The sequence below is a fragment of the Sus scrofa genome, chromosome 13 (assembly GCF_000003025.6).
Source record: "Sus scrofa isolate TJ Tabasco breed Duroc chromosome 13, Sscrofa11.1, whole genome shotgun sequence".
NCBI lineage: Eukaryota > Metazoa > Chordata > Mammalia > Artiodactyla > Suidae > Sus > Sus scrofa.
The window spans coordinates 37,100,044-37,676,759 of NC_010455.5; the positions used below are offsets into that span (position 1 = coordinate 37,100,044).

The 576,716-nt window shown below is 41.4% G+C and overlaps 2 protein-coding genes and 3 long non-coding RNA genes across 33 annotated transcripts in view; 3 read left to right on the top strand and 2 right to left on the bottom strand.

The window, feature by feature from the left end:
- Nucleotides 4,523-47,200, top strand: LOC106505619. Its single transcript, XR_002337584.1, has 8 exons — nucleotides 4,523-5,385; nucleotides 6,862-7,038; nucleotides 20,473-20,710; nucleotides 21,554-21,697; nucleotides 22,631-22,733; nucleotides 39,917-40,736; nucleotides 45,405-45,592; nucleotides 46,448-47,200. It is a non-coding gene; the product is annotated as an uncharacterized LOC106505619 (long non-coding RNA).
- LOC106505618 lies at nucleotides 53,191-79,086 on the top strand. 2 transcript variants are annotated; one of them, XR_002337586.1, is made up of 4 exons: nucleotides 53,191-55,769; nucleotides 58,155-58,263; nucleotides 75,920-76,414; nucleotides 78,184-79,086. It is a non-coding gene; the product is annotated as an uncharacterized LOC106505618 (long non-coding RNA). The 2 variants fall into 2 exon arrangements; XR_002337585.1 differs by lacking the exon at nucleotides 75,920-76,414.
- Nucleotides 93,469-256,194, top strand: LOC102162847. 6 transcript variants are annotated; one of them, XR_002337588.1, is made up of 6 exons: nucleotides 93,469-94,410; nucleotides 199,603-199,794; nucleotides 204,971-205,080; nucleotides 249,810-249,940; nucleotides 254,024-255,630; nucleotides 255,965-256,194. It is a non-coding gene; the product is annotated as an uncharacterized LOC102162847 (long non-coding RNA). The 6 variants fall into 6 exon arrangements; XR_002337591.1 differs by having other exon boundaries at nucleotides 254,131-255,630; XR_002337589.1 differs by lacking the exons at nucleotides 93,469-94,410; nucleotides 199,603-199,794 and adding an exon at nucleotides 202,149-202,615.
- WNT5A (Wnt family member 5A) lies at nucleotides 244,641-267,172 on the bottom strand. 3 transcript variants are annotated; one of them, XM_013981798.2, is made up of 5 exons: nucleotides 265,699-267,172; nucleotides 259,558-259,691; nucleotides 258,113-258,363; nucleotides 253,124-253,416; nucleotides 244,641-249,517 (listed from the first exon to the last, which is right to left on the bottom strand). In XM_013981798.2, exons 1-5 carry the CDS (start codon nucleotides 265,702-265,704, stop codon nucleotides 249,059-249,061), a joined length of 1,143 nt encoding a protein of 380 aa, XP_013837252.1. In that variant the 5' UTR covers nucleotides 265,705-267,172; the 3' UTR covers nucleotides 244,641-249,058. The 3 variants fall into 3 exon arrangements, with proteins under 3 accessions (XP_013837252.1, XP_005669715.1, XP_005669717.1); XM_005669658.3 differs by lacking the exon at nucleotides 265,699-267,172 and adding an exon at nucleotides 260,701-260,959; XM_005669660.3 differs by lacking the exon at nucleotides 265,699-267,172 and adding an exon at nucleotides 260,101-260,224.
- Nucleotides 288,470-576,716, bottom strand: part of ERC2 (ELKS/RAB6-interacting/CAST family member 2) — a 979,000-nt gene continuing 690,753 nt past the window's right edge. For 5 of the 21 annotated variants that reach the window (XM_021070723.1, XM_021070717.1, XM_021070716.1 and 2 more), the window contains 4 exons: nucleotides 509,763-509,910; nucleotides 508,131-508,259; nucleotides 476,787-476,921; nucleotides 288,470-291,426 (listed from right to left, as the gene is read on the bottom strand). In XM_021070723.1, coding sequence (XP_020926382.1) covers nucleotides 291,286-291,426; nucleotides 476,787-476,921; nucleotides 508,131-508,259; nucleotides 509,763-509,910 — 553 coding nt within the window. In that variant the 3' untranslated portion in view covers nucleotides 288,470-291,285. Of the gene's footprint in view, nucleotides 291,427-380,590; nucleotides 385,449-456,474; nucleotides 460,900-464,777; nucleotides 464,851-476,786; nucleotides 476,922-508,130; nucleotides 508,260-509,762; nucleotides 509,911-576,716 lie in introns of those variants that run through there. The other 16 variants (XR_002337956.1, XR_002337958.1, XR_002337955.1 and 13 more) reach the window with 9 other exon arrangements.

Below are 576,716 nucleotides of genomic sequence, written 5' to 3' on the forward strand. Positions count from 1 at the left end.
TAGAACATCCTGCAGTTTGTTTTTTATTAATTACTTTCCCAGTTTTAAGGAAGGACCAGTAGGAAGGCCCCCTAGTGGCCAGTTATCGATTCTGTCTCTCCGTGGGCACATCCAAAATCCTTAACTAGCAGCAAACCTTCCCAGAGCCGCATTTCTATTTAAGTGCTATTATTATCAGAAGCACTTTTAAAAACCAACTTTTCTCACAAATGGACTTCTAAGTTTAAATATTCATTCCCTTTTAAGAATTCTTTGCCTTTTCTATGTTTACAAACCTAAGAACTCCTTTCTGCATAAGGCTAAGGGAGAACAAAATTGTATTTGTTTCTCTCTTGACTACTACTAGTCTATTTGAAGATTTTGCTTTTTTGTAACCATTTTTTCCCTCCAGGAACACTCACCCAAAGAACCTGTCATGATATGCCACTATATATTTCACACTGGAATGTCTTTATTATCCAGTTTTTTCTCCAACTTGAGTTTGATTCATAGAATGGTAACATAGTTTTAAGTTGATGTATTTGGAAATAATGTCTTCTTGAAGTATAAGTTCATTTAAAAGAATATAAAACTTCATTTTCAAAAATACTGAAACACTTGAGGAGCACTGAGGTGAATATGATATTCTCAGAAATTATAACACTGAAAGAAGTTATCCCTCAAATTTTCATAACAAGGCAACAGTAACAATTTTATATATATTTTGAAAATAAGACTTTTTCACTTGGGAAAAATGATGTCAAATTTTACACATTTTCAATATGTTTCATTACTATTTATTCTAAAACCTGTTCCCTTAAAAATAAAATTAAATATCTGAAGCCTTTCCTGTGATGACAGAAGTTTGTGTTTTCTGCATTAAATGGAAAGGTCTTAATCATCCTTTAAAAGGAAGCAGTAAAACCAAAAACATACAACCCTCAGTCGATTCTGCCTTTGGATAAAGCAACTCTTCTTTCAAGATTCACATTTCCTCTATGTATTAATTCAGTTCCTGGCATTTCAGTGCATGTAAAGGGAAAAGAAAGGCAGTGATGATGGACTAGTGATGGGCAAGTTTGATTTTGTGATTCTAGCACTTTCCCCTCAGCTTATACAATTTCTTCTCACTAATCTTCATTATCTCATGTCATTGTACTCCTTTCAGTAGGTGAATGACTTTGATCATTTTTCAAAGATGAAAACACACATGAGCCATGTGAATTGTTTTTCTCAACCCTTTTGTACAGAATTATAAAAAGCAAAAGAAGACACATCTTTCCCTTTCCAAAACATAGCTTGCATTTCATTGCTGCATTTGTATACATCATCATTTCTAGAAGCTCCTTCTTGTGCTATCATTGGTGGAATAGTGGGATAGGAGGGTAACTCTGGCCATGTGTACTATTGCCAGCATGATTATTCATGTACACAAAAATAGAGACTTGCTATTGAGGTATTTTGGTTATTTTCCAAGTGATGACTAGTATAGACTTTACTTTTTTTAATTTTATGATTTCTATTTTTTCCATTACAGTTGATTTACAGTATTCTGTCAATTTCTACTTTACAGCAAAGTGACCCAGTCATTCATGTATGTGTATGTGTGTGTGTATATATATATGTATATATGTATATATATATATATTCTTTTTCTCACATTATCCTCCACCATGCTCCATCACAAGTGACTGAATATAGTTCCCTGTGCTATACAGCAGGTATTATAGACTTTAAATGGGGACAATGTAGAGATCTTTTGTGGCTCAAAGAAAGAGCCAAAAACATCTCCTTAAATGTTCTCTGAACTCAGTTAGGGATCTCCCAGCTCCCTTCATGTATTTGAAGGAGATAAAATATTAATATGAAATATTGCTGCTTCATTTGGGGCTTTAGCTATGGAGGAAGTGGAAAATCTTAAATACGTTAACCCAGAAGACTAAAGAGATGGTCTCTGTGCTTCCTTTGTGTGGGGTGAAAGATCAGCCCTAACTCGCTTTCAGTGTCCTACCTCCCCCAACCAGCCAGCAGCCACCTCGCCATACTGCACATACAGACAAGAGGCCTCGACTTCTTTGCTGTTAGAATATATAATCACCCAGAGTTAGAAGTGGAAAATGGGAGCCTCCGATCATAAGCTCATAAAAGGCAATTTCAGTGTCAGAGTGGTGGACTGAATAAATATAGAAAGGATTTATTATGAAGTTCTGTAGCGATGTTGGCACCAGAGCACACTGCTGGGCAACATTCTATCGCCAAAATCCAGGAACTAGCACAAACATTGAACCACTGTGTTCTCAGTGACAATAACAAGAGTGACTTGATGATTGGCTGGCATGGCCACAAAAGACACATGCTGGCATGTTTCGGAACATAAATGATAGATCTGCTGCTGGGAGTTTATAATTATTTAATCAAACCCAGACTGTAGGACCTGGAGGGACGTCATGTGTCCTCCCAAGAGCGGAAAAAGGACAGAACTCAAATGTTGACAGACTCCAAGGGGACCATGAGAGGTGAGGGGCCATGTGGGTGTGTGCTTTTCCTGGCCAGCCAGGGCCTGTCCCAGGCCTAGTGAACTGTCGCTTCCCCTGGGTCGCATCAACCCCAGTCAGGGCTGCAAGGAAGTGAGTTAGCGGGCCATCCTCTTGATGTGCTGATAGAATTGAAATCAATTGTATTTCTCCTCATGGAATGAAACTTATGTCCCACTCTGCAAAGGAAATCACTCATTTGATCCAACTCTTTCTCCTTAACACACACCCACATACACACACACACGTGTGAATAAAAGACTTGTGGCAGCTGCTTGCTTTATGTATACATGTTTTTCAATCCTGGCAGAGTAAAAAGCTCCCTTCCCACTGGCCCTGCCATTCAACCTCCACAGCCCATGTTTGGAAAATGGAACAATGGGTATACCATGGTCATGAGACATCCCTTGACCCTGGATGTTTAGAGACCAGGGTCTGAGAGGCCTTTACCCTTCAAAGCAATTTTTAATTCCATCACAGCCTGATGAAAAAAGAAAGGGGAGGGGATAAGGCTTTCACAAGCAATGATTGTGTATTTTGGTAGAACGAGAATAAATTATTAAATTAAATTAGCATTATACTTTATCCCTAACCCCTAAGAGAATTGGGAATTTAAATAAGGAGCTCTCTAGAATTTGGTTGTGACATGAACACTTTAAGTTTCTGTTTTAAAGCCCTACCAAAAAAATGGACTGATGATGTCATAAAAGCATAGTTTTTTGGTTTTTGTTTTTTTAAGAGTATTGAGCTGAAGCAAACAAGCATTAGGGAAAATGAATTCAATGTGATCATGATAACTTGATATAAATAATCACAGTGTTTACTTCTAAGCTTTTCCCAGTAGAAATCTTCCATTTTGGATGTTAGATTCTTTATTTTGCTTCTCCCTGCTTCTCTGTCCCCATTTTTATTTAATCGTTCTGCACAGAAAGGTTTCAGAAGATGCATGCCACCTTTCCATCTCTACCTTTCCATCTGGGAAACCTACAGGCAGTGTTGAAACCAGGGATATCATATCACTTTTTAAATTATCCATAGAGGTATTTTTTTCCTCTAAATACAATGTTTTCTTTCTTATTAAGTGCCATTAAAAATTATACAAGTGGCACACATGTACATTTTCATTGTAAATAGAATGGAGAAAGCAGTGAGAGAGCCTTCTGCTCTTGCCCCCAAACCCAAATTCCACTCCCTAGCCGCAAAGGTAACCATCAGTAATAGATTGGATGTATAAATTTCTTTCCCCCATATGCTCTTGGTAAGGAATACATTTCAGAAACAAAGTATGGAAAATATTTAACCTTCCACCATGATTATTAAGTTTTGATGTTTAAGAGGGAAAAATGCCCAAACACATAAAAGCGGAAAATCCCCAAACAATTTTTCAGATATGCATTGTAGGTTTCTTCATTCTAAAAAGACTTCCAAAGGTTTGACAGACATACTTTTCAAACACATGAAAGGACAGCTTTATTTCTAGAAAATATACTAAAATGAGGTCAATTTCTTTAAAAAAAATAGAAAATCTTTTATCAGTTTCCAAAGGGAGGAAGGGGCTAGAAGGAAAAAAATAAAAAGTAACCGTATTTCAACCACTCATAGCCTATGTTCAACCAGTTTTGTATTTTTCTTTCATCAGTGCAATGGCATAATTTTTAAAAATGTTTTGTGAGTTGGGGAGATTTTAACTCAGTCTCTTTCCACAGTATAAATGTACATTTTTAAAAAAGATGTTGTTTTTTTTAAATTGACATTTTAATAAGATAATAATCTTTATCCCTTCCTTATATATATTCAGCAATGCTAAAATAGTTTACATAGAACCCATAATTAAACAAAAATGTGGACTTAATTTAAAGGTTGCAGTCAACACTCTAATTTTGTCTTATAAATGAATTAAGAGGAATTTAAGCTAGCAGAAGAAGTTGGGATGATGGTGATGGAACAGTCTGCTTATGTATAAAACAATTAAACAAAAATGATAACGCAATTATCCAGAGAATCTTCCATTTTCCCTTTCCTGCCCTCTGAAGATGCATGGGAATTTCATGTTTATGTTGTAAGCATGTTCACTGACTAATAACTTATTGTTTACAGTTGCTAGCCTGTGCTGAATTTCTTTAAGGGCATTAATTATCAAGGGTACCATTTTCTATTGCCTGTCTGAGTAAGCTCAGGAACAGGATGACATTTTAAGTACACCTTTAGGCTATGCTCTGTCTTCACATGATGCTAAATTCAGAGAACAAAAGACAAAACCAATCTGAAAAACCACCAAGCCATTTGTCTGGCACCACATAGTCAACAGGTCCAGCCAAAGGATTGAATGCTCACATTTTATTTGCTTTTTAACTGAGATCCTTGGGCAGAGAGAGAGAGAGAAAGGGAGACGCAAGAGCTCTGTAGCAAATGACATGTGCTCATTCCACTTCAGAGGGTGCTGTGAGTGAAATGGAATATCCAGTCCCTAACTTTGAGGAACACACAACCTGGTACAGAGAACAAACTGCATAGGATTAAAGGATAATTCTGACCAAGGGCGATAAGACAAGATTCATGTTGTAAAGTTCCTAAGGAACTGCACATAAAGAAATACTTCTACTTTTTTTTCCGTATGTTGTGTTCTTTGTCTTTCTTTTGCAGAGATGGAGTTGAATGGTTGTTCAATGATCTGCAGCTCAGCTGTTATTTCTCTCCCAAAGTTCAAGTTTTCTCTAAGTAGCTTCATTCAAATCATTCATCCAGCTGCAGTTTATCAAGCAATTACAATATTTTAGTATCAACGTATCAGTGATAGAGTGACAATAGTTGACAGGACAGGAGCTGGGACAAGTGCTGCTTTAAGGAGAGCAGAGGAGTTTGGAAATAAGGGGTAAGTGTAGAGATAGAGTTCACTTACCAGTTTGGGGAAGCAAGAGGTCTCAGAGGAGGTGATGTGGAGAAGCATGAAGGGCAGTGGCACTTAGAGATGAGCCAGAGTGAGCAAGGGGAAGAAGAAAAGGGAGAAACCAAGCAGGGTGCATGCAAAGGAGGTCCCATGTTCACTTCAAGGGGAAGCAACATTGTGGCAGCATTAGAAGCCCTGTCTTTGTCTTTTTCAGGAAATCTTGAATTGAATGTTGCTTGCTCATGCATTTATTCCGTGAATGCATGGTTCTCCAAGGACAGGGGTTCCTCTGAGGCAAATCATTGCCATATTTCCAGCATCTAACCCTTCCCTGGCTCTGAATGGATCAATTGGCGTGAATCAACATAGTGTTTATCCACAGAGTGCAGTCCGAATATGATTCATGGTTTTCCAATTTGCCAAAGCAGAGGGAAACCATTTTCCAGAATCTTCTATGCCCAGTACTAGAGGAAGTGGTTGAAAAATCTCTATTTGGGGAATATCTCTTTTTGGCCTTACTCATGTCTTCTTACCTAAAAGAGCTTGCTTCATGGAGACTTTCTGAGGTAGCAGTAGGTGGGTATGCCCAGCCCTCCTGCAGCTCTGACCTGCAGGGTGAGCACACCTTAGAGATATCAGTAGCTCCTTCATAGCAGTGAGCTTTCCATGCATGGACACAGAATTTTCAAAAAATATAAGGAACATTTTTTGTAAAATTTTTCTAAACTGGCTCCTTTCTCTATTAGAAACATGGTAGTTTCCTATCCAAGAAGAGAATTTCTCTACTGCCTACTCTCTGGTGTTTTAGGAGTTAAGGTGGCATTTATGGGCTCAAGTCAATCTTATAAAATTGAAAATGAGCCCAGACCATCTCCTTTAAGCCTCATTAATGAAAAAAATTGGCTGAACTAGACTCTGGGCTGAGTTTTCTTTGAGTTAAAGGAGAACCAGGTGAATCATCTCAAAAGAATTAAGACAGCCTACTGTTGCAGCTCCAGTAACCAATTTAGTTACTGAAGGCTTCTAAAGGAATAGGGGAAACTTCAATGATTACAGCATGGACCTTTCCCAAGGGCCTCCAGTAGTTCTGTGCAGTGCCAGCCATAAAGAAGAGGGGGATGGAAACTGGAACATGAGGGATGAGAACTAGAGAGGGATGACAAATGGATGTCAGTTCTAATCAATTAGTGGCTGCTGCTTGGCCACTGGGTTGGAAAGTTGGGAAAGTTGTATCTGGGGTCATAGGAAAGGGCACTATTATTGATTATCAGTGTCTGCTAGGGGTCCACAGAGGGATGTGGGTCCAGATACAGTCACCTACACTCACTGAGTGTTGCTACTATTCCTCGAGCTCAAATTTGCTATGAGTCTTGGAGGCAAAAATATTATTTGGAAACAATTGATAACTTTTTCAAAGATAGATTTATGTATTTATCTGTTTATCTATCTGTCTATCTCTAGGAAAATGTTCTGGAGAAGAGGGAATCTGAATTTGGCTTTGAAATTTGAATAGTGGTCCTAAGGCACAAGGGACAGAATTCCTGGCAGCAGGATCCAAGATGGGAAAGGCCCAGAGATGGGGCAGGTTATTATGCATTTGAAGACCTCTGGATTTGCTGAAGCAGCTGCAGAATATATGTAAGTCTTCTAGTGGGGGGAGGGTGGCAGAGGAGGGAACTAGAAACATAATCAGAGCCATGAAAGCGATAAAAATTTGTATTTTATTCTATAGGCAATGGAAATCTTCAGAGTAGAGGAGTATTGAGAACTATTATTAAAAGATTCTTTTGCAGCAGGGCAGAAGGTAGATTGTAAGAAAAAACACTGGAGGCAAAGACTTTCACTTGGCAGGCTACTTCAAAAGCCTGGGCAAGAGTTAATAAAAGCTCGACCAAGATCGGAGACAGGGGACAGAGTCTCCTAGAAGGAGCAGATGTTCAGGATTCCTTGTGGGAGGTGAAGCTGACAGGAAGCAGGTTCCACAGGAGCACCCATCTCTCATGGTCAAGGCCAGCATAGCCCCTCTCTGAGTCTCAGACTCACACTATGTTTAAGGAGCAGGAGGGTAGGGGCCTTGCTCAGGGGAGCGGGTCAAGAATCTTGTGCTCTGGGAAAACGGTACTGACCTCCAGTGTTCTTCAAGGGCCTTGACACTGACTTGACCCAGACCGACATTTTCCTTTCAGTCATGCTTGTACTTTTCCACTTAAATGAGAGACACAAGCCCTAGTTCCACAGGGATTCCAGGGAGCCCAGAAGGGTGAAATCATCTCCTATCTTGGGATATAGCAGGCACATTATAGCTCTGTTTTCAATCCTAGAATGTAGGAGTTGGGAAGGACTTCATCCATCCCATCTGACTCCCCTGGGGCAAGAAAGAAAGGTATGCAAACAGATTATCAACAATACCAGGGAGCTTGTGACAGTGATGCAGATGCAGAACGTTTGATCTATGCGGGACGAAGACGTTGTCCTTTGTCTGTCCAACGGCTGCCTTGAATCCACAGCAGGAAACAAAGAAGCCTGGGTTTATTAGGGTGTATTTTGGAAGAGAAGCAAATCAGTGCTGCATTCATTGTCTCAAACCAATAAAATACTAAGTTGCTATAGAAATATACCTTGTCTTGAAAGGAATCCCTGAGTTAATACTTCTGTATTAAATTAAGCTAGTTTTATATCAGGCTAATATGAAACTGTGCCAATCCGGATAGGGAATGGCACAGTTTCATATTAGATCTGTATATTAGTACCTACTTAGCTGGATTAAAACAACTAGATCTGTATATTAGTACTTACTTAGCTGGATTAAAACAACCCATAGCCACACGCTCCACCACGTCGATGTTGCTAACATAGTTGTGATCTACTGCAGTGTCTCTTCCCAGACACCATCCTCCTTATGAGTTTTTATTGTCATAGTCTTTTGGTGGCAGATCACTGTGTTGACTTAGATTAAGGACATTTTACTTATATGCAAATTCAAAATAAAACTCATTTTGCACCATGCTCAGATTACACTGATGCTCCAGAAGGAAATGTCTTCATTCCTACGAGACAGCTGGAGAAGGCCACCAGTACATGCAGTCAGTCCCTTTCTTGCCACATCCAGATGTTCTGCCTTTAAGAATGTTCTCATGTCTGCAGCACACCAGCCTGACTTCGGAGTCAGAATGTGGAAGCGGTCAAAAGGGCTCCTTTCACGATCCCGCCATTCATTCACCACCCTTTCACAATGAGCAGGCGAAGAATTGTGAGCAGGATGGAGCAGACAGAGGCTTTCTCCCTTTCCTGCTCACAGATGTGACTATCCATCCAGGCTTTCCTTTCTAAGCCCTCCATGATCCATCATGGGGTGGAGGTATTTGCAGTACAAGGACATTATTCTGAAATCTGTCAGTCTTCACGTTAAATGTATTTTTGCATGTTCACACCTGTGCTTATTTTTAGTACATTTGTGTGGTCATAAGAGCATTCTGTGACAGGGAGATTACTCAAGGGGCCATTGCACTCACTTGGGATAAATGGAAACGGAGAAGTTTGGGCTTAGCAATTTCTAGAATGAGGAAGTTCCTTGAGGAGCACTAGCCAACTGTCCAGGTAGGTGAAGGGTCTGAGGGTGATTAGAATGGCCCAGGTAGCTGGGATCATCTTCCAGATTCACCTGGGACAGTCCTAGCCAAATTATAGCCTCTGGACCAACAGTATCAACATCTACTAGGACTGGGTTAGAAATGGAGCCAGGCTTTTCCCAGCCTCATCACAGACCTACTGAATTAGTCTCCAGGCACCAGGCCCAGGAATCTGTTTTAACATGTTCTCCAGGTAGTTTCCACGCATGAAGTGTGAGAAGCATTGATCTAAGATGTGGCACGTGCCATCCGCTCAAACCACAGTTAAAGCCAAGCTTGCCTGTTGACCTGGTGCTCTCATTCCTGCGGTAATCTCTTTACTTTTCAACCTTTGTATTCTGGAAACTTAACCGTAAATGGAGACCGAGTTTATGTCCTTCCTCAGTTCCTGACAGTCTGGGATATATTGACATTATTTGTTTTATATATGGGCTGGAGATGTGATACGGAATTAAACATAGTTAAGCTCCATTTTCAAAGGCCGCACCTACAAATGTGCTGCAAAAGACCAGTATTCAGCCAGTAATCTTTTTCATTTGAAAAACTATTTGAAAAATGTTTCCAAAGTCCATTTTCAGAGATCATTTCATTTTCTCTGCTCAGATTCTTAGAGGAATAAAGGGTAGAGCTGACTTTATTATTCCCATTAACAAGTCAGGAATCTGAGGCCCAGTGGATTATGTTCTGAGGGTACCTTTCATCTAGAAGTCTTGCTATGCTTTATCATGTTTCAAAACGTTTCTGGTGAAGCACGTTGTGAAGGGGCACAGTCAGAAGGAGGGTCTAGCTGTTGAACCAGGCTAGTCTGTCCTCTGGCACCACCTTCTGTGGGAATCTTCAACCCCAGAGGAAAGGGGAGGCCCGAATCTCACTCAGGCAACAGCTACAGAAGGGCTGCCTCCCTCCTCTGCTAGCACTCTACCGCCCCAGGCTCCAGGGCCATCATTCAGTGGGCAGATCACCCAGTACCCAGAGGAGGGCCAACAGCGTTTTGATTTTAATAACTCCTAAGCTGAAGATGGCCTAGTTAAACTGAGTCTGGGCAACCACTTAGCAGTTGGTTAATACTTAGACTATTTAGTCATTCGAAACAATGCAATTAAGGATGAATCATGGCTCAGTAACCTAAACAAAATCAAATTAACAAATGGGCGGCCCTCCCTTTGGTCTGGGAGGCTAATTCATAACCTCCCACCTCGACATTCCCTGAAAATGTCTTGTGCTGATTTCAGGGCCTCCAGACTCTAAATTCCTTCCTGGCACAGATCCGGATGCAGTCCTTGGGTGTACAGCCGAGTATTAAAGGAAAGAGCATTTTGAAGAAGTTTATCGTGTAGGATCTCTGGACACTGACATGCCAGGATAGTTTGTACAAGTGCAGATTTTAGGATCAAACAGACCACAACCTGAGTCCAAGCTCTACCCCTTATTAGCTGGGTGACCATGGGCAAGTTATTTAACCAGTTTCCTACCTAAAATATGGAAATAAGACCAGTACCTTATATATAGATATAGATATATCTGTATATACAATATATGTGTATCCAATAAGGATAATTATTAATAAATCTAGTTTTTGAATCAGGTTGATAATACCAGCATAACTCATTAACAGGTCTCTATATTACACCTTAAATTCTGATTTTTTTTTTCTGTAGACCTATGGTGATTAATATTTTTGGAACTCTGAAGATTTTCATAGGATAATGACACTTGGGGTGTGACAGAATTCTGCCAGTTTTTGAGAAGTGGATCCATGAAAGCATGGTGTCCTTCCCAAGGTTGTACCATTTGAGACAATACTGTGAGTGGATCTATCGCTGTCCAGGGGTCTACCTCTCTTTGAGACAGAGAGAAGCCAGCTTCCCTCACCTGAAAAGTGAGATAAGTTCTCTACAACCATACTGCTTGGTAGAAATAACAGGAATCACATAAGTCATTTTAAATTTTCTAGTGGTCAAGTTTTAAAAAGTAAAAAGAAACACTAAATTAATTTTAATGCTATGGTCCACTTAACCCAATATATCCAAAACCTTATCATCTCAACATGGAATCAACATGAAAATTTATTACTGACATATTACACATTTTGCACCACATCTTCAAAATGCAGAGTGTGTCTTATTCTTACAGCACATCTCGATTCAGAGACTAAATTTTCATCAATCATATTTATATGTATTTAATCTAATAATACTTACTGGTGAAAAAGTAGATTCTCATACCCAAGTTATTCCAAACATACTTAAAGGTTTTCTGAATCGAGTGTTGGTTTTTAAACTAAAACTTACTAGAATGAAATAAAATTCAAAATTCAGCTCATCAATCATACTACCATTTGACCATGTTCAAGTGCTTAATAGTCACATGTAACTAGTTAGTCATCCTATTGGGTAGCACAGCTCTAGTCTCTTCTAGCCCTAAAATTCTAAGTCTTGAGAAACCTTGCTACCATCTCGTACATAAAGATGACATAAAAATGATGACAAAGGGGGTAGGTGGCTTTCCTGAAGAGATGACCAATTTGTGGTTGAGAGATTGGGTGTAGGCTCAAATGCTCTTGCTTGGGTGAATTGGGCAATGGTTTAAACTCCTTGAACTCCAGTTTGCTCACACATAACACTCAGAAAGTTATCAGAATGGTGCCACATGAAGGTGATTGTACAGTTCTGATTTCGGGAACAGCAAGTGCAGAATAAAATGTGGTGTAAAAACTTCTGAATGGGTAGCCCCAAATTTCTGCTTATCTCCATTTGACAAACATAATTCTTTCACAAAGAACTCATCTTTGATTGTCACAACACTGTAAGAGCCCATTAACCCTCTAGTCATGTCTTTGGGATGTTATTAGAGAAATACCACTGATATTTTGCAGTTAGAAGTGGCTGCCACTTAGTGATATAATGAGGCAAGTTGCTCTTTTTTTTTTTTTTTTTTTTTTCCTTTTAGGGCCACACCTGCGGCATATGGAGGTTCCCAGGCTAGGGGTCTAATCCGAGCTGTTGCTGCTGGCCTACACCAGAGCCACAGCAACACCAGATCCGAGCTGCATCTGCGACCTACACCACAGGTCACAGCAGCACCGGATCCTTAACCCACCGATCAGGGCCAGGGATCAAACGTGCAACCTCATGGTTCCTAGTTGGATTCATTAACCACTGCACCACGATGGGAACTCCAAGATGCTCTTTTTTGATATGAGGCTTCTGCACATGACGTTCCTTTTTTTCTGGAATGCCCTCTCTGGGCAAATTCTACCTGGCAAATTCTTACTCATTTTTCAGAACCTGGTTCAAATGTTTCCTTGGGTCTCTTGCAAACAGAATTACTCAGTGCTTTCAGGCATTTGCTACTGTTTTACATTAAAAATCATGACAGCTAAGAGATTAGGTGGTGACAGTACTTCTTAGGTAAGTTCATAGGTAGGCTATTAGAGAATTAGACAATTTACTTCAAAGAAAAATGGCAGTTCTTGGGGGGGGTAGTAGGACCAATGATGTTTAGTGCTTTATATGAGTTATTTTATCTAATCCTAAGAACAACACTATAAGAGAGATACTATGATTCTCATTCAGAAATGAAGAAACTTGGCTAAGAACATCTGACTTTAGAGCCCTGCTCTTAGCCACTGTGCAGCCCAGACCTGCCATTTTGGAGAACATGCCAGATACTGCTCTTGCCTCCCTCAAATTTACCCTCCTTTCCCCCTCACTAGGAGAACCCCAGATCTGTTCGAGGTATCAGTGTACCCCGTTAAAAACACTCCCTTCTCTAGACTCCCTTGCCACATGCATGAGGCTTCTGGAACAGAGGACTCTGATAGGGCTTTGCTCCTTGCCTCTTCTTCCTTTCTTAAGCCTGAAATTTTTGCAGTTGATGCCTGGAGGCACAGCAGCCATTATGTGACTATGAAGTCAAGAGCCATTACTCTAAGGATCACAGGACAGGAAGCTAGGAGGAGCTAATTTCTTTGAAACTTTGACCAGCTATACCTCCCTGGGCTACTACATCCAGACTTCCCATTAGGTTATTCATATTAAATCTCTATTTGATTCAGCCACTGTAGTCAGATTTCAGCTAAAAGCAGCCAAATGTAATCCTCATTAATGGAGAGAATTTAGAGCCAGCCCAGAATTACAGCAAGCTATATTAGATTCCTTCCTCTTCACAAACTGCTGTTTTTCAGAATCTCTTCTAATTTGGCCTTTGGTACAGGACCTTATCCTTATCATTACAACTGATTGGACAAACTTCCTATCCCTCTTCTGCAAACTGATGTTGTTGCTGCCATGATATTTCCCAAGAAGGGATATTTTCTTGCCTGACTGGGATCATTCTTCCTGGTCTATCTGCAGGGTTTCCCACAAATAGCATAGAGATTCATCTGGTAAAACTGAAAATTATACGATCACAGTGACAAAGATCCCTGCCTCCCCTCAGGCCAAAAGTCAAGTGGTGCAGCAGCCTGGAGTCAAATGTCCAAAGCAATCAAAGAGGCAACCAAAAGTGATGTCCTAACTAAAAGTGCAATCCGCAGACCAAATTCCACCTTAAATCTACTTTTCTAAATAAAGTTTTACTGAAGCACAGACAGGCCCATTGGTTTATATGTTATCTTCAGAAGTCTTTGCACTACAGTGGCTGAGTTGAGTAGTTTCAACAGTGACAAAATAGCCTGTAAAGCCTAAAATATTTACTATCCCTAGACCGCCACAGAAAGTTTGTTGACTCCTCTCTGAGAGCAGCTAGCTATGGAAGAAAGGCATATCAGAGCTCGAGCAATAGTAAGAAGAAACATCAACAGTTGGAGCCCCCTTTTATCCTGCCAAGCACAGTGATAATTAGATCCTTGCCTCAGTTCTAAAAGGTGCATTTGAATTGTCCGTTTTGTGTGTAAGGATTCTGAGGCCTGTAGGAGGTTAAATACCTTTCCTGAGGTTACATCTCATAATTGTGAAGCCAGAATTCCAACCCAATTCTGACTGGATCTAAAGATCACAGTTTTAATTATTATTCTCACACTCCATTCCTCCTCTTCAGTTTAATTCGATTCCTATGGTGAATACTAAATGGAATGCAGAGAGTATTTTAAATTAAAAAATGACTATGTGGAAAAAAATGATCATATGGAAGAAGAAAATATACTCAGTTCAGAAAAGTCTGGGAGTTCCCACCGTGTCTCAGTGGAAACGAGTCTGACTAGCATCCATGAGGACACAAGTTTGATGCCTGGCCTCACTCAGTGTGTTCAAGATCCGGTGTTGCCGTGAGCTGTGGTGTAGATCACAGACGCAGCTCAGATCTGGCATTGCTGTGGCATAGGCTGGCAGCTGCAGCTCCAAATCAACCCCTAGCCTGGGAACCTCTATATGCCACGGGTCCAGCCCTAAAAAGAAAAAAGACAGAAGGAAGGAAGGAAGAAAGAAAGAAAGAAAGAAAGAAAGAAAGAAAGAAAGAAAGAAAGAAAGAAAGAAAGAAAGAAAGAAAAGTCCAGAACATGGAGATCAGGATATATGCCCCTAGACAGGCAGCAGAAAAGGAGACCTGGGACCTGAAATGATGGGAATGAAAGTGCCAGTGAGAATGGAGGGAAATTGTTTCTCTGCTCAAACTCGGCCACAGTCATGTCAATCTATGTAGACAGACTGCCTGGTCAGCCCTCCCTCCATCAGATGATGTAACACGTCACATGCCAACATTAGCCCTCTGGTGAATGAGGACCTATCACCAAAGCATGGTGCCAGTCTAGTGGATGGCCTCTGAAGGTCTGGATCACAGGACCCTGCCCTCGCTCCTCAGCCTACTCCTCTGCAAGTTATCAATGACTCCAATAGGTGTGAGCCATGACTTCATGCTGGAAAGCAAGAGGAGCGGATGACAGATGTTGAGACAGAGGACATGTGCTGAGGCCTGGGGATTTGCAGCATATGTTTAGCCTGGGAACATCATACCACAGGAGAACACATATGGAAAGAGTGGGGTGTGTCTGAAGACTTAATGTAAATCTGATGTGAGCCCAAGTTTGGAGGCGGCCACTGGAAAAGCTAATTTGGTCTTTGGTTTTACTTTAGTTGAAGTATGATATCCAGGGCATGGCAGGTGATCGTTCCATTTAACCTACCCCAGGCAGAACACACCAGGATCTGGGAAGATGGAAGTGAAAGATATGAAAGGTCTGGAGATCAACAGCTGTGCATCTATCCAAACATTTTGAGAGCCTACCACATGCAAGGCACAGGCCCTTTGTTGGATATGCAAATGATTTTACATTGAGCTCCGTTTACAGATATTAAATCAATGATTACGCATAGAATTAGGAAGCGTGGGCTGTGCCAAGAGGGGAAAGGACAAAACAATGAGGCTGAGTATAACAGTCTCCTTAAGTGAGACCTTATCTCTGGGAAGGCCTGTGACAAAGAGACATGTAAACTTAGACCTAAGAGGTCAGGGGAAGGCAGCCTCTCAACTAGTGATAGAACAATCCAGGCACAAGGAATAGCAAGTACAAAAGCCTGGAGGTGAGGAGGAGGAAGATGCCTCAGAGGATTTAGGCTATTTTAGGGAGGTGGATTTCAATCTGAATTCAATGAAGAGTCATTGAAGGGTTTTAAGCTTGGGGCCAGATGGGATCATTCTGTATCTTTGCTTTTGCTGCGGAGGATTAGAGAAGGCATGAAATCACAAGGGGAAAGGCTATTGCAACCGTCCAGACCAAAGGGAATGGCAATAGAGTCATGGAAAAGTGGCTGGAAGCCCTGGGAATTGAACCTTGGAGAAACAAATCTTAGTAGGGAATGTAGAACTTGACTTCCTATCTCCAAATAGGGAGGATGTGGAAGAGGGACTGGAGTCCCTCAGCCCTGACAAAGAAAGAATAAGTAGCAATGGCAGAAAGCTATAGGGAGGAGGTTTCCACTCCACGCAGAGAACTTGCTAGCAGGCAGTCGCCTGGATGATGCTTTCCAGAGCTGACTGTTGAGCAAGGCTTCCAAGGTCTGTGGCCTTTTTTTTTTTTTTTAATTTTTTATTATCGTTGATTTACAGTGTTCTTTCAGTCCCCCTTGGCAACCACAAGTATGTTTTCCATGTCCATGAGTTTGTTTCTTTTCTGTAAATAGGTTCATTTGTGCCATATATTAGATTCCAGATATAAGTGATATCATATGGTATTTGTCTTTCTCTTTCTGACTTAGTATGAGAGTCTCTAGTTGCATTCATGTTGCTGCAAATGGCATTATTTTGTTCCTTCTTTATGGCTGAGTAGTATTCCAATGTGTATATGTACCACATCTTAATCCATTCATCTGTTGATGGACTTTTATGTTGTTTCCATGTTTTGGCTATTGTGGTGCCATGAGCATAGTGGTACTTGTATCTTTTTCAATGAAAGTTTTTTTTTGCAGATATATGCCCAGAAGTGGGATTGCTAGATCATATGGTAATTCTATTTTTGGTTTTCTGAGGCACCTCCATACTGTTTTCCATAGTGGTTATATCAATTTACATTCCCACCAACAGTGTAGGAGGGTTCAAGGCAGCTATTTCTGATGGAACAGGAGTTCTGGTGTTGAGAGGATTATAATGCATGCAAAGAGTGTTATAAAATAGATGTGGATTTAAACCTTGACTCTCCCACATACTAGCTGAGTGATCTGGAGTCATTAACCTCTGTGATGTCTGTTTCCTCATTTGTAAAATGGGAAAAATGTTAGTGCCAACCACAAAAGTTGCAGGAAGGACTAAATGAAATGTGTAAAGGACAATAAGCACTCCATAAATGGAAGCATAGGATCAGTTATTCCTAACTGAATAGCCCAGGGGGTTGCCATTACCCAATGAACCAGGCCAGTGGTTCTCAAACGTCAGTGTGCATCAGTATCATCAGCAGCTGGAGGGCTCATTGCAACACAGATGTGGGGCCCTGCTCAAGGGAATCTGATTCACTAAGTCTGAGGCCGTCTTGTTTTGTATTTCTAACAAACCCCTGGATGATGGTGATGCTGCTGGTCTAGGGACCACACTTTGAGAACCACCGAACTAGGTTGATATTCGAAGTCTCCCCACCCCCACCTCTCATTTTTTTTCCACTCTGGCAGACAGGCTCAGGCTTAATTTGCAAGTTGTTGATGAGACAAGCCCAGAGTGACCTCCTTCTTATGCAGTTTCCTTCTTGGGGCCAAAACTTGGTTCTGAAAGGCAGCCCCCTACCCCACCCCATGTGCATTAGAGAAGGAATGAGGGGGAACAGGAGACACAGGAAGTGAAAGCACATTCCGGGAGGGGAGAGGATCACACTAGCTCACACATCTTGAGGGGCCTTTGGTATAGACGCTCGGATTCAACAACTGTCTTCCGTTTATCCTCCAGGCCTGGCTTGACTCCTGGAGAAGCAATTAATCTTTGGTTCCATTTTTCAACCATTTTTCACCCAGTTTGGAGCCCCTCTGGAGGATTCTCCTTCTCACTCACTGGAAGCTCCTAAAAAGACAAATCCATTTTTTTTGGCTTGTGGCCATTGTTCTCAGGAGTTTTTACATCGCTTAAAAAAATGCTCCCACTTTATTGTTGATTCAAAGTGTTTTTGCAAGTTCTGACACTTTTCCTGGTACCATGTTAAAGACATGGACTGAATAGGAGATGATCTCAGTAGAAACAATATTTATGAACTATTATATTTTATAAACACCTGGCATTTATATAAACAAGGGAACTGGGATTTTTAACAAGGTAACCTCTCCAGTTTGGCATTCAAACAGAAAACATGCTTATTGTGTTTCTCTTCTGCATAGGGAATCTCAATGAAAGCACTTGGCACCCAGACAATATTTTCGTAAACAGTAGTTTCAGTCTCTGGGGAGTTCTAAATTAGACATAGCGTATGTGATACTGCAATAGTTAATAATTCTCTCTGGTTTATTTTCATTAAGGAGTGATGAATGTCATCTTTACGATGATAAGTCCCTTTGAAGGACTTCAACGTGACAGTTGTGATGCTGACCCAGAAAGGTGGAGGGATAATGCGCCCAGAGCAGACCACTGATCCCAGGCCCCTAACCATGGCTGTGCCCTTCCCCCTCCTGCCCACCCCCTCCCCCACCTCCTACCCTGCCCCAATGACACCAGCCCCTCCTTTCATGTATGAGGAGACTGAGCTTCATGAGGATCAGCTGTTTCAGCCAAGGTCGCACAACTCCTAAGCAGCACAACTCAAATTCAACCAAAGTCTGCCTTAGTCTACCACATGTTCCACTCAGATTACAGTCAAAATATTTTGTAGAATTACAAGTTCCCATTTTCCTTGTTTTTATTTCTTGACCTTAAAAAAATAAAAACCAATAATTAAAACAAATTATTGAGTATGTACAGTACTAGTTGGTGGAAAGACACACGTGTCAAGCTTCGGATCCTAATCTCAAATCTAACCATCACCACCTACCAACTGTATATAACTTGAGCAAGTTGTTTAGACTCCCCAGCTCTGTTTCCTCAATGGTGGAATGGTGGGGGCGGGGGGGATGGTGGTGGTAGGGGGTACTCAGAGAGAATTCCTTCCTGCAGGACCTTTTGAGATGGTGAAATGAGATGCGTGGAAGCTCATTTCCTTTGCTGTCCATTTGGTTTCTCCTTATTCCTTACCATTGTCTCCTATTCTCCTAAATGAAGGCTGGAGTTTCCGTAAGTGGTTTTGCCCCATTCTTCACGATTGGCCCGTTTTCCAAACTCCAAGGCTCCCAGGGGATATCCAATCCTGGAGCCAAGCACACTCACTGAGAGACATGAATTTTTTTCTCTAGGACCTGTGCATGGTGAGTTCATTTCAACATCTTCTTAATCCCATGTCACTAACAACAGCAGAATCAATAAAACCCACGTGTGATGGGAGACCACAAATCTCTTTACCTGTTTGAATCAGACAAGCACCTACCCCGTTGGCACTGTCATTAAACTTCTGGGAAAATACTTTCCACACCTGGAAATATGAACTGGAAAACTCATCATGAGAGATTTTCCCGATATTTCCCAGGCTTCACTACATTGTGATTCTCAGGAAATTTTGACCTTGCTTTGTTTTGTTCTGGACTAGATTCAAAAGCATCTCTTAAATGAAAAATCATTTTCAGAAGGACTGAAAAATGGGGCCATTCATTTTGATTGCCACTAGATCCTTTTCATTCTGCTCAGCCTCTTTATCCCTAGCATTGAAAAAATAATAATAATCAACGTTGACTTGACTAGAGGCCAAGTTGGTTGACTATAGGAAAAAAAGGTGTATGAAATAAGAGATTATAGTCATTGAGAGTCTAAAAAGAGTGTAGGAAATGGAAAAGAAAAAAACGATCTGGAAATTATACTTGTCTTTTTTTTTTTTTTTTTTTTTTTGACAGAACTGAATACATTTTCCAGGCTCTTGAGTTTAATTAAAGTCAAAGGAACATATCAAAGGCAAGTGAAAGAAACAGAGCAGGCAAGACATTGAGGTGGTTGGGATAAGAAACTGTAGAATATCATGGAAAGACAATACAAAAAGCAAGGAAAGGAAAGGAGATGGGAGAGGAGAGATAGGGGTGGGGACAGGAGAGGCAGTGGGGAGAGGGGAGGCAGGGGTGGGAAGGGCAGAGAAGGGAGGGAAATCTGGATTTGCCACACCCAGCCAGAGATAGTGGATTTGTTTTCTGTGTGCAATATTCAAAGCTCTCTTTAAGTCACTGGTCCTTTTCTTAATTTCGAAGCTTGATTATCTCTCTCATCAAAGGACACACACACACACTCAATAAGCACGTGGCAGAGTCAAGATCAAACCATTTCTGATCCCAAAGCCCATGTTGTTTCTAACCCCCCACTATCTTGTGTAGAAAAGGGTTAAAAATAGCTTTATTTTAAATATTCCACTATAAGGGCAAATAGGTTCACTAGAGCAAAATAAGTACATATTTTGGTGCACTAATAATAACAGGACTTGCATGGGTTGTGTTCCTACTTTGTGCCAGGTCTGGGCCACAGGCCTTGGAGGAGTTATTTCATCTTTACAGCTCCATGGAATAGGTACTCTGAGGCTCTACCAGGTTACGGATACATGCTCCAGGTCACAGAGTTAGAGAGGCACGCTGGGATTGGAAGCCAGCAGTGGGACTCCCCAGCCAGCCTCAGTCATTGTCCCATCCAGGAAGTTCTTACCGGGAAGTCATTTGAAGAACACAGTTTCTGACGGCAGTTTTGCTAAGAGATACTGATCTGTTAATTATTTTCCCTGGATCTTTGTTTTCTCTTTTTACGTACTCTTGTCCTCAACCAAAATGTCATTGAAACCATGGTTTTCCTGTGCTAGTTTCAGATTTTCTAAAATGCATGAGACTAAATGCACATTAAAACAAATGCAAAAATAAAATAAAATAAAAAATATTAATCTGTGTACCACCTACCATTAACTTTTATGCTCTCTCAGAGGTAAGAATATTTTCCACCATTGCTGCTCAGACGTATCGCTTTATGAAGGAGGTGGAAGGAGGTCAGATCATACTCAGCACTTCCGAGTGGGGAAGAAAGAGGGAGGACTAGGACCTGGACTCAAGGATTCTGCTCCAGACCTTTACTTGCACCACAAGCCTTCCTCCTCTGCCTCATCCATGCTCCCTAGTATGCCGAGGATGCAGCCCCAGCCAGAGGCTTCAGAAAGCTTTAAGGTACAGCTGATCCTGTCTTTATTTAAAATGTTGGTATCTGGGGAGTTACCATCGTAGCTCAGAGGTTAACAAACCTGACTAGCATCCATGAGGATGCGGTTGGTGCCTGGCCTTGCTCAGTGGGTTAAGGATCCCTCATTGCCGTGAGCTGTGGTGTACGTCACAGATGTGGCTCGGATCCCACGCTGCTGTGGCTATGGTATAGGCTGGTGGCTACAGCTCCAACTGGACCCCTATTCTGGGAACCTCCATATGCCGCAGGATCAGCCCTAAAATGACAAAAATAAATAAATTTTGAAGGAAAAATAAAATGTTGGTATTTTGTTCATCATGGATATTGTTGCATTAATCTTGATTCTTCAATGAATATGGCATTAAAATGTTTTGATCACTGAGTAATGTTTTAATATATATTTGTTTTTATACCCATATCATCAAAAACATGATTTTTAATATTTTTTAACAGAAAAATATGAAGCTGATTACTTTCTACCTCAATCCAATCCACCCCTGCTTCTCCCTTAGGACCTGGGACCCCATGAGAGAACAAAACTGTACCAGTGAGCCCCGCAGTGGTTCAGAGCCACTTGGCCCTTCAACTATAAAACATGAATACATTTTAAAAGCTTTACCTTGGCACATACTGAGAAACTCCATAATATATATATATTTTAAATTTCCATTTATTTACTGATACATATAACTTCTCTTGCAAATCTCCTTTGCTTTTCTCTCTGGGGCACTTTATCTTCCAACCTTTTATCCATGATAAAGTATCCATTCTAATCAAACTAAGTAGCCTAAGCATTTTTGGTTACTACTGTATTTTTTTTTTTTTTTAAGGGGAGAGGAGCATCCAGCAAACCAGATGTAACTGTCTCCAGTTTCATTTCTTAATGTACCAGTTGCAGGTTCCTTAAAGATCCTCGGGGGTAAATCACCAACAAGAATTAGCACATCACCAGTCCAGCTTCCTCTTCCTAGCAGGTCTGTTTCAAGTTAAAGTGCACGACAGACTCAAATTTCAAAGGCATATTGCCCCTAAATTAGCCAATCAGCTCCAAACACAGCTGGAAACAAGAGCAGGGGATAATGTTTTTCAATCAGGAACAACCTTTGAAAGTTTAATTATAAATGGTAACCGTTTATTTCAAGCTAAATGAAATTTGCCACTTCTCTGTAAGCAATACACACTGGATGTCACCCCAGCCCAATCTCTATCTCTTACTGCCTCCAACAGGGGGAGTGAAAATTATGTAGATCCCCGTTCTCTAACTTCTTTTCTGTTACTCCATTATTCTTTGAAGGGAATGGAAAATGCTTGCTATACTGTTGTTCGAAGGAATCAATTTTCTGAGCAGCTCTTTTACAGAGAAATCGGTCTGGGTTGACCTGATAGGGCAGGTTAGAATCTGTATCCTTAGAACTGGCAATCCCGTTATCCATCACTGAGGACTATTTTCCAGGTCAGGGGAAGGAAGGGGTGGTCAGTTTGAGTTCGGTCTCAGGTGTCAGGTCTGGAAAGAAAAAAAGTTGTTATCTGTTCCTGTCGAGGAGACCATGACCTCCATCTCAGGGCTTCATGCTCTGGAGATAACTGCAGTGAGTCCTTCACAAGACAAGCCTACGGCATCTTCTGCGTGGGCACCTTGCAAACGTCCTCACCCGTGTGACCCCCATGGCCCCAACTTACATGTCACTCCTCCTCAGGAAGGAAGATACAGTGGGCAGGTTTGGACCTGCCTTCCCAGAGCATCACTGCTCTTTGGAATCTCCTTCTCCCCTGCTTCATACAAGTGCTCCTCCCCTTAGCCCCAGAGAGCGAGGGATGATGACTGGCCAGCCTGAGTCAAGAGCCACTCCTCAGGTGGACGTCTAATCAAGTGACATTGAAAGTGTGGCATGTCCATTGATTTGCAGGATTCTCGTGTTCCTTGGAATCAAGCCTGGAAATGGAAATCTGGTGTAGTCTCATGTTGTGAGGCAATGCAGCCCAGCCTTTGAAAACAGATAGACCTGCCATGTAAGTAGCTGAATGACCTCATGTAAACTGCTTAAATACTCTGAGCCTCCATAGTCCTATATGTAAATCAGAGACAATATCTTTCCTGCAAGGTTTTTAATAAGATAAATTACTGATTACAGAGTTCCCGTCATGGCTCAGTGGTTAACAAATCCTACTAGGAACCATGAGGTTGTGGGTTCGATCCCTGGCCTCGCTCAGTGGGTTAAGGATCCAGCATTGCTGTGAGCTGTGGTGTACGCCAGCGGCTACAGCTCTGATTGGACCCCTAGCCTGAGAACCTCCATATTCTGCAGGATAGGCCCTAGAAAAGGCCAAAAAAAGACAAAAAAAAAAAAAAAAAGACAATTACTGATTACAAAGTTCTGGAAATACCATAGATACTAAAAACATAACAAACCTGTGTAGGCACATACCAAATTATCAAGCCTCATCAGCCAGTGGTGATAAAATGGGGTCATATTTGTGTTTAACTCCCAAATGACCATGATCCTGACTCCAGGTGACAGAACCCCTGGAGGCCAGTTTTGTCCCTTCAAAACACTCAGAAATACTTTCCAAGTTTCCTTAATTACTGTCTCCCATGTGTTCACAAAATGGTCTGAGACTGTCTTCCTGGAGGCATCCTCTATCAGGTGGTTTTCCTGTTCTTTATTGTCACTGCAGTTGTGTTCCTGATTATTAAGTCACCAGAGTCCAGGCCAGAGATGCTGCCTTCTGTCCCCTCTGTGATCGCTCCCTTGGGGTGACCCGGTAGCACTGGGTCCTGGAGGCAGCAAGGAAAAAGGACTCTCCTCAACTACCTAGGCCTCCAGTTCATTCCTTATTTCCCAAAACAGCTCGGCAAACTTCTCAGAATCAGCAGCATTCAGAAATGATCCCATCTTCATTAATCCACACCTTCCAGAAAACACAGTCTGCCGAATGTGAGTTAACTGTTCCAACAATGAGACAGAAACGTTTTTGGAGCTGATGGCCACTTCTCTCCACATCCACTAACACTCCTACTCCATCCCCAAAATTTCAGAGCCTGAGAGCTCAGTTTCAGCCTGGTCACACATGGAATCTGAGTCAACTGTTCATTAATCAAAACAAACTAACCCCTGGCGTAGAGCCTGCCCACAGCCAGTGACCATATGCTTGAAGGATAAAGGACAGATAACATATGGATTTGCAGAGGTCAAGGGCCTCCAAGAAAGGATGTGAATATGATTTGTTGGAGAGTGTTTACATTAGTTTCTTCTCCCTCTTTCTACCCATGCCCTGTGATATTTAAGGTTTTCTAACAATAAGGAAAAATTATAGCAAGGTCAAGGTACAGCATTATTACAACTTATATCTCAGTTTGGATTTATAGGATATGTAGATATTGGGTCAATAAATAATTTGTGTGTATTGACTTATCATCAATATATAATAGTATTAGTATGTTATATACTAATATGTATAAAGAAGGTATATATATTTTATGTTTTATATAGATGTATTCCTTACTATAATTAAATATCAAACTTTAGACAAATTTAAATAATTAAGCCTCTTTCAATGAAGTGAGGTCCAAGGTAGGTGATTTGGAGAACCTATTTAACTTTTACAAATGAAACACTGATTACAAATAGTAACATATGAACATATCAAAACTCTTATATTGATTTTCCTAGAGTTTCAGAGCTAATTTTATTTGCATGTACCCCAAATGTCATGCTATGGTTGAGAAAATCTGGGAGTTCCCATCTTGGTGCAGCAGAAACAAATCCAACTAGGAACCATGAGGTGGCAGGTTCCATCCCTGGCCTCGCTCAATGAGTTAAGGATCCGGTGTCGCTGTGGCTGTGGTGTAGGCTGGCAGCTAGAGCTCCGATTAGACTCCTAGCCAGGGAACTTCCATATGCCGCGGGCGCAGCCCTAAAGCCCCACTAGAACTCACAGCCAATTGTTTTCATGCCATGAATGCTATGTGATCATACATGTAAAGGCTGGAAACTCAGGGATGCCAATGACCCATAAATGGCCCATTGCCTCAGAGCAAGATTTCAATAAAAAACCTGCATGAAACGAGGCTCACACTTTAAAAATAAAAGGAGTTTGAGAGGGTTCCCTGTGTGGCTCAGCAGTAACCAACCCGACTAATATCCTGGGCGCAGACACACCTCAGATATCTCGTTGCTGTGGCTGTGGTGTAGGCTGATAGCTGCAGCTCTGATTCAACCCCTAGCCTGAGTACCTCCATGTGCCATGGCTGTGGTCCTAAAAAGAAAAAAAAAAAGAAAAAAAAAGAGTTTAAAACAATCAAAAAGTGGTATGAGGTCCATGACTTCATGACAAGGTTAACTCCAGGAGGCAGGCCGACTATGGATTCAAGGAAGATTCAACACGTTTTTCGCAGCCCACTTTCCAGTCACCAATGGTTGTTCTGTATAAATGTTCCTGAAGATTCTCCTTTCCAATGATGAATCTCAGACAACAACATTTCACCAAACCAGTTTTTAATGGGTCATTACTATTTTTTGCATTTTCTCTTAATGTTACTGGTCTTTCATTTCCTTGGTTGGTTAAAGTGGTATTTCTTCTCTATTTCTTGTATTTCATCTCTGTTGAGGATGGTATGACTCCTTCACCATTTCAAATTGATGAAATTGGATGTGTCTATTTCCTTAATTCCCTTAGTTTAAATGGGTTAGACTGAGTCATTACAGGCAGTTAGTCTCATCCAGACTGCCCTCCAGTGTAAATGACTAAGGGAATAAGGATCTGAGAACTGAGTCAGGAGGCCTAACTAGGCCTTTTGAATGGGGGAGGGCAAAAATGCCTGGAAAGCATAGTGAAGAAAATACAGCTAGCCTGGGTGAAACCAGATGTCTTCACCAACCAGTTTACTTCAGGTAAATTACTTAGTAAAACAAAGCCAAATACAATTTTAGTTAAATTCTGTTTGATGAGAAATGGCTGTTGTTGCATTTGTTGTTGTTTTTATTTATCTTTTAATTTTTACTTTTTTTTTTTTAATTTTTACAGCTGCACCTGAGGCATATGGAAGTTCCTGGGCACTAGGAGTCATCTCGGAGCTACAGCTGCTGGCCTGTACCACAGCCATGGCAATGCCAGATCCTTAACTCACTGAGCAGGGTCAGGGATCAAACTTGCATCCTCATGGACACTGTGTCCGGTTTTTAACCCTCTGAGCCACAATGAGAACACCTGCATTTGTTGTTGTTTTCAGATTTTTATTTGGAAATGATTGTAGATTCATGGGTAGTTACAAGAAATAATCCGAAGAGGTCCCTTCTACCCTTTGCCCAGTCTCCCCCAAGGGTAACATCTTACAAAATTATAGTGCAAGGTCACAACCAGGGCACTGACTTTGATATAGTCAAGATGTAGAACATGTACATCACTGCAAAGATCACTTCTGTTGCCCTTTTCTAGATACACCCAAGTTTTTGCTATCATCTATGCCTTAATCTCTGGCAACTGCTAATCCTTTATCCATTTCTCTAATTTTGTCATTTTATGAATTTTATATAAATGAAGTCACACAATATACCACCCGTTGAGATTGGCTTTTTTCATTTAGCATAATTCTCGAGATTCATTCAAATTGTAGTATATGTCAATAGTTCATTCCTGTTATTGCTGAATAGTATCCCTCAGTATAGAGATTCCACCATTTGTTTAATCCACTGGGACATCTGGGTCATGGTATTCCTTTAACTATTGTACAACTTGCTTGATACTAATAAGCCGTTTTGAGAATACTTACTGGAATCCAGGAGTTGTTCCAAACAATTTATACTTATTTTCTTACTTATTCTCATAATGAATTTTATTAGCCAGTATAATGTGTGATTAAACTATAAAGGAACATTAAAGAGAAGATATTTTCTCCCATGGACTTAGATGAGTCTAAAGGGAAATATTGTGTAATTCAAAATTAATAAAATCCTTTAGTTGCAGTTTCTTATAGGCGTGATATAAAATTGGAATTGAGAGACACTAAAGTAGGTGACAGGAGACTAGACACTTGTAAAAGGAAAGTATATAAATATTTATAACTTGAAGCATTGTTTAAAAAAATAAATTAAAGTATGAGGCTTAAGAAGTTTGGAGCAGGAGTTCCTGCCACAACTCAGTAGATTAAGAATCTGATTGCAGGAGTTCCTGTGTGGCTCAGCAGGTTAAGAACCCAATGTTGTCTGTGAGGATGTGGGTTTGATCCCTGGCCTTGCTCAGTGGGTTAAGGATCCTGCATTCCCGCGAACTGTAGCATATGTCACAGCTGCAGTTCTGATTTGATCCCTGGCCCAGGAATTTATCTGTGCCATAGGTGTGGCCAAAAATTAAAAGAAAAAAATCTGATTGCACCAGTTCAGGTTGCTGCAGAGGTGCAGGTTTGATCCCTAGCCTGGTGCAGTGGGTTAAAATATCCAGTAATCCTACAGCTGTGGCTTTGATCCAGTCCTTGGCCTGGGAACTTCCATATGCCATGGGTGTGGCCATTAAAAAAAAAGAAAGAAAAGGGGAAAAAAAGAAATATCAGTATATTTCTAAGGCTCAATATCAGACAATGTTCTCTAACTTCTATATAATAAAATTTAAAATTAATAAAACTGAGTTAGCTTAATATAAAAATCAATGTGTTTATAAACTAAGGAAAAATATAAAAATCTTGAGTACCAACAGTGGGTCTGTCTATCTGGGTAATAACTTGGGGAAACTAGAAAACAAAAGGGAAAATTCTACAGTTTAAAGACAATGAACGTAATACATGTCATCATTTGCCAGATGTTGTGAACTTGGTTTCTAGAATGCAATTTATAGCTATGAATACATTCTGAAAATAAAGAAGATTGAAAAATAAATAAGCTAAATGATCATCTAAAGATGGGAGAAAAAGGACAACAGAGTAAATTCAAAGAAACAAGAAAGATGGCGATATAAAAAGAAATGGCAGATGTAAAAAGTTTTACCAGTGAGGTAAGGAGTACACAATTCCTAACTTCGATGCTTTGTCTCAGAAAGTTGATAATGAGGGCAGTCTGAGTGGCTCATTTCATGAGGCTAGTACAATTTTAATAGCTAAACCAAATGAAAAGCATTCAAGACATGGAGTTTCCGTCCTGGTACAGCAGGAACCATGAGGTTGCAGGTTCGATCCCTGGCCTCACTCAGTGGGTTAAGGATCCGGTGTTGCCGTAAGCTGTGGTGTAGGTTGAAGATGTGGCTTGGATCCCATGTTGCTGCAGCTGTGATGTAGGCTGGCAGCTGTAGCTCCAGTTCGACCCCTAGGCTGGGAACTTCCATATGCCACAGATGCGGCCTTAAAAAAAAGCAAAAGACAAAAAGAAAAAAAAAAAGTTCAAAATGAAAAATACATAATTCAATTTAACTTCTGAACTTAGTTTTAAAAATCTTAAATATTACCTAGTTATTTCCAAGAGGATATTACAATTATTCAAAGATGGCTGAACATAAAAACTAGCAATATAATTCGCCTTTAACAATAGGATAACAGACTCAGGGTCACAATAGAATTAGCTAAAGCAGGTGAAAAAAATCAATATCCACCTCTAAAAGAGAACATTCTTAGAAAACTAGAAGTAATCTAATAAAATTTATCAGCCCAAATCCATTGAAAATAACATTTTCATGAACAAATTTTATAAGCATTTTTTTTAAGATCAGTAACAACTGCTATTCCAAGTATTTGGGAAAGCAAAAAGATGATAAAAATAAATAACAAAAATATTGGGGAATTGGAAAAGACAAGACAAAATATTCATTAACAGTAATACACGAGAATCAGGAGAAAGCCACTAGAATTTGTAGAGAATGCAGCAAGTTGCCAGAAACAAGATTAAGTTGTAAAAGCCAGTGGTAGGCACGTACTAAAGAAAATTCCTAATGGAATGTATGATAAGAAAATAAGAAAATTTACAACAGTAACTAAAACTCTGAATTTAGTTAATAGTTAATTTAATTACAATTGCACAGGACCTTTGTGGAAAATGTTTAAATTTTATTCTGAGACGGGAAAAATGATCTGCATCAGTATTCTGCCTAAGGTTTGGGTCAATTTAACATTGAAATGATGTCAGTCAGTATACCCTGAATTAAGCTGAAAATAAATGCAATTCCAATAAAAAAATCAGGCATGATTTTTTTTTTCTGAACATGTGTTCTAAAATATATACAGCTGAATAAAAGTTCAAGATGGCAAAAAATATTATGAGATAGAAGGGTAGGGAGATTCTTCTTGCCTGATATTAAGACATATATCAAAAAAGCAGTAGTAATTAAGACAGTAGGCAATAAAATAGGAGCAGGACAGTAGACCAAGGTGGCGAATTCAAGCACCCCATTGACTCCTGATGCCTCTGAGACCTGGCATATCACAGAAAAAGCATCACAGAACAGTGGGGAATAGGACTGATTATTCAGTAACTAGCATGGCAAAAATTTCCCCACTCTACAGAAATTTTAAATTAAATCATTACAAATAAGCTTTATGTAGAGTAAGAACTAAACTGAAAGTTAAAAGTATAGACTTAATGAAGGAAGTATAGACAAAATCTTTACAACTTTGGAATAGGAGAAGCATCCTAATCTAGACTTCAACACATAAACCCTAAAGAGATAAATTGATGGCTTTGGTATCAAAATCAAAGATTTCCCATCAAAATTACACCAGAGACAAAGTTGTCAGGCAGAGGTCAGACTTACTCTTGACCCTGTAATGTCATCAGTTAAACAATGCGACTGTTAACAGAGCAGTTACTGTGTATCAGGCACTGTTCTGAGTACTCTATAAACATTGCATCTTTCATTCTTCTGGAGTACTCATTACCTACCCCCACTTTACAGATGAGGACACTAGGTTAATAAACTTGTCAAAAGTCACATTACTGGTAAAGGATGAAGCTGCAGTTTGAACCCTGATAACTGGCTCAATCCAAAATCTGTCCCCTTAATTGTGGTTACACAGCTTTTCAGGATATGCCTTGTTGATACCAAGGGAAGCAGGACAGAGAAAAGAAGAGTCAAGGATGTCCAGTACTGCAAGGATGGTAAGGAGACCATTGGATGTGACACTCCAGTGAGTTCTAAAAGTACTGTTTCAGGTGGGGGCTCACTGGCTTGTGGAGAAGTGACCAGCCAGCAAGACAGCTCAATCTATTTTTTTTTTTTTTTGTCTTTTCTAGGGCCACACCCATGGCATATGGAGGTTCCCAGGCTAGGGGTCCAATAGGAGCTACAGCTGCCGGCCTACACCACAGCCACAGCACCATGGGATCCTTAACCCACTGAGCAATGCCAGGAATTGAATCCACATCCTCATGGTTCCTAGTCGGATTCATTAACCACTGAGTCATGACAGGAACTCCAAGACAGTTCAATCTTTTAAACTACAACTCTAGAAAGTTTGAGAAAGACTCATCCTTTCTTTTAATCCCAGAAACTTTAGTGTTGTGTGGTTTGCATTTTAGGAATATATTTTAAAAACTTCTTTGGATAATGCTGCCGATTATGAAAAACATGACAGCTATAAAATTCACGATCCTTACCCTCCAGAACAGACTCTCCACAAATTCAGGGTGTCTGGCAAGTTATAGCTAAAGTCTTATAAACAAATTGGTTTTCAAACCAGCATCTCCAACTAATATTTTCCACAACACGCAACCCCATTCTTGTTTGCAGTAAAACATTGGAATGAAACCATACTCTGTTTGTTCTCCAGCTCACATTATGACCCGCTATAAAATGAATTAATATTCATAAATCTTTTTTACTGCACTAATCCTGATGTTTTAAAGTGGTGATTACCACCTGACATGGGGCAGACCAACGACTCAAGGAATCTTCAGACAGCATAAGATCCTATTCCCACACGGGTGTTTGAAGAGGAAAGCAAAGCAAAAGGTTCACATGTTAAATTTGGGCATAAACACGAACATTTTGAGAAGATTTTCCATAAGGACTCCAGATACTTTGGGGGAAAAATGTCCTGGACATTTTTTCTGGAGTGTCTGGGAACAAGAGCAAGGGTGTTGGGCATGGGTTATGTAACATGGAATATGCCATGTGGACGACCTTTTTAAAATTTCCAGATGAGATCTATAGTTTGAAAAAGCTTAGGAACATCTTCTGTGATACTCATGCTTTCTGTAATTCAAGTTTCTTCAGGCTCTGACAACTGAGCAGTGGATTAGCTCCATATCTGAAGCTACTGAGAAAGCCCACAGGCTTCATCAGGCTACCTGAGGAGAGGCAAAACTTAGAGCTGCCCAACAGGAAACTCCAAACATACTGGAAACCAAGAACGCCACGATGGTACATACAACTGAACAGAGAAACTGGGAAGAGAAGTAGATGCTTTTGGTTTTATTTTTAAGTAGAAGAATAAAGAAGCAGGATACTATTGAGAATCCTTATTCTCCATTTGGGGCCTAAGTTTTCAAGAGTAGGGAAGGAAAGAGGAGAGATGCACTCATTCACTAAGTAGTTTCTACCATGCCGAGAGCACCAGGCAAGGCCCTGGGAATTTGATGGTGAGCAAAAGCAGAACTTAAGATTCAGTAGGGAAGATGGCCAATAATGGGATGAAGGAAAGTACAATTATGAGCAGAGATCAATGATTTTAAGTGACGTAACAGAGCCCCAAGAGGGTAACCAAAGAAGCTAACCAGGTCTTGAGTCACAGAGATACTCGATAATTTGAAATTGATCACCAGGGGAAGGGAAGCAGTGCCCGAGCTCCCTTCCAGACAGATACAAGAAGGGCCATTCTCCCCAACAGCATGTGAGGGTGTGTCTGGGCTGCCTCCATGGTGGGGCTTCATCTGTCCACCTGCTCTGCTGGTCAAGGGCCCCTAAAGGTGTTAAGTCTCTTCTACCACTAGGGCCACAGAGGGTGTTCTCAGGAGCTCCCTGACCAACTACACCTTGTCAGAGGAGCCCCAGGGCAGAATGTGAAGGCAGCACTGTCAGGTACACCCGGGTCAGGTGGCTGTCACAGCAGCACCTGGGGGTGTCAGGCAGGGAACAGAGGGATTCCAGAACACCTCCTCTTACTATCTAGTGCAATCCATACCTCCTAGTAGGAAACCACATGTGTTGAGCATACTGTGTGCCCGGTACTGGGCTAAACACTTTCCATGCATCCATTTACCCATACCTGGCCACATCTGACTGGGCAGGTACTGGTATTATTCCCATTTTACATTTGTGGAAGCTGAGGTCCAGGGTGGGGAGATGACTCGCCCCTGGTGTGTGGCCTTGCAGGGACAAGGATGTCTCAGCCCACTGTTCCCAGCTCCTGCTCTTACCACCACTGGAGGCTGCTCCGTAGAGCAGCCGGCCTCACAAGCCATGGCAGCCTTCCACAGGCTGGGCAGGCCCCAGCTCCAGGCCTGGTTCTTATTCGGGGAACCTGGCCAGAAATCCAGCCAGGGACCGGATGGCGTCTTGTAATTTCTTGTATCCCCCAAGCTGCCTAGCACTAAATAAATACTCGCTGACTGATTGACTCATTCTGGCCTTGCTTCCAAGTTTCCCTGGGCCCCTTCTCTAGGCAGCCGGCCCCCTCCCTGGCCTTTCAGACTCCCCCATTTCTACTAGCTCCTGAAGCCTGAATTTGGAAGTGGAGGGAGCGTTGTGTTTTCAGAGATACGAGCTGGTAACAGAAGGGGCTTAGCAGCGAGGGTGGGGGGCATTGAAGCCTTGAGAGGAAAAGGTGAAAAGGTCGTAGGGAGGGGATGGGAGGGGATGGGAGGGGTCTTTAAACTCCTTGTCCCAGGGCCCCAAAGCAACTTGAAATCAAGAAAAATGTGTACCGACCACTCTGAGGGGATATTCCTGGGAGACCACAAAATTGAATAGATAAGGACCCAGGCTCCAGACTAGGCTCAGGTTCAAATTCTAACTGCAGTTATTACCCTACCTCTCTGTGCCTCAGGACTTTCAGCTATAAGCTGTGATAATAATAATAACAACAACCTTAGGGCTATTGCTGGGTGAAAATGAATTCATACAGTGCCAGCCTAGTGGTAAGTGCTCCATGAGCATTGATTGTCATGGGCTGTTTTTATGCAGCCTTTTTTATAACCCTGCAAGCTCAATTTGCCCCTATTTTTCTACTGATGTGCAGACAAGGCTCAGGGAAGGCAAACACTGTGCAAAAGTACTAGAGTTAAAATTCAAATACAGGTCACATTAACTCTGGAGCCCATGTGCTTCTTCTGCATCAGTGTTTACACATTTCAGTTGTTTATCTATTGGTTATTATTCCAGTATTTATGAGAATTATCTATCTACCAGAAAGGTTTTTGGTTTTTTTAATTGGGGTATAGTTGCTTTACAATGTTGTATTAGCTTCAGATTTACAGCGGAGTGACTCGGTTACACATATACATATGTCCATTATTCCCCTCCCTCCCCGCCATATAGGTTATTACAGAACATTGACTAGCTATAGAGTCAATGAGCTATAGAGCAGGTCCTTGTTAGTTATCTTTTTTATATACAGTAATGTATATGTATTAATCCCATTCTTCCAATTTACCCTCCTCCCCAGGGTTCCCCCTTTGGTAATCGTAAGTTTGATGTCGAAATCTGGGAGTTTGTTTCTGTTTTATAAATAAGTTCTTTTGTGTCATTTTTATTAGCTTCCACATATAAGTGATATCATATGATGTTTGCCTTTCACTGTCTGACTTCACTTAATATGATAATCTCTAGGTCCATCCATGTTGCTGCAAATGGCATTATTTCATTCTTCTTTATGATTGAGTGATATTTCATTATATATATATATATATATATATATATATATCACATCATCTTTATCCATTCCTCTGTTGATGGGCATTTAGGTTGCTTCCATGTCTTGGCTGTTATAAATAGTGCTGCAGTGAACATTGGGGTGCATGTATCTTTTCAAATGATGGTTTTCTCTGGGTAGATGTCCAGGAGTGGGATTGCTGGGTCATACGGTAGTTATATTTTTAGTTTTTCAAGGAACCTCCATAATTTTCTCCATGGTAGTTGTACCAATTTACATTCTCACCAACAGTGTAGGAAGGTTCCTTTTTCTCCACACTCTCTCCAGCATTTATTGTTTGTAGACTTTTTGATGATAGCCATTTTGATGGTACCTCATTGTAGTTTTGATTTGCATTTCCCTAATAATTAGTGAAACATCTTTTCATGTGCTTTTTGGCCGTCTGTCTGTCTTCTCTGGAGAAATGTCTGTTTAGATCTTCTGACCATTTTTTCATTGGATTGTCTTTTTTTGATATAAAGCTACATGAGTTGTTTGTATATTTTGGAGTTTAATTCATTGTTGGTTGCTTCATTTGCAAAGATTTTCTCCCATTCTGTGGGTTGTCTTTTTTTTTTTTTTTTTTTTATGGTTTCCTTTGCTGTGCAGAAGCTTTTAAGTTTGATTAGGTCCCATTTGTTTATTTTTGTTTTTATTTTCATTACTCTAGGAGGTGGATCAAAAGATATTGCAACAATTTATGTCAGAGAGTGTTCTGTCTATGTTTTCCTCTAGGAGTTTTATAGTCTAAGAGAAAGTTTCTTGAAAGGAAAAAGAATTGAGCATTGAGCAAGAGAGAAGTTCAGCTTTCCTAATTGAATGGAACGACACAGTCTGGCTCAGGCCTCAGTTACAAGCAGCTCAAATATCAGGTTTTTAAAAACCTGTTCAGATGTTCCAGGGTAGTCATTTCATAAACCTGCAGGACTTGGTACTGGTTTTTAAAATCTCATTCATAACAGTAAAATTGTTATGAAATTCTATCAACATATAATCTTTGAATTCTAGATTTAGCTAAGAGGTGTGTCATGTCTGAGTCAAAAGTTGCCTGGGTAAACCACCTGCCCCATTCCCTAGAAGGCAGCTGACCTGAGAAATTGCATCTTGGCAATAAGAGGAACATATTATGGTGGTGGCTCAAAATGTACAGTCATGAGAAGTGTGCTAGTACTTCTACCTATAGTAATATTACTACCACATACCTGTTCCTTTTTCTACTTACTCATACTCAAGGAACACTCACTATTTTCTGAATGTGTTACTTTATCTTTAAAATAATCCTTTCAAGTAAGGAATTATTTTCCCTTTACAGATCAGGAAACCAAGGCACAGAGAAGCATAGTAACTTTCCAGTGACCGCTAGTCATGGGGTGTGAGTCCCCCCAAGAAATCTGACTGAATTTTCTGTGCTCTCAGCCACTACTTTCAACTTTCTTGCTCATCCAGAGCATGAAAATGGATCTCTTTGTAGTCCCTACCAGCAGATTGGGGGTGATGCACAGGAAGAGTGTTGGAGGGAACAGGGTTTATAAAACTTGAGCAAGAAAGGACAATATACTTAAGGGAATAATATCAGATTCAATTCTGTTCCTATCACGTGCTTGAGACTTTCATTTATGCAAACCTGTGTGATCTTTATAAAATCCAGAAAAATGAGAATTTTCAATGTTGTTGAAAGTGGAAACTGAACCTTGGCAAGGTTGAATGGCTTGGCCCAAACCAGTCATTTATGCATATGATGTAGCCAGAACTAGGCTTCTTGATCTCTGGTTTCAGGGGTAGTTCCATTCTACCAGAACTGCTTTTGAGGCTATATTTATTTATTATACCTGTTTGGAAATGTAGGTTTTATTATTGTTATTCTCGTGTGATGAAGCAAACAGATCAGGAGACAACTGCCATTGAAAAGATCATCTGTTACAGTTCCCAAGAGAAGAGAACATGCCATTCCATGTAGGGCCACATAAGAAAGCAACAGGGTAAGGCAGAAGGCAGAGAGCAAGAGGGGAAAATGTGGGCAAAAAGCTTTCTTGGTGTTTCCTTAGGAAGGAATGGGTCAAGCAGGGTAAGGAAGCTAAATGCATTTTGGATTGTCTAGTTTGAATAATTTTGGTAAGCTCTGGGGCACTGGGGTTGTCCTTAGTTGTCTGGTACCTGGCCCTGAGGTGATTAGGGCAGGAGGATAGTGGCCTCTGTGTGAGAAGTGGTTGAGATATATAGGCTTCATATTTGTTGGTTTGCATATAAAGGTGCACTCTCTGATGAGATGTAAATAAAAAGACATGCCTGATACACCACTCTAGAAGAGAATAGACTTAAGGCTATCCTTCTAAGAAGAAACTGAGCAAACAGGACATAATTAGAATGGATGGATGGATGGATGGATGATCAAATGGACCAGGAGATATGTAATATTTATTCTTGCTGATGTCCGTTGTTCTAGCCTAATACATGTGGTCGTTTCAGGGGGAAACATCCCTATTTCATGATCAAGGATAAAGCATAGTCACAGAGCAGCATTCATGCAACCCCTGGGTAGATATTTCTTTCAGTTTTTTCAAAATGAAGACCCTGCTAAACGACGTGAAGGGAGATTGTAGGAGCACAGCTAGCCATCTGGGCTTTCACATTAGCTGTTATTCCCCATAACTCTGCCACTGAGACATCAGAGCATGGCCAGTCACAAACATGAAGACAGCTCCCTTCCAAAATTAATCAGAAACTTTTGACTGGGCTGTCTGCATCAAATCGGAAAGAAGAATAAGGATGCAAAGTTAGCAAACCAAAGCTAGAGAATAAAAATCTCTGAATGGGCACTTTCATTGGTTTGTTGGCAAGAAACACATTCAAGGAAACCAGCTTGATTCTCAATTCCCTTTTTCACAAATTAAAAATAACTTCTTCTGATACTTAAACACATGGGTCCCAAATGGCCAGGATAATTCATTAGCTCAGATGGAGAAAGCATTTTTCTCCATCAGTTAAGTTGGACTCATCTCACTATGACCCCCGCGTTCATAATGACACTGGAAAGAATGCTGTGTTCCAGCCCAGTCCAGCTGAATTCAGAGTGTAACTCGCTACAACTGGTGATTTTCCTTGTGGGATATTTCTCTAGAAACTCATCCCCAAGACTAGCTATTAATTGAAGAAGGTTTATTTATCCTATAGGTTTGATAATCAATCATTGGATTTCAGCACTTGTTTTGTGGGATTCCATTTCATCACTTGCTACAGTATATATTATTATTCATTATAGAAGTTTGTTAACGGTGTATTTATTTGAGTGACTCTCCCTCTAAATAAAGGGGCCTTATAAAGTTTTTTTAAAAAAATAAAGGTTTATTTTTACATCAGCTCTTTGCTTTCCTATGCTAAGCCTCAGTTCAAGGCTCTGAGCAGCATGCAAACTGAATTCCTGCATTTCAGGTCAGGATGGGGCTGTTGGAAGGGTGATAAAAGCAGCTGCACAGCCCCTTCAGCAGATTTGAGTTTTTTTCAGCCCTGTCAGTCACTTTCCCTTTGAGAAGGGAACAAGACGGCTGGTAGAGATTAGGAATGGTAATGTAAAAGTTTCTACCTACTGCATAAAATTCTTTCAAATTAATGCAAGCATTAAATTGTCAATGATTTTTCACATAAAGCAGATATTAAACTGTGCATGCCCGCTGGTGTTGGTATAAATTTTTGTCAACATTTTTGGCACACAGGGTCTGAGCCTGGGGGTCAAGAAATGTTTTTAACCAAATTTTGTTGTTTCAGTTGCTTTTTTTACACTCGTGTGTTGTAACTCAAACATAGATTCTTTTCCCAAAAATGAAATTTGGCAGGCCATTAGTCCGTAATGTGGTCTAATGCCTGTGGGTATTTTTTAAACATGTAAATGGCCAAGATATTTAGGCTTTTGAGGTTGAAAAACTGTGCACGCACTCTTAACAACTTCTTTTTCAGCTGTATTTAGTATGCATATTTATTGCACATGTGTCTTATGTAGCACACCGATTAGACTGGAGATTACTTGGGAAAATATACAAACACCTCTTCACAGGGGGGAATGTCTCCTCTTTTTACTGAGTTGTAAGAGGCAAACCGGGGTCCTGAGGGCTTACTACTAGAGTGAAGAGTCCCAACCACTCCCCCTCATCCAGGGGACTAGAAGACACTGAATATGGTACCATCCCCAGACCTGTAACAAGCTCCACAGCAGAATAATATCCAAAGGAAGAGGTGAGCATCCCTATCTCATGGTTCTAAATCCTGTCTCCGGCCTCTTTGCCCTAACCTGTACCAATGCCCTATGGACACGAATCCCAGGCTCTTCCCAGCACTGAAGACGCCACAGACAGAATCCAAAGCAAATACTCTGAGCATAAAGAAAACACATTGTAGCCTAATCCACTGTCCAGATCATTGAAAACTAACAGTTATTACCTCATTTGAAAGTAATTTTTAACAATTAGTTTAGGAAAGTATTTCATAATTTTTTGCTAGCCTTACACAAACTAAAATTTTTTCATGTAATCAATTAAATCTGGCAGCATAGCATCAGGCACTCATTAGGCTGGACTGCTTGAAATTCATGTACAATTTCTTCCTTATGCTGATCCACAGGAGCTTTTAAACGTGCGCTGGGATGCTGGCAACATCTCCCAAACATCTCAGACACATTGTCTCTCTGAACCTGAACTTTTTTAATGGTGGTTAAACATGTTGTCTGCTTTAGTTTCCTGTCTATCTTCATCATGGGCTAGCACCTGTTTCCAATAAATTATCCACAGCGCTGTATCAGCAACACCTTGGCAACAGCTGCCACCCTTAAAAGCGGAGTGCCCTTGAGGACAATACACCTGTGAACACATAGCGTGTTTATTTAGCTGAAAGCCAAAACTCTAAGTTACATAAAGCAATTATCTAAAGCCTAATGTATGCCCATTATTAACACAAAATAACCCTGTTCTTAAAAACCAATAAAAATCTATTTAAAGGATTTTTCCAAATCCCACTGAAATTTGTACTCAACTAGAGCCCTGGTCTTCGCCTGGGACTTAAAATTCTAATGGCGGGCAAGGGAGAGGTTTGTGTGTGAGTTATAATATAATATTCTTAGCTAATGCCTGGAATGGGGGCTGGAGCATGCATGGGTGGTGCAGCCAAAGCTTTCGACTGTTGAGCAAGGACATGCTTATTTAAAATAATCTTTGTTACAAGTCACTTATAAAAGAAATTTACTGTGGTCTAGAGGTTGGAAAAAGGAATGGATTGTTTCAGTTTGTATTCAAATGTAGAAATAGTTCATCCCAGGATACCTTTCTTTATGTGTTCAATGCACCTTTACTGATGGTTCATTACCTAATAGCATGACCCTTAGGTAATGGGGTTAGCGATATACTGGTAATGAAAATGGAACCAGCATCAGGTAAAGAACTGCAAACTTCCATCTTGCCACAAAAAATATGTTAAAAATGAAAATTCCAGTCAATTACAGTGACTACTGCACAGAGTTCCATTTCTAGAGCAGTTGACATGAGGTCCTTTCAAGAAATGGCATCACATGTTACATATATACTTGAGCCACAAATAAGAATGGAGAATAGGTATTGTCTTTCCCATCTTGAAGTCTCATGAAATCTGAGTGATTTTTTTTTTTGTCTTTTTGTCTTTTCTAGGGCCGTACCCACGGCATATGGAGGTTCCCAGGCTAGGGGTCTAATAGGAGCTCTAGCTGCTGGCCTATGCCACAGCCACAGCAACATAAGATCTGAGCTGCGTCTACAAACTGCACCACAGCTTACTGCAATGCGGGATCCCCAACCCACTGAGCAAGGCCAGGGATCGAACCTGCAACCTCATGGTTCCTAGTCGGATTCGTTAACCACTGAGCCACAACGGGCACTCCCTGAGTGACTTTTTGCTTAGAGTTTGTAATATGTTAATCCCTATCTGATACTTCCTGTTGACATTTAACTGATGGACCTACAGTCACTTAGGTACAAATGTGTTTTAGCACTTCTGTCTGGCCGAATGCAAATGCTGTTGGAAGTAACTGCTGATGAGTATTACAGCTTCCAGCTTGGTCCATGTCAATGTCACTGTTGGTTCACATTCACTCACACATGAGTGAGCGCCTGAAGCCTGAGAATTGGACTTTGGAAAAAAGTTTAGAAACAGCAGGCCTATGTCTTATGACAAAGTCCACAACACACCAGGCCAGTTATGATTTCCTTAAACCGGCCATGTGAGTGACGATGAGTTAGACTGCCTTCAACGGAGGAGACACTTAAGAACGTGGCATATTATGGCCATAACTGCTTTATTCTTCTCTTTGCAAGTTCCTGCTGCTTTCATTTACATTGCAACTGTTTTCTAGGCACTTATTCCAGACTACAAGCTGGGGATACCAAGATGCATTAGACAGATGGTTGTTCCTTTTTGTTGGATTACAAAGACCTCCCCGTGTGTTTGAAACATCTGTGATGAGAGACCAAGGTTCTAACTGTGATTCTGTCACGACTGGTAGAGTTGGTCTGGAGCAAGCCACTTACCCCTTTCAGCCAGTTTCCTCCCTGTAAAACATGGAAAACAATTCCTGTCACATCTATATCAGAGAAGTGACATGGAACGCAAATAAACAACTGATGCAACTATATCCTGCAAATTTCAAGCTCTGAGTCCTTTTGGGGGCCCTTTGGTTCTTCAGCTTGACTAGCCCTGAAGTCATTTCTTTAGGTGACTTATTGTTCTGAGTTTGAAGACTCAATGTTAAACCCACAAAATGCAGCCACAGCAGTGGTTTCATTATCAAAACTCCAACAAGCATTCCAGCCAGACTAATTCCCTACTGGATTCACTTAATGTGTAAGGAGATCTTTCAGCCAGACTTCACTGTGGGAAAAAAAAAAAAAAAAAGAAGAAGAAAGATAGAAAGAAAGAAAAAAAGTATAAAGGAAAATTAGGAGAAATGTGTTTTCCTTTTCTAACCAGTCTAGCATTATGCTAATTTAAGGCTCTCTTTATAAAGATATAGGACTTCCTCCTTTGATTTATTTTCATGATTAGGGGCCCTCACAAACAGCTGCATGTAAATGTGAGAGGCACCCTGTTTGCATTTCAAGCCAGAAGAACCCTGGAAATGGATTTTTAAAAGGAGAGCTCATTCCTATCCCCTGGAGAATTTATCTTTATTAAAGGTAAGCAAACTTAGAGCATGCTTTGCTAATTTACCATGTGTACGGGAAATGTCATGAGTACAAGTTTGTACAGAAGATAAGGTTTGCTATGTTTTAATGTCTTAAATAAACTGGGTTTTGAATATTGAAAGGGTAATTCAAAAAACATTTAAAAATCCTATTGGTTTCTCTGCCTGCTTGTCAGATTTCCCATTGGTGATGAAACCCTGCCAAGTATAGATTTAGTACTGGTCATGAAACCAGACCTGGGCTTGTGGTTACTTGATAATAACTGTGATAATAAATTCATCCATTAATTTCTTTCCTGTTTCCCTACATGGGTAACATTAAACCAAGATGTTATGGTATTGGAGGGAGAAAATCATTTTCATTCACACACACACACACACACACACACACACACAGACTTTGAAACTCTATTAAGCAGCTAATTCCCAAAGACTACAGGTGTCCTTCCTATGTCATGTTGGATGGATAATGCAAAAATTGGAAATGAGATGCCCTGTGACCTGAGACTGTCAAAGGCTATTAGACACAGTGACAGGCTCCATGGAGATGGACAAGTGCATCAAAACTGGATTTGTAAAAGAAATAATAAATATAGTAGCCTACATGTGGTTAACCAGGCAAAACTTGCCCTTGTCTTCAAACTGTCCCAGTTTGAAATGGAGCCAGGACTAGCAAGTGAACTATTGCTATTATTTTGTTTTGTTTTCTTGTGGGTTGTGAGGGTACGTTAGGCTAGACCCACACACAAGGGAAAAAATGGGATCTTTATAACATACTCTTTTTGCCTCAGAGGATGTATGCAATATATGTACCTTCTGGGGACTTTCCTTCATAAACAGATGGGCTCATAAGCACCATTTTATCAGATTTAAGGTTAGGCTTCAGATTTAATCCTGTCTTATACTTGGCAATGGGAAGAGTCTGACTTTCTGCTTCCATGCCTTGAAACAGATCAATGAATCAACAGTGATTTGTTTCCCCTCCTTTTCTTTCCATCTTTACCTTGAAAGCCAGGTAAAGGATGAAAAGGGGCCAGAGTGAATTTCAGGTACTGTCCTTTTGTGTGAGGGTGACTTACGGTAACCCCCCGGGCTTGAGGTTCTGAATGCCTCTTTGCTCTAAACAAAGCAGAAAGGACAAACAACAGAATGATCTCAGAGTGTAAAACTATGCTTGCTTGTGGGATTTGATATAAGCTCATTTTGAACTGCCAGTTCATTGTTTAAAAATGCATACCTGCACAGAACCAGTTGTGGTCAAGAAGTTGATTAGCAAAAGAATGTCCTTCAGTTCCTGGAAATCCTACATAAAGAACTACCACAATTTTTGTTAAGAATGAGATTCCCTGCGAGTGACCAAAACGGAGTTGAACATTCTGCTTTAGCAAAGAGAAGGTTTGGAGGAGAGGTAATTGGAGGATAAGAAAACCATCTAGGAAGAAACCTAGAAAAATAGGGATTCTGAGAGAAACGTGTCTCTCAAGCAGAATTTAGAAAGAGATGAGAATACCTAAGATTAAGAGGATCCTTACAATTTCAGTGCTGAAGAGAAAGGGGATCCCTGATACTGGGTGCTTATGAGGCAGGGGAGTCAGGTGATCATTACAGGCATAAACTGAAAGCACATTTCCTGGCATTTCCACTTCCTACCTGTGTGTCTGGGGGCACGTTACTCAACCTCTCTACACCCTGTTTTCTACACCTCCATTTCTAGGTAAAGTACCTATTTCAAGGGGGTTGAATGAGGATTAAATGAAATAATGTATTTTAAGTTGACAGAGTGCTTGGCATAGTGTTTGGAATATTATAAATGCTCTATAAATGATAACTTTGATGGGTTAACAAATTAGAATTTAAGCCTTTATCACTGCAGTAGAAATAGGCATGACTGGGACTGAGAAAGAGAGCCAGGGAGGGGAGTATACAATGGACAAAATCTCCTGGCCCCACATACAGTACCTGATACATAAGAGGTACTCAATCATTTTCTCTCGAGGCATGAATTGTGTAGGTCAGGTGTTTCAGTATATTGAGTTGGGGCTGAGCTTTACCCGTAAGTTGTTTTTTTGACTGTTTCTGAAATACCCAGTAGAAATTGTAAGGTTATCCCACTGGTCTTGTTATAATACCAAGAAGCACAGATAAACAGGCATCCTGGAACACAGAATATGATCAAGCCAGTTCTAGATTGTCACTATGTACTCATCCTCACCATGTACCCTGACCTATGATCTTGCCTAAAACTCCTGCAGGAATTGCTCTTGTTTGGCCTGTTTATGTCAGACCCCCTTAGTGTGAGGATAATTTCAGTAGCACTAATGAAAGTTGTAACACAGGGCTGTGCAGCTGGCTTCTTTGCCAGACTCCATATGGACATTCTGGGGAGTGGCAAGTTCAAGGGAAAGATGCAGAGACATGATCAGCAAACAAGCAAGATGCCACTGTACTCTCTCCACTTTGTGCCTTGCTCCTGGAGTGGCACAGAAAGCTGGAGGCATAACAAGGGATACATGCCATTCAATAGCATAAGGAGGGGAAGAAAAGAAGAAAGGGACAGGAAGGAGAAGGAAGGGAAACTCACCTCTACAAAGTCAGGCTCAAATACCACATGCTCAAAGAGTTGTGCTATAATCAGATAAGCAATAATCATGTAGTTCGTTGTCATTTTATACCATGAAGTGTCATAAAGATGGACTGGATAATGAGACAGGATAAAGGAATTTGGGAATAGAAGCTGTTCTCCCTGATCATGAGCCCCTGTTCTGGATCTAAAATATGCAGAGCTCCATCAGAGTGGAAAAGGAGCAATCCCAAACCCCTCCAGGGGGTAGGAAGGTGCTAGGACATACAAAATGGGATGTCCACTCAAAGGGACTTGTCTAGGCTCTGCTTCTTGGGATAAGGTTTGGAGTAGATCCTAGATGACCTTCAAGGAATATCTGGATTTTTGACATGTAGACTTGGGTCTGGTCAAGGTCATTGTAGATTCCAGTTATAGTTATGATGTGGATTTAATTTGCATCTCTAAGCTCACTTGCTAATTCCATTTTCTCCAAATCCACAGAATTGATAATTAAGGGGAGTTTATATTTTTTAGTATCATTTGCATGCTAGGCACTGTGCTAGAAGCATCTCATTTAATTCTTCAGTAGCACTGGGAAGTAGATAATATTTCTATTTTACACATGAGGAAACTGAGATTTAGAGAGGGTCTTGCTGAGAGTTGTGCAGCTAGGGAGTGGTGGAGCTAGGATTATGAACTGGTTCTGCCTGCTCTTTCCTCCATAAAAGAGAGACTCAAACTGGCTAGGGGAGGGTGTCAAAAATGAAGTTGTGAGAATTATTTTAAAAAATGTGATACTATCATGTGGATGTATTATAATTAAGCACTGAAAATATTTTCCAATTATATTGGAAACTTTTCCTTATTGGAAGTGTGCTTTTTCTGCATGAACTTCGAAAATGTGTACATTCTATGATGTAGAAATTTTACTTTGTGTCTCAGTATTTATTGTACAAAAATTTTTACGAATGAGAACAAGGGAGTATGCCCAAGGTTGTTCACTGAAGCATTCCTATAAGAGTAAAAGCAAAGCTAAATCAAACCAAACAAACAAAACCCCTAAAGGCCTGTTGATGAGAGAATTGAGAGGAGAAATTTTTCAAAACAATAAGAAAAATTTCTTAGATCTGCACAATGAGTTTTCAGATTGAAAGTTTTCAACAACATGAATACAAAATGACTCACACAAGGTATAGTATCCTGAAGTTTCAAAAATCCCTAAGCCCGTGGGCAGAATAATGAGTCATGTTTAAAGGATCAGGGATCAGAATGGTATTGGTCTTCTAAACCAGCATGGGAGGATTAAGTATCAGTTTAGCTGGTGTGCATGGCCATGTTGGGAGAAGGTTAAAAACTTCTCTTAGAGAGTCTGGAATTATTGCTAGGTAGATAGAAAACCAAAGATAAGGAAAGGCGAGGCAACCATCAATTCCAAGAAAAACAAAGAGTTCTATAGAAAAAATCATGTAATCATGGTACACCATATATGCTATCAATGAGCAGCACTTATCATAATGATAAATGTATTTAATCACACATAAATGTGTCACTGTATTGGAAATTTGGAGAGAAGAGAAATATATTCATGTAATGGGATGAATGGCGAAGGAGAACTAAGTCTTCATCTTTCTAGAAAGCCAGTGGATGATACCTAAAACTAGAAAGAAAGCATTATATTTATATTATTTAGAATAACAGAAGAAATGATTTTTTCTGGAAGTGGGATTCAGGGATGAGATTGGGAGCTGCAGAAGACTGCTGCTTTTATCTTAAAGCCTCAGGGAGCTATTTTACTTTTTAAAATATATGCATCTATTACTTCGAATGTTAGAATGTTAAACTAAAATGAAAGCTATTGCATGCTTACTGGAAACATTTGGAATGTAAAAATGTAAACAAGATGACTCATAACTTATTACCCAGATAGACCCACTGTTGGTACTCAAAAGTAAGATTTGCTAGTCTGATTTTCTCTCTGCTGAAACACACTTTCATGGGCTCAGACAACATTTGAGTTTTATAGGCTTCTGTTAGCCATACAGCTAATTCCTTCTTCCTCTTTCTCCCTCTTCCCCTCCCCTTCTTCTGCCTCACTAGCCTTGAGGAATTAAGAGACCATGTTGGGGAACCCCCTGTGGCAAGGACCTGTGGGCAGCCTCTTGGAGCTGATGATATCCTTGACAGACAGCCAGCAAAAAGCCCTCAGTCCTAGTGGAAGAAGGAATTGAATTCTGCTAACAACTTAAACGAGCTTAGAAGTGAGTCCTTACCCCTTCATGTCCCAGGTGAGACCACAGCCGCAGCCAAAATGCTGAAGTCTTTTGAGACTAATGAGAAGATCCAGCTAAGCCATGCCTGAACTCCTGACATATAGAAACTGTGAGATAGTAAATGTTTGTTGTTTTGAACCATTAAGTTTGTGGAAGTACAATCACATAACAATAGAAAACTAACATTTATTCCATTGGAGAAATTAAAAAATTAAGGCACATTTTTGGGAGTAGAACATGTATAAGGATATATAAAATTGGAATTCCCAGCATCATATTGCTCATGCTGGGGATGAAGTTCAAGGTAAGCCATGCATTAGCCACAGTAGAACAGCTCTGACCTTTCTGAACCAGAATCCTTTTGTTTTCACTCTATGGAAGTGCTGACATGTTAGCTGTTTTTGCATGTGTGAAAGGATCTTATGCAGAGGGCTCATGTCTTAGAACATGCACATGGTGTTTGTACAGCAAAAATAATGTTGGTTTGCAGGACCTACATATAGTAGGATTTTACTAGAGCGGAGAGGCCTTGGAAAAACCTCCCAACCCAGCAAGCTTGTGTTTTCTTTTCAAAGAAATACCAACCAAGCTTAATTTAAATCAATAGAGAAGGTAACGGTGAAAAAAAAGGGGAAAGAATTACATAAGCACAAGATAACATAAAAGAAAGTGGCAGACAGCATATGTGAACCTGAGGGAGTGAAAATTCAATGAAAATGTAGGTGGAACTAATTGTTTCTCAGAAATGTGGCTGATTTACCTCCCTATTAGAAGGAGGCCCTAGCTGAGTGCCTTTTAATTGAAAGGAAAGAATGTACCTTGCACACGTCACAGCCTCTTGCTTACTAAAGGTTCCTGTTCTCTTTCCAGCACCTGTGGCAAGAATTGGGATATGCTGAATTGGAAGAGGAAGGGAAAAACGCAAAAATATTAGCAAAATACTTTAAAGGAAAAGCTATAAGAGAAGATGGAAACAACTTACAATGATCCAAAAGGGAGACATTAAGGCAAGTGGAAATGTTAATGTAGGCTAAAAAGCCTTTTGTCTGGGAAGAAAATGAAAAATTCCCCTAAAGGGTAATTCAGAAGCAATAATGAGCATAGTAAGAGTCGAATACACACCTATTGAATTAAACAACAAGAATATTGAAAATGATTAGTTAGCATATGGAGTCTTCACTGTGCCAAACTTTTATTCATTCAGCAAATATTAGCATGCACTAACTCTTTTATAGTTCACTTAAATCCTATGAGGTAAATAATATTGTTACTCTCCATTTTATGGAAAAGGGGACTGGAAAAGTTATGGAACTTGCCCAGGTCGCGTGGCTAGAAAGTAAAAGATCTGGGTGTTGAATTCATGACTCTCTGATCCCAATTTTCTCACCTTAAATCGCAAGTGCTGTGGTGGTAATAGAAAGGAAACCCAGGTTAAGAAATACCCACATGCAGATGGGAGGAAAGACAATGAGTTTTTCCTGGAGTTTTAGAATCACAGTGATTGCAGAAAATGCCATGGAGGGATGAGGCACAAAGATAGAGCATGAGATGTGCTCTCAGAATAAAACAGTCGGGGAGTTCCCCCTGTGGCTCAGTGGAAACAAATCCGACTAGGAACCGTAAGGTTGCAGGTTCAATCCCTGGCCTCACTCAGTGGGTTAAGGATCTGGCGTTGCTGTGAGCTGTGGTGAAGGTTGCAGACGTGGCTCAGATCTTTCAGATCTTACATTGCTGTGGCTGTGGTGTAGGCCAGCAGCAACAGTTCCGATCAGACCCCTAGCCTGGGAACCTCTGTGTGGTGCAGGTGCGGCTCTAAAAAGACAAAAAAGACAAAACAAAATAAGTAAATAAAAGAATAAAACAGTAAGACCTGTGGACGAGGGATCCCCTGTTCTTTGATTTTAAAACCCCTCTACTGATATTGGAGTGAATTAAAGAGATTGCCTACGTCACAATCACCTGGGAATCTTGTGAAAGTCCATGTCCCTGGGCCTCACCTCAGACCATTGAGTGGGAGACAGACCAAAGCTAGAGGAAGATTGTGATGGACGATAATGTGAGAAAAAGAATGCATATGTATGCATAACTGGGTCACTTAGCAGAAATTGACAGAACATTTTAAATCAACTGTAATAAAAAATTTTTTAAAGAAAAAGAAAAGGTTCTGCCCTCGAGTGTGAGTAGGGCAAACTGCTCACTTGTAGTAACAGCCCTAGTAACTGAATATGCTCAACACTGACAAGGTTAGCTCCCTGCAGAGCCCCAAACGCATATTTATTGGGCCCACCATGGCATGAGGGAAAACTTTTTAAAGATCATGGATAAGGTGATAATCACTCATCCCCCCACTCTGCCCTAAACACACCAGCAAATGAATGAATCAATGCATAAGACATGATTTTAGCTGAAAACATGTGCCCCTAGACTGGTTGCCCTGGATGAAACAGCAGTGAGTGAAGGCAAACACAGTCCTAACTCTGCTGAGTGTCCTTGGCTGGACCACAGAAGTGGAGGGTGGTGCCCGTCCTGCCAGTGGTAGCCAAGCTGAAGGAAGGACTGGGTGGACTGTCTATCTCACAAACACCTGACAGATGCTTGAAAGTTGAGCCTTTCTAGATTAGAATAAGTTCTGTTTGTTTTATCTCCCCATGTTGGGTGTAGATTTTTTTTTATTTCAATGATTTTTATTTTTTCCATTATAGTTGATTTACAGTGTTCTGTCAATTTTCTGCTGTCCAGTCACACACACACACACACCCACACGCATGCATGCACGCACGCATGCACACACACATACATTCTTTTTCTCACATTATCCTCCATCATGTTCCATCACAAGTGACTAGATAAAGTTCCCTGGGCTATAGAGCAGGATCTCATTGCTTATCCACTCCACATGCAATCATTTGCATCTATTAACCCTGAGCTCCCGTTCTACGTACAGCATAACTCTTGGCACAGAGTCTCACAAAGGGGTGAGCCACTCATAAGACTGTGTCCTGCCCTCTTGCCTCTTCTAGCTGGATAAAGGCTGTGCAACATTGGATTTTACCCTCTTCAATTTTTTCCCAGATTAACTGATATATAATTGACATACAACATTTTACACCATGTTTAAGAGTAGGGCAGACAGTGTGTTGACTCGATATACCTAATACATTGCAAAACGTTTACCACTGTAGTGTTAGCTGACACCTCCATCATAATTACCATTTCTTTTTTGTGGTGAAGACACTTCAAATCTACTCTGTGAACAACTTTCAAGTATACAGTACATTGATAACTATAATCACCATGCTGTATATTAGATTCCCAGAACTTTATCTTCTAACTGGATGCTTGTATCCTCACCCTCTTTGATTTTATACTTCTGGTAACAGGGTGAAATGCGGACGGTAGATGAACCAGAGGGACAACTTTTTAAGGAATCTCATGGACTCTTTCCTCTTGGCCCTTTCTGGAGAAAGGTTTTATTCTAACATCTGTATTTTATCCCAGCTTCTTACAAATTTCTCTTAATATAGACCATTGCCTGACTCCCTGGAGCTGTTGTATTTCTAAAGGCATCCCTGTGGTGCGTTTACTCTTATTACTTTCACCAACAGACGTGAAACTGAGATGATATTTCTAGAAATAAAATGGCTCCTCATTTTGCTACCTGTCTCAGAATCACACTGGGTCCTGCATCAAAGCCTGGAACACCATTCACAGCAACTCCCTAGTTGCCAGATTTGTTTTCAAAGAGCCTGACAACCTACATTTGATTCATCCTCAAAACCGACTTGTCAGGAGAATAAACACCAAGTGTCAGAACTTCCTGAGAAAGCTAGTGATGAAAAGCCCTTTAACGATGAGCAAATTACATTCAGTTCTAATGCCAGGAACAGAAAGAAAGCAAAATGAAGAAGCACAGAAGAGTGAGCCCAGGTATGATTTTAGATAAGGCTGGAGATGAGTTAGACTGTTAATGAGAAACAGATACTTGAAGGCTTTTCCAGACAGCAGATGCCCAGGAGAAGGAGGCTGATCTGAGAATGTCTTGCAGCCAGAAGAGATACTTTGGTGCTGGCAGTTAGTTAATTTTTTATGAAACTATCCCATCCATAGACATGCGCTGGAGAATCATCTTTGCACCTGCTTTTGCCACACATGTCCTTGCATCTTTTTCCAGACCTTCTATCCCAAGGCTGGTACGTGCATATCATGATTTCTTTGTCTTGTTTCCACCTCTGCATTCCTCTCTAGTGCTGTCAGACCAAATAAACATGCTCGGAGTGACCACTCAATACCTCAGGCTTGAGCCTTCTCAAAGCCAACATGTTAGATGAGCTCTAACAGTCTAATGGTGTGATGGTTTCCATTAACTGCTGGATCTTGCCCTGTAGGGATGGAACTAAAAAATGCATAAATTATTTAATGTAAGGTCTTTGCTGATGACTGATAAAATCAAATTAGCTGCTTTGGGGTAAGGATGAATTTGAAACAGAATTTCCTCCTTTGAAGAGACAGTGACAAATCTATTTGATAGGTCTGCATGTCAAGTTTCTTTGGTAGAAAATTGAACAGAATCCTTTGCAAGGCAAAGTGAATGAGACTGGCTTAGGTTATGGACTAGTTTTTTTTCCCCCTAAAATGTTTATTTTTGTCACATTATTAAATCCATACCCTTCCATACTCATTTCATTTTAAAAAGCAGAAAAAGGGTTCCTGTTGCAGAGCAGCAGGTTAAGGATCTGGCATTGTCTCTCTGGCAGCACAGGTTTGATACCTGGCCTGGCGCAGTGGGTTAAGAATCCAGTGTTGCCACAGCTGTGGCATACGTCACAACTGTGGCTCAAATGCAATCCCTGGCCCAGGAATGTGCATATGTAGTGGGTGCAAAGAAAAAGAAAAACGTCAGAGAAAAAAAAAACCCTCAACCTTAATTCTAACAGTCCAATAAAACTTAACATTTGGAGTATTTCCTTCTAGCCTATTGTCTATGTGAGTATATAGTATACATATTTTTACAAAATTGAAGTCATTATATATATATATATATATGGATTTTTTAACATATTTGTTAAAACCTGATTTTAATGGGTATATAATATTCCATATTCTGACTCCATTTTAAACTATTGCTTTAGGGTAATTATTCCACCAAAGTGTACAAATGGTTTTAAGGCTTTTGATAGATGTTGCTGTATTATTTTCCAAAAATTGTGATTCACCTTACAATCCCACTAGTCATGTATGGGTTTTTAATTTGGGGGCGGTTGAGTATTAAAAACTTAGAATTTACTTTCTACGTGTAGATACTTTCCAAAATATTTGCCAGTTTGCTAGGTGAAAATACCATCTCATCACTCTTTAAATTGATTAATGAAGTATACTACTTTTTTAAGATCTAATTTATAGTCCATGCTATTACTTTAAAAATTATTCTGCTTATTCCTTTCTTCTTACCACAAAAGCTGCTTGAAAGCGTCTTTCTCTTTCACTCTCCATCCATACTCTTATCAAAATATGCATCCAACATCCCATAGCACTTAGTACTCATCTTTTATATCACATTCCCTTTCCTCCTGACTCTCCAGTCCTTTTTTTTTTTTTTTGTCTTTTTTTTGGGGGGGGGAGCCACACCCATGGCATATGGAGGTCCCCAGGCTAGGGGTCAAATCAGAGTTGCAGCAGCTGGCCTATGCCACAGCCACAGCCACAGCCATGTGGGATCTGCGCTACATCTGTGACCTATACCATAGCTCATGGCAATGCCAGATCCTTAACCCACTGAGTGAGGCCAGGGATGGAACCCACAACCTCATGAATACTGGTTGGTTTTGTTAACCGCTGAGCCATGACAGGAGCTCCCTGACTCTCCAGTTTTAATTTATTCTATGTGGGCTCCAAATTTAATATCACAAAAGTCTAAAATCATGTTTCCAAAGACCTCTGTTTGATGGAATAAAACACAGACCCACATGTTGGCTTATTTCTCCCTTCATGCTGGCATTCTGAACCCTAATAGCTATCAGTATGTAAACAAGGCTTTGCAGAACATCATCAGTTTTTGCATAATAGAGCCCCATCTCAAGTTAGCACTTGTTGATGTCCAACAAAATAAAAAAATTTAAAAGTTATTAGATGGCCGCTACATTCAAAATATTGTCTGATGTACTCAAGAAACAGAAATTGGCAAAAGTGAAGGATATCAGTCGCTTGCTTTCTATGTGCCTTCAGTTGAAAATATGAATGTGGAGTTCACGTTGTGGTTCAGTGGATTAAGAACCTGATGTCTCTGTAGCAGTATGAGTTTTATCCCTGGCCTTGCTCAGTGTGCTAAGAATCTGGTGTTGCCGTGGCTGTGATGTAGGCTTCAGCTGCAGCTCTGATTCGACCCCTAGCCTGGAAACTTCCATATGCTGCAGGTGCTGCCATAAAAAGAAAAAAAAAAAAAAAAAAGAAAGGAAAAAAAAGAATGAATGCCATAAACATGGGCGAAAGCCCCTATCAAAATAAAATGTAATAGTTACACAATTCAAGAGAAATGCTTTAGAAAGATCCTAGCTACTAAACTGGTGCAATAAGACTATAATACACATTCCTCCAGCTCCTTTCTTCAAACAAGACACATTCATCTCTGATTGAAAGGGCAGCTGTGGCAGCAGGGTCTCCAGCTTCAAGTTTTTCAGTATAGTGTGGTCCAGAGAAGGTGGTCTCAAACTTTGAATTCTACAAGTGTGGTTTTGATATAGTTAATAGAGGTGCTGCAAAAGCCTAAAATGGAAGATGTGCCGCCTGTATCCTTTACTTTTTGAATATTGACTACGTGCCAGGTTCTGTGCCGTTCACTGGGGCTATCTTTGTGCACAGAGATAACTTGCTTTTCTGCAATTTCCAGAGGGTACATTTTGTGAACTGGCCTCCATTTTTGGCACTAGTTGACTTTGTTTTCCATTTTCCTGATCTTTCATGCTCGTGGATTCTTTTTTTTTTTTTCTCCCCAGTATTATATGTTTCTTTGTAAGATGCCATGGATTCCTAACACAAAGCTGGATATAAACAACAGAAGAATGTTTCTAGTTAGTCATGTGCCAGCATTTTTTGCCTTGTACTTGATTAGCTACTTGAGGACAGAGGTTCTGTCTCCCTAATTAGAACATGGTATTTGTTTTTGTATTTCTCAGCGCTGTATGCAATATACTTCTCAGCGTTGTATGCAATATACTTCTCAATAAATATTTGTAGATATAATTTAGCCCACTAAAATAGTTTCTATGAGTACTGCCTATGATTAAAACAACAGTTCTGCATCAATTCTGCAATCACTCAGGCAAGAGGCATTGAAATATCCAAAACAGAGTATTGGCACAGGAAATACTGAGTTTTTAAAAATCTGCTGGATTCTGAATAAATAAGAGTCACCCAAATCAGCTAGCCTGATTTTTTTTTTTTTTTTGGTCTCTTTTCCTTTTCTAGGACCACTCCTGTGGCATATGGAGGTTCCCAGGCTAGGGGTTGAATCGGAGGTGTAGCCGCCGGCCACGGCCATAGCCACAGAAATGCCAGATCCTAGCCACGTCTGCGACCTACACCACGGCTCATGGCAACGCCAGAGCCTTAACCCACTGAGCAAGGCCAGGGATCGAACCTGCAACCTCATGGTTCCTAGTCAGATTTGTTAACCACTGCGCAACAATAGGAACTTCTAGGCTGATTTTTGAGAAACAAACAGATAGTCAATATTTTATTGCGATCACTGAGATCCAAAATGAAAATGGTCTCAGTCAAAGAAGAAACTTTGCAGACTTCAGCTGAAGTTCAGGATCAAGAGGTAAAGTAAGGCAGTTGAAGGAGTAAACTGAATAATTATATCTTGCCCAGTTTTCATTTGATACCCAAAGGGAATGAAGTTAGAAACAAAAAGGTTTGGCTTTTCTTTGGAAGTGATCTTTCCCTGGTTGGACTGAAGGGAGCATTAATGAAGTGATTCCAAGTGGAAAACGCAGGCGGCTGACCCAAGACCTGATCAACACAGGATCCATTCAGTTTGAAGCCGTGAGCCTTTCCTCTGTCTGTTCTAAGACACTGCCCCAGGCAGGATGAGAAGGTAAGGGGGTAGAAGAATGTGAGGGAGGCAGAAATGAACAAATGCACAGGACAGATGAATTCTGGCCCCAGGAATTGGGGAGGAGCTCGCTGGAGAAGGCTTTGGAGGAGGGGTGAGTCAGAGAGCCAGGCAGAAATGGAAGGATGGAAGTTATTCCAGGAGGAGGAGACCTTGAGGACAAACGCGTGGTGATGGAAGATGTGCTCTGTGTTTGGTAACGCGGGTGGTATGGCACAACCGTTGGGGTGATGTCCAATGACCAAGGCGTCAAAATATTTGGAGACCTATGCATGACTGAATTACATGCTCTGGTTCCACATTGATGTTTGAGTCCTGTATCGCTTGATCCAGGCCAGGGAGTGTTATCTCATACATTACCTGTGGGTCCTGCGGGGACCACATGGAAGTTCATCCTTCTTCACATCCTCTCTCTATCCTCAGCTAAACCAGGACTGTTTCGACAAACCTCTTGGGAAGAGGAGAACTAATACTATGATGTAATCTCTATGGATGAGTGGTTCTTGAGATATAGTCAGTGAAACCCTAAGGTCCCTTTGGAAGAAGTTCAGGGTCTTCCCTGGAAGGCAGAGAGACAAATCGAAATGGAGGGAAAGCACTCCGCCCATTTCAAAGAAAGTAGATCTGTGCTAGTCTCCTTGATAGATCAGCTCCCTGCATGAGGCTTTATTTAAAAAAGAAACAAGAAAAAGAAATTCCACACCAACCAAACAAAACACTTTCATATCTGAATATGTGGACAATCACAGCAAACTTGTGGAAGTGGGAGGAGGCCTGTTCGGTGAGTGTGAGCAGGCAATGATATTAATTATCAGAATAATTGTTTTTGTGACATTAGGAATTGATTTGAATTTGCTTATAGAGGGGAAGTTTCAAATCTAGAGCTAAGTATAACTTAGAATTGTATAACATTTACCCTTCTGGAAAAAACAAATGAAAGAATCTATCACATAGAAAGAGAAGATATATTTCTCTTGGCTTCAGCAAGCCACTAATAGGCAAACTTCAGTAATAATATCTATATATATTGACAACGTGCTCTATACCAACCACTGTGCTGAGTATTTTTATGTCCATTCATGTCGGGTTCTTACAACAGGTCTATAGAGACATTATTGTTTTAATCTATATTTCTTCATAATAAGGAAACAAGGCTTAGAAAATTAAGTAACACCCCCAAATGGCACAGTTAGTGATAATTAATAATAAGGGTAATTAATAACATAGGAATAACTGATGGAGACTATGTAACAAGTTTCCAAGTCACCCAAATCCAATTTCAAGGGCAAATACTGTCTCTGGGACTCAAGCTCACTTGGTTATATTGGAAAATTCCACAGGAAGAAATCCATCTGTCTGCCACAGCTACTGTAATCTTTGGATCTTTTGTTTCATGACTCTTTCTTATCTCCTGTCTGCTTTCCCCTCATGGACTATAATATAGTTTTTTTAAGCAATGAGATGGATGAGATATACCAAGCTTTTACATGCAAAATATGTGATTTATGGGGCTGTAATTATATCTTAATTATTACCAAAATTTTCTCATTCTTTATGACAATCACCCTCAAAGCTTCAAATAAATATATTAAAATTTTTATCTTAATTCTATTGCCAGTCAAATATTCCATTCCAGATATTTCAGGGCTAAGTCTCTAGTTCTTTCTTGCACCTAATTTCTTAGCTTCAGTAACTCATTGTTAAATGAACATAATCAGGCTGGTCTTAAAGAGTGAGGGGTGACAATGAAACATAATGTCTGTAAGATATCCCCCTTCGGGCCTGGTCCATGATAGGCACTTTGTGTGACAGTGGGGATAATAATATTAGTGCACATGTCTTTCCTCTTTATTATAAAGTCCCCAAAGGAGAAGCTCTCCTGATTAGTTGATTGTACTGTTTAGTCCAGTACAATCACTGGATTGTATCTATTATTTTGCAGGTACTGTAAATCTGACCATCTCGGATTTAAGTCCACAGCACTTTCATCACCAAGAATTAGGAGGAAGCCTGAGGCTTGCTGGGCCAGACATCTCATAATTCCAAGCAGTGGAAGCCCACCAGAAGAAAGGAGATGAGAAGGTAAGGCAAAAATGAGAAAGGAAGGGAAGAGGAAAGGTGCAAATATACAAGAAGGTAAAGGGAAGAACAGAGCCAGTGAGGGCTTTCTACTCTTCACTGTCAATGGCAAAATGCCTTCTCATCTGAATGGCTCCATTGGAGACCTTCCCTCCTCTCACCCCTTCAGTCTCCACTCAGGCTCTTTGCAGACATCTCCTCTCCCACCTCCTCCATCTGCCTCTGGCGAGGCCAGCCAAATACCCCTCCTGAACATTGTGCACTCTGCAAGGCTTTTTCTGCCTGCTAGGCTGCATCTGTGAATTCCTGCCATGGTGGGGAGGCCCCATCACTGTCTGCTGTACTGGACTGCTGAAAAGTTCTGACCTCTCACAGAGCCGGGGTGTAACCTGAAGTCATATACTTCCCAGGGGTGACCTCACATCATCCAAGCTCTACGCAACCGACACACAAGAACACTGGTTGAAATATGTCTAGGTGACACCTTTGTCGTTGCTCAGAACAGCTACAGCGATTGTTAAAAGCCATCTTTTGCTTGCTGTGCTGTGGATCGGTTTGGTTAGAGCAGAACTGAAGTACAAACCCCAGAGATGTTTGCGGAAAGCACCAAATCTCCTTATGAAGGACACCTTCTAGCTCCCAGGGCCCTTCTCCATTTGGTCTGCCAGGCCAGGAATGCTGCAAGTTGGCAAGAATGAAATCTCAGTGGCCTGGAGCTATAGTGCAATAGAATCCTTGGGTGGCAATTGCTTGTCAAAAGGCAGCAGGGTGGGCAGGGAAGTGAGCTAAACACTACGGTTGGAGTGGACAGTACCTGCTGCCCTCTCACCATCTGCCTCACCTCCACATCTTTCAGAGTAGGAACCAGTCAGGATCTCGTTAAAATGCCCCCATCTCAAGTGCCTAACACTGTGACAGTGTCCCAGGCTCTGCAACATCTACACAGTTAGCAGCAGCATTAGGGAAGGGGACATAAAGAACTTGGCCTGAGCCGACTTGTTTATGGAGAAGGGGCTTGTGATCTGGGTCCTGCACATCTGCAAATACAGCAAAAAAGATGTACTTCAAAGGTCAAAGAGTCATCTGACCACATAGGAAATTGAGTCCAAAGGGTCCTTATGCTGATAACTATTAAAGGAAAGCCATTAGGAATAACTTCCCTAGAGTTGCCCTTTAAATTAGGAAATCTGTTTATATCAGGTTTTTAACCTCATCCAAGAAGTAGCCCGAGTTCCCCTGAAGAGCCCCAGTCTCATTGTGCTTTCAAGAGACTTCAAATTGGTAACAGTTTTCCCCAAGCCTGGTGACAGCTCACTAAATCCTTCTCAACTATCCAAGCTCATTGAATGCAACCAACCCAAGGCTTTCCTGGGGGCAATGTTGACATACTTGAGAACAGCCTCTTCGGGTTCATTCATGAAATCAACAAATATTTATCAAACAATATGCCATGTTATAGAGTTTTGGGAAGACCCACCTGAAGCTCCTCACGAGGTAAAATCCCCTTTCTATCTCAAAGGAAAGAAAAACCATAACAGTATTTTAAAACTGCCACCTTCTGTGCTTCTGAACTATTTCTGGACAATGTGATCACTTTTTTTTTTTTTTTCTTTAGAGGGCCACACCCACAGCATATGGAAGTTCCCTGGCAAGGGGTCAAATCAGAGCTGCAACTGCCAGCCTATACCACAGCCACAGCAAGTTGGGATCTGAGCTGCATCTTCAACCTACCCCACAGCTCACGGTGACAGATCCTTAACCCACTGAGGGAGGCCAGGGGTCAAACCCACGTCCTCATGGATAATAGGTTTCTTCCCATTGAGCCACAGTGGGAACTCCATGATCACTTTTTAATCCTTGGGACCAATTATCCCCTGTCTGTTTAGGGCTTTGCTTACTCATCTGGGTATAACAGGAGCTCACTCTTATGCTTTGCAGTTATTATCACTGACACCCTGTTTCCAGATAGCAGCACTCAGAAAGCCAGAAATAAGGGCAAACCATTGACAGAAGACCTGTTTGCCAGACATTCTTCCACTAGAGCAACACACCAGCAACAACTCTGACCCAAAGGTAGTGTTAGACATAGACAAGGAAACCATAAATATAATTATGAGAAATATGAAAAAAAAATTGATGTGAAATGAGAATGGCCACCTGGGAAGGCAAAGGACAAATGTTAAGTAGTCAAGGGAAGTCAACAGATAAAATATTTAGAGGACACACCTACAATTCAGGGTGACAGTGTATTTCAATAATCTGTGAAGTGATCCTTTGCCCTTCAAAATTGCTCTTTCTGTCTTCTGCATCCTCTTAGCACTTGAAGCACAAGTCTGCTCTAGCCTTTACCTTGTTAAGAACCTTCTTTGTGTTTTCCTTCCCCACCAGGCAAGAGCGGCCCTCGCTTTTCCATCTCTTCCAACATCCCCCGGGGCAGTTCTGCTCTCAGCACTCTGCCGACACTTGGGACTAGAGCTGGGCTCCATTGGACCAGTAGGTAAGACACCTTTTCTTCCTCCTATTCATGGTGATTTCCTCACTGTTGGTGGTTGACGCTCAGCTCGCACCCTAACTAGGGCCAGTTTCTCAGGCACTCTCTCCAAATTGGTAAACCAGTGCCCTGGAGAGGAATACATTAGCGTACATAAGCCCGACCATTATTTCTTAGCTCAGGGCCCGTAGTAATCCTAATAAGCATTTCATCATTACACGCTCCTCAAGCAGAGAGTCTGTCGGTGTGACTGAGAATCAGAGGGTCCTCACAGAGTCCTCAGGAGAAGGATGATAAATAAAGTGACAGACAGAAGACAGAATGCTCACACCTGGTCCAGGCCCTGGTCCGGTTAATATCCTGCCTCGTCTTTCACACTGTGCTTTGTACTCCCTATAGAGATATGAAATAGCATATGAGGGAAACTACCTTGGGTCAAATAAAACAGCATGGATAAAAAGTCCTCCTGTGTGTAGACCCATTCTTCTCTGAACCTTGGCTATAAATCCAAATAATAGCACCTGCATCTTTCCAATGCAAAAAGGAAGTTGTGAAGGTCAGGAATAAACTTAAGAGTTTTGACCTCAAGAGGCGCTTGCTACTTGGAGTATTATTGTCTTCCTCATATAGTTAACAGTTATCTCTCAGTAGATGCTGTTTTGGGGGCATAGTGCTAGGTGGGCATTAAGGAAGGCACACAGGTTACCAAGCCCCAGCCCCTGCCTCCGAGGGGCTCATCATGAAGCTACTCAGAATGGTCTGCATGGATTGTGCCTGATCCCAGGGGGTTGTTTGTGACCCTCCACAATGAATAAGAAGAGGAACTGAGAGTAAGCATTTAGAAACTTGCACAACAAATACTATCCTGTCTGTTGAATGTAGTAACAAAAATTCAAATTTGCCTTTTATGTCTTCTTTTTAATTCATTTTCTGACAAATTCAGTACTGATTACATTTTATAAAAGTAAGGATCTATGACAAATTGAAAATTAAAAAACAACTCACCTTTAACTATTTACAGTTTGAGCAGTGCTGCTCAAATACACACATGACTGAACTATAAAGCAGGCAAGGATGAATACATTAAAAAACTGAAATAGTTTAATGGAGGAAGATTCTGAAAGAGATGAATGCAAAGGTACAGGAAGCCTAGGAAGTCACAAACTTCCCCTTTCCAAACTTCTTCCCCTTTCCAAGAACAAAAATTAATCAGGATAGAAAAAAATAACTTTTTTTTTTTTTTTTTTTGTCTGTTTAGGGCTGCACCCATGGTGTATGGAAGTTCCCAGGCCACGGGTTGAATCAGAGCTGTAGCCGCCAGCCTACACCACAGCCACAGCAACACAGGATCTGAGCTGTGTCTGCAACTTACACCACACCTCACAGCAACGCCAGATCTTTAACCCACTGAGCAGAGCCAGGGATCGAAGCTGCATCCTCATGGATACTAGTCAGGTTCGTTACCACTGAGCCACAATGGGAACTCCAAGAATGTAATTTTATTATTGACACAATAGGAAAAATAATCTCTTTATGACAAATGATACAATCCAGTAAACTTCATGACTCTTTAAATATTCAGAAATGTCATTTAGGGATGAAATTATTAGGACCAAACGTAAAGAAGACCCTGGAAATCTAAACAGACTTTCTTTCTGGAGAAAGTGAACAGAATGAAAACAAGCCAGAGAATCCTCAAACTATCAATGTCTTATATTAGAGAAGGGTTGGGACTGGGGACACGGCAAGACCCCAGAGTTCCTCAGTGTGCCTTCTAGAGCCACCTTTCTTCATCCCATAAATAGCATTCTGAGACCATGGGGCTGGAGTTGGAGAAGATAAACTTCGTAGTAGTTTTCTCTAGTCTAGTGGATGGCAGAAGGCAAGTAAGTAATAATATCTTAGGAGCAAGTGTTTCAACCAAGGCCTGGCAGCAAAAGAGGTGGATTAAAAGGAGAAACATGCCTGAGACCACACCACATCAAATGCCTGCTGGCCACGGGGTTTCTCTGAAACTCGAACTCTGCTCACACCACAGATGGGAAAAAATGAAATCTGAAGGATACCCACCCTTTGGGATAGAATCCACTCCCTCCACTAAGGCGGTTTCTGGGGTACAAGTTCCAACAAAACTGGAGATGAATCAAACAGACAAACTGACCAACTGCTTTGGCTGCCTTTCCTGGGAAGCTGAGAGATCATCAACCTCTAACGCCAGATCTCATGTTAGATGAGTTCACACATTTAAGGTAGACATTATTATTCTGGCAAACAAGAAGGCAGAGAACCCACTTTTTAAAAAATGAACAAGAAAAAAGAGAAAGAAAAAATGGCATGTTTCCTACATGAAAATTCTGTCCCCGGTCATCCCTTCCCCCACCACCAGACGGAAAGGTGAGAGAGAGGGTGGACAGTAGAGGAAAGAAGAAAAGGGGAGGATTTCATTTTAGAAGAATTTCTGTTTTTTTCTGTTTTTTGGTGTTTTTTTTCTTTTTATGGCCACTCATGCGGCAAATGGAGGTTCCCAGGCAAGGGTTCAAATCAGAGCTGCAGCTGCCAGCCTACACTACAACCACAGCTACACTGGATCCCAACGACCTCTATCTATGTCACAGCCTGTGGCAACACCAGATCCTTAACCCACTGAGCAAGGCCAGGGATCGAACCCACAACCTCATAGAGATAACGTCAGTTTCCTACCCTGCTAAGCCACAGTAGGAATACCCATTCTAGAAGAATTTCAATTGAAAACAAACAAACATGACCACTCTACTGAATTCTCAAATCAATTTTAAAGTACATGGATGAATGAAAGTGCCCAAAATATGGTAAGAAAATATAATCCAAGGAATAGATTTAGCAGAGTTTAGGAAAGAAACTGAGGAGAAAAAAATAGGACATAAAACTCCTTCCATCAAAGCAAGGTAAACAGGGTTTGCAAAATACATGCAATGAAACATATCATCACAAATCAATTAAAAATGTTAGGAGTTCCCATTGTGACTCAGTGGAAATGAACCCAACTAGTGTCCATGAGAATGTGGGTTCAATCCCTGGCTTCACTCAGTGGGTTAAGGATCCGGCATTGCCATGAGCTGTGGTGTAGGTTGCAGTCATGGGTCAGATCCCATGTTGCTGTGGCTGTGGCATAGGCCAGAAGCTGCAGCTCCAACTTGACCCCTTGCCAGGGAACTTCCATATGTTGTGGGTACAGCCCTGAAAAGACAAAAAAAATTTTTTTTAATAAAAAAATAAAAATGTTAAAAGCAAGAATGGTAGCTATGGAGGAAAAGACCATATATATATATGGTTATTCTGTATATTAAGTAAGTATATGTTATAATAATTAAATATGTTATATATACTTCTATACCTGACAAATAGATTATTGGTGACCATAAAGTAAAGTATGATTTTTACTATAATAACACAAATATTTAGATGAAGACCTGGGTCTACACACTGAAAGAGCTCACAGAGCCTGGAAAAATCAGTAAACATCAATAAATGCTGAGAAAAAAATTCAGTAAAATTGTATTTCAATGATCAAGAGTCCATTCTGCAAGCCTATATAGAATAGGCAAGTTACTTAAAAAATAAAAGAGACCAGGTAGATTTCTTATAGATGTAGATGCCAGAAAATAATGACAGCAGCAGGTTAAGGCCATGAGCTTTGGAGACAGACACACCTGGCTTGTCCACTCAACTGCTGTGTGGCGTAGCACTGGTACTAGTTACCTGAACCTTCTCATTCTCAGTTTCCTTATTGGTATGGAAATAGGATTCTATCATAAAATTAGCCACTGAATACTTTTATAACTCCAGAGAGGTCATGAAGAGGAACAAGACAACCATCTGTCAAACTATAAAAGCCAAAAAAAATCACCTTCAAGGCATCAAAATATACAAACTAGTGGAGCTGCAAGAAGAAACTCCAAAAAACGTAATAAGGAGAAGGACCTTATATACCGCTCTAGTCCTCATTAGGTCAAGCAGAAAATAAGTGAATAAGGCAGAAGTGGCTTAAATTGATAATCAGTTAAATAAATATCTGTTTTATGTCTCACAACCAAGAATATATATTAGGGAATTCAAAAAGCATTTACAAAAATGTTCCAAAATACTTCAAAAATGATTCCACAAAGTAAAAATAGTATGGGCTGCACTCTTTAATCACATGCAACAAAATATAAAATACGTAAAAGAACAAACAACACCAACAACTCCCTGCCCAGCAAATGAAAATTAAAAAAAAAACAACAACTCCTCAACACCTCTAATGTTAAAAAAAAAAGATCAAAACCACAAATTCCCAACATATGGAAAAATAAATGAGAATATTTCACCCCAAAATCTCTAATATAGAGCAAAAACTAAGGTAAAGAATCACCCTTACACACATTTGTTATTAAAATGAAAGCATAGAGGTAGTAAGATGAGCATTTCCTCAGAAAATACAGTGAAAACACAAAAAATAAATAAGGAAGCTGAAGGGAGTAAGTCATAAAAGTAAACTAGAGATTGATATAGTAGCAAACAGAAAAAAAAATGAGGATTGTACTAAATCTGAGAACTGATTCTTTGAAAACCCAGTAAAACAGATAAACCAATAGTTGATCAATGACTGAAAGAGAGACTACTCAGTACTCAAAATGAGGAGAATTAGAAACCGAACACAAATTGACTATTAAGAACCAGTAAGTATATGAAAAGATGTTCCTGTTCACAAATAATTACATTAATACAAACAAAACAATACTTAGATAACATTTTTAGCCATGAAATTGATAAAGATAGATTAAGGGGGAATGGGATTAACGAGCCTTTTTTTTTTTTGGACATGGTGAATGTGAAAATTCATGCATACTTCCTGGAAGGCATTTTGGTAATATTCGTCAGACTTTTGAATGTGTGTAGTCTTTGACCAAATAACTTCATTCATGGAGAAATGTTCTGAGAAGATAATTGGGCAAACACATACATATGTGTGGCACAAACAGCAAACCTAAATATTTTATATCCAATAAATGCGTGTCTTTTAAAAATTATGTTGTAGATTTACACCGGTTGACTTGAAAAGGTGTCTACAATATGTTAAGCAAAAAGAAGAAGCATGTAAATGTGAAATTATAAATTCTAATTTATTTTATTTTTTTAAATTATTTCCCTGATACAATTTTTTTTCTACTGTACAGCATGGTGACCCAGTTACACATACACATTTTATTTTCTCACATTATCATGCTCCATCATAAGTGATTAGACATAGTTCCCAGGGCCACACAGCAGGATCTCATTGTTAATACATTCCAAAGGCAATACTTTGCATCCATTAACCCCAAGCTCCCAATCCACCCCACTCCCTCCGCCCCCCCCTTGGCAACCACAAGTCTATTCTCCACGTCCATGATTTTCTTTTCTGTAGAAAGGTTCATTTGTGCCGTATATTAGATTCCAGATATGTGATATCATATGGTATTTGTCTTTCTCTTTCTGACTTACTTCACTCAGTATGAGAGTTTCTACTTCCATCCACGTTGCTGCAAATGGCATTATGTCATTCTTTTTGATGGCTGAGTAGTATTCCGTTGTGTATATATACCACATCTTCCTAATCCAATCATCTGTTGATGGACATTTGGGTTGTTTCCATGTCTTGACTATTGTGAATAGAGCTGCAGTGAACATGCGGGTGCATGTGTCTTTTTCAAGGAAAGTTTGTCCGGATATATGCCCAAGAGTGGTATCGCTGGATCATATGGTGGTTCTATGTATAGATTTCTACAGTACCTCCATATTGTTCTCCAAAGTAGTTGTACCAGCTTACATTCCCACCAACAGTGCTGGAGGGTTCCCTTTTCTCCACACCCCCTCCAGCATTTGTTATTTGTGCACTTATTAATGATGGCCATTATGACTGGTGTGAAGTGATATCTTGTGGTAGTTTTTATTTGCATTTCTCTAATAATCAGTGATGTTGAGCATTTTTTTCATGTGCTTATTGGCCATCTGTACATCTTCCTTGGAAAAATGTCTATTCACGTCTTTTGCCCATTTTTCAATTGGATTGTTAGCTTTTTTGCGGCTGAGTTGTATAAGTTGCTTGTATATTCTGGAGATTAAGCCCTTGTCCGTTGCATCATTTGAAACTATTTTCTCCCATTCTGTAAGTTGTCTTTTTGTTTTCTTTTTGGTTTTCTTTGTCACTAAGACAGTGTGATACTGGTACCAAAACAGACAGACAGACCAATGGAACAGAATAGAGAACCCAGAAATAAACCCAGACACTTATGGTCAATTAATCTTTGACAAAGGAGGCAAGAACATAAAATGGGAAAAAAACAGTCTTTTCAGCAAGTATTGCTGGGAAACCTGGACAGCTCCATGCAAATCAATGAAACTAGAACACACCTTCACACCATGTATGCAAATAAACTCAAAATGGCTTAAAGACTTAAATATAAGACAAGACACCATCAAACTCCTGGAAGAGAACATAGGCAAAACATTCTCTGACATCAACCTTATGAATATTTTCTCAGGTCAGTCTCCCAAAGCAACAGAAATAAAAGCAAAAATAAACCAATGGGACCTAATCAAACTGACAAGCTTTTGCACAGCAAAGGAAATTATAAATTCTAAAACAAATATTTTGAATACCTACCTACTCTATGCCAGACACCCATCTAGGCAACATGGTAAGCAATAGTAAATAAGAAAGGAAAAGTTCTTGTTGTCATAGAGATTAGGACAAAAGCACAAACCAGCTATCAGGTAACACATGTCTCAGGAAAATGGTTGCCATGTATGAACAGTAGTTAATCTGTATTTAATGGGATTTAGGGTAATTTCTACTTTCTTCTGCATTTCTCTGTACTGTTTGAATGTTTTTAAATGAAAATGTCTGATTATTTTAATCAGGAAAGATTTCTTTCTGAGAGGTATAGAAATTATTGATGATTGAGGGCATGGTAGACTTGGCATTGGGGGGGTGCTAGAAAATTAGAGTAGAATTTGAATTATTTAGATTGAGATGGCATTTCCCAATAGGATCAATATATTACCATTGTTCATCAAATTTAAAATAAGAACAATATGCCTATCCATATAAATGCACAGAAGCTCTCACACAAAATGACATTTCTAGATTTAACAAATCCAGAAGTCTTCTGAGTCCTTGTCATCCAAAGATAAACACAGAAGTCAATTAACTACAACTCTTGGGAAGCATTAAACGGTCACAACTTCTCTTACTGAAATGAAAAAGCAACAGCAAACTCCTGCATGGCTCCAGGTGGTGGTAACTCTACCACAATACTGGCAATTTCTTAGATTTTCTAACCTTTTCCCATTTGAAAAAGCAGTTAAATATTTGAACAAGAAAAGAATGCATGCCTTAGTTGAACTAATTTTTCATGTTTGACTTTAATTTGGGGACTATACAGTCAGTATTTTGATATTGACATCTGTTTTATGTTTTGATTATTCCTAAATGTGCACTTCAGTTGATGTGAACTCCTCAACTGTTGGGTGACGTCTGTCATTTTAACCGCAAAACTGTCTGCGGCTTCCCCAAGAGCCCATCACGGGAATAACGGGGTTCATTGCCTTCCTCAGTACCACATTCATTTGTCTTCTTTATAAAGTTGACATTAGTTTCAGAATGCCCTGTCTGCTACTGTCTTCTGGAAACCATCTGAGTCTATTTGGCCTCGGTCAGAGGTTTCACTCAGGGCAGAGGAGTCTCAATGGCATCCATGTTCCTGTGCCCCATCAGAGCACCTCTGTTCTACCATTTGAAAGCAAAGGGCTCACACTCAACCCATCTGTTTATTATGATAGAGCTTCCCCCATTCAGTCTTAGAAGTAAAATAGTGTGTGTAGGATGGATGCATCTCAGCTGCTTTGCAGTAAAATTTGAGAGAGGCATGAGGACATGTGCTTTAAAACAATGAATTGCATTCTAATGTAACAGTTAAGCCTGAATAAAAGGAGCTTAAATAAGAAGGAAGTTTTATTTTCAAATAGATAAGAAATTGGAAGCTGGAGAGTCTAGGCAGCTTAACAGAGTCATAAGACCATTCCATCATCCATAGGAATGTCCTTTGTCCTCATGGTATAAAAGGGCTGCTCAGGTTCTAGCCACCTCACTAGCAGTCCAAATAGCATTAAAAGAAAGAATAGAAACCTTTTCTCCCTTTTTTGAGAGATTTCCCACAAATCCCAAATAAAACTGCTGTCTAAATCCCATTTTAGTTACTTGGCTGCCTAGGCTACAAAGTAAGCTAGAGAAACAGCTTTCTTTTTCTTTTCTTTTCTTTCTTTCTTTCTTTTTTTTTTTTTTTGTCTTTTTGCCTTTTCTAGGGCCACTCCCGCGGCATATGGAGGTTCCCAGGCTAGGGGTCTAATCAGAGCTGTAGCCACCGGCCTACGCCAGAGCCACAGCAATGTGGGATCCGAGCCGAGTCTGCAACCTACACCACAGCTCATGGCAACGCCGGGTCCCCAACCCACTGAGCAAGGCCAGGGATCGAACCTGCAACCTCATGGTTCATAGTCGGATTTGTTAACCACTGTGCCACAATGAAAACTCCAGAAATAGCTTTCTTTTTAAACCATGTGGTAATGAGCCAGCTAAAAATCAAGGTCCTTATTAATAGGAAGAATGGGAGAATGGATAGGCTATTAGGAGGCAACATGTGAGCACACACCAGCACATGTATACATAATTTTAATAACTATTATCCAAAACTCTTCTTAGAGAAGGGGCTGTTATTACTGAGGTACCATGAGGTATTACTTGAGTATGAGAAGATATGGCTTAAGTTAGTTTCCGGAGAAAGAGGGCAGGTCGGAAGTAGGGCTGAATTTCAAATGGGAAGATTCTGACTTTGGTTGTTGTGTCCAAGAAAGAGGCCATTAAGGGGAGAAGATAAGACACAGAGAATGCGTGAAGGGGCCAGAGGACTCTGAGGGGGTATTGCAGTGAGTTTTAAAAAAGGAAAAGAAAGAGCAAACAGAAGGGAGGAGATGGAAGGATAGAAAAAATACCTAGGTGGTAAAGTAGCCACATGGATTTGTAGAACAGGAATAGCCAATATGCAAACCCACCTCCAACAGCCCAAACTTAGTACATTCAAAAAAGGCCATTACAGGGAGTGTGCTGTGGGAGAGGGTGTTAATCTAGAAAAAAAGCTAGGAAGGGTCCTTAGCCAGGTCCATGTAGCCCACAGGGGCAGTGGACATGAGATAACATTAAGCAGAAGCAGCAGTTTTGAGACAGGTGTGACAAAGAACCAGAGAGCCACCCTGGAAGTCACTGTCATCTTGGGGCGTCTGAGGAACAGATGTACCATAAGTCACACAAGATGGGATTTTGAACCAATTCTCTTTAGAGCTTGAAGGACATTTCCAATGAGTTAAATTGCTATAAAACTGTGTTCCTTTGTGTCAATCTCCCAGTGTACATATGAGGAAGACAGAGAAATATTTATTTGTGCTTTAATAGAATGCAAGCTTTATAATATAGAAAAACAAAGTTAAATGCCATATAGCTTGTGAGTGGTTCAACCAGAAACCAGACCCTGTGCTGCTCATGCCCTCCTTCCTTAGGAAGGAAACAGTATCATTATCTCATCAGCCGATAGAGAATCTGAAGTGATGTGCTCAAAGGCTTGACTCAGTCCAGGCTTGGTGGAATGAGTGCCGTGATTGACTCATAATGTCTGCTCTATGCTTTGGCTGTGAGGCATCACTTGCCAGGCACTAGATCTCTTGTCCTCCATGGACCATGGTGATGCTCTAAATTGCTGAGATTTACAGTATTGCCTTTTAGGTGTAATAGATGTAATAAGTCATGACAGTTCAGACTTTCCAGGAAAAGGAATTTTAAAATTTCAAATTTTTAATAGAATCTTATCTACAGTGGAGCATAAAATCAGAGAAACAGAGACTCTAGGAATTGAAGGTACCCTAGTTTGTCTTGTTCAACCTACAATGTGGTACTGTAACTTCTTCTAAAACAGTCTATGAAAAATCCACCCATCCTTAGGATTTGTCATGGAGCTGGGATAATAATTACACCAACAGTAAATAACATGGGCACATCTCCTGTGTACTGCATGTTAGTTAAGGTAAGCCCTTCACAGAATGCTATCTTATTCAGCAACTTGTGAGGTGCAGTGCTCCCATTATCCTCATTTTCTAAATGAGAAAACCAACGCTGTAGGTTAAGAATTCTGCCTGAGGTCCTACTGCTGGTATGTGCTGAGATTCCTCCAACCAGGAGGCCTCCCGCCATAGACTGAGCTGATCATCCACATCTAGCAATGAGCACAGGGAGCCGAGCAGAGGCTCACCAACCCACAAGAACAAGAAAAGGTTTTCATTCCTTGTCCGAATCCTTTCCAGGGACCCATTCAGTGCCAGGATGAATTAATATTCTTAGAAGCAGCTGGGAGGGTAGTGAAATGTTTGTTCTCAGACATCTTATTGATTTGGTTCCTATTAAGAAGGAAATCTCATAAGTGAAATCTGGAAAAACAAATATTTTCTGAAAATATTTTCTCCCTCACAGCCCTCCAAGAAAGAGACCCAATGTCCTTAGACTAGAAGTGGATTAATATAGTAACTAAGGCCTCTAAACAAACAACCAATGGACTTTCTTTCCAAGAGACAAATTAAGAATTTATTGCTGCTTCCCCTCACCAGTATTTCAGTCAGTGGAACACTATTTTGTCACTGGTGGGAATTTTCCAGAGTGATTAGTGAAGACAAATCCATGGACCCCAATCAATGGGAAGTGAGTGTTCTCAGTCAAGAGGTCGGGGGGGGGGCACAAAGTCTTAGGGTGCATGCATCCCTCTTGGACTCTAGACACAGTGGTACAGGTAGACCAGAAGTGCCTGTCACCTGTTCCCTGCCAGTAGGCACTTGTTTGCTCATTTGTTCCTTCTCCCTCTCCCCTAATATGACAGAGTGCATAGGATGTGCCAAGCTCTGTTTTAGGCACTAGGGAGAAATCAGTGGTTAAGCCAAGCCATGAAAGGCTCCTGCCCTCTCAGAGTTTGCAAGTTCATTGGAGGAGATGCAGCAATACACACTGACCAATGTCACTAAAAATTTCAGATGGTAAAATGTCCATGAAGCGGTCAAGTGACTCTCAGAGAAGATCAAAGGACCTCTTACCTCAGTCTCTCAAAGGAAACATTCCTCAGAATAAACTCCACCAAGGTCATACAAAGCCCATGAATTGGGACGGAACCCTCTTCCTCTTAAAATGGGGTGCATGCTGTAGGATTTATCATCCATGGTTTCACACAGCCTCTTTTCCACCCTGACCCATAAGGAAGAAAGTTTCCATCTGGCCTGGCATTTTTAAAAAATGATGCAGTCATGAAGAATGAGAAGACAAAAATAATAAACTCCAGAGCCTGCCTTGAGAATTATGTTTTACCAACAGGATGTGTCATAAATATGAAATGGCAAAGAAAGATGTTCCAGGATATGTCCTTTGTCCTTTGTTAGCCAGACAGATAATGAGTTACCGTCAGGGAATTTTTTTTTCTCATTTGAACATGAGCTACATATAACTTCCATACTTCTGTGAAAAGGGAACCCATAAATCACAAGTTATTGTTTCCTAGAAACTGGGATTATACAAGGGAGAACCAAACAAAACCCTTTGTTTCATGAGCTTGCAACTTTTTAATTAAATACCATTTTAAACTCACACATGCATAAGCCAAATGTTCCCAATCCAGTCTGCTTTGGAGTCGGGTGTCCAAGATCCCCCTTCTATCACTGTTGCTGTGGTTGGGGTAGGATTCGTGCATTTGCGTGTTTCAGATTGTTTTCTTTTATCAGTTTAGGTGGAATGAGAAACATGAACCTCAGGACAAGGACTAGTTCTTAACATTTCTTTTGTAATCATCATGACCAAGGATTGTGCTATATACGTGAGACTATAAAAGAATAGGTCAGGGAGGGGTGGAGGGAGGGAGGGAGGAGAGAAGGAAGAAGGAAAGGAGGTAGGGAGGAGATTCTATAACCAGGGAGTTGGACCTAAAATACTTTATCTGATCCCCATGCATCATTAGGCAGAATCTGGTTAGTTTCTAATTAACCGATATCCCCATTTCCTTCACCATTGGTGTGCATTTCCCAATTTCACATAAGGACATGAGACTAATTCCCCACAGAAGGTGGGCAGAAGGGATGTGTGTCACTTCCAAAAATGGTCCTTGCTCTGTATATCCTGCTCTGTTCCTCACGTTGTCTCCTCGCGTTCCTACTGGCTACAGCCATAGGATCTGGTGGAGGTCTCTGAGGCCCTGGAAGATGGTAGAGCCACATGATGAAGGCACCCAGGGCCCTGAATGACTCTCTGGATCATGGTGCTTTTCTCATATGGGCCTGTGACATGAGTAAGACAGGTAGGAAACAATACACATGGTTGTTTCTATACAGTTAACCAGCCCTGGACGACACACCCGTTCTTAGTCTCTTAGGCCTACTATGACAAAATACTGTACAATGCATGGACTAAACAACAACATTAGGAGTTCCCATTGTGGTGCAGTGGAAACAAATCCAATTAGGAACCATGAGATTGCAGGTTTGATCCCTGGCCTTGCTCAGTGGGTTAAGGATCCTGCGTTGCTGTGAGCTGTGGTGTAGGTCGCAGACGCAGCACGGATCCCGCCTTGGCATGGCTGTGGCATAGGCCGGCAGCTGTAACTCTGATTAGAGCCCCTAGCCTGGGAACCTCCATATGCTACGGGTTCGGCCCTAAAACAAAACAAAACAAAACAATAAAAATATTAATTTCTCGTAGTTCTGGAGGCTGGAACGTCCACCGTCAAGGTGTGGCCGATTTAGTGTCTGGTGAGAGCCCCCTTCCTGGTTCATCGGCAGCTGTTTTCTTACCATGTCCTCACTTGGCCAAGGGTATGAGGGAGCTCAATGGGGTCTCTTTAATAAGGGCCCTGATCCCCTTCCTGCAGGCTCTGCTCTTGTGACCTAGGCACCTCCCAAAGGCCCTGCCTCTGATCAACACCCACACTGGGGATTACAATTTCAACCTTTGAATTTTAGGAGGGACACAGTCTATAATAGCTTCTTTGCTCCATTGTTGCATCCATGGCAGATAACACTAGATGATACTTTGTGGATAAATTCTGATACTATCCTCAAACATGTAAGCCATGTCCCAGACGTCTTTCACTTCATGTTCAGAGGACATCCCAGAGGTCTTATCCAAGTACTTTTAATACTAAATTTATATTTTTAGCCAATTGGTAATCTACCCTTTACCATAATTCCTATTTTACAAGACCTTTAAAAAATGAGTCCATGATTCAGGTCAAGATGAGAAAAATTTTCTAAATCAAAGGTCAGCCATTTTTTTTTTCCTGCAAAGGGCCAGATAGTAAACATTTTAGGCTGCTTGGGTTTCCATTGCAACTACTCAGTCTTGATACTGAAGCACAAAAGCATCTGTAGACACTACAAAAGAATGGGCAAGGCTGTGCTCCAATAAACTGATTTATAAAAACAGGGAGCAGGCCAGATTTGGCCCGTGGGCTGTAGTTTGCTGGCCCCTGTTCTAAATCATTCTCCCATTCTCACTAAATATGAAAGAGGCCACATGTAAATTCCAGTATCCATTTCAATCTCTGTGACATTGGTTTATATTTATTTGTTTGTTGTAAACATCATGCCTTAAGTAGCCTTGGCTATGACAGATGAAGTCGTAAGCTGTATTTAATTCTTGTCTCTACCCCAGGACTGCACTGTGCCTGGCACAAGGTAAAATGCAATAAATTTTAGTTCCTTTCTACTTTCCTTAAAGCTTGCCCTTGAATGTTTGACATAAAGTCAGACCTGAATTTTAGTCCCATTTCTTAGTCTGTAGCTTCGAGCAAGTCACTTTCTCTTTGTGAGCTTAGGTCTCCAAATTTGTAAAATGAGGGTAAAAATATATAACTCACAGTGTTTCTTGGAGGGGGAACCAAATAGAATACTGTATATATTTTGTGAAATTGAGAGACCAGTACAGAGATAAGAGACTACTATTATAAGCTGCCTCTCCCTTCCTTGATTCTGGATTTATTCTTTCCTATTTGAAATGTGATTTTTTTCTCCCTGACAAATCCCAAGGAGGTCCACTAAATCCCTGTTTAGCCTAGGCCAGGAGGCTGTTGGGGTCCTCAGGCCAGCTCCACCTGTGTTCTGATTGCCTGCCAGAAACCTGAGCCTCCTTTATAGCCATTAACTGGTTCCAGAGAAGGCAGCTCCAGCTGCCAAAAAAGGTTGCTACTTTAAAGAGATAAAATGCAATAAAGATCTTTTTGTAATGGGCATTCTCAGTTTGGTTTGACCATCCAGTGACCCAAGGCACTTGGCCTTGGACCCAGTGTTATTTGAAATGAACTCTGGAATTGAGGACCTGTTTGCATCAGAAGGGTAGTACCCTTAGAATTCCACATCTAAGACCTTCAAAGTGTACAAATCAAGATCTTTTTTCAATCATGTATTAAAGTGGTGATAAAAACATTTCTGGATAGAACACTTATCTTGTTTTTGCAAGGTTTCATGGCTGTCCCATTTCAACTGGAAGTTGCCGTGTATGTAAACTTTAGATTCTAGAGTGAATCCTAGTCTTCCCACCTGAGGACATCTGTGTACCATCTAAGAATAATGCACAGTGACTACTCTAAAAGAAACAAAATGCTTTTTTTTTTTTTGCTCCATTGATGATGCTTGCATTAAAACTTGAAGGAAAACATTAGAACTGGTTCTCATAATCCATCTTCCAATATGACCTGATAGTACCTAGAACAGTGCCTAACAAGAGAAAGGTTTCAACATGGGTCTGCCAACAGGTCCAGCCCTGCAAGCTGGACATTGACCTGTATCTGCTGAGGTGGGAATGGTAAATATTCAACAAATGTGCCCTAACTTCTCCACCTGTCATCATGGCAGGCATCAATAATCACTCAGGGTGGAATTTTCCTGATAACTCAAAACAGAGCAACAGTAACATCTTGATGAGGGCAGATTTTTTGCATTTCTACATAGTCATGCCTCTGGAATAATGGTCCCTCTGTTGTTACTTTGCCTGTCCCTGGAAACCAGGTCTCCTGAAATCTTCGCTAACCTTAGTAAATTGATCCACGTATCCACTCAAGATCTCAAACTATAAAACCTGGTAACATCCTTGAAAAATCTAACCAATCAACAAACTTTATCAACTCTAGTGACCAGTATTGCTTCTCTTCAGGTCCATCCTCATGGACCTGAGCCATCTGTGGCCTCAACTATGTCAACAGCTTTTGAAGTGCTCCCTAAGTCCTCTTACCCACGCAGCTACCAGAGGGCCACTGTTTAAGCATGTCAATGGCTAATTGATGGGCCATGTGTAATCTAGCCCTTTCCTTCTTTTCCTTTCAGCTCATTCTCCTCTCCATCCCTGCAATGCAATGTAGCTTTCTTGACCATCTTTCAATTCTTGGAAAACATCCAGCTCTTGGCCCCACTTAAGGCCTTCATGCATGCTTTGTTATCTACCTGTAAGTCTATTGCCCATGGCCCCCATGATTAAGACCTGATTCTTTAGAACCAAATCACTACCTTCTCAGAAAGGTCTTCCGGGTTCACTCACTTTTCTTCTCTGTCAAACTAATGCCTGTTTCTCTGGGCTTTTTTTTTTTTTTTCTCTGAAGATCTGGATTTATTTGGAATTTTATAGGCATAGAAGTTGCAACTTTCGGCAAAAAGGGAGACATCCATGAAAACAGTACCATGGCAATTACCATGTTTCACAGTTATATTATTTTTTGTTATTACACCACTTCTCTTACCTAATGGAGTATAAGCTCTGTTGAAGTGGGGATAGTGTCTTGTCAGTGGTAGGAGAAAAAAAAAAAAAGACACACTAAACCCAAATATCCCTTCTTTCTTTGTGGTGAGAAATTCTAAGCCATATTCTTAGACACCTTTTGTGGCATCCACCTTATTCCAATAATTCCCTTCTCCAAAAAATCTGCATATATGCAGGATGAACCCCCATGCACAAGGTAGACCAGATATTCATGTGTGAACCATGGGGCACAGTCCATCTTCACTATCTGAGCTTGGTATTTCCCATCAGTTGTCTTATCCAAGTTACCTTGAGGGCAAGGATCCCTCTGGACTTGCGCATTATAAAATCCAGCAACTGAGACTCTGTGAAAGGACAGAGCCAGGAAGTGCCCCAGGCATCCACGTTTTGTTCTTTGGGTGGCCTGGGTTTGGTTTAGGCTCTAGGAATCTAGTAAGGGGACACCCAGAAAGATGAAACTATTTCCCTAAATGTCTATTCACTCAATAATCCTAAAATAATTTCTAATAAATTAGAAACAAAAGGCAATTGTGAAGGGTCTTTGTCTGTCTGTCCCCCACCCCAACCCCTCAGACAACCTCCAGGGGTAGTTTTCAGAGCTTTGGCCCATGTAAATTCCATTGTTTGTGGTTCCATTGGGAGAGTGAGTTCCTTCTCAGTTCCCGTGCAACTCTTTGAAAATGGTACTCAATGAAGGGCGTTCCTTACTGAGGAACTTTGCCCTTAGGGGAAAGTTCCAGATGACAGGTCATAAATTTAGAAGGCCCTGGTCTCAGAAAATATTCTGAACGATTTCAATAAAGTGCAGAGGGAGAAGCTTATTTTAAAAATATTCTGTCAGAAGTTTTAGAAAGGGGAGGTCTGTGCAGGAATAGAAAACAATTTACTTCCTAAAACACCCACATATTTTCTGGTCACCCACATTATACACCTTTTTGCATCAATAAAGAGGATATTTACCTCCCTACTTGACAGGTAGGCAAATTGAATCTGGGGATTGCTGAACACAGTGCTAGAAGAGTACCTTGTAGGAGTGACACCCAATAGGCCAGGCTCCACACTTCCCAGTATCTGTTCTTTCTCTTCATGCTCAGAATCTGAGCCTGACTGACATCCAAGGTGCTCAGCCCAAGAAATGGAGACCTGTTGTCTTGGATAAAGTAGATGCATTTAGGGTGACAGCAGACTAAGTTATGGCCACCATAATAGAGGGAAATAGTGAGACAGCTCAGGTACTTTGGGTAATTTGCATGAATTATGTTCCAGTTGACATTTGCAACCATTTGTTCAAAACTTAAGGCAGAGAAGTTACTTGACTTCCTTTTGGAGCCAGTGGAGAGACACGGCGATGGCTCAAATCATGTGCCTCATTAAATGTTTTCCTCTTTGTGCCTCCCTCCATTGGGAGCATTCAGAATAGTTTTTGACATATAGTAAACACTCATTAAATACAATCATCCATTGTATCCAAAGGACTGGTTCCAGGACCTGCCCTGGATACTGCAGTCCACAGATGCTGAAGTCCCATATGTATCTGTATCTGTGGGTCCTGCATCTGTGAATATGGAGAGCTATCTGTATTTGTTAAATTGCTATTAATCGATATCCCCCTAAACTTGGCCACAGACCTTCTCTGACTCTCTGGGATTCAAATCACTGTTCTAAGTGAGGGCATTTTTTCTTAAGCAGTAATTCCACCATCATTTCTACCACTGAAGGAAAATGTTATGTGAGACCACCCTTGGTCCTGACCTTGAGATGTCCTCTGGTCTCTCTGAGGTGCATCGTGCAGAGACTGGACATCACAGGCTTCCCCCACACCAGGTCTGAAGGATAAAGGTACAAACAGCTGAGAATACAAGCCATGGACCAGAGCCCAGTGAAGTCACTACTTTGGGGGCCCAGAACTGTCATCACTGTCTTTGCAAGTCCACATTTCTGGATGCTTGTGTGGACTCCGCACACCTGCAGCATCTGGCTCAGGGCTGAGCACTTTGACTAGAACAGACCAGTTCAAATCCAGCTTGACCTCGGCACTGTGCAGTGGGCCGAACTTCTCTGAAGCTCAGTTTCTTTGGCTGTGAAATGGGAGAGGCTATAACCACTTCTGGATGTAGCAGGCAGCAAACTTTGATGTGCACACAAACTGCCCAGGACCTTGTTACGACACGAATTCAAACCCGGTGAATCTGGGATTAAGCTTGAGATCCTGAATTTCTAAGAAGCTACCAGCTGAGCCACACTCAGAGTGGGGACCACCCTCAGAGTAGCAAGGTAATGGGGCATTATGTGAGATACGAGTAGAAATCAAAGATGATTATTAACATTCATAAGCATTATAAAGAAAATTATTAATAACTATTATCAGTAGGAACATTTCAATGAAAACTCATGAAATTACCACCAGCCAGGTTAGGTTAGATTGTTTCTGGCCTTTTTAGGCAAGTTTTGTGATTATATCTGAAACCTCCTTCAGACCCTCCTCATAAGCCGTAATGTAACTACAGAAGTCAAGGGCACAGTGAGAAGATATTTTATTACCGATGTATTTATGTATGGGTTTTTGGGGTTTTAAAACTGGCAATTAAAACCTTGTAAATTTGTATTATCAACAAAATAAATGTAGACGGGTTAGTTACTCATTGCTAATAAATTTGATCATTCATTTATAAAACGAATGTTCGCCCAAGAATCACAGAGCACTCTATAAATATCGCTTCACTAAGCCACAAACCACCTCGACAAGGAAGGCACACAGCACCCCTGAGGGGTTAAACAAACCCTCATGGGCCTGGGGGATGGGAGGACAGCCTGGATTCCAGCCCTCTCATCCCCTTCCCACACTCAGGTTCAGCTCCTGCCCTGCCGGGCTGACTCTTTGAAGCCTGATATCCGTTTGGAAGCATTTCAGATCAGCCTGCCTGGAGGCTCCATCCCCAGATAGCCCCAAGAACCTGTCTGTGTGAGTCAGGAGAAGCCATATTTCTCTCATTTGAGAGGCTGAGGAGGTCTTGCCGCCCCCTTCCTCTTTCCCGGTCATGTACTCTCATCAGTTCAGCTACTGTCAAAGAAGGAACTCTCGAACCCACTGGCCCGCTATGGAATTCAAATGTGGAATAAATAAAACTTTAGAACAGGTTTCCAAATCCAATATGCCCTCTTCAAGCCTTTCCCCACTGAGGGTCCCTTTCACTTCTCCCCTGTCAAAGATCTCAGTACACCCTTTTGTCACCATGTCCTGGTGCTCTGGATGGAGCCAGGCTTTGGTGTCTAGCATCACTGGGTGTGAATAACAGCCCCATGGCTGTGGGGGACCAGGGATCTCATGTTCCTTACCTGTGAATTGGGTTCATACAGCCAAGGTCACCTTATGGCTACGAGGATGTTCAGAGATGAAATATGGGAAGCACCAGGCTTGGATAGGCCCCACCAGTGGAATTCATCACTCTTCGTGGTGGTGGTGGTGGTTGGCAGGCGTGATATTGGTGACAGATTCACAGGTGCAGCACCAGCAGCAGAATCTCCAGCAACATCATGACTCTTAGAAACCCTAAGCAATAAAAATGGTGTTCTGTTGACCCCCTCCACCCACCCACACACACCCACACACACACTCATGTGCACACCTCCCACAATACACACACCTAGACACACATTCTCACATACACCTTCACACCTTCACTGACCCACCTACACATGTACACCACACGTACCCACACATCCCAGCCCCCATGCATAACTCACTACACTCCCCCACCTGCAACTCACAGTCACACCCCCCTGCATATCTACACACACACATGCAGCCTACAAAACAAACTCATTGTCCCCAAACCCAGAGGACACTAAAATTTAAATACCATTTTCTGCTGTCAAAATTCTGGCTGAGTGTATAAACACTGACCTCTCTGTCTGTGTTCGTTTCTTTCATGGAGGGAGGGGGATTGGAGGGGTGGTCCTTCCTTTGCTGGGGCCCTCAGTAGAGTAGAGGCTGCCTGGGGGCTGTCTAGCCCTACTAAATGTCACATCTCACTCCCTCCCAGATTCTCCAGCCCACCACTTTGCTGAAACACCTGCCTGCTGCCAGCCGCCAGCCCAGCTGCTGTCACTTTGCTCTGTGCCGTAAGAGGAACCCGAACCTCTGCTCCTTCAGAGCCTGTGAGCTGCCATGGTTTTATTCTCAGCCTCCATCTCTGTGTCCCACTGCTCTTGCCCCACCTTTGCGGGTGTCCCTGGAACATCCACACTCCTTTCTGCCTGGAACCCCCACAAGACTTCAAGGATTGCAGGTTGGAGGCTTATTGTCATTCATTATCTCTTCAGTTACCTCCTGGTTTCCTTTTAACTTGTGGCTGTAGCTGTATTCTTTCTGTGGATTCAGTCTCTGCAGGAGCAGGATGCATCCATACTTAATGAGCTTTATTCCTATCTTCTGTAGTGGTAAGAATTGAATGAGAATTTGAGATATTCTATTTGTCATCACTGCCTTTAGTGGATGAACAAAGAGAATCATACCATATTTGAGCAGAGAACCAAAAGCAGAGAACATGCAGGACATTAGGCTTGCAGATACTTGTCTATAGAAAGGAGGGGATCTGGAAAACTGTTTAATATCTCTCTCTACAAAAAGACGTCTGGTTTGCCCTGGGCTTGAAATGAGTCATGTCCACTGAAGGCTCTAAGACAGCCATCACTCCGGCTACCCGCTTTGTGGAGGTTCTCCTCTGAGAGGGCAAATGTCTGCTGTCAGAATCACTACATGCCGTTTTATCAACCTGAGCCTGGCTGGCCTGTGACTAGCACCAGCCATCCAACCAGAGAGAGAACAGTTGCTTACTGAAAGTGGGTGTGCTAGGATTACATTTTCAGGTAGTGTTTGAAAACGTGTTACTAGCAATTCCAGATCCATGTTTAATTTCTTTTTAATTGTTATTAAAATATAGTTGATTTACAACGTTTTGTCAAGTTCTGTTGTACAACAAAGTGACCGAATCACACACATTTCCCTGTGCTGTACAGTAGGATCCCATTGCCCATCCATTCCAAATATAACAGTTTGTATCCCCCAAACCCCCAAAATGCCCATCCATCCCACTCCCTCCTCTTCCCTACCCCATGGTAAACTCTAAGTCTGCTCGTCTTGGCCATGACGGGTTTCTGTTTTTTATTTGTTTTTTTGGTATCTTTAGATAGGATCATCTCTTCCATAATTTAAATTCCACAAATAAGTGATATCATATGGTATTTGTCTTTTTCTTTCTGGCTTATTTCATTTAGTATGAGAGTCTCTAGATCCATACATGTTGCTGCAAATGGCATTAGTTTGTCTTTTTAATGGCTGAGTAATATTCCATTGTGTGACTTGCCACATCTTCTTAAGCCATTCATCCATCAATGGATATTTAGGTTGTTTCCATGTCTTGGCTATTGTGAATAGTGCTGCCATGAATGTAGGGGTGCATGTATCTTTTTCAGTGAAAGTTTTTTCCAGATATATGCCCAGCAGTGGAATTGCTGGATCAGATGGTAGCTCAATATTTAGTTTCCTGAGGTACCTCCATACTGTTTTCTATAGTGTTTGCACCAAGTTATATCCCCACTGACAGAGGAGGAGGGTACCCTTTTCTCCACACCCTCTACAGCATTTGTTTTTTGCTGACTTGTTAATAATGGTCATTCTATATTTTGCTTGTGAGAATAAAGGTTGCCTACCATCATATCTTATTAAGTGAATTTCAATGAACTGTTTTGTGTTTTTCCCTTTCACTTCCATATAACAGTTATCCAAAAGCTATTTATATCTGTGAGTACTTGTTAGTATGGTTTAAAAATACAATATGTTTTCTTTGTTCAATTCAAACAATGTTGGTCAGTGTTTTCTGTTGCTGCCCTTTTAATGCTGAAGCTTGGCTCGCAGTATTCCTTTCTTCTAGAATATTAACCTTTCTACATAAGCCTGAGTATATTTCACTCCTTAAGGCACAGTTGAATGCTCTCAACCTTTAAGGCTCAAATGCCTCATTTTCTAGTCTTTACTGATTTCTCTACTGGAGGCCATCTACTCCCAGGTCTGCACGCTTTCACATGGGAAATAGCAAATTTCAGGTATTGGTTCATTTAGTTTTCAAAATCAGGGCATCTTGGCACGTCAGGCTTGTCCAGATTTTAATAGTTTTATTAAGATGTAGTTCACATACCATAAAATGTACCCCTTTAAAATGAATAATGCAGTAGTTTTAGTGCATTCATGGTTATCCAACTCTCATCATAATTTATTTTAGAATGTCTCCATTACCCCACAAAGAAACCCCCTAACAATACACATGAGCAGTCACACCCATCCCACTCATCCTCAAACTCTAGGCAGCCACTAATCTACTTTCAGTCTCCATGGATTTGCCTATTCTGGACATTTCATCTTAATATGACTGTACAATATATGGCCTTTTGTAACTGGCTTCTTAGCATAATATTTCCAAGTTCATCCATTTGGTAGCATTTATTAGTACTTCATTCCTTTTTATCCACTGAGTAGATGTACCTCCTTTTGTTTATATATTGGTTGCTGGACATTTGGGTTGTTTCCTTTTTGGCTATCATGAGTAATGCTGCAGTGAACATTCATGTACAAGTTTTTGCAGGTTGTGTGTTTTCATTTCTCTTGGGGGCCTAGGAGTGGAATTTCTGGGTCATATGCTAACCCTTTGGTTAACATTTTTAGAAACTGCCAAACTGTTTTCCAAAATGGCCACACCATTTTGCACACCCATCAGCAATGTAAAAAGCTTTTGATTTCTGCATATTCTCGCCAACATTTGTCGTTGTCTGTCTTTTTGATTTTCAAATCTGCATCCTTAGTTTGAAGCTTTATTTCAGAAAACAAGCTGGAGGAAAAAAGGGTATGTGGGAAACTTACCTCAGGTTTTTTGGGGTTTTTTGTTTGTTTGTTTTTGTTTTTATTTTGGCCATGCCCACAGCATGAGGAAGTTCCCAAGTCAGGGATCAAACCCTCACCACAGCAATGACCCCTGAGCCACTGCAGCGACAAGGTCAGACCTTTAACTCTCTGCACCATGGGAGAACTTGAAGAAGCTTTTTTTTCCATAAAACTCTCATGGAACATCTGACTCCCAAACAGGTGTAGCACTTGGAAGGAAGAAGCAGTGTCTTGAGAATGAAGAAGTCCCTGGTTTCTTTCTCGGCTCTAGGATTTGCAAGTGGTCCATCTTTGGTAGATTATTGTGTGACCCTTGGTTGCCTCATAGGTAAAGTGAAGATGGTATTTCCATTAGTCATTAAAATGAAATGAGGCATGTATATGAACATGTCTGGAAACTCACATGGAATGAAGGCAACAGGCTTTCTAGAAAGTTCCTTTTGAATGGTTCTCCTGGAAGTCTTGTAGTTTTGTGGCAGTGCCTCTGGGTCCACCAACAGTTGAAAGGGAAATCTTGGATAATTTTTATAAATAGTCCATATGTATGACAAGAACGGGTATACTCTGTTGAGTACAAGGATTTTATATATGTGCACATCAATCATGTTAAGTGTATGTCAAATCCAATTTGTCTTCACCTGTTTTGCTTTTGATCTTCATTGTAGACACTTTCCCACACTACGTATTCATCCATTTTTGTAGTGTCTTTATAGCTGACATTTCAGTCTAGTCCTCTCCTGGGTGTTCTGGTCCATCCCCAAGTCCTCTAGTGCCTGATGGTGCTTTCCCACAGCCCAAGAGCAAAATATCATTGTTGAGAGTGGAAGCTTCGGAAACATACAAACATGAGTTCAAATCTCAGCCCCATCACTTCCCAGCTTATGAACTTAGAGAGCTAACTTAACCTCTCTGAGCCTCAGAGTTCCTGTCTGTGAAATGGGAAGATTAAGAGTCACTTCCACTCTGGATGGTTGAGCAAATTCAATGAGGTAATGTATATATAGCACTTTACACAGAGCCTGGATCAGGAAACTGATAAGGGTTCAGTAAATGCCAATTTCTGTTGATAACAATAAATAACATCAAGGACAGCAGTAGCTGCTCACATCCCAGAGTGCTTAGTATGCTCTGGGCACTAAGCCAAGTGCCTCAGATGTATCAGCTCATTTACTTCCCACAGGAAGCCTATGCTAACAATGTGATCGGCATCACCATTTTAGAGATGAGGCCACCCCAGGGTGCAAAGCCATGAAGCAGTTGGCCCAAGGTCACCAGTAAGCGGTGGATCTTGAACTGCACCTCCAGCCATGGGAGCCTGGCCTCATCTTTTGATTATAAAGTGGGTCATGGAACTGACAAAAAGACACACCACAAAAGGGACTATTTGTCCCACATCCCTTCCTGTGGCCTCCCAGAAGTGCCCTGAAGCACAAGGCTCCGCTCTGGGTGGCTACTGTGGTTCTTCTTTTGTGTCTGAGAAAGAAGAGCATTCGATAGGATCCAGCTGCCAGCTCCCTGTATTTCCAGAGTAGCTCCTGGGGCTGGGACAACAGAGCCCTTATTAGCCTCCTGTTCTAAGCATAGTTGCAAACATCTGAGAAAAAGCTGGGATGGAAAACCAAGCAAACCTTTACAATGTGGACAATGAAAAGGCACTGTTGGGACACATTTATGGATAACATGCAACACTTTCAAAAGCTAACGCTCTTGGACACAGCCCCGGTTTCCCAGTTCAAGTCCTATTTTAGAAACAGACCTACAATACACAAATATATTCCCACCATAAAAAAAATAATAGCAAAGAATACGTATTATGAATATAAAATAAAAAGTTGCTTATTATTCCTCACCTCCACCCTGAACCCACATCTCTTTCCAGTGGTAACCGCCATCAATGGATTGGATGTGTCTCTTTCCAAACGTCTTCCTTTGTGTTTGAATGTATACAGATATACATTCAAATACAAAAGAATATATATGTGTGTGTGTGTATATATACACACATACGTATACATAAATATGTTTAGTTTTGGAAAAATATTCTGTTTCTACACAAATGGTGTCAAATTTGTTTGCAGAATAACTTTGTTTGCTTTATTCAGTTAACAATAGGTTTGAGAAAAGGCTCCAAGTCTGTGCACACACACAGCCACATCATTCTTTATTAACTAGTGAGGTGTTTCCCAGGGTGTGGTGCTGCCATAAATTATTCAACCTTGTCCTTCTTGATGGACATTTGGGTCGTCATGGGTGGCCAACTCTAAGACGGTCCCCAGTGATCTCTATGCCCCTGTGTAATTGCCTCCCTTTGAGTGCGGGCCGGCTTTCATGATTCGCTTCTAAATCAAAAGAATAAAGCAAAGGTGATGAGATGTCACTTCAATGATCAGGTTTAAGGGTCTTTAACGTGCCTCTTGCTAGCCGATTCTTTCTCTGGCAGGCTTTTAGAACTGCCCATGTGGCAAGGAACTAAGGCCAGCCGCTGGCCAACAGGTAATGGAGTCCTGATAACACCATGTGAGTTTGGAAGAGGATCCTTCCCCATTAGAGTCTCAGATGAGCCTCCGGGGCTGGCCAACACCTTGTGAGAGATCCTGAGGCAAAGGGCCCAGGCTAAGCTGTGCCTCCATTCCAGATCTGCAGAAATAGGCTGCTATGTTTGCAGGAATTTGATTTGTAGCCATAGATAACTGGGGGAGTTGTTAATTGCTTTCTCACTTACGCATCACTAGAACAAATATTCTTCTGTTTATGACTAGTAGAGTACTCTAGGATCAAGTTCTAGATCTGAAATTGCTCGATCTAAAGGTATAGATATATAACACACATAAATAACACTAAATTAACCTCCCAAAATAGGAAGTTCCCATAGTGGATAAGCAGTAATGAACCTGACTAGTATCCATGAGATGGCGGGTTCAATCCCTGGCCTCGCCCAATGGGTTAAAGCATCTGGTGTTGCTGTGAGCTGTGGTGTAGGTCCCAGACACAGCTCAGATCCCACGTTGCTGTGGCTGTGGCGTAGGCCAGCGGCTACAGCTCCAATTTGACCCCTAGCCTGGAAACTTCTATATGCCACGGGTACGGCCGTAAAAAGCAAAAATAAACAAACAAACAAATAAATAAATTCATAAATAAATAAAATTTTAATTTTATAAATAAATTTTATATAAATTTAATTTATAAAATTTGTTTTTAAATGTATAAATAAATTTTAGTTTTATAAATAAGTAATAAATAAAAAAATACACTCACGAAAACGTCTACTTCTCTCAGGGCCCTTGCCAAATCATTGATGATTTAAATAATATCAGTGTGAGAAAATCCATACTGCTTTACTTTGATTGCATTTTCGAAATTATCAATCAGGGTGAGTTTTTTTTTTTTATTTTTCATAAATCCATTGGCCTTTTTTCATCAACTGGAGGTACGGATATGACTACTATATCTGGAGACACACTACAATCATCCACGCCGTTGGTGATGCTGATGTTGATCTCCCAAAGTGTTGCCAAATTTCTCCACTGCATAGTTACTGCCTGACCCTTTGCAAGTAATAAGCAATTTATGGGTGAATTTTCTGAGATCATTCATATTCCCTGCTTCTAATTAAATTATCCCCATGGATTTAGCTGTGGCTTAGAATATAATAATATATTCACAATATTATATAGTTATTTTATAACATTAATATTTATAAAGTAATAATATTATTATCCACCCTCTATTATAGTGGATGCAAAATTATAGTTTTACAACTCCAGTACTCCCTCCACATTAGGCAGTCCACATTCAGCCTTATTTTATAGAAGGAAGATTTCCTCTCCTTCCCCATTTATGTATTGTTATCACAGTTTCTTGTGATAATGTATCACAATTTCTTGTTTTTCCTCAATAATGTATAATTCATTACTGTCCTTTTGGTACCTAAATTTTCCCAGATTTGGAGCCCCTTGGAGTTGGACATTATTTCCTTGTGATATGCTTGTCTTTTTGTAAAATTGTTATTATTGTCACTTCTTTATTTTCTGACACAGCAAAGGATTCCAGGCTTATCTTGTGCAAACCTGCTCTAGCCCCAGAAGCAACCATTTCTTTGAGGAGCCCTAGTTCCTTTGGTGGGCAAAGGTATTTTAGATCAAGATCTGGGCACCAGGTATGGTCATTAAAATGGACCCATTTTAAATGCAGTTTGGTGAGTTTCGATGAATGTATTAACTCTTTTAACTACCACCACAATCAGGATATACAGTTTCCTTTACTTGTCAAAGTCCCCTTATCTTGCCTGCTCTTACACAATTTCCTCTATCCAAAATGTTACTATTTTCTGTCCCACACCCATTCTGCAAAACCCAGGTCAAACTTTCATTTTTCTTAGAATTATGTTCAGTTTACTCAGCCAAGTTTTCTTGTTCCTTCTTTGCTCTCCTAGAACAGAGGGTGAAAGTGCTTGCTCAACACTCAAAGAGCTCTAATTAAGATGGATTTGCTTACCAGCTGTGTGTCCTTGGGAAGGTTACTCAACCTCTCTCTGACCATTGTTTCCCCATCTATAAAATGAGTCACCCCCGAACCATTCCCATATCCATCACATGCGACCTGTCACCATAAGCCCTGGAGGAGCTCTCAGATCTTTGCCTTTCTTTATATCTTCACAACCACCCCTCTTGCATCTCTCTCCTGGAGATCTAATCTCTCAGCTTCCACCCTTGGACCCATTATAATGTGTTTTCTACAAAGCACCCCAAGTCATCTAAGAAATGCTAATCAGCTCCATGACCAGCAGGTGCTACCCACTCCAGTGGCTTCTCAGCAGCCTTTCTCCTTATATAGCCTGTGAGGACCTTCTGTATCTGACTTCTCCTTGCTCGTATCACACTTCATTCTCCTGACTTGCTTTCAATGAGTTCTTCCAATTCTGCACACACCAGCCTCCTCCCTTTGGCTAGAATACTTTCCCTATCTCTCCTGCTTAATTTATCTTCATCTTCATGTGGCTCTATCCTCAAGAAGCCTCTCCTGACTTCTTTGAAATCCCCTCACTGTGCACTCCTCCAGCTCTGTGTCACTTTTAGGGGTACTTACTATACATAGTTATACCATCTCATTTATATTTGGTGATATTTTTCATGAATGTCAGCCTCCCTGAATCTGATCTCATAACAACTGTACCTTTCCTAGGATTGACACTCAATCGGTATTAGTTGAAGAAATGAACATGCCATGGGATTGGTGTCAGGGTGAAAAAATGAGATAATACTGTGTGAGGGAGGGTTTTTTTTTTTTTTACCACATCCACAGCATGCAGAAATTCCTGGGACAGGGATTAAACCCACAACACAGCAGTGACCTGAGCTGCTGCAGTGACAATGCCAGATCCTTTATCTGCTGTACCACAAGGGAACTCCATGGGAGGGGTTTTTATGCATAGTTTTATCACTCTCCTTGCCCTACTTACCATTTTCTATCATGAGTTCTTATTTAGATGTCTGTCTTCTTTACCTTCCAAAAACACCTTGAAGGTGAAGGCAAGTCCTCTTTTGTGTCTAGTTTCTAGGACAGTGTCTGTGCTTAGTAAGGGCTTTATAAGTGTGTGATGAGTCAGTAAAAGGTTAAATGGATGGATGAATTAAGTTATCTCACCTTCAAATGCATCTATTTCCCGAAAAGGAGAAAATATGGGTGTTTATCTCATGGACCAGTTGTGAGGGTTTAGCTGGCTTGATATTTGCAAAGTGCTTAGAATAGTATCTGGCAAATCATTTAAGTTCTCTGACTATTAAATTAATACATACAAAATATGTACTATGCTAGAAAAATATAAGGAATTTGAGTTGTCAGGTCCATCACTGAAAATCTGCAATAAGGTAGGGGGGAGTTTGTTGAGGGGTCATTTCTTTCTGCACACACAAGACATCATCTGTCTCTGTTTTAGAAAACTCTAAACATCGACCTCTTTTTTAAGTTCACATCACACATTCCTAATCACCCTTTACCCATTTTAAAAACCAATTATTAGCTGTGGGATAAAATGAATTTCTCTTTAAATTGCTTGCTACTGTTCTTTCAAGCTTGTTCATCTAACCAAAACCAAATTGGATTGTGCAATATTCAAAGCAAAGGAGGTCAGCGTATGATCAGCTTGGACCTTTTTTTCCTAATTATTCAGGACTATTAGTTCTAACCACATATGTGGATTTTTTAACTCCTCCCAAAAGAACTCCACAGCCCTAATACATCCTCTTCATAAAACCTCAACTTAAACGAAAACAAAACCCTGCTGATTTCTTGACTTCCAATAAAAATCTGATATATGCCACCTTTTCCCAACAGATCCAGTGATCAGCTTAGTCATACTGGTAATTTTCCACTTGACATCCAGAGAGGCTCAGTCACTTGTATACAAGAGACTTGCCTATGAAGGCACAGTGCTCATGAATGATTCTGGAACAAGACAATAAAGCCTTCTCCGTAACCATCCGCTTGAATGAGAAACAAAGGTGGCAACTGTCCCTTCCATATTCAGTTCTTAGTTATGAAGTTCTTGACAGTTTCCATTTAAACATTGTTGGTGTGAACTCCTTTAGGAGATTGAATCATGTTTTCTATTCCTTACATCCCAGAACATAATCCTTTTTCTTCAGAAGTAAATAGGGCAGTATCTTGGGCGTTTTCTGAACATCTTGTCAAAGCACAAAACCTTTTCTTTCAGGCCAGCATTCATCAGCTGTGCCTGTCTTTTACTCTGACTGAAAAAGAAAATGGTCCAGTCTTCCAACTGGCTATTCTCTGGTTGCCTTAATTCATGAGAAGCCAAGAAGGGAAAAATTGGTAGGTTCAACAGTGTTGGACAAGGATAAACAGAATCATATCACATTAACTGTAATTTACAGCATTTCAACACATCCCTGCTTCTGCCAAAGCCAGCAAGATCAGCCCCCACTGGAAAAAGGAGAATGGGGTGGGGTGGGAGGTGGAATAGGAAATTCAAATTTCTATTTTCTAAGCTGGAGTTTGAGAATTAGAGACCCATCAGCACTTTCTTGAATGTTTTGCTCATTCATGCTATAAAAATAAATATCACAAAATATTTTCTGGACCCAGCCTCATGTGTTACTAAAACCAAAGCCAATGTGCTTCCAAACACACTCATGAGGCTAGTTTCACAAGGACGGACATTGTCAGGCTGGCAGGCGGCCACTGGAGGAGTTATTGAAATTCAATTCAGAATGATGTACTCTGCATGAAAATGCCCATTTACAAGCATCCAAAAGGATGAAGAATTTCATAGGAAGATGACAGCAATGACAACTTCTATGACCGACCAGGGTTGCCTGGAGATGATTACCCTGAAACACACACGCACTCCCGGAGCTTTGCTGGAAAGTCTTCTGAAGGCTGCGACTGTTTGTGTTCAGATGGAATCTCTGTATATGAAGCTATTTATTACAGGCTGAGTAAACAATATATGCATTGGGGGGCGGGGGATTTGTAGCTAAAATATCCATTGCGGGGTAGACATCAGGGATGCCAACCCCCAGGCTCAGGCTGGAGCCCAGTGCGGAGAGGACCCCCTTTTCTAACATGAGTGCTCCCCAACAGGCTGAGAAAAAGAACATCTGGAAGTTATGTTCTCCCTGGAGAACCCCAGGAAACACTGATATCGTTTTTTCCAGCACATGACCTAGGAACAATTTTTCTAGCTAAAACTATGGCGATGTAAGAACATGTGATTTAACAACTCAACCCTAAATGTTGTACTCTTCTTTTTTAAACTTTCAAACAAGATTAAAACCATTTCTACAAGGGCAGGGATTTGCTCTTATTCACGGCTGCCTTCTTAGGACCTGAATAAGCATCCTCAGAAAGGGCAGGTAGTCAAAATGCATGTGCCTGGTCACTTCAGAGTTTTTCTAGCAAATTCCTTTGTTACTATTGAGTCTGTTAGTGAGATAGGAAGCGCTACAGATTTTAAAAGGGAATTCTGGGAGAGGGGAATATGCATTACAGAAGTTTAAAAAAAAACTATTCGGTAAAATCATTTCATCCTCTGTGTTGGATGAACACGATTATAGCATTTTAGAGGTGGTTATTTCTTAGGTCCACCTCTACTGAACACCAGCAGTTGGTAGAAGCAAAGTCTGAGAATCATCAGTATAACCTATCCTGACATTGCTGAGAACAGATGTTTAGAATGCAAGTCAAGGTAGGGTCGTGATTCTCAGCTTGACTAAAAAATGTCAACGAATGACCGCAGAATAAAGGTACTGCATGAAGTGATTCCATATGGTTGTACAATGCCCTGTGTCTGTGCACCTAGTCGCTTGAAACTATGGAGTTTCTTCATTCTCAAAGAAAACCGACTCCAATTACTGGTGACAACTCCAACCTGAATTAGCGACATTAGAATCCACAGAATATTTTGAGAAGCTTAACATGTCATGATGTGTAAACCAACCTTTTAATTAAAATGAGAACAACCTAGTGCTGCCTAGAAGGGATGAACTTAAATAGTTCATATAAATGGATACAAAACAACTGTTATCCTCTCTGTATGCATCTGGACATCATCCAACCATGAGATATTTACTGAGCATTTGCTATGTACCAGGCACTGGTTTACCTGCTGGGATTCGGCAATAAACCAGACCAAGTAGATGGTGACTTCATGGAATGCATATTTTAGTGAAGAAGAGAAATGAACACAAGTGAATGAATGAATTTATGAGTAATTTGATGTATTGACAAGTGTTATGAAGACATTTTATTCAGGAAAAGAGGAGAACAATTGATAAAACAGTGGAGGTAGGATGGCATATTAAATATGGTAGTCACAACCACCTCTCTGAGGAGATGACATATGGATCAAGATGAATGAAAGAGTAGGTTGTGTAAAGACTGGAAGAAGAGCTGTCTAGACAGAAGGATCAGTATGTTCCAGGGCCCTGAGTCAAGAATGAACTAGAGTTTTCCAAGCATAGTGAGAAGGCCATTGTGGCTGGGCAAGGAGGAGAGTGATAGGAAATGAGATTCAAGAGGGGTATAGGGCCAAATCACCAAGGGCCTCATAGACCATAGTAAAAATTTTACAATATATTCTAAATGTGAGGAAAGGCCTTTGAATTTTGTTTTTTAATAAGGAAGTGATTTGATCTGATTTTACTTTTATTTTTTTATTTTTTTATTTTTTTTAGGGCCACACATGTGGTATTTGTAAGTTCCCAGGCTAGGGGTCAAATTGGAGCTGCAGCTGCCGGCCTATGCCACAGCCACACAATGTAGGATCCAAGTCGCTTCTGTGACCTACACCACAGCTCAAGGCAACACCAGATCCTTAACCCACTAAGCAAGGCCAGGGATCAAACCTGCATCCTCATGGTTACTAGTAGGGTTTGTTACTGCTGAGCCACAATGGGAACACCTGATTTTCTTTTTTTAAAATGGCTCTAATTGTTTTTAGAGAAATAAAATCTGTGTGCTCTGTTGTAAGAAATGGCAGGGTCAAGAGATGGAGAAGGAGGAGGAGAAAAAAAAAAAAAGAAAACCAGACAGATTCATTAGGAAGTTTCAATAGTAGTACCCTGGAAAGAAATAGCAGGGTCTTAGACCAGAGAAGTAATAGGATGTGAGAAACAGTTAGATTAGGAAATATTTTAAAATAGAGGAAACAGAACCTCCAGGCAGAAAAGATGAGGAAAAAAAATTGGGGAGTTCCTATTGTGGCTCAGCAGAAACGAATCTGACTAGTATCCATGAGGATACAGGCTCAATCCCTGGCCTTGCTCAGTGGGTTAAGGATATGGCATTGCCGTGAGCTGTGGTATATAGGTCACAGACATGGCTTGGATCTGGCATTGCTGTGGCTGTGGTCTAGGACAACGGCTACAGCACTGATTCAACCACTAGCCTGGGAACCTCCATTTGATGTGGATGCAACCCTAAAACACCAAAAAAAAAAAAAAAAGGAGAAAGAGACATTATGGACAGCTTCTAATATTTTAGCATAAGCACTAGAGTGCATTTACTGAGATGAAGGGACAGGAAAAGGAGCAGAGATGAAGAGGAAATCAGAAATTCCTTTGGAGGCATGTTAATTTGAAATATTCTTTACACATAGAGATGCTGAGTAGTCTAATGGAAGTGAGAAAAATATTCATAATTTGTTGCCGAGGGTTAAATGTCAAAATTCCAGGAGTAAACAGTAAATGTGGTTCTCTTAACCTCTCAAACTTTAGAAAGTACTTCATTTTTTTTCTCTCAAAAAGTAATTTCTAATTTGACTAATTGAACTTATCTAGAATTCAGTACTCCATAATTACTAAAATACAGATTTTTAAAAAGTATATGTGGAACATCTACCAAAATAGACTCTATGCTGGAGCAAAAATGCAAATCTCAACAATTTTAAAGGAATATGTTTTTCAACTCAGTAGAACCGAAGTAAAAATCAATAATAGAAAAATAATTAGAAAATCTCTAAATACTTGGAAATTAAGCAACCCAATTACATCTACATGACATATGAGTGGAAGAATTAATTAAATGGAAAATAGAAAATATTTTGAAGTAGACAAAAATGAGATATGAAATACCAAAATGTATAGGATGCAACATAAGCATTGTTTAGAGGCAAATTTGTAGCTTTAAATACAGAGAGTAGAAAAAAAGTTCAAACTTCCACTCAATAAACTATAAATAGATTACCAAATTTAACTCAAAGAAAGTAAAAGAAAGGAAATGATACAGGTTAGCACAGAAAGCAAAGAAATAGCAGATACAAAATGGGGAAAAGTAAGAAAGCCAAAAGTTGATTATTTGATAGATGAGTAAACTGACAAACCCTTAGCAAAAACTGATCAAGGAAAAAAAAAAGAGAGAAAACACAAATTACCAATATCATGATTTTAACAGGCCATATCACCCCAGATTATACAAATATTAAAAGAATCATAATGGGTAATGTTGAATATCTTTTTGCAATAAATTAAAAAACTTAGATGAAATGGGTAAATCTTTTGTAAACAACTTACAACTTAGTAAAACTAACACAAGAAGTAATAAATCTGTTTTTAAAAATGAAATATTTAACTAAAAACCTTCCCCCTAAGAAAACTCCAGTCTCAAATGGTTTCATAGGCGAATTCTTCAAAACATTAAAAATAAATAACTACAATTGTATGTAAACCCTCAGAGCGTAAAGATAGGGAATATTTTAAAACTCATTTTATGAGGTTATAACAACCCCAACACCAAAACATGACAAAGCTATTATAAAAAGGATGAAGACAGGCTGATTTCTCTCATAAACAAACAAAAAAATTATTATTTCTTAAAATTCACTATGCTGTACACAGAAATTGACACAGCTTTGTAAATCAACTATACTCTATTTTTTTAAAAATTCTCTTAAAATACTTCTTGACCTCTATTTTTTTCAGTTAGACTAACTTGTAAGTAAATTTGATGACTCTGAGAAATATATATGTTTTTAAAACTGAAGTCTTGCCTATAAAAAAGTAGGTGTCTTCAGTTTCCATTTTACCACCAAAGAATATATTTGTGGCCTTGGAACAAAGTTTATCATAATTCTTCTTTCTGGAGCAAACCCATATTTTGGTCCATTTAAAGAAAATAATTAAAAATAAAACATCTGCTCAGCTCACCAAACCTCATTTGCATGACAAATATCTGCTAACATAAATGGTAACATGAGATCATTCCCGTGTATTCTTATGGTGAGTTGCAGGTGAGAGCAAGCATATACATGCTGAAGCATACTCATACATAACAGACTTTGGTAACCACTTGGCAACAAATCATAGGAAGAGCTGTGATATTTTTAGACAACAAATGGCACTACATCATCTCAAGTTATTTTTATATAATAAACTGTTACATAAATTAAAAGGTTGTAGTTTATTATTTTCTTGCTTGTAAAAGCTTTGGAATATTTTTGTGTGCCATCTGATTAATCTCAGTGCCCCTGAAATATGTTCATCTTGATTTGGCCATTTTGGAACAAACACAGACCAGTCAGGCTCATCTATCAGCAATGTACCTAAATCATCAAATTGGGCTGATTTATTGTATTGAATGGACTGGATGCTTCATAGGTAGTTACAAACCAATCAGCTGTAATGGTTCTCAAAGTGGGGCACCCAGACCAGAAACATGAGCATCACCTGTGAACTTGTTAGAAATGCAAGTTCTCTTATTTGCTCAACGTCATCAAATCAGAAACCAAATCAGAAACAATGTCCTGGGCTTTACCAAGCTCTCCACATGGCTTTGCTTTCCCCTCCAGTCTGAGGACCACTGAGGATCCAAGGATTATCAATTTCTTTCATTCATTCATTCATTTTTTGCTCTTCTTGCAATACATATACCACATAGTGCTCATTTATACAATATATTCATCTAAGACAGTTTTCAAGGAAATGTAGGAAAAAATTATGAGTGAATAAAAGGCTACAGTAATTTGAAATCTAAATATTGCAGATTGATATTTGTCACTCTGTTTTGGCTATGGCATGAATGAAATTGTTTATAGACTAGTCATAAACTCTAGACACATTGGCTTTAACTCCACTTCTTTCTCACTCAAGAACACACATCAGAAACCGAAGCTGGTGGGAGTGATCATGCTGTCCAGCATCATGATTTGCATACAGGAAGAATGAGCGATCTTTAAAAGACTGAGCTCTGGGGTCTGAGAATAGTTGTGAGGATTAAATGAAAGAAAATATATACAGAACATTCTTAGCATAGGGTGGCACATAGTAAGTCCTAAATGAATATTACCAATTGTTACTGTTAGCGTTGATACTATTGGATCAAACAAAAGTAAACCTTTGATAAACTTCATTTTATGATCCATGTATCAGACTGAGCCCTTTTGATAACAAGTTACAGAAACTCAGAGCTAGATTAGGCAAAAAGAGAGAAATTATTGGTCTGTGAACCAAAATACAGAAAAGGTAGCATGGGTTGGCCTTGAGAATGATATCCATCAGGGGCTCAAACACACCAAGGGCCCTCTCTGTCTCTCTCCTGTCTGCATCACCTGCATTCTCTTAAACAACAAGCCGAGCTTCTTTCATTGATCAGGGCACACAGGCATCAAGTGTTTCTAATTTTACAGCCTCACCTCTTTGTAACCACAGAGATGATTGGATTAAAACGCTCTGGAGATAGTGATGGCGCAGTCTGGGTCATTGCTCTTCAAGGGAACAATTTCTCTGGCTAGAGAAGAACCCCTTCCCCCTCCACCCACCACACTTGGCAGCAGCACCAATCCACCATGACTTTTGCTGAGGATTTACATCCTTTTAAGGTAAGCCTTGTGCAGCCTTTTGAGCCATCTGGCTTGAGAGAAGTAACCAACCATTTTATTCCTCCTTCCTGTTGTTGCTGTCACCCTGACCATTTCACAATCTGGTTCTTGATGAGTGTCCCATCTTTCATGGCTTTTGTTGAGTTTGACCCCAGGCTGAGAACAGGACGTGTGTTTATTTTACCTGACAAAGTACCCATGGCTGAAAGGTTTGGAGCGCTCCGGTACTGTACTTTCTCCCCCTCCAGATGGGGCTGTAATTATAATTTAACTGTCTGGGTCCAACTTAAGGTGAGGAAAAGATATATTAAGTTTGCACACATGTTATTCTCCTACTCCCTCCCACACCCCTTCGGCTCTCCACATTTCATATGCGACCACCTTCGGCGGGGGGAGGGGGGGCGGGGAGGTGTGCGTGTATGTGTGTGTACACACAGTCGCGTTACAATTCTCATTTTGCAAAGTTTATGCAAAAACCAAACACCTGGGTTCAGAGTTTCCTAAAGGAGTCATCTGAAGTAGGTGCTTTATGCCAAAATGTCACAAAGATTTATGTGCTTTCATTTGTGCATTAAATTGAGGACAGGTGGGAGAATGCTCAAGCCTGAGAAAAACTGATAGCTCATTTCTCCCTTAGAAGAGAGATGGCTGTTATGACTACTGCTGGTTCAGATACAATAGATACAGACTTTGCTAAAAAAAAAAAAAAAAAAAAAAAAAAAAAAGGAGGGGGCGAGGGCTCGTGTTTGAAAAGCAATATTTCAGCAGTCAAATAATTACCCCTGCGATCATGTTTCTCACAAATGGGAACACTGGACTGAGATCCCAAGGTGAGTCCTGCCCCCAATTCAAACAGAACAGGCAATACCCTATCCGAACAGCCCAGAAAATGGCCCAACCTCCATTCAAGCTCACAGAGAAAAGGTCTCTGGAATTGAGGCAAATGGCATTCTCGACACATTCCTTTTTAATGGCTTGCAACAGAGTCAGTTACACATATGTAACCACTCATTTTTTAATTTGATTCTTGTTTCAAACACCTTTTCAGGACCCAATACATCTAAAAAATGTCATCACTTGATAGGTCGCTACTCTATGCCTGGCCTTGAAGCCAGCAATTCCATGTGCTGAGTATTCACCTGGATTTGAAATAAGAGTGTGAACTTGCATTTCAGAAAGGGAATATGATGTGGCACACATAGGCAAGCCAGATTTTTCACAAAGAGAAATGAGAGCTGCACTTGGAAAACTTGTGGGGGGGACACTGCTTGTCCCTGGGGTGACCTGGAGGCATATTGGATAAATCAAAATTATTTGGTACCATCAATCCCTTTGAGGTTCAAGTTGAGCTTCTGAATCAAATACTTATCAAACCAATGACTGATTTCTGAAGCAAGAATTTTCTATTTGGAAACCAGAGCTGTGTTCACACTGCGGGGCAAAGGACGTACAATTAGTCCATGTTTTTGTATGACTTCACTCAGTTACACAGATACAAATGAAATTTGAAACCTCCTAATTTCTGATTTTTTTTTCTTGTATGGGCAATTACTACCATTCAAGTAATCTGTCATTTTAGACTATTAAATATAATGAGCAGATAGTAAGAAATGCTCAACAAGCAATGGGGAAAGTGTTCAGATAAGATACCCTATAACTCCCAGACATTTTTGTCTCACTGTATTTAGCAGTTCAGATTCTGATATGTTATGTGTTTGTGGAGTGATTAACTATGACTGTTGAAGGGAAGTAGATAGAGGAAAACATTCTATAAACTGGAGAGAGATGGTGTTAATAGTTCAATTAGATAAATGCTTGTCTTTTAAAGCTGAATTCCAGAAGGAATTGCAACATAGAAACTGACACACTTTTTTTTTTTCTATGCCAGAAAAACACACTCTCTTGCACCTAGATTGAGGAGTGGTATATGACAGCCTGAAAATATTGGAATGATGCTCTAATTTCTAAAATATGGCCTTTTTTTCTTATATTACTTTTTAGCAAACAATTTTGTGGTTTATTTTGAATTTTTATTGAAATAGAGTTGATTTACAATGATCTGTTAGTTTCACATGTACTGCAAAGTGACTCAGTCATATATATGTATATGTATATGGAATATGTGTGTGTGTATGTGTATATATATATATATATATATATATATATGTTCTCTTTTTACATTCTCTCCCATTATAGGTTATTACAAAATGTTGAGTATAGTTCCTTTTGCTATGTAGTAGGTCCTTGTTGGTTATTGATTTTATATATAGTAATGTATATATTTTATTTATTTATTTTTGTCTTTTTAGGGCCACACCCTCAGCATGTGGAGGTTCCCAGGCTAGGGGTCGAATCGGAGCTGTAGCCTCTGGCCTACACCTCAGCCACAGCAACGTGGGATCTGAGCCGCATCTGGGACCTACACCACAGCTCACGGCAATGCCAGATCCCAACCGACTAAGAGATGCCAAGGATCGAACCCACATCCTCATGGATGCTAGTCAGGTTCATTAACCACTGAGCCACAATGGGAACTCCTATAGTGATATGTATATTTTAATTTACTCCTAAATTATCCCTCCTTTCCCCTTTGGTAACTTTGTTTTCAAAGTCTGTGAGACTGCTTCTGTTTTGTGAATAAATTCATTTTTATGATTTTTTAAAATTCCACATATAATTGATATTACATTATATTTGTATGCTTACTTCACTTAATATGATAATTTCTAGGTCCCTCCATATTGCTCCAAATGGCATCATCTTCATGGCTGAGTAATAGTCCATTGTATATATTTTTATCCCATTGAGTAATATTCCATTGTATGTATCTTTGTCTATTCATCTGTCAATGGATAGTTGGATGCCTCCCAGGTCTTGGATGTTGTAAAAAGTACTACAGTGAACATTGGGGAATCTATATTTTTTCAAATTATGTTTTTCTCCTGATATATACTCAGGAGATGGATTGCAGTATCATATGGTAGCTCTATTTTTAGTTTTTTAAGAAACCTCCATATGGTTCCCCATAGCGGCCACACCAAATTACATTACTGTGAACAGTGTAGGAGGCTTCCTTTTTCTCTACACCCTCTCCAGCATTTATTATCTGTGGACTTTTTGATGTTGGCCATTCTGACTGGTGTGATCTGATACTTCATTGTAGTTTTGATTTGTAGTTCTCTAATAATTAGCAATGTTGAGCATCTTTTCATGTGCCTTTTGTCCATCTATATGTCTTCTTTAGAGAAAGGTCTTTTTTAGATCTTTTATCCATTTTTTTACTGGATTTCTTTTTTCATATTAAGCTTTATGAGCTGTTTGTATATCTTAGAGATTAATCCTTTGTCAGTTGCATCATTTGCAAGTATTATTTACTATTCTCTAGGTTGTCTTTTTGTTTTCTTTATGTTTTCCTTTGCTGTACAAAAGCTTTTAGGTTTAATTAGGTCCCATTTGTTTATTTTTATTTTTATTTCCGTTAATCTAGGAGATGGATTTATGTCAAAAAGTGTTCTGCCTGTGATTTCTTCTAGGAGTTTTATAGTATCCAGTTTTACATTTAAATCTTCAATAAATTTTGAGTTTATTTTTTTGTATGATATTAGAGAATTTTCTGCTTCATTCTTTTACATGTAGCCGTCCAGTTTTCCCAGCACCACTTATTGAAGAGGCTGTCTTTTCTCCATTGTACATTCTTGCCTCCTTTGTTTTAAATTAATTGACCATATGTGCTTGGGTTTATTTCTGGAATTTCTTTCCTGTTCCATTGATCTGTTTGTGCCAGTACCATACTGCTTTGATGACCATAGCTTTGTAGTATAGTCTGAAGTCAGGGAGTCTAATTCTTCCATCTCCATTTTTCTTTCTCAAGATTGCTTTAGTTATTTGGGGTACTTTGTGTTTCCATGAAAAATTTAAAATTCACTGCTTGGTAAAAATCTTTCAAGGTTATTTTATAATTAAAACAAACAAACAAACAAATTTGATTCTCTATGGTTGAAAAAACATGCCTTAAGATAGAACCCTATCTTAAATTTGCAGTTTTTCATATGGGATCTTAACTATTTTTTGATATATACAACCCATGCATACAAATAAGTTTCTTACAATGTCAGTGAAGCCACAGAGTGTCTGATGCCCATTCCCAGGTTCTGTACAGGATTATGAGTCAGGTTACCACCCCCAGCTCTGTGCTTGGTACTTTCATCTACTGTCTCTCATTTGACCCAAATAACAGTCCTCAGGGGGGTCCTATCCTTCTGTCCAGGTCATGCTCACCTCAAGGCAAGGTCTCTGGCCAGGCCGGACAACCTAGACCTGTCTTCTGCCAACTTGTCCAAAAGGTGTTACTTTCTTTACTTCCTCCACCCTAATTCTGGATCTCTAGAAACACCTTCCCAGGTGGATCATAGTTAAGGTTACACTATGTCTTGCTTGGGCAGAGTGTGAAGTATGTTTTTCCAGGAGAAGTGGTCAGAATTGTTTGGGTTCCCAGTCTCTGTGTCTCCAAAGCCTTGTGGGTGGAGAGTGCTAGCACTTAACCTCCATGCATCACAAGGTCTCCATGAGAACATTCATTGTGGCTCCTTTGGTGTGAATTTCTCCTTGTCACGACAGTACCAGACACATGCTGTCCCAAATCTCTGGTGCAAATGACTACCCTATTTCCCAATCATTGGCAATGAACCCCACCATGACTTAAAATAATAAAAACAAAAGCTTATAGTCAGCACTGGCTTTGCACCAGGTACCTCACACATGGTGATTTATTTAATCTGCACAACAATCCTATTAGGTGGATGCTATGGTTCTACACTTTACATCATTGAGGAACCTTGGACACAGAGAGGTTTTTTCCAGATGGCTTGTGATCACTGCAAATAAAGGTTGGAACTAGGACTCAAATTGTAGCTCTGAGTCCAAGCAAGCTCTTACCACTTGATTCCATTTAGCAATGAGAAAAGAAATGTTCGCTCTTATAAGTGAACAAATATATGTATATTGGGGTCTTGACTAACATTTTAATTTCTTATGGAAATAAATATGCAATCAAGATGATTGGGAACACCCCATTCATCAGGGATGGGATGTGGAGTATGAGTAGGCAGCTGTAAGTGGTAGAGATGAGAAGAGAGGGAGGCTTCTGTGGACTCAGCCCTGAAAGAAAGCTGTAGAAGATCACCTTCTCCTCTTGATCCACCACCAACATGGCAGGGTGTTGTGGGGTCACAGAAGGAGGAGGGTCCAGGTAGGACTGAAGGGGTGGTTCCAGAGGGTAAGGAATGAGGAGATAAAAAGGAAATGCCACGTGATTCTACTCAGCTGCAGTCGGAGTGTGCGGAATGGCTCACAACCAATGGCTACATCCACTGGGGGATGTAAGTTGGAGACTATCCCTTTGTATATACCCATAACCTATTGTTATTCTACCTATATGCCTGCATCTGACTGTGTACAGTAAAGCTTATATCAGGGGAGCTTAGTTCTGAAGTCAGCCAGGCAAAACTTGCCAAGAGTTAACCTTTCCCTGTACATCCCTGAAGCTGTCTGGGATATACACATAGATGTACTTCTCTCAGGGAGGGAAATGTGGCCAGTCTGTCCACCAGTAAGGAAAGAAATGTCTGTTCCTTCAGTGGAGCACCCCAGCAAGTAGTTGTTTTGAACTTAAGGGCCATGGTGTTCAAAACAATATAGATTTTTAATAGCAGAATTGCCCTATTTTTAAATAGGCAGATGCTTGTGCTAGAAGATACACTAGGGAATTAGGACAGAAAAAGGAAACACCAGATTCCTATTTCCTAACTTATGCCCATCCAAGGCATAACTTAATTGAAAGGAAATGGTACCAGGAATTGATCTGGTTCCATTTGATTAATCTGATCATGTACAGGAGGGATCCCACTGATATTCTCATAGGCAAGGCTGGTGCTTAGTCGTTACACACTGGTGTTCTGGACTTGCCAGTGAAAGTTCTAACTGGTCAAGTGCCCTCCTGTATCAATTTAGAGTTTTGACTGTTAATCTCTCATATGGCCCTGTGCATGCACACATGCCTACCCACATTTATATCTCTGTCACTGCAGCATCGGTACTATGTCTGGACTCCTTAGCTTTAAGAGTGTGTTTGTTTATCCTCCAAAGACTAGTTCAAATGCTACCTCCTCCGAGCATCCTTCCTTACTTCTCTACAACTAAGCATGATCTCGTCTTCCTTTTACTACTTTTGCCATTTCTCCCACTCTGCCTCTTATATAATGATTGGTGATCTGATGTCACATTTAGAAGGTGAGCTTATGGATCCTTATTGATGCCCTTTTCAAGAAAATTAGAGGATTGCCTTTTACAGTGTTCAGTAACTCTTTCATAGAAAATAAAATAATAAGTGAATGAGTGATTTCTTTTATGTATATGAACCTGAGAGCCATGAGAAAAAACAATGAATAAGTGTGAAAATACTAGTTATATTAGCATGAAATGCATTAGCTTTTGAGGGTTGAATGTCACCAAACCATTCTTGGCTGTGTCCCCCACTCTCTCCTTTTGATCCCCTAATTCCAACTGCCACTTTCACAAAGGTAAAATAGAAAACACTCAATGACAAAGGAATTATGAAACTTGGAAATTGGGAATCTATCCTGGTAGATATGGGAGGTGTTGACTCAAGATACCATCTACCTGGGAGTTTTTCTCTTAATAGAAGAGGTTGTACGATAGGCCTCTCTCTGTCGTTCTGTCTACTTACTCATCATCTATTTTTCTCCCTGATTTACAAATGACCCTAATATCCTACCAGGAAGTAATTCTTCCCACAGCCCCGTTGTATTGCCTTGAAGTTTGTAAAATTCCAACATCACCTTCTTCTTTGGAAGTCAAAGTGTTAGAGCCAGACCCACTGTTAACAGATTCAGCATAGGCAGGGCAGGGCTCTCTCCTGGGACTTCGAACCTTGGTCTCAGAGTTCAAGGGCAAGAGATCAAGCCCCAGACTAGCAACCCTGTTTGATGAGGCTGACCTGGTTGTGGCTTTGCTTCCCTTCCTTCTCCCATCTTCCTGATCCTCCCACCAGCCCTAGGTGCCTGCCCACCTCTACAGTTCCCATTCCTCTGTATGTGAGTCCCCAGTATCCTCCTAATAAATGCACTAGGTTTCAATTAGCCAAAACCAATTTACATTGCTAGCAACCAATACTTCTAACCAAGAGGCTTCAGGAAGAAAAGTTCTATACATGCTGATTCCATATGCACTATGATGCTTTCAACCACTGCAGACAAGAACATGGAACTGATAACTAGTCTTGTCAGTGGCAAAACAAAGCTAAACAAAAAATAGGTGATGGGTCATGCCTTTTGGGAAAGACTGCCCTCCTGCCAGCCTGAATCTAGTCACCCCTCAACATCTCCTACCTGTTTTGTGGGCTGTCTCCTTGCAAACAGTTTAAAAGACGACACAAATGAAAATAACCCCAACCCCCACACACACACATACACACACAGCAGCAGCTACTTCTGCTGTTTAATCAAAAATGAAGTTTTTTCCATCATGCTGTCATAGACCAATTCATTCACTGAGGATAATGAGTTTGTTTCTGTAATTAATCCTGAGTCTCCCACTAGATCCCCATGGGAAAGCCCCATTACTATTACTTCGCCACCTTTAGGGGGATATTGAAAATGACTCTATTCAGTTGGATCTAACTGGTTAAAGTAGCCAAATCAAAGCTTTAGAGTTCCAACCCAAATATTTCTTTTTTTGGTTCTTATACACATAATTACATATGATTTACAATGACGCACAAAATTTCCGGAAATAAAAGCAGGAATCTGTGTTCAAAATTTTATCCAATCCAGAAAAAATATATCCAGGCAACAGGAGACAGATGTCACGAACATGGGACACGTGAGGTGGGAAAAATTTGCTGAATGTATCTTCACTATCCCCTAAAATCCCATAAAGGTAGGAAAGCAAGATCCCAGCAGTATCCAGGGGGAAAATGAAGTTCTAGAGGCTCTGAAACCTTTTGTGTTGTTCTGAAAACTTCCTTCCCAGTGATCCAGTGATTAGATATGTTTCCCTGAAGTACAAAGCTCTCTATGGAAGAGCAAGCTCAGAGGGAGAGGGTGCATGTGGGTGGCAGGGGAGGACCAAACCACATGGGGTCTTAGAGAAGCAATCGTGGTCAATGATGCAGTGGAAAACACACCACAGCTAGGCAGTGAAACTACAATGGGCACACAGATATCCAGATGCTCGGGGATTTGTAGCTCAGGATCTGGCCTCGAGGGAAAATGGGAGGGTATCATGTTGGCTCAGGAGGGAAAGTTAAGCGACCAAATGTTAGGCTGCTTATCTGAGCTGAACTTGTGAACTGCTAAGGTTTCCCCATCCTGGTTAATAATAGCTGTGCACAATTATCAGCTCTAAGTAACAGCCAGTGTTGAAAGGAAACTGGGCCAAAATACTGACTGGGGCTTTTGCAAGGATTTATGGGTGAAATCTGTTTCATGCAGTTGACTCTAGGCATGCTCTTCCCCATTATCACCCTCTCAAACATTAAAGGTGATGCTCCCTTCAACACCAGACAGACAGACTGGCTTCTTTGGTCGACTGGGCCCCTGCTCAGACCCCAGCCTCCCATCTATGTAGATAGATGAGACATCTCTGACTTGGATGTAGGGCCTAAAAGCTCCTATTCTTGGGTTCTTACCCATCTCGGCAGTTGCTTCACACCTCCCTTCTTTTCACACCTGTAGTCCACCGGTCACTGAGCCTTCAGCCACTCCCTAGACTTTTTTTCCCTCTCCACCTCAGCATCTTTGCATTAGCTGTTCCTCTGTCTGAAATGTTCTCTCTCACGACCAACTTCTCTTCTCTTAGCACTCCATTTAAATGGCAGCCTCCCAGGGGAACACCTCATGGAAACTCTGTTGAATCCTGCCCACCTTGCTTTCTTCCAGAGCAGGGTCAGCAAACTATGGCCCAAGGGTCAAATCTGGTGGGCCACCTGCCTTTGTAAAGTTTTATTAGGACATGCCAGGCCCATTCACTTATTCACAGTCTGTGGTTGCTTTCATGCTACAGTGGCGGAGCTGAGTAGTTGTGACAGAGACCATATGGCCCCCAAAGCCAAAAATATTTACTACTTGGCCCTTTCTCGAAGTTTGCTGACCGCTATTCTGTAGATTGAACACATTCTGTAATTATTTTCTCTACTTCTCACTTATTATTTTCACTCAATGCTGCAAGTCTGGATATGCCAGGTCTTATCTGTCTTATCCCTAACTCCCAGCAGATTGCCTGGAACAGAGATTATATACGGTGCTAAAAGTAAGGGATCACTATTCCAATTTTCAAGATAAAAATGTTGACAGTATAAGAGGAAATGTATGTGTGCTGGAGTGGCTTCACTGGAGGTGACCAGGAGTTCTTTGCTTTCGTTTTCTTCATGGCCTTTTTCAATACTGGTCGACTTAGCATCTGTCTCCCCACCAGGAATATGAGCCCCAAGAGGCCAGTTCCATTTTGTTTCTATCTTGATCACAGTGGCATCAATACTACCTCGAGCAGTGCCTGGCACTCAGTGAGCACTCAGAGATGTGACTGAGTGAACATATATCCTTAGCCTTAGAAGGTGGTGTTTCTGACTCTCCCCAGAGCAGGGAGCACTGGATGTGATTACAGTGCTGTGTGCCCTGGATGTGATTACAATCATAAAGAACCAGCATATGAATTGAGTAGCTTCTTTCCTTCCAGCTCTAAGGTCAAGACCAGTGACTAGACTCTCTTAAGGAACAGAATCCAGCCTTGTAATTCTCTTATCCAAGTAGTGACTGAGCCAGAGATAAACCTTTCATGTTGGGGACTCACTTGTCTTCAGTCACCCTCACAACTATAACCTTGGCCTAAGTGAGGTGACCTTATGAAGTTTTCTCGATTCTTTTGGGATATGCTTAAATCCTTTCAGCTTGAGTGACACTCTGGACAAGTTTTCATGAATGGGACAGAGGGAAAATATACTTGAATCACATGCCTAATCAGAGTATGTATTTTTTTCTAATTCATGCTGCCATAAGCCTTTTTTCTTAATTTATTTAGTGAGTATGAGGATTATTATTAGATATTACTGTTTCTAAACTTTATCCTAAGGATAAGGCAAGCAGGAATTTGCTTCCAAAGCAACTTACAATTTCTACCTTTTAATAATTGAAGGTTTTAGTACAGTGATTTATCCTTAAGCCTCTTGATAATCCCAGCAAACTCTAGGTGTCAGAAAGTGGAAGGCAACCCTCCTGCATTTTGCTGTGTATCCAAGATGTAGCATAAATGGCGTCTAGCTAAACTAGAGGTCATTCCAAAAAGAGAATAAGATGTGGGCAAACCAAGGATCCCACATAAATCCTTCTGTGGAACCAGGAAATGAGCATCTAGTTGAAAAATGTGCCTGTTTTCCTCTCTCCACACCCCTTCCTACCATCTCAACGTTACATTAAGAGTTAGCCCTAAATAACTGAAGTATGGGAGAGAGCCACAAAACATAGGCAGCGAAAAATCTTTATGGGAGCGCATGCATCGAGCTAATCCCTTTAATGCTGACGATGGCACCCTTTTTGTCACCAACCCCTCATGACCTGACAGAGATGGGGAGGGAGAGGGAATTTCAAGAGCAAATAAAGACTCCTCTTGGGTGTAAAAAATCAGAGCACCAGGCACTTCTGAAGCCCCGACCCCAGGCAAGCTGGGAGAGACAGTGTACATTTTTTAGATGGGGCACTGCTCTCATAAGCAGTCAGAACATAGCTGTCCGTTGCCAGAAACCATTCATCAGACTCTGCAGAAAAGGCTGTCAGCTCAGCCTACAGGCCTCAAGCCAGCCTGTCAGGATCCAGGCTAACAGCCAGAGTGTCAGGGGCTGCGGCTGGTAGCCAACCAGAACTTTGATGTCGAAGGCTTGGCCAGCTGGTATGTGAGGGTGGCCGATGGGCTCAGAAACCATATACCCTTGCTCAGAGGTCATGAGTTCTGAAAGCGAGCTGGCCGTTAGAGTATCTCTAATAAAGATGGAGGTAGACATTTTATATTGTTAAAAAAAATTGTTCAAATTATTTCAGTATTTGTTTTGATTTAAATTTCCATTACACATGCTTTTCATTATGCAACTCAATTAGTATATAAAAGATTTTTCTGTTTAAAATGTTTAAATGAACATAATTGTTCAATTTGGAAAGATTACAATGCTTTTATTTAATTAACACTGCAATAAATACATCGCTCTGTAATGAACCCCATACTTTTAGGCCATTAACCATTCAATAAATTTGCAATATGGAAGGTTCTTTATGGAGAAGAAGATAAATAAAGCTATTTAACTGAATGTACGACAGCTATGATGCTAAGCAGCAAATTATAGCTTTTTGCTTCTCATCCACCAGAGTTGTACCTTGATTACAAACATATGCGAGTATAATAAACAGCATACATTTCAATTACTATTTTGAACATGAGGTACACTGGATGTTAAGGAAAAATTCTGCACCGTTGGTGATGGCCATGCTCCGTGGCATCTTCCCAATGAGAAGCTCTTTCGGAATTTGTCCAAAGGCTCATCCATCTGTCATTTGCCTTATCAAGCCAGGCTTGGGACTGGCGGAACCCAAATATCCTGTGTCTAGCAGGCAGCTTCTCAAAACCGCTGTTTCCACCAGTGATGACAAAATTAAAGTCACTCCCTCATGCGATACTCCCTGACACACAGGACCATTACTTGTACCCTCCCGGCAGCGACAGACCACAACAGGTCTCAAAGCAGCCAGAGCAGGCGTTCCCATTGTGGCTCAGTGGTAACGAATCCCGACTAGTATCCATGAGGATGCGGATTCAATACCTGGCCCCACTCAGGTTAAGGATCCAGTGTTGCCGTGAGCTGCAGTGCCTGCAGTGTAGGTCACAGACATAACTTGGATCCTGTGCTACTGTGGCTGTGGTGTAGGCCGGCAGCTGCAGCTTCAATTCGACCCCTAGCCTGGGGACTTCCATATGCTACAGATGCGGCCTTAAAAAAGGTAGCCAGAGCAAGTTTGCCAAAGCAAAGAGTTTCCAGGCCCTGCCTTCCCTTGGCTTCTCCCTGTCTCATGCATCAGCTACAGTGAAAAAGATAAACTTTCCATGTCTATCACCCTCAGCCTTCATCAAAATGCCTTTAACTCCTTCTAATTCTAAGTCCTGCAAGATTGGCCTTCATGGCAGGTGCCAATTAGTCCAGATTTCAGACAAAGCATCTGAGGCTTTGAAAGGTCAAGATGAGAATTTAAGTTTGTCTCTCATCCAATGCCCTTAATTAGTATTGGCAGGTGTAACATTGATGGTATTGACAGCTACAATAGTGTAGCAGCATGGAAAATAAGGACCGATAGCAAGTGATTATCATGTAACAGGAATTATTACACCTCATTGTATGGATAAGGAAACTGAAGCTTAGACGTGTGGGGAACCTGGCCCAAGTTCACAGGAAGAAAACGGTGCTGTCAAGCCCAAGCTATCTAGCTCCTGCAGGGGTTCTCTCTTCAAATGGTACCTGAGAAGTTTCCCCAAAAGTCCATCCTTTGGCTTACTTGGTGCCCTTGCCTTTGCTCTCTTTCATATTCCATCACGGGGAGGTCCTAGAATGATCACAAATGGGGGCTCCTCTTTAACTCTTCTCCCTACGTGTCAGGCGAGACAGCAGCCCACACACCATGCAATGGGGACCTCTCTTGGTATTCACCTGGCCATATTTGGCTCACAAGACCGATAGATTTGAGGAACAGGAGCCAAAGTCCATGCAGGTGGGGAGCGGACAGCCCTGTCTTATGCCCTATCTCTGCTATTTCCTATCTCTGTGACTTTGACCACATTACTTCTCCTCTCTGTGTCTCGTTGTCCTCAAATATAAAACGTAAATCATGACAGTTCCTACCTCCATATGGTTATTATGACCTATCAGTCAGATAGCACAATTTATCCAAATTAGCATAATATGCAGCCTGAGGTGAATGCATAGTACCTGGTATATAGTAAATGCTTAGTAAAGGACACTGGGTTTCACATGACAGGTTTAGAGAAAATGTAAACAATCCAACTGATAATTCAACAAATATTTATTGAGCGCCTATTATTTCTGGCTCTTGCTCCAGGCATTTGGGATAAACAAGTGAAATTTCTGCCTGGCACTTTGTAGTGTGTTTGTGGTGGGAGTGGGAGGAAGTGGGGGGATTGAGGATGGAGACATAAAATAAGCCAGTAGACAAAAGTGTGTATAATAGTACAACTTGTGACAAAAATAAAGGTGAAAGAATTTAGTGATGAGGGAGAAGGAGGGTATTTGAAGAAATGACATTTAAGTTAAAGCCTGAATGAAGATTCGAGCAATGGGGCACATACCATGATGTCTGAGACATCGTAGGAAGTCATCAAACACACAGTGGAGATTTACCAGTGGTCCTATCTGGGGGCATTTCAGCATAAAAACATTTACGAGGACCTGCTGTGTGACTGGCACTAGGAGAGACAGAGAAGTTGCCTTTGGGTTCAAACCAGCCTGCAGTCCTTCTGCATGATGCTGCTGCTGATGAAAGATTGGCATGGTGACATTTTTTCTAAATTCCAAAACATTCCAGGACCCATATTTCTCTTCTGAGAAGATGGGCATAGAGTATGAGAGGGAAAAGTAAGTCAGGCTTGGAGCCAGGTGGGAGAGGTAGCAAAAGGACCACTGAATGTTTGCTCATTCAGTGAGAGGCAATATTACATGTAAAGAGTACACAGGTCAGGAGTTGAATAAATCTGGATTCAAGTCCCCCTTATACACCTTACAGCAGTGTGAATTTTTTGTTGTTATTGAGTCTCTATTTCCCCATATGTAAAGTGAGAATAATAGTCTCTACTTCCATACAATGAATTATTATAATGATTAAAAAAGTCATAAAGTTAAACACAGCCATGCTTAGCGGTTCTTTATCTTAGGCTGTGACTATATGGTGATCACTATACTATGTTTTCAATATTTCCACACATTTGAAAATTTCCCTAAGTAGAACTTTTGAAATAATATTAAGAAAAATGATATATGTGAAACATTTAGAATGGAGGAGGTTTTTTGACAGGTTGTAGTTATTTAAATTTTTTCACTTAGAAATAAACTCTCACTTTCTACATGGCACCAAGCTCTGCCCAGGAATTAAGATGAAAAGACACCTTTCTTGTCCTTGATGAGTTCAGTCTCCTGCACACTTAACCGTCACCATTGTTTGTCTCTTCATGTTGTTCTTGGATCTGAGTCACTATTTTTTCTTTTATTTTATAATTGCTTCTGTGTATGTATTTGGGTATTCAGCTACAAATAACTTAAACAACCAACCAGGATATAACTAGATGGATGGGTGGACAAGTGGAGGAATGGGGTGGTCATTGACGGGAACTCTAAAACTCTGCCCAGAAACCTACATTACTGGTCCATTAAAAGTGGAGTGGGATAGCTCACCATTTCAGTACCCGGACTAAGCTTTTCTTTCTTGAAAATCCACTTTAGTCTGCCCACGCCTCCTCCTCCAGCAACAGAACCTACCTCCTTGGCCACAGAGGTGGGTTATCACCCAGGCTGAGCCAATCATATTACACCATTTTTCCAACTGCAATGACTGTTTTTTAGTGGGCACAAGTCCCAGGTCAGGCTAGAGATATTTCTCAGGATTTTTTCGCTGTTCATAGACCTGTTAAGAGGTTAGTACAGGAAAATAATACCATGTCTTTCCCTCCCTCCTTCCTCCAAATGCCTGAAGGAAGAAGTCCGCATGCAAAGTGAAGAAAAAAGATCAGACAGTCCTAGGTCATCTGAATCCTTGGCTTCAGAATTCTCTGAGGCCAGGCAGCTCCATTCCTGCCCTGAACATATTACCTAAACTAAGTCCCTTTTTGTTTAAAAATTGTGTGTAAGTCCCATCACATACAACTGACAAGAGTCTGGGTTACTACACTCCTGTTTTGCTCTGCCTATGGACATGCCTCTCTCTCTCTCTCTCTCATCTCCTCTCAATGTAATTCTCTCTAATCATTAGCCATGGGGGCTTCCAAAGGGCCCCCGACCACAGAGTTTAAGAAAAATGTCTTTCTAATTGTCATCCTAATTGTGTGACTATGGAAGGCAGAAAGACAGAAAGTTGTGAGAAGTTAAATTGGGAAAATGTGCAAAGATGTCCTAAACTGGTCACAAAAGCACTAACCATAATCAAAACATTTATGCACTGAATTTCACTGAAACTAAGAATGCTTGTTCATTGAAAGATACCATCAAAAGTGTGAAAAACCTGAGAAAATATATACAAAATATAGAAATATAATAGAGGGCTTACAATCAGCATGTAGAATAACTCCTACAAATCAACAAGAAAAAGAGAACACAATAAGAAAAAAAATGGGCAAGAGTTGAACAAGAACCTCACAGAAAAAGCCGTACAAATGGGCAATATAGCATGTGAAAAGGAGCCCAACATCATTTCTGTTCAGGAAAATGCAAAATAAAACTCCTCTGAGATATTACCAATCTACCAGAATGGCTGAAAATAAAAGCCTGACAATAATAAGTGTTAGTAATGATATAAAATAAGTAAAAGCCATACAGTGCCAAGGAAAGCATATTTAGTAATTCCTACTAAATCTAAATCTACCCAATGACTCAACAATTCTATTCCCAGGTATATTACCCAAGAGAAAAAAAAAACTATATATATACACACACACACACACAAAAAGCATATGCAATAATATTCACAACTGCTTTATTTATAATTGCCCCAACCTGGAAATAGCTTAAATGGCCATCAACAGAATAGATAGAGTTTGTCTTATATTCATACAATATAATACTATAGAGTAATAAAAAAAGAACAAATTACTAATATATAAAACAACATAGGGTAATCTCAAAGATGTTATGTTGAGCAAAAGCCAGGCATAAGCGAGCACATATTGTATTACTCCATTAGTAAGAAGTTCAAATTCAAACAGGATCAAACTAAAAGAGTAGTTACTAGGGAGGGTACTGATTAGGAATGGGCCCAATGGGAGCATCCAGGATGCTGGAAATAGTCTGTGTCTACTGTACACCTTTGGACTCTTGATGAGAGGTGTGGATGCTGAAAAATGCCCCCCCCAATAATAACAAGGTTAATATCACTGATCTAGTACTGTTATTAAAAATATCAATAGTTGGTTGCTCAGTGTCTTAAAGTACTTTAATAAGTACTTTCCCACTTGTGTCCAAAGCCACTCCAGCAGTGGGTACCACCATTATGTTTAGTTTACAAATGAAGATACTCAGGTAAAGAGCATTTTCCTAAGGAAGAAAATGTGTGTTGAGGTTCAAAGGCAGGTCCTCTGGCTGTGGAGCCTGTCCAGCCCATGCTCTCACTCACTGAGTCACAGGAGTAGCAGTGGGTAACTGTCTTAAAATCCTGGGAAGCCAAATACCGCAGCAACGTAAATCCCTGGGAAGCTTCATCAATGTTTTCTTAACAATCCTAACTGCACCTGAAAACAAGTAAACATTAAAAACTGAGAGGGTTTTTTTGTTTTTTTTTTTTTACACACAAGGAAGTCTAGACACCTGCTTTTGTATATTTTCTGGAGGGGGAAGAAATAGACTCATTGTATGAAATTTATTTCAACCATTTGGAGAGGTTTTAGTAAAGATGGGTAACGTTTGCAATTCAGTGGCGAGACATAAATGTTTAACAAGGGGTCTTCCTCCTCACCCGCCTTTCCCCCACGGATGCTTTGAATAATGTGAAGTCTGTTTTAAGCTCCGCTGATTTACTCAAGAAAAGGATCAGCATATTTTGAAATATTGGTCATACGGTCTGTTGGACGGGAGCATTAAAACACAGCAAAGCTCAACAAGCTACTTCCTGTCAGGTGCTTCGCAAGACTTCATGGGCTCATAACACTTAATAAAACAACATGAGCTGTAAATAATACCTGATTTCAACTGCATTTTCCGTAAAATGAACTAGGCATTGGGAAGACAGTGTTGTTCTCACCCAGGAGTACATAACCCCTGTGTGCACGAGAACCTCATTTCTTGCCCCTTCATCGAGGATCCGCTATGTCCTAGGCCCTTCATTGTGGACTTGAGTCACAGAAAATGGTTGCTACTCAAATAGCTTTGACTGCTAAAAAGGCAATTTCATAGGGCTCAGCCTAACAAATGCGGTATACTTACTATCTCTGAAGTGGGTTCTCTTATTCCTAGTTCATAAGGATGTTAGTTCCATGAAGATGGCAACTCATCAGCTTAATCTCCTCCAAGTCTTCAGGGTCTAAAATATGGCCATAGTAGGTGCTCATTAATTACTGGCTGGATGGAAGGATGGATGGATGAGTCAATGGCTGGAAGCTAAGGATTAGGGAGGCAATCTAGCAAGGAAGTAGTCATCCAGGCTTTAAGCCCTGGTTGGCTATAAAGCTTCCCACCCCCCAAGGTACAATTGGTTAAGGGAGAACAATGCCAATTGTAATCTTTTTTCCTAGTTATGCAAGTTATCGCCCCATGGGCTTTCTCTGAAAGTCATTCTGTATCTGTGGGCAGAGGGGGAACCTGGGACACCCTGTGACAACATAGCCAACTGCTTTCTCAGGCCTTCCCAGGCCATATGTGTCTGAGACAAAGGGACAGGCCAAAGGGCAACATTGCTGAAAGCATCTCCAAAGCCCTTGATGCTGAAGAACAGGAGGAGGGATGAGCCAGAGGATGTATGGAAGGACAAAAGTCCCATGGGAGGAGACACGAGGAGGGAGGTGGAGGGAAGGCCAGGGGTTCAGTGAAGGTGGGGAGCTGTGTCCACATTATCCACATCAGGCCGCTCGGCCTCCTCGGTAATTAACCCGGAAGGTGGAGGGGGCAGACTGGGTGGGAAAGTAAACCTCCAGGAGGAGGAAGCCCGGGAAGCAACTTGGGCTGGAATCATTTTGTTTTATGAATAGTTTATGAGGTGTATCAGGAGGCACGGTAACGGGCAAGGGCTGGGATGTTTCCTAACTCTAAAGTGAAAGCCGCCCACCAGGCGCAGAGTGTGGGAGGCAAAATGTGCAAACCAGGGAGGCCCCTCTCTGGCGCAGCTCCTTGGGCGCTACTCCTTGAGGCCATAAAATGTGGAGCTCCAGCTGCGCGCACCAGCCTATGGTCGGTCTCCCTTTGAATGCTAATGCCTCCCTGGGGTGTTCAGGACCCCATGCTCAGCTCAGTGTGTTCAGGCCACTCATCTCAGCTCCTGGGCAAGTGTCACAGGGGACCCTGCATCAGAGGGCAAGTCTGGGGAGGAGCAGGTTGCCCGTGGGGTGCCCAGCTCTATACCACTTTCCACAGTGCTTTCTGTGCTTGGAACGCCTCCCTGGTTACGATGGGTTGAGGAGGAGGCCCACCCGGGGGAGGTGGTCTTGCTGGGGAGGAAGAACACACAAGGAGCCTCAGAAAGAAATCTTTATTTGTCCGAATCAGCTCAGTGCTTTTAACAGCTCCCTCTTCACCCACAGGCGAAGCCACAGGCGCCCCATAAACTGACCCTTCCATCCCAGGCCTGGGGATCACCTCCTCCCTGTTCACCCACCCGGGGCCATCTCTTAGAATGGAGCCCACACCTCCACTGCTGACCCTTCAGTGTGGAGGTAGTTCCTACGCCCTCGCCCATCCCTGGAACATAGCCCAACACCATCCCTTGGGTTCTCCAGGCCAATATCCAAGATTCCCCTTTGCCCCACTTCCCACAGTCAGAGCCTGTGCCCAAACTGGTTTCTGGACCCAAGCCAGGGTCTGATTCTGGGCCTCTTGCTTGCCTGGAATGTAAATGCAGACTTCAGGCAGCGAGCTCGCGCAAGGGACCTTTCTGTCACACAGACTGCATGTGAAGTGCAGGGACACCTCCGGACGTTGGGGGCTCTTTTCCAACCTCTGCCATGTAACACACTGCCCTCTCCTCTTCCATCCACAAGCTTTGAAAATCTGGCTCTCCAAGATATCCCACTCTCAATCGCTCCTCCATCTCCTGTCCCTCTGGGGAAATTCAAGTCTATAAAATTTCTTCCTGATAAAGTTTTCTCTCACTTTGAGTTGATAGGATTTCCCCTTTCCAGAAAGGCTGGGAAGTTAGTCTGAGGATCAGATATATTTCTTGGTGTTCCTCCAATCACACCCGCTGCGCCCTGAATACACTGTTCTTTCAGTTAGGGTGAAGTTGGTGCATCTACCTGGGAAGACTCTGGTATCCTCACAGCTCATTCAGGGCTGTTGTTTGCATGAAATTGCTGTAGGAAACGGATATTGGGATATTAGTGAAGATATTAAACATGACGTTTGGCCAGGGAATTCATAGATGTCTAACCCTGGTTTCTTGCTCCATCTATTTACTTTTTCCAAATTAATAAGTACATGAATGACTAAGTATCCTGTGCAGTTCTATGTTGTAAAACGACCAAAAAAAGGCATGTAAAAGTTCTCATGGAGCTCACAGGTCCATGAGGGGAGAGTAGCATTAAACAAGTACACAAATACAAGAGCATGATGGTTTAAGATAGTAACAAGGCTGTAAAGACAATAATGGAATAATGTGAAAGGCAGAAATAGTAGGAGGATGGAAAATGGAGGAGGATGACTTTTAACCAAAGAGAGCAAAGCTAGGAGAATCAGCCCTACTCTTATGACTCTTTGGTCTCCAAATTCAATATAGCATCCTAGAGAGTTAGTCTGAGCTCTGAAAAACTCTTGCCCTAAAGTGAGTTGGTCTAAATGGGCAAACAGCATTCTACTGGAGAGGCTAAACCTGGATATTGATATTGGCATTTCGGTGAAAGAAAGCACAGGTGCCAGCAACAAAGGATGGAGGAACTAAATGAGGGGAGGTGTGTAGGTATGAAGGTCCCCATCAACTCAGTACCCACATGTGGAAGCTGCTGGGAGGTGAGAGAGTGCCCTTCCCAACCAGCTGTAGCCTAGACAGTGGGACTACCCACAGCAGCTGCCAGGCACCTTCCTAAGATGGAGAAACCAGTAACTCCTCCTAGAAGCCAATAGACAGATTGAGGCAAGAGGGTGCTGTCATATACTCAGCTTTGGAATTTGCGGGTGTCAACAAGTCTCTTAAGCTATTCCTATTTGCATCCTAATTTAGGTAGCTGTGGACATAGCCATACACAGCATGCCATGGGGATTGGAGCCTGGCAGTAGATGCCTAGGAAATATGAAAATCGGTTTTTGGCTTAAGTCAAGGGCATAGTCCTTGGCTTAAGTCAAGGGCATAGTCCTGGCCTCATGTGAATGAGGCTGGGATGTTAGGCTCATAGTTCTGTGTATATTACACAAGCTCGTGTTCCTAACAAAAATGTCATCAGCGAGCCAACCTGTGTTCTAGCAGGGCTTCAATGAAGATACAGCTGTGATAAACCTTTTAGAGATGGAGCAGAGAGAGGTACAGGGGACCCAGTCAAAAATAACAGGTAGCAAAACTACTTTAGGAAGCAGGAGACTCCCAGGGAGCCTCTAGAAGCAGAAGAGAATAAAGGAAAGCCAGGAGCACGAGGGAATGGACTTTCCAATTAGGGTGACCTAGGGCTGAGAGGAAGTGATCAAAGGCCCTCCTCCTTCATATTGTGACAGTAATGTTACCGATGCAACTTCTGACATGACTCACCTCTAAGTACTAGCTGCTAGGTACCTGCTAAGGGCTTAATCCATACTGCATCATTTAATGCTCATGCCAGTTTTTGAAGAGATTTTTCAGGATTACATAGTTTATATGACCCACCCAGTGGGATCTGGTGACCACTCACACAGGAATCCCTCAGCACCTGAGGGATTGGAGATTCCCAGTCCCTGCCAGATCTGCAGGATCAAAATCTATGTGGGGAACCTGGAGAGCTGCCTTTCAAACCCTCTTTGGATGATTTGGAAATGCACTTGGGTTTATTTTAGATGCGTTGGATCAGAGGGAGGTTAGTGACTCCTAAGAATCCAAGTGATTGAGTCTAGCAGTATGGTTAAAAAACAACAAAAACACAGCACTTCCAGGAGAGATGAGGGATAAGATCTGCCTCTAGAGATGCTTAAAAGACCCCATTTACGCAACAATGTTAATGGTGCTTCTCTGGACGGGACTAAGGTAAACAAAGTCTGTCCCCTTCAGGCTTCCCCAGAGGCCTGGCTTGGACTTGGGAAGGAGGGAGGAAAGGACCTGTGTCCAGATGAAAGCATATGACACAGATTTCTCAGAACTAAGGTCCCGCACTCCACAGTTTAGCCTCAGGGGACAAGGGGATAGATGACCGGGCTGGGGCCCCAAGGAGACAGACTCTGAAAGTTAGCTCTGCGCCTCTTGTGTCTCCTCCAAGGCGGAGGGCGAAATCCGTCACTGTGTGGGTGAAGCAACACAGCTTTCTTTCTCCAGAAGAGAGGCCCAAATGTTTTCCATGGTCCTGAGGTCTTATTCTGAGAAAGGGAGCCACTGAAAGGGCCTTCCCAGTTTCCGATTCCCAGGCTCTTGTGTTAGAGGGGTCTTGGCCCTCAGTCTGCCTCTGTGAGCCCCGTACAAAGTCCTTTGTGCCCCTGGCTTCATCAAAGAACCCAGCCTGCCGGTGCGAAGGCAAGAGGTGCAGTAGGGGTGATGAGGGAGGGGCTTTCATCGTCCTACAGAAGGGCTGCTGCGCCTCTGCTCTCGTGTGCCTTTCTGGAAGACTTAGAGGGAATAGTGGGCCATTGTGGGGGGTGGGTCCCCATCACCCAGCCCCCAGAGGCTAAGGCTGTTAGGCTGCAGCCCATGGATACCTTGGGACAAGGGGACAGATTCTACAAGAGGTTGGAGGGCTGAAGATAGCAGGAAGTTCCCTTCCTGGAGGAGAAGGAAGCAGGACCTAAAGGTCCTCATTTCTGCCCTAGGAACATGCGGGCTCTCTCCCCAGTCTCACCAAGTTTGGAGGGACCATCCCAGTTTGTAGGGAAGCAGTTTGGCCAAGGACAGATCTTTACACCCACGTTGCAGGGCTGCTGAAGCCAGAGCCCTTCAGTTACATACTAGCGCATGACACGCACACACCCAGGCACACTCAGACACCGAGCTCTCAAGTCACAGAGTGCGTGCCGCAGAGAGCTACGCCCAGGACGAGCAGACACAAGGAATGTAGACTCGTACTTGAGGATGAAGGCTCATTGGTGGAATAAGCATGCACAGGGCCACTTGGCAGGAACCGAGCCTTGGCGTGGACATGGGGTGGAACAGCCTGGGTAAGGAGCGAGCAGATTTGCCCAGAGGTGGCCCCAGCTCCCAGATGACCACACTCCAGCTGTCACGCACCATCGGAGGGGAATCTCATGTGCTCGCTCCTCAAATGACTCTGCCAAAACGCCTCAGCCCATAATTGAGCTCAAATATTTGTCCACTTGGACTCAATTAATTCTCTGGTGCAGCACGGAGCACCCAGCAGGCTCTTTTCAGATGCAGCTTCTTCATTGCAGAGGGGGCTTTATGTCTCTCCTAAGAGGTGGAAACTGTTCTTTAAAATAAGTGCGTGTGGTGGGGGGAGGGAGGTGGAGGGCAGGAGAGAGAGACAGATGCAGAGAGGCAGAGAGAGAAAGAGAAGTCAAAGACAGACAGAAGGATAGACACAGACCACACTGACCTTTCTACAGGAGGCTCACACTTCAACAAACCCAGCACAGCAAATCTAACCAAATCCAGGCATTTCCAAGGAGAGTAGCACATGTGGTCGCCACAGAAACAAGGCTGTACACAGCCGAGTTAATCCTCTTCCCACAGCACACCTGCAACTTTTCCACAGCGTGTGTTGTTTGGTTTCTCACCCCCACCCCCAACGAACATTTGAATTAATATAAACATTTCTTAGCTGGTGCTTATGGCAACAGCAGCAATACGGTGGGAGGGACCTGCTCAGACAAAGACTGGCACAATGCCTTCTTTGTGTCATCCCTCCCAAGGGAATAGGGACGGCCACTAGTTAGGGCCACAAGTCCATCCTAGAGGGTTCGGTTCTGGGGTTGTACACCAGTTCATCAGCAGCCTGGACTTGTGAAAGCTTAGAGCAGGAGACAGACGTGTGTCTGAGACTCTGTGTGTCTGTAAAACATTCACAAGGCAAGTTTGGGAGCGATTAAAATCTGTGAATGGCCGGAAGGAGTACTGCTTTTGCCAAAAAATAACTGCAGGAAGGGCAGCCATGAGCGAGGCTGTTGGGGGTGTGGGCGCTGGGCAGCGTTGGTGTGGCAGAAGAGAGAAAACCCAGGAGAAAAGCAAAAGTTTCTGTCAGCAAGAATGGGGAGGAAAACTCAGCATTAGAAAATACAAGCCTGGTGATAACCAGCTTAGGAGTTGTTGCCATGGCTGATAGGGGCAGAAACCTTCCCTGCAGAGGAGGGAAGTATCAGAGATAGGACCACAGAACTGAACCATCTACCTGTAAGGCTGAAGATGCCGAGCTACCTGTACAGCACACCTCCTTCCTTCTGCACCTGCTATCACCTGTGGTCACCACAGGTGCTGTGGACACACAGTAAATAGATAGATGTGGCATTTGTAATCTTCTCTCTCTCTATCCTCTCTTGGGTTTTTGTTTTTTTGTTTTGTTTTGTTTTGTTTGGACAGTGAGAAATCTTTCTTGAAGTACACATATAATTCAAGGCATAGGAAACAAACAAAAAAAGGAAGTTACATCCCAGGAATCCAAGTTATGCCCTGTATCTTAAAATATTCCTCTTTTAGGTGTTCTCCTTGTGGCTCAGGGGGTTATGAACCTAACAGAGTGTCTGTGAAGATGGGGATTTGATCCCTGGCCTTGCTTAGGGGGTTAAGATTCCAGTGTTCACAAGCTGTGACATAGGCCACAGATACAGCTCAGATCTGGCATTGCTGTGGCTGTGGTGCAGGCCACAGCTGCAGCTCTGATTCAACCCCTAGCCTAGGAACTTCCATATGCCACAAGTTTGGCCCTAAAAATAAAATAAAATATTCCTCTTTTCAATTCACACAAATGATAGAAACCCACTATAGTTTGCCCTCAATCTAGGGACCTTATAGGAAAGGCCAGATAGTCAACTTGTCAGTGGTATTATAGGAAAGAATTCCTCTCAAGTAGAGGCTCTTTTCACAAACAAATTTGTATAGATATACTTGTAAGAACAAAAAAGGTCAAGGAGCATCAGAAAAGGGTAAATAGACAAACAGTGTGGGAAGGCCTATAATTTTGGTGAAAAGTACAGAGGAATTGGGAAAATAGAATGAGAAGCAAGGGTATTTGAGAAGGTGGTAGCCAGCCCAGGTTTCCTGTAGGAAGTTCACTGTGTTTCAGTCCCAAAGGATGAATTTATTTTATCCAGTAAAGGAGTAGGGGGTACAGTTTTGACAGAGGAAGAAACAGCTCCATGTGGTGAAATGATACAGCCAGTGGCTCAGAGGTGGGGGGCATATGGCATGTGGATGGAACTGAAAGTTCAACAGAGAATAGTTGTGAGGTGGTGGCAGTGGTGAGAGCTGTGCATGTTATGGAGGCCATCTGAAGGTGTCTGGATCTGGTCCTATGAGAAGGAAACTACTTTTCCAACTCCACTGGTAGGATTGAGATGGATGCTCCAGCTGGGCTGCATGAGTGGCTTTGTAGTGAAAGTTGCAAAGCTAGAAAGAAGGGGAAACTATCTAAAATCATGGTCTCCTCTACTCTTTCCACATGGCTCTTGAGAGCTAGAAACTTCAGGCCAAAGAGAAAGAGGCCAGATGTCTTCAGGGCACTTAGGTCATTGGCATTTTTTTTCCCCATGTCATTTTTGAGAGCTCTGTGGGAGAAGGAAGGAATTTACGCTGGAGGGGAAGAATGGGTCCCTGTGCATTCCACTTCGAAGCCACCTTGTGTAGTAATGTGGAATACCTGGTAGGCATGGGTGGGAAGATGTGTTTGATCAATTGATTGATTGGAGAGGCTCTTGGGCAGCCAGGCAGGCTCTTTTCCATCTCACTTGGGGAGTTTTCAAGAGGGAGAAATGCTGAGGTGCTATGCCTTAGATTGAGATTTCTTAATTCCTTCTCTCCTATCCTCTCTACTGACTCAGATCCAGGGCCTATAGACAGTGGGAGATCACAGTGGGGGCTTGGTGAGATCTACCTTAAGTCATATGCCCCACCATTAACAGGCCATGGACCAAGAGTGAAACATTTTAGCTCAACATCCAGAATCCAAGATACTTGGATTGCAATCTCAGCATTACTCCCTTCCAAACTGAGTGACTTTGGCTCATGTACTTGACCTTCTAACATTCAGTGGCCTCGTCTGCAAAATGCAGGTGATCATCATGCTCATAGTGAGGACTGAATTGGATTATGAACATGAAGTGCTTATCATGAGGCCCAGCACAGTCAACACTCAGCACAAATAGCTCAACGATTACTATTATTAGGAGTGGCAGTTTTAGTATTAAATTAGTATTATTTTAAGTCTTTCTAAGACCAGGGAGACCCATTTTTACTAATAAATAAATGTGTGGCTGCACAAGCAAATGCTGATGTGAACCACCATGCAATTTGCCTATAAGATGCCAAGAGAGCTGGGAAAGTTACCGTAAAACCACATGCCAGTCACATCAGCAATCAGTATCATTAGAAAGGGGTGAAGATGCCAAAGACTGAGTTAAGGTCTTACTTCTAACCAGCAGTTGTGGGATTCAGGGACAGTGTGAGCTAGAAAGAGTTGTGTGAAAACTTGTGATATGTCTTTTCATAAATCCTGGGCCACCATGATGAGTGGCAGAATAAAAGAAGCCACACTGGGAGTTGGGGAGCCCTCTTCCCAAACGTGTCAACGTAAGGCACTTTCCACACCTCTGAGAACCTGGTGAGATGCCTGCAGGGTTGGAAACACCACGTGTGATATATGTCACGAGGTCAGAGTCAAGATCAGATGTTTGTAGGCTTTGGCTCCCTGAGTATTTATGGCATTGTGCAAATTAGAGCCGCTGAGAAATTAAAATCATGAAGCAGTCCACCTACGATTCAGGGCCCTTGGAACAACAGAGATGATGCTCATGATGATGCCACAGGAGGGGAGAGGGGTTCTTCTGTTTACATGCAGGTAGCACCTACAGTTCACTTGCCTAGATTTACCAAAGTAGGTCCTTGCCCTGCATGCTATTTGGTGCCATGGCTTTTCTACTTGAAAATATATTTTGGAGAAACTTACACATCAGTAAATGTGCAACAACGTCCTAACTTTAGAGCCACATAGGGTTCTGTTATAGGGTGAAAATAGCTTTTGCCTAAATGTAAGTCACTACTGTTTCAGTCAGGATGGGGCTAATTTTGCTGCAGTAACAAATGACACCAAAACTCTAGTGGTTTAAGATAGTGAATAAATAGTAAGCAGTCACCAAAGACTGTGACATTTTACCAATCTGCCCTCCAATTTAAATTATACCAATTTAAATTCCAACGATGATTCAGGAAAACTATCCATTTACTCCTGCCTTCACCCCTATGCTTTAGGAAAGAATAGGACTAGAGCAGGTCAAGGAAAAGCACGGCCTTGGCAAAATAATTTGGTTGATGCCCCTTCCTCCTCACCCTCAGCCCTACCATCCTGACTTCTTCCCACCCAAAGAGTCCAGATGTTCTTTAAAGAAAACCTCTCTGCATACACCGATCTGCTTGTTAATTACACTGTATACTATTGGTTCCAAACCCTTGGATTTGAGAAGGATGATTCCCAGGAGGACTTTCCTGGCAGAAGGCTGACTCTAACTCCCTCCTCCCCACCATGCAAATATGTGCCTCTTCTAGCCAACGAGACTTTTCTTTTCATCCCTTGTCATTAGCTCTGTGCAAAACTATGAGTGGGGAAGATGAAGAAGAGGAGGCAGGGAAAAAAATGACACTGAAAACATTCTTCATACGGCTTTTTCTTTTTATTCTGAGGTTTTAATCATCACTGATGACTTTTATTTCCAAGGAAACTGCCTCAATTCCGAGAAGAGATGCTCCAAACTCCCTCTGACCTGTCCATGACCATGAAATAAGACAAAATGCAGGACCTAGGCTTCTGAAGAGCCATGAGAAAACCATTTCACCAGCAGTTAGCATCTGTCCACACAAGCAGAACTGGGGTTGCTGCAGCCTCAGTGACTTTTTCTAGGTACCAGACAGACACAGGCAGGCTTACATTTTCCAGTGGGTGATACCTGGTATCCACCACTGTGTCTCTCCCAACAACTGCTGAAGGTCCCCTAACTTGAGGGCAGGAAGCCCACTCCCTATGATTTGCCTCCAACCTCCCTGAGGGTGGCTTTGACCTTCCCCTTTAGTCACAATGCATAAGTCTGAATCTCTACTTATGAGAAGGCACGGAACATAGACTCAGAAAATCTAGAGTTCCAACCTTAGCTATTCCACTTCCTAATGGTGAACTCAGTGAGTTATTCTTTCTGAGTCACAGTCTGTGAAACATGGGTGACAGCATCCCTCCAAATGAGTTGTTATACAGATTAAATGAAGCAATGGCATAAGACTCACATAGTACCTGATCTAGAGCTAAGCATCAAACCATTACCACAATGTCTTATGTTCTCTAGTCACTACTTTACTCTAAGCCTCACCTCCTCATCTCCCCCCAGTTTAGTTTAATTGGCCCTTATTGGCTTTCCCTTCACTGACTCTCACCTTTTGAATCCCAGTGAACACCCAGGGGTGTGATCTGTCATTCATTCATTCACTCATTTCTTCATTCATTTGTTCGGTTATTCACTTTTGTGATTTAGGCATCCATCTAACCTACTGATTAGTTTTGACATTTAGAAGACCTAACTGGGTGTCTTGGACCAGTTACCTAATGTACTACCTTGGGGAAGTTATTAAAACTCACCAGCTTCAGTTATCTCATCTATAAAATAGGAATAATATGATCTGCCCTACCATGAAGTGGTTCTAAAACTGGAGTTCATATAAAATCCATCTGGGGAGTTCCCACTGTGGCACAATGAGATTTGGGCACACCGGGACATGGGATCAATCGCTGGCCCTGCTGCACTGGGTCAAAGGAGCTGGTGTTTCTGCAGCTGCAACTGCAGCTCAGTTCTGATGCTGAAACTCCATATGCCATAGGGCAGCCGAAGGAGAAAAAAGGCAAATCTATCTGGGAAGCTTATTTAAATGAAGATTCCTGAGCAAGATCTGGGGCACAGCGTAGGCAACCTTATAGGTAATCAACTCTCCAAGTGATGACCCTACCATAATTTGAGAAGCTTGCTTTGAAGATGAAATTAGATTCTTCCTGCCAAGGACTTAATCTAGTGCCTCGCACATAGTAGGTTCTTGTATTATTAATTATAGCATTCAGCAGGCCTTGGATCAATCAATACATTTTTTCTTTTTATGGCCCTACCTGCGGCATATGGAAGTTCCCAGGCTAGGGGTAGAATTGGAGCTGCAGCTACTGGCCTACACCATAGCTACAGCCACAGAGGACCTGAGCTACATCTGAGATCTATGCCACAGCTTGTGGCATTGCTGGATCCTTAACCCACTGAGCAAGGGCCAGGGATTGAACCCACATTCTCATGAAGATTACACTGGGTCCTTACCTGCTGAGCTATAATGAGAATTCCAACTAAATGTTTTTTGCCCATCTTATGTGCCAGGCATAGAATACATCAATAACGCAGAAAGATGCAGTGCAGCCATTAAGTCTAAAAGGGCTGACAGACATTGAACACATAGTCTATGTATTATTAAAAAATAAAAAGGAAAGAAACATAAGGCACTCTAAATCATTCGGAAAATGGTTCAGACATTAGTCTCCCTCTTTGCCTCCCACCTCAACCTTTTAAGAGCCACTTCCTGAACCATGTGCGCACTGTTATGCTGGAGCCAGCTTGTGTACCAGCTAGGGAGAGCTGAATGTTAAATTTTTAGGAATTCTGTGAGCTGAGTGACCTCCCATCAATAACTTGAAATTGCCCTTGTTGGGAATATTTACTTCATTGAAATCCAGAAATGCCACACATCAGGGCTCTCTCCCAACCCTAAAAGCACACCATGGCACATGGGTGAGCTTTCCACCCCCTCCCTCTGTTCTTTGCCTTCTTCCCACAGTCCTTGTACTGGTTTGACCCCTACCCCCACCTCCAGATCTAACTGACTGTCTCAGAACTACCCAGATGAAATCTCATGCCATGTTTAGATTTTTTCCCTGGGAGAGTGGTTGAATGCCAGGTCACCAATCCCGCTGGCAAGGACCCTAGTCTTCATAATGAATTCCACCTGCTAGGCACACCCAGTGCTTCTCAGTGGGTAAAGGAAGGAAATTTCCCCTCAAGTAACAGTGACATCTGATGGAATTTTTCTTGTCATCTCTCTAAAGGTCCCCTCCCTAGTCACCTCTACCACATCATGGCTCTCTGGGTCACCTTGGCAGCACAAGATGTTTTGAAGAGTCCTTTCAATAGGGTAGGGCACTGAGGTGCTGTCACCAGTCAGGTAGCTTCCTGTGCCCTGGAAGCATGGGGGTGGGGACACACCCCAGCAGGAGGTCCCCTAATCAGATCACTGGTTGGCCCCACTCTGGGAAATTCTTTTCTCTTGTACAGAACATTCTCTCCACCCCAGATTCCCTCTGATAGAAACTCAAAAGGAGAAATGCCAGGCCATAGAATTTAAACAGAAGGGCCTTAGACAATTTATCTCACACTTCAGCAACTTTGCAGTTTATATTTGTAAACCTCACTTATTTACTTGTCCTGTTTTTGTTAAAGTAAACTCATTTGGAACCACCACATAAAAGGGTTTTGTTTACATGGCCTCTGCTTTCAGTTTAGATTCCTGGTTTAGTCTATTAACATGAGCCCCCATTTTTTTTTTTTTCCTCCCAAAGAATAAAAAAACTTTAAATAAAGTTCTGAGCCTCCCAGACAGGGATAATAGGCCCAAGATTTTGTACAAAAGGCTCAAAGCATGGCGAGAGAAGGGTGGGAGGCAGAGAAGGAATTTGAGGGAGGCTGAGCCCGGCGTCTTCACAAATCAGGCTTGCCCAGTACCAGAGTTTGGGACTTGGGGCTTGCCAAACTTTCAGGCCTGGAAACCATGATCAGGTTCTATCAGGACGGAGCTGAGAGCCTATTATTCATGTTGGCTCAGGGAGGCTCATAGTAGGATTCCCAGAGTCTCACTTCCACCCTGTTACCCCGAGGGCCCCTCAGAATCAGCCTTCCTCCTACACCTGTGGGACATCTTTCCACCTACTCATCATACAGGTCTTGTTACCTGCAAAGAAGTCAAAGGAAGGCTGATTGGCATCCTGTCAACTGCTTCTATGTCCCTTTCGGTGTGTGTGTGTGTGTGTGTGCATGTGTGTGTGTGTGGGGGGGGTCTTTCTAGAACACTGCAGACAGAAATCACTGTCATGAGATTTGCCCACTAACAATGGCAGGCAATTGGAAAAACACTGAGTTTTCTCTCTGCTACTCTGTCCCCAACCCCCTGGGCTTCATTCATGTTTCTGGATGGTGAGAAGGCAAGTTACCACCTAGCAAAGAAGTTAGGCAGAAGAGACTGGGGCAGCACAAGAACTTGTGCCTTGCTTAAAGATTTGAGACTCTCCTGTGGACTCTTTGGGGTACCATCTCCCCAATACCTGCTTTCCAAATTGTGGCTTAGTAAAACCCATCTGTGCAAAGGAGCTTGGAAAAAATGTCGCCTTGTAAGCAGCCTCTTGAAGGGAGGGGAAAGAACTCATAGGCAACAGTCAGTAGGGGGAATTATGAAAGTATGATCAGAGTTCCCGTCGTGGCTCAGTGGTTAACAAATCTGACTAAGAACCATGAGGTTGTGGGTTCGATCCCTGGGCTTGCTCAGGGATCCGGTTAAGGATCCGGTGTTGCCGTGAGCTGTGGTGTAGGTTGCAGATGCGGCTCAGATCCTGCACTGCTGTGCCTCTAGCGTAGGCCAGCAGCTATAGCTCCGATTAGACACCTAGCCTGGGAACCACCATATGCCGTGAGAGCGGCCCTAGAAAAGGCAAAAAGACAAAAAAAAAAAAAAAAAAAGTATGATGAAACTGCTCTATGGAATACATGACAGAATGGGTTAGCTACATTGGAATATTCTGAAAGGGGAAGTTCTGGGACATGTCCAGTTAAAAAGCATATGTGCAACACAATGTGATTTATGTAAAAAAAACCTTCAATTTCAAAGGCACTATATTGAGTGAAAAAACAATCTCAGAGAGTCAAATACTGTATGACTCAATTTATATAATTTATAATTCCATTTATATAATTTTGTCTCAAAATGACAAAATTATAGATATGGAGAAAAGATTAGTGGTTGGCAGGAGTTAGGGAACAGTAGAGCAGGGAGGGGGGCATGACTATAGAGGAGTAGCTGATGAAATAATTAGAATAATTTATTGAAGAAAATTCTGTGTCTTGACTGTGGTCATGGATACACAAATCTACATGTGATAAAATGGCACAGAACCACAGAGCCTGCTTTGTACCAATGTCATTGCCTGGTTTGATATTGTAGTACAGTTAGAGGTAACTGCTGCAGGAAACTGGGTGGAACTGAGTACACGTCTCAAAATATTACCATATAGTTCCATAAATCTTTTTGTAAGTAAACCTCACCTACAAACAAACAAACAAAAAACCCAAAGGATATATGCCGTCGTGATTGCTTTGTTACTTTGCCAGGGGAGTATCTGGGATTAGGGGTTGCTCAGAGGACACTTAGCCTTTTCTGTAATATTAGAATATTTTTCAATGGATACACATTTGTGTATTATTTGTGTGATTTTTCTTTTTTTTTCCTTTTTTTATTTATTTATTTATTTTTATTTTCCCACTGTACAGCAAGGGGGTCAGGTTATCCTTACATATATACATTACAATTACATTTTTTCCCCCACCCTTTCTTCTGTTGCAACATGAGTATCTAGACAAAGTTCTCAATTCTATTCAGCAGGATCTCCTTGTAAATCTATTCTAAATTGTGTCTGATAAGCCCAAGCTCCCGATCCCTCCCACTCCCTCCCCCTCCCATCAGGCAGCCACAAGTCTCTTCTCCAAGTCCATGATTTTCTTTTCTAAGGAGATGTTCATTTGTGCTAGATATTAGATTCCAGTTATAAGTGATATCATATGGTATTTGTCTTTGTCTTTCTGGCTCATTTCACTCAGGATGAGATTCTCTAGCTCCATCCATGTTGCTGCAAATGGCATTATGTCATTCTTTTTCATGGCTGAGTAGTATTCCATTGTGTATATATACCACCTCTTCCAAATCCAATCCTCTGTCGATGGACATTTGGGTTGTTTCCATGTCCTGGCTATTGTGAATAGTGCTGCAATGAACATGCAGGTGCATGTGTCTCTTTTAAGTAGAGTTTTGTCCGGATAGATGCCCAAGAGTGGGATTGCGGGGTCATATGGAAGTTCTGTGTATAGATTTCTAAGGTATCTATCTCCAAACTGTTCTCCATAGGGGCTGTACCAGTTGACATTCCCACCAACAGTGCAGGAGGGTTCCCTTTTCTCCACAGCCCCTCCAGCACTTGTTATTTGTGGACTTATGAATGATGGCCATTCTGACTGGTGTGAGGTGATATCTCATGGTAGTTTTGATTTGCATTTCTCTTATAATCAGCGATGTTGAGCATTTTTTCATGTGTTTGTTGGCCATCTGTATATCTTCTTTGGAGAAATGTCTATTCAGGTCTTTTGCCCATTTTTCCATTGATTGATTGACTTTTTTGCTGTTGGGGTGTATAAGTTGTTTATATATTCTAGAGATTAAGCCCTTGTCAGTTGCATCATTTGAAACTATTTTCTCCCATTCTGTAAGTTGTCTTTTTGTTTTCTTTTGGGTTTCCTTTGCTGTGAAAAAGCTTTTCAGTTTGATGAGGTCCCATGGGTTTATTTTTGCTCTAATTTCTATTGCTTTGGGAGACTGACCTGAGAAAATATTCATGATGTTGATGTCAGAGAGTGTTTTGCCTATGTTCTCTTCTAGGAGTTTGATGGTGTCTTGTCTTATATTTAAGTCTTTCAGCCATTTTGAGTTTATTTTTGTGCATGGTGTGAGGGTGTGTTCTAGTTTCATTGCTTTGCATGCAGCTGTCCAGGTTTCCCAGCAATGCTTGCTGAATAGACTTTGTTTTTCCCATTTGATGTTCTTGCCTCCCTTGTCAAAGATTAATTGACCATAGGTGTCAGGGTTTCTTTCCGGATTCTCTATTCTGTTCCATTGGTCTGTCTGTCTGTTTTGGTACCAGTACCACACTGTTTTGATGACTGTGGCTTTGTAGTATTTCTTGAAGTCTGGGAGAGTTATGCCTCCTGCTTGGTTTTTGTTTCTCAGGATTGCTTTGGCGATGCTGGGTCTTTTGTGGTTCCATATAAATGTTTGGATTGTTTGTTGTACTTCTGTGAAAAATGTCATGGGTAATTTGATAGGGATTACATTGAATCTGTAGATTGCTTTGGGTAGTTTGGCCATTTTTACAATCAATCAGCATCATACACCACATTAACAAAAAAAAGGTCAAAAATCATATGATCATCTCAATAGACGCAGAAAAAGCATTTGACAAAATCCAACATCCATTCATGATCAAGACCCTCGCCAAAGTGGGTATAGAGGGAACATTCCTGAATATAATCAAAGCCATTTATGATAAACCCACAGCAAATATAATACTCAATGGGGAAAAACTGAAAGCCTTCTCATTCAAATCTGGAACAAGACAGGGATGCCCATCTCACCACTGCTCTTCAACATAGTTTTGGAAGTCCTAGCCACAGCAATTCGACAAACAAAAGAAATAAAAGGCATCCATATAGGAAGAGAAGAGATAAAACTGTCACTGTATGCAGATGACATGATACTATACATAGAAAACCCTAAGGACTCAACCCCAAAACTCCTTGAACTGATTAATAAATTCAGCAAAGTAGCAGGATATAAGATTAACATTCAGAAGTCAGTTGCATTTCTGTATACCAGCAATGAAATATTAGAAAAGGAATACAAAAATATAATACCTTTTAAAATTGCACCTCACAAAATCAAATACCTCGGAATACACCTGACCAAGGAGGTAAAGGACCTATATGCCGAGAACTATAAAACTTTAATCAAAGAAATCAAAGAAGATGTAAAGAAATGGAAAGATATTCCATTTCCTGGATTGGGAAAATCAATATTTGTGTGGTTTTTAACAAGCATTGTTGGAGTTCCCTTCGTGGCACAGGGGTTAGCGAATCCAACTAGAAACCATGAGGTTGCGGGTTCGGTTCCTGCCCTTGCTCAGTGGGTTAACGATCCGGCGTTGCCATGAGCTGTGGTGTAGGTTGCAGACGTGGCTCGGATCCCGCGTTGCTGTGGCTCTGGCGTAGGCCGGTGGCTACAGCTCTGATTCGACCCCTAGCCTGGGAACCTCCATATGCCACAGGAACGGCCCAAAGAAATAGCAAAAAAGACAAAAAAAAAAAAAAAAAAAAAAAGCATTGTTAACTTTGTAGAGTCAGCCAAAATCGGCGAGTATTGCCAGAACATTTGCTGTGCTTCAGATACTATGGTTCTAATAGTGAAAGCCAGATATACTTTCTGTCCTCATGGAGGGGTGGTCCAGCCATACAAATAGCCATTCAACAAATGGCTACATCTCCGGAGGTGCCAGAATCAAGAGGCATCATGAGCAGCAAAAATGTGGAGCAGAGAACCTGATTCATCTCTGTAGCTTCCGCAACCACCTTGTACCCAATATGTTCACTCACTCACTCACACATTAACTCACTCATCACACATTTACCATGCCTTTCTTGACTACCCTAAGGAGCTGGAGATTAGCAACGGGGCTTCCTGCCTCAGTTACAGAAAGCACAGCGAAGTGACTGACCAGTAACGCATCTAGATAATGGATTTGATAAGAACTGATTTGCTCTAGTTGAAATGGGGCTTGGCCAAGTGGGCTGTTTACATAGACTCTGCAACACAAATAGTACCCCCCCAATCCCCACTGGAACTTGTAAGAGCAGAGGTCCTTAACTTGGGAGCTCCCCATCCCACTTCAAGGTCCCCAACCCCCATCCCCACCTCTCAGAGCCTCCAGGGGATTCCTCAGAGTTCCATATAGAAGCATCTTTCTGTTTTGACTGGTCTATTTCCCCATCTCCCCAACTCAGCAATTTGTTCTTGGGAAAACTATCTTGTTTCTCTTTCAGTTTTAAGTGAATTAAGGTAGACAGACTTCCAACCAAGGCTCTAGGAATGGGATCATCAGAGGCAGTGAGAGATTCACTCCTAAAATTTTTGAGAGAATTATTGAAAAGAGGCCCTGTCTCCATGGAAGCTGATGTAAGCTCAAAGTTGCCCGCAGCCATCTTGTCTGCGAATGGGATCAATGGGAGCAAAACAGGAGAGAAAAAGTCTGAGTCCTAAAGACGTCTTTTGAGCACTTGGATCCAGCTTTGCCTGAAGGCTTATAGCTAGACATTCCAGTACTTGTCTGTTATATGAGCCAGTCCTTTTTGGCCTAAACCAGTTTGAGCTAGGTTTCTATTCTCTTTGAAAACTGCTAGGAGGTGAAAGGATTTTTGAATCACAGAACGTCAATGGGAGAAGATATTATATGCCTGCATAGCCTCCTCAAGGAGCTGCTTCACTTTTGTACCGCTGATGTTTTTATTAATCCTTCTATACTCCTACCTTGTTTTGATAGATGATGTGTACCAAAAACAATACCCTTTATTGTTAATCAACAAGGACATTGTTTCTAAATTGTATTGAATATGGTGATAATTATATGACTCTGTCATGTGAATATTGCCTGCCTTCGCCACTCTGAAGGGGGTCACTTCACAGCGAGTAACCTCATGTCTCTAAGTCTCTTTCCTCATCTATAAGATGAGACATGAATATTACCCACTTCAGAGGGCTGTCATGTGGACTAATTAAGAGAATACACGTGAAGCACATGGTAAGATGTGAGAACCAGTAGCTGTTAATTAGTACTAAAATTATCATTCTTATGGTGTCTAATCTTCACAGTAATTCTGTATGTGGATTATTATTCTCACCTTATAAAGGAGGAAAGTGAGCCTCAGGGAAGTCACAGGATCTTTTTGGGTTGTGGTAGGGACAAGATTGGAACCCAGGTGTCCTACTACAAGTCCACACTCTCTCACCATACTCTCTGCCCCAAACACACACACACATACACACACACACACAATTAGAACAATTAAAAAGCACCATCAATTTTCTGTAATATGTATTCTCCAAGTATTAATTGGGCACTTATTAGGTTCCAGGCATTATTCTAGACCCTGGATGGTTAAGGATCAGTAATTAGCCTATTATTTTTAATTAGCCTATTTGGTATTAAGTTGGACAAGTAATAGTTTCTGAAGGGGTTTTAGAATAATCCCTAAAGTAGCTCAAAATACTTAGATATTTAAAGTAGCTTAGGAGTTCCCGTCCTGGCTCAGTGGTTAACGAATCCGACTAGGAACCATGAGGTTGCTGGTTCAATCCCTGGCCTCACTCAGTGGGTTAAGGATCTGGCGTTGCCATGATCTGTGGTGTTAGGCTGGCAGCTACAGCTCTGATTGGACCCCTAGCCTGGGAACCTCCATATGCCACAGGTGCAGCCCTAGAAAAGATTAAATAAATAAATAAATAAATTAGTTTAAACAAGCTCTTATTAAGCATGAGGGCCTAAGCACACATTCATATATGTCCATGCCCTCCTTCCCAGCTGAACCCTTTCAAAATGGCAAAGACATAAGGAGCCATAGGAGTTCCCGCTGTGATGCAATGAGTTCAGCAGCATCTTTGCAGTACCAGGACACAGATTCAACCCCTGGCCTGGCACAGTGGGTCAAAGGATCTGGTGTTGTCACAGCTTTAGCGTGGGTCACAAGAGTAACTTAGATCTGAACCCTGGCCCAGAAACTTTAGGTATCGAGGGCGGGGGCAAAAAAGAAAACAGAAAACAAGGAGTCATGAAATTTTAGGACCGTGAGAACACGGTATCTGACAAAGGCAAATAAGTGACGTCAACAGAATTGAACAACATGAGTTTTGACCTGAAAGGGTTCACCAGGTATCCAAAACAGTGACAGAAAAAAAGATTCACACCAAGACAAAGAGAAGCTCCTAAAAGCTGTCAGAGAGAGAGAATATCTCAACATTACAAAGAGATACTAACAGAATGCAAATATTAATAGAATACCAATGGATTTGTTTTTACCAAAATTTGAAAGTACAACAAGATAAAAACACTTTCACAAGCTGTCCAAGTTCCAATTTCATCATCAGTAAGTTGATGTTAAAATATTAGAGTGTGGATGAAAGGAATTTTTGTTTATCAGCAGAAAGCAAGGGAGGCAGTATTCAGTAATGCAATGAATAAGGATCTCCCCTAATTACTGATCAAAACTCACCTGGGTCAGGACCCAGGTCTCAAAGTACCCTCTTCCCCTATGGGGGGGGTGGGGGCATGACTCAAAGTATGATTCAGAGCAGCTCAGAAATCCCCTGGATGTAATGAGAAGCTAGATCAACGTTTTCAGTGCCACCCTCCCACAGAAGGTATAAGACCTCAGGCTGGGCACAGGTGAAAAGTCCACTTGTGCAATCCTGACTCATTCCTCAGATGTCTCAGCTGCCCACGGCCATCAGGGGGAGGTTACGGGGAAGGCCTGCTGGGGCTATTTCTCACAAATCATGGGTTGAAATGGACAACTAGAGGCTCTTGACCATGGCATGGCCATCAACAACTCATTACCCACCTCAACCCAAACCCCCGGCCCCACAATGACCCCACATCAGCTTGTGCAATCCATTCCTGCTTCCAGTGCCTTCAAGATAATTTTGCCTGGAGTAATACAAGCATTCCAAATGGCCAGCCCACTGCCTGCCTCACTGTTCTCTCAGTTCATCTTCCACAAGTCACACTGGTTTCCATTTCCAAAACAGAGATCTGATCTCATCATTTGCAGGCTCAGGAAACTTCTAAGGCTCCCCATTTCAAAGTCAATAAAATGCCAGCTCCCCAACCTGCTATATTTGCCCCACTCCATGCCTCCTAAGATCCTTCATTCCAACCACGCTGGACACACCACCCTCACCAAGCACCTCCTGCCCACCCCCACCTCCAAACCTGTGCTTGACCTGCTACCTCTCCCTCCAGGACCTTTTCCTCCTATCCTGTGGTCGAAGTTCTACCATCCTCCTGAACCTTGTGTGTGCACCCCTCATGCTTCCTCAGAGTCCAGACTTTATGCGAGTTAACTGTGAATGTCTCTCTCCAAGAAGACCAATAGAAACGAGTGACCTCTGTGTATTTAAGTCTGAATTCTTTGGAATGCTCAGCACAGAGGTGGGCGTTTCATACCAGTCTGGGGATGAGGGATAGGGAAGTAAAGTCTGAACTGTGATAATAAAATCCTGAGTACTTTGTCTTCAGGGCCCGCAATATTCTTCATTAGTCAAGGTCACTGTGGGAAGATGCCTGTTAATCAAATAGGCATTAATCTGCTCTCGGTCACATTGTCCCACCTGTAGTTAAAACTTGGTCCTGTTTATTTCTTTCCAGTAGAAAAATTCAATATATCAGCAAGAGAGAAGAAGACCTAGGGAATCAAAAGATCCTTGAACACTGTTCACATATTTCTTTTGGACTAGCAGTAACTCTGCTAATGAACTTCATTTTGAGCATATTTCTCCACCACCATGGCCATCACCACTACTGTGCTCACCCCTGTAGAACAATGACTGTGGCACTGAACACTTCATGTAAGAGACGTGGGGCTCAGATTATTTGGATCCCATTTTTTTTTAATGTGCATTCTTCTCTCCTCCACCTGTCTTCCTGAATCTCCACCATGACATGGACACTACTTGAGCTGAGATAAAAATGAAAAAATAGCTTTTATATGAGGTTTTTTTTTTTTTTTGAGGATAACCATCATTATTTTTCCACAAAAAAATTTATCAATAACAATATATGAGAAACGATTAAAATGGAATCCCAACACAGAGGGATATCTGGAACACCCAGGAGAGAGCCCTGTGTAACCGAAGCTTGAGAAACAAGCGAGGATACCAATTTTATCCCTGGAAGGGAGAGTGCACCTGTGCGTGTATCTGCTGTCTCCCTTGATGGTTTAACCTTTCTAAAGGGAAATCCATTTAAATGGCAGTGTCCAAACAGCCCCCTTTCTTTTCTTGCTCTGCTTTCTGGATCTTGATGGGATGAGGGGAAGATCTTCAGAGAGTGTGTTTTCTTTTCTGGAACGTGAAGTGTTCAGATGAAGCAGATGACTCAGACAAAAAGGCTCTGCTCCTCAGGACGAGCGTTTGATCTGGAAGGAGCAGAGATCTGGTGTTGACTGCAGGCTGACCGGGAAGCTGCCTCTAATCACAACCTGGGCTGGACTCACAGAGGCTCTGGAAGGCTGACATTCCACCCTCCTGCTCTCACAGTTTACTTGGGGACCCATGGATTCCCTGCTGCCTGAGAGGCCCAGTTCCAGCCCTTTCGAGGCAGAGAGCCATTCATTTCAGCAGCCCTTTCCAGGCTCCCCACCCTCTTGGGGACACACCTCTGCAAGGAGCTGAAATGCCTGTGCTCGGAGGACTGAAGGGGGTCATCCGGCTGTAGAGAAGGGTTGTGGTCATGCAGAAACGATGTGCAGAGTGGTCCTTAGGGCAGAGGAGGAAACGTGTGACATACTTGGAGAGACAGGCCAAGTTGAGAATTCTCCCCCTACTACTCTCCTAATGAGGAGACCCTGTCAATGCCACCACCAGACCAAGTTCAGAGAGGTAGAGAACAAAGAAAGCAAGATTGTTCCCCCAGATGTTGGCAAGATGAGAGGCCTGCGAGGGTCCGGAAGGCTTCAGCCTAATTCAAATGATGTCAGGTTTATTTTAAGACCTGAATGTGGACTTGAAGATTTGCTGCACTGCCTGCCCGTGTCCCTCAAGGGGCTGCACCTCACCAAGCACCTTCTCATGTCACTGAACATCATTGCCCTGGCTCCCTTTCCCCATGAGAGCTCCAGAAGGACCAGAGAGGTCCCACCCATTGATGTCACCACAGCAAAGACACAAAGATGTGGATAAACCACCTTTCATTTTCATGTGCTCACCCATTGACACACATTTCTAACATCTTTTGCACACTGGGACAGAGGTGTCAGGGCAGAGCACTGGAAAGCACAGCTTGTCCCCTCCTTAAGTTATAAACTTCCTCAACCCACTCAAGGCAAAACAGACACCATTACTCTGTTATGCAGAGGAGGGTGGGGGTGGGGTCTCAAACTTTGGCTGAATTAGTCTCACCTGGGGGGTTGTTATAACACGCTGGCCCCACCCCTGGAGTTTTTGATTCAGTTGAGGGTAGGGTGCTGAAAATGAGCATTTCTAACAGATTCCCCAGTGATGATCAAGCTGCTGGTCCAGGAGTCACACTGAGAGCCACTGTCCTGGTAAAACACTGAGGCCCATCCGCCTCTAATTACCATCTTGGCCAAAGTCTCACTCACAGAAAGTAGTTAATCCAAAATCCAGATTTAGGTCCAATTCCAAAGCTTTGCTCCTAATGGCAACAGTATTCTGACAGTCCTGTGACATCCCAACCACAATTACATCAATTAAATAACATGGTTATTCAGTGAAGGGGAAATTCAAATTTAGAGTTTAAAAAAACAAATTGGGCATAGGGACAAGGCAAATGAATTCAGCCAAAGGGTGGTCTGGATGGGACACTAGATCTGGGGTGACTTCTGTTATAATTTTCCCCCAGAAAGTCCCAGATGATACATTTGGTTTATTTGATGTTTTATGATGACCCGAACCGTGGATGGTTAGGATTTTAAGTTGAATTTTAAAAGGCAGGAAAGGAAGGTAACCATCTGAACACGTTTCCCCTGAATCCTCCCAGTGTGCATTTTATAGCCTCCCTCTTGTAAAGAAGCATGTGGAGTTGGCTGTTTAATGAGGAATTTCCCACTCTGAGCTACAAGGTGATGATTCCAAATCCGAGAGAAGCCCAGGGGTGGCTTCCACAGCATCAAGTGCCAAATAAAATGACAGCAGGGGCCCTCATTTGAATCTGTGGAACTCCCAAACTGCCCAAGAGATGGTTATTGTACCTTAAAAATGAATACCAGGGACCTATCCCAAAGGCATCTGGTGCTAATGCCAAAAAGCAATGAACTTGAACTAAGCAAGCCTCCTCATTGGCTGTCACTGTTTATGTTGTAAAAGACTTTGCCCAATGGCTTTGGGCCTGAGTAAACGATGGCTTGGCTGACCTGGTCCACGAAAATGAATTGGGCATGACTAAGAGGTAGGGATGCCAGGCCTTCCATTAACAGGGCAGGCACACAGGTGCAGTAGTTGAGGGTCCACATACCAAACATGCAAACAAAGATTCCTTTCCAAAGGCTGAGTTACGGGGAGGAAAGGAGGAAAGAGAGAAAGACAAATCTTGATGGTCTTGGAGAATGGGCTGCTTAACAAATCCATCCTTAAAGATTGTAATGCAGCTGGAGGCCCCTGATACTCCCAAGCAGATGCGAGCTCACGAGCCTCAGCCTTCCCCTCCGTAAAGTGGGGTTCACACTCCACCCTGCTCTTAGTAACTGTGAGGAACTGCTGTAAGGATCAAAGGACAGGAGACAGAAGGGAAAGACAGAAGAAAATTTTTCTTAGTTTGATGCTTTATAGGAATAGAGGGTGTCATCTCACAGCACAGGTTGAGGAGGAGGTGAAGATGGAGGTGGAAATCAAAGGAGGCTTGGCTTTAAATACAATGTTTATTAATTTTGTTTGGGGGTGGCAACTCCACATATAATTTCCATAACTCTTAAAGGCAGCTAGATAGATACTATAGATTAGATAGATTAGATAGATTAGTATATTCATGAAGACTTGCAGGTTAATTAGATGCCTATGCACAAAAGTCTATTTTTTCCCCATTTGCCCATTCAAATCAACTTTCTGGGGGCCAGTTCTTTCCCACCTCTTGGAAAAAGTCTAGAGATGGTCCTATACATTTTCTGGAACATCCCAGACCACAACATGCCCTCTTGTTAGTTACTGGTTCAGAAATTGTGTTATTTTGATAAATAATGTACAGTTTCAAGTAATGGTCAAAATTCCACTTAAAGCTGCACCTCTCCCCAGCTCAGGCTGCCTCAGTTTGAGACCTCTCATGGGGGAAGAGCCATGCAAACCCTTCTTTATTTCCCAGTCTTTCTCATACCTTCCTGGCCCCTGTCACTGGGTGTCTGGCTCCTCCAGGCCTAGGAGAGATCAAAGGCAGGAAAGGTCCTTCTGGATCAACACTAATGTAACCTGATAGTGGTTTTCTCTGGCCATGGCAGGTGTTTAAGGCCAGCCATTTTGGGGGACTCTCATTCATTTGATACTTTCTCCAACACGGGAGATCTTTCCACTCCAGTTCCTTTATGCAGACCAAGGTCTCCCCACTCTTCAATCCATACTTTCCCTTAGGCCCTGGAGAGGTTCACCCCATGCAGAGTCCCTCCCGACACCCCGCAGACGGGGACTCCTCTTGTGTGGCCTACACCTGCTCAAAAGGAAACATTCTGGAGATTGTTTCCTTTGTCATCCTTCCCCATGCCTAGGGCAGTGGCCCAACACAGCCACGTATAGTCCAGCCCTTCATGTCCCCAAAGTCTCTAGAAAGTCTCTGCAATTCCTTGAAGGGTGAGCTTAAAACTTCACTGGTGTGCCTTGGGGTTAAGAGGATGCAGCCCTCACACAGAGTGGGTGGGGGGTGGGGGGTGAGGTGACGGTCACAGCGCGCTCATGTGCTCACAGTGCTCTTCGAAGGATTTTTCTCCCTATTTCCGCCTCTCTGCCTTTTCCAATCTCCGATGCAGCTTTTCAATTTTCAAACCCCTTTATATCCTCTAGGGAGGAGTTAAAAGTTGTAAAACATCCTCAGCTACCTGGTTTGCATGTCCTGCTGAGGGGATCCAGTACAATTTTTCTAAGTAGTCTAAGATATTAAATGCAATTCTTTCTTCCCATTGTCTGCAGTGTCCCCCAAACAACAGGCATTACATACTGCTGGGCTCTTTGCTAAATGAGACAGAATAGGTTCTCTCCTAACATCCAACTGTGGAAAAAAGACTAGAAGCATTATATGTACATTAATAGTAGTTACATTAATAGTAGTTAATTCCAAGGACTGGAACTATGAGTATTTTTTAAATTGTACTTTGCTATATTTAAAAAATTTTTTAAAATATATTGTTAGTAAAAGACGAAAAATTCTAGAAAAGAGGAGAATATATTAAAGAATAAAAGAAGGGAGGAAAGAGGCAAGAAGAGAGGGCAGGAAAGGAGGGTAAGAAGAAAACACAGAACAAAGCCATGGTACAAAATCGATGACAGAAACAGCTCATTATTTTATTTAAAAGTGTGCATTTAAAGTGATGTCTGCCTGTGCATAGTAAGTGCACTCATTAGTTTATAGCTAGTATTGCAAACATCTACCTTTTCATAAAGGCCAAGAAAATATGCTAGACCAAACTATTAACTATGTTTGTTTTATGCAAACAGACTTGATTCATCTTTGCATGAATCCCAGGGACAGGCCAGTTCCCCTGATGGAAAGGAATTCAGATTCAGGATCACTCAGATGGGACTGGTGTTACATTTGCATTTTGCACAGGCCATAGTGGAAGAAATGTAGGAAACTTAAGAGAGAGTAGCTACATAAAGAAGACGGCAGAGACCACCTACAATCTCCTTAAATAACATTAATTTAACAGCATCCATTTGAACAATGTGCTAATCTCAGAAAATCTTCTCATAAAACAGGTCTTGGCATTAGCTTCTTACTATAGCTAGGAAAAGTAAGAAAACTATAATTTTTTTTCTTTCATTCTAACACTTCAACTCCTTACTGCTTGTGATGGTCCAGCAGGCATCAGGCCTAAGCACAACGGGGTGCCATTGGAAGGATTTAAGCAGAGGGGCTTTGTGGGGGATGATCTCTCTGTGCCTCCAGATCCACTCTCTGCCCTTCTCCATCCTGCTCTGTATCCCACAAAGGTCAACCTCTACAAAGATCATCCTCTGAGCCTTCCTGCTGTCTACCTTTGAGTTGGGTTCAGTCAGTGGAAGGTGCCATAGGATATGGAAACAAGAGAGGAGAGGGACATAGGGGTATTTCTTCATCATTCATCCATCCATCCATCCTACAGAAAGCCACAGCTCCTGGCAGGTAGCCCTTTCTCCAGCTCTAGAACTTGCTAAGTTCTGGCTATAGAAGAAAATGGTTCAAATCGAGGAGGATAAGAGTAGATTTCCTGAGATTGGCTGAGGGCTTTTCTGTGTCCAAGAGGTAGGTGATGATGGTTTGGTCTAGGATTTGTAGTACAGAGATGTAGCTAGATTCTGAAAATGTTAAGGAGATAAACTATTTGCAACCCATGGTCACGGGCTGGTCGTGGATTGGACTTGAGGTTGAAGAAGAAGACGTCCAGATTGTAGGTCTAAGAAACCCAATGGATGACAGGCCCTTTGCAATGGTAGGGAACACTTGGATTCAATCGGCTGTCTTGTAGAAACTCACTATGTGAGTTAATCCACTGGAGTGGAGGCTGGGAAAAGTCCTTTCTCTCTGCCATTCACTAAGAGACGGCAGAGGACGCAGAACTGAGTACCTCAGCAGTGGAGTGTGTTGTGGGTCATGTGGCTCAGTGTGGTTGAAAAGATTCTATATCATGCACTTGGAGAGCAAGTTCTCTTCTCAAGTTCTGATTTGCATCTGCAGAAAACTCAGACTGTTTCTCTTACAACACCTAATGAAGACAGATTAGGCAAAACATCTTAAACACTTTACTTCTTGGAGTTCCCGTTGTGGCACAGCAGAAACCAATCCAACTAGGAACCATGAGGTTTCGGGTTCGATCCCTGGCCTCACTCAGTAGGTTAAGGATCTGGAGTTGCTGTGAGCTGTGGTGTAGGTCACAGATGTGGCTGAGGCATAGGCTGGCAGCTGTAGCTCCAATTGGACCCTAGCCTGGGAACCTCCATGTGTCACGGGTGCAGCCTTAAAAAGCAAAAAAAAAAACAAAACAAAACAAAACAAACAAAAAAAACTTTTACTTCTTCTAGCCCTCTAAGTACCAGAACAATTGAATGTTAGATTTATAATTACTGTGTGTTTTGTTTGAGAGAGGGAGAAAAAAACTCATACACAAAGAACATTTTCATAAATCATGCCTATGATTAAAAAAAATACAGTTCAAACAGACACAACTGTGCTTTACCCTGCATCTGTTTCACATACACAAATGTGTCAGGTTTACATAAACCACACTGATACAGATGAAAAATAAGGGAAGAACAAGATAAAAATAGCTCTTACGGTATCAGGGTATCAGTAACATGTCTTTTATTATTATTATATATGATATCATGGCAATCAATCACACCCTTATATTGCATTGGCTGGTGACCTCAAGCCCCGGGAAGGAAGAGCTAGCCAACATCCAGGAATCGATTCTTTCAGCTTTTTAAAAGAAAAATCTTCAGTATCATATGTTTGGATTTCTGGTGACAATTTCAAAGATAGTGAAATGAAGTAATTTCATCCCACAAGTGGTGTCCAGGTCCTGATTTCAGATGTGTTCCTTTACAGGACTTACTTAGCAGGGGGTGCTCAGGGCAAATGCCCCATTTCAGATGCTGCTATAGATGGATTGACCATCAACAGAACCGCCCAATCAGCCACTAGTAGCTTCCCAGGCCTGAGAGATAACACTGTTGATTTGTGCTTTTATCAACCCTCCCTCCTACTGTCCCTGACCAGCTGAGCCGACACACAGCTGGAAAACTCGACTCATTTTTTTCCTTCAACTAAAACATTTAGCTTTTACACTACAATGATTAAAAATTGCTGAAATCTCAAGGGAGGATTTTTTTTTAATGCATGTAAACCTGACCCTAATAAGTAAAACTCTGCTTTGTCATTCATCGACTAAGGCACACTTTTTTTTCCCACAAACTTGCATTTCAGTGTCTCTTTATGCTTTAGTTGTACTTTTTGGACCCTCATGAGTTCTAACCTTGACATCTATAGATCTATAAATACACACTTTATGTAAGGGTAAAGAATTGTTCTGCGAGGCAGACATTTACCCCAGATATATTTTACCAATTTTGACCTTCCAATCTTGCAGTTTCTTAAAATTCTACTTTTACTCCGATATCCCATATCCCATTTTCAAGATTTTGGTCATTTGTCCATAAGTATCAGAAGATTTTTTTTTTTTTTTTCATTCTCTCTTCTGGATACAACATCCAGATTTTCCATTTATGAAATTACGCTTAACCTCCTCTCTCAGGCCATGTGGATTAAACAAGGCTGTTTCCTCCTTTACTTACACAAGTGGAAACAAGACCCAGGTCAGGTTAATGGGAGTGAGCCTTGAGTTTTTTGCTGGGATTACTGGGCAAGGGGATTTATCTTTCCACTGGGGTTGCTGAGTTGGTAGAATGAAGTCCAGGGGGGCTGAGATCCATCTTGCTTCCACATGGGAAAAGCCTACCTGAGACTGAAGACAGCGCAAAGGAAGGCAGAGCCAAGAACTGGAGAGAGATGGATTCATCACAGCTCTGTGTGAGCCTGTTGACTCAGGTTTATCTACAGCAGTTCTACCCATGATCATGAACTTTTCACTTACTTTCATAACTTTCAGTTATGAAATCCTGATTTTCGTAATTTGGTTTGACTTGGATTTTTATCACCTAGAATCACCTCTCGCATTTATTCCATTTTGTGCAATATGGTGGTGGGTGTGGTCAGGGACAGGACCCCAATCAAGGGATCCTTCCTAGATGCCTCTCCAGCCCTTGCTCCTTCTTTTAAAGCCAAGTGTGAACTGATCACAGGGCATCTGGACCAGTGATGGCCCACTCCCTAAGAAATTTCACATCAGATGGCCTCTCCCTTCATGACACCAAGACCTCAGAGGAATGGAAAATATGGACTCACCCAGAAGAAAAGGCTTATCTTCCCTCAGAATTCATGACTGTGTATCAGAATAATGATCTTCCACTCAGCTGTGAGAAACATTTACAGGCGGCCCCTTCAAAAGCAACTTTGCCAGACATTCCTGGTCAGGGAGGGAACTTGCGAATCTCTTCCCTACAGGGCTTTTACATTCTTTCAGTTCTGAAACATAATGCTTACAAAATTTTAATTTCATCCCTAAATTCCTGAGTTTCTGTGATGCAGACCCATTGGGCTGAGTCCTCATGACCACTGCTGGCCCATCCATATGAGTTTAAGCCCCTCCAGGTAAGGTTGCTGCCTCAAGGAAAACCATGGATGTTGTATTTGGATGGGAAGCTCTGGGAAGAGATTATAAAAATCAGTAAGGAAATAATCACATCTCTAATTCCATTGACCCACAATGATCCGTTTGGCAGAAAGACACCTACATGAGGAATTAGAAAAGGAAAATTTTCCAATCGTCTGCTACACCTATGAAACCTAGCTCAATTCAAAAGGGCCCCATAAATATAGTGACACGGTTTTGTGTACACCCCCCCCACACACACACAGACTCGCTAAAGCAAAGAGCGTAAAATGGCAGAGTGAACTTTTCTGGTCTGGTTATTTTTACAAAAGTTTTTACAAAGATGTAAAAATTAAATCCCATTCAGTTAAGCTCATCGGGAATTACTTTACTAGAAAGAAGAAAGTTATGCGACATAGGACTCTGCCAGACAGCCTTGGGATGGTTATTATCTCTGGGCATTGTATGCAACATGAGAAGAGAGAAAGGCATAAAAATGGACCCAGGGCTTGGGCCTTATCCACTTAAAGTAAATACAAACATCATTAGATTCTTTACCTCCTGTAATTCATTAGTGGCTAATTTATGGCACAAAATGCCTTGACCTTCTGCAATGTTATTAGCAAATTAATAGCCCACCACTGGAGACACCCATGTCTAGATACTTACAATGCAACACAACAATGGGAGCAAAAATTATGTATACATTATGTGTAACTTGGTCCCCATGCTGTACAGTGGGAAAAAAAATAAAATGTAATAAAAAAAATAAAAATAAAAAAAAATAAACAACCTGAGAGACATTTTGCCCCCGCCCAATTCAGATGTTTAAGCCCTAACCCCCAGATGGCCATATTTGGGGTTGGGACCTCTAGGAAAATAATTAAGGTTAAATGAGATCATAGGGGTAGGACCCTTATCTGTTAGGATTAGTGTCCTTAAAGAAGAGACACCAGACCATTCACTCGGTACCTCTCTCCGCATCTCCCTGCATGCACAGAGAAAAGGCTGTGTGACCACTCAACTAAAATGCAGCCATCTACAAACCAGGAAGAGAGCTTTCATCAGAAACCAACTTTGCCAGCATGTAGATGGACTTCCAGTCTCTAGAACTGTGAGAAAACAAATTTTTATTGTTCATGTCACCTAGTCTGGTATTTTGCTATAGCAGCCCAAGCTGACAAATACAAGGAGAGGACACGTAAATGCAATCATTAATTACCCCACACTTAAGTTCCTCCTCCTCCCATGAAGACCACTGGGGTCCTATGAATAATCAAACCATATCACCTCCATTCCCAGGAGTTCCTGGCCTGACAGTACTGCCTAATGGTTAGGAGCCTAGTCCTTGGAATGAGCAAACAAAGATTTGTTACTTGTTTGGAGTTTAGAAAGTCACTTAACTTCTCTGAGTCTAGGCTTTCTTATTGGCAAGAGAGTGGTGTTAATAATAGCACCTGCCCGTTGGGACTGATGGCAGTGTTGAGTGAGATCATGTCTACAACATGATCATGGTGGCTTTGTTGAGAAGCATCTTCTTGGAACTGATGGTCCTATGGAGACTGGGGAGAACAGGTATGCCTTAGCTACCAGGTGTTCTCTCCCAAATGTAGCCATGGTGACATTTCTAGGCAGAAGTTTCATTGGCTGGAATGGAATAAACCCGAACATGATTTCTTTGAAGATGACAAGTTAGGGATAAAAAGAGACATTGTAAGGAGCTACAGTCCAACAGGGCTGCTCTCAATGAAGAGTAAACTCATTGAGGACAGGGGCAAGATCTGCTTTGATCACCACTGTTTTTGTGGTGCCTAGTCTGGTGCCCCTCACAGGTAAGGGCTTGATTAGGCTTTGTTGAGCAAGAGGGAGAAGGAATAAGCAAGTGATTACTGACCAAATGCCAGCTGGCAAGACGTGGTCAGGGTCACATCATGGATAGTCTTGGCAGTGCCACCAATGAAAAATGTAAGGTTAAACATCACCTTGTTTCAGCATCACAGGTTGACTTCCATGATGATGAGCGGCCTTGTTAATTAGAGTTCCACTCTTTGTCCCATGAGTGTATGAAAAATAAAGCAATAAGGACTTTAATAAATAAGCTCATTGCAAGTCTCAAAATTGACCTGACATAGCATAATTGTCACTTTCTGCATGTTTCACTTTGTAATCGGTTTTGCTGGCTAATGCCTAAATAAATAAGAACAAATATCTGGCACCCAACTGTTTTCTGAGCACATAGCAGATATTTACAATCAATCATGACACTGTTTTTTTTTCCCCTTGGCTCAATCTCAGACTATTTCTCAACATGGCATTCCAAAGAACCACTGATAGTCCGTTGGAGTTGGCTTTTGAGGTGGAACCATTCTGTCTCTCTGCTCTACATGGGTTTCATTTTACACTATTGGAATAGCCCCTTGTTGTTTTTCCTCCTGGGCACCCACTCTTTCTTCCTATAACATTCTCATTTTCATTTCAGGATTCATTTCTCTTCCAGTCCTAATTTACTGGCATCCAGGGACACTGACTCTGTCTCTGGATCCAGGCAGAGCACATAACCATTTGGCTCCCTCCATGTCCCTGGCCATGGAGATTGGTTCAGGAGTAGTGTAAGTCAAGCCACTTAGAGCCAATGATCTTCAACTTTTGTTGAGCTGCTGCAGAAGCCAACTTTCTGCATTTGTTACAATCATAGCAGCTTAGAGTAGCCAGGCAAATATTGAGGTAACTAAAAATTAAACTAAAATGGCAGTAGCAGAGCAGAAGGTTGCAGAGAAGCTAATTCTAGTGATATAATTTAAATTCCTGGATTTACACACACCTGGAATTAACTTCATACAAATCATATAAGAACTTCTCATTTTGTGCATTGTTCTTTTCCCAAGTTCTTTAATCATCTTTACAGTCATTACTCTGAACTTTTCTCAGGTAGATGGCCTATCTCCACATCCCTCAGTTGTTCTTCTGGAGATATATCTTGTTCCTTCGTCTGGAACATAGTCCTCTGCCATTTCATTTTGCGAAAATTTCCATTTGTATTTTATGTATGTAAAGGGTTAGATATGTTCTTGTTGGAGAAGTGGCCCTCTGTAAGGGGTGTCCTATATGTTCCAGCAGTACACTCCCCTCTCGTCACCCAAGGGCCAGGGACCAGCTGGTCCCAAGATAGGTTCCATCTGATCTCTGTTTGCCGACTTGGTTCCACAAGCTGTGGGATTATGAGTATGGCTTCTGGTGCCTACCCCTTGGTGAGTGGAGCTGGGTCTTGACCCTCTGTTGGGCGGGGCTATGTCAAGGGGCAAGTCTAGAGGTGGCTGTGGGCTCAGGAGGTCTTTAAGCAGCCTTTCTGCTGATGGGTTGGGCTGTGTTCCACCCTGTTGGTTGTTTGGCCTAAGGCATCTCAGCACTGGAGCTTTTAGGCAGCTGGGTGGGTCCAGGTCTTGGTGCTAATGACCTAAGCAAGATAGCCTCCAGTAAGAGTCCAAGTAGATCAACACTCCCTGATATTTTTTGCCACCAACTATATGATGACCCCAGAGAGAGACACAGCTTCCCCTCTCCCCAGCCTCTCCAGAATATCATCCCCAAGACCAGCAGGTAGGCCTGGTCCAGGCTTCTGCGGAGTCACAGCTTATGCCCTCACCCTGGTATGTACAAGATTTTGAGTGGGGTCTCTGGTTCCCCCAGTCCTGTGGAGCTCCTGTAGTCAAGCCCTGCTGGCATAAAGCCAAATGCTTTGGGGGATCCTCCTCCCTATGCCAGACCCCTAGGCTGGGGAGCCTGATGTGAGTCTCAGAACTCACTCCTGTGGGAGAACCTCTGTCATGTAATTGTTCTCCAGTTTGTGGGTCACCTACCCAGGTATTATGGGATTTGATTATATGGTGAGTGTGCCCCTCCTACTATCTCATTGTGTTTCTTTTTTATATCTTTGGATGTAGGATATCTTTTTTGGTAGGTTCCGTCTTTATCGGTGGTTGTTCAGCAGGTGGTTTTATTTTGGTGTGCTCGTGAGAGAGTGAGCTCGAGTAATTCTACTCCACTTGTCCCACTCCATTATAAATAAAACTCCTTTTTTTGCTTGTACTGGTCTGAACTGGGTGTTCTGCTACGTGCAACCAAGAGAATAAGACTTAAGGCAGTACCTATTCTGGTGCATTCCTCTAATTCTTCAATGTCATGGATCTCAGGAAAAGAATGTCCAGGCTGACCACTGTGCCAACCTTGCCTTGGCCTGCTTTTGGGAACTTACAGGGCTGACATCACTCTTTGAACTGGAAAAAGCACTAGCTAATGCAGTGAAAGTCTTAACACCACTGAGGTAGATGAGCTTTAAAGGACTTAGGAACCAAGTGGGCATCTGGAGCTTGGACTTTTGTTCCTTCTTCTTTGCTGTCTGAATGTCCCAGGGCTGGGAGCTTGCCATCCTCCAAGGAATATCATCTCTAAATCCACCAGCTCTGATTATTCAAAATTCTTCAGTAACTCAAACTTTCAAGGAGAGAGGGGGCATTAAGTCTGAACCCTACATTCTGAACTCCACCCTTCAGCAAGCATTGTTTGTCCACACATTTATTCATGCATTCATTTCTTCACACATTCAGTAAAGGTTTGTTAGTGGTTTCCATGTGTCAGGCACTGGTCCAGGTATTTGAGAGACATGAGAGAACAAAATAGATTAAACCCCTGACTCATGGAGCTTCCATTCTAGAGGCAGAAGATAGGCCATTGACAATAAACATAATGATATTAAATTATGTGGAGGAGTAGATGGTGGCAAGGACCATGGGAAAAAAAAAACAGTTGTCTAAGAGCAATCAAGGGTTCAGTTTTACTGTTATAAACAGGTGGTCTAAGTGGGCCGACCTGGCAATGAGACATTGGACTCTAACTCGAAGGAGGGGAAGAGTGATCCACACAGAACGTTAGGGGTCTGGGATCAGTTTATTAAAATTGTTTCCCAAGGTTTCAAACCTCTGAGTTCCTTACTCTGTTTCTAACCAGCAGTGTTTGTTGGTAGTTCAGGGCTGTATCTATACACAACCACTTCAGCTGAATTCTTTCTTTTTGGTTAAAGTGTTTAGGGTGGTAAAGGGCAGACAGCTGTCAGATTTTGGCAGTGAGAGACTGAGGAGTAACACTGGTGGGAGGTGTGCCGACCTCACAGTTTGAGGGAACACCGCCCTGCTGGGGCATTGATTCCAGAAATATCTAGGAAACTGAGTCAGTGCTAAAAGACTCTGACAGATGAGTGCGCCGCAGCATCTCTTGATGGGGATTTTCCTCTTTTTTTAGCAGCAGCTGAGGATGCTGCCTCTCTCAGGGCTGGAGACCTGCCACCCCCAAGACCTGGCCCTGGATAGTGGCCATGGGGAGGCAGCCCGTGGCCTTGGGCTGCCCCAAACAGGGGTTATGTGAACCGGCCGCCCTCCCTGTGCGGGTTTGAGCTTTCTCTTCTGATCTTCCTCCCACTGGCCCTCCCTCTTGACTGAGATTTATATGCCCGCGTCACGCTCACCCTGGATCCTTTGAGGAAAACATAAAACAAATCCCTAGGATTTGGGAAGGAGGGGCGGTCATCAGTTACTTTGAGGAAAGTCAGAGGCAGCTGCACACAACCTCTGCCAGTTCAAGGTGCATCTCGAGGCTGGAGCCCAAATCCCTTCCCTGCCAGTACTGGCTGGGTGCCTGCCTGAGCTGAGTCCCAGAGGCGGCTGCTCTGTGCTTCCCAGTCAGATTCTAAGTAGAGCCCTAGGTACATCCCTCTCAAGTCCTTTATTTCTCCTCTTCAGATGTCATCAATGATTGCCTTGTTACTGTAACCACCATTTTCTAATGTGTTCATCTTATCTTCCTATCAAGATTATAAATGGCATAGGACCAGAAGCATGTTCAATACTCCTTTGTAATTCTGCCCCTTTCCCACCCTCTCTAACACACTAATACCTTCCTTATCACACCTACGTCTAGTCCCAAACACTGGGTACAGTGACCAAAATTAACACACTTTTTACTGAGCACTGACTATGAGCCACCTCTGAAACTTAAGACATCTTCAATGCTTAACAGGGAACAAATCTAAGTATCTAAGTTCTAAACACTGAACAACTCTCACCTCAATCCAAACCAACATTATGATTAGGGATTTATCATTCCCATCTTACAGATGAGGAAAGTGTAACTCAGTACAGTGAAACAACATGTGCCTGCTGGGCATATCTAGGATTTGAACCTACCTCTGCCTGTTTCTCAAGCCCACATTCTTTCTGATGTATAACCGTCACCCTATAAATATTCAGCACAGGTTGCGCCTGGCTACCTGTCATGAGCTACTAGTCATATCCATTTCAGGCCTGGTTTGCTATCTTGCTGTAGATGGAGGGCAATTTCAGGAGAATGTTGGGTATGATAGTGGTTCTCAGTTGGGGGTGAATTTGCACTCCAGGGACACTTGACCTCTGCAGACATTTTTGCTTGTAACAGCTAAGGCAGGGGATGCTACTGGCATCTTCTAAGTAGAAGCTGGGGATAATACTGAGCATCCTAAGATGCACAGGGCAGAGAACTATTCCATCTCAAATGTCATTAATGCTGGAGTTGAGAAGCGGAGAATTAGAGAGATACCCTACCCTATCTCCAGGGTAAGTCCAGAGCTCTCCTTGCAAATGCCTAGCTGGGATCGGCTTACGATCACTCTCCTATGGGCAGTAAAATTTTTACTTTGTTCCCAGAACTCTGGCATTTTCTATGAACAGTGAGACTCATACAGTGTCCATATTATTTGTTAAGAAAAATCTTCCAAGTAATTACTAACTTTCTCTTATTTAAGGTAAAACCAGAGTCGTTGCTGGGGTGAGTGGATCCATTGGACTATCGTGGTTTCCACTCACCTTCAAAGCCTACTGACTTTCTGCCAGAGAGAGTATTTTAATACCAACCAAGAATAATAGCATGTAGGAAATATAAACTAGTTCTTGCTACTCCCCATGCACCCTTTGTTTTTTACTAGTTCGAATGATTTTCTCCAATTAATTTATAAGCATGTGATACCCACTCAAAATAGGCCTGAGAAACATCTTCCAACCAAGATAATATTTGAGTCTCCCTACCAGGTCTGTTGATCATCTAAGGCTAATACAATTATTAGATAAAAAGTAAGCAATCGTGTTATTGGAGTTCTCCAGAGAAACAGAACCAATAGGACATATATAGATATAGGTATAGATGTAGATTAAATATAGAGATAGAGATAGATAAGAGGAGATTGATGCTAGGAATTGGCTCACATGATCAGGAGGCTGAGAAGTTCCAGGATCTGCTGTCTACTAGCTGGAGAACCAGGAAAGCTGGTGGTATATTTCAGCCCAAATAGAATCAGGGATCTGAGAGTATAAGTCCCAGCCTGAGTTCAAAGACCTACCAACCAGGAACACAGATGTCAGAGGGAAGGAGAAAATTGACATTCCAGTGCAAACAAAGAGCATATTTGTTTTTCGTTTTGTTGTCAGGCCTTCAGCCAATTGAATGATGCCCACCTGCATTGGTGAGGGTCATCTTCTTTATTCAGTCCACCAGTTCAAATGCTAATCTCTTCCAGAAAACCCTCATAGAAACACCCAGAGATGACGTTTACCAGCTCGCTGAGCATCCCTAAGCCCAGTCAAGTTGACATACAAAATTAACCATTATAGCAATTAATCCCTGACAAAGTTCTTAAGAGCTGGGGTCATGTGGTCCCTTGATTAGAATATAGAGATGGCTTGACCAAAACATATCAAGACTCTCTAAGGCATGGTTTGATTAAGTTATGAAACTGAAAAAATAGAGGAGATATGACTTCAGGCATGGCTGAATCCAGGTGTTCAGAAAGTATCACCAGTATCTTTTGTCTTTCAATTTATCCACTCTAGTCCCTGTGTTGGATCCATTCTCACAAAGAATTACCTTCATGGTAGCAAGATGGCCACTTCAGTTTCTACCTTTATCCTTTTAGGTTCTAGTCCAATGGAAAAGAGGATATGTCTCTTTTTGGACAGCTCCAAAAAAAGTCTCAGTGTGTTTGTGACTGGATCATATGCCATTCCTTAGCCAGTCACCAAGGCCACAGGAACATGATACTCCACTTGGAGGACTGCATCATGCTGTTAGGGGAGGGATAGGGATAGGAAAATGGATCATGCCAGCCAAAACCACAGTGACCATTTGAAACCAAAAGCAATACTGTCCAGAATCAGTACTGCTCAAGTGGGCTTGAGCCTGAAGAATCAAACACATTACAGCAGTCCTCCGTGGGAGTGATAAGCGTAGCCCTGACTTGCTGAGTGACCCTGAGCAGGACACCTGTCCTCCCTAAAGACCTCCAAAGTCCCAGCCACTTCAGTATGTTTTCCTCTATGGAAGCCTTCAACAGTTGCTTCAGAATATCTACCCCAAGCCATCTGTTCCATTAGAAACCGAATGCTCCACCAAACACAGCAATAGAAGAAAAATGGGACAGGGGTCAGCGGAGCTGTACTACTGCTTTGTATCTTTTCTGACAGTTATAAAACAAATCACTTAGGATAATCTACTTGGTTTACAAATTCCATGGTAGCATAAACCACTCTGTAGGTTCTGATTAATACCTTTTAGCACCAAAAGGGTACTGTGCCAGGGATAGCAGCTCAAAGAAGACTGCCAGCGTCTGACCAAGATGGACTGGAAGAGGGAACAGAGACTACAATGCCCACTAGACCAGACAGGCTGCCTCTTCCCCTTGGGGGAAAATCATTTCCTAGTGGCCAAATTGGATGGAGTGTGGAAAGGTTATCAATGTTATGATAAAATTATATTCTTTGCTGTAAGCATGAAGCCTATAATTGTTGATTTCATCCTCTGATGTAGCCAATTATGGATACATATATTGGTAGTAATTCAGTTGGGCTCTTGGCTTCAACTACCCAAGAGTTGACTAGAAATACTCGGGTATCTATTAGGAAACTAGGATAAGCATGAGGTGGTGTGGCGAGTGATCCATCAAGGCTGTAATTGTATTACCAAGTAGAGTCTATGTTTCTCTTAGAAATCTATGATTTCTAGGTCTCAAAGAGAAAGACCTGCTCTTCCTCTAGAGAATGACAGGGCTGTTGATGGTTAAGGTCTATAACTTCTCCTAATGGGGGCACATTACTCAACAATTAAAGGTAGCAGCATGTGGCCACGTTTGAGCCAGAGCCTCGGAGTTGTAGAGGGAATTAATAAAATGGAAGGCAGAGTGTCTTCCAAATGTAGTGAGATGATAAAAAGATGGATGACGAGCCCAAGAGGCTAAGACATGTAGAAGAGGGAGAGAGAAGGTTTAACACAAATCTAAGCCAAGTTCTGGAAAGTGATAAAAGACAAAGTAAGGGAGACGTACTATCAAAGAGATAATGTTACCAATTTTCAGATTTAGGATTTACCATAGAGGTATCACAGTGAAACTGACGAAAACCAAAGAAAACGAAATGATCTTTAAAGCAGGCAGTGATAAAACACAGATTGCCTGCAAAGAAACAGCCTTTAGAATGGCTGCTGACTTCTCAACCCAAAGGGAGCCCAAAGGAGTAGAATCTCTTCCATGGGCTGAGAAAAGTTACTGTCAGCTTAGAGATCAGTACCCAGTGAGACTCTTTCAACAGTGATGATCAAACTGAGTATTTATCCACAAATTAGTAACCTACAAAATATCCTTAAAAGTTAAATTCTAAAGGATATATATTAGACAGAAGAAAAATTAGTTCAGGGGTTTCCCCTGTGGCACAGAGGGTTTAGGATCCAGTGATGTCACTGCTGTGGCAAGAGTTTGACTCCTGGCCCGGGAACTTCAGCATGCGGCAGTTACAGCCAAAAAGAGAAAAGAAAAATGAGTCCAGATGGATGAGAATCTAATGTCAGTAAGAAGAGTAAGCAAAGACATTAGTAAGTATGTGGACTAATCAAATGATTGCATAAAGTGATAATAAAAAATAAAACTAAGTGGATGGAACAAAGCAAAAATAACAGTTGAAACAAAAACACTGCCTTACAATAGTAAAAGAACTTCAGCTGAGACAATAATAATGGGCAATAATAGTTGGAAGGGGGGTTAGCTGGGAGCCAAGTTCTCCTAAGTCTTGTGGATGCTTCAGGAGGGATGGGAAATATGTTAATTAAATTTGGGCTTTGCTAAATTATCTATACTTGTTAAAATTGCCAGTGTAATTACTGTAAGAATAAGCATAGAGCATATATCCACCAAAGAAGAAGCAGAGAAAAGTGAAATGAAAAAACAAACAAAAGCAATGAGGTCCTACTGCATAATAGTTCAGGGAACTACATCCTGTCTCTTGGGACAGACCATGATGGAAAATAATATGAGAAAGGGAATATATATATATATATATGACTGGGTCACTTTGCTATATAGCAGAAATTGGCACGACATTGTAAATCAACTATACTTTAATTTTTAAAAATATGTAAAAAAAAAAAGAAAAAACAAAATCCAGAAGAAGAAAGAAGTAGGACAAACCCAAAGCACATAATGAGGTAAAAGAAATAAGTTTAAACATGTCAGCATTCACAGTGAATATAAATGGATTGATATCTACAGGTAAAAGACAAAAACTGGCAGGCAGTTGGAATTTTTAAAAGTTCAATTATATGCTGTATATAAAAACAAAAATAACAGACCTACAAGAATTGGGTAAATCCACCAATATAACAGAAATTGCCTTAACACACCTCTCAATAATTAACAGGTCAAGCAGACCAAGAAACCATTAAAAACTGAAAAAGACTGGAGTTCTCATCATGGTACAGTGGAAACAAATCCAACTAGGAACCATGAGGTTGAGGGTTCGATCCCTGGCTTTGCTCAGTGGGTTGGGGATCTGGCATTGCTATGGCTGTGGTGTAGGCTGGTGGCTACAGCTCCAATTACACACCTAGCCTGGGAACCTCCACATGCCGCAGGTGCAGCCATAAAAAGACAGAAAAAAAAAAAAAAAAAACAAGTGAAAAAGACAATTAACAATCCTGATTTAATGGGTTACTAGAACACTGAGCCAAGCAATTGGAGAATACACACTTTTTCCAGCACAAGATCTGGCCACGGATCATGCCATAAAGCTAGCCTCAGAAAGTATAGAAATCTAGTGCTATCTTCTCTGACCTATACGCACTGAAGTAAGAAAAATGTGGGAGGAAAAGAAAAATAGGAAAACTGTGCTATTTGGAAATTAAAAAAAACGAATGTGTCAAAGAAAAATAATCATGGAAATCAGAAAATACTTATGCGTGGGGAGTTTGGGGTTGGTGGATGTAAACTGTTATGCTTGGAATGGATGGGCAATGGGGTCCTACTGTCCGGTACAGGGAACTGTGCATGACTGGGTCACATTGCTGTACAACAAATTGAAGAAACATTATAAATCAACTATAATTAATTTTTTTTAAAAAAGAAAATACTTCTGTGAGAAGACTCTAAAACAGTATTACAGGGGAATTTTACTGTCAGTGCTCCATTAGGAAATAAGTTCTCCAAATTGACGAACTAAACATTCAACAGACAGATGGAGGGAAGAAAATACAAGATAGAGCCAAAGAAAATAGAAGGAAAATAATAAAAAGATAAAAGCAAAAATTAATGAATAGAAAATGAATGCACAAGAGTGAAGGTCAATAAACTCAGACATTGATTATTTGAAAAGACTAAAAGTAGAAAATTATCATCAATATTAGTCAATGGAACCAGAGATAATATGCAAATAAGCAATATTAGGAGTGAAAGAAAAGACAACTACAGATGCTACAGAGATGAATAGTTAGCAGGTTATTATTGTCAACTTTATGATAAAAACCTACAAAAATTTTATATAAACTTATACATTTTGATGGAATGAATAAATTCCTAGAAAAACTACATCATACCATAAACAAAGTTTAATTCAAAATGGCTCAGAAACCTAAATGGAAAAGCTAAGACAATAAAATCAAATCTAGGAAACAATTTTCCTAAGTTTGGGCTAGATAAAGTAGTATAGCTCTCAATATTTTTTGAAACCAATATAGAAGAATAACTTTACTACTGCTGTAAAGAAAGCATTCTGAAAAACAGCAAACTGTGAGAAGATTTTTGCAACCTGTAACCAATAGATAATTAGTATCAAGGATGAGGTTTTCCTATAAAAAGCCATAACGCAAAAGTAAAAAAATTCACAGTCATTTAATAGGGAGGAAGTAAACATCATAGACGTCTTAAAAGTTGATCTCAATTAGTAATGAGATAAATGTGAATTAAAACTACATGGATGGAATTCTCGTTGTGGCTCAGTGGAAACGAATCTGACCAGCACACACGACCTATCAAAATTGACTCAAGAAAGAAAAGAATGTAGGGATAATCCTAGAATTATTTTTAAAAATATATCAAAAGCTTAAAATGTTACAAAAGAAAAGATTGGACTCAGAGGCTTTATAGGCAATATTGGTCATTGTAGGTGGAGGGAGAAAATGATATGCAATAAGGAAGTATCAAGAGAGAGCTTTAAAGGAAGTGCAGGTGTGTGTGTGAGCATGTGTGTGTGTGTGTGTGTAGTGTGTGTTTAATTCATGGAGGTAGTTAGTACTTGGGGCTTATGCTATTATTTTTCTTTAAACTGTGCAAATACATTTTATGAATTTTTGTATATATGACATTTTTACAATCAAAAGGGCATTTAATAAAACTATGGAATATTTTCCTCAACTTTAAAAAGATTTCGAAAAGAAGTCCGATTCTTTTTTAATGTGTGTTTTAAATTTCTTAAATCAACCAGCAGTACTATACTCATTGAAGAAATGCTATACTTTCTAATGAAACTAAGAAGATAGTGATGTCATTACTATTATTTAACATTTTTTACAATATAATCAATGAAATTGGAAGATAACATTACAAAAACAGTAAAAGCATTAGAAAGGAAGAGCATAGCTATTATTTCTTGTGGGTTATTTTTTTAACCCAGAAAAGCCAATAGAATCAGTTAAAACATTTTTTAAAAAACTAACAGAGTCAGAAAGAGTTACCCTGGATCAAAATAGATATACAATAATAAATAAAATTGTATGTAATATCCTGTTTTAAAAACATAAGTTTCAAAAAATACCTTGAAAACACAAGAGACCTAGAAATAAATAAGACATATTCAGGACCTATCCAATTAAGATACTGGGTTACAAAGACAAATAATTTCAGAGATGTACCATAGATGTCCTTGGAGAGGAAGATATAATTTTATATCAATTTTCTTGAAAACTAGAAAACTAAATACCATCTCATTTCTTTGGGACTTGACAAAACTGTTCTAAACTTAGTTTGAAGAATAATCAGTGAAAATTACAAGGAAAATGTTTTTTAAAAGGAAAGTACTGCTATGGCAGATTTATCAAACTCTAGGATATTAAAATGCATCATAAAGCTCTGGTGACTAAAACAATATGACATTTACTCAAGTATAAAGATATCCTACCACAATGTTTGCTGGCATGCTTTTGACATAATAAAAGAATAGAAGAGTTTAGATGTCTATTAACATGAACCCGTTCAATAAATTATGTGACAGAGACATTTAAATATTATACATACAGTAAAAACCTAAATAAAACTTAGTCTGCATCAAGATACTTCATGTTAAATCCACAGGAAAGACAAAGTGAAAAATCTTGGAAGCAGGTAGGCAGGAGGTTGTATTATGAACCCAAAGATGACACTTTAAAGGACAGAAAACTTCTCAAAAACAATACAGGTCAGAAGAAAGTTGACTAATATACCCAAAATAGCCAGAATAAATAGTAAGCCTGGAATTTTCCCCTCTGCTAAATTACTATTCCAGAGCGAGACCATAGAAGGAAATAAATATAGTTTCACACAAAGTCTGCACTTGAAGTCCCTTCTGACAGAACCATCAAGGAACAGATCACAGAGAGAAGAAAGTTGCACCTCTCTAGGGCAGAAGGGGATGAAAGACACAATGGGAGAAAACTGGGAAAATCTAAAGCAATAACTGTGTGTATGAATGATAATTGTTAATTTTGCAGACATGAGATTACAATAATCTATCATTAAAGAGGGGTAACAAGAATTAAAACATTACCTATAACTATGATTTTATATTAAGCAACATGTTAAAATATCGTATTGACTCTTAAAATATATATATGTGTGTGTATATATAAAAGAAACATATAACTTGCAAACCAGTGAAGGAATAAAAGAAGAATTGTAAAGAAAAGAAATCAAGCAATTTGACAAAGGAAGCGAACGAGAGGAAAAAAAGCATAAGGAATAAACGGATAGTAAGGTAAAGAATAGTCCCAAACATAGATAACCTTTAATCCTTAGGATGCAGAAGGATAGGACCGACCATATGTCTTATATTACAAGGCACCAGACAAAATAAAAAATCATAAGGAGCTAGCAAAGAGCAGTTAGAAGCCTTGAATAATGGAATTACAGAGAGAAAAGAGACTGTTATAAAGTGAGTAGAACCTCAGCTTCAGTTTGGGTGCAGAGGGAGAGGAGTAGGCTCCAACCATTAACAAAGATAATTTGTGCTGATAGAAAGAAATCAGCCAAACCTCAGATGAAAGCATAGACTACCAGGATGAAATCAAAATGCAAAAACAAATGATTCATCCCAACGACATTCCTCCCTCTTCCACACCCTCAAGTTTTGCCAAGAAAGCATCAATACAGGAGGGAAAGAAAATAGGGTTCAAGGATCTTGCTGCAGTTGAATTCAAAGATAAAATGTTTGAAATGACAGCCCAACCTCCTCCCAGCTCAAAAACTAACAAAATCCAAAGAGGAGTGGTTGATGGAATGAGAATGACATGTTACCCCTGTGCTTCGCTCCCCCGATTCAAATCCAGTTGTGAGAATAGCATCAAACAGATCCCAAATGAAGGGTGTGCTACAAAATAACCAACCCCATCCAAATTGTCAGGGTCATAAAAATAAGGCAAGTCTGAGAAATTGCTGTAGACCAGAAGATTCTAAGAAGACATGATGACTAAATGCAATGTGGTCTTTTGGATGGGATCTTGGAACTGAAAAAGGACATTAGTGGAAAAACTGGTGACATCTGAAAAAAAGTCAGAGTTTAGTTAATAGCAATGTACCATCACTGGTTTCTGAGTTGTGACAAATGCATAATGGTCATGTCAAATGTTAATAAATGGGAAAACTGGGTGATAGATGGCAAGGGCATCTTTATACTATCCTTCCAACTTGCCTATAAATCTAAAACTATTCTAAAATTAAAAGGCTGCTTTTGAAAGAAGAAAAAGGCCACCCATTTATAAAGTGCAAAACATTTGTGAATTTAATAAAAGATGAGCAAAACTGGCATGCCGAAAACTAAAAATACAGCTCACTCACAACCATTTTTAGAACACCTAAGTGGAGAGATGCCATGTTCATGGATTGAAAACTTTAACATTGTTAATATGTCATTTTCCCCCCCTCAAATAGATCAATTGATTCAACATAATCCCAATCTAAATCCTGGCATGCCTTTTTGTAGAAATTGGCAAGCTGATTCTAAAATGTAAAAGAATAGCCAAAACAACTTTGATAAAAAGGAACAAAGTTGGAGGATTTATACTGCCTGATTTCAAGACTTACAAGTAAGTGAAAGTAATCAAGACAGTGTAATAAAGGCCTAAGTATAGACATGGAACTAAAACAGAAATAGACACATGTATATGGGCAATGGATTTACCACAGAGGAATCAGAGTGAATGACTGCATAAAGGGTGGTCTTTTCAACAAATAGTGCTGAAATAACTGAATAACCTTACTTTAAAAAATGAACATCTACTTCTACATCATACCATAAACAAAGATTAATTCAAAATGGCTGAGAGACCTAAATGGAAGGGCTAAGACAATAAAACCTAATCTAGGAAACAATTTTCCTAAGTTTGGGCCAGGTAAAGTGTTTTTGATTGGATAAAAGGAGTATGAATTATGGGGGAAACTGATAAAATGGAGTTCATGAAAATTAAAAACATCTGCTCTTTAAAAGTTATCAGTAAGAAAAATAAAAATAGATTGCAGGAGTTCCCATTGTGAACTCAGCAGTTAACAAGCCCAACTGGTATCCATGAGGATGTGGGTTTGATCCCTGGCCTTGCTCAGTGAGTTAGGGATCTGGCATTGCCATGAGCTGTGGTGTAGGTTGCAGACGTGGCTTGGATCCTACATTGCTGCAGCTGTGGTGTAGGCCAGAAGCTACAGCTGTGATTCGACCCCTGGCCTGGGAACCTCCATGTGTTGCAGGTGCAGCCCTCAAAAGACAAAAAAAAAAAAGATTACATACTGGGGAAAATATTCAATATATATGTTACATGTATACATATGCATATATATATGTATTTGTACACAATTCAATAATACATATACACAAAATTAACACATACAATTCAGTAATAATTTAATAATACAATTAAAATGAATAACAAATTAAATATGTAATTCACAAAGATAGATATACAAATGGCCAATTAGGACATAAATCTATATTCTTAGTTATTAAAAAAATTCAAATTAAAACCACAGTGTGCTAGCACAGCCTACTCCAGAATGGATGAATTTTTTAAACTGACAATATTCACTCTTGGCAATAAAGTGGAGCAGCTAGATCCCTGATGGCAATGCAAAATAATTAAGCAACATTGGAAAACAGTTTGGGAGTTGCTTATAAAGATAAGCATCCATTTATCGTATGACCCAGAAATTCTACTACTCAACAGTTACCTGAGAGAAATGAAGAGAGGTCCACAAAAAGTTTTATACACAAATTCACAAAAAGACTTCTTTCAAAGTCAAAACCTAGAAGCAACTCTACTACACATCAGTCAAAGGAAAGAATGAACAAACTGGTGTACATTCATACAATGAATTACTCTCATCAAGAAAAGGATATAACCCTGATTCATGTAACCATGGTACATATATCGAAGATATGATTTTTTGGCAAAAGAAAGGGACAGAGAATAGCATATACAAAGATACCACAAAGGGGAGGCCGTGTGAGTACCAAACACTTGAGAGACAAGTCGTGTTTCATGGCCTCAGTTCCCGAGATCTTGTAGCTGCCAAATTGGTTCTTGTTAGATTTATCTGTTCCCTCCCCTATTCCACAGAAATATGGTGAGTGTTTGTGAGGGAAAACTTGTTTTTAGGATACCAAACATGAACAGTGGGTTAAAGGCATAAAAATGAAGAGCTGGTCCTAAAGAGCAGTCAGTCTACTTCAGAAACAAAGGCCTCAGAGGATGCTCAGCACTGTCTGGCTGAACCTCTAGTTCACCATTTGTAAAACTGGAACTTAGATAGTGTCTTAGACCATTCTGGCTACTGAAACAAAATACCACAGACTGAGTGGCTTATACACAATACAAATTTTTTCTCATGGTTCTCAAGGCTAGAAGACTGAGATCTGCATTTACTGAGCCCACAGCTATTCACAGAGGGCTGGATACTCTACTGGTGAAATGGATCCAACACTGAACAAATGAATTAAAAACCCCTGCTCTCATGGAGTGCATACTCTAGCAAAGGGACAAATGAACACAGCAACTTCACACTTTGAGAAAGGCAGAGGGGGGAGTCTGGTGAGGGGAGGTAATTTAGTGGGACTTGGCGGAGAGGCACTTCCTTCGCTTGGGTGCTGAAGGGTTGGATGGTCCTCTTGGTTCAAACATATTAAGGCCCTTTATTTCTCCTCCTCTTTTGTCACCTATTTTCCTAACTGCACAGCCAGTACAACAGGCCTCAAACGCTTTATATTCTTATCTCAGTTCTTTGTTTATAATAAAGAGCCACATTTTCCTATGTTAAGGGATGTGAAATCTCTCTCTCCTATGTGCTCATTCACTCAACAAATTCTAGAGTTCTCATTTGGATCCAGGCATGAGGGATAGGATAGCCCTCCTGCAACTTCACCTGAAGAAAAGATTAAATGAAATGCTGAAAGAGATCAACCCTCTGCTATTCTACTAGTGAATATTAGAAGAAGACAAATCCTTCCCTCAAAACTTCCACTTGTCTAAAAGTTATCACAATCACATAATCACTACTTTTGGGGGGGAACATAGCATTCTGTTGATATCTTCTAGAAAAAGTATGTAAGAAATATCCACGTATACAATATTTGTGATATAAATGCTATTTTCTTAGAGATAGAACCCTTGTGCAGTGTACCACCTGCACAACTGTACATGGCAGACCTATGAAAAACTATCATGCAGTTCTAGGTAAAGAGCACTGATGTGGGTTGTTGTTCCATATGTGACTAAATTTTCTGTGTAATTTTTGACTTCTGAATTGACCTAAGCTAATCATGCTGAAATATTAGATTTTTTTGTACATAATTTTATTGATTAAAGGTGAGTGAGAATTAGCTTTACCCCACAACCTTCCTACTGAAAACAGATTTCAGCCTAAATCTGGCCCATTGGAAGACCTTTTGTAAACAGACACCAATTGCCAAGGATGTACCAAACAGTTTATACAGGTTACACTGTGAAATTGATGAGATCCCAGCTCAATGGCTTCTCAAGAACACTGACCATAGCTTGCATGAAAGGTCGACTCAAAGCAGACATTCCTATAGTCTGTAGTCAACTTTGTATTACCTGTATGGTGAGCCTCAAACAGAAATATGTATCCCAGTGGCTGAGCATAGTCTTATTTAAGGTCATGCTTCAGGGGCCAGCCCCAAACGAATAGGCTACAGGTAGGTTTAATGTGGGGATGAAAAGTATATTTCACTCCCCATGTATTGACCACACTAGATGCACCAGTGAGAGCCCATTTCTAACCCTCACATGCTAATGGACAAGCCACTTAGTTCATGGGTAAACCAAGGAAAACCCATTTCTAGAATTCTTTATGTAAATCCCTAGAGCCCATGAAATGGAAAGAAGAGCTAAAGAAAGCTAAATAGGCTTTCTGATCAGAATATGGGCTCACTGCCCTGGGTCTGACTTCCTGATTAGGGAATTGGCCGCCTGAGGCTCTTACAGTTAACAGCACATTCTTTTTTTTTTTTTTTTTTTTTTTTAATTTGAAGTATAGTTGATCTACAATATTACGTAAGTTACAGGTGTACAACATAGTAATTCACAATTTTAAAGATTGTATTTCATTTACAGTTACCATGAAATACTGCCTATATTCTCTGTGTTGTACAGTACATCCTTGTAGCTTCTTTACTTTATACATAATTATTTGTACCTCTTAAACTCCCACCTCTATTTAGCTGCTCCTCCCTCCCCTCTCCCCATAGATAACCACTAGTTTGTTCTCTATGTCTGTGAGTCTGCTCCTTTTTTAACAGCACATTCTCAATATTCCACTGCCTAACATGTATGGTAAACCATAGGAATCTACACCATGAGAACATGACCTAACCTGCCTTGCCTGTTTCCCCAGTCACTCAGTCCACCCCATTAAACATTTTCTCATGCGTACTGTGATGGAGACTAGAGATACATCCTGCCCTAAGGAGCTCAAAAATCTATATCTTAGAAGGCAAATAAATACCATTTCCTATTGCCAACCCACTGGTAGGAGCTCTGTGGAGTCCTGGCTCAAGAAAATTTCAAGCTTAGCAAGAAAAGCTATCTGCCACGGCACGAAATGGAAAATGGCCGTAAATACTTATGTGCCATACCCACATGTTCCATAATGAAAAGAAGACAGTCTTACCATCTTCCTGAGCTATTTAAAATAATAAAGCAGACTAATTAATTGTAAGGGTACATTGAAAAAAAAAAAGCTTAAAACACTATGCCAATTTGAGGCATCATTACTACCAGAAGTAGCTGCCAATTCAAGCAGAAAGATGGTATCATATGCCCATCTTCAGGGATTCAAGCACACATGAGATGAAAAGAAGATGAAAAGAGAGAAATGAAAGTGCTGGCAAGCTTTACTGGTGGCAATTTCCTGTGAAGAAAGGTCAGTACATTCCAGCCTATGCCAACCATGGCTTCTATTTAGCTTCTCTGAGAAACCAAGGATCCTGTGGGCAAGAGTCTGGCCATGCTCTGCACAGCACACCTGTTCTCCAGTTAAAACTATTAGCATTTGGGGTTTGGACACCAATGATCTGAATCGAACCTTAGAGGCACTAGTCCCCCTACTCACGTGCAACCCCCCTTTGAGAAAAGGGGCAGCATTTTACAGATGAATGGGCAGTACCATCAGCTCTGCTGTAGCACAGTCATGCATTCCTAAAAATCACCCTGCTATGCAAAATCATGCAATAAAAGCCACAGAACTTATAGGGGATAAAATACGTTGAAGCACAACACTCAAAACTGTCATCAGGGGGACACGTTTTTCCAAAAGATAGGAACTGCATAAAAATGGTAGCACATTTTGGCACATGTTAAATGGTTGAGTAATATATAGTATTATAATAAGTATAGACCTCGAAAAAGACCTGGTGTTCACTCATAGAAAAGGGCGTGGGAAGGGTTGCAGCCTGTGAGGTCTTCTTGAGCAGTGGCAGGAGATTATCTGAGATCAGAGGGAGCATTGCAGCCCAGATGGGAATGGTAGGCTTCATAACATCTGTGGTGACTTGAGGTGGGTAATGGGTGTTTGAGGGGTGTATGCCTTTTGTATTCCTACATGTCTTTATTGTGCTGGGAGGTTTCCAGAGTTCACCAAGTGTTTCTTTTGGATGAAATTCAGCATACCCAAATATAATATTCGTGTTATTCTAAAATTGTTCCCTAATATTTAAAACTCACTGAACTAAGTGTGAAATTATAAGACAAACATAATAGCAGAACTGACTGTGTAAAAGTCTAGTCTGGGGCACAAAGGGGCTAATTAATAATAGTTATCATTTATTGAGAATTGAGTGAGCCCTTATGCAAACTTTCTAAGCCAGCCATCACAGCCAAATCTTAAAAGGTTAATATTTAAAAATAAGGAAACCTGGGACTCTGAAATTAAAATATTTGTCCCAATTTATTTGTGTTATAAATGGTAAAGAAAATATTTTTTAATAATGATTTTTATTTTTTCCATTATAGCTGGTTTACAGTGTTCTGTCAATTTTCTACTGTACAGCAAGAGGACCCAGTCACACATAGATGTATACATTTTTTTTCTCACATTATCATGCTCCATCATAAGTGACTAGATATAGTTCCCAGTGCTATACAGCAGGATCTCATTGCTTATCCATTCCAAAGGCAATTGTTTGCATCTATTAACCCCAAATTCCTGGCCCATCCCATTCCCTGTCCCTACCCCTTGGCAACCACAAGTCTGTTCTCCATGTCCATGATTTTCTTTTCTGTGGAAAGGTTCATTTGGGCCATATATTAGATTAGAGATATAAGTGATATCATATGGTATTTGTCTTTCTCTTTCTGACTTACTTCACTCAGTATGAGAGTCTCTAGTTCCATCACTGCATTATTTGTTCTTTTTTATGGCTGAGTAGCATTCCATTTGAAAAAAGTTGGCAGGAATGCAACACACACTGCTCTTCAACTCTGTGTCTACTGCCTCCCCAAGAGATTATGACATGTGAGGAATAATTTATCCACTCATTGATTCATTACCTGTAAAACTGAGATACCAGGCTAAACTTAACAGGGTTATTATGATGATTAAATTAAATAATAGATATAAAACTCTTAACACAGCAAGTGGGTAAGAGATGGCAGCTCTTGCTTCAGCCGCATTCATCATTGTTCTCATTACCACATCCTCAACCAAAAAAAAAAAAAAAAAGGCTGAAGACAGTGAAAGAGGAATCCCAGGCCATCTTGCACAGGGTCATTGTCAGAACTTCCCATGGAATAAGAAACTAGATTAAGCTTTGCCAAGGAAGAGGCAGAAGAAACTGGATAAACCTTCCCAGGAGGAGACAATAAGGAGAATTTTCACTGGTTGTAAAAACAGTGTTTTTAAAATACAGTTCAATCCTTTTCATTAGTGTTTGCCTTCTGAAAACCCTGACTCTACTTCCTCAACTTTGAGGAAGCCGGGGGCCACCAAAACTCGGAGAGCCAATTCCAAAATAACTCAAAGAACCAAGGAGATCAGAGAAAGTATGTTAGCTGCAGTCCTGAAAAAACTTTAAAGCAGCAATTATGGCCTGTTCAGTCATATCCTGTCCCTGTATTACAGAAGAACAAAGTACTCTTAAGGGACTCAGGGGGCCATGAGGTAAATCCAGTATTACTCATTTTGACCAGGGAAACTCTTCCCAATTGTACATTTTTGAATCGAAAAGAGTACAGAGAATGAAACTTAGTATCTCCAAGGTATAGAATAGATTTCCCAATTTTCAAATTGTTGTAAATCAGGTATCAAACTCAAGAGAATAAACCTAGACATGAGAAAAATAGCCTCTGGTGAAAGGCATTGCTCTCTATAGGAATTCTGTACTTCTCTGCTCCTGTCAGCAGCGGGTTCCATTTTGCATTTGGGGATCCACCATCCCCCAACCTAGGTCAACCAACTCTTACCTGGGACTGTCATGTCTCACTTCCCTGGCCAGAGGGGTTGGCTCAGGGGTAGGCACAAGAGCCACTCAGTCAGTGAAACCCAATCAGACCATGTTCTGCATTGTTGGGATAAGGACCAAAAGTCTTTTCCCCACGCCATTGGAACCAGAAAGAAAGGCCATGCTTCTGCATTTATTTTGCCACCAGGAAAGACAATTCATTGCAAGTACTGACATCTATTAGAGAGCAGGGGATGAGATGAAGACAGAGCAGAAACTGGACTCTGATGGCATCTTTAGGACATGTACATTTCGCAGGCCTGCAGCCGGACATTCTCCTGAACATGTTTACATGTGCCATGAAAGCTCCTCCTTGCTCACACCCAAAAACACCCCCATCTGGGAATTTCCTACCTGGAATGCCTTTGTTATTCCTCCCCACCTGTCTAAAGTCTAAAAAATCTTTCAAGACCAAGATTCTTTTATCAACCAAGTCCCCCCCCAACACCCACGCCCCAGCTGCACTGGCCCTGGCCACTGCTCCCTCCTCTGGGCTGCCAAACAGCAGCTCTTGGAGCTATGGCCTTACAACATGACACATCAAAAAACATGCTGGAAGTTCCCATCATGGCTCAGTGGTTAACGAATCCAACTAGGAACCATGAGGTTGTAGCTCAATCCCTGGCCTTGCTCAGTGGGTTAAGGATCTGGCGTTGCCGTGAGCTGCGGTGTAAGTCGCAGACGAGGCTTGGATCCCACATTGCTGTGGCTCTGGCATAGGCTGGTGGCTACAGCTCCTATTAGATCCCTACCCTGGGAACCTCCATATGCCGAGGGTGTGGGCTTAGACAAAAGGCAAAAAGACATACACACACACACACACACACACAAAGATGGATACTCACCATTCTTCCCAATTACTCTGGAAGTGGAGCTCATCATGTAAGCCTAGCTCACCTCCTTCTATTTAGGTGGTCTCAGAAAGTGTTTTATTGACTGAGGAACTTGATAAAAATGAGTTTCTGAAATCCAGAGAATGGTATCCAGCAAAAGAAAGATTTCCTTCTCACGCAAATTAAAAAGATTAGAGTGGTCCTTTCTAGTATATATTCCACATCCTTTAGAGTTTTTAACAAGCACCACAGCCTCAGCAATGCCAGCTGTAATAAACAGGTACTATTTTTTGACAGCTTATAGTGGGTAAATCCTCTGCATAATATTTTATTTCATCGTCACCACAAGCTCATGATCTTACCCCACTGTTAACCCCACTTTGTAAGCAAGCAAACTGAGGCTCAGAGACATGAAGTGACTCATGTGAGGTCACAAGGTTAACAAACAGCAGAGCCAGGATCTGAACCCTGGCAGTCTGCCTCCATGGTTCCCTGCACTAGCTCTTAAAATCACAGCCCTTCCACTAACATGTGCTGTGATTGCACCCCTAGACGTCATTTTAGCGAGATCTATCTCACTAAATGCTTTTCATGTAAATAGCACATAATTGCTAAGAATTATATCGCAATCCTTTCCATCAGCTTGATGAAATTATCTTTTAAAACACTGCTAAATGATAGAGATTGAGGCTAATTTTAAAATAATTTCTACTAAAGGGCTGCATCAAAGTGCAATGATAACTCTCCTGTAAACGGCCACTTTGCTAATGTACTATCCATCACTTTCATAAGCACCGCACAGGGAATCTATTAATCCATGGTCCAAGTGATAAAGATGAGCCACCTCCTTTATAACACAGGTTTCTTTTTAAGTACAACGAAATAGATGTCTGACAAAACTGGGTTTAAATCTCTCCAGAAAATGTATCCCGAGATGTGCAAGAACCAAAGAACCCCCTAAATGGGGCCACCAGATGGAATCGGTCAGTACTGGGCAAGGCCAGTTCTGCGAGCTGAGGCACCCCTGGTAGTGTGGACCACTCAGCACACTTGTCTTGTTCTGGTTATAGACCCTAAAGCTGGCAGCTCTGAGTCTACAGTTAAGACCTAAAATTCCATATCTCTAGGCACAGCCCAGGGGTGTTGCACACGTACACACTCAGCTTCAGAGAATCTAACTATAATTGCTCAGCAGAACATGGTCTTTTTTGCTTTATTTTCACAATTCACAAAAGCATATGAACTTCCCTTATGTGGAGAAGATGATTACATTTATTAAAATGTTAAGAGGGAGTATCTCCAGGTTAAAAGATTATGGATGATTTTTATTTCTTTTTATGGTGTTTTCTCTTTTTTTGTCCTTTAACCATGGTTCAGATTTGTAATTTTAAAAATGAGTTCTTTATTTAAGGCATGCAATGATACAATGCTGATGAAATTTATCAGTTAGAAATCAATCCAGTGATACAATTATTACAGACCTTGGGTAAAAATTGCACTATTTAAAAGTACACTGTATGTGTGTATACACACACACACACACACACACATATACATCTACACATACACATACCCCACGAAGCAGAAACCACTTTAAAACTTCAGCCACTTTCGGTACTTGACTCTCTGGGCTCCAGCATCAAATCCCATGAAGGACAATTTATTGATCTACCCTAGACCAGCTTCTCACTCCCCTCTCTGTTGTGGAAAGGTCACCTGAACAGACCATCCCAGCATGACTCCATGTGGTAAGAGAAGAGGAACTCCCCAAAGGAAAATCAGGTGCTCTTAGTATGGAAAGGGCTATGGAGGCAAAGGAGAAAAAGCAACCAACATCCACTGTAATGAAGACACTGACTATCAGGTCCCTACTACATGTTATACATCCAGCTAAATACACTCTTGACCTAGATCACTCCCTTCGATGATAACAGATTCTGTGATGATTTCCATTTTACGTCCGAGAAAACTGTGATAGAAAAAGATGACCTACCTTACTTATATAAAATAGGTGGGTGGGAAGGTTGGAATTAACCCCAATCCATGTGACTCTAAATCCCGTACTCTTAGCCACTGTGTTTATAACCCACCCGAACCTGCCCATCACTGCCCTGTCAGTGATGTTACATTTGCATCCTTTAGGTTGGCATAGCAAAGATAATGGGGACAGCCAAGTCAAGCACCATCACCCCCAGCCCCTGAGTCTCATTAAATGGCCACCCATTGAAGGTGGGGATGACACCATTCAGTAACAGTAAGGGTAAAACGGAGCCACATTCAGAGACATATACCGGAAAGGTGCAAAGAAATAGACTCTGGACTAAGGCCATGTTTCATCTCCCTTCTGCTATCAGAAAGAGGAGAAAAGCCAAGATGTGTGTGTGCCAGCGTCCACAGAAACCCTAAACACGTTTCTCTGATGCTTCTCCTTCTGGGTCTAGCCTGGGTGTATTTCATGGAAAGACAATCTGTCTGTTTCTAATCCACTTACGTTTAATTTATTAAAACGTTTCGGGTCAGAGTTATTTGAGTCCCCAAAAGCATTATGGGTCTGTTTAACAAGACTTTAAAAAATCTATTTCCTTTGAACAAAGAAATTCTATTTTGCCTCAAGCAGTTTGATCAAAACCTAAAAAAAAAAAAAAAAGTAAAATTGCCTCTAAATTCAGGACTATAATGCTTAAGTCTATTCTAAACTCTCCATAAACATGCTTCTCTCAGGCACCTTAAACACACTCAGGCTATTTAACAATAATGGGGGTCATCTGAACCCCTCAAATGCAGACCACCTAACCAACAGGGAAGACGACATGATCAAAAATGGGGGGGTGCAGTTAAAGCTGCAAGACTGAGGAACTGGCCCCTCATCAGCTGTGTGGCCTCCACAGATCCATTTTCCCTCTCTGAGTCTTGGCATTTCCTTCTTTTAAATAGAAAAGGATTATTTAAGTTCTTAGTCCACAGGGAGTCCAAGGATCAAGCAAGAGAAAATACATAAAAGCTTGACCACATAGAAAAGATAACCTTCATTATTACCATGGCTAGTACAATAAGTAAGTAGAAATAATCAAATTGGTAGGGGCAGGAACTTAATCAAAATTGAGAAGACGAATAGTCATAGCTCATAGCAAAGATTGACCATGCTAGAATGATTTGCTCAAAGACCTCAGATTACAGGTATTAGCAGAATCCAGCTCTCAGGATGCAGTCTATGTGCTCATCACTATGGCAGTGGGTTGACATGAGAGCATGCATTTGTGTGTTCAAGAGTCTAAAATAGTCACAGCATAAATTGTGAACAAATTATCCAAATAAATCTGACTCCTGTCCCTCTAGCCCTATAATAAATATCTATGTTAGGCATGGCTTACACAAAACCTTTCCTTGAATTTGATCATGATGTAATTTTTATTGCAGGTTCAAATAGAGAAGGTTAATGATAGAGCAAATGTGAAGGAAAAAAGCTAATTTGGGTGAAACATTAACTTGTTCAACTTTCAGACCGCAGCAGAAAATATGATGGTTAATTTCACATCTTTGTAGGGAGCCATACAGAACTGTAATGGTTTCAAAATGAACTAGCAAATAAAGAATTAAGTCCTCAAAATACTCAGAAATAATTTGTTCATTTTATTAAAAATATATAGCAACTATATTATTCATTGACTCAAGTGACATATTTTCCTGTTGGGAGAACCAACCTGTAGGAATTACATTTGTTTCCCAATGTACTTTATGGGACAATGCTAAAATACTAGCTGATGGGCAGGACAATTCATATCCACAGTAGATTTTCCAAAAGTCACAGCTAGTTGAAAGCAGCTCCCTGAGGAGACGACTAAGGACAACAGTAAGGCTAAAGAGGACTATTAGTAGGAAGATTCTTTCTCATCAACTTTGCTGAACTTTTATCCATTTCAGTTGACCTGGAACTGAGATCAGCTGGTGAGGGCAGATGGCTCAGTGACATTTTATTCTAAAGATTTGGAATGTGGCTGAGCAAAGGGAACCCAGGAATCCCTTCCCCCAGGAGCCTTGGGGAGTTGAGAGAAAATATACCCCCTTCCACCCCATGCTCTAAACCAGGATCTGAGAGCTTTTTTAAGAAGGTTTGATGGTTCCTCTTTTAGAATTTGGAGGCCAAGCAGCAAAGGGAGGATGTTCTATATTTACAATTTTAAATGTAACTATTTGAAATATAAAAAACATACTTAGTTTGCAGGCGTATGAAAATAGACAGCAGGCCCGATTTTTGCCAACCTCAAAGCAAAAGTCAATAGGCAAGTTTTAAAATCTAGGTTCCTGAGGCAATTTGATGTGATGAGATAATGTTTTGAAATAGTGTGATGTTCTTTTTCTCTCCTCCCTGCTGCCCCCTTGGCCTTTTCTCCATTCAAGTAAGGCCACCCCATATTCATTGCATTAGGACAAGATAAGGCGACAGAGAAAGAAATAAGAATCTCTTCCTGGCCTTAGAATTCCAAAAATCTATGTCATTAGTTCTCTGCAGTGTGAGGAGATGAGAGCTGAGAGGACTCCTAGGTAATAATAGATGTGGGAGAAGAGGAATGAGTCTCTGCTGGCCAGGCTGCCCCCTCGTCCCTACCCTGAGACAAGTGGAAAGGCCTCTGAGGTGGATGGCAGGCCTGGACATGGACATGTGGAGACCTGGCCATCAGTGCACTGTTGGAAAGGGGACCCAACATCTGTTCTCCTGCTGCATCCTAAGCTGGTGCTGCAGAGGGAGAAGAGACCGCAAGTCCCCCAGGCTGATGTACAGAGTCTGAGCATAGATGAATCTTGGGCCACAGATGCTGAGTGGAGCCCCCCCTCCCCACAATAACAGAACACCAGAGAAAGGAGTCTTCTTGGTGAGCTAGGCAAAGCAAGCCTGAGACACTGTCACAGAATACCCTCCATCCCCAAAGGACACACCAACAACAGAAATATCCTATATCCTTGGAGAGTGACAAGGACACAGGGCAGTGGCTGAAGGAGGGAGAGTTGGAGGTGAAGGGACCTTGTGGATGGCAATATGGAATGACTTAGCAACAGGCTCTAAGTCCTGGGCCAATGATCAGATGAGATGAGGGACATATACCTGGGCACCAGCGTACCAGCAGAAGGGCGATGACTGAAGACTGGAGGATGGGGTAGCACCAGAAGATGCCAGCACAGAGAGCCATGACCAAGGTGGGGCCATCCACACTCATGCTTTGGCCCACTGCTGTCTCCTAGAATTTGGCGCAGCTCCAAGCAGGGGAATCTGATGCTGTGTTGCTGCCACCAGACAGAAATGGCTTGATTCAGAAACTGAGCATAGTTGATGGTTGTTTCAAACTATAGATCTTACATACCTGAGTTGAAGTATGAGATTCCTAAGCTACTAAAGTAAGTTGTTAAAGAAACAAACAAACAAACAAAAAAACACAGTGGTCTGGTATGAAATCCAGCTCTACTACTAACTGTGTATCTTTGACAAACTGTGACCCCATTGAGCCCTGGCATTCTGATGTGGTAAGAAGGAATGGTGCAGATAAGAAAGGGCAGATAGGTTTCTTCTTATGGGCCACACTGGATGAATCAGTAGCTCTTAACTCTGTTGAAGAGGGCCCTGAGTTTGCCTCTAGGTTCTTTAGGAAAGGATGATGCCATCCATTCCTGATGCTTTCCATGGGTCCAGAGGGAAGGGAAAGAATGGTGGCAGACACAACACGTTTCTCCTCCTCCTGGGCAGCCACGTGGTCTCTGAGGTCCCTTTTAACTCAGAGTCAGCAGTTTTTCAAAATGCATAATACGCAAGAGTTGTTCCAGAAACTTTTCTTGGGAAAAATTTCCGCTAAAAGTCCAACTAGCCTTGGCAAAAGCTGAGGTTGCAGATGTGAAGTTGCCAGCCCTGGTGTAGACAGGAGACCCAGAAGAACTTCAGGCTCATTTCTCCATGCCCAAAACTCACAGTGAAGTGGGCTGAGAGCTAAACATAGAGTCTTCACCTTTAAAGCAGTGAGCCACCTGGCCTTTTCTCCTTCTTTGAGGCTTAGTCCCAGAGAGCTTCAGGAAGACCATATAAGACAGAAGTAAACAGGTAATGTGCCCAGCATAGAGCAGGCTCTCCATAACTGCCTGATTCCTTCTTTCTTGCACTGGGGTCTGCATTTGCCATCAAGATGGCAGTCTGCAGGAACATCCTTTCTGGGTTGTTAGGATCGCTTATCCTCAGAAGAATTCTTTTTTAGGCTTTCAAAGTACAGGAAGTTCAAAGTCATATTTAAAAAACAAAATTTGGTTTTCACCTCTCAAATCAGAATTGCACAGAGGCTGTCTGGAAAGCAGATTTCCAGGCCCTGCCTTAGACCTAACGAGTTGGACTCTTGGGGGCTGGGGCCTGGCAGACTTTTGTTACTACCACTCTGACACCCACTAGCATTGGAGACCATCAGTTTAGCAGCCACGCGTAACCTCTCCCTACACCCAAACCGCAAGGTTCATCCACTTCACCTCCTCCAAGAAGCCTTCCCTGACCACCCTATTGAACACAGCAGCCCTACTCCTACCCAGCCCTCCTTATCTCCATTTTATTTTTTTCCATAATACTTTCCATTCATAATCCCATCCACATGATTGATTTATTTCTTTTTTCTTACCCACCTGGCCCTGAATGTCAACTCCCTGAATGTTCACTGCCACATCCTGAGAGACTAGACCAGCACCTGATACACTGGGGGGCACCCAATAAATATTATTAGAGTGGTCTTTGCTGCATCTCATGCTCTCATTTGACCTCAGAGGGCCCCGAAAGGGAAGGTCAAAAAAAAATGAGAAAGGTAGTCTATGAAGTGTTATATAATGACATGCTTAAAAAAACACTAATCTGGAAATCTTAAGTACTGAGTCCCAGCGATCTTTTAAGATAATAAAGAAGCAGATGCTCACCTCGAACCTTGTCCAACCTTGACAATTTTCTCAACTAAATGGCTAACCAGTAGCTTTGGTTTTCAGCTGCTTGGTTGGGCAAGGGATGAGAACTGGCCTAAATCCAGGAACATAGAGAAATCCAGGGATCCCACCTCTCCAGTCACTCACAGTGTCCTCAGTGTCTGCTCACTGTCCAGCTCTGAGCTCCAGCTCCTGCTGCATGGTCTGCCCACTCCCTGCCCAATGCCCTCGACAGCCAAGGCCAAGACAGGCACCACCCTCTCTTGCCTGCAAAAAATGAGGGTGTGGTTCCAAGCATCTGGAGATGAGGGGGGAGACTGTTATTTAGCAAAAGAGACACATCATTATTTTCTTGCGCCAGGATCATGTTTCATTTAGCTGACTTGGCTCCATATTTAAAGAGCATCCCCCAGGCAAATAATACAATTAAGCAAATGGAGAGGAGATTTAGTAACAATAAATTCCACAGAGCTGGTCATTCTTTTGCATTCAGTTTTAAAAGGAGCAGAACATTTAGAAGGATCAATCACCCTGAATCTCATGGGCTCAAACATTATATAGAAACTGCTAGTAGAAACTGAGGGGGATTTGCAACATACATGTGTGTGTGTGTGTGTGTGCATGTGTGCATGCACGTGCATGCATACACACCCCATAGAAACACACTCACAGGTTGGGCCTAGACCTACCTACTTTACAGTCTAATAACTAAAAAACAATTATAAAAATGTTTAGGATACACATGGAAGAATTCAAGCCAAAACAGAAAATAAACTACAGAAATAAAATCTATCTGAGAACCAGGCAGGAAGGGAAAAGTGCCCCTAGGAACTGTGTTAGAGCAGACAAAGGATTAAATTGGAGACCAAGAGACCTGAATCATCATATCAGCTCCACAATGCATTGTCTATGTGATTTTAAGGAAGACAGTAACTTTTGTGAATTTCCATTTCTCTCTATGTAAAACAACTTGTTTGAACCCTATCACCACCATTTTTAACATTCCAACTATTTATGTATTTACGTACTACTGCTATTTATGTACTACTTTCATTCAACTCTTTTTTTAATATGAATATGGTTACACACTGAGGAGGGAAACAAGTATTATACTATTTGCTGAGTTTTGCTGCTTGTACATTTCTCATGATAAATAAATTTACTTAGGAAGGAAATTATTTCACTAATATAAAAGGAAAGCCAAAATCTCTGGTCTTAAAATAGAAAGTAATGATGAAAATAAGTACAATAGACTCCTACTTTTAGTCATGACTAACTAGTTTGCTTCGGACCAACCCCTTTGCCAAGAATAACTTAAATCTAGATAAAGTATATTAAATATAAAAATAAAAACAAAGAACTTCTGTTTGAAGACATTGGGGAGATACTAAGGCAGCTAGGATCTGAAGATCCAAGAGCCAAGAGACAAGGAGAGAACATTGAACTAAGTCCAGTATTTAAAGGACTGTTTTCCTCCAGGCATTTGCTGATTTGTAAACTTCATAGGACCCAGAGGCTCAAAAGTCAACAGTCAGTCTTCTGATCAAAGTGGAAGTTTGGGGTCCACCAAAGAGAAGAGCCCTGGTAAACATTTTAAACTTCCAACAGGAACCATGAAAAGGATACACATTAGAAGTGAGAGTGAAGCAGAAGTAGCTCAACCCTCACAAAGACTAAAACCCAATTTTGAGCCAGTTCAAACACAGGTGAAACAAGACAACCTATCAGTACTCGAAACATCTGACAGAAGCAAACGAAAATGCAGTTTTCTCTGGAAGAAGGTAACATAAGCCAAAGAGATATTCAAACTGGCTCTACAGTTTGTCACAGACTATGTCCAACATTTACCAAAAATTACCAGGCATGCCAAGAGATCCAAACAGATTACTAAAAGCAAACAAAAAATCAGATCCATATGTAAGTCAGAAATTGGAGTTATCAAATGCAGACTTTAAAATATCCATGATTGATAAATTTAAGAAAGTAGATGACAAGGTGGAGAATTTCGAGAGAACTAGAATCTTTAAAAATTGAAAAATTCAGTTCTGGAATGGAAATATGTAATAACCAAAAACAAGAATTCAACAGATGGAGTTTATTGGTAGATTAGACAATGCAGAAAAGAGAATCTGAAAACTGGAATATCCGACAGCAAAAAATATTTAGGCTGAGAATGGAAAGCCCCCTTGCCCCCAAAAAAGTATAGTTAATGCACAAAAGATATGGGATTTAGTGAAAAATTCTAATATGTATGTATTTGGAGATCCTGAAGGAGAAACAAGAGAATATTGAGCAGATATGATACTTGAATAGATATTAGTTGAAATTTTTCCAAAATTTACCAAAGACATCAAGCTAAAGTTTGTTAAATTTTACAGTTTCAAACAGGATAAAGAAAACAACTAGGTTTTTTAGTCTTTGTCATAGCAAAGACAAAGCCAGAAAATTTTGAAATCAATCAAAGAAAAGAAACATATTACCTCCAAAAGAACAACAGTAATAATGGAAGCTGACTTTTAAACAAAAATGATGGCAGCCAAGAAACAGTGAAATGACATCTAAAATGTACTGAAAGAAAGAATTGTCAACTTAGAACTCTATACTTATTGAAAACATCTTTCAAAATGTACATGAAATAAAGACATTTTCAAACAAACAAAACCTGAGAGAATTCATATTCAACAGAAATACATTAAAAGAAATACTGCAGAGAATTCTTTGGGTCAGAAGAAAATGAGATCAAATGGATGCATGAAAATGTCAAAAAAATGATGAATATACAAAGTACACACATGTGGGTCAAAATAAAATGTTAACTCCACAGCATAATAATAATTTATTGTGCCATGTAAAATATATGTAGAACTAAAATAGGTACAACAATGACACAAGAATGTGGAGGGTAATAGCCAAGATATGAAGACACCCTGAGTGTCTATGGATAGATTAATGGACAAAGAAAATGTGGCATATATTTATAATGGAATATCATTTAGTCATAAAAAAAGAAGAAATCTTGCCAGTTACAACAACATGGACAGAACTTGAAGGCATTGTGCTAAGTGAAATAAGTCACACAGAGGAAGATAAATGTCATATGATCTCACTTACATATGTAATATTAACAACAAAACACAGAAAAACTGCCCCAAATCCTGAACTCAGGAAAAAAAAAAAAAGAGAAACAGATTGATAGTTGCCAGAGGTGACAAGGGTGAAGAGTGGAGGTTAGGGCACAGGCCCAGTTGAAAATTCACATATAACTTTACAGTAAACCCTCTGTATCAAAGGTTCTGTATTGGCAGATTCAACCAACCATGCATGGTATAGTACAATAGTCCATATGTATTAAAAAAAATCCACATAAGTGCACCCACAGTTTAAACTTATGTTGTTCAAGTCTCAGCAAATACAGAATACATATTTTTTCAACTACACATGGAACATTTACTAAAATTGACCTTGTGTTGGGCCATAAAATCCATCACAATAAACATCAAAGAATTGGAATCATATAGAGTATATTAGTTTTCTCTTGCTGCAGTAACAAATTGCCACAAACTTAGAGGTTTAAAACAACAAAATTTATGACTGGATGGCTGTCAGTTAGAAGCCAAACATGGAAACAATAAAATTAAGAAAACAATTTCATTTACAATAACGTCAGCAAGAATTAAATGTTAAGAATAAATTTAACCAAGGAGTAGAAAATGTGTACACTGTAAATGCTAAAATCAATTCCAGATAGATTTTAGACATGAACTGGAAAGGTAAAACAATAAAGCTTCTTCTATCAGATAACGTAAAAGAATATCTTTTTAAACTTAGGGTAGACAAAATTTCCTTAAATAAGACTAAGACATCCCACATCAACCAAAAAGAAAAATATTGATAAATTGGACCACCACATCAAAAATGAATCCACAGAGTGAAAGAAGAAATATACAATGCAATTACGTAAAAAAGACCTGGTGTACAGAATGTATAAAGAATGCTTATGAGTCAATTTTTTTTAAAGACCCACGTCCAAGCTCATTCTATGAAGCCACCATCACCCTGAAACCAAACCCTGAAAAAGATACCACAAAAAAAGAAAATTACAGGCCAATATCACTGATGAACATAGATGCAAAATTCCTCAACAAAGTGTTAGCAAATTGCATCCAAATATATATTAAAAGGATCATACACCATGACCAAGTAGGAATTATCCCAGAGATGCAAGGATTCTTTAATATCTGCAAATCTATCAGTGTGATATACCACATCAACAAGCTGAAAAATAAAAACGATATGATCATCTCAATGGATGCAGAAAAATCTTCTGATAAAATTCAACACCCATTCCTGATTTAATAAAAAAAAACTCCCAAGAGAGTAGGCATAGAGGGGAACTACCTCAATATAATAAAAGCCACTTATAACAAACACACAGCTAACATCATTCTCAACAGTGAAAAACTGAAAGCATTTCCACTAAGATCAGGAAAAAGACAAGGATGTCCACTTTCACCAATGTTATTCAACATAGTTTTGGAAGTCCTAGCCAGGGTGATCAGAGAAGAAAAATAAATAAAAGAAATTAAATTGGAAAAGAAGAAGTAAAACTATCACCGTTTGTAGCTGATATGATACCATACCTAGTAAATCCTAAAGACACTACCAGAGCTCATTGATGAATTTGGTAAAGTTGCAGGATACAAAATTAATACACAAAAATCTATTATATTTCTATATACTAACAATGAAAGGTCAAAAAGAGAAATTAGGGAAACCATACCATTTACAATCACATTGAAAAGAATAAAATACCTAGGAATAAACCTAACTAAAGAGACAAAAGACCTATACTCTGAAAATTATAAGACTTTGATGAAAGAAATCAAATATGACACAAATATATGGAAAAACATACATTGCTCTTGAATTGAAAGAATTGATATAATCAAAACAACAATACCACCTGGGCAATCTACAGATTCAATGTAATCTCCACCAAATTATCAATGACATTCTTTACATAACTAGAAGAAAATAATTTAAAATTTTTATGGAAACACAAAGACCCTGAATAGCAAAGTGATACTGAAAAGAAAAAAAAAAAATGGAACTATAGGACTCAGGCTTGCTGTCTTCAGACCATACTATAAAGCTACAGTCATCAAAACAGTATGGCACTGACACAAAAACAGAAATATAGATCAATGGAACAAGATAGAAAGCCCAGAAATAAACTCAAGTACCTATGTTCAACTAATCTATGAAAAAGGAGGCAAGAGCATACAGTGGAGGAAAGATGGTCTCTTCAATAAGAGGTGCTGGGAAAACTGGACAGTACCTCCAGTCTTCCAAGCTGCATGTAAAAGAATGAAAATAGAACATTCTCTAACACCATATACAAAAATAAGCTCAAAATGGATTAAAGAACAAAATGTAAGTTCAAGATACTATAAAACTCCTAGTAGAAAACATAGGCAGAATGCTCTTTGACATAAATCACAGCAACATCTTGTTTGATCCATATCCTAGAATAATAACAATAAAGAAAAATAAGTGAATGGGACCTAATTAAATTCAAAGGTTTTGCATAGCAAAAGAACCCATTAAAAGAAAAAAAAAAAAAAAAAAAAACGAGAAGACAACCCACAGAATGGAAGGAAATCTTTCCAAATGATGAAACTGACAAAGGCTTAATCTCCAAAATATACAAACAACTCATACAACTCAATAACAACAAAAAACAACCCAATCAAAAAATGGACAGAAGACCTAAATAGATATTTCTCCAATGAAGACGTACAGATGGCCAGCAGGCACATGAAAAAAATGCTCAACATCACTAATAGAGAAATAAAAATCAAAACTACAGTGAGATACCACCTCATACCAGTTAGAGTGGCCACCCTTAACAAGTTAACAAACAACACATGCTGGAGAGGATATGGAGAAGAGGGACCCCTCCTTCACTGTAGGTGGGAATGTCAATTGGTACAACCACCATGGGAAACAGTATGGAGATACCTCAGAAAACTAAGTATAGAACTACCATATGATCCAGCAATCCCACTCCTGGGCATATATTCAGACAAAACTTTCACTTAAAAAGAGACATGCACCCCTATGTTCATGGCAGCACTATTCACAATAGCTAAGGCATGGAAATAACTTAAATGTCCATCAAGAAATGAATGGATTAAGAAAATGTGGTACACATAAACAATGGAATACTATTCAGCCATAAAAAGGACATAATAATGCCATTTGCGGCAACATGAATGGAACTAGGGATTCTCATACTAACCGAAATAAGTCAGAAAGAGAAAGACAAACACCATATATAGAATCTAAAATATGATACAAATGATCTACCTACAGGAGTTCCTGTTGTGGCTCGGCGGTAATGAACCTGACTAGTATCCATGAGGATGCAGGTTTGATTGCTGGCCTTATTAGTGGGTTAAGGATCCATTGTTCCCATGAGCTGTGGTATAGATCACAGACTTGGTTTGGATCTGGATCTGTTGTCACCAATGATGGTGATGTAGGCTGGCTGCTACAGCTCCGATTTGACCCCTAGCTTGGGAACTTCCACATGCAGCAGCTGCAGCCCTAAAAAGCAATATATATAGGAGTTCCCTTTGTGGCTCAGTGGTTAACAAACCTGACTAGGTCACAGGAGGGTGCAGGCTCGACAGCTGGCCTAGCTCAGTGGGTTAAGGATCCAGCATTGCCATGAGCTATGGTGTAGGTCACAGATGCGGCTCAGATCCCACATTGCTGTGGCTGTGTCTTAGGCCAGTGGCTGTAGCTCTGATTTGACCCCTAGCCTGGGAACTTCCATATGCTGCAGGTGTGGCCCTAAAAAGCAAAAAAAAAAAAAAAAAAAAAAAAAAAAAAAAAAAACAAAAAAAACAAAAAAAGCTACATGTATATGTACAAAACAGAAACAGCTCATGGACATGGAGGGAAGACTTGTGTTTGCCAGGGGGCGATCAGAGAGAGAGAGGGGAACAGATAGGGAGTTTGGGGTTGGTAGATGCAAACTGCTAAATTTAGAATAGATGGGTGATGGGGTGCTGCTGTACAGCACAGGGAACTGTGTATGGTGTCTTGGTTTAGAACACGATGGAAAAAAGAAAAAATAGGAGTTCCCGTCGTGGCACAGTGGTTAACGAATCCGACTAGGAACCATGAGGTTGCGGGTTCGGTCCCTGCCCTTGCTCAGTGGGTTAACGATCCGGCGTTGCCGTGAGCTGTGGTGTAGGTTGCAGGCACGGCTCGGATCCTGCGTTGCTGTGGCTCTGGCGTAGGCCAGTGGCTACAGCTCCGATTGGACCCCTAGCCTGGGAATCTCCATATGCCGCGAGAGCGGCCCAAGAAATAGCAAAAAAAAAAAAAAGAAAAAGAAAAAATAATGTGTATGTATGGGTGGCTAGGTCACTTTACGGTACAGCAGAAATTAGAGGAACATTGTAAATCAAATGTACTTTAGTAAAAAAAAATTTTAAAAGACTGACAGCCCAATAGAAAAACCTTGACCAGGTAGTTCAAAAAGAGAATATCCATATGACCAATAAACAGAAGCATGGTATTCACTTCCATTAATCACCAGAGAAATGCAAATCTATAAATCAATTTATAAACCACAATGCAATTTAACTACACACCTACAAGAATGGCTGAAAATTATGTATCTAATAGAAATGCATAGATATGCAAAAAAATTTTCATAGCCACTTATAACTACTAACCAAAAACTGGAAACAGAGTCCATCCACCATAGAATGGGTAAATAAAGTGTGATGTATTAATATATGAACTAATACACAACAATGAAAAAAGAATAAATTAGTGTTACATAAACAACAGAGATGAAACTCTGAACTGTAAAATGGCACAAAAGAAGCCTAATACAAAAGAGTTTATAACAAATAATTTCAGTTACATAAATTTCCAAATGGCAAAGCTTATCTAAGGTATTAGAAGTCAAGATAGAGGTCCCTTTTGTTGAGGGTTGGCTGGGGGAGACAGTTATGGAAAGTGGTACTTCTGAGTTGCTTCTACTACTGCATGTCTTAATCTGAGCAGTGGTTACATGTGCATGCTGACTTTTGAAAAATATCCAAGTCATGTTTCTATGAGTGTTATTCTGTATGAAGGCATACTTCAATAAATATGTTTTTTAATTAAACACACAAAAGAATATGCAATCATCCTAAAGCTTTTAAGAATTATTTTGATCAAATGTTAGAATCATTTGCTGTCCTATGCTAATATGAGCCCAAGAAAGAAATAAATGTGAGTCCACAAATAAATACACTTTTGGAAAAAAATAAATATACTTACTACATTTAAAACCATGGTATTAAATTCTAGTAAGCTCCAATTAGACCCCTAGCCTAGGAATCTCTACATGCCTCAGGTGAGGCCCTAAAAAGACAAAAAAAAAAAAAAAAAAAAAAAAAAAAAACTACTGAGATTCTGTTGCCTGCTAAATCTCTGAGCCCAAGGCTTAGTGTCTCTTAGTTAAAAAAGGAGTTCAAGAAGCACTTAAGATTTACCACCAAGCTGAGATTGCTTCTGGATATATAATGAAAATAGAATTGAAAAGGAAATTTCTTTCTCCAAATGTAATGAGGTCCATCACACTATATCATCTGAAATCCACTGGCTGAGCACTAGGGACCATCTGATACCATGGGACACACTGGCTAATTTGCTCTCAAAGTTGCCTCCCAGCTGACAAGCTATGACTTTCTGATAGAAGGTTGCACCTCAGTGAAAGCTACAAATAGATGTAAACTTGGAAATGGTTTCGGAAAGGAAGATCAAGTCCATTGGTTACAGGATTTGTGAAATTGGATAGGTGTCTACCTCATGATATCATGCCACTCCCCTCCATGTATCACAGAGCTGACCTTGAGAGGAGGGCATGCTATTCCAAGTGTCTTCCACATCCTACCCCACATCTGTGCTACCAGCAAAGCCTTCAACTCTACTTTCAAAGCTCATCTGGAATCCAGCTTCTTCTCATCATCTTCCAAGTCATTAGCCTCCTTCACCTGGTGGCCTCGTAACTGGACTCTCCAGGTTCACCTTTGTCTTCCTTCAATGCATTGTCAAAAGAGCAGCCAGAGTGATAACAGCAAACCCCACATCAGACCACAGGACTCCTCTGCTCAAATCCCCCCATCTCATGCAGAGCAAAAGCCCCTATCCTTGCCCTAGCCCACCAAGATCTCCATGACCTGACAGCCCACTACCTCCCTGACCTCACCTCCCACTGGGCTGGCCTGCCTCACTCTGATGCAGCCACAGGCATCATCAGGCTGAGGATTTTCAGTCATGCTAGGCATGCTTCCATGATCTCAGGACCTTGGCACTCGCTGTTCCTTCTGCCTGGGACATTCTGCATTAGATATCCCCTTGTTCCTGGCTCACCCACTTCAGATCTTCACTCAAATCACTTGATTAAGGAATCTGCATCTTATGCAAAATTGCTCTCCCTCTCAATACTGTCAATCTTCATTCCCCACTTTCGTTTTTGCTTAATATTCCTCACCATCTAATATTCTCTGTATTTACTTATCTCATTTCAAGCTGTTGCACCCCTCTTTATACCAGGAGATTTTTCAGTAAAGAAAGAAAACTCCAGGACTTCAAATTCAAGATAAAGTCAGATGCAAATTTGAGAAGGTGCTACCCCATCCCCATTAGCTTTAGAGTAGGAACCGAGCCTTTGGTAGTGATCCACTCGGGTAACAGAGCTCCATTCTTTCACTCTTATTAAGCTGATAAAGCCAAAAAAGATAGTCAAGCTGCTGACAGGAAGCTGCTGTTTATCCTTAACGTCATGACATTCTGTCCAATTTCTCCCTTCCAATTTCAGAGGGCTCAATGATTTACTGGGGGTGGGGAAACCTTTGCTCTGCTGCTCCCTTGGGGTGGAAGAGTACAGTTGTTCACTCAGCAAATACTTATCAGTTACTATTTATGTGCCAGATAATGAGCTACATGCCAAGAACACACAATGATCGGCCACTGCCTCTACCGGAGTGATGCTCACAGTCCAGGAGCAGAGAAGGAGAGGGGTGGTGGTCCGAGCACTCATTAATCCTGCAGACGTCACAGGATCTACTAGCTCTGCTGGGTCCTGACAGATGTCAGGTTGCTGCCAGTAATTTGTAGGTAATACACTATTCAAATGTGCACTCGTTCAGTGTTTGTTGATTATTGAGAGTGGTTTGCAGGTTGTGCCTATGATGTCACTTTCACTCTCTGATACATACCTCTGAAAATGAAGTCCAAGAAATTAAACATAAGCCTAGGCATGCTCACGGAGTGTCATGCCCTAGGTCATGAGGTCATGTATGGAAACAGGTTGAGATCCTCTGCTGTAGATATTCTTTCCCTCAGTGTAGACGGTGTTCAAATCCATGGGCAGCAGTGACTTGGCAGCTTGCTGCAGGGCATGTGTACATGCAGGCACCAAAACAGGCAGTCGGATTACATTAGCTCATTTAATCCTCACTGTAGGAAGAGGGGTAAGTATGAATTTTTTTTTTCTTTTCTTGTTATTGAGATATAATTGACAGGCCGCACTGTGTAAGTTTATGGTATACAGCATAACGACTTGACTTACATATATTGCAAAAACGATCACCATAATAAGTTTAGTTAATGTCCCTCATTGCATATAAATACCAAAAAAAAGTTCTTCTCCTTGTGATGAGAACTTTCAGAATCTATTCTCTTAGCATTTAAAAAATACACTATACGGCACTGTTAACTATAGCCATCATGCAGTGCATTTTAGCCTCCATTCATGTGCATTCCAGTTATCTTGTAACTGGAATTTTGTACCTTTTGACAACTTTCATCTAATTCCTCCACTTCCTGCCTCTTGTAACCACAAATCTGATCTCATTTTCCATGAGTTTGGGGTTTTTGGTTTTGTTTTTCACATTCCCCATACAAGTGAGATCATGTGGTATTTGTCCTTCTCTGACTTATTTCACTTAGCATGATGCCCTCAAAGTCCATCCATGCTGTAACATGGGTGGCAGAATTTTCTTTTTTATGCCTGAATAGTATTCTGAAGTACAGGTTTTCTTTAATCCCACTTTTCAGATGCAGAAATTGACACTGGTCTTTGTGTTAAATACATTACCTAAGGTGATATAGAGGGCAAGAGACGAGTTTGAAATTCAACCCCGGATTTGTCTGGTTCCAAAAGCTTTGAACAAATCCTTCTGGCGTGCAGCTTGGCAAGTCTTTGGAATCAGACTTTCCTTGGAAGAGAGATTTGATGCATTTATGAACAAATGTAATACAACACAACCAAGAACGAATTAAGTGATATAAGGTATGTAAAGTAGATAAGCCATGACCTAACTCAAAGTAAGAGCTAGATGCTGGGCAACTCATTATCACCATTTTCTATCATATTCCACCCCCTCTCCTTCCTTTCTTCTTCCCTCTCTTTTCTCCCTTCCCTCCCTCCCCTCCTTCCTTCCTTCCTTAAAACAACTACAGTCTGTTCTTGCTCACGAGCCTTGTGGTTGCCTAGACAGTTCTGCTGAATGAGACTGAACTCAGCTTAGCTTGTTCATGTGCAGCTGGTGAACTGACTGAGGGCTGGCTGGTCTAGGATGGCCTCAACCACATGTCTGGACCTTGGCAGCGTTTCAGTTTGGGGTGACAGCCATTAAGCTAGCCCACGCTTGTTCACATGGTGGCAGCAGTGTTACAGGAGAGTGAATGTAAGCAGGCAAGTCCTCTTCAGGCCTGGGCACAAATTGGCACTTGGTCACTCCTATTCCAATACAATTCATGAGGGCAGCCCAGATTCAAGGACGGGGAAATAGGTTCTTACCTCTCACTGGGCTCGGCTGAAAAATCACATTTCCAAGGATGCCTTACATTTGCCCATACTCTCAGTTCTCCTCTTAGACTGACAGACCTTCACAGGCAAAAGAACTTCCCGCATCCAAACAGGTTAAATCTGACTACCTGCAGTTTAATGTCAGTAAGTCTCACTTCTCCCCTAATCTAGGTTGGTAATGTCTTTTTTTCCCTGAAAATGGGAGCCCATCCACAACATCTTTTCCTCGTGGAGTTGAGACTGTTATCCTTTTATGTTTTAAGTAGTCATATTAAATTATTTGGACTCCAACAGCTGTGAATAAGTAACGCTTCCGAGCCACAGGTTCTCCCCATGAAAAGAACTCTGCAAAGTCATACATCACCCCCACCTCATGGCTTTGGCCCCAGTGTGAACCTGGCCACAATCTACCTTTTGTGACCTTGTTTGCTGCTGCTACCCCACATGCATCCTCTTTCTGGGCCCAAGCTTCTAATGCCTCTACCCCCCATGAAATCATACATGCTCCTTTCGTCCATGCTGTGCCTGCTGCCTGGAATATATGTCCTACCCCCTCTTCTACACCTGGTGAACCCCCCATTAATCCTTTATAACCCAGCCCACAGCTCATTTTCCTTCATACCATCATTCAACAAATAATGGACTGGTCTGCCAGGCCCAAGACATAGGGACACTCAAAACAGACTCAGCCCTTTCTCCTTATGGAATTAGGGTCTCACTTATGTGCAACACCCAATTTCTAAGTCCCTGCCTCCTCTCTGTCCCCCCAGACATCTGTGTGTGGGCCTACACATGTATATTATGATTGTGCATGTTTATATATGTATATATGTATCTGTTCACACATGCACACACACATTCCTTTTATAGCACAGAATACATTGCACTCTGAGGGTTTTTTGATGAGTTTTTCTCTTCCATTAAACTGAGTTCTTACACTCAGGGACCACACCTCATTATTCCATAATTACGAAAAGATCACCCTGTCTTTCCTTATAGTAAAACCCAAATAAACATTAACTGAACAATGACTAAATGTCAGGAAGGAAAATGTGCTTTGGGAGGATATTTAGCTCCATTTCTAAATTCTCCAATGAAAAAAACTAAAACCCAGGTGATTAAACTATTTATTGTGAATGCATCGCCTCTACATAGGGAACAATGTGGTTCCTCAAGTTCAGGGTCAAAAGGGGGACAGTTTTATATTTTAAACACAATATCTGGTTTTAAGAAACTTGATTTTGCATCTTATAAAATTTTAAGTGGGCAAAATACAACACATCAAAAGTGATTAGGAAATTGGGCCTTTGAGCCAGACAGATTTGGAATAAAATTCTGGCACTGTTTGACCTTGAGCAAGTTAATTTTACCTCTAATCTCACTTTTCTTACCTATAAAATGGATCTGTCCATCAGTACCTGACCAAGGCATTTAAAAGCACAGGGTTTAATCCACAGAAAGTACATAATAATATCATTATTATTCTGCTGTTAATTTAAATGATACATGGAAAATAGCATTAACTAAATGTTTAGAGTTTCAAGTCTAACCATAATTATATTCAAGAGGTCTCCACAATGGTTGCTATCTTTAATGAGTTACATCAAACATCTCAAGTTATTAAAAAAAAAAAACTTGCATGTATTTTTGTCAGAAATTTCAGATGCAGTATTACTTTTTCCCATAGGATTTACCTTTAGGAATTAAAACATTAGCAGGGTCCTGGGCACAAGGAAATGAATGCATTCCAATATATGATGGCAAGCCCCAGTATTGCAAAGAGAGGGATTCAGAGGCCATTACTAAACTAGTAGAACCTGCTTTTAATGGCCAGAAGATATTCGTTTCCTGAGGCTCGGTTAGTACAAATACTGAACAGCCCTTTTTTTCCATGCATAAAAATGGAAATGTAAAGGTTAGAACGCTATGGTTAAGAATGAATTTAAACAATATTTTATGGCATCTGAGAGCAACCCTTTTATCTTTTGCATCTTCACTTTTTATTGTCTGGGCTTTTATGAGCTGTGTGCTTGAACTAGACCCAAATCCTGGGTGCCACACTCAAAATCATATGGTCCATCTGTTTCTCTGACTGAGGATGTGGTGGGATTCTGCATATCAAAATCTGCCTCCCACCACACACTCACATTCGATGGAAAAAAATGTAAAATAAATTGCATCCATGCCTTCTCAACAAGGGCAGTTCTGTTCACCTTCCACGGGGGCATGGATCAGGGCAGAGCCAGAGACACCAGCCAGAGGACCCTTGACATCAGATTTACTGTCTAGAGCCTCCTACATGGGCATCCATTTCCCCAAGGAATCTTCACAACTGGTGTGCAGCACCATTGTAGTTTCCATGGCACCTTGTTTGGACCTTGAACATGTCTGGCACTCTCTGGGCAACTGGAAATGCCCTGTCATTATGTCAGGAGTCAAGCATTTTTCCAAATATGGGATGGATTTTTTAATAAACACATTATTTAATTATTTCAAATTAGTCAAAAGTCAAGGGAGACTTGTGTGTTGTAACAAGAACTACAGCGAGGGGAGTCCTGCTGTTGTTTGTGGAACTAAGTAAACTGTGTTGGTCAGAGGCAGTATTCTCTTCCAAAAGGAATCTGTATGAATAAAAAATTTGTGCCAAAAGTTAACTGAGGACCACCACCTGTGTCTTGGGCCTGCATGTTTCAGTGATCTTAGCCAGAACTCACCCAAACCGTATTGTCAGGGCTGTGTGAAATGCAAGACACAAGTTGTTGGAGAAGGCAAATGGAACCACTGAGAACAGGGTAGTTGGCATAGAGGGCAAACTGAAAGATGCAGATGGAAATTATACTGGAAAAGTATGCTTGGGTGAAACTATGACAGGTTTTGGATGTCTTCCCTTTTGAAAGAAAAAAGTCTAGGACTAACACTCTACACACTAGGGGGCAACTGATGTTTTTGCCTGGATCTATTTCTGGAGTTCAGAGGGTAGGCTGCTCCCGCCCCTTTAACCTTACTCAGGGCTCTCACCTGTGATTAGCATCTGCCTGTGAGCATGAGCCCCACCTCCAGTTTTAGCTACTGCTCTGGAATTGGCCAGCCATGTTGCCCAGGGAACACCTAGGGGATATTTTCAAGTTCCCTGGTTCTCAAGCCCATCAGACGTCCTGTTGCTACCCTCTGCTTCTGCTACAGAGATGCTGATACTATGTGAGCCTTGCAGTTCTTGCTGGTTTATCCTCATTCCTTCCATTTGGGAGTTTGTAGGGATACCTTGGTTTGGGAGAGGCGGTTGGGATGTTTGGTAAGTGTTGACCATTGGTTTATGGCTTTGCTATCCAGCTGTCCTGTCTGTGTGTAGAAATTTGGAGAGATTAAGAAAGATGCATCTGCTGCCCTCTCCCAGAAAGAACCTAGAATTGGGTCTTGTCTTGTTTGGCAGAAATCAAGGAAATGGGTGAACCCCATACCTGGTTAGACCTAGAACAAAGTGGGATAATGAGAAAAGTCAGGGTGTTAATACATTCTAAAAAAATAAATTCAAAAGAAGAAGGAGCTCAGGTCTAGCTGTGACCTTGAGGAAGGGAGCCCCCGAGAAAAAACAGAGGTATCAGTGAGAGCTTTGGACTTTCTCAAAAGGCTGGCCTAGTGCAATCAGGATCTCTTGGGTCATGTCTCTTTGGTGATCTCAAACTCTACTTGGCTATCTATGACAAAAATCTTTCCAGTTCCTCTTTTCCCCTCATTTATAAGGCAAAGTCCCAGGGAAATTTTCAAAACCTGACAATACAAGAAAAACCTTAAACTACCAGGCAAGCTATGTGAGAGCCCCTCCCACTTGTACCCTTGACCTGCAAGACAGAAAGGCAACAGCATGGAGGTAAAATAACACACAGGAAGCACGGCTCTGGCCTCCCAGCAGGCCACACACAGCACCACGGGAGACACAGGGTTCCCAGAGAGGTGGCCTGACACCTGGTGACAAGGCACTTTTGAGGCAGAGCAGTCGTGAGTCAGAGGACTCCTTCAGCCATGAGCCTTACCCCAGACACCTTCCAGACTGCATCCTGGCACAGTCACAAAGTTAACAAAGTACCACTGGCTTGTTCCTCATTTCACCCTGTTCAAAGCCTCTTCCACTCTCCTCTCAGTGACGTCCCTTTCCTGTTGACTCTAGGAGCCCACTGACCTTGAGCCTTAAGGGAATATCAGAGCACACGGCCTTTGAAACCAGGGACCTTGGACATCTTTCTTGACTTCTCTGAGCCTTAGGTTTGCTCATGTTTCTGAAATGGGCAGGACAATTTCTCATTGCTATAAACATAACAAGCTATATCCATACATAAGGAAACATGCAAACCTGCTAAAGACGGACACTCCCAGGTTTTGCCTGTGGCCCTGGCACCTCAACCATCCAATTAGCACCGCCTTTCACTCTCAAAAGCATCTGTTTGGAGGATAAATTCCATGGTCACTCTCTAAAGCTTCTAACACAAAACCTGACAAAGAATAGGCAATAGGCCATCCCCAACCCTTTCCTATGCAATGTGCTTTTAGAATCTCCAGTCACACCAAAGTGTCAGTGTTTGACAATATTTGGCTATCAGCCCTGCCAGAAATCTTAAACTAAAAATAGGTTTGTCTTGTGGCAGAATCTCAGTGACCAGTTTGTGAGCTGGGAAGATATTGGGAGAGGAGGGGTGCTGGGGACTGTGGCACCTCCCATGCCTAAGACTGACCCCCAGTGGCCATTCTGAGCTTTGTGACTATTCTTAAGCCTTAACTGTTACCCCCAACCCCACCACCCCAAATTCCAGCATAGATGGTTCGAAACCATCAGAAGGTAGGGACCTGAGCCTAACAGCAATGTCTCCTGGGAAAGTGCGCCATCCTCCAGGTGGTTCAAAGGCTTCTCTCTGACAGGGGTTGCCCATGCTCCCAATACCCTTGGTGCGTGAAGAAGACATCAGTCATGGTAACCTGAAATCCACCAGGAAGTAGATGTCCGACCCTGGAGACAGGTGACAATTAGGGATGAGTGACACCGTAAGAAAACCAAGCCTTACAAAGCAAATTAAACACATCTTTAAATATTAAATTAATATTTCACTCCACAGCTATTTAGTTAGGTCACTAAACAAACATGAACATCCTCTCTATGCCAAGGCCCTGGGGTTATGGTTGTCCTCAACTGGTCAGCAGGATCATAAGGACAGGGGACCTGAGAGACAAGTGGCAAATGTGGAAACCAGAGTGAAACTCTCTAACCAGTGGCAGATGCTGAAGCCAATTCGAAAACTCCCCCATCTGAGTTCCCATCATGGCGCAGTGGAAACAAATCTGACTGGGAACCATGAGATTGCAATCCCTGGCCTCGCTCAGTGGGTTAAGGATCTGGCGTTGCCATGAGCTGTGGTGTAGGTCGCAGACGTGGCTTGGATCTGGCATTGCTGTGGCTGTGGTGAGGGCTGTCAGCTACAGCTCTGATTCAACCCCTAGCCTGGGAACCTCCATATGCCGGGGGTGTGGCCCTAAAAAGACAAAAAAAAAAAAAAAGAAAAAGAAAACTCCCCCATCCACACCCTACTTTTTCCACTAAAAAAATTTATATTGTTTAGATAATATATATTCATTAGTATATAATTGGAAAGCACATGTAAATTAAAAGAAGTGATATGCTAATCTTAATCCTTCTAAGTAAATACGACCACTATTAACTTTTTGGCCTTTTTCCTATGAACACTTATTTTTTTCAGTCCTTAGTTATCTTTGTTCCTTCCTTTTGACCCCATGAAAGATAAAACTGTAAATATTTATTTCTTCTGATTACAAGAGTACATGTATATTGTAGAAAAGGTGAGAAACATTCTAAACCCAAAGCCACCCACAACTTCCCAACCACAGATAACTTTTAGTGATGCTTTGAAATGAATTTGATGGGCTTATTTTAAACCGTAAACATATTAAAACAATACAGTGTAAAATGTGAATAATTTTTAAACATTCCTCTTACAGTGAATAAATGATTTATGAACTGGAAAAAAAAAAAAAAACCCAGTAACACTCTATTTTGCTGCTAGGAGGTGTCCTATAGAAACCCAAGAAAATAATGTCCTTCATCTTTTGAGGCTTAATTTATTCACTTATAGATTATGTAAAGGGTGCATTTGATGAAATTTCTTCTACAAACATGATTTCTAGTATCTGTATAGCATACCATCTACAGATAGAGTATTATTTCATCCTCTGGGTGGACATTGAGGTTTTGTTTGTATCTTTGTTCTTTGTAATTTGCCATTTGTTCACTGAAAAATGCTTTGCCACATGCCAACCATGTGCCAGAAACTGTTCTAGGTTCTGATGATACTAGAAACAAGATGGACAAAGATGTCTGCTTAATTAACACCGATTTCTCTGTATACATCTTAGATCCACATCTAGAAGTAGAAACATTGGGGAGTTTCCGTTGTGGCTCAGTGGTTAACGAATCCGACTAGGAACCATGAGGTTGCAGGTTCGATCCCTGGCCTCACTCAGTGGGTTAAGGATCCGGCGTTGCCGTGAGCTGTGGTGTACGTCACAGACGCGGCTCAGATCTGGCATTGCTGTGGCTGTGGCATAGGCTGGCAGCTACAGCTCCAATTAGACCCTCTAGCCTGGGAACCTCCGTATGCTATGGGTGCAGCCCTAAAAAGACAAAAAATAAAATAAAAATAGAAGTAGAAGCACTGGATTAAAGTCAAACATTTAATTTATACTCCCACAAGTGCCATATAAAAGTGCCTTTTTCTTCTTACAAATAATGACTTTCTAATAGCTTTTCAGTTTGAGAGAAGGACAATAATTTGTAGGAAGCCAGCAGGTGAGGGTCTAGGAGGCATGTACCACTTAAAATCTGTCAGAAATAAAGAAAAAAAAACTCTTGGAGTTCCCATTGTGGTACAGTGGAAATGAATCTGACTAGTATCCATGAGGATGCAAGTTCTATCCCTGGCCTCACTCAGTGGGCTGGGAGATCTGGTGTTGCCGTGAGCTGTGGTGTAGGTTGCAGACATGGCTTGGATCCCAAGTTGCTGTGGCTGTGGTGTAGGCCAGCACCTGTACCTCCAATTCAGCCCCTGGACTGGGAACTTCCATATGCCACAGGTACGGCCCTAAAAAGCAAAAAACAAACAAACAAAAACAAAACTCCTCCTCATTAATCATAAAGTAATAAAATGTAACACATGACTAAGCACCCAACTCCAGAGCCAGACTGACTGTATTTTAATACTGGTTCTGCCACCCACTAGGGAGTGGCTTTGGGAAAGTTATTTATTTTTCCTGCACCTCAGTGTCCTCATCTGTAAATTGGGACTAATAATACTACCCCCTCAAAGGGCTGTTGTGGTGACAAGGCAAGTTAAAAACACATAAAGCACTTAGAACAGTGTTTGTCATTTATTAATTACGTGATTTTTTTTCTAAGTCACGTCTAATCTATATAATCTTCTAGATAGTATGACTCCTAGGTAAAGCAAAGTATATCTAGCGTTCTAACTTTTAACGATTTTTCACCTGGTGATCCAGAAAAAGTATATAGGCATACCCAAAATTAGATCTGAACCCTGACGGAGCTCGAGTTATCTCCCTTCCATCACTTTCTGTATGGCTCAGTTCTTCATGTAGGTCCCAAGGCAGCGTCAAGCCCTTCTTGGTCCCAGGATCATGGAACATTTCCTATCTCCTTGGTCTGAACACAACCGTCTCTCCACGAACACCAAGAGCCACAGAGCTCCATGGAAGAAATACCCTGCCAGGGGTTCTTCTTCTGAAGAAATGCTCAACATTCAGTTGTCTCAAGCGCTCAGTGCCACGGGTTTGCAGGAAAGTGCCCAAATCCGGAGAGACATGGCATTTTGACTTATGGAACAAACTACCCTAAGAAGGCAGATTTCAGCAGGAGCTATAGCTGTGAATTCTGACATCCGCTCGCTGGTGATTAATGACATCAGGGAAAACAAGCCAGCAGGCACTGATGTTAAGAGAGAAAGCTATTTTAAACATCCCCCATTCTAATTAAATATTTCTTCTTATAACACTTGGAACCTAAAAATAGGTTGGATCTGTCCATTGGGGGCCACTTCAAGTTGACGGGAGAAGTTTAATTAGATTGCCTCAAGCAGGAATGTTATTCTCCAAGGTTTTTGATGCCGGCATGTAACTCCAGGACTGAAGCGTGTCTGCGGTGGGTGCCTGCTAGAGTCGAAGAAAGTATTTTCTACAAGATCCTGACACCAGAGGAGGCTGGAAGAAAGGCACATTTACACTTGGTGTGTTAGGCCTTTAGAAATCCAGCAGTGGTGATCGTAAATATATTTAACCCTTTAACATAGAAAGTGTTTCATAAGCTTAGACTCCAATCCAACACAGAAGCAACAGTAGTGTCCCTGGCATGGACACTTGAATAGAGACATAGCACTCCTCCCCCAGGGCATCATTTTCGCTGAATTCATGTCCATTTAGTCAACCAGCTGGTAGGTAACTGGTTAAACTCCTAGGCATGTGGCAACTGAGACAGTTGATAATGGTAAGCAATGGCGATGGTGAACTCCCACGTCCTTGGTACGGCTTTCTGTCTTCACTCAATTATCCAGCATTCAACCAGTCCCTACCGAGCCCCTCTGAGGCACTCACAGGTAGTGACCAAGTCAGACAGGTTCCCCATCTGAATGGGGATGGAAGTTGAGAAAACGCTCCATTACTGTGTAAATCCTCATTTCTAGAAGTGGGACTGTGGACTTGGGAACTTTGGACACAGATAGCCATACTGCCTCACCAACAGTCCACCAAACACTTCCTTCCCATCATTCTTTTTTATCTTTTTTTGTTTGTTTGTTTTGGCTGTACCCATGTGGAAGTGGAAGTTCCCAAGGCAGAGATTGAATCTATGCCATAGCAGTGACTGAGGCCACTCAGTGGCAATGTCAGATCCTTAACCCGCTGCACCACAAGGGAACTCCTTTATCTTTCCCAATTTGTCAGGGAGAAGGTAACTCAGGGTTGGTTGATGGGGCTTTTTAAATTACTGATAAGATTGAACATTTTTTCAAATATCTGTAACTAGTTGAACGTATCTTGTGAATCACCTGTTTATGCCTTTTAGTCATTTTTCCAACAACCTCCTTATATATACAACTCAGCATAGCCTCTACACATTTTTCAATGGTGATTTTTATCCCCTCAATGATTAGATCATTTTACATATTAAAGAAATCAAACCTGCCTAACAAAACTAATCATCAAGGAAATGCAAGTCAAAACCACACTGAGATATCACCTTACACCTGTTAGAATGGCTGTTTTCCAAAGGTCAAGATAACAAATGCTGGCAAGGATGTGGAGAAGAGGAAACCCTTGTGAGCCATGAGTGGGAATGTAAACTGGTATAGCCACTATGGAAAACAGTATGGAGGTTCCTCAAAAGAGATCAAAAATAGAACTGCTGTATGATCCAGCAATCCCTCTTCTGGATATACATCCCAAGGAAACAAAATCACCATCTTGAAGAGACAGCTGTGCTCCCATGTTCATTGCAGCATTATTCACAATAGCTAAGGTGTGGAAACAAAGTGTCCATCAATAGATGAATGGATCAGGAAAATTATATCTATATATCTATATATCATGGTATGATATATATGACAATGTATAACATATATATAGATCATCCTATATAGATCATCAATATCATATATATCATATATACATGAGTATGTGTGTGTGTATATATATATATATACTATTATTCAGCCCTGAAAGATAAATCAGGGCTTTAGTGACATTGTCATTAGTGACAACATGGATGAAACTAGAGGGCATAGTACTAGGTGATATAAACCAGACAGAGAAAAACAAATTCTGAATGGTATCACTTATATGTGATATATTAAAAAAAAAATGTCAAACTCATAGAAACAGAGAGTGAAAAAGTGGTTGCCAGGCAGGGGCTGGGCGTGAGGGCAGTAAGGAGAGGTTGGTAAAAGGGTGTAAGTTTCAGTTATAAGATGAGTAAGTCCGAGGATCTAATGGTGACTATAGTTGGTAACATTGGATTGTAATTGAAATATTATAATTGAACTATGCTAAGAAGGCAGAATTTCTCATCCCCCCCCAAAAAAAATGGGTAAATAAAACAATTTTAATGAATTGACCTTTTGTTACCAAATAACTCTATAAGGTTGTGGTTTCTCAAGATATTCCTGAAGAGATTTGGGGGACTTATGTTTCTGCTTTTAGTAACATGTTTAGAGATGTTCGTATCCCAGATTTTATATTTTAAATGTTCATTCATATTTTCTCCTTGTAAAATTTTAACTCATCCAGGATTTTGATATGAGGTGAGAGGTAGAATCTAGTTATATTTTCCCAAAGGCAACCAATTGTCTGACTTTTCTTTAAACTTTCCAAATGTTTCTGCTGGTGTCCAGAGACACAGCCCAAAAGGGGCCTCATTCAGCAGTCCAGAGCATCAAATGACCGCCAGTGAAATGACCACAAGGCAATAAACAGGTTCCATCAAAAATTATGGAGGAGGGAGCCAAATATTTTCCCTCTGAGAGTGTTATTAAGAAAAGTATTTCATCTCAAATCTATAGCAGAGGGAACAAATACTATCAGGAAAAAAAAAATCAGAGAAATGTTTATTCTGAGCCTGTATGCAGAGTGAAAACTAAAAGAGATAGAAAGATACAAATGCCAGGTGGGATTGAAAGGTTGATTCTCCTTTTGAAAGATCAAGAATAACTTTCCTCTTAAAAGCACACAAGTATTAATTTGTTCAGATGGTGACTGCCCGTGCCAGGACATAATGTCCATGACCTTTCCAGGGGTTAGAATTCTGACAGCCTGGCCGTATTGCCAGTTCAGAGGATTGTTCACAGGGAGCAGTGGCTTCTTGCTTGACTTGGAAGAATCTCTGGGCCTAGAAAATACAGATCATGGGTGGTTGATTATTGTCCTGGCTAGAAGCAGAAGGGTAGATTTGATGCCCAGAGATTCCTGTTGACAGATGTGTACCTCATGATCATCCTTCCTTTTCATCCTTGTTTTTTCACTCCTTGTTTTCGGAAACACGATGGCCCCCTGTTTGAGACGTGTCCAATAAGCTCCAGGTGTCATCTCCTCTGCCTTTTACTCTCCAGATATTTAGTGAGCATCTTTTACATGCCAAGAACTGTTATATAGTTGGGATAGTGTGATGGACAAGACAGACAGGGCCCTGGCCTCGTGGAACTTACATTCTAAAACAAGGGTTGGCAAACCATAGGCTGTGGGCCAAGCCTGTCCCACTGCATATTTCTGTAAGGTCCAGGAGCTAAGAATGGTTTTCACAATTTTTGAAGATTTTTTTTTTAATGAAAAGAGTATTTAGGGACAGGTGAAAATTATATGAAATTCAAATTTCCACAGGCTACACATTGTCCAATGGTGCCCTTTGATACTAAAAGGGCAGAGTTGAATCATGGTGACAGAGCTTAAAGTATGGCCACAGAGCTTAAAATATTCTCTGGCCCTTTCCTGAAAAGGTTTGCTGTTCTAGAAGACAGACTAAACAAGAAAATAAGATGATTACAGACTAAGCAAGACACTGGAGAACATCCTTGGGCTGATGGTGCAGGTCAGGGAAAGCATCACTAAAGAAACATGCTTTGTATTGAGACCCTCGAGGAGAACAAAAACGTAGCCTGTGAAGGGCCATGAGGAAAACAATTCCATGCAGTAGAGGTAGCAAGTACAAAGACCCTGGGGTATGAAGACTCAGAAAACCAGCCTGTGTTGGAGCAGGTGAAAATGGGGGCAGGGGTGCCTAAGATGGGACTTAGGCAGGACCTGATCACTCAGACCACAGGAGTAAAGCTGGAACAGAGGGTAGCTGACCCTTCCAGGAGCCTAGGAGACAAACGAAGGTGGCTCAGACCAAAGTGGTAGTGTGGAAATGTAGATGCTAAAGATAGATTAAGAATCGATGTCCTATAAGAATCGGTATATATTTGGGAGATGGAGTCCACAAAACTCAGCGCTGGATTGAACGAGGGGAAAGGAAAGAGTGAAGGGTGGGAACTGGATGTCCAGCTAAAACTAGACAGATGTTGGCGCTATTGAGAAGATGAAGAGCCCCGAGAGTTTCAGTTTGCCTAGGATTTGGGAGTGGGGGTGATAGAGAACTTATCTTTAAGACACCCAAGGAGAAACGTCAAATAGGAGATTGGAGCTAAGAAAGTGGAACTGAGGGGAAAGGTTGGGGGTGGAGAGAGGAAAACTGACAAGCCCATTCTCTGAGACTGTGTATTTAAAAGTCTCACCCTGAAGATCCTACTGGTCAATCTGCTCTTTCTCTGCCCAGGGGCCACGGGGCTGCCATGGCTTCCAGCAATCAGATGCTATAAGTTTGCCCCACCCCTCCCGGCCAGAGGGATGCTACGTGCATATCCATCTGGTCATCTGGCAGACGTGTATGAGCATCTTTTTAGTCCCATTATCTCCTCAAGTCACACACGTCCATCAGCGCCTACTGTCCCTGGGCATGAAACAGGATCCCTAGAGAGAAGACGAGTTTTCTTTACAAGAGGTCACCACACCTCATTATACGGGGCTCATGAAAAATGCTTCCTGCTCCACATGGAGCAGCTCTGGACCTGGAAAACCCACCTGCTCAGCTTGGAAATGCCAGGGCAGTTAGGTAGACAGGAGGGCTCTACGGACTTCCTCAAGCCTTTGGACTTGTTTGGGTCACTGAAAAACTATTAGCAAGGTCACCTCTCAGGCAACGCAGGCATCAGCCCTGGCCCCATCTCCTTGGCAAGCCCCATCCTGAAAGTATGCAAGCATAAAATCCCCAATTTGCACCCCAGAGATCTCCTCTGCATTCTTTCAAGCTATAAGGATCTCCCAAAATCAATTGTTTTGTTGTTGTTGTTTATTTTATTGAAGTATAGTTGATTTACAATGCTGTATTAATTTCTGCTTACAGAAAAGTGATATATATATATTCTGTTTCATATTGTTTTCCATTATGGATTTTCATGGGGTATTGAATATATTTCCCTGTGCTATACAGTAGGACCTTGTTGTTTATGAATCCTCTATATAATAGTTTGCATCTGCCAACCCCAACCTTCCACTCCATCCCTCTCCCTACCCCCTCCCCCTTGGCAACCAGAAGTCTGTTCCCTATGTCTGTGTGTCTGTGAGCTTTTTTCTGTTTCATAGATAAATTCATTTGTGCCATATTTTGTATTCCACATATAATGATCAGAACCAGTTTTACAGAAGCATTTACCAGTTCCCAAGGTCAAGTGCAGACCTAAAGACACTAAATCCCCACCCCATGCTAGTGCTAAGTGAAGACATTTTAAGTAGAAGTAAAACCTTCAAGTGACTTGTCTTGACAAAATTCCATATTTTATGCATTGCCGTGGATACACCACTGGCTCAAACCTAGAAACTGGGGTTCCTATACTGCTTTTTCCACCAGCTGGCAATTTGGGCACAGACTTTCCCCCCTCTGAGGCTCCGATTCCTCATCTGTAATAGGAAGTTTACTCCCTGTTTCAGAGCTATTTGATGAGCCCAGGCAGATGCTGTGCTAGGCTCTGGGGATACAAATATTGGTAGGCAGTGTTACCTACTCCCTCAAGGAGACTATAGAGTGTAAGCTGAATGAGGCACAAGGTTCAAGGCCACAGTCATCCCTTTACATGCTATGTGTGGTGTGGTCAGCGCTGAGCACATTACATGACTGACCTCCTTTTCCTCAGCAACCCTGTGAAGGAGGATTTACTACCCCATTTTAATGATGGGGAAACTGAAGTTTAGAAAGACTAAGCAACATATCCAACAAGGACACATACATATCAAGAATGAGGCAAATCCAGGACTCAATGTCATTCCAACCTCACGGTCCCATTCTTCTCCACTGCAAATCTCAGGCTTTGTATTATCTTTGCATGGAGGAGGACACTAGGGCTCAGATGAAGGAACCAGCTTAACCAAGGTCTCCCAGGCAGAAAGTAGCAATGTGAGGGCTGGAAATCACTGATTGTCAGAGGCAACATAGAAACCAGTTGAGAGTATGAACTTTGGAATCAGTTGGAGTTGGGTGTGGACCTTCCTAGCTATGTGACATTAGGCAGTTGACCTGACATCCACCAATAGGTACAATCACAGTGGCACCTTCATCAGGCTAAGTGACACCCATAAGGGGTTGAACACACCACCTGACAAACAGCACCCTTGCAAGTATCTTTTGAGCACCGACTATTCCAAGTGCTTTTACTCTTCCTAAAAACTTCCTGGGGAGATCTTATTATACCACTTCTCAGATGAGCATATCATTGTCAGTTGCTTGCCCCATTTGCTTAGCTGTTTACTGGTGAAGGCAGGATTTGAACCTGTGCAGGCCAGCCCCAGATGCCCAACGCTTTTCTTTGCCAAGCTATTCTGTCATACCCCCTTTTCAGTGTTGTAACAAAACAGGCCTCAGGAAAGCACAGGAGGCATTATTTCCATCACATAGCAAGGAAAGAAAGTTTGTTTTTGTTTTATAAATAAGTTCTTTTCTATCATCTTATTAGATTTCACATATAAGTGATATCATATATTTGTCTTTCTCTGCCCAACTTTACTCAATATGATAATCTTTAAGTTCATCCATGTTGCTGCAAATGACATTATTTCATTCTTTTTTATGGCTGAATAATATACCGTATGATCCAGAAGTCCTACCCCTGGGCACCTATCTGGGGAAAAATCACAATTTGAAAAGATCATGCTCCCCAATGTTCACTGCAGCACTGTTTACAACAGCCAAGACATGGAAGCAAGCTTAATGTCTATCAACAGAGGAATGGATAATGAAAAAAAATTTTTTGACTTTATTGGCTTTACTGGACACTGGCTAGTGGACTCAAGTTTGGTTCGGTAACATGAATGCCTCCCTCCCCAGGGGTCTCTGCACCCCAGAAGGCCAGTGAGAAAACACCGGAATCTTCATACTACAATCTTCTGTCAGCTGCACCAGTTCAGGTGACATCAAGTTGGGTGACCAGCACAGCCAAAGTCTGGGGAGGGCCCCACTTTTGCAGACCCCACGAAAGCAAGTTTTACTGGATGGGAAGGGCTGTGCCCAGCTTGTCCTCCCCAGCCCAGCAGCAGCCAGGGTAGGAGGGGTCTGCCCTCTTCACCGAAACTGACAGCTGAGTGCTCTGAAACTACAGAATCAGCATCATTTAGAGCTTGTCCACCCATCTGTGTTGTCTTTCTTCTGGTGGCTTTTTCCTTCTTCAGAGCTGGATTATGTTATGGCTGGTCTTCCAGTTCATTCCATTTTTGTCTCTCACTCAGCAGTGTGATTTGGAGAATGAATGGAGTCAAGATCCATAGGAAAGTCTTGTCTTTTTTGGCTGAAACACACTTACATCCCCTTCCATACAGTGGAAGAAAGCAGCACCGATGTGAGATTTGTACTTTTCTAACTGCATTTTTCCCCACTGGCTTCCTTACCAGGAATGGAGGTCATGCGCTTGAGTACCTGCTCTCTCAACTGTGCATGATCACAGCCCAAAGAGCCACTTGTCCAGGATGCACAGATGGACAGGGATGCTGGAGATCACCTGAATCACATGGGACTTTGAACCAGATAAACCTCCAGGGCTGCTGCCAATGCTAAGAGGTGCTGCTTCCCCAGCATCACCTGAGGTGAGTAAGTTGGGATGAACATCCCTCCTGAGGATGAGGAATTTGTCAAGAATAATCCTTAAGTCCTATAACTATACATATAACTCACTGATTCTCTAAAATAACCATATATGGTAGATACTAGTAATATTCCTGTTATAGGGAGGAAGAAGCTAAGTCACAGAGAAGTTGAGTGACTGATCCAAGGTCACACAAGTCATTTATAGCAGAGCTGGGATCCAAGCCCAGGCAGACAGACTCCAGAATCTCTGTTCTTAAATTCCAACCAGTATCACCTCTGGAAAATGGTCCAAAGAGACGAAGTGACCTGCACACAAAATATGGAGTCATGACTTAGAATCAGCCTGTGATCTTACCAACAACTACACTGGGTTAGAGCTCAGAGTCAACCGGTCTGGTTCACACACTGGTCCATTGCCCTTCCCGGTCTCCTCACCCCTCCATGGTGCAAACTTCCCATTCCCACCACAGCCCATGTGGTCTCTTGTTTCCAGACCTTTGAGCCCTCCTCTCCTTCATACAGGCACACCATCCCCTGTTCCTGGATCACCCCTACTCACCCTTCAAAATTGAACTTAAAATCTCCCTGCACCTAGGCTTTCCAAATCTGACATTTGTGCCCCTCCTGCTCGCACACGTATCAGACCCAGCTCCCCCGTCTCTGCACATGCCACAGGAATGCTGGGTGGGAAGAGGGACATGCTTCCCCCTTCCAGACTGTCAGCTCCAAGAGAGAAGAGATGATCTTGGTCCTTGGTATGTCACAGGACCTAGATAAATTTTTAGTTACATGGATTTAAAGTGGGGGGGGCTTGCAGTAGCCCCAGTGTACCCCAAGCAGAGGATTCTTAAGTACTTCTTTTAGTTCTTCATGGGTACCATGCTCTCCATCACCACTGGGCCTTTCTACATGCTTTGTCCAGGTCTTAAACATACTCTAATGTCCCCCTTTTTAATCTAGTCTCCCACCCGCTAACCTAGGTCAGGTTGCCTTGTCAAGCTCTCATGGCCCCCTGAGAGCTTCTTTTCCTTTAAAGAAGTTGTTCTCAAAGTATGATCTTTGGACCCCCAGGAGGTCCCTTAGATTCTTTCAGGGAGTTTGTGAGATTAAAACTCTTTTTCTAAATGATTAATTATTAAGAAAATATCATACACTTGAAACTAATACAATGTTATGTGTCAATTTTATCTCACTTTTTAAAACATGTAAAGCAAATCCTAGGAGGTGCTCAGTAAATATTCAGAAAATGAATGAGCTCAAGCCTTACTGATGGGTCTGAGGGGCAAGTGCACGCCGAAGACAAACCCCACCTTACCAAGGGCACCCCTAAATGCTGCCCATCGGGAAGGGGCTGTGGGAAACTCCTCCTGGGGGAGATGAGGGGGGAGGAGGAAAAGAGAGGCAACTCATCCCCTGCAAACAGGCACCCCTGGCACAAAATCTTAGGCCCAACACGGTGCTATAAATGTGCAACTTCCCACTTGGCTCTGCATTTTTCCAATTTCTTGCAAATGCATCTGGAACCCATTAGAAAGGGGTCAGACTGGTTTGGAAAATGTTTGGGTAACTGTGGACATGGGAGGTGGAGCTGGAAACCTGTGGGGAAGAACATGACCCCCAGACAGAGTTCACAATTATGGCTAGAGTGCTGCTCCCCTGCCAGCTCAGGACAAGCCCCCATGTCCTCCCTGACTCCCACCTTACCCATCTGGAGGCCTCTAGCTGTACCTTCATCCCTCAGAGACCCCCTTTCAGACTTGCTTTGGTAAGGAGACATCCCTCTGAGCGCCCCTCCCCACCCCTCCCTTATCCTTCTCCTGTTGCTTCTCCTGACGCAAACCACAAACTCAGCCCAGGCCCTGCTCCATGAGCGGTAATGGCAATGACAGTAATCAGAACCCATAAATCATTTCCCATCTGTTGAGCCCCCACATTCCAGGTGAAGAACCTCATACACACTCTCCCATTTACCCTCCTATCCTGCGTCTTCCTGTTCCCACTTCACAGATAAAGAAACTGAGGGGTGGGAAACTGACCCAACTCTCTCAGGGTCAGGAAGCTGAAACTCACACCCAGCATTATCCAGCACCAAAACTTGTTTTATACCCTCCACAGCACACTGATAGCCCAGGAACGTAAAAGAACCATCTAGAAGGCAATTCCTTTTCTCCCAAATCAAGGGGGTGCAAAAGTAGCTAAGAGAAGGCACTTGAAAGTGAAGGAAAACTTTTGATCCACAGCACCTGGTAACCCTTAACAACCAGTTCCTGTTTTAAATTCAGCCTTCTCTCCCTCGGCTAGAGCTCCCCCATCAAATTTCCAACACTCTCTCCACATGTTAGCCTGGCGCGAGCAGCTCAAGCAGACTCAAAACCCCACTTCCTCAGCCCATCCCAGCCTCAGAAGATGGGAGCACTTAAGAATAAAGAGAAATTAACTTTCTAAAACAACTTCTTTCTCTTGGTTTACCCCCTGAGAAATCCAGGGCTAATGTTTAACTCAGGGCGTGCAGTGAAGACCAGATGAGGCTGGGGCTTGACAGAGCAGAGAGGAGACCAGCCAGGGCCACTTCCCTGCTTGTGGCTCGTGGACAAAGGACAGCACAGTCCTCAAGCTGGGGCAGTGCTAAAAGGGGACAGGAAGGAAACCTGAGAAAGGTCACATCTGCAGCCAACTTCACCCCAACTTCTGCTCAGTCTAGACCTGCACAGTCCTATACCCCAGCCACAAGCCACCTGTGCCTCCTGGAATGCAGCTAGTCTGAATCTGAGTCCTGGCTGAGAAACACCCAAGATCCTGAAGATTTAGCACAAGAAAAATGTGAGTTAGCTCAATAATGATGTTTGCATTGATTTCATGTTGAAATGATAAATATTTCTGATATACTGGGTTAAATATATTATTAGAATTAACCTCTTTTCCTGTTTCTGATGGGCTATCAGGCACTTGTAAATTATGCAGGAGATTGGCATTATATTTCTATTTAATGGCATCACCCTGGATGGAGGGCACAGGCAGCCCTGGTGTTTCTTCTTCCTCACCACTCAAGCCCCTCTGGGTCAGTCATCAGCAGCACCTTCTTCCTGTGGAAGTCTGCCCCCACCCCTGCCTTGCTCCAGTGCTCACCAGGGCTCCCCATTACAGATCACATCAAGCCTAAGCCACTGCCCCTAGCCTTCTAGGCCACCTTAGTTGATTCACTGGCCCTGTTGTGACCTCAGCCAGTGACCCCGGAAGGCTTCTCCATCCTCCTTTCATCCCCTCTGCCTTTCTGGCATAGTGCCGGGGCCCCACGTTGAGAACAACCCTCCTCCTGGTCTTTTACCTTCTGAAGTTTGCAGGTAATTGCTCCTTCCCTCCTCTTTAATGAGCTGCTGGCTCCTGGGGTGCAGGAAACATGGGCCTGGGCTTGCTCTCTGTCTAGAGCCAGTGGCTGCCTGACCTCACCCACATCACCCCAGTGCAAATGCCCAACAAGTGTGGGCTCACCAAGCCCAGCCTCCGCCCGCACCCCCTGGGCTGTATCCCTGTCTGGCACTGACACTGGGGCAAGTGACAACAACTGGATGCTCCCTGCTCCCACCACTCCTCCTCTCCAAGGAGCTCTTGTGCTGGAGAGCCTGTCCCTGACTGCCCTTCCTCCAAGAGTTTGGGCTCTGCCTCCTGCAAAGGCCCTCTCCCACCACCCCAGGCTTCCCTTCCATCAGCTTAACCACGTGCGCTCTTTTGCCTTTAAAACTCCAAAAGCCCTTCCTGGTGGTGCAGAGAGAAGGCCCCTTGTCTGCAGTCTTTTGATTCTCATCAAGCATGCTCACCTGTAGGGTTTAAGCCCTGCAGTGATTCCAGGTGGTCGCAATTATGCGCCTTTAACAGATGAAGAAACTGAGGCTCAGCATGATAGAGGAAACTGCTTAACACCAAAAATCACTCTGAACTTGCACACTCCTCTTTTTGGTTGTCAGAAGAGCACAGATGGACCAACGTTTGAATCTCAGCTGTATCATTTCAAAGTGTGTGACTGTGCAAGCTTTTCTTTCTTTTTCTTTTTTCTTTTTTTTTTTTTTTTTGGTTAATGGTTAATTCCAAACTCCTAAATTATGCCTACCCCACCCCCTGTCCCCTTTGGTAACCATAAATTTGTTTCCTAAGTCTGCAAGTTTGTTTCTGTTTTGTAAGTAATTTCATTTGTATCATATTTTAGATTCCACATATAAGTGATACAGTATTTGTATTTCATATATTTGTCTTTCTCTGATTCACTTAGTGTGATAATACCTAGGTCTATCCATGTTGCTGCAAATGATATCATTTCATTCTTTTTTATGACTGAGTAGTGTTCCTTTGTGAATATGTGTACCACATCTTCTTTTTCCATTCCTTTGTCAATGGACATTTAGGTTGTTTCCATGTCTTGGCTATTGTAAATAGTGCTACAGTGAACTTTGGTCTGTGTGAATCTTTTCAAATTAGAGTTTTCTTTGGATAGATCCAGGAATAGGATTGCTGGATCATATGGCATCTACCTTTAGTTTTTTAAGGAACCTCCATACTATTGTCCATGCTGGTTGTGTCAACTTACATTTCCACCAACAGCGTAGAAGGGTTCCTTTTTCTTTACATCCTCCCCAGGATTTATTATTTGTAGACTTTATGATTATGGCCTTTGTAACCAGTGTGATATGATACTTCATTGTAGCTTGGATTTGCATTTCTCTAATAGTTAGTGATGTTGAACATCTTTTCATGTGCCTACTGGCCATCTTTGGAGAAATGTCTGTTTAGGTCTTCTGCACATTTTTTCTTTGACTTTTGTTGTTGTTACTGAGTTGTATGAGCTATTTGTTTGTTTTGGAAATCAATCCCTTGTTGGAATTTTTCGCACATGTTTTCTCCCAGTCTGTAGACTGTCCTTTCATTTTATTTATGGCTTTGTTTGCTGTGCAAGAGCTTATAAGTTTAATTACGTCTGTGCAAGCTTCTTAATTCCTCTGTGCCTCAGTTTCCTTACTTGTAAGATGCCAGTGATTATATAAGAGTTGTCATGAGGATTAAGTGAGTTGGTGCAGGGTTTGCATTTAAAATAGTGCCTATGGATGCCATATAGTGAGTGCTCAATAAACAACAGCTATTGGTATTAATAGGTATTTAATAAGCACCCAATCTTCTCTCCACTAGGCTGTGAGCTCCTGGAATACGAAAGATGTGCCTTGGCCCATTCGTGGCTTCCCAGCTCTAGTCTCCAATGACGGTCTCGAAGATGCTGTGATGATGACAGAGAGACAGAGGTAAGTGTAGGTATTGTGAACTAAATGTTAAAGTACCCCCCTCCAGCAAATGCATATTTTGACGTCCTGACCCACAGTGTGTTGGTATTTGAGGACAAAGAAGGCTGAATTTGAAAAGGAGCTGGTTGTTAACTGGTTCCTAGGTGCCATTGATAAAGAACTTCTTCCTCTGCTTTCAAGTGCATTCTCTTAGCTGCTTTGGTATATCCTTGCTTGGGAAGAAAAAAAAAATGGCTTCTAGACGGATTCTTTTATATCCCTGAGCTATTGGTGTGCTCTGGAGGGTATGAAATAAACCTGGGTGCTCGGGAGAAATGTTCTATTCAATTGGACATCAGCTGGAATTAGACATTTGTTTTCAAGAAATGCACTATTAGTATGTTTAACTGCAATTTGTGATTCTAACTTGTGGCCAGCAAAATAAATAGTGTGGAGGTTTAAATAGCCTTGCTTTATGGAACAGATAAGCAAAAGGAGGAAGCACATACCAATATATATTGGATGGTTCCAGGTAGCCTGTTCTTCACATGCAATGCCATATTAAATCTTATATCCTACAAAATAACGCTATTCTTAGTTCTGTAGACAGGGAGATGGAGACTTGGAGAGGGTTTGTGAGTGACCCAGATCACTCGAGTGTGGCTGTGTAGCCAGGATTCAAACCCAAGTCACTTGGCTCCAGTGTCTACATTCCTTCCACTCCCCCAGGTTACAGTGTGACTAAACTGAGTCCAAAAATCAGCTCTTAGATAGAATGAAATAGCCCATACAATCTACTTATGTGAACAGATTCTTCAGCAAACTCTTCCGCATAGAATAGGAGGGAAAAACCTCATTTAGCACCACCTCTATGATCAACCACTGAAAACAGCAAGAAATCACAATCTCATACATTTGTGTGTACTGTATTATTTAAAATGTGTATGAAAGTGAAATTTTTTTAAAAGTCCAAAGAGGATGAATATGTGTTAATGAGGAATTCCATTCACAGAAAGCTAAAAATACATGTCAGGATTGTAAGTGGCTTACAAAATTATGCTATATGACATGAACAGGATTATTTACAGTATACCAAAACTTAGACAACACTGGCTTGTGAAAAGAAAAATTAATTTCTTAGAAATTATTGGGTGGTTTGGAAATCCTGACTTTACCCATGTAGTATGAGGTTGCATTGGGAAGATGAAAAACACTGATTCTAGCATTAGGAAGAGAGTCTTGTGGGTGGTTATTTGGTTTTTATTCTTGTTTTTAATTGAAATGTAGTTGATTTACAATATTGTGCTAGTTTCAGGTGTACACAGCAAAATGATTCACTTTATTATTTTTCATATTCTTTTCCATTATAATTTATTACAGTATATTGAATGTAGTTCCATGTGCTGTACAGTAGGACTGTGCTGTTATCTATTTAATATATAGTAGTTTGTATCGGCTAATCGCAAACTGCTAGAATATCCCTCCCCCACCCCTTTTCCCATTGGTAAGCATAAGTTTGTTTTTTATGTCTGTGGATGTACTACTGTTTCATAAACAAGTTCATTTGTATAATTTGTTTTAGATTCCACATACAAGCAATATCATGTCCTTGTCTTTCTCTTTCTGACTTATTTCCTATGTATGAAGTATGAGGATAATCATGAAATATCATGATGGACCTAATAGTCTCTAGGTCCATCCTTGTTGCTGCAAATAGCATTATTTCTTTCTTTTTTATGGCTGAGTGGTATTCTGTTGTATATATGTACCACATCTTTTCATTTTCTTCTTAGGATTTAAATGTTTGTTTGTTTCAGGCTGGAAAAGCCTGATGGCAACTCTGATGATTTTCAAAAGCTATCTATCTCTGTTGAGAGTTGTGACTTAGGGAGAAAAACTTGACAGAATCAGAGGCTGGCAAATGTGAGATCCACTGACAGCTTGGTTTTGGGCCAGCAGAGTATTGCAGTGTTTTTGAATGGGGAATTTCATTGCAAATCCTAAAATTGGGCTTTCCTGGAAATATCATCTTACCTACTGTGGGATTCTCACAGGGAAGCCCCACCAGGAGCCAGGCCAGGGAAGTTTCCAGGTCTCTGTAGCCCCACCCCTCCCAGAGCCTCGTGCCAGTTCTCAGAAGCAGGGGCCTCACATCTGAGGGAGCATCGGAATCTCCTGGAAGGGCTTTGGCCCCACCCTCAGCGCTGGGCTCTGGAGGTCTAACTAGTTTGAGGTGATGGGATGCTGCTGGTCCAGGGACTGTTCAGAGTCACTGATGCATGTCACAGCTCTTGTACCTACAAATGGAACCAAACCCCCTCATATTTTCCAGCTCTCCTTCCTGGAAGTACTTGTTCTTTGAGATACGTTTGCTTATATCAGTTCTCACCCACTAATATGCTGCTTTAATTGTCAAACTTCTAGAAATTTGGAGGGTACCTCACCATTTCTTTGGTCTCACTGATTTATTATTTTTGTTGTTAAATAAAAAGTATCAGCAAGTGGGTGTCTGTATTACATTTACAGACCTGGTGAAAATGCACCCTGAGGAAATGAGGTAACATGGAGTTGTCGCAGGACAATACCAGGTGTCTTTTGCTGTGGTTAATGTTTTCCCATGATCTCTCCCTGGCTCTCTTCATCTTCCCTTCAAGAGAGGGGCAGATTCGAGAGTTCCCATTGTGGCTCAGTGGTAGGTAACAAACCTGACTAGTGTCCATGAGAATGTGGGTTCATTCCCTAGCCTCACTCGGTGGGTTAAGGAGCCGGTGGTATCACCATGAGCTGTGTGGTGTAGGTTGCAGGCATGGCTTGGATCTCACATTGCTGTGGCTGTGGCCATGGCCAGCAGTTATAGCTCCGATTTGACCCCCAGCCTGGGAACTTTCATATGCCTTGGGTGTAGCCCTAAAAAGACAGGGAAAATAAAGGGGCGGGGGAGGGATAGGTTCATATCGCTAAAGCTTCTGGAACCAAATTGCCTTTTCTATCTTGAGAGCAGAGTGTGCTGTCTGGTTTTCTTCTTGGTCCAGAGAGACAGAGAGTGGCTTGTGTGTGACTTGAAGTTAATGCCCCTACACGGTGTGTGCCCTGGATCAGGGAGCCGGTTGCCAAGCTAATTATAACAGAAATGCCAATGTTTTACTTTTGTAAAATGGGAATAAAAAATTTTCTATTTGAATGTATTTCAAAGGGTGTTCAACATTGGCTGAATATGAGGAGCTTTAAAAATACTTAGCCAAGGGAAACTTGCAAAAGACCTATGCCCAGGCCCTACTTTCCACAGCTTCTGATTGTATTATTCCAGGTGGAGCCCAAGTACCGGGATTTCAAAACTCCCCAGCAGATCTTAGTGTGCGCTCAAGGTTGGGGACCACAATTTTCAGGAGTCTATATCACTATAATTGCCATTATGTATTGTTTCAGGCACCAAGTAAAGGGATTTGCAAACATTACCTCATTAAATCTAGAAGTACCTTGTTGAAGCCCACAAGCTCTGAGAGGTGGATTGAGGCTTCAAACCCAAGTGAATTATCCAAAAGCCCTTGTCTAGTCACAAAACAGGCAAACCTTGGAGAAACTGCAGGTTCTGTACCAGATCACAGCAATAACACAAATGTTGTAGTAAAGCAAGTCACAGGAATTTTTTTGGTTTCCCAGTACATATCAAAGTTATGTTTATATTCTACAGTAGTCTATTAAGTGTGCAATGGCATTGTGTCCTTAAAAAGTGCATAACTTAATCTAAAATTTTTTTATGACTAAAAAATGCTAACCATCATCTGAGCCTTCAGAGTCAATTGATTTTTGCTGGTAGAGGGTCTTGCCTGGCTCTTGATGGCTGCTAACTGATCAGCATGGTGGTTCCTAAAGGTTGGGGTGTCTGTGGCAGCTTGCCCCTTTGATGGATGATTTCTCTGTAGCTTGCAAGGCTATTTGAAGGCATTTTATCTACAGAGAACTCCTTTAAAAGTTGGACTCTCTAAAACCCTGCTGCTGTTTTATCAACCTAGTTTATGCAATGTTCTTAATTCTTTGTTATCACTTCAACAGTTTTCACAGCATCTTCACTAGGAGTAGGTTCCATCACAAGAGATGGTCTTCTTTACTCACCCATAAGAAGCAACTCCTCATTTATGAAAATTTTATCATGTGATTACAGCAACTCAGTCACATCTTCAGGCTCCACTTCTAATTCTAGTTTCCTTGCTATTTCCACTACATCTGCAGTGACTTACTCCACTGAAGTCTTGAACTCTACAAGGTCCTCCATGAGGGTTGAAATCAACTTTTGCCAAACTCCTGTTAATGTTGATATTTTGACCTTTTTCCATCAATCACAAATGTTCCTTACGGCATCTAGAATGATGGATCTTTTCCAGAAGGCTTTCAGTTGACTTTGCCCAGATCCATGAGAAGACTCACCATCTATGGCAGCTATAGCCTTTCAAAATTCATTTTTTAAATTAATAAGACTTAAAAGTCAAAATTACTCCTTGGCTGCAGAATGGATCTTGTATCAGCAGGCATGAAAAGAACATATCTCATTGAACATCTCCATCACCCGCTCTTGGAAGACCAGATGCATGGTCAGTGAGCAGCAATATTTTGAAAGGAATCCTTTTTTTGAACAGTAGGTCTCAACAATGGGCTTAAAATTCAGTGAACCATGTTTAAAATACATATGCTGCCAATCAGGTTTTGTTGTTCCATTTACAGAACAGAGGCAGAGTAAAATGAGCATAAATCTTGAGGGTCCTAGGATTTTCAGAATGGTAAATGAGCATTGGTGTCAACTTAAAGTCACCAGCTGCATTACCCCCCCAAAAAAGAGTCAGCGTGTCCTTGGAAGCTTTGAAGCCAGGCATTGACTTCTCTCTGACTATGAAAGTCCTAAATGGCATCTTATTCCACTAAAAAGCTGTTTCGTCTACATGGAAGATCTGGTGTTTAGTAGAGCCACCTTTGTTAATTATCTTAGCTAGCTCTTCTGGATAAATTGCTACAGCTTCTATATCAGTACTTGCTGCTTCACCCTATATTTTATGTTATGATGACATCTTCTTTCCTTAAATCTCAGGAGCCAATCTCTGCTAGCTTCAATTTCTGCAACTTCCTCACTTCTCTCAGACTTGATAAATTGAAGGTAGTATAGGGTCTTGCTCTGGATTAGGCTTTTTTTTTTTTTTTTTTGGCTAAAGGGAATATGTGGCCACTTTGACCTTCTACCCAGACCAAAACTTGCTCAATATCAGCAATAAGGTTGTTTTGCTTTCTTTTCATTCATGTGCTCCCTGGAATATTGCTTTTAATTTTCTTTGAGAACTGTTCTTTGCATTCACAGTTTGGCTTAATAATAGTTGGGTACAAGAGGCCTAGCTTTTGGCTTGCCTCAGCTATTGACAAGCCTTCATCACTAAGCTTAATCATTGCTAACTTTTGATTTAAAATAAAAGATGTGTGATGCGTCCTTTCATTTGAACCTTTCAAACCACTGTAGGGTTATGTGTCCCAATTTCAATATTGGTGTGTCTCAGGGGATAAGGAAGCCTTTATCATAGGGTTGAAAGATGGGTCCATATGATCACTGGAATCCCATTTTGACCACACTCACAGCTGGATGCTGCCTCCCAGTGATAGAAAACTCCTCGGGTGATGGGGAAGAATTTCCTGTCTTGATATTTTTCTAACAGTTTTTTTTATTGTTTGTTTGCTTTAATTTAATTTTTCTATGGGAGTATAGTTGATTTACAATGTTGTGTTATTTTCAGGTGTATAGCAAAATGATTCAGATTATAAAATATAACATCTTCATTATCTGTTAGTCTGTTGATGGACATTTAGATTGTCCAAAAACAAATCCCAATGAACTAATAAAATAGCAATAAGAACATACATATCAATAATTACCTTAAATGTTAGTGGACTAAACCCCCCAACCAAAAGACAGAGACTGGCAGAATGGATACAAACACAAGACCCATATATATGCTGTCTTCAAGAGACCCACTTCACTTCTAAGGACACATGCAAATTGAAAGTGAGAGGATGGAAGAAAATATTCCATGGAAATGAGAATCAAAAGAAAGCTGGAGTAGCAATACTCATATCAGACAAAATAGACTTTAAAATGAAGAATATTTTAAGGGACAAGGAAGGTCACTACCTAAATGATCAAAGGATCAATCCAAGAAGAAATAACAGTTTTAAATATCTACACATCCAACATAGCTTCACCACAATATATAAGGCAACTGCTAACAACCTTAAAACGACAAATCAACAATAACACAATCATAATGTGGGACTTTAACACCCCACTTACAGCAATGGACAGATTGTCCAGAGAGAAAATCAGTAAGGAGACACAGGCCCTGAATGAAGCATTAGACAGATGGACTTAATAGATATTTATAGGACACTCCATCCAAAAGCAACAGAATACACATTCTTCTCAAGTGCACATGGAACATTCTCTAAGATTGATCACATCCTGGGCTGCAAATCCAACCTCGGTAACTTTCAGAAAGTCGAAATCATATCAAGCATGTTTTCCAACCACAACACTATAAGACTGGAATCAGCAACAAGAAAAAAACTGCAAAAAACACAAACACTTGGAGACTAAACAACATGCTACTAAACAACCAATGGATCACTGAAGAAATTAAAGAGGAAATTAAAAAATACCTAGAAGCAAATGACAACAAAGATATGACACTCCAAAACCTATGGGATGCAGCAAAAGCCATTCTAAGAGGAAAGTTTATAGCAATACAAGCTCACCTCAGGAAACAAGAACAAGCTCAAATAAACAAGCTAACTTTACATCTAAAGCAGCTCAAGAGAGAATAACAGACAAGACCTAAAGTTAGTAGAAGGAAAGAAATCATAAAGATCAGAGCAGAAATCAATGAAATAGAAACAAAGAAAACCATAGAAAAGATAAATGAAATGAAAAGCTGGTTCTTTGAAAAGATCAACAAAATTGATAAACCCTTAGCCAAACTTATGAAGAAAAAAAGAGGGAGGACTCAAATCAATAAAATTAGAAATGAAAAAGGAGAAATAACAATAGACCTCACAGAAATACAAAGAATCATGAGACTACTATGTGCAACTATACACCAAGAAAACAGAAATCCTAGAAGAAATGGACAAATTCTTAGAAAAGTACAATCTTCCAAGACTAAACCAAGATGAAATAGAAAAGATGAATGGACCAATCACAAGAATTGAAATTGAAACTGTGATTAAAAAACTTCCAACAGACAAAAGTCCAGGACCAGATGGCTTCACAGGTGAATTCTATCAAACATTTAGAGAAGAGCTAACACCTCTCCTTCTGAAACTGTTCCAAAAAACTGCAGAGGAAGGGATACTCCCAAACTCATTCTATGAGGCCACCATCACCCTGATACCAAAACCAGACAAAGACACTGCAGAAAAAGAAAACTACAGGCCAATTTCACTGATGAATATAAATGCAAAAATCCTCAACAAAATACTAGCAAACCACATCCAACAATACATTCAAAGGATTGTACATCATGATCAAGTGGAATTTATCCCAGGGATGCAAGTATTGTTCAATATCCAGAAATCCATCAGTGTGATACAACACATTAACAGACTGAAGAATAAAAACAATATGATCCTCTCCATAGATGCGGAAAAAGCTTTTGACAAAATCCAACACCCATATCTGATAAAAACCCTTCAGAAAGTGGGCATAGCGGGAACCTACCTCAACATAATAAAGGCCATATATGACAAAGCCACAGCTAACATCATTCTCGATGAAAAGCTGAAAGAATTCCCGCTGAGATCAGGAGCAAGACAAGGATGTCTGCTCTCACCACTACTCTTCAACATAGTTTTGGAAGTCCTAGCCACAGCAATCAGAGAAGTAAAAGAAATAAAAGGAATCCAAATTGGAAAGGAAGAAGTAAAACTATCCCTATTTGCAGATGACATGATACTATACCCAGAGAATCCTAAAGACTACCAGAAAACTGTTAGAGCTCATTAATGAATTTGGCAAAGTCGCAGGATACAAAATTAATACACATAAATCTATGACATTTCTATATACTAACAATGAAAGAGCAGAAAAAGAAATTAGGGAAGCAATCCTGTTTACCATCAGATCCAAAAGAATAAAATACCCAGGACTAAACCTATCTGAAGAGATGAAAGACCTGTACTCTGAAAACTTTAAGACACTGATGAAAGAAACCAAAGATGCCACAAATAGATGGAAAGACATACCATACTCTTGGATTGGAAGAGTTAATATTATCAAAATGACCATACTACCTAAGGCAATCTACAGATTCAATGCAATCCCTATCAAAGTACCAAGGACATTTTTCACAGAACTCGAACAAAAGACCCAGAATAGCCAAAGACATTCTGAAAAGGAAAAGTGGAGCTGGAGGAATCAGGATCCCTCACTTCAGACTATACTACAAAGCAACAATCATCAAAACCATATGGTACTGGCACAAAAACATAAATATAGATCAGTGGAACAGGATAGAAAGCCCAGAATTAAAACCATGCACCTATAGCCAACTAATCTATCGACAAAGGAGGCAAGAATATACAATGGAGAAAAGACAGCCTGTTCAATCAGTGGTGCTGGGAAAACTGGACAGCCACATGTAAAATAATGAAATTAGAACACTCCCTAACACCATACACAAAAATAAACTCAGAATGGATTAAATACCTAGATATAGGACCAGACATTATAAAACTCTTAGAGTAAAACATAGGCCAAACACTCTCTGACATAAACCACAGCAACATCTTCTCAGATCCACCTCCTTAGAGTAATGAGAGTAAAAACAAACATAAACAAATGGGACCTAATCAAACTTCAAAGTTTCTGCACAGCAAAGGAAACCCTGAACAAAATGAAAAGACAACCCACAGAATGGGAGAAAATATTTGCAAGTGAATCAACTGACAAGGGATTAATCTCCAAAATTTATAAACACCTCCTACAGCTCAGTACAAAAAAACAAACAACCCCATCAAAAAATGGACAGAAGATCTAAACAGACAGTTCTCCAAAGACATTCAGATGGCCAAAAAAACACATGAAAAGATGTTCAACATCACTCATTATCAGAGAAATGAAAATCAAAACCACTATGAGGTACCACCTTACACCAGCCAGAATGGTCATCATCAAAAAGTCTACAAACAATAAGCGCTGGAGAGGGTGTGGAGAAAAAGAAACCCTAGTATGCTGTTGGTTGGATTGTAAATTGGTGCAACCACTGTGGAAAACAGTATGGAGATTCCTCAGAAAACTAAACATAGAACTACCATTTGATCCAGCAATCCCATTCCTGGGCATCTATCCAGAGAAAACCATGACTCGCAAAGACACATGTACTCGATGTTCATTGCAGTGCTATTTGCAATAGCTAAGACATGGAAACAACCCAAATGTCCATTGACAGAGTAGTGGATCAAGAAGATGTGGTATATATACACAATGGAATATTACTCAGCCATTAAATAGAACAAAATACCAGCATTTTTAGCATCATGGATGGACCTAGAAATTATCATACTAAGTGAAGTCATCCATACAATGAGACACCAACATCAAATCTTTTCACTGACATGTGGTATCTGCAAAAAAGGACAGACTGAACTTCTTTGCAGAACAGATACTGACTCACAGACTTTGAAAAACTTATTATCTCCAAAATAGACTGTTTGGGGGGTGGAAGGGTGCGCTGGCGTTGTGGGATGGAAATCCTGTAAAATTGGATTGTGATGATCATTGTACACCTATAAATGTAATAAATTCATTGAGTAATAAAAAAAGATATTGCTGTGATTTATGTCAAAGAATTTTTTGCCTATGTTTTCCTTTCAGAGTTTTATAGTATCTGGTCCTACACTTGGGTCTTTAATATATTTTGAGTTTATTTTTGTGTATAATGTTAGGGAATGTTCTACTTTCATTCTTTTATATATAGCTGTCCAGTTTTCCCAGACCCACTTATTGAAGGGACTTATTGTATATTCTTGCCTTCCTTGTCACAGATTAATTGACCATAGGTGCTTGGGTTTATTTCTGGGCTTTCTACTGTGTTCCATTGATCTATATGTCTGTTTTTGTGCCAGAACCATAGTTTTTTGCCAGAAATTTTGCTTTGCAATATAGTCTGAAGTCAGGGAGCCTGAATCCTCCAGTTTCATTTTTCTTTCTCACTATTGCTATGGCTATTTGGGGTCTTTTGCATATCCAAAAAAAATTTTAATTTTTTGTTCCAGTTCTGTGAAAAATGTTATTGGTAATTTAATAGGGATTGCACTGAATAGGTAGATTGCCTTAGGTAATATAATCATTTTGACAATACCAATTTTTTCCAATCCAAGAACACAGTATACCTTTCCATTTGTTTGTGCTGTCTTCAGTTTTTGGTTTTTTTTAATCAGCGTCTTATAGTTTGGGGAGTACACATTGTTTGCCTCCTTAGCAAGGTTTGTTTCTAGGTATTTTATTCTTGTTTGAATTGTTTCCTTAACTTCTATTTTTGATCTTTCATTGTTCATGCATAGAAATGCAGCAGATTTACGTGTCTTAATTTTGTATCCTACAACTTTACTGAATTCATTGATGAGCTCTAGTAGTTTTCTGATAGCATCTTTATGCTTTTCTATGTATAGTATCATGTCATCTGCAAAAAGTGACAGTTTTACTTTTTTTCCAATTTGGATTTGTTTTATTTCTTTTTTTTAATTCTTTTTCTTTTTTATTGCTATGGCTAGGACTTCTAAAACTATGAATAAAAGTGACAATCATGGAAATCCTTGTCTTGTTCCTGATCTTAAAGCAAATGTTTAGCTTTTCAACATTGGAAATGAGATTAGCAGTGGGTTTGTCATATATGACCTTTATCATGTTGGGGTATGTTCCCTCTATGCCTACTTTATGGGAATTTTGTATCATAAATGAATGTTGAATTATATCAAAAGATGCTTTTGCATCTATTGAGATGATCATATGGTTTTTATTTTTCAGTTTTTTAATTGAAATATTTTTATACAACATCATGTTAATTTCTGGTGTATGGTAAAATGATTCAGCTATACATAAGTATACACATTCATACATATGTGTGTGTATATATATATAATATATATATATGAATACACATCCATATATACATATACATACATTTTTCCCCTCATGGTCTATCCCAGAATATTCAATATAATTCCCTGTGCTATATATTCATGTAGTAGGGCTTTATTGTCTGTCTATTCTAAATGTATTTGTTTGCATCTATTAATCCCAAATTCTCAGTCCTTTCCCCTCCCTCCCCTCTCCCCTTTGGCAGCCACAAGTCTGTTCTCCATATCTGTGAGTCTGTTTCTGTTTCATAAATGGGTTCATTTGTGCCCTATTTTAGATTCCACATTTAAGTGATATCATATGGTATTTGTCCTTCTCTTTCTGACTTACTTCACTTAGTATGAAAATCTCTAGTTGCTTCCATGTTGCTTCAAACAGTACTATTTGGCTCTTTTTCATGGCTGAGTAATATTCAATTATATATAAATATGTACCACATCTTCCTTGTCCATTCATCTGTCTGTGGACATTTAGTTTGCTTCCATGTCTTGGCTATTGTGAATAGCATTGCTATGAACATAGGGGTGCATTTACCTTTTCACATTATACCTAGTTATGGATATGTGCCCAGGAGTAGAATTGCTGGATCATATGATAAATCTATTTTAACTTTTCTGAATAACATCCATAATGTTCTCCATAGGGACTGCATCAATTTAGACTCTCACCAACATTGTAGGAGATCTCTTTTCTCCACATATTCTCCATCACTTATAATTAGTAGACATTTTAAAGATGGACATTCTAACCCATGTAAGGTGGTTTCTATTTTCTTTTCTCTAATAATTAGCAATGTCGAGCATCTTTTAACACACTTATTTGCCATTTCTATGTCTTCTTGGTGAAATGTCTGTTTAGATCTTCTGTCCATCTTTTGTTTAGATCTTTGGTTGTGTCTTTTTGTTGTTGTTGTTGTTGCGTTTGTTTGTTTTTTGGCCATGCCCATGGCATGCAGAGTTCTAGGGAAGGGATCGAACAAGTGCCACAGCTGCACCCCAAGTCACAGCAGTAACAACAATGGATCCTTCACCCACTGAACCACCAAGGGAACCCTGGGTTGTTTGGGGTTTTGTTTTGTTTTCTTTTTAGGGCCACACCCATGCCATATGGAAATTCCCAGGCTAGGGGTCGAATCAGAGCTACAGCTGCCAGACTACACCACAGCCACAGCAATGCCAGATCCAAGCCAAGTCTGTGAACTACACCATATCTCATAGCAATGCCAGATCCTTAACCCAATGAGTGAGGCCTGGGATGGAACTTGCATACTCATGGACAGTAATTGGGTTCGTTACCACTGAGCCACAGTGGAGACTTCCTGTGTGTTTTTGTTGTTGAGTTGCATGAGTTGTTTGTACATATTTGGAAATATAAGCCCTTGCCAGTCACATCATTTACAAATATTTTTTCCCATTCTATAGGTTGTCTTTTCCTTTGCCATTAAAAAAAAAAATTGAGTGAGTAGGTGCCCTTTCTTTACTTTTGTTTTTATTTCTATTGCCTTGGGAAATTGACCTAAGAAAACATTGGTACAATTCATGTGAGATAATGTTTTGGCTAGACTCTCTTCAAGGAGGGTTATGGTGCTATGTCTTTCTTAAGTCTTTAAGCCATTTTGAGTTTTTCTGTACAGTATGAGAGTATCTCTAAGTTCACTGATTTACATGCAGCTATCCAACTTTTCCAATACCAATTGCTGAAGAAACTGTCTTTTTTTCCCATTGTATATTCTTGCCTCCTTCGTCAAAGATTAATTGACTGTGTATGGGTTTACTTCTGGACTTTCTGTGTTTCCTGTTGATCCATTTGTCTATTCTTGTGCCAGTACAACACTGTTTTGATTACTGCAGCTTTGTTGTATTGTCTGAAGTCTGGGAAGATTATGCCTCCTGCTTTGTTCCTTTTCCTCAGGATTGCTTTGGCAAATCTGTGTCTTTTATGGTTCCATACAAATATTACAATTATTCCAGTTCTGTGGAAATGTCACAGATAATTTGATAGGGTTCACATTAAATTTGTAGATTGCTTTGGGTAGTATGGCCATTTTAACAATATTAATTCTTCCCATCTAAGAGCATGGGATGTCTTTCCATTTATTTGAATCATCTTTTCCTTTGTTAATATTTTAAAATTCTCAAGCATAAATAGTTCAACTCCTTCAAGTTTATTCCCATGTAATTTTTTCTTTATGACATGATTTTAAAATGGATTGTTTTTTTACATTGCCTTTCTGATATTGTTAGTGTGAAGAAATGCAACTGATTTTGGTATATTAATCTTGTATCCTGCTACCTTGTTGTACTTATTGATCACTTCTAGTAGTTTTTGTGTGAAGTCCTTAGGATTTTCTGTGTATATAGTATCATGTTATTTGCATGTAATGATAATTTTCCCATTCCAGTTAGGATTCCTTCTATTTCTTGTTATGCGATTACTGTGGCTAGAACTTCCAATACTCTGTTGAATAGAAGTGGTGAAAGTGGGCATCCTTGTTGTGTTCCAGATTTTAGTGTGAAGGCTTTTAGCTTTTCACCATGGAGTATTATGTCTTTGGATTTGTCATAAATAGCATTTATTATGTTGAGATATGTTGCCTCTATACCCACTATGTTAGAATTTTTATTGTGAATGGATGCCGAATTTCTTCAAATGCTTTTTCTGTGTTTATTGAGATGATCATGTTGTTGGTGTCTTCTTTCATGTGGTGTATATCATTGATTGAGTTACATGTACTGAACCAACCTTTTGTGGTTTTTTTAAGTTTTATTGAAATACAGTTAATTTACAAGGCTGTGATAGTTTCTGCTGTATAGCACAGTGACCCAATCATACATATACACATATTCATTCTCTCTCAGATTCTTTTCACACATAAATTATCAAACGATACTGGGTACAGTTTTCTGTGCTATGGAGCAGGTCCTTATTGGCCAGTTATTCCATATACCTCAGTGTGCATATACCAATCCCAACTTAGGATGAGTCCCACTTGGTTGTGGTATGTGATCTTTTTTATGTGATGTTAGATCTAATTCGCTAGGATTTTGTTGAGAATTTTTTCATCTATATTCATTAAAAGTATTGATCTGTGGCGGGTTTTTGTTTGTTTTTTGTTTTGTTTTGTTTTGTTTTGTTTTGGTGTTGTCTTTGTCTGGATTTGGTAACAAGGTGGAGTCATAGAATGTCTTTGTCTTTGGGAGTGTCCCCTTTTCTTCCCATCTTTTGGAAGAGTTTGAAAAGGATCAGTATAATGTATTCTTTGTATGTTTGGTAGAATTCACTTATGAATCCATCTAGTCCTGGACTTTTGTTTGTAGGGAGGTTTTTAAATTAGATATGATGTTTCACATCTAGAGCTAAGTCTGTTGAAATTATCTATTTTCTTTTTTATTAGGTTTTGGTATGTTTCTAGAAACTTGTCTATTTCTTCTGCATTGTCAAATTTGTTGGCATATAATTCTTTAATAATTCTATAATATTCACCTATTCTTTTTTTGTATCTCTGTATTGATTGTTATGTCTCCTTTTTCATTTCTCTCTCTTTTTCTTGGTGAGTGTGGCCAGTTTTGTCAATTTTGTTTACCCCTTCAAAGAACCAGCTCTTGGTTTTATTTTTTTCTATTTTTATCTCTATTTTATTTATTTCCTCTCTGATTTTATTATTTCCTTCCTTCTGATGACCTTAGGTTTTGTTTGCTCTTTTTCTCATTCTTTAAGTGGTTGTTTATTTGAGATTTTTCTTTTTTTCTTTTTTTTTTTTTTTTTTGAGGGAAGATTGTATCATTATGAACTTCCCTCTAAGAACTGATGTTGCTGCATCCCATAGATTTTGCATGGCTGTGTTTTCATTGTCATTTGTCTCAAGGTATTTTTTAATTTTCTCTTTGATTTCATCATTGACTCATTGGGTTTTTAGTAGTATATCATTCAGTCACCATATAATCATTTTTTCTCATCTCTCTTTCTGTAGTTGATTTCCAGTTTCATGCTGTGGTGGTCAGAAAAAAAAATGCTTGACATAATTTCTATCCTTTTAAATTTGTTGAGGCTTGTTTTGTGTCCTAGTGTGTGGTCCATTGTAGAGAATGTTCCATGTGCACTTGAAAATAATTCTGGGTTTGGGGGCTTTTTTTTTTTTTTTGGATGAAATGTCCTGAAAATATCAATTAAGTCTAACGGTTCTATTGTATCATTTATGATCTCTGTTGCCTTGTCTATTATCTATCTAGAGGACCAGTCCTTTAGTGTGAGTGGGGTATTAATTCTCCTATTATTGTATTCCTGTTGATTTCTCCCTTTATGTCTGTTAGTATTTGTTTTATGTATTTTGGGGTTCCTATATTAAGTACATATGTATTGAGGAGTGTAAAATACACTTATTGTTTGATCCTTTTGTCATTATATAGTGTCCTTGTTTACCTTTCTTTGTGCCCTTTGTTTTGAAGTCTCTTGTGTCTGAGTATTGAGACCCCTAATTTCTTGTCATTTCTGTTGATTTCCATTGGCATACATTTCTTTTTCCATCCCTTCACTGTCAATCTATTTGTGTAATTTGGCTTAAAGTGGGTCTCATATTCTAGGCAGCATATTGTACGGTCTTGTTTTTTTTATTCAGTCTGCCGCTCTGTCTTTTGATGGGAGCATTTAGGCCATTGACATTTTAGGTCATTATTAATAAATATGTATTTATTGCCATTTTCAATCTTGTTTTCCAGTTGATTATTTATTCTTTCAGGTTTTTTTGTGGCTTGATAATTTACTTTTATGCCTGTGCTCGCTTCTTTTTGGCTTTTATGAATCTATTGTGTGTTTTTGATTTGTGGTTATTGTGTTTTTCAAGTAGGTTACCCCTTCCTATATCTACTTGCCTTAGACAGGTAGTCAGGCTCAAACATATTCTAGGAAAACAAAATCTACATTTTCTTACTCTCATCCCCCACATTTTATGATTTTGATGTCCTCTTTTTACATATTCAGGTTTATTCCTTTGCTGTTCCTTGTGTTTATCATCACTTTCACAATAGATTTTTTTTCTTTTTGATCTGTACATTGTCCTACTTCAGTAATTTATTTTGCAATTGTGATTTCCTCTTTACTGACTTCTTGCTTCTTTCTATTTACAGAAGACCTGTCAATATTTCTTTTAGAATAGGTTTAGTATTGCTGTATTCTTTTAGTTTTTGCTTGTCTGAGATTTTTTTTTAATCTCTCCTTCTATTCTAAATGATAATCTTACTGGATAGAGTATTATAGGTTGCATATTTTTCATTTTGAAGACTTTGAATATATTTTGCCACTCACTTTTAGCCTGCAGAATTTTGTAGAGAAATAAGCTGATAGCCTTATGGGGGTTCCCTTGTAATTAACTCTTTGTTTTTCTTTTGCCCCCTTAATATCCTTTCTTTATCTTTTAACTTTCTTCATTTTAATTACAATATGTCTTTGTGTAGGTCTGTTTGGGTTCATCTTGTTTTAGATGAACCCTGAGCTTTCTATACCTGGATATCTGTTTCCTTCTTTAGATTTGGAAATTAAAGCCATTATTTCTTGAAATATATTTTCAATCCCCTTTTCTCTTTCTTCTTCTGAAACCTGTATTATGTGTAGATTGGCCTGCTTTATATTATCCTATAGGTCTCCTATATTGCTTTTTTTTTTCATTTGGCATTCTGTCTGCTGTTCTGATTAGGTGATTGCCATTATTCTATCTTGCAGATAACATACTCATTCTGCATTATTCATTCTGTTCTTCATTTCTTCAACTCAGCTTTTGTCTTTGCAAATGCATTTTCTAATTTTTCTTGGCTCCTCTTTAGTGTCTAATTTCTTTTTATAGTAATGTACATTTCTGTCAATAGCTTTTTTTAATTCCTTCTTTATTTTCATTACCTGCCTTTTGAACTTGGTGTTTGTTAGGCTGAAGAAATCTGTTTCATTGTTTGTTCCTTCAGGGGAATTCTCTTGATCTTTTAATTGAGTGTGGTTTTTCTGCTTTTTTTAATTAATTAATTAATTTATTTATTTATTTTTTGTCTTTTTGCCATTTCTTGGGCCTTGCCCGTGGCATATGGAGGTTCCCAGGCTAGGGGTCCAGTTGGAGCTGTAGCTGCCAGCCTACGCCAGAGCCACAGCAACATGGGATCCAAGCTGCATCGGTAACCTGCACCATAGCTCATAGCAATGCCAGATCCTTAACCCACTGAGCAAGGCCAGGGATCGAACCCACAACCTCATGGTTCCCAGTCAGATTCATTAACCACTGAGCCTTGATGGGAACTCCTGATTTTTCTGCTTCTTAATTTTACTTTCGTTTCTCTTACTCTGTAAGTTTAGGAGAAATAATTATCTGCCTCAGTCTTGGAAGGCTATTTTTATGTGAGAGCATTCCTGCTTAGCTAATGTGGATTTAATATTTTTGGCACAAGCACTGCTTTTAGTTTGGATGCTTCCTGCCTTTCTCCTCAGCATATGCTGGCCACTATTCTCTTGATGGGGGAGTACAGGTGTGTCAGCCCATGCACATTCTCAGGGCCTGTGCTAGTGGGGGCAGTGATTGTTGGCACCTGCTTGCATGTCTCTTAGTGGCAGGGGCTATCTGTTCTCTCCTGGGACAGTAGGGTCGGCAATTGGCACATACTTGTAGATCTCTCTGCAGTAGCAGGAGCCTGTCCTTACCCATGGAGCCTACAATGGCAGTAGCTTGCTCCTGCCCCAGACCTCATATAGGTGGTGTCCTATTGCCTGAGAGCATACACATGAGGAAAGAAGCTCCTCTGGTGGTCATGCCCTTTTGCCTCTCACACTCCCACACAGTGGTGCTTTTCCTATTTGGCAGGCCAAGATTTCTTCCACATACACCCTCACTTGCAGTTTTCCACACTCTGGCCTTTTCAGGTTATCTCTACGCATCTAATCCTAGTCTTCTCCAAGGGTCCAACCTCCAAAGACTGAGCTTGAGCACCCAGCTTCCTTCAGCCCCCTTCAGCCCCACTGGACAAGTGTCACAGGCTGGGGAGCACGAGGTAGTTGCACCGACCCTCTGGAGGTCTCTCTCCCTTTTTCCTTCTACCAACCTATTGCTGTACTCTCCCCCAAGGGTCCCCCTCATGGAGTCCTGGCTGATCTCCATGCCAGTGAAGGGGACTCCTTTCTTTTTTTCTAAGCTCCCTGCCTGGGTGCAGAACTCATCATCATCATCCTCCCCCTTCCTCTCATCCTCCATTCATGCTCTCTCCCTCTCTCTCCCTCCCCTCTCTCTCTTATTCTTTTTTCTTTTGTTCTACCTGATAACATGGAGATTTTTTTGCTCTTTGGAAGTCTGAGGTTTTTTTGGCAGAGTTCAGTAGAAGTTCTGTAAGAATTGTTCCACATGTAGATGTATTTTTGATGTATTTGTTGGGGGAGATGAGCTCTACATCTCACTCCTTCCATCTTGATCACTCCCCTAGTATTCAGTTTGTTAATGTGGTATACCACACTGATTGATTTGAGGTTATTGAAGAATCCTTGCATCCCAACAATAAATCTCACTTGATCATCATGTATGATCCTCTTAATGTATTGTTGGATTCAGTACGGTAGTATTTTGTTTAGGCATTTGCATCTATGGTCATCAGTGATATTGGCCTGTAATTTTGTTTTCTTCTGACATCTTTGTCAGGTTTTGGTATTAGGGTAATGGTGGCCTCATAGAAGAAGTTCAGAAGTGTTCCTGCTGCCACATTTTAGAAAAGCTTCAAAAGGATAGGTGTTGGCTCTTTTCTAAATGATAGAATTCATCTCTGAAGCCATCTGGTCATGGATTTTTGTTTATTGGGAATTTTTAAATCACATATTGAATTTCAGTACTTGTAATTGTATTGTTCATTTTTCTATTTCTTCCTGGTTCAGCCTTGGGAGATTGTGCCTTTCTAAAAATTAGTCCATTTCTTTCTAAGAATTAGTCCATTTCTTTCTAAGAATTAGTCCATTTCTTTTAGGGTGTCCATTTTATTGGCATGTAGTTTCTTGCAGTAGTCTTTTATGGTCCTTTATATTTCTGTGGTGAGAGATGTAACTTAGTTTTCATCTCTGATTTTATTGATTTAACGTCTCTTCCTTTTTGTCTTGGTGAGTCTGGCTATAGGTTTATCAATATTTTTTTCCAAGAACTAGATTTTAGTGTCATTGATCTTCTCTATTGTTTTCTTAGTCTCTATTTCAGTTACTTCTGCGCTGATGTTTGATTTCCTTCCTTATACTAACTTTGGGTTTTGTTATTCTTTCTCTCATTGATTTAAGCATAAGGTTAGGTGTTTTATTTGAGACTTCTTATTTTCTGATACAAGATTGCTATAAACTTTCCTCTTAGAACAGCTTTTGCTGCTTCCCTTGGGTATTGGATCATCATATTTTCATTGTAATTTGTCTCTAAGTATTTTTAATTTCTTCTTTCATTTCCTCAGTATTTCATTGGTTTAGTAACATTTTTTTAAGCCTTCACATGTTAGTGTTTTTGAAGGGTTTTTTTTTCCTTGTAGTTGATTTCTAATCTCATAGCATTGTGGTCAAAAAAGATGCTGATATGATTGCAATTTTCTTAAATTTACACAGACTTGATTTGTGGCCTACCATGTAATATATCTCAGAAAATATTCCATGTGTTCTTGAAACAAATATGTATTCTGCTGCTTTCAGCTGAAATGTTATATTAGTATCAGTTAAGTCTATCTGGTCTAATGTATCATTTAAGGCCTGTGTTTTATTCATTGGTTTTATTATCTAGGTGACTTGTCCATTGATGTAGATGGGATATTAAAGTCCCCCACTAATGTTGATTTCTCTTTTCATGTCTGTTAATATTTGCCTTAAATATTTAGGTGCTCTTATGTTGGGCGCATATATATTTAAAACTGCTATAGCTTTTTCTTAGACTGATCGTTTGATCATTATGTAGTGTCCTTCTTTGTCTAACAGTCTTGTTTCAAAGTCTCTTTTGTCTGCTAGGAATATTGCTACTCCAGCCTTTTTTTATTTCTATTTGCATGGAAAAAAAAATTATATCCCCTGACTTTGTCTACATGCATCTCTGAATCTGAAGTAGATCTCTTATAGACCACATACACACTGGTCTTGTTTTTGTACCCATTCTGTCAGTCTATGTCTTTTGGTTGGACCATTTAATTTGTTTATATTTAAGGCAATTGTCAATATGTATGTTCTCACTGCCATTTTGTTAATTGTTTTATATTTGTTTTGTAGTTCTTTTTGTTGCTTTCCTCTTTTGTTCTCTTCTCTATCTTTAGTATTGTTTTGGATTGTTTTTCCTTTTTTGTGAGTATATCTATGTACAGATTTTTGGTTTGCAGTTACCATGAGGTTTTCATACAGCAGTCTATATACATTCATGATAGTTTTAAGTTGGTGATTTGTTAATTTCAAATGCATTTTAAATATCCAGAATTTGTACTCTCCTCCTTTATGATGACTAGTTTTGATAACATATATTTGGTAGGTTCTAGTCTTTTTTATCAATGGTTGTTCAGCAGTTAGTTGTGATTTTGGTGTGCTGGTGAGAAGAGGTGAGCTCAAGGTCCTTTGGCTCCATCATCATGTCTGCAATCCCTCACAATTTTTAACTTCATCTCCATTGACATTCGTCTGTCAATAGACATTTACTTTGCTTCCATGTCTTGCCTATTTTAATAGTCTGCTATGAACATTGTGGTGCATGTACCTTGTTGAACTACATTTTCTCTGGATACGTACCCAGCAATGGGATTGCTAGACCATATGAAACTTTTTAGTTTCCTAAGGAACCTCCATACTGTTATCCATAGGGGCTGCACCAATTTGCATTCCCACCAAAAATGTAGAATGGTTCCCTTTTCTCCACACCCTCTCCAGCTTTTTTTTTTTTTTTTGTAAAATTTTGATGAAGGCCATTCTGACTGGTGTGAGATAATACCTCACTGTAATTTTGATTTACATACTTCTAATAATTAGTGATGTTAAGTATCTCTTTATGAGCCTTTTGGCCATCTGTGTGTATTTTGTTATTGTCATTGTTTGTTTTTTTTAGGATTGCACCCACAGTATACGGAGGTTCCCAGGCTAGGGTTCAAATGGGAGCTACAGCTGCCTGCCTGTGTCACAGCGATAGCAACATGGGATCTGAGTCACGTCTGTGACCTACAACAGAATTCAGAGCAATGCCAGATCCTTAACCCACTGAGTGAAGCCAGGGATCAAACCTGCATCCTTGTTGATAGTAGTTGGGTTTGTTAGCACTTGGTGGGAACGCCTTTCTTTTTTAAATAAAGTATAGTTGACTTATGATGTTGTGCCAATTTCTGCTTTGTATGTTGTCCTTTAAGAAATGTCTCTTTAGATCTTTTGCCCATTTTTTGATTGGGTTGTTTCTTTTTTATTGTTGTGGAGTCATACAAGCTGTTTTTATATTTTGGAAATTAAGCCTTTTTAATTGCATCATTTGCAAATACTTTCTCCCATTGTGTAGGTTGTCTTTTTGTTTTGGTTATGATTTCCTTTGCTGTGTAAAAGTTTATAAGTTTGTTTAGGTCATTTTTGTTTCTTGTTTTTATTTCGATTGTCTTGGGCAACTGACCTAAGAAAACATTACTATGATTTAAGTCATGGACTGTTCTGCTTATGTTCTCCTCTATTATCCAGTCTTTAATTTAGTTATTTAATCCATTTCAAGTTTATTTTTGTGAATGGTGTTAGGGAGTGTTCTAACTTCATGGTTTTACACTTGGCTGTCCAGTTTTCTCAACAAGTCTTGCCAAAAAGACTGTCTTTCCCCCACTCTGTAATCTTTGTTTAAATTAAAATAGCATTGATTTACAATGCTGTGCCAAGATGCCAAATTCTGTTGTGTAGCAAATTGACTCAAATATATATATATGTGTGTGTTTATATATAAATATTTATATATAATATAGGTATAATATTTCCATTATGATATATTCCAGGAGATTGGATATAGTTTCCTGTGCTATACAGTAAAACCTTGTTTTTATCAATTCTAAATGCAATAGTTTGTGTCTACTAGCCCCAAAGTCCCAGTCCATTCCATACCACCACCCCACTTGGCAACCACAAATCAGTTCTCTATGTCTGTGAGTCTCTTCAGTTCATTTTTTGCCATACTTCAGATTCCACATGTAAGTGGTACCATAGGGTATTTGTCTTTCTCTTTCTGACATTCTTCACTTAGTATGAGAATCTCTAGTTTCATCCATGTTGTTGCAGATTGCATTATTTTGTTATTTTTTATAGTTGAGTAGTATTCCATTGTATATATGTACCACATCTTCTTAATCCATTCATCTGTTGATGAACATTTAGGTTGTTTCCATGTCTTGGCTATTGTGAATGGTGCTGCTATGAAGACAGGGGTGCATGTATATTGTTTATCTTTCTATTTTTCTTTCTTTTTTCAGTGGCACCTGTGGCATATGGAAGTACCCAGGTCAGGGGTCAAATCTGAGCTGCACCTGTGGCCTATGTCACAGCCCTGGCAATGCCAGATCCTTAACCTACAGAGTGAGGCCAGTTATTTAATCTGCATCCTCACTGAAGCAACTTCTGGTCCTTAAACTTCTGTGCCACAATGGGAACTCCAGGGTGCATGTATATTCTTGAACTATATTTTTCTCTGGATATATACCCATGATTGATGTTGCTAGATCATATGGTCAATCTATTTTTATTTTTCAGAGGAACCTCACACCGTTTTCCATAGTGATTGTGCCAATGTATATTCCAACCAATGGTGTATGAGGGTTCCCTTTTCTCTGTATCCTCTCCAGCATTCTTTATCTGTAGACATTTTATTTTATTTTATTTTACTTTTTTATTTTATTTTATTTTATTTTGCTGTGCTCATGGCATGTGGACGTTCCTGGGCAAGGAATGGAACCCACATCACAGCAGTGACCCAAGCTGCTGCAGTGACAATCTCAGATCCTCAAACCATTGCATCACAAGGGAAATCCTATCTGTAGACTTTTAATGGTGGTCATTATGACGAGTGTGAAGTGGTACCTCATTGTAGTTTTGGTTTAAATTTCTCTGATAATTAGCAATGTTAAGCATATTTTCATGGTCATCATTATGTCTTCTTTGGAGAAATGTTTATTTAGGTCATGTGCCCATTTTTTGACTAGGTTGTTTGGGTTTATTGTTGAGTTACATAAGCAGTTTGTGTATTTTGGAAATCAAGCCTTTGTCAGTTGCATCATTCAAAAATATTTTCTCCCATTCAGTAGCTTGTCTTTTCCTTTTTTTTTAATTTTTAATGGTTTCCATTGTTATGCAAAGCATTTAAGTTTGATTAGGTCCCATTGGTTTATTTTTTCATTTTTTATTGTTGGTTTTTTTCTTTGGTTTTGGGGTTTTGGTTTGTTTTTTTGTTTTGTTTTGTTTTGTTTTTGCCTTTTTAGGGCCACACCCACAGCATATGGAAGTTCCCAGGCTAGGGGTCGAATTGGAGCTATAGCTACCAGCCTAAGCCACAGCCCAAGCAATGCCAGATCCAAGGCGTGTCTGCAACCTACACCACAGCTCATGACAATGCTAGATCCTTAACCTTTGAGCAAGGCCAGGGATTGAACCTGCATCCTCAGGGATACTAGCTGGGTTTGTTACCACTGTGCCACCTTGGGAACTCCCTATTTTTATTTCTGTTAACTTGGGAAACTGACCTAAAAAACTTTGGTACAATTTATATCAGAGAATATTTTTGACTACATTTTCTTCTAGAAGTGTTATGGTGTCATGTCTTATTTTTAAGTCTTTAGGCCATTTTGAGTTTTTCTGTGTGGTGTGAGAGTATCTTTAAATTGATTGATTTATGCACAGCTGTCCAACTTTCCTAATACCATTTGCTGAAGAAACTGTCTTTTTCCCATTGTATATTCTTGTCTCCTTTATTAATGTTAGTTAACTATAGGTGTATTGGTTTATTTCTGGGCTCTCTATTCTTTTCCATTGACCCATGTGTCTGTTTTTATGCCAACACAACACTGTTTTAATTACTGTAATTTTGTTGTATTATCTGAATTCTGGGAAGATTATGCCTTCCACTATGCTCTTTTTACTCAGGATTGCTTTGGCAATTCTGGATCTTTTATGATTCCTTTTAATGTTAGGATTATTTGTTCTAGTTCTGTGAAAATCTCATGGACAATTTGATATGGATCACATTATAGATTGCTTTGGGGAGTGTGGCCATTTTAACAATATTAATTCTTCCCATCTAAGAGCATGGGCTGTCTTTGCATTTATTTGAATCATCTTCAGTTTCTTTTGTTAATATTTTAAAATTCTTAGAGTAAGTACTTCAATTCCTTGGTCAGGTTTATTCCCATATATTGTATTATTTTTGACACAATTTTAAAAGGATTTTTTTTCACATTGCCTTTCTGATATTTCATTGTTAGTGTAAATAAATGCAATCAATTTCTGCATGTTAGTCTTGTATCCTGCTACCTTTCTGAATTCGTTTATCACTTCTAGTAGTCTTTGTGTAGAGTCTTGAGGGTTTTAACATGATAAATATTATCATGTTATTTGCATACAATGACAGTTTTACCATGTACATTCCAATATGGATACGTTTTATTTCTTATCTTGTCTGATCACACAGGAACTTTGATAATTAGCTTTTATTATCTTGAGATATATTGCCCCTATACCCACTTTGGTAAAAGTTTTTATCATAAATGATATGGAATTTCTTCAAATGGCTTGCCTACATTTATTGAGATGATTGTGTGGCTTTTGTTATTTCTTTTGTTTATGTAGTGTATCATACTGATTTGTGTTTGTTGAACCATCCTTGTGACCCTAGGATAAATCCAACTTTGTCATGGTATATGGTCTTTCTTATGTGTTGTTGGATATGGCTTGCTAGTATCTTGTTGATGATTTTTTTCTTGTATATTCATTGAAGATACTGGCCTTTTGGTATCTCTTTTGGTAGTATTTTCATCTAGTTTTGAAATAGGGTGATAATGGCTTCATAGAATATCTTTGGGAGTGTTCTCTTCAGTCTTTTGGAAGAGTTCATGATGAATCAGTGTAAGTTCTTTGTATGTTTGGTAGATTTGCCCAGTGAAACCATCAGGTGATGGCCTTTGGTTTGCAGGGAGCTTTTTTTTTTTTTTTTTTTAAATTATATGTTGTATTTCAATTCTATTGATAGATCTGTTCAAATTTACCTACTTCTTCTTGATTCAGTTTTGTCAGGCTTTATGTTTATTGAAGCTTGTCCATTTCTTCTAGGTTGTCCAATTTGTTGGCATACAGTATTCCTTTATGGGGTTTTTTTGTGTATTTTGTTTTTTTGTATCTCTATACTCTTTTTTTTGGGGGGGTGTCTCTTTAGGGCTATACCCATGGCATAGGGAAGTTCCCAGTCTGTGGGCAAATCAGAGCTGTAGCCACTGGCCTACACCACAGCGACAGCAATGCCATATCTGAGTCGTGTCTGCAACCTCCACCATAGTTCATGGCAATGCTGGATCCTTAACCCACTGAGTGAGGCCAGGGCTCAAACCTGCATCCTCATGGATACCAGTCAGGTTTGTTACTTCTGAGCCACAATGGGAACTCCTATTTCTGTGTTCTTATTTTTTCTCTTTTTTCATTTTTATTTTGTTTATTTGAGTCCTCTATCCTTACTTCTTAGAGAACCTGACCATAGTTTTCTAGATTTTGTTTACCCTTTTTTAAAAAAAACCCAACTTGATTTTGTTATTTTTTTCTGTTGTTTTTAAAAATCTCTATTGTAGTTGTTTCCTCTTTGTTCTTTATTCTTCCTTTCCTTCTTTTGACTTCAGATTTTGTTATTCTTTTTCTGATTCTTTTAGGTGATAGGTTCATTTGGTTGAGATTTTTTTCTTGCTTTTAAAGGAAGGCCTTTATTGATTTCTATGAACTTCCCTCTTGGGACTGATTTTGCTGCATCCCATAGATTTTGTATGGTTTTGTTTTCATTTTCATTTGTTTCAATATTTTTTTAATATCCTCTTTGATTTAATTGTTGACCCATTGTTTTTTTAGTAGCATGTTATTTAGTCACCAGGTAATTGTTTTTATCTCATTTCTCTGTCTGTGATTGAGTTCTAATTTCATGTCATTCTGATCAGAAAATATGTTTGATATGTTTCTATCTTGAAAGTTGTTGAGGCTTGTGTTGGATCCTAGAATGTGGTCCACCCTAGAGAATGTTCAATGTTCACTTGAAAAGAATGCATATTCTCATTGTTTTTTAATTTAATGTCCTGAAAATTTCAGTTAAGTCTAACTGTTCTATTTTGTCATTTAGGATCTCTGTTGCCTGACTGATTTTCTGTATGGAAGATCAGTCAATCAATGTGAGTAGGGTGTTAAAGTCTTGTCCTATTATTGTATTCCCATCAATTTATCCCTTTATGTCTGCTAGTGTTTTTTTATATATTTAAGTGCTTCTATACTTTGTGCATATATGGTAATGTGTGTAATAGCCTCTTCTTCTATTGATCCTTTTAATTTTATGTAATGTCTTTCTTTCTTTTTGGTCTTTTTTGAAAATCTGTTTTGTCTTATATGATTATTGCTACCCCCACGTTTTTGTCAATTCCATATTCATGACATATGTTTTTACATCCCCTCATCTGCATCTTTTGCCCTAAAGTGGATCTCTTAAAGGTAGCATATTGTAGGCTTTTATTTATTATTCAGTCTTCCACTCTATGTATTTTAAAATTGTTTTCCTATTGATTATATTTCTTCTTTGTTCCTTTCTTTTTCTTTTTTGTAGTTTGATTTTCTTCTGTATTATTCTTGTGCTCTCTTCTTTTGGGTTTATGTGAATCTATTGTATGTTTTGACTTGTGGTTACCCTGTTATTCATGTAATTTAACCCATTACTTTATCTTCCTCCTTTAGACTGATAGTTCAATAGTCTCAAATACATTCTAATAAAATAATCCAAATTTTCTTATTCCTCTCCCCTACATTTTATCATTTTGATATCCTCTTTATTATCTTAATGTATATCCCTTTGGTGTCCATTATGGTTATCATTGCTTTCATGCATTTTTTATTTTGATTTTTAAAAATAACTGTGTACTGGCTTATTTAAATGATTGATTTTCCAATTGTGATTTTCTCTTTTCTATAGATTCTTGCTTTATTTATTTATTTAGCTTTTTAGAGCTATACCGACAGCATATGGAAGTTCCCAGGCTAGGGTTCTAATCAAAGCTACAACTGCTGGCCTACACCACAGCCACAGCAATGCCAGATCTGAGCTGCATCTGCAACCTACACCACAGCTCATGGCAATGCCAGATCCTTAACCCACTGAGTGAGGTCAGGGATTGAACCCACAACCCCATGGTTCCTAGTCGGATTTGCTTCTGCTGCCATGATGGGAACTCCTTCTTTTCTATTTAGAGAAGACATTTCAGTGTTTCTTTTAATATTTAGTATTACTTTATTCCTGTATATTGGGCTTTTCTAAGACATTCTTTATCTCTCTTTCTATCATAAATGATAATCTTTCTGGATAGAGCATCCTAAGTTGCAGGTTTTTCCCTTTCAAGAATACAAATATATTTTGCCACTGCCTTCTTGCATGCAACATTTCTGTAGAGAAATCAGATGATACCCTAATTGGGCAGGGGGGTGTTCCCTTGTAACTAACTCTTTGTTTTTCTTTTGCTTCCTTTAGAATTCTCTTTTAACTTTTGCCATTTTAATTATAACAAATCTTGGTGTGGGTCTGTTTGGATTCATCTTATTTGAGACTCTGTGCTTTCTGTACCTGGATATCTGTTTCATTCCTTGGGTTTGTGACATTTTCTGCCATAATGTCTTTTTTTTTCCATGAGTTCAAGGAATTTTTAATTTTTTTTATTGAAGTGTATTTGATTTCCAGTGTTCTGTTAGTTTCAGGTATAAACAACATGAATGTACTTATATGCGTGTATTATTCTTTTCAGATTCCTTTCCCTTACAGAGTATTACAAAATAACACATATAATTCCCTGTGCGATACAGTAGGTCCTTGTTGGTTATTTATTTTATATATATAGTAGTATGTATTTGCTAATCTCAAATTCTTTATTTATTCTTCCCCCATCGCCTTTCTCCTCTGATAAATATATATTAGTTTTCTATGTCTGTGAGTCTATTTTTGCTTTGTAAAGAAGTTCATTTGTATTATAGTTTAGATTCCACATATAAATGATATATGACATTTGCCTTGGCTCACTTCACTTAGTATGATAATCTTTAACTCTATCTATGTTGCTGCAAATGGCATTACTTCATTCTTTTTATGGCTGAGTAAAACTCAGTGTGTGTGTGAGTGTGTGTTGTGGGGGAGGGATACAGCACATCTTATTTAACCATTCATCTGTTGGTAGACATTTAAGTTGCTTCCATGTCTTACCTATTGTAAACAGTGTTGCTATGAACCTTGGGTTGCATGTATCTTTTCAAACTACAATGTTTTCTGGATATATTCCCAGGAGTAGGCTTGCTGGATCATATGGCAACTCTATTTTTAGTGTTTTAAGGAAACTCCATATTGTTTTTCATAGTTACTGATCCAATTTACACCTCCACCAATAGTGTAAGATAGTTCCTTTTTCTCCACACCCTCTCCATCATTTATCATTAGTAGATTTTTTGATGATGGCTATTCTCACCATTGTGCAGTGATATTTCACTGTAATTTTGATTTACATTTCTCTAATAATCTGTGATATTGAACAGTTTTTCATGTGCCTATTTGCCATCTGTATGAGAAAATTTTGAGAAATATCTACTTAGATTTTCTTCCCTTTTTTTGCTTAGGTTGTTTGCTTTTTTGTTATTGAGTTGTATGAGCTGTTTGTATACTTTGGACATTAAGCCCTTCTTGGCTGCTTCACTCACAAATATTTTCTCCCATTCTCTAGGTTGTCTTTTCATTTTGTTTATGATTTCATTTGCTGTGTAAGAGCTTATGAATTTGATTAGGTCCTATTTGTTTCTTTTCATTTTTATTTCTATTGTCTTGGGAAACTGACCTAAGAAATCCTTGCTATGATTTATGCTCTAGTGTTCTGCCTATATTTTCCTCTAGTAGGTATCTGATCTTAAATTTATAGTATCCAATTTTAAATTTAGGTATTTAAGCCATTTTTAGTTTATTTTTATGTATGGTGTGAGAGAATATTCTAGCTTTATTGATTTACATGTGGCTACCAATTTTTCCAACACCACTTGCTGAAGAGACTGTCTTTTCTCCATTATATATTTGGGAAGGGACAGGGTAGAGACCTGAGTGGTGAAAGGAACAGGAGGTTGCTGACACTCTTTATAACTTTGTACTTAACTATTTTGAAAAACTGTTCAAGAAAAAGTTGTTGATTATCTATCTTCCTCCTTTTGATTAACATGAGCCTTAGCAAGCAAAAGAATACCCCAAATAGGGAGCTTAGGTATATGTCTGGCTAATAAGAGGACTGGTTAGTAAGACGACTTTGATAGCAAGCATCTTATACTGTAACATGAGTCTTGTATTTTCTTTGGGAATCAAGCCTGTCTGGCTAGCTGCCTTTCTCCTTTCCTTTTCCCCTTCCTTCAACGTCTCTACTATTCTTTATAGAGAAAGACATCTTGAAAGACATCTTTTTAGTGAAAGCCCAAAATCTGCAAAACAATTTGTAAGCTCTTTATGACCCTCAGCTGAATTTCCCAGCCTAGTTGGCCACTGTTCCCCTACTTTTGGTCATCAAGTCACATTGGCCATCTTGTAGCTTCTCAAAGATGCCATTCTACCACAGGGCCTTTGCATGTGCTGTTTCATATGCCTGGGATACTCTCCCCTGACTCTGTTCTTTTCAGCTCTGTCTTTGCCCAAGGTATATCCTACTTACTCCCCAACCTTCTGTTAAATATCCAGCTCAATATCTGCTTCTTTGAGGGAAATCTTCCCTGTTTCCCCCAATTGAGTCAGGCTCTTTATTTCAAACTCTCAGAGTACCATGGGCTCTTGATGTCAGCTATGAATCGCACTCTCACATTTATTTGTGTAATGGTTTTATTGTCTGTTTTTCTAACTTTCTGGTTAATCCCACAAGAACAGAATCTGCACTCGCTCATACCTGGTTCCTCAATGTCTAGCACACAGCTTTGTTATCATAATATTTTGTGAGTCAAAGGAATGGATGAATAATTGTCATTTCATGCCCAGGAAAATGTCCACTTAAGATTGATGGTTAAGTGAAAACATGTTCAGTAGACCAAAAACTAAGACAATTCCCACTACTCATTAAAAGAACTTGTAAAGGCTGCACTTCAGGCTCTAAGGAAAGTGACTACAGATCACAGAAAGTCTGTGACAAATATCTTGACAAATATGTTGGAAAATATAAATGAACACTGACTATATACAGCAATAATTGCAATGGCTACCTAGCAGTAGTAAGTGACTAATAAATTGGTCAAATAAGAGTATATACATTAGAAGAACAACTGGAATTGAAAAAAAATCTGAGAACCTAACATTGAGAAGAGGACTGGCGTACTTTATTCAATGTAAATGTTTGAGCATACAGTGTATCTACCTTTTAAAAATATATAAAATGTAGTTTCCAAAAGAAAAAGGAGAAAAAAATGGAATTAGAAAAAAAGAAACACAAATCACCCAAAAGAACAAGGAAGGAAGACAAACAAAAGAAAGAAAAATAGGACAAATAGAAATCTCAAAATATATCAATGATGACAATCAATAAAATAAACCAAATTTTCAGTTAAAAGAAAAGGATTAAAGATTGTCCAAATTAAAAAATATATACCTTTGGATATTTAAAAGAAACACTCAAAACCTAAAAGAGTAGTTTAATAAAAGGACTGTAAGAGACAAGTACCAACCAAAAGAAGACAATGGTAGCCATGTTGATGGCAAGCCCAATAGACTTTTTGTGCAAAATGTTATTTGGTGTTAACAGAAACACTGTATAATAATAAAGTTTCCATTTGCCAGCAAGAGAGCAAGTGAAGAAATGAGTAAGAAGCCATCAATTGATTTTTCTCTTCACGTCATTGAGAAAAGACATCCATGGAAAGAGGGCAGCTCTGTTGAAATCAAGGGAGAGCTCACCCCTTGGCTAGGCTGCCTCACCTTGAAACGAGACTGCCATTCTCACCCCACTTCACCTTTCGCCTCAAACAGAAGGACTCCCCAAGTTTGCCATGGCTTCATGTCCCTTGACTGCTGGCAGAGGGGGCTGACTTGGCTGCTGTTTGACACCATACCTCAAGCACCCCTATTGAATGCCACATGTGTCACCCTCATGTCAGTGGTCCCTTGTTCTTCTAGCCCCAGACCAGAACCTAAAGGAACCCAAGTGCTCTGTGTCAAGTAAACATTCTCTGATTCTCCCTTGTCACCATGTGAGTGTGTCTTACATTCTTTCTCATTCTTTCCTTCAGCACTTCTCATAATTTTCAGCACTTAACCCTCTCCTAGGTACAAATAAAAAACTTTTGAGAGTCCTTAGTCTGACTCTCTGGAGCCTAGCCTAGCAGACCCTGCTCCTGTCACCTCCTGGGGAGGAAGAAGTATCCTACCAGTTGCCAAACTCCTGAGCAATTCTTCACCCTTGGAAACTGAAACTTTTGCTTCAAGCATGAAGGCAGCCCTCAGAGGTCCTTTTCCAGACATTGCATGAGAGATAATTACACTCATGTCGACCATTATTTCATGGATCCTTTCTTATATTTAAAATGACCTTTAATAATTGCAGAAAATTCATTTTCATCATAGGAAACTTAGACCGTAAAGATTAATGAAATTAAAACTTCTGCTGTGAACACTTTGGTGTGGCTGCTCTTTACATACACATATACACACACGAATAATCTTACCCTTTCATTTCTATTATGAAATTTAGCATAAGGGCAAAAAGGGGATCCTTACATGTTCTCAGGACTTTAGTTTTTCAGTGAAAAGTTGTAAAATCAACAGCAGATTAAATAGTAAGAGAAAGGCTTTCAGGAGGCTCTTCCACACTCACAAGAGAAAGGAAATAGAGCTCTTTGTATTGGTTAACACTGACTGTGTGACACATTTCCTCAGCTGTGACATCACAAAATAAAGCCCTGAAGTGGCATTGCCTCCACAGGAGATGTAGTCTGTGCTCTCTGAACATCTCATCAAAATTCTCTTTTTTTAATTAAATTGTGTTAACAACACTTAACATGAGCTCTAGCTCTTAGCAAATTTATAAGTGTACAATACAGTGTTGTTAATTCCAGGTGCAATGTCAAACAGCAGATTTCTAGAAGTTATTCTTCTTGCATGACTGAAACTTTATACCCTTTGAACAGCAACTCTCTGTTTCCCCCTCCCCCAACATGCCCTGGCAGCCACCATTCTAGTCTCGGTGTCTAAGAGTTTGACCATCTTGGATGCCTCATGCTGGTGGAACCCTGTGCTATCTGTCCTTCTGTGACTGGCTTATTTCACTTAGAATAACGTCCATTCTCCAGTTTCATCTATGCTGCTGCACACAGTAGGATTTCCTTTTTTTAAAAAAAAAAAAAAGGTAAATAATATCTTTGTATGTAGATACCACATTTTCTGTATCCATTCATCTGTCGATGGACATTTAGGCTATTTGCAGACCTTGGCTATCATGAATGATGCTGCAGTGAATATGGCAATGCAGATGTCTGTTTCCGATCCTGATTTCCATTTCTTTCGGATAAAGGTCCAGAAGTGGGATTGCTGGGGTATATGGTAGTTGTAGGACTTTAGACCCGAGGAGTCAGGCTTGAGGCAGGAGACTCCCTTTCCTCCGCCTTCCCCAACTATGCTGACTGAACAGTGGCAGACGAGTGGGCTAACCAGATCCTCACTCTGGATCATGGCATTAAACCTGGCAGTAAGATTCCTAGAAACTGATCAGGAGAGCTGGGGGTGCAGATTTGGAGCACAGGTTTCCAGATGGCTGTGTCAGTGTCACCTGAAGAGCCTAGAGAGGAAAAAAAAAAAAACCCAGATTCCTAGGACTCCTTCCAAGCATAAAGAGTCTGCACATCCAAGGGAGGGCCCTAGAATCTGCATTTTATAAATATCCTAGTTGATTTGGGAGCTCTGTCAAATTTGGAGTACACAGCACAGGGCAAATTCCTGCCTTGCTGATCGGGGTCCCGAGAGCCACCCCGATGGCTCAAGACTTGCTTGGCTTCCAGGAGACATGGCAACATCTTCCAAGGAGTGGTTTGCTTCCACTGGAGTTGGACTCTGTGACTGGAGTCAAAACAACCTTAATTAACACGGTGCAGTACCATTGGCCCTCTGAGCACCTGCGTCTGACAGCCTCCATTTTGCTGGTTGCTATCCTTGCTGTTGTTGTGTTGCATGTCCCTCTCTGTGGAGTATTTTCCCACATTTGGGCATCATACATGCAAGAAATATGGTCCCCAGAACAAGACAGCTGATCTGTGAGTGTCAGATTCTAAATTCTGGGGGAAACTGGTCCCTGTAAGACATTTTACTGATTTAGTTCAGCCTCCTGTTGACGGGAGGTGTTGGTGTCAGTTAAAGGTTGTGGAGGCCACAATTCCTCCTAGAGGTATGTGTTGGGCATCTAATGGGGACAGGCATGGTCCTAGGTCAGTGCTTCCAGCAGAACTTTGTTCCATGCGGGAAAGTCCTATAACTACCCTGACACTTAGGCTATTGAATGGCTGTTGAGCATGTTCACAGTTCATGTGGCAAGTGCAACTGAGGAACTATATATTTTATTTTAATTAACTTAAATCGAAATAGCCATATGAGGCTAATGGTTCCTATATTGGATGGTGCAGTTCTATATACTTTACCTAATTAATTATGCAAGGCAGGAACACCAGCTTCATGTTATCAATGAGAAAATTGATACTCGGAGAGTCAAAATGACATGCCTAAGGTCACCAAGCAAGACAGGGTGAGGATTCAAACCCAAACTCAATCCATGATACCGTGTAACTACTTCACACCCACACACATGCACATACATGCACATTAAATGCATGTAAAATATTGATGGGGAGAAAATAAAACTGAACGCCCCATATCAGAGACATAGTCTCTGTTTCAGTTACAAAGCCAAAAGAAAAAGAAAAGCAACAAGGCAGGACACACACTATCAAGACTGCCTAACATGTAGACTGTCCAGCCAGCAGGCTTGGCTTCTCCTACAGCCGTCCTGGCTCACCACCGGCCCTGTGGTCGGGTGTTTTATTGCATGCCGAAAACTCCAAGATAGCTCAGCCTTCAAGAACAAAAGTGACCATGGGGTGAAGAGGAAAGGGGGCCAAGAGGCAGTCCATCCCACCTCCTAGGATAGACATTGCGTCTGACAAGCAGCATCCAGGCCTTGAAAACTACCGCGAAGACTCAGACATGGAGCGGGTCCCCGCGTGCTGGCCAGAGTCCCCCGCTGACTCCTGGGCTCCCTGAGCCCGGAGAAAACTCTGTTTCTGACAGTTACGGCCAGCCATTTAAATCACATTACGCTGTAAGTGGATATACAAATTGTCAGCCCTAATGAAATTTAGGAGGAAGCAGTGGGAGAGGTGAAAACACTTAGAACTGGTTTCTTGGTTTGCGAGACCCGAATTCAAGTGGTTTAAACTGCTCGCTGGGAACGTGCTCGGAGTGTGGTTTTCCTGCCAGCGCGCAGCGCTGGGAACGCACCACAGAGTCTCCTCCCTGGTCCGCCTGGGCTTGCACCTCTCAGTAGACGTGCTGGTCCGCTTGGATCTGCTGGAGGCGCGGGGGGTCTTACTCTTCATCCACACCTTGCGGAAGGCCCGGAGCTCAGGCCAGGCAAAAGCAGACAGAAGCAGCCTGAATCCTGGAAGTCTGAAGAGGCCCTGGGAAGGGAAATCCACTGTGATGATGCCAGGAATCCCTCCGGAAAGACTGCTGGGAACTGGGCTGGAAAGAATGGCCCCCTCTCAGTCTCTGGTCCCAGAGAACTCTCTCAGAAGACAGTGTACCAAGGGGCGCTTTGGAGCAACTAATGAATTACCTGCCACTTAGTAACTGATCAGGCTTCCCTCTCGGGGCAAAAGCGTCCCAGCAGACGTGAGCGCTGGCAGATGAAACAAATGATGTAAAAACTTCTATTTATTGAGTGGTGACCACATGCCAATCACTCCAGGGACCCACCCCTTCCGGTGTAATCCTCATCAAACCCCTGCACCGCCAATAGGGTTTGCCCTTTTCACAGACCAGGAAATGAAAGCTAGCAATGGCCATGAAACTTGCCCAAGATTGCACAGGGCTTTGATTCCAAAGCTCATTCCTGCCAGTTGGGGCACCTGGGCGGAATGTGGTGCATGTGAGGGTGTGGCAGGAGGAGAGGCTTTCCCTGCAGCGCCGTACTGTTGGGCCAGACTAGGAGCAGCAGCGGAGGTCAGATTTTGTCTGCATCCTGTTTACTCTCAAATAGCAGGATTTGAGGTCTTCCTTTCCACTTCCACATGCCATCCATTTCCAGGGATGTCCGATTGCAAAACTGGAAATCAGACTAACGCTCGTGACCTTGTCCAGACCACTGGCACTTGACAGGGAATAAAGCCCAGAGAAGGGAAGGCACTTGCCCAAAGCCACAGTGGTGGCCAGAGTGGGACCACTCTCCAGACAGTGAGTGTCCAATTGGGCATGTTGCAAAGCAGGGTCAGGTCTCTCAGGCCTGTTTCCCGTGAGGAGGGAAAGCTTGCCCGAGGCCCACTGGGGCCTCCCACGCACAAGTGTGAGAACTTTTTGGAGATGGTCTCAGTTCCAAAACTAGGACGAGTGACTCTGGGTCAGGAAGGAAATGTTAGGTTTCTAGTGTTTCTAGTCTCCCATTTTTCTCTTCCCAGTAACCCCAAGTCCCTATCATCTTGTGAGGAAAAACAAGGGCTCTGTAATCAGAGAGACCTGATTCTCACCAGCTCTGTCGTTTCGGGAAAGACACTTAATCTTCTGGGGCTTCTCTTTCTTCTGTAAGAAGAGGAGAGTAAGCCTTCTTTTTGTTGGATGCCGTAAGATCAAACAATGCAATGAAAACTACCTAAAACCAAAACCCTCACACAGGACATGACTTTCGTAGAGGGAGCAGTTGCTAATAAATCTATGCTCTGAGTTGCCCGGGTCTTATTTCCACTTGATAGATGAGGAAACTGAGGCCCAAAGGAAGCTCACTGGCTTGCCCATGGGGGCACAGCTTGCAACCCACAGGAGGCAAAGGGGGGGTACAGGGCAGGTGTGCCTAGAATCCAGAATCCCAGGCTGCTCTTCTCAGCCTTAGAATCTTGCTCCGCAAAGAGGAGGTAGGTCTCCACCCTGCTCGTGTCATAGGTCTCTCCTAAGACATGGGAAAACATTCCTCCGAGTTTCCCAGGGATGGGGGAGGACTTGGCATGTCTGAGCTGAGCCTGAGCCCATCCTCTGACTCCCCACCCTTTGCCTCCCCAGCCAGAGCCTGATCAAGAACCGTCAGGAGCCCCCTCCCATTGCCTCGAAGGGAGCGCCCTGCAATTTGCTGAATCAGGGAGGTTCATGAGTCATGAAAAGCCAGTGATGGGAATGTGGCTGGTTTCTCCCCATGCCAGTGATCGCCACCACTGCCGCCACCATCCCAACCATTGCTTAAGGTCCTACTCAGGGCCAGGACATTTACTTTCAAGATGAGCAACCCTCACCAATGCTCTGTAATATGAGCATATCCTCATATTGCCCAAGAGAATACAGAACAAAGCTCAGAGAGGTTAAGTAACTGGCCAAAGTACACACAGCTAATAAGAGCACATCTTGGAACCAGGTTTTCTTGATTCCAAATCATTTGTCGTACCCTCTGCACCATGCTTACAGTGGGTTTCTGGGGGTGAGAGAGGGGAATCCCACTGCAGGTGCTGTCACAGAAAAGAAGGGGGGAGGTAGAGCACCCCTTAGATACTGTAGGATCTCGGCCCCTGGGAGAGACTGTTGGAAGGGTGCTGTGGCCACTTCTTCCAGGGGTACTGATCCCCTCTGCAGTGTGATTGTGCCACTCTGCCCATTGAGAGCTGGAGTCCCTTTCTCTATCTCTTGAATCTGGCCTGTGCTGGGGCTGGCTTTTGCCAGTAACTGCAGCGGAAGTGATATGCAGTCATCCCTGCACATCCATGGGAATTGGTTCCAGGACTTGCCTTAGATACCAGTAACCAAGAATGTGTGAGTCCCACGATTGGCATTCCGTACCTACAGATGTGGAGGGCCGGCTGCAGTGTAACTTGGGATTTCAGGCCTCAAGGGGCCTTGAAACTTCTAGTCTCAGCTTCATGGAGTGTGGTACTACAGTGTGAAAGCATCCAGGATATCCGTATCCCTAAAGATAAGAGACGACATGGAGAAAAAGGCCCAGCCAAAGGCCAGGATCAGCCAGCCCCTAACCCATATACTGGGCCCCAAGTTAAGAGCAGAAGGACCCCCCAGCTCACATCATTGATCCTAAGAAAACACGGTGATTATTGTTTCAAGCTGCTAATCTTTGTTGTGGGTGTGGTGTACTGTTGAGCAGTGGATAACCGATACAGTGAGTTGAGTGACTTCATTTCTGCCAGTCTCAGTGTCCTCATCTATAAAATAGGGATGATGCCCTCAGAAGCACACCTAATAAGCTCATCAGGAAGAGTGTATGGGACAAAGCCTGTGAATCTTGGGGTGCTGAGTCTAGCATGGAGTTGGCAGCATTGGCATCAAGGGGTCACCATGGCTGTGAGTAGCTCTGGTCAGGGCCCCTGAGGCAGGAGACATGCAGTGAGCACTGCACACAGGAGCTCCTCATAACAAAGAATTATTTGGCCACAGATGTCACTAAGGGTGAGGTTGAGAAACTCTGACTTGGGGAGAAAACACCTTTCAAAACCACGGCAAGTACGAGAAACTGCAGGGGTTGGGGGATGTGGGGCGGGGGTGGTTATCAATATCTGGCTAGCTGGACATGCCCAGCTCCATCTCAGGGTCCCGAAGGGGTGGCGCTGCCTGCATCCAGCTGAGTGTTGCTGGGAGCCATGATACTGTGAGTTCAGGTGGCTGGCTCTTCCCATATTTCAAGCTAGAATTCAAATTTGAACAGGAAAATACTCATCTTTTAAATGCTGGCAACTAATTTAAGCATTTTTTTTTTTTTTAATGCTTTGCCAGTCAAACAAAATGCATCTGGAAATGTGATTATAGAAGAAGGCCACTGTTTGCAACCTTCCCCCAACACTAAGGGGTTCTTCCTAGCTGCTGGGGGGTCTTTTAAACAGCACTGGCCTACCTTCTGGTATTTAGTCTTCACACGTACTCCGTCCTTGCTAGCTAACATTTGGTGGGCTCTTAGCAGGTCCTGGTACCTGCTTTAGGCACACCCAACATGGTAACTCATTTTTTGTTTACGAGAACCCTACAATATAGTGCTTTTTCTCATTTTAAAAACAAATGCTTAGAGAGGTCATACAACTTGCCCAAGGTGACAAGTACTAATGGCAGTACCAGGATTTGAACCCTGGCAGTCTGGCTCCAGAGCCTATATTCTTAAAACACTAAACTTGCTAAGCTCACATAAAGCTGCCCTGTGAAGGGTGTTCCATCTCTGTGCTCTACTTGGGGAGGCTTGCAAGGGACTTCTTGGGCTCAAGAGTCACCCGAGGCAGTCACAGTCCAGGGCTGGCCTCCCCAGGTGCCCAGAACCTCAGTCCTTCCGTCTAAAGCTGTGCTTGACTGGGGTTGAGTCTGTTCCCAGGGGTGCATTGTGCAGTGCCTAGAAACACTTTGGCTTGTCACAAATAGGGGGTGCTGCTGGCATCTAGTGGGTAGAGGCTGAGCAGCACACAGGACAAACCCCACCACAAAGCCATATCCAGCTCCAAAGGCCAATAGCGCTGAGGTGGAGAAACCTGATCCAAACACCTGGCTGGCAACCATGGCAACATGCAGTAGGCAACCAGCAGAATAAATATTCCAGGTGATTTAGTCTCTACCTAGAACTTTTTTTCTCTCTCTCTCACACTCTCCTCAAATTATTGTTTCTTCTCTTGTTCTGGAATTTCTTTGTAATCCCGTGTCACTGTGCTAAACAGCTACACTGAATAAGCATCTCCCAGTACAACTCTCCTATATGTTAGTAGCAGCAGAACAAATAAAAAATCGGGAGGGGTGGTGGGGGATAGCTATAGGAAAAAAGGAAAGCTGGGTGCTAAAATACACGAAAGATCCTGAGATTTGACCATAACATCATCTACATGCCTGAACTGTGATTTTTTTTTTTCTGGGTTCCATAAGCCACAATCACACTCTAGGCCCACATCAAACCTCAGTTGCCATGAACACCATCTCTGCTAAACACACACGTGACTGCGCTGGTTTCATAAAATGATTTTAATAGAAAAGTAGTACACGATATGAACAAAAATAAATAATCTTTATCTCATTTCTAGCCCAGCAAATTGTATACTACACGTAAAACTGGTCTAAGTTGCAATTTTACTCATTCCTTTTTCACTTTGAAATACTGAAACGGCAGGTTAATTGAATCTCCTAGATTAGAATTGATACATTTTCGTTCTTTAAGAAAAATCATGCCGACCTTTAATCATTTCCACATCCTTTTTTTAAAAAGTTGGCTAATGCAATGATGTTTCATTAAAATACTATCCAATCATCAGAGTTAAATGTAAGGTCTGTGCGAACAGGTAAATTAGAAGATTCCTTTACTAAGTTTTAATTCCCACATTGCTGAATGTTTCCTGTGTTAAAAGCATGTTTCATCGTCTTTTCAAAGCATGGCACCTGTTTTTCACCATTCCACGGAGAGGGGGAGACTAAGAAATATTTTTTGAAAAGAAATAAATAGTTTAAAGGTATACTTTACAGTGAAAATGCAGTATCTTAGACCTGTGCCTTGGTGCGTATTTGCATCATATATATGCTTCAAGGGCTAAGGCCCTTTTCTAGCTGTCTCTTTTCCAGTTAGGGATCACTCGGTCTTTGGGAACTGGTTTTTACTAATCTCTAGGAGTCAGCCAGTACTAGTCTCTCACTTGTTCTTTTTCTGCTACAGTGTCCTATTTGATAATTCTGGTAGCATGAATGATGTTTTGCAAAAACAAATTGAAAATCATATTGGCAAATCAGTCGAGGAAAGGGTTTGCGTGGACTACGGAAACACAGCCAGTGCTGGTCTTGGGGTGGGGGTGGGGGTGTCAGCAGTGGGAAGAACTGAACAGATACACTGGACTAAAGCTTAAAACAGTCTTCCTTTTGCTTGAGCCCATAATTACTATTTTGAACATGGCTCTGTTCACTGCTGCCTATATATAAATTTTTTGTTAATTTTCCTGTATTGGGAAGATCTTGAATGCACTCCAGGATGAGAAGGAAAAAAAATGCTGACACTCCTAAATCGAGTATATGTTTTTGCAATAAAGAACACTGGTCAATATACAACTGAAGAAAAACTGAAACAGATGTAGGTCCTAGAACCGCAAGCGTTTGAATTTGCCCAGAAATGCTATTTTAAACACTCTATATGTTGGTCTACTGTTTTTTTTTTTTTTTGGGGGGGGGGATAATGAATTCTTGGCATCCTTAAATAGGTTTCAATGTGTTACAAGGTTATCCAGAAAGAAAAAAAGCAAAGGGCTAACATTATCAATCTGTGGTCTTGGGCCAGACTTTGCCATGTGTTATCAAGAAGCACAAGAGCTCGTCTTAATTGCACTTAACACAACGAACCTTCAGTTTCCTTCATTCTCTGCAGATCGAGGCTTGCTTTTCATAAAACTACTTTCCAAGGGGCAAAAAGACACGCCGTCCCGAGTAACTTCAAATAGAGGGGCACACTAGCCGCAGTGGTGAACACAAATACACTTTTTTGGACTACAATTCTAGTCATGGATAAAAAAGCATGTGCCTTTTCAGTTCTTCTCGGAGATGTTACAACACCAACACACTCTAAAACAATTAAGTTACATGCATAATGCTCAAAGAATGTGAGCAATCCTATAACCAGCTTTAAGCCATCTGCTTGATTTCTTTTTTTGAGGAACATATATAGGAAAAGAGAATTCCCCTTTTGTTCCGTTACATATAGAAATCTTTTGAAGCTTCCAAATAGTTTGGTTTTGCTAAAATTCTCCACTCTACTATTATTCTGACATGTAGTCACCCCTAAACTATCCCTCCTGTTTTCTCCAAAAAAATCTCCACATGAAGTCTCTGAAGGACAATTGAAACCACTTACCAATATACAAGTAACATTTTATTTTATATTCTATCTTCCATTTGGCATAAGCCTTTCAATGTTTGTTTTCTGAACCAGTGAAATATACAAATCACGCAAGACAGAAATATGTACATTAAAAGTACAGAATAAAGGCCATAGAAGATATACATAATATCTGAATGACAAGTAGAATATTTTACATTAAATAGTTTCTTTTAAAAACTAGGATTGTTAAACTCAACTCTCTTCATAAACATGAATCACTAAAAAGGAACAAAATCTGGTTTAGCAAATAAAAAAATTACTTCATGGTTTTTGTATAATAAAAACCAAAAAAGTGACATTTTAAACTAATTAGTGCTTCTTAATTTCAAGATCTTTTGCTTGCAATTCACTGACGCTGGGGGGGGGGGGAGTGACTATCCTTGTGCAATAAGTTAAGAGCCACAGGTGGCTGAGGTGATAAGAAGGCCACCACGCCTATGAGGGTTGCAGGAGATGTGTATCTTCCCAGACTTTTTAAACAACAAAGCCTGAGAAAAGAACACACTTGATGGCACTCTGTGGAAAGAGGTGTCCTGGTTTAAAAAAAAAAAAAAAAAAATTACAAAACTAGCTAGATATGTCGTGAGCAGGATTTTCCCTGGGGACTCAAATAAGTACTATCAGATCTAATAGGCACCAGTTTCCACACTGCAAAATGAAGGGAAGAGAAACGCTGACAATGCTTTCAAGTGTTGACTGTCTCTTCATTCCCATGTTCTGATGAACAAGTAATGCCCTGTCCAGAAGGGTACAGGGAAGGAGGCTGGAGAACAGCGGATGGGGCAGGGTCGATAAAAGAACTCTTCAAACCCACGTGTGCATATCAGTAAGACCTTCCAGATTCCTCAGAAACAAGGCTACTTCGTGACACTCAGGGTGTGATGGCATCAGAGCCAGAGCCCAAGCTCAACTCAGAAACCCCTTGGAAAAGTCCCAATTGAAGGGCAATGAAGGACCACAAGGCTCTAGACCAAAAAATAACCCCCGAGTAAACTGTAAATCTAAATCACTGGCTGTACTGATATATAATTATATTTATATTTATATATATATGTATATATATGTTATGTACAAAAAACTGAGATATCAGGCACCTTAAACCACATTTCTCCCCCTTCTAAATGCAACTGTTCAAGTACAGTAGGAACAGTTTTAGGGTACACCTGCAGGATAACAGGAAAGCGTGAGCGGAGAGTCTAAACACAGGATCATAACAGGGAAACACTGCCACACCTCTGTCAAGTCCATTCGCCAAGTAATGTCATTAAAACCTATAAACCTACTGCTCCTCAAAATAAAGGGGTTTTTTTGGGGGGGGATCCCTAAGTAGTGAACCGTTTTCCAAGTGGCGCTCCTAACATTTCATTTCCTCTCCTACAATCAAAGGGACCCAGTGGAGCTGCCATTTGGAAATGTGGCCAGCATCACAGGACAGCAAGGCACAGAGGAGTCAGAGAGGGCGTGGGGTCAAGCGGGGAGGGTGGATTTCTCTTTATCCCCTCAAATAGGTTTTCCGCTCTGGGCAGGGCTGAACTGCACGCAATTACCTTGTAGTTCTGCCTGAGGATCTGTGAATGGAATTCATTTACTATTTTCACTGTTATCATTTATTAACCAAGTATCCCTAAGAAAATTACAGTATATTTTCCTTTACAGGCAAGCCAACCTCCCCTGCCCTTCTCCAAACAAACAGTCTAGTACCCGGAATCACCGGGGACTCTTTTCCAATTGGATAACCTGATTCCTGTAACAGCCTTAAATCATTGACCTAAGGACTTCTTTTTTTAAAAAACTGGGGATCTTCCTTCCCTGCTCCCCAAGTTTCAGTAGCTATGAGACTAGGACAATCTGCAGATGGAATGTTTGAGAACCGTGAGACACATGCTAAACCTTTTCTCTTGAAGGGACATGAGGTTCTTCCTCTTACATTTTAAATTACCATTTTGAAAATGTTTCAGGCTGGCAGCCCCTGGGAAAAAGGTGGTGGTTGGTGGTGGGGGGCGGGGTGGTCCTAACTATTCTGTTTCTCAAGACCTTTCAACTTTTGCCAGAGTATTGAATTCCTTTTGGTCACAGAAGCTAAATTATGCATAGATTTTGTACCACCCTCTTCCAGCTGGATGCTACCTATCACATATAACCCCATAGTTGGGACAAAAAAAAAAAAAAGCATTTCCTTTAGCTTCCAGATGTGCACACAATTAAGTCAGGGTGTGTATTATATCTTCCCCCTTCATCCTATACATCAAAATAAGTCTTGTCTTACCTTTTCAAAGAGCCACAAAATAAATATTTTCTTGGTTCCCACCCCCCATTATTGCCAAATAATATTTATAATATTAATAATAAACCACAGAGTTCTCAGATGGGAACAAAAAAAAATGGTTCCGGTTGCAATTCTTGGGGGGGGGGATAAAACAATATTAAAAATAACAACAGAATCACTGTACTTTCTATAAATAAGTGGGTCCTGGGAGTGGGGCTGGGTGACAGGCAGGCGCTTGGGCGCCCACTACTTGCACACGAACTGGTCCACGATCTCCGTGCACTTCTTGCACTTGACGTAGCAGCACCAGTGGAACTTGCAGTGGCAGCGCTCAGTCTGCACGGTCTTGAACTGATCGTAGCCGCGGCCACAGCACATGAGCTCACAGCCGTCCATGCCCTCAGACGTCTTGTTGCACAGGCGGCCCTGCGTGCCCAGCGAGCCGGTGCTCTCATTGCGCACACAGTAGTCGGGGCTGGGGTCGATGTAGACCAGGTCCTGTGTGGTGGGCGAGTTGAAGCGGCTGTTGACCTGCACCAGCTTGCCCCGGCTGTTGAGCCGCATGGCCGCCGCGCTGTCATACTTCTCCTTCAGGGCGTCACCCACCTTACGGAAGTCGGCCAGCTGCAGCCAGCATGTCTTGAGGCTGCATGAGCCAGACACGCCGTGGCACTTGCAGGCCACGTCGGCCAGGTTGTACACCGTCTGCGAGGAGAAGAGGACAGTCAGCGGGCAGGTTCCCCTGGGAGGCAGGAGCCAGCGGGGGCACAGGGACCAGGGTTCCCCTTGTTGGGGAGCCCTGCCACCAGCTATTTCCTCCTCATCCTCCACCACCAGAAGTCTGGTGTTTCTTCAAAACGTCTGCAAAATAAATAGGTTCCTAGCCCCTCCTTGTCATACATCATCAACAACAGCCACAGGTTCTGAATGGGAGCAGGAAAAAAAAACGTTGTTCCATTTGCTTCTCCTTTTTTTTTTTTTTTTTTTTTTTCTGCAGAGAAACAACAACAGCAGCAACTCCATGTCTTGAATACTCTTACTGGAAACTGTTTTCAATTCCTCGCCTCCATCACCTGGATTCATCCCCACCATGAGCTTATGAGGGAAGAGCGCCATGGGCATAGCCAGGTGAGCCACTCATCCAACCACCAGGAAGCAGGGGCACCGGCATGTGAACCAAACCAGGCAGGTGAGCTCCAAGGACATGCTCAGGGTCTTACCACGGGCACCAGATGGAGGGTAGTAGGGCTGGGAGGGTGTGCAGTCCAGGTAGGATCAGGTTTCAAATCTCTACTCACTTGCACCCTCATTAATTACTGCTGTGTGCCAGGCACTGTCATAAGAGCCTCACATTCATCATCTCATTTATTCATCCCAGCAAGGCTGTAACCTGGGCTTAATTAGATAATGGCGTGGTGACACAGAGAGGGCAAGTGGCCTGCAGGTCACACAGCTCCGATGTGGGAGAACTGGGCCTGGGTCTCAGGTATCCTCATTCCTGCTTCATGCAGAGTCCCTGCTCTCACCTCACAAAGCCTAGGCCGAAAGTGTCCACCCCCAACCCAGGCAGACACAGCTTCTGTCCTGACTCTGCCCCTGACTTTAGGCAAGTGGCTTCACCTTTCCGAGTCTGTTTTCCATCTGGGAAGGGGACTGCGATGGTACCAACCTCACAGTACTTGTTACAAAGATAAAAGTAGGAGATGCACAAAAGTACTTATCAGGCAGGATGCACTCAGTAACTCTAGTCTTCAGGCTGAGGAGGGCACAGCATCTGGACGCTGGTTCTGGGCTCACAGTAGCAGTGCCCATGGATCTGGCCCCATAGCACTGTGCCCAGCAATCTGGGAGGTAGTGGCTGCCTATTTATAGTGCTGACTGCCCACAGCTCCTATGCCAGGGACCCTCCAGTGTGGTGCTGGCATGCTGCAGAGGGCCTGTCAGGAACCTGGAGGCCAGAGTGAATTAGAGGCTTCTTCCAGAACAGCTACCTTCTTTCTCCAGAGATTCACAAGGAGCTTTCTTCAAAGGGGGGCTAAAGTGTCCTCCCTTGACACGAAGTGTTTCAGGCCCTCAGCTAGTCTGGGGAAGGGTTTTGCAAACATTTAACCTCTGCCCCGCTTTGAGGAAAATCAAGAGCTAATGTCCCAAGGAGATTCTACTATGACTTCCTGGCACAATGTCCAACTTGCCTTCCCCCGCACCTCTGCCCTCACTATCCTGGAGAAAAACTGGCTTCCATGCAATCTCATCCAGCAGGATCCAAGCTGAGTTCATTGCTCCCATTATAAAACTTCTCCCAAACCCCAAAAAAACCCTAGTGAAATTATATTAAAGGTCCTTTTCCCACTTTTCCAAAATCTCCTCTTTCCACTAGGAAATCTCTTGACCCTCTCTTCTTTGTTGCTAAGCCCCTGATAATTTTCTCCCTGAGAGAAGAATCTAAGATCCCCAAAGATGAATGAAAGCACAAAAGTGAGTCCCAGTGGGGCCCAGAAGAGTCAGCCACACCTCTGTCCTGGAGGCATTTCTGGTCTGAGGTGCTGAGCACCCTGCATGCAGAGTAAGGTGACATGTCCCGGATGAGGAGAGGACCATGGGCCTAGGGTCCCAGGGCAAGCAGGGCTGGCATGGCCACTACAGGCTGCAGCGGCACAAGAGCATCCACCCACTTGGCAGGCAGTATAGCAAGGGGGGGCTCTCAGCAAGGCCACGCTCCCTTGGAGCAACTATCAGACCCTTCAGGGCACCACAGGTAAGATTCTGCAGAGTTCTTTCCCCGAACCCCCAAATATTTAAGATCAAATTTGAGAAGAATTAGGTTAGCTTTAACGATCTAGATAATCTTTGACTTTCCTATGTCCTTTGCTTCATACTGTCTAGTAATTAAGTTATCATTTATCAAGCACTTACCACTGGCTGACACTAAACTCAGCCCTTCGAGTGAATCTTATGAAACTGTTACTTTGTAGGTCATAAATGGTCAACTATTGGTAATTTCATAAGGTTCCATCTACAGTGAGTCCTCACACCAACCTCGAGGGAAAGTTAATACTCATTTAACAGATGTGCAAGTGTGCAAACTGAGGCTCAGAAACAGAAAGGGACAGAATAGGATTTTAACCCAGACTTCTTTAGTCCTCAAACCTAGAGCCCTTAGCCCTAGAGATGTGATACATGAGTTTAATAAGAAAGCGCTAGGCTTCCATCTCAATCCATTCATTCTTCTCTGCAGCCCTGAAGTGGTTCTCGAGCCTCAGTTTCCCAATCTTTAAAATGAGGGCGTGCAGCCAGAGGCCTCGAAGGTTCCCTCCAGTTCTCTAGATTTTACTCTGTGATTATCGTCCTTTTTCCTCACCCCAAAATACAGAAGAGTGAAATCTCTGACCAGAAAGTTCCTGGCACCTACCTTGGGTTCTGCGAAAAAAATAATGGCCCTGGCTTTCAATGCTGCCAAAGTTAGGAAAAGTTTTCACCCCTTCATTTTAAAGCAGCCATAAAGTGCCATGTGTTCAACCACAGGAAAAAAGGGTCTTTTTAACTATTGTGGGGGAGCTTTTCACATCCCCACCAGGGAGGGGAAGGAAAGCAGGACACAGGGAGTCTGGGGCTGCCCTGCAAGGACTTTCTCTCTGGACACTTCTGAGTGGCTTTCTCTTCTTTTCAGAGCCACCCTTGATGGGCTTGATGGTCAGACCTATAAAATTCCACACTGCTAAAAATGCTCCCAGTTTTCCTAGAAAAGCTCTTTTTAAAAACCCTCAATCCATCAGGCCAGCTATCTAATGACACAAGGAGGGGCACACAGAAAGAAGGGGGGGAGGTCACCCTGGAAGCTGGGCTGAGCACTTTCTCAGCTGGGCACCTACTGGGATAAATAACTCCCTCTCCCCAAATTTAAGCCCAACCACAAACTTGTTCCAGGGAGGAGGGCGGCGAACATTAGGAACATTTTTATTTCTGAGCTGGGCTGGCCAATTGCACTGGGGACTAATTAAAAAGTCAGAGAAAGCTCTTTCTCAGGCCACTGCAGGAGCACCTTGGCTGGAGGGGGCCCAGACGGGATGCTTCCCCTCCAGGAGGCCTTTCTGGGGTGTGCATCCCTCTCCAGGGAGGCTGAGCATAGCTGGTAGGGAGGATGGGAAGTGGAGAGAACCAGACCAAAGCAGTGAGGGGGAGAGACCGGAAAGGCTAGGAAGGGAGGCGGAGACAGAGACAGGAAGAGCGGGAGACAGAGAAGCAGAGAGGGACAGACACGGGAGCGACCCCCAACCCCAGCCCTGGGCTGGACCAGCAGCCCGGGCCACTCACCCGGCGGCCGGCCTCGTTGTTGTGCAGGTTCATGAGGATGCGCGCGCTCTCGTAGGAGCCCTTGGCATGGATGCGCTCCCGCTCGCGGGCGTCCACGAACTCCTTGGCGAAGCGGTAGCCGTAGTCGATGTTGTCTCCGCAGCCGCCCCACAGCCAGTCCCGGGGCAGGTCCTTGGGGCGCGCGGCACGGCTGCAGCCGCAGGTGGACAGCTCGCCCTCTCGGCACGCGCGGCTCATGGCATTGACCACCCCCGCGGCGCTCACAGCGTACGTGAAAGCCGTCTCGCGGCTGCCTGCGGGCGAGGACCGGTCAGCAGGCGCCCCCACGCCGCAGCCCTCCGACTGGGCTGCGGCGGCGAGGCAGAGGGCGGGTGGGGGTGGAGGTGGGGGGACACCGGCTGGCACACAGCCGATCTCCCCCCACCTCTGCACACCCTCCTGGATGGAGACTCAGGGAGGCACGCCCAGTCACACCCCGGGGGCCCCCTGTAGGGGAAGCACGGAGACATCCCCCCAGATGCGCAGAAAGGCGACACACTGGAGTAGAGGAGCCCTAGTAGCTCTGCTCTGACATTTCAGAGCCCAAGGCAGGGATCTAAGCAGCGCTGGATTGATTTTTCTCTACACGTCTTGGTAAAATATTCCCAACTTTTTATTTCCCAAAATGCCCATGAAAGAAGTCAGTGAGGGAAAATGCAGAACTGGGGTAGACTTCCTTACAAGTATTTGAATGTTTATTATTTTCATTCTGAGTTACCCACAGGGCAGGACCATAGACATTGTTAGGCTTAGAGCCTCTGAAAGCCTCAGGCCCCAGTGGAAGCCACACACTGCAGCAGCCCCTCTCCACACCTGTGGCCACACTAGTTGTAACCTGGCTTCCCCTTCCTCCATCTGCAGCTTGAAGTCTGTCTCTGAACAAGGCTCCTGACTTCCCCAGAGGACATTTCTAAACTGGTTCCTACAGAGGTTTTTTTTGTTTGTTTTTGTTTTTTTGGTTCCTACAGAGTTTGAAATGAAACTTGCCTCTTCTTAAATCTCAGGTTGATAATTCCCACTCAAGAAGGTAAGCCTCTACTTCTAAAACAGCCTGCAGTTCTTTAATTTCACTTTGCCAATTCCCAACAGCCTTTGACTCACAGTGTTAGGATAAAAGCAAGAGGGGGGAAAAAAACCCACAATCTAAGGGGAGAAGAAAAAAAACTTGTAAAGATGCTACAAGCCTAGGGAAAAAAGTTTTCTCCTTCCATAAAGCGTGTAAATATCACCCTATAAAAGGGTTCTATAGGAGGCCTCTTTGTAAGAAGAAAAATGGAGGTGACCATAGCTTACCTTAACCCCCACTTGCACATGAGGGCATTTCTACATGTAACAAGAAGTCACTTAATGAAAGCGTGCTATGAGAGAAAGGGTTAACACCCGGCCAGCTGAAGCTGGGCCTGGGGGATGGGAGGGTGGGCTCATTTTCCTCAATTATAAAATAAGGGTATTGAACTAGATGCCTAGGAAGAAAAAGGCCCCTTCTGGCACTAGAATCCTTGTACCAGGATCAGTTTCTCCTATACTAAGAGGGCCTGCTAACCATCTTTTGTTGAAGAGGGCGGGGACACAAGAACAGCTGACAATAGGACAGAGCCCCAACCAGAAGGGCTGTCCTGTAGGAGGATGGCTCTACCAGTTCAAGGATCCCACAGGTTGCCCTTTTCTTGGATGTCTGCTCCACACTTCAATCCACAGCCATTTGTGATTCCCCTCCCAGGAATGGCGATGGTTCTGATTTACCAGACCTACCCTCCCACATTTTAAAAAATGAATAACTTGAGGAGTGTGCTGGTGGTTGGCAGGAGGATCCAGAAAGTTCCTGTGGGGGTGTTACATCTATCTAGCTTGAATTAACAAGGCAGCAAGCATGAAGGGAGTGGAGAGAGATGAGGAGAGCAGACAGATTGTAGGGAGTGATTTGAGGATTAACACTGATAATACAGAAAATGCTGTGTCTCTGGATAGGAGACTTGGAGATAACAAGGCAGCTTCAGGAAGAGAGATAAACCATCCTCTGAAGCCAGAGGAAAATAAAACACTGTCCTGTGAGTATATAGAAGGGAAAAAGGGGGGGGGGGGCTTTTATACAAAACACAATAATGCTGCTATTTCCTAAGTCCAGCTTGAGCTTTTCCCTTTTTTGCCCCAGAATCAAAACCTGGTAGAAAGCTCTAAGTTAACTGATCACTGCAGGGAAACCAACAGCTTGACAAGTCTTGACAAGTGCTCTTGGTAACAGCCTGAGGGTAGAGTCACCCTGGGTGGGATACTGCTGGTCCAGTTGCATGTCTCTCCCTGGGAGGGTACTCCTACTCCCATCCTCAGCCTCTTAAAAAATGGTATCTTTCCTATACATCTTTTCACAGCACAGAAACAAACACAAGCCAGAGACAAAAGCTTGAAGGCAAGGGCAGCACGATGAAAAATGAGAACGTTTCCAAAATGAAGAGTGGGCCCTTCATGAGGTAGGTGCCTGTGTACAGTCTCCAGTGAGAGAGAAGGTTGAGGGGTTGGGGGTGGCAGCCTGAGTGTCTCAGACACCGGCCCCACCCAGGGTCAGATTTGCAGGCACAAGAACTGTCCTCCACGTCCCTGGTGTGCAGAATACTCTGGAGTGGGCACCTACCTACACACCTTCTAGCATCAAAGGTGTTTTCAATTTTCCCTTAGCTCATTCTCTTCAAACACCCTTAAATAGAAAAGTGAAAGCTAAGTAACTTTTCCACTCCTGGGGTGGGGTCCATGTTCCTTTTCTATAAAAATCTATTCTGGTTTTTTTTCTCGCCATCTCTCTTAAAGGCCCTGTGTGCTGCTGCGAGCCAAGCCACCCAGCAGCAGCTTTCTGCCTTGCCCAAGGACACCTGAGGATCCCAGGGCAAGGCCCTCCCAGGCCCTCAGTGGGCTTGATGATAGGACCTAGGTGGGATCTCTCCTCTGAGGCTGTCAGGAAGATCCACTCTGCCCACTTTCCATCAACCCAGACAGTGCCACACAGCTGAGGACCAGAGAGCATACTTACAGGGAACAATTAAATACAGGCCTTTGCACCAAGGGTTCTGCTTGTTCCCTGAGGAAGCAGGCTCTCTGAATCCTGGACCACATTTTAAATCAATCTTCAGCAGAACTCAAATCCACTTAGCAAATGATAGCTTATTCTGAACATTTTGGCCCCAAACAGGCTATGTATGAAGAAGATCTTAAATCTGTGTTCCAGTGACTACACAGAAAAACAATTCCAACTGCTGTTTTCCTTCCTCGTTACCATCAGAGGTGTACGACTGTCACTAACTCATAGACATGGGAAAAATGCTCCTGGGTTGGAAAGGAAGGCAGTTTAGGCGAAACATATAAGGCAGAGGTGAGAGGGGAAAGCTAACAGGTCACCCTTCTGATGTTTTGTTTTGTTTTCTAAAGGGGGTTCTGTTGACTCACAATATGAAAATGCAGGAAAATCAAGTCTCCACTACACTCCCAGTTAACTACATAGGGCAGCCCAGACTTAGGGGGAGAACTCCTGTGTTCCTGAAGCTTAACTCCTAGATGCAGATTCCAGTATATACATTAGCACATTTTAATCATTAACAGGAAGGACAAAGCCCTATGAAACTCTGCAGGCGAAGGCTGCAGACCATTTTCCCATTCAATTAGAGGAACGGCTTCCAGTCCTGTATTATTTTAGTTTATGAAGCCGCTTGGCTCAAACATTCACTGACAAGTCTTTTTTGTTCTCAATGAAAGCACTTTTCAGGGTTTTTAAAAAAGCATTTTATCCACCCGTGACAGATATTAAGCCAACTTTTTATCTTCAGTCAGTATAAATAGTTAATTGCTTTGATAAACTGCTTCTTATTTTAAGAGTCACTGCAGTCATATTAATTATAAGTGCTTGTTTGCCTAAAAGTAAAGAGACCAAAAATATTCACTAGAAAACACACACAGGACCCCATCTGTCAGACTGTACCCTATGCTCATCAACCAAACCAGAAGCAAACTGAGTCTTCAAATTCTTGGCCTTTAGCTCAGTTTTAACGCTGCCACCTCCTCTCTGAATGGAATAACAAGTTCAACAACACATTTAAAAAGATAGAATTGCAATAAGATCCTACTGTAGAGCACAGGGAACTATCTATCTAGTCAGTTGTGATGGAACATGATGGAGGATAATGTGAGAAAAAGAATACATAGGTATGACTGGGTCACTTTGCTATACAGTAGAAATTGACAGAAAGCTGTAAATCAACTATAATGGAAAAAATAAAAATCATAAAAAATAAAAAGAATTGGACTGTGAGCAATCCATTAATTTTTTTTTAATGTTTCTAGTTTTTTTTAGAGTTTCTAGATTAAGATCTGAAGCCCATGCTTTAATATCACTCACTGGCCAACACACATACAAATGTAAATTGGATCACTTTTAATTCAAATTCTTTTGGGAACTAAAAAGAAAGCTTTTAACATCTATATCTCAATAGCCTTAGGAAGTATCTATCTTGGGAAAATTAAAACCTTATTTTCTTCCAACACATCCAGCATTCTGAAAGACGCCAATGTGTTTAGCTTGACAGCTGGGCCATCTGAATTGTGGCTTAAGTTAGGAAACTTCTAGCAGTTAAGAGTTTTGAAGTTTAAAAGGATGCAAATAACTCAGCTTTCCTTATCTACCTTTGAGACAATAAGGGTTCTGCTAGTATTTTAAACAAGATGCTTTTCAGAAAAACCAAGTGTTCAGAAAAAATGAAGGTGTCTTTGATGCTCCCCCCTCCCTCGTGCTGTGGCTCAAGGACTCCAAAACTTAGAGTTAGGGGTGAGGACAGGAAGGACCACAGGTAACCATAATGACAAAATCCCCAAGCCACCACCCTGCTGGAAGAGTCCCTCCATAAACAAGCACGAAAAGCTTCTCTGGGGCAAGAGTGAATATTTAAAAATACGTTAAATAGTTCCTACCTATCTGCATGACCCTGCCGAAGACGGAGGTGTTATCCACCGTGCTGCAGTTCCACCTCCGGTGGCGGAACTGATACTGGCATTCTTTGATGCCTGTCTTCGCGCCCTCTCCGATGTACTGCATGTGGTCCTGATACAAGTGGCATAGTTTCTTCTGTCCTTGAGAAAGTCCTGCCAGTTGGCTGCAGAGAGGCTGTGCTCCTATGATATATACTTCTGACATCTGAACAGGGTTATTCATACCTAAGGACCTGAAAAAGGGGGGGAGATGTGCATTCAAGATTTACGTGAACTCTCAAGGTGGGCCCTCTGAAAACATGTCAGCAATACATGGTTTTAAGCACACAGATGCTTTTTCTCTCCTGCTTGTCCTCATGACAAAGTATGAGAAGGGCTTCATAAAACTCCTCTGTTTAAACTCCACTCAGAAAACGGAGGTATTGTGTAGTCCCCATCCCGCCATCTGGCTTTCAGAGTTTTCACTCCCTTCCTTGCCTTTCCTTCCCATATACCTGAACCAAAATTTCTGAAATCCACACAGAGAGGGGGGAAATGGCGGTCTGGGGGGCAGGCCTCTGACATTAGAGAAAATGACTGACTTTGCCCCACAAATTGGACCGATCTGCCTTGAAAATGTATGAATGCCGAGAGTAGACACAATTAGACACGGGTAGGAGATAGCAGCTCCTTCTGACTGATGGAAGAACAGCGGGACACGTATACAGACTGAAGAAAATTCACCCGGATCTGGACATTTCAAAAGGGCTCCTTATGTGATTGTGAAGGACCCAAGACAGGGTATCCAGTGAACAGAAGTCATGCTTGGCAGTCAGAAAAATGCTGTTCATTTATAGGGGAAAAATATCCAGAACATGTCAAAAATAATCCTCTGAATATACTGCAGTCTATCCTCAAGGCCCCTACCAGAAAGAAACCCTCATTTAGGGTCATTTGACTACTTTGAGTCAAGCTCTTTTTGATCAAATTTCAAGCCCCCAATACGTCTCCACTTGGAGTTTAGCTGTCTTCCTAGAACTCTGCCTACTTCAGACCCTGAAGGTTAATAACCTCAAGTGACAAAATAAACGTTGAACTCACTTTTACTACCTAGAGGTGGCAAAAAGTAAATTTTATAGATAGGCTTACAATTATTAGAGAAGTGTATTTTAGTTCCCTTTTATTACATGATGTACTTACAAGCATACATCTAACCAAGGGCCTCATACAAAAAGGTCTAAATTTATAGGCTCCTATTCCTGTGGCGCTAAAGATAAGTTTCACAGTATAAGCAAATTAAAAGAAAATTCTGATTTAAAGATACATATGTGATATATAGGTATTAGATAAATTCACCCAAGTTCACGATTCAGCTTTAAATAATGCAGCATCATACAAATTAATCTTTTTAAAAAAAAAAAAAGAATATGCACATAGAATAAACTTACCACCAAGAATTGGCTTCTATTACAACCTGGGCGAAGGAGATAAATATGGCCAAAGCCATTAGGAAGAACTTGGAAGACATTGCCCTTCCAGCCGTCCCCAAAGCAACTCCTGGGCTTAATATTCCAATCGACTTCTGGAGAGGGAAGAAAGGAGCAGATGTTTATTGCCTCTCAGATAATTTTCAGGCATACAAGTTTAAACAACGGAAGCATCCGGGGTCTCTTAAGTTTACTGTTGATTGACTGCGCTTCTCCTCCGTGAGTTTTTTGAAGGCAAGATATAGGCAGTTTCTTTTTCCAAATTAATCCACCCACGCAACCTCACCAGGAAATCTGATTTCGCTGGGATCCTGCGCGCGGGGCACGCCAGCGATTACAAACATGTCTCAATGCTGTTGAGTCAAAGCCCCGGTGCCAGGCGCTGCCTCCTTCCTGCTTGCTTGAGTCCCGCACCCCCTCGCTCCCCTCTAGTTCGCGCAGCGCTCTGTCCCTCCTCGGGAATTCACTCGGGGAACCCGCCGCCACCCTCGTCCTCTCCCAGACCTGGGACGAGCAACAAGTGGAGCCAGAATTAATTCCATGGGCGAGAGGAGCGAGAAGGCGAGTGGAGCGAGTGGAGCGAGTGGAGCGCGCCGCCGGCGGCTGCAGAGGAGGCGGGGTGGCCCGCGCGGGGGTGGGGGGTGGGGTGGGGGCAGGACGCGGGAGGGAAGGGCAGGGGGTGGGGGGCGAGGCCCCCGGGAGCAACGCGCAAGAGAGTGCCCAGCTGGGAAACTCGGCTCCGAATTAACATCGTCTGTTTCGTAATCAGTTTACGGCCCGCTTTGGGGAGAGCCACTTCCAGAGGGGGAAGGGCGGCCTGGGTTTCCTTAGAACGCTCAGCAGCCAGATTGGATTGGGGCGGGGGGGGGGGGGGCACAGCGGAGAAGAGGGGAGAGCAGCTGCTCTCCCAACCAAGGATGCCAGAAAACAGTGTCCTCTCCCCTGCCTTCGGCCGGCCTCCTCCTCGGACTCAGTGTACCCCAAAGAAGGGATGTATTCCAGAGGAAGGAAGAGGGTCTGGGTCCCTCTGTCCTGAGAGAGGGGATCTCTTTCCTGTTCCCCCAAGCCTCCCCCAAATTCTGATTTTCTCGCTCCCCCTACCACCTCCTCCGGTGGTCCCCACTCCCGGTAGCTGCCACGGAGAGAGGGGAAAGGAAGCCAAGGGGGACTCCAGTTTCCTTTGATCCTGGTCTGGAGTTGTCGACCACTTCGCCATCGTGGCACCATGAGCCTGGTTTTGGAACACTGATACCCAACCCTACACCCCAATCAGACTCGGTTGGGTCAGTCCCGAATGGTGAGCGTGCAGGACGAGGCCAGAGCCGGTGCGAGTGAGCCCCCGGAGGAGCCAGAGAAGCGCCGGCTCCCGCGCCCCTGGATTCCAGGGCGCAGAAGGCTCAGGCGGTGAAGGTCCTAGTCCCGAAGAATTTCGGGGCAGGGGCCGGCCTTGGAAGCTTCCGCTGCCGTCCTCCCCACCGGTGACTTCTCCACCTGTAGGCGGCGGGGCGGAGGGAGGTGGTGGCCAGTGAGGGTGGGAGGGTTTCCAAAATCCCCTTTTACATCTCTGATAAGAGTAAGCCGCGCTGCGCCGCCCTCAGCCTCCGAGGGAGCCCCTTCCTCGGGAAAGGAAAGGTGAGCCTCCTCCAGGCGTGGAAGGGGCCTGCCTGGAACCTGCACCGGAAAAAGACTGAAGGGACCTAGGCAGCCGTGGAAACGCGATGGGGCTCAGGAGCGCGCAGCGGCTTTTCCATGCCAGCGCCCTCTTGTTCCGGACTCCTCGGGGCTTCTCGAGAGGAAATGCTTATGTGGTCCCCAGTGCCCGCTACCCAGAGCTCTGCGCCCGTGGCCCACTCGTCCCCCAAACGCCGCAAAGCGGGGGCGCATCTGGGAGAATAGAAACCTGGGGTTTCCCCAGCCTAGGAGAGAGTAGCTCGGTCTTCCTCCCCACCCCCGCCCTAAGTGTCAAGTTTCCTCCAGGGGAGGGGGTGGGCTGCGGGGGCCGCCTTAGAGTGCGGCCCAAGCTGCAAAGTCTACTCTCCCATTCGGTGGCCCAGGCCTTGCGCACACACACTCATGCACATCCACACACTCGCTCATGCACAGACACACACACTCCGACGTGTTTCCGAGGCAGCGGCAAAAACCGCTGCCTGTAGCGCGCATTTTCCAAGCTTCCCGACCTGCTGGGCGCGCGGGGCGGGGCGCAGGCAGCAGAGAAATTGATAACAGATTCGGTGGATTACTGCGGATCTCTTTGTTAGAGGCGAAGCCACACAAACCGAACCCACTCTCGGCCCCACGACCTCGGAGAGAGTCCACTTGTTTACAAAGCTGGGGCCAAATGGGAGCGGGCCATTGGGTTTCTGAGACTTGGGTCTCACAGCTCTGGGCCAGTGGTGTCCCAATGGGGATCCAGCAGGAGAGCCCCACGAGTCGGGTCTCCACTTAACCCGGCGCGCTTGCCCGGAAACACCTTGGCCCTCTTCCCGCTCCAATCCCCTCGCAACCTAGAAAAGGCCCCACAACTTTGAAAGACTGAAAGAACCCACAGCAGACTCACTAATAAATACATCTACTCTGTAGCGTAAACATCCCTGCCTGTTTACCGAGAGAACTGATCCTAAGAACACGAACGGAGTCCTCTCCGGAGACTATCACACCGAGGGTAAAACAAAAGTTCTGGGCAAAAGCTGAGTTTACCAAAGAACGGGCTACAAGTTTTTGAACACTTTCAGGGCCCCAGGAAGCCAACTTTGTAAGGATCCTTGGAATCCTTTGCTAGTGTGCGACGGGGAGAGGGGTTTCGGGTGTTTGAGAGGTTCAAGCGTAGGGGAAGAGGAGGTGAGGGTAAAGTGGTCTCATACCCTTGCTTCCATCCCCAAACAGACCAGTGTATAGGCTGTTTATTCTTTCTCTCCTCCAGAGCTTTCACACTGGATTAAAAGCGTTCGTAACCCTTCTTTATCAATTGGCCTGCGGACCGGGAGTGATGAGGGTCTAGCGGCTAGTTTAGAGGACGTTCCGGGCCACAGAACGATTCGGAAGGCTAGCACGCACACACCGGGGCACCCAACTCAGAGGCTGAGGTCCCTAAAGAGTTCTCCCGGGCAAGGTGAAGATCCTCGACCCGAGGCAGGCTGGCTCTGGGCATCCCCTTCCACTTTAACACTTCCACGCCCAGCCCCACCCCCACCCCCTACCTCCAGTTTCTGGGAGCAGAAATGATGAGGGAGAAACTAGGAGGAAAAAATCAGATTGACCTGGGCTAGGGGTGGCGAAAAGTAAAGGAAACTCCAAGAATCCCAGCTCTTAGTAGGAAATAAATTTTGTTTTCCCCACTGCGATCTCTCCCTAAAGCAAGGAAAGAAATGGAGAAAATTGCCGGAGAAAAATTCCGTTGCAGCCACAAAGTTGGGGCGTCCCGCCCCGAGGAACGTGCAGAGAAGCAGGAGGGAATGATGACAAATGAGCTGGCCCAGGCTGAAAGGAAGTCCACTTTGGGGGAGCAGACAAGGAGCCAGAGCTCTCCCAGCCTCTAGCTTGGGTGCAAGGGAGCAGCGCTAGCCCCGTGCTGCAGGATGTGTCCGCTGGCTGAGTGCTGGAAGGAGGTGGGGCGGTGGGAAGAGAGAAAGTGAGAGAAGGGAGTTCCCTGAACCCAAATCAGTTCAAGGAAGGTGTGCAGCTTCAGACTGCTTCCATTCAAAACTAAGAGCACAACCAGTAACAGGGCATCTACAAAGGAAGAATGGTGGCCATGTCTAGTCCTATTCCTTGCCTCACCTCTTCTACCTCGGCAAGGCTCTCCAAGGCTCTCCAGACTGCAAGACCTCTCTCTTGCTCTCAGGCGCTCACCCTCTCCCCCCCCCCCCTCACACACACACACACACAGAAATACCACCCCACCTTCCAACACAAGATGTCTAGTTCTCTCTAGGCACAGGTTTTCAACTCTGTCCAGAAAAAAGAGCTACATATTAAATGAAAGATAAAGAAATTTAAAGAACAGTTCAACCCCCTCTCTTCATAGGCAGTTTCAACTCCACTTTTCAAGGAAAAAACTGAGGCCAAAAGAGGAAAGCACCACTTGTCCTCCACCACAGAGAGACCCGATGGGAGCGCCAAGGTCAGACCTGAGGCCTTCTAGGGCGACTATCCTGTTCCTACTGCATGGAGAAGGAGTACCAACCCTTCCTTCACCCACCGGAGCCCCATTTGCTGGGTCGGACCCTTGGTCCCTTCCATATTGCACTGGCTGCGTAATTCAGTTTCTCCTCTGGAGGCCTTCGAGGGGCCCTCCAGGGTTAGTGGGACCTGGTGATCTGAAAGGATGTGCAGAGCCAGAGATGGGAGGAAGAGGCAAGCCGCAGGGCTCCTGCACGGAACAAACTCCGAGACGTCCTACCTCAAGGCAGCCAACAGGGGGCAGGCGGTACCGCACAGCGAAGAAGAAAAGGCTAAGGGACGCGCAGAACTCTGCGCGCACAGTGCTAACCCCTTGTGCACCGGGGCGCTCGGTTGAGGGCAGAGAAAAAGCTAAGGGACACTCCGGCTGGGCCTCCAGAGGAGGGTCTTCCTTTACCGCGCAGGGCCTGGCTAGGGCTAGTATATCCAAGATCCTAGAACAACTGACCCTTTACTGCCATCCGCCTCCCGAAACGAAGGGCACAGTTCCACACACAATTTCCACTGCCTCCCTGAGTTTACACGCTCTCAGCACTGGCCCCTCGGAACTCTCCTGGCAGAAGCGGTCTAGAAACAAAATCTCCGCATCTGGCTGGAGCAGCCCGTTGGCGGGAGGGCAGGGGCTGAGGAGGTGCGATGCTACCGCTGGCTCCAAGTGACTTTCAAACAGTGCAGTCAGCTGTCCTTTTAAAGAAAGACAAGAGAGAAGGGGCCCCGATGCCAGACTGCGACTGGAAAGTAAAACAAGGCCGCGGGGTCTCCAAGTTTGGGATTTAAAAACTTTTTTTTTTTTTTTTTTTTTTTGGAGGGAGAAAGGGGGAATCTATTTTCCTTAGGAAACGTCTTAATTCCAATTCCAAGCTTATTTTCTAGAATACTGAAAAGGGAAGGGATCAAGAAAAAAAATGAAAATAAGGATAGAAGCTTGGAAGACGGAGAGGAAAAGTTTGGAAAACAGCAAGTTATATTGCAGGAAGAAATTGTTAACTTTTCGTAAAAGTGAACTTTCGGTGACCCTTGGAGTGTGTGACTCGGCTTTAACATACAACTGACAATTAAAACAAACAAGAGTTCACAAACTGCTCCCCTCCCGCTCTCCCAATGCGGAGGCCCAAATGTTTCTAAAGGACAGGGCAGATTTCGCTCACAGGCCAGGGCGCGCTCTCCCAGGGGAGAGGATTAAAGCCACTACTGCCAATGCTCCCTGCCCCCTTCACCGCTGCAAAGTGCGGAGCTCACCCAGCGGAGGCTAATAATGCTAATAACGCGACCCGGCTCCCCGGGCCGGGGTGCGCGCTGGCCCCCGGCCAGGCACTCTTAAAGGCGCAGGGCCTGCAGCGCGAGGGTTCCCCCGCCTTGAAGAGCCTACAACCTGGCCTCCAGCTGCAGAGGGCGGGGGCGGGAGGGGCGGGGGTGTGCTGTTCTGGTATAGTCGGCCCCTAGTCCAGCTTCACGGTCTCTCAACCAAGGAGTTCCCTTCTTCTGAGTCCCGGCCACACACCCTCTCGGTGCCCGCGCAGTGGGCGCTCGGTAAATATTTATTAAATTGAATCATTATCCTGTTACTGAAATATACATAGTAAATTACGCTCGTGTTTCTCAGGGCAAAAGGAAAGTCGTCCGTAAACCTCTCTCGGTTTTCTGCCCTGGCTCTTCCCCACTTTTTCTCCTAAGTCTAAAAAGTTTGTAGAACGTCTGGTGGGACAAGAAGAGGTCTCCCGGAAGACAGAGCTAATGCGCGGGGGTTGGGAGGCAAAGAGATAGGGGTCCCTGCCAGCTACGCGGGAGTTCTAGCTTCTTCGGGCAGTAGGAGAAATAGGGGGAGGGATAGGAAGGAGGTGGGGGAGATTCAGTTAACTTCCAAAAGAAAAAAAGTAAAGAAAAAAAGTGGCGAGCGTCGGCGGCGCACGGAACACCTACCTTCATGGCGAGGGGGAGGGGGCGCGGGGAGGAAGTCTCCACCAAAGCGAGGGCAGCTGAGGAATCCAAGCGGAGCGGCCGGGTTAAGCCCGGGGGGAAGATCTGGCGCAGAGCTGCGGGCTCCTCCGAGGCGCGTCGGTTAGGCTCAGGGAATCGGCGTCTAAGCGGTCACTGGCGCCCGAGTCGGGGTGCCCGAGCCGAAGCAGCGCTGGGATGCGCCCGGGAACCGAGGGGGCGCCGAAGCCCGCCTGCCGGCAGCAGGGCAGACTCGAGCCGGCGCGCAACAAGGGAGCCGGGGGTCCGGCGAGGGCGCGCAGGCGACTGTTCCGCGGCGAGGCGCTCCCTCTCCAACGTCCATCAGCGACGGCGGTAATTAGGGCTTTCCAACCCCAAATGTGGGCGTGATTGTGCAAAAGACTTTACAACAAATAAAAAAAAAAAAATTCTTCACAAGAGGGTGAAAAAAATGCCCCACAACTCAACTCTGGCCCCGGGCGGGGGGCGGAGGAGGAGATCCGTGCGCCCAGGTGCCCCCAGTCCATTCACACCACGAATCCTGCAGACTCCTGGCGGCTCACGCCTCCTGATCTCCAGCTCCTCCTCTCCAAATCTGTGGCCGAAACGTCTGCTTCCAGGCGCTGATCCTTTGGCCGTGAGTGTGTGGACGTCTGTGTACACACACAGACACACACCCAAACACACACACCCACTGCAGCTTGGGGGCCACAGAACAATCAGGCGCGCATGTTTTTTTCTCTGGGAGATGCCGCTGAAAACGCACAAGTCGCCATCCGAGCTGCAAGAGTCAGCGCCAACTTTTGTCCTTTCATTTTAGGGTCTGGCAGAAAAGGGGAAGCAAACTGAGTAAAAGCCGTCCCCGAACGTTCTGCCTCCGGTGGGTTCGGGGACGATGGGCGACTGCCCCAGGGGAGGCACTGGCTCCCCCCTCCCCACCTCCTTCGCTCTCCTGGTTAATCCCCTTCTTTTCCCCGCCTTTCCTGGGCGAAGGGCGAAGAGGCGCGAGGGCACCGCGGCCGTGGGGCTGGGGAGGGGCGAGGGCTCCGCGGCTGCAGTTCAGCTCCGGCGGTCCATGGCCGGCGCGGTTGCCCACCTCCTCCTTTGGCGCCGAGGCCGGAGGGGCGGGAGAGCGAGCAGGCGGGCGACAGGCGGTCGGGGCACGGCAGCAGCGGCGGCGGGAGGAGCTCGCTCGGCGGCGGCCGCAGGGAACCGGACTCTGGGCGGCGGAGGCGGCGCCTCGGAGCTTGCAGCAGCCTTCCACGCGTTCCTGCGCCCCGCAGACAGACTGACCGACCGCAGGGACCTCGTCCCCCCACCCACCCCCCGGCCCTCCTGGCCAACTGCCTCCCTCTTTCCCTCCCTCTTTCAGGACTCCTCTTTCCCCTGGTGTTCTCAGAGAGGGGGAAAAAAGCCAAAAAAACACTTTTTTAAGTTGCAGAACCAAAGGGGCCTGGAAAGAGCACGGGTATGGGGGTGGAGGGGAGGGAAAAAAAAACCCTCAACTTTGCCTATGCGCATGCGTGGTGAGGCCGACCTATGACAAACTCCGCAGGATTTTAAAGCCGTACCACGAGCTGGGGTGCAGAGGGGGCGGGATACATTCCGAGTTGGAGCCCCCATCTCTCGGCTCCCCATCCCCCGGGCATCTGCTGAAAGAGAGAGAGAGGTCCATTTTGCAGTCCCTGCCTGATCGCCTCCCGCACTCTGCTCTCCTTCTAAAGCCCCCTACCCGATGAAGGCTGAACCCCAACTTCAGCTTGGACCCCCTCGGCTCCCCTGTCCCAAGCCGCCGCACTGGGGCTGCTTGTGGTCTGCTGCCACGCCAAAGAACCTGTAGGAGGACCACCTTCCGACTCTTACCCCTAAGGGAGGGTCCCTTAGCCGAGGGGCTGGAGAATAGGTAGGCGCACACATCCTGCCCCAAGATTTAGGTACAGGGGTGCTCAGTTGAGCATCTGGCTGCGACTCAACGTATCCAGATGCTACCCGTGGTCTTGCTGGTTGGATCTTGGCTGGTCCCCTCAGGTGAGAAGCCTGCGAAATTTGGCAAAAACGGGTCCTGCCAGGCAATGCAATTTCCAGGCACTTCCAGACACCTGTGGTTTTGGAACCCTTGTTGGGCAGCGTTGCTGGATATATGTCTCCCACATCCCGAATGCCACCCGCTAAGAGTGGCTCACACTGGATCAAAATTCTAGTTCTCAACTCTCCATCCCCCACCCGAGGTGGAAGACACACACACACACACACACACGCACGCACGCACGCACGCACGCACAGGATGTACAGCGGAAATTGCTATACATCTGGCATGCACTTGACCTTAAGGCACAAAATCTGTAGCCTAGGTACTTGGGTTCGTGGCTGTTCTGTTTCGTTCCTTCCATCCCCTAATTCCATGTTTGGCCCACGATCCTAGAGAGCCCAGGACCAGACACCAGCAACGCTGTTCCACCCTTCCCAAATCCCTTCCTGGCCCTTTCTTGTCTTGGCTGTCTGTACCGCTCCTCGGCAGCGCTGGCCTCCTTTGCTGGGTGCATTACAATGGCAGTGTGGGCTTTCCAGGAACTGCAAGAGAAGCTCTTCTTCCCTCTGGCTTACTTTTCTTCACCAGAAAACCCAAAGTTACTATAGATTTTGGGGAGACATCTCCCGTTCACATTCACGTGAATCCCCTTTCCCCTCACTCTCTCAAGGCCTTGACCACTTGGTGGATGTTTTCCAGTTTCTAATCTAGCCTTAGATCTGCCCCTGGAAGGGAGGGTCTAAACAAAACGGAGTCTCAGCCTAACGGCCCTGGGCAGCAGGCAGGATCCCTCTCTTCCACTCTGTTCTGCCCTGAACCCGAAGCCTGGATTCTCCCCTGCGCCCCCTGGCCCCACCATGGGGAGGACACCCTTGTCCTGGGAGGGCACCCCAGCAATGCCCCACGGCTGGGGTTCCAGGGATCCAGTTCAGGCGCAGAGGCACTGAGAAGTGGGAGCAAGTAAGCTGGTTCAGAATAGAGTTCCCAAAGGATGGTGAAGGGTGGGGTGGGAGAGGGGGAGACTGAGTCCCCTGAGGCAGATGCCTATATGATCCTATTCCTTTGAAAGGCCATAAACTTGAGAATTTGTTTCACCTGTACATCCAGTCCTGCTCAACCAAAAATCTTTTTTTTTTAATTCCTGTATTTTGAATTATCTGGATAATTGCCTGCTTCTCTCCAATTGTCTGTGTGTGTAGATCTAACCCCAAAGTTTTATTTCCTGCTTTGCTGTCTTTCCTCTAATGGAAAGTGGTGCTAGGTTATGGTTGAGTGTGAACTCTGAAGTCTGGAGTTCCAATCCCAAATCTTCCACTTTCTAGCTGTGAAACCTTAGACAAGTCATTTAGCCTCTCAGAATACTCTTAAACACACACATACGACAACAATAACAAAAATATTGATTTTGTTACAATAGAAACAAACAAAAACCAAAGAACTATAATAACCTCACCAAACAACAAGGAAAAACGGAAATATGATGACCTACCTGGTAGGAGAGCAGTGAATGTGAAACAGATGACCTTGAAAATCAGGGGTGGGAGTTCTCTTGTGGTGCAGTGGGTTAAGGATTTGGCACTGTCACTTTGGGGGGTGAGGAGGTGTAGTCAGGGGCACAGTGGTGGTGGAGTTGGGTTGCAGGGGTTTGATCCCTGGCCTGGGAACTTCCACATATTGTGGTGTGGCCAAAAAAAGAAAAAAAAAAAAAAAAAAAAGGAAAATCATGGGTGCAGTGAGAAAGAAGTCATGTTCATAGAGAACTTAGCAGGGGTCAGGTGAGCACTGAGCACTCAATACTTGTTCCTCTACAGAAAGCAGCTCTGAAAACAAAAACTAAGTTCCTCTGGTTGTAAAACTGGACCTCCTATGACAAGATCATTCACTGTCAATTTATCCCAGTTGGAGCGAATGTTCATACTTTTCACAGAAGAAATATGAATAGTGTTGGGTTACTAGGTACTTCCTGAGAAATCACTGGGGCTGTTTGCAAATTCATTAATCATATGCCCCATTTTATCCTTCAAAAAAAATTCTAAAATTTCCAACAAATCTATCTGCCCCCAAGGGGTTCAGATAAAGGATTGCAAATTTTATTGGATGATATTAATAATGGGAGTACTAAGATAACACCCATTATCATTCAGTAAGCTCTGCGACAGTGTTTTTCATGGTTGTAACTCCAGTGCTCAGAACAGTGTCTGGCACTTAGTAAGTGCTCAATAGTATTTGTTGAATGACCAAATGAATGCATGAATGGATGAAGGGATTATTTCCAGAGGCAGACGTCAAGGGGAACCAACTGAAAATCGACTGTGAACCTCCAATTAGGTTCTGCTCTAGAAAGCCGGGTTTGGTTTGTAAGAGCCAGTCCCAACATGGGTGTTGGTTAATTTGGCTGGAAGATAAGCAGACAGTTGGAAGGAAGGAAACTGATGCCTCTTTACCTCCATCTTTGAAGTGTCTTGTTGGACAGACCTCCAAACAAGAACCCCATGGTTTCTCTTGCAAACCGTGCGTGCATTTGGGTGTGTGCACACAGATTGAGACATCTGCAGACACACTGGCAAGGCATCGCCATGCTCCACTCATTAAAAATGCTTTTGAGTCTGTGGAACAAATAAATCAATATTTTTGGCTGCTCTCCCAACAGGGTTATTTCACAAAACAGAGTGCAAGATAAGGAATTTATGAATGATCGCATCCCTGTGCCGCCTTTCCCAGTGGGAGAGAGCAGGGCCTGGGTTGTCATTCTGGGAAAATCTACCCCCCTTTTATGCCCAGCAAATAATATTTTATGGCCCTGGGTTTATGGTGGTGTTTTAATGATCCGCCGTAGAAAGCGGTTTTCTCTCCAGTCCCTAGAATTTGTCAAGAAGGGCTGGAGGCCATAAAAGAGGGACAGGCCCCAGGGACAAACAGGCTCCATCTTCTGAAATAAACTAATAAAGATTCCCAAGATGTTTACTCCTCCACCTCAGAGTCAAGACCAGCCGGGCTGCCAGCAAGGGGCCCACAGATGGAGCACTAAACAGGACAAAGAGGCCGGAAGGGGGTCAGGGCTTCCTCCCCACCACATGGCCACAGTCAAAGTAATACCATCACATTGTGTTGCCACTGGCCACCAGCCTGGGGCGGAGGTGGGGGTGGGGGGACAGAGACTCCTTTGAGGTTAGAGGACACTTTTGGACACTGGGCAGACTCAAGGAGCCTCTTTGAGAAAACCTCAGGCTCTCCTTGCACTGGGCCTAATCACAGTGCTCTCCTAACTTAGCCCTCTTTATTTTTATAGTCAATGGTGCTTTTTTGTGTGTGTGTGTTGTGGGATGGTTTGAGGAGGGGGTGAATGGATGCTTTGTGGGGTTTTTTGAGTTTTAAGGGACATCATGGTCAAACAGACCTGAGTCTAAATCTGAGCTCTGATTTTGCTGATCCAGTGACCTTACGGCAGTCACTTTCCCTTCTGAACCCCTTTTTCCTCGCCTGTAAAATGGAACACGTTAGGGATGTTCTAACAATTGAGATAATTGTATAAATTATCAATTGATTAATTTAATGTACAAAAGGCCTCAGTCCAACTTCAGCCTGTGGAGAAGACTGCTGTGATGATTTCGGCTCTAGGAATATCTGTCCCTGGGTCTCTGGGTAAAATCCTGAGGCAAATGAGTTGCCTGAGGAGGGCAGGGACCAAGGTCTCAGAAGCAGAGAGAAATACGGGAGGCAGTTATACGATGATCTGCCAGGTCTGTACGGTAGATTTCAATAAGGATGAGGCTGATAAGTGCTGAGATAATAATGAGTAATGAATAATAGTAGTAATTGCTGGTAACATTTATTGAGCTCACTAAGATGTGCCAGATGCCAGCCCCTGTCTGAACTCTTTATATTCACTGCTTTGTTTTACCCTTACTACTTCATGGGGTAGATCCTATTATTATCTGCATGATATGGAGAAAAGGAAAGGTTCAAAGAGGTCACAATTTCTATAAACCCAAGTCGTCTTAGTGTTCAGATCCCAGAGTTTGAACCCTGGTAATCTGACTCTAAATAACAGAGGCAAACCATACTTTGCCTATAAATAAAGAGAAAACTGTTTGTTTGTTTTTTTAAAGTATCTCCCTGTTTATCCAAATGTGCCCGCACTTTTCCCTTTGGCTTCTCCAACACAAGGCTTACCTTAGTGGAAAGAGTCTTTCCTGAAAGCTTCTGATTCACTCCACCAAGGCCCAAACATGAAAACCACCAGAATAAGACATACCAGGAAAGCCTGGTTCAAGTCCAGTTCAGCTCCATGGATCTGTCAAAGATGTGTCCTTATGTCATTCACTGGCTTGCTATGTAGCTGTGACTTCCTGCCCCATTCCACCAGCACCACCGGGAACCCCAGCAGCTCCCCTCAGCAACCCACCTTGAATTCTGACCTTGTCTGGACAGTGTCATTTGAATTCCCTGCTTTCTGAAAAGGCCTTGGGGTCTGGTGCTCCTTCTGTGTTATCCCTGAAGCAAAGGATGAGGATAGGTGAGCTTGCTAACCCCCTTGCCCCCAATGCAGTTTATATCACAGCATAGCACGTCCCTGCTTAGTCCTGCACTGACTCTGCAGTTTACTAGATAGAGCCTAAACAAGCCTGCCTGCCTGCCAGGCTCATCACGATGCATCCTTTGTGCCTGATGTTCCCTCTGCCTGGAAAGTGGTTCCTCTGACCTGGGCACCCTCAATGAATTCAGGTCACCTCTTCGGTGTACATACTAACCTAAGGGAGCCCTTGCCTCCCCCGCCAATTTTTCTTCCTATGGCTTTCCTCTTCCATCCTGGACTAAAATGATCTTATTTCATTGGCATGCATATTTCTTTTTTTTTTTTTTGTCTTTTTCTAGGGCTACACCCATGGCATATGAAGATTCTCAGGTTAGGGGTCCAATGGGAGCTGTAGCCGCCAGCCTATGCTGGAGCCACAGCAACTCGAGATCCGAGCCACGTCTGTGACCTACACCACAGTTCATGGTGACACTGGATCCTTAACCCACTGCGCAAGGTCAAGGATTGAACCTGCAACCCCATGGTTTTTAGTCAGATTCACTAACCACTGAGCCACGACGGGAACTCTGGCATGCATATTTCTTTATTTTCTGTTTCCCCTCACTAGAATGTAAGTTCCAGGAGGGCAGGAATCTCTTCTGTCCTATTGAAAGCTGTAACCTCCAGTGAGCAGGCCAGAGAGCGTGCTCAGAATCAATGAATGAATGGTCATGCCCATAGCCACAGAACTACTAAGCAAGAGTTTGAACTGTGGTAATCTGACTCTAAATATCAGGAACTTAATCACTATGCCTTATCTACCTATAAATAAAGGCAAAACTATTTTTTAATGTCTCCCTGGTTCCCCAAATGTACCACCACTTTTCCCCCAGCCTCTCCCACATAAGGCTTACCTTAAGTAAAAGAGTCTGATAAGAGAAATAGTTTTTCTCTGAAGAAAGACAGTATTCCATTACTCCCCCTTTTGACATGTTGGTTCTTCAGAAGATTTTTTTTTTCCCTTAACTTTTCTTTTAAAAGGCAGCTGGCATGGTCAGTCTTGTTGCCCATTCCATGTCCTATATGTGGCCACTGGGCCTCTAGATACTGGATTTAGGAGAACATAGATAAACTATTTGCAGGGGAACTCAATTCCCTTTACTAGCCCAGAAGGTGATTTTCTCTTCTGAAAGAGAGGAGAAAATGCTGGAATTTTAATTTTGTCTTTATTATTCACAAAGTTCAATATCGCATGCTTCATCTGTGTATGAGGGTTTGGAAACCTGATGTGGCTACTCTCAATAATTATGTTTGTTCCTAAGCAACCCATTACCCAGCCAGACTCCTGGGTATGTAAGAGCAGGTTTTCAAATGCTCCAACTAGCTCAAGTCCTTTCTCTGGAAGGAAAATCTAGAAAAGTGTAATATTTTCCAAAATTTTTGAATGTATATATGTGGTGAAACTGGTTGGTAGAAAAATACAATCTCATTGGAAGGTGGCTGGATAATGCACAGATTGGGTTCTAACCAGATTCTGATAGAGATCAAATCTATCCTTTCCAGATAAGAAGCGACAAATAATCTTCCTTTCATGACCACTTAGAAAAGCCTACCTGGAGGACACACTTAGATGAGTTTTGAAATGGGCTTTGCCTGAAGAAGAAAAGTGCCTACTGGCTTCTCAAGACTATTAAGACTATGGTGTTCCTGCTGCAGCATAACAGGACAGCAGAGTGTCTGCAGCACCAGGACACAGGTTCGATCCCCAGCCTAGCACAGTTGGTTAAAGGATCCAGGAACTCCATATGCCTTGGGGCAGCCAGAAAAGGAAAAAAAAAAAAAGAAGAAGAAGAAGAAGAAGAAGAATATAAACAGCTCTTCTTGTTAATTTCCGCTATGTGACACTTAATTTTGAGCTTCAAATCAATGATGGAGAAGAATTTTAAGCAAGTGAGATACATAATAGCAATGTATCTAAAAGAAAAGGACAGAATTTCACCACTTAGTTATTTGGTCTTCCCGATTCTGACCTCTGCACAAAATATCTAGGAAGTTGAGGTATTCTTTTAAACTTTTCAAGAATGGTCTCACTTATCTGACCAAATTTTAACCAGAGTTGACTCTAACAAGATTTTTTCTTCTATGCAAATATTCTCCACTTCCTTAAAAGGGACCACGAATAATTCTAAATAGCCCAAGTCCTTTTTAATTTTGCAATACTTTGCCACCATAACCATCAATGCTCGATAAAGTGACACTGTTATGACTTCCCAAACCTGTCTCAATAAATCAGTGAATTTTGGATAAAAAGCTTCTTTTCTCCACTTACTTTAATCCTTATTTCAGTGATCTATAAGTGTCCATTAAGGTCAAGTGACAATTCATTGACTTTGAAAAACATGAGAAACACTCCCAGGGCAAAAGGTCCTGATGTCTCTGAATGTATTTAAAGTAAGTGGTTTTGACTTAAGCAAAGATTTCTACTTAACCCAGAAGAAAAGCAGTCACTCCTTGGAAATACCACAGAATTCAGGCAAGTGAAATGAATAATGGCAAAGGATTAAACTTACCTATTCCAGCCCATACATATATCTACCGAGTATATACAGGAACACGATGTCTCCACTCACGTGTCATTCGTGGACAACCCTCCTTTTCTTAACCCAGGAGCATGATCCTCTCAGTCATGCGGACATGTCATAACAGAGATTAGCGGGTACCTAAGCCCATGCCTCCCTCGCTCCTCATGCTCAATTCAAGAATATTTGAAAATATCTCTTTCTATTTGAAAACAGAATTCAATCTATATGATGGCATCATTTAAAGTTCAACAACAGAAAAAAAAAACAAGTCACTAATTTACAGAGTCAATTTGTTGGGACTGAATTACAGCTACAGAAAATAAAGATCAGCTTAACACACATGGAAAGTAAGAGCCATAGGCTTGACTGATAGACCATTCATTCATTCTTTGCTCTTTCAACCAGTACTTATGGCTCATCTACTGTGGATCATCAGCTATTCATTTAACAAGCATTACGATGCACCTATTTATTCATTCATTTATCACATTAGTATTTTTTTTATGCCAGATCATGTTATCATGTTAGTTTGTTCATTTTAGTCAACAGGTAATTACTGAGCACTTGTACTATGTACTATACCTGAACAGGCTTTAAAATAAAATCTCAAATGTACAGGTGAGAGGAAGCCCCCAAATGTATTTGCAAACATATCCTGGATTTGATAGCTGATTGGGTGAGGGTATTGGCCTGTGGCCTCTTAAGAACCAAGTTCAACCCTGGGGATCCCCCCTTGTACTGGCTGCCCCCCACCTCAAGTCCCAGTGAGGTCCAGCAAGAGAGAGGAGTTTGCTCTGGCCCAGTGGGTTAGCCTCAGAAGACACACCTCTACAGCCATGTCCCTGCCAGAGGCCTCCCAGCTGTGCTCTAACAGGACACTCATAAGGCAGATATACTGGCCTCTGTTGGATGAGACTGGTTTGAGGTTGGGAGAACAGGTAAACAGTTTCTTTTCTGCAATCCTGACTAACTACCCCAGAGAAAAAGTCATTTCCCCCACTTTTGTCTTAAAACACTCTAACTTGTGCTAAGCATTTTACACACATAATATCTAGCCTGACCTAAAGGCTGTTATTATCCTGATGTTACAAAAGGGGAAGTTAAGCTTGGAGCAGTGAAGCAACTTGCCCCAGGGCACAGCCAGGGTTTAAACATGAGTCCTGCAGATCAAGAACCCTGATTGGCTATAAATGTGACTTCTGGGTAAGGGGTTGGGAAGCACCCATGACATAAGCAGTGTTGAAAATGAAGGCGATGTAGAAGTAGTCACTTACGATGGAGCATGATAATGTGAGAAAAAAGAATGTATACATGTATGTGTAACTGGGTCGACCTTTCTGTACATTAGAAAATTGACAGGACACTGTAAACCAGCTGTAATGGAAAAAAATAAAAATCATTACCAAAAAAAAAAAAAAAAAAGAAGAAGAAGTAGGAAGAGCCCAGAAATGGAGAACAAAAATGAGACAATGGCTTTCTACACTTGTTGAAGCCTTTGTATCCAGTCACGGCTGAGGCCCGTCTTAACCTCCTCATCATTCTCAGTTTGAGTTCAGTTTTAGCAGTTGCAATTCAGAGTCTGACCATACAACCGTTTTAGGGAAATTAATATTTAAGTTAAAAAGGCAAAGTGAGGTTTAGGGTTAAATGGCATATTCTTGTTCCCTGCTAGGGTTGGACCAACCTCTAGAAACTAAAGGAGACTTGATTTGAGCCATCCTCAGGTTCTTTTGAGAGAGAATATCTGGCCAGGTCAGGAAGAAACCATGGGGGATGAGCACTGAAGTACCAATGGTGTGGAGTGGGAGGAGAATGCACATGTGAGTCAGGAGAGGACCTTGGGAGCATTCTGAGGGTAACCAATGAGGTCCAGGCCAGAAAAAGAGTGTGTGAAGGGTTTCTCTTAGCAACGAAACACTCCGAGGCCAAGTGATGGATGGTGCAGCCTATGACCCATGCCTGCATCTTTGGGACATCTGCCTCTGCCATATTTGGAACTAGCAGTGTGGAAGTCAGCAACCGTTTTTTAAAATAGACTTGGAGTTCCCGTCGTGGCGCAGTGGTTAACGAATCGACTAGGAACCATGAGGTTGCAGGTTCGACCCCTGCCCTTGCTCAGTGGGTTAACGATCTGGCGTTGCCGTGAGCTGTGGTGTAGGTCGCAAACGCAGCTCGGATCCCGCGTTGCTGTGGCTCTGGCGTAGGCTGGCAGCTACAGCTCCGATTAGACCCCTAGCCTGGGACCCTCCATATGCCACGGGAGCGGCCCAAGAAATGGCAAAAAGACAAAAAAAAAAAAAAAATTTAAAATAAAATAAAATAAAATAAAATAAAATAAAATAGACTCTTGGAGTTTCTGTGGTGGTGCAGAGGAAGCAAATCCAACAAGGAACCATGAGGTTGCGGGTTCGATCCCTGGCCTTGCTCAGTTGGTTAAGGATGCAGTGTTGCCATGAGCTGTGGTGTAGGTCGTAGGCGCGGCTTGGACCTGGTATAGCTGTGGCTGTGGCATAGGCCAGCGGCTACAGCTCCAATTAGATCCCTAGCCTGGGAACCTCCATATGCCGCCGGTGCGGACATAAAAAAGGACAAAAGACCCCCCCCAAAAAAAAAATAAAATTAAATAGACTCTTGATTTCTGTGGTCTCTCTGATGCTATTTCATTTGGAAACAGAAATGGGTTTAACCAAATTAAATTCATAATTTGAGTCCTTAAAATCCAAATACTCAGGGAAGGAAAAAGAAGCAACAATCTCCTATGCCCATTAGGACTACAATTTGAAATAACTAATTTCTGTTTTGTTTTGTGGCTTCTTTGAATTGCTCCACACACACACAAAAATACTTCTTATAAGCCTGCTGTATGCCTGGAACTTTCCTACATGCAGGGCTACAGAGATGAGCAAAAATTAGATAAGGTTCTTGCCTTTATGATGCTTATACATCTTCCCTGCCAAAGAGGTTTTCCTTTTCCATAATAGTGAATATTGTCATTATATTCAACCAACCATCCATTCATTCAGTCATTTAATGGTTTTTTAATTCATACCAACTTGTATACATGTTTTATATATGTGTGTGTGTATACACACACACACACACACACACACACATAGTATATGACAAAGTAAAATCTCAGCTAGCAGGATGTTCCAGGAAGGAGCTATTCTTTAAGAATAAATTGTTTGGCAAACTAAGAATGTTAGAATTATATGCTAAACTCTTGCTACACTTCTAAACCGCCTCTTTTTGTTATCTTTTTTAAAAATGGAAAATCTATTCATTTCTTCCTCAATAAATATAGTCTGGTAAACCTGGATGACAGAATCTTCAAAGACTCAGACTATACTGCCCAGTACAACAGTCATGAACTACATGTGGCTGCTGAGTGCCTGAAATGTGGCTGGTCCAATGAAGATGGGCTATCAGTGCAAAATATGAACTGAATTTCAAGCCTCAGTATGAAAAAAGAAAATAGAGTATATAATATCTCAAGAATTCCTATATTGACTATGTTGAATAATATTTGGGATATACTGGATTATAGAAAACATGTTATTGAAATTAATTTATCCCACTTTTTAATTTTAAAAAATATAGCTGCTGGAAAATGTAGTATTATATATATGATTGCATTGCTTTCCATTGAATAGCAGTGGGTTAGAACAGAACCCTGGAGTCAGAATAAGGATTGAAATAAGACTTCTGTATGTAATAACTGTATGGATGGATAATTTAGACTAACTAAACCTTGGTTTCTCTCCTCTGCCAAAGGGGTTTACTAACAGTACCTACCTCATGGGATTGTTGTGGCTATTAAATGAGAAAATATATTCACATTGTTTAGGAATTTGCATAAATCCCCAACACAAAGTTGTTTCCTTTAAATCTGCCATCTTTCTAAATCTAAAATATTCACTCACAACCTGAGGATACTATTAATGGACAGCCATGACAAGCCAGGTTCTGGTAAAGCACAGGCTCCGATGTGTTTGTTTTGTTTAATTAAGGACTAGCACTCATTATAATTCTTCAGGGCATTGGAGAATACATGAAGTTACTGTCATGCATATTAGTAACATAGGTAGCAGTTCCTAGAAGCTTACCATGTGCTGGACATTGTGCTAAGCATTTTACGTAAATGTTGTGCTCCCAAGAACCTCGAAGAGCAGGGAGGTTGAGATGTGCTTAGTGTCACCCAGCCAGGAAGTGTCAGACATAGGACTCAACCCATCTGTTTGACCCCCAAAGCCAATCTGTGTAGTACTGAAGCAGAAATATTCTGGGTAATTCCTTGTGGCCATGAAATCACGGTGCTTTCCTCAGAGCTCCACAGACCAGTTGCTGGAGGAGAAAGCTTGGTTTAACCACAGGATTTTCAGATTGTTGCGCCAATGAAAGAGAATCAGAGACTTCATAATAATGAAAAGTTCTGCTTTCAAAAGTTGTCCGTTCTTTAGTTACCACGAAGCAAAGAATATTTGTCTATAATAACAACCCCTTTCAATGAAGCCCTTTCCATCTATGGCTCTAAAATATTACAAGGCAGAATTGGAAAAATGGTAGAACTTTCCCTCTTGAGAATTTTCCAGGACTTTATAAACATGACCCCATTAATCCATCCAATACCCAGATGAGATAGGTAGTTGGATGTTATTATTCTTCTCACTTTCAAGATAGAAAACCTGAAGCCAAGAGAGATTAAGCAATTACCCCAAGGTCAAATGGTGAGCCAGAGACAGACCGGGAAATGAAACAATTATCTTCTGAAATGCCAATCAAATGCACAAGCTGATTGGCTAGTTACCACCACGTGCTAATACCCAGTTCAATGCCCTCAGCACAAAATGACTGGTTTTAAAGGAGATTTCTGCAGCTGCATTGGCCTGAATTTGTATGGATTGGTTTAACACCAATGGCCAAACTGACATTAGATTTTTTTTTCCCCAAAATATTGGCTGAAGGAAAATACAGCTCCTTGCTCCAAATGCAGTATCCATTTTACCTAGCTCTGTTACCTTTAATCATACCTACAATTGCCATTTTTGGAGGATAAAGGGAGAATTGTTCTACAAAGCAGTCCTGCTGTGTGTTCTTTTTTTCAGAGATAAGCTAGAGCACATAGAGAGGTTTAGGGAACATCTTGCAATTTACTCTTATGTTGAGACTGAGAAAAGATGAGCATGAACTCTCTGAGTTGTGAAAAATCTGGAATCCAATTTGTCCTTATCATGGCTTTCCTCTTTTTAGCCTGATGCTTTTGACAGTAGATGATACTGTTAGAGGTTACGAAAACAGAAGGGTCCCAGGTGAGCAAGAGGAATCCACACTCTTACAAACAGGACACATGCCCAGAAAAATTGGTCTCCTGGAGAAAGTGCTGATGATCACTTTTGTCCAGTCTTGCAAAGGTCCTGCCCATCCAAATACCTGGAAAAAAATTTTATTTCTTTCTGCCTACTTGAGTGTTAGGTAATTTTAAATCAACTATTCTGTTATCAATTTCAACTGGTTCGGGGCAACATGATGTATCAAAGAAACCATTGTTGTTAGGAGGAAAATAGGGCCATTTCATTAACTTGGTAAAGGCATCTACACTTTTAGAAATGGCCACATGCCATGCTCTGAGCTTGTTCTTTAACAATTCGCTGTGCTCACTTTGGGATTTGTTAGATTTTTAGTTTCTTTGGACAGGCAAATAAGACTCTTAGAGACATTCTTCTCCCATGACTTTATAATTTTTGAAAGCCCAGGAGATTTGGGACTGGTCATCCTAAGAAGTTTCAATTCTGTCCCCTATCATTGCTCAACCTTTTCCCACCTACCTTGGTGCTGTGCTGATATGGACAGCTCCTTTCAGAAACACAACTTTGTTGTAAACCTACTGTAGGAATGCTAGCTTGCTAATGCACGGACACTGTTGGGGGGAAAAAAGTTTCTAAAGCTTATCCATTGTATTCTTTCTTAAAAAAAAAAAATTAAACACTTTAGGGGAACCCAAAGGCAAGGCATTCTTTCCCTGGAACATATTTTAACCTCCTTCCTCATAAACTGAAAACATGTTGCTCAGAAACCAAAGAATCTTCAACTAGAGTTTGGGGTCCAAGTCCACATCTTGCAAGGAGCATCTTGAACATTTCCAGTTGGAGTTACTGTCTCTTAATGTTTCTCAAAGTCCTAGTATGTTGCTTGGCTGGGGATATTTCCATGGAACCCATTAAGCTACCTTGTTTGAAGGATGTTGAACAGCCTGACCTCACTTCTAAACAACCAGGCTAAACTAAGGGTGACTCTATACCAAAGAAACACTGAAAACCAAGGCCATGGATTGTGGCCAGACAAAGGTACCGATTCCTAGCAAAACCATGGCTAATTCTAAAGCCTTAATTCTTCTTCCAGAAGTGTGCAGCTTTGGGGAGGGAAAGAGGAAATGGTCTTGCCAATGCAAAGGCTTCCAGGGGTGTTTTGCCACACTGGCATCAGTCCTTTTTCTGATTTCTAACCAGGGACACATTTCTTATCAGACAAGTTGGGCAGCTCGTTCTGGCATTTTAAAACCCTGGTGTTTTATTGTCTAAAACCCTTGGTTTTGACTTGAGTTAATGTGTTTTGTGGAAATACAAGTGGTAATTACACAAGTCTTTCCTTCCCTGCCATTGGCAGCAGTAACCAGGGAAATTTATAGCCCCCAATATCCAGATCTGGTAACTGGTTATTAATCGTGGTTGAGGAAAACATTGACATGGCAAATGGGATCTGAACAAGGACCAGCTCAGCAGCAATTCTTGTGAGATAATGGCTAGGGGTCCACAAGTGGCCATCAGTTTTATTTTAATAAACATTTCTATTATTTATGATAATATTATGACAAATAACAGTTATTGTTTCCATTTATTCAGAAACTTTGCATGGCTACCATTGTATTAAGTGCACATTTGATACTTGTTAAAAAAAAACAAAAAAACAAAAAAAACCCTCTGGAAATTTATTATACTTTTAGGATTAAAAGACAGACACAGAGAGGCTAAGTGACTGGTCCAGGCTTTTTAGGCTGTAATGGAGTCAGAATTTTAACTTTTCAGAGCCTGTATACTCAAATATGTTTGGGGGATAGGCAGGTAACACTTGGAGTAAAGTTGGCCAGATGTAGCTTTTTAGAGAGAAATGAGGACAGTGGAGAAATGGCAAATATATTTAACACTTCCCCAAGCTCCCAGACTCGAAGCCTGCCACTACTGCCCTGGGAAAAATCCCTAAGATATAGTGCTGGCCAGATAAGGAATATCCAAAGCCTAAATTCATTCCACAGACCCTAGTTTTCCAGTCTCCAAACTGGATTCGGGCTAAATGACATTAAACTTTTTTAGGATAAACATTTTCAGTGAGATATAATACAGACGGGAAGTACACAAATCATATGACACATGACGAATTTTCATAAATTGAACACAACCATGTAGCTAACTTCCAGGTTAAGAATCGGAATATTACCAACATCCCAGAAACCTTTTCTTGTGCCCTGACCAGTTACAGACCCTCTGAAGGTTAGACATTATCCTGGATTCTAAGCCCATGTCTCTTCAGGAGCTTCATGTAAACGGAATCACAGTGTGTTCTCTCGTGTTCATCGGCTTTCCCGTTACTATATGTGAGTCATCCGTGCTGTGGGAAGTAGCAATAATTCCCTCCCATGCTTTCATCCTAAACTCCATTGCTTGATATATTCACCTGACAACGTTATATCCGACCCACTAAGGAAGAAGATTTCCTTCTCCAAAAATAGCTTCTAAAAACTGAAACTAGTCACTGTAGGACTTTGTTAGAGTTATAGAGAGAGTTCTGTTATTAAAATATTTTTCTAAACTTTTTCTCATTTATTGTTTCATTCTATCTTCTCATATCCCATGTCAGGCAGTTAAGGGACATATTATGCCCATTGGTTAGATTTAGAGACCCTGCTGTATAGCAGTGGGAACTATATCTAGTCACTTGTGATGGACATGATGGAGAATAATGTGAGAAAAGAATGTGTGTGTGTGTGTGGTGTATATATACACATAATGTATATATATGTGTGTGTGACTGGGTCACTTTGCTGTACAGTAGAAAATTGACAGAGCACTGTAAACCAACTATAATAGAAAAAATCATTATATATTAAAAAAAGAAACAGAGGGTACATGCAGTTATACAATCGCATGCTACCATAGAGAAGTGGGGCAAAATAGTTATGAAATTAAGATTTTAGCTGGGATGTCTTGATTGCCAATACAATGCTGTCTCCACCTGAACACACATCCTGTTCCCCCTTTCTGGGTCAAGTCTTTATACAAAGGAAAAATAAACCAGTCTCTAATGATGTATTGCTGTGAGTATGACATCCTGCTGTGTGCCTTTGATGTCTGCCTCCTCAGCATCCATTTTCCTTTCTTATTTGAGAGTCTACCCTTTTCCCTTTCTTGATCCACAAGATTGAGGTGGACTCCATCCCTAGCAGGGAAGAGCACAAGACTTTTCCCTTAGAGAGAGGGATGTAGGTTTTAGGGTCTCACCTGACACCTTGAGAATGCTCAAGAATGGATTACCAAATGTAATTGTAATGTATACATGTAAGGATAACTTGATCCCCTTGCTGTACAGTGGGAAAATGTATAAAAAATAAAAATAAAAATAAAAAAATATTAAAAAAAAAAAGAATGGATTACCGTGAAGGAAGCAAAACCAAGAAAGCAAGAGTGAGAAGTCACTTGAACCCCTGGGTCAAGTCACCCCTGAAACCCACTACCTCTAAACTGCTCACTGCATGAAGGTATATATGTGTATTTGTATGTATGTATTTATTTTTGCTTAACTTGTCTTGTGGTTTTTTTCCTTCTTCTTTAGTGGGGGTGGGGAATATTTGCAAAAGAAAAAATTCTAACAGTTATACTTATGCAAATAAATAGTCATATTTCTCCTCTCAAATTCAAACGGCTGTAATGTCCTTATCCAGTGAGGTGCCATTATACACATATGGTAGTTTTGTCTTGAATTTATGCAAAGTTTCTCTCCTGATTCCTCTCTAAGTGAAGTCACCACATTAGCACAGACAATAGCTGTTTTTAACCCATGGAAATGCTGGCTTTGCCCTGCACCTGGGAAAAGGTCTATTCCATTCACATTGAGAATTTTTTTACCATAGATACTGAAGTAACCCAACAGGGAAAGGTAAGGCTAGAGGTGGTAATGATATTTTCAAGCAGGAGGAAAACGATCTAAACAATGGATCAAATCAAGACTGTTGACTTAGACAATTTTGGTTTAGAAGATTTTGAAAATTTTCTCCTTCTCTATCCAGTTCATCCTCTAATTTCCAGCAGAATGTTCTGAGACACAGATCTGATCATTTAACTCTACACTTGAAAAATCTATCACAAAGTAGGAAGAGGGAGTAACTACAGTGGAACAACCTGACAAACAGTAGCTCAGTTAGGTTACTGATCAAGGTCAAGATCAAGAGCCCAAATCCACGTTGATAGTATGTACCCTTGATATGATATGATGAAAATGGCATTTGACCTCTGTGATTCTCGGCCCATAACTCACACCCCTGGTCAAATCATGAGAAAGAGACCAGATGCTTTCTAATAGAGGGGAAGCCTACAATATATCTAACCCGTACTCCTCAAAACTGTTAAAATCACAAAACCAAGAAAGTGCGAGAAACTCACAGCAGAGTGGAGACTAAAGGGACACAGCCACTAAATGTAATGTAGCTTCTGGAACAGACAAAGGACATTAGGTAAAAACCAAAGAAATCTGGGAGTTCCCTGGTGGTTCAGAGGGTTAGGGATCTGGCATAGTCACTGTTATAGCACGGGTTTGATCCCTGGCCTCGAAACTTCACACACTGCAAGTGCAGGCAAAAAACAAACAAACAAAAACCCCAGAGAAATCTGAAAGAAGAATTGCATTAGTTAATAGCAATGTACTAATGTTTGTTCCATTAGTGACAAATGTGGTGTATGAATGTAAGATCTTAATAATAGAGGAGACTGTATCTTTGTAGGCAGGAAGGTTATATGGGAACTCTCCATATTATCTGCTCAATTTTTCTGTAGGTCTAAGACTGTTTAAAAACTAAAGCCTATTAAAAATCAGGTTTACTTAAAAATCCATCTCTGGATTTTTGTTGCTGCAGGAGGGTTTCCTAAGATTCAAAGATCCAAGTGGGCCCTTGAAATGATTACAAGGGATCCACAGGCACAGTCTGAAATTTCCCCGAGTCACAGAGTTAAATATTATTTCATCGGCCATTTTCAATCCGTTTGATTCAGTAACAGGGAGAAAGAAACACTGTTTATCCCTAAAACACATCTCTAACATTTGCCAGTTTCCCTTCTCAACAAAGAAAGTTTCATATGCAGAACTTTGTTTTCAATACTTATAATTATTGTTATGTTTTTATTTTTATTATTTTATGTTCTTATATTTGGTGATGGCTATGTATGGAAAATTATCCTACTTTCTCATTTATGATTGTGGCACTCTTTTCTTAAAGTTAACTTATTTAAATAAAAGTGAGCCTATTTAACTTAGAAAAGTACACGACAGACTATATATATATATATATATATATATATATATATATATATATAGTCTTTAGACAGAGTAAAAATCTGGCACGTGGCATGCAAATTACTGGAATTGGGAACCAGTGGCCAACACGGTTAGGTCTACACCTCCTAGCCTGGTGCTCGAGGCCCTCTCCCACCTGAGGATACCTGTCCAGTCTCCTGTTACCAGATGCTCCACCTTATAAACCTAAGGATGCCTAGGAGAGCAGATGCTGATGTCCAGACACCAGGGCTTAGAAAAAACAAGAGCGGCCCATGGGTAGTAGGTTTAAATCTAATACACTAAGCTTTGTCTGGGTCCTCCTTTCATGTGTGGCTTAATTTCCATTGGGCCCCATTGATGTTCTCTCCTATGGGTCATAGTGACATTGTTGAAGCAACCAATTCCTTCAAGCCCCTGTTAGCTGCAGAGTCACAGTGGAGACCAACACTAGCCACATGGAAGCACTGCTGGGTGGGAATGAGTAGGATCTGAATCCTGACCCCATGTGTCCCACCCATCTGATCTGAGGCCTTCTGCATCCCCGAAGCAGGGGGCTTGCTGAACACTGGGTGCGAAGCCTGGCTCCACCATGTACCACCCAGGGCACCATGAGTGAGGTATGTAAGCTCTCTGGGCCTCGTTTCCCTTGTCTGTAAAACGAGGGTGATAATAATACCATAATACAAGAGGATAAGACCCACCTCATAGGATTGCTGTCAGGATAAATGAGTTCAGGTAAGCACTGCATGTAGCACAATGCTGGCACCAAACAAACACTCTATACAAATATACGCACTGTTTCTGATCATCTCTGTGGGCCCCCCTACCCCTTCCCCTCACTGTGAAATGTGGCTTGGGACTTGGGACCTTCGGTCATGCAACTGTAGTCAGAAATAAAGGAGTGGGTACACAGGAGCCCTTGGTGCCATGGTAATGAAATGGTCCATAATGTTCAATTATGTTACCTGCATTTACTTATTGTTACCATAATTACTACTAGGGAGTAGTGATCCCCAAAATTAGACGGTCTCTCCAATCTTTCATAACAGCAATTCACAGATACTAACAGCAGTCAAGGCAGACTTTTTGAGGTCAAACCTCAGGTGTACCAAAGTGAGGTCTATATGCTTCAGTGGAACTAAAGGAGTGGGTGGACATTTAGTTAAGTGATGTAGCCTGTGAGCTGGAACTCTTCCTACCAAAAGTACTGGATGGTGGGTAAAGAAGCAGAGGCTCCATCTGGCCAGCTGGGCTCATATAAGTAGGCTTGAAGACAAGCCGGCTACTTCAGCAAGAAATTCTTGTGCAACAAAAGTCCTTTTTCCATAAAAAGACAACATAATGAAAAGGGCAAATGACCTTGCAGGTTGTCCCCAAATGTTCCTGACTATGAGAGAATTTCACACCCGATGCCTTCGAGTCCATACAGTACGGATGCCAAATGATATTTTCCCTGTGTCGTCATTGGCCAATTGGGAGGAGATTCTGTCCTGTTCCCCCTCTCTTAGAGTCTTCAGAGACACATATTCCCATTTCAGGAGCTCTAGGGACAACCTTGGATTACAGTGAACTTACCACATAAGCTTCAGTCAGTTACTTCTGACTGGGTCTCAGTCTCCCCACCTGTAAAATACAGATATTGGATTACATGACATCTAACATACTGTCTAGTACTAATAAGCAATTACTGTTTAACTGCAAAAATAGCAAGAATTGATCATTTGTTTCCTGGAATATAATTCAAACTTTTTTTTTTCTTTTTATGGCCACACTTGCAGACCATGGAGGTTCCTGGGATAGGAGTCGAATCAGAACTGCATCTGCAACCTATGCCACACCTTGTGGCAATGCCAGATCCTTAACCCACTGAGCAAGGCCAGGATCAAACCTGCATCTTCATGGGTACTAGCCAGGTTCTGAACCCTCTGAGCCACAACAGAAATTCAAACTTTAAAGAAACCAGGAGTTGGTTCTCCACTGCAATCCACAGCGGAGCTGCAAAGGCTAGTGAGCCCTTGTACCGACATTTTTTTATTCTGTGTATTTTTCTGGATGATTTTGTGTGAATACCCAAGTGATGGCAAGACTATTGTTTCAGCCCACTCAGGTTTCTGTCTTTCTCCTCTAGACCTCCATTTTTAACTTTGGAAACTGCACCTTGCACATCCAGTAATGTTCAATTGCAAGCCTCGCCCTCCTAATTCCCTTGAAAAAGGTGTGTGATCCAAAAAGGACCAGTAAGAGTTTCCCTAGGGAGTTCCTGTTGTAGCTCAGTGTTTAACGAATCTGACTAGCATCCATGAAGACACAGGTTCAATCCCTGGCCTCGCTTATTGGGTTAAGGATCTGGTGTTGTTGTGAGCTGTGGTGTAGGTCGCAGATGCGGCTCGAATCCTGTGTTGCTGTGGCTGTGGTGTAGGCTGGCAGCTACAGCTTCACTTCGACCTCTAGCCTGGGAGCCTCCATATGCTGTAGGTGTGGCCCTAAAAAAAAAAAAAAAAAAAAAAAGAGTTTGTCTAGAGGGCTGTTATGGATGCTGGGAGAGTGACATCTCTCCTCTGAAATCCAAGAATACTCAGAGCTGATGGGAGTCGTCTTTGCCACCAAATGGAGAGAACCTAGAGGGAGTGATGTCAACCTCCTGGAAAGTGCAGAAGAAACAAAGGGGCAGAAGAGGGAGGGAAGGAGGGAGAGGGAAAAAAATGGAAGGATGAAAAGGTGGGAAGGAGGAAGGGAGGGAGGATAGAGACTGAGAAAGAGGGAGGAACTGAGAGAGAGAGAAGTAAAAAGGAAAGGGAAATGGGGAGGAAGGAGGATGGGAGATGCCACCAATGACTTAATTTCTTAACACAGTCTGAGCCTCTAAATCCAGAAATTCACACCTTGGCTCTTCCAGTAAAGAGAGTCCATAATTTCCCTTTTGCTTTCTTTTGCCTTTGAATCCGGAAGTTCTTCAAATGGGGATCATGACCCAAACAGGATTAGAAACCATCACAATTGGAACATTTATTTGAGATGGAATAAACTCACTTCAGAAAGAAACAAAGTTTATTTGATGAATATAAATAAGGCGATCAGCACAAATTACTTCTCATACACGTGATAACAAATTCATGAACTGTACATACCTTGCACGTTGTACTTCTACTAGACATGAGGTTACAATGACTGGCTACTACATGCCCACTGGTAGTTTCTGAGGGTTCCTTAGTTTTATTTATTGTTTTCATATCAAAGTCCATAATCACATGGTCAATATCACAACCCACATGCCACTCACTTGGAGAAATATTACAAGAAGCACTATCAAACGAGGGTCTCTGGGAATTAGATACACTGACCCCTGGCAGCATTCAAACGCCACTCGACACAAAAAACATCTCAGATAGAGCTTATGTCAACACATTTGAGGTCTCGTCATGAACACTGTTTAAAAAGTAAATGGAAACCCACTTTCAAATGAAAGTTGACACGCTGTTAACGTGCATACTGGATACACAAAAATCATTAAATACAAAATTGAGACTGTACATTGAAATAAAATGGGGTATAAAGTACACGCCTGCTTTTGCACAAGGCAAGAAGACCAATGTCTAAATGTTAGCCTCAACTTTTCCTTTTTCAACTTGGTTAAGATTAAGGGGGAAACCCACTAACGTTTGAGAAAAGGAAATGTCTTTCCAACATCACAGTGTTTGTTGTAAACACAGAAATTACTTTTAATATGTGAAAAGGGATTTTTTTTGGTAACCCCACAACATTAGAGAATATTACGTGAACTATAATGAAAAGATGCTATGTTAGATAGAATTTAATTTTTAAGGGACTAAATGATATGCCCCCATAACGGTAATACTGGTAATACCTTAAACCAATGAAAGTGGGGCAAAATGATCTCTTGAAAAAATAGCTGTGACAAAATTGGCACATACCTGGAAATAGCTAACTATACATGGTTGATTGCTTTTTCTGTTTCTAGGACCCCTATATTCCCTAGTGGATTTTCTACTTCCTACTTCAAGTATTCAGTGGCAGAGTTCAGATCAAGATCTGGCTGTAGGAGGCAGTGAGGCTGCCTATTGAGGACATCCAAACTGTTCATGGGGACGAGTTGGTGGCCTGGGTTTTCAGTGTGACATTATGTCAAAATGTGTTAAATACGCTTGGGGAGAACTCTGCTCATTTCTCGAATCAAGACCTAGATGCCTTCGATAGTTAAAGGACAAACTTTTTAAACATGAATGTATTTAGATTGCTTATGCGACACGAAAGCTTTACACAGTTTGCGATACTTACTGACGACAAGGACAAAGCCAGCAGCAAGAAACTTGCTCGAGTATGTTACTCCTAATGCACCAAGGATGAACAGTGCAACCCAGACACAGTTTCATTTTCCCCGATAGATAAATAAGGTGTGTGACTTTTAAATATCTCTATGGCTCACAGAAGAGGTCCAGAGTTAATTGCACCAACATTTTAAAAAGTAATAATAATGACTAAATTCAAAGCAAGACTTTAGGAATTATCTGCTTAGAATCCTTTCCACAGCAGCAAAGAGATACAACTATATTTATTAAGGCCACTCATGCTTAAATTCACTGTTTGTCCTTTAAAAATGAAAGATTTTCATCCCCCACTTGTATACGTGGAAGGGTTTCTTCCATTGACAAATCAACACAAGAGTTGCACATGTTTACCAGACTTGGTCATGAGTTTTATGAAGTTATAACAACTTTTAATTTTTTGTAATCTTCAGAGGAAGCAGGAGGAGTTTAATTCTCCTTAGTACCATGTCACTGTATGTAAAAGACCTCAAAATTCGGTCTCTTTCCCTGGCATGTGCTTTAAATAATGACTCCGTATCACAAACATGTTGTGTAGAGCTATATACAGATACACAGCTTTTGTGATTATTCCTCATTCATCAATGTTTTCATGTCTGATGCTGAAAATGTTTTGGAATCCATGGTGGAGACATTTAAAAAAAATGAGAAATGACCCTCCGTTTACAGAAGATCTAAGCTTGCACTGTATGCACAGCATTTGGATCTTGAATGTGAATGTGTCCCAGCCTCTTCATGGAGACCTGCATGTACGGGAGTGGTGAGAGTCTGAGGCTCGGTCACATCCCAGCCACAGGGGATGCATGAAACACATGGAAGAGAAATATGCGGGTGCCTCAGGCTTTGGCCACTCCCCAGTACAAAATCAGGGTAGAGAAAACTATGATGATCAATTTTGATGTGCCATGCATTGTCAGAGACACACACCATGTTCTCATAAGGCGATTTCTTGGCAAGTATTAGTGGTTTAAAAAATTGATTTCATTTCCAACCTGGCCCAGAGGTAACTACTGGTTCCGCCATCAAAATATGGTTCTTCAAACAGCGGATTAAAGAAATAGAGGAGGGTAAAGGCTCACCATTTTTGGTGTTTTGGTTTCTTTGTCAGACATTCCATGCATCTTGGTATACAAACACTGCCAACACCACTCACTCATAGAATTTACACTTTTTGATAATCTAATGCATTAGGGATGACCACTTAGACTCAACCAGCAGAAAAGTGGAAGGTGGAGCTAGTTGTCCAACAGAAAGTGAATCCAAGTTAAAATCCCATGGAGTTCAAATTTATCGGGTGATGCGTAAGTAACATAACATAAGTAAAATGTTATCAGATAATAACACTCAGAAGAGATGAACACATTTTAAATGCCCAAGTCCCCCCCCCCAAATGGAGGCTCTGCCATTTTTTCTCCTCCTCCACATTCTCTTTTCCAACATGTCTGAATCCAAGAGAAACAACGTGAGATGATGAAAGAAATATCAGGTCGAACAGAATTGTGCTCAATAATGAAAGTGAAAACTCCTCTTCAGTCCTGATGAGCGTTCCAGGTGGTGATGGACAGTGATGTGAGCTGCACTGCAATAGATTATCAGAATATTGCTGCAGAGCTGCATTTCCCCTTTAGTCAGCCCTTCTGATAGCTGCAACAAGAAAGCACAGAATTTAGCAGGGAGAGTAACTGGCAGTGACATGGGAGATAATCCTGGCAGACACTCCCTCCCACATCCCTGCACACCCCCGTCCACCGCTCTCTTTGATCAGGGTTGACTGGGACTGGGGAGGGCGGTGATGTGGAGGATGCACTGCGGAATGCTAAAATAAATTGCAAACACACCTGAGAAGAGGTTTCTTTCAAAATACTTCAAAATACTTCCCATACAGGTATAGATGTCTCTTGACATGCAAAAAGCAATTGAAAGGAAGTAAGCCAAAATGTTCCAGTGATTATTTCTATGTGATCAGATTACGTGTCTTTCCACAGTTTCCTGCAATGGGTACGGGTCTTAAACTATTTTAAAATGACTTTACAGACATTAGAGAGTTAAAGATGGTCAAGATACCAGAAAACTTAACAGTCACTTACAAACCACTTAAGAGCAGCAATTTAAAAGAATACTGGAAATTTCATTCCTAGGCCTATACCCAGAAGACTGGAAAATAGGAACTCAAACAGACGACTTGTACACAAATGCTCCCAGCAGCGTTTTTACAGTAACCAAAAGGTAGAAACAATTTCCAAGTGTCCATCAACAGATGAATGTATAAACAAAAGGTGGTATATACACAATGGCATATTATTCAGCCCTAAGAAGAAATGAAGTTCTGACTCATGCTACCACATGGATGAACCTTGAAGACATCATGCTAAGTGAAATAAGCCAGTCACCAAAGGATTGATTCCAAATACATGAAATATCTAGAATAGACAAATTCAAAGATGCAGAAAATAAACCAGAGATTACAGGGGCTTGAGGGGAGAAAGGAATGAAGAATTTCTATTTGGGCTAATAAATTGATTCTGGAAATGGCCAGTAGTGTTGGTTTATAATGCCACGTATGTGTTTAATGCCACTGAACTCTATACTTAAATTGGTTAAAATGGTAAATTTATTTTTATTTATTTATTTATTTTTGTCTTTTTGTCTTTTTAGGGCCATAGTCACAGCATATGGAAGTTCCCAGACTAGGGGTCTAATCAGAGCTGTAGCCACCAGCCTACACCACAGCCACAGCAACATTACATCTGAGCCGTGTCTGCAACCTACACCACTATTCACGGCAACGCTGGATCCTTAACCCACTGAGTGAGGCCAGGGATTGAACCCACAGCCTCATGGTTCCCAGTCAGGTTCGTTTCTGCTGCGCCATGATGGGAACTTCTAAAATGGTAAACTTTAATGTACATTTTACCACAATAAAAGCCTAATTTAAAAAAGAATATTGATATCTCTTTAGAACACAATGAAACAAAGTTGGCTGTCATCCCCACATCCCAGGACATGTGTATGGATGTGTAGCTTTAAACACAAATACAACAGTCATTCATTTGCATATTTCATGCCCTGGGGGAGAGGTATCCAGAAGCATCCCAAGTTTTCTCACTGTCCCCGTAAGGGTCCCTGGCGGTAGAATACAACTGCAGCCTGGGAAGAAACAGTAAGACGGGTAAGAAGAGAGGACTATCCCACACTGAGGCTTCAAGTGATGACTTTCTTCCCTACTGATGCTCCCTCTGCATGCCTGCATCATTATCACTCACATATGGCCTTTGAATACTGTGGGAGTTTCCGGGGCACATGGCAATACTGCAGCTAGCTATCTGGGGGATATGGTGGGGAGGGGAAAGATCAAACACACACACACACACACACACACACACACACACACACACACACACAGATATGTGTGAGCCACTTTTCTATATAGCCTGAGCTGTCTGATTTGGTGGTTGATACACAGCGTTTCTCAAGTCACACTGACTAATGAGCCAACCAAAGAACCAATGTCTGCACAGGTAGGTGGTTATTTTGAGCTCTCGTTAAACAGTGCAAATGAAATATGTGGCTTGGATGAACTCTGCTAATTCATACTCCGAGGAGTTTGGTGTAACCCTTCTGGTTAAGAAACCTGAATCGGGGCAAAAAAATGACTTTTGCAGAGCCAGAAAGCTAGGGAGTTCCTAGAGCAGATCATATTACTCATTCTGGCACATAAAATCTCTGCAAACTTTGTATGAAAATTGTAAGTCAGAGCACGCTTTCTGCTTCACGAGCTGTGCATAGCTCTAATTCTTTTGTGCATTAAGCATTTCTTAATCATCCTTTTAAGGGGCTGACCAATATATTAAAAGGCCACATGATTAAAAGGTAAAGAGAAACCCAAAGTAGTACTAAAATGCACAGGTCATATTTTATAGATGGGGAAATGAGTGAAAAATAATTACAGCGAATGTCCAATGTCCTTGATGTTTTTCCAAGATAAAGTAGCAAAGAACAATCATTTATTCAGTTGAGAGAAAGATTTCCAGCCGGGTAACAGGTCACAAGGCAGAATACAGTGCCGTGAGACTTCAGTGCACTACTTTGGGGTAAGGTTTCTGCTGGAAAAGGGAACTCTGAAAGTGTTGCCACTCCTTCACTCAGACAAATCCATTCACCACGAGGCCTAAGTGGATTTGGGAGAAAGAACCTCAGATGACACCACCAGCAGTTGGAAATGCAAATGATCTCTTATTGAGGGGCAAATAAGTATATATTTTTTAAAAAATTTAAAAAGGACCTCTGGCTTCCAGCAAGGAGGCAATGTGGGCAGCCACTCACTATGAGGTAACCTCTGACCGGTGGTCCCTCACCTGGATGGTCATAGCAGCTCCAACCTAGCCCCATGCATCCTCTTGTACAGTGACCCTCCCTGCATTCTCAGTGGTGCTGCCAACAGTGCTATTTCTACAACATCCACTCCATCTCGCCTTCCCTGTGTACGACCTTCGTTTATAAGCCCACCACTATCAGGAGGGAGGACAGACTCCTGGCCATTCTGGCCTTTCTCTCTCCAGCTTCTTGCTTCCTGTTCCCCCTCTGTTGAACCTGCTTCTGCAGTTCTGAGGCTTTCTTTCCTCCTCATGTCCACAGACTTCTCTTTCGGTCTGACATGCATTCACACTAACCCTTGACTGGACAGATTCCTACTTATTCTTCAGTCTTAGTTTAGATGTCTCTTCCTTGGAGGTCCTTCCTGACCTTCCTGAGAGTGGGCTGTGGCACAGGAAGTCTTACACATACTGCACTCCCATTTCCATGACTGGTCTAGACTTTTACTGTCCAATATGGTAGCCACTGGATACATGTGGCTACTTAGCACTTGAAAAATGGCTAGTCCAACTTGAGGTGTGCTGTAAGTATAAAATGTGCATCAGATTTTAAATATTTAGCAAGAATTTAGGGTTTTTTTCCCCTACTGATTTCATGTTAAAATATTTTGGATATAATGCATAAAATTAAATCTATTATTAGAATTAATTTCACCTGTTTCTTATGTAATTAGTAGAAAACTCAAAACTACAGATGTGGCTTGCAATATATTTCTATTGAACAACACTGGTCTAGGCTACAAACTCCGTAAGGGTAGGGGTCAGACTAGTCTTGCTCACTTAGCATTCTCTGTGCCATGCACAGTTCATGGAACAAGTGGATTCACTTACCCTTTCCATAGATATTAGAGGGCACCTAGAATAGGTAGAAAAGTCCCTCCCACCACAAGTATTTTCTGCTGTAATCCCTCACACTGGGACTGTGAGTCATCTCATAGCATGATTATATTATTTTATAGATATAATTAAGGTTACTAATCAGGTGACTTTAAATCAATCAAGAGCTTGATGAGTGGATCTAATTTGATGATGAAAGTCCTTTAATAGCAAGGACATTTCTCTTGCTGGTAGTAAAAGAGAAAGTCAGGGAAACTGGACACATGAGAGGGATTTGCAACGCAGAGATGGAGAGAGCCACAGGGCAAGGACCTGAGAGCATCCTGTAGAATCCAAGAATATCCCACAGCTTATAGCCAGCAAAGAAACAAGAACCTCAGTCCTACAACCACAAGGAATGAAATTCTGCCACAACCTGAATGAGCTCAGAGGTGGGTGCTTTCCCAGAACCTTCAGGTTAAATCCAGCCTGACTTACTCCTTGACTTTGGCCTTATAAAACTACAGAGAGAACCCAGTGAAGCCTGACTGGTCTTCTAACCTACAGAACTGTGAGATAAATGGGTATTGTTTTAAGCCACTAAGTTGATGGTAATTTGTTATACAGCAATAGAAAACTAATATATCTCCTTTTTGTGCCAGGCAGCGTGCCTGGTGCCAAGGATGTAAGAGTAAAAATGACAAACAAACAATGACAGATAAAATCTATGCCCACATAGAGCCAGTATTTTCAAGTGTAAGACAAACAACAAATAGAAACATAAATAGGAGAATGAAGATTTTAAAAATTTGTACCTGGAAGGAACAGGGAACTGTGATGGGCATGCTTAAGGTTTATAAACTAAATGACAATTTTGATCTGTTTTTTTAATATGGGAAGATGCCCTATTTTTCAGTGAAAAAAAGCAGACTAGAACTCCATATGCACAGTTCAATCTCATTTTTGTATCAACACACAAACATAAACACTTGCAAGGGCATAGGCCAGAATATGGTTAATAATTATCTCAGGGTGCTGTTTTAAAATTTTCTTCTTTAGAATTCTTTTTTTTTTTTTTTTTTCTGGTTGCACTCTGGGTTTTTTAAACCAGAGAATGTTTAGCTAGTATCATAGCATAATAAAAAGCTATTTCCATTGTGAAAGAAAATCAGTACTACATGGGATCAATGCTCTTGAGTTGGTTTTCTGGAAGGGAATCCTGCAGCTGGTGTGCAGGGGTTGGGGGTGCGTGTGTGGGGAGGGGCGAGGGTGCAGGCAAGCTCAAGGCAGCAGCAGTAAGATTCTGTCCCAGGACAAGTGCCCCCAGGAGAGCAGGCTATAAACGTGTGGTGTCTCACAAATATTCCTTCAGACTGTTTTTCTTTGGGATAAAGACACCTGCCGGATTATGGCTTTCTTCTCCTGCCCTTCAGTAGTGATTTGCAGAAACAGGCTGGGAGAAAGGGGTCTTTGGTAAACATGGAGGGGTTAAAGGGGAAACTGTTTAATAACAGTAGTAAAACGCAGGCTATTTTTGACATCTGGGTTAATGTCCATTACGCTCCATGTGCTTTCCAAATGTGTGCACTGTGCCCCCAAGTAAAAAAAACAGACACCCATTCACAGCAGCTTGGGATGCCCCTGACATTGCACATGGTGCCCACATAAAAGTGTACCCCTGATAGGATCATTAACAACAGTCTGGAGAGAAGAGCTGTTCATTCTGGGGGCAGCGGGCATCCTATAGAAAAACTCCACTCAGCGACTCTGCTCACAGGAAAACCCAATAGAGTCATTTCTCTTCAGAAATGAAAAAAAAAGAAAAAAGAAAAAAAAATCTATAACTACATCTGTGTTATTACTTAACATCTTTTAAAATGGGGTGGAATGGGTTTCTCATTTTCCTCATGAAGATTTATTTATTATTGTTGTGATCAAAGTGGCAACAAATTATGTTAAATCATTTAATTTTCTTGATAGGAGCAACCACCTTGAAGCCATAATTCAAAAATATGAGTGGAGAGCAACATGTTACCTTGAGAGTGGCCTCCTACAGCTCCACAGGGCAATAAAATGTAACACTTCAGAGCCCAAGGGCTGGGGCTGGGGGTGGGCCCAGCAAGGCCTCAGCTCAGAATTGCAAACTGCTGTTGGGTTGGTAGACCTGCTGGGTAGGAGGGGGGCCCTGAGAGTCTTTGGGTTTCACCTTCATCTTCAGTTTCTGGGCCCTGGAGTTCAACTCACCCACAAGGTTTTACATGAAGGATTCAGATGTGTACAGCAAGATGGCAACATACTCCACTGCGCCTCCTTAGAATTTATTTTTGCCGTTATTATTGTGGTCAGAATTATTTGTAGCTAACACTTGGTGCATGCTGTCTGCACCAGTGAGCCTCTGTGCCTTTGAGTGAATTATTGTCAACAAGCTTGACAGCACCATGATACCGACCTGGTTGATAGTCCCTTAGCAGCTGAGGAAACTGAAGTTTAAGGGGAATGAATGCTTTTGATCAAATTCTCATCTTCCTGGGGCCTGATCTGAAACCACATCATCTCAGCTCCAGAGCCCATTCTCTTTACCATAGCCAGGACTTCCTAAACCTCTGTCTTATGCATTCTGCTGTCCCAATTTTTGTAATCTTTCCATAACTCCTGCCACATCGAATTACTATTTTTCTTTAAAAATCTCTTCTAAAAACAAATGTGGAGTTCCCGTCGTGGCTCAGTGGTTAACGAATCCAACTAGGAACCATGAGGTTGCGGGTTCGATCCCTGGCTTGCTCAGTGGGTTAAGGATCCAGCGTTGCCGTGAGCTGTGGTGTAGGTTGCAGACGCGGCTTGGATCCTGCGTTGCTGTGGCTCTGGCGTAGGCCGGTGGCTACAGCTCTGATTCGACCCCTAGCCTGGGAACCTCCATATGCCGCGGGAGCGGCCCAAGAAATGGCAAAAAGACATAAATAAATAAATAAATAAATAAAAACAAATGTCCTTTTGAAGAAAGACTTAATACCAGAGTGGAGTCAGGATTAAGACCTTAAAATAACCAAATAGCTATTAAAATGAAAGTGCTTGCCCATGAAATACCTAAAACCATCCCACTGCCCTAGGTGACCTTCTCCAGAGCAGCTCTGGCTTGTGTCGGCCAGCTTGCGCATGCCCAATACTTGGGCCACACCTGCCATCCCTTGGACCACCTCATCTGACACTTTAGGCCTGGCTACCATGGACCCTCTTTCCTCTCTTCTTCTCAAGGGTCAGATGGCAGCAGGAGGAAAAACTCAGAAATCTGCCACTCAACATCAGCGTTAGGTACTATATGTAATTTTAAAAAACACTGATTTAGTAGAAATGTGCTTTAAGGTGCAATTTTATCTTAAAATAATACCTTCTTTAACTTGAGAGATTGCTTGTAAGTTAAAGGCCTTTGTCCCTCTAACTCTTAAACATTTCTATATTTTGGCACTCTAGACATTGGGGCTGGTAATTCTTTGTTGTGGGTATTGTTCTATGCATTATAGGATGTTCAGCAGATGCCTGGCCACTGTCCACTAGAAGCCAGTAGCATCACTCTCTCTCCCACTCATGACAATAAAAAATGTCTCCAAATACTGCCAAATTCCTCCAGGTTAGAGGGCAAAATTGCCCCAATTTGAGAACCATTGGTCTAATCAATTATTTTTATATTTAACTAGTTGACTATGTAAGAAAAGTATTTGTAAAATATGTAAGATAATTACATACTATAAGATATTTGGTAAGATATATATATAGATATATATGCACCTACCAACCCATTAAAGATATGAACAATTTTGCAGAAATAAAGCTCTACTTTTAAGCTGCCATCATATTATTTCAGACCCTGCTGCATAGATTGAAAAGTCCTGTGGAAATAGGTACAAACTTAGTAATAAATATAATGAAAAGGTATAATTTATCTGACATAAAATAGAAATACCACAATCTTGAGATAGCAAGACACCTAAGACACTTGCTGAGCTAAGTGAAAAGGTAAAATCTAGTTTAAATTTATAGCATTCCTTCAGTGTCCCTCTAGGAGTTTGGCATTTTGCCAGGGTTCCTTGTTAAAAATTTGTTAAACGTGTTTGGCATTAATGCAAACACAAAGTGGTCATTTGTTACAAATTCTATTGGAATGCATTCATTTAAGGCAATGAAGTAGTTACTAGAAAAGAAAAAAAAGTTCATTAAGTACATTTTAAAAATACAATGATGTATGCAGTGTGTAGCTGTGGCGCCCTGGTGGCTGTATAAATCGCTGACAGAATAACCACACATTGTGTTTAGTTTGAAATTGGAATCTTTTAAACATAACTGATAGAACAAAAACTGGTTTTGTTTGTTGTCAAAACTCATGTTAGTCTTTCTTTTCTGAACTAGTTAAAATAACCAACAGTTTGGCATATAATTTCTAACCTTTCAAATCAGTGAAACACATAGGTTCAAATCATGCTTTGGGAATCTTTTCAGGGTCTGGCCATGACAGCAGAGATGAGGGCTGATTCCACAGACAGAATACCTGCTTCCCTGCGGGGGGAATGCCCGTGTCTCCTGGGGAGCCCCACTTGGGGAGGGTCAGTACTTCTGTGTCCTCACAGTTATCTGGGGTTATTAGGTTACCTATAGAGGGAAAATCATCGGCTTTCATCATGGAGACACCGGAATCCTATGAGCAAATATCCTAAGCTTCGTGTATAGAACTTCCACCTTCCTGTCCCGCCCTGTGCTGTTTCTTTCCTGCACAAAAAGGAATTATTGCTGAGTAATGGTGACTCCTTACCGCCCACAAGAAATGGTTCTGAAGCTCAGCTTCGGGAGAAAGGGGCTATACGACATTGTACAACATTTGGCCCTGCAACATAGCTTGTTGTGGATGTATGTGTGGAATACGCCACCTCAGGGCCCCTAGATGCTCGCTGAAAGCCGATCCTAAAGTTGAATAGAAAACCCGTGTTTGACATGAGTATTCAGAAAGTATCACTGCTTTCCCTCTCCTTCACTCTCTCACCCTGACAGACTTACTGCCATGAGACTGGATGACAGAATCCCACGGTCTGGAGAGCCACAATCCCAAATCCCCATGGCCCCCAAACGTCTCTCTAGGTGGGACTCTTTTACCATCTGTTTGGTGTCATCCAGGCTGCCCTTGTAGGGCATGGATCCAGGGCCTTGAAACATTCCCCTAGTTCAAGAGTAAACTCAAGACAAAACCTAGCTTCCCACTTGTTGCATGAAGAAGTTTGCTCTTCCCTTCACAAATGCCAAACAGGAGCAAGAAGCAAAAATGTCTAAGAACAGGGAGAAAATACTTGTCTCCAGGAATCACAAGAATGCATGATACAAAAGGTAAGAAATTTACTGAATATTACAGAGCTTGTCTTGGTTTTATACCATTTGGTGGGCTTTCTTTTAGAAAAAGACTGACACATAGTTGACTGTTTCAAGCTTGACAAAACTAGATGGTCATGAGAACACATGGTAAAGGCCTCTCTCTGGGGCCTGGGGAAAGGTTTGTGTACTTGAGGGGCCCGAAGCTTATATCCTTTCTGCTTGCAATGGAAATTTACTTTTGAGACTGCATTTTCAAATTCAAATGAGAATAAAGTAAAATATGTTTTCAAATCCCTTACTGACAAGGATTCAGCTTTAGGAGGATCTCGGGAAAGTACATCAGAGTGAGAGGGAGGTGCAGGAATGATATGGCCCTCCTAGAAAAAGGAGCTGGTGAGGCATTGTGGAGAATTTGAAACATGAAGGAACCATGTGATATCTCAAGTTTGCTCACCAGAAGTGGCTCGGATGACAAGTGTTTACAACAGGATCTTCACAGAGCCAATAATGGCAATTAGTCCCCAGGATTTGAAGGCGCCCTTCCCGCCTGGCCTCGCTGAGGTGGAATGCCATTTACTCTTGGGGCTGGCGACTAATTAGGGGTCTCTTTTGAAGATCAAGGTTTTGCGATCCCTGTTTCTTAATAACATGGTTGGCCTGTCGGCCACCTGGGTCCAGGCGAGACCTCCTTTTCCCCCTCCCCAAACAGCAGGCACCGCCTGAGGCCAGGAGCAAGTGTGGGCAGGAAAACATAGATCCAGCCGGGTGAGCAATTTAACCTTTTCACCACCAAGGTTCTGCAACCCGGTGTCCAATTTAGCTGCCCGGAAATGGAGGCAGTTGAGCTCCTTTCTCAGGAAGGGCTGAAGGCCTAGGTATGCTGCAAAATAACTTCAGTCAAGGTGCAAACCCTACACAGGAAGCTTTCTCTTATGGGAAAAGGAGCAGGAAGACCCCACTTCTCCAGAGAAGTGGTAAATTAAGAGGCTCTTTGCATCTGGTTCACGCTGGGCCATTTCCAGGAGGAATTTTAGAAGTAACCAGCTAAAGAAGGCAGGAAGCAGAGGGTGAGGCTAGTAGAGTGTGCCTTCTGGGGTCCTAACCTAATGGCTCATCAGACCTGAGGGACTAGGTACCTGCATCTGCTGACCTCTTACCAGGGCCCCTTGACCTTGCTGGACAAGGCCGGGTGGGCTGCTCCACTCCCTAAGACATGGTGAGGGAGAAAGAGACTGACGCAGCAGGAAAAGTAAGCTGCAAAGAATCAAACTTGAAACAACCTGGGTAAAGCAAAAATGGTGGAAGAGGTTGACACATTCTGGCCTAGGTTGGTTGTGGTCCCTAGGCCCATAGGCATTCCAGTGTGGCAACAGCCAATGCAGCAAGTTCAATGTGGTATTGTTTAATTTCTGCATTCTGGTTGCAAGCTGGCAATGATGGCTGCTGAAGGCCGGCAACCCCACTGCCATAAACACAGTCAGTATTGTCAGCAATGCCAAAAATCATTTTTAAAACTATTTATTTTGGGCAGAGAGGGGCTGAATGGAGTTTGCATTTGATTAATTTACTGTATTATAATTTCAACTTGCTTCATACTTTTTTGTGTGTCTTCTAAGCAATACCAAAACAGAGTTTCCTGCAACGAAGAGAACTAACCTTCTTGGGACTGGGGGAGACTTCTTTGGTAGGTGGAAAAGGAAAAGACACAGGCCAGCAACCAGCTGAGGGAAGCCAGGTTATTAGAGATAATTAGGGTCTCTGAGTCCACTGAGCCCTGATCACATACCCCTGCAAACCAAGGAATAGGTAAGAAGCTACTTCACTGTGGTCTGTAGAGTTGGACGTGAGATGGGTTGTTAAATGAGAAATAAAAGCAAATTCAGTTCGGATTTTATATTGTCTTCAAGCTATGTTTACGAAAAGCATGAGAATCCTTCCTTCCTTCCTTCCTACCGTCTTGCTTTCCTTCCATTTACCCCCCTCAATTGTGAAAGCGTTTAACCAAGGACCACATTAAGTACTGGGGACACGTGGCTAAACAAGACAGACCCAGCTCTGACTTCATTGAACGCACATCTAGTGAAACTGTCAGACATTACATTCAACAAATAATTAAACTCAGCATGTGATGCATTAATTAAAATTGCAGTAAGTACCAAGGAGGAAGAGTGACCCACCAGCAATCACTGAGCACAGCACTTTTGATTTATGGCATCCAGTCCTTACCATCTGAGGAAGTTGTTATGATTAACGCATTATACTGCTCCAGAAATGGCACAGAGAGGTAAAGTTACACACTCAAAGCCACACAGCTAGCAGGTGGTGGGGCCATGAGGCAATCACACACACTGGGACATCCAATTCCCAGTTTATAGGAACAAATTGGGGCACTGACTTGATCTGACAAGAGAGTCAGAAAGACTTTCCAAGGAAGTAAAGTCTCTGGTGGTGGACATATTTCTACTGGAGGAGAATGGCTTCTTCCAAGACAACTTCTTTCTATTCTTCTTCCTATTCCTCTTCTCTCTTCTTCTCCTCCTTCTTTTGCACTGAGCTAATTGAAAAGTAAGCCTGCAGATTTCTATGTATTCCAAAGGTTTTGGGCAGACTCTGCATCCTGTCAAATGGATTTTTAGTTGGTGCTTTTTGTCTGTCAACCCGAGCTCACCTATAGCCGCCTTCAAAAGCCTCCACCCAAAGCCTCCACTTCAGAGTATCAAGGCACATGCATCTTCCTTCCCCTCCATGAGTTTCCATTACGACCTTCCAGCTTCATGGTATTTGGGATGATTAATCACTTTTAAATATGAAAAAAATTAACATGTCTGAAGCATTCTTCTCCACTGTCAAATGTTTTGCTTTAACGTAGATCCAAAATGTCTCCCTTTCCCAGCAATTCTAGAGCAATACATTTTCTGTTGAAGATTCAACTGTAGAAATCCTATGCAGAAGCCCCAAGCAATATATCTTAACATCTTAATTTCATTTAGGAGGAATGCAATGATTGATCATTTATCATTCAGAGATTGAGTGAACTATCTGGAGGATTTCAATCTATTGCTTCTATGCAATTGATGGGATATTCACATGTCTTCTGGCTGCATGAGGGCTTTGGGGTCCAAGTTGCCTTTGAAGAAGTGGGATGCTAAAAAGATTACTGAGGGAGGGTCTGCCTTTACCAGCAAAATATAACTCCAAGGCTTGATTTGTTCTGAATTAGAGCCTTCCCCAGTGATAGGATGTCTGCAGTTGAGTCACTCCCACTCCTCCATCTCCACACATGGAATTTCACCTTTCCACCCTTACCCTTTCAGAGGTAACCTTAAAAGGCTTGGAGAAACCTTGACCTGAAATCCATTGGCATTAGTGGGACTTGACTTCTCAGTCATGAGATTTCTTTTTAACCTAAAGCTGCTTTGTCAAAAAAGCAATTTTTACCACTGTATAAACAAAATGGCAACTTCCCAGGACATCTGAGTTGGGCCACTGGCCTCATAGTTGCCATTCTGATTTCCACACAAGACATCATTATAATCTCTTCATGTTGGTACTGTTGCTTGGTCGGCAGCAGAACTGGCCAGAATACTATAGAACAAGATTTTTGGAGTTTCTACAGCACCACTGATGTTTTGCTAGATGTGTGTGTGGGCGGGGGGAGGCAGGCAACAAAAACACGGTCTTCAAGTCCAAGTTATGTGTTCCATAACCATAGATCGAAACTGAGTACCTACTATGTGTTTTATGTAGTGTAGGTTTTAAGAAATAATCACAGAACAGGATGTCTCCAAAATCACAATCCATCTCCACAAACATGCACATGCTGAGTTTTCTCAGGAAACCTACTGCCCAACAGACCACCTTAGAAAGCAATAAAGACGTTCCCTCCAAAGAATGAAAAGTTTGAGAAAAGCAGAGGTTATCCCTGGAGGAATCTGAGGCTAGTCACATTTGCACAGTGCTATCAAGTAGACAAGCTCTCTGGTTTGAATTTACATTCAAGTTCCATACCAAAGTCCACCCTCGTAGGTCTGCGTGCAGCACAAGGCTAGTGGCTGCAGCCCTAAATCTTCCATCTCTAGCTCCTGCTCAGGGATATAAGTGAACTCTGTAATTGGCACCAGGACTGATAGGCTCTGAATTATTGAAATAGGGTTAACAATGGAGCTCTCCAGTGGACCCATTCTCCCATCTGCTATGAGGCTTCTGGCTATCACAAATGTTTCCAACTTAGATGTGGAGGTCTCCTGAGAGGGAATTCCTGCACCGCTTTTGTCACTGGTCACTGTGAAGACTGAAGAGGGGAAAATGCAATTTTCATAATACATGAATTTGCTGGAAATTTCCCTATTAAATCCCAAGGTCCTGGCAGGTGTGGGCTGGGTTTAACTCTTCCAAGACAAACCTGGCATCCAGGATTGAGGGCCAGGAAATGCCTTGGGGAAGAACTAGGCCAGAGATCAAGGAGCTGAGACAGGACAAAGTGGACAACTGAGGCATGATACCAGTTGGTTCTAGGTCCTGTGGAGTCACTTTGAAGGGCCAATGTGGCAGGACTCCAAATCAGCAGTCCTGGAGGGGTGGGGCAAGGGTACAGCAGAGGCCTTGGCTTTCCTGCAGAGAACTTCTTTAGGATCTGGCCCCATGCAATGTTGCAAATCCCTGCAAGAGCATGGGAAGTTCCTCGTTGGCAGTGCCAATCTATGAATACATATTCCTACTGCAAGAGGAGGCAGAGAGTTGGTCCCTGGTCAGGGCTTTTTTAGGGTAGTTCCCTCTTCCTAGAGCACTTTCCACATTACCCTTTATCTGGCTGCCTTCTGCTTATCCTCAATGCCAGCTTACATAGTGCTTCTTCAGGGGGCCTTCTCTGAGTCTTGTTCCTGGAAGAGTTCCCCAACCAGCTCCCCCTTAGCCCTCCCACTGCTCCTTCATTGTGCTCCTCCTCCAGAACAATTTGGAGTCAAGCGTTTGTGTCAGTATTTGATTAACATCTGGTTGCAGCCTCAGCTGCCTTCATGAGGACAGCCTGCGTATGTCTTGCTCCACGCATATTTCATATGTGCCTACCACATAGTGGGTGCCCAATAAATATTTCAAATGCTTACTACAGCCAAGAATAGTCCTAAATGCTTTACAGCAGGGATTTTCAATTTTGGCAGTACTACCATTTTGAACCGGATGATTCTTTGTTGTGGGGGCTGCCCTGTGCTTTGAATGATGTTAAGCAGCATCCCTGGCTTGTACCCACTAGATGCCAGTAGCACCCCTCACTTTCCCAGGTCATGACAGTCAAAAATGCCATGTCTCAATTCAGCCATCCGAGTAGACACTGCCAAAGCCCCCTGGGAGGCCGCCCCTCTCCCTACTTCTACTGATGTACATATATCGACCCACCTAATCTCCACAGTCACCCCGTGAACTGGTTACTATTATTTTCCTCCTGTTAGAGTCAAGAAAACAGAGGCCCAGAGAAGTTAAGTGACGTGCACTAAGTCACAACACCAGCAGGAAATGGTACTGGGACACAGGTAATTTAGTTGCTCAATTTGAAAAAGTTTTGGAAAGACAAAGGAGTGGCCTCAGGCCACACAGGTGAGAGGTGGCTCCTGTGGGACTGGGACCTGGCTTTTCTTACTTTTGCCCAGTGAGCTTCCTGGCTGTGACCCTGGGCTGCCTTTTTGGACTGTCCCAAACCAGGAACCCCTCATTGGGTCTGGGCTTATGGATTGACTCCTCCTAGATCAAAATTAGATGACTGTCTGCTATTCACTGACAGCCTCTCTTTCCTGAGTCAGTGGCCAGTGATGCCAGGACCCTCCAGGAGCAAGGCTGCCAGGAGGCATGGGGAAGGCTGGCTGGAATGTGATAAGGGAAGCAAGGATTCAGACCCAGGTTTGCCTGCATCTCAGCATGGTGGGGAGCAAGCCCTGCACTACGGCTCAGCCAGGCTGAGTAGTGGTCCAAGCTTGGGCACTGCCCACCTTTTTGCACCTTCTCAAATGATTCCATTCACGAACCCCTGTGCTCTCATCCGAGGGTGGATGGGAGGGATGACACTATCTACCTTGACGGCTAAACTGAGATGGGGCCTAATAGAAGCTCTGCACACACGAACTGCCTGTCATGTCTGCCTCTTTCTAGTTTGAATGATCTCCAGTAAATCACTTAACCTCTCTGAGCCTCAGTTCTTTCATCTAAAAGTGAAGATAATAATTCTAACCTCTCTAGGTAGGTGAGGAGATAAAATGAAATTAGCTTGCTACTAAAGCTTCTAGATCAGTGCCTGACATGTAATGGGTGTTCACTTTCCAGTAGCTCTTGTCACCTTCCCCTCTACACTAGCCCACTCAGTATAGAGAGACAGGCATCAGGACCAACTTGATCCAGGGTATGGAGAGTACCAGCCTGGGGTGTTCGTGCCTAGATTATGCATGGGCTGGACCAGGGCCTGGTCATCTTCATGAAAGGAGGTATGCAGAGCAAAGAGGGAACACATCAGGGGGGCTTGGAAGGAGCAGTTGCAGAAAGGACCCAAAGATTCCCCCCAGTTGTAAACTCCTTCCTCAGACCTGGAGCACCTCCGGCAGCCAGCCATGCAGGCTGCCTCCCCCTTTCTCCTTGGGCTCTTCCTGTTGGCACAGCCCACCCGCTGTACAAAGCTTCAGGAGGGTTTTTTCATGGCTCCAGCTGTTAGATAAACTTTCAAGGATATTTCTGTGGCAGGTACAAACCTGGACAGGAAGCCTTGGGAAGAAATCCTAAATTAATTATATGTCAACATTTAAGCCACAAGAAGGAGCAGTTGTCATAAATTTTTGGGAGGTTAGAATCCAATTTTAGTGGTAAATGTGAGCAAGCTCACTGACTCACTTGTGAACTGGTGCCAACAAAATGATATATTTTACATTCTTTCACAGCTTGTTTTGGCTAAACACAATGAAAAAAAGGGGGAGGGGATTACAGTTTTTATTCTTCACCGGGCTGATATGTTCAATCATGCAAAAGAGCTACACCACACATGGGCCAAAGCAGAAGAAATTAGCTCATTTTAATCACTTTTTCTATTGTCTTTCATCTTTGTTAAGAAAGGGAATGGGGCTGAAAACTCAAAAGAAGGCCATAGGCACTAAGGTCACCTTCAGCACGGCCTGGCACTGGGCATTCCCAACAACAAATCAAGACTCCCCTAGGAACGGCACTCCTGGTTTATCTTCAGTTCAGACCAAACCCTGGCATCATAATGGTTTCTGAAACATCAGTTCTTTAATCATTGGTCACTGGTTAAATTTTGTGTCAGGTAGTCATTGGCAGAAAGGTGAAAAAGTCTCCTTTAATTTTCACAAAATTAGGAAGGTGGCTGGGCTACTGTTATGCTTTTTGCTTTCTTTGTTATTCATTTATTCAATTGGTTATTCAATTCAGGAAGCATTTATTTTTCCTGGCCATGAGCTAGAACTGGGGGTTCGATGGGGAGTTAGACAGAGACTCTGATCTTAAAGTCTGGCAGTAAGTCTGAGGCAAAGCCGGTAATAAGACAACTGCAGTAGAGTGTGATATGTGAGCTAATGAGGGCGGGTGGGGCAGAAGCCCAGAGGCACTTGCTCAGGGAGGGTCAGCAAAGGCTCTCCTCAGGAGATGACTTCTAGGTTGAGACCTGAAGGATAAGGAGTGCGAATTACCAGAGGAAGAGGACAGACATTTCTGACTAGAGGGGCAGCATACGTAAGGGCCTGAAATAGAGCCAAAACAAGGCCTACTCAGAGAACTGCAAGCCCCAAGGACAGTCAAACACAGAACATGAAGAGGGAAGCAGTGGTTACAGGCACTAAGGGAAGCCCATGCAGGATATCTCATGCTTCCCTGGGGACAATGGGACTCTACGAAAGGTGAGTGATCTGGCCAGATGTATGATTTAGAAGGGCCCCTTTGGGTAACATGGAGGCCTGATTGAGGCAGATGATGAAGCTGTGGGGAGGTACCTATCTTTTCCTTAAGGGAAAAACAACCCCATGGGCAGTGGTATGGGTTGAACTGTGCCCTCGAAAAGGAAATGTTTAAGTTCTAATCCCCGGTACCTGTGAATGTGACTTTATTTGGAAATGGGGTCTTTGTAGATGTAACCAAGTTAAAATGCAATTATACTGGATTAAGGTGGGCCTTAATCCAATGACTGGTGTCCTTAGTAGAAGAGGGAACTTTGGACACAGAGATACAGAGAATACACACAAGGAGAACAGCATGTGATGATGGAGGCAGAGATAGGAATGATGTATCTGCAAGGCCAGGAGCACCAAGGATTACCAGCAACCACCAGAAATTAGGAAGAGCCTTCAAAGAGAGTGCGGCCCTGCTGCCACCTTGATCTTAGACTTCCAGACTCCAGAACCCTGAGAGAAAAAGTTTCTGCTGTTTTAAGCCACCAAGTCAATGGTACTCTGTCACAACAACTTGAGCAAACTAACACAGGAGTCATGATGGAATCTTGCTGTTCTGCTCCCCCAAACACTAAAATTCCAAGCTGCCTGTGTATTGGGACCACTGGGATCCATATGGGAGAGGGTCAGCTGAGATCCAAGAAGCATCTACCCTTGACTCTGGATCCCTTTGACCTGCCCGGTGGCCTGCAACGGGCCTCTCCCAAGGGTGGCCATCCGTGAGAGAGTTAGCACCAAAAGTCAATATTTGTTCACAGGCAACAGTTGTGTTTGCACTATGAAAACTCCAACAGGTTTTTACAGAGATTTCTATCCGTGTGGTCTTTAGGCCATGAAGTAACCATGTCCTGAAGAAACCCCTGAAGATGAGCCAGGAGGGGTGAAAGTCCCAAAGAGTACACTTTGGCAGGCAGTGGCACAGGAAGCGGGACGGGTCCCAGGGCCAGGGTCCACAGGCAAGCTTGGCAGACAACTGCAGCGTTTGTGCCATGGGCAGGCTGGACTTCCTCGTGCGGCTGCGGCTCAGCTGAGCCTCCTGGGCCCTCCCTCTGTGCTGATCAGCTGTTCCCAGCTGGAAGCGTTAATGTCATCCGCTTCCCAGAGATACCAGCTGACGCAGCTGATGGGACTGCAGGCCATCAGGAGCACACATGTCTCCACACCTCACGTGGGAGAAGATGCCTTGCCACCCTGATTATGCTTTAGTGGGGGTTCAGAATGCAGCTGCAGGGCTGCTCAGTGCCAAGGGCAGTGCCTGGCAGGCACTAGGAGGGTCTTAATAAATGAATAAGTAAATGAATGAGGACCATGGGCTTTTTAATCCAGTGGAACTTAAATTCAACCCTGGCCTGACACACGGTTAGCTGTGCAACCCTGGGCTTCAACTGCCTCATCTGTGAGATGGAGATACTAAAAAAAAGAAGTGTTGAGAGGATTAAATGAGATCATAAGTGCTTAATGGAGTGGCTGACAGTAATAAGGACTCAGTAAATATTAGCCATCACAATTTTCATTATTTTTCTTCATGCAGTCATGTGCCAGTGTAACACAAGTGTTAATATTGGCTGGTTCTAGACTTGGAGGGAGGGGCGGAGGAAGGAGAGGGAGGGTGGGAAAATCCCCCTAAGAATGCAGTTTGCACACTCCTTCTATTGCCTTGATCATCATTGGCCATCACCACGATTCTGTGACACAGGTCAAGGGTTGTCATCCCCACTTCTGATAAGAGAGTCTGAAGTTCACAGCAGTTAAGTGACTCAGGTAAATGCTTTCCAGTGATAAAACCCAAACCCAGTTTTCCCATCACATCAGGACAGAGCACAAAAGCACTTGACGACTCCTCCCTGGATAAATGAATGAATGAGAGATCCAATTACAAAACCATCCTCAGGAATAGGTAGGAGAAATAAGAGCTGAAAAAGATAAGATGAGATCATTAGGAGACCCGCCTGGACACTACTTCCTGTGTATGGGCAAGTCAACTCCCCTTCTGCGATTTGCTGTCCCTAAATCTCTTGCAGTTCTCAAATTCTAGGAAGCAGAAACTACTGATTAGCAGTCATTTAATTTCCTGAGCCTCAGTTTCCCCATCTGTCCAATGGAGATGATAACACCCTCAGTCTTGCTCTGAAGCCCAGATGTGATATGTACATGAAAGGGCTCTGCAAGCAGCCCTGATGTTAAACAGGATGAAGCAAAATATGAGGGCAGATTGGAAAAGAGAACCAGAAGGAAACGACCAGAGATAAAAATGTATTAATATTAACCAACAGGTTCCTTCAGAACAACAAAGCAATGAAACAATAATTTTAGAGAAACAAAACCTAGCCTAGGAAAAGTCTGCCAGAGGGAGCGGAAATGAAGGCACAACCAAGTGGCCCTTGGCTTACCTATCTGGAAAACACAAGATGAAAAAGATTCTTTGTAAACCAATATTTGTAAAAGCCCCACTGGGCTTTCTGCCTGCACAGACTGCCTATTATCTTGGCAAAAGATGAAAACAAGTGCATTCTTATTTAAACTGAGCATGAAGCAAGCTCAGGTAAATGTTATCAGCATCATTGGGAGCTACCATTTACTGAATACCTACTATGTGCTAGGCACTATACCAGAAACTGTGCAGAGATACTGTATTTGGTAAACAGTTTTTAGCACTTTTATAAGGCATAATAGTCAACCATTCATATATCATATATTTTCATATGTTTATTTGTTCAACAGGTATTTCTTGAGTGTTCATTATGGGCCAGGTATAGTACTGTCTGGTACAGATACAATGATGAACAAGGTCTAGTTAAGTCAAGGTTCTCAATGTCAGCACTTCAGACTTTTGGGGCCAATATACATCGGTTTGATAATTCTTTGTTGTGGGGGGGGGCACTATCCTGTGAATCGTAAGGTGTTTGGCAGCATCTCTGGCCTCTACCCACTTAGATGCCAGTAGCACCCTAGTGTGACAACTGACAATGTCTCCAGACCCTGCCAAATGTCTCCTGGAGGGCAGGGGGTGGGATTGTTCCCAGTTGAGAACCACTGCCTTAAGTAAAAAGGTGAGGAAAATAAATCTCAGAGAGGTGAAGTTCAAGGCTACACAACTGGTAAGGGAGAGATCGTTGATGTTGACATGACTTTGTATCTATGTGTTGAGATCACGAGGGGGGAGATATCAGGCCAGAGCCACTGTGATCTTGTCTTGTTTGCTGTCCATGCAGGTCCACCCTCTCATTCTACCTTTGGATTCTTTGGCTTTTTCTCTCCCTATTTGCCAAATCACATCAGTCATAAACATTAAATTCTTGAAATGTGGAGGAAACTCGAGGTGACCCACGTTCTGATCCCAAGACATCTTCACCTATTGCTACGAGAGTAAGTCAGTTCTCCAGTGAGCCCCTGGATGGTCCTCTGGAGTCCAGTTTGTTTCATCTCCTTCAACAGTAACTCAGTGGAGGGTGTATAGAAAGTCATAGAGGAAAGAGAATTGCAATTATTATATTCCCAAAATATCTTAGAGTTTTTAAACTTCAAAGTTGTATTTCAGTTCCAAGAGTAGCCTAACCTTTGCAGAGGTTACTCTGCAAATATATGCAAGATAAAGAATTCCCTGGGAGAGTGTCTGCCAAGATCCTAAGCCTGCATTCATATCTAATTTATAATCACCCTGAAAAAAAGGGTTCCTTTTACAAGGAGCTCACGTTACCCCTGGTCTGGCATTGTGTAGAGGAGTGACAGGTGCAATTTATGTGAATAATCACCGCAATCAGCTGCACTTAAGAAGGAACCAGGGACTACTCTTAAGAGGGAGAAACTGCTGAGTCACACAGTCAACTTTTGCTCCCCCAAATGGTGCCAAGGCCACTGGTTTCCATGGACCAAATTCAGAGGACATTGTAGAATGAATCCAGCCATCTATTGGGATCTAAGTTCCTTGGCTTGGGAGACCTAGGTTCTGGTTCCAACTGTGCTATTAGCTCAACATGTGATCTGGAACAAGACGTTTTCCTTCACTGAGCCTTAGTTTCCTCATCTGTAAACTTAGATCACTGGACTAGATGAGAACAAAGGACATGTCTTGCTTTAACCGTCAGTGATTTTCCAGAAGCATCCTCTTCTCCACAGTAGTTGTGACCTATGGCCTGGGAATTCCTCAGAGGAAGGGACTATGAAGATGTTGACATTGATAAAGACATCTCAGGGCAAGCAGTCCTTGACCAAATGACTCAAGGAATGAGTGTGGGTGTGGTTGTCTTGCAACTGGAACACCAAGTGAGCAAGACACCACCTCACTTGATCCCAAACCAAAGATAACTTACTCTGGGACATAAGGGATTTACAGGCTTATGAAAACCATTGTGTGGATCAGGGTTGGACAGATAGTAAAGGGTCAGAGAGTAAATACTTGAGACTTTGCAGATCTCATGCTCTCTGTTACTCAGTTCTACACTTGTGGCGTGAGGGCAGTCATACACAGTAAGTAAACGAATGGGCGTGACTGTGATCCAATAAAACAAAGCAGGTAGGGGGGCTGAATTGGGCCATGGGCTTTAGTCAGCCTGGTCTGGGTGTGGCCAAAATATCTGACACGTGCCCTTTTCATCTTGATCAGTCCCTGATGTCTGGACCTGGAGAACAGCATGGCCACTTTCTGAAACATCTATAATAAGAGCTCCATCTCTCTTTTGGCTCATCTTCCTGCAGTCAAAGCCTACAAAAGCCTCCTTCCAAGAGCTTGGTTTTTAGCTGAGAAGCAAAGATCTCCAAGATTACTGGCATCAAAAGCCACACTGTCTCCCTGCATTAGGCTAGGGCTGCAAGAGCAGAGAAATCAGAAGGAAGGGATGGACAGAAATGGAGCACCCATGCACAGGAACTTGGCTTGTCTTCCCTGGAAAATCAAATCCAAGTGTTAAAAGAGTTACGATGCCCAATTACTGCAGGCAGCAGTTGGAGGCGGGGGTGGGCTTTGCTCCCACCAGAACACCTTTCCGGCTCACACATGAGCACAATTTGGATTGTAACAGGACTATGAAGGAATAGTTTGATCGTGAGGTCATCACTTGGGCTCCAGAGCCCAAGTGACCTTTTGAAGTCTGCTCAGGGAACCTCATTATATTGCATTTCTGCGTCAATCCTTTCTCTGATTTTTTCCAAGTCCCTTTGCCCCTGCATTCCTCTGATTAGATTTTTGCCTCGATAGAGAGGCACAGGCTGAGGGGAGGGGAGGCATGGAGGGAACCAGGAGGAGAGACCTGATTATTAACTGAATAATCCACCCTGGGGGCCTTGGCCTGCTACTCCTTGGGCTGGGCTTGCTGGTGAGGGTGTCTTTAAGGAGCAGTAATTCTCCAGAAGACAAGACCCCCATAGCTAACCAACAGCATTCGGAATGAATCGATACAACCCTTGAGTCGCAAGTGGGAACCCCTGCCAAAGTAAGCATGAAATTTCCCATCTTGTAAAGCAGTCATTGGGAGTAGCTTCTCGAGAAAGGAAGCCGATCCGATCCCTCCACATGACAGGCCACTCCTCCCTTGCCCCTTGAACATTAATGTGTTTGCTCAGCCCACCGTCTGCCCCGACGTACATTCGCCTCCTTGCTGCCATTTTTCATAGTAATGACTCTCGACTTCCTGCTATCAGAATGTCAGAGCACAGAGAGGTCCCCAAAGAGTCTCAGTTCCCTTTAAAAAGATGATAAAGGGTGGTTTGGTGTATAAATGCATACACAAATCAGTGACACTCATGATCTAGTCAATCCCCCTGATTTCAACCTGCTGACGGGAACTCTCAGTCAGGCTCCGGCTTCCAGCTTGGTGAAAACAAACTGCTTCCCCTGCCTGGTTGCCATTCTTAGAAAGCTAGGCTTTCCCTGGACCACCACTGGCAACGACATACTGGAAGAGTTTTAAAGCACAAAGCAAACCTGGGGGGCTCCTCTCACTTGTTTGAACCAGAGGCTCGTAAATTTCAGAGTCATTAATCATGGTTGTAAAAAGACTGGCAAATAAAACCCAGGGAGACTCCAGGTTTCAGCCTTTCCATGCTGAGATTCTATATCCAACGCTGCTTCATACCAAGACTCCAGGGCCATATGAGATCTCTGCTTGAGCCACACCCTTCCCTCCATAGGTGTTGCAGATCTCTTTGGTGTTATAAAGATAGTGAGGGATATTTCAAAGACGCTGTGACTTGGAGAAGCTCCTACCTGAATGGAAAGACCAAAGGGTTAACTCCTGGTCCTGCCTGGACCTGTGTCCTTGTCCTAGCTTCAACACTGACACATAGAGTGACCTGGTTTAGGCTGCTCATCTTTTTGCTTTCTAGGGTTGCACCCGCGGCATATGGAGGTTCCCAGGCTAGGGTTCAAATCGGAGCTATAGCTGCTGGCCTCCGACACAGCCACAGCAATACAGGATCTGAGCCGCGTCTGTGATCTACACCACAGCTCATGGCAACGCCAAATCCTTAACCCACTGAGGGAGGCCAGGGGTCAAATCTGCAACCTCAAGGTTCCTAGTCAGATCCGTTTCTACTCTACCACGACGGGAACTCCAAGTTGCTCATCTTTTGATCAGGGCCCACCCACCTGAACAGGTCTCTCCCTCTGACCTAAGGACCAACACAGTATGATGACTTTCCTGTTATCATTATAAACATCATCAGCAACAGGCTATTATGTGCTAGGTATGAGCTAGTACTGGAGCACAAAACTCAGTTAAGACCCATCTCTGCTCTTAAAAAGCAAACAAGCCTCTCTAATATCTCAAGTGTGTAATAAGGATGACAGTACTGCCTGAGTACAAACCAGGTGTCAAGTGCAGTTTCCAAGGCAGTTTCTATACCTGAACTCATCTAATCCCCCCAAGTCCCTTTTAAGTGCACACTCTTTTCATCCTGTTTTAAGAGATAAGAACACCAAGGACCTAACAGGGCTAGACCATTGCTCAGGGTCACATGAGTAGTAAGTGATGAAGCTGGATCAAACCCAGCCTGACCGCAGGGCCCTCTCAAGCTGTACTCCCACCTCAAGGACATAATGGTGGCATGGGGCTCTTTCCTCACTAGTGCAGTGCTCTCACTTAATCAATTCACCTTTTCCTTTGTTCTTAAACATTTTAATGAACCTCTGGTAGGAACCTGACCCGGTGCTAGGATGACGGCAGCAGCTGGGAGAGACAGGATCCCTGCTCTCAAGGGGCTTGCAGCAGAGCGGACAACACCCCTTCCCCCATTGAAATCACTTAAAACCCTTCTTCACTGGTAAAGACCCCTTATCCCTAGAACCCTGGGGGCATGAGTTAGAAAATGTCTTCCCAGCTGACAATACAGGCTACACTGCAAAGAGTGAGTCACGACTGGGAGCAGCTCAGGGTAAGACCTGTTCCCCCTGAAGTATATTTCTTGCCTAAGAGGGATACTTTCTTGGTCAGCCAAAGATGCATCCATTGGGGGAACAGTGAGGTCTCAGCAGGAGCGGGCCAGGCTGAGGCGGAGGCAACGGCTGAGCCCTCGACACTTCTGTGACTCTGGAGGTGGGGGTGGGGCAGAGAGAGAAGCTCAGGACTGGAGAGTCTAACCAGGGATTGTGACTCTTCAAATGCTCCCACATTTCACTTCCCTTCTATGTGCCATGATGATGTTCAAATTAGTCAGAGCAGGAGCCACCATTTGTTGAGCGTTCTGTGTAGCCATCGGGCTGAGCACACGATATGTACTGTGACATATCCTCACCACCACCCAGCATGGCAGGTGTCAATACTCCCATCCCATCCCAATCCTGACCCTACTCTCTGTGTGACTGTTACCTCAGACCAGAGGAGGCCAGGGAACCAAAGTACAGAAGACTGCAAAGAAGGGAGGAGAAAATGAGAAGCGGTAAGACCAGGAGGTGGCAGGTGAGGGGAGCAGAGAGGAGACCCAGAAGCCGTTTCTCCCATTTGGGCTGGTGTGTGGTGGTCAGGATCACAGCGGACGTGACAACAATGTGTGTGCCCCTTGTGGAGAGAGGTGACTCGCTGAGAGTCTCCGGGCCTCTCTCTGCTTACACCCAAGTTCCCACACCCCCCTTCATCCAGGACAGCTCTACATTTTCCATTCTGTATTTTGAGGCTCCATCTATGATTTCCTGTGAGCCAAAGGTTCCATATCATTTTGGTGATATCAGTAGAGAACGTGAAGCCCAGCGCAGGGCAGGTCACCCCACAGGTAAGTGATGGCACAGTAAGCAGGTCAAGAATGTGGCTTTTATAAGCAGGGGTGTCAGGTTTGAGCCCTATTTCTGTGGCTTACTGGCCAGGTGTCTTGGGCAAGTTACATCATCTCTCCAAGCCCAGGTTGTTCTGTTGTCAAAGAACAAGAGGAACTCCTCATTGGCTGGATAGAAAGATTTGCTGAGAACATGGGCCTAAGAAACTGTCACAGAGGCCTGCACAAAGTAATAGCTCAATAAAAAATAGGACATATTATTTTTAGTCTCAATGGAATTCTGACTCCTATTCTTAGAGTCCAGGTAGAATATGAAGTTAGGAGCAAGCAGTAACAGGAGGTTCTCCAGTCATTTCAGAACCAGGACCCAGCAGAACAGTGGGGATCCCCATGGATTTGAAGAGAAAGTAAAGCATCGTGCTCAATGGAAGACACAAAGGTGGGGAGGTGAGGTGTCTCCAAAGCATCTAGTGAGTGGACTCTCTCATCTGAAACAGCCAGGAGCATATGCGGCCGTAACTCACCCCCAGAGCATCCAGAATGTGGTATTTCACCATGTGTGACTTCCCAGGGTTATTTCAGTGGCTCAGAGCTTCATTTCCTACCTGGTTTTCCCAGTGAGGTTGACACGCATTCCGCCTCATGCCTGACTTGTTATTTCACCAGGCCCCTCTTCTAAATGACAGGGGAAATATCCCCTGGAATATTGGAAAGCAGGAAACTACTTTTCAAAAATAAATGGGTACCTTAAGCTCAGCTTCCAGAATTCTACTACAGAATTGCCTTCCAAATTCAATGACAGCCAAAAGCATGTGCAAGCACATGCAGGTCCAGGGATGTTATTTTTAGAAAGAAAGGCTGGGAACAGGGAGAGGAGAAAGTGGAAGTATGGGAAGTGTGTCCTATGTCACAGTTAAGAGGTGATGCTGGAGCAAAAGATTTATATTCAGAGAACAAGCATTTGGGGTAACTGAGGGTCTGGCAGCATGTGACTGGGAGAGAGGAGCCAAAACAGATGCGAGGCTCAGGCACATGAATGGGGCTGTCTAGGCCTCTCCCAGCCCCATATCTGGGGAGGGGGTGGGACCATCTCCCCCAGTCAAAGGGACCCACTTCCATTTCTTATTATTAAACAAAACCAGACAATAGTTTTAAGTCCCAAATTCCCATCCATCGTTCCCATTGCATCCAGGGTGAATTTACTACAACAGAAAGAAATTAAGCCTCCCCCTGTGTAGACCCTTCCATAGTTTCCCTTGTTCTCAGAAGAAAGACCAATTCCCCTCTTCCAGCTTGTTTCAGCATCCAGCTGCCTCCAGTCTGATCTAGCTCTCTCCTTTCCTTGTCACCTGAAAAACTCAGTCACCCTTCCATTTCAGTTTAGACAGCAGATCCTCTCCAAGAGGCCTTCCCTAAGCTCCTAGTCTAAGTGAGATGACCCTCGTCCCTGGTCCCAAGGCCTCCCTACCCACCCACCCCTTCTGAGTGCTTCCCACACGTGTGTGTCTGGTCTTCCCAGTTACACTGCAAGTCCATGGGAACAGGGACTCTCTCTACACACCTGTGCCCTAGCACTGTGCCCAGAGCATAATAAGTATTTCTTGATCCACTGAGCTGACTTGATGTAGGGCCTAGAGTAAGATCTTACAGAAGCCAAATTTATCAGTCTCTAAGAAGTCATAAATTGACAGATTGTGAAATATAGAAACTGAAACCTAAAGATTTTGGTAGTGACGAATCTGAACATTCTGTCTCCCATGGAATGAAACATAGGGGTGTGGGCAATGGATGAAGATGGGGTAGCCCCCTACTCTCTGACTTAGATATCAAAAGACCCTGCTGGATGTGGAGGCAGGCCCTGGATAGCTCTCAGTGGATGCTGATGGCCTCCCAGTCCCCTCTGCCCAATGCCTCAATCCTACCCAACAGGAAGGGTCTGAGAAACTTCAAGTTTTTGCCTTGAAATTAGAGGCATCTAAACCTGTGGCTTAAGAACTTTTGCCACATATAATTATTGGCCTGAGACATCAGTCACCTTCAAAAATTCTGCGCTGACAGAGGGCAAAAGCAAAACGTCTAGAATATCAAAAGGTAAAGAATCCAGATTAAAAAGGGAGATGCAAGGAGAGCTATTCCCAAGTTGCAGCCTTTAATTGACTCCAGTCTCTCCTGAGCACCTTCACCTCCTTTGTCAGCATGCTGGGAAGTGGGCCTGCTCCACGGAGTCTGGTAACTCACTGCAGACCGGTGCAGCCAGCAGACACATTTCCCCAAGTCATCTCCCCTCATTGCCATGCTGGGTGCCAAGAGCAACCAATGCCTAGAAATGGCAAGGCTGTTGAAAAAACAATCTTAGAAGCTGGGACAGGTTCGGAGCAAAGAAGGAGAGTGTGGTCCTGTCTTCTCTCCCACCCCTTGAAGTGACAGACTCCAGAAGAACCACTAGCATATCAAAGGGTGAGATGCCAGGCCTGAGATGTGACAAAAGTCTGGGCCAAAGGGAGGCTGAGGGACTGGTGTTTTTAATTCAAAGGTCAGTTGAGCAGATTTCACAGTCAGCTCATTCCTTTGGGTCCTAGTTTACCAATCTGCAAAGTGGTTCTAGAAAATGATCCTCTGTGCCCCTCACTCCCACTTTACAGCAGAAGCGTATTTTTAAAACAAAACAAGGCCCCCTCTTCTCAGAAAGGCTGCATGTGTGGTTTGGGTCAGCCTCCAGTTCAGTGTAAATGCAGCTTTTCTTTGCACTGCTTCATATATAAAGAAATCGCAGGCTGCCTTGGAAGGAAATTAAAGAGACAACCCAGAGTAATTCCTCCAGAAAGCCTTAGAAACCAAAGTCCTGCTTATTCTGCATGGAGAACACAGGCAATGAGGACACATTCTTCAACATATCTCTCTCTCTCTTTTTTTTTTTTTCTAAATGTTACATTAGCATTTTACTTTTCTGCAAGGAAGTCCAAAAATGAACCAAACGGCTTTTGAATCACAAATGAAAGTGCTGTCTATGAGTCTATCAGAACACTGCAAACCAGCCCCCCACCCCCAAATTGTGGACAAGCCCACCATCTTCGATTTGTCTCTGGTTGGCATGCGGGAGGCAGCACAGAGGAGACACTCTGTATGATCAGCCTGTCAAATCCTTTGAATTCATATAGGATAAAACCTGGTATCAAAGGGAATGTCAGACAGAGAAATTTAAATAATTAAAATCTGTTTCGTGGCTTTAGACATCATCTCTTTCTCTTTGGGTTTCTGTCCCCAGCTTTTTCTCTCAATTCCCTACCCACCAACCCGTGGGACTTTGCTGGGCAAAACCCAGCTTTCCTCTGGTTGCTGGGTTGTGCTTATTAAATGTGGATGAATGTCAATGTCACCCAGCTCATTAATAATTGATTTCCAGCCCTGTCTCTATTTGCAGAGCAGAAGCCACTTACAGAGTCTATTATTCTAACTCTGTGTGTGGGTCATGGGGCCAAAGAGGTTCCACCAGGGGTAACCTTTGTTGACAGCCATCACCATGGCAACTCCACACATCTCCAGCCTCAACTCAGATGCCCACTAAGGTATCAAGTCCTGCCCTGCACTGGGGCTGGGTTTGCTGAGCTAAATGGCTATATGAGCAACACTGCTGGCAAAATGGAATTTTTCCGTTTTAATTTTGGTCTTTGTCGAATAGCATTGCGTTCTTTAACGAACAATTTTGGAAACCGTCATGGAAAAGGGCATTTTCAGATTTTAAAAAACAAAACCCTGTTTTTCTTTCTGTCTCCTCAGGCAAAAAATAAAGACAAAGTAAATCCCCCTCTGGCTGCTTTTAGGTCATTTTAAGTCAATGAAACCTATATAATCCCGGAATAACCGATTGTTTCTTTTCCACCCGACCAAAGGCTGCAAGCTTAGACGGGAAGAATTACTGTTTTGCTTTTAACCAACCTATTAATATTTTGTCCTACCAGCCACGCTTCCTCTATCCCTCTACCCCTTCTTTGAAGATTTCCCCCCACTAAATTAATGTTTAACAATTAAATGAAGCCAACGGAGAGTTTTGAAAGATCCACACAATTACCGATTGGGTGGGCATGCAGAGCCTTTAATTTAAGTGGGAAATGTTTCCCAAATTATGGCCTGAGACCTCACAGCTAATTACATAATTTTCTGCATCTGAAAAAACATAAGCTGAGAAAATGCAAACAGAATCACACTGATAATGAGAGAGAAAAGCCTGGACATGGGTCCATCTATTATTTCAGAAAATAAAGCTACCAGATATATCAAGGAAGAGTACACAGGAGAAGTATAGTGCTGGAACTCTGCATGGTTTGAGAGATCATCTGTCCCATATTTGTTAGTTGAGGCAGGGCTCTAATTAAACAAGACCACACATTTGTGAAATAGTTCATATTTTACCCCCACTTTCTGAGGAACATTTTTCATATTGAAGCCTCTTCTAAGTCCTGCAACGAGACAACATATTTAATTTTATTTGGTCCAAAAATTGGCAAATTTATGTGATTTTATAAAAAAAAGAATACTTATTTAAGTGATGTTTATTGAAATGAATTAGAGATATTTTAAAGACTTTATTTTGAATAAGTCACGCTGATTTAACACATCCTGGGGATGATTTTTTTTTTTTTTTTTTCGTCTTTTTGCTATTTCTTTGGGCCGCTCCCGCGGCATATGGAGGTTCCCAGGCTAGGGGTTGAATCGGAGCTGTAGCCACCAGCCTACACCAGAGCCACAGCAACGCGGGATCCGAGCCGCGTCTGCAACCTACACCACAGCTCACGGCAACGCCGGATCCTTAACCCACTGAGCAAGGGCAGGGACCGAACCCGCAACCTCATGGTTCCTAGTTGGATTCGTTAACCACTGCGCCACGATGGGAACTCCTTTTTTTTTTTTTTTTTTTTTAAGTAAAGTGTTTATGCTCCTGTGGAACCTGCATTTCTCGGGATACACTTTAGGAAATACTAGATGAATTTTCTGCTTTATAAACAAAGACTCTCAGTTTCAGAAATTTCATCTTAAGAGGTTCTTAGGCAAAGAGAATGATGGTCACAATATTCCCAGGCCAGTGCACTACAGACCAGACCTCAGTGATGCCCCATCTGAGAGATGAGAGGGCCCCACTGAGATGGAGACTGGATGGTCTTCAAGTCCATGATTGGGGTAAGTCAATGTGCCCTTCTGTGACATCCTGGAAAGAATGTGCTTTTTAAGTGAGAAAACAGAAGCAACTCGGGGAGTTGGGTGAGGTGTATTAGGGAGGTTGGGGCTCCAGGTCATCGGAAGAGGTGCCTCCTTCTCACCCGGGAATCATTTCATATTTTGCTCTTCTCCTCTGGATAATGATAGCAAGGAGTGGTAGGGATGTTCCAGACTGAGAGCTAGGAGAGGAGGCTGGTGCTATTTCAGGCTGATCTTTGCTACAAAATATGGATGTTGAGATGGCTTGGAGCAGGGATAGGGGTAAGCGGTAGAGTATCCTCACTTGAGAGAAGAAAATATAAGATCTAATAAAAGCTTGGCCCTGACTTGTTATTTTTGCCTAGGACTTGCCTTTTCATCTGAGGTCTTAGATTCTCCATCTGTGATATGAGGGAAGTGAACCCCAGTATCCTGAAGGCCCCTCCCAGCTTTCACAGTCTTTATCCTACCCTTCTGGGAGTGACACTCAAAGCCACATTCACACAATGTCTATACCATGAATAGCTGCTTTTAAAGTTAAAATCCTCTTCTCTGAGAAAGAATCGTCTTTGTTCCTTTAAAGAGCAAGGTCAGTTCAGACCAGCACCCCATAGACCAAATGCTTATGCAAAGCTTATGCCTTTTCTGGAAGGCACCTAGGGCAGTCCTGTGAGGGCTGGCTGTTCCTTACTCTGCAGGGACTTCAGATAACAGCTTCTCTTGTTATTGCCTGGCTCCCACTCCCTATGAAGAAAGCAGGAGGTACAGATGTGCAGAAGCCAACATCATACATATATGAGGTTTTCTTTGGAAGAAAATTTCAGAAACTCAGAAAAGTTAGGGCCCAAGTTCTGGTTCAGTTTAGGTCTACTTCCTGATCATGCTATCTGAGAGAAAACAACCTCATTCAGGACATCAAGCTGTGAAGACACCAAATTGTGAAGAATATCAACCTCCCAGACAGCCATCTGTTGTGCAAACTACACGCGATGTACAAGGTTGCTAATTTTTTTTGGCCAGAATTTCAAATTCCATGCTTTTACAAATCAAGATGACAAACAACTTACTTTTACAACTTTGGGCCAGCCGAAGAGTCTGCATCCCCTCTAGGGCCCAGCAAAACCACAGCTTAGAGGAGAAGTCTGACTGTCGAGTCGCATCATTGGTGTTTGCTGGGGTCTGGACCCCGCATCCTAGCCAACAAGAGCCCTGGTTGTGGGGATCCTAGAGGGAAAGTTATTGACTTTCCATTTTAAACAAAAGCTAAGAATGGTCATTCCCATTCTTGGCTCTTATCTGGCTCATACATCTGATTATCTTGGGTGAAGAAAGTTCACAGAACCGTTTAATGATTCATCAAGAACAACTTTCATAATTTTTATGTTGCCTTCTCCAAAGTAATTTCTCAGCACATACCATCTACAGAATTCAAAAACTGTACAGCAAAAGTCTTCACAAAATGGGTTGTTTAGAAAGTCAGACCAGACAAAGACTGTCTTTAGATACCAGATAATATAAGTAGGAATGTTTTTGCCCTGGTTAGTTTCATAGATACTCAAAATAGGTGAGTCAGTGTGCCAAATGCCAAGTCAATGTTGGTTGAATCAATTCAGCCCCAAACATACTAACTCAAGTGGGTAGACTTAAAAGAGTTTTAAGAGTTTCCTAAATTTTTCCACACCACACTACCCTTTATTGAGCACCTATTATTTTCTAGGTATCATGAAAAGCGGCATGTACCATCTTCATTTTCTCACAGCAATCTTGTATAGTCCATATTTTAAAACTCATTTCATAGTTGGGGGATTTGAGACTCAAGAAACTAAACTTTTTTTTTTTTTTTTTGTCTTTGTGTCCTTTCTAGGGCCGCACCCACGGCACATGGAGGTTCCCAGGCTAGGAGTCTAAATAGAGCTGTAGCTGCTGGCCTACGCTGCAGCCACAGCAACGCAGCATCTGAGCCATGTCTGCGACCTACATCACAGCTCACGGCAACACCAGATCCTTAACCCACTGAGCGAGGCCAGGGATAGAACCCACAACCTCATGGTTCCTAGTCAGATTCATTAACCACTGCGCCACAACGGGAACTCCTTAAAAAACCTAAACTTTTATTTAAGATCATAGGACTTGTACATGTAGCCAGGATTTGAATCCAAATCTGCAGGGCTGGGATCTTTCCCCCATATTCTGCAGGAGATGCGAGTTCTGGTTCCTTTTAATTTTTTGTCTTTTTAGGGCTGTACCCATGACATATGGAAGTTCCCAGGCTAGGGGTTGAATTGGAGCTGTAGCTGCAGGCCTAAACCACAGCCACAGCAATGCAGGATCTGAGCTGAGTCTGCAACCTACATCACACACAGCTCACGGCAATGCCGGATTCTTAACCCACTGAGTGAGGTCAGGGATCGAACCTGGTCCTCATGGATGCTAGTCAGATTTGTTTCTGCTAAGCCATGACGGGAACTCCTCTGGTTCCTTTCAGTACAGCTATAGCAGTGGTCACCATTCCTTTGCCACTTTAATGCCAAAATTCTAAGATCACAGAAGACTATCAAAAAGAGACCATTACCCAAGATAGTCAATACAACTCAGTGGAGTGCTAATGGCTGCCTGGAGAGCTGTATTCACTGTGTCTCAGTGAAAAGAGAGCTGGCCAGTTTTAGTGATACTAGCCACAGGAGAGGAGAGTACTGGCATCTCTATCATTTATTTTCTGACTCTGAACTATAGGATACTATCAAGACTGAAATTCATCTCCCTATCACAACCTTGCTCATGTGCTTTCTCTCATGCCTTGAAAAAGCAACACTCAGTGACTCCATGACACATTAAATTTTACTTCCCCAGGGGATTACTCTGGCAGTAAAATAGTTGAGAGCAGGGGAAAAAAAGGGGGGCGGGGGGAGAAAAAGGGAGGGGCACAGATCTCCAGTCATAGACAAAATGAAGAATGTCCCCCAAATCACTTCCCCCTTTGCCCCTTTGCATTGACAGCTGCTCTGGGTCACCTTTTTCATCCAGATTTTTCTCTATGTCAAGGAGACTCCCAGCTTGCCTAACCACAAACCAGATCTCTTTTGCCTGACACCAAAAGAGATGTTCAAAGACTTCTCTGAGTCTTCTAATGGATTCCCTGCGGTCGGCACTTTAACTTCCTTCTGCATCCTATTTCCATGCAGAAAGGCAGCTGGTCTTCCTACACCACCATACATAGTCACTCTTGGCTTCTGTCCCTTAGGGGAGGGCTCCCTCCCTAGAGATCCCTCCAAGGCTTTGCCTGCTGGGGTGGTTTCCTACTATCCATATTGGCTCAAAGCTTCTATATTGATGGTATTCCTCTGCAAGCCCAAAAGGATCCCTTCTCCTGGCCTGCCTTCTTGACCTCCTGTGCCCTTTGTGTTTAATCTGTCCTTCCATCTGTCCCTGAACTCCACCAGACCTCATCTCTGGGGGAAAAGGAAAAGCAAGGCTGAAAAAACAACAGGGACTGTTGGGGAGTTATTTGGGAGGAGAGCAGCAGCAGAGGGCCATCCACGCGTAAGCAGTCAAACATCTGAAGTCGGAGGGAGAGTTTTAGGGAGACAGGGTTTATATCAGCCAGTAATATCGAGGGCCAGAGCTTAGACTAATAGGAGGGAATAAAAAATGGGAATGTTTCGGCTGGACATCAAGAAAAACATCCTGATGAAAAGGGAATGCTCCCACGTGGGGGATGTTCTCATAAAGATGAGTGAGTGGCCAGGTCACTGCTGTGTGTCCCCCAGCTCAGTTCCAGCGGGTTATAAACAAGACTGCACTGCCTCAGGCGGGTTGGAGCCTGGCCTCTCTCCAGTTTCCCTTCCCTTGGAGAGACCACAGAGGTGGGGCACGTAGATCATGCAGTGTGTGGCCAACCTTGGTTTCAAGAATCAGGAGACACTTAAATCAAGAAAATGGAAGTTTGGGGACGCATTCTGCCGGTCTCAAGGATCTGACAAGTGTCAGAAACTGGGATAGTATGAAACCCCTCTTTCCCTCTTGTCCCTGTGTGCCATGTGATCCTCTTTGTGGACCCTCTTTTTCTGATTCCTCATCCTTTCTGCATCCACACAACCTCAGCTGGCATGTGGTGGCTGCCCTGGCCTCTCTTGCCTCGCCAGCCTTTCAGCCTTAGCCTCATAGCTAATCAACTCTACCTCCTCTCAATTCAGATTCCCAAGAAGAAGAACCCGGTGGGTCCATCGCATGGGTTTCTAGAAAGCCAGCTCAGGTCAGCAACCAGGTGCGCAACCTTCATCTAGTGAGTGACGGCTGGGGTAGGACTGGGCAGGGGGCTCTACACATGGTTGCCTAGGTGGTAGGAGTTATGGACACCAAATGGGGCAGGGGTAAGGGGAGATTTAGAAAGTGATGTGGGCCACATGTTTCTCATGTCTGGCACATCCTCTTCCCCTGTTTCAAGGATAAAGCTCGGCTCTCCAAGCTCCATGTTCCAATCTTCTCATTAGAGTTTGACCCCCCTCACGAGCTCCAAGGCTTTCCTGCTTAGGGTTGTGTGACGATTCAGCAGATGGAAAAAAGGCAACCTTCCCACTCACACATATGGCCCAGTGACTGGCTACTGGGTTTATTGGGTCTCAACAACAGCCTTTTATCAGTGACGGATGTGCCATTTGTTCCCCCTCCTCCCCCAATTCTACCACATCTACGCTTTGCTTCTGGCTGTGAAGAGGCCAATTCTTCCCCACCTATGAGGTCCCCACCTCCTTATATCAATGGAGGAGATGGTTAGGGGTATCCTCTGTAAACTGTCTCCCTGGGGTTATGTGTTTTCCTCTCTAGCAGAGTTATTTAGGATAAATTTCAATTCCAAAATGCCAAATATTGGCTCCTTGCTTGATACTACTTCTTGGGTTTATTAAATAGTTCAGCTTAAAGTCAAGGAACCACTTCTGAGACCCGGACCAGGACTTGGGAGCAGGGTGGGGGAAGGGGGAGACAACAGTCACCATTATTCACCATAACAATATACAAATCACCATAGTGTGCCAGACACTGTGCTGTGGCTATCAGCTCATCAGATCCTCAAGCAGCTCTACAAGAAAGGCTGATTATTATATCCATGAAACAGATTCAGAAATATGTCTCAGAAAGTTTGACTGCTTTGCCCAAGGTTTTGTAATTAGTGCCAGACATGAGATCTGACATCTATTTTAGTCTTTACTAAAGGTATACCACTTTTGGGGGTCAAGATTAATTTTCAGTATAGCATGGTTCATTTTTTTTTGTACACTTTATAAAAAGTCAAATACACACACATACTCTGCCACTGCCATTAGGGAGAGGGCTCATATCTTGCTTAATGGAGATCTGGCCAAGGTTTGTGTTTCTCATTGTTTTATGACTGTCACATAGTATAGAAGAGCTCCCACTTTTTTTGTGCTGTAGTATTGCACCTTCGATATGATTGGTTCTTATTTTTATGGTTCTATGAGTGCTTCCTCCAAAGGACTTCTCCTCTCTCATGTAATTACTCATCAAGTCCTGCTGCTTTTATCTTCAGAACGTCTCCGGGATGAGACATTCCCATCCTCACTGCTATAACTGCCACGTCTCTCCTAGACCTTCACATGGTTCACAGGGCTCACTGCCCCCAGTCTCAGCACCCTCCGCAGCTGTACTGTAAGCTCCAAATGGCAACCAGAGGGGTCTTGGTAAGAGGCAGATTCAGTGACTCTGCGGGGCGGGGGCGGCGGGGGGCAGGAGGAGGGCAGGGAAGGATGGCCTGATGAGAAGCAGGGAGCCCTGAGGATGTCCGGTGATCATTGAGGTCCTACTGATTCTCCACACAGCTGCAGAAGGGTTGGGGCACTGTGCATAGGACCCGGTGGATGGTCTGCGTCAGGCCTGAGCACCTGAGGGGCAGTTCATTATCCTCTCGGTGGGGCTGCTAAGGGCAATCTGCTCCTATTGGCAATTTCTTTTCCCAGGAAAACTCAGTATCAGCAAATCTCTGCCCTCCAGGGAAGAGTTTCTGTGTGTGTCACATGGAGCAAAAACAGTACAAAAGGATGGGATGGAGAGAAAGCAGTTAAAGGTAGAAGCAAGCAGAGGACAGCAAGCTGTGCTCATACCTGCCACGCTGAGGTATAGCCCACCTATGGGGTCCTCCTGGTATCTCCCTGCCAGGGTTATCAGAAGCCTAGCCCAGAGTTTTGGGGTGTGGTTTAGGGCATGGCCTGACTCCCTGCTCCTGTAAGACCAAGGGCAGGGGAGTTGGAGAACCGTATATGGGGGTGGGGGAGGGTCCCTGAGAACTCTCACCATTTTCAATGCCTTCACTAGGGTCTCTGAGCATTCAATGACTCAGCACACCCAGGGGACTTTGGTCATTGGTGCAGAAGTGAATAGGTGGAAAGAAGGGAGAGCAGGAAGTGAGGACCCAGTGTCCATGAACTAGGCAGCATCAGCCCTTATGTACTTAAGGGGCAGCCTAGGAAAAGCTTCCCATAGGTGTGAAGGTTCCAGACACCTGACTGTTCTTTATTTATATAATGAAAACAAAAACAACAAAGGCAGCAGCCACCCAGGAGCCAGGTTCCGTGCCAGGCACTTTGCCACCATCTCATTTCAGACACCCTGGCCTCGTGGCTGTTGCTTCACAAACCAGTCTCCCACCTACCTCAGGGCCTTTGCCCTCCCTGAGCCCTCTGCCAGGAGCACTCTTCCCTCACCTCTTTCAAGTCTTTGCTCTAATCAAACACCAATGAGACCCTTCTTGACCACCCTATTAATCCTGTCCTCACCCCTCCCTCCTACCCCTTCTTCTATGCTGCATTTTTCTCCAAGATACTTACATCTTCCTCTGACACATGGCATCATTTCCTTATTTGTCATATTTATTGTCTGTTTCATTTCTTCCACTGAAATCTGGGCCCCATGAGGGATGGGATTTTAGCCTATTTTGTTCCAGGGCCAGACACAGTGCCTGGCACATAGAATTTGCTCTTACATTTGTTGAATGAATCTTACTTAACCACTATGCTGATCCTAACAAAACCAGGGGCTGTGGCTCTTCCCATTTCACAGATGAGGTACCTGAGGCTCAGTGAGGGCTAGGAACTGCCTAAGCAAAAACAGCCAGCAAGTGGTAAGGAAGGCAGATGTGTGTGTGCTTAGGTCTCTTTAGTACCTGAGAGCAGTCTCCTCCTGACCGCCAACCCTATCACTTCCAAGTTATGTGGGAAGAGGAGTGGGGTTGGTGATTTTTGTGGCTCTCTCTTCTGATATCTGAAAGTCAGTTTAAGTTTATAATCATTTCCTCATAGAAGGCAGAGTTGCAAGTGGTTTGGGCATGAGAGTTCAAGTGCTGTTTTTCCCAGTCAGCCCAGGAGCTTGGGATGCTTCTCAGCATCTCTAAGCCTCTGTTACTCTGCTGCAAAAAGGGAATGACAATGGTGCACCTCTCCAGGGGAGTCAGGGAGAGACCCAGATGCACGTAAAGGGCTCCCACAGTGCTGGGCATGAAGTGAATGTCACTGTCGGTCTGCTGATGCCTAGGACCCTCTCCCCACTCACCCTTGCCCTGCTTCTGTCCAGCACCCCCACCACTGAATCTCCAGGGGGCAGGGAAGCCCCCCTGGCTCCTGTTAGCCTGTGAAGCAGCCAGTTCCTCGCAGTTCAGCCTCCGAGAGGCGGGGTAGAGCCCAGCGGGCTGTGTTTGCAGCCCGGCAAATGTTCCCGGAGCCTTGTTTTTTGTTCTGTTGCTGGGCCATTTGTTTTTATAGCTTATCGTTTCTGCAGGGGGGCTTTGAAAGGCTGCCATTGCTCCAATGGATGTTTCCGGTTCGCCTCCATCAAGCCACATTTAATGAAAACCAGTTTAAGGTCTTCTTTCTCATAAAATGTCTCAGGGTTGCTCTCACAGCTCCTCTTTGGAAATAATGAAGATGAGCGCTTACTCCTTGGGGCAGAAAACCCTTCACCACAGGAGATGCTCTGTCCTCAGGTAGTTTCAGAGATCAGAGGAGAAAAAGCCCTCCAGCCAGTGCAGCTTCTACTAGGGTGAGTGGTAGGAGGCCCCTGGACCCTGAATGCTGCAAGCACAGGCAGTGGATCTGGGTCCCTCGTCCTCTTTCAAGGAACTGTCAAACCAAAGTAGTTTTGCCCTAGGAAGGGGTAGTCTATATGCCCCTAAAAAAACAGTCCAGGGAAGTGAAATATGTAAGATCGCCTAACAGATTGCGTTAGTTGGAACAGAGCTGGATATATAAGCAAGTTCTGCTGGGGCCCCGTGCACAACTTTCTACTGCGGAGCCTCCATGAGCCAGGAGCCAGGACCAGGGGACCTTCTTCAAGCTGTCAGGCCTAGTCCAGGGTCAGGATGCCTGATGAGGACCCAACTAGCCTATGACAGGGGCCCAGAAGCAGCTCCAGTCCAGTTTCGCAGACAGCAAGAGGCCTCCTCTGAATATAAAACACAAGGATTTCCTATGCATGTGCTTGAAAGCCCTGGCGCCCAGGCACTGGTGGTTACAGCTGATGCGAACACCCACGTGCGAGAGCTGGTCCTCCCCAAACCTGCCACGTGGGAAATGCTCTTTTCCTAGAGATACAGCTGTTTTTTTTTTTCCTTTCAGATTACCTTTGTGGTAATAAATCATTTTGGAACTACTCTATCAATTGATTGTTTTGTCAATTGTTGCAGGAGATAAAGGATTAAATACAGTTGATTGATTTGGGTTCTTTGCAAAAGTGGCATTGACTTTTCTCCCCTAAAAGTGTCTGCACACTTACTCCTAATTTGCCCGTCACTCCATCTGCCACACTTGCTTTCACTTGAGCGCTCTCTTCTGGGCAGGAAAATAAGGGCAGAAAAGAACTGGCCATGCTGGAGCCTCTCCTGGGGACCTGACAGACCAGTGTCAGCCAAGGGGTGATGCGGTGTGGGACTGAGCTGGGAGGAAGGCAGCCAAATTCTCTCTTTCTTCCAATCATAGCATCCCAACACTGTGTGTCTTTGATAGGTCATTTGGCCTCTCTGGAAGAGCTTTCCCATCTCTAAAAGAGGAGGCTGGTTCAGATTAGGGGTCACATGTCCCATGATGGGAGCGGAAGGGACTGCAGTAAATTGGGAGCCGTTCCTGCAACAGTGGAAGGGATAGCCAGCTCTCTGTTGCGGCGCCTGTTGTTTTTCAGATATGGAGATCCTCAGTGTCCAGATTGCTCATTTTCCAAGAGAAACTAAAATCCTAGATTTTTATGGGAACTACCAAATTCTTAAATCTTGGCAACAAAATCAGATGTTTGAGACACCATACACAGAGTTTAAAAAAAAAAAAAATCCAACTGTTGATCTCTAAAGTAACCCTGGATTTAAAACTCAATGATCCATGCTCATTTATTACAGAAAAGCAGAGTGTGTGTAAAACAGAGAGCTGAATTTGGCTGTACAAGGCTGGAGCTGGAGTCACTCAAAGCACCCATCACCTCCAGGGTTTGAACCCTTCCTCTATGAAATGGAATAAGATTGCCTGTCCTTCTGTTCCAGCAGTGTGGCCTGAGGATTAAACAGGGTCTCTCGTGTAGAGAGACTTTGTGAAGGGTAGGGTGCCAGGTCCTGGCTATTCTCATCATCTAAAAATTCTTCTCACCACTGGGGACCCTGAGGCCTAAACCTGGAACTAAGCAGCCGTCTCTGAGGCGAGGCTGCTCTCCCAAAGCAAAATGCCTGAGACAATATGGAAACCAGATGCGGAGCAAACACTCCCTTACCTTTTTTTTTTTTTTTCCTCCAGTGCCTTTGCAGCTTTTCAAAGTTGTTCCACATTCATGAGCTCTGATATCATTAAACTCACAGCTGCCCAGCAAGGCTGCTAGATCAGGTATGATTACTTTCCAGATGGGGAAACTGAGGCTCAGAGATAAGAATGACTGGGCCAAATTCCCAGAGGAAGTAGGTGGTACAAGATGGAGACCCCGCGGCCTAGCCTGCTTCTGGCTGGCAGTCCTTTCTGGGTGGCCAGCTGCTTGCAAAAGACATTCCTTTCTAAATACAAACGTAATACATAGGGTCCTGCCCTCAGCAAGCACTAAGGTAGCTGAAGCATCACGGTAAATCTCATTTTCAGTGTAAGGAGTGACCAGTGGTTAAAAGTGGCAGCTGCTTCTGCCACTACCACTCCTGCAAACTGTGGCCTAGAGAACTGCAGACACCCACTGGGGTCCCTGCTCTTGGTCATGTTCTTTCGCACAGATCTCTCATAGATCATGGTTCTTTACTTTAAAGCCTTTGTCCCAGTTTGTGATTATGCATACGTCCAGGAGTTCACCTCCTCCACTGAAATCTAAGTTGCTGGAGGGCAGCGGTCTCATCTTATACTATTCAGTAACATAATTCCAAAGCCAGGGATTGTGTATAGTAAATTTTTGCTGAATCACTGCACGAATTTGATGTGAGTTAGGTTACACCCACTATCTTATGTAATTCTCTCCAAATTCTATGAACAAGAGTCTATGAATTGTTCCTTGTTGTAGATGAGGAGACAGAATCTGGAAAGGTGGTGACTTGCCCAAGCCCAGACTGTTAGTAAGAGATGCAGGTGGGATCCAGGAACAGGTCTTCCTGATTTCCAAACTTTTTTTTTTTTGTCTTTTTAGGGTTGCACCCTTGGCATATGGAGCTTCCCAGGCTAGGGATCGAACTGGAGCTGTATTCACTGGCCTACACCTCAGCTACAGCAATGCCAGACCCAAGCCGCATCTGCAACCTACACCACAGCTCACCTCAAGGCCAGATCCTTAACCCACTGAGCAGAGCCTGGGGTCATGGATGCTAGTCAGATTCGTTTCTGCTGAGCCACGATGGGAACTCCCCTGATTTCCAAACTTTTAAACACACACTAGGAAAATAATACAGTGAACCTTTGCATTAGGGTTCTCTAGAGAATCAACAGGACGTGTGTGTGTGTGTGTGTGTGTGTGTGTGAGAGAGAGAGAGAGAGAGAGAGAGAGAGAGAGAGAGGAGTTATTAAGGATTTTAAAGAATTGGCTCAGGCAATTGTGGAGGCTTGGTGAGTTTAAAATATTTTAGGAGAGGCCGACATGGGGAAAAGTTGCAGATGGAACCAAAGGCCATCTATTGGCAGGATTCCTCAGTGGAGGTCAGTCTTTGTTCTGTTAAGGTCCTCAACTGATTGGATGAGGCCCACCCACATGATGGAAGTTAATCTGCTTTACTTAAAGACCACTGATTTACATGTCAATCTTATCTAAAAAAAAAAAAAAAAAAAAGAATCCTCACAGAAACATCCAGAATAATGTCTGAAAATACCTGGGTGCTGTGGTTCAGACAAAGTTGACATGTAAAATTAAGTATCACAACTTCCATCCACCCATCATGCATATTCAACAATGATTGAATATGAATGACTGTGCTTCAGCTAGAGTTCTTTTTTCCTTTCCTTTCCTCTCCTCTCCTCGCTCTCTCCCATCCCTGCCCCCTCCTTCCTTCCTTTCTCTCTCTTTCCCTTTCCTTCCTTCCTTCCTTCTTTCTTTCTTTCTTTCTTTCTTTCTCTCTCTCTCTCTCTCTCTTTCCCTTCCTTCTCCCTCCCTTCCTTCCTTCTCTTTTCTGTTGGTGAGTGTTTTGAAACCTTTCCTCGGCCCTCTATCTTTATATCCAACTTACTTCATAACTCAGCAACAACAATGCATGCCCACAATGCCTCCTGTACCTCCAAGATGGGGTCTCGCCCTCCACTTGGAGCAAGCTGGCCTCTCAAAAGGCAGAGAGGAGGTTTCCTAGGGCTCAAGGCCCAATCTTCACTGCCTGGAAGGTGAAGTCTGATTTGTGGGACAATTTCCACAGTCTTAGTGAGAAGTTTCCTCTATGCTCCAGCAAGTCTGCACATAAATTGACCTTGGCAGGGGTAGAAGTGGGGGTGGGAGCAGGTAGCAAGGCTTGCACCTTCTACTCCGGAAAATCACTCTCCATTTTTCCATAGCTGAACATTATTTTCATTTTCATGTTGTGCCCACCGGCTCCCGATTCATTTACTGCTTTCTCCTTCCTCCTTCTCTCCCCTCCCCTCTCCCCCTCTTTCTCCTCCTCTGGCTTTGAGAGGTCTGGACTTTTGCACACTAGAGAAAGGGACCCATTTAATCTAGCATATTTACAAGCTTCATAAACAAGGTACAGTGAGTGAATCATGGAAAAAATGCACTTTTATGTGAAAAAGTTCATTATATGGCTTTGTTCTATTAAAATTGCCTGGTGTAACTAACCCTACTCAATGAATTTGAAGAAAGAAAAAAAAGAGAGAGCAAACAAAAGGACCCCTGGAAATACCCCTTTGGTATGTATGTCCCATAATTCCGTATCAACGTTCATATCACTTCTGTTGGTTTAAAACCATGTGAGTGGAGTTTTTCTCTAGGCAGGAGATACAAGGACTCATTTTATGTTGTTTTCTAATAATTGCTTCCTTCAAATTTTTTTATTGTCCAGATAGATTTAGGAACTAGGGTTAAAAAACCCACCAACTGAATAAATTCTTTTCTTGAGTAGTTGAATAATTTGTAATCATTTTTTTACTTTAGTGTCATTTTGTTTGGCTTTTGTAACTTAATAATTTTGTGTTGTTATGATTGTGGGGCGTCCAGATTTTTCTATTTTTCTTATGATGATAACAACAGTGAGTTATTAAAATGCACTGAGCACTGTGCCGAACGCCCTACATTAATAAGTTTGTTTCATCCTCACAATACCCCCTCAGGGACATGGAGGCTGTGTGGGGCTAAGTAACCGGCCAGGTCACAGCTAGGAAATGACAGCACGGAGACTCAAACTTTACAGCCAAAACTCTTCGTCATTTAAAGTCTAGTTTTCTAAGTTAAAAAAGAGGATGGGGGATTAAGCCATACTAATGGTAATGGAATTGTTAGAATGAAGTTGGAATATTAGGTTGAGTTTCTTCTTTAAACTTGATTGAAAATTTCAGAGTTTCTATAATGAATCACGTAATAGTGCTTTTATAAATGTTTTGTGGGAGAAGTAATGTAATCCTGCCTAGGCTTGTAAAGGGAGGACTGAATGTCTTCCATAAAACGTCTCAATGTATCTGAGGGGAAATAATACAACATATGCCTGATTCTTTATATACTAAGATAAGACGCAGTTTCAGATACAGAAGACCTAGGCCATGTCAGCTGCCCAACTCCTCATCCTCGATGATAGGGGTGATCTCCTCCCCTTTCCCTGGGCCTCCGTTGTATCATCTGTAAAATGGGACTGACAGATTGAATGCTTTCAACGGCCCTTCTGGCCATAAACTTCTATGACCTCTCTAATTGCTTATGAATGACCTGGATGGCCTGTTTGTCACCAAATATCCAAAGACAATGCCTTGTTGGAACTCGTGATATCCTTAACAGGTAGAATGGACTTGCAGGCATTTTCCAGCTTTTTGTTAAGGTTTTCAAGACAGATGTGGAGAAAGCCCCAAGGGATTAAGAGCTGGCCTCTTAGGGACTGTGACAGGAGCCCCAGCCTGTTTTCAAGAGATACCAAGTGAAAAACATCCTTTCCTGGGTAACAGGCTGCTATGATTGGCTCTTTCTTCTCCTGATCCTGCAGGGACAGCCTTGGATTCTCCATCAATGACAAAACAAAGCCACTTGAAAACTGCATGCTTGCAAATTTTCTCTCCTGCTTCTCAAGAAGCTGGGTTTATAAGCATGTGCCTGGGGCTATAGGTTGTCCTTGTTTTAAATCAAGAGTGAGGGCTGAGCCCAGGGACATGGCTGGCCAGCCTCATCTTGGAACGTCTGGGTTCTCAAGGCCGGCAAACATCTCTCCACCCAGGCCCCAAGAGAGGCTGCAGCTGCTCTGCCTGCTAAGCCTTCAGCTCACCCATTGCCTGAAAGGAAGGGAGGGAGCCTTGGGCTGCCTGTGAGGTGGGGCCGGAAGCCGGCCCAGAGCCCTGGCTCCCAGACAGAAACTTCACCAGTGATCTTTCAGGTCTCACTTCCTACCACCATGACTAGCTACCTTGGGGAAATTGGCCCTGGGTGCTGTGAAAAAAAATGAAAATGCAGGCATGAATAATAGCAATAATCCTAATAATCTGAGACCTGCTGTCCTTGCTAACAGGACCATAAAGGGCATTTGTTTCTAATTAAACCCCCAAACCCTAACCCTTTCAACTCTGCATCCACAACTACTGTAAATGTTTATGAAAAGCGGGAAATTCTCATTTAATTCAAACCATGCCAGAAATGAGTTTTCATTGTCTTGACTGGTGGAGAAACCCTATCAGCCCCAGCTTGAGCACATCTGAGCTTTATATTAAGAAGGGCAACAGGCCTGTGAGCAAAGCTGAGTCCTGAGAAGGGCCTGTGTGAGGAACTGGCCCTGAGCAAAAGCCAGAGCCTCTTCCAGAAAGAGAAATGGGTACCAGAGGAGCTAACACTTTGCAGGGAGGACCTCAGGCACCTCAGGGAAGGAGTAGCCTGCCCAGCAAAGTGGTTGCAAGCACAAGTCCTAAAATGAGACAGCAAAGGTCATCTTGCAAAGTTGCTAAACTGTGTGAGTCTCAGGTTCTTCAAAGATCATTATGACAATTCAGAGAAATAAAGGCCTAGGCATTGGCAGTGAGTAATGCCAGAACGATCCCTGCCTGCAGAGAAGTGGTATTAGCCAGACACTCGTCCCCAGCTCTGGGCTGTCTCCTGGCAGCCCGCTGTACCCTCATCAGTAAAGACCCCTAGAATTTCTGCAACTGCCCCCATTCATTGAGGAAACAGGTCAGAAAGGTTTGGGCAGCAGCGAGCAGCCTGTTCAACAATTCCAGTGAGACTGTGCCCCAGGCCCTGTGGAACCTTGAATGCCTTTCCCCCAAATTCCACTCCAGGATTCACAGCACCCAGAGACCATCACACTGATGACCACACCAGGCCTCAGAAATTCCCAGGACAAGAGGAATCTCTGCCTTCTTAATCAGAGGATGGAAGTCCTCCCTTGGAGACAAACATTTCATTTTGGCTGAGAAAGAGCAAGAAGAAGCCTCAGGGACTCACTTAACTGCATTTCCTCACTCTTCATCCAGCCTTAAAAATTGGGGGATTTCCTTTGCAGGTCTTTGGGGAGTGGGGTTAGAACCTAAAATCAGGAGCTGAATCATCCTTCCTCTCACTCTCTGCATAGTCCCACTCTAACAATGTCAGCGTTGGCCTTTCAGAAGCAGGGAGGGCCACACTCCCACCTCCTCAAACGGGGTCCTGTCCCTGCCCTCTAGGAGGAGTAGAGGGGGCATTAGGATTTTCCCTTTTGGTAGCCAATTACCTTACCCCCAGGAAGGTGACCCAAATTCCTATGTCCTCAAATTCTATCTGCGCACTCCACCCCCCAGCTCCAGCCATAGAGCATATGACCATCTTGACCAATCATAGTAAAGCATATTCCCTGGCCCACAGTATTCAGCTGGATCCAATGTGGTGATATGAGAGCTTTGCTGGACTATTGGAAAAGAGGTGCCTTCTATTTGCCGACAGACCTGAACCTGAAAAGAGATGTCTAGTGACCATCTTGCCACAAGATGAAGCCTGAGGAGGAAACCAACACACAAGAAAGTACAGGTACAAGGTGGAGAGAAATCAGGTCCTTACCATATCATTTGAGCCCCTGGTTCCTACCATGGCTGAGGGTGGGATCCAGTCTCCTACTAATTCACAGGCCTACACATTCTTTTGGATTTGCTTATGAGATTTTGAGCTGGTTTTTCTTCATTCACCAGTGAAAGAAGTGAAAGAGAGAGCAGCTAAATATGTGATGGACAAGAGGCCGAGTCTATTATCAACATCCAAAAAATACTTACCGAAGGTCTACCATATGTACTGAGCTAGGTACACTATAGAATACCAGACACAAACACAAACTCTGACCTAGAGTTTACGGTCTTTTAGGAGAGATGAGACATAAGCTTGAATGACAGAAATATAAGGAAAAATGTGGCAAATGCTGCAAGAGAGCTATAAAAAAATTCTGCTGATACATAATGAGTGGCTAAGGGCCAGGAGAAGGATTCACGGAGCAGGAATTTTAGTTCCACTTTGAAGAGAGGTAGAATTTCATGAGCAGAATTGGAGTGGGAAGTAGCAGACAGTATCCCTGGTGGCAGAGAGAGAGCGAGCAAAGGTTAGGGACACATGTTCTGGAATAATGATGCCAGTGTCCCCACTGACAGACCAATGCCAGGGAAAACAAGGCACAGATGATGAGAATTCTGTGGGGGAATGGCCAGGGCCCTCCTTCCCTCTCAGGCTACCTCTAGTGTCTTGTCTCCATCATGCAGCCATTCTGGCTGAAGTTCTGACATCTTGGGCTGCTGAGGGCAAAGGTTTCTACAATCGATCTCCACCTGCAAAGGAATCTAGCTTTGGTTTATTCTGGCCACCTCTAGAGGGAATCCTTTATGTGTAGGGTAGTTGGCTTGTGAGCTCTACTTTATTTGAAAGTTAAACAGCTTGCTTGGCATCTGCAAAGGCTGCTTCTAACATAAAGCCATGCAACATTAGGAAATCTATTTGGAAGAAGACCAGGAGGGGCACACCAGTCAATGCCTTGCATGGTCTGGCCCTGCTAACCTCTTCTCACTCCACCTTCCTCTTTGCTTTCTGCATTCCGAGATGGCCTCTAGCCATGGCGCTTTGCACATGCTTGCTCCCTCTGCCTGGAATTAAATCTCTTTACCTAGTCAATTCCAACTTACCCTATAGATCACAACTCAATTGCCTTTTCACCACATAAACCCTCCTGAACCTCCCAGAGCTCAATTCCTCATAGTGTATGAGTTAAAGACCAGGACTCCAGCATCAGAATGCCTGGGTTTGAATTCCAGCTCTAGTGCTTACTAGATAGGTGACCTTTCTGTTCATCTGTTTTCTCATCTGTAATATGGGCGTAATAATGGAGAGGCTCAAGAAAAGCACTAGTGTTAGCTCACAAAAACACTGAAACTTGAGCCATTACCATATGACTCCAGAGCACCACCCCCTTCTGCTTCTTTGCCTATTCATAGATGTAATTTAAGGTATTCATGTGATCCCTTGATTGACAACTGTCTTTGCCAACTGCCCATAATGCAGGGGTAATGTCTGCTTTTGCTCACTATTATATCCCTAGTACTTAGTACACTGCTTGGCATATAGTAGGTGCTTACTAAATATTATAGGAATACAGCTATGAATAAAAGAATCCAGATGGAAAAAAAAGAGATCCCAAATATTCTTATCATTTGTAGAAACCCTGATCTTAAGATGTCCCTTCAAGTAACCCACAAGTGAGATCTTGAAGTTGCAAACATCTGCTGTTTAAAAAGATGAAGAAAACAGGTTCCAGAAGGTGTTCCAGCCACTGAATTCCCCTTTAGCAATTCATTTCCTCCTGAAAAATGGATACAAGGCTTGGAGTAAGAGTAGCCAGCCAACCAGATGCAATGCTCTGAATTCAGCAAAAGTCTGTCGGGTGTGCATCAAATAACTATAATTCCTTCTCTAGCATCCTTAAGAGTTTCCCAAAAACTTCAGTGTTTGTGACCTCTTGCCCAGATTTTAAATAATATTATTCTTTGCTCTATAGTGCTATTGTCTGAGAGTTTACATGTTAGAGGTATGTTTTTAATATGCACCTCATACCACTTAATGGGCCAAATTCTCCTCTGAGATCCATGCTGGATCTCTGAAATACGGAATATGTTATAGATTCAGGGATAAACAGCAGTTTCCATGCCAAACTTTTGTTCCATCCTTTTCCATGTTCCTCCAGAAAGGATGGCTTAGATGGGAATAACAAAAGTGTGCCTGGTTTGAAGCAGAGACATGAATATTTCTCTGTGCAAAACTTGTTGAATTGGTCCTATATCAAAGTCTGGAGAGGCAGATGCCAAGGGAGTACCGACAGAAATGGAGGCAAGAGAGCTGGATGTTAGAGCTTTAACCTTAGATGGACCTTGCTGTGCAGCTCTGTCTGGGCAGTGGTTTCCCTGGAGCAGGGCTTCTTACTCTGCTTTCCCTCATCTTGAGTACCTGAACCAGTCCAGCAAGGCTCCTTCATGCATCTCTTTGTACATCTGACCACAAAGATGATATTTTCCTTCCTGGATTGTTCAGCCTAATGAAAACTCTTCTACATCTTTCTTCCTTCCCCTCAAAGAAGTGGAGGCAGCTATGAGCCATAACCCTCCCCTCACAATCGCTTCTTACAAAGAAGAAAGTGCTAGAGAGACAAGTGCCTGCACAGAGCCAACGGACATACACACCTCCCCTGGGTCTGAAGCCATAGCTCCTCGGACCTTACCAACCTGAACTTCCACCTCTCTGAGGTCCTACCTCATTACCTAGTTTTAGTTCTTAATATCTGTTTAGCAACTAAGTTGTAGGAGCTCAATGCCAGAAATCTGATTAGTTGAACATCAGATAATACGTGTGTCCCTGAGAGACCTGGCTGGTGAAATGAGGCTGGAAGGGAGGCCCCAGTGGATGGGGCCCAAGCACTGAGGTGGGCTAGGTTTTCAGAGGAGAACCTAGATCCCTGCAAACTCTACCCAGAGGGGCCTCAGAGGATAATGCCTTTGTCGATCCATCAATGTCCTCCTTGCCTCTAGCCTCCCTCCTTTGGAGATGGCGAACAAAGAGAGAACAAGAGAGATTAATTTCTTTTTAATCCTTCCCTTCAAGCAAGGGCCTGACCCCTTGGTTTGGCCTGTTTCAGCTCTGTCCCAGGCAAGGCCATATTTCACGCTGAATCATCAGTCTCTAGGGAAACAAGGCACCACCCCACGGGGTATGGATGGCTGTCCTATCTCACAAGAGCCCACAGGCGCTGCTCAGACATGATGTCATCCATTGCCACCCTCTGGAGCAAGGTAGGGGCAAGGAGCTCTATCTTCACGGTGCTGGGAAGGAGCTTTAGCCCAGAGGTGAGGTGCTTCTCTCCAATCAAGTAGCACTGGGAGCTCTGCCCAGGTCAGCTCTGCCCAGGTCAGCTCTCCTTAGCTCCAGGGACACCCTCAGGCAGCCCGAGCTCCTCTTCCTGGCTTGGGGCAGCATGGTGGTAATGAACTCATTGTGCTGCAAAAGGGGCCATATGTTAATGAGTGGGCATGGTTGTGTTCCAATAACACTTTATTTACAAAAACAGACAGTGTTTGGCTCACAGGACATGGTTTCCTAACACTGTCTTGGTATAAGACCTGCCAGAAATAAGAGTTCCTTCTTAAGCAATTGTCAGACTGAAGCAAAGTTTTTCAGCCTCAGCACTACTGACATTCAGGGCCCAGTAATTGTTGTGGGGGCTTTTCTGTGCATTGTTTAATAGCATTTCTGGCTTCTGTCTATTTGATACTGGTAGCACCTCCCACTAACTTAAAGAGATCCTGATGTTTGGTCCTCTCAACTGTTGCCTCTGCCCAGGGTTACCCAGCCTCTGCTCGCGTACCTACAGACAGAGGGATATACTCAATACTCTGACTTGGAAGAACATTCTACACGGAATCAGATGACTTAAAAGGTGCCACAGCTCCTACTTATGGAGTAGGCATTAGGAGCCAGGCTCCACATTACGTGCTTTATATAGTATCACAGCAACCCTATGAAGTGGGTACTGCTTTATCCCACATTAGAGCAAAGATAGGTAGACCCTAGATGATACAGCTAACAAGTGCAGAGGCTGAGATTCAAATCCCCAGCCCATGGGCTCAGGGAGTAACGGTCAAGCCCTTAGCCCTCAAGTCATTCTGATGTTAATATTAGCTTTCTCCATCTGACTTCCTCACCTAGACCTTTTTCTAATACAGACTAAGACTGGGGCCAGTCTGTTGTACCTAAAGTCCCACCTGTGCAGGACAGTGTAGAGACAAGAGCTAGACTCCTCCAGGTCCATGCTCAGCTGTCTGACCCTGAACCAGTGCCCTATCATCCTACAGCGTCATAAGTCAGGGAAGTGGGAAGGATAACAGTACTGCCCTTGAAAAGCTGCTAGAAGACCAGAAAGACAAGGTAGGTTAAAGACTTGGCAAACCTCAAAATTCTACAGAAACATCAGATCATTACTCTGTTATTGGGGCAGAAGGTCTCTTTCTGTAGGGTAGCTGCTACTTCAGGATTGGATCCCTCTCTAGTGTCCTTTGTATTTTTCATTATGGGTTCTGGGATCCCTAAGCCCTTCTCCGAGGTTCTGTTGTGAATTCTTGGAGGGTAGTAATTAGCCAGATCCCATGTCCCTTTGTACTAAGCTCTTTGCACAGAGCACCTCTGCTTTTATCTTTTGTATGCACTGAATGTCCTTTTGCAAAATAGGCTCAGCTGCTAAAGCTAAAAGCCACTGGTCAACAGCCTTGCTCTCTAAATGTGGACCTTCAACCAGTCTTTCAGCATCAAGCCTCACCTGGGAGATTGTCAGATTGGCAGAATGTCAGTCCTTATCTGCATTTTCTTAAGACCCACCCCCCTAAGAGAAGCATGGGGTAACTGTTCTAAGGGGTCCTTTGGTACAGAATGCACATTACTGTATCCTGCTGCGAGTTCCTGCACTGGAAATGGGACACTGCTTTGACTAAGCCAATCCAAAGTTGCAGTTGAGAGATCCTTTGGCTAAGCAGAGATTTCTGTAGGCTGCAACAGCATTTGCTTTAAGGGGATGGATTTATACTATATTACTGTGTGAATTAAAGATGGCCATAATAGGTGGAGTCCATTTTCCATCCACTGAATCTGGCCTGTACTGCTTTAACCTAAGAAGTATGGTGGGAGTAATGCTATGCCTCAACTTCTATAAGGACTGGTAGCTTCCGCATTGGTCTCCTGGAGACTTAAGATGCCATGTAAGGAATCAGGCTATCCAGGTGGAGAGTCCATAGAGAAGGCTCTGAGAGGACATGCAGAAGAGGGGCCCCAATGAACCCAGCTGCAGCCATGCCCAACAAGGCACCAGACATGTGACTGAAGCCTTCTGGAGCTCTCCACCCCAGCTACCAGCTAAATGTCACTGAGTGTGACCTCAGTCCACACCACAAGGAGTTGACTTGCCCAGTGAAGCCAGTTAGAATTCCTGACCCACAAAATTGTGAGATATAAGAAAATGGGGAGTTCCCATCGTGGCTCAGGGGTTAACAAAACCGACTAGCAACTATGAGGGTGGAGGTTCGATCCCTGGCCTCGATCAGTGGGTTAAGGATCTGGCGTTGCCATGAGCTGTAGTGTAGATCGTAGATGTGGCTCGCTTGGATTCCAAGTTGCTCTGGCTGTGGCATAGGCCTAGCAACCTCCATATGCCATGGGCGTGGCCCTAAAAAGACCAAAAAAAAAAAAAAAGGAAAGAAACAAAGAAAATGGTTGTTTAAACAACTAAGTATAGCAGTGGTTTGTTATGCAATGAGAGGTAACTGGAATAATTCCAGAGAAGAATGAGGAGAATCTATCATTTAGTCAAAAGTCTTACCAACCCAGGTTAGAAATACGATCACAGAGGAACCAAATGATAAGAAACCCACTGTTGTGGCAGTGTATTTAGGTCACTGTCTTGGCAGACTGTTGGCTTATGAAGCTTCTATATCCCTTTTCCAAGTACACTGAAACTTGTCTTCCAACAAGACTCAGTGTACCAAGTGAGGGAGGGTACTCTAGACCTAGTCCCCATGGCTTAGGATGCAGATTTGAAAGACTGATAAGTTTGAAAAACTCATCAATAGCTAAAGGCAAATATGGTTTCATCAGTTCAGGCAGAAGGTTTAGATGATGTTCGCAGGTTCCCACCAAGATACTGTTTCTTCACTTTAAAAACAAAAATGAGAAGAGAAAAACTTGGGCTAGAAATTAGACATCCCTCGATTTAGAATCAGCTCTATCACCTTGAAAGTTGACAGGCTTTGTAACCTTGGGAAAATTTCTTGATATCCTTGGTTTTTAATTTTTTCATATGTCCACTATGGGGATTTGTATACACTCACAGGCTTTCCTATATAGTTCTTGGGAGTATATGAAAGATCCTCAGGCTGGTGTTTGTGTGGGTTAAACTCAGGTAAGGGGAAAACTCAGCAAACTGGATTCTGGGTCCTCCAGCTTCACTCAACCGATGGAATTTATATTTAATTTGAAAATGAAAGTTAAAAACATTCCTGAAAATCACCAGTCTTCAAAATTTGTAAGGGTCCTTCTAGAATCCTCATCCCTAAATTCTCAACTCAATTTTGAGGGGAAGTAGGTGTGGCAGTGTGCACCTGTTTCACCTGCTGGACCTTTCAGAAAGCCATGTGAACCACTCTTTCTTTTTCCTGCACAGTATCCACCCACTTCTGCTAATAAAAGTACCCCAAATTTCCTTTGGAAAACTACTCCTCATCCACTCTCCATCTATGACCCATCTAAGTAAAATGCGACCAGACATCATCCATCACAATGCAGCATCCTCTTGGTCATGACATATTTTACAGCAATGGATGTTCACAGGCAGGTCCCAAACCAGTCTAATGAGAGTCTTTCCTGAACTTTCCCAAGACCTGTTAGAAAAATGGCCATCCCTTTATGGGGTTGTAGGATGCCAGCCTGGAGCTAACAGCAATTATCTTGCTTCCTCAGTGTGAAAGGTAGCCTAAGAATGAATCTTACCCAGAGGAGAGTAAAGCCAAGAGATGGAGAGAAACAGTACCCTGATGGCATCATATGATCTTTTGGATCCTGCTGTTCTGAAGTCAACAGATTCTTGGACCTTCTAGTTATTTAAGCTAAATAAATAAATAAATAAATAAATAAAATATTCCTTCTCCCTCTTTCTTTTTCAATTAAGCCATTCTGTGTTGGGTATTTGTCACTTGAAACCAAGAGTCTCAACTAACAGAGTAAGTACTTACAGCTTAATTGAATCTGGGGCGTCATATGAGAAAAGTTCAAGTGTTTCGCATACCCTTCCTGCAGAGAAAGCAACCTCCCAGGTTGGTGGACTGAGAGTTTGTGCAATACCAAAGAACACCAAGCTCACCCAGCCCAGTTGCACTTACATCCCTTTTTCCCCATTTATTTCCAGCTGTACCTTCTTTTATGGAGCTCATCTTTCTCCAGCCAAGACATCCAAATGACATGCTATTGGAAGATATTTCTATCCAAGTTAATACCTGTGTTTTAAATTTTTTTGTTGTGTTTAAAAAAAAAATGATCGTGATGTGATAGCAAATGAATGTTGGCAAATTACCAACTGACAGGCGTAAAATTTTATGAACATGCACATTCCAAAGGAATGTGGAAATAAGCCATCCGCTGTAGTCCAGTTTGGCAGAAATATTACAAAAATATAAGTTTGGCATATATTGTAATTCATTTAAAGATGCTTAAAAACCCATCCATCAACCTTGCACGGAAGGTCAAAGAAACATATGAATCCCAAATAAACAGTAACTGATGTACAAGGAAAAGGCCTGAATGTCAGCCCCAGATACCAGAGAGAATGCACACATGTGAAGAAGATAGTGGTGAAGTTTGTTTGGAAGACTGTGCTTCTAAAACCTCCATCAGTGTTTAAAAAGAAATAATAACCATTTCTTAGCATTAAGTGGGGTGGACTCTTGCTCACTGAATGGTCATCTGAATTCTGCTCCTCAGAGAGAATTTTGCTAAGAGCCCAATGAATATGCACCCTTAGAGTTAATCAATTTTTTTTTTTTCTTCAAGGACTATGTCTTTAAAAGGAGAAAAAGAATCCAATAGATTGACGCTGCATATCTGTCATCCAGACCCTCTCCACCTCATCACAAATTGGAGAGGCTGACCCACCCCTTCAGTCCCAGGTAGGGCTCATGACTAGGACTTGACCAATCAGATTATTCAAACATCACTGGTTCAAGGGTGGCAAGTGCTCCATCTGAGTCTTCCATATAAACTGATAAGTGAATACTAAAAGGGGGCAGGGAGGGAAAATGATCCTTTTCTTCCAGGATTCTGAGCAGAAAAGACCATGAATTGTGGAGAAATCGCTACCTTTCCCTTAGCCTTTTGTAGAAAGAGGGAATGAGACCAATATGCTGAGAGAAGAGAGGTAAATGCAACTGGGGAGAGAGATGGAAATAGAGAGAGAGAGACAGAGGCAGAGAGATCCAAGATACAGCTGTGCCTACAAACAGAATCACCCCTGCCTGGGCTTCCCAGTAATGCTAGCCAATAAATATTCTTTTCAGCTTCAGCCAGTTTGAGCTGGGCTTCTGCCATTTGGAACTGAACTAATTTTGACTGATATAGTTACCCACAATATTTGCAGCATGATCAAGACCATAAAAGAAGTTGGACAAAGGAGTAGGATGACACAGTTCTTACTTCAAAGAAACTCAATCCAATTGTGCTCAGTTTGGTAGTGGCTTGCTAAGCATCTATTCTGCTCCTAGGTCTGTGTAAGGTGCTGGGTAACCTAAGATGAAGACGACACAAGCTTACCCTGAAAGATCTCCCTTTTAAGCCAAGAGATGGCTTTCTTCTTGGTATTTTGAAGGTAGGGAGATTTGTGGCAATTTGTAACTAGTAAAGCACCGTTCTGCTCTTGAAGAAGGTAAGCAAAGTCTGAGGGAAGAAGGAGAGCTTGGGGGATGGATGTGGACTTGGAAGTTCAGTTATAGTGTTTTAGTACAGTGGCAAATTATTAAAGAAAGATGCTTCTCTGATGTCCGTGAATGTATTCCTCTTAGGGTCAGATACAAAAGTACTTTTGGTTTTGTAGGCCATATGTTCTCTGTGGCAGCTACTCAACTTGGCTAAAGAGCAAAAGTAGGCCTAGACAATATATAAATGAATGAGCCATGGCTATATGTCAATAAAACTTTATTTATAAGAGCAGGCAGTGCCCTGAAGGCCACTGATCACTAAGATGTAAGAGCAACAAGTTAAAGGAACCATGGTCCCTGATGATATCATGACAGCCCTTACCTGGACATGAACTGTTTCCTACCAGACTTATTTTATATGAGATAAAAATAAATAAATTCTAAAGCTTTAGAATTTCTGAAATTATAAGCCAAACCTAATTCTAACTAAAAATAGCTATTTATGGAATGAATAAATGATGCATGTAAAATGTCCAGGATAAACATTAAAGACAACCTAATAAAGACAAGTGAATATTGAATAAAGTAGGTATTTCATAAAAAATAAGCAGATAGCTATATTAAAAACAAAACAAAACAAAACCAACTTTAACCTCCATCTAGGTTGAGGACCTAGTGTCAAGAGATATCAGGTCTGCCTGGAAGAGAGGGAAAGAGTCTGGGCCACAAACTGAGTGTACAGATTAACCCTCTGCCCTCTGCATGCACCTCTGCTCTACCCAGGGTCAGGGAATACGGTGTCTAATTTATCGGGCTGGTATTCCTTCCCTGCCTGCTGAGATGCTGCCATCAGGATGACAATAAACCACTCAGAAAAGAAAAAGTGCTAAACTTTATTAAACATAATAAAAAAGATGTGGCTGCATAGGCCCATGTAAGCTCATTTGGGTTAGAGCACCCAGGCTTGGCCGTAAGTCACCCTCTGGCAACTGAAACCACATGAAGCACAGTGTTGAAAACTTGCTAAATCATTTGTCACTCAAAGGCTTTTAAAATAAAATACTTTCTGAAATAATCATCTGATTTTAGACTCCAAACTGTGGGCTACATTGAGCTGGATGTAAATACTGTCTTTATAGGCACATTCAATAGCAACTGAAATCAGGGCCAGTCAAAAGATTTCTGCTGTCAGGTTTCAAATCTAAAAATACAGTTGTCTCAAATTCCACATTTCTTCTTCCTTATACCTCAAATGAAATTGTTGCCTCTGTGGGGAGTTGGAGGTCTTTAAACCAGGGGGAAAATGTCTTGGCTACTGAATTTTCTAGCTCTGGATTTAAGTTGACCTGGCATTCATTCTGTTATTGAACTTCCCACTGCGTGTCAAGAGCATCTGCTCTATTCTGACTGTGTGGATTCAAAGCCTGGCTTCACCATTTACCAACTGTGGGACTTTGGGCAAACATGTAACCTCTCATCTGTAAAATGGGTTACATGAAGAATTTATTCATTCATACACCATTTAAAAAAAAGTTTTTTGAGTACCTACTATCCACCAGGTTCAATGTGCTCTGCTTTATTCCCTGTTCAATGTGCAGGGAATAAAGCAGACAAATACTAAGCATGTATTATGCCTGGTACAAAATGTACGATCCTAATATTATGTTATGACCATATTCTAGGGGCTGGAAATCCAGAGGGAAACATTAAGTCCTTCTTCCTATAGCATTTATATATGAGTGGAGCAATCAGGTGATATATAAATATATAAGCAGGACTCTTTCCTATAAATGCCATGAAAACGATTAGAAGGAGTTATATGGTAAAGAGTAATGGGTGATAATATAGGTGGGGTGGTCAGGGAAAGATTATTCAAATTACTATGGGCAGATCTGGGAGACAGCACTCCAGGCAGTGGGATGGGCCTGTGCAAAAGACTCTGAGGCTAGAAAGGTCTTGGTGTGTCTGAGGAACAGACAGAATATCAACTAAACAAAGGGAAGAGTGGCATAAAGTACAGTTGGAGAGGTGGGCAAGTCCCTTGTTATATGGAACATAGAAGCCCTGGGAAGTCTTTTGGATTTTATCTGAATGACATGAGATCTCATTAGAAGGTTTTAAGGAAGAGCTTCATCTAATTTTCAATTGAAAACCCGATCCTTATGAATGTATACACACTAGGGTGGAAGCAGGGTGACTGACTGAAAGGCTGCTATGGTCTACTTGGGAAAGGGTGGACTGGACGGTGAAAGGAAGATACCAAGAAATGGACAGTAGAGCAGTGGACATATTAGGTGCAGGAGGTGGGAGATAAGGAAGAAGAAATGATGATTTACAAGTTTTTCAGGAGGAGGACAAGATCTGGAAAGAGAGTGAGAAGACACTGAGAAGGAGATTTCCCAGTGGGGATAGAAACGGGGATCTGGAGCCCTGCTTCCGTAGAGTCATCACCCATGGATGGAAGATGAGCCAGGGGGATGGATGAAGTCAATCCTGTGATTAGAGGAGCAACAGACATCAGCCTGGAAAATTTCCTTCCGGCCTTTTCCCTCACAACTGTTTTATCGCTATCTGGTGAGTTTCACTCCTGGTGATGGCTTCCCTCTTTGGGCCCTTCTAATCTGTTTCCTTTTAGAAGGTGGCTGTTTTCAGTGGTTTTTCATTTCTTTCTCTGGCCTAATTTTATTGCTCATAGCCTTCTCTTCAGCTGCCTTGGCAGGGAGATGCTATATATTAAAATAGTTATTATTTTATTTTATAGCTCAGTCGAATCTATATTCAGCTCATTACAAGTGTATGGGCCCCACTAGCCAAGTACATTTCATAATAGTGAGCTCTTATTGAGAGAGAAATCTCATGCTCTCTTGGTATCTCCCAGAAGGCTGCCCCCTGAATTGTGATGAATCACATGTGGGCACAAGAGGCCCATAGTTTGGGTCAACACTTGTTAAACCAGTGTCCTGGTTCAATTTGGCAATGCTTATGTAGCTGAGACCCATGAGGTCTTAGCTCAGAGCGGCAAAGAGGTTGGAGGAGAATCACTCAGCAACTCATGGTTAGCAGTTGTCTCAAAATTAACATCTCCCAAACCAAGCTCCCGATCATTATTCATGAATCCCAATCCGTAATTTTCCCTGTTCCAGATGGTGGCAACCCTGCTCTTCCAGCTGCTCAGGCTAAAACTTTGGACTTCTCTGACTTCTTTCACACCCTACATCCAATCTTACAGGAAATATTGTCATTGCTCCCTTCAAAATCCATCAAAAATCCAACCACTTCCCTTTACCTCTATGTTGCCACCTTGCTCCAAATCCTCAACATCTCTCTTCTGGATTGTTTTAACAGCCTTTCTGCCCTGGCTCCCATTCTGCCTCCTCTCAAGTCAGCCAGAGAACTCCCATGAAAATGAAATCAGATCATGACAAACATCTGCCAAAAAACCTTCCAAAGACTTTCCCTCTCACTAATAGCGAAACTCTGAGTCCTTACTGTGGCTGACACGGTCTGGCCCTGGTTCCTCTCTGACTCTCCCCTGCTGCTCTCTCCGTGCTCACTATACTCATGGTGAATGTCATCAACACAGGAGACACATTCCCACCTCAGGGCCTTTGCATGTCCTCTTTCCACCACCGGGAATGTCCTTCCCCCATACATAAGCAAAGCTCATTCTCTCACCTCCTTCATGTCTCAAATATGACATATGACATTTTCACCAAGGCCTTCTCAAGCATCACAATTTAAAACTGCAACTTTTCCAAACCCTGAATTTTTCATAGCATCTTCTTTTCTGATGCAGTTCTTCTTAATAATAGGAAGCAGAAGCACTTATCTTTAGCAAATATTTCACATATTTACCCTTTTCAAACTGTCTGCCTCCATGAAATGAGGGCAGGGATTTCTGTTTTGTTCATTGCTGTATCTCTAATGCTTCATCCAATACCTGGCACAAACTAGGTGATCAATAGGAATTTGTTGGATGAATGAATGAATAAAAAGATACTCTTGGGGAGTTCCCATTGTGGTGTAGTGGAAATGAATCTAACTAGGAACCATGAGGTTATGGGTTCCATCCCTGGCCTCACTCAGTGGGTTAAGGATCTGGCGTTGCCGTGAGCTGTGGTGTAGGTCACAGACATGGCTTGGATCCCACATTGCTCTGGCTGTGGTGTAGGCCAGCAGCTGTAGCTCTGATTTGACCCCTAGCCTGGAAACCTCCATATGCTGCAGATACGGCCCTAAAAAGTAAAAAAAAAAAAAAAAAAAAAGTAAAAAAAAAAAAAAAGATAATCCTTAAAAATTCAAGTTTTTATTGAATTGACCTTACCACTAATAATGAAGGGCTTTGGTCATATACAAAACAGGATATGCCAAGTTGTGTTGCCTTAACTAACTGAAATCTTGGTGGCTTTACGTAGTAGATTATTCCGTGTTCATGCTCTGTATCTACAGAAACGGCTCTGCTTGTCACAGTTACTTGGGCTCCATCCCAACAAAAATCTCCACAGTCAGAGCAGCAAGGAGGAGAGAGAAAGGTGAACCATACATGGCTCTAAAAGCTTCTACCCAAAAGTGCACACACATTACCTCCCTTCATAGTTCATCAGCCAGAGCAAGACACCAGCTCAGAGTGAAGTTGCTCAAGGGCCCAAATAACTCCCCCAAACCAGAAGAACACAGTGGTTTCATTTTCATTTACATCTACTTCTTGCATCTCCTGAAGTTTTCCCAGATCCTCCAAACAACTCTCTTTTTTCAAGGAATGCCTCTCTCTAGCTCCAACTCTTCTCTGGACATAAACACGCTATTTCCTAGATTCTGTGTCACAGAAACTAAGGACCTGGTTCTGCAGGTATGTCTCCTGAAGAGGGTGAGGATAGTGCGGTAACTCAGCTGAAAAGGCCAAACCTTTGCAGCAGTCTGCCTGAAGGGTAAGGCTGGCAAAGCTCAGAAGTTATTAAGCTTTGTCCAGTAGCATGGGCACATGGCATCCTGCGCACTAGCCAGAGCATAGAGCCGGCTGATTTCCACATCCAAGATCTTAAAGTGGTCAGGAGAAGATCCAGACCTTTGGCATTTTGTGCTTCCAAAAAATCTATTTAGATTATTTTTTAAAAAATGAATGGAATATGTGATGGCTAACCAGACTATTAGACTGGTTAATAACAATCTATGTCAATAACATGTAAATACTTAAGCCTCCATTCATCATTTCAACAAATTTTTATTGAGTGTCTGCTACATGTCAGGTACATAGTGAAAAAGAAAGATAAAGATCCCTGTCCTTTAGGAGATTAAATTCTATCGGGGTTACAGTGAACAAGATAAAATGCTATTGTGTAAGAAAATGCCTAGTGGTATGATAAAAATGGAGGCGGAGCAGAAGAAGGGAGTTTTGGCAAGTGGCTCCATTTCCAAAAAGGGGATCTGTTGTTCCAGGTTGCAACAGATACAGTCACTGTACAGGAGGGTAATGCAGAAGATTAAGGGAAGCTGTCATGCAACCCAAGATTCAGGTAAGCAGAATAGAAAGCTAGTATCCCAGGGATGTTGTGGGTGCATTCAACACTTCCTCAGCCAGGGACCACTGCTTCTTTTTATCCTCTTCCTTTTAGAGTGATGAAAATGGAATGGGTTTTCCATTTTCCTCACCTTTCATTCATCTCCCATTGGGACCATTCCAGGAACTTCTGGGTAATATGATTGAGGGACAGGGGCTAAAATTTGCCTCTGGACCCACTTCAAGGAAATGCCACTAAAACCCCAGAATTCATCACACTTCAGTGAGCAGGTACCCTTGTCTCCAAGGAGCCAAGGAGGCAGCAACTTTCCAACCTATCTGATTAAACAAATACACGCAAGACCACATTTGGCAACAACAAAGGATTAAAAATCCCTCCATGATTATCTTGGGCCAAATCTGAAGAAAGAATCTGCACTCATTCTGATGATAGGTGAAAGTTCAGTGGCTGAAAAATCTGCAGAACAAGTTGGGTCCCGGTGTGGAAGGGGCAGGGAAGGAGCACACTCTCTCTGCCAATGGGGAGGAAAGAAATGTTAACGAGGGCAAGATAAGAGCCAGACGTGTGGAAATATTTCTCTTTGAGGATAGTCTTTGTACCAATTACTCTTCAAAGATATCATGTTAGCATTTTTGGCACAACTTGACAATTAAATTAGATGAATGGTTTTCAGTGTTTTTGCATCTCATGTGCCTGAAACTCTTTTTATGCTAACATTTTCAGCCCGTCACACACATTTTAAAAACTTTGGCAAGTCATATAAACACTGATTTCAATTAAGTCAAGAACTTAAAAACATTTCACTATTCATCTTTTTAATGATGTGACAAGTAATTAATTGGGCTTGATTATCATTTTGCGGTGCCCAAAGTTTGACGATAGAAGGAAACACATCCAATAAATTTCTACTTTTAGATGATGCCTTCCAAGGTGGCTTTATTTCTTAAATTCACTGACTCTTGCTTCCCTCTAAGGATTCCTGGTGCCTTGAATCACTCCGCTTTCCATTTCATGCTCCAAAACAGTTCTTGTCCTGGTGCTACTGGTCCCAACTCCATCAAAGCACGAAGAAGGACATTGGAAAGGAGAATTATAACAGTGTGGTTAGCAGATGAACCTCAGCCAGAGAAGAAGCAAATCTCAGGTCTTATCTCTAGGGTCATAGATTCCCACTTGCTGATGTGACAATGTAACTTCACGAGATAATGATTTCCAGCTTGGTTCCAAATGGCCTGGGATTGGAAGGTGAGTATAGATGGAGGGCCAGGAGGAGTTGCAGCAGCCAGATGACGCAAGGACTGGAAGAGGTGGCTATTCTGCAGGACATCTTTCCCAGGAGTTCAAAGAGTTCTGACAATATTCTCTAACACACGGCTGACATATCTGAAGAACAGATGATCTATCTTCAGATAAGCCATAAAGACTGGGATGTGATAAGGAAGCTCAAGGAAAACCTGAAACCTTGGAGCTTCCCTTTTCTCCTCTGCCTTTCCCTCACTTCCTGGGTTTCTCCGGCACAAGTCTGTTTGCTCTCTTCTTACTTTTGACGTGTGCCAGTTCTTAATCAGTTTGGCCAGTTTTGACCAACATCAGTAATGAGAAGTGATGCTCCCTTCTCCACACCCATTCTCTGTGCAGAGGGTTCTTTCAGGCCATCAGTGATATTTACTTATGAAAAAAATCTCACAGAAAGTCTGCTCTTTCCCTATTTCATCTCTCAGTACATTTTATGATGATCAGTAATCTGATGTTTTCTTCCTTGCTGGATGGGAACCTCCATGGGGACAGGGATCAGGTTGATTTTGTGGACTATGTATTACCCACAGACTAGCTGTATTAAACTTTTTTTTTTTTTTTAATTCTGATGTGTTGACATTTGGGGACCTGGGGAAGACTGCTTATCCCAGGATTAGCTAATTGCTAGAGATAGGAAATGGCTTGTCTTTAAGTGTACCTTTCATAAACAAACCACCCAACAGAAGCCAATATCCACAGCCCCCTCCTTTATTGGGCACTCAAAGGGCTCATATACATGCTCTGGGCTAATACTGCTCTGCCCTAATCACCCAGAACCAGGTACCAGACAACTCAGGACAACCTCTATCGGCCAGAACTCAATGAAATTACTCAAAGTAACCAATCTTAAGCCTATATTTTCCTGTTGAAACCACAATAAAGGTTTTTGACCACGATTCCTCCTCATTCCTCTGCCTCCTGGATGACCTTGGTGCTTCCCCATGTGGCCCTGTATGGCATGCTTCCTATCCTTGGGATCTGTGGGTAACAATCTAGCTTTTCAATGGCAATCAACTCCTATCCATTGGCCTCACCATCCCTGAATAATAATAAAACCTACATTTTAAAGCAGTCACATGGTGCCTGCCATAGAGTAGGTGCTCAATTTATTACACAGGACTGATTAAGTGGATTGATCTTCTTTCTAGCTCTTCCTCCAAACTTAACCCCCCAGTTCCCTTTCTATTGCTTCTTCAGGCTTCTTCCTTCATTACAAGATAATGTCAACACTAGGCCACCCACTCTGGGCAAAATTCAGGTGGTCCTTCTCAATCCAGGGAGTGGTCTTCTTCCAGCCTGGCAGGATTTGTGTGGCCCAAGAAGGCAAGTCTGGCGGTATTGCTGATGGGAGACGGTGTTGGGACACTGAAGGGGCTTTTTCTGGCTGCCTGTCATCGTGAGACATTCCAGCTAGCAATGAGAACAAAGACAATAGCCAGGGAGCCTTGCCTTTTACGGTTCTGTCCTGGCAGCACTTCAGGAACAGCCCAGAGAGTGGACGGGGGGCCAGACAGGCTCTGTCACCCACTTATGTGCTCCTAGGCCACCGGTCCTCCTGCTGGAGAAATGCTCACCATCACAAGAGAGGCAAGGATCTAAAAATGAGAATGTAATCGTTGAGGGGACACTGTTCCTGGAAATTAGCTTTCCTCACACCCACCTCTAATCATTTCCCCAAAACAGCTGTGTGGGCATCAGAATGAAAGAACTGGAGTTCCTGTCATGGCTTAGTGGAAACAAATCTGACTAGTATCCCTGAGGACAAAGGTTCAATCCCTGGCCTCACTCAGTGGGTTAAGGATCTGGCTGGCATTGCTGTGAGCTGTGGTGTAAGCCAGCAGCTCCAGCTCCGATTTGACCCTTAGCCTGGGAACCTCCATATGCCGTGGGTGCGGTCCAAAAAAACAAAACAAAAAAAAGAATGAAAGAACTGAAGCAATTCTACACTTAAATAACACCAATGACATTTTTTTGACCCCCGAGGATATTTGGAATCTTCTGCAAAATGATAGGTAATATTTCTTGAGCAGTTATTACATGCCAGCACCATTCTGAGCACTTTATATGTGTGATGGCTAAGCCTCACCATAACTCTGCCAAGAGGTATTACTATCCCCATTTTCAGATGGGAACATGGAGTCTGGGTAAAGGGACTTGCCCAAGGTCACAAAATTTGGAATGAAGCTGGGTTTAAACTCTCAATATCTAGTTTTAAAATCTTTCTACTACCCCACACGGCCTCCTTCAAAGAGCCAAATTCTAAGGGCTCTTAAGCCTTAGCCAGGTAGCCTCTTAGGGCCTCAGTTTCCTCTTCTCTACAGTGAAGCAGTTGCTCCAGATGAGGCTGCTAAGGGGCTTTTTATGCTCTATTATTTTGACTCAGCAAGTGGTATTTCCAAGAATCACAGATTTGCCTCTGGGAGCTGAGGAAACTACAGGGTGTTTGAAGCCCCCTTTATTGGCTGTGAGTTTGACTGATTTCTCTGAGACACAGGAAAGGAAACAAAATAATTCTCAAGCAGGTTTGACCCCCAAACTCTAAGTTCTTTCCAAGTGTTCTCCATCTATACCACCTCTCTCCCCACCAGTATTCCTTGTCAAGGCAAATATTTCTGGAATGTTATGGAATTACAGAACATGATACATAGAGGTGTGGATAATGGATAGGCTTTAGAGTTGGACAGACCGAATCTTACCTCTGCTACTTAGGAAATAATTAGCTTTCTCTGAGCCTCAATTCTCTCATCTGTAAAATGGGCACTGAAAATAGTCACTGTTTCATGGACTTCTGTGAGAATTGCCTGAGATGATGCATTTTGCATGAAGCTGGGCAACAGCAAGCACTCAATAAATGTCAGTCATTAATACGATCATTGAACTTTATGATTTACTCTATTCTCTGCATGCCTCCTACATCTGGAATTATGATGTGAAGAGCAACAGATGTGAGGGCAGTCCGGATGGTGGAGTCCACAGCAGCCATCTGGTAGTGAGCAGCAATTCAGGGCCAGGAGGCAATGTCACAGCTAGTTGGAGAAAAGCTATAAAAGGGAAGACTGGGGTAGCTGGATGACCCATCAAGCTACCCTCAGGTGGTCCCTTACAATTGTCATTACCTCTTCTATTTGCACAGCCAAATTCTCTCTGTCTCTGTCCTCTGCTTGCCAGAGTCAGCTGCCTGGACCTTCCTGAGCCCACATGTCCCTGCCTTATTTTCACCCTGTATGTGGCAGTCCAGGCATCCACAAAGCCTGCTATAGGCCATCCTAAGTAGAATGATTATGTCTACAAACTTTTATCAGGTGAGAAGGAAGCACAAATTTCCATAGTCCTAAAATGCATTATTTTCCTACCTTTTTTGAAATGAGAATAGAGTTTACATTTGATGAGTGTACTTGATGGAGCGTTTTTCCTCATCACCAAAGAGCTGTTAATAAATGGGAGGGGTGCTTCGGAAATGAGGGAATATACTCAATTTATCCTTGCATTTTGTGCAGAGATTAAATACGGTCCTGCGAGGGTTGGTAGTAGTAATAGTAATAATAATGACAACAATAGCAACAACCACCGTTCTTCTTTTTATTAGCGGCTACTTTGTGCTGAGTTCTTAAAAAAGGGACAGGACTTTGCATGTCATAGTTTTAATCCCTGTAAACAGAGTAGGTTCTGCTAATCCTGTATGACCAATGAGGGAATTGTGCCTCATAGAGGTGAACCAAGTGACTCATGCAAAACTTCATAGCTATACGGCCTAAGGGCTTGGATTGGAACCTAGGCCCACTTGGTTCTTAAATTCCTCCTGTTTCATCTACATCATTTGGTAGTTACTCTTTCTCTCTCAAATCCCTGATGAAATCTTTGATAGGACCTGTCTTTGCCAAAGCCCCTTGAGGAAATGTTGCAATAAAACAAACTTTTATCTCCCAACTCATCTGGCCGATGCATGAACCTAAATAAAAGGATGCAGAGAACAGACCGCCTTATGAGTGATGAGCTCTCGACAATAGATATGTCTGAGAGGAGGAAGATGCCTCATGACAGGGGTGCCAAGGAAGATTCCTGTTGCCTTGGGTTGGTCATCTACCAGTTGTGTGACTGGCTGAATCACTGAGCTTCCACTGGCTCAGTACTCTGCATGTGTGCAGAGGGTAAGAGTCTCATAGAGCCATGTGAGGATTTAAGACGTTTACAGGGGACCCTCTTAGGACAGCTCAGATGATGGTGGCTTTATTACCATGCCTGTGAAGGCCTGAGTGGATCACCAGGTCTGTCCCCTCAAACTCCCAAACCCATAACTTCTCTTCAAAGAGTGAAAGTCTAGATGAACTATCACCAGTCTCCACCAGACACAGGTCGGAATGGGCCTTCTCTTTTCCTGGGGCCAGTTCTGAGGCATTAGCTGGTCTCCACTGCTGCACAAGCACTCACTTGTCCATGACCAAAGGATTGGTGACTCTTGGGTCCCTCTTCTAAACTAATGTCTCACAGAAGGTCTATTTTCCTACCTCTCTCCCGATCTGGCCAACCCAGGATTTTTCTGATCTACAGTATATTAGATATATTGCGGTTCTGTAGTCAGGCTGCCTGGGTTCAGATCTTTGCTGTCTCCTTCTGACTATTCTATGTGACCTTTTGAAAATTATGTAACCTCTTAGTTATCCGCAAGAGGGGGATGATGAGAACAAAACCACCCAGTAGTGCTGTTAAAAGAATTATTTGGAGAGGATGAACACAAACTACTTTAGCACAAAGAAGTCAATTATTATTATTCTGAAGCTTGCCTAACAGGAAGCCATGTCTGATTCCTGGCCCCAGTACCCTTCCCCATAAGCCAGCCATGAACCCCCTACTGTGCTTCAGCTCAAGAGCTTCTCTAGCCCCACTAGGGGCTTAATACCAGGCAAGGAGAAGGAGCATGGGCATCAACAGGATGTTTCCAGACTAAATTTGACCCTCCCAGGGCCCTCTGGTTGAAGAGCCTAGCTTTAGAGGAAAATCAGATTAGGAAGAGCTGATAAATACTGCTGGAACTGTGCGCTAAGCCCTGGGCTGAGGATGAGACATATCGGACTGTGCTGAGTCCTTACCATAAACCATCACATAGGCACTTTCACTGCATCCACTTGACAGGAGAGCATGTGAAGATTCAGAAAGTCTACTGAGTGATCTGCTTAAGGTCACAAAGCTGGTTAACAATTAAGCTGGAATCCCAACCCAGGTCTATGGGAATTTAAATGCCTATAGTCTTTACCTCTATAGATCCTACCTCAAAATAAAAATATCTATGGAGTCTCCACTGTACACCAGGAACTCATTAGTTTTTTAGCATATTTAATGTCCTAGATGAGTGCACTTGATGTAGTATTTCTCATCACCAAAGAGCTGTAAATAAGTGGAAGGGACATTTTAGATTTGAGGGAATTCACTCACTTATTCCTCAAAAATTAGTATACTTAAAACCCTTCAAGAACATATATGTATATATACACACACATAAAATTTTATGGATGAGGAAACTGAGGCTCAGAGAGGTGAAGGGATGTGCCCAAGGGCAACTATGCAGCAGGACCTGAACTCAGGTCTGCTAGGCTCCAGGCACTAGCCCTTGAGCATTTTCTGTGTCATCACTCTGGGGCTTTTCCTAACTTCCAGAGTAGCAGCAGTTGTTGGGCATGCCTCTCCAACTCTGAGCCAAGAGAAGAGGGAAATAATCAGCCTCAAGTAAGTCTACCACCCTGCTGGCCTTCACACTGGCTGAGAGCCCTCTCAGTCTCTTTACAGTCTCCACTGATGGCCTCTTCCTGATTCTCAGTGCTCAGCTTCTTCCCCACAGCACCATGTGGAAAAAAACTGCAGCTCCAAAGTGGTGACAAACATTAGTCACACAGCATCATGAGAGGCTCAGGGGAAAATTACCTTAGGGAGAGGGATGTTACACCCTGAGAGCCCCCTGGCCTCTCCTGAACTTTGTTCAAAGTCCTTGGATCATGGCTCTAGTCTCTCTGTCCAGGGGAGAGACTTGCCACACTTGGTTTTAGAAAGGACAGATGATAAAAGATCAAAAGGCAAGCTGAGGCTTCTGGTTTGCCAATGGGCTATTGTCTGCCCTGTCCCCAGAGCTGCTTTCCAGGCTTTGGAGGCTGCAAGCAGCACGTCTCCACCCAGCTACCTTCTCTTTCACAACTGATTTTAAAAAAATCTCCTCCTGCTCTTAATTGCATGCTGTGTGTTCAGATTTCCTGAAGTTCATGAACTGCTGTGAAATTTAAGACAAGCCTGCATTCCCACTGCATTGCTACTTTTTAATTCTAAATTCCACCCACCCTCCCCAGGAAAAAAAAAGGGGGGGGGAGCCAAGCTGAGTCAAAGAAAATTTATGCCAGTTGAAAGGAGAAGGCCAGCCCCAAATAATTCTACTAGTAAAAGGGCAGTAAGAGACAGGGTAAGAATAATAAGGTTATATCCTCATAAAGTTCATTTATTTGTGATTCCCAAGGCACTAAGGGAACGTTAGCTCATCAGGGCAGGGTCCCAAATGCAGCATCTGCTCCCAGTGGTTGCCTCCATCACTCCGGGTGCTCCATAAACACTGCATCGGAGCAGTCTAGCCTTCGAGGAGGGTTGGCGGGAAGTATGAACCAGAGGAATTTTATAGCAGGAGAAAGAGGCGCCAAAAAGCCTAAAGACTTCCCCATGGTCACCTGATGAGTCAGGCTGAACCCCAAATAGAGCCCAGGCACGCACTCCAGGCTTTGGAGAGGAACCCATTGGGCGGTGGCCACAGGCCATTAAGAGATGCTTTGTAATAACAAAGACCATGTCCTGGAGTGGCTCTTGGGGCCTCTACAGTCCTGTGAAAGAGGAAGAGAGGCTCTCCCAAGCCACTGAAGCAAAAGGAAAGGGAAAAAATTGGATAGGACTTCACTGCATGAGTTAGGGATCAAAAATTCAGAGAAAAGCTTTCTTGAGGCAAGTGGTTACTGTGTGTATGGCACTGGAGGTAGGCAGACAGAGGAGACAAGCATCCTCCTCAAGAAGCCCACCATTACCTGGAGGCAGCACTCACTGCTGGATAAACTGGGTGAACTGCTGTATGGTCTATCAACTGCTTTCCTGAACCACCACTCAACAGCCAAAGAGTGAAAAAATAAATGTTACTCCCCCGTACCAATAGTCCCCGTGACTTCTCCCAGCACACATAGCAAAATCCAAACTGCTTACTGCAGCCTGCAGGGCTCCACAATCTGGCTCTAAGCCTTCCCACTTTCCCACTCTTCTCCTACCATTCCTTTTCTACTTCATTATTCCCCCAACCCTGTATTAGGACCTTTACATATGCTGCTCTTTGCCCTAGGAAAACTCTTGCCTTAACCCTCTCCATACTCAGTACCCTCTAATCATTCAGATCTTGGTGTACATATTTCCTCTTCAGAAAGGCCCTCACTAAGCTTCTTAAGTAGCCTGTGAAAGCCCTTCTCCATCACGTGGCCCTGCCTTATTTCCTGCAAGGCAGTTGTCTTTATCTGAACTGCTTACTCTCCCTTATGTATTTGTTCACTTACACATTGCCAGTCTTCCTGTAATAATTAGCTACTGCTGTGTAACAAATCACCCTGAAACTCAGCAATGACAGGTTGTTGTTCATGAGCCTACAGGGTGTACTCATGTGTCTATAGGAATTTGTCTTGGGTGGGCTCACTCAGTATCTACAGGGATTAGTTAGATGACTTTGCTAATCTCAGCTGGGTACTCACGTGCTTGGGGGTTGAATGGCTGTGATCTGGTCTAGGATGGTCTTGGTTGGGACAACTGGGATCTCCTGTACATGGCTACTTATCTACCAACGGGCTAGTGTGGGCTTGTTTCAATACAGTTAGCAGAGTTCGCTCTCTTTCTGTATATGAGTGTGTGTGTGTGTGTGTGTGAGAGAGAGAGAGAAGAGAAAGAGAGACAGCGAAAGAGACAGAGAACAGGTGTTCAGAGGGCCTCTTTCAGGTTTAGGCTCAGAACTGGCATACTGTCATTTCCACCATGTTTTGGTGGCCAAAGAAAGTCTCAAAACTAGTCCAGATTTAAGAGGAGGTGAGACAGAATTCCACCTTTTTATGGGAGAAGCTGCAAAACCATACTGCAGAGCATGTAGATATATGTATCCTGAAGAATTGGGGACATTTTTGTAGTCAATCTAGCACATTCCCCATGTAAGTTCCAGAGAGGAAGGACCTCAGTGAGCACTTGCTATGCACCATACACAGCTTTAACCACTCACATAGTATATATAACTCACAATCTGTTTGGTATGTTTGTCAATTTTTTTTTTTTTAATGGAGCAAACCCCTTTGTAACACTGGCTTCTGAGACAAGGGTGTGATCTGGGTTAGACAAGTTACAACAGGCATTTGCTGGATGGAGCTGTTCTATGCTGGGAGACATATTTGCCCCATGGGATATCAAAATCCACGTAATAACAGGTCATGTTATAATGAGGTTTCACTGCACATGCTTGCTCTCAATTTAGACAGCAGGCCCTGCCAGGTCTTCCTCCAGCTGCTGGCTTCAGACCTCTCTTTCCAGAAGGATAAGAACTACCTGTCAAAATGCAAAGCTCTAACAATGAAATATACAGCGCATGCTGTGGGAAAGCCCTCGGTTTACTTCCACGGGCTGCAGCTGGTGTGCATGGCTGAAATGATTCATTCCTCCACCCAACAAAACAAGTCCGTTTACAGGGTCTCCTAAACAGAATACATCCTCAACCTTTCACATGCTCTGCGCTCGGCTGGTGATTTAACCTCCTCCACACTGAAGAGCAGCAGACTCAGTGCTGGAAGAGGAGGCTCCTTCCGGCATTGCTCTCTGCTCCAAGGCAATATACTGTTACATTTCTAGGAAATCAGAATGTCTTTTAAATCCTGTTTCAAGTATCTACACATTCCACGCTAAGCTGCAATGCTTAATTTAATATCTCCACAGCAGTGAAAGAGTTTCAAACAATAGAGCCTGTAGCCGCAGGGACACAGGAGGAGAACTCAAAAGATGAAATAATAGTTTGGGGATGATGGCACATGCGAGATGAGGCAAGAAGACCAAAAAGCAAGCAGAATTTATGCCACAATGTCAAAATGAATGTAAATGCCCCTTGATAGCAACATCAAGGGCATATTTTCTCTCAGGACACATGAATTTTACAGAGTTCCATTTGAGGAGGGGGTGGGACTGCTAGAGGCTAAAGACTAAAGGATATTCCTTGGCTGAAAACTTGAGGACAAGAAACTTATTTCAGACACAAAAACAGCAGTTGGCTTTTCAATGTCAGGGAAATGTGGAAGCAAAAGACTGAGGATAGAAACCAAGAGTGGCTGAATTCATTTCCTTTGGAAATCACTGTCTGGATCAGGGAACCTCAGACTGTTACCTATTCCCACGAGAGCTTTGACATCATTTCTTCAAATCAAAGGTGCTAATTGCTTTCATAAGGGTGCTGGCTAGAGTGGAACCCAAGAGCACGGCAAGTGTGATGTTCTAATTTCTCTGGGCCTGAGTGATGCTGGCATCTTGGAAGGTAAACCTCTAGACTGACCACAGATATATTCTGATGCCTGAGATGCTTGTCTTCCTCAAATCCACACAGGAATATTACTGGTCCATTCATTCATTATGCAAAGATTGAATATTCTTAGTACGTGCATGGACTGTTCTAGACACAGTGAGCTTATGTGCTTGCCTGCATAGGGTTTATTATATATAAAATCAACAATGAAATACAATAGTATTTAGATGATGATAAGTACCAGATAAGCCAGGGAAGTGGGTGGGGTTTATTTTTAAATAGGATGGTTGGATGAGGCCTCATTGAACAGATGGCATTTGAACAAGGGTTTGAATGGGGTGAGTGAGCCCTGTGGTTATCTGGCAGAAGTGAATTATATGCAGAGGAACAGGCAGTGCAAAGGCCTGTAGCAGTAGGTGCCTAGCTTGTTTCAGGAGACTCTGGGAGGCCAGTGGTGGAGGAAAGTGATACGAATGGAGTAAAGGGAATACATTGTATTCAGACCTGTGTGATACCAATTTTGAGGATGTATTCCTCTAAGTAAGAGGCAATGTTTGATGATTTCCATCAGCTCTCAAGAGAATCAAATATAGGATGAGCAGCTGAGAGAAGAAACAAAGGTACAGTCAATCTTTTCCTTTTCAAATATTTAAGCCCTAGTTCTCCTACTGCTAATTCCTTAAAGAGGAAAGTAGGTGGGAAAGAAAACAGCATGTCTGAAAAGAGACATATAATAATACCTTGTAGTCCTGCCAGTCCTTCCATGGGGCTTATTAACCCATGAAAGTTCCCCAGAGGTAGGGACTTTAGATGTGTAAGGAGAAGTCTACATGTGCAAGAAAGTATGGCCAGCACTGTTTCTAAGTGGGAATCAAGGTGAGAGAGAAAACAACAGAGTTCCTGATCAGTGGTGCTTGCAGTCCCACTCCATGGGTGGGCTTCAGAAGGTATCTGTGAACTTCCCAAAATGATTTACAACTTCTCATAGGTTCTATGGGCTTCTTCCTGGGAAAAGGGTCCAGAGCCTCTTAGAAATGTTCATGACCTCATCCAGAAGAAAGAATCATTGACTTCCTATCATTTAATTGGTTCGAGCACCTCCAATTACACACAGGCTCCCATTTACCTCCTGGGCACCACACATGCTGTTCCCTCTGTTTAGAACACTTTCTCCTGCTTTTTCTCAGCTAACTCTCATACATAATTCAGGTATCAGTAAAATGATATCTATAGGAGGCAATTCTTGGTAGGTAGAGGACGCTAGGAACACCCATAGCATCCTATACGTTTCCTATCTCATCCCATCAGAGTTTATTGTGAGTTCCCACTTCATCAAAGCTTTCCCTCCTAGAATGTAAGCTCTGAGAGGGCAGGAAGTGGGGCTTCTCCTGCCACAGGGCCCTGTATCTAGTAGGTACCAAATAGGTACTTCTAGATGGATGGACATATGGGTCCATTCTTAGCAGAGAGGCAAGTTCTTCTGGATGCCAACCTGCTCTACTTCCCAACCAGTGGCCAGGATCCATGAAGTAGTCAATTTACAACCTACAACTTCCTGTTCTTATGGATTGAGTAGTTATACCCAGAAGTCGGCTAGCAATTCTTTTTTAAAAATTTCTGTTCTACCTCATGGACTGAATTTTGCATATGGACTGATTCCCATTTCAAGTGAGTTCTTAAGAAAGCCCAAACTTCCTTCTGCTTTTGTACTATGTCACACTTCACAGACCTTCTCAGGGCTTCATGCCGAGCTTTCCCCTGAATGAGGAGTAAATGTTGAGTCTCACCTGGACAGCATTTGTTAAAATAGCTAGGATGACATAGATCGCCTGAGTTCATATTTAGCTGTTATTACAAACAAGCTGAGGGACCTTGGCACACCATCTAGTGTCTCTGAGTCTCAGTTTTCCTGCACTTGATTAACTCAATGAACCACATGGTAGCTAAGAGTATGGGCTTTAAAGGCAAAGCCCTGAATTTGAATGACGACTCAACATTTGCCAACTGGGTGGCAATATGAAGGTTACTTAGGCTTTGTTGGCTTCAATTTTCTCATCTGACAAAAAGAGACTAAAAAAGGTTTACTACAAAAACATTGGCTGCTTAGCACTTAGACTGACCTTAGTAATTACTATTACACTAGTATCATTATTATATTATCCTCATGGTAGTTGATATGCTATATAGACCAGTTATAGTGAGACAACTATTTATACAGCTAAGTCAAGAATAGAGGACTTGGGTGATTTACTCAATGCTATCCAGGGTCTCCAGAATCAATGCAAATCAATCCAAAAGATGGCTTTAGCCCCTTTGCATTAGTGAATATGAATCTAGAAAAGTTGCATGTGAAGTCAGGCATCTGTTAGCTATTGGCTAGTTTTCAATGCAAAAGCACTCATTCCATTCATCCATTTATTTAAGAAAAAATGCGAGGATGCACTGGGCAATGTTAGCTTCCGTAATAATTTACCAAGTACAATTAATTCTATGTTAGCAACTATGCTTGGAGCTACAGCGGTATCAGACAATATAGGCTAGTGAAAGCTGGGGGACCAGCTCAGCATAGGTGATGGAACCAGCCAAGTGTGTGGTGGGAAAGTCGCAGTTCTTCTAGGTATCCAAGGGTTCACTGAGTTGCTCCTGCCATTGTGGCCTTCAAAGGGAAGCAGAGGGCCTAGGAGGAGTCCTTGTCAGGAAGTACAACTACACCTTAACCCTCCAGCTCCCCATCCCAACACAGGCACAGAGACTAGCAGTCCAAACTCCCAAGGCTTCCTGTGCTAGAAACTTGACTCCTCCACATATTAGTTTTGTGTCTCTGTGTCTCTGAGTGAGAGACTCAATCTCCCAAGTCTTAGTTTTCTGATGTATAAAGGAGTAATAAGCACTGTATCAACATCTGAGAGTGACTGGAAGGATCAAAGGAGATAAGGCAGAAAAAGTGCTTCTTTAAGTGCTTGGCACAGGAAAGGTGCTCAGTAGACAGCCATTATTACTATTATCAGCAGTAAGGGTAGCCTCAGAGACCCTACAGTGTAGCCTACTGGTTAAGAGACCACTTTGGAGCCAGATGATCTGAGTTTGAGGACTGGGCCTGCCACTTCTAGCTGGGCACCACCTGGGGCAAGGTACTTAAGCTCTTGCAGCCTCAGCTTCCCCATCTGCACAATGGCACCAATAATAGCACCGACTTCCTGAACCTTTGATGAGGACTCAATGAGTTAATAGGCATGAAGCCCTCCCTCAGAATCATGCCTGCTTTATATCAATGTACACTAACAATGGCTGCTATTTCTATTTGCTATTTGTGCCAGGTGTTCTGAGCTCAGCTCCTTGTGAGCTGTCTTGCTGAGACTCAAAGAAAGTCAGCTCCCGTCAGCTAGATGAGGTTTTAAAACCACACATCTCTTTACTTTCTCACTCATTCCATATAATGAGGAAATCCTGAAGCACGGGGTAGACTTTATAGAGGCCAAAAACTCTCTCACTTGACATGTCACTTAAATGGACTATTTATGACCTTATTCTTTAGAGCAGTGCCATCCCGCTCTGCTGAGTGGAAGCAGTCATATGGAGCACATCTTCCTGCCAAGCCCACTTTTTTCATGAGACCCCCAAAGTGGGGTGGGGATAGAAGGATGTATGCAGAAAGGGTAACATAAGACAGAGAGCAGCAATTCCTTACTGAATTGGGAAGATTGACAGGGGAACCCCACAAGCAAATTGGAATCACACATGTAGTACTTGGGCATTCCTGTCCAAAGAGGGAGGTATCTAAATGAATGGCCTGTCTCAAGCTGAGCAGAGGCCCTGATTTTATCGCGAAGTCAGTGGACAACGAGAACCAGACTTGCCTGCAAATGCCCGGGGAGTTACAAATCCAAATACGGTCTTGTCTTTGCTGTTTCAGAAGCCTGATGTATGTCAGTCCATTTGGTGGGGAGGAGCTTAGGCAGAAACTGGGTTCTTTTAAGCTGGCGGCTGTTACTACCACTGTGGTCCATGAGATTCAGTTATTTGAGTTTCTCTGTGTAACATAAAATTCAAGTGGTACCATCTCTCCAGTCCAGATTCCCCAACTTGTTCTAAGATAAACAGCACCCAAAAATGGTCTCCATAGCTGTTTGTGCTATCAACTGGGCAGCACTTAGCACGGCGGGGTACCAGCCTTAGGACTAAATTTCTAAAAGGGTGTTCCATCTGGGCTCTCGTTTCTCCTGCAGCAGAGCTCAGGGTTTTTGTACCATTAACTGTTCTTGGGCATCAAGTGGCCTGTGAAATGGTTAGGGTTACCACTGACCTGTGGCTCCCTCAGCCAAATGCTCCCTCAATAAGCAATTTGACAAATTGTGACTTAGGGGTCTGTCAAGCCCCAAAAAATCCAACTAAGAGTTCAGTTATTAAAATATGGAAAAAAATTCAACATATCCCCCTGCTGTGGTTCTAGGCTTTTAAAAATTAGATGTTTGTCACAGGATGCTGCTGAAAAATAATAAGCAAAATTTCCACTTGAATTCACTCTCTGGGGGGACTTCACCCTGGTAGATAGTAAAACCCCAATTATCGGTGTGTTTAATTGTTCCTAGTTGTACAGGCCAAGGGTAGGACTACTGAGAGGTGTCTGTGGGTTTGAGGTTTTTCTGACCCTGTCCTTCCTTTGCGTCCATGTGAACCACCTTCTTGATTATTAAGAACACAGAGTGACCTAGAAAAGTCCACAGGTTTCATGGAAATAAAAGACCCACAAACAAACACAGCTGGATTCAGCTTTGATGCTGATAAGCAAAGCGAGGCAGAGCAGAACCACAGAATGAAAATCAAAAACCAGACTGAAAACAAGAAAAGAAAACGTTTTTCCTCTCAGCCTGTAAATGTGGGAGGGAGGCTAGAGGGAGCTTTGCAAAGGGCAGTGTTTAAGAGCAAGGCTTCCAGGAAGGGAGGCTGGGAGCCCTGGGCTGTGTCCGGGTCAGAGAGAGGCCCTGGTTGCAGGGCTGTTGTCCAGGGCACTGGAACACCCAAGGGGACCCAGGCCAGAGGAGGAACAGTGGTTATGGGTGGTAGGGAAAGACCAGGATGAAACCAGGTGTGGGGGTGTGGGTTAATATTTCCAGAAGAGAGTAGTCTGGATAGATGGGACTGTACTCCAAAAGAGGGGAAAGTAGATGCCCACAAGCCTTCTTCAGACGGAAGGGGAGGATCCTGGCATTTTAATGTCCCAAAGAAGCCCTGGATAGACATGTGTGGAGTTGTCCTTGGACTGTAAGTCTTTCTTTGTATTTTCAATGCTAATTCCAAACCATTCTAGGCCAGCACAAAGGTAGATTCTGGCCGTGATGCTTAGATGCTATTCATAGATTCCACGTTACTCTGGGGAAAGATTTTATGATTAAAGTGTAGCTTTATATTATAGCATTTGACCATCTCAGCAAAAAATGCGGCTACTGCTAAAAAGCATCTCACTGGGAGATTTCTCCATTCTGTATTTACAAACACAGAAACACAGTCTGGGTTGGTGATCTAGCTGGTGACCTATGTGGTCATAATTAATTTAAAGTGCATTTAAAACAACTGTAGTTTCTAATTTGTCCTTAAAAAAAAAAAAAAGACTGTATATTTTTAAACCAAATTTTTAAAATCGTTTTTAATCTCTTAATTCTCTAAACTTTTCCACATTCACAACATAACACAAAATTCCTTAACCCCCAGGCTTTGTACTATAGGAAAAAGAGATACAAACTCTTTGAAAGGGGTATTTTTTTATCCTTTTATCATTTCTTCTTTTCTGCAGGAAACAATTTTATTTATTACAAATTTTATTGTTAAATATTTCAAGGGTATGGAATAAAACTGAAAGTATTTTAAACACTTATATACCCACCAGCCAGTGGAATAAATAAATCTTAATATTCTGCCATATTCTCTTCAAATCTAGGAACAAAAAATACAGACATAATTTAAGTCCCCCATCCTTGATTTTCTTGGCCTCCCTTCCTTAAGTCCAAAATAAACACTAATCTGAAGTTGGTATTATTTCTATGCATGTTTGTTATATGTTTAATATTGTTGTGCTCTATGTATACAATCCTTAACAAATGCAGTATAAAACTGCAAGTTTTAAAATTTTAAATAAATTTTTTCATACTACATTTATTACTTCTTTCATTAATATTGCTTCTTTCATTCAATGTGATGTTTTTGCAGTTTACCCATTTTAATGCAGTTGGCTCAAGCGCACTTCAATGCTGTGACCTAACCTATTGCATAAATATATCAGAACTTCTAATGATGAATTATTTGTATGGTATCCAATTTTTTGCCATTACAAAGCTTCGATGATGCTACTTACACATGTCCTCACATATGCAGATTCAAGCATTTCCCTAGGGTATATACCTAGAGGTCAAATTGCTATGTTAAGTTATTACTGACTAACTTGAACTCTACAGGATGTTGCTAGTTGTACTCCAAAGTGGTTATAAAATCCACACCAGTAGAGTCAGGGCAATCCACTTTTCCTGTGCTGTAGAGTATTATTTACCTTGTCTGCTGGGCTGGTGATAATACTATTCAGTGTTTTCTATGTGCCAGACCTTGGACTATACTATTCACACATATTATCTCATTAATTATCCCATGTAATCCTAACAGTGACCTTGGTTAAACGGGTTTTATCAATCCCATTTCACAGACAGAAATCAGAGGCCTGGAGAAGGGAAGCCACTTACACATGGTCAAGCTAACAGTGAGTGGCGGGTTGATAATAGCAACCAGCTGTGTCTGGCTCCAGAGCTTTTAATAAGTATCACTGCCTTCAAAACTGCAAAAACATCCTTTTTCACTGACCAGACCCATGATTTGAAGCCACAGAGACAGTAAAGTTACCCAAGTGACTGAAAAACTGGTACACATCCCTAGGCTGAACCCAATGCTCCTGAATCCCTACACCCAATTTGAGGCTGGTGCAAATGTCAAAGTTTTTTCCTTAATGGTTTTCTCCAAGGGACCACATAAGGCTCCAAGCTGGGTGGCATCAAGGGCAAACATCCCTGCTTCCCCAAGCCTGGTTGTAATGGTATTCACAAACGCCAGCCCCTCCTTCCAGGAAAAGTCCTCCAGCCGGGGTCTCCCCACCATCAATCAGGGCGCCATGGAGCGCATCAGTCACGCAAACCATTTGGAGCATTTTTCCAAGAGAGGGAACAACATCATAAAGTCTCAGCAATTGAATCAGAACAAATGGATCTTAAAGACAACTTTCAACTTAGGCCCCAGTAAGCTGATGGAATGTTAAAAAGACACATGAACCTCAGAAGTGAAAGCAGAGAGGGAGAGGGAAATCCCCTAGGTCTGATGAATCAATTCCAGAAAAACTCTTTCACCCGGTCCCCATCCATCAGCACCAGAGTCAGAAGATGGGAAATGTTGGCTCTCACTCTTAGCACCTCTGCATTAACGTTACCCACACTCTGAGTGTGGTCAAAGAAAACTGATTCTGGGACAAAGACCAGGAAATCCTGACTTGGGAAGAGTTTACATCAAAAAAAATTGTTCCTCCTTCCCAAGTGAGATCTAGAGATGCTGAGCTCTTGATGAGATCGCTATGGGGCAGGAACTGTGCTCTAATGCTTTGGTTTTAGTTCACAGAAAGGCACTGTTGGATCTTGAGGGTCCCCTGGGTAGTTTCAAGTTCATCCTGGCTGTAGCAGCACTGTCCACTGGTCTCACAGCTCTTTCCAGAATGGTGGATAGGATGACTGAGCCCAGTGCTTGTGCCATAACCATGGTTTGGTACTGTGGAGGACTCTGGGGAAAACCAGATCCCAGTACAGAGGAAGGGCAGGGCAAGAGTTAAGCCCAGGCTTTGGGGTCAGCTGGACCTGAGTCTGAAAATTCACTTACTAGCTGTGTGACCTGAGCAAGCAACTTAACCTCTCTGAGAATCGGTTTCCTTAGCGTTAGTGGGGGAAGTAATATCACCAATCTCAGCAGGCTATTGGATTGATTTTTAAAATGATGGGTTTAGAGTACATAATACAGTGCCTGACACATGGTTAATTTTGCTGCTCTCAATTATGGTGGTTCTGCATGAATTAGAAAAAAGACTTCCTCCTTCAAGACACTGGATGGCCACAGGCAGAAATAATCCTGCAAATCTATAAGGAATGTGCAATGAATGGTGCCCCCTGGAGTTGGGCAGTGGAAAACATTCACAACCATAAGCACTGTTAATGGTAAGTGCTCAATAAAGAGTAATATTTTATTAGTAAGAATAAAAATTACCTTACCATCTCCCAAGAGATCTATGAGGAGTCTTTCGGATGGCACTGAATTCTTAAAGGAAGCCATATATGAGTTCCCAGGACTCCAAAAAGCATACAGAACTCATGTTTGGAGGATTTGGGAGGGGTAGTGTGGGGAGGCCAATGGAAGGCTGTCAGCCAACAGTCCCAGCAGGAGACAGGCAAGCAGAGGATTCAGAATTCTCAGGTCAAGCCCAAGAGGCAAGCCTCATCAGTCAGGGGCAAGTTGAAGGTCTGACAACCAGGAGGTCATCCGGAGCTCAGCCTACCTCCCAGGACTGCACTGAGGAGCATATGGGGGCAATAATACATGTGAAAGAAAATGCCTGTGAACAGCACAACATGCTGAAGGATTACTATCTTTTGCTCACTCATCTCCAGTCCATGAAATCCTTGTCCTCTCAACAGCTTTGGGAGGTCTTGCATTTTCAAAGTACCTTCAAAAAATTCACTCTATTGGGTTTGCTTGTTTGTTACTAATTATAAAAATAAGACAATAATTTTTAAGACAATTTCACTGAAAAAAAATGGATCAATTCATGGGTTGATACTAGTGGGCAATTCTTAGGATGAAAATGGCCAATGAAAAAATGAATATAAGCTAAATCTAAGAAAAATAAAAATTAAAACTCATCAGATTGGGATAAAAATTGATGATGGCAAAACTATTAAGATTACGGGAAAACTGGCACTCTGACATTCTACTGGTGGATGCTTAAGGTGCATTCTTAAGCATTTGGAAGCCTTTATTAAAATTTAAAGAGAGCACATTCTCTAACTCAGAAGTCATAGTTCTAGGAATTGATTCCACAGAAATAAAAGCACCAGAGTATATAACTAAATACAACAATGTGTTTGCTGCAGGCTTCTTGACATTACCAAAAAAAAAAAAAAAAAAAAAAAAAAAAAAAAAAAAAAAAAAAAAAAACAACAACAAAAAACAAACTAAAAATAGACTATTGCCCATCAAAAGGGTATAACTGAATAAATATATTTTCTCTATGGTATGAAACAATATGCTTCATTAGGCTTAGGAGGTAAGTCTATATATACAGACCTGAATAAATGACCATAATATGGTATAAAGTGACACCAAAATGCAAATTTCAGGCCACAATTCTGAAAAAATGACACATATATGAATGCATATGTGCTGACAGGGATATGTGTTCTAAACTCTGAGGAAAAAAATGGGAAGGCGAACACCAATCTGTCAACCATGGTAGTATCTGGAGATGTGATCAAACTGCCAAAAGGAGAGGATGTAAAACACTGACTTCCTGCTTTATATCTCTGTATAACTTTAAGGGATGGAATTGTGATTGTTTTTCACTTGTGATTTTAGCATTTTTATTTCAAACAAGATTTTTAAAAGCACATGCTCTATATTATTGAGCAGTCAGGAAATAATGAGAAGTAATAGTTTTTCTTTTCTTTTTTTTTTTTTTTGCTGCACCCATGGCATGAAGAAGTTCCCAGACCAGGGATCAAACCCGCACCACAGCAGCAACCCAAGCCATAGCAGTGACAATGTCAGGTCCTTAACCCATTGAGCCATGAGGGAACTCTTTTTTGTTTTTGTCTCTTCTCTCACTTAGGACTGCATTATGCCGTGTATGACCTAACAGTTCCATTTCAGGGACCCAGCACTGTGAGAGGCAGGGGAGGTCTCTAGTGCAGAAAATCTAGTGGAGAGTCCTCAGATCTAAGGGCTGGAATAGAACCTCAAAGCTGGTTCACATGAATCAAAATTGAGTTTGCACCCTTTGTTTTCCAGATGCAGACACTGGGCCTGGAACGCGTTGTTACTCATGCAGGCCAGAAGCTATTTACAAAGAGAAGGAGACCTCAAAACATAAGCATGTGTGGTTCTGATGGAAGAAGCAGCTGACTGAGGCCGAAACCAAACATCCACAATGAGGATAAACAAGCACAAGTCTTGAGTGGCCCTGGGGGGTGTCTCCTGCTAGGTTCACTGCCCATCATTGCCTTCCTTCTCTTTGCTAGACCCTCCACAAGCACCTCATCTCCATTATCCTCATCCTTACCACGCCCTCTGAGGTAGAGTGGATGTATCCTATTTACTAATGAGAAAACTGAGGCTCAGAAAAAATAACCCGGTTGCATGTGGTCACACAGTATATCTAGGGCTGAGGCAGTCTAGTGCTGACAGAGTTTCTGAAGAAAAGATGGCTTCCCTCTCTCGAGGCTTTTTGGGAAGAAATATTTGTGGAAAAGAGTAGTGTTTGAAAAGATGCCAGCCAAAAGCGGGCTTTGTGAGGGCCGGCTCTTCAATCATGCCAGGCTGTCTGCCAAGGAATGGCTGGTGAGGCCTCCTTGGGCTGTTCCAACATGTGGGCAAGGCAGGAAGTTGGGATTCTAAGTGACCCAGCAAAATGGGAAGGGTGGCCAGGCCAGACGCAGGCTTCCTGGGGCTTATGGGTAGCTTGATGATGATTCCTGCTTACTCAAAGGCTGCCATCAGAGCTGGAGAACAAAAACCACTCCTGCTGACTCAGTAGCATGTCCCTAAGCCCAGGAACAAGCTTTCTCATTCCATTTTTCTGTTAAAAGGCACCTGATCAGTAAGCTTTTGTTTTGAAAATAAACACCCTCTTGGATTCCACACTCTCTAGGCCAATCCTTTTAGCATTTATTGATGCTCCTATCTCTCCCCTCTGCCCTCTCCTTCTGAAGAGATATTTTTCTTTTATTCTTTTGGGATTTCACTGACAATCCATTTCTCCATGCTGGTGGAGTCATGGGGGGAAAGGTAGAGCAAGATCATTTGCAGGAGGAGGTGGGAGAGAAGATAGAAAAAGTAAGAAGGGGGTTCTGTTTCCTTATTTGGAACCCATTTTCGTCTCTCCTTTGCCTCTCTGGGACCTCAGTTTCTTGTGTATTATTATATATATATAATAACAGCAGGAATGAAAAATGACTAAATCACCTAGATTAGATCACTGAAGAGACAGGAACTAATTTATCAATAAGACAAACCCATAAGATGTAGACATCTAGGTAGTTAAATCTGAGTAGTTTTAGAAAGCCCCCACCTAGCTCTGCTGAAAATATTTCCTTTTACCTGCCCACCAGTGGTAGCTGACATTCTACTATTAGAAAGTCATTCTTTAGGCTGATATTACGCTTGTTAAAATGTACATCAGAATAACGGTCCCTCATATTTGCACAGGATGATGTGTTTGAAGATCTTTCATATTCTGGCATTAACCTATTCAAATAAATTCTATGAAAACCTATTGTATGCTAGGTACTTGATAACATGCTGGTACTGCAATGGCAAGCAAGAAAGACATGACACTGTGTGCTATACGCAGACACAACAACAGGTTAACCAACTAGACCTGGGACCACACTCTACATCCTTGACTCCTAACCCTGTGCTCCTTCCATTTGACTACCTGCCTCACTACACCACACCTTAGCAATCTTCCTTACTTTGGTGCAAATCAGTCCAGTGCTTCATTTCCATGTGATAACCATCTAAAAGCAGGGCTGAGCATGGGGAGATAGAAAAGGAGGGTCCCACTGTATGGGGAATGGGAGGGCCATCTGTGGGATTCCGCAGTGCTTATGGTGCACAGAATACCCTAAAGATAGAAATCAGGGTGAGAATAGTATGGGAAGAAGAAACACACACTTTCTCCCCTTCCCAAGGTTCCAGGCAAGTCTTTTAATTTTAATTATCACTAGCTTATTTCTTCTCCCATTTCAGATAATGGTTCTTGTCAAATTCTCTCCTTATGATTCCAAACATCTCTCACTTTCATCAGAGATTTCACCTTGTTTTAAGAGAAAGTCAAGGTCATTCAACATGAGACTCATAGATTATACTTTTCCTCACCTGGTGATACTCCTTGTCTGCTCTCTGGGGATGTGGCAGGTGCTTTTAAAGCTAATGAACTCTCCCTTATACCTCTCCCTTTTTCTCTAGGACAAAATATCTGAGTCCTCCTGCTTTTGTATCTTCATACTCTGCTTTCTCTGGCTCCCTCCTCTTGGTCTACAAATAGGAATGATTCCCTCCTATCTAAAAAGAGTCTTTCCACACTAGAGCCTCCTCTCTCTCTCTCTCTCCAATGGCCTCCACTTCCTCCCAGACATCCTTCAACTCTTCTTTCCCCATCCCACTGACTTAATGTCAGATGCCAACATTAAACTTTCAGTGCCAAAAGTAATGATCTTGCTTGGCCTTCCTTATTCCCATCATTTATCTTCTAATAAACACTGACCTTCCTCCTTTACCTGGAATTGTCCCCCTTTCTTGTTTCTATGATACTACACTCAGATTCTCCCAATCTTACTGCTGGCCCTTTTATGTTCCTGCATTGTCTTCCCTGAGTTCCACACTCATGTATCCAAATGACCACAGGAAGAAAAGTTGTGCCATATTAGATTCCAGATATAAGTGATATCATATGGTTTCTCTTTCTCTTTCTGACTTTCTTCACTCATTTTTAGACTCTCTAGTTCCATCCATGTTGCTGCAAATGGCATTATTTTGCTCTTTTTTATGGCTGATTAGCAATGAGATCCTGCTGTGTAGCACTGGGAACTATGTCTAGTCACTTATGATGGAGCATGATAATGTCAGAAAAAAAATGTATACATGTATATGCAACCAGATCACCATGTTGTACAGCAGAAAAAAAAATTGTATTGCGGAAATAACAATTTAAAATAATTTTTTTTAATAAAAAAAGTTGGCCAAGAGATGACTGAGAAGTGCTCAAAGAGAAAGAAGAACTCCAAAACATCCAATGTCTAGAGAAGCCAAGAAATAAGCAAGTTTTAGGAAGGAGATGGATGTCAACAAAATCAAATGACTCAGAGTAACACTTCTTAGCTTTTGCTAAGACAAATCCAGGCCTGAAAACACAATTGCATGAATGAACTAGGCTTTTGTGGTTTGTTGTCTATAATAGAATTTTATTAGGAAAAAACCTCCTAGTGACTCAAAGTGCCCAACTAGAAACTGGAGGACTCTAGGTCATGGAGTAGTAGATAATTCTGCCTTTTCTCAGGCTCTTTTTTTGATTATATGATAGCCTTTCTTAGGCTTTAAACAAGTCCTAACATGCTGGTTATCGCCACCACCAATGTCATCATCTTCATCTCCATTAATACCATTAATATTAATGTCTTCACCATCAGCACCACCACAATCACCTATTCAACATTTACTACCACTCTCTCGACCCAACCACCTTCATCATCATCATCATCATCATCAAATTTCATTGAAAAAAATCGCCTAGTATGTATCAGGTTTTGTGTTGATCACTTCATGTATATTATCTCGCCTTATGTTCATATTAACTCTGAAAAGTCAGTTTACTGTTTTAATGCTATAGATGATAAAACCAAAGCTCAGAGAGGTTCACTAACTCACCTATGATTACACAGTTAATATGTCCTAAAAGCAGAATTCAAATACTGATCTGACTGAGAGACTTTGCTTCCCTTGGCAGGCTGCCTCTCTTGAGATGTGAAAATAGACAAACCTGCCAATGACTAACTTTTCAACAAGCTAGTACAGAAGAGGAAGTTCTTGAAAAAAAATAAGCAAGACATCTCACCATAAATTACAAATATGTTGATTCTGAAAAGTTAACATTCCCAGTCCTAGTCATATTAAGACAAGCTTGTCTTTCAGCACACATATTTCCCAGCTTGTTAAACTAGGGTGACTCTACATTTGCTCATGAAGAGTTTGGCATCTTCTGCTAAAAATCTAATTCAATGATCAGAAGATAAAAGTCCTCTCTTTTTTTATTTGCTTAGAAGGACCCAGCAGTTTAAAATGTTTTCTCTACTAATATACATGAAAGAGTTTATTAATCCAAAATCAAGATATCTGTTTAAATGTAGACCAAAAGAGTGAGGTCAAAAAGACATAGATATGACTTGCTTATCTTTAACAGGATACACTGAAACTAAATAGTGGTTTAATAGCATCTTTCCAACATTTTGTCTCCTAATGGACTTTGCAGGATTATTTTACATTAAAATTTTTCCTGTCCAATACTAAAGTTCTTCAAAGACTTTTTCCCCATTCCTTAACCTTTTGGGAGATGGCAACAGGGAAGGGAGGGGAAGGTGAAAAAGCCCTCTTGCAAATCCTTTTCCAAAAATCTTTGGCTGAACAAAGTCTTTCCCATTTAAGAGCAGGTGACAGTAAGATCTTTCCCAAAGGCAGCACATTAAGACTCTCTGCAGAAGTAAACAAATCCGTTATGATGAAAGCCGGACATTCCTCAGGACCAGGATCTAATGAAAATGTCACTGTTTTATGCAGTTTAAAAACTGACAATTCAACAGTTTTACAGGAGCTATTTAACATTTATCATCACTTACAAGAGCTCAAATGCAGACAAGGAGAAGGGCAACAGAAGAAACCAAGCGACTTCTTGCTTAGAAGCTGCTATGTTACCTATAATCCATGACTTTTTTGCAGTTTATCAATTACCAGACCCTTAGGCAACAGGGCCCAGGTCTTGGCAAAGGCAGGTTGGAAGTCTGCACTCCAAGATATAACCATCACAGTGACCGTGCTCTGTACTTATATGTACACCTCACTCTATTGAAGACCCAATCACCAGGGAGTTGGGATACTAGAGAAAGCTGTTAAACCAGCTGAAGGTGATACATTAAAGCCCTCTGAGTGTTTGCCAAATTTTGCTTTAGATACTATCCAAACTACTCTGAGAAGCAGAATATGTAACTTCCAAATCAGTAGGGGGAAATAAAAATAAAGAAAGAAAGCACAGTCAATTCAAACAAAGCAGTAAAGAAGAAAAAAAATGCCCACGGAACATGCAAAATAAGAAGATAAAGTTAAGTCCAAATAGATTAGTTACAATAAATATCATTAGCTTAAATTTACCCCTCAAAAGACACACAGATAGAGGTTTCTGTCGTGGCTCAGTGGTTAACGAATCCGACTAGGAACCATGAGGTTGCAGGTTCGATCCCTGGCCTTGCTCAGTGGCTTAGGAATCTGGTGTTGCTGTGAGCTGTGGTGTAGGTTGCAGATGCGGCTCGGATCCCGCGTTGCTGTGGCTATTGCGTAGGCCGGTGGCTACAGCTCTGATTCGACCCCTAGCCTGGGAACCTCCATATGCCACGGGAGTGGCCCAAGAAATGGCAAAAGGACAAAAAAAAAAAAAAAAAAAGACACACAGATAACCAATTTAAAAAAATAACAAAAATCTGGCTTTATGTTGCTTATAAAATGGATCAGTAATGCACAAAAGCTGAACATAAAAGGATGTAAAAAGCAAACACATACATTAACTAAAAGAATGCTGTAATTACAATATTATCAGACAAAAAAATTGATGGGTGAGAGCATCAGTAGAGATAAAGGGAGATATTAGTTAATGACAAAAATAACCTACCAGGAGCTATAACATTAGATAGCAAAATGCATTATAGTTAAGATGATAGGCTAGAAATATATAAAACAGAAATTGAGAGAATTATTAAGAGAAATGAGGAAATACACAATCATTGTGAGTATATGAATGCTTATCTCTAAGCAACTGAGAAGTTAAACAGGGGAATATTAATAGAGCTCTAGAAGACTTTACCTAATTCATAAGCTTCATCTAAAAAACAAAGAACCTGCACTCAAAAAGAGAATACACATGCTCATCAAGTACACATGAAATGTGTATGAAAAATTAAACATGTCCTGGACCTTTAAAAAAATTCAACAAATCCAAGGAAGTGATACCAAATGCTTGACACATGAACTTCTCTCTTAAAAGAATAGTGAAATTTTAGAACCTTATACATCAAGACTATTCCACCCAGTTCTTTGACTAGAAAGTTGTTCTCATTTTCTAAGCATTTTCTTGGTATCTTCTGCTCACAAAGGCCTTCTCTGATCACCTTAGGTAAAATAGGTCCTTCCAACCCCAGTCACTTTTATATTGCTCTTCTCTATTTTCTTCATGCATTTAACTGGTTTCTGAAATCACCTTATTTGTTTGTTTACTGGATTATTGTCTCTCTCCATGTCTCCTACCCTCAACTAAAATGGAATGCACTTGTAGTCTCTTGCTCCTAGAATGGAGCTCAGTCATAGTAGGCACTCCATGAACATCTGCTGATGTCAGCCTGACTTAGCAGCCTGCAGTGCTCTAGCCCCTCACAGAGGTACAGAGCTGCCCCCTAAAACAGATCCCATTACATCAGGTTATTTGTGTGACAGTTTCAGTAAGAGACAGTGAGCTTGTCACCATATCTGCATATGGAATAGATGCCCAATAAATGGATGTTGAATAAACTCTGATCATTCTGTGTGCCAGAAGTCTGAAACCTTAAGAAGTCATGCCACCTGCTTAAAGCATCTGATTTCTTACTGTGAGCATCACTCTGATCCCCTCCAAATGACCCCGAATCACATCCTATCATGTGTGGAGGCTGCAAATGAGGACAGAGGAGACAACCTGGAAATACCTTCTTCACCAAACTCTGGTGTTTCTGTTTCTGTTATTGTTATAGACACCGGCCTTTGCCAAGTCTATTAAAATTGATTCAAATGAGTCTACCTATAAAAGGACTGCATTTTCCAATTAAAGAAAAAAGGAAGGGATAAAAATAAAATAATCTAAAGGATAAGGCTTAAAATAATAGCTTGTTGATTTAAAAATGAGCAATGTGGTCCTATTATTAGCCCAATGGTTAAAGTTGGAGGAATCACTGTGTGACCTTGGACAAGTCGCCTAAGCAGGCCTAAGCCTCAGTTTCCCTATTTATGAAATGGTCATAATATTAGCGCTTACTTCATAGGTTGCTATGTAGACAAATCCATCAAAGCACTGAATATAGGATGTGTCCAGTGAACTTGATAAATGTCACTAAGATTTCAGACCCCGGCATAGTCAACTTGATCACTTTGGTATTAGTTATCTGCAAGTTTTGCTCAAGAAATTAGTTTCTGATAATCTGCCTTCCAGAGCTCTTCTGGAGATGAAACAATGTTATAGAATGAGTCTAGAGGTTTCTTTGACTCTGATTAAACTCATTCCCTGTTGTTAGAGCTGAGCTAGAAAGATCGTGGCCAATGCTAGACCTATTTGTTGAATGTTCTTTCTACTGAAGATTTCAGGAAGATGAGGCTGGTAGAGGGGCAGCCAAGATGACAGCTTTGATTAGCAAAGGGGTATATTGTCTGGTACATTGTTCTCTGACCTAACCCTCCTCCTGACTCAAAAGGAACTATTCTAGAATGGAAAGTTTCCACCATAAACATCTGCTTGCCAGATCTATCCCTACACTGCAGTCACTGGAGATAGTGTCAGGCACTAAGGATTTTCCCTTGAATTGGAAGCTGATTGAAGAATGGCACAACCAAACTTTAAATTTATCATGGTGGACAGGATAGTCCCAATTTTGATAGGGACTCCTTTTAATGATCAACAAAGTATTCATACTCCTCCACCAAGTGATCTCCTTTATCTTATCTTTTGATTCAGGAAAACACCTGATGATGAAAGGCTGTTTGGAATTCAGTAATGTTTTTAAATGAAATTTAGAAATAAATGCCAAGTTCCAAGTGACTGTCTTTTTTTTTTTTTAATTTACTCAATGAATTTTATTACCTTGATAGTTGTACCATGATCATCACAACCCAATTTTATAGCATTTCCTTCCCAAACCCCCAGTGCATTCCCCCAGCACCAACTTGTCTCCTTTGGAAACCATAAGTTTTTCAAAATCTGTGAGTCAAGTGACTATTTTTATTAAAAAATTGTTACTACTTTTTTTTTTTTTTTAATTTTCCCACTGTACAGCAAGGTTACTACTTTTTAAAGCTACCCAGACCTCCCTGAAGTTTAACCACTCCTTGTCATTTTGTGCTCACCCAGGCGCTGCACAGACAACAAGTGAGCTGTCCTTCGGCACTCTAAAATCAGAACTCGTGCCACAAGTTCTCTCCTATGGCCAAGCTCTGCCTCCCTGAGGAGAAGCAGACACCTTCAGAGGCTGGGACCCTGGACTATTACTGCTAAATGACAGGAGGAGGAACAGCTGGGGCTCTCGCAAAACTCAAGCGGGACAAAATCACAAAGGGATTCAGAAGTCAGAGTTAGCTTTGCATTTCCTCTACAATAGCCAGCATCACCCATAAACACACCATGTGCCAGGCACTGTGTTTCGGCTGCACAATGACACAGGAAGTCCTCAAAACTGCTTTTGGATGGGTGGATGAAATGAATGAAGCAGATAGCAATTTTATTTCATACTCCTAAAATCAAGCCTCAGCAATGCACGGCCATTTGGATTTGTACAATCTCTTCTTTCATTTGTCAGCAATTTCTGAATGCCAGATCTAAGCAAAGTTAGCTTATTAGGCAGCAGACAAAACCAGAAAGAGAATCTGCCCTCCAACTGTGTCCTGCTTAGAATGGATGGGACAGTTAATAATGACTCTGGGTCAAGAAGGCAGTGGGTGTGGATAGTTCCCTACTCCTAGGAGCTGTTGGCCATAACCAGTAAGATTCTCTGAAGATGCTTAAAATGCCTCCCTAAAAGCCACTCAAGAAGCTTGGAGGGTATGGTAAATGTTCCCTCCAGGAAGCTTTGTTCTTAAGGAACAAAGGGGCTGCTCCCAAAAGGAAGAATCTCAGAATAGAGGCTCTGAGAGAGTTGGAGAAGCCAACAAAAGGAAGAGAAATAAATGCCGAGGTGCTGGCCTCATACCTGGGCACAGTGGTCTTGGGACTGTTGGTGGACACTGGGAAATCTCAGTCTCTGAGGCAAGATGTTCTCCCCTGGGGTTCACTCTGCAGTGAGTCTTTGGGTGTTTTCACCCATATGGTTGCTCAGAAGATTCTCTGCTGTGGCAGCCTCTAGGCAGAGTCCCAGCTCCCCAGGGACACTCCTCCTCACTCCCAACCTCACAACACAACTGAATGAACAACCGATCATCCTTCGATTCTCAGCTTCAACTGTGTATCCAAAAAGAAGCGAGGGCCTCCTTCTCTGTTCTCATAGCCTCATCCCACACACTGCCTTTCAAAGTGTGAAGATGCACCTTTATTCATATAGATATTTGCTGGGCTATGGCTCCATGAGGACAGGGTCAGGGCATTCATGGTGCATCCCCAGTCACCTACAGCAGACTAGCTTTGCCTTTCAATAGGAAGGGCTTCCTGGCCAGGGAACTTACACAGTGAGGAAGCTTGCCTGTTTCCTGGAAGAACCTTAAACTTTAGAAGTCAAGATGAAGATGAAAGGCCACCAGGACCAGGCATACCTCCACCACCCACTCTTTTTGCTGGCCCCTCCAACCAACCTTTTCCTCTTCTTCCAAAGATCTAAAATGACAAGCTCCCTTAAAAGCAAGTAATGCCCCAAACCAGAGATGCTACACTTATAAAATAAATTAGCGTGTTACCGTGAAAGCTGTAGAGAGTGAAAACAAAATCAAGACAAAAACAAACAAAACAAAACAAAACAAAACAAAAAAACAATTGGCCCTGTTCTTGGCTGTAGTAGTCCTAAATCTTTAAGAATTCCTTTGCCTCGGAGTTCCCGTCGTGGCACAGTGGTTAACGAATCCGACTAGGAACCATGAGGTTGCGGGTTCGGTCCCTGCCCTTGCTCAGTGGGTTAAGGATCCGGCATTGCCGTGAGCTGTGGTGTAGGTTGCAGACACGGTTCGGAGGTTCGGATCCTGCGTTGCTGTGGCTCTGGCGTAGGCCAGTGGCTACAGCTCTGATTCGACCCCTAGCCTGGGAACCTCCATATGCCGCGGGAGAGGCCCAAAGAAATAGCAAAAAGACAAAAAAAAAAAAAAAAAAAAAAAAGAATTCCTTTGCCTCAAATCTAAGTTTTGAGATTTTTTTTTTTTGACAAATCATATTTAAAATATATGTTTCTGCTTTCTTGTTATGGAGAGAGTCTTGAGAGACCATTTTTTTCACATTCAATAAAAATTTAAACAGCTGCTTTGTTCCCAAATCACATGGTACATTTAATATCCCACAGATCAAAATTGGCATTCACAGATAATTTTTTACAAAGATAAAACCTAACAAACATGATCACACTCTTTCCTAAAACTACGCTAAGACAGCAAGATGCACACATTGGTTCCACCAATGTTCTGGTGCCACACAGATGATTTCATATTTAGCATCTGGTATCTTCACGTTTATTCAGCTCCCATGTGTGGTATGTGGCTGAGCACTGTGCCTGCCCAGCCAACTCGCAGAAAGAGAAATTGATACAAATACTTGACACTACGGTTACACTAAACTACACTGAATATTTCCTTAATGATGCAGAATCCTTTCAGACCCTACTCCACTATAAGATGGGGCCACAAGTAGTATTATCACTTTAGCATACTATTGAGTCAATGTATCTAAGTATCAGCATATTAATATATTAACCAGCGGGGACATTGGTTTAGAAATATTGTGCCAAATAACACTTTGGTAACCAAGCCTGTTTTTTAACCTTTGTAATTCTCTCTTCCTCCCTCTTCCTCTACATTCCTGCTGACAGCACAGGACCAGGGCAAGTTTGAGGACCAGAAAGAAGACCAGTGAGAGAGCACTCGGGGAGGGTGGGAGTAGCACCAGATGAGCTGGGCAGGTAGACAGGAGAGGGAGCATGTCAGACCTTCAAGGCCTTAGCCAAGGATTTCTATTTATTTTGGGTACAAAGAGAACTGCCTGGAGGGACTTAGGAAGTGAGTGTATGATGTAATTTACATTTTATAAAGATCATTCTGCCTGTCTGATGAATTTATGCTTTGTGCCGATGACTTGATCATGAGCTCCTGGATGAAAGGTCTAGACGTAAACTCCTATTAATACCCACATCTCACGCACTTACATAAGTTTTAAACCAAAAGTTCTCAAACTTTTGCGTGCAGAAGAATCACCAGGAAGCTCATTCAAATGCACTGTGCTGGACCCCACCTGCAGAGTTTCTAACTCAGTAGGTCTGGGTGGGGCCTAAGGCTGTACATTTCTAACAAGTTCCTTGGTCTGGGAAGCAGGTTGCTGGTCCAGGCAGGGCAATTAGATGCCAATATTTAAATCTGTTTACTGAATATATCAGTCAAAGAAGGGACATAAAAATATTTTTCAAACAAAACAAATAGAAACAACCAGTGGTTTGAGTTTGACCCAAACCGACAATCATTTATTCTAATTTTTCTTTTTCTTTTATTAAATTATTCCCTTCACCATATTATAAGGTGATAACAAGAGGACTAACCCCTATATCCATAATTACTCTGAAAGGAAATAGATCATTGTGATTAGACAAGATGAGACACTTCAGAGACCGCATCGCCAAGTTTAATTATAAATCAAATGTCATTCAAAGATTTTTTTTTTTGCAAAAGTATGTGATTTATTTGTGTAGGCAGTAATTATCTGCTCAGTCTATAAAGGATATGAAGTGGTGAGGCATCTGTTGGTGCTATTCCAAAACTGAAAATTAAACTAAACTTTCCTTGGATTCAGGAATAAAGCTAACCCTGGCCCAAAGCACATACACAGCATTTGGTGAAAACAGCGACTATAAGAAGAGGTTGAGGAAGAATATGCTTCAGACCTAGGACTGTTGGCACAAACCACTAAGCAAGAAGCACCCAGGGTGTGAGGGTTTACTCTGCCCCTCTACATGTGAGGCTGCGGTTTCCATGTGCATACATCCATCCACTCAGAAGTTCCTATCATGGCCCAACCAACAACATGCAGTCCACACTTAGGGATGGTCTGGGGTATTGGGGGTGGGTAGAGGTTCACTAGGAAGCCTTTTTGCCTGAGGCCTACAAGGTCATAGAGTCATATTCTGCTTAGGGAAAAGGCTGGCTAGACATAGCCCAGGATTGTGTAGAACTAGACTTACACACCAAGGGGTAGCCCTAAATGAAATCTTGTCTGTTCAGTAGTTATTCGGAATCTCATGGTCTAAGAGAATGACCAAGGAGGGAGGGATTCAAAACATCAAAATTCAGAGTTTCAAAATAAGAAAGGCTGTTGAAAGTCACAGACCTTGAAAAGCAAATGATAAATATAATAATCATGAAATAGGAACCAATGAATGAACTCTACTCTGTCCACACAGCAAGACACAAAAAACTCAAGGCCAATGGACCACAGACATCATGTTAATGATGAACCTGGATTCTTGTTTTATTCTAATGGGAATCACGGAACAGTCTGGCTATGAATTAAACATGAAAACAGCAACCTCTATACTCTAGCAAAACACAAAGCACATGTGAGCCCCCAAATCTGAGATCATTATTCAGAGTATCTGAAACCCAGCTCCCATGGCATTTGCAGTTACCCACCTCCAAAAGGGTAAGAGTAAACATTGGACCTGCTCTGGTGTTAAACTGCCACCGGATCCTCCCTGCTGTCTCCCTCCTCCTCTTCTTCTTTACAGACAGGTAAAGTTGGATCTCTTGAAGGAACTGGGGGCTCCCACTCTAGGCAAAGGTTGGACAGGTGATCAATGTACAGCATGAGATTTGACTGTGCCTCCGTGCCTCCGACAGAGCTGGATCATCTGGGGCAATGAAAATTATAAGCAACAAGAAAGTGGTATTAACAGCAAGGGTAGGAAGCCCCGGCAGCACACACCATGTTTCCCTAGAAACCATTCCTTTCCACATTCAGTCATTACCAAAACACTCACCAAGCATTGTGCCGGGCTCTGGGGATATAGTAGTGACAAACATAAATGCAAGTCCTGCCCTCATGGAGTTTATGAGCGATTCTGGACAGTGAAACAAGCAATTACAGGATAGTGGGTAAAGGAACCTAGAGAGTGCCATGGAGCACAAAGCAAAAGCAGCCAACCCAGACTAGAGGTGGATGGTCTGGAAAGGCTTCCTAGAAGAAGTAACATTTAACACTGAGCCTAGAGGACCCATGGAGTTAGCCAGACAAGATTGGGATATGTCAGTGCATGCCAAATTCTGAGATGAGAAAGCATGGCTGGTCTGAGGGGCTGAATGCCTTTTGTTTTCAGCCATTCTGAAGCCCATAATCCTATACCCAACCAGGGCACCAGATCTGGAGTCTGCATCTGTCATCGCAAGGTGCTCCTCCAGTCCCCACAATCCAGCTGTGCTTCGACCTCCTCCAGGAGAATCTCAGGAAAGGAAAGAGCTTAGAAAACAGTTTATTCTATAAGAAGATAGGAAAAAAAAATAAAACAATAATGTGGAGTTGAACTGATAAAGAATAGATTAAATTGCAGCAACCTGTTCTTTGCACATCAGCATTACAGGGAAGTGAGATGCCATGTACATTCAGGACTGCCCAAACAATGAGACTCCCGACCCCAGTCACAACTTGGCATCCCCAAGATGCGAGTGCCAAGCTTTCTTCACTTAGGATCTCTTACTTTGCCCTTCCCTTTCCTCCAAGTCCCCGAAAATCACAGAGGGAGCACTTTGCTTTGCTGCTCTTATCCTTGGTGTTCCGGATGTCTAAAAGGCTACCACAGATGTGATACCTCCCATTTGCCTTATCTAGCTAAGGAAAACCAGATAATTTAGGAAGCCAATCTTGCAGGGACCTCCACGCAGGAAAACAAAACAACAAACAAACAAACCCTGTGAAAGTCCCAATAGCCTCCGTGTTGCCCAGCGTTCTAGCTGCCTTTGCATTATGAAAGAGACCGTTGTAGGGGACGGTTTAAAAACATGGCAATAAGCATGTGGTCATTTTACCAAAACGCACAGTCCAAAGTAGCTTTCCTTTATATTTTCATATTATCATATAATCCAAGGCCTGCAAACAACATCCTTGATTGAAGACAGAAAGAAACAAAACCCTTACTTCTGAAAAGCAGAGCAGGCAGCTAGCTATTTTAGAGACAAAGAAAGGATGTCTTTTTAACCTATGACAACACAAATTTGTTTAGGTTTTCCTCCACTAAGTAAGTAAGCAATTAGGTTTTGTCCAATAAAAATATCCCAGTGAATGTGCAAACACCAGAGGCAATCATATAATTACCCTGCCCAATCAGATTGAATTGCTGACAGTTGAGTTCCCACTGCTCATTAACTTCAGATCACAATGAGGTCTTTACGGAAGCCCTTTCCCGTCTCTTTACAAAGGTTCCTATGATGCCATGAGCAGCCTCAGCACTACCTCATTCAAAATAATCTCCCAAAATGGCCAGGGCCAAGGCCAGCCTACCAGCCTACTCTGATTTCCCTCTGAGAAAACAGAAAGAGAAATTCAAAGAAACACTGGCTTATACACCCAAACTTCATTTGGGGATCTCACTTCTAAATATAATAGTAACCTTTCACCCCACACTTTAAGTGCCATAATTATATAATTAAAACCAATTATGTTATTTGACAGACTTTTTCAGGATCCACGGCAAGTCAATTACCTCAATCATTGACCTCAGAAGATTTCCCACACTGACCCACAACAATGAAGGTTGGGATAAATTTAGACACTGGCTTCTGAAAGCTGGCATAGACCTGCTGGATGGGTTGTAGCTGGTCTAGATTCTTCTAGATTCTTCTAGTTTCTAGAAGCCGAACTAAATTCACCCACATCTAATACCACCCACCCCCGCTTGTTTGCATAATCCTTCCAGAATCCCAAGATGCTTGCTTGATTTTTCATAATCACACTAATAGTATTATTACCTTTATGTTTCAGAGGAGAAAAAGGAGGCCGGGAGAATTAAGATGTTATCTCAAGTAATGAAGCTCGTTAATGGTCCAGCCAGAACCTGTGGCTTCCACTACATAACCCAAAGCCTGTTAATAGCAAGTAGTGTGTGTACATGCATACACACAAATGTGTTTATTCTCTTGGGCATGAATTCCTCCTATTTTGATTACGTTACCTCAATTTCCCTTTGAGGTAACACATTCACCCCACTTTCAGCTCATGTGAATGACACAAGGCTCCACTCCAGCTCAGGGGGTATGCTGTAACCTAGGCCTCAGCCAATCAGCTCCTAGAATTCCCCTGGCCACAGCATTGGTTCAGTAGTGACCACATGAACCACTTAAAGCCAACAAGACACAATGATATTCTTGGGAAAGAGTCTCACACTACCTAACTGGGCTTCCATGAGGAGGTACAATCTTGCAGTTAAGGAGTAATCTTGCTACCATTGAGGAACTGAGGGACAATGGAGCCAAGAGATGTAGGGAGATAAACTGGTTCCAGGAAACTCCTGAATCCCTTTGTGTTGATAGTAGGGACATTTAGAACATAAAGTAATTCAATAGCACAATGGAGAACATATGAAAAGCACCTCTACCTACAGCTTGGATAGGCTTGATTACAAGGATGAAACTAATTGACCATGGCTCTGAGTAGCGGCCCTGCCGCCTGCTCACAACACAGTCAAATGGCTCCTATTTTTGAGTTACTTACAGAACACACCATTTTATGGGCAGAAGGAAGCACTTTAATCTGCAAAATGATTTTTATCGCAAACTAAACATCCTTGTAACGTTTTGGTCCTCTGCTTTGGTCAAACTTGTCTCTCCTTGGAGCTGAGACAGCTGTTGCAGCTGAGAAGACCTACTTTGACCTTGCACTTTGCCCTGCTCAGTGGTACCCTTGTGCTAATTCTTGGATCCGCGTGGGATGTAAGAATTGAGACACACACTGATCAAGATGGAGTATTTTCTTTTTTTTCTTTTATCCCAGACCTTGAGAAGAATAAAGAAGAGCAAGAATTCTTCTAATACAGGATTTTCAACTTGGTACTCTCCAAGTTTGGGGCCAAATGACTCTTTAATGCCTATGCATTAAAGGATGTGTAAGAGAGTCTCCTGGCCTCTATATACTAAATGTCAGCAACACCCCATTCCAAATGAGATACCCAGAAATGTCTTTAGGCATTGCCAAACATCCAGGAGTCAGAACTAACATCAGCTGTTGTTGAGAACCACTGCTTTAATAGAGCACTTGAGATATTTATTGGATTTTCCTCACAGCATCTTTAAAGATATTTCTTACAGCAGTATATCTTTGACTTAAAGTATGAGGAGTGAGGGAACTACCATGCTCTTTAGAACTTGGCTAAACAAAACAACCCAGGATGGCAATACTGCCTTATCAGGGCCATGAAGCAACATAAGGCTTGCTGGACCAAGAGTTAAGGACCAGAGTGGGGAAAGATGTATCAAATGGAAGTAATTTTACCTAAGGACCAGAAAGAGAAAAGGGTGTGGAGGAGAAAATTAAAAATGGAAGAAAAGGTATACAGACAGTGAGTTCCAAAGTGGGTATATGGCTTCTCATTTCCACAGGAAAGAAAATAAAACCTTAAGACTGTTTCTAGGTTTCCTGGATTCACATTTAGCCAGAAAGGTGGAATAGGCTGGGCTCAAACAGAAAAGAGCCCTCCAGGAAAAGCCTAAAACTCCCTCTGCAAAGAAAAAGCCAAAAATGGTATTCTTACTTATTTAAACAAATGTGGGCAAAGGTACCTAAATAGGCAAGACTGATGGATTTATAGAATATTTTTTTAAGGAAAGGCATTTACTTTCCTCCAAATGCCAGCAGTAACTAAGAGTGGGCTGGCAAAGGTCTTTCTTTTCTTCAGGATTGCTTGAATGAGAAGATAAAACAGAATTCATTGTATTAGCATATGCATTGTTAAACCTTGAAGAAGGGGTTTGAATTGGGATGTCCTCTCAAAGATTTATAGTCCCTTGGTATTCCAGGGAATTGGTTTCAGGACCCCTAGTGGATATCAGAATCCACAGATATCCAAATCCCTTAGGTAAAATGGCACAGCATTTGCAAATAACCTATGCACATCTTCCAGTTGACTAAATCATCTCTATACCTAATACAATGTAAATGCCATGTAAAGAGTTGTATATACAGTGTAAATGCTCTCTAAACAGTTGCTGGAGCCTGGCACATTCAAGTTTTGCTCTTTGGAACTTTCTGGATTTTTTTTTTCCCAAATATTTTTGATCTACAGTTGGTTGAATCTGTAGATGTGGAGCCCACCGATATGGAGAGTGGACTGCCATCTTCACACTGGTAGCTAGCTGAGACCAGCCTAGGAATTCCACAGTAATGAAATTTCAATGATGCTTTAAGGCACAAACTTCTGCATACCTCTAAGTACTGGCTTTTGATCAGGTCTGTCAGATGAATCAGGTTGGTTTGTGTATAAAGACTGGCCTTCGTTGGGGCTTCATTGGGTGAAAATGTTTGGATTCTAGCAGTTTCTCTCACTACAAGTTCTAATGCCTCAGCCACGGAGAGGTTTATTAGAGGAGATCAGATGATCACAGCCAGGACACCACTGCTTCCTCAGCTCCCAGGTAGACTTCCTTTCCAGCTATCACCATCTTTTTGCCCCTTATTTGTTAACTGCCCTCATTTCTTTCCTGCAACTGGTGAAATGTGACTGATGGTGTCGCAAATGGCAAAAGTAAGAAAAAAGGTATCTCTGAGGGGCCTTAGCCCTTCTCCCATTGTTCTTTTGGGGTTTGGCTTTGGTAGAGAATAATAATAATAAAAAAATAACAGAAAAAACAGACATACTTGTCCGGAGGGTCTAGCAGAGGTCCACAGGGACCTTTCTGAGCTGTATAAAGAACTATCCTTTGCAGAATTTAGAAATTAAATCTAGAGAAGCAGGTCTTTAACTCTTGATACATAATGAATGTCTCAGGGCACGCTCTTCATATGGATAAGCATCCCCACCCAACCTCAACCCCTCTACACTGAGATCATTCATCCTGGCCCACCTGTGTGTCTCAGAATACTGGCTATGTCAACAGAGATAGAAGAGCAGCACACTTCCCAGTTATAGCTGGCAGTAAAACCACACTTCGAGCTTTCTGTATATTGATGAAAGTGCCTTCTGAGTGAGTCCCCATACTGTCATGAGAACATTCTGTTTGCACCAAAGAAGTTAGCCAAGGTGAAAACCTGGGTCTGCTTGAGCAGGCATGGGCTGCTGCTTCCTGAAAGGAAAAAAACCCAAGGCCCTACATAAACCCTACGACAAGTGCTGTCCTCCCCATGTCCTCAGCATGAAGTAGGGTAGAGGCAGCCTCACAGGGGTGGCAGGTGTCAGAGGTCACCCTCACAATCAATGACTGAGCAAGACTTCTAAGAATAGCAACTCTTGCTTTTTCTAGGGAGAAGCCTTACTGCCAAGGTCCAGAAAAGGATTTGTGTGTGTGTGTTATTTTTAGGGCCACACCTGCAAAATACAGAGGTTCCCAGGCTAGCAGTGGAATCATAGCTGTGGCCACCAGCTTACACCACAGCCACAGCAACACTGGATACTTAACCTACTGAGAAAGGCCAGGGATTGAACCCGCGTCCTCACGGATGCTAGTCAGCTTCGTTTCCACTGAGCCATGATGAGAACTCCAAGGAAAGGGTTTTAAAAATGTGTCAAACCCAGGTTAAGACAGGAGTTGGCACCCAGAAACTGGAGTTTCAGTAGATCTAGAAATTTTATGCAAAATTTGGTGGAAGCACTTTTATGCTTTATTTTGAGGAGTGGATTTGTGGTTTTCATCATCTTATCCAACTTAGTATGAAACTCAGAATAAAAAATTAAACAATAGATATGATAAAGTTATCCCTTAATCGTTCAACAGTTTTCTGAGCTATAATTTATATACTATCAAGTTCAACCACTTTCAGTAAAAAGTTCAACAGTTTAGTATAAATTTATAGAGGTGTGCAGCTAGCACCACAAACCAGTTTTAGAATGTTTCCATCACCTCAAAAAGATCTTGTGCTTGTTTATAATAAATTTTGCTTAATTTTTGCAATGAAAGTTTTAGGGTTGAAAGAAGGCTCTTTACAAATCTGCAGAGCTGATCCATTTTTTTTTTCCCTTCTTAAGAACTCAGCTAAAAAATTATTTGTTGTTTATCTGAGATTCAAGTACAACTAGGTTTGCTGTATTTTCATTTGTGAATCTGACAACCCTTGTCCAGAACCAAAGCAGAATTAAGCAAATGAATCAAAGTTCATGTCCAGAAACAAGTGTTCTTTTCCGGAGCACTGAAAACAGACATGCATCATGTTAGCAATTTTGAACTATCAAGGACAGTTAGAACCTAATTCCAGTTAGAACTCAGGTTGAAAACTAAAGCTGCAGAAACAGCCTAAAGAACTCAGTACCCAATTACTGTTTTACAAGCAAGCCTGGCACTCAGAGGGTTATATGCTACATTTGCCTTGAAAGGTTAAGAAAATGAATGTAACTGTTAACTTGCAACTCACAATTAAAACTACAATTGTGACTTTTAAAGAGACAAACTATAAAGAAATCATTCTTAACCCTTTTGAGGGTCAAAAACCCCTTTGAAAGAATCTGATAAAAGTTATATTTCTCCTTCACAGAAAAATGCATGGATACACATTCACAATATTTTACAGAATATTTTTGGGGAAGGGGGTTTCATAGTTATTAACATGATCATGGACCTTTCAAGGGTCCACCGATGCCAGAAGAGCCTGGGCAAGTTGTCCAAAGATCCCGAGCTCTTATGCCTTGCTCTTCTTTTCCTCTGGTTGGTATGAGAAGGAAAATTGGGGTAATGGCAGAGGAATTGGATAAGGCAAGAAGTCATGGCCAGGCTGCTCTCAGCCATCAGTGGTGAGAATGGAGCAACTTGCCTGAATTCCATGAACTAGAGGGTCATTGTCTGTAAAATGAACAGATCAGCCCAACGTTGTTGTCATAGCTAATGTTCTACAGATCTGGCTGAAAGGTATCCGAGAAGGGTCCTATTAGATCCTAGAGCACTGAAAGAGTTCCCAATGTGGCTCAGAGGGTTAAGAACCAGACTAGTATCCATGAGGATGCAGGCTCAATCCCTGGTCTTGCTCAGGGGGTTAAAGGATCCAACGTTGTCTCAAGCTGCAGTGTAAGTCACAGATGCGGCTTGCATCTGGCATTGCTGTGGCTCTGGCATAGGCTGACAGCTGCAGCTCCGATTTGATCCCTAGCCTGGGAACTTCCATAAGCCATAGGTGCAGCCCTAAAAAGGAAAAAGAAAAGAAAAAGAAGAAAATGAAAGGAAGAAAGGAAGAAAGGAAGGAAGGAAGGAAGGAAGGAAGGAAGGAAGGAAGGAAGAAAGAAAGAAAGAAAGAAAGAAAGAAAGAAAGAAAGAAAAGAGATCCCAGAGCACAAGATTTAGCATTAAAACAAAACAATACAAAAGAAATCAAAACAAAACTTTCTAAAGCACTGGACTATATGGGTCATCAAATTCATCAAGGTTCTAAGAAATCTGATTATCTGATTCTAGACTCTATAGAGGAGGTCAGCAGACAGCGGGGAAGATCTGGGCATTCTGGCGGGAAAGGCATTTGGCAGGCAGAGGGAGAAAGACACTCTGGCCCTCCTCGTTCTTCAGTTCTGCACTATGTCTTTCCTCCCTTGTGTTGCTCTCTCTTTCTTCATATGGCAAATTCAAACACTACTCAGTTTTCCTTTGGTAAAATAAGAAATACTTTTCCCCAATTACATGACCTTAATTTAATCAATTTCCTTTGGGGAACAAAGATACCCAATGATCTCTCTACATCATTAGATAACGTTACACTAACCATAACAGTAGCCCAAGTGGATAAAGGACATGTATGCACACAAAGCTGCCTACAAAGTAATTCTCAGAATTATGATCCTTATTTCTCAGAGGAGAAAACTGAGGGGGAAAAGTTAAGTGACTTAACACAAATTCACCCAATTAGCCCATGACAAAAAGGGCTTTCAAGTCCCAGTGCCTATACCCATAGCCACTCTACTATACTGAAGAGATGAACTATACAAATCACTTTTTAAAAAAATGTAGGTTTTACTCATTTCCCTCAAAAATAATCTATCACTTTAAGAAAGCTTATTATCATACCCAATTACATGAACCATAAAACTATTTCTGAACGTTTATTTAATACTCATTGAGTAGATCTCCTGTGTGCATATTTATCATCTCAAAGGAAAATAATTTTGTTTGGGATTTTATCTTATCTGTCCTTGGTCCTTGAAACAGCACAAGAAATGCATATTCCCTGTTCTTGCTTGTTGTCACAAGACACTAGTGGCATGCTGGGAAAAACATGCTGGGAAGTAATGTTCTACACTTGGTGTTAAGACTTCTCTATTTTAAACTGAGCTTGAATAAATCACAGACAAAGTTGACAAATTTCACGGCTTAGTCATGGCTAACATATCAGATTTCATGGTTTGACAGAGATTAACAAGAAAATTACATTAGAGTTACAACTATTAGTAGATGCTTAGATATTTGGTAAAGAAACTCCTAGCTCTCCAAACTCCAATGCCCACCACTTTCATCCTTCCTACATGAATTCAGAGAGAGTAAATGGCATCCTCCAGAGTTCCTCAGGTCACCCCCTGGCTACCACAGGGGTGAGGTGGTGCCTAATGGGCTCAAAGAAAAGGTCCATCATCATTGTGGAAGAAAGCAAGGTTTAACCTTTATGGCCCAATTCATTAAAGTGTAGAGAGGAAAAAAATACTCTGTGTGTATATAACACAGGCATTTCACCCTAACATTACATGCACTAAGGAGAGGAATGAATTATCATAGTTGTTGAAACTGAGATATTTTGGGCAAAAATTAAGCTTTCACATGTTTATGAGGAGGCAATTCAGCAGAGGTCTTAAAAGTAGAGGCATGCAAGCAGAGACTTCAAAAGCCTGCTGACTGCTAAGCCATTTGGCCTGAGGGCTCTGCATATCCTCTTTCTGTAAGAGCCAGCTTGCTTGTCAATTTTGCAAAAAAGACAGCCAATTTGTCAGCCATTTGCTTTCATTCTCTTTCTGAGTCTTCCTAGCGATAAACTCTCATCTACCTTCTGGTCTTCAATATCATATATCTGACTGGAGGATGGAAATTCACTTGCATTGCAGACTGGTTTCCTTCCCAGGCGATCCTCCTGGGTCTTATAGGATGTCCTTAATCAGAACCACATTACTCGGCGAGAGGAAGTCCTTGCACCGACACTGGCAAGACACTATGGCAAATTAGTTTCAGAACATGGAAGGTCAGGTTGGGAATAAAAGCTGCAGTTATCTATTGTGTTTTCTTTAGCTGAGAAAATTAAGACAGGGTGCCTAACTCTTAAGAAACCAAGATTTGGGAAAGTAGCAGCCACTTAGGAAAGGAGTTCATTGACTACTGAGCCAAATAGTTGTGGAAACAGTCTTCACATTTCAGTTATTCTGGACATGAACAAGGGTTTTCTCATTTTATCCAGATACATTTTTATATTTCAGTAGCACCCTAAATTGGTAAAGTAAAAAGAGCTAAGGTATTACAGGTTTTGTCAAAAAACATAATAGGCACTCAACTTAGTGGGTGTGTATAATATACACACAGGTCTATACATATATTACACCCACATAATAATAATAATAGCTACTGTTTATTGTATTTCATGTGAAAGGCACTATACTAAGCATTTTTCATGTGTTATTTTATTTACTCTCTCAACAGACTAGTATGGTAGTGATTCTCTTTGTTCCTATGTTACAGACGGAAAAAACCTGAACTTAGAGGGGATCTGAGCCATAAAATTGGTCAGAGAGCCATAAGTTGAACTCAGGGGTGCCTGACTCCTGAGCCTGTGTTTTTAACCACTGTGGTATACTGAGCCCTGGAAATTCTCATCAGTTCCATTGAGATGAGTGGCCAAGTTGTCTCTCAAAAAAAGACAAATTTCCTGAGGGTGGAGATGAGAAGCCATATTACTTTACTGACACGTGCATGTGAAAGACTTTGGGAGGATGCGAGAAAAGGAGAAACTGCTGCAGAAACCCAAGACCTACCTCCTTCACAGCTTTGCTCAGATAAGCCTGCCTGGGGAGACTCAGAGAACCAGGAAGACCAGGGGGCTTAGTGAAAACCTGTCCCCCATCCAACTTCCAACCGATAGCCTTCCTTCTCATGAATGGGCTGGCCCTAGCAATATGAAAGCAAGGGACATTTCTAGCGTGCCTCTACCTGAACTAACACCATGGGGGTAGCTAACAATTACAAAAGGAATGAACTTTTTCATCAAATGCCCTTCCATAAAACCATTTCCCAGGAAATGTAACACAGCATGGAGCTAGCCGACTGCAATTTTCCACCAACAATGAGCATCGTGGGGCACAGGCACTATATTTAAACGATTTTCCTCCAGCTTTTTGGCAAGGATCTCTCTCCCGGAGACTTAGAGTTGGGCTGAGGTCTCATTCCCCTCCCGCCAGCAGGATCAGAATGTTTAATATGGCCCTGTCTCTTCAGCACCCATGTGTAAAACGCCAATAAACAAGCCAGCAAAGACCTGCAGGCCTAATTGCCTTTTAACTCCGCCAAGATGATAAACTCCCAGAGTAAGGAAGGAAAGACTCCCAGAGATTTAACAAGTTTATCTGCCTGCCACTTGAACATTTTCTGTCTGCCTACACTTCAGTGAATTCACCAATAAAAGGATAAAAGGGTCCGAACCTCAGACCCTTCAATGTTTCAAGAAGCCACAGATTCAAAATGTATGCCTAACAAAAATCAACCCATTAACCGAAGTTTGTAAGCTGTTTGTAAGGTCTAGCGTGAGGAAAGTGGGGCCACTTGCCTATTTCTAGCACCAGCCACTTCCCTTTTATTGATCAAGGTCTACAAATCTTCACCTACAATAAAGAAAACTGTTCTCACAAGGAAACTCGGGAAGGAAACTCATCCAGAAACCTCTAAAATGCAAATCAGGGGACAGTACTCACAGAGAGAAGCCACATGGGTCCGATGGAGGCAGAATGGAGTGTGTGCACCACCATCTCAGTTACTTCTGCAAGGACAATTTTCATCTCTCCCTCCCTGAATTGATGCTGGACTTTAGCATTTTAGTTGTTTTTGCAGGTTTGTACCCTGTTACCCGGAAGAAAAATTCTGAGAACTCTGTATAAATCGGAGTTAAATTGGAAAAGCAAAGCAAAACACAATCAAAGACATGGGAGTAGCATTCAAGATATGAAAGTAAGGTGAATGGGCCTAACCTCTCCAGGAGGCCACTTCAAAATATTTATCAATATAAATATGCAACATTCCTTTTAGGAATTGTTTCTAAATAAATTATTGGACAAGTGCATAAAGGTGAAACATAAGAAGCTATAGCATTCTAATAGGAAACATTTTAAAAGAACTGTATGCTCATCACAAAGGACTGATTAAATAATGCAAAAATTCTCTACTGCAGGGATAAAAAGGATGTCGTAGTGTGGATATCTACTAGCATGGAAAGGTGACCAACCTACAATGTTGAGTTCAAAAAGCAAGTTATAAAAATGTAGTATGGTTTCATTCTTTCCCCCTTCCCCTCCAAAGCTAGACATGGAAAAAGGACTAGAAAGTCACAGAGTTGACCAAAATGTTAGTATTTCTGAATGGTGCAGGTTTTTTGCAAATCTTTTGATTTATTTGAATCGTTACTAATGAAAATGATTGTCTTTAAAATTAGCTAAAGCATGAAAGCTAGAAATTAAAACATCGCACCTTCATGACCACCCTCTCCTGATCAACAGGAAGAGAATCCCATCTAAAAGAACTTTATGGAAAGAGCCAGTTTTCCTTTCTCAAGGAGACACGAGGAAAGAATATTAAAGGATTTTGTCTCGATTTATCAGCCTATATAGTTGTTGTTCCAGTGTATTTTCCAATGAGATGAGAATGAACAGTAAAACTAAAAGCGGGCTCAAAATCCCAGGGGATGTATTTCCCAGGTGGCCCACGCTTCTCTCTTCTCTTAAATTAGAGTACAAATGCTGAGAGCTCCTCTATTAAGCTGACCTGTTCCACTTAATAAAACAAGAGCAGCCCTAGAGTAAGGTGCTTGCCAAATGAAAAATCCAAAACACTATTTTTCTATTAAAATCTCGTCCATGTTTTTCCTATTGGAACCTGGAAACTGGACAAATTCTGAAGGAATCCAAAGGAATTTCTTTAGAAAAGAATTCTGTTAACACCAAAAGCTCCCCAAGCAATATACAAAGTAAATGCTAGAATGCATTATGCTGCAATGTAAAAGCAGAGGTTCAAATCCAAAATGATGTGTCCTTCGCACCAGGCTTTGTGTTTATCAGGGCTTATTCATTTGTACACTTATCCCCATACATTTCTTCATCTCCCTGCCTCATAATTTCATAATCAGTTCCAGATTTCCTATTTCTTTCACATTGTGAGGCACTCAGAATTCTGGATTTGGGCTATGCAAGATTTAAGGGTATAGAAGTACAGTAGAAAGCAGGGTAAAAATAAAATCAGAACTGAAATTTTGTTTCAAATCCACTGAGAGGTAACAAATTGAGTGCATGCCTTAGGATCCATTTGACCCTCAGAAACTGTCAGAAACTGGACATGTGTATAAGAATTTTGCCTAAAAGACCCTTTAGTTGAGACATCTCCTTACCAATAGATGGAGTGATGACAAGCTAAAAGGATTCCTACATCAATAATGGATACGTCTGCCAAGGCACTATGGTGCTACTCTCAGAATTCAGAACTCTGTCCCTAGATTATAAAACAGAGTAAACTGAAAGATCAGGTTAACCTAGGATAAACTTCGTCTCTAGAGTTCAAAGACAACTAGCCTCTCAACAGGTTTCTACTGGAGGTTTCTTTGAAGGATTATTCTCAAATTCATTAAAGAAATTTCCCTGACTTCAGAGACTCTGACATTAAATAGATAACCTGAGCTCTTCATTGCCCTGAAAAATGACTGTTCACCTTTGAAGCTCTGCAAATTGGGATTAAGTTGGCTAATTTGCCTTTTACCACAAAGATGACTCCCCTCCACCCATCAATGTGTCCTGTGGCAATCACCTGGCTGATCAATTATATCAAATTTATCTCTATAATGTGTCTCTCTTAAAATGCATATCCTTTCATGGGTTGGCTTTGTTAGGATTTTTGCTTTAGATATAGTAATACTTCTTGATATTAATCCCTTCCCTCAAAAAACAAACAAACAAACAAACAAAAAACTTCAGGGCACATATCATGTTTTAAAAACCCAAGTTTAAATTTTCAACTGACTTGTGGATACGTGGTGTTTCAGATACATAGACTCATTTTAAATTTTGCCTTGAATTTCACCTACTGAAATGTTGAGAGTCTGGGGGATCTCATCAGACCCTGGTGTGCTCTTTGGAGCAACATTTACTTGCTTTTCACAATGACTCTGCACATTCCAAAGAGAACTTGGCATAAACACAAACACCAGCCTTCAGCTTTCACCCTCTAACCCCACTGTCTGCTTCCTGTGCACCCCATAATCTAAAACATCTCCTCTTCACAGGTATATGGTCTTGGATTTGTCACGGTGAACGCGAGACTTTACAAGGCCAATAAAATGACAGCTGCACAGAGGGGACGGGGTGGCTTTTACCGACTCTGAAACACCACTGCCTTTAACTCCAGGGATCAGGAACTTGAAAGCACTCCGATTCACTTAGCTCTGTGTTTGTCATAAAGTTAAGACTAATCAGATTTCTCCCAACTTGCAGCCCTATCTTAAATCCCCAAGCTTCTCCTATGCAAACTTAACTGATGGAAGATGTGATTATGCCTTCTCAGGTCATAAATTCTAGATATTTATAACATAACTGTTGTCATTTAGGTCAATTAAGATGCTTTTACTGGCTCAGAACAACTACCTATGGGGCTTGTCCAATACTCTGGCAGTGGTTTATGACCCTGAGGGTGATTTTATCTTATAGAGGATATGAAAGATGACTGCATGTGAAAATGGTCAGGAGGCTCTTGAAGCATTTTCCCTGTATTATGATTTTCCACACCCATTTCCACTCTGTCTCTGGAAGCTCAGATCCCTTCTTTCTCCATAAAACCCACTGTTTTACTCCATAATTTCCCACAGAGTTGGTTTCTTTAATCATCTTTTCTCCTAGACTTGAGAGGAGAGATAACACCTGAGACACTCTGATAAAGCTCCAAAGTGGTGGGCTGGCCAAACACCCAGCTGGGAAATGCCAGACTTTTTCACATGTATAACATGTACCTGAAGACAAGTGGGTTTTACTTTTCACCCAGGGCAAACTGCTCCTTTTGAAAGGCAGAATAGTGACAACAAAGAAAGAATGGAATATATCCTATATAGTGACAACAAAGAAAGAATGGAATATATTTGAGGATTGCATGCAGACAGGTTACAGCCTCTCCTGTTCCCTTGTGAAGTATCACTTAGCCCCCACTGTCTCCCTCCTGCTGTTTTTCCTTTCAGCAAGAAGCCTAAGTACCCACTATATACCAGGCACTGTGCTGGGGGAATGGGGACAGAAAGATCAAGGAATTCCTAGTTTGGCTGGAGACATAGGCACAGTCATGATTATAATACAAAGTGTTAACAGGCGACAGGAGAGTCCTGCACAGCAAATTCTGGAAGCCCTGAGCAGTGGCATTTCCACTTTTGGAGGGGAGGGAGTTCATTAAGAAGACTCCTGGGAAAAAAGAATCCCTAGGCTGAGGCTTAGGAACCGGAAGGAAACAGCTAGGCCAACTGGGGGAGACAAGCGCCAGGAGCAGGGAAAGCATGAGCAAGGCTCCTGAGGATCACAGAGGACTGGTCGGTGTGCAAAGCAGGTCTCTGTTCTGGAGCATCGCAGACCTGACATACAGTGAGAGGTGAGAGCTGAGGCTGGAAAGGAAAGCCAGGACAAGATCCTGGAGGGCTTTGTATTCAGGTAACATAAGCTATTACCTTTCTTGTTTAAAGGAGATCTGGTATAATGGCACCCTTTTCACAAAACCAACTGGATGGAGTGAGTGAGAACTATTTTTTTTTTTTTTCTCACCCAAAGCTATTTGGCTCCATGCTTTAGTCAACAGCTGAAACTGTAAAATTCCCCAGTCCTCATGTGACAAAAAACTGCGTGACACTCTGGTCACACCTTTCGTGGTAGAGAACACTTTGCTTTTGATGAACAAACTAACAGTATTTGTAGAAGCTAGGTAAAACATCCAAAGTTCTATCTGGTAAAAACACAGGAAGTGCTGACCCCACATGAGGCACTGTCCTGGGGATATCAGAATTGTGGTGGAGGAAGTATGACCTCAGCATGCGGTGTGATTTTAAGGTACACAGTGGCACACCCTGTCTACCCTGGGCTGTAGAATTTAAACATCTTTTATCAGTTTGATTTTTTTCTTGCAATTCTGATGATAATTCAGTTGATTTTTGCTAATAAAATCCCCAACACAACACCTACTAGGTGAAAGGAGGATGCTAGAGTGGAAAACATACTACAGCAACAGCATTTGAAAGTGTGCAATATGGGAAAATGCAAGCTATCTGCAATTTCCTTCAAATTAGCTGCTTAAATGTATTGCAGAGACTCAGAGTCAGAAATCGATTATAATAAAAGCAAATTTTAAAAAAAGAAAGTGAGTGTTGATCCTGGTAGTCACAATTTTTCAAAATTATCATATTGTAGTTCACTTTCAAGAGTCTTATGGAAGTTTTTGCTGCTATTAAAATTTTTTAAATACTTGACTTTGTTTGTTTATAGCCTACCTTGTTCCAAAAAGGATTAAAGTACATAAGATCAAATAGAAGAGGCTCATATTACTGACAAAAGGAGGAGTGGGGACTGGAGTTACATTTGCTATGCAAAGGTCAAGTTGGTTCCAAGTGGGACTTGGACAGTGCTGATGAAACCCAAACCTTTTCTAAAACAGACTACTCTGATTGCATACACAATCCCGCAGCTGCTGAGTGACAGGGCAGGAGCTATGAACCCATTTCTAGAGGAAGTTTGGGAATCAAGAGCTTCATCAGCTGCATGAAAATCCCAGATAAAGAATTCATATTCTCTCATTGGTCTCTATGCCCAGATGTGTATTTACACATTTATCTGTATTTGACCCTAGGACAATGCAAGGTGACAAAGTGCAGTGTGGAGGCACTGGCTCCACTGCCTGGTGTACTCTGCAATTTCACCACTCAAGCAAGTCATCTAACCTTTCAGTCCTTCAGCTTCTTTATCTGGAAAGGTAGCTAAGAACAATCACCTAAGAGGATTATCCTGAAGATCACAAGAATTAATACATGTAACAGTGTCTTATACATATGTGCTCAGTAAATATTCGCTATAATTATTATTTTCTAGTCCCCTGTTAAACACAGAGAGAACAACAGAAATAGACCCTGTCATAAGGGACTCCCTGTCCAGCCGGAAACAAGATCATCAGAGTGGAAATCACGGTGATCAAGACTAGGGAATTCTGGGGAAAACTGCGTTAGAACTCTTAAGAGTCTCAAGTGTTCAAGGGAGAGGGAGATAATGACATTTCCAAAATTTTAGAGGAGGCTTCCTAAAGGCATATAACTAGGCTGAATTCAATAGGTAGGATTTAGTCAGATAATAGGGGCATTTCATATAATGGCAAATCATATGAAGACCTGGAAAGAAGAATGAACACTATATATTTTTAGGAGAGGAAAAAAATATCTCATTATCTTGGAGTGGTGGAAAATTTATAAAAACTACCCAGGGGACCCATTTGGGAGGAATATGAGGATTAGGCAGAGGTAACTGAACCTAATGTGGTTGGAAACAGGAGGAACTGGCAATCTGTCATCAGGGGAAGGATGCTGAGAAAGTGGCGTTTCAGAAAGGTGAACCTGGCTGAGGCACGCAGGTTGGATAGGCTGAGAAAGTTGAGTCAAGGAAACCACGAAGATGCTGCCAGAAGGGTGAGGTGATATGGCCATAGCAGACTCGTGCTGAGAGGACAGACAGGAACTGGTAGATGAGAGAGGCGCTCTGTGGGAAGAACTGGCTAGCCTTGGTCAGTGACTAGACATCGAGAGATGAGGTCAAAATGCACAGATTCTAGAGTCTTATATTTTGTGTTTGAGGCCCAGTTCTGTCACTCAGCAGCCCTGGATCCAGAATACTGACTGAGTGTAAGCTCAGCTTCTTCCTTTGCAAAATGGAAGCAGGAGTGCCTACTTCATATGAATGAAAAGGACTTAGCACAATACCTGGCTCATCCCAAAGAGGTCAAAAATGTTAACCACTTGTCTGGTGTTGGTATGATAAAGAAGAAAGAAAAAAATAAGGGGAAAGAAAACAGAAGTTCTATATCTGGTCCCTAAGCCACTGAGAGAGACACCATCCTAGTGATTCCCTGGTTCCCTCTTCAGGAGACCTCATTAACATTTAATACCAGCCATTTAATGTCTTACAGACAAATAGAAGTATCAGTATGAGTGGAGACCCGTTTATTGGATTCCCTTTATTACATACCTAACTCACTTCTATCTCACCAGGGAAACCAAGTCTTTCCAAAAATATCAGATCAAAAGAAAGTGGTGATAACTGCTTTATTTAAAAGAAATAGCTAAATATTTTAAAAGGTAAGTACTTTGCACTTTATTTCACAAGAGGTGGGAAGAAAAAAGATGACACAATGTACCAGTGATTACCTGCCCATTTTAAGCCCTGTCAGCAACACAAAGACTTAAACCAAATCTAAATCTGGGGCACATTATCCCTTTAAGCCCCTGTGTTAACTCAAGGGGACTGAAAGGCATGTCTGCATTTCCAGAGAAGGTTCGTGGTAGGTTCAGAGAACTTTTAAAGAAGTACCTTATTATCTCAGGTAGGTGTGTTCCAAAGGATCTAAACTGAATATACTTTTGTTCTAGTTCTTGAAAAATGTTTCTCATCTACCTGTTTCCCAAAGTTCGTCTTGCACAATACAAATTACAGAGGTAAGTCATGCTGACCTAGTAAGTCTGGAATGAAAAGTTAAGGAAGTGGACAACACTGGAAACTTCATCAGTACTCCTTTTTTGACCCTTGCAGAATTGTCCTTGATGGCCCTCACCGTTAAGCTGTGAGGTATTTGGTATTTGGAAACAAAATTTTGAGAAAAGCTACAAAAATCAAAGGAGGTCAGGCAAGTTGACCTGCTGCTGATCAGTGCTGATAAACAGCTCTGGTGGTCACCAATGTTAGGCTTTAGACCCTTCAAATAACTAGCAGGAGAAAATGAGGGGGTAACATCCCCATGTCTGCTAATGCATATTTGCTGAGGAATGGTTCCTCCAGTCCATAGATCATCCTAGACAATGGAATGCTCGAGTAATGATCAGGCATGCGATTGGCTATTACTGTGCCATTAATGAGCTTTTACTAGCCAGCCCTGCTGCCTTACTGAACACAGCCCAAGCCGATGACCTCTTTGATTACAGAAGGAAATAAATGTCTTTCAGAAAAGGTGGCAAGGGAAAAGTAAATTCTAACAGATGCATGGAACAGAAGAAGTGCTAAGGCTTTCCAAAAAGGTAAAACCTAAAGAGAAATACACTTAGCTACCACAGCAGCTCCACAAGCACTTCAGACTTTTCATCTGTGCAATAAGAATACAGGTTGTAGGGCCTCTCAGAAAAGCTCCACTTATACCATGCTGTACAGTGTTGTTCATGGATATGAGTAAATTCTTTTCAGTGGAGAAATCTTGCTTGAATGAGACAGAAACAAACTGAAATTTGGCTTCAGCTTCATAATACTGTTGGGTCAACTGTTTCTCTAGAAATTTCCCTTTTTTTCTGGGTCCATTTTAACAACCATCTTTAGCACAACAGATCAGATTAGCCATATGGGTGATCCATATTGTCACTTTAATATGTGGAAGCTATAAGTGTATAGACAAGATTAGTGGGAGGACAAGGGACTTAAAGTCATGGAACCATGGGATCATGGAGCTGCCTATGACCTCGAAAAACTTTTAGTTTAACTGCTTCATGGTATAGACATTGAGAGAGAAAGTGTCTTGCCTCAGGCCATAGGTCAGGGGAGGGAGAGAGAAAGAACTAAAATTCTCAGTCCAGGACTTTCTGGCCACTGCCACTTTTAATTCAAGAAATTAGTGGTTCTTTAGAGTTTCCGTAGAACTTGACTGTAAAATGATCTTGACTTGGTGCCATTTTTTGATGGAGAGGAAGGGGATAGGATCATAATTTTAGCTATTAATTCAGTTCTTTTAATGACTACTGATATATTTAGTCTTACTTTCTACTTAATTTTGAGTCAGTTTTGAAAGTGTTTTATTTTTTCAGGAAACTGTTCATTGTATCTGGTTAAAATATACTGGCACAAAGTCATAACATTTTGTATAATAAAAACAAGTCTCTGTTGTATTTATAGTCCCTATCTTTCTTCCTAATGAAGTATTTTGTAGCTTCTCTACTTTCTCTCTCTTGTTTAATATGGTAATAGTTTAGACTATACAAGAGGTGTCCAACAGAGCTTTCTACTACCAGGGAAATCTTTCATTACCTACTTGTACAATATGGCTAGATCTGCACTGTCCAACACTGCAGCAGTAGTCACTGGCTCAATGTGGTTATTGAGCCCTTTGAAATATGACTGAGGAACTGAATTAAAAATTTTAATTTAATTTTAATTAATTTAAATAGTCACATGTTGCTAGTGGTTACCATACTGGATAATACAGAACAAATAATATCTTTTCAAAGATTTAGCTTTTTCTGGATCATCTCTTGTTATCATAATTGTTGATGTTTTCTATTTTATGTATACCTTTGATTTTTAAAAATTTCCTTCATTTCACTTTATGTTTACTCTGGTTTTGTGAAGACTAGTCATCAGGCAGGAAACAGACTTATGCAGCATTCTATTGAGGTCTGAATTCCTTCTTCCTTGGATTTAAGTTCCAAAGGTTTAGTAGGAAAGGTCTGTGAAAAAGGTAACTGAAGAGAGAAGATGAAAAGATGAAGGCCTCCCAGATGAAAGCCAAGCCAGAAACCTGGCTGTTAAGAATATTTTCTCTCCTCTGAAAAATGAATTAGTTGAATCCAATGTGACACTGAAAGGAAAATCAAAATGCTCCAAGAGCAGGTTGTCGACTTGAACTCCCATGTAACTGGATTCCTCCTTGGGACTAAAGTCTCTGACACATGATACTTTGTAGAGAGGGTCTTGCTAGCCTTGCTGAAATCTGGACACCATGGGCTTTTTTTTATATGGGGAATTTTTAATATAAATAGAGCTGAGAACCAGCTATCCAGGGATTTCTGCCATTTGAGACTAAGTAAGGATGGAAACAACAGGAAAATGAAGCAGATGAACCAGTGTAAAGGGATGAGAAGAAATTTCCTTCTGACTAAGAGGGAGTCTGTCTCCCAGCTTGAAGATGAGAACTACCCTCCATAAAACAAGAACTCATTACACTTCCCATACTCCAGGCCTTGCTACACTTTAAGCCATTGTGCAACACATATTGGGATGCTCAACATCAGAAGGGATGGAAGAGCAGAGTGGTGATGGAGAGAATGCAGCTCCCAGAGACAATCAGAAGCCACTGAACAATGAACTCTGGAGACTTAGGCTTTTTCTGCTTTGGTGGCTGCGGTTGGGGGAAAGGGGCAAGGCTTATCCCAAAGGGACTCTAAAATACCAGAAATAAAGAGAATGAACCTAAAATATATTGAAATTTATGGTGACTTGGAGAGCACTTAGGGTAGTTAGCCTATGAGTTCGAATTTTCCTGGTGATTTTACTAGAGTAATTCAAGGTGTCTTATAGTATTCCTTGCCTCTTGTTACTTTTGGGTTGTGTTCTAAATGGACAGAGAATTCTAGGCACTTACATTATGTAATTATACCCAGAAAGTTACAAACTCAGGTATTAGCTGTTCCCTGATAATTTATCTCATTAAACAACCAATTACAGTGCCAGGCACTATGCCAGGGGCTGGACCCACAATGGTAAACAATAAAGATAAAGGTGCTTCTCATAGATGAATATTCTATGAAGACAGGCAGACATGTTCACAAATAAACAGAATAATTCACATGGTGACAAGTGCTATCAAGAGTACAAAACAGGGGAATGTGTCAGGTAAGGCCTGGAGGACAGGGGAGGCACTGTGGATGGTGTGGGCAGGGAGGGCCACTTCGGCAGTAACAGGCTAAGCTGAGATTTAGGTGATGAGAAAGAGTAAGTCTTTCAAAGATGGAGAGGAATGAGTTCCAGGCCCAGAAGACAGCAGGATCAGAGGTTATGAGGTAGGAATAAGCTTGGCCTATTGGGGGTCAGAAAGCCAGGGCCCCAGGACTGCTGTGAACCAGGGCATGGTTGTAGGAGAGGAGGTGGGAGAGAATTCAAGGGCTCTTGTGAGTGAGAGGAAGGGCTTGGGACTACGGGTTCATGAAATATTTGAGGCTACTCTCCTAAAGTATAGTATCAGCTAAGACGGGTTTTATACTTCCTTACTGACTCTCAAAGCACAGTAGACCCTGATCTCAGTGAGTTTTCCTCAAAGAAAGGGCAGATTACACTACTGCTTTTTGCTCAATAAGTTGGGCAAGAAACCAAGTTCTTCCAAGAATTCCCCATGTGTCTCTGACCATCAAAGACACTACTATAGGGGCTTCACAGAGCTCAGGGGCCTCCCTGGTGGGCACACAGTCAACTCGGGTAGGCCCAAACCACTTAGCAATCATCCCTGCTTCCGTCTTTGGGTTTTACACAAAGATTTTTTTTCCGCTGCCACTGGGAAAAGTACATAGAAATAGGTGTGCCACTTGAAAATCAAACAGAGTAAATATCGAGAGCAGATGGGCTGTGATCTAGATAACACTGAAGAATCTAAGAGTGGGAAGTCACGTAACATGAAAATAAGAAAGAAAGAAGGAATCATGGCAGTAATGATTGGTTTGGGAAAAAAAATAGATGGAAAGAATTTAGAAGGTAACAACTTCCAGATGGTCCTGGTGGTGAAGATAGCTATATATAGAGAGAGAGGGGCTAATTAGTTCCTGGGCCGAGGCCCCAGTTTCTGTTAAGTGAGTGATTGTCTCATGGTGGTTTAGTTCAATACTAAGGGACACACACCACATCGCTAGTAAATTAAGTATTTGGTTTTTTTCTCCAAGCAATGGAAATTGCCCAAGCTTAATACAATTAATTAAGACTCAATGAATGTTTAATTTAGTTCTGGTGCTTGTACCAGGGACACAATGGGCTCTTTGTTTTGGCTAAGGCTCCTAAATATTGGAAAAAGGGAGACAGGCTGAAAGAGAGCAAGGGTTAGTCAATAGCTTTCCCCAAATGCTCAGATGCACAAGTGGGTTTCCAAACGTAACAGCCAATTCAGTGGAATCCAAGAGATTGCACGAGGAGGAGGCTGTGGACCTTCCAGGAGGAAAGGAAAATTATTGCCTCATGCCTCCGGGTTGGCACTGAAAGTTACAAGCTAGTCTTTCAAACACCCTCTCCAAAACTCTAGCTCTGCCAACTAAATGGACCATCTTTACAGTGCATGCTCAACTAAACTCTCACTTGATTTCTTCCTAATTTTGAGTCAGAAGCTCTCAGCAGTGAAAAGAAGGTTTCAGAAAATTTAGGAGGTAAGAAGAGTGGTTGGAATGCACCTTCTAAATACCGTGACCAAATGGACTGCTTTTGGCTGGCCAGCAACCATCACCTGACAGGAGCTGAACAAACAAGTAGGGATTTTTATCACTCCAGAATCCACACTCTTGACTCCTGAGGGAATCCTACAAAGAACAATAACAACAATAAAAAGTGCTTCTGTTTACTGTGTATCTACTGTGTGTCAGCCCCGTGTGTGGTGTTGCTCGTACATTATTTTATTCAATGTCTGCAACAACATTGTGTGGTCAGTGCTCTCATCATCTCCTGTGGAACACATGCAGAAGCTGAAGCTTTGAGATATTAAAGATCTCCTTTGCCTAAGATCTCATATTTAGCAAATGGAGGGACTGGGATTGCAACCAAGGTTGCTTGACCTTGGAGCCTGCACTTGCTCTTGCTCACTCCTGATACTGTGCTGAGTTACTCTCTAGGTGAACTCCCACTGGGTGGATGAGCTAGAGGGACTGCCAAACAGCTGGCTCCCTCTATGCACACCAGCAGAGGAAGACTCATCCTTTTACCCAGAGAGCAAACAGGTGCCATGTGCCCACTTACACATCAACTTGCAGAGTTGGCAAGTGGTAGGGACTATAGCAGATCCATAGAACAATGGCTTCCCATCCAGTCAGCTTGGACCAGAGAACTAATTGGTTGGAGAACAGAAGCAAGGAGGCCCAGGGCATAAATGACCATGAGGCTCAAATATATATAAATATACATATATATATATATATATATATATATATATTTTTTTTTTTTTCCTCCTGAAATCTGGTCCTTCTCACTCTTAATCCACTGCTGGAAGGCTGTCAGGCTCTGGAAAGCAGGGTGAGATGGCGGTAAGGAAACAAGGATTACTGGCCCCAAATTCCCATCTCTTAGTTCTTTTGTTTGGTTTCTTTCAGTGGAAGCCCAAGGGGTAGCCCAAAGACATCTGGCTTGACCATAGGTTAAACACCTCCCACCTTCACCCTATCCTATAGGACCTTTAGTGGCCTGAGGTGATTTCAGTCCTAACCTACAACTTTAAGACTATTTGGAAGATATAACTCATTTAAACTATCTTACATTATAAAATTTAGAACAAAGAAGAAAGGAAGTTGGTTAACAAGCTAAGTTTCTGAGAGGTTAAATGACTCATGAGGGGTCATCAGGTTAGTAGCAAAACCAGGACAAAAAAGGCAAGCATCCAAATTCCTAGTATGCGGTCTTCCCATTACATTATCCTGTAACTACTTTTTCCTGAGTATCTGGTAGCTATCCATCTATGCACTCAATCAGGAGAATCCTTATTATCTGCCATCTCCTAGGCATTAGAAAGTGCAAATTCCCTCTTTTGTGGGTTCCAAGACAAGTAACCAATGACTAGTACTGTGCCTGAACTACAGAAGCACTCAATATAAGTTTGCAAAAGAGATGCATGAAAGCACCCAGATAAGATAATTAAGGGAAGACTATGAGGAATTAGAAATACTCCTGGATTTCAATATAACTGGAAGAGTACCTGGTGCAGAGAAGGCATTTTAAACCATTTATTGAATGAATGAATAACTGAATGAACAAAAGGAAGTGAGTCCAGCATAATCCACACTGCTGGGTGTTAGTTAGGGTCTGTGGAGGAATAACTCTCCCACATGACATTTTCGAGGGGGTCTTGTGTTAATTCAGGAGATAGGATCTTAGAACTCCGGAATCCAAAAGACCTGCGCTGGGATCCTGCTCTGCTGCTTACTTGCCATATATCCTTAGCAAGTCAGTACTCTCTTCCCTCTGATTCTTGCTCAGTAAGAGGGCAAAATAACAGAACTTCCCTCATTAGGCTGCTGGGAATATCAGAACCCGGTAAAGTAAAATGCTCAGGAAATATAAGTAATTCCTGTGGGAAGGCCTTCAGTTTTATTTTATCCACCTATTCATCAATTTATCTATTTGTACTTCCTGCTTCCCAGGCATTATTGTAGCATTCCAGAAGCACTAACACATTCATTTCTCACAACCCTTTGAATCTAGTACTATTACCTTCCACATTATAAATAAGGAAAACAAGGAACAAAGAGGTTAAATGACTTTCCAAAGTCACATAGCTAGAAAGTGACCAATGCAGGATTTTCACTCAGACAGCCTGGTTTTGAGTCTATATACTTGGTCACTTGTGCTATGCTGCCTGCCAAAAGTGAAAGGGGAATCATTGCCTGTGCCCTGAAAGCATAAGTGGTCTCTTCACCACCATTCCCACATGGTTCAAAACTTGGGGATAGTAATTTCCATAAGAATAATACCTAATACTTAAAAAAAAGTTGATATGATCATCAAAATGGTCGTGTCAGTCTGGAAAGGCATAGCTATAGTTCCGAACCCAATAGTTAGAACACTGACATGGTTCATGGATGCAAACAGCAGCAAGACACTGGTAACGAGATGCTCACCACCCATAGCTCCTATAGCACCGTGAGGTTGTGACAATGTGATTTCTCCATCCATGACACAGCTGGGTTGCTCTGGAACCTCCATCTGATTCCAGAGAAGGCACACAGTGTCCAGATAACTCTGGTGGCATTTCTTACCTTGGAAGATTCAGCCTCTATTTCATGTGTCATCTCCTGAACTCTGCTTACACCTTGAATTTATCATCATAATCATATTTATAGTAATAATAATAGTTTTTAATCTTTAGCATGAGTCAGAAATTTCATACACATTATCTTGTATAACCTTGTAATAACCCCAGGAGTTAGGTGTCACTGTCCAGATTTTAAAAGTGCAAAGTTTCGCTTATGTATCTGTTTATCTGCCAATCCTATGCTCATGGTTAACCAGTTGGTCTTGCTGGGGGTGGGCACAAACCCAGGTCACTCTTTCCACTACTCCATTCTATCTGCCCTTTGTATGGCACAAAGCTCCATGAGCTTCTCATGATGACAATTTTACTATTTATGGGTGAGAAATAACACAATGACAAAAATGTACCAAGGATGCATTAACCATTTAAAATTATTTTGTATTTTATCAGCCATACTGAATTTACATATATTTATTTGAGAAACTGTCAACTATACTACATTATTTATCAATCTAGTGGACAGACTGGTACATTTGGGCATTTTATAAAATAAATCCATGAACCTTGCCCACAAAGTTTCTGAAAACACGGAATCATTGGCTAGCATATGTGTCTCCCTCAACTGGGCTGTAAGTTCCTTAGGGACTGTTCCTTACTTCGGTCCTTAGCATATAATAGGTGTTTAATTTAACATGTTGACAGAGAAGATTTATGCATGAACACTCAGTGGTTCTTCATTCATTCAACAGATACTCACTGAATGCCTACTACATGTCAGAAACTGGTCTGGAGCCTGGGATCATAGCAGTGAAAAAACAGAAATAGAAGACATAGGTCTTGATATACAATAAATTTTAAGCGCTTGAGTTAATATATACAACCTAACTGGGAGGGTATTATGCATTATTCTCATTTTAAAGATAAATGAAGGAAATCAGAGACTTTCTTTTTGCACCCAGTAGGTCAGGGGCAGCAAGCCAGGAGATGAGCCCTTATAAAATTGTCACTGAGACACATTACTTTTATTACAATGATAGGCTTCCAGGTGGTTAATATTCTCAGACTGTAACTAGATTATCAACCTCTTATTGCCAGTATGAGTTAAAATAATAATCTCTAACATTCAAATAGCACTTTAATATCTATTTTTTTTTTACTCTACCATTATTTCATTTTAAAATAAGGAAGGTGAGATCCTGCTGTGTAGCACTGGGAACTATATCTAGTCACTTATGGTGAAGCATGATAATGTGAGAAAGAAGAATGTATATATGTATGTGTAACTGGGTCACCATGCTGTACAGTAGAAAAAAAAATAATATATTGGGGAAATTAAAAAAAAAAAACCTAAAACAAAAAAAGGAAGGTGAAGCCTAAAGAGTATCTTGTCTAAATATACAAAGTAATTTTGGATACTTCTTAGTTATCTTTTCTTAAAGATGGAATATGGATTTTTTGTAAAATATATATGTGACCATGTCATAGGTCATCTTTATCATTTATTTTACAGACATTACTGAGGCCCTAATGTACCCAAAGTTATACCCAAGGTACTGTGTGAGATTCTAAGGATATTTCAGGGAGTAATTTAGACAGAGTTCATTTTCTATAGAATTTACAGTATATTGGGGGAAGACAGTTATGAACAAGTTTTGATTCTTATAAAACACTTTCAAGGATTTTATCACATGTGTCTTTCCACTTGTTTTTCTTGTTCTATGACATACTTGTAGACCTGGATACACTGGAAATTAGTTGGGTAGTAAATTCTCTGGAAAAACCAAGACTTATCAACTACTCATAAAGAGGGCTGGTGGTGTTCAGGGTGCAGGGGTTAAAATTAAGTATTCTAGAAGTTCAGTGAAATGGGGAGGCTCTAAAATTTTATTCTAAAGCAGAAGTCTAGAGAGGTGAACATAAGCCAGAATACAAAGGTGGGATTTCCCAAGGCAGGGATAGGAGGAAGAACATGTTGCAAGGACGAAGTTCAGCATATGCAGGGGGAGAGTCAACAAATGATATCTTCAGTAGAAGAGGGTGTGGGTGGCCAAGACATGGTCAGAAGCAAAGGCCACAGTGAATCTCAAAAGGACAGCTGTGGCATAGATGATGGGCTGACTAGCAGATACTGCCTGTAACCAGGTAACTAAAGGCTTTTCTTGAGAACCTTCTCTGGGACTATTTATTCTAGTCTGAGAGAGGACAGTACTTCCTAATAGAGTCTATCTCCCGAATAAAACGAGGAGTCAAATGAGAAACTCCTTTATAATTCCAATGAAATTGGGAGAAAGATGGGTGAATCTTATTTTTCTTAAAAGAAAAATTCCCTTGTAGGTAAAAACTCACTTTTGTTAGACGAATATTTTAGTATGACTGAGTCTATCAAAATGCAAGTGGAATAACAATGGATTGCTGATAAACTGCCTTTTAAGGAGGATCTGCCCAGTTATCCTGTGCAGTTCTTTAAGTGAGGTCATCTAAATTTTGAGTAGAATCTAAATTTTTTCATACAAAAGAAATTAATTCAGAGATTTACAGGGAAAACATCAAGAAAGAAAGGCTGTTGGCGGGTATACCCACTGGCTGGTAGATAAAGAATCTTGGAGAAATAGAGATTTTTATTAAGCTGCTTGCTATGAGGTATGCAACATAAATTTACTCCTTTATTTCTTCATGTAAAATCTGTGAAGTGTACTTGACTTTGGAGCACACGACCAAGTATTGAGTCCTTTGAAAGTTGGTACAGTAAAAAGCAGAGGTTATTCATTTGGGGAGTATTATTATTATTATTATTATTATTATTATTATTTTGTGTCTTTTTGCCATTTCTTGGGCCGCTCTGGCGGCATATGGAGGTTCCCAGGCTAGGGGTCGAATCAGAGATGTAGCCGCTGGCCTATGCCAGAGGCACAGCAACAAAGGATCCGAGCCACGTCTGTGACCTACACCACAGTTCACAGCAACGCCAGATCCTTAAGCCAGTGAGCAAGGCCAGGGATCAAACCCGCAACTGCATGGTTCCTAGTTGGATTGGTTAACCACTGTGCCACGACGGGAACTCCCATTTGGGAGTTTTATATATATAAATATGTAAGTTATATATATATATGTATATATATATATAAAACTTTGTTAATAATAATAATAGATGCTACTTAGCACTGCTATGCCTTAATGCTTTCTTTATTTTATCTCATTGAATTTAATCTTTATCCCATTGCTATGCTTTGGATAGTTATGGTTTTAATTGCCTTGGCTGTGAATTGATGCATATTATTACTTCTCATCTTCCACTGGCAAAGCTTAGTTCCGTGGTAACATTAGATAGAAAGGAAGCTGCGAAACACAATCTCTTCCCAGAAATAATTCTTTACCTTGAAAGAAAGAGCACACACTTGAGAGACAGCCAGTCATATTGCCCATATTAGTGAGGTGGATACTATCTCCATTATATAGGTAAGAAAACAGAGGTTTAGAAAAATTAACATCCTCAATGTCACACAAATAGAAGTGAAAGAGCTTGCTCTCTGCTAGATATTTTTTAAGATGCTTAATGCATATGATTTAGTTTAAGTTTAAGGCAAAGATTTTTTAAGTGAAATTAGTTTAAATAAATTTAAGCTGATAGCCCCAGCTAACAGAATTTAAAGACAGCAGAAGCCATTAAATAGAATAAATAACCTTTTTATGTACTTATAAGAATTGAACTCTGTGTTTTAAATGAAAAATAAAAAGCACACCAGTTTGATACAATTTCTGTACATTAAAATTGTCTTTATATACATGCATGTGTCCTCATGCATACATAAACTGTCCCTGGAAGGAGGGTACACAAACTGCTGGCACAGTCATCTTTTCTGAGGAAAGGAATTGAATGCTTGGAGAGATACTGGTCTTTCATTACATGCTATTTTATACACGTTAAGTATTTTATTGTGCACATGTAATTACCTGAGAAAGATTTAAGATTTAAATAAAAGTACAAAAAGTGATCAGAAGATATGCTAAGCCTTTGAGAACTGATGCTCTTCCTCCAGGTTGGAGAGAAATCCTTTGAGCTGACTACCCACACTCTTGACCGCTGCTTAGTTTGCAAGAACACCATTCCTGACTCTCTTTGAAATGAAACCATAGTGACTCCTGGCAACCTTAGGGGTCAGTGACCTTGGTGCCACCACCAATAAACAAGTCTTAGATGTGGTTCTGCCTCCCCATTTCCTGGCAATTGAACAATACAAGTTGACTAACCACCAATCCAGCCCTCTTCAAATTACCACTTGTACCTGCATCTACTTGTCTGGGACTGAAAATCTAGCTAGTCACCCTGGATGACTGACCCAGGGCAGCACATGTGCAGAAAATCTGCTGAAATAAACCAACATGTACAGGTTGGCAAACCAGTGATTTGGAGAACAGAAGATAGAGAAGTATCAAATATGAATTGCCATTATTAAGGATTGTAAAAGAAAACAGGTATCGTTCTTTTCCACTCGTGTTTATCAGAGCAAATCATTAATGTTTTTTATGCTGGCTATCTTATTAGGTCAATCTTGAACTGATTTTCACAGACATGAAAGTCAGTGCAAGCAACTTAAAAAGGAAAAAAAAAAAAAGAGAGAGAGAGATAGGAGAGGAAGAGAAGTGTCTAAGTGTCCGCCGTGACAGCGCTTACATTCCACTGAGTCCAAGAAGAATTAATATATTTCTTCTTTGACCCTTTATGAAAAGAAAACTTAAACCTTAAAGGATTCTGTCTTTGATTATTTTTAATCAATACAAAAATGATTCAGATGCATCTCTCTCCAGGCCCCTTTCCTTTCTGGCTATGGGTCTCGTCACAAAACACACCCAGGCAAGGATATAGGCTTTTCCCCTTGTTCTGCCTACCTCCTGCTAGTGGTTCCTTTGTGTTCCAAGAGCAGGGGACCTGCCACTCCAAAGGGGCCCCTTCAAATGTAGTGAATTTGTCACACTTATCAAATGCAGCTGAGACCTCTGCATTAGGCCAGCTTAGTACAAAAGGATCTGGTTCCCTTCTCTTCTCAAGTATGTGGCTTTTATAGGGGATCTGAAGGAGTGGTTAGGAATTCAGGTCATGGAATGCCCCAGACATGAAGGCCGTTATAAGAATCTGCTCATGCCTTAAGTAATAGACAAAAGTTGAAATAATTTATTTCCTTTGAATATTCCATTTTATGCATCTGTGCATCCTCCCAGGACATCCAATCCACAGACTGCCTTGAAGCTACTTGGGATGTGTATACACCACACATCCATGTTCCTGCTATTTATTGGGACCAGCTTGTTCCACTTCTGCCATCCTGCCTGATTCTACCTATTAAATATTGTCAGTCTTGGCTGTAATATAATCCTGGCTGAGATTCACATACAAGATGTAATCTTGACAACCCATTTGGAATCTCTTCTAAAAAAACGTAAAAGCTAGCTTTCTTCCAAAGGAATGAATCAGTCTGATAAAAATGTCTACAGGGGAAGGCTAATCAGTTCATATGAGAACTTGTCAGTAGAATCTCTACTTGGACTGTAAGATTAAACCATCTTCATAAATTGTCATTAGAAAGAGGCATGGTCCCTTCAGCTCTTCTCCTATTTCTAGTTAGAAACTCTGGTTTGCATTTCTCCAATGGAGACGTTGGCAGAAGCCATGTTAAGAATGAGCATCAGAAGGATAATGAAATCTCACTTTTGCTCACTAATAGTGGTTTGTTTTTAACCTGTTAAAGGAAGATGGCAGCTTTTCCCTGTCTCACAGTAGTTTGGAGAGTTCTGAAAGGCAAAACCTGCCTCACTTTATTTCTTTTTTCTAAATATCCTTTTTTGTTTGTTTGTTTGACCTCTTATCCAGATAATCATCTACCGATTATTTTAAAGGTATGCTAATATTTAGACAAATCCTCCAAGATCTCTTTCAGGTTGGAACAGGAAATGCTTTATGTCATTCTAATGTTTATCAACATTAGTGGTGAAATCATATCATTATGAGGGAAAACATTTTCAGATGACTTTTTGATATTGTCTAAAGCAATCTGTGTGTAAGTTCAGGATAGCACACAATGAAGAACCATCTAAAGCACAGGCTTTGCCAAATAAGTAGCAATTTCATTCACCCATTACTTTAAGTCACAAGTCTATCCAACAGAGAGTGGAATATATATTCTACCTTTTTATCTTTCTTCCTTTCTCACAGTAATCCACACTAACAGAGGGAGATTAAGGACACATGTGAGCCATGTCATCAGAGTAAAGTTGACAGCACAGGATTTAGAAACTAACAGGCCTGGTTCCAGCCTTGTTTCTGTGGCTTGCTGGCTTGAGTGACCTTGGGAAAGTTACCCAGCTTCCCTCAACCTCCATTTCACCATCTGCAAAATGGGATGATAACATCATCGACTCACACAGTTATTATAAGGATTAAGCACAGTGTCTGGGACTCTTTGTGGGTCTGGCATGGTGTACAGAGCACCTTGATGATGAATGATTATTTGTTCAATGAAGGAATGGTTCAAAGAAGGAATCTATTCCCACTGAAACTGTAATATTCTAAATCAGGGGTGAGTTTACAAACTTTCAGTGTAAGGGCCAGAGAATAAATGTTCTAGGCTTTCTAGGCCATATGGTTTCTGTTACAACTTCAACTCTGGTTTAGTTGAAACTAGCCACAGACAATAAAGGAATAGGCATGACTGTGCTGTCGTAAAACTTTATTTGCAAAGACAGGCAGGGGACTGGATTTGGCCCACAGGCCATAGCTGGCAGACCAATGTTCTATTGAAAAATCAGACTGACTCTCAAAATAAGTGCTCAGTCATGACTTAAAGTCCAGAGTCATATCAAAGCATTCAAAGGGAAACCTGGAGGCCAGGAGAGATCAGTACTTTCAGCTTCACTCCCACCATTCCCTGCACCCTGTCACATTCTCCCCTACCATTTTTGGGACCCATTGTGGTCTCACAGTTATGCTGGGGTCCTCCTGGCTCCCAGCCCCTTTCCATCCTACAAACCAGCCTGCACCCTGTTCCTCCTTGGGGCCAGTACTGTGGTGAGTCTCTGGCAAGCCAAAGGTGCTCCCACAGTGGATCCATTCTTTTGCTACTCAATTGACAATTCCCATTTGTCCAAAATCCTCAAATATGGAGATGGGAACCTTCTCGTCCACATTCAGGCAAAGAAATAGAAATGCGTTTCCTTCTCACATGCCTTTTAGTCTCAAGAAGATAGAAATGTTGCTGAAGATGGAAAAGCATGGGCCAGAACTGCTAAAAGAATGGGTTGGAGTTTTGTTGAAGCAACATTTCTACTTGCTGAGCATCTATCCTGTTCTAGACACTGCTGAGGGCCCATCTGCCATAGCCTACTACAACTGCCTGTGTACAAACGGAGAAGCAAGCTCAGAAAGCCTGGAGGACATGCCCAGCAATACATCCTGGGAGCACACAAGCTGCTCTGATCCAGGTCTAATTGACTTAAAAGCCCAAGTTATACAAAACTACTCTCTGCGTCTGCGGTTGTGTGGCAGCTCTAATTCACTGAGTATTCACTAGAGTCCGATTTTTAATACAATTTGCAAGCATTTTTCTTATTGACAAGTTCACTTATTTTCTGGCATCTTCCCCACTAGACTATAAATTCAAAAGAGATTGGCTTGTATACCCATCACAGTCCATGGCACATTGCAGGTGTTTGCTATATATTTGGATAATTAGTAAAGAAAGAATAATAATGAGGATATTAGATACTAGTACTACTTATGGACCAGGCTCTGGGCTAAGGATTTCACACACATTAGCTTGATGATGCTGCCAACTTCACAAGTTAGTTACTGTTATTTTTCCCATTTTACTGATGATAAAACTAAGGTTCTGAAATGTTAAGCCTTCTAACTCAATGTCAGAAAGCTAACAAATGGCAGAAGCAATAATTGAACCCAATTCTTTGGTCTCTTAACCCAGACTCCTCTTATTCCATTCAGTTCCCACCACACAATGATCGCCCTTGTCCCAACCCAGACAGTGAGCCCGCTGGCCCAGGGCCCTGTTCTTTCCACAACAAAAGTCATCTTTTCTCTTTTTCCCTGAACATGTTTGTTCCTAGTGTCTGGAAATTGCCCTCACCTATAAAATCAGGATTATTTTCCATTGTCAACACACATCCTAACCTCCTCCATGGGGTTTCTGTGAGAATTAACTCCATTTGTAGCCATTAATTAAGTTGTTAAAAGTACAAGCAGCTTTTTCTCCATTTTTACACGACTTCCAAAATGCTTAATGCTATTTCTTTCTTGGTGCAAACACAAGGAGCTCATAACTTTTCAATGGATTATGAAAGTTATTCCCCCAGGGGCTCAGCAGTCATAGCTTTGACATGATGTCAGTAAACTCAATGCTTCTCGCACTAATGGTGGTTCTTAATAATATTATTGGAATTATTATTACCTCCAATTAAAAGATTGGCCATGAATGACTTACTACTTCAGAGAGATTCCCCAAACAATCTCATTAGAGTTTGCCGTCTTTTCGCCAAAGGGCACCATAAGAGCAGGAACCAGAGTTCTTGCCCAACCCCCAAGTAAATACATTAATTAATAAATACATAGCATTCAAATATTTCACGTTTTTGGCTGGTTACCAGGTTTTAAATTGACTTCCTTAAAGGTGGATAGGGCTGGCTAATCACTACTACTTTGTTTTTTTTGTTTTTTTTTTTTAAGTCAACTATACTTTATTTATTTATTTTTTTATGTGTAATTTTTTTTTATTGTCCCACTGTACAGCAAGGGGATCAAGTTATCCTTACATGTATACATTACAATTACATTTTTTCCCCCACCCTTTGTTCTGTTGCAACATGAGTATCTAGACAAAGTTCTCAATTCTATTCAGCAGGATCTCCTTGTAAATCTATTCTAAGTTGTGTCTGATAAGCCCAAGCTTCCGATCCCTCCCACTCCCTCCCCCTCCCATCAGGCAGCCACAAGTCTTTTCTCCAAGTCCATGATTTTCTTTTCTGTGGAGATGTTCATTTGTACTGGATATTAGATTCCAGTTATAAATGATATCATATGGTATTTGTCTTTGTCTTTCTGGCTCATTTCACTCAGTATGAGAGTCTCTAGTTCCATCCATGTTGCTGCAAATGGCATTATGTCATTCTTTTTCATGGCTGAGTAGTATTCCATTGTGTATATATACCACCTCTTCCGAATCCAATCATCTGTCGATGGACATTTGGGTTGTTTCCATGTCCTGGCTATTGTGAATAGTGCTGCAATGAACATGCGGGTGCACGTGTCTCTTTTAAGTAGAGTTTTGTCCGGATAGATGCCCAAGAGTGGGATTGTGGGGTCATATGGAAGTTCTGTGTATAGATTTCTAAGGTATCTCCAAACTGTTCTCCATAGGGGCTGTACCAGTTGACATTCCCACCAACAGTGCAGGAGGGTTCCCTTTTCTCCACACCCCCTCCAGCACTTGTTATTTGTGGACTTATGAATGATGGCCATTCTGACTGGTGTGAGGTGGTATCTCATGGTAGTTTTGATTTGCATTTCTCTTATAATCAGTGATGTTGAGCATTTTTTCATGTGTTTGCTGGCCATCTGTATATCTTCTTTGGAGAAATGTCTATTCAGGTCTTTTGCCCATTTTTCCATTGATTGGCTTTTTTGCTGTTGGGTTGTATAAGTTGCTTATATATTCTAGAGATTAAGCCCTTGTCGGTTGCATCATTTGAAACTGTTTTCTCCCATTCTGTAAGTTGTCTTTTTGTTTTCTTTTTGGTTTCCTTTGCTGTGCAAAAGCTTTTCAGTTTGATGAGGTCCCAAGGGTTTATTTTTGCTCTAATTTCTATTGCTTTGGGAGACTGACCTGAGAAAATATTCATGATGTTGATGTCAGAGAGTGTTTTGCCTATGTTTTCTTCTAGGAGTTTGATGGTGTCCTGTCGTATATTTAAGTCTTTCAGCCATTTTGAGTTTATTTTTGTGCATGGTGTGAGGGTGTGTTCTAGTTTCATTGCTTTGCATGCAGCTGTCCAGGTTTCCCAGCAATGCTTGCTGAATAGACTTTCCTTTTCCCATTTGATGTTCTTGCCTCCCTTGTCAAAGATTAATTGACCATAGGTGTCAGGGTTTCTTTCCGGATTCTCTATTCTGTTCCATTGGTCTGTCTGTCTGTTTTGATACCAGTACAACACTGTTTTGATGACTGTGGCTTTGTAGTATTTCTTGAAGTCTGGGAGAGTTATGCCTCCTGCTTGGTTTTTGTTTCTCAGGGTTGCTTTGGCGATTCTGGGTCTTTTGTTGTTCCATATAAATGTTTGGATTGTTTGTTCTAGTTCTGTGAAAAATGTCATGAGTAATTTGATAGGGATTGAATTGAATCTATAGATTGCTTTGGACTACTACTTTGTTTTAAAAATGAAACAGAAATCAGGAAAAGTTAAAATTTTTTTCCGTGTTTTTACTCACCAAACTACATTAGAATAGTATTAACAATGCAGCTTTAGCCTTCACAAAATGGTCCACCTCTTAACTTGCTGAAGACTAAGCAGCACAGGGGTTGGTTTCAAAGACAGTATGATGAATGGTCCCTGGTAAAAGCACTGTCTATTATATCTCCCTTGACTATACTTGAGGGTTGAGAACACCCTGGAGAAATGCCTTCAAAGCTAGGTGAATGGCTCATTGGATTTAGGGTCAGTGAGCTATCTGATTCTGCAAATGACCCTAAAGCTGGAGGCTATTCTCAACAGAAAAATAGGAACATTCAGGTTGGGTCAAAAGAGGGCTTAGACTGTGCCCAGAATCTGATGCTCAGACATCATGGAAATATGTCACCAACTCTGGAGAGACTAAGTCCAAGGGCTAGGACTACCTTCATCTTCAGAAGGAGCATTAGAATGGACTCAGACCTAAAGGACAGCTGTCTCAAGGGTATGGGAATGAATCTTGGGGACTCAGCTGTAGAGTTTCCAGGGAGGATTTTTCAGGCCAGGACAGAGAGTGAATTTATACTGAGGAGATCAGGGAAGGGAAGGTGCCCAAAGAAGGGAGAGAAAAGCACAAGTTGGGCTCAAAGAGGAAAAAGATGCTGGGACACAGCATCTGATCTACACATTCATATATGTTAGATGAATGAACAAGTGGATAAATGACTGAGAGAGACCTAATATCTTGCTTGGCCTGAAAACCCCATTAACTTAAATCTGCAACAGCTAAGAAAGAATATCTGTGTATAACACCTAGGCTCATTTCAACACATATTCCAGAAAACTCTCCACTGCTTTTAACCCAACCAAACCCAAGTTGATCCACTTGCATGAATTTACAGCGCTTTTGTTCCTGTGGGGGTATGTATGTGTTTAATCTTTGTTTCTTAAAAAATTACTTACTTAACCCCCTGGGCTGCTTATGAGTTTATCAAGGGCAGGAAACAGATGTTTTCACACTTGGACCCAGGCTGAGAGGGAAGAGGTGCTGCGTCACTGTGATGAGGAGGCAGACCCACAGAGGGCTGGAGCCCCAAGGAGAGCCATGTCAAACCAGAGGAAATAACTTGAGGAGAACTGCCTGGGAAATCCTGAACTGCCTGATATTAAAGAATGCCACAGTTCACAGGTCCTGTGGCTGCATTTTACCTCCCCAGGAGAAGAATTCCCTGACTGTGTTGGAGCAGCCAAGCCTTGGCTTTGATTCTTTGTCTGCCCCTTTGGTGGCTAACATGGCCTTCCTGCTTCCCTGACATCCCATTCTTTGTTCATTCATCTTTGTCAAGGAATGATATTCCATGTCTTTCAACAAGGCTCCCATTTCAGGAATGGCCTTGCAGCTTGATTTTGCCCAAGTTTCCATTTATTTTTGACACATATTATTGCTTTCTCTGTCAGATTTTTCTAGAGATCCTACCTTATTCATAGGCCTAGAACAAGAAACCCCACAAATAGCTTGATCTGCCCTAACTTGCTAGAGTTGACTGTACCAAGAGAGGACTCATGCTTCAGGCAAACACATCTATAAGTCTGGCCAGTGACCTGTAGCTTGTGGCCTGGTTCTGATTGACCTATGAATTTCCTCCCCAGAGATTGAGAAAGCGGGATTCCAAGAGACTGAGTCAGTCCATGAAAAAGTTGTGGGAACATGCAAGCAATGGCAAGAGTATAATGAAGGTAGAGGAAGTTGGATGAGAGGGGACAAAAGAAGAGAAAATAGAAGACAAACATCTTAATTTTCCACTCTCCAGACCGAGTCCTGCACATCTCTGCTATTCTTTCTACCCTTCGACACTGTGACAGTCTCCCACAGATTTTCAACAAATCCTTTGCAGCAGATGCTCTTTTTGCCTGCACATTAAGTATAATTTCTTTTTGGAGCAGTACCTTGACTGTTCCTTTGGGGAATTACTGTTCCCCTATTGTCAGACCCTTGGGAAGGAACATGACCCAGGCCTAACTAATCAAAATATCCTGTTTCTTAGCTAAAAGTGATTGGTTCATGGATGGAATGTGATAAAATTTGGTTCAATGTGATTCCATATGTGGATTTTTGCTGTAACTATTGGGAGAGTAAGACTTTCATGCTTCTCAAGTATCTATACTGTTATATAACCATCTGGGGATGTCAGCAGATGTTTTTCCATCATATGGTAAGTCTTTTGTGGAGTTCTCCTGAAGAATGAGATCTCTTTAGGGGAAAGCAAAGCCAAAAGATGGTGAGAGACAGAGTCTTAATGATATATATATATATTTAGATCCTGGATCCAACCATCCCTGAAGGTACTGCATCTTGACTTTTAGGATACAAGGACCAAAATCTTCATCTTCCTTTAAAAAAAGTTTGAACCAATGTAAGAGTCCTGACCACTACATATCTCTTTTGAATTCAGACAGACTGGATAGGTGACTATTCCTTCTAACATAGAAATCTTCCCTCTCAATTCTGCCTCTCCTTTCCTTCCACTGTTTACTTTGTCATGAATAAGGTATTAAAACAAGAGCAAAAATTTGGGCCTTCAGCTACCTTGGTGCTTTTGTAAACTGCATACTCACTGTCAGCTACATTTTCCATCCATCCTGCTATCCCATTAAGTTTCTCAGTTTGATTCAAGTGGTATTAGATGTGTTCTGAGAGCATAAGAGGGTCATGAGGAATATTTTATGGCAAAGAATAGATAGAAGTTTTGCCTATCAATTCCACCCTAACTCCATTAGCCAAAACCCAGTTGCATGGCAGAGAAATGTAGTCTTTCCTTATACCTAGGGAGGAGAAACAGTACTGGTGAGTAGATGCTTTCTGCTGCTCTGAAATATTACTGGTCCACAGCAGGCACTCAATATTTGCTGAGTGAATAAACAATAGGAAATATGTGGAGTTGGGTTTGTGGGTGATTTAGAGACTCCTCTTTATACTACTGGGTAAAGAGGAAGACACAAGGAACCTGAAAAGCCATATTCCATTGTCATCCATTGAGGAGAGGAGCCTGCTAAGTCCTGAGAGGAGAGGAGCCTGCTAAGTCCTGTCTCTCTACACATTCATTCCGAATTTTCTCTTTAGTTCTCATGTCTTCTGCAGAACAGAAGTATGATTAAACCTCCTCTTTCTTCAATTTAAAAATGAAAAAAAAAAAAAAGAATGGAGAGCATGTCAAAAGTAAAGAGTTAGAATGTGTTACTGTTCTACTACAAATACACATTTGTTTGGTAATAAGGAAAGACTTAAAAATTACTAAGAAAAAAAGCCATTATAATATGTGAATACACAGAGTTGACCCAATGTTATAGAAAAAGTGAAGGTTTCGGCCTTCGAAAACCTCAAGTGTTTGAAATACAATAACAGACACTTACTATTATCTTGTGGGAGTTACCTAACTTTTCTCTAGGTTTTTTCATGTGTTGTAAATAGGACATAGCCTATATCCCAGAGGATCAGTCAACAATAACAAAAAACAATAAACATACATAAAGAGCTCTGGTACTTGGTAGGTATGTGTGTCTGTTTGTGTTGTGAGATAAATAATGTAAGATTGCAAGTCAGGGGTGTAGATCAAAGTTACTTATATTTATGATCAAGTATCTACAGATCGATATCAAGAAGGTTGAGGAACCCCCTTAAATTTATTTTGTGCGCATGCATTTTCTAGAAAGAGAATCCTCCATTACCATGTTCTCCATCCAAAGGGTCCATGATTTTAAAAAGATTAAGCATCATCAGTGTAAACAGAGAGGTATAGATGATGGATAATTTGTTTCCATGTTGCCCACTGCCCCTAATCCAGAGTGTAAAAACCAGAGTCATCTAGAGCAAGAACCTCCCCAAAGCACATATACCAGGTTCTCCTTATTGGAGGAAAACTGGGACTTGATGAGAACATTCTTTTGAAAGAAACCATAATTTCACAGTAAATAGTGGAGAAGGGGGTTGGGACCCCACATTTAAAAATGAGACTAAAATTTTTGGAAATGAGTACATATCTCTTATTTTAAAATAAAACTTAGATTACAATTTCAACAGCTTACTAGCTCCTATAAAGAACGAAGAGGAAAACATGTTAATTTATTATTTTTCCCTAGCCTTGCTGTATGAGTGTATGACTTGACCTCCTTCATTTCCATTAGTACAGTGACATCTGCAAAAAATATTTGAGACTTTTACCATTTCTCCAAGGATCTGTCATTACATCTAATATTCAATCTCTCACTTGAAGCCCCTGGTCTGTCATCATGCTTACTTGACTTTTCTCTTTTTAATTAATAGCAAGTTATTTTCATTTGTTAATAAATTTGCACATAATAAAAACGTGGTTCCCACCATCACTTTCATTTACTTGATGAAAGCTGGCATCTTTTGAAAAATTTGCTGCTTCATCTTACAAGTGATGTATGATTTATTTTCACTGTACTTCTGGATGCTGGATAGTCCAGAAAAGACAGGCAGAAAGAGCTCACTTTCAGCACAGTGGCAGGCCCAGCCTGGAAGGGGAAGATGTCTAAGTGAGGCTAATTTGGTAAGTGGTCAGTTAATTCATAGATGTATTCATGTTATTACAATGTTGGCTTTCCTGCAACCTTTGAGCCACTAGCCTCAGATAGTGAATTTTTGGATAAAGGGACTCCTGTACAGTTAGTGCAAACTAGTACCAGGTTGATGCAGGGACAGGAGAGCTCTTTCAGGGCATCTTCCCATAAAAGCCATGTTGCGCATAGTGGCTGGTGAAGGGGAAAGAATACATTTCAGGCAAGTGCATGTTAAGTGAGCCCTTGAGGATCAGTCCATGAACTCTAGTCTAGTGGAAAATGAGGCCCACATTCCAAACCAATTTTGCAACCCCCCCCCTTTTAAAATAATAACTCATTTTTATATAGGGGTTTGCCTATTCTGCAATAGTGAACTTTTGCTTATTGTGTTTCTGGATAACAAGGTGTGCCTGTGTTTCTTTCTTGCTTGCATATCAGTTTGCAGAAAGTAATTGCCCTGCAATTCTTAATCCAACCCCTTCACGCATTCCTTTCTGCATTGTTCCAGTTTGTCATGTCTGAGCTGTCACCTGAGAGCTGATCTTCCTTTGCTAAAGTTCATTCAAGAAGCATCTTTATTCTTCAAGATGTCTGGTGCACAGATGGGCTGTTTTGACTGAGATAGCAAAACACATACAGAGCATCTTTTCCCAAAGTATTCATAGGTTACTTCTCAAAGAAAAATAAATTTGTAAAATAAAATAGTGGAATTTAGACCTGTGACTGTATTTTTAGGGGGAGGAAGGGTGTTATTATGTAAATTAAACCTAAAGAATAATGATATTAATGTTTGCTCATTTTTACCAAAATCTTATTACATGCCAGATACTGTGCTAGCCAATTCACATGCATAATCTAGTTGGATCCTTACAATAATCTTCCCTGAAAGTTTATTTTTTTCCCCAGTAGAATGGAAGTTGCAATAAGGTCAGGAATTTTTGTCTTTTTGCTTATTGCTGCATCCCTGCTGTCTAGAACAGGGCCTAGAATAGAGTAATAACAAATGCTTGTTGAATAATAAATGAATCCTTATTTGCACAGAGAGAAACTGAGGCACAGAGATGCCAATTATAAGCAGTTTGCCTGAGGTTACAGAGGTAATAAGTGATAAACACTATTTCAAAAAAAATCTAATACCCAAATCTGTGGTCTTGAAAGCTATACTCTCTCCCATCTAATACACACACATATACCTATAGCTACACACACCCACCCACACTGACACCCCTCCACACACACACAAACACAGAGGCCACCCAGCTCACCTGCTTCTTCAGCTCACCATGGCCAATTGCTGAAGGACAAAGTCCAAACTCATGCCTCTGCAACCTGTCTCCCTCTAGCCTAAGTCTTCCATGAGCTCTTCTGTTGGCAGTTTTCACTAGTATTTGGTGACCTCCAAGCCCCAGTTCTCATTCCCCATGCTACAACCCCTGCCCCCATGAAGACTTGTTAATTATAACTACCACACAGTCTACACCCGTCCAGGAGAGAGGCTGTTTGGCAGCAGCTGCGAAAGCTGAACTAAGTTATTTGGGGATTAATCTGCTGCTGAATGTAGTCTTACAAGTATGGATTTGAGGGGAAAAAAGATAAAAGGAGCTAATGCTGTTCATATAAATGTGAACTTATATACAACACAGACACAGGCACACCCACAAGTACGTTGACTAAAAGTTAAAATACGATTATCAAAGGATAAGAAGGACTTACAACTGTAATGTAAAACATTAAGAAATACGTCCTGGCTTTTCCATGTTCTGCAGGGATACAAGTGTGCTCTGAGCCAAGGAGGGGTGGAGGGGGGGGAGAGATAGCAAATTGAAATATCTTTAGGTAGACTTAAATATAGCTTCAGAGATTATAATTCAGATCAAGGCTAGAGCTCCATTTCAACATTCCTTAACTGCTAGTAATATAACAAAGGCCTGCAAATTGGGAGGTATGCCTGCTTGGGAAGGGATGCTTATCTGATCTCAGCCCATCTTTCTTCATGTTTCAATCCCAGAACAGCTGCCCTCCTCTTGGTGAGAAACTCAGCAGTGGCAGCATAAAACCCAACAGGCTGAAACCCCGGCTGAGATCCAGCCGTGGCCACGTTGTCCTGGGTGGGTTTGCCCACCAGTGGTCAGAGTAGATATGGGCTGCCAGTAGGACAATAAGTTAGTGCCCACTTTTATCCTGGTGGGAGGAGACAGAAAGACAGAGAGATACAATGTGGCCTTCAGAGAGTGGTGGCTCAAAATGGACAAGGTTGCTTTCCCCTGTGGCCAGGTTTCCTAAAGCTGGAGGTAAGATGGTGGGGGTATCCTTCCCATGCAGATGCATTCATTCATTCGCTTGTCATTCATCCAAATATTAAGAGAGCAATGCAGTACATCAATCCAATGCAAAGACTTGGGGACAGACTTGGGTGGGTCTCTAGCCTCCCTATGCACTCACTGTGAGACTTGAGGAGTTACCTGACCAAGCTTCCATGTCTTCACCATTCAGTAGAATAAAAACAATGCCCATAACTCATAGGGCTGCTTCCAGGAGACTATGAGTTAGTGCAGATAAAACTCTTTACACACTGTTTGGAGCACAGTAAGTGCTTAATAAATAGGAGAAGTTAGGATGAGGATAACAGTCATGCAGGAGTTGCTAGAGATGCATCATGCAGGCTGTTGCCTCCTAAGGCACCTTGTGCAGTTGTCAATGAGCAGAATAGGCTGATACACAAGCATAATATAAAATGTAAAAAGTGAAAAAATCCCTAGGGAATGTTCCAGAGTAAATCTTATGGAGAAAGAGAGACCAGTGGACCTAGAGCCTGTCTACCAAAAGAGGTTACCACTATCCAGTGTCAGATATGTGTTCACTGGGGTTGCTGGATAGGGGAAGTAGCCTTCTAGAGGCTGGAGAATACAAAGGGCTCCCAGTGGGCCCTGAGAGAGAAGCTGTTTCCATTTCTTCAGAACATTGCCTTTGTGCATCACTGGATGGAGACAACAGAGGGTGAAAGTGCAGCAGAGGTAGGGACACATACTACCGAGCCATAGGACAACTTGTTCTGCTGTGCCGCTGTTGAACAAAACCAGGTAAGGCCATGAATGGAGGCTCCTTTCCATCTCCATTGCCTTATCTCACAGACAAGTTTCCTCAGAGTGTCCTGAGGGGCACAAGTTCTAGAAAGTATCCTTTGCCAAAGCAATCCAGGGCCAAGTACATATATACACCTGTGACGTGCATCAGACTATATTCCCCTCTTGGAGTTTGATAGTGCTAATTACATTAAAGGCTCTGAGAAGTCCTGCAACAATCTATCTAGCTTAGTTTAATTCAAGATTATTCAGAAGTTTTTTCACAATGCCTATGACCCAATCCTCTCATTTCATACATAAAAAGAGTATAGGGTCACAGTGAAGAAGGGACTTTCTCAAAGCCACAGAATCAGACAGTGGAGAGTTGAACCTGAATTCTAGCTCTGGTGAACAGTTCCTTGACTTCTTACTCATTTCCCTATAGATCCAGGGCATCCCTGCTATGTGCCACTGCTCCATGGAGTAGGTGGTGATAGTGCTGACACTTCTGTCAAGCAGAAGTCATTCAAGGTGATTGCCTTTTCACACAACACTGAAAACAAACTGCGAAAGACCTCTCTGAAATGTCTGATGGGGAACAGATTTTAAGTCCCAGGGCCTGGAAGACATGCTGTGGGTAAGGAGAAAGAGAAAACAGGCAGATAAGAAACAGGATTTGGCATCCCGGGCCCTGGGTCGGGGCCCATTCCTTCCTCTGCCCAAGGTGGTCACATGAATTAACTCTCCGTGCCTCAGTTTCCTCTTTGTGAAGCAAAAGGATTGCATTGATTTCAGTGCTGCCTGTTTATGATCCGAAAGAGGAGAGGCTTGGTAGAATTCAGCTTGACTACCCGGTATTCCGGGGAGACCCGGATCCACCACTGCAACTCCACTTGTGATTTTTAGGCTTCTCTACCTCCTCACTCATATAGCACTTCATTCCCCTGCTCAAAATCCTCCCAAGGCTCCCAAGATCTCTTAGAGGAACATTCAGTCTACTTATTTCAGTCCAGGTATGGTAAAAATTGGCTACTGCCCATCTCTGCAACTTCACCTCCTGTACCTTTCCTCATATCACTCAATCATCCCCACCCTGGCCTCCTTTGTGCTGGATCTTCTCAGTCCAGGTGTCACAGGGCCACACTGGTCTTTCAGACTATTTTGCTGGAGGCAGATCCTCACTCTTGGGCTTTTCTACCACATCACCTCATTTCCTTCTTTGTACTTCTCACTATCAAAAATTATTTATTCTTTCATTTGCTCGCTTAATTTCTGACTCTCCACAAGGGAATGTAAAATAAGAGCAAAATACTGTTCACTGACCTGTATTTACTGAGCATTTACTGGGCACAAAGGCTGGCAAAAAGTAGGTGCTCATTAAATTTCAGTTGAATTAATAAATGAATATTCTGCCAAGAAAGAGTCTCCTTACCCCTTCCAGACCCAAGTCAAGTAAAGCTGTCCTTGAATCATCTAGGCAGAAGTGAAAAGCCATCTTCTTTGCGTCCCCAAGGTCCTTTCTGCTTGCCTCTCTGAAGACACGGATGCGACTCTGTCCTCATTGCATCCAGGGCCCACATCTGCATTGGGGGCAAGGACTGGTGTCTGCCATTCTGTAAGTCCTAGGCCTTTGCTGGAGGCTAGCCCTCTGCAGGTCCCCCAGAGTAGTTAAATAATTAATGAATGGTTCTTCTAGAACCCAAATGTTTCTATATTCACACAATCAGAGATTTGCTTCCTCTCCAGAAAAGATCAGCCATCGGCATTTCAAAGCTTACATTTAAACAGTTTACGTCGTTGTCTCTGTGTGCATCCCCCAAGAGAAAGATCATCTGGAAGCCACGTGGTCTAGTGTAAAAAGCATTTAGTGGAAGCCTTATAATCTGGATTCTAGTCTCAGGCCTCACTCAGGATCTTGAGTGGGCCCTTTCATCTCCCTGAGTCTTTGTTATCATTTTATTTCATGGAAGACACTGAAAAGCTGGAATTTGAAAAACCCTCCCAGCCCTTACTTGTTTTGACTTTGCGGCTCAGTCTTCATATTCTCCCTCTAATAGCCCATACAAACAGTTTGATAATGGGGTATGTCTGATAAGTGCAGCCAAACAAGTATTTTGCCAAAAAAATGTTATCCTCAGAGAAAAGGGAGATCATCCATTGCACTCTAATTGGTGTTTAAATTCAGACTCAATCTGCCATGCACAAGCTTGTACCAAATGAGAGGATTTTCGTATCTGCTGAAGGGTCAGAGCTTTTCACAGGATGCCAAAAAGTCCAAATCACAGCAGCTCCAAAAATGAATATTTGTTTATGTATCACCGAATCATTGCACGGTACGCCTGAAGCAAAACATTGTAAAGCAACTATACTCCAGTAAAATTAAAAAAACAAAAAGCAAAAAACAAAATCACAGCATCTCCAAACCCTATTGCATTTCATTTTACCCAGCCTTGCAGATGAGCTTCAAAGCCTGCTTGGTCAGCAAACATTTCTACCGGCCTGGAAAAGCTCTTCAGTTCTCCCCAGTCATTCCTACCAGGACCATGGCACCACAGCTCAGAGGAGTGGGATAAGCCATTTTCCATTCCTGTGAACATTTCGGGGCCTGATGCCTGCCTTCCTTCAGACTCTATGGGCCTCTGCTAATTTGTATGACAGCTTCAATGTAAATAGGACACATCTGCATGGGTTAAAAAAATAGCCACTCATTGCAAAGGGCAGTGTACTGTGTTTATTTATTATCAACAACTTGAAATCAGGTTCTGTTTCTGGTCTAGAACAGCTGATGGTTTGCGACAACCTCCAAGGCATTTGAAAGAGTTTTAGTTGACTAGTGACTTGAAACACTATTTTATACTCATTTTATTTTCCATGATTTTTTTTCAACTACCCAGCTGGGAGAAGACAGTGAGCTCCTATGAAGCTGGAAATTTATAGTGTATGTACTACATATATCTCATTAGACACACATAACTGAGAGATGTCTGCTGCTGAGCACATGCTCTTCCCACTCCTAATGACACCTATTTGCTGGGCAGACACTTACTGCCAGGTAAGGGCTTGACAGACCTTTTCTCCTTTAATCCTCTCAGCCACCCTAGGAAGAGCATGTTCTCGTTCTGCTTTGAGAAACGAGGAAACCAAGGCACAGAGAGTGTTAAGCACACTGAGTAAAACTTTATACTGGAGAGCACCAAAATTGGTATCTGGGCCCACAGTCTGTGTTCTTAACCTGTGGTTTCCAGCAGCCTCACACTTCACTACTGGGCTACCAGTCACAGAATACATAGAAGACTAAACTTAAGCCTTGGTAGGTGGGTGAAGAAATTCATTCAAGAGAAGTAACTCAGGTACAGAAGTACCATCCTTAGTTTCATTCAGTCAATCATCTCTCTTGCATTTTACTATACTTTATACACAAACATGGGTATATACATATTTACACACACATACATATATATATTTTACATGTGTAGATACATGTCCCAAATCCCTATTTCTATAGTCATTTTTCTCAGGAATTCCTCCATCATTCACTTTAATTCTATTGAATTTCACAGGTAAGATAAAAGATCACTCCTACTGGCAATAATGATAATAGCATCATTTGCTAACATTTTGGTTGTTTACCATAGGCTGGTGATTTGGGAAGTGATCCCAGAATTCATTTTAAAAATTGTAACAAATTATTATAATCCGTCAAAAGCGTAACATGAAGCAATGGCAAAGATTATATGATGTGGAAAGATGATCAAAGTACATGAAGTGCAAAAGAGGGAATTATAGAATAATTTACATAATAAAAGCTCAGTTCTTATAAAAGTGGGAGGGGGTGTCCTTAAGTCTAAAAGAATCTCTGAAAGGACACAGAGCCGGTAGAATTGGGGATGTTATAGAGAGAACTTTCATTTTTCTCTTCATGCATCTCTAGCCTAACTTTTTATGAGCACATAATTTTAATTTAAGTAGCAATAAAGATGACAGTTAAAAGCATTCCCTGCCAGCTGAGAGAGGCAGCTCAAGTCACCACTAGTGAGCTCCATGTGGTGATTCCTGCCATCAAGGCCCTATCTGCTCTCCTGGGTCATGTATCCACCAGCCCCAGCTCCGTCTGGGAATGCTCACTCCACTGCAAGGTCACAGGGTTGGCTCAGTCAGCTAAAACACATTGAACATCTTTGAAAGGAAGGTCTTCTTCCTCTTCCTAGCTACGTGACCTCCCCATCTGCATGAAGAAAAGACAAAGTAGCTGAGAACTGCTTGTACCCCAGACAAGGGTACTGAATGTAGCCCCTTGATGAGGAAGGCTTGCTTCAACCCAGATGATCAAGAGGAGAACAGCTCTCAGCTTCTCTAGCTAAGCAACCCTCCAAGCACCGGTGCCCCCTTCTCTTTTGGCCTGGCCAGCTGGCGCACCCATGTTAAGCTCAAAAGGTGTGAAAAACTCGCATGCTCAGTTTTTCAGAAGGGGTGTTGCCTGGCCTATCTGCAGGACACATCTCGGGTGCTGGGTGGCAGCACCTGCCAATCAAATGGCTTTTCTTTGTGAGCCATTCTTCCCTAGAGCACTGAGAATGTGGTTTCCAATCTGACTTTCAAGTTTCAGGGCTGAAGTTTCAAGGACGCATCTGGACAAAATATGCTTTCCATATAGGCCAACAATTTATTTATTTATTGCTTATGACACTGTACTTGGCAGCTAAGGAGATATAAAACAATTTGAACCACTCTGCAGAAAACGGTTGCAGAGTTGCCACTGGAGACGCGGGTGGAAGATAATGGAAGAGAACGGAATCTCACAGATCTTTCTATAACTGACAGGCAGAGCCTCAAGAGGCAAGTGCGGCGACCGGGCATTCCTGTTAGGAGCTCACATCTCTTTCCAACTTCAACTCCTGCTTTGGCACAAGCAGGAGACCAGAGACACATGCTGGAAGCCTCATCTGACAGCACAAATGAAGCTAGTGTGAGGGACTCCCTCATCTACCCCTAGTTGCTGGATTAGATGGAATGTTTAGAAGGTTGTCTTGAACACGTCTAATGTGGTGGCAGATGCTGGCTGCTTCCTTCTGCCCTCTCCCACTGACACTGTTGGTGTACCACCCACCTCCAACTACTGATCCTGGCCTGCTTTTGCCTGAGGGCTTCTCTGGCCCCCAAGGCCCACATCCTGCACAAGCTTATGGAAAGAAAAGGCTGTGAAAGGTACTGATGCCCCCAGGGAGCAGCCCTCAGTCAATGAACAATGGGAGGGAGTGTATACTATACATACTCCGGTTCCCTCACCCCTTAGGTGGGTCACTCTGAGGCATTGTCCTACACTGGCTCCCAGGTCCCTATAGGATTAAGTTGTAGTCACTAGTCACCCAAAGTGATGACTTGATAAAGCTCCTCTATTGGCTGTTTTCACATCCCTGTCCTACCCCTCCCCCCCACCCTATTGATGTTTCCTGGGATCCCACCCCAAATACACTACTTGTACTGCATCTTTGTTGCAGAATCTATTCCTGGGGGAACCCAAATTCAAACTCCCTTACCTAAATCCTGCCCAGCCTTTAAGGTAGAGATCAGAAATTAAAGTCTCATGACAGTTTCTGTCACATGGGCTGATTGTTTGGCCCACAGAGTCTTCAAAAGAATTCAAATTAGTTGCTCTATGTACAAAATGAGATATTTCACAAAGTAATCTAGACTCTTGGCTTTTCTCTAAAAACTGCACAGCTGTAATCATACCGGACCTGTGTTCCCTGATGGCATATGGGGCTGGAATTGACATGTGATGCTTAGCCAGGCCTGACCATCCAGTCCAACCCATTTCTCAACCAGTCCATTTTCCTTATTGACCTTTCCAGTCTGGACCCTGTGGATAGCTGAGTTAGCCAGCCCATCTGTAGGGCCAAGTGTACTCTTTCTTCAAGTATTTCTGACTTCCTGAGGGCCAGTACTGCTCACTCAGACCTGGGCCATACCTAGAAATGTATGTGAGCAGAGGGGCGTGTTCTGCCAAAGGATGCGATGATGCAGGGGACTAGACAGCAGCTAACAGCTAATGAGTACAACTGTGTCAGACGCCTGTTAAACTTTTGCATCTTTTTTATCTTTTTCATTTTAGTTGTCATAGCCACTTCAGGAAATAGATCCTGTTTTTATTCTCATGTTTCACAGGAGAAATCTGAGCCTTAGGGAGTTGGAAAACTTGTCCACGTAGCTAGTAATGCAGCTGGGATGCAAGTTCAAGTTAACTCCAACATGCATGCTGTTCTTTCTGCCTGCTCAGCCCCCCTTGTCCAAGGTGTAGGCATGTGCATAGGACAATTTGCTGTAAATGGTTACTATTCCATCATATAGGCCTGTCCTCAAGTCTGGGAAGTTGTAAAACCCACTCTGTCAATGAAAAGAAGAAATCCATGCCCAAAAGGGGACTTAAAGGTATCATGTTAAGAGGCCCAGTGCGCTGAATTCACAAAGGAGGTAGCTTTCATAAGGACAGTGACTGCTGATTCTATGGCGAAGCCTCCTCATTCCTCTCCCAGTAGGAATAGATAGTCCCTCAGGAAGTCCCATGGGGACGGCTCCCATCCCTTGGATAGTGCTGGGACAGGCGTCCCCAAGATTCTCTTCTCCAACCCCTTGTTCTTTGCTTCCATGGTTGGGTGACCCCTCTCTTGATATACCCATTTCTTCTTTGTTGTCAGTGTATTTAGGGAGCTAGATCCAGGCTGGCTGGCCAGGAGCCACTGTGGCTTTTTAGAGCAAACTGGCAAATCTCTGCTCTGATCTATTCCATGTTGCTTCCATGGGTGTGCAATCTATTTCCTTGTTTTCCAAGGTCTTGGGGTGGGAGGGAATAACCTCACCTGCCCTGAAGCACATAGCATATTTCCTTTATGTCTCTCTGACTAGAGTATGAGTACATAAGAATAGGAGGCAAGAAAGCAGGGTGGTGAGAAAACAAGATTTTGAGTCATAGTACATCATAATTCATGCCCTACCTCTTCACTGACTAGCTTTTTTTTTTTTTTAACTATTGTTATTGTTATTATTTTGGATATATTTTTAACCTCTAACCTCTCTAGATCCAGGTTTCCTTTTTTTAAAAATTCAAGTAATTATTTCTAATTCAAAGATTTAGTGTAAAGTGCAAAGGAGTATCTGCTAACAGGGGAAATGCTCAATAAATAGAACAATAATAATTATAATGATTATGGCTGTGACTATAGCATGCCTCCTGTGTTCCCTACAGCTCTTGAGGCATAGCTTCTACCATAGATCACAACAAATACTTGCTAAATTGATTTGAACCAAGAATCAATAATGGACATATTAGGACTCAAACTGGCTTAGCTCTTATAACTAGATCACTCAGGACTACGTTAGTTTTGGCACATCTGAAGTCAAGAGCTCAAACAACTTCCCTTGGGATCTGTCTCTGATTCCCACTCCATCACTCACATGTGCTTTCCTCTTCTCTTTTACTACCTTCTCAGGTACTCTGTGGGCCCTGGTGCCCCAAATGTTATCATCCCAGCTTCCAATTCTATAGAACAAACACTTCTTTTTTAAAGTCAGAATGAGACTCACTGGTCTAACTGGACCCTTTGCCCACCCCTGAACCAATCACTGTGGCCCAAAGGATAGCTCCCTCTGAGTGATGAGGTCTGAGGGTAGAGGATTCTGACTAACTGGTTTGAGTCAAGTGCCCATACCTGACACAGTGCTGGGCAAGGGTAACTGCCCCAGAATGCAGAAACTGAAAGACTTTCCCAAAAACAGTCTGGTTGCTGCTAGCAGAAGAAAGGGAGACAGACATGGGCAGACCAAAGCAGTAGATAGAAGCTGGACACCACTCCTAGGCATTAAATGTATTTCACACACTTGCTAATGAAAAGTTCTCCACCCCCCAATACAGAGTTATAGTAATAAGAAGACTGAAGGACTATAACCAGATCTGAGTAGCTCTGACCTGTCAGCCTGAAACAGTGCTTAGCATGGGGTCACATCAAACGCAGGTGTTTAACTAGGCAAGTGCTACCAAGTCTCAGGCCTACAGGCTCTTCCCAGGGTCCACTCCCAGCTGACTGGCAGCCCTGACATGACATATCAAAGCCAAGAGGCAGGACACCTGTCAAGATATCACAGCACCTCAAGACATGCAGGGTGGGCAGGTTATAGATGCACTGACCCTTCGCCAAACCCATAGGCAACCTGCACTCACCACCTTCAACAGCAAAGCATTCTCTGCAGAAAGCAAGGGCACCAAAAAGAAAGCGAATTGAAACCGTATATCATTTCCTGTTTCAGTGAGGAGTTGGGAAGTTGTTTTCCTGATAGCTTTTGTTCTTGTCAGCATATTCAAAACAACCAAGAGGAGGCACCTGCTCTGAAAGCCCCAAGACACCCATCCACAGAGGCGCTCTTGGCTGCTCCACACAGCAGAAGGAAGATGTGCTTCCTGGCTGATCCCCTACTCCTCAGGTCTCCCACAAATTACAAATTATAATCTCATCTCACTTCCATGAACCACAACTCGGGCCTGTCTGCCCAGGAGGATATTTGGATGAAGACGTAGCCAAGTCAGGCCTGGCTGTCATCCTAGACTCCCTTTTCTCCCTCCACTCCCCAACCAAATTCTACTGACTCTCCTTCAGAGATATCTCTGGAATCCAGCTGCCTTTCTCCGTCCCTGATCCAAGCCTTCCTCTGCACGCACAATATTTCTCTAGTCTCCCAATGTTCTCCCTGCATCCACTTACTCTCTGTCCATTCTTGATAGTTCCACTAGAGGGATCCTTCTAAAGCACCCACATGTGATCACATCTCTGCTCAGCTTTTTCTTTCAATGTTTCCAAGTTCCCTTATAATAAAGTTCCAACTCCCTAAAATAATAGAAAGCCTTTCTGACCTCAGCCCTTATTGATATCTTCGGCCTTATCCTTTGCTATTCTACCTCTATGCCTTCCATACTCCAGACATATTTATAGACTTGTGTGATTTTCCAGATCAGGCCTTCATTATAGCATGCCTTTGGTCTGGAATATTCTCCTTCATTCCATATTTATCCAGCTAACTCCTATTTTTTCTTTGGGCTCCAGAGTAGGAACTGCAATTTTTGGTTTATGAAGCTGGGTTTGATATCTCTTCCACATGTTCTTATGGCATCCAGTATCTCCTCCATCACAGTTTGATATATCAGCCTGCAATTGTTTGCTTATCCATTCTTCCTTCTCTAGCCTAGAAGATTCATGAATCTTGTCTTATTTATCATTGCATCCATAGCTTCCAATGCAAACTTTGGCACATGATAGAAACTCTGCTTTTATTTGTTAAATATTTGAAAATGTAAATGAATAAATGCAGTAAGGAATCTGTTGAATGCTTGGACTTTTCATTGGCTGAATTTGAGGTCACACTTTTTGCACAAAGTGAGATCAAACTAGCATACTGACCCACCCTAGATAAAATATCAGTTATGCACCACATTTTTCCACTTGATAATCCTTTTGGCTCCTCAGGTTTATGTTTAAAGTATAAAAATGTCTTCATCACAGCTTTCACCTCCAGAATTGAGTGCCTAGTGTGGGGAAGAGAGCGTAATCTTCGACACAATCTAGAGCAAGTGGGACCACCAAGGATTTGAAAAGAACTGTAAGAGTGTGTACTGTGCTTTGGCTTGAAGAGTCTGGGATGGGGGAAGCAGGATTCTCCTGTTTCCTTGACCATCCTACTTTGATTTTTTTTTTTTCCCTCCTTGCTCAACATCTGATGGTGCAGTATTCTAAAGGTACTAAAACAAGGTTGGTGGGCTTTATGTGACAAAGGGCATTCTTGGATGTGAATAATTAGCTAGAGTTTAAATATCTGTGATTTTGCATATGTAAACATATTAGCCTCATATTTAATTGAAGCTGTGGTTTTGGTGAACTGTGAAACATAGTGTTCATGGGCACAGACTTGGGTGTGATGTCCCATAAATATGGGTTTGAGCCCCAGCCCTGATATTTGTAAGCCATGTGATCACTGCCCATGTACCTAACCTCTCTGAGGCTTAGTGCTCTCATCTATAAAATGGATATGATAATACAAGCGCCAATCCTTGTAGAGAATGCACATAAAGCACCTAGCACTATATCTATCATGTGGTAAGCATTTATAAAATGTGAGTTACTCTTCTTCATATTATAACACTGGACCCATCCTACTTCAGATGCAAAGGAGTGAATGAATAGGCATCCATTTATGCCATGTCCAACACAGAGATGTTGGTTCAATCTCTGTTATTAATTTCTATTGCTGTTGTGACAAATTACCACATATGTAGAAGATTAAAAAAATATTTATTATTTCTCTGCTCTGGGTCTCCCAAGGCAAAAATCAAGATATTGGCAGGGCTACTATCTTTTCTGGAGCTCTGGGTCATCCAAGTCATTGGCAGTATTCAGTTGGTTGTAGGAGTTTCCTTGGTAGCTGTCAGCTAGGGGTCATTTGTAGCTTCTAGAGGCCTCCTGCATTCTCTAGCTCAATGCCCCCTCCCTCCATCTTCAAAGCCTCACCTAATACCTATAATCTCTCTGATCTCTCCTTCTGTCTCCCCTCTCATTCCTCTTCCACCACATCTCTCTGACTCATTCTTTCCTCTTTTACTTTAAAGGGCCCATCTCATTATATTGGATCCACCTGGATAATCCAGACTGTCCTCCCTATTTCAAGGTCAGCTGGCTAGTACCTTAATTCCACATGCAAAGTTTCTTCATGCAGTGCCCAGATAACTGTTTAAAAAACCAGGAGCAGGAGGCTTGGGGAGACACCTCTGGAATTCTGCCTATTATATCCTGCTATTTTTACTTTAAAATCTTCAGTAAAATCCATGTCAACACAGCACACTCATTACATGTTTAGTTTTAGCTGTTGTGTGGAGCTGGCTTAGCTGGGAAGAAAAACACTTCAAAAAGAGTGTTCTACCCCCTTTCCTGAGAGACTAATGCTCTTTTAAATAAAGTTTTTAATCCATTTATCATGGAAACTCCCTTTGTTCCTCTCCTTTTCCATTTTCTGCTCAATAAAGTCCATACTATTTTAAGGAATAATAAAGCTCTAAGGTTTTTATCTATGAAGCTCAACTCCAACTTTCAAAATCTCAGCCAGTAGTGTCCAAACATGGAAGACTCTTGGGCAATCCTGAATTAACTCAAATAGAACAGTGTGGGTTGAGAAACTTGAGATTCAGGTTGAAATGTATTTGCCAGTTGGCATCCAATCCTGTTTTCATCATCTTATCAAATTCATTTCATATAGAAATTTCAAATTCTGGGCCTCTTTTCTACAGAAATACTTGCCTATATGTTCAAAGACAGATATACAAAGGTTTTTTTTTCTGCCAAAGTATTTGTCATAACAACAAATGGCAAATGATGCAAATATTCATCAACTGAGTGGCTAAATATAGCTTGGCAGAGAAATTCCATGGAATATTCCTATAGCTATTAGAAAATAGTAAGGCAGATTCATTTGTACAAAAATGGAAAACTTACCAAGACATGTTATTAAGCGAAAAATGCAAATCACAGAAGAATGTGTATAACTGGTTCAATCTGTGTTATAAATGAAATGTATAAATGTATATTTTGTAAATGCATATGAAGGGTATATCTACCAAGAAGTGGCATATGCTGCTTTTGGGGAGAAGTGTGAAGTTGGGGAGCAGAAGGAGAGGGGTCTCCAGGCTTCAAGTTTCCTACTTCAATATAGCTTAAATCCTTTACAATAAGAACTGGTTGAATGATGAATGAATCACAGACTAAAACAAACAAACAAACAAAATTGCATAAAATATACTAGGTTTGACATACTACTGAGGAGTAGGTGGCATTTGTCATTTCTACAAATGGGGCTTGGAAAATGATCTTATTTTAAAGTTTCTTCAGAAATTAAAGCCTGTCAAAGTGCTAAAACAAATAATCTGAGTATTTACCCCCAAATCTCATGTTATTAATTGTTGGAGTAGCGCTAGGCATAAAACAGGTTAGACGAGAAAGGACAATTTGTTCACTAGTTTCTGGATGACTCTGATCTTATATAGACCTGGCACATAGTAGGTGCTTAACAAATACTTGAAGAATAAAACAAAATGATTCAATTTGGGAAAATACAGCATCAGACTGTGATTATTTAAATCAAAAATACAAGAAGCCATGGTAGACAGATATATAAGATTCACCCCAATCTCAAGAATAAGTGGACATGGGACCTAATTAAACTTAAAAGCTGCTGCACAGCAAAGGAAAACATTTAAAAAAAAAAGAAAAAAAAGAAAAGCAAAGACAACCCACAGAATGGGAGAAAATCTTTACAAATGAAGCAACCAAGCAGGGGTTAACCTCCAAAATACACAAATGCAGCTTTATATCAAAAAAAAAAAAAAAAAAAAAAAGGGAAGGAAGGAAGGAAAAGAAAGGAAAGAATACCAAATAGCCCAATCAAAAAAATGGTCACAAGATCTAAATAGACATTTCTCAACAGAAGACAGACAGATGGCCAAAATGCACATGAAAATATGCTTAAAATCACTAATTATTAGAGAAATGCTAATCAAAACTACAATGATGTATCACCTCACACCAGTCAGAATGGCCACCATAAAAAAGTCTACAAACAATAAATGTTAGAGAGAGTGTGGTGAAAAGAGAACCCTTCGTTGTTCATTGGTAAATTGGCACAACCACAGAACAGTACAGAGGTTTCTTAAAAAACAAAATATATAACTACCATATGGCCCGGCAATCCTACCCCTAGGCATATACCCAGAGAAAATCATAATCCAAAAAAATACATGCACCCAGTATTCACTGAAGCACTACTTATAATAGCCAAGACATGGAAGCAACCTAAATGTCCATCAACAGAGGAATGGATAAAGATGATGTTGTACATATATACAGCGGAATATTACTCAGCCATAAAATACAATAATGCCATTTGCAGCAACATGGATGGGTGGACCTAGAAATTTTTATACTAAGCAAAGTCAGACAGAGATTATCATATTAAATGAAGTCAGACAGAGAAAGACAAATATATATCACTTATATGCAGAAGCTAATAAAAATGATACAAAAGAACTTATTTATACAACAAAAAAACTCACAGATTTTGAAACCAAATTTAGGGTTATAGGAGGGGAAACTGTGGAGTGAGGATAAATTGAGAGGATGCAATTAACACATACATACAACCATATATAAAACAGATAACTAACAAGGACCTACTATATAGCACAGGGAGGTCTACTCAATGTTCTGTAGTAACCTATGTAGGAAAAAAGAAAGGGTGTGCGTGTGTGTGTGTGTGTGTGTGTGTGTGTGTGTGTGTATTTATATATACACATAACTGATTCACTTTGCTATAAATCTGAAGCTAATAGCATATAGAAGTTTCTAGGAATCAGAGCTACAGCTGCTGGCCTATGCCACAGCCACAGCAACTTGGGATCTGAGCTGTGCCTGTGACCTACACCATAGCTCATGGCAATGCTGGATCCTATAACACACTGAGAGAGGCCAGGGATTGAACCTGCATCCTCATGGGTACTAGTCGGGTACATTATCACTGAGCCACAGTGGGAACTCTGGCTCCAATAAAACTTTAAAATAGAAAGAAATTCTCCAAAACATTAAACAATTTTATTATAAAAGTATTTCCAAAAAAAAAAAAAAAAAAAAGAATGCATGGACAGAAGGGAAATTGTTCCACCACAAAATACAGGTAATGAAGATTTGGAGTAGAGGCAATCCTGAGTGTAGTACTTTAAAAAAGAATAAAACAAAGAAACCCCTAAAAAAGAACACATCCTAAAAATAAGATTGTCACCTTATGTAGCACCCTGAGACAAAGGTCTTACAGGTTTCATGCCAGAATGGCCAGCAAAAGGGAAAGGGGCTCAGAGGAAGAAGACGTTCTCCGAAGTTCTACCCTCCATCAGCAGAATCCAGAGACTAGAGTAAATGATTGCTAAGCTCCCTTCCAGCGCCAATCTTTGCCAGTCAGTACGTAGCCGTTCTGGTGGGCCCAGTAGCCTCAAAGGAGCTGGAATCAGTTCTCTCAGCTTCAAAGAAACTGAGCCTTGGGTTTGTAGGTCAAGTGAACCTAAGCCCAGCCCCCATCTCCTATGTAGATCACCTGTCAGGGGCTGAGTTGCAAGAATCAAGGTGGCCCTTTTATTTCAAAGGGGAGGTCAGGAAGGAAGGCAGAATGTGGCGAAATGCCACCCGTAAGCCCTCAGCATAAAACTTTGCATAATTTTAGTTCTTTAAAAGGCTTTTTCATTCTTACTCTCTATTCTGTTGCAGTAGTAACTTTACTTTGGCTTTACCAACATCGAATAAATAAGGGAAGAAATAGAGAAAACAAACATGAGTACCACACTGGCCCCTGGATTCTAAGCCGGGGAATGCAGGAAAACCCCTTTTCTAGAGATGTACACACACTCTTTGCTACTGTTGGTTTGTTTTTGCCAATAACTAAGCAACATTTTCTAGTGTGACTATCCTGTGAACCACAAGCTTGTTTCTAAATTGTACCAGATACTCATCCACTAACTCAGCCTCCTGTTTTCATCAAAGTTTAATGTTTTGATGATGTACACTCTTGCTACTCAAAGTGTGGTCCACACACCAGCAGCATTAACATCGCCTGCCAGTATGGTTGGCAAATAAAATATGGGAAATTCAAATTTAACTGGGCATCCAGCTTTTCTTTTTCTCTAAATCTATCAACCCTACCTGGGGGGGCCTGTTAGAAATGCAGAATCTCAGGCTCCATCCACACCTATAGAATCAGAATCTGCATTTAATAAAATTCTTGGTGACTGTAAATCTTGTTCCTGTGAATTAAATCTTTTACTGTAGCTCCTGCCAGCGAATTCTGATCTCACATCTGTACCAAATGCAGATGAAAAGAGTAATCCATTAACAAGGCTGGTTTATGTGTCTCCCTCATTGTAGAGTTTTGCAGTGTAGTCTATTTGAAAAAGCAGCATTTTTCGACCTGGGCATGCAGGGCTCCTCACTTTCAATCACAGATCAGCCAGAGCTGGTCCTGCAGGCTGAATCCCCATCACTCCCGGAGGAGCCGCCAGGCTGTGTTAATTGCTTGCTGGGTGGTGGGGAGGAGGGGCGGGGTTACCATCTAGCCTTTGATCAGGAGGGAGAAGTAATGGTTTTACTTACATCCTGCTTTGTCTCTGCACAGGCTGAGAGCCTGAGGATCCATTTCAGGCTCTCTCTTTCTTCCTAGTATTCTGTTACTGCCTACATACCGCGGCCCAGGGCTTCAAGGGGGAAAACCAAACGCTCTTTGTGGTACACCCACATGACAGGCTTCAAAATGGAAACAATATTTAAGTTAAACCTGGAAGATCAAGTTTGCTCAAGTCTTGCAACACAGGGAGCTTTTGAAAACTTCAGCAGCAGGTCTGTATTTTTGATGGGGAGAGGTGAGAGGGGATGGAGAAGCCAGACCCTGTTAACAGATGCTGAATCCCCACGTGGGAGTCAACATTTCCCTTTCTTCCTTATAATAAGGATACTAGTAATGCACCTAGACAGAACCTTGAGAGTTTCAAGGTGTCTTTAGAGACACCCTCTTCTCCAGGCCACAAAATATTTGGGGAGAATGGTTGTGAAGGTATAGAAGGCAGTCATCATTGGCACAACCAAGTAAACAGATTGTAAGTCAAACAAATCAAAACACTTCCCTCATGTGGCACATTTTCTGACTCCTTAAAACAGTGTTCTTTCCCCACTCATAGAGGCTCATTTATTTGGGCGCACCAAATTACTCAGACCTCAATAATCCTTCATGGGATTGGAATAAACCTCAAAAAGATTCATAGAATTTCCTTATGTGTTGAACTATATCTCCCTCAAATTCACATCTTTAAGTTCTCACCCTCAGTACTTCAGAATTTGACCTTTTTTAAAACTAGGGTCATTGCAGATATAATCAGTTAAGATGAGGTCACACTGGAACCTTAATCCCACATGACTGGTATCCTTGTAAAAAGGAGAAATTTAGACCCAGACACAACCCCTCCAGGATAAAGCCGTGCAAAGATGAAGACGGAGATCAGGGTAATGTGCCTATAAGCCAAGGAATGTCGAAGATTTCCATCAAACCACCAAGAATCTGGGGGAAAGGCACGGAAAAGATTCTGCATCACAGAAGGGACTAACCCTGCTGACACCTTGACTTCTAGCCTCCAGAACTCCAGAGAGTTTCTGTTGTTTAAGCCACCTAGTCTGTGGCACTTTGTTAGAGCAAACTGAAAAACCAAGACAAACCCTAACGTGGGACTACCACCTTGGTGCTCATGGGGATGCCCGACCCTGAGCAGAGGGCTTCCTGTGCATCACGTCATAGCTTCCTCACATTGAATATGGGAAGCAGGGTGACGAGAAAGGAGGAAGCTGAGGCTCACAGAACTTGAGCTACTCAGTGAAGATGACACAGCCAGCACATGGCCAAGCTGGACAGACAGTCACGCAGTGTGAGCCCAGATCCTGTTCTCATATGAGTAAATATCACAACTTCAGGTAGAGTGGTCAGGACAACTAACCAGCATCTATTAAGCCTTTCCACTAAGCATGCCAGATGTTATTAGGAACTCATAACACCACCGTGAGATAGAAATGAACATTGTCTATATTTCATAGAAGAGGAGCAGAGGCAGTGAGGTTCAATGACTAGCCCAAGATCACATGGCTCATCAACAGTGGAGTTGAGGTTTGACCGAAGTTTGTGAACTCTAACAGGAGCCCAGGGAGCTCAATTTTCTGATTGTGTGGTGTGTGTCAGTGGCAGGTGTGTGCCCCTCTCCAGATCAGCACTGTTCCTCTCTCATGTCACCATATAGGTGTCATCTTTCTGTATTTCCGCCCACCATGCACACCTTGTTATTCCCTATTTCCAATCCTAATGCTCACATAGACATTTTCAGAAAGTTAATTTCATTTCCCTCCCTCTACAAGAAAGCTCTGCTTCCTCCAAGTAGTACAGGAGATGGCTTTGTGGCTATAAAGTCTGTGAAATTGCTTCAGTCTGTAGGTTGAACTCTGCTAATGTTCTAAGTCAGTTTCAGGAATTCTCCTCAGCCACGTGTTTAGAGTGTATCTGAATGTAGGGCAATAGTTCTCAATCGAGGGAAATTTTGCCCCCAGGGTACATTTAATTTTGCAATGATTTTTTGGTTCCCATAGCTGGGGCGCAGGGATGTTACTGGTGTCTAGAAACTAGAGGGATCCTGCTAAACACCCTACAATGCACAATTGCATGACAAAGAAGGATTCAGCTCCAAATGTCAATGCTGTTGAGGATGAGAAATCCTGACCTGAAGTGCACCCCCACCAGAGGCAAAATGCCTGCATACAAACTCCATTTGCTCACCAGTTCTGAAACCTGGGACAATTTTCCTAAACTGCCTAGAATCGATTGTTCTTACCTTCAAAAGGGGGCTAATAAGAGTACCCACCTCATGGGTTTGTTTGGGGGATGTACTGAGGTACTGCACAGGAAGGCAGTCAGTAAAGTGCTTGGCACATTGTAAGTGCTCAAAATAGTCACCCTTTTTACTCCCAAAGCTGGAAGGCAGGTGCCTGACTTTGGGACTCTAGTAGTGGCTGCTCAGCTGCAGTACTCTGGGATTTTAGTTGAGGTGAGGCAGGCAGTCTCAGATTTATGTAGGCACTTGCCGTTGCACAAACTGCAAGTTACAGTACAAATGGAAACTCTGCTTCAAAGTGAAACCAGGTAGGATAAGTGATTTAGGCCTCCCCTCTCTAAAACCTTAAGAATTATCCAGAAACTCCCTTTGGAGTCTTCTCTCAAGGTCTCCATTTACCTTTACAACTAACATTTACCTTGCTTTTACAACATGCCCAGACACTGCATGATTTAAAGGATTTCATCCTCAAAACACCTCAATAGATGGGAACTGCCTTTCCCAGTTCTTTCTAAACAAAACCACTTCTCCTGAAGTATCAGGACCCAAGATTAATCAATGCCTTATTACGTTTTCATTCAATATTATTGTTTTTTCTACCATACTATGTCTATTATCTTCATGTTGGTTCCCCAAACTTGTCCATAAGCATAGGGATTTTTAGTAACAGGACATAGGCTTTTGTGGGTTAGCCTAGGCACCTAACACACTGTTTAATATATACAATAAGTAGTATACAGTAATACACTGAATATATAAAATTTATAATGTTATATATATGTATATGTATATATATGTATATATATATGTGTGTATATATATATATATATATGGTGATAGGTAGGTAGTTAATACTGACTTAAAAACTCTTAGAACTCAATCCACTTTCAACCCACTTGGGGACAGACTTCAGTATGTGGTTTAAGGACCTGGGTCTGAAGAACCTCTTGCTGTATGACGGCTGGTGGTAACCACATACTACTGAGGAAAGAGCACGGGACATTGTAGTGAATGATGGAACCAGGGTTCAGCCTGGTGTCTCCGCCTCCTAGCCGTTGGCTTTGGCTATGTAATTTAGCCTCTTTGTAAAATGGGACAATCTGAGACCTACATGTTGGGGTAGAAGACTAAGTGGAGTTTCATGTGGACAAAGATGTCTGATAATGGCTGCTTTCCATCTCTGAACAGATTCTGCTTATCATCATAACTTGGATTCATGGCAATGAGGTTTATGAGACTCTGTTGCGGTCAGTTAACTGACTACAATCCCACATTTCAATGATGTTGTGTCACTTTCCTACCTAACTAATATGGCTACTATGTGTTACCCTCTCTGCTTCCAGCCTGGTATTCAGGCCACTTCATTAGCCCTCTATGCCAGCCAGCTGAATTGCCCATGCTGATCTATTTCTATGCAGAATTGATGGCAACATAGATCATGCAGGGTAAAGGTGTCCTGTCCTAAATAGCAGAGTCCTTGAATTCCTAAAATCTTATACTGATAGATAATTAAGAATAGACCTTACATGAGTAAAAGGACTCAAAGAGATCAGGGACCTCATTTGACTAGTTTTTGTTAAACCGCACATAGAAGGTAGTTGGTACATATTTGTCGAACTGACTGCTAAACAGGTGAGCATTAGTTAAGTGCTACATTATGTGGTCTTTGGCATATTTTCCCCAGTGTCTTCATTTCTTTTCAAATAATCTGAATAATTTGTAGACAGGTGCATGAGAGCTTAGTTTTTAATCTCATCAACAAAGAACCTTCCAAAGAGGAGACATTCCTTTGGCCTTGTTTGTTGGCATTTCAGATGTAATTACATTTTTCACCCTAAAATTTCTCAACAAGATTAGGAGTCATACAGTCTCCTTGACCCTCTGCTCGGAAGTTTGCACAAGGAGTTCTGCCCACTTTTCACGGCATTTCTGAAAGATGCCAGCTGCTGGCAACCATGAAACATGAAACACAAAGGACTCATAATCTCCTGGAACATACCCAGCTTGCACAATTCCTTATGAGCCTCTCTAAGAATACACAAGAGCCTGCAAGCATGTACTTGCTTTTCTGTAGGCAAAGAAGATGCAATATTGCCTTTCTCAACAAGTCGTTTCCAATATTTCCTTTGTCTATTCTGGATCAGTCAAGATAAGAGAGTACAAATATTTAGGAAGAAAGGTAGCTGTAGCATTTTCTTTGCAACTTCACTAGCTTTCTGGCCTCTGAGTTTCCCTTAGCTTTACATTATGGTGATACTTCTTATAACGGCTAAAAAGTTTTAAGCTTCTTTGTGCACCTAATTTCAACTGGCTATTAACTATGTTAATTTATTGGGATTACGTATTGAAGACTTTTGAATCTGTAGGCATATGTTTTTGTTGTCTAGATCACTGGCATGACTCTGAGAAAGTTATGTCCAACTTATTCCAGGCAGAGGGTTTTTGGTCCAAAGCATGAAGACCCCCTAGGGGATTGGTTCTATGTGCTCCTCTGGTCTTGTGTGTTGATGACAAGCAGTTACAGTGGTCACATTGGTGCTCAATGCCCAACCTGATTTAGGAAGCATCCATTAAGTAAACTTTCAGATCTTTAGCACACTCCCCTTCTCTGTGCCTAAATTTTCTTACCTGAAAAACAGGATAATAGTGTGACTACCACATAAGGAGAAGTGAGGACTGAATAGGACAATCAATATGATAGCCCTTAGGATGTGGGGTAGTCAAGTATGGCCCACTGAGTCACATGCAGCTTGTCACTGGTTTTTGAATGGGATGCAAGCTAAAAATGGTGTTTACCTTTTTAAATAGTTGGAAAAATATCAAAATATCAATATTACAAGAAAATTATATGAAATTCAAATTTTATTGTCCATAAATATGGTTTCTATCGGAACAGGCCCATTCATCTCCTTGCTATCTTTCACTGCTTTTGTATTGAATGGCAATTGAGCAGCTGCCACCAAGATACCATGCAGCACTCTCATGGCTTCACACTGCTGCTCAGCCCACTATAAATGGCAGTGAGGCAGTAAGAACATGACAGACGTTTGAGTGACATGTGTATCACCTACCATGTGATATATTTCATAGACATTTTCAAAAGATGAAATGCATAAAATAACCATCACAGTTCATCATTTACAGATGAACATCTGCCATAGATTTTGATGATAGCATATACTAACGTTGAACACCAAGTAAGTAAAATGTAATTTCCCCCCAAATAATCTAATTCTTATTAGTAGACATGAATTACAAAAAATTAAACTCATTATAGTTTTGATTTCATCAATACAAATTTTGTGAAAATTTGTTTTCTTTTTTGTTATATAAATACTTACATGATCTTCTTGATTTTGCCTTTTGGCCACAAAATCTAAAATGTTTACTGTCTGGCAGTGGCAGTGGCAGGGTGTGTGAGTTCACAGGAGAGTGAGGGCAACAACAGGTGGTGTTCGGTAGAAATGCCCTCCTCTGCTATGCCCTGCGAGGTGACAGGGGCCGCAAGTGGTGCCTGTTCATGGACCCCTAGTGATCGGGGGCCATGCCCACTTCTGCAGTCAGTAATACTGCAGTAGTGTGAGAAAAAGAATGTATATATGTATGTGTGACTGGGTCTCTTTGCTGTACTGTAGAAAATTGACAGAACACTCTAAACCAGCTATAATGAACAAAATAAAAATCATTTAAAAATAAAAAAAATAAAATGTTTACTATCAGGCTATTACAGAAGAAGTTTATTGATCTGGACTTAGCAAAATGGCCAGCATGTGGTAAACAGTGCAGGAGAGGAAATGCTGGCTCTCATCTCTACTGACATCATAGGCCCTGCAACATTCCCATTCTGAAGGCAACTTGGCTAAAGGCCCCAGATTCTCTTTTATAGGTCTTATTTGACACTGGCTATATATACCCATCAACTATCAGGCAAATACTGGATTAAAACATAGCTGTTAAACCATAGTAAAGAAAAGAAAATTTTAATGGTGGGGCTGGGCTACGTGCCTTCTCCTTTTCAGGTCCATTCATTCGTCCTTTTTTGGCACAGGATTCTTCTGGCTCCTAGTTAACAATCTCAAACAATGGTGCTGGCTCCGTCTGCTAGGGCAAAGAGCCCATCTTGAAGACCAAAGAGACGGCAAGTCGCAACAAAGATTTCCCCAACTATATTCCCCAAATATATTCTCTATAATTTTATATCACAGTCTGAGAAGAAAAGGGTCCACAAGCAATAAGCATGGCAAATCCAGCCAACCCTCTCTTTTTCTCAGAATATAGCAAATGGCCTGAGGACATTAGTTCATCAAATCTCTGAGACGACCTGCAATGAAGAAAACCTACTTGATTCTGTTTAATCTAGTTTTGCTCAAAACTTATTTGAACATAGAATATCTTTATTATAATTTAAAAATTAGTATTTCTTAATATCCATTACCATCAATGCTCAGATGAACATCCTTAGGGAATTACTACTAGAGAGAGGAGCCATTGACGAGAATCAACTTTTTGACTTTGTAAAATGGGCATGGTGCTGCCTGCCTGCCACCCTCACAGAGATGATGGGGGATCAGACAAAAATGGGGGACATATGTGGGATATTTCTCTAAACTGGAAAGGGAGCTATGTAAGTGAGATAGAAGTGAGGGAAGTGGCAACGTCAGCCTTCAGAACTTTGAAGATGTTTCTGATGATGAGGGACAAGCTTGGTGCCATCAGGCGAAGCCCTCCTATTAGCTGCCCCTGCTTTCAGGTTTTTTCAGGAAAGCAGTGATCATCTCAGTGGGAGATGGAGAGAACCCATCCTTCCCTGTTCCAGCTATTGCCCAAGGTGAGAGGCATGCCAAGGGCAGACACCCATTACATAAAGCTTCTGGAAAGCCTCAATGGGTGGGAGTCTTAGCCTCAAACCAGGTGCTCACACTCTCCACAAAGTGTGGAAACAGCTTCACAGACCGGCCTCTGAAAACATGTTAGTGCATTTATAATTTTTAAAAAGTAGTAACTTAAAGAAAATTCATCTAGCATGTCTCAGCTTGCACCCTCACACAAGGTCACCACATTATCTGACATATCTGATTTCACTGAGTCCCAAGCCTCTTGCACAAGGAGGGACACAGACTGCTCTTTGGTTCCAAACACTTCCTCATTCTCCTCTCTTGTCTCCACATTCCAGTGAAGGACAGACGATTCTTTTCTGCGGACAACTGTACTGAATAACCTTGAGGCTGAATCACATTCTGATCCACTGGTAGAAATGCTGTCAGCTGGGCAAGCCATCTCTCTCTCAGAAGAAACAAGTTTCTTTCATTTGCTGGAGTATCATCTGCCTTCGGAAAGAGAGGTGCACAAGATTTCCCCTACCATGGTTTCATCATGCTCCCAAGCTAGTGCCATGGTGCCAGGAGACATAAGCATAAAAAATTTAAAAAAACCATAAAAGTAACCAACAACAGCAGCAAAAAGCCCTACATGCAGAACCTAATCGCAACCTAATGCCTTGGGACAATGGGGAGACTCCCTTGCTAATCATGGAGGGTTTTTTCTTTTTTGTTTTTTTGTAGAGGGATTTGTACAGAAACTCCTCTCAAATAATGCAGTTACATCAGAGATCAAGGTGCATTGAAAGAAGAATGGCTGAAGGGGGATCAGCAGGGCTGCTAATTCCACCACACGCTGACTCAGGGCAGCCACAGGCATCCGGGCTCCCTGGCTGACACCTGAGTGCAGAACAAAGAAGCCTCATTCCGCTGCCAAGAACCAATGCACTGGGCAGCATAACTCCCACCCCCTCCCTAGAGGGCTGTAGTGTGCCCAGCCCAGCCTATGCAGAGCAGAAATCAAAATGATAAAAAGATTCCAGTTCGTCAACGTGGAAAATCAATCATGTGGTACTGAGTAAATAAGAACAATAATAGCCTTAGCTACTTTAAAGTCTTAAATTTAAAGCAGTACCGAAGAGTGGCGGAATCAGTATTTGAACTAGGTCTGTGTAACTCCAGAGCCTGGGTGCTACCAACCACTTAACACTGAAGACTATGCAAAGTTGGATTTGTCCCCTCAATTATTTCTTTATATGACCATATCTGATAGGGAAAGTGTGCCTAAAAATAGTACTTATTTTCTCCAAACAGGGACCTTAAGAACTATCCCCTCAATTCCTCATTGAGCTTTTCTGTGTTCTACAATGAAGATAAAACTAATAAGTGGGAAAAATGAGGCAGACTTTGTAAAGTGCCCAGGGTTTTCCAGAGAAAGTGATATTTGTGGTTTTTATTACAGAGCCTCATCCTATGTTTCCCTCTGTAGGATAAAGGAACAATATATTCCAGAGGGGTTTTTAGCCACATATAGATATTTGCCTTTTTATTCTGAGTCTAATAAATTTCATGGAGAAATTATCTATTCTAAAAAAGATGATAACAATCTCTTCTACATCCTTTCAGGAGCTGTTTCCACAGCTCTGCATGTATACACAAGGACTACCTGAGGCACTGAGGAAACAGGCGGAATCCTTAGTTGTCTGTTCCCTGTGACCACTGACATAGACATAGCAGGAGGGGCCAGACTTATTAGAATACACAGTGGGGTCGCAAATGAGCCAGGCTGATCCTCAGCCTCTGGAAAGCTCCCAAAAGCTGAACAAAACAGCAGGCCTCCTCCTTATGCAGATTCAGCATCTAGGTGATTTTGTTACCATGGGAACAGAACTGTGAGAGGGAAGGCAAGTGTAGACTAGTGTTTATGAGGACAGGATCTGCATGGGAGATACAGGGGTAGTTTAGACCAGGACATGGCAGGAGGGAAGTTCTTGATTGCTATATGATGCTATTCTTAGCATTTGCACCACATTTTCTGGAAAACAAAGCTAGAGGGAATGTATCCAGATGTGTCTGATAGATATGTTCATGGGGAAGGGGGTCTTGTGGCCACTGAGGGAAAATGGGACTGTAGTATCTGTTTCATGAGATCTGGGTCATCATCTTTCTGCACGGATCCTGGTACTCTGGGGAAGGCCTGAGGATGGAGTTAAGACCCATCTGGGCATGGGCAATGGTGTCCAGCCAAGTGACATCTCAATGGCAGAAAGGAATATAGCCATTCATCATAAATATGAACTCTTGTTTTAGATGTCTTTTTGTTATCTTGTTGCCACTGTGGAGATGAACAGAAAGACATGGGACTAGGGTTCCTCTCCCTGCATCACCAAAAACATTCTGGCCCAGCTTATTAACATGTCCACCAACTGGATGACACCCCAAAGCAGGCCTGAGAAGTGTCTATTTTTGGTCTACAAGTCTAAGAATGAGAACTATGAGTGATCTTCTGGAAGATAGGGTGTGTAACATTTTGATGTCCCAAGGGTAAGACGATTTATGGGCAGGATTATCACAAATGGTGATGTATGTCTCTCTGGCACCTGCTAATGTCCAGACAGTATTAACTGCCATTGGCTCCTCTCTCCCTGTTCTTACCCATGGCTGGATTTCCCCACGTCAACCTTGCTCATTATTTTTCTTTTAGCATTCAGTTTCCGTACCCCTCCCACCTACTGATATCTGTCTCAGATTAATTTTCGCCAGATGTGAGTCTGGACTTCTCTAAGATTTGTTAATTTCCCTCCATGTTCCTAACCTTCTTTGGGACATTTCTGTGATTTCTCTGACCTCCCTAGTGTTTCCAACATGTCTCAAATTAGTGTCACCTGCAACTCTCATTCACATGCTCTTTTCTCTCCTTTACAGATCATTAATAAAAAGGTTAAACAAGACCAGACCAGCACAGAACACTAGAGCAAATGACAAAGGGTTGGGAGAGGCCAGAGAGCTCCCTATGCACCAGCCCTGGCACGGGAAGGATGTAATGTAATGTAGCAACACCCCGCTAGACGCCTCCCGCCTCTGGCCCATGGTCATTTATCACCACTGTTTGTTTATGATTTCTCAGCCAGATTTCAGTTCCTGAGAGTGTGGTCATATTCAAGCCAACGTGCATTGCTGTGCCAGGTAACCCTTACAAGTTCCAGAAAAACCCACAAGAACTTATTTACTGCACTCGATTATGCTTAAAAGCTTCTACCCCTGCCCTCAAGTCAATCATACTTGAGAGCAGAAGGTGGACTGAGACATCATCACCCATTTCTCTCTTCAAATTCATCAGCATACAATTATTTGTCAAATATCTATTGGATTTTCATGTTATTCACTCAATTTTTCTTTGAGCTGGAAGAAATCCTTTGCTAGAGACATGGACTAATTCATAGTCTCCAGCAATTGAATCTTCCTTTGCTAGATCCAGGTGTCACTAAAATCAAACATAACTAGGAGCTCCTGTCATGGTGCAGCAGAAATGAATGCAACTAGGAACCATAAGGTTGTGGGTTTGATCCCTGGCCTTGCTCAGTGGGTTAAGGATCCGGCATTGCCGTGAGCTGTGGTGTAGGTCACAGACAGCTCAGATCTGGCATTACTGTGGCTGTGGTGTAGGTCAGCAGCTACAGCTCCAATTAGACCTCTGGCCTGGGAACCTCCATATGCTGCTGGTGCGGCCCTAAAAAAAAATAAATAACCAAAGAAGGTGTGTTTTTAGGGTAAAATTGCTTTAAGACCTGCTAGAAAATATGTAGCTGGCTTGTGTAGCTATGGTCATAAAAGTAGATTTCCCCTTTTGCTTCTCCTTTCTTCCACCTTTTCTCTTTCCCCCAAATTCACCTGACCCACAGTATCAACTAGTTTCTTCTGCAGGCATATGCAGTCCAGTTTTCTGAGCAGAGTAGCAACAACAGTTGATATTCTCATGCACCAGACATGGCTAGGCATCTCATTCACCTCATCTCATCTAATCCTCACCACAGCCCTGGAAGGTGTGTAAAACCTTCTCCAAATGAGGAAATAGAAGAGCTGAGAGAGAAGAGCACTTTTCCAGGACCACTCAGCTAAGTAATACTGGAGCCGGAATCCAAATCCAGAGACTACACTATGAGGCACCCTGCCACACTATTACCCAATTTCTCATTGATTAGCAGTTCCTCACCTTTTCTGAGTCACTGGCCCCTAAGAGTATCTGTTGAGGATCAGAGATACTCCCTCTCCTTGAGGGATGCACAAACACACATCAAAGTCTGCTGACCATGTCAGGGGATTGCAGCTTCTTGGGAGTTCATGAACACCAGCTTAAAAATCAGGGTGCTATTCTAAATTCTTCCAGGGTAAGAACTGTACTTTCTTCACTGCTTCAACTCCAATATTGAGGTGAAGAAATGTTTTTTGAAGGAATTACTGACTGAAAGGACTTTGAGTAGGACATTCAAACTGTAGCTCTGAAGAATGAAGAATAGCTTCATAAGCCTGAATAGAAGATATAAATATGTAGATATCTTTCAGAGGAGCAGAGAAGCCAAAAAAAAAAAAAAAAAGGAAAAAAGAAGAGTGGGGAAAAATAAAGCAAAAACATTTTACTTTGCCCAAGAATTAATTCTGCAACTGGAAGCAGGCAGAGTCCTTGTCATGGTGGTTCTGAAATATCTAGTAGTTGCTAATATACAGGCAAACAGAAAAGAGGGAGATCAAAAATCTAACTTTCCTTGGCCAGCCTGACTGGACACCTGGGGAAAATAAAACAGAACAGGACTTCTAGTCAGCAACCCACCCTCCAACAATAGCCTGCCCCAGCCTTGACACGCAAAGCAGAAATCTGGAAGTATTCTCGATTGAGTCCTTTCTCTTAACTCTTCATCAAAGTCCTGCTGACTGACTTTACTTCCTAGTTTCATCACCAATTTATCCACTTAACTGCATCTCCCCCACTGCTACCCTGGGTCAACATCGTCAAATCTTTCACAAATGATGGAACAGCTTCTACTTCTGCTCTTCCTGCCATGACAATTCATCCTCTACATAGCAGCCTGGGTTGTTCTACAGCATGAACTGAATCATGGCATTTACCTACTTAAGCTACTCTAATTTTCTTTTCCTTTTTTTCACTTTTCTTAGGCTAAAACCCAAACTCTCTACCTTGGTCTAAAAGGCGTTACATGATCCAGCCCCTTCCCACCTCTTCCTCTGCATCTCACTGTCTTATTTTCTACCCAGAGTTATGGTCTTTAAGCCCCTTCAGCCCATAAAACTCTTTTCCACCTATAGCCTTTTGCTGAAGTAGTCCCTCTTGTTAATTTTAGTAATCTCCCAGTTTCCATTAAAGCAATGATCACGATGTATAATGTTTCCATTCATCTGTCTAAATTCTTACAGTCTGTTTCCCTCAACTAGATTGTAAAATCCACAGGCTAGCAATCTTGCCTATATTATGCATCATTGTTTTCTCAGCACCTAACCAAGGATCTGCTGGTTTGATGAAAGAACAGATGAATAAGTTAAAAAATGATTAAATGAATAGATAAATGATTGAATGAAGAAAAAGTCTTAGTAGCCAATGGCATAAGGAGGAGATGTATCTGATCTACAGACATAGGAGATATAGGATAAATTGAAAATACTACTTGGTATCCTTATATAGCTGATGTAAAAGAAAGCCTCCACTTTGTAGAGAAACCAAGATTTCAGTTGAGGAGGCTGAGCACAGGACAAGCAGGATAAGCATAGGCCTTTTGTCCAGACATTTTCTGGCCAGAGGGGCACAAACATATAAACTTTCCAGCCACATAAAGCATCTCCTTCCTCGTTTTTCCTGAGAGGAAGCATGCCAAGGAGTTCACAGGCCTTTGAGCACTGCTTCTATGTGTGAAAAACCCCTTCCTCAGTCTATGTACTCTGTAATTCATAGATGCACTCACTGTAACACTGCCCACATGCTGGTGGCATAGAGCTACAATTCGTCATTTTGACAGGATGCATCTACTAGCATCACGGCCCTGCGCCAAAACTTGTTAATGCCCACATGTGTATTTTTAAGAATCAGGACATAAATATTTGCATATGTTTTCAATCTAAAAAGACTTATTTCTTTGTAGTGGTTTAAGAAATAAAAGTGATCTTGTATTCTACATCTGCTCAATTATGAAAGTTCACAGTAAAAGCTCAAACATCCAAATATCATTGGAGATGGGGCACTAGATCGCACAAGGTCACTCACTGTCCTACCTTACTGAATATTCACAAACCGAAGTGCCTCTTGGGGGTCCAAGGAAAGTACCTCCATTCAAGGGAAATGAATGGTTATTTGCTGACACAAATGATTGCCACATCCAGTGGATTTTCCCTAAGGATAGTAATGAAGGACTAAGCAGCTGCTTTTCCTGTATTTTCAAAGCAGGATAGGAAATGCAGAAGGGCTCCAAGAGCACATTTTCACAATCAAATTGGGGGGAGGGGAGAGGACAGTGGTTGAGTACACATTTCAGTGATGCCCATGAGGACAACAACTTGCTGGAAATGTGACCCCATGGAGTCTCTATGAGAAAACCAGAAAACTAAGGCAGGTCAAAGGTAAATTCCAGCTATAAGAAAACAGGAGCAGGGATAAGCCAATAGGGAGGGGGACTGGAGAGAAGTTGGAAGCAGAGGATAGGAATATATGGTGGATCTAAGCAGCAAAGACTACATAATTTGTGGGGCCTAGTGCAAAGTGAATTGTGCGGTGCCTTGTTCAAAAATTATTTACAGTGTCAAGACAGTGACAGCAAAGCATGAAACCAAGCTCAGGGTTCTGTGGACTACACAGGTCACATGTTGATAATGCTGGGCCAGGGTGTAAGGTTTATGGGGGAACGACAAGCTCTAGAGGCTCTCAAAACTCTTTAGAAAAGCAAACTCTTCCCAGTCCACTTTGCTTTCAGAAAACACCACCCTTGAATGATCACAGTGAGACAAATAAATCATGATGGGGCTAGTATCTAGACGTGCCAAAAAAGGGAGGAGCTGTGGGGAATGTTATGTTAATTCCAATTTGTCATAATTTTTGGAGTGCCTTTTCCTAAATTATGGTTCATTTCAGCACCAAAACACCAGATTCAAGTGAGGGTCTTCTGATGCTATTATAAGCATATTCCTGATGCCTAGTAAAATAACTTCTTGTAATGTTTCTTTTATAAGGGCCATAAATCAAAATATTCAAAACAGTTAATTTTTAATGTGCCACTATTATCCATCTTCAGTTATAAATTTAATGTCTCCTTAGGCCCCACAGATTGTAATGTGACTCAAACATGCAACGGCTGTTCAGACATAGAAGGTTCCCCCAGTATCTCATTATTTGAATCCCTAAGATATGGTTTTAAAAGCCTGAGGATATCTGAGCAAACTTGTTTAAAGGAGTCATAAAGAAAGATAAGCAGTTTTCCTCAGAAGCCTATAAAATTTATTACAACATATTAAAGTAGAATTACATATTGACTAATTTTTCAGAAGATATTTGTTTTCTGGGGTGCATGGTGCCTGAGAAAAATTCATGAAGGAACAAGGAGGATGGGAATTTAAAACCATTGTCTCCAGCTTCCTTGGGCAAAGCAAAACTGCATGGGCCTTGTGGCACCAGCTCCCCCCTGAGGATGATGAGGCTTCTGTATTAGGGGATGGCAGGTGGGTGTCATGAATCTTGTGAAAGAGCAATAAAAACTTTAGTATTCAGGAGGAGATACAAATGTATCCAGTGCCCTAACATTTATGATGGCGGAAGAAGCATCTCCATAGAAGAGCCCCAAGGAGGACTTAACACTTCTCAAGGCAACCCCCAAACACATTAGACCTTCCTTTGCCTACCTATTCTACATATATTGTGGGCATATTTCACATGTTTGCTCTTTAACATTGTAAAATCTTTATTTCACAGTTAAAGTTGTCTTAGGTCAATTTACATATTTATTAGCTTTCTATATGAGTAAATGCAAGGTTTCTCTTAAAGTTTTCCCTAGATAGGGAGAGAGTCTCTCAGCCAGAAACTTAGGAATTTCTCTGGTTTCCCTGCCTCCCCATATTGACAGGCTTCCCTTTGGAACCACTTTGCTTGTGGAAGGGAGAAAAGAGGAAATAGGTAGTGTGGTGTGACGAGGCTGCAGGTTCTATTGGCAGCAGATGGATTCGGAGGTGTTACATCTTTATGCGGAAAGACATGGTAAAGGAAAATCAACCCCCTGTGTGGTCCCCGCAGGACCAGAGGAAACAGTCTGACTCAGTGGTGGGACCTACAACAGCTTCAACTGAGCAGTGAAACACACCAATGAAATTGTCACCCATGGGCAAAACACAACAGTTACCAAAGCACCACTCTTAGGTAATGCAAAGACAAGATAGAGGGAAGGGGCACCTGCTGAGTTATCTCAAAGAACTGCCCAGCTCTCTAATCACAGACCTGGGAGAGTCCACATTTGTCCCAGAAAAAGAACTGTGCATTGAGGACTTTTTGACTGTGGCACACAATCTACCACATTTCTTATTCTGAACAAAATGGCATATACAATGTTACCAAGCTCAGCAGCATATTCTATGTTACCATGGGCATATTCACCTCAGGGAGTTTGTGACTTGGTATTCAACAGCCTGCAGTATCCTAAAGAGGAGTGATTCCCAGCAGCAAAGTGGCTAGAGTTCAATGCTCCATTTATAACAAGCTCCCCATTCAATTATAATGCAGCTAACAGAGAATTAAAGAGTGGGTTCTTAATAGCTAAAAACTAGCCTTTAAAAGAGCAAAATCCTCGGGAAAAATGCAATGGCTGAAATTTATAATGCTAAACCCCATAGAAGCGCAACTGTCAAAAAGCAACAGATATAACACCACTCATGAGACCTGCCAATATTAATACTTCTAATTCATTTAAAGAGAAACGGTTACCCATTCACCATTACTATGCTTGATCCTTGTGTTTTCTTCAGAACTGCCATAGAAGAGAGTACAATCCATTAAATGGGCTTCTTAGAGATGATAGTTTCAGATCCATGAAGTTATATAGTTTTATTTTCCTTATTCCTTGCCAAACATTTGACACAACCAGAAGGACGTGAGAGTCACACCACACTGGCATATCTGGTAAAAGCAAGTAGTTGGCTGAAAACCACGACTGGAGAATTGTGACAATTTCTGAGTCCACAATCATGCCTTTAAAAGTGCAGATAAATCCTAGCAAGGGCATAGTTTACATCTTAAATAACACAGAAACATTTGACTCGTGCTCAACCCAGCCCCAACAAGGCAGAGCAATAATGTGGTTGCAGGGAGGGGGAGTAGGAAGGCAAGGGCTCCTGGGGATTTCACAGTACACAGAAGCAAACACAGGGCAGTCACAGACATCAGTGAACACAATTAAATGCACACACAATACAACACTAGAATGCAATAGAATGCAATTTTTAAAAGAAAAAAATGATATAAAAGATGGTTTCTCACCCCTCAAAACAAAACTGGAACTTTGGTTTACAGGCCCGGCTATGCCCATATGCCCTCCTCGTCATCCTGTGGCCGGCCCGGGGTAGGGAGGTGCACGGAGAGGAGGGGAGCACCGGAATGAAAGAAAAGAAGGTTAGTTACACCGTGATGCACTGCAAAGGCACACTGATCTTCACTTTGTTTTTAAACTTAAAGAGCAAGAAAAAAAAAATCCATAGTAATTTAAGTTCCACATCACTGACTTGTCAAATACATAACTGAGTTTTGTATCTATGGCAACGCCCACACAAAAACATTCCACCCACCCAGCTCTGACTCTGTGTCAAGATTGGATTAGAAGATTAAAATTAGTCTACATTAGCTGATGATTATTTTTTTGGAAAGCATGCAATCTGAATCGCATATGCCTAAGGAGAATATTAAACCTTTTAAGTAAGCAGAGAAGTAATTATAGTAACCAAATACCCTTAATTTCTCTTAAGCTTAAAATATCAATAAAGGCTGAAGAAGAATTAAAAACAAAACAAAACAAAACAAAAACTCCGTCAACTTGGTTAGAACAAACTTCTGTAATATGCGAATTCACATCAGCTATTTCACAAAGGCTCAAACATGCTGTGATCTTCTAGAGTTTTCGGGTTCTACTTTGCTCTCAGCATAAAAGAGGATGTGCCTGCAATGGAATGATTATATATCTGCATGGAATGATTATACAATTGCAATCAAATAAGTTTCAAAGCAAAGACAGTAAACTTTCAATTCGGTAAAATGCTTGCAGAAAGGAAATTTTAACTTGAAATTGTGTTCCACTGCGGATAAAGTGAAACTTATTTGGTCTGTATTCTTATGCAGAGAGCAGTGGAGCCATGCTTTGTGCTCAGGTGCTTTGGATCAGAGGCAGCCTTCACCATCAAACCTTTCTATTTCACCTACAATTGTCTTTGTTTGTTTGTTTTTTAAATTATTTAAGTATACTTGATTTGCAGTATTATCTTAGTTTTAGATGCGTAACATAGTGATTCAGTATTTTTATTGATCATACTCAATTAAAAGTTATTACAAAATAAAAAGAAAAAAAAAAGAAAAACATTTCCAGAATGGTTCGGGCCATTTTCTCACTTAGTGAAGAGGGCAATAAATAGGGAAACTGAATCGTTGAAGACAGAAGTACATCCACCATCACGAGGTCTTGTTTTGGACAAGAAATCTCACTGTTTACTGCAAGGATAGAAACAAAGTATAGACAACTGAGTGGTTCATATCCTGGTCTCACACATAATTTGGGAGCTGTGTCTTCTAATAAATCACTGATGAAACCGGGTTTTCCCATGATGTGCTTCTTGTTTTGAAAAACCAGGAACAGGAAAAACAATAACTTGGAACATTTTCTCATGATTTGTATCCTTATGGCTTAAGTTGTTATAAAATTAGGTTGAATCATGAAATTGCTGACACTGACCACTTTGGATCTAGAAAAATGGCAATCTCATACACTTCAACCTAATTTTGCCAACAGGCCAAAGTAATTTTCATCTACTCAAGGATTTCAATCTATGGTTTTGAAATAAGTTTTCGTGTCATTTCTTTCCTTTGTATTTCTGTGAATTTTATTTTGTGCATTTAAAAATATTACTCTGATAAGAGGAGTTCACCAAACTGCCTAAGGGGTCTGTGGCCCACAAAGAGTTAACACTGTCCCATTAATTTGAGTCAATCATGTGATTTGTACAAAGCCTGAATTGGATAACTCAGAATGAATTTTCACCAACAGTTTAGATAGTACTATTCTGGCAAAAAATAAGGTACAACTGATCATCTTAGCTGGGTCTGCTCATGTTTATTTATCACCATATAGTCTAGTAATTGTTCCTGGCTTCCCTTTTCCCTACATAACTTGAGAAATATGGATTTTTATACTCATTCACCTTCCTCTCTATTCCTGGAGAAAAGCAAAGTTGCTGTCCCTTTTTATGCTAATGAAGAAGGCAAATCTACAGCATGGGACCCTCTGGCATCCACAAGTGGTTTTCAAAGGGCCTACCAACCCACTGTAATTCAAGGCAGAGTGCTGTGGGTATGTGTAAGTATATTTCTCTGGATGAAGGCCCTAGCTTTCATCATAAGGTTCTTGACCCCCACAGTCACCGCTGCAGGAAAACTCCAGGCTCAGAGAAATGCTATGATTTGCCAAAGTCACAAAACAAAATAAGAGGTTTTCCCCTAAAATGCAGCCTATAGCCCCTGTTGACTTCTTCTAAATGGCTTTAAAGTCATTCTCCTTGCAAAGAAGTTTATTTCATTGTGCATTTAAAATCCAACAGCATGTATATTTTCAGTTTCTTTCAAAATCAATTCATAGAAAGAAGTTTTAAATTTTAAAAAATAATAAAGAAAGAGAAAAGAAAGCCACTGCCACTAAAATCTACCACTACTTTCCTAACAGTGAGATGTGGTCTAATGCAAATCATTTTTAGCAAATTAAATATATTAAAAAGTGGTAATTAATTATGATTGAAGCAGACAGGAGTTGTAGCCTGAAAATATACACTGCCAATATCACTACTGTGCCTCGTCCACCATAGGAATAAAAAGGAGCTCCCAGATGTCGAGGGTTATTAAAAGCCAGATGTTGAGATCGACGTCTTGTATGTTGGTGAATAAAGTAAAGAAATATGACAGTCCAATATAAACTTTGCTAACATTTAACATAGCAGAAATGTGGATAAATTCCTTCAGTGAACTCAGAATATTATGCATTTCTTTCAAGTTTTTGGTTTCAAAAGTTTAAAGTTTTTAAAAGAAAATATAAAGAGAAGTGGTGGCCATTTCTGATCTCTCTAATCTTCAAAGCTTAAACATGAATTGACCCTAATCACCAAGTGATCTGGGTCAGAGTGAGTGTCCGCTTGGGGAATAAAAAACAAAAATGCAGGAGCTAATCAGAGATGGAGCTTCAAATATTTCCAAATGTTCACAGCTGTTTGACTCCTGCATTGCCTGCATCTTTGTATGCAAATATTAATTTGTTCAGCAACCTTACTACACAGAATTGTAAATCCGGAGACCAAAAAAATAAGAAACAGATAAATGTCACTTGATCCCTAACCTCATGCCAAGTTATTTAGAAATTCTCAAAATTTAAAATGCTTCTATCAGGTGTGGGAGAGTATGTTTCCTTCCTTGTTTTTCTGTTTTCAAATCTACTTTGCAGTTGTGTTTCTGGATGTTGCCTGGTGTTTGGTCTCTTGCATGCTCTTTGTGAGTGACTGCTGTGCCAGGAGTTGCCAAAATAGCCAGATGGGAAGAAAGCCTCCAGTCAATCGGTCATTTGCCTGCTTTTGTCCACAGCATCTGGGGACAGGAACATCCAAGGTGGGCTGAAGCCAGAGCACAGTGACCACAAAACTCAGATTTTGAAGAGGGGGAAGCTTAACTATCAAATAAACTCAGGATGTATCTATGGCTCCAAAGATAATATGAAGCCTTGATGGAAATCCTGCAATCCCAGATGCTGGGCCCTAATAGGGTTCTCTAAATCCTGAGATAAAACAAAATCCCTCACCCACCGGATGGGCTGTTTGCAGGCTATGTTGATGACAAGATCTAAGGGCAAAGTGACTGAGTCACTGCTGACAAGACAGGAGACTTGCTGTTGTGGGGGACATTTATTAGCCCCAGCACAAAAGCTCTGGGAAGGAACTCTATAATATGACATGATAAACAGCCGAGTGTAAACCTTTAATTGGTCTCTATTTTGAAGTATTAGGTACAGCCAGCAGGCAAGCCCTGGCCCATCACAGGATATTTTCCTTAAAAACACCTTCAATTTTCTTTGATTTGACAGCCACCTTTTTTCTTAAAATAGAAGGACTAGATTCCTAATGGGGACCTTACTGTCACACCTGTCTTTACCGAAAATGAGAATGATATTATGGAAGCATCACCTTCAAATCAGCCCACTGTCTTTGTGAGAATTCAGCCAGCTGTCTCTGTCAGGAAGTTCAACCTGGTCTCCTTCTGGGAAAAGGAGGGAGATTGTCCTGGTTACTTATCGGGTGTGGTGTGGACAGTCACCAGACCCACCTCTACTCCTATTGCAGTTCATGACTTCTCTGACAATTTCTGCAAACTTCAAGCCCCAGGACTCTGCAAAATTTGGCTGCACAAGTCATGAAAGTAGGACCACAGCGTAGAATTTTTGATGTGCTCTGTGCCTGGGTTCGAGCAAAGCAGCTTCTCTTAGTATTTTCAAACTGCGGGTGTGGCCAGAACCAGGAAAGACAGGAGCATGTATAAAGGAAAGCAACAGGCATGAACCTGGAAACAAGGGCGCTGAGCCTCATTATGGCACTAATGTCTTTTTTCTCAGGGTCAAGTCCAAACATTCCCTCTGGAGACCTCTCATTCATGTCTTTCACCTCTTCTGCCTCCTAGAATGCTTAGCACATAAATGGATATTTCTGTTCAGGTGATAAGGTCAGAAATGGCTGTAAACTCTTATATGATTTGTATTTGCTGCAGCCTGTGGGACCCATTTGCATACGTGTACTCCCAAAGAATAGAAAAGTCCTATCCAGGTTCAGATATCTGCTCTGTGCTCTTTTTAAATATAAATGTTAACTTATTTCTGACCTGGCCTAGAAATGAGCCGGTGGGTATCAGCACCTGCTTTAGGTTTGCGAGTGTGGCAACTTTCTGTGCTTCTGCACTGAGTCTCACATTGACACAGGTGCTGGGAAGCTCTTTGCGTCCAGATGGAAAAGCAGGCTCAGGGAGAAGGATGAAGTAGCTTGCCAAAGGACACTTGTCTAGGAGCTATGGCGCTGGGGTCAAATTCCAGTTGGTCTGACCACAGAAGTACTCCTTTCTGTGAACCTTGAAGCCACAGAAAGAAGCCTAATTTTGACCCCAGAAAACAGTAGTTGGTTCTGCTTAGCTCATCTCTGAAGTCCTTTAGGACTGTGCATGGCTGCCTCCAAGCTGCTGAAGGTCCTGGTTGGAGCTGAATAGGACAACCAGGTAGGGTCTCTTTGGCTCTTAGAAGAAAGAGAACCTCACATGCATACAGAAGCTGTCCCTTATATGGCATCTCGGCAGCATCTCAACAAATGCCAAGGTTCCTGAGGGTGGTTGCCAAGAGGGAGGGGGGGTTTTGGGTTAGTAGATGCACACTATTGCATTTGGAATGGATAAGCAATGAAATTCTGCTGTATAGCCCAAGGAACTATATCTGATCACTTGTGATGGAACATGATGGAGGATAATGTGAAAAAAAGAATGGGTATACATATGTATAATTGGGTTACTTTGCTGTACAGCTGAAATTGACAGAACATTGAAAATCAACTATAATTAAAAAAAATTTTTTTGAAAGGAATAAAAAAGTTCCCTGAGGGAAAAGGCAGCACCTCTGCTCCCTTTGCACTTCCTCACAGTATCTCAGATGAGGGAATTTAATACATTTTTCTAAGGAACAGTCTTTGCTTTTCTGAATGATTCGACTCTTTTGAGGGAAAGGCTACCTAGATTCCAGAGCTCCTCAGGGCTGTCTGCTTCTCCCCCAGACTGGTTCAGGCCCCCTTCTCACTGCACCAGCTGCACCCCTGGTTTATTCCCTAACCTAAGTTGGTGAAAGCTGAATGGCAGTGGCTGAGGAGGAACGCAATGGGAGATGACCATGTTTTGAAGGACACACTGGGGTGTTTCTCAAGAGAAAGGCAGAGACCACAAGCCTGTGCAGCCTGGTTGGTTCTGCTCAGTAAAACCACCTCACAGGGACCCTTAAGGCAGGCAGCCATCTAAGTGCTCTTTGCCAAGCCATGAAGAACATCAGAGAAGTTTGAGAGGCTTTTTCCTTCAGTTCTAATGCAGCTTCTTTAGGCACTTTCACAATTTTTTTGAACAATCATTATAAGGTGACTTGAAGAAACTAGTTTTCTACTTCCTTCAAGCAAAAGTAATTCTGACAAACCAATCTCTAGCGCATGGTGCCAGTTCTTTCTGCTGAAACATACAAGACATCCAGCTGAAGATGGAAATGCCAAAAGGGTGAAAGTTGGCCAACAATATTTTCTCAGAGCCTAAAGTCGATGTCTGCTTAAAGCTGAGCCATTACCAGATAGTCATAAAAAAGGTGTGTGTGTGGGGGGCTGGAGACAGGCTTTCTTTTCACTCTTTCATCCATCAGTCATTAATGCTCGACTTTTTAAACAAAGTGAAAATTGTGTTTTTTAACATGATTCTGGGTCCGTTGTTTCCTGGCTACTGGGCAACCAAATCGCCTAGCCACTTGACTCTTCACTTCCTTAATTGCCTCAAAAAGAAAATGGGATACTGACACTTCATAGGGTTGCTGTGTGATTTCAGCTGGAGAATGTATATTAAAATACCTTGTAGACATTACATATACAAATATAACTAGGCAGTATTGAATAGTCTGGTACTATTATAACAAATTATCTGATATTGAGCTAAGACCAATGGCAAAAGTGTGTGTGCAAAAAGGATCTGATAGTGTATTAAATCATCCTTAGTCATTTTAATAACTATTCAAGGCTAGAGTTTATTCAGATCATTAATATACATATGGTGAAACGATTTTTAAAATGCTATTGTTCCATAGATAAGGTAGTTTCCAGAATCTGTGTGTGTGCAGTGTAGGTTTAGTTTCCAATTCTCTTTTCTACAGTTCCATTATCTCCTGAGTGCTGCAATGCCTGGAGTGTGGAAGTCCAACATGATCCTTATTACATCCAGATCATGAAAAAAAGAGAGGCAATGGTATTCAGCAATAGAAAATGGATTTCCCTGCTTCCAGACCTTTCAAGGTTGGCCACCCCCTTTCAATGGGGGAGCTGAAGAGCTGCCTCTTAGACAAATGTGACTGGATTAAAGCAGCAAGTTGAAAAGGAATCAACCCTTCCATGTTGCCAAGATGAGTTACATCTGCAAGCTGGGGAGGGTAGACTGTGTCTGAAAACCTCCGTTGACTCAGAAGATGGTGCAACAAATCTCTTAATGAAATCCTAATACTGCAAACAAGGTTTAAAACTAAGAGGAATCAGTGAAAGGGGAGAAAAACTCTACCCAAAATAGAATAAGACTGAAATCTTCAATAAGCTCAAATCTCCTTTAAGGAAAAATCCTTTTCTAACAGGAGGATCCTGATGCATTAAGCAACTCTGCCTTTTTCCCAGACATGAAGACCATACCTGGCAGGTTTTATCAGAGTGTGCCCTCATGTGCTTACTTGTAAGGAATTAACATCACACCCAGATTAAAGAGCTTTGGCAATAACCTGCCCATCTGCAAAGCCAGCTTCCCAAGGGCTGTGTCACCCCTGCCTGCCTCTCTTATCCCGTGTATGTAATGGCTGGGTGAGCACGTAACTGCAGTAGAGGAAGGAGCAGTTAATACCTCCCACAACAATTCAGACATTTGTCCTCATTTCTTTCCTTACCCACAGCCTCTCAGAGAGCCATGACAGAGTCATTGCAGAGCTTCTGCTCTTAAAAACAAATAAACAGCCACCTTTTTTTCCCAATGGTAAGAAATGACGTATGCCTTTTGGCTTATGTTTTAGCAGCTTTGGGGATTTTGGGTAGTCTTTGAGAGATAAAGAAAAAAAAAATAACATCTGAGCTATCTTTCTACTTCATGTACTTTAAAAAAAAATCTGTTGCATTCTAAGCATAGCATCTTCTAATCTACTTGAGATAAAGGGAGCATCAGAAAAGGGGCAAGTAAGCATAAGAAAAAAAAAATTAACTATGTGTGGTGGAGGATGTTGACTAAACTTATTCTGGATATCATTTCACAATATATCCATGTATTAAATAATTATGTTGTATACCTGAAATTAATACCATATAATGTCAATTATATTTAAGTTTTCATCAACTAATTGACTAGTTATAAGATTTATTTCAAAATGCATCTAAAGATAAATTTGACTCAGATTCTGAGAAGACTGGCCCAAGAGTGGGAATGCCTGAAATCTCTGAACCCTTCTCCCATCCCATAAATGTCAGCCCATCAAGAGGTTTCTTCATGAGTTTTTAAATCTGAAGGCTTCATCCTAAATGGAGCCAAAACCCAAAAACTTCTTCCAAGAAGTGGGCCATGAAATTAGATGTGCAATGCAAAACACCTATTGTCTCTTATTCAGGCAAACTTCAGACAAACTAGATTGGATGGTAAACTGATATTAAAAGTCAAAGACATGTAACTTTTCTTATTCGGTTACTGTCATGGGGGATTAAAAACTTCTGTTTTTTGGTTGTTCTGAAACTATGTTTTAATGAGCTCTGATACAAGTTAGTTAATTTTTCTGCTATGTAGAAAACATGAAAATGTATTTACACACACACACACATATGTATATATAATGTATACTCAAACACTCACTCAGGGGAAGTTAGGGAGAGAAATTCCTAGTTAAACATGATCTTGAGAAATTCTTCCATATGTGGAAAAGTCCTCAGTTAGTCTGACATATAGCTATACATACATATATACACACAGGACACTATGTATACATTTATCCCACATTCATTTAACCTCAAAACATAAAATAAATTCTTTTTTTTTCCCCTCCCTAAGCAAAAGCTAGGAATAACAACTCTATATACAGAATCCGTCTTCTCGGGGCAATGGAGCAAATTAAACCCCTCGTCTGTTTGTTAGAATTCAAAGGGCTGCACTTTGGCTAATCTGTTGGTGAAAGTGCAAGGAAGGCAGGGCATCCATCACAGAGCTCCGGCCAGCATTTCACGAGAGGGAGAGTGCGGAATCTAAAGGCCTCTAGGTGGCCTTCTGAGAAGTAACAGGGCCCAGGATGAGGCTGCTGTGTGACTGCTTCATTCTCCAGGTGGACAATGAGACCTCCACCAACTTCAGCTGACCAAAACATAAATTTCAAGCCTCTGGGAAGAGGTGAAAGAGGAGAAAAGTTGGGGGGTAGGTGGAAGTGCAGCACAGTTTCAAGACAGACCTGGGGCCAAGAAATAAATGGGGCTTGGGAATGTTATTACCTGTCTCCTCAATGAGAATCTGATTGTAGGGATGGCTGGAAATGCCTCTCCTTTCGGAATGCTCTGCAGGACACTAACTAATTCAATCTGGGAGCTCAGGGATGTACAGCATGGACAGAGGGTGGAGAATGAAAGAGCAAGAACCTTGTTTTTATTTTCAGAGCTAACTACCTTACGGCTCTTTTGCTTATAAGAAGAGGCTAGAGGGGACATGTTTGGAGACCAGAAATCTCAAAACCCAAGAAACAAGCCTTGTAGCCTCTTTGAAGCAGAGCATAGATGTAGTCAGCCTGGGTGGGATCACTTGGAGAATTTCATTATATCTTAAACTACAATCTGTATATCTATTCCATGACCACTATTTGAAAGGAAAGCCAAATCTAGGTCTGGTTCTCTAGTGACCAAATTATTTGAAATCTCATGGGAAAATGAAATGTGATACAAACGCATGTCTCAGCTGAGAGGCAGCACGTGCTGGGACCACACAGTAAACAGGAGCAACAGAAAATGGACCAAAGGTCACTACTTACATCTGCAGACAGATTCTGGAAATTGCCAAGTGGAGTGGGTAATATTTAGGATTAGAGCAATCATTTTCTAGGAACAGATTAGTAGAGTGGACATCCTAGAGTTGAGGATACAAAAATAGAAAACCCAGCTTTTGCCACAATATGGTCACTATCTTAAAGCACTCCAAGAGGCTTGGCTGATCTGATGGCAACCTTGGGCCAAGCGAAACATCTTCTGCTCTGCTTACAGGGCCTGGCTTGTCCCAGGCCTTGTGTGTACAGAGGTTCAGGAATGAGTGAGCAAGGGAATGTGGGTCCTGGCAATCCACTGCCAAGGGCCCACTGTAACCCAGAGCAACTCCCCTCTCTCCCCACTCCTTGAGGATCTGTCTCTGGTGACTTCAGGGCAGTGGGAAAGAGTAAGAAGCCACATTTTCTCTGACACAGTAACAGCGGGAATAGAGAAGAGTAAAGGGGCACAGGAACATGGAAGGAAATGAAAGAAATAAAGACACAAAACAGAAGAATGGAAATAATATCAGTGAAAGCTAGGAAAAAATGGGAAGAGAACTGATGAAATGATATTTTAATTCAAATTTGTAAAATAAATCAATATAAGATAAAATTTACTACAATGCAATAGGAAAGGCAAAAACACATTTGCATTCTAAAAGAAGTTGATATTGTAGCCATGCAACTGTATTTAATATATGTGGTTGCATAACTATATCCATACTGGCATCCAAGGAGTTTTGGCCCCAGGGTACAGCACTCAGAGATTCAGACCCTCCTCTTGGCCCTATTGTGGCTCAGCTTCTCTGAGCTCTTCTTTATCTGAACAATAGGGATATTCCATCTGCCTTTCCTATTTCCCAAAGGTACTATGGGAATAACTCACTCAACAAACATTTATCAAGTGCCTACAATGGGCCAGACAGCTGTGAATGTACTTTGCAATATGTAACAAAGAATATGAATATGACATAAAATTCAACCAAATTTTCCCATAATCAATTTAATAGGTATAATGCCTCCATGCTCCTGGACTCTGCAGGCCCTCTTTTAGAAGTAAGATTTCTTTTTCTTTTTTTCTTTTTAGGTCCAAACTGTGGCGTATGGAAGTTCCCAGGCTACGGGTCAAATCACAGCAATAGCTGCCAGCCTACACCACAACCACAGCAATGCAGGATCCAAGCGGTGTCTGTGGCCTACATATACCAAGCTCATGGCAACACCAGATCCTTAACCCACTGAGCGAGGCCAGGGATCAAACCTGCATCCTCATGGATACTAGTCAGGTTCGTTACTGCTGAAGCACAATGGGAACTCCAGAAGTAAGATTTCTACAAGTAAAACCTGACATTTAAATTTTAATTGACATCTGAATGTCTTCAAGGTAGTCAAAACTCCTTGATCCTTCCAGCTTCTGTGAGTAAACATTTCCATTCAAAGGAGGGAGAAAGAAGAGGCAAGTTCTAGACTTGGAAGGTAGCCACATATTCTGGGGTTTCCAACTCAAAAAAATGTTTATGTTTTTGCCAGTTAGGCCCCCACAAATTGGAATCAGAATGGCAGATGCTTTAACAAACAGAGTTGCATTTTGCACAAACAAAGCAGTAAGATTTAGGTCCTTAAAGACCCAACATCCAACCCCAGACCCAAACACGGAAGTATGAGTCCTGAAAGTCAGGGGCAGCCTGAACAAGCCTGGCATTTTGAGTTGAAGTGTGGTGCTCACTTTGACATCATGCCTTTCTTATCCATGAGGTTAGTCCATACCTGGGAGCCATGGAAGGAAATTAATGAAATATGACTATAAAAATCATGTGAAAAAAGAAGTTAAAGAAACCTGGCATCATTGGTAAGGTAAGGAAAGATGCTACTTAGAGAAAATAACAGAGAGTGATGATGACGGGCATTTAGGAAAAGTTGAATTTCCACTTAGCTTTTCTAAAATCAGTCTTGGTAACTTCACTAAAAATAAAAGCATGGATATGTCTCCAGCGTGCACTACTTATTTTTTTGGTCTTAATTATTTCTCACAGTTCCAGCCTGTGCCTGTTTATGTGACTACTTCTTGGTTTGAAGGATTGCTCAAGGCATTACTGGGATTTCTCTGAATGTTCTACTTGAGCATATTCAATGACTATGGCCATCCTGGGAGCCATAGGCCACCAACTACTAACTGCTCCTTTCTTGGGTAGGGGGTCTAGGCTATTAGACTGCCACACCCCACTGATTTTTCTATGTTCTCCCTCAACACTCTCCTTTTCAATCCCTGTGGGGCTGTGTATTTATGATTATCCTTGCTTCCTTGGGTCCTCATTCTTAAAATGGCTCCCTTAAGTCCAATCTATTGGGGATTTTTGGTGGGATAACTCATTTTCAGATGTTACAGTCTTTTAAAAAGACATCCTAAGAAACAAACACTCTCTCATTTTTTGCTATGCAAAGAGCAAGGAAAATTTGCCTCAAAACTCTATCTCCTGATGAAAAATACTGCTGGAAACTAGATTAGCCATGTTTTAAACCGGGTAGTCTCTTTCTTCACCTGATACTCTGAGAATAGTACTTCACAGAGCACAGACGTTACCAGAAAAGAAGGAAAAAAAAGGCTCCATGATTGCATAAGTCTGGGAAATGCTAGGTTGAATAAAACTGGAGGGCTTTCTTTCTTATATGATTTTATAGATCCTTTGATCTGTTAATTGCACCAAGACTCTCCAAGATCATGTTATAATATGCAGCACTTTCCCAGAATCCTTTTCCACTCAATCTTTGTCTCTAGACTTTCCTCATGGGACTAATGTTCCAAAAGTTACCCTGGGAAATGCTCGTCTAGACTTATAACCCTTGGATTCAGTTTCTCCTGAGGAGAAGGAAAACCATAGTAAAGGAGAAAGGGACAGGGAAGAAATGGAAAAAGAATCTAATTCTACAAGTACCTGGCAATACTTAAATAGAATTTCCTAAGGAAAAATGAGTTTCTCTGGAAAAGTATCAAAGTGGCTTATTTTTTTATAATTCTTTATTTTTATGTGTTCTGACCTCTTAATAAAGCTCATAAGGCAATGTCAACATGTTGTAGCCCCTTTTCCAGAAGATATTATTGGTCAACCCTCAGGGCTACAGGAAAATCAGGGTTGGAAGATTCATGGGAAGGGAATCAGGAATCCCTGGAAGAGACCTTTCCCCTTTAAGTCAGTTCCATTAACATGGCACATCATGAACATTTAGTTTAAATCTCATCCAAATCAATCCATTATTCAGACTCTAATGTAGTCACATACAAATACAAAGCTGTCACTTTCTCCTAAGGAGTCCCACTCCAAGAATATTAGTATATATGATTACACAATTTTGTATAGCTTTTGTAATCAATTGGGAAAGACTTTCCATCCGTTCAATGACTGTAATACTCTGGGACTGAGATTTAAAACAATGTACGTATTGACTGGTGAATATGAAACTCCAAAAATATCCAGTACAAGGGAAGCCGTCATTGTCCTAGACCTGGGATACACTGACAAGAAGGACAACCAGCCCAGGGGATCCTGTCATCTCCATCACTGGAGTTAATGTACTCCTACCAGGGCTTCTAACTTAAGTCTCCTTCACTCATTGAAAAAGTGCACCAATGGGGCTTTACAGCCTTGCTGACTCCAATTTAAAATCACTAAGCTCTCCTTCTGGTTAAGATTTTCAGAGTGGGAGTTCCCGTCGTGGCTCAGTCATTAATGATCTGACTAGGAACCATGAGGTTGCGGGTTCAATCCCTGGCCTTGCTCAGTGGGTTAAGGATCCGGCATTGCGATGAGCTGTGGTATAGGGTGCTGACATGGCTTGGATCCTGCGTCACTGTGGCTCTGGTGTAGGCCGGTGGCTACAGCTCCAATTAATTCGACCCTTAGCCTGGGAACATCTATCTGTGGCGGGAGCAGACCAAGAAATGGCAAAAAAGACAAAAAAAAAAAAATATATATATATATATTTTTTTTTTTTCAGAGTGAACCCCAATCAGGTTCCTAAGTTAAGAACCCCTAGTTAACTATGGGCCCCCTAGTTAAGCCATAACAGCCTTTCATTTGTCTTTTTCTGATGGACATGATCCTGACCAGAACTGAATGAGACACTATATTTTTGTCCTAGGACCAGATAGCAAACTCTTGATTGCAGGGGTTCTGTCTTATCCATCATGCTCTTCCCTAAGCTCGGCAGAATGGTGGCATGAGATATGTGCTCCAAGAATCAGCTGAATGAGCAAAGATCCAGCACAGGACTCTAGTCAGTTGAGGCCTCTCAAGGCCTGATTTTCATCTGTAGAAGAAGATGAGGTTCTTTGCCTCTATGTCTATGGGCTTCTTAGAGTAGTTACTGAGATGAAGAATGTGAAAGTGGAAGGTCATCACCACCTTCCTAATGAGAAACATATACCAGAGGACCCGATGACATATTTTAGCCAGATATTCCTCAATGCATACTAATTCTTTCGTGGAGGGTACTACCCCTGAGCAATGATTTCCACCCTGTGACAACCTCCAGTGTCTGCAGACAAATATAAGAGGGTCAACCAAGCAGGCAAGTACCGTAGTTTAAGGATTAAATATCTTTGGAAAAGTATTCAGAGACTAGCTCTTGTTAAAAACAAACAAACAAAAAATACGTACATATCATTCACAAGGCAGATAAATCTGAACTAGTACCTATTTCTAGCAGGACACAATAGCATGTGTGTTTCTGAGGTCAAATTAAGACAGCAATCTCAGCAGGTCCTTGTGTGACTTATTCCCCCCAATTGTGCTCCAAAATCTTCTTTATGTCCCTATAGTGTTCTCTGTTCTTGTTTCTCTGGGGGAAAGCCCAGAGTGGCCTTCTAGCACTGATAAAACATTACACTTACCCCTCATGGCAGAAGATCAAGGAGCAAAGGGCAGGGGTCAAGAATGAGAATGAAGAGATTTAGTTAGAAGGATGCCAGGTATATCTGGGCAGGTGAATGTGGGAGGTGGTGGTGGTCATGAGGGATGAGAATTGAATAAAACAAATAAAACAACAACAACAAAAAACAAATCAAACCCAGAGCACAGATACACAAGATAATGACATAAAATTAATCTCTCTCTCCACTTTGCTGATCTCCAAACTGAGAGCCTTTTTTGAGAGCTAATGACATAAACCAGTGCCTTTCTTCACTTGGCTTCAGGAACCAAGATGCCCTGTGTGAATATCTTCTCCAGGGTTGAAGCTCTGAGGGCAAATGCTTCCCAGTACAAGGAAAGGGCCAAGTTGGGGGCAGGGAGTCTTCTGGTTAGAACTGTCTCACTGCACAGCTCCAGGGAGTATGTCTTATGTTGTGTACTATGTAAATGGCACCCCTAGAGTTGTACTACTGGTAAAATACCTTGGAGACCTGAAATCTTAACTACTACAGGATGTTAGCAACAAGAATGAAAAGGAAAAAGAGCCAACCTAAAAAAGTTTTAGCAGTATAATAAGCAGCCCTTACTCTAGCAAAGAGTTAAACTCCTCTTTACACAGGTAACTCCAGGAAGTCTTCCCTTCACATATTCAGAAATATGTAACAAAGGCATTCACACTTATCTAGATGATTCCATTCCTTTACTTAAGACCCCATCCTTCCTGAAATTTATTACCTAAGTTACACTATTTTTACAAAAATGTCACAGTACAATAAAAGAGGAAATACTGTTAATATTAACTATATTACTATGCTAGTTTGCATTTAATTTCATAATTTCCATGAAATTTACCTTCAAGAGTTTTAATGCTAAACACTGCAAATAGTTTTTGCATTTGGTGGGTGAATGTGAATATCATTGAAAACCACAGGAGGGTTGTGCTTTTGTCAGTCCATCTATTCATTTCTTTACTTAGTCAAGGGAGAAGATAGGGTCCAAATCAAAGAAACCGGACCCCTTGACTTCACTGGCTAAAATGCAAGCAAAACTGATTTCTTCTCATGTTGTTTTACCCTACTTTTAATTTGCATCACTAAGGAATTTTCTAGGACAGTGCTCAGCAAACTCAAGGCTTCTCTGGCTGCCAAGCTCATGGAAACAAAGTGTGTTCTCTTAAACGTCTGAAAGAGACATTCCAAAGTAACCCACCATTAGATACTGAGCCAGCAACAGACTACATATCTATGAAAGAAGAAAGGAGGGGAGGAAAGAAAACGCATAACATAAATAAGAACAGACAAAACCTTAAAGAGGAAGGAGAAAGGAAAACATTTAGATTCTTTGAGTGATGGAAATAAATACCAAAGCTATTAGTTTCAGTTCAAAGAACGTATCACTTTATACTGTTTATTATTTCTTGAGGATTATTTATTTTATCTTAAAATACCCAAAAGGTAAAAGGGGTCCTAGAGGTAAGCGGCAATGCAACTGACCTGGTCAGGAGAGGGCCTGTGATTGGAATGTTGCGACCTCCCAGGAGATCGGTGGTGGTGGTGGTGGTGGTGGTGGTGGTAGTGGTGGTGGTCCTCATCGTAGTTGTCCGCCATCAGCTTCATCCTGTTCTGGGTCTGCACAGAACAAAAACCAAGGAAGCTTCCATCAGGAGCTCGAAGACCAGCCAAAGAGACTTGGGACGTAACTGTACATATAGGGCTCCCTTTCTTCCTAATCTGGAAGTGTTCACTTTTAATTAAATTGAAACTTAATAAAGAATGCACCATTCCATTAGCTTTGGTGAAAGAGGCTTTTTCACATCCTTGAAGCCATTATGTTTCTGGATCTAGATTCATACACATAAGTGTACTTCCCCCATATAATTTAAAAGGGAAAAAATGGACACATGCTAAAATGTTTTGTTTTATGTTATCAAGCGATCACAGAGATCCAGAGTAAGTTTGCAATCACATATTGCCAACGATCACATCCTACACTCTAGAGCAAGCAAGAGAAGGAAGCCCTGGATGAAGAAATGGAAAAGGGCTTCATGGAGATAGAGAGCTACAGACAAGCAGCAGTATCGCAAGACAAGGGAGAGAAATCCACTTAAAAGCTGCCAAATACAAAACTTCTGATGGAGATGGTTTGTTGCTGTGATGACTTTCAGGGAAAGGGCTCTCTACAGACATTTTAACTGATATTATTCTTTAAGGAAGTTAAACAAACAAAAACCCCTACAAAGTTGATGGAGAAGAGCTGACCACTCTAATTCACTCCCTGCTATGTTTGTCACGAGGCAACTAGATAGCACAGTTAAATCCTGATGACCATGGAATTGCACTGTTTAATTACACAGGGCAAGAAATAGATCAACAATCAATTGATCCAACAGGGTTACAGAATCAAGAAAAATGCCTAAAGAGCAAAGAAAAAGGTGGATAAGAAAAATGTGGAGACTACAACTTTGGATTTGGAAATAAGACCATCTGAGTTCAAATCCTGCTCTACTTCTTTGTTTGTTATGTGGTCTTTTGAGAGTTTACTATTTTTACATCTTAATTTCCTCAACTTGAAAGTGGGAGTGATAGTACCTCCTTTCCTGGGGTGGTTGTGAGGAGAAAGCAATATGATGGACTTCAAGTCAGTCCAAGACTGGCACATAGTGGGCATGAAAAAAAAAGTCATGCTATTATTACTATTACTGTTGTTGTTTATTGGAGGACACTTCTCCTTCTTAATACATACTGTTTCCTTTGCCTGTGATACCTCCCAGCCACCTTCCCTCACCTCTGACTTCTGTGTTTATTGCACGGCCCTTTCCTGATCCTACCCTTGAGGCCAGGTAATATGTGTTTCCTGCTCACCACAGCTCTATCAACATGGATTTATCTGCAGGTTTGTCAGTAAACTTGAGGCTGTTTCTTTCATCTGCGTCTCAGAATCTAACACAGGGCCAAGCAAATATAGATAACATTATGTACATTGCTGCAGTGAGTGACTGAAAGAAAAAGGGGCCATAATTTTGAGAGACACTGCCATTCTAGAGGTGAGCTACACAATTTTCTTCAGGCAGGGAAGGTCACTAAGAGTTGCGGACATCTCATGAGTTGCCATAACAATCCCACTAGTGGCTCATAGGAACAAGCCATCAGCACTTTAAGAAAGCTGGAAGTCAGAGTCTGGCAGAGCCTCCAGCCAGTTGGAATTTTAGTATATAATATTCTGATAATAAGTCTGGACATAGCAGCATATTCCTGTAGTATTTTTCATGTACAATCTTTTTCTGGAATTACTACTATCCTCATTTGCAGCTAGAAAATCAAGGCATAGATTTTAGCCTCCAGTCTCTTTCTTGACATAGAACAATGGAGATTTTCTGGGACTTTCAATTCTCAATCTTTAAGCTTTTCTCTTTGCCATGTTGCTAGCAAAAAGACAAATAGCTGAACAGGTAGAAATAGCTTTCTCATAAATACTTCAGTTACGTTAAGTTTTGGAAACACCTCATATCCCAATTCTATCTGACAGAGGATGTCTCATGATTTACTCACTCCATTTTAAAAAATGTGTACACTATTTGAAAGGCCCCTGAGTGTGCATAAAAAATGCATGTATATGGATAAAAATAATAAAAATAGAGAGAAAGAGCCATCTAAAAATCTAATAAAAAAAAACCCTCAGCAACATTTGGCAGCTGATAGCATTTCCATCCTTCACTTGTTCATTTAAAGTGTCAGACGACCCAATGGACAAGTTACATCTTGTGAGAAAGGGCAGGTCAGTAGAGCTGTTGCCGACCAAGCATTTAGATTCCCCTGTCCGGACTGCCCTTGTCCATGAGTCTGTGAAATTCACCATTCACACCTAAAATTCCAATATGGTCGGGAGCCTGTACTTTTGAACTCATGAACTAATAAATCTGGAATTGTTTCTTCTAATAGAATTCTGAAAGCCTGAAGGGAGTTGTAATATCTGCTATGGTCAAGAAGGAAGGGACTCGCCCAAGAATGAATAATGAAGCCTAAATGAACAAATAATAACTCTGCTATTGTAAACATCATAACGTCCTTATCCTTTGGGGAAGCTCCTGTGATTTTATGAGATTATTTTCTTACCAGTGACAAGCTTAAAGTTCCCTACCTTTGAACTGTATCCCATAAAAGAATGTACTAGCTAAACAAGATGCTATATGCAGGCCTAAATGTGTCTGCTGAAATGAGGTGTTGGAGAATAGGCATGTCATGGGATAAAGACTGTAAATGAATGATGTCATCTTTCCAATTTGGTGCTGAAATATAAATAAACCACGTTGTTCATGTGAATACCAGATCTGGGGGAAATGTACACAGAGCAATTGTGAGCGGAAGAGGCTTCTTTTGATTAGTCTGGGCTGGAAGAGAAGAGTGTGAAATGGAAATGAAAAATGAGAGTTTAGCCTGATACTTTAGACCATTTTATTTGTCTTGCTTGTAGCATATCCCCCAAACTGAGACCAATTTCTTACAGGCTGGTTGCTCGTTTTTCCTTCTATAAAAAAAGTTTGGCCAATCCTACTCGTTTAATTGTCAAATTGGAAATGGATCTCTGCATGTATATTTTTTTCAACCCGCACTACCTATCCTCATCTCCACCCAATCATACTGGTTTCTGAACAAGCCATGAATGGTTTGGAAGGATAGGAAGCCATGAATAATGCTCCCTCAAGGTGGATGGAAGAAAAACTGCAGACAATTGTAAGAAGGATTAGAATAAGGATTATACTTTAAAAAAATAATTCCAGACACATATGCCAGGTGATTTCATGTGTAATGGTTCATATCTCTGTAGCCATCAGATATACAAGATGCCTACTGCAAAGCCTTAGACAGCAAATCTTCTGGGTAGGCATAAATAAAACCTCAGGAAACCTAATACAGAGCTGGGAGGGATAGCTTTCCATAGCACTGCACTTGGAAACTCATGGCCTCATTTAGTAGTTCACTGAAGCCCACTTTTATTTCCTTTTTAGAGTCTAACAAACTGCTGACCTGACACTTTCACCTTTGGCTAACTGTGTTATATTCGTTTTACTATATTATGTCATGACTGCTGAGACAAATCTAATCAGATTTCATTTTCTACTTCCTCTTTCTTCCAGGCACCACCTTATTTCTCTGGGGCAAGAGGTTCCTAACAGCTCTCCTGCTGCACTCTTGCCTTCCACTGAACACAATCTGTAGCCAGAGTGACATCAGATCCCTGTTCCTCCGAGGCTCCTTACTGCCCTTGGAAAGAGCCCCATCTCCTCCGCAGCTTACAAAGTTCTTGCAAGGTAACTGCTGTTCACCACCCTGCTTCCCATCCCAACTCCCCTGCCCTGGGACATGCTGATTTCTGGTCCTGTCATGCCTTTTATCCTCTCCCCCTTTACCTGAGTTATACCTATCAGTTCTTTTGATCTTAGCCTCACTACCATCACTACCAGAACTGCCTTCCCTAAATCTACCTCAGAAGTGATAAGTGTACTTCTATTGCCTTCCCCCAAATTCAGTACCTGTCCTCCACCCACATCCATCATAGCACTTACCTCAATGGTAAACAATCATGTACTTTCTTGACTTTCTCCAATACTAGGTTGAAATTCTCTTGAGGGAAGCAGTGGGTGTGAACTACCCTTGTACTCACCACCTAGCAGAGTCTGGCATATAAGTAGTAAGGAAATAAGTGTTGAAGAAACGTGTAAATGCACAATGGAATGAAGGGAAAGGGTTCATGCTACTTTGGAACAGATGAAAGGAAAAAATACACAATTAGCATCTATGATGAGTCAGCTGAGTATATAACTCTTCATGTGAGAGTTTAACTTTCCTTGTGTATTTATTTTTGGTTGTTGTTCTTGTGAGTGAGAGGGTAGGATAAATGTATAGTTTGGGAGCTGTTAGAAAAGTCAAATTCTTCATCTTTGAGAACTACTCCATTCTTGAATAAAATAGACTCACCAAAATACTCCATGTCTTTGGTAACTTAGCTCATTAAGAATAAAGAGTTTGGGGGTGTTATGGGGTTCATTTCCTTACTATCCTCTAGCCTTTGGAAGGGCAGGAATCTTTAGAATACTTCCATTAGCACCAAAAGTCAACCATGGGAACCTGAAACTGTATCCATTAACTAAAATCCCTGATGAACACCATCTGTGAAAAGGTGCCATATACTCCATTTCTCTTGACATTTCTGAAGAGTTTATCCAAGGAGCTCTTGAAACAAAATGAAAATCCTTGATTGACTAGTAATAGACTCAATAGCTTAATAGCAATATGTAGCTATAAAAGTGTAATATTAAAACTGCCTTTAAAAATATTTTAGCAAGGTGGCAATAATGAACTATGCTTTGATCAGTCATCTGGATCAAGTTAACAATAAAACCTTCATGAATATGGTTTAAATAAGAAAAAATATATAATAAGATTTGTTGCCATGGGATATGGAGATAATACCATACAATAGCAATTACTACTTTCTTCTCTCAGGTTTTCTTTTCTCTCTTTTCTGCCAGTGAAATCCAAAATAGTCCAGAACTCTTTTACTGGTCTTGCTTCAGTGAAATCAGAGTGAGGTCAACAGTTCTTGTCTCTGAGTTAAAGATGAAGAAATCAGACCACAACTGAACAGTGAGAAGGGAAGGGCTTTCCTGAACATCTACCAGGCCCACATGAAAATGGATCATAATTGAATGGGATGAATATTCCAATGCTCAGGTCACTCTGGGAGGATGAAATGATGAAGCTCTTAGGGGAATAGCTGCATTAGGGAACCTTATGGGAGTAAGTAAGAAACACTGATGGGAAGCCTTCTTCTGCGAACATGGCAAAGAAGTTCATTCAACACTTACCAAACTCTTGTAACTATAAAGACTCAAACTACTACGTTTCAGGCTAACTATTTGACCAGAATCCTCACTTTTGAGAGAGCTATCTTATGAACCCTCTTTTACAGATGAGGAAATCAAGCCCATGAGGAATAGGACTCAAATCCAGGTTTCTGACTCCAGGACCTTACAGTATATGAAGGGTAAGTTCCCACGCCAGATGCAGGCAACAAGGCAAAGATAAGTTACATGAAGAATTAGAGGACTGACTATAACACAATATGGGATGAGAAACAAGGAGAAAGGATTGGCTTACATGAGTATCTGGAGAAAGGAGAAATGCCTGCGAGCTAAGGGCTGGGACGTCAAATAAGACTCCATGGGCCAGATGACCCCTGAGCTAAGATTTGAGAGTTGGTGTGGACACAGGTATAAGGAAGAGTGGATTTAGGACATTCCATGGTAAACTCACCCTCTAATCACGAGAGGAAAAATAGGTCAATGAAAGGAGCTGAGATGCAAAACATGGCCTCTGTGTGTGTGTGTGTGTGTGTGTGTGTGTGTGTGTTGCTTTCTTTATTCCTTTATTGGATGTAGGGAGAGTAGGAAAAACACCTGAGATGGTAATTCACTATCTTATTTCTCAGAAAAACTTATCAACTTGAGGCATTTTGGAAGGAATTTAAGAAGAGCCATAGCCATGAGTTCGCACATGTCAAACTATGACATCTCTGGGAAAAATGGTCCAGGCTCTGGATGTCTATGTGTTCACAAATGTCTACACAATCTACGACTGCAGCATCAGTCCCACCTCGAAAACTGATTGATCTCCTCCAACTCATTCAGCTCATCAGTCCTTCCTGCCATCTGTCTGCAGCCAAACAGGACATTGATGAGACTCTCCCTCCCAGTTTTACTAAAGCCGCTTCCCTCAGTCCTTATTTATAGACAGAAAATTAGTAGTCACCATAGACAGTTTGGCTGCTATTTTTGTACCTACTCATTAAGTACCCTTATTTTATTTTATTTTTAATTGTTACAGAGAAGTCAGTGCCCCACCCATATCCTCTTGTTCCACCCTGAAAAAGTCACTTGTAGACTGGACGGGCAGTCCTGGATGTGCTGCTGCCTTCCCACATCAAGTCCTTGCACTTCTTTTAGCCAGGGGCTTCCTCTGGTCACAAGTGCAGGTTTGGCCAGAGAACAAGGCAGACCAGAATGTCGGGCAATTCCTGCTCTTAGAAAACACTTCAGTCTAGGAGAGGGGAGGAGATGGGTAAATAAGCAACATCTGAGCCCCTTAGTGGAACCACACTATATGTTTCAGAATCTCTCAATAGGTCCCCAGCAGGGTGCAGCTCTGGTTGACTATATAGGGAAACCATCAATTAATACTTTTTTTTTTCTTTTTTAGGGTCACAGCTGCAGCAATATGGAAGTTCCCATGCTAGGGGTCTAATCAGAGCTGCAGCTGCTGGCTTATGCTACAGCCACAGTAACATGGGATCCAAACCACGTCTGTGACCTACACCACAGCTCACAGCAATGCCGGATCCTTAACCCACTGAGCAAGGCCAGGGATCAAACCTGTATCCTCATGGATATTAGTCAGGTTTGTAACCTGCTGAGCCACAACAGGAACTCCCAATTAATGCATCTTTACCTGCCTTTCTCTTCCCTATCTTACTCGTCAATTTTTTTCACCATGCTTCTGTGATCGCCTCCTAGATAAACTACCTGCACCAAATCCCTATCTCTGTGTCTGTTTTTGTGGGAATCCCAGCAAGTCTAACTTCGGCACAGGACCAAGATTCCTACAACTACCAGGCAATCCCATGGACAGCTCTTGAGATTTCCCACTACCTGGGGAGACAGATGTCTCACTTTTCTTAAGGAAAACACAGAGGTCTCACACTATTCTGCTACTGCCAAATATTCACTCTGAGTCTCAAATAGAATCACTTTTTCATGAGCCTCAGTTACTGTATCTACAAATTGGGCAAGAAAGGAAAAAGAATGTCTTTAGTATGAACCAAACTCTGGCATATGGAAGTGCCCAGGCTAGGGATCAAATCAGAGCTACAGCTGCCAGTCACAGCCAGAGCCACAGCCATGCGGGATCTGAGCCACATCTGCAACCTACACCACAGTTCGCGGCAACGCTGGATCCCTGATCCACTGAGCAAGGCCAAGGATCGAACCCGTGTCCTCATGGATACCAGTCGGGTTTGTTTCTGCTGCACCACAATGGGAACTCCCTGATCTGCAATTCTTATTCCTTATTGTACATTTTGTGTATTTTTTCTTTCTTTTTTCTTCTAAAAGCAGGGGAGGGAAATTATTCTGATAAACTGCTTCCTGCTGTCACCTTAGGAACTTAAGGAATTCCCCAAAGGGTTATGGACAACAATTATAGCTGAAAGCATCATCACCTCTGTTTTGCTACAAGCCAATACAGCCCATAGGGGCAGAATTATTTATAGAGAAAATGTTCTACCTGTTTTGCTAATGATGAAGGGATTAGTACCCTTAGTAGAAAGAAAATGGGTTCAGAGTCCCCTCTGAATATTAAGGATAACTGATGGTTTCCTAGCCCTTGCTGTGTGCCAGGCAGGCATAGCACTTGGCTGTTGTCACCTCGTTTGGTCAGTCACACCATTGCTCTGATGTAGGCTGGAGGGGAGGGGCACATTCAAAATCTTTAATGCTTCTAAGGCAGCAGCCCCTAAGAACCAAGAGTGACTCAAATGCATATGACCTCAATATCAGCCCTGGTAGAGACTGTTGTTATCCCCACTTTACAGATGAAGAAACTAAGGTCTAGAAAGACTAAGAAACTTACCCAAGATCACACACTGATAGACGTGGGACTACAATTTCAGAGCTTCTTAAGTAACCACTCTCTATTCTACTGTTCAAACCCATAAAGATGATCCCTTTATTATAAAAATGAAGACTGACCTGGAAATGGGCTCTGACTCTGTGGACACTGACCCCAATCAGAGTTGATAAGAGAAGTAGATCATTTTCTATTTTAAAGTTTTCTGGGAAAAGGATGAAACTCAGACACATTATAAAATCTTGATCAAGCCCCAAAGGATTCCATATTGCTGACCAAGTCCCAATACGAATTCATGTGGTTATTCACAATCCATACTAATTTTTAATGCTTTAACCAACAAGATGGTTTCAAACCTAGGCTAATCCATTAGCAGCTGAAGACAACCAAGAAATTTCTAACATCCTGAGCATCACTGTGGTTGGTGGGGGTCTGGGAGAAGGGAAAGGCCCTAGAAGTTTCCACCACAAAGATACTTAGTTAAGCGCAGGTCTATTTAATTAAGTAGTGGACAGCACAAGCTATACTTAGCTTTTAAACACTTGTAAAGTCCTCTTCGTTCATTTATCTTACTTGTCACTGACAAGCTCTTCAAGGACTGTAACAGTATGCAGAGCATGAAGAGCCTGGGTAAACAATGCATATTTTATGTGGAGTCTAAACTGTTTCGACTCAGAGAGTGAATAGAGGGTCTTTGAAAAAACCCCCAAACTCTCTTACTAACTAAGGACATGGCCTATTATGAGTTTCTTTAGAAAGTAAGCTTCAAAATCAAATCCCCAATTTTTAATTAAAAAGAAAAAAAAGAGAAAAAGAGGGTGGGAAGAAAAGGAAGGAAGGAATAGGAGGGAGGGAGGAAAAGGGGAAAAAAAAAGGCTTTTTGCAGACATCAGAACTCAATCTCTAAACTTACATATTTTATTATCACTGGCCTAGGCAGAACTGGCATCACTAAATTATCTCTTCAACTAATGAGGTTTTTGAGGTTTTTGGGGGTTTTTTTTTTCTGTCTTTTGTCTTTTCAGGGCAGCACCTGCGGCATATGGAGGTTTTCAGGCTAGGGGTCTAAGCAGAGCTACAGCTGCCGGCCTATACCACAGCAATGCCAGATCAGAGCCACATCTGCGACCCATACTACAGCTCACAGCAACACCAGATCCCCAACCCACTGAGCGAGACCAGGGATCGAACCTGCAACCCCATGGTTCCTAGATGGATTCGTTTCTTCTGCACCACGACGGGAACTCCAACTAATGTGTTTTTTAGAAATACCTCCGGTTATGGACTAACAGAACTGGCCAAGAGACTGGAAACTGATAGCTCAATAAACTATTCCGGAACTTGAAGGGTGAATAACCCAGCAGCACCCCAGGAAGGGACAGAGAGTCTTACACAGGAAGGGTTAAGAAGAAGAGTGTCCATATATCTGGAGATATGCAAGATGATTCTCAGAGAGTAAGTGGAGTTATTCATAGTTATGGGTTTGCTTTAAGATATATTTGAATAAATTATAACATCCACATCCAACAGAGAATTCATAGCAATAGTGTCAAAAGACATGGAAAACCTTGTAAAGATGTTTTTTAAAATGACAGAAGCTTGAGTTGTCCCCATCAGCAGGAAAAAGAGCAAAGCAACTGAGAATGAGGTGGGTTACAGACAGCAGAGACTGGAAATTCAGAGCAGCCCAGAGAGAACAAATGCACTCTGAATAACTGTCAGAGGACAGAAGGACATTCTCCTAGAGGGGCTTTTGACCTCAGTGCAGAAATGGAAGCAAATGCAATTCAGGCCTGCTCCCAGTTCTAAAGCTGAGTGGAAGGGCACAAACCCAAGACCTCCTCTGCACCTCATCCCTTTCAAAACAAAACAAATGACAACAAAGAGGGGAGAGAAGGGAGGGTGTGAGCAATACAAAACATGTGGTGGGGCTGCTGGCCGGTGCTGAACCCCAGGGAGAGGGGTGGTGAGACAGCGAGGAGAGGTTTGGCAGGGTGAAGGGGGCCTGGCAGCCGGATAGTAGGAGGAAGACAGAGGGAGAGACAGCTAAAGCCTTGGACAGAGAACAAACCCCTCTCCCCAGCTGGTCTCACACTTGGGTAAAACAACTGGAGAAAATGTAAACATGCTCATTAGTAGTTTTCCAATCAGTTGAAAAACAAATGGGAAGAGAGACATGGCAGTGGAGTGGCCCAAATACCAAATCTATGAAACATTCCCTCCGGCGTTTATCTTCTCGTTGGGTTGCTTGCTGTGCTGTCCTCCCTCTGTTTTGCTTTCAGTACCCTTACTAGCTTTATATGGGATACTCTGAACTTACTCTAACTAGTTCTACGTGGAAGCAAAGTCTGAGTCACATATTCCGCTCCGGACAGAAGGTCTCCATGGACCCTTCCAGAGACACATAAACAAGACAGGCATATCATTCGCAGGTTCTTTCATGTGATCCTCCAGGCTGTCATCCCCCCAGCACACAAAAATGAAAACTCGTCTATAACCATCACTCTTCTCCCATGAAAACTTACCCACAAAGAAGAGGCAAAGTAGAACTTCTGGGTTTTTGGATCTGAAAGAAAGGTGATTTCCAGATAGGATAAAATTACATCCTAATTTCATCTGGAGATGCCCAAAGTGTTGACTCATGTTGTTTTCTGTTGTGTTCCCCCCGGGCCCCGACACATCAAATTAAATTCACTAAAAGAATACATTTTGAAAATCAATTTCTCTTTGTCATTTGTTTAAGGTAGGCTCCAAACAACTTGATCTACGACCCTGGAGTTGAAATAGCAGAGGTATAAAATATCTAAATATATTTAAACTTGAATCTCAACAAAAGCAGATATTACAGTATATAACTAATGGTGTTTCAAAGCACTAATAGAATGTAACTGGGAAGTTGAAATTTCAGCAGATATCTCCAATCTCTCTCCTCAAATGAAGACCTGTCAGAATAATGTGGATTCATGTAATGGTAGTGCTAGACCACATGTTAAATCAATGACCCAAGCTCACTATTTCATAGAAGGGGAGGCTGAGGCTCCAGGAAGATGAACACTAGTCAGTCACAAACCCAGGAGAAAGCTCCAAAATACCTGACTGCTAGTCCCAGGCCCTTTTCCTGCCCCTGGCTGCCTTCCCATTTGATTTGCATGTGTAGACAAGCCCACCATGCCCATGACCAGTAATACCACAGGCCTACATCATGTCTTTCATTTTGCATTCCAAAGTACTATGGTATTAATTTCCATTCTTGCAGTCTGAACAGCATCAAACACCTAATCATTGTGTTCTCAATGCCTGCAGATAGGTTAAGGAATTTTCCATTTTCTCTGAGATATGACCCTTCCTTCTCTAGCAGAACTACTGATTTAGCTTTCTAATTTCTTCTTTTTATATAATACCTATAAGTTCTCTATTATATGAACATATATGCTAGTTATAAAAAATTAAAGAGTACAAAAGAGATTTTTTTTTTAATTTCCCCTTCCCCTACCCTAATATCCATTCCTACTGTTAAAAGTTTTCGTTGGTCTCTCCAGAAAATTTTTATGAATAATGCAAGCATGGAAATATTCACACACCCTTTAAAAGTAAAATGTCCAAGATGTCTCGGCCATCCTTTCATGTCAAGCTCATGATGATAAACCTCATCTTAATGGTTATATATGATTCCATTCTATGCATGTACTTATACTTAGTCCTCTATTGATGTACTAAAATAGCAGGCAGATATCTTTGTTTATTCTGTTCCAAGATTTACCCCAAGCACCTAAAACATTGCCTGGCAAATAGTGAGCACCAGTAAATACTTGTTTAATCAACAATTAATATTTGGGCCATTTCCAGTTTTTCATTATTCCAACAATACTTCAAAGAATACATTTTTAAAGGAATAGCTTTGCCTGTCCTCATGTGCTTGTTCTCAAGAAGGATGGATTCTCAAATATGTAATAGCTGTTTCTATATACTTGGAAGAGAGATTTGGTAGAGATCCCTAGAAAAAAGCATGCACATTTTAAACTTTGAAAGTTACTACCAAATTTCCCTTCCAAAATGTTGGTCAACTTCTAGTCTGCACCTCTTTGCCTATACTGTGCCAACATGGAATCTTTTCCAAGCCTTTAATCTTCAAAAATCTAGTATATGAAAAATTGTATCCCTTTCTTGCTTCCCCATTATAATTTGAGGCTGAGGATCTTTCCATTAATTTATTGGCCATTTCTACTTCACTATCAGAGGAGCCTCCTTTTCTTGCCCGTTTGTCCCCCTTTTGGGGGGGTTTCTTGGGGGCATTTTCTTGTTGGTTGTAAGAATAATTGTAGATATAAAAAAAAATTAGTGGAGGCTGCTTTTAGAGAGAGAAGATCCTAAGTACAAGTGGGAAGAAAAAGCACAGAAGAGCAGGCTACGAAAGGAAAAGGAAATGTGCACAGACAGACTAGACTTGAGGTTACTGGGAACTGATCATTTGAATATATTAGCATCTGACATATTTACCTAAGCAGGAGAAAGAGGGGTATTAGCTAGTTGGTGTGCTGGGATGCCAAGAGAGCCCCAGCCCCCTTCCCCTGTGGCAGAGCCCTAAGAGGTGGTGCCTACTGGTAGATCATTAGCAGGAGTCCTAGCATTAGCAGTCAGTAGAGTGCTTTACTCCTCTGCAAAAGACTTTGGTTTTTTTTTTTTAAATGGTCTAAGCCATCCATGGGAGAGTATTGGGCATGTAAATTCCACTCTTTATGCATGTGTTGGTGGAAAGAATTAATATAACCCTCTTTCCTCAAAAGGAATTCCCTACATGGCAGTCCTGGTGGATGCGTTACAATTAGAGATAGGAAACTCCATATCTTCCGAGATAATTGTCTTCAGTTAGTTAAATGGGATGTTCCTCCTCCTCCATACATTGAGTTTTTGGCTGCAGTATCCTAATTCTGCCATTTTGGAGGGGACTCAGGTCTTTAGACATTTAAATGCAGTTAGGCCCTTTATCTCTAGCTTATGCAGCCTAAGCATTCTTTGTCCTCTCAATTAGTAATCCTCTACTTTCTTTAGTCCCCTCTTTGTACCCTATCATAAATGGGGCCATTACAATGTGACAGGGCTCCTCTTAGGAAATAATCCCCTGAACAGATCTAAATACAAGTCTCTGCATATGCCCTTACCCGTGCTAAACACTATTTTTAAACCATCAATATATTCTTATATTTCATAGTTTAGGGGAAGAGATTCCTGAGACTGAACATGGGACACTTAGACTCCTGCTGTCTTCTATTTGGGGAACTTCAAAAATCAGTCCATTATTTTGTTCTTTTTAATGGCTGAGTAGTACTCCATTGTGTATATATACCATATCTTCCTAATCAAGTCATCTGTTGATGGACATTTGGGTTGTTTCCATGTCTTGGCTATTGTGAATAGGGCTGCTATGAACATGTGGGTATATGTGTCTTTTTCAGGGAAAGTTTTGTCCAGATGGAACTAGAGACTCTCATACCGAGTGAAGTAATTCAGAAAGAGAAAGACAAATACCATATGATATCACTTATATCTGGAATCTAATATACGGCACAAAGGAACCTTTCCACAGAAAAGAAAATCATTGACTTGGAGAATAGACTTGCGGTTGCCAAGGGAAAGGGGGAGGGAGTGGGATGGATTGGAAGCTTGGGGTTAATAGATACAGACTATTGCCTTTGGAATGGACAAGCAATCAGATCTTGCTGTGTAGTACTGGGAATTATGTCTAGTCACTTATGATGGAGTGTGATGGAGGATAATGTGATACAAAGAATGTATATACTGTGTGACTGGGTCACTTTGCTGTATATTAGAAAACTGACAGAACACTGTAAACCAGCTATAATAGAAAAAAATAAAAATCATTAAAAAAAAAAAAAAAACCGTCCAGGACTAAATGGAGCCTTGCCTGTTGGCCACAGCTCCCTTCTTTTCATCCTGATCCTTTAAAATTTTGATTACTCTAAAATCATCAGCATCACTAATCTCTCTCTCTCTCTAGTCTAGCAAACTAATGCAGTAAACTTCCTCCAGGAGAGGCAGTTAACAAACTATCAAATATTAAGGAATGCATGTCCTTCACTACTGCAATGAATGTCCCAGCTGTAGTTATGCAATACAGCTGGATGGAAAAGGAAGGGTTCCCAAGTCCCTGTCAGGCTCAAGACCAATGCACTAGTACCAAATACAAATCCCCCCTGGGAGCCCAAGGGCCCTGAGCTGGATCAAGTCACTGTCCAACTGAGTTTCACATCAGAGCCAAAGCTTTGGAGAACTATTTGTTGGGGCTTTTCAAGTTGAGAGAGTTAATAGCACAGCTCCAAGTTCAGAAAATATCTTGTAATAATACAGCATTGCACTAATGTATAGGCTAAAGTCATGCAAAAAATATTTGTCTCATTCCCACACACTGAACTTGATAATTATATAGGAGCTTGGACATTAAGGACCCAGACATAAAGGAGTGGGTTAAAAAGCATAATTATGGCTCAGAAACAGCATGTGCCTGAGGACATTTCAGGCCAGGTTCTATTCAATCAACAACAACAAAAAACAGTACCCAAAGTCAAATGGCAGGCTGCTTCTCTCTCTCTCTCTTCCCTCCTCTCTGTTCCGCCTTCAATCCCCCACACATACCCCTGCTCCCAGTTTTGGTAAATAAATAATGAAAAGAATTATGCACCATTATTAATCTTTCAGGAACACACTTCAGGTGGAAACTGGTAGCAAAATAAGGCCTTTAAGTTCCAGAATTTTAAGATTAACAGCCTAAGAATCTCCTCTCAGGTCCTAAACTTTTATAGGACATTGCTTCAAATATGTGCTTTAGCGGAAAGACAGAATTTCCATGTCTCATAGGCTCTACAACTGAAGGAAGCAATTATTTTATCCTTAATATGGTAGGGGTGAGCATGCATTAATGAAGACTCAACTCATTATTGACCAACTACTCTTAAGTATGGACAAAACAAGACCATGACCTGGGAGGTACCTAAGCTTCATCAAATGTAGGGTAAGATCTCATGGACATAAATGATCCAGCAATCTAAACTCAGAAGCCAGTTTATCATTAATCAAACATTCTGGCTCAAATTTGTTTCACATTAACAGATTTCATACCTTACTCTCCCTGAAGAATACAGAGTAGCTCCCTATTTTTTTTGTGTGTATCAGATAAAAATGGTCCAATTGCCAGGCAAGGCCAACTTCTCACTCCCTTTCCTCCTGAACAAGTGACCTTTTCTCAGCTGCCTCCACAGAAATTCTCCCCAAGGATGGTCTATTTCTAATGCCATGTCCACATAGGCTGGTGCTTTCCTTGTCATAAATGACTCCTCTCTACAAAACCAGGACCTATGTAGCCTCGCTTAAGTGTACCCTGGTAAGATAATTTCACAATTGGAAGTATACTAGAGAGTAAAGAAAAACTAGAAGTGGGGTCAGGAGGCCTGGGTCAAATGATCAAAGTTAAATCACTTAATAGATGTTCAACTACCAGCAAGTTATTCAACCTCTCTAACTTTGTGCAAATAGCATCAGCAGGCGAGGTGCTCTAGGTACCTGAGTTCAGTCTGTGGCTTCTGATTCTTTTTTATAGCCCTGGAATGTCTGGAACAAGGCTCCGATTCCTTGTGTGCTCAATTAACCTGTTGATCTACTGTCTCTCTTACCCATTATCATTGTATGCCCTGTGCTGACAGGCTTATCTCCACTCCCACCCTCACTCCTGTTACATGGTTCTGGGCCAGCCCCTAGTTCCACCTCTTTTGGATGCAATTACAGCCAAAAGCCATCCCAAAGCTTGCCATTCATTTTATGTTTATAGTACGTAAATTTGCAAGGTTATCTGTATAGAGAGAACAAGCATTTGGCAACCCAAGAATTCCCACCTTCATCGGGGTGATGGTGAGTGTTGCTGATCTCCTTTAATAGCTCAATGCCTCCCAAATGCTGGTCTACAATCAGATCCATCAGCTTTTGGTGTCTTTCCTCTGAGATTCTGAGGTTCTAGGAAGTAGGGCTGACCCTCCTCTTGGTGAAGGTGGAGAAGAAGCTCAAAAGTCCATGTCAAAAGAGAGCCAGGTTTAGGAATGGCTGCTATAGTTAAGGTAACTATTTTAAACGTTAGGACTCATAAAAATTGTTTTTTGAGAATTATGCCTGAAATAGCCAGAAACATCACAGGAACAAGAAGTTAAAATGATAGTCTGTATCATTTTATTTTTATACTGCTTTTTAAAATTTTTCACTCTAATTTGTGACCTTCCTTCTTTAGCTATGAGTCTGTGGGGCACAGCATTAAGACTTCTGGAAGTTCCAAGCTGGAAATTATAGTAACTTAAAAAAGGGTCTAGTATTTTTCCCTATGTGTTCTCAGTGTGATACTGCTGAAAAACAACCAGGAAATAATCCCTTCTTCCCTTTTTTCAAGTTTTCTCACTTCTTTAGGGATGCCTCTCTGAAGTCCTGGTAAGCTTACATGCCATAAAGATCTTGGCATTGTTGAGTGTATAGCTTAGCATGAGCATATTCTGATTCTGCCCCTGACTAAGTGTGGGGTTTTTGTTTGGTTTGCTACAGAAGCTCTTTCTTTGATTTACATTTCAGCAGTGTAAAAGATCTGAGAAACATCTTAACATCCTGACAAATTATTAGAATACTGCTTTAACTGGAGAATGAGCCCTCTGCTTTCCCAGAACTTTTCTTTGCATTCTCTAAGTTTGGGAACCAGATATAATATTGAAAAAGCAAACAAATAAAGGAATCAACAAAAAGCAATCGAAGCAATCGAAGTTAGACCCAAAGATTTACTTCAGAGTGTTCAAGGTAAGGGGAATAATTGCCTGAAAATCAATCAACAGACTGAGCAGAAGAAAGGAAAAGATATTGTGCTGTTTCCTTGATCCCTATCTGAATTCCCAGAGTTCCACAGAACATTCCAAAAGTAATTTGGCTTTTGTGCACAGGGACTAACATTTTTCAACAGAATTTCATAAGGAGATGTGGGGAAAAGCTCTCAGCTTTGGGCCCTGCTCTCAGCAAAAGCTCAAAATCAGGTGTGGTAAGAAGACAGAAATGGGCTTCTTTACATGGCTACTTTTCTGGAAAACCACCTGAGAGATGGAAAATCGCCTACCCTAACGCTCCTGAGATTCTTGATGGATTTGCCCAAGAGAATTGCGCTCATACAAATCTGCAAAACAGATACGTTAAAACAAACCTGTAATTATGAACAGAACAAGAATCCCACTTAAATAATTTTGTCGCTATAATACCAGCTGATTCAATAACCCCCACACTTGATCAGACCTGCCAAAATTGACAAGATTTGAGCCCCTAAAGGTGATTACTGAGCATGTGTGACTGACCACCAAACTATGTGAGATGCTAAAAAGAAAAATAAAGAACAGGACAGCTGTTCGACTGAAAGAACAGCTTTCAATCAAAGGAATTTAAAACATTCAACAATGATTTTCAATGTAAAATTGTTTGGCAGCAAATAGGGAAAACTTTTATCAACTATATTTTTTGACCAAATCCCAGAAAAGGAAGTGAAGTAAAGTGACAGGATGGGCCCAAGGTCATGTATATGTGGGTGACCTGGTAAAGGAATGTAGAATGCCTGACATCTAACCAACAAACACCTAGCTCCATCAACTTTGGAGGAAGTAAGAACCAAGAATGAGAAGGATACTCTGTGAATTCTTGTGACTGTACCTGCATCCTTCTAGACCATTTCCATACTCAGTGGAGTTATTATTAAACTAGAGCATCACACATCACTCTAAAATTTTCCTCAGAGAGAAACTGTAGCTTTCTACTTCCTCAATTCTTTTGGTCTTGGTCACAACATTAATATTTGTTAGACAGCATGTTTTTTAAGTGGAATGATACTCCAAAAATCAAATATTCTGGTTTGTTTCAAAGAATATGTTCTCAGCTAAAGTCTGATGCTTTCTTCCTGTGGGGGTGAGCCACAGTTGGCCACAATTCACCAAAGTTTCCACCAGCTAACAATAAAAAATTATTTCCCATTCTAAAGAAACAAAAGAAAAATTACACTAAAGTTGTGCATTTCCTTTCCAGTCCCCAGAGACAATCTGAAGAGCTGGTTCAACATGCCAAATTAAGCCATGAGAAGTTATCCATATCTAATAAAGATTAGTAAATGTTACAGCATCGCACATAATTTATACTCCAACTTCTAAGGCACTGGGTTAAGCATGGTTTCATTCCAGCCCTGATATAGGAGGATATGTAGACTAGTCTGGCAGTGTCCTCTGAGAATCCCAATCGTGTGTATGACAAGCAGGAGGTCTCCTCACATGATAAAAGAAGGTTTATTTATACAGACACAGTACCTTTACTACCAGAGCATGACAACTGAGCTGAAAGAACTAACTGCCTAAGGGAGATACAGGCATTTCTCCCCTCAAGCCCAAGATAATTATTCTGGAAGCAGAAAATCTGGTGATGGAACCGGCTTTTCCTCTGCCAAAGCTTGGTGTCCACCTGCAACTTGGAAAACTTTGGAAACACCTCTAAGTTACATATTGGGAGTGAGGAAGATTAAGACTTCTGCACTTTGGGCTAGCCAGCTCTGGTTGGGTCTGCTCCATTCTATTTCTCATCCATACTTGCCAAAAGCACAAAGAGGCAACTGGGACATTTGTTCATAGTATCTGTTATTAAGATAAATCAGCAACACTTAAATGTCTTTAGTTCATAAAAAATAATCCCCTAGAGATGGCTCTTCCCCCTCCAAAATATCAACTTTTTGTTTCCCTGCCTCACCAAGGATTGCATCACTAGAAAGCTCAGGAACACAGAGGCTCCCCCTGGAAGCACGACCTCATCTCAAGAAACCTCAGAAGACCTTGGCCTCAGCAGACCCCCCAGGAACCTGGATGAGCAAGACTAGGGCTGGGAGGTCTGACTCCTCTTTCCTGGAAGGAAAATGCCTGAACCCATACTGAACTTGGTTCTTTCAAGGCAATGTTTGCACCTCCTGCACAATTTTCTTTTTCAAGGGTAAATGATTGTCTGGCTCCCAGAAAAGCAGAAGAGGAGGTCTATTTATGAACACTGTCACTCAAATTCTTTCTTCTTTGGTCAAGGGAACAAGTCATGCAGGGTCTGTGTCAATGGATTGTCACCAGAGACTGTTTGGGACCACCATTCCTCAATGCACAGTGCTATCCTGTGGGGAAGAAAAACACAGTCCTGTCCCTGCGCCTCAGAACTGATATCAACATCCCGCACATTTGCGTAGCCCTCAGGGTTTTTACAGACCCTGCCCCAGAGAAGATGCTTTGTGATAATGCTTCTCTGTGAGTTATATAGCAAACAACATACCCATTTTACAGGAAGGTAAATTGATCTGCTCATCATTATTAAACAAATAAATGGAGTGAGTAAGGATTATACAAGCCCAATGAGTACAATTCCGATCTTTCTTTCTTTCTCTGTCATCTGTGAAATCTAGAATTCTCAAATACACCCTGGTGGGAAAAAATGGCAACTGCACTGCAATGGAAAACAAAGGGCTTAAGAGTGTTACCCCTAAGCCAGATTCACTCACTAACTCCGTGACTTGGTCTTCCCATCTGCAAAGCAGGGATAATGATAGTACTATCTTATTTGAGGATTGTAATAAAACAACAAAAATACGATGCTGTGCCTAGAGTATCATTTCTTTAAGAAATAACAGCTATGTGAACATCTTAATGAACAATATATATCTCCTATTCAACTGTAGACTCCATCAAAGCAAATACTGTTATTTGCCTGTGCATCCTCAGAGCCCTTAATGTGAATGGAGTATGCAATGAACTAAATGCCCGGATGTGCTAGAACAGTTTCTATCAAATGTATACATGTAAGGATAACCTGACCCCCTTGCTGTACAGTGGGAAAATAAAAAAAAAATTATTAAAAAAAAAAAAAACTGCAAAGAGCTTAGAGTTCTGTTAGTTTAATCCCTTCACCTCACAGATGGAAAAGCCGAGCCTGTGAGAGAGAAACAAATAAAGCTGCCTAAGGTTTCTCAGTGTATTGTGGGTCAGAGCTGGGCTAGAACTGACCCTAGATTCATTCTCAGAAGCTGCAACTTCTATCACCTGCCAGGGCTTTCATGGTAAGGTGGGCTCCCTTGCTTTGCTTAAAGATTAAACATTTAATATTATACTTTCTAGATGGCTGCCAGAGTCAGATATCTTAGAGAGTATCAGGGCCCCAAACTCAGGGAGACTGACAACAGAAATTCTGCCTGGCCTCATGACCCACACACTCACTTTCTCCCCTAGCATCCAAAGTGGCTTGGGCATACCCAAGGTAGCCCAAAGCAGAAGGGTTTCCAGTTGGCTTCTTAGCTCTGTTTGTAACATCAGGAGTTCTGGGCCATGGGAAAGAGAAAATAAACCAGCCTTGAGATGACCAATTAATTGGAGGTTTCTGGGAAATAAGAACCACTCTGGACTGATACCTTCGAGGTTGCCATTTATCAGTCAGTTGTCCTTGTTTTCTGAAATGGAACACCTCTCTGTCCAATCTGAACTAGTAACCTCCTTGCACAATTCCATTCCCAGACTGTTGCAAAGATCATCGGAATAACGACTTGCTGGCTGTGTTCAGTGGGCATTTCCCAGTGACCATATCAGAGTAGAGACAAGAGAATGGAGTTTTGGTTGCTATGTGCATTTTTTTTTTTTTTAATTAATCGCATCTAAACATTGCTGTTGTGGGGTTCTGGCTCCCCCACCTTGTCAACTCAGCAACTGCAATTGGGATATGACCTGAAAAGCATAGATTACAACTCTCCTGGCTGCAGTCTGTCCCCACTGCTCACTCCCTCCCTGTGCTCACCACCCATCCCCCAAATCTTTGCTCACCTGTCCCTTTCTTAAGGAGGCGTACTGGGAACATCCTGCTCAAAATCACCCCCACCTCACAGAACATCATCTATATTTTTCCTCATAGCATTTATTATCATTTAACATGCTATATATTTGATGTCTTAATTTGTTTCTTACTAGTGTCCTCCACTAGAGTGCAAGCTCCCTTGGGGCAGGGATTTTTGTGTTTTGTTCCCTACAGTATCCCGTGTTCAGGATAGTATCTGGCACATAAAGGATACTCAATAAAGATTAGCTAAATGAACTGTCCATTTTGTCCCATGACTACTTCCCTAAGAAGTTATAAAAATCTCTCTCTGCCCTTGCTCTCTAAGCTTACCTACCACTTGCACTAGAATATTCTTTCCCAAATCTATGACTGGCATGTTAGCTGAGACAAACCTGACAAACAGTTGACGTTAATGTAAACTTTTTTTAAACATCAACCACTTTGTAGAAGAGAGTTATTTCTTAGTTAAATCCTTAAAACATCTGTAACTCCAATATTTCAACTTTGGGGCATTAATCTTAAGGAAAATAACAGAAAAAAAGATTTATGTCCTGAAATGTTCACCAAGTGTAATTATAAAAATGAAAAACTAGAAACGATTGAAATCTCAACAATAGGAGAATGATAAAAATTAATTATGGCAATGATGGAAATCATACAACCAAGATATATGTTTTTTAAGGCTTTTAAGGACATGGGAAAATGCACACAACGTTAAATGTTTATAAGGCTAAAAAAACTTTATTATGTAGTATGTCATGCGTTTGTTCAAATATGTATGTAGACAATGGAATGTAGGAAACTATAAATCTTAATGACAGTTATTTCTGAGTGGTGGGATTATGGGTAATCTTAGTTTTTTATTTACATTTTTCTAAGTTTCCATAATAAGAATATATTGTTTTTTACAATAAACATTTATTTATATGCTTGCAACTATGGAAAAACATCATTTAAATAATAAGAATGCTTACAAAGCTAAATCTTCATTACTTTTTAATATAGTGCTACATTTAAAAAAAAGTAAACATGGGAGATTCTGAAACTTTTACCTCTGTATGTTGCAGATGATGAAAAAAAAAAAAAGTGGCATTGCTCTCCCAAAATAAGGATTTGAGTAAGAGTAAGGAGAAACTACCAGAAATGTTAAATTCTTAATTTGACAACTATCTTTCAGTAACCAGGAGAAAGGAGGGTGAAATATCTTTTTCCCGTTAAATTATTACTTGAAAAATCCAAAAAAAGAGAGATAACTTCTGAAGCCAGGAAAGGGTAAACTTAGTTTGTACCACAATGTGATCAATGATGAAATCAACATGATTTAAACAGAGTTATTCAAGGGGCAGTATGAAGCAGAAAAAAAGGCCAGGGAAAGGACTTTTCTTTCATTTTGAAATTCAGCATCAGGAAGACACAAGGACAGGAAGTCGGATCTTTTTTCAATTCATTTGAAATGATAAGGTGAAGACAGCCTGAAAGGACTTTTAATGATATGATGAGAGGAAGGAAAGGAGGGGGAGAGAGAAAAGGACCAGGAGAAAACTGTTTTTATATGTTACATGATGAAGAAGAAAATGGAAAACTAAAGGGGAAAATGGCTTTCCAGCAGATACCCTGAGAATGAAACAAAGGCTCCAAGAGGCAAAGGCTGACATTTCATGCGGGAAAGCATTAAATGCAAGGCACTTGATCAAGCAGTCCCTGCTCCTCTTGGCAGTGGGTAATGCCTGGTGATGCAGGAAGAGATAAGTCACTCTCCCCAGCCTGAGATGTAAGGGTGATGAGAGGGGCTGGGGCTGGGAATGGTGCTCAGGGTCACAGAATGAAGCCTGCTTTTTCTGCTCCTTTTTTAGCCCCAGGTCAGGGGGGTAATGACATAAGAAGTCTCACGGCAACCTGGGGACATCTGCTGGGAAGACCATGGAAGAGCTTTGGAGTAAGACCCTTTAGTAGCTGTTGCATCTTTGCCTAGTTCTTGAATCATAATCTCCTCCTCTCTAAAATGAGATTAATAACACCTGGTTTTCAGAGTTGTTATGAGAATTAAGTGAGATAATATATTTAAAATTCCTTGCCCATTGCCAGCTCTACAGTAAAAGCTCAAAAACCGTTGGCTCCTCCCACTCTAAAATGTGAGTGGAAAACTATAATGAAGAGCAAGAATGCTGCACACATTACACCCTTATTTTATCCTCTTGAAGCAAAGTCAGTCTAAGTTTCCCCCAAATCTGTATAGCACAACAGCTGAATCCCTCTCTCCCCAAAATACAATGGCTCCCTGGTGGCTGACATGTCTGAAACTCCCCATATACACTCACTGTTTTGGTGGTAGATCTGAATGTTCTTGGAGGCAGTAATGAACAGGTTAAAGTTGAGGGGATTTCAAACATGTCTAATCCAATAAGAGGCTTGGTAAAACATGCGTTATCACTTAAAGAATAAATGTTTAAAAATAGAGCACAGATGTGAAATTTGAATAAAAAAAAAAGAGAGAAAGACAGCACGTGAGTGATCTTCTTGGCATTTGTATGCTATTCTCTGTTTTGGTCACCTTCAGCTAAGCCTGTTATTCTGATGTACTCTGCCAACTGCTAGATACTGTGGGGGTGCTTCAAATTACTGAAACAAAGCTGGCAAATCACTCTAACACTTAAAAGTCAGACCCATCTCCTCCTTTATGTGTTTCTAAAAGTGGCAGAATGCAGCGGCACAGTTGGCCTTTTCAAGTTTTTCTCCTTAAAAAAGGTATACTTAAAAAACAAAGAGTAAGTTTTTCCTAAAACTAGCAATACTTAAACTAGTGTTTTGAAAACTTAAGAGAAAGTATCATGGTTGGATATGCATTTGTCACAAAAGATAGGCTATGGATCGCCAATCATAAAATTCATAGGAATTCCTACTTCTGCAGAAAGGATTCCCTGCCCCCTCTAGAAAGCAGAGATTTTTGAACTTTGCACAAAAAAATAGTAATTTGCTCTGTTATGAGCTAATATCTGCCTTATAAGTGGTAGAGATGATAAAAATACCAAGTTCAAGGACAAAGTCAACATCAGCATCTCCTTCTACAGCCCAAGAGTGCCTAATACAGTACCATCAAAGGTGCTCCATGAATTTTTAAGGAAGAGAACTAAAGTGGTTTTCAAAACATGGCTTTGGAGTTCTCTTGTGGGGAAAAGATTAAGGATCCAGTGTTGTCACTGCAGTGACTTTGAGCTGCTGCTCAAATTTAATTTCTGGCCCGGGAACTTCCACATGCCAAGGTCAGGAAAAAAAAAAAAAAAAAAAAAAAAACCTGTAAAAAAAAAAAAAAAGGCTTCATTCCAATGAGAGATTCAGAAAGTGATCCATCAGAGTCAGCCTGATACTTTGGCAAGGTGCATTTCTAACAGCAATTTGAGAAATATATGGAATCATAGAGAAAACACTTTGCCTCCATAATTTTTGAGTGTTACCTTGTGTTGCAATTGGCAAACCAAATGGATTCCTTGAGTACTGGGATTGCGGCACCTGCTGGCTATAGAGTAAGAAATGTCTAGGCTAAGAGAGCAGACTAGCATCCTGACCAATCACTTGGACACTAAGAGTAAACTGTTTTCAGTACTACCAAGCAGTTAGGTTTTACCTCCATGAGAATGCTGAGAGAGATCTGAGGTGTTTTTTTTCATTTTGTTTTTTGTTCTTTGTTTTTGTTTTTTTAAAAGGGATTCTGTAGAATATACTGTAAAGAAACATGGCAGTGAAGCCAATGATAGAGACGTGGCTAGATTGTACCAGTGGGACATGAACCCAAAGTGAGTCTACAGTGAAAATCTGCATTTTAGCAATTTGATCTGGGGCAAGTCTGTGATGCATTACAATGCTGGGATCAAATCAAGCTTTTCTGGCACTCATCCAACCACAACATGAGGCTATGGGAACCCTACTGCATAGAGTTCCTCTACTGGTATTCAATTGTGCTCACCTCCTAAACCATAAAGGGTAATTAGAAGTCTCTGCATACCATGTAGTGGAAGTGTAAATGGGTAGCACAACCAGGTGTGGCCCCAAGTAGAGATGAAAAGAAATAGCTGGTCAACCATCCCACTCAGAGCCTTCCTGCTTTCCCTGACACGATGGTTCCCCCTCTGCTGAGATCGATTTTGACTAGAACCCCACCCTTACAACCAGCTCTCCTAAACACAAGGCTCCAGGGTAGCATTGCCTTCTCCCATTCTTGGCCATACCTGTTTGGGTAATTCTTGGATATAATACTATGAGGGTCTAGACAACACAGGGGAGTGGGGAATCAATTATGCTATGCTGATTTTCTTTTCTGTGGAAAGGTTCATTTGTACTGTATATTAGATTCCAGATGTAAGTGATATCATATGGTATTTGTCTTTCTCTTTCTGACTTACTTCACTTAGTATGAGCTTCTCTAGTTCCATCCATATTGCTGCAAATGGCATTATTTTGTTCTTTTTTATGGCTGAGTAGTATTTCATTGTGTATGTATAAGTAATGAGATCCTGCTGTATAGTACTGGGAACTATACCTAGTCACTTATGATGGAGCATGATAATGTGAGAAAAAAGAATGTATACATATATGTGTAACTGGGTCTCCTTGCTGTATAGCAGAAAATTGACAGAACACTGTAAACCAGCTATAATGGAAAAAAAAAATCATTAGAAAAAATTTATTCTGTGCAGACCTAGCATAGCTTCCAGAATGTTAACCTGGACATAGGACTTCTCTTCTCTGCAAGCTCTGGGGTAAAACATAGACAATCAGAGGATGAGGCTCCTGGTCTTAATGCCTTCCTATTCCCAACTGACCAGTGTTTCCCACTAACCAAAAGCAATGCCCAGAACTGGTAGGAAAGGGAAAAGAAAACCAAGCACAATTTATCTCTGAACACGAAAGCATTCTAACCAGTTCTGAGAAATAAGCTGGTTCTAATTTTAACTAAACAATAGTGTCTGGCCCTCATTTAAAAGAGGCATTTTCATCAGGGATGTGCATTTCACTACTTCAGCACACAGGGGAGCATTTGGGAATAAGGCTTAGGGGGTAAGATTTAGTTTTAAGCTTTCTTCAAAAACCCTTTAGCAGCAGGAAAATCCAATGATTTCAGAATTAATTATTTTGATGTCAGTCCTTTCTTCAAGGATAGAAGAAAAAGAGCTGGAGGGACTGAATCCAAGACAAAAGAAAGAAAGATGGTAAATTTTAATAATTTTTTTTAGAATTAGTATCCTTAAAGAAAGAAAAAGAAAAAAAAAAAAAAAAACTAGAAACCTTAACTAATTCCCAGTTGAGTCCCTCTTCCAAAATTGCAAAAATCTGGAAGGCAGATTTAAAAAAAAAAAAGAGTAAAAAAGTGTCAGAGGTGTGTGCTTGTGAATGAGTGGAATTGGGAAGAATACAAAAGTTGGATAAACTTATATATCTACTACAAAACTATGATTAATTCTTTATCTTTTTTTTAAGCAACAAGTAACAAAATTAATTTCTACTGTTCTTTCACCTTTATACTGCACCTAGTCTAGAGGCAACCCAATGTCAACACCCAAAGAGTGTCATAAAGATTCTTTTGTTGTTAAGCATAGTTGGAATTTCTGAATTCATTTCATATCACCTTCTCTGGCTCTCTTGACAGATGTTTAACAGGAGTTTAGACACTTCTAAGCAAATGGTTTTTATGCGACACCCAGAAGTTTTCAGGGAAGAAATGGAGGGACTCTTCCTAATGTGGAGTAATTTCTGCCATATCTGGGAACTCAGTGGCATCCAATTCACAAAGAGCCTCCAAAATTAGAAGGAATTTAATGATTACAATGAAGAGACTAGACAGAAAGGTTCAAAATGGATACCACTACAAATAATTCAAGTATGGGAAGAGGTATCTCTGCAAAGTGTCTTGCAACATGGTAAAAAAGAACACGGCACCATTCAACAGGTCTGTGTCTTCTACCAACTCCTCTAAGTTTGTGGAGGTTGTCTGGAATATTAGGTTCAGAATTATGAGGCTAAGTCTCACCTAAAGTTATGAATAATCAAAGAAGTCTCTTTTTTTAATAAGCTGTCCTGGCAATTCACTCATTCATTCATGTATACTGTCAACAAGTACTTGCCAAATGCCTACCATGTGCTAGCAATTGGGTTAGGCCTGAAGATAAATGGTCAGCAAAAAAAAAGCCATGAAGCCACATTCTCAGGCCCCATGGAGCTCATTAACTAGCAGGGCCAATGGTTTCTATTCAAATAATTAATCACCAAAACAAATGCAAATCTGCATCTCTTCCTGTGCAATTAAATGATGTACCTGTGCCACAAGAGTGCCAAATTGGGGATTTGACCCAATTGAGAAAATCCCAGAAGGCCTCCCTGAAAAAGGAATGTTGGACTGAGATTAAATTGAATCAGTAGGTGTTACCTAGGTGAAGAAAGTGCGAAATGTGTTCCAGGCAAAGGGAATCACATGTACAAGACAGAGAGCATGTTGGTTTGAATTTGTCTTTATCTCACCAGCAAGGGAAGCCAAGGAAGATTTTTCAGCAGTGAGAGCCAGATGGTGACAGGCCTATTGTGATATTTATCTTTAGAAAGGATCATGCTTCTGCCCACTGAGATTTGAGAACCTCTGGCCTGGCCTAGAGGACAGCTGTACTTCTCCAAGACATAGCCACCACCCTGAGTAGGCCAATGGCATGGAGGTGGTCACGACTGTCCGTGTGCCTACCTACTTTCAGCAAGGACAGTATAGCATTTGGGCTCCAATGATACATTATTGAGACTGCCAGAAAGTCAGGGAAGGCATTTTGTCAAGGGGCCCCCTTCCTATTCTGTTTGAAAATCTCATTAGCCATCACAGGGAAATTCTGGCATTAGTTCGTCTTTGTGGCTCCAATGGAGTGCCAAAGCTTTTTTTAAAAAATGCAGGCTAAGCACTGGGACTCCTTTGAGGCTGCAGCCAGGGGATTTGGAGAGTGGGCTCAACAGAGCAGCCTTAAACGGGGCACTCTGAGTATACTGGAGGCAATCCTCCCTGTTCCAATGAGGCATGGTTGCTGCATTCTGTTCCCCAGCTTCAAAGAATTTATGTTCCAAAATATACCATTCTTAGTTTCTGCACAAGAGTGCAAAACAGCCTGCTCCACCCCATTATCACTCTGATGGCTAGCCTCTTCATTACCTTGTTCACCCTAGCCTCATTGTCCTCGCTGCTATACCCAAACACACCAGAGCTCTCCTGCCTTTAGGGTTTTGCACTGGCTCTTTCCCCTCCCAGAACACCCTTCCCCTATTAATCCACTGGGCTCACTCTCTCACCTCCTTCAAGTCTTTGCTCACATGTCTTCTTCCCAATGAAGGCCATCCTGTCTGCCCTTTTTCACAGTGTCACCAGACCCTCAGTCCTACTCTGGCACTCCTATTGTCCTTATGCTGGTCTATATTTTTACTTTTTCTATCATATAAATGACTTATTTATTATGGTCATGGTCTATTACCTTTCTCCCCACCCCCTCTAATTTAAAGAGTAAGCTCCATGGAAAACGAATTGTAGATACTGTGTGTAAAATATCAGTTGTGGACAAACTCCCAGAACTTGGCAGAGAACCTGGCACATAGTAGGTATGTGATACATTGGGTAATTGTTTGATTATGAGGAAAAAGTGAGGTAATATTTGTAAATTTACCTATATATAAAACACATGGCATAGACGTGGCTTATGGAAGTCATACATTCATATATACAACAAATATTTATTGGGTGCCTATTATGTGCTTGGCAAAATGTAATAGCTATGGGGATTGTTGAATACGCCACTTGGATTCAGTCACTGGGAATGGTGTGAGCAGAGAGACCTGCACATGAGGAGCTCAAAAGACAATCTGAAGAGGATGACATCTCTCATGAGTCCACCTGCCTCAAAATTCTTGCAGAATACTGGGCAGATGAGCACCCAGATTGTGATCCTCTCCTCCTAGATGCCTAAAAGAGCTGTGCTCACCCAAGTCAGCCATGCGGGTGATGACAAGTGAGGTTGGCCCTCGCTCTCCCAAGGTTGTCCCCTCTGATTGATGTCTATGTGGGCTGTATACACAAACCAAGCAAACCAAGCAAATTTAATAAGTGCAGTGGGCCTGTTCAGTGCAGGCTGCGATCTGGAGTCTAGAATTCCTAACATATCTCTTCACTGCTCCCCTGTGCTTGGGCTTTACGGGTACTCTTTCTGCTCTTTCGCCTGCAGTTCAAAAGTATATTCTCAACAAGCTGTGATTCCAAGGCATATGAAAACAACAAAGATAAAATCAAAATGAAACCACCTCTGAGGGTTGATGGTAATGAAATCAAGAAGTAGTAGCAGTAGTAGTAGTAGTAGTAGTAGTAGTAGTAGTAGTAGTAGTAGTAGTAGTAGTAGTAGTAGCAGCAGCAGCAGCAGCAGCATACTAGCAGCTTACACATATATAGCAAATATTGTGTCACAGGCACACGTAAATCACTTTACATTTTACATCTGTATATTTACATTATATCTCACAACACTTTGAATTAGGTATTGAGCCCAATTTACAGATGAGGATACCAAGGCTCGGGGAGGGTTAGTATTTTGTTTGTGATCATTCAGCTAACAAATGGTAGAAACAAAATTCAACCTAAGCAGGCCAGCTCCAGATGACACCTGGCAAAATACAGTTAAGATTGTGCGGCAAAAGTCTCTCTCATGGTTTGTCCAGCTGTGAAGCCTGAGCAGAGCACCCAACCTCTCTGGACCTCAGGTTTCTTCTCTCACAGAGCATCAGCCCTTCCTTTTTGGTGGGAATTGGTGAGTTAATGTACATAAAGCCCTTTGATCCATGCCTGGCACATGACAAGAACTCAAAAGCATTAGTACTTGTGGATGTGATCAAACAGCCTAGAGCTCTAAGCAGAACCCCCTCTTTGTGAATGGCTGGAGAACATTTTTAAATGGCTAGCTACTTCAGGTACACAAAGATAGGGGGACCTCACAATTTCTCAAATACCCATCTGCTTGTCATTCTGAATTACTTCCTGAACATGGTGGGTTATGTGTGGACTCAGGTGTACTGTACAAAACCTGAGCTCTACCACTTGCAAACTGTGTGACTTGGGCTGGTTATTCCATACTCTGAGTCTCAGTGATGTCCCCGAGAAAGAGAGGTAATCCTGACACACACATCACAGAGTTCCTGTGAGGACTGTGGGACGAAATCCCCAAAGGACATAGGATTCACATTCTGGCACAAAGTATACTCTCAATAAAAGGGAAAATGGAGATGGCATGTTTTTATAAGCAAATTATTCACTATTTTTAGAATCCTTACCGTTTACAACACTAATACATAAATTCACATGCTTTCTCACTCTGTGGCCAGTAGGGTATGGAGAAGAATTACAAACCTAAGTCTGATCACAATCTGGGTGTTCATCTGCCCAGTATTCTGAAAGGAGCCCATCCTCCTCCTTTACTGCTTCTTTTTCTACAACAGCCTATCAGACCCTGCTTTATCCCTGGCGGGAGCCTAACTCTGCATGGCTGGGGTTTCCCAAATGTGCCCCATGATACCCAAAACCGAGCCTGTTGTGAATAATGAAAGCTTTGTACAGTTTCCCAGGAGCAAATTGAAGGACTACACTCAATCCTTCCTGGAATCCAGGAGTGCATTTTCATGATGCTGAGAAAGAAAAAAAGCAGCCTTAAAAAAAAAAAAAAAAAAAAAAAATTCCTGGAGTTCCCTCTGTGGCATAATGGGTTAAGAATCCAGTGTTGTCTCTGTAGCAACATAGGTTCAGTCCCTGGATGGCACAGTGGGTTAAGGATCTGGCATTGCTGCAACCATGGCATAGGTCTCAGCTGAAGCTTGGATTCATCCCTGGCCTGCGAAGTTCCAAATGCTGTGGAGATTTGGGGAGGAAAGTAAGAGCCAAAAAGAAAAAATTAATCCAATGTGCCTGACAGTAAGGCTTCTGGCAGCCTTGTCTTAATAGCAGTGCCAGGCTATTTCAGAAGAGCTGACCCTATAGGATGGCCATCAAAACTAGAACCATCGGCAAATACATAATGAAACTGCATTCTAACTTAAGATACAGTGCTATTATCTGTGGTTCCAGAATTTATGGCCACTGAGCACTGGAAATCATCAAAAGAGGGGAAGGTCAAGATGTGATACAGCTCTTATGTACCCTCACCCCACTGGTGGGGGTGAGTGTCTCCTTAGCGGCTGACTGACCTGAGACCTTTGGATCATGTATGCATCGTAGCTGGACCCGTGGTACTTGGCAGTAATATCTGGGCTGTAGCCAGCATCACAAGTACATGGCATGTTCATGCTCAGGGGCTGTTTCCTAGGTCTATAAACCTGTGGGAGAAAGCTACAATGATTAGGTGCAGGAGGAGAGGGTGCAGGGTACAGAGGGAAGGAATAAGGAGAAAGCAAAGGAGGAGGTCCATCTTGACTTTCTGTGGCAAGTGGGTGGAAAAACCAGTTTAGAAGATGCACAGCTCCAAATAAAGAGGTCAGATATAAGTGGCCCCTGACCCCCGGGGTCAGCACTAGCAAGGCATGCTTCTCTGCGGAATGACCCCAATGTCTGGCAATGACTAGGATCCCCGCACTCTGCAGGAGAGGGTGCCCAGGTGTGGCGGTGTGTGCTCTCCCCCAACTCTCACCTCAGCAAGGCATCCACATGAGAATTAGACTCTAGCTCAGGGTCAAAGAATGCCTTTTCCTTCCTGAGGAGGGAAAGAATCGGCCCATTTGTGAAGGGAGAGAGCTTATCCTAGCAGGCTTCCTTTCCACTCACCTTGTACACTGTGCTCAGCCCAAATCACCCTAGCAGGCAAAGAGCCAGTCCTGGGGTCTGAAATCAATAAGGACGTACCCTTACATGGTACCATGTGGCATTTAGAGAGCCAAAGGTTGCTCTATCTGAGATGTAGCAGACACTTTGTAAGACCACTAAACCACTGATGGCCATTATCTGCTGAGTTGGTTTCAAAATGAAGCTAGAATCTGAGTGAATATCTTTAACCATTGATTCAAAAGGCCCTCACTTTATATGTGGAGGAGAAACAATGTCTGAAGATTTCAGGGATAATTTTGCAATATGCTTCAGGAATAAATATTTCTGTTTAAGCCACTTCTAGAAAACCCTCCAGAAAGCAAAGAACTTTCTGCACAAGTTAGGATTTTGTCCCTCTTTCCTTTCCCCTCAGAAGAAATACAATGGCCTAGAGAGGAGGAAAAAAAAAAACAAGCAAACAGGATAATGGGGGTAAACAAGTGATTTAAAAAACATTTGACTAAATAATGGCTGGGGAGGTGTCCAAGCATAGTCTAGCAGTCACCAAGCACAGGGGCTGGAAGATGGTCCATGGCCAGAAAGTCCTGGGGGCAAACAGCTGAAGAATCAAAGTTGGAAGTATGGATGGAAAGAAAAGGAAAGAACAGGATAACGGGAGTTATTAACGGGCCCAGAAAGTGAGCAAGACAGAAGGTTACAGGTCCAAAAGGAAAGAAGGTGCCCAGAATTTAACTAGTACTCTCTAGAATTTAGTCAGATATCATACAAAGTCCTCTGGAAGGAAGAGAGCTGAAAGCTATTTGTGGGGCGATGATTCTAATTCAAAAGAAAGGAAAACAGCACTAGTTGCAACCACACAAGCCCAGGCACATGCACATAAACATAGAAAAACAATAAAATGGTGTTCTAATGACAACTTGGACCATTTCACTCCTACCTGGTTTTAGCTGCTTGAGCCTGCAGGATGGACAGTTGCAAAATGAAGAATAGATAAACCCAGAGAAAGCACCCAAGGCCCCAACCCCAGCAGAACACACCTTTCATGTAGGAGGCCCCACCTGCTGCTTTAACTGATGCACTAGTCGATCTTTTTCCCGCTTGAGGGCCATGACTTCTTCCTGCGTCTTTTTCTTTTTGGAGGCAGAAAGTTCCAGCAAGGCAATGTTTGCATCCTTTTCACTGATTGCTGCAAGCAGTGCTTCCTGTCTGGTAAAATAAAGATTATTGCGATGATTTTAATAAAGTAACAAAAAAAAACCCGAGCATTTTTAATTGAAATGAGCCATGAAGGATTATCTTAGGGGAGCAACTATGTTTAAGAAAAACCATCTCCTTGACTCTCAGAATGGACAAATCAGTTTGGGTCACTGTATCCTCTAAGACACACATCTTTCAGTGGCTTCACAGACACAGTTACATATGAGAAATGGAGGGAGTCAATCTGAACATTCCTTTCTAAGACATCTATCCATTCATCCATCCACTCATCCATCCACTCATTCATCTGACCATCCTTTCATCCGCCCATCTATTCATTTGCCAGGTAAGGTTCTAGGTACTCCAAAGACAACTCAACACAATTGGGCAGGAATTTCAATTTCGAGTATTCTTTTTTTCATGCAAGATTTTCTTTTGAAGAAACATATATAGAGATACTTACTAGGATCTCCTTTCACTTTTCAAGAGAATTATTAATATTCTCTTGTCACTCCACCAAAAACCAATGCTTCCTCAGTCTTCCTTATCTCAGTAATTACTGTGCCATCCACTAAGTAGCCTAAACCCCCAAATTAGAAGTAATCCTTGATTCCCTTTCTTCTCTACTCAGAGCCAATCCATTGACAGCTTCAGTAGGCTTTATTCCAAAATATATCCTTCATCTAAACTGAAGTGCTATAAGCTCCCAACCACGAGCACCTACGTGTGCAGCTCACCCGTTTGGTTCGCTGGTATAGAGACCCAAGTAATCTTTAAAAAATTACAAATCCAGATTCTACCATTCTCTCGCATGAAAAATCCATTCCATCACCCATTAAACTTCAAATCCAGACCTTTTACTGATGCCTGCAATTCATTACACGAACTGGCCCTGAGCACTGCTCTGAGGTTATCTTGTACCTGGTCACTAGGCCCCAGCACATTTTGCTCCTGATCTCTTTTCTAGTCCTTGAAGATGTTATACTCAGTCTCACTCATAAGCTTTGCCTTTGCCATTCCCTCTAACTGGAATGCCTTTGCCACACACGGCATCCTTCATGTCTCAGCTTAGAAAAGCTCTCCCCAACCACTCTCCCTAGTAGTGTCTTTCCAGCTTCCACCTCCTGCCCAAGTCACTAGCCTACCACATTACACTGTTTTTTGTTTTTCATGGAACTCCTCACTGTTTGAAAGGATATTAAGATACTCATTATTTATTTTCTAAACTTGATACTCCATGAATTAGAACCTTATTTGTCTTATGAACCACTCAATTATCCAGCTTCCAGAAGAGCATTAAGCACAGAGCAGATGTCAAAAATGTTTGCTCATGCAATAAGTAAGTTCACTTTTTACTTTCCAAAAAGTTTGGAAGAAACTACTGGACAACTCTTCCTCTCATTAAAATTACAATGCTTTGACTGCTGATTAATTGCTTTCTCAGAAAAGTATTACAGTTGTCCCCTCCCATTTTACAGTCTAATTTTGTCAACATCTGTTGCAAATTTTAACCTGGAATTCTGAGACCATTATTGACAAGGAAATAGTTCTCTTAGTATGTTTCATTTAGTCTTCCTTTCCCCTGAGGAAGTCTTATCCCAACCATCTGTGACACTTTAGCAATATTCTAGATAATTTAGAGGACTCCATAGCCCCAGAAAAGTCTCCATTTGGGTACTTTCTCACATGTAAGTCCCAGGACTAAAACCTGGTCATGATTCTGTTTTGTCTTTTTTTAATGCCCATCACCAGACCGGGCCCTCTGCAGATATTTGGACAGGATGGTCATTATTTGGATCTCAGATTTTTTTCCCTTTTCACTATAGGGATTTGTATGCACTCTTCTGGGCCCTGCTCATGCCAGGCAGTGGGAGCTTCTGTCTGAGGCTCAGTCAGGCACTTCAACAACAGAAATGTTTCCACTTTTCAGAAGAAAACCAGTGCAGGCTGGACTACAAATAACAACACTAATATTCAGCTTCCCAGAACCTATCTCCTTCTGGATCACATCTTGAGATAATAGAAATGTTGGCCATTCTTAGCCACAGCATATTTATATATAAGGCCAAGTTGAAGAGGCTGCATGGACTTCAAATCAGGGAGAGTCCAATTGCTATCTATTCCAACTTAGCTACAATGCACCCAAGATGACTGCAATATTTTATGCCACTCTGCCCCAAATAGAAACTTCCAAGTGAAGCTTTTTTAAATTTTTTTATTTTTATTTTTTAAATGATTTTTATTTTCCCATTATAGTTGGTTTACAGTCCAAGTAAAACTTTTTTCATGGAAACAGTCTAAAAAATCATCATTAGAAAAATTGGGAATTGATAATAATACATTATACAATACACCTACAATTTACTCTTAACAGCTATCTGCAGGCATTTAAAATGCTGATGAAAAAACAAGCATCTATGTTTGTTTAGAGATTCCATGAGTCTCATATCTCTGCACATTTTATGAGCAAAGGCATTATCTTTTCTCACCATTTTCCAAAGATATCTGTATAGTGAAGAGCCTTAGAAGATAGACAGAGTGTTTCCCTTAGGATCAAAGGGTAAACATGCTTCTGCCCTATATAATATTTTCTCCTTCCAGAGCAAAGGGCAGACATGTTACCGCCCATTGCAAAAGACTCAGGTTCCCTAAACTCAGGGTTATTCTCCTTTAATGCAACCCATTGTTATGTACAGCTATTCATTTAGCCCACCTGCCATGCCTCCATGGGACTAGGGTGACAGGGAACTGATATAAATATGCTGATTCTGTTCTCTGTGCCTTGAGCTATAAAGTCTTTGCCTCTGATCCAAAGTCTTTGGTCCTCTGCCCGCATTCATGAAATGAGGCAGGCTAACCTGCTAGCCTGCCAATAGGGAAAATCTCAGACCCTTCACAGTTCTTGACATGCAAATGTATACACAATAATATCCCCCAAACATAAAACCATATTCATACAAAAAAATGAGAGTGAAATACACCAAACCGCTAATAGTCATTATTTTAATGGTGGATATGCTTCGCTTTTTTTCTGCTTATATCTTTCTGTGTTATCTTTCCCTTCCCACAAAATATCGTAAGAGTAAACATTAAAAATTTGTAAATGAAGCTTTTCAGTTACCAAATAAACTGTTAAGTACATGCTTCAAATACTTGGCATACCTGAAATTTGCTCATTTTCCCGTCAAGGTATATATGTTCTTTCCGTCCATCTCACACTTTATACACAGGCAAGTGTACACACACACACATTTTCACATATATACACATCTGGTACAATTTACATCATATCCCACTTGGAAAACTACAAAAATTTTCTAACTAGGCTACCTATGTCCACTTTTATACTCCTATGTTCTATAGCCCTTTTAAACTCATTTTTCTCTTCCAGATCAAAATTCAGAATGGCATAGCATGAGTAACTGTTAAAAGTCACCACAGGGGTTGTGCTTGGGCTGTGGGGTGGAAATCCTGTGAAATCAGATTGTTATGATCATTATACAATTACAGATGTGATAAATTCATTTGAGTAATTAAAAAAAAAAAGTCACCATCACCCTAAAGAATGACTTTTCTAAACTTCTTTTCTCTTACAATTCTATAACTTGGGCTTGTCATATTTTTAATAGGTATTTCCCCTCTTATAATACCATCAAAATTCCCAATAAATTATTTCCAGTTTTCCCTTGATCAGAGAAAAACATACTAATTCCCAAATCTCTATAGACATAATCATTAAATACAGCCCTAAACTTAATTATTATTAACTATTAAACTTTAAAATATATTTAAAATAATTTTAATAAAAGTATATTTAAAACTACTCATCAATATTAATATCCATACTAAATAACACATTCGTTGTAACCTTTTCCTTATTGTATTGTTTGGGTTTTTTTGTTTGCTTGTGCCTAACAAATCTGTTTGCTAAGTACTGGTATTATACAATCATAAAACTCTGGATAAAATTAGTGTAATAAGGATTATACACATTGGGAAACCCTCATTGAAATACTGGCCAAAAGCTAATGAAAATTTCTCCCAAAATACTTTGATTGAAATCTACATTTAGTAATTCCAGTCTCCTTAAATCAAAGAGTAATTGGCAGAAAATGTTTTTAAAGTATGTAAAACTAGAAAAATATGAACATTTTGCACTTTAGGATATTTGGAAAGATGTTCTAAATATGTTAAGGTTATATCTAAACATTACCTATTTGTACAGGGATGCCAGGCAAAGCAAATTCTTAATTCTAGGCTCACAGAGCCATTACATTTGTGTTTTTTTTAAAGTAAAAAGCTTTTTAAAATGAGTTTAAAATAACTTTTTATTAAGCTGATACATTTTTTGGTATTTTTTTTAAATTAAAGTATAGCTGATTTACAATGTTGTGCCAATTTTGCTGTACAGGAAAGTGAACCAGTCATAAATACATATACATTCTTTTTCTCCTATCATCCCCCATCATGTTCTATCCTAAGAGATTGGACACAGTTCCCTGTGCTATACAGTAGAATAACCTGATACATTTTAACTAATAGTTTTAAATCACTATGAGCTAATTCTGCACAGTTACAGGTTTTCATTAACTCTAGTTTAAAAGTCAGAGGAGTTTTTTGAGGGTAAGGGATACTAAACATAGGTTTTTAAAAAGACAAACTTCATGTGCCAGCCCTACATTAGACTCCACACTTTTACAATTCCCATAAGCTAATGTGTTGACATATCTAACTTAAAGTACCTCATGACAAATACGTCACTAAAAATACACACAGTTCTGTTTTTAGAAAATGGCAGACACTGAAATAAATTAAGAAGCGTAAATTAAATGTCTCTTTTTTTTGACTCTGCCTACATCTTTTTAAAAAGACTCAAATGTAAAGAATATATACTTGGCTATATATTGGAAATGCAAAGAAAAATGCTCATTAATTTCCCCATCAAGTGAGCCACCTTCTAGAGTCAAGGCGAGATCTACATTGCTTCAGAAACTGTCACTGTCCCATCAACCAAAAGAAAGTTTCTATAAGCCCGAAATCACTTGAGCACATAATCTATCCTTTTTACATATTCACAGACAACATAAAAAGGAACACATATACTCATCTTTAGACAGTTAGTGGGGTTAAGTATATGCCAAAGGCTTGCAAAATTATCTTCAGAACACTGCAATGCTCCAGTATACAATTACTAAGGTGATCTGTCTATGCCCCAAAATGTAACTTAAAATATGAAAAGGAAGTCCAAATATGCTAGAAAGGAAGATAAGATAATGCAAAGAGAAATAAATCTGTAAGAGTCTGCTGAATGCCAAGCTAAGAAAGTAGACCATAGACAGCATTTTATCAAAGTGCAGCCTAAACAAACGTCAAGGGGAATAATTTCTTTAACAAATATGGGCAACAATGGAGGGAAAAAGGGGGAATTCTGTGCCCTTGTGTGCATTTAGTCAGGGTTAACAATGGATAAAAATATGTGTAAGAACACATTTAATAACCCTAAACTGTCATTCAGTTTGTAGGAGGTAGTCAAGATATGGCTATTAAAACAGTGTGCGCGCGCCGCGCACACACAGACACACACACACACACACAGACACACACACACACACACACACACACACCCAGGTTTTAGCCACCCTGAAAAAAATCTTCAGGAATAAAACAAAAGAGGACTCAAGGGCATCTCCGGCCAAGACGAATGCCTTCTTTTGAGTGTTGCCTGTGGCCAGCCTTCACAAAGAGTCCCAGAATCCTCTGATGGTAATACATCCCTACGTCACATATCACAGTCAATTTAAAAGGGAGTTTTATAAACATTTCTATTTTACTCCCTGTTGATGTCATTCTATTAATGATGACTTGAGCTCTGAGAGAGGGTCAAAAATTAATTTTAGGAGTTGTAAATGAGGCAGCCCAATTAGGAACTATTATAAATTGGATTGTGGGGAGAAGCATTAATACAGTTTTTCCTGTGGGTTCTTATTTTAGTTAGCTGACCCATCTTTAGGAACACATTCAATTATGAAAGCAGATGCTTAAAAAAATGCATTCCATTAAGAAATGTTTGGATAATTTCAAGGGAAAACCTATATTATGTATGGTGCTCAGCCCACAGTCATGTTCTAATCATACTGTGGGGGAAAAAAATTCCTCTCAATCAACTTTTCCCAGTTAATTACTGTTTTCTTTCCCTCATGACCCTGAATCTTCAACCATAAGTTCAGTAGGAGGTGACTTAAGACAGACGGTGACGAAAGATCCTATTCAAAACAGCCTCTCTCTCACCCCTTGGGTGAGGGTGGGTGAGGTTTGCTATGATCAACCCTGGACATAGATGCTCATTTGCCTATATTTTAAAAGCTGTATTTTCAAGCAGCATTGTGAAAAAGAAAAGGTTTTTGATATCTATTAATATCAACACTACCCACCAGCAGAATGATGTATTGTGTATACAGAAGGGCCACGCAGAAAGTAAAGCAACTTGCAGGAGGTGGGCCCACAGGGTGAGATATACTTGAACAATGTGAGTTTTAGCAAGGACAAAGAACAGACCAGATTTGTAAAGGCCAGGCTTTGGCAGCCCAGACTCCTTAATGCAGTTTGCTCTCTGTCGCCCACCTAAAAGTGACCTCGAGAAATAGTTTACTCCAATTACAGAGAATTTTGTCTTTGAAACTTAATAGCACACGACTGGAATTTCCTAACACGGGGCCACAAGTCTTGTGGAAGTTCTTTGCTCAGTGCACCAGCTTCCATCTCACTAGAGAGAGACTCAGGGCATGACCCAGGGAAGCAGCTAGCCCATTCTTGAACTTCTCCAAGTGCAACTGGGCCAGGAAGACCTAAAGGGCCAACATTGTGTACTTGAGGATACATTTTGGCTTCAGACTCATCAATACCGTTTGGAGCAGGATGCCCTTGGTGAGTTTGATGCCAACTGATTTTCCCACATGGAAATGGCCTGAGGCCAGAGTAGGACGAGTGCCAGGAAGAGCTACTACCCTCATCCAAAACTGCTCTCTCTATTCCCAGCCCTTGTGAGACTGATAAAAAGGCAATAACAGAATGGATGGAAGGAACTCTTGTTCAGGTCCTGGCATAGGACATGTGTGAAGTGTTACTGATTACTGTGTGCATGATCCAGTGAGAGATAAGAAAACACTTCATGTGATTATATTGACCTATTAGTTTTTTAAAAAACTTATCCATACCAATGAAATATTACCCAAGTCCTTTAGGGGAGAAAGTACTAAGTGCCTGAGCTTTGGAATTAAATGTACCTAGGTTCAGTCCCAGCAATATCTTGTTTCTGTGACTCTAGACAAGTTACTTTATATCTCTGAAATTTTCGATTTCCTCATAATGAACCAAGAAGGATAACAGTAACTACCTCCTGGACTGTTGTGAGAGTTAAATATGATAATGCAAGTACAAATTCTGTCCAGTGCCCCAAAGGACCACACAAATATTAGCGATTGCTTATTATTATATACTATGAACACCAGAAAATGTAAAGACTCAGAAGTTTTGCATTATTTTCTACCAGACCCCTCTCTGTAGAAAACAGATCTAAATATGTCGAGGGGTTTCTTACTTTCAAGACACACCCTCAGAGAAGCTTTTGAAATTGGTTTCTGTTAAGCTGCCCATTTGACTTTCATGAGCTGATGTCTGTTTTGCAAAAAAACTTAAAGGAGAAAATAAAGCTTGAATGTGGAGAAGAATCTGTCTGTCATAGAAGAGTTGCATCCCAGACCAGACCAGTCTGACTGTTCAATATCATCTTGTCTGAACTGATAGTAAAGGCCACACAAAGGTGGGCAAGATGTGATTTCAAGCAGTGTGAGAAATGGAAACGTGTTCTGAAAAGTGACCTTTTAAAAGGCAAGGTCAAGTGCAAAATCTAACCAAAGTCAAACAACTTCAAAACGAGAAAATTCTTCCATTTCAAAACAAAACAAAACAAAAAAACTGGTGAATTTGGAAGGCAGTGAAGGCAAATGAAATGAAGGAACTCCAGGACCCATCAGCATACTCTGTGTCAGGGTAATGTTATATGATACACATGCATTTTTTTTTTTTTCCTTTTACGACCACACCTGCAGCATATGGAAGTTCCTGGGCTAGGAGTTGAACTGGAGCTGCAGCTGCAGGCTCACACCATAGTCAAAGCAATACCAGATATGAGCCGAATCTGCAACCCATGCTGCAGCTTGTGACAATGCTGGATCCTTAACCCACGAAGCAAGGCCAGCGATCGACTGTGTCTGGTTCTCAACTTGCAGAGCCTCAACAGGAACTCCCACATTCATTCTTGTTATTCCCATTCAGTGATGAGAAGGCTTCTCTGTTGAATATTTCACTCTGCCAAAATAGCTTTCAATATAAAATACACCCACCAGACTCCCTGGAAGGGCTACTGATGATTGATAATAAGAAAAGTAAATACATCTGGACTCTACTGTAGGCCAGAACTTTGCCAGCTTCTACCTAAACTAAACCTGTTGTCCATGGATAATCAGTTACTGTCAAGAGACTTGCCCCATCACATTGACTTTTTAGTTGGGAATGGAAAACTGCCAGAAAATAGGTCACTGACTTTAAGGCTTGGCCTCAGGGAATCTGATCAATTTTTTTTTCTTATTGGTGAGATGTACGTGTGTGTATGCATACATGTATTATTTAAGTTTCCCAAAAGAGAGTGTTTTTTTTTCTCTAGGGCTGTACCACGGCATATGGAAGTTTCCAGGCTAGGGGACAAATCGGAGCTGCAGCTGCCGGCCCACACCAAAGCCAGAGCAATATGAGACCTGAGCCATGTCTGCAACCTACACCGAAGCTCATGACAACACCGGAGCCTTAACCCACTGAGTGAGGCCAGGGATCAAACCTGCATCCTTATGGATACTAGTTGGGTTTGTAACATGCGGAAACACAATGGGAACTCCTAAAAGAGAGTATATTTTGATTTTCCCTTTTCTCTATATTTAGGGCTACTAAGATTTGTTAGTAAGCCTTTGCACAGAGCAGCAAATTGCCCTCCTATATCATGAACTAAATATTTCCCTTCTTAATTTGAAATTTTTGTGTTAAATCAAACCTCCCTTTGTTTATGTTTATAGGAATAGAATACTCCCATAGGCTATATTATAATGAAAAACAAAGCAGATTGTCATGTCATTGCTCTAAAAGGGATATGAGCAGGAGGGGGCACATTCCAGAATTTTGTTAATACAACATTTGGAGAAAATCAAATTAAGGTTCTGTGCAGCAGATCTTTGTAGAAAGAAATACAAAAAATGAGTTTGTTGGAAGCAGCTCCTTTGAGAGAATTCTTATTCATGGGACGGAAAAAGGCTGTTGTGTTCCTGCAGTGAAGGAAGGAAACACAGAGTGATGGTCTATACATGCACTGTGGATGACAGCAGTGGCCAGGCAGAAAGCAGGTTTCAAGGAGGAGAAGGAAGGTGACACCTGACAAAGAAGAGGGCTAAAGAGATTCCCATCAACTTGAACCTTCTTCTCCCTTGCGGTGCCTGCCGCAGAACTGAACCACAATTTAAGATAACCTGTAGGAGTCTACCTTCAGGAAGTTCATGACGTTTAAAGTATCCTGTAAGATGAAATTTGGCACATAAATCTCTTTGAGAAGTCTGGATTTTAGGTCTGCCATCTCGTGGCCATTGCAATAAATTCTGCCCTTTTCCTTTTTTCTTTTTTTTCTCAAAGTAGTTACACTTTAAAAATCTATATTCTAAGGAGATAGCACAAGGGGTGCTTATATAAAAAACTTTAGCCACAGGAGAGCTCTACAGTGCAGAAGGAGCTGGAACATTTCACATTCCCCTTTCTGCTCACATTTTTCATTCCTTGATGAAAGCCTAGAATTAAATTATCACTTATCAAATTATCAAATAATCATTCCATATGGGATTGGGTGACGGAGAAGTAAGTTAAGAAGTAATAGGTATGTTTTCAATGCCTTTTTGTAAAAGCGGTAACTTGGAGTTCCCATTGTGGCTCAGCGGTAAGAGTTCCCATTGTGGCTCAGCAGTAACAAACCCGACTAGTATTCATGAAGATGGGGGTTTGATCCCTGTTCTTGCTCAGGCAGTTAAGGATCTGGTGTTGCCCTGAGCTGTGGTGTAGGTTGCAGACTCAGCTTGAATCCTGCATTGCTGTGCCTGTAGCATAAGCCAGCAGCTGTACCAATTCAATCCCTAGCCTGGGAACTTCCATGTACTGTGGGTGTGGCCCTAAAAAGCAACAACAAAAAAGAGGTAACTTAATTGACACAATTGTTTACAATGAGTGAAAGTCTCAGCATTTCTGTTGCCATTTGCTAAGAGAACAAACAGGATAAAATAGATTGTAAATACAATGGGTCTTCATAACTAGAAACTAGGATGATATGTTTTTATAAAACTAAAAGTCCAAAGGACAGAGATTAGAAATACACCCTCCAACAATGTAAGGGAAAGAAGTGAGAACAAATTGATCACAATTCTATGCTGCCAGGAAATTGCCAAAATGCCACCGTAAAAACACACTGAGCCTGTCTACAGGATACCAACTAACCACTTGTTGAATGTGCCAAGGGGAGAGAAAACAAATATACATGGCCATTTCCTGGCAAACCTTCACCAATGTATCATAACCTCTAGACTAAAAGGAGATGCAAAAACATATTCAATGACCAGAATTAATTTCAGGGCCCAAATCAGAGAAGTATAGAACTATGTGTATATATACACACACACATATACATACACCTAAGTATTGTACCACTAAGCAACTGATTTAAAAGACCAGCAAAAAATAAATAAATAAATAAATAAATAAATAAATAAATAAAATAAAAGACCTGCAGAACAAAGTTTCAATTTGGAATGGACTAGCAATGAGATCCTGCTGTGTAGCACTGGGAATTATGTCTAGTCACTTGTGATGGAGCATGATAATGTGAGAAAAAAGAATGTATACATGTATGTGTAACTGGGTCACCATGCTATATTGTAGAAAAAAAATAATGTATTTGGAAAATAAAATATATATATATATATACATACATATAATAAATTTAAAAAATAAAATTAAAAAATCAGCTAGTGACTCCAAAATAATGAGAAGTTATATCTGTTAGCTTCCTAAAATTCCTGGATTCATGAATACAATATGTGGGATGCTACTAGAGGGTTCCTTCTCAGAGAGTGAGGGAACATGAAACCAGACAGCGGATGCTGAATGAAAGAGTCTGGTAAACTACCTGAAAGCACTTCACATCTGGAAAGAATCGTGAGAGAACTAGCCCAAGACACAATGGTATAGAAAGCAGTCTCAGATTTACAGTATGGGTGGCCCTATACCTCATAGAAGTGAAATTTCCACTCTGGGAGGAGCGATTACTAGAAGCACGAACATGTCTGAGTTAAAATTATGAAGTCCAACCAGAAGCAACTGACATGAATGTGTTCCTCTGAAGGGGCTGTTTAATGGCCACACAAGGAAGAATAAACCTGATCAGAACAGTCCTTCAGTCCCTTCACCATGAGTGCCCACTGCATACGAGGTACTAGCAATGAAAGGACAAAAAAAAAAGGGCAGAACCTCTGCCTCCTTGGAGCTTATCACACAGCAGAGCTCAGAGACTCTCCATCCACATAGTTATGAGATGAGCTGACCCTCCAATGATGCCATAAAACACAAGGAAATATCATTCTATTTCCATCAGGAATGATGACCAGTTCATCAGCAATACATGCAGAGAAGATATTTGTGAACCTGTTTACCAATCCGAAGGCTAGCCATAAGAATCCACAGGACATTTCCACCTGTGTGTATCAAACATTGGGATAACCGATTCAAAGGCCCTCTCTCATCCCGTCCTCCTCATCCTCAGAGTCCAGTGCAATACAGCTACAATTCAGAAGCTCAAAAACAAACAAATAAATAGAAACTCAAAACTTATATTTATAGCTATTAGGCTGAATGATCTGAAGTGTTCTTTGAAGGTCAGAAACACTAAAATATCAGCAGTTTCATGTAGTTCAACCTAATAGTTTTCTTCCATAATATAAGCAGATTTGTTTTCTTCATTTGCTTGTTTACAATAGGTGCCCATAGCTAATTTTAATTCTTTATCACTTTTTACTCTAAAAAATTTAAAAGGCTGAGGTATTTTGCTCTCCACAATATTTGATTCCCTCCCCCCCCACCCCCCTGGGGGGCAGAATTTGGTTTTAATAAATAAATGTGTAAAACATGCCAGCAAATTCTCCTGGTAGCCAGGGGCCTGGGAGAATTTTTTTCTTTTAAAAGTTGGCTGACATCTTTATTGCTTTGGGGAGGGGGATCACTCAGCAGCTCTTGGTGTGGTAGGTCCATTTCCTCTTCACCATCACAGGCTCCTGGCTGCACAGAATGGTGCTGGCCCTGCAAATGGTCGCCATGAGCAAATCCCAGCAGTACTTGTTCCTTCAGATTTTTTTTCCCTAAAAAACAGTCTTCCGTCTTCTATGAGAGAACATGGTCATCTGCTTATGTAATAAATTTATTCCAGCATAGCCACTTCTCTGAACCTTCTGATCCCTTGCTCAATTGTCTACCACTGCAGTTACAGCACCTCCAACTCTTTTACTATGTCACTGTTATCTCCCTAGTTTCAAGGAGTAAAAAGAGCTGCGTATTAGGACCAGATCCAGACATTGTTGCCAGGATGTTAAACACTGAGTCATGAGAAAGAACCTTCATAGCAATAAACTCTTCCCTATCCACTTTTATATTTTGCCCCTATCCCACATGCACCCAAGACTAACCACTAGAGGCAATTAACCCATCCATAGGAGAGAGACTGTTACACAAATCATAGGGGTGGGGGGGAGGTAGGGGGATTAGAAGCCCAGAAAGGTGGGAGATCTCAGTCCCTTAATGGGGCCCCAGACCTGGAAAACCACTTAGTGAGAAACATCCTGGTGACCAGACCCCAACCTGATACTGATTACCACTCTCTGAGATACTGACCTATTGACCGATTGCTTTGAGATCAGATCATTTATCTCCCAGGACAGCCTTGAGACTGCCAGCCCTACTGAGCAGCAAAGGAGCACCTTGTTTTAGATTTGAACTTCAAGTCACAGGACATTAGGCAGGAATTCAAAGACGAAAGGGGCTGCAGAACTCTTAAGGGGGTTTCCAAAGTCTCACTGATGAGAGGCCCAATAAAAAGGCAACTTTGAGGGTGGTAATACACTTACACTCAAGGCAAGTGGCATAAGAGAGCAGTCTAATGTTGTCAACCAGGGTCTTAATCTCTACCTATATCTGAAAAGAATTTACTATAGACAAAAAAACTGTACTAAGTGATAAGAGGAATTAGCAAGGGATAAGTCTTGCAAACTCTTCAGATAAAGAATGAAATGCATATGAAAACTTAAATCACAAACAATAAATAATAGTTGATTAATGACTCCATTGTTAGGATGAAGGATAAAGCAGTTATTAATAGGTATCACTGTGTTTACCGTATGATACACAAGGTATAAATAAAGCACATTGTTTCATCTTCTCAAATTATCCTCCAAGGAGAAAGTTATTAATTATTATTCCTATTGTAAAGCCGAGTAAACTAAGTCTAAGTTTTAAGTAGACTGCCCAAAGTCACACTGCTTTTAAGTGGTAGAGCTGAAATTTGAATCTAAGTCTGTGTGACTTAGTCATTTTGCTAAAATGCTTGACTGGAGAAAGAAGGAACTTCTGGTCCGGGATGACATGGGTAAGCTTCATAGATGGTAGGGGTGACAGCTGGGTGTGAAAAAGGACTGGACTGGAAGGGTTCTGGAAGGAAAGAGAGGTTTCCAGGCAGTGATAAGCCTTAGTTGAAAAGCTGAGTGGATACAGCTATTTAAAATTATTTCTCTCTTACTTGTTTGTTCATGCTTATTTCCAGCTACACAACTTCCAGGAATGTAAGAGTACCACCAAGGAAAAAGTATGGCCCAATTAAGTAATTCCTAAGTGCCAACTCAAAGTCTGGCACTGGGTCATACTCACATTTTCATACAGGCACGCACACATTCACACATGCACATACAAGTCCTTGTACACTTATTCATACACATGCACACTCACAAGGACATAGACAAATACCGTGGATGTAAGATTGCCAACCCCACTCTAGGTAACAGTAGCCTTTTATCCTGAAATTAGGTAATGTCCTTCCTACTTTCTCTTATTAAAATGTCTTTTTATCAAAAGACGATTATAGTTAACATGCAAAGAGTCTTATTTAATTTAATAGCTTAATTATGTTATCATTCTTTATGTTTTCAAAAATATTTTTTCATATTATTGGTCCAAGGCATCCAAAGCCTAGAAAGCATTCATTTGATTGTTGGATATTGTTATAATGAGGGTATGTATAGGAACATCTGGGGCATTCCCTTTGGCCCCATCTTTGTTCTGCATAGACAGGGTCTTGCCTTTTCTTTTGAAAAGTGATGGACATTTCCCCAAATATTGCTGAGGTTTCCAAGCATGCTGCCTTATAAACTGATAAACACCATATTGTACTCAAATTGTTCTAAGTGACTAACCCTTTGAAAACAGGGAAGTTTGTTTCAGATACCATATCCATAGGATATGTGAGGAATAATCTTTCATTTTACAAATAAGCCTCATCAGGCATAAAGTTCAGGTCCAGGGGCCCTCAGTGATCACAGAAGGAAAGAAAAATTGAGTGGGTCAACATCAGTATTTAGGAAAATCACATGTAAAGGTGGCCAGAGGGTCCAATGTGGACCTGCTTTCCCTTCTGTTGTCCCTTTTGTTGGATTTTTAATGCAGTAGGTATATGTATAGAACACATGAATGTGGGAATAATCAGTGTCTGGGAAGACTTAAGAACATGGCAGTTATTCTTTCAACTATCTGCTAAAGTGTCATTTGATGAGGCTTGCTCGAGAGGAATCCTAAGATTTGAATTAGGACTTAAGGATGGAAGTCACAAATAGGTGAGGCGGATACCAATTTGGTAACAAAAAGAACTCTGGCTGAGTCAAAGATGGCAAACAACAGCACAGGCTGCCTCATCCTCATCTCTGAAGATATTTGTACAGACAACAGAAGACCATCTTGAGCAATTCGCAGGGAAAGAATTCTAACAGAGAATGAGTGAAATGACTAAACATGGGTTTTGGTTAGGTTTCTTTGGATTATAAGCAACAGAAATTGATTCTGGCTAACTTAGCAAAGAGAGGATGAATTAGAGGGGGCTTAAGATGGAACAAGGGGAAAAAAAGAGCTAACAAGGGGGTTTTAGGAATGTCAGTGAGAAAACCTTCCAGGACCCTCAAAGCAAGAAATCCCTATTTTTCTTAGGAAGTTTAGATAATAATTCTGCTACAACCTCTAGGCTGAATAGAAAAAGAAGTGATGTTTAACCTTTCTGAAAAGGAAATAGATTAGCCAATCCAGATCACTGGATTGGGGTCCCTATCACTGGGCACCCACCCTAAATAATTGGGTCATATAAGCAAACAGGGATAGTTGTGATTTAAATGCTGTCTGAATTAGCAATTACCCTAATGATCTTATAGCCCAAAAGGTCTATTTCAGTAATGTGGCTGGAACTGGCTGTTATTGGCTAGCAAGGGTCAATTATGTGCATCTCTTTTCAACTCCATGGCCAGTCTGTACCTTGGCCATGATATGGATATTTACACCATGGAATCCGGCAGCCATTACCAATCCAGGTTTTTTTCACCCACTGATATGGTTTAGCAGCACACCATTGCCCTATTTCAAGATCACTGAACCCTCTTGCTAAGACTGCTATATACCCAAAAGTACAGGCATAGATCCCACAACAGGGAATATTTAAAATATTTGCAAACAAATACTCACCAGAAGTTTTTCTATGCTGAACACTCTACTCTTGTATAGCACTATATTACTGTACCACTATTTTATACACTACACTATTATAATTTCTCTATGTCTATTAATTCATTCAATCTGCACAACAACCTAATGAGGTAGGTGATTATTTCCTCATTTGACAGATAAGGAAACAGAGAAAGAGAGGGGTGAATTAGCTTGCCAAGTTCATATGGCTAATAAAAAACAAAGTGGATATCTGAACCCAGGCAATCTATAATTTAATAAGCCCTCAAAATAAAATAGACAATGTGTAACTATCCTTCTGACTTGTGATATTCTTGACACAGAGAAACTAGATAACCCAATTACTTTGAATCTTGTGAAGATATGGCTGAATCTCAATAAAAGGATCATCCTTCAGTCATAATGATGCTATAAGTGAGAGCAGCCTAAAACAGTTCATGACCAGTGCTTGGATGTTTATTCCTTTCATTACCCAGGATGCCCAATGGATTGAAGCCAAATCCTAAAGCTGCTACAAATTCATAGAGAAGAGAGAGATTCACAGTGTACAGTGCCAGAATTCCCATGCAAGTGAAAACAGCATTTCACTGAGCAATGCATATCACGTGGATATTCCTGAATGGGCCCTGAGGCCACAAACCCAATAAGAAAGGGGAGAGAAGTCTGAACCTTCAACCTACTGCTACCTCTACTACTCCTGGGATGTAGGCATGGAAAAGAGAAAGCAGGAGCCTAATGGAAAGAGTCACTTGATTTTAGATGTGGGCCTTGGACACATCACTTAACATTATGCATCTTAGCTATAGGGCCTGTAAAATGAAAACCATGTCACCTGCTCTCAAGGTCCCTGAGAGGTTCAAATGAGACAACCCAGAAGAAAGCATCAGATTAATTGTAAAATCTCACAAAAATAGTGAGCAAAATCCCTACTCACATAGCTGTGGCTCCTAAAGCCCACAGAGCAATGATGCAGATTCATTAATCTTAGCAGTATCTGTTATTTACCCACTGTGGGCTAGGCACTGTTTCTACCAATAAAGCCAAACTCATTAAGCTGGTGTAAAGTCATCAGTTCAAATGGCTGATGGGACTTTCAACTAGGATAAACCTAAATCAATGAAGGGAAAATGACTGAAGAAAATACCAGACAGCTTTCCTTTTCCAAAGATTTCTTGAAAGAAGTGGCCACAATCCACTGACAGTAAAAACAATGCTGTTTCTAAATAGTCTTTGAAAATTATCGATTATTTAACTCCATGGAAGATTCAATGAATATTTGTTGAATAAATGAATGAATGGGATTCACAGTTCTGGATTCAAATCCCAGTTTTGCACCACTATCATCTGTGTGATTTTGGAGTTAATTAACTGGGTAAATCGTGGTTTCTTCATCTATAGAATACTCTTTCATAGAGTATTATATAAAATATGTAAACCATTTAGTACATTTACTATTGTGAACACAAGATATAGTTATTATTGCTATAATCATTAGGTTACCTCATTAGTTTACTATTATTATCAGCTACAAGATAAATATGTTCAAATCAACAATTGCCAAGAGAGTAATATGAGTATTCCCAGCTGTTAGAGACCAGGATAGACAACTATTTAAAAAAATTAAAAGGAGGAATGTTGAGTAACAATATTCTCAGTTTTCTATGTTTGTATCTTGAGATTTAATACTTTCCTAGTGTTTATCATGCAATCACAATTCCACTTCCACTCGCTTAAGCAAATGTAAATTGGAGAGTGGAAAGGAATTTTCTGATAAGTGCAAAAAGAACTGCATTACAAAGTGACAGTGTAGCCAAGACATTTCCACTCTAGACTTTGGCTTCCTTTTTTCAATCACTTAGCAGGACTCTTCTGAATATCCAAACCTAGTATTTCAATGGATCTTCAGAGCCAAGAAGCTTTCTGCAAAGGATTAAAGAAGTAGCCAAGTGCTATTAAGGATACAAATTTAATTCACTTGAAGAAAAAAAAATCTGTGAGACTGAGACAGTTGTCCGTTCTTATGTAAAGAATTAAAAAAACAAAACAAAACAAAACATACAGAAGTTTAAGAGTGCAAATATTAATGGGCTACCACGGTCAAATAAACAAAGTCCCACCAATTTATTTGTAGTTTCTCTTTGAACTGCAAATAGACACAGGTGCTAAATGTCTTTCTTTGTCCTGTTAAAGAAGTCTGAAATTCTTAAGCTTTTCTATACTAAACAGTTCACTATGAACCATGAAAATTCTTTGCTCAAATTAAAATAATTTAACTTCTATCTTAAAAAATATTAAGTATCTATAACCTAGAAGTTGTAAGAATACAGCAAAATAACTGAATTGCCATTCTTAAGTGATAGCTGCATTCTTTAAATTTCCTTAGTTTAAAAAAAGGAGGATGAAGGAGACGCAGGAATTGTCCTAAAGTGAAGACAAAATCTATCTCCATTTTAAAAGTTTAAAAAAACTAATTATAAATAAAATGCTCAGAGTTCTAGTGATTGGCAATTAATCTTTTTTCTCCTCAAACCATTTCCTCAAAAATCCATCTGCACTTCATTTATTTATTTCCACCTAAAGACGGCTTATAATTCGCTTATCCCAAATTTGAAATACTGGTTTGTCTGTAAATATGGAAGCCTAGAAGCAGCCCCAGTAATTGGTGCTTTTAGCTGCCCACTTAATCTTACTTAAATTACCAGTGTTCACAATGAGGAATGACCGAGAGGCTCAGGTTGAATAACCACCAGGATAGCAAATGCAGGAGATGAGGTTAATAAAGATTATTGTCAGGAATCCGAACATTATCCCAAATCACAGTAACCAACGAGTCACAAATTAAGAGCACTTGATAACTGGAAGCAAAGTGACGGCCAACTGCAGTAGTTAAGACATAATTGCTTCTGTAAACGCTAAACCCAAGTATAAAGTAGACATGTAATCTTCAACTCCCCGAACACCCCAATTTGGCCACTAAAGATGCTGTTTTACATTTCCAAACATTTTTCCCTGTCACTACTTTTTATACTTCAGTTCTCAGGTTGTAAGTATTTGTTACTTGCAAAGCAGCCCCCTTTGAACACTGAATCATGGGAGGCATCTGTAACTAACTGCCAATGCCGCCTGCCAAACAAAAACTCCCTGCTGGTGACATGACCACCTAGTGACCTCTAAAAATGTTGTAACAATGTGAAAAATAGCTCCCTCTTGTAGGAAACGGCAATTTTTAAAATTAAACGTACATCGAACGTTCGCTTATATACAGATAAATGGTGTTCAGAGTCACCTTCTCTGTTTCCAATTTCAATCTTTTGAAACCCAGCCCAAACCTAAATAAATAAACGTTGATACTAAGAAGAAACTAAGAGCTCAAGAGCCTTGTGATTTTGCAAACAGCTTTTTTCCATTTTCTAAAATCTAAACTCTGGGCCAGACACAGAACAGGTAATGAAAAGGAACAGGCTTGGCAGTCCCTCTGTGGTTCTAAGCTGAAAAATACGTCAGGCAAAAAAAAAAAAAAAAAAAAAAAGGCTATAATTTGGCAGGCTTAATGTCTTTAAAAGTTTGCAGCTTGCTATTTGAAAAAAAAATTTTTTTTAAACAGATACAACATTTACAAATTGAAACACAATCAGTAAGCTAAAAAGCCACCTTGACATTATTTCATTATCCTCATACTTTTAAATATATTTTTATTATATTCAAGTGTTTTTGCACCTACTTAATAGTAGGCACTGGTGATTATTAAAACTGAGGGCACCAGGAAGCTTTTGATGCTAATGTGATCTTGGTGACTGTAATATTGGTGAATTTGGTTTATGCTGTTTGACATCAAAAATTTTAAGGCTAGTCTCATTTTAAAAGGTGCAATGGAGCTTCCCATTTGTGCCCAATGGGACCCAAGAAATGGGAAATTGGACTTGACAGTAAGTATTTTTGAGGCTGTGGATCACTGTTTTCCGGTTACCTTATCTTCCTAAAATTTCAAAATTAAAAGTCTCAAAGCACTAGAGGTATGACATGTCAAAGGCTTTTGACTTTAATGTGTCTGTTGTTCATCCTGACAACTTCTTCTGATGAATTATTTCCAAACACAGGCCCTAGCCACGAAAACTCGAATCAGCTTGAAAACGAAGCAGCACCAGCAACTGTTTGTTTCCAAGCCATTAAAATGCCTGGAAGATGACCCGTTTTAGAAAGAAAGGGCAGTCAGTCCTTTTGCCTCTCACCTATCACTGCACGCTACCTGCCCCCTACCAATGCAAAGAAAATCACCTGGGTTCCCTCCTTCCCTTAAGTACCTACTCTTAACTCTGATTTTTCAAAATAATAAGATGCAAAAAAGAAAGGAAGAAAATGCATGCCCAAATCAATGTTAAAATATGTTTCTAGCTTTTCAAATTTTAGCTTAAAACCAACTTTGTTAACATGCAGAAGTACAAAATTCAGTATGCTTTTTGTGAAAGTGCTCCACACTCACCTAAAAACTACTTCCTTTGAAACTAAAGTGAATCTTAGCAATCAGAAAAAAAAAAATCAAATTATATCTGTGTTATGGCATGGTGATTTACTGCCATTCTCAACCAAGGAGGGCTTCTCCTTATTTTGTGACGTTTTCTCCAACTTTAATTAATAATTCCACAATATATAAACTGTTCTGACTTACAGTCTATAAAAGAGCACTCTGATATTAGTGAGCATAAAGCAAAGATGAATTTTTAAAGAAATATGCAAAGTAGCAGGGGACCTGCCTTCTACCCTGACCTCTCTATCTCAGGCTTTGTGGTAAGGAAGTTCATGCTGGCAATATAATGTGACCAGTGTTAAATTCATGTAAATTAAAATCATGCATATAAAATCAATATAATAAAATTATACTAGAGGGATTTATATGAAATTTCTAGTGACCAGGTATGTTCAATTCACAGAAATGACAATATCTTAAGATTCAACCTAATAATGAAGTGCCTCACTTTCTGCATCTATGAAATAAATCTAATAATATAATTATCTCCCAGGACTAATATTGGAAGCCAATGAATACTATATATAAAAGAAATAAGACAGTGCCCAGCACATGGTAAGCATTCAGTAAATGAATGTAGTAGTAGGAAAAGAAATTATAAACTTATAAATAGTGTTCATTTTGAACATTCGAATAATCTAGGCTACTACTGCATATGGAAACTTGAGCTGTTTATCAAATAGCTTACAATTTAAGGAATGTAAGTACATTACTTTCAATTTAAGAAATGTAATCACAATTCTCAGCTAAATCAACTAATTGTTCTCAGTCAGTGAAAAAGCTTTAAAAGTCAATTTTATTTTAGGTTCAGGTAATATTTCTCTTTTGTAAAAGACAACTGTATCAAATCAAGATAAAATGTATGAATTACATCAAATGAAGATAGACATACAAACATTTATGTTTTTGAGTTTTTATTTTCTGTATACAAATAACAATAGAGACTACTTTCTCATCAGGAGAGAATTACATTTGATCACTACAAAAGTGGCTAAAATATTAATTCTTTTTCAATTTCTGGTCTATTCAATATTTCCCCAAAATCCCTGAACTGTGCTAGGTGACTTTAGTAATCTGCTATGCTCCCTAAAACAGTGTGTTTTAAGTTCATCAAGAAGAGACAGAGTTCCATCTTAAAATCTCCCCTGCAAAAAGCCAATATCACATTAAATTATCCACTCCTGAAAGATTAAGAATCTGAAATCTATGTCTGAGATAGCCTAGAACCCTCAAATGAATTAAGCCAAATCATATAAATTGGTATCCTCGACTCTAAATTATGCACACCACATGTTCTCCACTCATACCCAGGAAGATCACAGAAACTCTTGCCTCTTCTCATTTTGTACTTTTCCTAGAAATTCACCATTCTCAGAACCACTTCTTTGATTGGTATTTTGGAAGTTGAGAGGCTGGCTAATAAGGAGGAGGGCTTCTGCCATCCTTTAGAGTCCCGTAGGGGCCCTATGTGCTCTTTAAGGATCTTCGGAATTTAAGATCCTTGCCTCCATTATATGACTTTCTGAGTTAGATTTCCTTGTCTCCTCGGATATTGTGAGCCTGCACACTGAGGGCTGGCATTCAGACAAGGTGGGTCATGTCGGTAGCCAAGATAAATCCAGCTATATAATGTAAGAAATTGTGGATATTGAATCTTTCCACGCTTCTTATTGTATATTAAAAGCCAAACCAACTCCCTTGCAAAAAGTTCAAACAATATCATATTTTCTAAGAAGGATACAGTGGGTTTATGTCAATGAAAGTGAATGGATCAAACGTGTTCTTCAGTAAGGTCTCTACCAACAAATAAGGCATATTAAAAGAGAATTCATTTTGGAAATTAAAAACATTTGGCTTGCCAAGGTGAAGGCTAACCACCAAATTCCACCAGATAAGGTGGTTTTTCCTTTTTCTTTTTAGATTATACACTCTAATTCTTGATATTTTTAGTTCTTTGCAGTGGAATTTCAGTTTGGAATAAAATTTTACTCCCTAACAATTAAGCCAAACCTCAAAAGCAACTTTGTTTTATGACATTACAGTCTCCCCCAGTTTACCTATCTGTGGAATTCCTCCTTTTGCACCAATCCAACAGAGCATAAATTGAAGCAAATTGTGAGCAGAATCCTAAAGGAAACAGACCGTCCCTGAGTTGGTGTACTGTTGTGCCATATCTTCTTATCATTTGGAAAAGTGCAAGCATGGTATATAATTTTAAGGCAGATTTCTAAATTTTTCATGCATACAAGGAGATGACTACTTCCACAATTCACTTAAACCACTCAGGTCTTACTCCATCTTTTCCATTTGCAAAGGAAGAAGACTTCAATATTGTCTCCTCCTCTCACTGGGAGTCTGACCAGCTGGGACATTTTAAGTCTCTTTCATTAAAAAAAAGAAGGTTAAGGTCAAAATAAGTATGATAAACATGGTAGTTTCTATTCTCAATATTCAAGGACGAAAGACTAAACAACAAAAAAAAAAAGTAACATTAAAATTCACTAAATGCATGACGAAGATTGTTTTTTCTTCCCTTGCAACATAATCACAGAGGAAAAAAGAGTTTTGGAAAACAGAGGATCTTACCTTTGGTAAATCTAGTCTTCTAAATGAATCCAGTAGTTAATTTTACAGCTGCACATTCCTTAAATTTATATGTTTCCAATTATCTGAATGACTGACATTTTCAAGTTTTACAGTTGATTTTGAAGAGCAGTGCACTTAAACTTACAAGAAGAATATTTTTACACAAAGGAAAAAGAGTAATGAAATTGTGCTTTACTTTAACAAGTTCATCTCCAGTCTTCTGAAGTTTTCAAATTTTGGTTGAAGGTTCTTTGTTAGTAAATTCCAACACTGTCACTTTGCATAATACAAACTTTGTTATCAAGCTTAACATTTTTACTCACAGTGTCAGCGCCCCTCCCTGACATACACCCCTCACCAAACAGTAGTCTAGTGGCAAGGTTATCACATGAAAACAGACTGTAGGTTTCAATCTCTCATCCTCTTCAAATGGTTGAAAAAGGCAAATTCACAGCACTGACAGACTAACTAACTGACACCAGAGAGCCAGGGAAATCAAAGGTAAATTAATGTGCTTCCCACTGCCCCAGTCAAGGAGCAGACTGGACTCTTCAGAAACACATTCTGAAGGCTTTTTATCTCCCAATCACCTTCTTCCTTAAAGGTAATAGTCTACTGTCCATAATGTAAGCAAATATCTCAGTTAGGTCATAAAAAATTGATTGGGGCACTTCGGAGTTCCCAACCCAGTGTTTTTTTTTTTTTTTTCCACTGTACAGCATTGGGACCAAGTTATACATACATGTATACATAATTTTTCCTCCCATTGTTGTGTTGTGATGTAAGTATCTAGACATAGTTCTCAATGCTACACAGCAGGATCTCATTGTAAATCCATTCCAAGAGGAATAGTTTGTATCCGTTAACCCCAAGCACCCGATCCCACCCCACCACCCACCCCAGTAGCCACAAGTCTATTCTCCAAGTCTATGGTTTTCTTTTCTGTGGAAACGTTCATTTGTGCTGTATATTAGATTCCAGTTATAAGTGATGTCATATCAAGTCAGTGTTTTTAATAAGAGATACATGGATCAGATCTTTGTATTTGCTGCCTATAGGAGCAAAATATTTACTTTCTTTACTTTTAAAAAAGTTTTAACTTTCTTTTTAACTTTTACTCTTTTACTTAGCTCAGAAACACTAGAAAGAGACTGAGTAGCAAAATTGAATTATCAAATCTAGTTGCTACCCGATGCATTATTACTAAAGTATTTTCACAAGTATATTAGGAAAAAATGAGTAAACAATGATGGACAATTAATATAGGGCTTCACCATGAGAGGCTGGATCACAACTGCAGATAAAGTTGGAAAGACTGCCCGAGGACATCCCTATTAAATGCTTGTTCATAGCAAATCTGGCTTCCACAGTGTCTCTGCTGGTCTGTGTGTAGGTGATTTAGTGCATGAGAATGTGCTGTGTAAAAACAACTCTCAGATAAAATAATCCAGAAATAACGCTACAATTATTTGACACATATAATAAGCATATGGAGTCAGTTAACCAAGGAATGAAATAGAGCAAACAGCAGTGGTTCATGGAATGCCTTGACTTGTTTCTGGAGTAGAAGAGCCTGAAGGGTGTGATATAAACCTGTAGTAAAGAACAATAATAAGCCACAAACCTGTCTCCAAAAAAAGTACGTAGACCCAGGGTGGATCAGAATATGCCAAATAAGGAGACAGATGATATAGTCTTATGTATCACCATGTGCTCCAGAGCCTCTGCCAACATTAATGTAGATGCTTTGAGGATCAATTGAGATAATATACTGATGCTGGCAATGTAAACAAAAGGAGTGTTGATGATATTATTATTGGTGGTGTTCTTAATCCTGTTATTCCTTTCATCATCATTTTTTTAAATTTTATTATTTAATTTTTTTCCGCTGTACAGCATGGGGACCAAGTTCCTCTTACATGTATACATTTTTTCCTCTACCCTTTGTTCTGTTGCAACATAAGTATCAAGACATAGTTCTCAATGCTACTCAGCAGGATCTCCTTGTAAATCCATTCCAAGTTGTATCCAATAACCCCAAGCTCCATCATCATTTTTAATATAGGTGAGGTGTTAGCAAATTTTTTTCTGCAAAGGGCGAAATCCTAAATATTTTAGGCTTTACGCATAGGATTGCCACATATAGAAAATAACAATACAAGAGTCAATATAAACAATGAATACTTTTATTTTTAGTGTAAGTATGTCCCATGCAATATTTGGGACATACACTAAAATTCATGGTTTATCTGAGTTATAAATTTAATTTAGGCTTCTGCATTTTATCTGGGAACTCTATTTACAAGCCATGGGTTTTCTGCTGCAACTTCTTGACTCTGCTGTTGTGATGTGAAAGCAGTCATGACAATACATAAATATTTGCATTTGGCTGTGTAAATAAAGCTTTATTTACAAAAGCAGATTACAGATGATGGTAAGAATTGGCCCAAGGGAAACAGTTTGCTGACCTACACCAAAGCTCAAAATTAGGAGTTCCTGTTGTGGCTCAGTGGTTAATGAATCCGACTAGGATCCATGAGGTTGCAGGTTCGATCCCTGGACTTGTTCAGTGGGTTAAGGATCTGGCATTGCCATGAGCTGTGGTGTAGATCGCAGACATGGCTTGGATCCCACGTTGCTGTGGCTGTGGCCGGTGGTACAGCTCTGACTACAGCCCTAGCCTGGGAACCTCCATATGCTGAGGGAGTGGCCCTAGAAAAGGCAAAAAGAAAAAAAAACAAAACAAAAAACAAAAAAAAAAAACCCTCAAAATTAAGCCTACAGTGAGTAAAATAATCAGATTTAATAAAAGGATGGCCTATTCTAAACATTGTGAAAGGGACTTTATCATCTGTATAAATAGTATAAACCTTTGCCACTGCCTGGATTTAATTCCCAGGTCTTCCCATCTGCTACTTTGCCCAGGAAAATGTTTCTCACATGGCAACGCACCTGATAACATAGTAATTGAAAATCAACATTTCACACGCATAGACATTCCAACACTGGATGTCCCACTAGGGACATGAGAATCCTTTTTTTTTTTTTTTTTTTTTTTGTCTTTTTGCCATTTCTTGGGCCACTCCCGTGGCATATGGAGGTTCCCAGGCTAGGGGTCGAATCAGAGCTGTAGCTGCCAGCCTACGCCAGAGCCACAGCAACGCAGGATCCGAGCCGCGTCTGTGACCTACACCACAGCTCATGGCAACACCAGATCCTTAACCCACTGAGCAAGGCCAGGGATCGAACCCACAACCTCATGGTTCCTAGTCAGATTCGTTAACCACTGAGCCACGATGGGAACTCCTTGATGGTCTTGATATTGCCATCTTGCTCCTGTGGCATATGGAGGTTAGCAGGCTAGGGGTCTAATCGGAACTGTAGCCTTTGGCCTAAGCCAGAGCCACAGCAATGCGGGATCCGAGCCACATCTGTGACCTACACCACAGCACACAGCAACGCCAGATCGTTAACCCACTGAGCAAGGGCAGGGATCAAACCCGCAACCTCATGGTTCCTAGTCGGATTGTTAACCACTGCGCCACGACGGGAACTCCAGAATCCATTTTTTTTTTAACAGAGATATTAAAGGTAATCAATACTGTAAGATAACTGGGTCAAATAATTCTTGACCAAGGTTGGTAAAAGAAAATGACTAAAGGACTTGAAAAGATAGTATAGTTTGTCTTGATGACAGATGACACTTACTCAGGTAGTTCACTCAAATGAAAAATGAAACAGAAAAATATAATCAAACTGGGATGCTTATTCAAAGAAAAGGTTACAGAAGAGAAAAATAGGTAAGAGTGGTTGAATATTTAAAGAGATATTGTGTGGGGAGAAACCTTATTTATTTCACATAGGTTCCAAGGGACCTGAGTTTTTTCATGTAGCTTGAGAAGGCAGAACTAGAGTGCAGTTCAGTTCCATATAACAGTTCTCACTAAGTAGGTCTGCCAGAACCTGGCCATACATAGATTACCATCCAGCAGATAAGACAGAGGTAAATAAGTAACTATATAGGGCATCAGGGAAGGGACTGTTGAGGAAATGGCATTATCAGGGACCTCAGGAATCACCAGGATTTGGCCAGAAGAAAGAGATGGGAAGCAGTCTTCAGGTGAATGTGAAATCATTGGCAAACGTCAAAAGCATAGAGACAATTTGGCATGTGTGGCAAACAAGAAGTTCAATGTGGCTAGAGAGCAGGGAGTTAGTAGAAGAATTAACTGTCACCCAGGGATGATGATGAGACAGTAAAAGGATTAAACTAACTAGTAGGTAAGTATTAATTTTACAAAGGTGGAATGTGCCTCAACTTAAGCATTTATAGAATGCTGTCCATCCACTGAATTCTACAAGAAGGGGGAAAAACAGCCATCTTGACAGAGACTATGGGGAGAATTCTGCTTTAGGCAGGACATTGCTCTCATAATGAAGATGTTTGGGGTGTGCCTGGCATTAAACACACCCAGATTCAGGGATGGACACCACCTCCTATCAAATGGGCGATCCTTGTCTTTAGTTCTGCTGTCTTTAAATGAGGATAATTTTATTGTCCTTGCAGGGTTATTGTGAAATTTTAAAAAGATGGCTATCCAGTACCAAGCCTAACTGGCACACAGAAGTATTCAGCAAACAGTACAGGCATAGACTTTCTGACTTTAAATTATGGACACTTTCCAAACATCCAGAAATAGAGAATAGTATAATAAAGAGCTAACAGATGCACCATATTTCTCATCTTTTACTTCTGAATAATATTATAGCTAGTTTAAGTCTCTCTTTAAAAATGTTGGATTTTCATAAGTATTATTTTAGCGCATTCACTAATTTATACATGCAGACCCGCCCTTTTAATTTTTTAAAGTCCCCCACCCCCAAACAAGTTTTAAAACACTGACATTCTCAGAATTACTCTCATTGTTCCCCTTATTCTCTTTAATTCCGGATAAAATTTTGCAATTCTTACTTTGGAATTCTGCAATGTTCTCCAAAAATGTTTACCTCTCTGAAGACAGACAGCTTTAACTGAAATTATGTCTCTGCAACAGCCATAACAGATTATTAAGAACATTTGTAATCACTGGCCCCTTTTATAGCAATTTATTTTCCTTCTCAGGCAATTTTCAACACAGACCACTCTCTCCTCATCGCCACTACTCCCTCTAAGAGAACTGACTTTTGCAGCATCTGCTGTGACATTTGCATTTTACTTTTTAATGGCTTCTTCTCACCAGGACTATACACCACAGGGTCTACATTCATTACAGCCTCCAGTACCTAGCCCAGAGCCTGGTCAATGCTAAACCCACAGTAAGTGTTGGCTGAATGACTATGACGTCTTACAGCCTAGTCATGCTGTTATGCTGCTCATCAAACCTTCCTTTTCTAGAAGGGCAAAAGCAAAGTTCTTTTTAGGTCATATGATCTTAAGTCTGAATTAATGGATTCTACACTAAAATTTCCTGATAGTTTTCCTAGGTATCCCAAAGACATTTTGGCAATCACTGAATGAACCTTCACTTGTATTTATTACATACCTCCAAAAGATTCATCTGCAGATCAGCTAACACCTGATAAAATCTAGAGGTATAAGAAAAGAGATGGGGGCCTCCTTTCTCTTGTCTCTTAAATGAGGGTAGCACTTCTCCATTGTGTGTAGTTGAATGTGACCATGAACAATGAAATACAGCCAGCCAGGCCCATTTTTGGCGGGGCTTTTCTTCTTTTTGGCAACACATAGGGTTAGATTATGGCTGCCAAATTCTAGAGCCCTTCAACTCTGTGCCAACTGTCAATTTCAAGAATTACCTATTAGTACAATTTCTAGGAGACTGATTTTAATCCAACTCAAGATAACTTCTTAGAAGTTATCACCATACTACTGGTTCTTCCAATGGTCATAAAAGTAAGTCATAGTCAAGTCTCCCCACATGTCCACATGATCTATTTCTCCCTTTTTTTTTTTTTTTTTTTTTTTATTTAACTGAATGAAGCTGAAGTTCCTAGGATAGAAAATTCAGACCAGGGCACATATGTGACTGTAGTAGTCTCATAAATCAAATTATGCAAAGCACATGCAATTACCAGCATTACCTGCTTGAATAAAGGATTTTTTTTTCCCCAAGACACAAGAACAATCTAAAATCTACCTTCTTGGAAGATTAAGTTGCCCATCCATCTCCAGCCATTGGTACTTGTTCAAACTGGTGTAATGGTTCTGCAAAGGCTGATTCTAAAAGGTCCCCAAATTCATATTTAATCTGGAGATAAATGCAGCAATCAATCTTTCTCGGGGTCTAAGAGAGCTATTGTTTTCCACTCAATGACGTAGCATGTGCAACTATTGTTATGGCTTTCTGCCCTAATGACTCAAAATGAACATTTTTAGGCAATATAAACTGGCAGAGGCATCCTTAACAGAGAGAACGTGCATCAGGGAGTTGGTTGTTACTTGAGATTTTCCCTGAAGTTTAGAGAGTAGCTGTCACTGGAGCTATTACATCATGCAGACAGTGTATTAATGCAAAACACTGCAAAGGCTGCTTTAAAAGGGGGTGGCAGACTAGACGAAAAACCTGAGGAAATCTTGCCTGTATCTATGGAGCTGCTATTCATTGCCTGCTTAGTGACTGAGTTTGGTTTCAGTTCATTTTGCTGAATAAAATTAGTGACCCCACTGTCTTACTGTTTTACTTTTCACTAGTCTCAGAAAAAAAGTTTTTAATAGAATGAGTGTGAGAGGGTAGTTGAGTTGGATGTAGTCTTTGAATGAGCAGACTGCAGGCTAGATTCCAAATTGGGGGAAGAATCATTCAGGGGAGTTAGCACCCCGTTCAGGGAATGCCCAGGTCCTACATCCTAGAACACCAAGGGAACTATGAGTATCTATTTCCAAGGTCTGTTGGGAGGCGAAGCTGATTTCAAAGTGCAGACCATGCACAGCAGCACTAAATCCCAGCAGATCATCAAGATTACTGCTGTCTCCCAGGGCTGGCAAAGGGAAAGTTATAGATTTGAAGAAGGGGCATCTCCTCCAATGGAAGGTTAGAAAATGTTTCCTGGCTCTCTCCACAAGGAAAAGAACAAAAATCCAAACAAAATAAAATAGGAATAGACACTGGAGTGTTTGGGTGGATGATTTTAATTGAATCAAACAACAGTATGAGAGCTCTTCCTGTCCAGCCTTGGAAATGACCCAAAGAGGCTGAGCAGGGTTGGCGTTTCAAGCTGGATGTGGAGGGGAGCAGACTGCAGCTCATTCCAGGAACTATGAGAGGGGAGGGGCATGAGCAAAGCTTAGGAGATAGGCTGAGAACCCATAACGGAGAGTATCTTGAAAGGCAGTGTTCACCCTCTAGCCCCTCCTCTACATCTGGCACAGGTTGAGAGCAGTTGATAAGTCTCCTGGAGATCACAGGCATGCTAGAAATGTTACGTACAAAACTCTGGGAATATAACCTGGAACTCACCGTCTCAGAGAGCCCAACATCTAGGGAAAAAGAGCTACCAAAAATCACCCTATCTTCCTTCTTTGCCTTCCACCTCCACGTCTTGGAACAGGAGTCCTAAGAGTGGGTCACCTGCCTGATCCCCACATCGTAGCCCAGTTTCTCTTGCCCTCCTATCATGTTCTTCCTGTCACTTACATCCTCTAGGTCACATTATCTTGGGGTTTAGAAAGGCTTCATTTGATCCTTCATTCATTCAGGCAGCACATATATATTGAGCAGCCTGCTGTGTGCCAGGCCCTGTGCTGGGAATCAGGGATAAAATGGTGAGAAAATTAGGCAAAGGTCCTGCTGCATTCATGGAGTTATTATGATTTATGGGGGGGGGGGGGGCAATAACAAGTGGGGAAGTGTTAATTAGTCATACAGATAAAATGTAAACTTTGAAGCTCCAGTGGCATAATCAATTAACACACAGTACTTATAAAATGTAAATTACTCAGAGGGCTTTGGTGTTTTGCCAGGGGTGCCAGATTCCAAGTCACTGGCAACTTCTTCCATTGCTAACATATCTGCCAGCTCCAACGTAGCTGGTTCCAGGGGCTGTCAAAACCCCAGAGGCTTCAGCAAGGCAGCCTATTCAATTTTCACTGGCTGTCCTAACTGCAGGCTCATTGCGTTCAGGTACAAGTGTGAAGGAAGTAAAACAGAAGACCCCCTGTTTGACAGATGCCCAGCTCTACACAGAGCCACTCCTCCTCTCTCAGCTCTGCTTTCCTTGCGATGCTTTAATTACCAGGAGACAAGGTGGTCCTTCATACATTAGACCTCTAAGGAATCTGCCTAATCAGACATGCCCAGAGACACAAAGACTCAGCCTAAAGCAAGGATGGCAAATAGACTTGCTCTACGGGCGATACCTCCAAGAGTACTAAGTTTGAAAAGAGTTTTGAGGCCAAACAAGAAATTATTGCTTTGAGTGATCAGTGATATCTCTACAGACATGAAAATGCAACACCCACTCTATGACACTCAAGCCATGAACACCCTCAAATTTATTCAATGAATATTTGAGTGACTACTATGTAGCAGAAAGTGAAGAAGGCTGATTTGCAAATCAGAACACCAATCCTGGAACAAAGCACCATCTGGGTGTCCATAAGCCAGGCCATTTATGAAGTCTGCCCTTCTATACCATTCATTCATTCATTCATTTTATTCATTCGACAACTAGTTAGGGAATCACCAACTCTGTAATAGTCACTGTGCTTGGTGATAGAGTTAGAGTGGTGAACACAAAGGACTAGATTCTACATTCCTGAAATTCGAAGTCTATGGGAGAGAAAAATAATAAACACTTAAACAAATAAATATAATCTCAGAGAAATAAAAGTGATAAAGAGTTACAGGAGAGAAGATAGACTTAGCTAGGCTCTCCCCTGTAAAGGAGACATTTGAACTGAGCTCCAGGGGACAAAGGAGATGGGGTAATCCATGGGAAGATTAGAGGAAAGAGCAGACTCAGGAAGGGAAGGAAGTAAGTGTAAAAGCTCTGAGGCAAGAATGAGCTTTGAAAACCAAGCCAATGGGGCTCAAATTTATAAGTGAAGAGAGAGATGATACCAGATGGATTTGGGGAGGTAGGAAGTGAACTAAGACAGGTTACACATCCTAGTATGGGACTGAGATTTTACTGTATTCTTATATTTTAATTTTATTTAATTATATAAATACAGTGATATCCATCTGAAGATACAGTGCAGGAAACAGATAAGACCTAACTTGTGCATTAAGATCAGTCCTGTGCCTGTTGTGAGGATAAATTATAGGGTTGAGGTAAAAAGAGGGCCATGGTTTCCTGGTCTATAAAACAGGGGTGTTGGACTACATGGGCTATAAAGTCCCTTTGGCTCTCTGACTCTAACATCTGTGACATACCAGGCTGAACTCTAGGGCCACAGTGAGCCTGTGTGCCTTGTTTACTGTTATCCTCCTTGGAGCCCTGTCTAGGGCCAGGCACACAGTAATTATATGCTGAATTAATGTCTGCTCTCTATATAGATAAAACCTGTCCTCTTGCCATTTAAGAAGTCTGCCCTTCTATATCTAAGAGGTCACCATCACTGCTGATGAGGTGAAGTCATTCAACATTTACTCAGGGGTGGGTTTGGGGAGGTAAGAGTCAGCCCAGCCTGGGCCAGGAGCTCGGGGGCATACCAGGCTATCTCCTAGAAGTATATACCCCAAGAGATGCCCTCCTTCCCCTTTCTGCTTATTCTATCCCTGAGCATATTTTACAGGTAAAACCACAAAGTCTCTGCCTAGGGTTGTGGAAGGTGGAGAAGGTACATAGAGATGGAGGGAACAGCAAGAAAAAATAACAAATGTTTGAATATTATAAAACTGTCATGTTTCAGATTTTAAAAATGGCTGAACATCAGCAATTTCACTCAGTTCAACCTATGGAGACCAAATTATAAAAGGCCTAAGTGCCATGTTAAGGGACTGAGTATGCATCCCACAAGCCACACAGAATCATATTTGGTTGTAAGGAAATTTGTATACATTCTGATCTGGATTTTAGAAGATAACCGGCAACAGCTAAACAAAACTCTGGAAAGGCCAGTGAATGGAAGGAAGAGGATCAGGCAGAAATTCTGTGTGTGTGTGAGATTATTTCACCATTCCCAATTATTTGATTCCTACCTTGCTATAAGAGCAGTCAATACTCCCTCTGTTGTCAGGTGATTTGCAGGGACTTCCTGTGAAAAGAGTATGCTCCCCTGTCCCACTATCCAGTGTGGCCTTATACAATAGATGCTAAATAAGTGCTCCAAGCAGAAACTGTAAGAACCATGGTATGCTTCCTCCAACTCTTTCCTCTCTGCCATGAGAATGGTATGTCCTAGAAAGACACTGCTACTTCATCCTGGATCCTCAAGTGAGGATGATAGAAGAGCACAGCTGCCCCCCCCCCCCCCCAGGAAACCTTGACTGAATGTGAGCTATGGGGGTCATTTGTTATACTGCAAGGTCAACCAATACTCCTTATAAACCAGCAGCCTTTAGACCACATCCAACCCACAGGCACATTCTGTTTGACTTACTTAGAATTTTAAAAGTTTGTATTTTTTTTTTTTTTAGCAAAACAAAGAAAGCAAAAAAAAAAAAAAGTTTATTTCTTTAAATTAGTTTCCCTTATATAAAAAACAAAACAAAACAAAACAAAACAACAAAACCTTAAGTGTTTTAACAACTGCAATACCAAGGCCATGTTCCTTCAGGGCAGAAAACACCTAGAACTGAGTAGGAACTGACCCCTCCAAAGGTGCTCTCCAGTCCTCACTATTCCCTAGTGTCTCTCCAACTATTTATCACATTTATCACAACTGCTAAACTGTTGTTTGGTTACAGCCAAATGGATTACTCAAATTATAAATTGTCTTGATTATTTGTCTTAGAGACAAAATGAAGAATGAAATTAGCAACACCCATCCAGCTAGGTACCTTCCCTGTATTATCTGACTCTTCATGTCAACTCTGCTACTATCACACAGGTGGGGAAACTGTGGTTTGGAAAAGCTAACAGCTGCTCAGTTAGACAGTTAGTAAAAAGTGAGACTAGGACTTGAACCCAAGGTCTGTCTGTCTCCAAATTCTATGCTCTTAACCTTCCTTATTACTTACTAATGGTAGAAAAACTAGAAGATGAAAATAAACGGAAAGAATGACAACCAACCAGAACATAATGATATAGTTCATTCAAAAGTCTGGTATGTGTGTGTTTTCCTTTCGCTTAACACCTGTTCATGTAATCTAAATATGTCTTTGTCTTCCTCAAAAATTTCACTTGCTGTGACCTCCCTGTCCTGAGCTCTCTTATCTTATGGGATGGTTACAGGAATGACTTCCTTCAGGGGTAATGAGGAGTAAATTCCAGGAAAAGCAATAGTTGAGATGATTTACTTATCAACTCCTGCTACAGAGTTGCATTCTGGATCTCAGTCTGCCGGTGTCTGTGACACGAGATCTTTCTCCCCAGGGCTGCATCTTCACCCTTACCTGGGTGTTGAGGCACAGACTCCCTAGGCTGGTTGACTGTGTAGGCATAGAGCATGGGCTACCTAATTGAATTTGGCTTCTAGTTAACCACCCTCTCATTTCCACTGACCTGAGATGAAATTACTAACCCTGCCCATCTGATGAAGACTGCACCTTATGATGGTCCCACCCTATTCTACAACATGCCTGACAAGGCAGGTTCTCCACCCACTGTGGGAATTCACCTTTATGTGGAGCACCTAGCATGTTGGTAGTTACCATTTTCTCAGAAGTCCCAACTGTGTCTCTCTTTTTCTCTTAACCAGTGGTGAGCCTCGTAAATAGCCACTCAATTTGGAGAGATGAAATACATCAGCAGCAGCCCAGCAGCAGGTCTCTGGCCTCCAAAGCCTTACAACTGTGGGCCTCTCCATCCATCAGAAGGGTTGTCATGCATATTAGTTTAGAAAACCCATGCCTCAAGTCTAGAGTGGTGCTCCACATGCACCATCAAAAGTCAATACCTATTCTTAAACTGCCATTTTTTATTATTGAAAATACTATTTAAGGTTATTCTCTTCCTTTCCTCCCCTTTGCACCTTCACTCATCAGACTGAGCTCAGCATGCTGTAATTATAAAATCTGCCAAGATGGAGTCCCTTAACCCATAACCAGTTTCTGCTATAGTCTCCTCATTTCAGTTTGGGGCAACTCTGTTTTTCCCACCGCTCAGAAAACATGCCCCCTTACACATACTCTCTTGTACCCCACATCTGAAACTTCAGCATTTCTGACTGGCTCTACCTTCAAAATAGACCCAAAGGTAGACCACTACCATCACAACTCTGCTGCTACCACCTAATCCGACTCACCATCACCTACTATCTGGATTTTTGTGTTGACCTCCTTGCTGGGCCCCCTGCTTCTGCCCTTAGGCTCTGAGGCTTATGCTCAACACAGGAGCCAGGGATTCTGTTGAAATATTACACCAGAGCAAATCATTCCTCTGCTCAAAAACTTCCTACAGGGCTCCCCACTTTATTCAGAGTCGAGCCAAAGGCATCCTAGTGGCACCATCTCTACATAACCTGGCTCATAATTACTTTTTAAACATCATTTCTATTGTCCTTCATCCACTACTCTATTCCTACTACACAGGTCTCCTAGTGATCCCACCTCAGGGCCTCTGCATTTGCTGTTTCTTCTGCCTGGAATGTTCTTCCTCCCAGACATGCACTTGGCTGGCTTCCTTACTCTCTTCAACCTTTGTTCAAAGCTTACCTTCTCCATGAGGGCTTTCCTAAAATGAGAAGTCCTAACGGCAATATTTCATAATCCCCTTTTTAAAAGTTCTTTCTCCTTAGTGCTTATCACCGTCAAAATACCACATGCTGAGTTGAATCTTAGGAATTCGTCAAATTTTAAACTTTCTGACCTATGAAATTGACAATGCCATATGGGTCAACCTAGTATTTATCTTATTGATCGTGTTGATTGTTCCCTCCCTCCACCCTCCAAACCATCAACTCCATGAGAGTGGGCATGTTGGCTTTGTTCATTGCATTTCCAGAACCTATAACACTGCTTGGCACAAAGTAGGCCCCAGTCAATAGTCATTCAGTGAACAAAGAAGGTGGCTTGGTGCTTCACTTTCAGTCAAAAATGAAAAAGAAAAAAATCAAACTGTTGACAGGTGTTCCTGGGAAAGGCAATTTGGGTTAAAGTATCCAGGGCTTCTTAAAAACATAGTGGGAAAAGCTTTAAGTGTACTTTTCGGTTCACTAGACACCCGGAATATACTGAAGGAAACACAGATTACAGAGGGAAAGGAGGCTGTCTTTGCATATATATTTATCCAATTTGAGATTCTTGTCATTTTATTCTCCTCTCCCCCAAAGTTGGGCTGCTACCCCTGCCTGATGCCCAAAGGATTCTAACCAGAAGTCCCATAATCATAATCTTTAAAAAAAAAAAAAAAAAAAATCCTTCTGGTTGCCTGCTTAAGTTCAAAGCGGTAATTAACCCCACAGCCTTTGAGACATGGCACACCGTCATTTAACACAGTTTTAATATGATACATTCAGTCTCAAGCTAGGCTGTATGAAACATAGTCCTTACTTTAGGGAAAGAAGAGACAATGGGACATAACCACAATGTCCCTCGTAGTCCAAGAACCACCTAGCTGGTTGGGAAGAAAGCCCAGGGGATTTCATGCAGGGAGGCATTATGTCAACATCAGTTCTTCTAGCAAGTTAAGATAAATTCCACAGCCCAAGTTCAGAGCCAAGCGTGCATTTAGATACTGGGGAGTGAAATTCCTGTAGCTATGGCCCAGAACAGGAATGACAAAGCACTCGAGGACTCCCAGACTCAGTAATCTTCCACTAATTTTGTGAGGCTGAGGTACCCCCTTTTCCTCAGCTATCCTGTTACTGGGTTTGGTTCTCCCAGTCCTGCTCCCTAGGTACACCAGTGGTTTCCTGCAGACTTGGTTCACATATGATGACACTGGTCCTCACTCTGCAGGTTTGGCTTTATAAGGCCAGGTCTTTGGAGGCACTCATGGACCTCACACCCTCTGCCTTGAGCCTTGAGCCTGGGTGGCTGCTACCAGGTGAACAGCATGGTCTGGCCCAGCCAGGGAGAACATATTATGCTTTTCCAGTCAATTTGCTTTATTTTCCATTTAAAAACAAAGAACTTCATCAAAATATCCATTAATATTAACTAATTACTAATATTTATTTTAACATGGTTAAGAGAATGGCATGTTGTACAAGTTTTAGAGACATAAAACACAAGCCCAATTTGGTTCTTGCCTCATTAAATTTTAAATTGTTATAGGTCACTGCCTACACCAACACTAATTCTAACTCCCTGGTCTCACTAGAGAACAAATTTTAATTCAGCGGACATTTTAGGAGAGGCAGCACCCCTGTGGGGGGCCTTTATACAGCTAAAGCAGGAGGCTGGCCGGCCTCAAAAGTCCCCACATAGGTCATTCTGCCTTTCATCTCGTTATTCAGCTTTCAATCTACCAAACTTCAGGGGAAAGACCTTCTTTTTATTTTGCTATTTTCTTCCTTCCCCTCTTCCTTCCTTTCCCCTTCTTTCCTTCCTTTCTTCTCTGTCTGATGAATAAAGCTGTGTGTGTGTGTGTGTGTGTGTGTGTGTGTGTGTGTGTGTGAGAGAGAGAGAGAGAGAGAGAGAATAATATGAATAAGTGTGGGAGGATGAGACAGAAACGATAAGACTACCTTTCCTAAGCTTGACCAGAAAAATCTGATCAGAAAAATATTCTCCCTTCATGACCTCATATTCACAGTAGCAGGCAAGTTACGAGCCCAAATCAATTCCTTTCTGCCAAATTCTGCCAGTTTCCAAATAATTTGATTTGTTGTGTGTGAAGTTTTTTCAGGGGAAGTCTGTGTGTCAGCATAATTTGCATAATCCATTTTCCTTTCAGTTTTAAAGGAAAGGAGGACAATGGGCCTGTGTGCCAGAAGAGAAAAAGGATTAGAAAGGCAGCTTGGTGGTGGTCCCCCAGGCCAGACTCACTGAGCTAGGACTAAGCCTCCCTTCATCCTGAGACTGAGCAGAAGGGTCTCCTGGCCTAGGCCCCTGCTCTGAGGGCCTGCCTATCAAAATAGTCACATGCATTTTTTTTTTTTTCTTTTCTTTTCTGGCTCTTAAGAAAGTTGTTGCTATTGCTGTCATTGCTATTGTTGATAATTTAGTAACTGATAAAGTGAACTTAGAATTAAAAGAAGAACGACATAAGCCAAACTGAGCCTCCCTTTGTCTTCTTGTCCTAGGCCTGCAAAAACTCAGAAGCAGACGTGTCTGTTCCCCATAAAGAGAGGAAAAGGGTAGAAGCTGAAGGAGAGGTTCTCATGGAAAAGACTAAGGAATAGGAAATGCTAATGATTTAATTCTTCAGGCACAAAATATGACTAAGGGCGGAACAGACCTTAGTGAGAGGAACAAGGAAGCCACTGAGGAGATAGTCCAGGGCTTCACTAGGAACATCAACTGAGGAGTCTCAAAAACAGAGGAACCTAGGAACGGAGGGAAAATTCCTACACCAAGAAATGACATGAGTCCCTGCTGTGCATCCTAGAAGGACACAAAGAGCTGATTAAGGGGGTCTCCGTGACCTAGCCAGATATGGTTTTGAATACTGGCTCCAGAGCATTCTAAAGATATAAGGTGAAGCTGGTAAACACAGAGGTTTGACCCAGAAATTGCTAACCCTCAGGTTCCTTAGAAATGGTTCCACCCCACAGAGTTGCTGGGAGAAGAAAAGAGAAAGCACATACAGAATAATAGCACAGTACCTGATAAAAACCAAATATATACAAATATTAGGCATTCGCACTATGGTTAGAATTATCATCAGTATTAGTTTTAGTAAATACTAATTTCTCTGCTTGATGTGATCCCATTTGGCTGGTGGGTTTTGAAGAAACATTGTGGATACCTATTAACTCCTCAGCCCTTCATTCCTGCAACTCTTGCCTACAAGGCCCAGTGTTTCCCTCCTTCCTCCTGCCTCCCCCACCCCTGTCACTCCAAGGACAATAGAAAACACATTAAGAAAACAGCAATTTGCAGCATCTCAAAAATATACATTTCTCTCCAAGTAAAAATGGCTCTGCCAGGCAGAAGCATTTGGCGCCCTATGCTTCACATTCAGTATTGATGTTCCAGTATCGGGGGGCATTTGGCTTCAATGTGGCATCTGAGGACCTACACATCACCAGAATCTGAGTCAACATCCTGCTGGAAGGCAGAACTGTACCTGTATAGAGCAGGAGACAGCTGTGGCTGTGGTACAGTAAAAATGAAATGTCCTATGGTGTGCTATAGCCAGGGCTAAAGATGAGTGTCCTAAGCCCACACCCAAGGACACACCCTCTAAGCCACCTCTGGGAGGAAGTCCAGCAAAAAAGCAGGCATGCAGACACCCTCCCAGATGGCGGAAGGGGAAGTGAGGCTTTCTTCTAATCTAAACTTATTTATGGAAGGACTCCAGCTCCACTGGAAATGCTGCTCATTACCCAGAAAGCCAAATTTGTGCAAGTTAATTTACAACTTGAAGACGTAATGTTATGGAGTAATCTAGACTTTGATTTATAGTAAATTTCCTACTGGCATGAATTTTTATACACTGGGCTTTAGCTGATCCCTCTAACCGACAAATAATGCTCAGCAATTATACACTATCAGGCAAACATGTTGTAACATACACTTTTACCCTTAATCCTGTATATAAATTTTATTTTTTTATACTTGTGTGGTTCTCTTCCGCATGTGAATTTTAGAATACTGTGCCCATTAGGTGTACTGTTTAGCATGGTAAAATGTGACATAATTGTCTATTTCCTATATGAGGCAATTATTTTTAAAATCAGCTTTGTAGGGTTTATGTTTTTTAAAAAGAAACAAAACTCTCAGGGTGTAGGAAATTTCCTTGATGATGTTTCACATCCAATTAGGTAAGATTATTAATTTTCACTGATGGTCAATGTGATCTTTTCTCAATGGAATAAATTCACATAACTTACGGGAAAAATATATTTTAAAATTTTCAGAAAGAGACTTGTTACACTAGAACCCATGTGTGTATATGCATGTGCTTATGCATAACTAAATGAATACATGTGGGCATGAATGTATGTACATGCACACAAGATTAGACACATGTGGATGTTAGTTAAATCCTAGGAGGGCTGTTGATAGTGATAATTGTGGAGAAAACCAGGTTCTTTGGAAATTTGGTTTGAGTGAGCATGGCTGTTTCTAAGATTCTACTTTTGGCACTTTTTCTCCTCATTCAGAGTGGTATGGGGAGGAGGAGGATGGGAGGAAAAAAAAGGAGGTTGAAGAGGAAGCTAAGGAGGAGTATTTCTGTTGACTGCTCATTATGTTTCATGTCCTTCACTAGACATAATGCCCAGTTATTTTATTTCTCAATTCTTATTTTCAAAATCTTGGCATTGGAAGAACTTTTCCAAAGACATGAAATTCAGACATTGTAAAGGAACTCTGAGATTTACATATCTATAGAAGTTATGTGGGACAGGAAAACCACCATTACCAACAGCCCAAAATAAGTAACAGCAAGAGTTTGCCATGGTACAATGGGTTAAGAATTCGACTGCAGCAGCTTGGGTGGCTTCAGAGGCATGGCTTCTATCCTCAGCCTGGCAAAGTGGGTTAAAATGATCTGGTGTTGCTGCAGCTACAGCATAGCGTGCAGCAGCTATGACTCAGATTCAATCCCTGGCCCGAGAATTTCCATATGCCAGTGGTACAGCCATTAAAAAAAAATAATAATAACAGCAAAAGACCTCACATAAGCAAAGGTATAAGATAAATGACAATTAGGTAAGCATATTTCAGATAAAGAATCTATACCATGACACATTAATAAGAAAGAGGTCCACTAGCCAGGCAGAAATAAGGACAAATGATGTGACTACGCAAATCACCAGAGAGACAGGCAAATGACCAATGGAAGGATGTTCACAAACATAAATTACAAAAACAAAACGTAAAACAACCACACCCCTCTTTCTTGGGATGTTTAATCATGAAAAAAACAGGTGGTAGGAAAATTTGAACAAAAAATTACAAAATGACCAAAAGGCAAGAGACAAAGAAGAGATTAAAATAAGGGCAGTAGATCTCCACGTTGATGAAATGGATACTACTTTAGGAAAATAAAAATAATAAAATTTGTTGGGAGAAGAAAGATAATCTAAATGGACTAATATACCCCAATAATCATGAAATAAATGAAAAATGTTGCAAAATATCTCCAAAAATGGTCATGAGTTTGGATCCCTTAACAGAGTACTTTCATACTTTTAAGAACAAACCATTTTTTTGTATGCTTAAAGGTTACTAGAAATATAGACTGCTTCACAATTGAATTTTCAAAGCTGTCATGGCTTATATACATAAAAGAAGAAACTATAGGCTAATCCCACTTGTAACTATGTTACAAAAACCCTAAGTCATAACACTTGTAAAGAAAACTCAGTAGCACATTAAAAGAATAATATAAACATGGCCAACTGGGATTTATTTAGGAAAAGTAGGATGGTTTAATATTAGGAGTTCTGTAATATAACTCATCACATTTATAAGTCAAGATAGACAAATATATATGTGTGTGTGTGATCATTCAAATCAATGCTTCTTAAACAGTCAAACACATCATGGGCCTGGTTTTCAACATGGCAAATTATGCTGCAGCATATCTAGAGCAAGTCTTGGTCTTTTTTTTTTTTTTTTTTTTTTTTTCTTTTTTAGAGCTTTTTGGGATTTTTTTTTTTTTTCCTTTTTATGGCCACCCTTGTGACATATGGAAGTTCCCAGGCCAGGGATTAAATCTGAGCCACAGCCGTGACCCAAGCTACACTGAATCCTTCAACCCACTGCCCTGGGCCAGGGATGGAACCTGCACTTCTGTAGCAACCCAAGTCACTGCAGTCAAATTTTTAACCCACCACACCATGGCAGGAACTCCTGGGAATTTTTATGTATACTTTTGAGATCCACTAATTTAGAAAAATGCTTAAGAGGCATTTGATAAAAATTGAAAATTGTGTGATATAAAATCATAGGAAACTAAAAATTACAGTGCATCTCTTTAGTAAGGATGATCTCATCTGAATAGTAAACATAATGGTGAATTAGAGGCAGCATTCCGAGGAAAACCAGGTGCAAGATAAGACTACCCATTCTAGTCACTAACATTTAGTATTGTTCCAGATATTTTAACTAATCATTAAGACAAGAAGCTGTTATTAAAACACAGCTACTGTAAAAGAGCAGTCAAATTGTGATTATTTATATATCATACGATTATCTGCTCAGAAAACATGTGTCAACTAAAAATCTTCTTGAATTAATAAAATAATTCAGGAAGGTGATAGGTTAAAAAAATTCACCAAGGTCTTCTATAACTTGTGCTGCCAGTTCAAAAAGACAATGAGAAAAGTTTCCATCCATAAAAGCTAATAGGGACATAAAACACAAGAAATAAACGTAAAAAATCAATTACAAGTTCCAACTTGAAAAATAACAAAATGGAAAAAATTTGCAACTTAGAATTAAAGCCATATAATAAGTGAATACAAACAAAATTTTAAACAACAAAGTGTAAAAGAATATCTCCATCATAACAACTACTATTTATTGAATGTGTAATGTGTCAGTTATTTGTGGAAATGAGTGTTTTACATACACTATTTCATTTCCTACTCATGACAGTTCACTTTTAGCTGGGACAGGCTAAAATTACACATATTCTACAGATGTACCTTTTGCCCCAAGTCGCAAATCTAACAGGTGGTAAATCCTGAATTCAAATCCAGCCAAATATGCTATGTTTCAAACCACAAGTTTTATGGCAAATATCTCTCCTCACTGGGTTGGGAGCATCTTATTATGTGGCTCTGTCATGTGTCAGTAAATGATATGCCAGGAGGAACTCATGAGAGTCAAAATCATCATTCTTTACTAAAACTTCCTAAGTAGGGAATGGCAGCAAAATACTTTGAAGGAAATCACTAGTGAATTCCAGGGGCTCAGCTTATGGTATGTCAGCCAAATACATCTGGACACTTGGTCATGGCTGTTGTTTTGGGTTCTTGCAAAAGACTTTGTTAAGGCTTTGTTTTCGTTTTTCAAAAAAAAATTCATTTCTATAACTGCTAGTTTTTCTTACAGTTTTTGACAACATTAATAAAATAATAAATTTTATCTCAAAGAACAAGCAAAATAGACAAGGAAATTCACAAAGGGAAATAACAAAATAGTAATCATGACAGATATTCAGTATATGTGTAAACTAAACAAAGTGGCATTGCCTTAAAAAAATATAGAGGTATCTATAGAAAAACAGAGAAAGCTCCTGAAAGAACTCAACTAGCTATTAATTGTCTTTTGGTTGCAGGCACAAAAATTGACTCAAGCTAACTCAATTCTAAGAAGCAAAGCTCTTGATGATTATCTCTTCTCAGTTTTTTATGAAAACCTAGGAAATTTAGCTAGATTTGGAGAGAGAAAAAGAGAGCAGACTTAAAGTGCCTTTAAGGAGGAGAAAAAGTAGGCAGGTGGAGATTTCATGGTGTGATTTTAATTGTTAAGACATTGAACAAGAAAGTTTGCCTCTTCAGAGCTGGGAACTCTATTAACATTCCAAATAATACTGAGGTAGCCACAGCAAATCCCAGAAAGGGATCTCCAGGGCTGTGGCATTTTGTAGAGGACACCCACGTCCATCAATGTGTTTCCAGTTTAGACTTGCCCTTGAGACCCATTCCAGAACCCTTCACAGGAGACTGAAAGTAACACTTCAACTGTTGGAAGGAGAAGCACCTGGGAAGGGAATGAGACCTTATATTCCTAAAACCACAGACAGACATTCCCACCAGCCCTGCTCTCCAGAGTAGGTACTTAGAAACCATTCTTCAACTTCTCCAGATGATCCCAATGAAGCACTGGAGGAAGAACCATTTGCTATCTGTGAATTTTCAAGTTCATATAATGTATTCATTTAATTTTTATAAAACTTTTTTTTTGTCATGCTTTAGTTACTTGGTCCCTTTTCTTATCTCATTCAGTCTAAGGAGAGAAATAGCACTTATATTTAAAGAGAGAGAAGAGAAGAGGCATAGAAAGGATGAAGGACCATATTGGAAAAGAAGCTTGTAGGTACCTTCATTCATTCCATGGTGCTCTTTTATAAAATGGGAATGGTCAATCTCTAAAAGAGAAGGGATCTGAGAAGATATCTCACTGTTCCTCTCCCCTCAGGTTCCCATACAGATATCCTTTGACTATCAGAGAGGGGCATCCCGTATTGGTTCTCACACCTCCACTGGAATTGCTTTCATTCCCACCTCCCCAGGAGAGATAGCCCATGAGGAAGGCTTACCTCTCAGGCAGGCACTCTTGCTGCTTATAGAAGACCAGAGGTGTCCTACCTAAGGGGTAATGATAGCATTTGCTGGGTGCCTTGGGTTGCTGAATTCCATAGTTTTTCCTGCTTATTCCCAGCACCACACACCCTCACCTCTTTCCCCTTACTCTGTTTGCATTTCAGCATCAGGCATAATCGCCCATTCATCTAATCATCAGGACCATCAGACCAGATATCCTTGACTTCTCTTTCTTTCTTATCCACCAGGTTCACTCCATTTATTCATCCCAAACCAGTATTCTTCTCTTCATTTACACTGGAAAGACGGCTAGCATGCCACATGTCACAATCCCAACAAGCTCCTTACTGACTGTATCACTTTTATTCAACTATTCAATAGATACTGAGTGCCTACTATATTCCAGGAACTATTCTAGGTGTATATTCTAGCAATACAACAGTAAAAAAAATAAAAAACAAGCAAACAAAAAACCATCAGGTGAAATGGAATGGGGAGTGAGAAGTACTATATGACTGCCACGAGTACGGTACATCAGGAAAGGCCTCCGGATAAGATGGCATAGAGCCTCTTCTGCTCCTACTTTCTCCAAACTCCTCCCCACTCTCCACATGGGAGTTTTAAGACACAAATAAGATCAAGTTACCTGTCTACTTGGAAAGAGCCACTAGCATTTCAAATAACATTCATCACCCCCATTATTATTTTCTGTCACTGTAAATAAGAGGCCTCAAATGAGTATGTACTATACACTTGGTACTCTGCCTGTTATTACCACTGGAAATACTGAAGGAGTCTAAAAGGCATACTTCTCCCTTCCAGGGCTTACAATCCAATCACTGAAGAAACTACGAAGCATTTACTGTGTACCAGGAAAGTTTAATGGCAAAATTAAAGCAAGCAGGCAAGACTCCATTTTATTGCTGAATTCTGTCCTCTCAACTAGTCCACAAGCTCTCCTCTAGATTTCTAATCTTTCCAGCATATACAATTCTTATGCTGTTTTGTATACAGTGGGTACTTAAACATAATGAATAGAATAATATTGTGTATGGTGACGTTAAGGTATTACTGCTGCCAGGACAAGTAAAATATCACATACTCATGTCATTATAATGAAAATATCAACCACAATAAATACTACCATTTATTGGGCAAGAGATTAATGGCTTTCTTCATGTTTTCTCACTTAATTGGCAATCTAGCCCTATGAGGCAGGACTGTTATTTTCCCCATTTTACAAAAAAGTGAGGTTCAGCAGATGGCAAATGGCAGAGCCCTAAATCACACCTTGAACTTCAAAGCCAGAAAGAAACAGCTGGTGTGGCCAGCCATGGCAGAGGCCACAAAACATGGCTCTTTCCTACAGTTGAATCCTGAGGTGTCCCACAGAGGGGCATGCTTTTCATTCACAGCATCAAATAGTTCTCACTCAAGAGCACCTAAAATGCATGAAATGAAGGGTTTATACACATTTACAAATATCTGCATTTCACACGGAGGAAGTACACTCAGTGGTAAGGAGTTTGGGCTTGGCAGGTCAATGGCATGGACTCGAATGCCAGCTTGGCCACTCCCTGGTCAAGTAACCAGAATGGTCCTCACTTTCCCCACAGATAAAAAGGAACAAATATTTATACTACCAGTAAGTACCTTAGCATTGTTATTTTCAAAACATTTTAGTAAACAAATGTCACAATTTTCTTATCCAGTAGTCCACCTATTACAGAGCTAAAATGATTCAATCTCAAGTAATGAGAAATGTGGAATTTTACTTTTTGAAATATTTTGTTCTTCCTCCTAGAATAACAGCCCTAAGAAAACTTTGCTGCTGATGCCATTTGTTTATTTTTTATTTTTATTTTTGCTTTTTTAAGGGCTGCTCCTTAAAAAATGGAAGTTCCCAGACTAGGAGTCAAATTAAGACTTGCAGCTGCAGCCCTGTGCCATAGCCACAGCAATGCCAGATCCGAACTGTGTCTGCAACCTACACCACAGCTCATGGCAATGCCGGATATTTAACCCACTGAGCAAGGCCAGTGATCAAACCCACATCATCATGGATTCTAGCTGGGTTTGTAAACCACTAAGCCACAACAGGAACTCCTTCTGCTGATGGCATTTAAAAAGATCATTATTATCTGCAAGTTGACTTCTGAGGTAGATGCACGGCAATCTCTCAATGTGCCTATCACTAGTATTACTGAGGTTGGCAAATGACCATCCTTGAGAACACAAGAGAAACAGTCATCTGCCTTAGGCAACAAAGCGTTATAACTTGCCCTTACAGGTGATAACAGGAAGATCACCAAACACACTGTCCCAAGGTGGGGTCCTGAGAATGAAAGCCACAGGTGGCAGTTAAAAAGATGGGATAGTTAACTAAGAAACCAGGATTAACCATCAAATACACAAAATAATATTGGCTTTCATGACATCTCTATATCTCTCACCCCTCAACCACTATAAGTTACCATATTTCATGTTCTTAATTACAAAATTTTTAAAAAATCAATTACATGTGATTAAGATATCTTAAACTAGGATATTCTGTTTTAAAGAGGGGAATTTTATAGTAGACAAAACTCATATTGGATAGACTGAAATAGACCATGGTCTTTTAGGAGTATTATTTGTTTAAATTATACAAAAGAGGCAAACTCCTGTGTTTCTAGGCTCATTGTGTTTTCTGTTTCTGTTCGGAGAACTCTGATTTGTCTCCTGTCATTGTGATTTCCCCTCTGTCTCCACAGAGGAATAGAATGAAGGTTGAGAGGAACTGTGATTTGAGATCTGCCGCAAAAGTTTATAATTTTTCCATCTTTTCTGGAAAACAAAAAATTTCCAGGGAGTTTTTATAGAGCTTGTCAACTTTCTTCATATCGGTCACCAACTTATATAACTCTGTGAGAAATGCTGCCTGGTGAGATGATAGGGCCCAAACCAGTCACATCAACAACAGGGCTCTGTGAGACTTTGAAACTTTATAGGAACTCATAAATTACACTTGGAGGTTAAAAAAAAAAAAAAAAAAGCCTTCCACGGTCTGTTCATTGTTTGCAGTCCCTCTTCTAACATGGACGCCTTGGAGAGCTTTCTTCAACCTTTATTTTTAACATCTATTCCCTTTTCCTCCCACTTTTTTCTAGGTTTTCTGGGTTCTATTCAAATAGAATAAGCCTTCACAAATCAAGATAACATAGGTGAAATCTTCCTTTATCTTTTTCAAATTGTGCTTTAGTCACCATCCATATAAGCCAAAGAGGAAACATCCCTTAGTCTCTTGTTATTTGTCAGAAGTTAGACCTTTGCATGTGCCGGGGAGAAAGATGCTGCCAAAGCTAGTATCCACAAGTGCCAACAAAAGAAAGACTTTCTCTTTTAGGCTTTCATCATACACCACTTAGCACTTAATACATGTGGATAATTCTGGATAAGAATGACATTGAAAAGAATAACGAAAGATTCCATTAAAAAAAATCCTCACAAGGGAGGCAAACAGTACAATGCTATGGGGGTTCAGAAAGATAAAAGTTATTTCCAGCTTCAGGAAAGACTTCTTGGAAAAGGTGTCATGTAAGCTTGGCCTTGAAAGAATTGTAGGACTATTACAAAGGAACAGAAAAAAGAACATTTGACCCAAATAGAATGACTAAAAAAACTACCTGGAGATGATATCATTCAGGGTACACAGGGAGAACCTTAAAATAAGTCCTGATCAGAAGACTTTCTTAATATTCCTGCTTAGCCCTTGATGGTTTAGATGAGAGAAAGGGGCTTCACAAATTATCCAAACCATTCTTCACTATCTCAACAAAACTCAATTTCAAATTATTCTAAAAAGAGATGCTATTAAATTTGTAAAGTTTCAAGGTTTCTGCCCCCACTTGTTCTGTTTTTTTAGCTAACCTCAATCTCTGTGCTATAACTTTGGGCCCATTTCTTCTTTCCATTTCCATGGGCAATAGGTATTTTCCACTGACCATCTTTCTTCTCTTCCCAACCTGCTAATGCCCTATATTCCTCAACCTCAACTTTCTCCTACACTGTGGATCTCTCATGCCATTGAAGAATGCTCTGCCTTGTGCCAATGAAGAGGTAGTGAGAGATGCCTCCTGAGACCTGTACTATCCACAGCTTCTCATTAATCCTGCTTAGACATGCCCTTGAATTTCAGCAATGCCTCTACTTAGGATAGATTGTCTCGACTGGGTCTACACAAAGTCATTTCTTTACCACCTTTGCTCACAAAGTTTGATTTTCTCCAGCCCCACTGAAGTGAATTCAGTCTGATTGTTTCTGATCACTCCCTTAACATATCAAGGACATAAGGAATTCTAATCCTTTCCTCCAAGGTGCCAGCTACTTCTGAGTGGGTTGCTTTCCAACTCAGTGGTTACAGGGACTTTGAAATCAACCATGTGTTTAAAATATTGAACAAAGACTTAGATCTTGAAATGTGCATTTATTCTTTCACTTATTTTCTTAATTCGTGAATTGACTACCACGTATGGATCCTGTCTGTACATCTGTTTTAGATGTGAGTTTTTAATTCCTTCATCATTTGGGTTAAACTCTCCATACTATGTCATATTTAGCTTGCAACATGCCAACATACAGTGGAACAATTATCTTTTCTTCTGCAAATCTGATAAAAAATGAGCCAAGTCCTGTCCTTCTGTAGAATATGTATGAATGGTGGTAGGATAAACAGTAAGGGGGGGGTGGTTCTTTAAGGAAAGCCAAAGACTGGTATAACCATGAATTTTGGAAGGGATTATAGAGCCCTCTATATACTGAACCTAATGTCATGAAAAGTATTCAAATGACATTCTTGGCAATAAGATTCATACCCATTGAGTTCATTCCAGAGGGACAAGGGAGTATAGTCTGTGGTTCTTCATGCTGGTGTCAGGCCTCACAATTAAATCCATGTGTGTGTCTGGGTGTGTGCATGAGGCTCTCTACTGCCATTGCTGATTAAAAAAAACCATATCTATAACCTTGTGATACTTACTATGAGCCAGGCACTGTGCAAGTAGTTTATAAAAATGATTACTCAAGTAAGTCTTTTACATTGGGTAAGTACTATTGTTATCCCCATTTTACGGATGAATAAACTGAGGCTTAGAAACGTCACAGTCATCTGAATCAAAATCTGTCGACTTCAAAGTCTTACCCAATACCTACCTACTGTTCCAAATGTAGGTACTAAGCCAGAATCCTGGAGAATGATGCTCTAAGTTTGAGTTGTGCCTAGATTGGAGGGTGAGTTGAATGAGCCCTACCTAAAGATAATAGCAGCATCTCCCTCAAGATGGTAAATAATGAAAAATGCCCCTGAAATTCATCCAAAAGGAAATATCTACTCAGCTCTTAGAGAGGTCACCCCTAGGAGAAAATATAATGCATTGAGTCCCTTTCTAGACTCAATGCATTATCTGTATAGATGCAACATAACTGTGCGGTGAGATAGAACTTAGTTTTATTACAAGCTCCCTTAACTATGATCTTGACCTTAGACAAAGTACTTAGTGTCCTTGAGCATCAATTTCCTCAACAGTAAAATGGACATAATAGTACATGTCTACTAATACCAAGTAGGGTTTTTAATGAGAACAATGTTAGATAAAATCCAGTGCCTGATTGCTAAAAAAAACTTCTATTTTTACTGTTGGTAGCCAAGCTCAGCCATCTCCACTGAGGTACAGGGTTTGACTTGGCATCTTAATTATTTTTTTCTGTGATTATTTCACTATTAACATAAAGTAAAATGCAGAAAAAGTTAAGTTCTTTTAGTAACTAATATTTATTTCTATTTTAAATGAGAAATAGGAACAATGGTAATTGGAAACTTTCACCTCTTCAGTAAATCTACAAAGACCCCAAATAGATCTCCATTAATCATAAGAACTCACTGAAGAAGATTTACTAGTCCATACCTAACAATGCTACCCCTGTAGGTTTAAAAGAGTCTCAAGGTCACATATTCAACTGAATCACTTTGTTGCACAGCAGAAATTATCACAACATTGTAAAGCAACTATATTTCAATAAAAATTTTAAAAAATAGGAAGAAAGAGAAATAATAACAACAGAAAAAAAAAGAGAGAGAGAGACCACAACTCAACCCCAAAGAAGTCTCATGGTATTTTTTGAAACAAGGAAACTTTCTAATTCACAGCACATTTTAGTACCTAAATAAGAAATCTATGTCTGAAAGACACCTCTTCAATCCTGGGAGATATTTAATGTGGACTTAGTCCCCAGTCACCAGTAATATTGACCATGAAGCCAAGAACACATTCGTTCTTGCAATCCTTTCATTAAGTGAACCACACAAAATAACTCAGTACTTCCACGACCTTCTATATTAAACTTCTTCGAAGAAGGGAGAGGAGAGGGCCCTTAACTAATCCCTCATAGACCCAGTGAAATCCATTTACTTCAAATATTATTTATGCCAAATCTTATTTCCTCTCTTATTTGAAATCCAATAAGAAAGTGCAGGGTTTACTTAAGTTACAACTGGGATAAAGAGCAATGTATCTGCCTTGATGGGACAATCTCACAGCTCCTTAAACACTGGGCATCAGGAGCCACTCCTCAGAAATTATCTTGAGTCCTGGCTCTTTCATGGGAAAGAGCCCATGAAATCTCTGCTTCTCCGCAGCATGATCATTAGCTACAATGGGGAGACAGGCAACAATTCAAAAGAAACGAAAAGCAACACAAAAGTATTTTGATCCTTTTGTACTATGAATCTTTGTCTTAGAGGTTATTTTCCTTTAGAATTCAGCCTCCTTCTTCAAGTCTCATCTGGATACACCAAGTCTGTCATGTAGTTAGGATGATACAGAGACAGGAGCAATGGCTAGGTCCCTTTGAGCGCCATAAAAATTCCACATCTGTTGGCTAAAAGCCTTGAAAACACCCTACCTCTTCCCTGGGCCTTGGCTTCCCATATATAAACACATATAGGCTGTAGCGAACGGTAATTTCGGTTAGCTCTGTTCTGTTCTGAGATCTAAAGTTTCCATTTTCAATTTTGTTTTTTTTTTTAAATAAATTTATTCATTAAAGAATAACATGCAGGAGTTCCCGTCGTGGCTCAGTGGTTAACGAATCCGACTAGGAACCATGAGGTTGAGGGTTCCATCCCCAGCCTTGCTCAGTGGGTTAAAGATCTGGCATTGCCGTGAGCTGTGTGTAGGTCACAGATGTGGCTCGGATCCCGCACTGCTGTGGCTCTGGCGTAGGCCAGTGGCTAGAGCTCCCATTAGACTCCTAGCCTGGGAACCTCCATATGCCGCGGGAGTGGGCCAAGAAACGGCAAAGAGACAAAAAAAAAAAGAAAGAAAAAAGAAAAAGAACATAATTAGCATCCAAATGCCTCCTTGTGCACTCTCTATCATTCTCTAACAGGGTAACCACTGGCATGAGTTGTAACATCACAGGTTTGTTTTGCTTATTTTGACCTGATGGCATCACATGTTTTCTCCTCTGTGCCTCACTCCTTTCACTTAACAGGTTGCTGAGGTTTATCTTTGCTGTAGAGGTTACAATTGTTCATTGGCATTATTCTATAGTATACCATTAGCCTTAGGTTTAATATTTGTGCTCTCTACTAGGTCCCCAATTTTGTCCTGTAACTCATTACCAACCATGACTGTCCCTGCAAACAGAAGCAGAAAAGCAGAAGAATCCACCTGAACTGCCTAAGAGACCCTTTGCTTACTGAACCTTGGGCTATAAGAGCTATGTTCTCTCTTAGTCCTCAGGAACCTTATGCTCAGAGAGAAAACAAAGTGTCAATAGCACCAAACGTATTTGAGCACCACATCCTTGTACTTACTAATACTCCATGAGATTTATAAAGATAAGATCTGAGGCTCCTTAGGAGTTTCTAAGCCAAAAAGACAACACTTATGCATAGAGAAATTACAGAAAGAGACAATAAACCTAATATACAACATAGTTTAAAGAAAAACATTCAGTATAAATGAAATAAAATAAGTTATGTGCAAGAAGGAGGAAAAAGGCATTGTACAGGGTTACGCCAGGTAAAATTGCTAACAATTAGTCTAAGAACTCAAAAGGAACACTGGAAGAGAAAGGCACAGGATTGTAATCTGGGGATAATAAACTGGACAGGGTTAAAAAATTTTAAGCTACATTTCTAAAAAAGTAAATAAAAAACTTTCCTATTTAAGCAAATGATCAAACATAGAGGGTCATGAGCTTACTGGTGATGCAAAAAGGCAAGAGAACTTCCAGAGCCATCATCCACATTCCTTGACAAGGCCAAGAGACCTTTTGGCATCAATAGATTTGATTTGGCAGCCAAAGCTGACACTGTTGGGACTTGTCAGCCTGAAGAGAGTCTGTTCTATTGGCCAGATTTAAAGCAATGACTTGGGCTCACAAGCCTGGATTATTGCAAAATACTCTTAACTGGGCTTCTGGTCTCCTACTGTGACTTCTTCTTTTCCTCCCATTCTCTGAACTGAAGCCTAAAGGGTCTTCTCCAAATACAAACTTAATCATGATATACCTCCACTTAAAATCCTCCCATGATTTTCTACTGCCCACAGAATAAAGTCCAAATTCTCCATTATGGCTTTCAGGGCTCTTGGGTTCAATCTCTGTTTATCTTGATTTGCCTATCTCTCATCACACACCAGCTATACAGAACTTCTCATATAGTTCCTTCCACCTAGAATGCTTTCCCCTCATCCTTTGCTGGGCCAATTCTGCTTGTCTTAAAGGTCTCATAGAACTACTGGTTTCTCTGGAAAGGCTTCCTTGTTGGCCCTTTAATGTCCCTGAAGCCTCACAACACACTAATCACAGATTACTTTCTGGTTCCCTGTTGCAGCAGGTCTGGCAGTGCCTCACCCTCATCCTTTCTGCTCTCACAACTAAAGAATTTGCTAACAGAGAATGTGTAAACTTGCAACTCTACCTGAAGGCTTCTTATTAGCCTTCCCTGCACATACCGGCAAGAGGACCAGAAGTTCTTGTCTCTGGGAATATCCCTCAGCTCATGGTGGAAAGAAGAGGAAGGGTAAATACCTCAACTTTCTCCCCCTCCAGATAAGTTACTTCTCAAATCTTTACCCTAAGGCCTGTTTCTGGGAAAACCAACCTGAGACAATGGCCCATCTCCCAGCCAGACTGTGAGCTTAAAACTGAAGTCTCTCATTTGTTGGTGGGTATCTCTAGTGCCGGCCACATTCCTAGCACAGGGTATGTAAATGTTTTTTGACTAAATGGGGTATACCACTCATTAAACACTTCATTGTTGGTTTTCTATTTAAAGGCAAGATGGTGCCTAGCAAAGAGTACAGATTCTGGAATCATAAGACCTGGGTTCGATTAAAAAAATGAGAGCCTCCAATTCTGAAGAGTGTGACCTTGGCCATGGGGGCAAGGTGGGGGGTAGAGGGAGGTAAGACTCCTGAGCTCTGCTTCTCTTCTGTCCATCAGGAGTCTTTATGAAATTCAAAGAGAGCTTTTAAAAACTGTTCAAAGTTACACTAATATAAATTGTCCTTATTTTAGGCATTTACAGAATTATCTGTGACTAAATAGAAGGAAAGAGATTTTATCCTATATACCACAAACACTTGCGGTGGGAAGAAGTTGATGAAAATAGAGGCTTGCTAAACAGTTAATTCCATTTGGATAGTCTTTAGGGACTGATATCTCTAAAGACTTACCTTTTGATAAAGATCATTTAAATTCCAAAAAACCAGGATGTAAATAAGCAAGTAAAATAGGATTTTAAAATGTCTAGAAATACTTGCTAAATATAAGTAGACATAAAATGACATATGGGGAGTTCATGTCGTGGCTCAGCGGAAACAAATCCGACTAGTATCCATGAGGATGTGGGTTCAATCCTTGGCCTCACTTCATGGGCTGGGAATCCAGCATTGCTGTGGCTGTGGTGTCAGCTGGCAGCGGTAGCTCTGATTCGACCCCTAGCCTGGGAACTTTCATATGCCGGGGTGTGACCCTAAAAAGCAAAAAAAAAAAAAAAAAACTATATATATATATATACTTATATATATATATCTCAGAATTATAATAAATCATATTAAATATGAATAATCTCAGTGTGCTTTTTACTTTTTCTCTTTTACAGCTTCAAAATTCCTAAACACATACATGTGTTTGAAATAAGAAATATCTGAGGTCCTTTTCAGATAAAGCTAAAATAAAGTGTCATCTGAATGTCTTCACATTATTGCTTTTATTTTTTGAGACATGCCAAACCCTGTATTAGGCCACCAGAGCACAATTCTGAGTATAGGACTTAATAAAAAGATAAGAATAAACAATTAGAATATGGCCTAAAACAGTGAAATTATTAGTTATGACCAATATTCAACATCAATGTGGAATTAACTGATCTTTTCGGACCTTTTAAATGTAAAGACCAGAGTTTAAAAAAGAACCAAAATTTAGAAATAAGAGAAATCTAAACTCCTTTTCTTTCCCTTTCCTTAAACTGTTTTGTTTTCTGGGGAGTGGCAAAGGAGGTTGGTTTCACAGGGAAAACCCTGATCCCTCATCATATTGATTAGCACTCTGTAAGAGTGAAAAGATTGTGAAAATTTTTATCACGGAGTTCTCAAAGTTAGTGCTTCCAGGGCTGGGCTTTCTCTCCAGACCCTCACCCACGACTGTGTATCTTATGTATCCATGCACATGGAGGACATAAAATACATGTCAAACAAAATAAAGCAAGTTATTAAGTACAACAAAACCCTAAATCTTGGTGGAAGTCAACAGATAAACAGACTATAACAGTAGAATAGTCTAAATACACAATGCATAATTCATGGCTAACCCAAGGCTGGGCTTGGGCAATATTTCACTGACTCCCTTTGCAGTCTTTGAGGTTAAGACTGAGCAAATTGCACTGCCTTTGCTAACTCAGCAAAAACTCTGGACAATCAAAAAGAAAACCCCATCTCTTCTAATAAGGGAAACAGGCAGGAAGACAGAGGGTGGAGAGGATGTTGTTTAGCTCTGGAAGCCAGACATTAAAAAGTCACTGTGTACTAGGCTATTCACTGTCTTTTCAATAGATAATTTTATCATTGACAAATGTTTATGTCTTCTCTAGGCTATTGCACTGCTAAAATGAAGAGAGCTGACCAACCTTCTTCCCCGGACTCCATCACATGCCCCATGTTCAGTTCACAGTATGAGTCTAATAAACATTTGTTGAAGAAACTTCCTTTTGATTTCAATTTGTTATCCACTGCATGCAGCAATAAACTGCACCAGTGACTATACAATGCCCAATAAGAATAGTAATGGAAACCTGAAAAAAATTCCTTATCTTCATGCAAATTGGAATCTTACAAAATTTTTCACACTTATCATTTCCCAAAATATAGGATGAGCTAACAAACTAGTGTATATTATTTTCCCCAAAGCTGACAGGGCAAAACTAAGTCCTTCGCAGTTCTCCAGTGGCCACAAATGAAGCTTTGTACTTCTAAGGACCACCATGTTGTCCAGAGACTAGAAAGCTGAATGGGTTGTGGGATACTATGTAGACCACAGTGTCATTTTTGGCAACTAAAAAATAAGAAAGGAAAGGCAAGTGTCAGTCATCGGCAGCAAAAGTTCATGTCTTACCAGTACATGGGCAAACCATGCCTCGTGGTGCTACAAGTTTGAACCTTGGCAGTAAATGGATATGTCCACATAATAATAGAACTATTATATTATTATACACAAAAAGGTGAAAGCTGTTTAGCCTTTCTAAGCTAATGGATTCAACCAATCTTTTATATCTTCTTTTGAGTATATTTCAGTTGATTGTTTGCTAATCAAAAACCCAGCTGATTATTCCAATTACACAATGTCAGTATCTTATAATGTTTACATGACAGTTTTTGACCAAGAGTGAGCAGAAAAGATACTGGGCCTGCCAAGTTTTTCTAGTGTTGTGGGGAAAGTTTCCTCCACTATTTAAATGTATGAACGTGTGGTAGGAAACCCAAAAATGTGTTTTGATTGTTGTACAAGCCATGTTGGTTTGACATATTGACTATATAAAATAATGACAACAAAATAATACTGTCAGTGAAAAATCAAAATTAAAAACAAGTAGAAAAGCCTAAAGGAGAAATAATTTACACTAAATCTGTTGAAAGGGCTAATGCTATTCTTTCTATGAATAACCATGTAATTTAGGGCTTCTGTGTACACTTAGCCAAATTATTAAAAACCTTATTACATCATTAATGACTAAAGAGAGAGGCAGACTAACAGAAAAACTTGAGTCTAGCTCAGAACTTTCACAACATTTAGAAAATGATGGTGAGTGGAAATTTTTTAATATGTGACATGCCCAAGTAAATATTCCCTTGGGGAAATGCCTAGATATAGAAATGATGCCAGATCTCTGCAACATAGGCAAATGAATTAGAATTCCTCTTTGAAATATGTACTAAAAGTAAAACCAAGCACTTTTCACAAAATAAAAATAAAACTAGTACTCTCACAAAATGTGCCTTCCCTAAGTTGCACTTTAATGTTATGGCACCAGCTTTTCTTGGGGGTTGTTGAAATAGACAGCTCTGTGAAAACCACATCTGCATTTGCTGGAAAGGGCTATTGAGGGCATTATGTGGTTCAATATTCCTATAGAAAATCAAACACAAGAAACTCTTTTTAATATCTTGTGCCAGGAAAATCTTTATCTCCAGGAACTGTTTTGTTTCCTTCTTTCTAACAACAAAAATGGTACGATTTATCCTATTTCCCTTTTTGCCCTGCCTGCCAGGGAGTTCAGGGCCAAACATGATGATCAATCATAGTAATTATGGACTTTGCAGTTAGCAGAATTACTTTCTCCAGATTTTCAGGGCTTTGATTTTCAATTTTTCATTTTTTATTAATTACGTTTTTTGTGTGTATATGTGTATGTGTGTGCATACACATTGGTACACATTGGTTTTATTGTAACTTCAATTCCTATTTTGAAAACGATGCATTTTGTTTACTATATAAAAGTAAAAGATGCAGGAAGATATAAAAATATGCTTTTGCTTGGTACAAACTATTTTCACACACATGTGGGGGAGCCTAAGCATCTTGTCTTTCTATTTGGGAATGACCACCTGTATACATGTTAGGTCCTAGTCAATGTTATACCTAGATAAGTTTTATCCTGTTTATGGATTATTTCTTTGACAAGGTAATATATCCTTATTTACAGTTGATGCCTTTCAGAAAATTAACACCATAATTCGGCAAAACTGTGTTAAGCTCACAGTTATGAAGTCCTTAAAGCTGGCTGTGATGGTTTGGCTGAACTCACAGAATCACTGCAGAGAATTCATTTATGTTACATTTACCAAATGTTTGAAATGGACCATCATGTCATTTTCACTTTGCTTCAATGTTTTCTTTTTTCTTAAGTAATACATATGAAATTAATGGTTGATTTGTTTCAAATGGTCTATTTTCCTGCCCTGAGCCTGTTCTATTAGCCAGCTTACATTTAAACATATTTTAGTCATATAGGTTTTCCACTGACTAATAAGCAAAATACAGCTTTCCAAAATCCTAAGAAAACTACATTAGCTTTCTTTCAAATTGTTGTTTAAAAAATGTTCCACATTGAATTCCCAAGTTTGGGACAAACCGGAAAGATCCCATGAGTTTTTAAACCATATTCATTTCCCCGAGCATGGGGGCTCTGCCTCCTGGATGGTACACTGCATTCAGTCCTCCTGTCAGTTAGAATTTAGGAAGTCATTTCTCTTTAATGGTTGCCAGACCTCCTGGATAAGCTAGGGCACTTTGCTTTGCCCTAGATTTCTACTGAGAATGGAACCTTCCTACTTACTTTCCCTTTCACCACCATAAGAACACTGGATCCCGCTGGCATAAAACTGTTTTGACCTCTGAATCATAAAGCTGTACCTTAACAGTGGGATTGTTTGCAATTAAGTAACTGATCCTTTTCCTATTTAACTTAAGGCAGTTCATTTGATACTAACACCAGGCTTCTGTAAGCCCACCTCTCCACCCCCCACTTCTTACTCCCTTGAGAGGTCTTCAAGAGTATCTGCATGACTTTGTTCTTCAACTGTGCACATAACCAAGAAAACATGAGTCCACAGAGGGACTGGATATCAGCACAGGGTCTGGAATCAGACAAACCCACCCCAGATTCAATCTGGCGTCTGCCACTTACTAGCTAAATAACTTCGGGTAAATTACTTAATTTGGTGGAACCCAAGTCTCCTCATCTGTAAAAGGTGGCTTTAGTAACAGTATCTGCTTCACAGATTGCCTCATTAATTCAGCAAATTATTACCTAGAGTTCTTACTATGTGCCAGGAACTGTGCTCTAGGTCACAGTCAGAATACGCATAGATCCTGCCCTCAGGGAGATTGCTTTCAGACTAGTCAGGAGTTAGATACCAAACAAATAAATGAAAAATATATAGTTACAAATTTTGATCAGTGCTCTAAACAAAATGACAGAACTCTTTGGTAAGGATCAACAAGAAGTGTATGGGGGAATGACTTAATAGAGAGAAATGAAGGAAATCTTCTTAAGCAGGAAGCATTTAGGTTATGATCTGAAGGCTATCATGGAGAAAACAAATGCAGGGCATGTGGAAAGACATTCCAGGAAGGGGGAACTGAATATGCAAAGGTCCTAAGCAGGGAAAGCCTAGGTTTTCTGAGGGGAAAAAAAGTGGACCACTCTGTGTTTGGTGGACTGTGTAAGAAGGGAAAGCCTCCAAAGGAAGCCTGAATATCAGTGAAGATTCAATATGAAAAAAAGCTTCCACATTGATCCAGAGTTTAGGATAGATCAGGTATCAGCAAACTACAGCTCAAGGGGCCATTGTCTATTTTTGCAAAGTTTCATTGGAATGGTCACATTTGTTTGTTATGTATTTATATGGCTGCTCTTACACTACAATAGAAGAACTGAGTAGCTGCAACAGACCTGAAAGTCTAAAATACTTACTGTCTCTTTAAGAAAAAGGTAGAATAACTCTCAATAAGTGTTTAAATAAAACAACAGCAACAACAAAGTAAGCTAATACTATATGACATTCTAGAAAAGGAAAAACTACAGAGACGGTAAAAAGATCAGTTGATGATTGGGGTTAGAAAGAGGTAGGAATGATTAGGCAGAGCAAAGATTTTAGGACAGTGAAGTAACTCTGTATGATACTGTAACGGTGGATACATGTCATTATATATTTGCCCAAACTCGAAGTGTATACAACACCAAGAATGACTAAGTAGACTGTGGACTCTGGATCATCAAAATTTGTCAATTTAAGTTCATCAATTTTAGCAAATGTACCAGCCTGATGGGGGATGCTGATAATGGAGGAGGGTATGCATGAATGAGGGCAGTGGGTATATGGAAGTTTTCTGTACTTTCCACTAAATTTTGCTGTAAATCTAAAACTTCTTTAAAAAGTAAAATCTATTTTTTTTAAGTAACATGATCCTCAGAAGCAGTACTTAATCATTACCAAAAAAATAGGAAGAGGAGGAGGTAATTTTCTCTATAATTCAGGCTCCACATAAAATACAGCAACTCAAAGTACTGTCAGAGTTTTGCGAACTGAATAAATGCACTTTTAAGTAAAAAACAAAAAGTAAACTATCTTCCATATCCATGGGAACCAATAATAGGATTTAACTTGAAAATCTTTGAGAGATGAGGTAATCCAAAAATCCTAGAAAATCTAGAATGCAGCAATATTTTAAAATTAAGATTGACACATTTAAAATATTTAAAGATTTTTCAGAAATTATTTCTATTAATAGTGTGTGAACATTGGGCATATAAAATAAGAAATTTCTGCTTCTAGCATCATGACTGACTAGATGCTATGAAGGATCCTTTCAAAACATATTTTTTATTGCATTGTTCGGCTCATGGGAAGTAAGGAAAACCTCTAAAGGACTAAAATAAACAAATAAAACTCCAAAACTGTGTTGAAACCAGAATAGTGTGCTGAAAGCCCACATAAATAGCAGGAGTTTCTCTGGGAGCAAAGAGCAGATCATTTGTACAATTGAGAGAATAATTCAGTGGTAAGCTGGAGGAAGTTATCCTGAAATGCCTGATTAAACCAAGATTCTTAGGAGGTGTAAGTGATCCTGGATTTGTAGCAGCCCTTGCTCCCAGAAAAAGCAAAAATAAATTCCCTCTGGAGAAAAGAATCTCTATTTTAGTCACTCAGGGTTCCCACTAAGATGTGCCATTTATAAATCACCAAAGATTACCAAGCATATAAGCAATTCTCAAAGAAGGAAAGACAGCAGAATGAACTGAAAATTAGTGCAAGTTTAGATATACCTACCCAATGGTTCCAGATATTGTAATTATTAACTATAGACTATAAAATAGATGTTTATAAAGTGATTAAAGAAATAAAAGAATTAAATAAGAATGAGCATGCAACAAGACTAAAAGATTTGAAAAATCCAAATTGAACTTTGGACTTTAGAAAATAAAAAATATAATCATTAATCTAAAAAACTCAACGAATGGATTTAATCACATATTAGAGAGTAGTAAAGAGAGAATGGGTGAACTGGAAGGTATAAATAGAGAAATTACTTGGAATGAAGCTCAGACACAGTAGAAGAAGGAAAAGAGTATGGAGTGTTAAACAATATGGTGGACAGAAAGAGAAAGTCTGAAACATATCACACATGTAACTGGAGTCTCTTACAGAGAGACTAGTGACACAGAGTGTAGGCAATATTTGAAGAGAAAGCAGCTGAGAGATATATCGAATTGGTGAAAGATATGAATTTGTATATATGGTAAACAGAATAAATAAAATACAATTAACATCTGTATATTGTAGTAAGAGTGAAAACAATCACAGGGGAAAGCTAGCCACTTGCAATTAGCCAGACAGTGCACTTTTCCACACCAATGGCAGAAGCCTGAAGTTAGTGGAATAATAAGTTGCTGAGAGAAAATAACTTTCTATCTGAAACTGGTTGATTCAAGAATGAAGGTGAAATAAAGACATTTTCAGAGGGGAAAAAAAATGAAAAGTTTATCACCAATAGATTTACTCTAAAAGAACTTGTAAAAGTATAAAGAATGGTAAACTAAGAAAAAAAGCATGACATGTAAGAAGAAATGATGAACAAAGAAGATTATTTTATTTTTTATTTTTTAAATTTTTTTTATTTTTTGCCATTTCTTGGGCCACTCCCGTGGCATATGGAGGTTCCCAGGCTAGGGGTCGAATCGGAGCTGTAGCTGCCAGCCTACACCAGAGCCACAGCAACGCGGGATCCAAGCCACGTCTGCCACCCACACCACAGCTCATGGCAATGCCGGATGGTCAACCCACTGAGCGAGGGAAGGGATTGAACCCGCAACCTCATGGTTCTTGATCGGATTCGTTAACTACTGTGCTATGATGGGAACTCCGGAGTTCCCATCTTAACTCCAGAGTTCCCATCTTGGCTCACGGAACTCTGGAGTTCCCATCTTGGCTCACGGGAACTGTGGTGTGGGTGCAGCAGACGCGGCTCAGATCCCGTGTTGCTGTGGCTCTGGCGTAGGCAGGTAGCTACAGCTCCAACTGGACCCCTAGTCTGGGAACCTCCACATGCTGTGGGTGCAGCCCTAGAAAAGACAGAAAGACAAATAATAATAATGATAATGATAATAATAATAATAATAATAATAATAATAATTTTACATACAGGTTTCTTTAAAATTCCCTATATGCTTTTTTAAAAAGTAATTCTGCATCTGCTGAGATGATCATGTGGTTTTTATTTTTCAGTTTGTTGATGTATCATAATTGATTGATTTATGAATACTGAAGAATCCTTGCATCCATGGGACAAATCCCACTTGATCATGGTGTATGATCCTTTTAATATATAGTTGGATTCAGTTTGATAATATTTTGTTGAGGATTTTTGCATCCCATGTTCATCAGTGAAACTGGCCACTAATTTTCTTTCTTTGTATTATCTTGGCCCGGTTTTGGTATCATGGAAATGGTGGCCTCATACAATGAGCTTGGGAGTTCCTTCTTCTGTAACTGTTTGGTGGTAGAGTTTCAGAAGAACAGATGTTAATTCTTCTCTGAATATTTGATAGAATTTGCCTGTGAAGCCATCAGGTTCTAGACTTTTTATTTTTTGGAAGATTCCTTATCACTTAATGTTTTCTATTTCTTCCTGGTTCATGCTTGATAGGTTGTACCTTGGTAAGAATCTGTTCATTTTTTCTAGGTTGTCCATCTTATTGGCATATAATTGCTTGTAGTGGTCTCCTATGATTCTTTGTATTTACGTGTCAGCTATAACTTCAGTTTTTTCTTTTCTAATGTTGTTGATTTGAGCCCTCTCTCTTTTTTTCTTGATGAGTCTGGCTAAAGCTTTATCAATTTTGTTGATCTTTTATATTATTTTCTTTGTCTTTATTTCACTTATTTCTGCTCTGATCTTTATGATTCCTTTCCTCCTACTACCTTTGAGTTTTGTTTGTTCTTCCTTCTCTAGCTGCTTTAGGTGTAAGGTTAGGCTGTTTATTTGAGGTTTTTCTTGTTTGCTGAGATAAGACTGTACTGCTATAAACTTCCTTTACAGAATAACTACTTTTGCTGTGTACCACAGGTTTTGGGTTGCTGTATCTTCATTGTCATTTGTCTCTATGTATCTTTTGGATTTTCTCTTTGATTTCTTCAGTGATCCATTGGTCTTTAACTCAAAATGGATTAAAGACTAGCTGTAAGACCAGATACTATAAAACTCCTAGAGGAAAACATAGGGAGAAAGCTCTTTGACATAAATCACAATAACATCTTATTTAATCCACCTCCTAGAAAAATGACAATAAAAACCAAAATAAACCAATGGGGCTAATTAAACTCAAAAGCTTTTGAAGAGTAAAGAAAGAAAACAATTCAGAAAACAAAGACAACCCACATAATGGGAGAAAATCTTTGAAAATGATGCAACTGACAAGGGCCTAATCTCCAAAATATACAAACAACTCATACAACTCAACAACAAAAAAACAAACAACCCCATCAAAAAATGAACAGACCTAAATAGACATTTCTGCAAAGACATACAAATAGCCAACAGGCACATTAAAAGGTGCTCAACATGACTAATTAGTAGAGAAATGCAAATCAAAACTACAATAATGTACCAGTCAGAATGGCCATCATTAATAAGTCTACAAATTACAAATGCTAGAGAGGGTGTGGAGAAAAGAGAACCCTCCTACACTGTTGGTGGGGATGTAAACTGGTACAACCACTATGGAACAGTATGGAGGTTCCTCAGGAAACTCAATATAGAACTACCATATGATCTAGCAATTCCACTCATGAGCATATATCTAGACAAAATTATAATTCAAAAAGATACATGGACTCCTGTGTTCATGGTAGCACTATTCCCAATAGCCAAAGCATGGAGACAACCTAAATGTCTACAGATAAATGGATTAAGAAGATGTGGCACATACATACAATGGAATATTATTCACCCATAAAAACGAACAAAATAATGCCATTTGTAATAACATGGATGAAACTAGAGATTCTCATACTAAGTGAAGTGAGTCAGAAAGAGAAAGACAAATATCCTATGACATCACTTATGTGTGGAATCTAAAATATGGCACAAATGAACCTATCTACAAAATAGAAACAGACTCACAGACATAGAGAATAGACTTGTGGTTGCCAAGAGGGAGTAGGGGAGGGAGTGAGATGGAAGGGGAGTTTGGGGTTGGTAGCTGCAAACTACTGCATTTGGAATAGATAAGCAATGACGTACTACTGTACAGCACAGGAACATATATCCTCTGTCTTGGGACAGAACATGATGGAAGACAGTATGAGACAAAGAATATATATATATATATATATATATATATATATATATATGTATGTATGTATGTATACTGGGTCAATATGCTGTATAGTAGAAATTGACACAACACTGTAAATCAACTATACTTTAATAAAATTTTTTTTTTAAAAACCCAAAAATCAAAAAAAAAAAAAAAGTAATGTCTAATCTGTCAATCAAAAACAAAAAGCACAGGGAGTTCCCATGTGGATTAGTGGTAATGGATCCAACTAGTATCCATGAGGATGAGGGTTAAATCCTGGCCTCGCTCAGTGGGTCAAAGACCTGGCATTGTCATGAGCTGTGGTGTAGGTCTCAGATGCAGCTCAGATCCCGCCTTGGTCTGTGGCATGGGCTGGCAGCTGTAGCTCCAATTTGACCCCTACCCTGGGAACTTCCATATGCCACAGGTTTGGCCCTAAAAAGCAAGAAAAAAAAAGCGCAATTAAAGTACTGTACAATAACATGTAAAAAGGGGGTTGATGAATGGAGTTAAATGTTTTATCATCTTTATATTGTCTGAAAGAAGGAATTGCATGACCGTACAGGAAGAGATAGAGACCATGCACAGCTTTGTCACACATCCTTTTCACCAGGGCTCATCCAACTACCACCAAACCAAGGAGCAAATCTTCCCACAACAAAGAGCAGCACTGAGGCCTGGGTAGACTAACACACTACCTAGGGAAATATTGATGACATCAGCCTTCTCTAACTTTGAAGGTCAGTGCCTTAACTTCAACAGGATAGAACTTTCGGTTTATGGATTTAACTTCTCATCTTCAACAATTCTGTCATAGGACCACAATCCTTAGACGTACAAAATGCCCTATCCATCACATGGTACCCTGCACAGCATCACTTCCAACCATGGGACACTCTTTACCATCAATGGCCAATAACCTAGAAAGGCTGGTTTAGTATCAGCTGGGGGATAATACCCAAAGAGGGTGGGTTACTGTCCTACAGGAATGCAGTCTATGTCTTAAATCACAGGTCAATATATGGTGCCATTTCCGCATAGTAAGGATGCAAGGATTAGGAAACAGAAGAGGAGGTGGGAGTGGCCTCTCTCACTAAAACACCTAGTAACTCACTAGAAGAAGTTTTGCTATCATCAAAGAACATTATTATGGTGTGATGAATTAAAGCTTAGATTTTCCCTTGGCCATTTTGAGCTTTGCCTTCCACTGAACCAACAGACAGGGAAGAAGGTCATGATTTCTGCTATGTAATGAGTATAAAGAAGGAGTTATGTAGAACCCAAGCAATCATTGGGGTACACCTAAGTGAGAGTGTAAAACTTGGCAACCCAATAAAATTCAGGCCATCAAGGACTTCAATCTTTCGGGCAAGAAGGTATGAATTACCCTACCAAGTCATGAACCGTATTGGGCTAAAGTGCTATCAGGAGGTAAGTGGGTCATTGAAAAGGTGATGGAGGAAGGAACCAAGGTTACCAACAAGGCCTTGTGGCTAGCCATGGAAATGGGGACTACCTACAGCAGTTATATTTTGTTTCACTTAATCATTTATTTTCTCCCTCTCATCCTCTCCTACCTTACAAGACTGGTTGTAGCTCAACTTTCAGACAGGAATATGACCAAACTGACATTGTCTCACAATGACACAGGAGCTGAGGTGACTTCACACATCTTCTGTGTTGGGGACGCTAACCCTCCACCTGACAGAAAGTTGAGAGTAGATGCCAGGAGGTAATAGAATTAACTATGCCAGATGATATCCATTTGTCCCTCTAGATCCATATCCACCCTTCTCTCCTTGCTTTCTTCACCACAGGTTGATGGATACAGATTATATCAGTATGTTTTCTGCCCTTGGGCTTCCAGTAGAACCAAGCCAACTGCAAGAGATGGATGAGGGAGAAGAGTGAGGTCATCACATTTATCTCTCTGGTTCCCTCCCTGTGAGTTCACTTCAGACTGTGTTGCTTAACAGAAGGTTACTATCATTCACAAAACATCTCCACCTAACTCTCCCTTTTCCCAGATTCTAGAAACCTCTCCTTCTCTTTTCTCTTTGACCCTAGAAACAGCAACATTTCTGTCACTACAGCTCTCGGTTCCTGCGCAAAGTGTAGGGTTCCCCTACATCATACCATACCTTTGGAATCAATCCCTTCGTAAATAAATGCTTCTTGAATTACCTTAGTTTGAAATATCTGTTTCTACTGGAGCCCTGATTGACTCATTCACTGTGATCCCATGTTATATAACACAATGTCTCTGAACCAACACTTACATGGAGAGATTTTCTTAAAACACTCATAAACCAAGAGATCTGGGTAATTTGTTATGGAAACAAAATTGGTTAATAGTTTGGCAGCACCTGACAGGTCCATAAAGTTGTTATAAGAACACTTACTGGATAGCCAGGAAGAAAAGCTCTTGACTTCTGGCAACTACT

Excerpts from the sequence above, each read along its gene's own strand:
- WNT5A (XM_005669658.3), bottom strand. The coding sequence starts at position 260,823 with ATGGTGCCACGATGGCGAAGTGGTCGACAACTCCAGACCAGGATCAAA. Across the intron at positions 259,692-260,700 it reads AGTGGGGACCACCGGAGGAG|AAGTCGATTGGAATATTAAG; the intron begins GTGGTAGGGGGA and ends TTCCCTCTCCAG. Across the intron at positions 249,518-253,123 it reads ACAACGAGGCCGGCCGCCGG|ACGGTGTACAACCTGGCCGA; the intron begins GTGAGTGGCCCG and ends TTCTCCTCGCAG.